Source organism: Podarcis tiliguerta, assembly GCF_965153285.1.
Source record: "Podarcis tiliguerta genome assembly, chromosome: 11".
Taxonomy (NCBI): domain Eukaryota; kingdom Metazoa; phylum Chordata; class Lepidosauria; order Squamata; family Lacertidae; genus Podarcis; species Podarcis tiliguerta.
Window position 1 is genome coordinate 21249721 of NC_139544.1, and position 459573 is coordinate 21709293.

Consider the following 459573-nt stretch of genomic DNA (forward strand, 5'->3'; position numbering starts at 1 on the left):
CTCCCAGTACAGTCAAACCTTGGTTTTTGAACATCTCAGCTGCTGAACGTTTTGGAAGCCGAACGCCAAAAAACAGGAAGTGAATGTGTTATGTACTGAGTTGAATAGGATCCAAAAAGCAGCAGTCTGATTGGTCCTAGAACACTAGGGTCCAGAATGCAGCAGTCTGATTGGTCCTAGAACAATGCAGCAGTATGATTGGTCCACAGGAGCCACCCAATCCAGCACCAGGTGGAGTGAATCCACAGCCTGATTGGCCTACAGGGGATCACAGAATTAGCCAATCGCGTGCAACCCATTGTGCAAATAATGTATATAAAGCAGATATTTTGGGGGAACTTTCATTCCTCACTACTATGAGCTGAATAAAGAACATGAAATTCACACTCAACTCCGAGTATATTTCAGAATGCTTCCGTTTTCAAACGTTCATCAGAAGCCGAACGGCTTCAGAGACGCGTTTCTCCATTTTTCTCAATAGAACTTGCTGGCAGCCCTTTGTTTCTCGGTTTTCGAAAGTCGAACAGGCTTCCGGAATGGATTATGTTCGAAAACCGAGGTTCCACTATAGAATGTTTGGTGGGCGGGGCTTGTGTGTTATGCTCTGGAATCAGCCCGTCCCTTCTGTGTTCCGTTAAGTTTCAGTTAAGAGGGACCAACTGCCTCTTTTTGGTTTTTTTCCTCTTTTTGTTGTCTTCAGTTTCTCGCACTATGTTATTTTGTTACCGTTTTCTTTATTATTAAAGCTTAGTTTACTTACTTTTCTCAAAGAAAAAGAGAATCTGTTGAGAAAGGTGTGGAATGTCCTAAACTCCGTGCGTGAGGGGATATTCCCAGTTTGCCAGGAGAATTTATTTTGTTATTCATCTCCCCACCTCCACAACAGATGGGTCCTGCTGCTCTGGCTCCTGTGCATTGACCCCCAACCTCTGTTACCCTGTGAGTACTTCCTACACCAAATTCTCCATCCCCAGTCCCAGCTACACCCCTCACCAGAATCCTCCTCCCCATCGTCCTGCCAGTTCATGACAAGCAGCAGCTGAACTTGACTGCCTTGTGATTCCATTTCGAGGAAAGACCGGAAAAGAAACTTTCATTCACATTTGCATGAAAGTTATTGGAATGCCTATAGTCAATTTTGTGTAACTGCAGATTCATTGTTTCAGCAAAATAAATTAAGGGGCTTAATCTAGGGTGGTCACATTTAATAATTACTTTGAAGAGTGGATTTCAGCAAGTGTAGCTTGTGCGAAGAGTGCATGCAAAGATTTGTTTAGGACAGGGAAACAAAATGCCACAAGACCGATGGTCTGGATGGCCTCCAACAGGGCTCTGTTGAGGGAACACTACAATAATCCCTGTACAAGAAATATTACAAAATTCAGGCTATCGGACAAATTGGGTTTAGTCTTGCACATTTAAATCCAGTGGGAACACCAGCATCTATCTTTGTGTGCTTCAGATTGATTTGTTTTGATCTCTGGATTACCATGTATCACTAAGGCTCATAGCAGGTTTCAAAACATCCATTTTAACTTATCCTTGAATACAGAAATAAGATTAAAAGTCCTATCAGAAAGCACTCCCCATTATGCCTCTTTCTCAGGCCCAACATTATTCACAATTTAAAAGAAGAAAATAGAATTGTGCTTACACCAGCAAGGGGATCATCTATCTTGGACCTGGTCCTCACCAATAGGAAGGAACTGACTGGTGAAGTGGAACTGCTCGGAAATTTGGAAGGAAGTGGTCATGTTCTCCTGAGTTTCAGGAAACAGAGGCAAGAGAAAACTGAGTGTAGTCAGACACACATAGTGAATGCTATTCTAGGCTGCATCAACAGAAGTATAGTGTCCAGATCAAGGGAAGTAATAGTACCACTCTATTCTGGCTTAATCAGACCACACTTGGAATACTGTGTCCAATTCTGGGCACCACCATTTAATAAGGATGTTGACAAGCTGGAATGTGTGCAGAGGAGGGCAACCAAGATGATCAAGGGTCTGGAAACTAAGCCTTACGGGGAGCACTTGAAGGAGCTGGGTATGTTTCACTTGGAAAAAAGGGGACTGAGAGGAGATATGATAGCCATCTTCAAATATCTTAAGGGCTGTCACATGGAGGAGGGAGCATGCTTGTTTTCCTGCTCTGGAGGGTAGAACTGGAACCAATGGCTTCAAGTTGCAAGAAAGGAGATTCCGACTAAGCATTCAAAATCTTTCTGACAGTAAGAGCTGTTCAGGACTGGAACAGACTCCCAAGAGAGGTGGTGGACTCTCCTTCCTTGGAGGTTTTTAAACAGAGGTTGGGTGGTCATCTGTCATGGATGCTTTAGCTGAGATTCCTGCATTGCAGGGGTCGGACTAGATGACCCTTGGGATCCCTTCCAACTCTATGATTCTATGGCACACTGGCCGCTTTTATTTTAAAGGAAAAAGAGCTGTGGCCCTAACCAAAAACACACTCCCAATCTGGATTGGAACTCTGTGCCAGTTTTCTGTGCCAGTTTCCTGCTTCTTGATTTGACTGCAAACATCACCTTTCAGGGCAAATAACAACCAGGTGTGTAAGGTCCTGTGCTGGATCATCATGAGCGCATTCTAGATCGGGGGGCCCCACCGTAGTTTCGTAAAAGTCTGGCTGTAGGCTGACAGAGAGAATACGTTTTCTTCCATTTAGACCAGGGGGAAAGGGCAAAGAGAACGCTACTTCCCTGTTTATGTAATTTTAAATTATCTGGACATCTACAGGGTGCTTTTTTTCTGGGGGGATGAAGGGGGATGCATACCCCTAAACATTTTGTGAATCTAAGTTTGCCCTCATTGAGGGACGGTATTTCAATATGAGTAGGAAAATGAGAGTACCCCTAAACATTTTTTAGGAAAGAAAAAAAAGCACTGTATCTACATGAAAGATATATCTTCATGTCAGTTGGCCTACTTAGAGAAGAGCAGATGAAACAGAAATTCACCACCACCCACTTCTATTTATTTGTCACATCGGATGAGAAGTTTCTAGGAGGACGGGAGCCAAATTAATAAACAGAGCACAGCTCTAAATGGGTGCTTTTTATAAACCTGTAGTTCTCTTTCTTTCAACAACACCCCATATAAAATAATAAGAAACACCACACTGCCTCAATTTGGGATCCACGTGTGAATATTGCTGCATAAAGGTAGTGAAAGAATGCAACTTGATGATTTGCCATTTTAAAACTGGTGCTCTGTCAGGCATTAAGGCAACTGAGGCTACTCCTGCAGATTTATCCTCCAGTCTTTTGCCTATCTCCCTTCCTTACGCTACTGCACTGAGCAGTCCTCTTATGAGATAGGGAGACAGGCTCCTAGCAAAGTGGCCCCTCAGCCAGTCATTTGCCACACAAGGAAGGGGCAACACAGGATGACTACAGAGCACTGCAGTAATTATCAGGGGCAGTTACTCTTGTAGAGACCCCATTAGCCGGCCCAAATTATGGCTCTGGCCATGGCAAGAGGCTTTGCCTGTGTAAAAAGGTAAAGGGACCCCTGACCATTAGGTCCAGCCGTGACCGACTCTGGGGTTGCGGCGCTCATCTCGCTTTATTGGCCAAGGGAGCCGGCATACAGCTTCCAGGTCATGTGGCCAGCATGACTAAGCCGCTTCTGGCGAACCAGAGCAGCGCACGGAAACGCCATTTACCTTCCCGCCGTGGCAGTTCCTGTTCATCTACTTGCACTTTCACGTGCTTTCAAACTGCTAGGTTGGCAGGAGCAGGGACTGAGCAATGGGAGCTTACCCCATTGCGGGGAATCGAACCGCCAACCTTCTGATCGGCAAGTCCTAGGCTCTGTGGTTTAACCCACAGCACCACCCGCGTCCCTTTTGCCTGTGTACATAGACCTTAAAAAAAAACAACACTGGAAGTGATCAATGATCAAGAGCTCAGCATGCATGCTGCACCAAAATGGTACAATAAACTAATCTACAAGTAGCGTTCTTGAGCAAAAGTTATGCTGGGACTTACTGTTTCTGAGCTTCGTAAGTCTCAGAAAGCTTCACTAATGTTCTGTGCCCTCAAGAGGGCTAGAAGCTTGATTTTTGAGGTGAGATTTTCAGGATCCTAAAGGGATGAGGGCAGACTTCTAGTAAAATTGCTTCATTCCCCCTTTCCAGCTAATCTCACACACAGGAAAAAATAGATCTGTTTGTGGTATAAAGACCTGTTTTGAAAGCACCCACAGCTGCAGTGGTGGTAGCAATAGAGCAAGCACATTATTTCAGTGTGTGTACACAAAACCAGAGGTGGAGGTAATTGTACATGAGAACTGGTGGCAGGAAGGATTTTTGTCCTTTCCTCTGCATGCTGAGTCTCTTTTCATGCCATTTCTTCCCACACACGTTTGTGTCCAATCTCAGAATCGCACAGGTTCTTTCACACAAGTTCTTTCATCTACAACTGCCATTCTTTGTTCACTAACTTATAAGAGAGATTCACAGAACATTATGTGATCGTTCCATTCCAGTGTTTCCCAGGTTCTATTCTTGTATGTTTTTCAGACTAGATCCGTGGCAATTTTAAATGAATTAGGTAAAGGGACCCCTGACAATTAAGTCCAGTTGCGAACGACTCTGGGGTTGCGGCACTCATCTGGCTTCAAAGGCCAAGGGATCCGTGTTTGTCTGCTTTTGCAGACAGTTTTTCCAGGTCATGTGGCCAGCATGACTAAGCTGCTTCTGGTGAACCAGAGCAGCGCACGGAAACGCCATTTACCTTCCCGCCAGAGCGGTACTTATTTATCTACTTGCACTCTGATGTGCTTTCGAACTGCTAGGTGGGCAGGAGCTGGGACCCAACAACGGGAGCTCACCCCATTGTGGGGATTCGAACTGCCGACCTTTCGATTGGCAAGCCCAAGCAGCACAGTGGTTTAACCCACAGCGCCACCCACGTGCCCTTTAAATGAATTAGCTAGCTATAAAATGCAGCTGCAGCAACAGACTGTCCAGTAGCCTTGCAAAGTGTTATTATGCCCTTTTAAATTACCTTAATATGAAAACGTCCTGGGGGTTTCATCCCCCTCCCCATATGATTGACTGCACTCGCTTTTACAGCCCTACCAGGGTTTCCACCAAGCATGCTGGTACCTCCTTCCTCTTTCTCAGCAGTTGTGTCTTGACTACAGTCCTGTCAACTGACTTTGTTATGAGAAGGAAGTGATGAGTGGACATGAAAGATCTTGACCAGGGGTAGGCAACATAAGGCCCGGGGGCCGGATGTGGCCCAATCGCATTCTTAATCCGGCCCACGGACATTCCAGGAATCAGCGTGTTTTTACATGAGTATAATGTGTGCTTTTATTTAAAATGCATCTCTGGGTTATTTGTGGGGCATAGGAATTCGCTCATTCCCCCCCCCCCCAAAAAAAATATATAGTCCAGCCCACCACATGGTCTGAGGGACTGTGGACTGGCCCACGGCTGAAAAAGGTTGCTGACCCCTGACCTTGACAATAGGAAAGGGCACTGCTATCTTATAGCATATGTACCGGTAAGTGCTGTGTTGAACCTCCATTTTTAATTCCACTTCTTCTGAATCAAACAGAAGCAATGTCTCAGCTCTAAGAGGTTCTAGCATGGAAGCAACCAAAGGAATATCTGTAAGGTTATGTAGCTCCAATCCAATCCACTTACCACCACCCACCCACCCCCCGCAAATATCTCCCCAGGCTTCCATATTACATGAGAAACCCGATGTTTTGGCAACACCATCTTGGTTTAGAAATGATTTGGTCTCCCATTAGACTAGGACAGGCACGTCCAACAGATAGATCGTGAGCTACTGGTAGATCACTGGATGTTTGTGGTAGATCACTGGCAGATCACTGGCTCCCCCCCTAAAAAAGCTCAACATTTTTGCTCTGCACCCCCCAAAAGGAGGTAGATCACTGCCAGTTTTTAACTCTGCGAGTAGATCGCAGTCTCTTGGGAGTTCCCCTGGACTAGGAGAAAGCAAGGGCTTTTTGAAAGATACAGGTCTTGTTCCATATTTGCCAGTTCACATATTAAACTTCACATAGTAAACACTTTAGGTACTATTAAAACTATTTTAGAGCTGTCCAAGGTCTGGTGCTTGCCTAGTTTGGATTTTCTCTCTCTCCCCACTCAGTCTTGGGGCGAATCTCCCCATCTTGTAGCACAGAGACTGCTTCGATTTCAAAAATGTTTTGCTATGCCTCAAGAGAAAGAGAGAGAGCTGCTTTTCAAGCAACGCTAGTCCAAATCCCCCTTGGATATGCAGAACATAATCACACTGTTATTGAGGAAATGTGTAATCAAATAATGGCAGATATGTTACCATGGAATTGCAAAGAGAGGGGGTGGGTGGCGGGCGGGGACCTACGGACAATTTTAATGACTTGTAAATGTGCAGTCTCAAGCTGCCACAACCCTCAACCATTTAGTAAATAAGCGCCCTTTTACATTTTTTTAAAGAAAGAGTTGATGTAAATATATCAAGCAGAGGACTGCCCTAGGTATGTCAAGACCTTGCTTCATCTCTTATTATTCTGAAATGCATGGAGAGGCAGGCTAATGTACCTGCTTTAAAATCTAATCATTGCAGGGGGGGGGGGACGTGGGGGGGGGGGATAAGCATAGAAGTACACACGCTTTCCTTCCTGCTAGATTGCTTGTTAAAAAATGGAAAATAAGCAGATATGGTCATGATTTTGTCTTTTGTGTAAAAATATGAGGCAAAGATTGTGGGGACTCCCCCAGCCTACAGTTTGTGTCTTCCTAGCGAGAGGAAAACACCCTGTAAAGCAGACAGGGAGTCTGAATTATTAAAGCTGAAGGAATAATCTACTCCAACTGATCAGAGAACAGCTCTCTGGAGAGAGAGTGGGTTTTTCCACTGGCAGCCTGAATATATCACACGTGAGCTGCATCTAAAACAGACAACCGTATTTCCATAATGCCATTTCAAGCAGAATTTGTCAACTTGGGGGCTTTCCATGGTGCTTTTTTCTTTTTGTTTTTTAAAGCGTTCTGATGGAGGGAGCTGCAAATGAGAAAACGGTGCTGGATTGTTCTAAAAACAATTAGATTTTTGTCTTCCCAGTGAATCTGAGGCTCCCGAGGAAATGATATATAACTAAGAACGATCCCTTCTCTAAATGCAAAGGACAGCAAAAATGAATATCGATGGGCAGGCGTGTTTCCCAGGCAACCCCCTATCAGATGCCTTCCTGCCTTTGGGCGATACAGATTTCAGATGCTTAATATCTCAAATGTGCTTACACAAAAAGCAAGCCAAAGTAAAGCTAAACTGAGGAAGCCACGTGCGTCCCCTTGACATAAGATATGCTCACATTCGACAGTTATATGGATTTCTATATTTCAGTGTCTGAGAAATCTGGTTTGAAGTACCTGAAAAAAGTATCTTGCAAGCTTCCCTTTAAAAAGAAATCAGCACAGAATGAGCTTATTTTGCAATGCCTTATAAAATATTACTAACCATAATTGATGCAAAAGCATCCTCAAGAACTGTATCTGACAGATTTTGGAAATCTGTACATGTGGTCCTTATCATCCCTGTTGCTTTAAGCCTGAGGGCTCTTCAGCGATGACCTCTCAAGGATTCCTCTCAAGCGACTCTTGACAGGAAGAGACTGATAAAATGATCAGACAGGGTGTACACTTCTAGCCTCTCAGATTCCCTTATGATATAGAGATTAGCAATGGCTGTCCCTCACAATGACCAGCAACTATTTGAATGGCAGGTCAGCCCCTTCTCCTCCAACCTCCCTGTAGGAAACGATGTTATTAAGTCTTTTTGTAAAAAACAACTGCAAGTTTAGCTTTGAGGCACAGAGAGCCAAATGAGGCTGAGGGAAAATTAGGGTTGTAGGATTTGTTGGGGGCTCTGAAGGATTTGGGGGCCCCTCTGAGAAATCAAATGGGGGAGCAGCGTCTGCTGAAGTGGTTCTCCACTTACCATATTTTTCGCTCTATAAGACGCACCAGACCACAAGACGCACCTAGTTTTTGAGGAGGAAAATAAGGAAAAAAAATATTCTGAATCTCAGAGGCCAGAACAGAAAGAGGGATCACTGCGCAGTGAAAGCAGCAATCCCTCTTGCTGTTCTGGCTTCTGGGATAGCTGAGCAGCCTGCCTTCGCTCCATAAGACGCACACACATTTCCTCTTACTTTTTAGGACGGAAAAAGTGAGTCTTATAGAGCAAAAAATATGGTATGTTCAGCTTATATGTGTGCACGTCAATGAACTACCATATATATCGCAAAATACCACCTCATTCCAAGGAAGTTAAACTCCTGATACTTTGCCACTCAGAGTCCTGGGGTGAACATGGCAGTATTTATGTAGGCTAGAAAGACCTGAGAAGTTATCCTGAGACAGGCTCATTAAACCCTGCCTCAGAAAAGAGGTGACCTTGAAAAGCCCCCAAATTATTATCCAACTTGAATTTCAATCCAAACTGGAGGGTAGCAGGGTTTAATTCAGTTGACTCCCTGGAACAGCTTCATTCCATTAACTTGCATGGGCTGAAATCTGAGGTGCAGAGACAAGAAGACATGCCTAAGCCCCTAAGCAAGGTGGTGGGAGCAACTTTGCTCTGTTAGTTTTTGTAGGAGTGGGGATACAGGGTGGGGGAAAGGAGTAGACCATTTTCCAAAGCACTCAAATTGGTTTGGGAAATTCCTAGGATCTCGGGTGGGTATTCTAATTCATGGTGACCTTCGGAGCATTCACCTACAGTATCTCTAATTTAGACTCTCTCCTGCTAAGATGTCTTGCTAGGAAACTCCTGTCACACTAAAGTGTAGACTGATATATAAAACATCACTCGAATTGAGCATTGTCATTAAGATCTAGACATAACAAGAATTATTGCTAACATGCTGCAGCCTCCATTGTTATTTAAGCCGATTCTGTAAATGTGACATTTTACTGTGAGACTGGAAGAGAACTGCTTGCTAAGAAGCTTTTTGGAATTGACCAACTCCATGGACAACATCACAGAGGCTCAACACAGAAACACATATTTTTGGTTGCACTTTTCTGCCCTTCTTCCAGCTCCTTTTTGAGATAGGGCAGCAGAAATGTAGAGTACATTCCAGGTGTGGTTGCAACATAGATCTATAAAACAATAGTGCCTAACATTTTCTAGCCTAAAGGTTGAACCAAAATACAACAGCACAGACATTCACTACATATGAACACCCCCACACATATACACAGGTCACACATTCACTACCTCACCACCCCTGCAGCACACACAAGCCCCACACATGTAGACCACGTACACAGAACATACAGTCTTTACTCATGCAGGTCACACTCACTGTGCCTCCCAGTCATACCTGTTGCTTCAATAGAGGAAGCACTAAGCAGTTTTGGACCATTTCTGCAACAGTCTGTGCCAATGTAAGCGGGACAGTTATGGCGATGGCTTCAGTAGTGGGGCTAAGTAAGCCTTCGCCATTTAATGCTGGGCAGAGTGTTCCATAAACAAGAAGGAAAATGTGGATTTGCTCCAGCGCTTGGGGAGCGTTGCAGCAGAACAGAACTCTCCTTTCCACAGTGGTGGAGGAAGGTGGGTGTGGTGGGTGCAGGCCACCACAGGTGTCATCACTGATGGGGGTGACAAAAATATGAGCTTTTTTAAAAAAAAATGGGCTCACAAAACTTTTTAGTTCAGTCAAAAAACGTAACGAAACACGGCTGGCACTGGGCACCACACTGCTGGGGCCGGCACTTACCATGGGGCCTGCAGCATGCCCGAGCCACACATCTCTCCTGAAATGGCAGCGTGGGGCTTGCGTCTGCCCACTGCCTCTCCCTCAGCTGCCCTACAGCTGAGGAGGAGGCAGTGGAGAGGCACCTGAGTGGTTAGCTATGCCACCGCCTTTCCACTCTGACCAGCTCACAGTGGTGATTGATCAGTAAAATTTGTCAGGTCATTAAAAATGGCTTGTTGGGCCAGGCATGGACTGCAGATTTTCCATCCCAGCATAAAGAGACTATGATATTGGCAGTTTTATGTTAGATCACTTTACTAATACTGCCTAACACAGGTTTCACCTTTTTCAAAGCTACCAAGGTGACATTTTCATTGACATGTGATGCCAAGATCCTTGATGTCTCACTGTGTTTTTATATTTTGTTGTAAGTCACCCAGAGTGGCTGGGGCAACCCAGTCAGATGGGTGGGGTACTACTGCTGCTGCTGCTACTGCTGCTATAATTATTATCATGGGTGTAGCCAGGGGGGCGGGGGGCAGATGCCCCCCTAAATCAAAAATAAAAATAAATTGCTAACTGAAGTTCTGCCCCCCTAACAAAAGGCCTGCCCCCTCCAAAAAAAAAAAATCCTGGCTATGCCCATTGTTGTTGTTGTTTTCCTGGTCAGTCACTGTCTGTTCATGACCTATCAGTGCTGACATAGAGTTAGGATTTATTGCCCCAATGTGTAGCACTTTACATGAACTTGAACAGCATTTGCCATTTTGATGCCCATTCACTTGGCTTGGGGGTAGCCTTTTGAAGCTTCTTGCGATTCCTTTTTGTTTTTAGTACCTTGAATAATTCAGTGTCTTTAGCAAGCTTGGCCATCTCACGGCTCACCCCTAAACTCTAAATCATTTATGTCCAAATTATAAAGCACCTGTCCTAACCCAAACCCTGGAGGGACCATTTCCCAGCTGTTCTGAAATATTCTTAGCCTGGTTGTAGCCACTTTCAACTCAATGTCCAGCCAGAGGAAACGGAGTCTTTCTGAAATCTAATTAAAAAGATGGAGTACGCTAAAGGATAGCTCTACGTGCTCACTCAGTACTGTCTCCCATCACTAACAAAAGAACAACAGATCTTTACAGCAACAGACAGGCATTTTTTAGAGTTGGCAAAAAACCACAACCATAACATGCAATATGAGTAGCTTCTGATTTTGGACTGGTTGCACTCCACTGTTGGAACAGAGAATAACCGCTGCTGGGACTCTTCCTGTGCCAGGTACAAATTTAGATCTCCTAGAATAAAAAGCACTCAAAATCATAACCTATGGCTTTGCTTCAATCACATATTTAACACCAATTCCAGTATCAGTGATTTGTTGTCTTTCTCAAATTCCATAAAAAGCAAACATGTGTCCACAAATGGTGAAAACACATACAACTTCCTATGCATAGCACAAATAAAATACAAAAACACAAATGCTAGAGAAATAGACAAAATTGCAGACACACAATGCAATCCTATGCATGCTTATTCGGAAGAACGTCTTACTATGTTCAATGCGGCTTACTCCCGCCAGGTAAGCATGCACTAGATTCTAGCTACACAAACGCCAAACATAATTTTTAAAAGTACGTAATATAGATAAAATATATCAAATATATTGTACCTTCTGAAGGTGTTTGACAAAAAGACTATTGGGTTTTGATGTGGAAAACCTAGATTCAGTTCCACCATCTACAGTTATAGACTTAGGGAACACTCGGCTTTAGTTGATGTACTTTATTGGGTTGTTCTTCAGGAAATACAAGAGAAAAGTTAGGAAAACATCAGAAAAGGGCATGTAATGAAGCCAAGTGTTGGAAAATTCAGGGAAGACAAAAGAAAGTACTTATTCACACAGCACCAAGTTAAAATATGGGATTCGCTCCCACAAGAGTTAGTGACAGAGACCAACTTGGATGAGGATTAGACCAATTCATAGGGAATAAGGCTATCCAGTCATGATGGTTATGTTTTACTCAACCGGCAGAAAAAGTATCTTCTTAGAACCTTAGAACTGAAGAGTTGAAAGGGAACCCAAGGGTTATCTAGTCCAACCCCCTGCAATGCAGGAATCTTTTGCCCAATGTGAGTCTCAAACACATGACCTTGAGTTTAAGAACCTTATGCTCTACCAGCTGAGCTACCTGAATGCCAGTTGTTGGAAACCACAGGAGCTGTGGAGCTCAGGTCCTCCTTTTGCTCTTCGCATAGGTCAGCCACTGTGAGAACAGGGTGCTGGACTAGGTGGGCCACTGGCTTGATCCAGCAGGCCCTTCTTATGTTCCTAAGATGCAAGGTACCTTGCACCTTAAAAGTTCTATAGTAAGAGTTAGTTTTGAAAAGATTTCCATCATAGAAACAGCCACTACTAGAATCTGCTTTCTATCAATAGCACCATTGGTCAATAGATTATTTAATTGGTGGGTTGCTGGTTTATGCGGGAGAGCAGGCATTGATTATAACAAGATATAACAATAACTTGAATTCTGAAGCGACGTAGGCGGAAAATAATTACAAATACCATTCCTAGGCTTTAGAACACTCACTCACATTGTGGGATTTTTACAGAGGAGGAAATTGCCCAAGTTTTTGTTTGGTTCTTTTTAAAGCTATCATTTGTTAAAGTTTGAATTTGCAACACCTGGAATGTAACAGATGTGGTAGCATATAATTTCCTGCATGAGAGCAGATCAAATTCTTAATGCCCCAGCAGGAAGCCTTTTTAGTTATGCTTTTGGCCTCGGCTCCCACTGCAAAACGTCAAGCTGATGCAGCAAGATTACCCAGATTGGAAAATACCAGGTCAAAGGAAACTAACACTGAAGAGTGAGAGGAAATAAATTGAAAAGGTGGCAGCAGAAGGCTATTGTGCAATGTTACTAAGCCACGTCTTGAATAAATGGCAATGATATGGGCCAGCACTGAACTCACATACATTCTCCATCACAAACAGTAACGTTTCGGTTGCATTCAACAAGGAAAAATACATTGGATTCCTGTCACTTTAACTCATTTTGGTGAACTCTTTTTAGGTGGTGGGAATTGTTATTAGTTATCTACTGATCTGAGTGATGATTAATCCCTAAGAATCCAATCCTGACCCCACTCAGCAGTGAGAGACCCAGTGAATTCAGTAGGACTTATTTCTGAATAGAGATGGTTAGGATTGAACTGTGCATCTCCTTCAATTCCAGGGGTTGATAATTTCTATGCTGCTCTAAGTTTTTAATTTTTTATGTTAACTTTTATTGTGGTTTTATTTTGGGGTGTGCCTAAAAATGTAAGCAATTGGAAAACTCTTTTTTAGATGTAAAATCATTTTAGAGAAGTGCTATAATATTAATAAAATAAAATCTCTCTCACACACACACACTTATTAATTCAGGGGTGCTAGACCTCTCCAAAATTTCTGGAACCAGTAAGGGTTAGAATTTAATTAAACCTTGGGGTGCTAAACTGTGCACCAGATGCTTCTAATCCTTGGATCTAGCAAGCATTAAAATCCAAGCAAAGACTTCTAATTCCGGTAAGTAGCCAGGCTAGTCTCCTGATAGGCCATTAAGAGAACAAAGGATCAAAGAACTCTGTGCAAGACAACAAATGGGTATGGGGCCCCCCTCACTCAACTCCCAGTACATTGGCTCCCAGTACCTTTCCAAGCACAATTCAAAGTGTTGGTGCTGACCTTTAAAGCCCTAAACAGAACCCCCATCGTTCAGCCTGGACACTGAGGTCTAGCTCCGAGGGCCTTCTGGTGGTTCCATCACTGTGAAAAGTGAGGTTACAGGGAACCAGGCAGAGGGCCTTCTTGGTAGTGGCACCTACCCTGTGGAATGCCTTCCCATCAGATGTCAAGGAAATAAACAACTATCTGACTTTTAGAAGACATCTGAAGGCAGTCCTGTTTAGGGAAGTTTTTAATGTTTGATGTGGTCACTTTTTTATTAATATTCTGTTGGGAGCTTCCCATAGTAGGTGGGGAGACCCAGCCAGATGGGTGGGGTATGTTGTTGTTGTTTTCATAAAGTCACAGTTTTGAGTCAATAGTTAGAAGCAATGTGAGCTAGAAACAGGAGGTATATCAAATAAACTGGAAATGAAAAATTTTAGGTATATTTTATATCTCAAGGATACTAAATAATAACATCTGGAATCACTTAACTGTAATAGGCTCAGTACTAGCTAATGGCTCAGTGAATACATTTCTGTCGTGACTTACACATCTGCTGCTCTGGTATCTGTCTACTTATATTGTTTGTTTGCCACATTATTGTTCAAAAAGGCTGATTGGGTGCCTGAAGGACATACTTTGGGCTTATGAAATCCTGTATTTGCCCAGGGATTGGATGTGAACCTGTCGGAATGCTATTAACTAAACTGAGCACACAATATGGTAATTCCCTGAAATCATCCATCGTTTATCATCCATCACAGGCTTCCAGAAGCCACACACATATTACTGAAGAAACTGGATTTGTTTTTATAGAGGCAACTGTAATTGCCACAGAATGCAAACTCCACTAATTTCCTAGCATATGTGTTTATTCTCATTTTCCATACTAAGGGCATTTAAAGCACATTTCTCCCTCCCCAAAGATTTCTGGGAGCAGTCATGTACCCCTCACAGAGCTAAAATTCTCAGTGCCTTTAACAAACTACAGTTTCCAGGATTGTTATTGAGGTTTGCTTTAAATATATGGCATGAACACACTTGAAAAGTGATGCACGGTCCTTTGTTTTGAAACATCTTCCTCTCCAGGAGGGGAAAAAAGCGAACAGCAATGACAAAAAAAATCCTGTCATTAATTGAAGCAATGAAATCACCTATTCTAGTTTGCACCCCACACAAATCAAAGCACTTACAGTTACTGCTGCTTCAAAATGGAGATGGTAGGCAAGGGTACCTGAATCTGGACCTTTGCCACAGCATTTTGCGTTTCATGAAATATAAATCAGCTAGGAGAAAAGATGTTGACAAATTGGAAAGCATTCAGGAGGAACTATGTGAGAATAATAAAAAGTTTAGGAGACAAGTTACGCAAGGCAAAGCTGCAGGAACAGGGTTTATATTTGCTACAGAGAGAATAAGAAGGTGAAGGGGGCATATTGACAGTTTTCAAATATTTAAAAGGACATCAGATAAAGCGGAAGGGCAGTAAGGAGCAAGGAGTTGAGTCTGCAGAAAAGTAGATGTAGGTTAAATGCCAGGGAAAATATTCCTTAACTATGTGAGCAATTCAGCATAAAATCAGTAGCCAGAGAGAGAGAGAGGTACTTCTTTGTTATTGGTAAAATTCATGTATTTTAGCAGCACCTAGAAAAGCAAATTTTCAATTGACTGCAAATGTAAAAATGCATGCTTTGAGAATTTCCAAAAGGGTACCTGAAGTGTAGGTGGGTTCCCATGAGGCAAGGTGCAGTGATAACAGCAAGAACCTTTATTGAACTACATAACTAGGAAACAGGGGCAAAGCAACTGCTTATATACATTCCTGAGAGCCTGGGCCACTCCCACTCCCAAGCTGATTGGCTGGCTGAACTTCCAAGCTGAGAATCATGACTCATGAGTTCAAGGGCCAATGGCAGAGGCCCAAATCCTGAAATGTTCTGTGATTGGACATCATTTATCAAATCAGAATACAGGAGCTCAGAATCCTTAGTCCAGACTCAAACTCAGGCAAACACAGACCACTGAATACATAACAGTAGCCATGTTAGTCTTTAAGGTGCTACCAGACTCTTTGTTCTGGGCCTTGGCCCAGTATACCTGAAGGAGCGTCTCCACCCCCATCGTTCTGCCCAGACGCTGAGGTCCAGCGCCGAGGGCCTTCTGGCGGTTCCCTCATTGCGAGAAGCAAAGCTACAGGGAACCAGGCAGAGGGCCTTCTCAGTAGTGGCGCCCGCCCTGTGGAACACCCTCCCATCAGATGTCAAAGCAATAAACAACTACCTGACATTCAGAAGACATCTTAAGGGAGCCCTGTTAAGGGAAGTTTTTAATGTGTGACATTTTAGTGTATTTTTGGTCTCTGTGGAAGCCGCCCAGAGTGGCTGGGGAAACCCAGCCAGATGGGCGGGGCGGGGTACAAATAAATTATTATTATTATTATTATTATTATTATTAGTCATTTTTTGTTGTAAAAGACTATCAACTTTATTGTGGCATAAGCTTTCCTGGACTACAGTCCACTTCGTCAAAAGCATGAAGTGTTGTCCTGAGTTGCAGGTGTGTATATAAATGTTCGGGGAACAGAGTGTCGATGTTACAGTGATAGTTACTAACTTAACAGCTGTAGTTCACAAAACAGTTCCTGAGAACACAGACATCCTGATGTTCTGACGAAGCAGATTGTAATCCATGAAAATGTTTGCCATAACAAACTTGTTAGTTTTTAAGGTGACACAAGGTTCTTTGATCTTTTGGCAGGATGAGTATGAAATATGTATCCCAGTTTTGAGCATTGCTTAGGAGTGGAACACTAATGTGTGCAAAGAAGAGGTGTTCCTATTTGGAAACATTTAAAATACAGTGGTACCTCAAGTTAAGAACTTAATTTGTTCCAGAGGTCTGTTCTTAACCTGAAACTGTTCTTAACCTGAAGACCACTTTAGCTAATGGGGCCTCCTGCTGCTGGCGCGCCGCCGGAACCCGATTTCTGTTCTCATCCTGAAGCAAAGTTCTTAACCTGAAGCACTATTTCTGGGTTAGCGGAGTCTGTAACCTGAAGCGTATGTAACCTGAAGTGTATGTAACCCGAGGTATCACTGTATTGCTGCTTCGGAATTTCCTTTGCCTCTCCCCCCCCCCCCGGCCGCCCACCTGAAAATAAGTTCACGACATAGCAGGGCATTGCTAGCGGAATGGCATTTTGCCATTTTCAAACAGGCTTAAATGAACATGGGAAGCACCCGACCTCTATGCCTTTCAAAAAGAACAGCCACAAGTACTGGTGACTATTGTATCCCTAAACATATTTAACATGGCAATTACAGCAGTAACTGCTGTGCTGTGTGGGGGAAAGAACAATTTTCCAAAACACAGCTGTGCTTTGAATGTTCTGAATTGTAAATGGGAACAGAAAACTGCTTTGGGGGAGGATTTCTGGATCCAGCCCAACAAATAAGTCACAACTCCGTGCATGTTCGCGTTTTAAAACAGTATGCAAAGGTACTGGGAGTCCCTGGCCCTTCAAAAGCACTGAGTGAAGTTCCTTGAATAATTATCTGCCAATTTCATTGGTGCAAAGTCTGTGCGTTCTATTTGGAGCCTCTTTGTACTGCTGACAAAATTCAAGAAATGTACTCAGTTTCAAGCATCTAGGCAAGACGTTTACAGCCATATTAGATGTTGCACAACTCATGTGTTACCACATAGGTCGGATGCTTTATTATAAAGTGGGGAAGGGAGACACAAAGTTCTCCACTGCCTGCACTTGAGCAGCTTCCTCTCAGCTGCTTTTCTCCCAGTGGGGCTCTAGAGATCCGCTCCACTTCCCAGTGGGGAGGAGTTGCGGTGGACCGCATGGCCACCCACTCCCCACCGGGGGCGGGGGACCTTGTCCCCCATTGCCTGGGGGATCCCGGCCACGTCAGAGCCCAGCCAGCCAATCCGCTGGCCGGGGGGCATGGCCAGGGCCGTTTAAATGGAGGAGCAAACCAGAGGACTTCCTCTTTGGCTCGCTTCCCACCCTCCGTCCCTATTTTGCAAGTTAGGCAATGGCTTTGCTATGCACTTCGGTTGGTCGCCTTGGTTGTCCGAGGGGCCTAGTAGGAATTTTTCCACTTGGCAAATTGGCACTGGCCACTTGGTTTTCGCCTACCTCGTATCAATTGTCACACCTTTGTTAGGGTTGTGGTTAGGCATTGTTTGACCTTGTGTGGGGGAGGGGAGGTGTGGCCATCACCTGCCCCTCCATGCTTAAGGGTATTCCGTTAAAGGAATCCGGGGGTATTGTTCTAGTCTGAAGACTGACTGGGGGGCTAAGGCCTTGACACGACCCCGACGGGAACACCAGGGGGAGCTTGAGTTGGTTCGCATCGACAGGGCTCCCCCTACCTTACCCTTACTGGGGACTTCCTGCACAATGGGCAGGAGTCAGATATAGTCAGGTCCAATCAATGCCTAAGCCAGTACCGCTCACATTCTGTAATTTCAATAAAGTTGTGGTCAAAATTTGCCCAATAACATAAACCTAATATCCGTGTCCTTGTGTGAGTTATTTCCAACGAGGGGGTGGCTGTGGGGTCTCGACACACAAGTAACAGCTGTTTGACAGAAGAACAGACCACCTCAGAAGCTGAAGAAGAAGAAGAAGAGTTTGGATTTGATATCCCGCCTTTCACTCCCTTTAAGGAGTCTCAAAGCGGCTAACATTCTCCTTTCCCTTCCTCCCCCCACAACAAACACTCTGTGAGGTGAGTGGGGCTGAGAGACTTCAGAGAAGTGTGACTAGCCCAAGGTCACCCAGCAGCTGCAGGTGGAGGAGCGGAGACGCGAACCCGGTTCACCAGATTACGAGACCACCACTCTCAACCACTACACCACACTGGCTCTCTGGTGGACTCTCCTTGACTGGAGGTTTCTAAACTCAGGTTGGATGGCCAACTGCCAGGGATTTTAGATGTGATTCCTGCATTGCTGGGGCTGCACTATTTGATCCTTGGGATCCTTTCCAATTATACAATTATATTATTCTAAGTAACCCCCACCAGGAGGAGAAACTTTAGGAGAGATAAGGGTTCATCAGCCCCATCTTACCCACCCAGGCAGCTCTTTAAATGCATCAGTCCTATTAAGAACATAAGAAGTATGGCTCTTGGATTAGGCCAATGACCCATGTGGTCCAGAACTCTGTTTTCACAAAGACCTAAGAGATGCACATAGTGGCCAAAGAGATGCTGTTATTTTATTTTTATTTTTTACATTTGTATACCATCTTATACCTGTAGGGCTGAGGGTGGTTCACAACACAAAGTTACAACACAAAAGCACTGCATACATAATTAAAACAAAGAACTATACTAATATATACCAACTAATAAAAAGCACACTCCCCAAGAAAAGCCCCTAAATAGTCCCCCAGCCCAGAAATACAAATTCAAAAATCCAAGTTAACATATAACATTTAAACAATTTTTTTTAGGAGGAACTGCCCCCCGGTTTTTGCAAAATCCTCCATCCTCCTCTTTAGGGAACGTCTGCCTGCCAAAATAAGGAGGCTGCTTTAGAGAGGCTACTTGGCTGATTTTGTAGAAGACATATTGCATCAACACACAATGTTTTTCTAATGCAAGTATTCCCTGCTACTATTTGGGCGCAGTATTCTCAAGTCCCGTTGCTCCTTTCTATTTCTCCGTATGATTCCCGTGGTTTTCACCTTGCCCGTACTTACATCTGTCAATGATTTTGAGTGACCTGTACGTTTGTATGTCCTAACATACCTTCTGCCTAACTGGAAAGCCCACTGTGAGTCCCAGCTTAAGGCAATCTTGCAAAAAGAACAGACTATCAGTTGTACACTGGAGAGTCGATTTGCTAATAGCTGCTCTGCTGTGCTTGTCTAGGTCATTTGTAGATGGAGGAGAGCCACTCAAGTGTCAGTTACCGACCGTCCCCAAGGCTTTGTCCAACAGTCCTTTTCTCACACATGACTAACAGATGTGAATGAGAAGGGAGAGTTAAATGCTCAGCTGTACCAAAGAGTCTGCTGTAAAGTGGCATGAAACATGATAGGCAATGCAAGGGCAGGAATACTACTGAAAGTAGCAATGTGTCATTTACACACACACACACACTTAGGGATGTGGATACCTATAGGTAACTATGGGAAACATTTATCCATCTGGCATAGAGTTATACAGAGGGCTGGGTGAAAACTGCAGGAGAGATTTTGCCAATTAAAAAAAAGACATTTACTCTTAATAGTCTTCATCTCACCCATATCTTTGTTTCAACATGTTTTCTGTCTTTTACAGACTTATTCCCCCCCCCCCCGACTTTCCCTATTCAAAACCACATTCTGGAACCACCTAGAATCTTGTGCACTGCTCGGCAAAGATTGGGGGCTGGCATGCCAACCTTTGTAATAATATTGTTTGACTGAGGACTACCTACAGCAGCTTGGTTTTATCCTGGACGTCTGAACTGGGTAGGACATTGGACCTTCCATAACCTCTGCTAGATCTAACCTATTGCACTAGATATATGACAGTGGCATAACCCTCATCCAGAACAACAGAACAAAGTGAGGTGCAGGCGGCAGCATCATTTTCATCTACAACAGTCTGAGCTCATTTGGACTGATTTTGCAACTCCATGCATTTCCTTAAAAGGATTGTGTAGCATAGTTCTCATAATAAGAAAGGTAAGAAAATGCTGCCTACTCCTTAAAATTTCTTAAGGACAAGTGTCTATGAATCTCAGCAAAAAAGTTTACACCTGTCCTAATTGTTACAGGGTGTGTGGGAGAACACAATATTCTCCAGAACAACTAAACATGAGCAATGTACACAGAGAGGCTCGTTTAGCAGTATAATTATCCTGTTTTCCTACTTCGAAACTAGACTGCTGGTATTATTCAAATAATGAGTGTGATGTGGAAAAGCACTTCCTGATAACATGCTCTCAGCACTTAGTTGACCAGATGTGTATATATTTCTTTATTGTGACATTTACATGTGCACAAGACACATTAAAGGCAAACTACAGGAGGGCAGTGAGGGTAAGTAGCAGTCACAGATGAGGTGACTGCTGTAGCCTTGGAGAAGAGAACTGTGGATTTCAGCATGAGACATCCCTTTTGCAAACAGAGACCTGAAGATCAAAATATGTGCCCGTTGCATGAGACGATTGGAATAATAAGAGCCAATCTGTGCATGACATTGAGTGAGGTAGAATTCTGGACTGTACCACTTCAGAAAGAAGGAGGGAGAGCCACAGAAATTCTGAACTCTCCTTCAAGTGTTAAAACAAAATCACATTTTGTGTCTAGTCTGAAGTACCTTCCTGTTGAATTAAAGGGAGTTAATTGCAGCCAAATTTATTAGAATTGCCGTCAAAGTTATTAGCATAGCCTTCCACCTGATTTGTATCCAGGTTGTCCTTTACAATGGAAGAGAGATCAAAACTACGAGTCTCATATTTGCAGCTGTATTCTGAAGTGGTACAGTCCAGAATCCAGCCATGTTCTCCTGCTTCGCAGTGGTCTGGTCCAAAGTTAGGTAGAATGGAGTGCACCTTCATCAAACTGCAATGGGGAGAGTCACTGTGACATCCTCTTCAAACAACTCATTGAAGAAAGAAAACAGGCTGCCATTTCAATTTCCCACCATCCTCTGGAGCACAGCTACAGCATTGTGGGTAATTAAAACAATTGCTTCCTTCCAGAATTTTTTGGAATGCTGCTGTTGTTACTCACTGTTGTTGCTGCTGCCACCGCCAGGTAGGCCTGTAGGAGCCCATGAACATAGGAAAGGGTCCACCTGAAGGTACTTCGCTGTTAGGAGCCAGCATCAAGCAAAGGTCAGCAATAAAAAACAGGGTGCCAGTGAACTTAACTCTTTATTCAAAGAAACCAAACCAGCGCAGGCCTAGTTATCTCAGCAACTCTTCCCTGTAGGTCTTGTTCCAATGAGAAAACTGTGAGGACTGAAGGTCTCTGCCTTCCTACCACAATCTAAGCCTCTTCCTCTCCAGGATCTTCCCCAAACAGTTGAAAACTGCGTCTGTGCACAACCAACATCTCTTCTGTTGTTTTCATTTCTCTACATGTTCTAGGAGACCGGGGAGAGGGGAGATGGTCGCAGCAGATGGAGAAGACTCCCTGGATTCTTCAGCAGCCTGTCTCAACTCTGCCTCTTGGCCCTACTCCTCTCCACCCTCTGCTTCACCCTTGGAGTCTGAAATGCTTTCTGCCATAGCCTCAACCCTGATCCTCTTCTGGTTCTGACATGTCCTCCTCCCTGTCTGCACCTTTCCCCCCTCTGACCACTCATCATTCTCCCACCACCAATCCCCTGGCTCTGAGCCTTCTTCTCCTGGGGGTTCCCCAGCTGATGCCTCCCACCCCTCCTCTGCATCCAGCCAGTCCTTGACATTTGCCAATGGCCTCCTAAAACATGAAGTCCGTCATGCTCACTGTATGGAAATAGGCTGACTTGCTCAGATTTATATTTAAAAGGGGTGTGAAATGGGGACACTTTAATCTGAGGCTGCCATCATGTCTATTTTGGCTTCCACTTGTACTTCAGTTTCAGAATATCAAAGAAATGTGAGAGAAAGTGCCTCTCTTTGCTAGCAATCAGAAACAGGAGTCGAGACCTCATAGTACCAACTATAACACCTTTCCAGAGTGACAGTCCCAAACCACAGCTCATCAGCTGCAAAGCAAACCATACTTAACTCTCCAAATATATATCTGTGCCTTTCTGCAGTACTCAGACCTAACCCCCTCCGGTTCCAGAAGATTTCATGACACCACTTTTATTATTCTGCAGATGTCATGCCAGAGTCTTCCCCAGATGATAGCAATCACTATTCGCTTTTTAAAAAGCACCCTTGTAAGAGAGTCGACTGCCTCTTTTCTCTGCAAAGGCAGGGTGACAGATGGTGTCATTCTGAATATTCATCAAAGGCAAAAAAAAAGAAAGAAAAAAGAAAACCCAAGTTCTCTTCCAGCAAGGTGCAAAAAAGGAGAGGATGAAATGCTAAAAGTCAAGACCACAGATTTCATAAGAGGCAGAGGAACAGGGCAAGTCAATCTAAAAGCAAGACTTTGTTCTCGCCTTCTTTTTTTTAAGCCGGCAATAAAGAAAACATGAAATGGTGAAAAATGCCTTTTGTCTAATCAAACACTCCAAGCTTATATGGTTCCACTGCACAATAAGATACAATGCTGTTCTGATTGCATTTTCACAGGCGAATATAGAAAAGCAAGAGGCAAAAACTTGGGAGGGAGAGCTTAAAGTGCAGGCTGACAGAATTTCAATCGCATCAGGCTGCTATACCCATGTACTTGTTGGCTTTAACTGAAACAAATATGACATCACAGACAGCCAATCAGAAAGGTCCACTTTCATGCAATTAATAATGTTTAGGATAATGGATTCAATTTATTTGTGTCAGTTTCATACTAAACCTGCCACAAACACTGTTTTATTTACACGTACAGAAGACAGGGGAGGGGAACCCGATTAAAATTGCTGTATAAATGAATATGTATTTTTTTAAAAAAGCAGACATGTTCCAATAGATCAGATACCTGACAAAAGCAGTTCATCTTTATGATTAGTGGGCAATTTGTGCATTTCTAACTAGAACATATTTTCCATAAACAGTAGATCACGCTTTAATTCTCCCAGAATGCTGACGCATTATTTTTGCCCTTGGATTTAGTGAAACTAGTTTGCATGCTGCTTTCTCCGGGGGTTTTGGCTCCTTCCCCTGACTTTTCTGCTTTTGGATTCCCAACAACAAGCACAGACAATGCGCTTTTTGTCCAAATAATTGACAGTAGATTGCCCCATTGAAATAGCAAATTTTCACATTGCTGATTTTCAGAGATAAATGGCACTGTGAAGCCAAGGGGCTGCCTTTTGACTTTCCAACTATCTGCTGCCTCAGCTGAACTGTAAATTGAAGAGAATTTGCAGAGCAGAGCTTCTTTATTGATAAGGGTCTATTTTGGGGAGGATTAAGACTCTAACGTCACGGAGAAACAGAAACATGCCAAGAGTCTGAATGCTTCAAACCTAGATTGCATTTTCCTTCACCGTCTTCGGTTATTCCTGCACATTACAATACTGTCCATTTAAGGACTACTGCAATTTGAAAAACATTCCTTCACAGGGTATCCTGTCAGAAGAAAGGACTATCATATACTTTTATGGCTTGGGTGACCACTCTTTTATCAAACAACCATTAATCTCTTTGTGTGTGTATGTGTAGAGAGAGAGAATGGTTTGAACAAATAAACACCCTTTATAGAACACTACTGGCCTTTCCAGATAAGGAACAATGCACACACCTGCTAGAGCTGATAGATAAAGCTACTTTAGCACTGTCTGAAGTTGCAGCAAAATATCTACCCCCCCACCAATGGTTTGGGCATGTGCACTTAACCATCTGTGATAACAGCTATGCTGCAAGGATGTAACTCAACCAGTTCTTTTGATTATATGCTATATTTATACTTTCTTGACTTCTGTGGTCAATTTTTTTTTTGTTGTGTATTCACCTCTTGCACATTAAAGCAATGCCTACCTTTATGCCAGTTTCAAATCCTTTGTTCAAACACATTGTTTGATTCCATCTTATCAAGCTAGTTTCCCAAGAGATAAGTACAGGGGCAATGGATGGGAACATGAGCCGCTTGTAAGTGATGTCATCATATTTTCCCGCCCCGACCTGGCCACAGTGATCCATGCGACGGTCATCTCCAGGCTTGACTACTGTAATTCGCTCTACGCGGGGCTGCCCTTGAAGCTGTCCCAGAAACTCCAGCGGATGGAGAATGCTGCAGCGAGGCTCCCATGGGAGCATATTCACCCAGTGCTTTTCAAGCTGCACTGGCTCCTGGTGGAGTACAGGGTCAGATTTAAGGTGCTGCTTTTGACCTTTAAAGCCCTTCACAGCCTAGGACCCTTGTACCTACGGGATCGCCTCTCCCGGTATGCCCCACGGAGAGCCTCAAGGTCCATAAACAGCAACACCCTAGTAGTCCCAGGCCCTAAGGAAGTTAGATTGGCTTCAACCAGAGCCAGGGCCTTTTCAACTCTGGCTCCAGCCTGGTGGAACGCTCTGCCTCATGAGACCAGGGCCCTGCAGGATCTGATTTCTTTCCGCAGGGCCTGTAAGACAGAGTTGTTCTGCCTGGCCTTTGGCTTGGAGCCAATTTGATTCCCTCCCTCTCTTTCTTTTTTCTTTTCCTTCTCCTCCTGCGAGGAGGCTACATTTTAATATTTTAATGTTTCAATATTTTAATTGTTGTATTTTAATTTTGTTTTAAAGTTGTAATCATTCAACTTGTTTTTATTATTGCTTGTAAGCCGCTCTGAACCCGGCCTTGGCTGGGTATAAATAAAAATTATTATTATTATTATTATTATTATTATTATTATTATTATTATATACAGTGGTACCTCCAGTTGTGGACAGGATCCGTTCTGGAGGTCTGGTCGGATCCCGAGGTTTCCGCAACCTGAGGATCGCTTCTGCGCATGCACGCGCAACCAAACCCGGTAAAATACTTCCGGGTTTGCTGCTTTCGCATCCCGAAAGTTACGTAACCAGAGGGTTACATAACTGGAGGTACTACTGTAGTGTGTATTATATTGCAGGAAAAATGTAGTAGTAGTAGATGTATTTCCACAACTTTTTGCATTTAAGTTTATATGAGCCTCCACCCACAACTGAGTGGGTAGCCACAACTGAGCACCTCTATGTCCCTCTGACTTCAATTGAGGCAAATTAAGCAATGGGTGCAAATTTCTGTATTTACACGAATCTAATGCACCATCACACACACACACACACACACAGCTCAGGCTCCAATACTTTGGCCATCTCATGAGAAGAGCAGACTGCCTGGAAAAGACCCTGATGTTGGGAGAAGGGGACAACAGAGGACGAGATGGTTGGATAATGTTCTCAAAGCTACCAGCATGAGTTTGACCAAACTACTGGAGGCAGTGGAAGACAGAAGTGCCTGGCGTGCTCTGGTCCATGGGGTCACGAAGAGTCGGACACGACTAAACGACTAAACAACAACAATGCACCATCAAATCTAATACGCACCTCATTTTTCAAAACCTTGAAACCAAAAAAAGTATTTGCTGGTGAATGTAAATGCGCCACCAAATCTAATGCACACCCTAATTTTTGTGATGCAATTTGGCCAAAAAAGGTGCACATTTCATACTCATAAATACGGTAATCTGGAAATAACTGACACACTCAAGGTTGACTGTGTGGCAAAGACAGGTTGTTTCTTTGCTAGATTCCCAAACACTCCTCAGTTAGTGTGTTCCCATAGGTCAGTGATAGGGCTATGGTTCAATGTCTGCCACCTCCATAGGGATGGGAAAGTTTAAAAACCAGGAAAGCAGCCAGATGAACCAATGGCATAAATTGGTACGAGGTCTTCAAACCTTTTGAGTTCCTCCAGAGCATTTGCGCAGTTCAACCTACAATAGCCCTTTAAGGATGTTAATATCCAAGTATCTATCATGGAAGCTGAAGGTGGTTTTCACAATGAAAATCCCTACCAACTATATAAAAAACTAGTTGCCTTATCCTGTCAAAGTGGAATAACTGAATGAATGCCTTTCCTCGCAAGCCTTCTCATGAATTAAGATTCATCTCAGAGGACCTTTCTGAATCCCATCCACACTGAAGCAAGGCAGGTTCTGACCAGAGACAGATCTTCTTCATACATGTTGTACTAGCTAAGGACCTCCAAGAGGTTTGGAGTTTGCCAGACATCAAGTTTGACGACGTTTTGGTGGCAGGCAATCCCTTTTTTATTTCCCCAGGCCTTTTACATTTGTGATTTTCAGTTCTGCTTTTTGCTGGGTATGCTGTTTTGTTGGGGTTTTGGTTTTTTATTGTTACACGTTTCAAATCTTGTTATAAGCCACTCTGAGAATCCTCTGGATTAAAGAACAGGGAGGACCAATCAATAGGGCTAAAGTGGGAGCACGGAACGGAGCTTTGCTTATTATGGGAAGGGCAAGCCTCTGCGGAGAGGATTTGAGCTATGTTTAGAAACACTATCAAGGGAAGGGCAGAATCTGGGGCCTAACTTTGGCTCTGGGTGCCCCAGCCCACACTGACAGGGATCCTGCGGGAGGATGCAATGTCTACGCAGATATGCTACATCCTTCAGGATTCCTTAAAGCATATAGGACCATATACAGGTTCACATTCACCTCACAATGGGTGCTTTGCTTCTTATATATTTGTAGTCAGTGGACCATAATGTTTCTCTTTGTACAAGTATCATTTGTGTCAGGGAAGATACCAAATAACCAGGGAAGAGAGAGGCTGAATGAGGTAGTTCCCTTTTTTTTTCATGTGAAAAGGGCATTCCCTATTTTAAAAATTTATACAATAGCACCACCTAGCACGACACTAATATTTTCTGCACTACATCAAGGATGTAACCATGTTGCGGAGTTGAAACAAAGGTTCAGAGATGCTTCTAGGACTTCAGAACATTACCAACTGGGAAATGTTTCTTTAAGTTTGTATCATATCTGCACATCTTAATTTAGCAGAATCTTGGTCTGAGTGGGTAAGCCCCTACTCATAAACACACACACACACACACACACACACACGGAGGCAAGTCAGATTTGTAGCTTTACTGTGGAATACATTCTGTCCTTTAGCTTTGTCAACGGTAGTTTTCCAGTGTCAAAGACTGCAATCCTAAACATGCTTTACTTTTGTACAAATATGCATAATGCTGGCTCCACGCTGACTGAACAAAGTACAATGAAGACCACCACTAAAAGACAGAGACCCCAATGATCCTATTTCATCCAGCTTCTGTATAACTAACCAATTGCTTAAGATCATACAGATCCTCTCACCCCCAAATTATGCAGATTGACTGGAGTGCGATATATTCCCAAATATTGGCATCCCAAGATGGAGTGAATGCTTCTGCTTTAGAAATGTGTCGGTATATTCTAGAACCTTCCAAAGAATGCAAAGAGCAGGGAACAGATTCACTCAAAAAAGCAAACAGATACCAAGACTGGCTGCCAGTGCAATAGTACCATAAGAAGAGTATTTGTATTCCGCATTACTGTACAAAAGTTTTGTTTTTTTTTAATTTCTCCTCATAAACAGGGTCAGAAAAAAAAGGGGGGGCTTCAATTACTTCCAAGAGAAGTTGCCACCCAGCATTAAACCTAGGGGCATTTCTAGAATGGCTTGCAGGAACAAAAAAGCAAACATGCTTTCCTGTAATAAGAGGTCTCAAGGGCTTGGGCCAACCATGGAAGTATCACAGCTTGAAAAGTGCTTTTGGAGAAGGGTTTTTTAATTTTTTTCAAATCGGAAAGAGTAAAAACTGATTCTGACAAAAAAGTTCAATGCAAGTAAAGGAGGCTCCCTGGCAGCTGAAGCTGCCCAAAATCTCAGTCCCCTATCCGAGAATTATAAAAAGCCAGATGCATTGTAGGCAAAAACGTTCTTCTTCAAGCAGGCCTTTGGCTGATTAACATCCAATACCCTTTTAAATGTGTTGAGGGAAGGGTTTGTTTTGGTTCTTATTTTTATTATATATTTTGTGTTTTTTATATTGCATTTTTTATGTTGTGAGTTGCCCAAAGATCTATGGATGAAGGACGGTATACAAATTTAATAAATATAAAGAAATAAAAGAAGGCTGTTGACAAGGCAAGGTTATTAAATGAGCAAAGCAGGTTACCTGCCACATACCACCTAGATCAGGTATTTTTCACTGAAGTTCCCGCTTGTAATCCTTGGGCCTCTTACCTCCTGCCACAGCTCTTCAAAACAGATCATGCTTTTGCTGCTTCATTGTCACTGGAGAGCTCTGATAGCTCCACTACCTAAGCCTCAGCGCTTTTCAACTATGCATTTGTTATTATCAAACTGTTTGTTCTTTACAGTGGTACCTCGGGTTACATACGCTTCAGGTTACAGATGCTTCAGGTTACAGACTCCGCTAACCCAGAAATAGTACCTCAGGTTAAGAACTTTGCTTCAGGATGAGAACAGAAATCGCGTGGCAGCAGTGCGGCGGCAGCAGGAGGCCCCATTAGCTAAAGTGGTACCTCAGGTTAAGAACAGTTTCAGGTTAAGAACGGACCTCCAGAACGAATTAAGTTCTTAACCAGAGGTACCACTGTATATGGAGCTAGAGAAGAGAGTGCTTCATTGATGCATTCATATTTTATCACTCTTTGTTTTGACCAGTTTTGAAAGTCAAAGAAAGAGGACTGGCTGTGAAAGGAATTGGGAACTTTTGGATTTTGAGATTTAGACAGGCCAACCCATAAAAATACATATGGACAGTAAAAGGACATATAGCAACTTGATATGTACACTCAGGAAGAAATATCTTCATTTCCAAACACTTGGAAACAGCTTTGTCTTTACCTATCATACACCCCTAGTATTCAGCACTATGGCTACTTTATTTATGAGCACACACCTCAGTTCCAGAGCAGAGCAGAGCAGACATCATAGGAACCAGATTCTTCACTGGCTACTCACCTTTCATTTTGATTAAAAGCCCAAGATAGATAAGGAAAGACAAATGAACAGTGAACTCATCAGTCCAGAACGCAGTGACTGCTTAACCCTGTAGCAGTGACTAGGAAAGGAGGACCCTTTAAGCTTACGCAGAATTAAGTTGTACTATGAAAAAGATTATTCAGCTTTTTAGAAGTAGATGAAATTCACTAACAGGAATAATAAACCTGTGTGCATGTAAACTTTATTTAGGGGAGGAATGTACATACAACCCAACCATGCTGACACTATATTTTCATATAACTTATTATTATTTTGTGCTTTAGAAATATCTAGCCTATAGCAAAAAAGCATGTAACTGATCACATTTCCTTTGTACCCGAGAATAGCTGCACCTGAATCCTGATCTTGAAGACATTTATAAGAAACATGTAAGACAGCCTTCTTCCTAATTTCCTTTTTAAGCTATATTAGGTTACTGCAGTTTGTATATCAATTGTACATGAAGAAGAACTAGAACAGAATACTTATTGTTGCTATATACAACCTGACAATGAATGCAATTTAACAATCAGATGTGAAGAACTAATTCTTGGTAGATATAGTGCTTTGATAACAAGTTACTCTCTGCTGTAGAAATTGCTCCAAAACACCAATCAGCTAAAAACAAAATGGCTTTATTCTAAATACATCTTATTTCCAACTTAAAACTGGTAAACTGGTAAATGACTGGCATTAGTAAAAATTAACAAGAAAATGCGACGAGATGTACAGAGGAACTCAGTTACACATGCTCAAAAATCACAAATAAGTCAATCTATACATGAAAATGTAAAAAACCCTTAACAATGAAATGCAAAGCCAAGAAATTCAAATCCGAAATTCATGTAAAAGCTAATGCACTGTAGTTTTATCCTTTTATTAGTGGTTTGTGGCAAATAATTGCCTTTTTAACATTCTTAACTTAGAAGACTGCTCAGTAATTAAACCATCCCTGTTCAAATGCTCTGCAGAAAAGCTGATTTGGCCACCGTGCTTTTAAAAAACGAAACTACAGGAAAGAGATTGAGTGGGGGGCTGTACAAGCAAAGTAGAACAGATTATATATTTGCACAATGTAGGAGGGAGCTATTTAAACAAATCAAGTCAAAAGAAATATGGCAAGTGAAAAAGAAAATCAAAAGGACACACTACAAGGAACTTGTAGACAATTTTGGGAAGGAGAAAAAAGTTGCTGGTGATTGTTTTAAGAGGAAGGCTAATCAAAACAAAATGGTTCCTTAAAGATAACTTTCCTTCAAAAGTGAAGAGGTTGTTCCTGATGCACCCACTACGAGCAAAGAATTAGGAAATCCATGCCCATTTCTGCAAGCACATAATGGACACAGAATAAAGTCAAAATTAAAACACCCCAAAGCCAGCTTTCTGACAAAAGGCACTCATCATTTAAATTGGATTTAATCTGAGGGGAGGAGGCTCTTTTCACTGCTTTGTCTACTCAGTTTTAGTCCAGTAGCAGGTGTTCCCAACCCTTTCAACTTCGAAGCTGTACCTCCATTGAGCCTTGTCGGAACAGGATTCTATCCAGATGAATATTACTCATTGTTCCCAGACCTACTGCTTTAAATTACAACACGGTTAAAATTTCAACAGCAGCTTTGGTCTGCTTCGGTGACCCACCATTTGGAGTTTGGGTGTCTTAACATTTGAAACTTCAAAGTGAATGAAAAAGAACAAACTTCTCAATGAAAATAAGAGCAGTCCACATTGTTTCCTTCAAACCAGAACACAGAATCAAATCTAGTCTGTGCTAGAGGAGTGCTGCTGAATGCCTGCAGCCCATTTTCCCTCAGGCATTTCCTTCTTTAGGTGCACTGGCGATCTTAGCACATTATATATTTCACAGGAGGTGGAACTGTGGAGGAGAATGACAAAGTTTTAAGTCTTCATTCGTCAAACAAAAACTTCTGTTTAATTTTGGCAAATGACAATGTGATTTTCTCAAGTGACCACTCTGTACATCAAGCTTGTTCTGGAAGAGCATTTTAAAACACAGGAAATTACTACGCTGGCCTTGCAATCTTCTGCTTCACTTGCCTGCTCTACTGACCTTTCGCTCTGCATCCTCCCTCCACAGCTGTCACCCTGGTGCAGTATTTTAGCTCCACTTCCCCCTCTCCTAGCCTTAAAATCTAGTGACGTGTGGATCTATCCAATATTACATCAATAACCACTTGAGAACAGCTACTACTTTCTCTAAGCTTCACCAACAGGGTTAGAAAACCTTCAAATTCATTCACATTCTCATCTGGAGAGTATACCTCAAAAGTTGCCCGTCGTATTTTCAATCAGCCGCATTTTTCTCTCCTAAAGGAATACGGTCCCAGAGCTGTAGCAACTGTTCACCAACCTGAGGTTCCAGTTCCTACACCAGGGAAGGGGGGAAAGTGATGGTGTTATAAGGTCCGGCTATAAAAAGATGACCACTACATGGAAATGACAACTAGCCTCAGTAGAGGCTGCTTCAATTACAAAGCCGAAGTTACGTATTTCACTCTACAGGGAAATTTCTTACATTTTGATGTTATTTCAAATAGTGAGATAAAACTGGCCATTACCGGTTTTAAAAAATGAACTATGTCAAGACATTCTTGACAATGAAGACAGAGGGAATCAAGTAATCTATCCTTGAGCAAATACTTGTACTCAGAGCTGTAAAATCAACATACCTGGCCATCTCGACTTATTTGTACTTTCTTGTTGTCGTTCCAAGGGTTGAGTAAGTGGTGAGCAAACTGAAAAGGAAGACTTTCTTTCCGGATCCACTCCACCTTGAATACTCCTCCTAAGCCAGCAGAACCCCAATCCTGACTCTTCTCACGCCCAATCTCTGAAGACATTCGAGCAAAGCCCTACGACACATTTAAAATGTTAGAATCTAAATAAAACCAGTTTTTACTCTGTATTAAACACATCAGGTGGTATCCAAATCAGAGTAGGACCATTGAAATAAATTAACTGAAGTCCATCAATCTCAGTAGGTTTATTCCAAGAATGGCTTAGTTGGATAGCATCAATTCTCGCTTAGTAGAAAAAAAACCTGATAGGTTTATGGGGTGTCTTTTTATCCCAAGCTGACTTCTAATATTTCTTGGGGGAGCAGGATATCCAAAATAAAACCATGTGTGTTGTGTGCAGGAGAATATTTTAATATGCTTCTCTGACCAGTTTTTGCTTGAAAAAACCCACAGCATTCTTTTTTTACCTCAATACATTAATTCTTAAAACAGAAAGAGGGTTTTAGAAGTTGTTTTTCTATCTCAAGCCAAATTAAAATGCTTTGGTGAGGCAAAATGTCCCCCAATAAAGCCACATGTAGTGCTGCATAATGAGGCCACTTCACTGCTTATCTGGGTTGTTTTTTGCTTGAAAAACCATGTGAATCTGAGTACTGTCTGGGGTAAAGATTCATTTGTAAGAGTCAGCTGTTTTTCTTCAGGTGCTTAGTTGCCACAGGTGCTTTTTGTTTACAAAAAAGAAAATGTAAATGTTAAGTGGCTGAAGTTTGAGGATACTGTTTACTACCATGTTTGAGAATACTGTTTACTACCACGAAGATGAAAATAAGTCAGGAGGATTACATTGTGGATCTAGTTCTGTATAAATGTCACTCCCAGGGTGGATTTCAACCCCATTTTTCATGTGAGGTTGCCTGTTTCTAGTAGTTTTCAGAGCCTTATTAAAATGCCAGTCCTTTGTCAGATCACAACTTGGGTCCTTGAAAAATTAAGAAATTAACTCTACACAGAAGTTGCCTATATTACATCACTGGAGGAAGGAAAAGGACAAATTATAGCAAGGTAAATGTTGTGAAGGTAGCAGATGTTGATATAGTCTGGTGACAATTTTGCAACATACTCATCAACTTCAGTGTATCAATTTCTCACCTGAAAGTGTCCCGATCCCTGAACAGAAAATACTAAGTAAACAACACTGCTCTCCCAAAAGGCTCGGTTCAGTTTTCGCTCATTACTTGGGGTTGTAGACCAAATGCCCTTCTGCTGTGAAATCTCAAGGTTTCTCAGGTTGCTGCTTTTCATAATGAAGTATCGAACTGGCATATTTGGTCTTGGAGAAGGAGACTTGGAGCCCTGCAAAAACAGATAACTTTTGTAATGTTTGGACACACTCAACCCAGCAATGTCCCAGCAATTAACAGCAAGTAAGACCACAGCTGCACTACCTGGGGATAGGCTATCTTTTGGCTGGGTATTACATTCAAATTCATCAGTGAAACCTTAAGGGGTAAACCAAGAACCATGGTACAACTTGTGGTTTTTCTGGAAAGAGCTAAATCATGACCACAGATCTGAAGGTAACACTAAGGTTCAGCCCCAAGTACCATGGCAGAAGCATGACTGGAAGAGGAGCCTTGCAGTTGCAATCTTGTCTGCAGAAATCTACATGTTCATGCATTTGCACTAAGCCATGGTCTGTCTTAGCATTATATGAAAAACAGGTCAATGATTAGACACTTGTGGGGTTTTTTTAAGGTATTACCTTTAAAGGTATTTTTTAAGGTATGACCATACCATTCTTGTGGAAAGTAGTTCAATAGTTGGTATCTTTGATGTCAAAGGAATGCAAATACGAAACGTTGCAAATTAAGGTAGTAATCCAATGTTGCAATACATCAAGTTGAATGTTATTGGGCTCTCTAGCACAACTACAGTTTAGGGACAACCAAGCAGCTCTGCCCCTTCTGCCATCGGCTGTCAATAGGTCTCTAGAAGCAGCCTGTACATTTAGGACCAGTTCTTGTTGAATCCCAAAAATCTTGTAGGATAAATGTACTGGTCATATTTTACCAAATGAAATCAGCTCTGGTATCTAAGCAGAGCTGGTTTTCTGGCTCTTAGGAGAATGAATCAAGCACCATAGTCAACCAAAACTGAATTGAGGAGAGAGCAGGATTATACAAAAGCAGTCAGCTCTTTTAAAACTCTGTGTTTTTAAACATTTCTACGGCTCTTGTTTTAGCCGAAGATCTACCGATCCCTTAATTTTCTTCAATGATTCTCAAGGTATTTGTGTTTCTGCTCTACATACAGACACAAAAACATCTGAGAGGGTACTCCTAGCTCAAGGTGGCAAAGAAATAAGCCATACAAATTTATCTGAAAGAGCTTAAACCATGCACTCCAGAAAAGGAAATCAAACCAGCGATATATTCAAAATGTTGTCAGCTCCAGAGTACTATGTCTGATTTTATTATTTCAGCAAGCAGTCAGCAGCTTCCAAAAATTTAAAACAGGATGAAGAACAGCTACCGTACCTTCCCAGATGACGGAGGAGAAGGACTGGCACAGGGGCTGGGGAAACTGCTGCTGTCTGTAGATTTCACAGACGACTGGTCTGACCTATCATCTGTGCTTCGCTTGGAATGCAAGACGCTTCTCTCTTTGTATTTCAGGGGCTGGTGAAATGCTGGAGATGCAGACTTCATTAGAACTCTGTTAAGTTGAAAGCAGAAAACCATGTTTAATGAGGATCAAGCAATTCTAGGGAATTGATAGGGAAGCGTGGCCCTCCAGATGTTGGGACTACAACTCCCATGATCCCTGACCACTGTCCATGTTGGCCTGGGTTTGATGAGAGTTGGAATCTGACAGCATCTTGAAGAACCACGGGTTGGCCTCCCCTGCTCTAAGGGGTTTCCTGAAGATGCCATCTGCTCACACTTATGGGGTTACAACCTCTGGTTGACAGGCGGAAGCAGTTTTTCTGTATATACTAGCAACCCAATATTCATCAAAAAGCCGCATAGGGACAAAGTCAGGCAAGCAAGGATAACAGGTTTCCAGACAAGTTATTCAGCAGCAGCAGAATGCACAGCAGCCGTTTGCCAGTTACCATTTATCACTGTGGAACTAGGTATGAGAAGGCAGACTGGTGTAATGGCTGCTAGAATCAAACAACACCAATGCCTTGTTATTTCCTTTCCCTGTAGTTCATATGAGCAAGTAATTTAAACTTTCTGGAGAAGGGAAAGTGCAATTCACTATTTTTATATTTCCTTAGTAAGCAATCTATTCTATTTATTTTTCTCTTGTCAAATTGCCTTGTACTCTTTGAAGTACGCTTTTTAAAAGCTTTAAAAATCGGAACGTTACCTTAATATTGTATTGTTCTGTTCTTTGTTTATATCATAGCTTAAAGTTGCTTTGGGGGGATTTCTGAAAGAGAAAACGGCTATATATTTTCAAGTTGTTTTAGAGAGATTTTACAAACATGTTAAAGACTAAGTTCATATTATGCTCAAGTCCTTCATAAATATTCCTTTGCTTTCCTATATATTTGCGGTTCTTGCTGTTTGTTTTTAAATATTGAAGAGAAATAAATACAGTGGTACCTCGGGTTATATACGCTTCAGGTTACACACTCCACTAACCCAGAAATATTACCTTGGGTTAAGAACTTTGCTTCAGGATGAGAACTGAAATTGTGCTCCAGCAGCGCAGCGGCAGCAGGAGGCCCCATTAGCTAAAGTGGTGCTTCAGGTTAAGAACAGTTTCAGGTTAAGAACGGACCTCCAGAACGAATTAAGTACTTAACCTGAGGTACCACTGTATTGTTGAACAATAAGCTTTTTTTGTTAACGCTGTTTATTTTTTTAACTACTCTGTTAGCCATCAATGTTGTGTGAAAACTAATTTCAAAATTATGAAAAATCGTCCTGAATATGTTCCAGTATTATTAGATTACCTTTTTAATGATGCTGAAATTACGTTAAGCTTGAACAGTAGCATACTTGTGTCTGTTACACATGACAATTCTTATTTTTAGCAGTATATTCTAAAGTTTTTTAAAAAACTCATGTATGTATGTGCGCATGTATATGTGTGAGAGAGGGAGTATGTGAATGCCCCCATAACAGAAAACTGGGATTCCATGAAGTATCTTTACATATAAAGTTTTGTGTTTGTAAGTCCGCCCTCCTCAATGGCCTTACCTGACCAGGCAGGAGAGGCGCTCTTGAAAAGTTCAGAGGAGGGGGACTTAAATAGGTTTCGGTCCAGCTATCCCTATTTTGTCCTAATGCATTTTAGTAAAGCTTCAGATATTTTGGTCAGTGGAAGCAACAAGTCAACCAAAATGCAAGGAAGATTTAGGCAGGCATAGAACCTCAGATTTCACTTCTGTTTGCAAAAGACTCACGACCACAGTATGATTTTCTATGGGCATGCACTGTCAGACTAGGTCAGGAGCCTGAACACCAGTCAAGAACAGAAAGGAACTCTCCCTCCATCAAGAAATACAATGTATTGGTTTGAGGTGACCCAACTGTGGGTTTGCAACTGCTGAGGGACAAGAAATGAGTGGACACAGAGAGGAGAGCTTATGTCACCTCTGGTGGGGGAAAAACAACAGCTTCATCCCTTCTTGCTACTTGTGAAGCAGGGATGGCCAACCAACAGCACTCTGTATGTTGCTGAACTACAATTCCCATCATCCCAGATCACTGGGCCATCCTAGCTGAGGTTGATGGGAGTTGGGAGTCTCAAAAAATGTAGAGGGCCAAGGTGAGCTTTAAAGCATACAGACACCTCACGGGGTTAAACCCTTTGCACACTATGTGCTTCCTATTCACGGCAGGCACAGAGCACAGTACTGCGGACAGCACTATCCACTAGATACTGACCTTTCAGCATTAAAAGCATCATCTGCGAATTCTGCTTCTGCTGAGCTTTTTCGGCTAGTGTTTGATCTCCATGAAGACGCTAGAGGAAGTTCTTCAGATGACATGGGTCTTGGTCTTTGCCCAATTCCCGAAGGCTGCTGTAGACCTGCAGACTGTTCTTCAGTGCTTAAAACAGCAATGATTGCTCGTATGGTTGCCTCATCAACTTGAGACCAGGGCTTTGAAGGAGCTCTCATGCGCCGTAAAAATAAACTATGCCATTTTTGCCTCAATTGCAGGAGTAGGCTAGCAGCCTGTAATAAATATAGTTTATAATTTAAAATATATATATATATATATATATATATATATGTCTTGGAAACCCTTCCAAGAACGCTTGGTGACCTTTTATTGAATACAAGTGTATTAAATAGTTTTGATAACTCCCATACTTTGAGAAAGTTTGATGTCAGCAACATGATTCCTGAAAACATCCTTTTGTTCCAAAGTATTTGGGAGATTTTTTTTTAAAAAAAGTATTTTAATTAATACTTCATTCCTCTGTTATATCTGTAACCATGCTCATTGGCAAAGAATTTCAAGTTTTTCAACTGGGATGATTATTCTCATAGTGATAGAGGAAGAACTGGGATAGGTCCAGAATTAAACTGTCCCTGCATGGCTTTCTTGCAGCACCGTTTACAGAGGTGAAAGGACATGAATGGCTAGGGAAGGAGGAGTTCAATCTAAATCAACATCAATAAATGGTTGAAACACCTGCTCTTTCCACCCAGGTGAAGTGCACAGGATTATGTATCCCGTCCCTACCTCCAACCTCCATACATTCATCAGATCTGGAGCTTCCATTTAGCCAGTAGAGATAGTAGCCTCTATAATGGACACTTATAGAAGATCAATTTAACCACCTTCTAAAGTCATCTAAGCCAGTAAAAGGTAAAGGTAAAGGTACCCCTGCCCGTACGGCCAGTCTTGACAGACTCTAGGGTTGTGCGCCCATCTCACTCAAGAGGCCGGGGGCCAGCGCTGTCCGGAGACACTTCCGGGTCACGTGGCCAGCGTGACATCGCTGCTCTGGCGAGCCAGAGCCGCACACGGAAACGCCGTTTACCTTCCCACTAGTAAGCGGTCCCTATTTATCTACTTGCACCCAAGAGTGCTTTCGAACTGCTAGGTTGGCAGGCGCTGGGACCGAACAACGGGAGCGCACCCCGCCGCGGGGATTCGAACCGCCGACCTTTCGATCGGCAAGCCCTAGGCGCTGAGGCTTTTACCCACAGCGCCACCCGCGTCCCTTATCTAAGTCAGTAGCCATCACCAAATTTTAGAATAGCAAATACCATGTTAATTATGCATTCTCTGAATCTAAAGCCACATAATTTAATTTAACTGAGAGGGGGAAATACCTCCAATGACTTTCTTCACAGCATGTATGATGTTATACAAACACACTAAGGTCCCCTTGCTGTTTATTTAATATTTAATATCATCATCATCATCAGGTATTAATTCCACATATTGGTGAAGACCAAGCCCCAACTCCCTGCTGATCTCTCCCAAGTCCTCCAAACATTTTAACCTTTTCTCATATGGAAATGGTTCCAATCCCTTTGTTTAATTTATTTGACTCCCCTTTTTTGTGCACCATTTCCTACTGTACAACAGTGGGGTTTTTGTTTGTTTAGATGCAGTATCTAGAACATATATTTTAATGTGGTCACATCATAGAGTTATAAAAAGTGATTACGATGCTGGATAGTGCCATACTGAAAATGAGAGAGCAAAGAGTTCCGTTTCTTTCAGAGGTCAGTTTTTGAGCCTGGGATCCTAATTCTAAGTCATTTTGAGGTCAAAAGCTGAAAGCAATTCTCAAGACTGAGTTTTTTCCTTTCAATTTTTTTCAGATGAAGTACGCACCTCTGGGTCTAATTTGAAATGAAGCCATTCATCCAGTTTCAAGGCAGCCAAGTTAGCAGTAGTTCTGTCTTCCATCTCACTATCACTGCTGTCATTAGGAACACCATCCACTATATTAGAGAAAGGCAGATCTCAGACATTAACATTTACTGTACTCTGTACTTAAACCAACAACAATTAAGAGATATGTATTTTTAATATGCATCAAGATTAATCTGCTAACTTCCTACCTTGGTGCCTGGTTCAGAAGCTGCAGCTAATGCAAAATGCAGCTGCTAGGTGACTTAGTGGGACACCCAGACTGACATGTTACACCAGCGTTGTAAGATCTGCACTCACTCCCTATTAGCTACTGAACTAAGTTCAAGGTTTTGTTGTTGACATTTAAAGCGCTAAATAACTTGAGAACAGGATACCTAGCAACACAGAAGTGGGCCTTCCCAACGATAGCACTCACTCTCTGGAATGAGGTGATAACAGTCATGACATTTAAGATCTTACAGTTACCCAAGCTTTCTGGGACTCCAATTCATTTCTTTCTTTCTTTCTTTCTTTCTTTCTTTCTTTCTTTCTTTTTCTTTCTTTCTTTGTACTCTGCTTAGTTTTATTTGCAATATACAGCTGCATTTTGCTTTTATCTCATTTACTTAACAGGTTAGCTTATATGACAGTAACCACATTCATATTTATTTTAATAAAACATTAAGAAAATGAACTGTTTGAAAGTGCTGCTAAAGGCAAGACAATCCACACTTTCTTCCCAACAGTGAGGTGCTTTCCCTGCAAGAAAACATAATGTATGAAGCTGCTTCCAGACTTCAAAATAATGAACAGAACCCAACAATCTGTTTGAATTTAAGAGGCAAAAATGAGATGAGCAAGTGCCAATATTTCATTCCCCTTCCCATTATAAAAAAAAAATGTTTATTTTACTTTAGCGCAGGAAACAAACAGCTCTTAACTACTGCTAACACAAGTCAACAAGTGGATTAGATGTACTCATACATGCATATTAAAACCACATTTCTTATTCTAGCACTATACCTCTGAAGGAGGAAGGCTCCTGCAAAGCATTACTTGGCAGCCTAGCTGATCCACAGAAGAGGGCCACGGTGACTGGCGTCACAGTTGAGCAGCACCTGATATTGGCTATGCGGTGGGCTCTCGTCATTTCATCGTATATGAGCCAGTCTGTGGGAAGTGCCTGAATAGCTGCCACTTGACCATTTGCTGGAGGAATCTGTTAGGCAGTAACACAGAAGGAACAGAATTGCTTCTTTCGGTTCGATAAAAAGGGACAATTTACAACATCCGTTTGCAAGCAAACTTCCCCAGCCCTCTGAAGAAAATAGGAAGGGAGTACCCAATGCACAGCATTGATGAATCTAAACCGTTGTGAACCTCCTCATTGCTGTATGGGAGACTACGGGAGCTCCATATAAAACACACAAAAAGCTATGCAGAACAAAAGTACATGGTCAGGTAGCCTTAAAGGTAAAGGTAAAGGGACCCCTGACCATTAGGTCCAGTCGTGACCAACTCTGGGGTTGCGGCGCTCATCTCGCTTTATTGGCCAAGGGAGCCAGCGTACAGCTTCCAGGTCACGTGGCCAGCATGACTAAGCCGCTTCTGGCAAACCAGAGCAGCAAACGGAAACGCCGTTTACCTTCCCGCCGGAGTGGTACCTATTTATCTACTTGCACTTTGATGTGCTTTCGAACTGCTAGGTTGGCAGGAGCAGGGACTGAGCAACGGGAGCTCACCCCGTGGCGAAGATTCGAACCGCCGAACTTCTGATCGGCAAGTCCTAGGCTCTGTGGTTTAACCCACGGCACCACCCGCATCCCATCAGGTAGCCTTAAGAAAGGGTAAAATCCTGCTGCATGAGGTGGGATGCACAGTCCACATGAGGAATCCTTTACAAAGACTTTACAACACAAACGTCCTGAAACAAGATCAGGTATACCATTTGGTGCTGAAACAAGTTTAGCAAAGAAACTCAGCAAAGGCTTGTGCCACCTTATTTTACTAGATCTCTGCTTCCTCGTTAAGAATAGCAACTGGTATCGGTCATGGGTTGCTATTATTCAAAATACGTTTCTAAATAAACAAAGCATTCAAAGCTCACAGAAGAACTGAGGTCCTCATATCTCCCACACTAATATTTTAAACTTTATACCTTCTTACCTTTTTATACTGGGGCTGGCTAAGAACGGAGGTAGGATGAAATCTAACTTTTTTTTCTTTTGGCCCAGTCAAAACAATGTTCTCTCTGTCAACGTGAACTATATTGGGGTACATTCCAGCTACTAAGGCACCTTTCACCACAGCCCAGTTCTCAGAGTTGGTGTTAACATCTCTTATGTCGCCACCACCTCTGGCTCTTACAAAACCTAGAAAGAAAGAAAAGAAAGAAATGTATGTCCTGCTAATTAAGAAAGCTATTATTAACTTCAGAGACGCATGTCAGGCATAGCCTTTTTAGCTCCCACTCTGTCATTAACAGTATACCATTCTGAGCAGTGAAACTCGGGCATTTGGTTGCAAAGGATCTTGCCTTGGTTGCAGAATGGGAGAATAAAAGCTATTTTGCACTAGAACAAACAACACTCAAACGCAGCATTTTCTCATTTAACTCAGGACACAATCTTGCCTGCTGAAACTTACTGAAACATCATTCCTGTCAGGGACTGGGCAAAGGAGGAATGGTGGAGACTATCCCCCCCCCCCAGCCTGACCCTTCCAGAGAAGAAGACAGTTCAGAATTACTACAGGGGTTTGAGGGAGGTCACAGCTCAGAGGCAGATCAGGGGGAAAGCTGGGAAATAATGGAAGAGGAGGAAAAAGAAACACCAGAGGGGGGACAGCTGACAGACACAGTGTCTTTAGAAAGCATTCCAGGCCCGCCCCCTCCCAGAACCCGGCGAGCCTTGAAAGTAGGAGAGCAAAGGGCTGAGAAGCAAAGGGCCGTCAGCGCCACCCATAGGAGACAAGGTGATGAATGAGGAAGTGGGAGAAAAAGGGGGTGGAGAGTCACTTGGGACAACACGATTATTCCAAGAGGCTGTGTTCCAATCCTCTCTCTGTAAATATTGAATAAAAAGCAGATGGTAAGGACTTTTCCTTGTCTTATCCGTTCCTGGCAACCTGCCGTGGGGGTTGGATCCTCTGACAATTCCCCTTAAAATACCTCATTTGAGTTTTCTGTGCTCCTGAGCCAAACTCAAAAATATTAGCTCATCTTGAATTAGCTCTTGGCTTTGATGGGCTATCAGGCTTATTTATTTTTACCCTGCGCTCCAGCTGGAAAACACTCCCAGAGAGGTTTACAATAATCATTAGTAAGGATGTTCCCATCCACAGTCTAAAACTCAGCCACTACTTCTTAACTGCAAATCTCATTTTAACACGGAGGCTTGAAGCAAGCTCAAAGCAGGATAGGACCAGCCATAGGTGCACTTTTGTTAGGACAACAGAACAGTAAGTATTCACTACACAATCTACACAGCAAATATTACTAGTGTAACCACAAATACACATAACTGGGGCATATTTACAATCCACTGCAATAGCATAACACCTCAAAATGTGGTAACAAGTGGAATATGCTTGCAGTGTAAGTAAACCAAAGGTTTGGTTGTAGGATAACTGCTCCAAAATAAACCTCAAAAGATAGCAACTGTATCTCTGATCATATACACAGGAATTAGTAGTACAGTGCAATCCAGGAAGAAAGCTTGAAGACTTTGTGGAGCAGATTTCAGGTTAATAAATATACAGATATATATCTATTACCTGATGCTCTGAGTTGCCCAAGCAGCTGTGTTCTCATTCCTATGATAATCTCCATTGTTGCCTGAGAAAGGAAATTCTTCTCACAAAAAGCTCGTTCCCAGCCATCGCTTCGCGCCTTTTGCCATGCCTGCAAAACAAGTTGATTTAAAAGAACTTTCAGAGTAGTTAATGTTTCTTCAGTAACCATTTAGAATGCAACCCCTGACAAACACACATTTCAAGATGTTCAGATCATTAGTATAGAAAGCCTTGATTTCTAGAATAACAATAATTTATCTATGGCATTGCTATGATATCACACAATTCAGAGGCAGAGTGTCCTGCCCACCTGTCAAAATCTCTTGCTGTCCCTGCAATCTCATCTGACCACAGGAGAGGTGGGGAATGAGCTCTTTTTACAACAGTCATGGCATAAGCCTGACATAGTATAAGCCCCACGTACTCTGAGCCAGTGAGAAAGAAACGGAACACATTTGGGGAATACCCAATTCTTGAAGGCTTCTCTCTACATTGTTCAACTACCAGAACGTTGCTAGGAACAGCTATACTACTCTGCAAAGAAGAATCCAAGTGCAAGTCCATGGTCCCCCCCCCCCCCCATCAATGGGCAGATGAGGAAATACGGGTAGTATGCTATTAACCTTTCTCCTTAGCATCATGGATAAAAGTAACTTTAATTAATCCTTACTTAATCATAATATTAGAGCAATCTACCTCACTGCAAGGAGGGGATGGGGGCATACTTTTCCCATAGCATAGCTTCCAACATTATCTGTGTACAATAATTCAACTTAAAAACAAGAGATTCATGGGAAAATGGAGATGAACCAGGTGATTAAAGCCATGGCTCAATGGAAATTAGAAACTCATCTTTTCTGATTGTTAAAACAATGCTACCGCAATACAAAAGCTGGGCTTGCATATCTCCAAGCAGCCCACCCTCAGACTCAGTTTAGAGCAATAGCAGTCTTATAAGCAAAGGCCAAAGAAAGACAATACACATACAATCAACATAGCACTGCTTTTCCAGCTAGCAGCAGTTTAAAAGGGGAACAAGTGGCAGGTGGCAAACAGCAAGGGAGGGAGGCAAGAAGCAGCAGCCATAGCAGACAAGGTGTACAAAGGCTTGGTAACTGGCCTCTGATAATATTAGTTTACTAGACTGCACTAGGTAACATTTCAAGATGTGTTAATCTAGCTTAAGTGCCTCCTTGCTTTCTGATAGATTTCACAAAGATCATAAGTGTTTTGGGGGTTTTTGTAGACTCGCAATACCTGGAAAGCCCGGAGAAGAGCCATATGGTCACTAAATGTTCCTGCAGTAAATCTTTTTCTACACAGCATGGCTGCACGCTTTTGAGAGGCCTGCGTAGGTAACACAAATGGGTCGCGATATGCAAGGGTACATGCGATTGTCAGAATAGGATCCAGGCACTTCAGAACAACGGCGCACAGCACCATTTTGCCGAGATGAGGTTCTACTGGTAAGTCAGCCAGATGATAGCCAAGTTCTGTCAGATCCTCCCAGGTATCCATAGCATCTATTGTCTATTTTTTAAAAGAGCAAACAAAATCAGCTTGCAAAGAAATGCACATTTCAAAGGCAGGTAACGACTAGACTCCAAATTTCAATTAGCTTAGCAACTATTTCTCTTGTCGTGGCTTCATCTGAAAATGCAAGTGAATTGTTTCATACAAACAATTCAAACACAGACTCATGTAAAGCCACCTTTGATCAGATATTTCCAAGGCAAACTTCAGAGGAGAAGTATTAAGTAGGGCACTGATGAAATTGGGAAAGGTGCTTACGGGATTTTTTCAGAGCTAGTAATTTCAGTAGTTATGCAAAAATTTAGTGTTTTAGGAATCGTTATAAAAGCTGGTAATAAATAAAAATACAGGGGCAAGAGTAGCTTTATTTATATTACTCACCTTAAGCATCTGTACAGCATTTCTTATGATTAAAGCAGGAGGTGGTTCTGGAGCTTTCATCAAGAAGTCAGCAATTGGGCAGTTGATGGGAGCTAGCAATTTTGTATGCAGACAAAGCTCCTAGAAATGAAGACACGTTTCAGAAAAACCAGAATACACAATATAATGTCCTTACATTGAATGAATTTACTTCATTATGGTCACAGACCAGCATAAGCAAAACATCTAAATAAAAAGCATAACAGTACTGTATCTCTAAGCGGATAATTATTAAATTAATTGGGAGCAAGAACCAAACATAGATTAAAACATATACATGGAATACTTGATTAAGGATAGATATATTAAACAATGTGCTTGGAGTGCAACTCTATACTTGTCTGTTCAGAAATGCCATGGATTCCAATGGGATTTCTATAAGTAAAGTGGGTATATGTTTACAGGATTAATTAGTTACTTATTTCCCCCCCCCCAAGTATTAGCTCAGTAAATGCATAGGAGAAAAACTGATTGCTCCCTAGTACTTAACAAACTCTTATGCCAGTCTGACATTTGAAAATGTGTGAACTAAAATACACAAAATCGAATATTCAGCTTTAATCACCCCTGATCCAAAACATGTGGTAAAGCTGTAACAAAAATAAAGAAACTAAGAATATTCACACTTTCAGTATAGCAAGTCTGCAGTAAAACCAGATTTTTATCTTAAAGCTATATAATTGCTCTACTGAAAATCAAGTACCATCAAATTCAGTGGGATCAAGGAATCTTGCCTACGATACCGTACTGTAAGGTGCAATCAATTGCTCATTTCTACTTAAGCCTTGATATATAAAAAGCAGCTAAAGAAAAATGTTTGCTTGTGACATTCTACAGACATTCTGTGCTAACTCATACAATGTTGTTCCTGCAAAGGAATGCAAATAGGCAAACAAAACCAGCAACACCATCATCAGTGACTACCACCGGACACAACACTGCAACATTGTGCAAGGCTGCTTTTTGGTATGATGTGAAGCAGAGGTGCAGGACACCTCTTAATACTGATCAGACTTCCACAAGTATTTTATAGAAATACAATGGGTTATTTTAGATTCTTTTAAAATTGAGGTGTCCTATGGTAAGTGCTTCAAACAGCAACCTTCCACATACTGGTCATGTTCACACATCCTGCTAAAGCATAGCTTAGCGTGACATGAATAAAGAAGAATTCTGGCATATTCTTCCCAACCAGCTGGGAAGCAAAGGTCAATAGTTTCCAATACCATGAAGCCTGAACCATTTTTCAGACTCCAGAAGCTGAAGCTCCAAGTAAACTGGGGGGAGGACAGAAAATAAAAGGAAACAAACCATTCTAAACCATGGTTTGGAGTCTAAACTATGGTTAGCACAAGTCATGGTTTGGCTTGAAGGTTGAGTAGGACCATTGTGTTATAAAGACCTCTTTGGACTTAACAAAACAAGAAAGATCACTAACCTGTAGTGGCATTCTTAGTAGTTCTGGGGTCTGAAATTCCAGCATATTTTGAAATCTGAGTCTACTAAAAAGTCGGAAACAAATTCCAGGTCGACAACGTCCTGCCCTTAGAAACAGTAAGTATTATTTAAGGTAAGTCAATACATAGAAGAGTAGAATTTTAAAAATCAAAGCAGGAAAAAGAGATGTTGAAAGTAGAAAGTAGATTTCATAAATAAGCTCTTTCAGAAGTGTCATTCATTATAACTTTTGCCTGAAGGGCTCAAATTAATTGGAAATGTAACATGCGCTTCTTAAGAATACTACAATATAAATTTTAAACACAGGGCTGGTGTGTGATCCAAAGTGAATAGTGTGAAAAGCACAACCAGATGTCTCCAAAACGATATTATTTCCAGAAATAGTCTAAGAAAGGTTTTGCTGAAAAATAAAAATAAAAGTACTAACATTTAAGCTTTTTTAAAAATCAAAATTAACCTGTTTCAAGTAATCTTATACCAGTAATTCTATGGGGAAAATTTTTTTCTTGAAAAAGTAAGAATAGTCTGTTTGTAATCTGTTTGTAATCTGTTCTTAGAAGAAAATATTCATGATATTTGCATTACCTGCCCTTTCTCTGAACGGCACTAGCTTTAGAAATCCATACCATCTTCAGCATGGTCACACAGTTCAATGCATCAAAGGACTTCTAAAATTTCAAGAAAACACTTTTATTAGCATGTAGATTTAGAATAGCAAGGTGAAATGAACACTTGAATGATAAAATAATCTAAATTAACAATAGTTTTGTGAAGTGATTTTGGCATACATTGGCCTGGATCCAGGCGTGCCCTTCCGAGAACAGAAGTTCTCTTTGCATTTATAGAAGGCACTGAGATTCATTTGAGGCTCCTGCTGGAGAGAAGGGAGGAGGTGAATTTCCCTGATTCCACTTTACATGTTTCCATCCCCAAAGCAGCATTTCAGGGCCACAGAGAGCTGCTGGGGAACTGGCAAAAATCAAGTCCCACCCTTCCAGCAGCAGAACATCCTCTTGAAATCTGAATGCTGGAAATCCCTCCACTACAGACTCAGGTTGCATATATACGTGTGCAAAAACAACATTAGTCATAAAGACACTGCAGTCTCCACTGTGCCTTATTTCTGAGGAAAACATGAACCCTGGGTGAAAGCCAAGACCCCTGGAATCTCACACTAGTTGGAGATTGGTGTGGCATGTAACAATATTTTACACATTGTAAAGTGGTATCTCGGGTTACATATACTTCAGGTTACATATGCTTCAGGTTACATACGCTTCAGGTTACAGACTCCGCTAACCCAGAAATATTACCTCGGGTTAAGAACTTTGCTTCAGGATGAGAACAGAAATAGTTCTCCGGCGGATTGGCGGCAGCAGGAGGCCCTATTAGCTAAAGTGGTGCTTCAGGTTAAGAACAGTTTCAGGTTAAGAACAGACCTCCGGAATGAATTAAGTACTTAACCCAAGGTGCCACTGTACTAAAACCCTTCTTTAAATGTTTTGTTTACAATACAGCACACTTTTAGTTTATGGTAAACTAAAATTAAACGTGAGTCTAAGATAAATTTGAGGGGCTTTTTGCAATATACAGTTGTGTTTTATTTTCACCTCTTTTTTAGCAACTGCTAAACTTCATTTTATATAAACCACTTAGAGACTACAGTGGTTGCAAACGGGATCCATTCTGGAGGCCCGTTCGCAACATGAAAAGAGCGCAACCCGCAGCGGAGCATCTGCGCATGTGCGGGTTGCGATTCGCCACTTCTGTGCATTATGTCATTTTGCGCTTCTGCGCATGCACGAGCGGTGAAACCCAGAAGTAACCCTTTCCGGTACTTCCGGGTCACCGGGGGACGTAACCTGAAATAACGTAACATGAAGCAAACGTAACATGATGTATGACTGTATTATATTAAGCAGTATCTTAAAAAAAAAATAGATGAACAGGCAAATGGCATACCTCCTTCATTTTTCCAGAGTCAATCACAAAGACAACATCATTAACTGTGATGCTGGTTTCGGCAATATTTGTAGAAAGAATCTGAAACAACACATTACGCTGTAATAACAGTTGATGTGAAAAGAATGTGGATTGATAGAAACGGTTAAAAAGTAATTTGATACTTGCTATTTTGCGGATGCCTGGGGGAGAGGTCTTTAGAACCTTCTTCTGATCTGATGTCTGCATATTTGAATGCAGCATAAAAACTTGGAACCTAATAGCAAAGAAGTATGAATTGAATGAAATGCAGTCTTCTAAGAGTAAAACCAATATACCAAAATAAGAGTTACAGATTTTTTTTTACCTGTGAGCATTATCAGCAAACCTCTTGTCATCAAACAGGATGCGGTCCCTCAAGCCAACAATCTCATCATATCCAGGAAGGAAAATTAAAACCGCTCCTTTAAGACAAAGTTCCAAAGTGAAAGGAAATAGAGTAAGAGAAAGCTATTCTTAGCACCTGGTCTTTCATTATGAGCTTAGGTGGTGGAGCAGGAGACCCATGGGGTCATGGGTTCGAGTCCCATATTTTGCAAAAGATTCCCATATTGCATGGGGTTGGACTAGATGATTCTCATGGCCCTTTCCAATTCTACAATTCTATGATTCTAAACATAGACAGGGATGGGCTACATATGGTCAGAGGGCACAAAGTACAAGTTTGAGGCGTGTGCCCACTAATGTAGTCTGTGTTAGTGTGAAGCAAAACCTGCCCATCTCCATTCATACACATGGGGGCCCATTTTATAAGAACCATCGATAGGAAAAGAGGAGTGGGGCATAATCACAGTCAAATGCATTTGTAAGATAAGAGCAGTCTTGCTGATCAGACAAAAAAAGTCAATTTACTGCAGGACTCTACTTCTCACAAGCTCACATGTGGAATATGACAGCCTTTGGCTTCCAACAAATGTTTTATGTGCATAGTAGTCTAGGTACCAGAGCACAGACTAAAGCATGTGCATGTAAAAGATGCTTAAAATGAAAATAAGCACTACATCTGCATTTACCTGCATCACAGCTGTGACAGATGTTGTATAGCAGGTGCATGATCAGGTCAAGATCCACTTTTTCATCATCAAAGCTGTGATGATAAGCCTTTAGGAGTTCTCTGTCTTCCGCACTGAGTTCACTAGCATTTGCATGGACCAAAGAACTTTCATCGAGATTACCTGACTCTAGTGAGGCACTAAAATACAAGCACCAAAAAATACACACGTCAAGAAATTGGCAATACTTGCAGAACATGGAAGCAGATTTAGAAAAATATAATTCTTGAGGCTGTTGGTTCCTTGATCTACTTCCACTATTATCTGAAAACTACAAAGGAGTCTTCCCACAAACCCAAGGGCCTTGGAATCAGCTGGCCAGATCCAGTTCCCTATCCATGCTTTAGAAAGTACAGGCAGTTCTCTGCCATGTACTCAAGCACAATGGGATAGCTTAGTCGGTAGCACATGGGACTATTAATCTCAGCAATGTGGGTTCAAGCCCCACGTTGGGCAAAAGATTCCTGCATTGCAGGGGATTGAACTAGATGACCCTTGTGGTCACTTCCAGCTTTACAGTTCTATGATTCTATGATTCCAGAGTTAATAAACACATTACCAATAGGACTCCAACAGATCAACCACTTCTGTCTGTCCGAAGTGCTTAGCCCAGTCTAAAGCTGTCCTGTAATAATTATAAAAAAATAAAACAAGCATTTTGCTTAAGTACAAAAATGTAACCTATGAACAAAGAACATTTTCAGTCATTGTTAGTTACATTCAGGACGGCATTTTTAATCTTATTTTATTAGCCTGCATATGACTAGAGGCAAGAATCCTACTGAGTACTTACAAAAATCCTTTGCCTAGGACTATAATACATTTTTTCCAGTACTAAAAAAAAAAGTCAAAAATTAAAGTAGAGCCAAGAGGACGGGACTTGATCAAAAGCTCTATTTCTTTTAAAAACCAAGGAGCTCTAATTGATATGTGGAGATATAATTAAGACTTTTTTGATTATATAGATTTACTAAGATAATGTTTGGGAAGTGCTTCCAGCTAACAGGAAAAGTGCTAAATGACTACTATTATTTATTGAAGTCATCAGAAGATTCTTCCGCCTCAATTTACTGTGCAGAGAAACATACCCAATTCTGAACTTCGGCTATGTCTACATTGCACATAATTTCTCCCCAATTCTCCTTGAAGCAGGGAGAAAGAGATTCTTGCAAACAATTTCTGTTTACGGCCGAGTGTCAAATTGAATTGGAACAAAGACCAAAACAGAACTTAAATTAGAGGTCAGAGAGCATAGGCCAAATTCATGCACTGCTTCTCAAAGACAGGGCGGTAAACATCATGCACATCTAGCCTGTGTGCATGAGCCCTGTTTTAACATGACATCTACCATGTGGATACTGAAGGCATGGTGGGGGTGGGAGAGGTAGGTACATACTCTGTCCTCCACCCTCATTAGAGGCATGTCTGAATAGGGTTCCACTAATCAGAAAAAGCAGAACTACTGTATTTTTTGCACCATAACACTCACTTTTTTCCTCCTAGAAAGTAAGGGGAAATGTCTGTGCGTGTTAAGGAGGGAATGCCTACGGGTGGCATGCCTACAGATTTTCCTCCTCTAAAAACTACGTGCGTGTTATGGTCGGGTGCATGTTAGAGCGCGAAAAATACGGTAATACAAACTTAGAGTAACAAGATTCTAAACAATTTGTATTTATTAGCTGAACTCATAGCACTATAAACTACCATACCCAACCAAATGAATTGTAGAAATAAAAAAAATCTTCACATGGGAGACTTTTGGACAAAAATCATGTGGCACATTACATCAAGGCTGAGCAAACCTGCAGCCCTCAGGCAAACCCTCGGCCTACTTCCCTGCAAGTGGGAAGGAGGGGGGAAATGGAGGAGCAGGAAGAAAGAGAAAGTATGGAGGTAAAAGGAGAGAAAAAAGGGATGTTCTGCCCACTGTCTGCTCTGGCCCCACTCACTGATGCCACCAGTTATGTCCACTACTGGCATGTGGGCCCCCACAGATAACCCCTGTGGGAAGGCAGCAGTAAACAGTAAAAGTATCCCACTCGTTTTAGAGTTGAGTTTGTTGAGGTTTTGCTCTTCAGGGGTGGGGAAGTCGCAGACTAGTAGACAGGAGCTAGTTGCTTTAGTAATGCAACAGACTGTGATGGTCTTGTCTTGTAGGGTAAAAGAAGGACAATTCTATAATCTCCCACTTCCCTCTGTATTAGCTATAAATTGTTGAAATTTCTTCTATCTACTTCAGCATAATCACACAAATATTTAAGCAAACACTGAAATCTATTACAACAGACTGGATCTCTGACAATTAGGTCTGCCAGATCTCAGGCAATACAGCGTATAGCACCAGCAATGTGGAGTAGATAGTGTGGGGACTAACAAAAAAATATTGTTGTTTAAAAAACAGCTTATAACTTACCCCCAACATTTCTAATAATCCATGATTTCTCTCTACATACACCCGCACATACACAAAGAAATGAATGGGGAAAAGTTGCAATGAGATTGTTTTACCAGCCATTGGATGATTTGATGTGAATGTTTGCTCCCATACCAATCAGCTGTTCTACTTGACTCAAGAAACCTCTTCCAGAAGCTACCATTAAAGTTGTTGCGCTTGTCTCACTGTGCCTGTAGTCAACTAGGACAAGGAGAAGGGGAAAGTTAGTGTTTAACAAAATGCTCAACTCTCCAAACTATTTTGGCAAAATCTTTTCAGAACATTCTGGGTTGGATCCATACCAACTTAGCTGCACTTAGTTCCCACTGAAATCAATGGGAAATCCATTTAAATTATGGCAAATGCACTCCATTGATTTCAACTAACCCAGGGTCCACAACTTTAAAGAGTAGCTTGCATGAATTCTTATTACTTTGGGTTTAAACCTATATACATTTACCTGGAACTTGCTCCAGAGGAAATATACAGAAGATTAAGCTGCATGTTTAAAGAAAAGGAATTGATCAGTGGTACAGTATCTGTTTTGCAAGCAGAAGGTTGCAGGTTCGATCACTGACAGTCAGTGTGGACAAACTGAGCTGGATGAACCAATGATCTGATTCGGTATAGGGCAGCTTCCTATGCTTTGGGAAAATGTGAATATTGCAGAAACACCAACTGTGGCATTCCACTTGCACAATGACCTTCCATTTTTGCAATGAAATTTGCCATTCTCCCCCGGCCACCACCCTGCCCTCTGCTGCAGAGGGTTGGATCTTGGCTATAGTGATTGCTCATTAGTTCCAGACCACTTATTCAAAAATAATTTTAAAGAGTTCCAGAAAATGCCTAACTCCAAGAAAACACATATTATTTTTAAAAGGTATGGACCAGGGCAAATAAGATATTTATGGCTTATGTGCATAGTTTAGCAAGGGAAAGTTAAGAATGCAAACTTACCACTGACATTTTCAGTTAAAATAAGGTGGAACACCTGTGCAAAGGCATCAATGTCTTTGTGTAGCCAAATATCAGAGAGACAAGCATCCATTTCTTTAATTAACCAAGGTTCAAGGCAGTTAACATCTTTTTCAGCCTGAAAATAGGGAAACAACATTACCTTTTTATCTGAATGCTATCTAAGAGCAACAGACGATCTGCAGTTGCTATTTCCTCACTCTGAAACTGACAGAATAAGAGGCTTCAATGTTTCAAAACTTGCATGCTAGATGCATGCTTAGTTGGCTTTTCTTTGACTTTACAGAAAGGATTTCTTCCAGGTTGATTGTCATGAATAATATACAATATGGGAAGTAACACTCTTAAGTTAAAGAAAAGACCAAGGACCTAGATCTATATACATAGTGGAGCTTTTTGCTGTCTTAACTTTCTATTCTTAATGGCAGCCCCTCCCTCTCAAGTTTAAAAGTAGCTTTTACTGTGCCAAAGTGAGAGAAAGTCCTCTGCAGAAGGCAAGGCATCCTGAACTCAAGCTACTCCCCCATTTATAAACAACACAGAATTACACATAGGTGTTAGAGAGAGAGAGCCCCAGAGCCCCACCATGCACAAATACAAAAATAGGCATATACTATAGGCATATACTAACATATACTGTATGAAAACAGTAATGAGTCACTTGGAAAGGTGAAGCAGAAGCCTGACTTTACAGAAATCCTGGAGAGTAGATAAAGTCAGGGGGACCTCTATGAATGCACATCTGTTGTGCATGCAGAGACTAAGCTGATTATGAGCTTCATACGCAAATGAATGTTGGTGGAAATCTGAACCTAGATCATACCGTTCTTGTTTCATAAAAATTGGAATCTTTAAACAAATTCATACCAACTGACTGAACACTGTGTCACCGCCATCATCCAACAGATCATATTCTTCAGCCACATTTGGTATTGCTCTCTGGCGCTGCAATTCTGGCTTGCTGTTGTCTTGTGCAGAATACCATTCAGTCAGAGTTGTCTGTTGTTTTTCCTCTGGAGAACATTTTTAAATGTTTAACACAAAGAAAAGGAGTAAAGATGGAAATGTATATTTATTTACCACTGTTTCACAGTATATTTGGGGGGGGATGTTTGCAATGTTTGCTTATCTCTAGATACATCTCCCTTCTAACACCTGCATATATAGATACCAACCTCGCTGTTTTTCCTTTTTGTATTTGATCATCTCTTTATTTGTGTAGCCTGTGCTTCTTAGTAGGTCTTCAAGGAACATCTCTTTTACTTCAAATGGTCTTCCTGGTACTGAAGACATGAATATAAATAATCAAGTTTATGCTAAATCATCAATATCATACTTAACCCTGTAGCTTACAGGTTTCAAACTGCTAAATCTCTTTCTCTCTATACAGTGGTACCTCCGGTTGCAGATGGGATCCATTCCAGAGCTCCGGTCAGATCCTGAGGTTTCTGCAACCAGAGGGACTGCTTCTGCGTGCACGCAGCAGTAGAATACTTCTGCGCATGCGGCAAAAACCCGGAAATATACTTCCGGGTTTGCCACTTACGTATCGCGAAGTTTATGTAACCAGAGGGATACGTAAGCAGAGGTACGACTGTATATAGATATACATATGGCATGTAAAAATAGTAAATATGTACCAAAAAAAGTAGTTCAAGACTTATAGAAATGCAGCTTTAATATCTGCATATTGGATTAAGGAAATTGTATACTAATTGTTACAAGCTTTCTCAGCCAGATGAATAGGTCTCTGCCATGGATGTCTATTTTGTATTGTTTTAAAATATATCTGCTCTCAATTTCTGTGTGACTTTTACCTGTTTTTTGTTGCATTTTGCACATTGCTTTGAGACGTGTATATGAAAGGCAGTAGTAGCAGTAGTAATAGTAACAAAAATAATAATACATTGATTTGTTTCCAAGGTTTGACATGTACTACACCAAGCTAAGGAAAATGATTTCAACTTAATTTAGTAGACTGATTCCTACTAGCATTTGAACTTACTATATATCACTGGACAGCCTGCAAAATATCTGAGAAAGAGGTTCACATCCAGGGCAGCACTAGAAAGTATGAGTTTCAACGATGAGTGTTTTTGTAGTGTATCTCTTAACTTCGTTAACAAGAAGTCGCTGAACCGATCTCTCTCATGGACTTCATCCTGCAATATAGACAAGAGAGAGAGCCCTCTTTAGAACAGAGCTTAAGAGGTTTGCCACAGTGTACTACGTAACTTCTGCATTACAAATTTTGTCATTTGACAATAGTTTTATATTTTTTCAAATACACCTGCTAGGCATTTATTGGGATCTATATAGAATTAACACAGCATTCATCCAGAAGCAGTAATCTTTCTCATATTAGCAGAAGTGCTAAAGTAAGCTTATCTGACTAACATTTTACTAGATTAAATTTATGCAGCGTGTTAGGTATTATGTTCTACCCAACTGCTACTCTTCAGACCTGCCACCCTGTTCTCTTATCCCCCTCAGGCTTTCTCTTGTGAGCATGTTCTTTGCTTCACTGAGCACAAGGTTTCACCATGTCATCAGTCTAGCAGCACGTCTGATGTTGTGGGATACATGTTAACACCTGTGTGCTCTTATAGTTCGTTTGTGCACACATCATTCCAGTTATCTGCTGGTGACAAGTTCACACTATAGCAGACATGTCAGTTAAGCTCTCCTTTAGTTTTTAATCAGCCACTTACTGTCCACTAAAGACAACTTTATGAATAAAAACTGGACCTGTTTTATTTATTTATTATTATTACTACTACTACTATGTTAAATTTCCATACCGCATCCTGAGCCATTTAAGGTTTTAGTATTCTGTTGACTAAGGTAGACACAACTCAACTTCAGAATTGTAGTTATCAAGCTTTATGTGCCTACCATAAGCTATTTGTAGCCTCTTGGTTATCTGAATAAACACATCTGACAGCAAGTGGCTCAAAGTCAGCCAACTCCAAAACTATAAAGTTGATCACGGTGCTCCTTGTGTCAATTTATGCATAAAGTTTAATAAAGAACTAACAAGAAGAACTTTACGTCAAGTTTCACAACTTCAAAAATTTGGCATAGTTATTTTCGTGAGAAATAATTAGTCAACCTTACCACAATGACATGAGTTACAGTTGACAGTGCACTATCTCCTGCCATTAATGTACGAAGTAATACACCATTAGTGCAAAACGTTAAAAGTGTCTTTGGAGAGACCCTGTTAAAAATACAAAACAGCTTATGAAGAAGTATTTGCACACATCACAGATATGAAGTCATTACAAATATGTCACAAATTTATCACACCCAGCCCTGCATAAGATTGTTGACTATGCATAAATACTATCTGACCTACAACTTTTAGTGACACAAGATTGCAAATAACCACTTGCCTGAGAGACAACAGTCCCTCTTGTCTTCAGGACAAAACCATGTTTTATATAGTAGTATATTCAGAAAGGGAGCAAAAACACCCACTGTCTGTCTGTCTGTCTGTCTGTCTGATACATGCACCCTTGTCTCCACTGTCAGAATGCATGGAACAGATCAACATACTGACTTCTGCAAACCGCTCATTACAGTGTCTTTTTTCGAGCCTTCCACCTATGGACTTTTACAATGCTAAACCATTGATATATTCTGAGCTAGAGAGCTCTTTTGCTTCCATTTTTGAGGTTCCACAGTGCAGCCCTGTTTAATAGTGTAATGGAAGCGTTATGCAATACACATTTAAATTTTTTTATTTAAAATACCCCACTCCTTCAACTTCACAAGTTTCAGCATGGCTTTCAATTAAAACAATCAAGAATAGAAAAAGTGGGGATGTCACTAAAACAGCAGAGCAAAGGAAGGAGGCTAAAAGACCTTGGCAAAGAGGTCTTCACCCAATGCAGATAAAAAATTACACCAGGCACGCATTCCTTGGTGAGCATTTGATAAATGGGGCGCTCTACTGGGGGTGCGGGGCCCACTTAAACTTGAAAGGCAGAGACTCAGCGGATGGCTTTGACTTTTGAGGAGGTTCATAAAGGAATTGCAGGTGTCATCAGAGGTGAGCTGTGAAAAAAAGGGTAGCAGCCACATGTGGAACCCCTTGTGGCTCCCTGCCTTACCTCTGAAAGGAGAGCGCCAAAGGCTAAAAGAACAGGGGGAGCAGGTAATTACCCCGTTAAATTTTTATTGGCAAGTACAGTCGTATCTCAACTCCCTAACGCCTTGGTAGTTGAATGTTCCAGCTCCCAAACGATCAAAAAACCGGAAGTGAATGTTCTGGTTTTCAAACATCCTTTTGGAAACCGAATGTCCGACAAGGCTTCCGCGGCTTCTGATTGGCTGCAGGAACTTCCTGCAGCCAATCAGAAACCACGCTTTGGTTTCCGAACGTTTCAGATGTCAAACAGACTTCCGGAATGGATTCTGTTCGACTTTCGAGGTACAACTATAATACATTTCTGCTCTATTGTCTCACATTTTTCTAAATATTTCTAAAACACTTTCTATCCAAAACTACAAGCAATATTGGCAGCACCTGCTTTCCAGTCGGATTTGATAGCCAATCGTCTGCCCAATCTTCTCTCTTCTCTCAGCAGCAACCCTTTCAGCCACAGCAATTGCTGCTAAACGTCTTGGCTGAGTGCAAAATATGCGACACGGTATTCCGTTTTTGTAGCAGTCATCAAGTAGAAACTGGGGAATCTGAACACAGAGATTTTAGATTAGTGTTGAAAAAGTTGTAATCTGCACCTTCCTCACAAGGGGCCCAGTTCACACATAATACTGAGCCAATCTGTGCAGGCTACTGGAGAAAATGTTCTTTATGCTGCTATGCCATGCCAATCAAAGCCAAAGGCTGACTCAGTATCTTCTACAAACCGGACCTTTGGTTACAGCTCCTGGTGGGTGAAGAGAGAACTTAACCACAAGCACCTGTTCAGACGACATACTAGGCCAGACCTTGGACCAGGCAAGAGCGAAACAGCTCAAGCTCTTCTCTGGAAGCCCACATGCTCAAGCAGTCCTGCTAAGCAATATTTTAACTTAGGATGACATGTGAACCAGGACACAATTTATTACGACCAACTGAGAATGTGGTCCAGCCAAACCCACACCAAGTGTCCTGAGTAGATATTAGTTTTCTGCAAAAAGATGCTTCAATAGTAAAATACATAAGAAATCAAAGTTGTTGAACCTTTATAAGTACCGTATTTTTTGCTCTATAACTCACTTTTTCCCTCCTAAAAAGTAAGGGGAAATGTGTGTGTGTCTTATGGAGCGAAAGCAGGCTGCGCAGCTATCCCAGAAGCTGCTTTCACTGTGCAGTGATCCCTCTTGCTGTTCTGCCTTCTGAGGTTCAGGATATTTTTTTTCTTGTTTTCCTCCTCCAAAAACTAGGTGCGTCTTCTGGTCTGGTGTGTCTTATAGAGCGAAAAATACGGTAACCAGAAAAAAATAAGTCATCAAAATGAAAGTGTATTTCCATTAGTAGGCAAAACTAAGTACTTGAGATTTAAACTACTTTGGAATTTGTAAATAAGCAATTCAAAAGATCTTTCCATTTCAAATTCTGATAGAATACATACCTGAGTGGTTTTTCCTGATCCAGTTTCCCCCACAATCAAAATAACTTTATTTTCTTTAATAATTCTAACAATTTCATCCTGCTTTTCATAAACTGGTAGAGACTGCCGAAACGAATCAAATTCAGATTCTCCCCGTTTCACTGGGATTTGAGGGATGCCATTGTTAAGTCGCCCACTTGTTTTGCTCATTTCTCTATTCTCTAAGAAAAGACAAAAGTGATGACTGCACCAAACTTGCTATTAATCTAAACAGATGCACGCCCAGTCTTTATAAGTATGTAAAATTGAATACTTCCTGGCAAACTAATCAAGATTACATTTTTCCCCCAGGGGAGGGGGGAAGTAAACAACCGTGCTAACAGCACATAATTATATCACTACACAGGGGTTGGGGAGTGATCAGCCCTAAGCACAAACAAGGCTTTTATCTTTAGAAATGGTATGCTTCACTTGCACATTTAGCTTTGCCCATGTTTACAGCCAAACATGAGGCTGCCGCTTAGCAGCCGCACAACAATTAGTGCTGCTGTGGCTGTTCAGAACACCTGCAACATAGCATGTCACAAACTTTGGTGAAAGCTGTTAATGACCATTCTTGTGAGTCTTATAAAGGCTATTTCTTCATTGGCCACTGAACCACAAATCTCCCAATCTTTTTGCATGCATAGGGTTTGGTGGGGTTGAAATGGCTTTAGCACAGCATCCCACAGTGCTCCATAACACAACAAAACTGTAGATCATACCATTGAGCTTCAGTCTACTATAAGAAGAAATGCATGTTTTCTAGAGAGAAAATGGTCTTTTTACACGGCTAGGCAAGTATAAAAATGCTTTGGAAGCATCACAGGAAGAGCTCTGTATTTGTCTCTTAGTTTACATTTTCTCACTGTCCACCCGATATCCGTATCTGCTTAGAGAATACTCCTGGCTTACAGACAAGAAAGATAGGACGCTCAAATTCCTTCCTCAAAATCTGCTTGGTAAGGCTGGGGGACTTGCCAGAAACGGTGTGGGAAATAACACAAGAGGCTGCTTGGGAATAGTGAACTGGCAAAAATGGCTTGTCCTCCCATGAATGGGAGCCTCCGGCTCTATTACACTGCTTTCTGTTAATAGAGGGGGCATAGGGGAACCAAGTCATGGTCTACTTTGCTTTGATGTGCCACAATTTTTGTGCATTTTAATTTGAAAAGATAGTGCATGATTGTGCACATTTAGGTGTATTTCATATTATCAGAATGCACAGCTTGCAAGGTGAAGAGCTTTCATTCAATGCTTTCCAAAAATAAAATGGCAGCAAGGTAGTGCCGTAAAAGCCAAGTCTCTTGCAGTACCATCAAAATGCAATGAACGCACCAGCACTTATATGGCAACCACATTTGCAAAAACATTATGTGGTTGTATTTGTGTCATTATATACACATAAGCCATAGACCTCCAAGAGTTTCCAAGCATAGCTTGGGGTGTGCAATAATTTTTCCCTTCATAATTCACCATTATATTTCTTAACAGAATATACTCAACGCACCAGCTTCAACAGCAAAAACATTTCCTCTCTCTGTCTTTGGTAGAAGCTCAGTGCGCTCTTTATTGGTGACAGGAAATCGCTGTACAAGGCTTCTAATAGCATGTTTTGTGTTGGGAATCAAATTACATGTCATTACTGTATGTGCCAACTCTGAGCCATCTTTTTTCTTCACAGTTAGATATCTGCTTGCACCTTTCCTAAAAAAATAAAAAAGGAAGGAAGAATCATTTCATATTCAGCACCAGGAGTAACCTTTACAAACACAGATGAATTATAAGACCCACAGTGAAGCAGTTTTCTCAAAATATTAAGATATCCTAGGACTCCCCAAATACGTGAATAAAACTCTAAACACATTGCTGTGCTTTTTGAGTCAGTGTCAGTTACAAATAGTTTCAGATGCTACATGCCGTAGATTTTTGATCCTGGATTAAGTACCTACATAAAGACAAAGTATCAACGTGGCTTAACATTCGGCATAGTAAACATCTAACTTCAAATCTGATTTGGTTGGGTCTTGTTTTCCAGTAGGTATGCTTCAAATCTCTTCACTGCCTGACACAATACTCTCATTAGGGACAATCATATCTCAGTTTAGTAGCCCAATATATAAGAACCCTAACCCCTCAGAGCTAGACACAGCCTTCCTCAACCTGGTATGCTCCAAATTCTTTGGTATTGCAGTGGCATTATAGCTACAGCAGCCAATCTCTGCTGCCTTACAAAGCAGGTAGAATGCAGAAGGAAAAGTTACTGCAGCAATGGCTACACAGTCCAAACTTGGAAGCCATATAAGGTCACCTGAAAGGAACAACTACTTATCACAGGTAATTGGGCAAAGGCCAAATTATGAATCTGCCTCAACAGTGTCAACAGGTATCTCACCGCACCCTGGCAGTACTTGTACACAGAACTGTTTGAAACAACAGAACACCAAGACTCTCAGGAAGAATTCCACCTCAATACAATACTCAAAACTGAAAAACAAAATTGTGCCAGAAAGATGCATATTTTCCCATTCACATGGGTAAGTATTTTTAGCAAGGTACTTACTTACCCTTTACTTTTAGAAATCAGACCAAGTGATTGACTCAGTCGATGAATGAAGGCTCTCTCAGTACTAGTCAAGGAGGAAGGAAATTCCATTTCTGAAAGAGAAAGCACACATGTATGTGCCTACATACAACTATCTCTAAATAGTAGAAATACATCACCCCTGAATAAACAAGTAATGACTTTTTAAGGACAATAAACTAAGAACTGCACTCACTCTCGTAGAACTCAGTCCCACTGAATTCAATAATGATAGTAATAATGATAATAATAATAATAAATTTTTATTTGTACCCCGCCCTCCCCGGCCAGAGCCAGGCTCAGAGCAGCTAACATCATATAAATAATACAATATGCACAAAAACAAGCAATCAATTGATTAAAATGAATCCCAAAATTAATTCATATAAATTAAAGTTAAAACTGGACAAATGACAATCCTCAGGTTAAAATTGAAAGCGGTTAATACTTGCCAGGACCAACTGTTTCCACTGATATTATAAGGACCTGTGAGCAGGCTGGGAAACCTCCTTCATGCTTGTTCTTATACAATGAGAAAATGAGTCAGACTGAACCCTGACCAAAGGCCTGGCGGAACAACTCTGCCTTGCAGGCCCTGTGGAAGAATGTCAAATCTTGCAGGTCCCTGGTCTCTTGTGAGAGAATGTTCCACTAGGCCGGGGCCACGGCCAAAAAGGCCCTGGCTCTGGTTGAGGACAGTCTAATCTCCCTGGGGCCCAGAATCTTCAGGGTGTTGTTATCTGCAGACCGTAAGGGACATACCAGGAGAGGCGGTCCTGTAGGTATGAGGGTCCTAGGCCCTATAGGGCTTTAAAGGTTAAAACCAGCACCTTAAACCTGATCCTATACTCCACCGGGAGCCAGTACAGCTGGTATAGCACTGGGTGAATGTGATCCCAAGGCGAAGACCCCGTAAGGAGTCTTGCCATGGCATTCTGAACCCACTGGAGTTTCTGGGTCAGTTTCAAGGGCAGCCCCATGTAGAGTGAGTTACAATAATCAAGCCTGGAGGTGACCGTCGCATGGATCACAGTGGCGAGGTCAGGGTGAGAGAGGTAAGGGTAATAAGGCTTACTTCAGGGTAGATATGAATAGGATCACACTATGTATTGAATTTGATCAGAAAGAAAGATGAAGGAGGAACAAAGGAGATATTTCACACAATGCATAGTTTAAAACAATTAGTGTGTGAAAGTTACTACCACAAGCTATTTAAGCATTTAAGGTCCCCAACCCTAATCTGCGGGTTGCCATCTGATTGGATTTTATTCTGATCCTGATCTGATTTGAGGATGTATTTTAATTGATTGTCTGATTTTATGTTAATGTGTTATACATTTGATGTTAGCCGCTCTGAGCCCGGCTTCGGCTGGGATGGGCGGGATATAAATAAAATTTATTATTAGTAGTAGTAGTAGTACTACTACTATGGTAACTGCCACAGCTATTAGCTGCTGTTCTGGTATGTCCAGAGGTAGAGGACAAACTATGAGCTAGCCATCACTTTGCTAGTGATCTTTCTACAGTATAAAGCTTGCTGCTGCTGGAAACATAGTGTAGCAACTTAGTTAGATCCAGCATGACCATTTTTTATTCATTGGGTTTTGCTATATAAGTGAATGAAAAGCAAATATGCATGCCGTATTATTATTTTATTTATAGTCTGTCTTTTTCCCCTGACAGGGTTCAAGTCAGATTACAGATAAAAACGGTATATGCCATACTTAAATATGGGAAGGGCCTCTTCTACATAAGTGATACAACTCCTGCATTGCCTGCCCATGATCCCCGGTTTAGTCCCCATCATCTCCAGTGAAAGGATCTCAAACAGCAGCACTGGACTAAAGAGGCCAAGGGGTAAACTGCACCCTATAGTAGACAATGGGGACCTGTAGTTCTGCATCAACCCAATCCAGTATGACCAGTTGGTCAGGGACGATGAATTGAACTCCAGCAACATTTGGGGGTCAAGGGTCATATATGAGCTGAAGATGGGTGCCAGACTGGAAAAGGACAAAGATTAGTTCCCTAGCCCATGGAGTTGCTGCCAGCCACTGAGACAGCACGAGGGAACGGTGATCTGACCCATGGCAAGACAGCTCGCTATGGATGCATACAGAGGTGCCAACTTGAATAAAATAGGGGGTGGCACGTAAGCTGTACCCCACATAATCACATGATATAGTGCACGTCATAGCAATGCCCATCAACTTTTTGGGAGGGACGGTGCCCTCAAATATTTCATTTTGGGGGGCCAAGACCCCATAGCCTCTAGGAGTTGGCAGGTACATACAAAAGCGAGAATAAGACTAATACAGTGGTACCTCGGGTTAAGTACTTAATTTGTTCCAGAGTTTAGTTCTTAACCTGAAACTGTTCTTAACCTGAAGCACCACTTTAGCTAATCGGGCCTCCTGCTGCCGCCGCACTGCCGAAGCCCGATTTCTGTTCTTATCCTGAAGCAAAGTTCTTAACCCGAGATACTATTTCTGGGTTAGCGGAGTCTGTAACCTGAAGCGTATGTAACCCAAGGTACCACTGTATGCCTTCACCAAGGATGCAGCAGAGCTAGTGCTGGCAGGTGATGCTCAGCCCAGGGCTGCAAAAAAATAATAATAATTCGGTTTTAATAGGCTTACTGAAAAGCAACCCTGTTCTCGACTGCAACTGGTTGCCTGGACTCCTTCGGCGCCCTGATGGACTAACTAGGCGCTGACCCGCGAAGACCCACCATAACAAACCCGCCTCTTTCGACTGGGGCCGCTTTCAGGTCCACCCCCTCCTCCACCCTCGGGGGAAGGGAAGGGGAACCGTTACCTCGCTGGTCCCCATAGCGGAACCTCTCCAGAGCGATGTTCACGGCGATTTTCACCTCCTCGTCGATGCGAATGTCCTTCAGCCCTTTGGACCGGCCGCTGCCGGAGCAGGAGGACGAGGCGGCGGCGGTGGACGGGCCCCCGCTGGGAGGACCGCCGCCCCCTCCGGGAGGCCGCGGGGAGACGCTGCTCGGGCGCGACATCCCCCGAAAGCTGAGGAGGAGCTCGGGCTCAGAGGCACCGCTAGAGGGGGCCGGGCTAGGCCGGAGGCGCCCCGTACGCGAGAGGGAAAGCGGAAGGAGGACGCGCCGCCTCTGAGGGGCGGGGGGAGGGGCGAAGCGAGGGGCAGGGCCTGAGGCGGGCCGTTATGACGTCACGGACTCCTGGGCGGGGAAAGCAGGCGGCGAAAGGGCGAGCGGGCGGGCGCGCCCAAACGCAAGTTGCGCGTCTGGGTGATTGGGACGCCGAGTCTAGATTTGAGTTTATCGTAGGAGGCAATAATGTTAGGACAACCCGGGCGGCTTGATTTCTCTTTATATGCCTTGCAGCCGTCCTGAATACACCAACAGTCCTAGCTGGGGGAACCCAGAAAACAAGGGCGTGGCCAGAATGTATGGGGGGAGCCAGAAAGATGCTCATCTCTAGCGCAGTGAGGGTCTCTAGTCCAGCCTCCTCAAATGCAGGAATCTTTTGCCCAACGTGGGGTTCGAACCCACAACCCTGAGATTAAGAGTCTCATGCTCTACCAACTGAGCTATATGATCAAAATCAGATCTCTTCTCCTGCACATGTTCTTTAATTACATCCAGAAAGGGCCTCCAGTAATCTCCTGATTGCAATATATTTTCAGAGCACCTGCTTCCTGACAGTGAACGCATCCACACCATATATTTAAAGCAGTGTGCCATTCATCCAGTGTGCTGTGGCACCCTGGGGTGCCTTGAAGGATAGGGGTGCTGCAGGCAACACTGGCCTCTGTCCCTCTTTCCTTCCCTCCCTCCTCTAATGCCCTCTTGGATCTCTACCTCCCAAAAGCTTGCATGGCTGTTTGTTGCAGCAGCCCTGGCTACCTGTGCGCAGTGTGAGATTTTCCCCTGTTGAAATTAAAGCGTCAGAACTAAACTGCAGCTCCTGCCTGCAGGTAACCAATAGGACATATGAAAATGTGTGTTCACTGCTGGGAGCAATACTGCTGTCACATGCAACAGAACCACCTCTGGTTCTGTGAACGCTGCACAAGGGATTTGAGGCTCTCTCCGTTTGGCTGTATAGTATAGATTTGCCACATGGTGGTGCCAGCCTAGCAACTGTAGGGCCGTATCAGCATTGTACATTCAAAGCGCTGTTACAGGTCTTAAGCAGTCACAGTTTAACTCCCCAAATTCCTAGGAACTTTAATTTAAAGAGGTGCCATAGGAGCCAATTCCTAGGGGCCGAGGGGCTCCCCAAATGGTGTGTGTTCACTGCACCACGTGATCAATTATGAGGGGTGGGCATACCTGCCCCCCATTTTATTTAAGTTGGCACCCTGAAGGGGTTGCCAAAACTTGTTAAGAGATGCCTGTTTCCCTCACAAAGCTACTGTTTCCAGATTGGTTTAACAGTCAGACCTTCCTCACAGGGAACTGTAGCTCTGTGAGGGAAATAAGTGTCTCCTAACAATTCCCCACCCACAGTGGCGTAGCTGGGGGTTAGGGTTAGGGGGCGCAAATCCACGGGTTAGGGGGCGCAAATTACTTGCCTTGCCCCGGGTGCTGACAACCCACGCTACGCCACTGCCCACCCACCCCAATGGCCTTTTATTGCGAGCAAAAGTGAGAGTCAAACATGAGTCTTTGTGGCTCATCATCGTTCTCACACTGAACCTTGGTCTTCTGAACATCTACAACTACCCCAGCTTTCCTTGAGCCTCTTTCTTCTGAGCTTCTTCCATTTGTTCCCCATCCCAGTAATAATTGCCTTTTCCCATGCAGCCACCGTGTCCTTTTGTGATATCACAGGTAGTCAAAAGCAACAGCTGGGGATGCATCAGCGCAACCTCCCCAGTTTGGAGTGAATCGGACAACATCAGGCTTTTGGCGATCCTGTGACGCCGCAGGTTAGGATGCTGAGTACTCTGTTTTGGGGTCCGATGCAGAACGTGGTGTTTTGGTCACAAAAGGCTGCTGCAGGACTTTTGCCGATGTTTTGGCACCAGTTTGGAGAATTGGACATTGGGTTTTTGTGCCCCCCCCCCCCCCGGGTTTGAATGTCAATTACTCTGTTTGTGTGTGGGGTGCTGCAAAACGCAGGCATTTTGCTGTGAAACACCACAAAATGATTGCAAAACTTTGGCATCAGTTTCAAGGGGATCCCAGGTTTTGCAGTTTGTAATTAATGAAGCCGAAATGCATTAACAACATTTCTTGGCACCTACTTTCTTCTTTAAATCTATGCCACTTATCGCTTAGGAAATTTCACTTGTATGGAATAAAGTATGATAAGAGAAACAAACATACTGTTAACTGTAAGCATCTCACACCAATGCTCATTAATAACAGAATTTTCCTTTGCACTGTGTCTTGAAAGGCTTTATAGATAAACCACCTAGTGCCAGAGCAGTTTTGAAACCTATAAACATGTTACCTATAAACTCCAGCTCAATAAAAAATGAATCCATGTCTGTAACCGAAGCTTTGAAAGATGTTAAAAAGTCTTTGATCTTTTTTTGCAATTTGGAAACATGAAGCCATTTTTCATGTGCTCACATGCTGTGTTCATTGTATCATCTCTTTTCATCCATCTTCTCCTTTGATTGAAACAGACCAAGAGCACAATCCTATGTCTACTCTGAAGTAAGCTGTTGAATTCAATGGGGCTTATACCCCGGAAAAAGAGATTTTTAGGATTCATCCTTAACTTTCTGTATGCTTTTGGATGCCACGCTGTAAAGTATTTTTACTTTTTATTATAAAATACTGAAACTAGGGGTCCAAGTTTAAAGCATATGTTATAAATCCCCTATTAACCCCTTTTCTTGGTGTCACTACTAAGGACCAATTTTGTTTGCAGGCAACTAAGGAATACCCTTTATAAATCTTGTTTTCCTCAGGTAAATATTACACATGGGAAATATTGTACAACCACATGTAGATCATTGCCTGTCACAACTGCACACAGGCTGGGAAGTAGCTACTAGTCATGACTTCACAAAAACACATCACAGTAAAATGTACACAAAGGTAGTTGTCATATGAGAATCTACATGAAGGCTACAGTTTCTTTTTTGGCCTCCACAGCAGACCTCTCTGCCAATGGATGAACCTCCCTCACATAGAGTGAGAGGTTTAACCCTCTCTAGTTTGTCATTTTTTCACTTAACTCATCCATCCCCAAATCTGTTTTCTTCCCACAGGAGAAAACAGGAACGGCTTTCTTTTCTCCCAGGTGAAAAAGCAGCTGGGATAGTGGAGGGGAAATGGCAGGTTTGAAAAGCAGCCTCTTCCCCCAATGTTCCTCTCCTTAAACTGAAAACCCTATAAGACTCCTTGTGAGCATCTTGTTTATACTTCTCCTTTATACCTACAAAGCAATAGTGCTTAGGACAGTGTGACAGCCAGTACTTTAAGGAACTGGTTTCACCACTTTTACTTCCCGTTCCATTTTTATAACATCCTAATTTTTACTGTGCAGACAAATTATGACAATATAAATGTTGGGATTAAGCAGGTTTCGAAACACTTAGTGGAGACGAAAGTTGCTTACTTTTATCCAGCACACAAATCTAATAGAAACTTACAGAAGTGGAACTGGTTCTGGTTCCATCAGATCCATCATTGCAAGCAACATGGGTATGAACATCCTTTGAGAATCTGCTTGTGGTTTAATGTCTGAAATGCTGTGGGTACAGACTTGAATACTGCCATTGATCAGACCAAGTGGAGTGCTGGTTGGGACAAGATGCCATGCTCCTCAAACTAAGCCTGATTAAAAGAGAATGCTTATGATAATACAAAGGTGGTAACTAACTCTCTACACTCTAATAAAACAACTAAACACCATTGGTCAAAAATGTAGGAGAGATGTAGGAACATATTTCCATATGTGGTGGTCCAGTCCCGTCATTTGGGCTTTCTGAGACTGTGTCTTCCAAAGAGTTAGCCTCATTATCTCTCAATTTCTTTGCATGCTGTGAGAGAGGATGTCATACACAAGGAACTTCTCAGATTCCTATTTGCAGCAGCATGTTTAACCGTTGTGAGATGTAGGAAGGTGATGGACAATGTTAACATTATGGGATATTGGTAACAACAAATGTGGAATATTGCCTTAACTAAGAAATTTCCAAAGCAAATACAAGAAGGCAATTTCCATATGATGTGTCTTATACCACTTTGGGATTTTCTCAAAGCATCCTGCGACCTATTGTTTGTTAAGGGTGTGTAAGTTTCAAAAATTTAGGGGAAGCCAAGGCTGTTAAAGTGATACAAGAATGCTTTAAATCAGAGGTTTTCAACCTTTTTGAGTCCACAGCTCCCTTGGCCAACTACATTCTTTCTGAGGCACTCCCCCACCCCACCCCACCCCATCCCGCTGTCCAAAAGAGAGGTGCCTCTTCACACTGACCCATAAGGAAGAGGATGCCCCCAGCCCAAAGGAGAGTGGCCAGAGGTGAACATGAGGCTAGCTAGCACCTTACCTCAGGAGGCAGTAGAGGGCGCTTCCAGCCCTGCATGGTGGAAAGGCTCCCTTTCAGCACTGGGCACTCAGCTCCAGGAAAGCCTTGCACACAGCAAACACAAGAAAGGCCAGCACAGAGCCTGCCTGCCTGCCTGCCTGCCCTGTCTCCCACTTGTATGTCCATTCCAAACAGCAAGGGCTGGTGGACTAGCCGACTAGGCTCCCTTGCCTACTTGCTTGCTTACCGCAAGGCCACCTCAGCTCCTGGCAGCCAGCACCCCTAGGCCAGCCCCAGAGGCACCATTCGCCTGGGGAGCTTGTAGCCAGGGCTGCTGCAACAAACAGCCATGCAAGCCTTTGGGAGGTAGAGGTCCAAGAGGGCATCAGGGGAGGGAGGGAAGGAAAGAGGGACAGAGGCCCGTGTTGCCTGCGGCACTCAGACCATCCTTCATGGCACCCTAGGGTGCCACGGCACACTGGTTGAACGGCACACTGCTTTAAAGATATGGTGTGGATGTGATCACTGTCAAGAAGCAGGTGCTCTGAAAATATATTGCAATTGGGAGATTACTGGAGGCCCTTTCTGGATGTAATTAAAGAACACGTGCAGGAGAAGAGATCTGATTTTGATCATATAGCTCAGTTGGTAGAGCATGAGACACTTAATCTCAAGGTTGTGGTTTCGAGCGCCACGTTGGGCAAAAGATTCCTGCATTTAAGGGGGTAGGACTAGAGACCCTCACGGTCTCTTCCAACTCTACAGTTCTGTGTTTCTATGCAGTGAAGCACAGCAACCAAGGATTAAAAAAATATAATGATGCCGTGTCAGTAGTAGCGAAACTGTTTCAGTGCCAGGATAACCTGTTTGCTGTTACACACAGTCTAATTATTATCTCTAAAACTTCTTGGGAAATAGCCTGTAGCTTAATGAAAGGTGTTTCAGGTGATTGGATTGCTGCCCAGTGGGGATGTGATTGTTGGATGCAGTGCAGGCCATGGTTGTGATGGGGGACCTCTTTGCTGCTACCATCACTGCCATGGTCACTAGTAGAGACAGAGGTCCCTGGTATCTGTTGTGGTTCTGGCTTTGTCACCACATGAGGGGAGGTCCCACATTAGTGTGTGTGTAGTGGGTAGTGGAGCAGGCTGTTGCTGTTGCTGCATGCTTCTGTTCTTGGGTGCCCACCTCCCTGCTTGCATTAAAGCTTTCTTTCCCATGGACCCATGTCTGGTGGCATGGTTCCTTGGTGTTTAGATGCTGTCTGTGAGCTCAAGGTATGTAGGGTGGTTGCAATTGCCATGCATTTGGGCGGAGAAGGTATATCCATGTGTGTTTGTTTGTAGGAACCCAAAAGTTTCATTCACAGTCTCAGCTTTAGTCCAAAGTGCAGGACACAAGATTTAGAAGTCTGCAAGCAAAGTTATAACATGCGTAGCTAGGTAAAGGTAAAGGGACCCCTGACCATTAGGTCCAGTCGTGGCTGACTCTGGGGTTGCGGCGCTCATCTCGTTTTATTGGCTGAGGGAGCCGGCGTACAGCTTCCAGGTCATGTGGCCAGCATGACTAAGCCGCTTCTGGCAAACCAGAGCAGCACATGGAAACACCGTTTACCTTCCCGCCGGAGCAGTACCTATTTATCTACTTGCACTTTGACGTGCTTTCAAACTGCTAGGCAGTAGCTAATACGTTATTCCAATACTTGATACACAACCTCTAAATTGACATTTTAAAAGCTGGATGTGACCAGTCTGGTACTCACCCCAAGCAAGAAAACTGTGCTTACAAGCAGGGCCTGCACTAGGGGTGCAGGGCACCTGGGCGCTGGGCTCTCAGGGGTGCCAGGCTGAGAGTCCGGGGCCTGAGAGTTGAGTCCAGGGAAGAGCCTGCCCGTCGGTTAGAGCGTCATGGTGGGCTCTTCTGCTGCGGGTGGCTCTGCGCTGCAAGTTTGGGGGTGACCAAGCCAGCGAGACACTGAGGCAGTTGGCCGGCTCTGCCCTCCTGCACGCCTGGGACTGGGCAACCTGGGGGGGGGGGCGCCGGGTGGATCTTTGCACCCCGGCGCTGCATATGCTTGACAGCCCTGCTTACAAGTGTGCGTTCCTGCAGGTGGTTTGGATCTGAGTCAGTCCCTCTGACTCTCCTGCCGCCTCTGCCCCCTACAGCCCCACCCATTCTCTCAAGGGGCAAAGAAGAGGCTGACTCAGATGGCTGCCCCTCTCTTTCTGTGACATCTGGCAATGAAGGGGCAGAAAGCCCTCCCAACTGAGTGTTGGCCTCTCCCCACCTCTGACCCCTGGATTCTCCTCCTCCAGATGTCACCAGCCCTTCCCTTCTTCCCCTTCCATGGTTCATTTTACATATCCTACATTCCTGCATATTTTACTATAACCATTCAAATCAGTTTTCCACTTTTATATCAAATATTATTTACACTGTTGAATTTATCTTAATGCTGCCAGCATTTTCAGCTGTGCACAGTTATTCTCCATATATTCAATAAATGTTTTCCACTCTTCTTTAAATATACGTAATTCTTGCCCTCTTATTCTATGTGTTAAATCTGCATATTCTGTCAACTTAATTTGCCAATCCTCTTTAGTTGGGACCTCGCTCACTTTCCATTTGGGGGCTAACAAAACATGGGCCGCAGATTTAGCATACATAAATAACTTTTTCCGACACCTAGGAATTTCTGTCTGGATTATTCCCAATAAAAAGGACTCTGGTTTTTTGGGGAAAGTAATTTTAAACATTTTTTTTTTCAACTCATTATAAACAATTTCCCAATATACTTGTACATTTTTACATGTCCACCACATATGAAAAAAAAAGGTTCCCTCCACTACTTTACATTTCCAACACGCATCTGATTCTGATTTGTAGATCTTAGCCAATTAACTAGGAGTTAAATACCACCTGTGGATCATTTTTAAATAGTTTGATGCATTTATTTGTGTGGTAACTACCACACAATAAGTTGGATCCCATAATCTGAATTGCTCTTTTACCTAATTTTATAGCAGATTGTAGAATTCTAGTTCATGGCAAATTCTGGGGTATAATTGAAAATATGGTGCTATCAAAGAGAAACCAAAGATGTTAGCAAGTCACTCGTTTTTCATTTCTAAAGCATTGGAGTATGTCGAAAGTTATGGGCCTTTTGTCTCTTACAGGTACAACAAAATTGGCTCAGGGGAGGCTCTTGCTAGTTCCTCTGCCCTCAGAGACTTGGGTTGGTGATGGCTCAGGAGAGGACATTATTTTTATGATTGTAGGTTGATTAAACGTGTTTTAATGTTGTAATCTGCCTTGGGAGCTTAAGGTGAAGGGCAGGAAATAAATAATTTGTCTGACCTCAGGAAAATAAAATGTACCAGGTTCTGGCTGGCTGGAGATGAGTGAGTGGACACCACTTCAGAATACAAAAGATATTTATGGGGCTTTGGCTGATTTGGCTGAGTTTTAAGGGGGGGGGGAATCAAGAAAAAAATATTTCCCCCCCCAGCCCCAAAGAGCAGCGTACAGGCTGCACACAACCTCTCCCTGCCAGAGGGGTTGCGCGCAGCTATGGAACAAGCCAAAGCAGCGAGTGGGATGGATCCCGCTCGCTGTTTTGCCTTCCCCCTTAGCCCCGTGCAGCCTCTACCTCCTGGGAGAGGCTCCGTGAGGCTAAAGAAGCCATAGCCCCGTGCAGCCTCTCCTTGCCGGAGGGGTTCCGCGCGGCTATGGCACAAGCCTGCATTCGCTCCATAGGACGCACACACATTCCCCTTCAATTTTTGGAGGGGAAAAACTGCATCCAATAGAGCGAAAAATACGGTATTTTGGGTCAGTTTAGCACATTTCGCTAAACAGGACTGAATCAGGCAAAGTGACTTGGCAGAAGAAGCAAATAAGAGATCTGAGGAAACTTTTGTACTTGAGGAAAATGTTTATTAATGTAAACAAAACCCAGGCCCAGTGCCAGGTTGCTGGAGGCCCCAAGTGAGGGGACTCTGCTTTTGATGCTATGCTTCTTCGCTGCTGCTTCTGCATTCTTCCACTGGGCTGTAACACAGCGTCAGCAGGGAGAGAGAGCAGTGGCCCAGGCTGTGCTCCCTTGACAACAGTCAGTCCCGGTCAGATGTCCAGCTTGCCAGCTGCTAATACCTAATTAAACCACCTGATAGTCAAACAAGAATGATATCACATGTTGTCATATCTATTTGACATTTTAGAGAAATATTCTCCCTCCAATATATGACCTGAATGAGAAATGCAAAGTTTGCTACAAAAACATGTCCTGCGATACCTTACAGACTAACATTTTTAATGACAAAAGCATTCATGGATTACAGTACAGATGCATGATGTGTTCTCCGAAGACAGGGGTCAGCAAGGTTTATCTTGCCTGGGTCGGATCGGCCCCACGGAGACAGTGGCGTAGCGTGGGGGGTGCAGGGGGGCCCGGCTGCAACATCTGGGGGGGCGTGCGCTCGCACTCGCAGCTCTCTGCCCCTACCTGGCTCACTCACTCTCACTGCAGTGCTGGCTGTGCGAATCCGATCCGAGCCGCCGGGTCGCCGCCCACTGTGGAGGGGGGGTGCCAGGCATGCGGTGCGGTGCGGAGAGAGAGCGAGGGACTATCTGGGGGAGGGACAGTGCAGCGGGGGGCGCAAATTACTTGCCTTGCCCCGGGTGCTGACAACCCACGCTACGCCACTGCAGGGAGATCCCTCCGTGGGCTGGATCGCACCAACCATTTCCGGCGTCTGTGCATGCGCAGAAGCGATTTCTGGCACCATGGAAGTGAGTCCCTGCACCACGCTGTGCTGGTTTAGCGCAGTGCGCGAGTGGGCAACTCGGTTCGGGGGCAGCTTGTGGGCCGGTCAAACAACCTCTGTGGGCTGCTTCTGGCCCATGGGCCTTAGGTTGGTGACCCCTGTCCTAAGATGTAGGTATACAGGCATACCTTGGAGATATTGCAAGTTTGGTTCCACACAACCGCAATAAAGCAAGTAATCACACAATTTTATTTATTTCCCAGTGCATGTAAAAGTTATGTTTACACTATACACTACTGTACTGTAGTCTAATAAGCCAGGTCCCTGGCTGCCAGTGGCGTAGCGTGGGTTGTCAGCACCCAGGGCAAGGCAAGTAATTTGCGCCCCCTACGCGGGTGGCGCTGTGGGTAAAACCTCAGTGCCTAGGACTTGCCGATCATCTGGTCGGCGGTTCGAATCCCTGCAGCGGGGTGCACTCCCGTCGTTCGGTACCAGCGCCTGCCAACCTAGCAGTTCGAAAGCACCCCGGGTGCAAGTAGATAAATAGGGACCGCTTACCAGCGGGAAGGTAAACGGCGTTCCGTGTGCTGCGCTGGCTCGCCAGATGCAGCTTGTCACGCTGGCCACGTGACCCAGAAGTGTCTGCGGACAGCGCTGGCTCCTGGCCTCTAGAGTGAGATGAGCGCACAACCCTAGAGTCTGTCAAGACTGGCCCGTACGGGCAGGGGTGCCTTTACCTTTACCTTAACCCTAACCCCCAGATGTTGCGCCCGGCCCCCCTGCACCCCCCACGCTACGCCACTGCTGGCTGCAGGGGTATGAGGGGAAAAACCTGGCTCCAGCCCTAGCCAGTTCCACTCCCATGGCCAGAAGAGGAGTGGTGGCTGGGGGGGAGGAGGCTAGGGGGTGAAACTAGGTTTTATTTCACCCAGGTCAAAGATCCAATTTGGCACCCCACCATGCATATTTGCATACCCCAGGGTGCCACAGCACTGGTTGAAAACCACTGCCCTAGCCAGTCTTACCTGGCAAGGGGTACCTTGCACGTCAAGGAAGGAGTGGGGGGGGTAATGTGGGAAGGGGAAAGTTATTCTTTTGCTGTTTTGTTTTTACTTATTTCCTTGTTTTTATCCTGTATTTTATTCTGTGACCCGCCCTGAGATTTTATGATGAAGGGCGGTACTGTATTATAAATCAAATAAATAAATGCGGGGAAGGTAAAGAATGACCTCTATTTCTGATGCCACTTTGGTTGTGATTCGCTTGGAGAGTTTGTGCTTCGAATGAATGAATGCTGCGTTGACCTCAGAGGAAGGCTAGGATTTTGAGGGGGGGGGGGCCAAGAGAACTTGCTCAAAGCCAAATCTGGGAAACTCGTCGGGGCTGAGTCGCGAGTTGCGGTTTTTCCCCTTCTATGCCACTAGCTGGTCAGCAGCCCAAGTGGTGCTCTGCAAAACGCCGGAGAAGAAGCTCCGGCCCTTTTTCTCCCTCGAGGGGCGCGCGACTTCTTCGCCAGAAGAAGGTGGCTGAGGCGGGCGGCTGCTGCTCCTCCTTGCAAAGGCGCGCCGGATCCCCAGGATGCCGCTGATTGGCGCGCGAGGCGGCGCGCGCTGAATTCGTGCGCGAGGCGAGGAGAAGCGCTTGCCTGGGATTCCCCCCCCCCTTGTTTGCATTGTGTGGCCCTCGCGCTTTGTACGGCTGTAGGGCCGGGGCGGATTTGCGCGCGCGCGCGCGCGCGCGCACACACACACACACACACGGGCTTGTGGCTGAGGGAAGCACAGACGGAGAATTCCTAGGGACCGGACTTGTGCGGACGTTGCCACCTCCTCCTCCTCCTCCTCCTGCTCCCCTGGAGAAGAGCGCATGATGGCGGCAGCGGCCGCCCCGGCCGTGGTGGTGGAGGTGAGCCTGAGCAGCACCGCCAGTAGCAGCAGCGACACTTCCAGCACCGGCGAGGAGGAGAGGATGAGGCGCCTCTTCCAGACCTGTGACGGCGACGGCGACGGCTTTATCAGCAGGTAACCGCAGCAGCTGGGGCAGCCGGCTGCTCTCTCTCTGCGCGCGCGCGCTCGCACGCACCCGCCGAAAAAGTGGCAGCTCAACTTCTGAGCAAGTTTCTCAGATGCGAGTTGCGCTTCATGCACGACGGAGGTGCCCCCTGACAGACAGACAGACCGGCAGACAGACAGATGGACGCTTCTTGGGCAGGGGGGTCAGCAGGGTGGATCAGCATCACACCCAGGGTAGCGTGCTGGCCAACCACACAAATATTTTGTTGGTTTTTAAACAGATAGAAATACAATAGCCATCACACACTTAGCCAGCAGTACAGCTAATGGTGTTTGTTTTATCCATTGTCTCTAGACCCGTGGTTCCCAACGTGAGGCACCCTCCCCACATGGGGCGCAATTTGATTTTTAAGGGGGACAATTTGGAAACTTGTTTAGACCAAGTTAATGGCCTTTTAGGCTTCCTCCACATGAATGGTACAGTGGTACCTTGGGTTACATACGCTTCAGGTTACAGACTCTGCTAACCCAGAAATAGTACCTCGGGTTAAGAACTTTGCTTCAGGATGAGAACAGAAATTGTGTGACGTCAGCGGGAGGCCCTATTAGCTAAAGTGGTACCTCAGGTTAAGAACAGTTTCAGCTTAGGAACGGACCTCCGGAACAAATTAAGTACTTAACCCGAGGTACCACTGTAGTTCACTTTTTGAATAATAAGAATTATATGGCAATGGGGGGGGGGGCATCAGGATTTTAGAGATGCTTAGGTGGGGCAAGGCCAAAAAAAGGTTGGGAACCACTGCTCTAGACATACACTTTACACATTCAGTATTCAAACATATTACTTGGCGTAAACCTTCCACTGAGAATATTGAGCAGTTGGTATAAGAAGGTCTTGTTTTTGGTCATTAACATAGTTCAAGAGAGGGGTCCACGTTTCTTGGAAGGTGTCTCTATTCGTTATGCGTTTAATTTCCCTCCTTTATCTGGTGAGATGCTCAGACATTGCTGTATCCCAGATATTATTTCCCCATATGTTGACGGGTATTTCAGTCTGGTTCTTCCGTTGCTGAGCTATCGCTAATCCTGCTGCGGTCAGGAAGAAGCCTACTAGTTTGCCTGTAGTGTGCTGACCTTTCTGGCAAGGTGGTCGCTGTGACTCTGGAAGCCTTCCTATAGAAATCGGTGGTTAAATCTTTCGGAAGAAACTTCTACCCAGCAAGTTATTCCTCTCCTTTTTCTTTTTTCTTTTCTTTTGTTATTGTGGTGTCAGGCAGTTATGTTCTTTGCCCTGGAAACTCCTGAATGCATAAGTGCTGATTATAGCTGCATAGTGGTGGGGACTCCAGGCGTTCTGTTCGCGCCCCGAGGCACTTTCTCCTTCATTACGACTGTACATGCTGAGCTGTAGTTCAAATTAAGCTGAGCTGGTAGTATTAGGTTCATTTGCACCAATGTTGAGGGAGCAGGTTGAAAGGAGAAGGCAGCTTTTCAATTTCAGTGTTACACACAAATGCGAAGACCCTTGTGCTCAGCTCAGGAACTTGCTTTAGCTTGGCATTGTGGCAGCAGTAGCGGTTCACACCCTGCTGCCAGCCAGGGAGAAGGTGTGGTCTAAATTTCCTGTTCCCAGTTGTCCAATAACTGACCCCCTTGCTAAAGGGCTTGACACTGCATGATCAGGGATGGGGGTGAAGTACCTGGGAACCTCTGGATTTCCTTGGACTCCAGCTCCCATTGGCATCAGCAAGCATAACCAGTGATCAAGGGTGATGAGATTGGTAGTGCAATGACATCTGGAAGTCAGTGGGTTTCTGGTAGCTGGTCCAGAACATCTCACAATGCTTGGGTGGAGCTGAAAGGAGTGAAAGACTTGATCATGGTTATGTTGACCCCTGATTTGGTTGTGCTGATGATCTTATCTAAATGGATGGCACTTCGGAAGAAATAGAAGCAGAAGGGTTTTTTTTAGAGGGTACCTGTATATGACACTTGTGAATAATGGCTTTCATACAGAGTGTGCACAGCTGCAGGTAGCACTGCTAGCCAAGGTAGCATGAGCATAGCCGGGTGGGGGCAGGGGGGGCAGATGTTCCCCCTGAGATCAAGTAAAACAATATAAATACTTAACTGACCAATCACATCGGTTCTGCCCTCCAACGAAAGTCTTGCCCTCCCCCAACAAAAGTCCTTGCTACACCCATGCAAGGTGGATAGTATACATGTTATTTCATTTGTTCACATGCATTGTTTTCCCCCTAGTGGGAAGAGGCACAGGACAGAAACAAAACAAAATTCCTATAAAGTTGTTGTTTAGTCGTGTCCGACTCTTCATGACCCCATGGACCAGAGCATGCCAGGCACTTCTGTCTTCCACTGCCTCCTGCAGTTTAGTCAAACTCATGCTGGTAGCTTCAAGAACACTGTCCAACCATCTCGTCCTCTGTTGTCCCCTTCTCCTTGTGCCCTCCATCTTTCCCAACATCAGGGTCTTTTCCAGGGAGTCTTCTCTTCTCATGAGGTGGCCAAAGTATTGGAGCTTCAGCTTCAGGATCTGTCCTTCCAGTGAGCACTCAGGGCTGATTTCCTTAAGAATGGATAGGTTTGATCTTCTTGCAGTCCATGGGACTCTCAAGACAATTCCACTATGTGTATTTCTGCGACTTGTTTATGGTGGGGAGGGGAGGGAAATGTCATGTTTTTACATGCCCCAATGAATAAAATCCACAGCTCTATTTACAGCTTGTCTGATTTTCATAGATCATAGAATCAAAGAGTTGGACGAGAGACCCAAGGGTCATCTAGTCCAACCCCCACAAATGCAGGAATCTGGCCCACAGACATCTCTGGGTGGGCTTGAACCATCAACCTTATGGTTAACAGCCAGATGCACTGAACGATTGTGCCACCTGAGGTGCTATGTAGGGCTAGTTTTAAGATGCATGTTTTTAAAATGTTTGGAAATTGATAGATGGTATTATGTAAGGGAATTTTTATTTGTGTGTATGTGGTTAAGCTGTCAACACATAGTTGTTGGGTTTTGTGGATTATCGTATTAGCCTGAATATAAGCCTCACTTTGGGCAGGGGTACCTTTACCTTTTTTAAGCCTCACTTTCCTCCCAAATTCCGACTGTGAAAAGTTAAAGTGTGGCTTATACAGTATTCACAACTTTATGGTATGCAGCCAGGAGCGCGGGGCAAACAGCGCCAGGAGCGCAGCAAAGCGGAGCCCGCCCTGTGCGTAGTCCCTCTTCCTCTTCCCCAAGGTTGGGAAGGGAGAGGGCGAGGAAGGGGAAAGGCAGAAACGCAGCACGGCTCCAACCCCCCCCCCCCATATGTAGCCAGGAGCAGCGAGGAATGGAGTGGCTTATATTCGGGTATTTTTTCTTTCCCCCACTCCGATTTTAAAGGCGCAGCTTATATTCGCGTGCGGCTTATATTCGGGTGCGGCTTATATTCGGGTGCGGCTTATATTCGGGCCAATACATTAGTTATTGGGCCAGGAGGTGTAGTGTCCATCTCTTGCCACCAGTACACCACATACATCTTTGTATCTCACCCTTAGTATTTTAATAGTGTTTCCACATATGCTGACGGTTTTAAATGGGCATTTTGCTTATATGAAACGCCACTGTTGTCAACCATATGAGTAGAATATTTGCTTTTGCAAATTTGGAAGGCATAATCCTCTAGCATGCAGTCCATATCTTCTTGGGTATTGAAATGGTTCCCTGATTATAATCTGGAGGTTAATTCAGATGTTCAGATTTGTCAAAGGCAAGAACCCTAAAGGCAGTAAAGACAAGGTCAACATTCACCTTGCATGCTATTCACTTATGATTGGATTAGGTGCTGGGATAAACCAAGGTTTTATCCTGGCTCCATAAATATAGAGAGAATGGACAGTCAATGTACATCCTTCACGCAGTGCTCTAATGCCCAGTTGTTCTTGATGTTAACACACATAATCTCTTCTTCTACTATGGCAGGGATGTCCAACTTCCAAGAGACTGCGATCTACTTATAGAATAAAAGCTGGCAGTGAACAAGTCAAAGTTGTTGAGCTTTTTTAGGGAGGAAAGTACAGTGGACATGATCCATTCCGGGGTGCCGTTTGCACCCCGAAAAGTCCACAACTAGAGCGGTGCTTCTGTGCAAGCACGGAGTGAAATAGAGCGCTTCTGCGCATGTGCAAAGCACACAGAATGCTTCTGCTCATGCGCGAAGCACGCAGAACGCTTCTACGCACACACACGCGGCGAAACCCTGGTCACGGCCCCAGCAGAAGCTGCATGCTAGTTTAACTCCTTGTTTCCAGATGCAAGCCTTTAGGCTTGGCTTTGCTCTGCAGTAAATAGTTCAGACATCTGTATGTTTAATTGGGAGAAGAGAAACAAAAAACCTATAAATGCCCAACTTCTGGAGCACCACTGAACCAGTAAATCCTAGATAGACCACCAACAGTCACATTGAACAGTTTAAGAGTGACTGGAATGCCTTTTCTTCTAAATGTGCAATTTACTCTGTGGGTTATAAATATTTAATTTTTTTTTTAAAAAAAAATCAGTTCTATCATTCATGCAGCTCTGAAATTAATTTAGCCCTCTTTTGTCATTTCCCTACCCTTTGTGAAGCTACTTCTCAGCCACCAGAGCCATCTGAGGGAAGAACTGCATTTTATTCTTTTGGTAAAGGCAAACACTTTACCATTGCACATGTCTTGCATTTAGCGTATGGGGACAAGTTAGTGAAAAAAAGTTGTTAGGCTCGTAACTGGGGCAGCGCAGTGGAACCATGTGTCGCCAGTCCTGAAAATGACGCACTGGCTGGCAGAGAGCTACCAGGCCAAACTGAATGTGTTAGTACTAGCATATCAAGTCCTAAATCAGGTATAGGCAAACTTGGCCCTCCAGATGTTTTGGGATTACAACTCCCATCATCCCTAGCTAGCAGGACCAGTGGTCAGGGATGATGGGAACTGTAGTCCCAAAACATCTGGAGGGCCGAGTTTGCCTATGCCTGTCCTAAGTGGCTTGAAACCTGAGTACCTCAAAGAGTGCCTCCTGCAATATCAACCATCTATGACCCTATGATCAAGAGATGAAACCTTATTGGTGGTGGTGCCACTGGTAGCTGCCCAGTTGGCAGTGACTTGTGGTAGTGCCATTTCAGTGGTGGCTCCCTGTTTGTGGAATGCCTTCCCTAGTGAGGTGTCATTATTGACTTTATTTTGGGAGAGGAAATTAAAACAGCCCCAAGATCACTGGTTGCGAATGATTTTTCATAGTTTTAAAGAGTATTTTAAAACTGTTCTTGGTTGTAGCTCTTTCTAAACATTTTACCATTACTTGGGCTCCTTCAGGAGGAAGGGCAGGATATAAATCCAATAATATATATTTGCATACATAATGAAGTTATATGGAGTCTCAGCTGTGGGAACCCTTTGCTGCGCATTAAACTGAAAACTCTTTAAATACTTGCTGGGTAGCAGAGCCACACATGGAGAGGAAAAGAGCACCTCCTGAGAGAACAATTAATTGTCAGTCTATGAATAGTTAGGCTGACATTTTAAAATGGCAGATAAAAGGATAATTGCTGGCTGATATTGGATGGGAATTCAATTTGGCATTGGAATATAATTTGGAACTCATCTAGTCAAATGGCATACATTATACTTTCCTACCAGAATACAGACATTTTTGTAACTAAATTACCAAAATGCAATAATGTCTGTTTAAAATTCAAATACTGTAGTGCACAGCAGTAATGTTTTTTCGCAATTGGTGTTTTTTTTTAAATACATAAAAAGTGATGGCAGCAGAAATGATAAACATTTGTTCTTTATATATTTATATCCTGCCTTTCCCCTCATAGTTGGGAGTTGAAAAGCTTTGCTGGGGAAAATCAACCTGTGGAGTGATGGTTTAAAAGCCTCTTCCTCCCACTGAACGTTCAAGGAATATTTCGTGGCAAGTGCATTTATGCACACACAAGAAAGGCCTTTGGGAGACTGGAACTGCACACAACTCGCTTTCATGTATGTAAGAATCATAGAATCATAGAGTTGGAAGAGACCACAAGGGCCATCGAGTCCAACCCCCTGCCAAGCAGGAAACACCATCAGAGCACTCCTGACATATGGTTGTCAAGCCTCTGCTTAAAGACCTCCAAAGAAGGAGACTCCACCACACTCCTTGGCAGCAAATTCCACTGTCGAACAGCTCTTACTGTCAGGAAGTTCTTCCTAATGTTTAGGTGGCATCTTCTTTCTTGTAGTTTGGATCCATTGCTCCGTGTCCGCTTCTCTGGAGCAGCAGAAAACAACCTTTCTCCCTCCTCTATGTGGCATCCTTTTATATATTTGAACATGGCTATCATATCACCCCTTAACCTCCTCTTCTCCAGGCTAAACATGCCCAGCTCCCTTAGCCGTTCCTCATAAGGCATCGTTTCCAGGCCTTTGACCATTTTGGTTGCCCTCCTCTGGACACGTTCCAGTTTGTCAGTGTCCTTCTTGAACTGTGGTGCCCAGAACCGGACACAGTACTCCAGGTGAGGTCTGACCAGAGCAGAATACAGTGGCACTATTACTTCCCTTGATCTAGATGCTGTGATTGCAAATAATAATAATAATAATAATAATCTAGTATCCTGATTGTAAAAGGACAAGACTACTGCAGAAACTGAGAAGTTTATTGGGAAACGATTCAGCGTTGAATAGAATTACTGGAACTCTTAGGGAAAGCGCCTCTCCGCTTCTGAACTGTGGTTTAGTTTAAAGATGGTTTTGGTCACATGGGTTGTGTGTATTGCTTGCTTAAAACATACATGCTAGGCATTGCTCTGAAGAGTTGATTTTTCTCTCCACGGTCTTGCCACCCTGTGATTTAGACCAGTGTTTCCCAAACTTGGGACTCCAGCTGTTTTTGTGACTACAGTTCCCATCATCCCTGACCACTGGTCCTGCTAGCTAGGGATGATGGGAGTTGTGGTCCAAAATCAGACCGAGACCCAAGTTAGGGAAACCCTGCTCTAGACACTGGAGGGGATGGTGAGTCTCCCATTCTGGCAATTAGGAGATAGGCTCTTCCTCCCTAAGGCAAGCTTTCTCTCGTATTTACAACGAGCAGATAAAGGTTCCAGGGCAGTTCCAGAGAATGAATTGTTCTGTGTCCTGGAATCAGGTGTTTTCAGTCTTCTTCTAGCCCCCCCTTTTTTGCAGGGGCTCTCAGTGAGTTTCACAGCTGCTTCCCTCTCCTCCGTTACCATGTGGGACTGCGGGTTTTCCTTTCTCCCTTCTCTGTTCTCTGCTTTCCTTGGCTTTCCTTTGTGGCCCCTATCCACCTTGTTTCACAGGTTTAGTGGTTTGCTTCTTGCAAGCTCACACATGTAATATTAATAGGCAACCTGAATGCTGAAGCATGTGCTCCAATCCAAGATATAAGCTAGTGTCAGAAACGTTGAAAACATGGCATTATTGCACAGGACAGTTCTGTTTTGCGTCATAATTATTTTTACAGATTTGCAAAATTGCTTTCCCAGATTTTTCTGTAAACTTTGTAAGCCTTAAATTTGTGTTCAGTCATGTATGCATGTGTAAGATAAGGTCTCTAATTAGAAAGTCAGGCCATATAAATTGCCAGTGGTATAGGAGAGTACAGTAATGATCCCAGTTCACAATTGTGTTTTATAATTTGCTTTGTGTACTCTACATATGCTTTGTTTTTTGAAATTGCTAAGAGGTATGCTTTATTCTTACTTCAGGCAGAAAGCATTTATTTGCAACTGCACAGCAGCATAATGTTGGAACAAGCAACGGTAACATGTTAACTTTAATTTCACTATATTATAAGGTTATGCTGTTGACCATTTCCTTAATTCGGAGTCCCCCCAAAATAGGGGTCGTCTTATACACAGGGGCGTGTTATACACGAAAAAAAACGGTAACTATGTAGAAGGCAGCGGGATAATGTATTGGCAACTGTGACTACTTAGGGGTCTAAAAACGGATACATTTATTTTTTGCTTTCCTTTCACATATTGTTACAACTGTTATTTTATAGTCCAGACCAACAGGGGCAGCAGGAATCATGAGAAAAGTGATGACCAGCTTCACAGTTTTTCCCATATTGTAGGTTTTTTTGAATAGCACACACACACACATTGTGATATATATCCATGTCAAATATTATGAAAACATTATCGCTTTGTTGATTTCAAACTGATTTTGGACTATGTATTGATACATTGCCTAGCCCTAGTGGGGATGATTGGTTTTTTTTTAGCTGGGTCATTCCAGTGCAAGTAGATAAATAGGTACTACTGCAGCAGGAAGGTAAACGGCATTTTCATGCACTCTGGTTTCCGTCACGGTGTTCCATTGCACCAGATGCGGTTTAGTCATGCTGTCCACATGATTTGCAAAGCTGTCTGTGGACAAATGCCGGCTCCCTCAGCCTGAAAGGGAGATGAGCGCCACAACCCCATAGTCGCCTTTGACTGGACTTAACCGTCCAGGGGTCCTTTACCTTTTCCTTTATTGTTTTTTTTTAGCTGGGTCATTGTGTATGATGTTTCTAGATGACCTTAGAGCAGCCGTCCTTACTTGTTGCCCTCTGTACATTGTTTGGAACGACAGCTTCCACAAGACATGGACTACTATTTATTTATTTAACAAAACTGGTACGCCACTTTATAATAGCATCAACCGTTGTCTAAGCAGTTTCACTATAGAATATTCATAAGAAAGTACTGATAGAATCAACAGACTTAAAAAACAAATGGGCACAATAAAGTTCCATATCTTGAGTAGGATGGCTTTAAAAAAAAATTATTTTTTTGAGCAGGTATTGGAAACGGCAAAGGGACCTGTGTAATACTAAATAGTAAGGGAGTTCCAGAGAAATTGTGCTGGCACACCAAAAGATGGATTTCTTACAAGTGATTTCTTACATGAACATGATATAGCGCTTGTCAAAGTGTCATTTCTGCAGATGGAAGCAGGAGAGTGGCCGCGTGTGGCTTTAGGCAGTCTTTCAGGTCAGCTGCTGAGGGTTTTGTATGCTAATAGAATACCTTGAGTTTGACCTAGTAACAAGTCGGCAGCCAGTGCAGCAGGAGTGTAATACAGTGGTGCCCCGCAAGACGAATGCCTCGCAAGACGGAAAACCCGCTAGACGAAAGGGTTTTCCGTTTTGGAGGTGCTTCGCAGGACGAATTTCTCTATGGGCTTGCTTCACAAGACGAAAATGTCTTGCGATTCCTGGGGTGTGTTTTTTTCGCTCCCCACCCCCTTTTTCTAAGGCACTAAACTGCTAATAGCCTTTTAGCAGCTAATCCGCTAATCCCTTAAACCTTTAATAGCCGCTAAACCGCTAATAGCGCTAATCCGCTAATGGGCTTGCTTCGCAAGACGAAAAAACCGCTAAACGAAGAGACTCACGGAACGGATTCTTTTCGTCTTGCGAGGCACCACTGTACTCAAAAGCTTGCCCACTATTTTGTGGTATTGGTTGGCCTAATGTATTGGGATAGGGGAGCTGGGGCATCTGGCAATCAATGTGTCCCTTCGGTTCCAGATAGTACATGGGTAGATGAGTCTTAAAAAGGCCGGGACACAAATTTTAACAGCCCTCTAGTGGCTATGGTGGCTCATTCACCAGAAGTAACATATTTAGTGTTAACTCTGGATTCTAAGCCTCCTGATGTATGTTGTGCTCTAGGAGGCTTAACTTGGTCATAATCATGTATACAGAGTCACTTAAGAGCCAAACAGAATTATATAATGAACATCAGTAAATGGAATTCACGTTGGAAGCTTTGCACATCTGGTAGGAAAAATTGATGTGCTGCAATAAAATTGCTCAGGCATTCTTAATTGTCTGCTTCACAGTTCCTGGTGATATTGGTAGGACTTTAGAAATATAGTTAGGTTAAATTAATGGTTCACCGAACAGAATTTTGAGCAGGGGAGAGCACAAAAAATGGAGAGGCTAGGACTATGAGTAAGACTTGGTGACTTGATGTTTCCGTGAATGCTTTTCTGCATCTAGAACCCATGTTTTTGTTAATTCAGATTAAGGAAACAAAGCTACCACAGAGTATACATTGCACAGCATTGCTAGGCAGACCTAGACTGCAGGATAGGTAATTAAGTGGTAAACTGTTATCATTCGACTGTCATCCATAAGGAGCATCTTGCGGGGAAGCAAACTGGGCAAACCAGCTTGCTGTAAGAGGGACCCCTTTGGAGGCCCGTGGTTGTAACAAACCTAGGTTCTAGTCACAGTGGTGAGCTTCATTTTTCCATAAAAGGCTTCTAACAAGGATGTAGGAAAGCTAACAGTGAGAAGATGCTGCATGGAATAAAAAGGATTCCTGAGTAATCTTCCTGAGAAAGTGAGTGATTAGGTATTAGGTGTGTTGAGTTACTACAGTGTTAACAAGGGACGTGGGTGGCATTGAAGTCTAAACGACTGAGCCTCTTGGGCTTGCTGATCAGAAGGTTGGCGGTTCAAATCCCCGTAATGGGGTGAGCTCCCATTGCTTAGTCCTAGCTCTTGCCAACGTAGCAGTTCGAAAGCATGTCAGTGCAAGTAGGTAAATAGGTACCGCTGCGGCAGGAAGGTTAATTGTGTTTCCGTGCACTCTGGCTTATGTCACAGTGTTCCGTTGTGCCAGAAGCGGGTTAGTCATGCTGGCCACATGACCCGGAAAGCTGTCTGTGGACAAACGGCGGCTCCCTCGGCCTGAAAGCGATGTAAGCGCCACAACCCCATAGTCACCTTTGACTGGACTTAACCGTTCAGGGGTCCCGTCCCTTACCTTACCTTACCTTACCTCACCTTACCTTACCTTACCTTACCTTACCTTACCTTACCTTACCTTACCTTAGTGTTTAATGACTTAACTAAAAGTTGCAATCCGATAAACACTTTGCTGGGTGGAAGTAAGTTCCTTTGAATTCAACAGGTCTGTCTTTTGAGGAGAAATGTATAGGACTGCACTTTGAAGCTTCAATTAATTTAAAAGTTGCACCTGTTTGATTAGGCAACAGATTAAAAAGAAAGCACATTGCTGTATTTTTTAAATGCAAGCGCTTATAAAAGCTGCTGATGGCAAGCTCTATCTATTCTTAAGAAGTATTCCCTCCACCTTTTGTCCTACAGGACTGCTGTGTCAAGAGAAGTGTTTGAAACTCCCATTGTTTTAGGCGCGTTTTGCGACAGGGAATTTCATTAGCGTGAGCAGTTTCTGATCTCTGGGCGCAGTACTGTGCCTAAGATTTCAGATTAAAACTGCAGAGTGGAAGGAAAGGAGGACCTTTTTCCTGCCTCCCCACTTCTAGCTACTCTCTGAAGACTGGAGAAGAGACCCTCTTAAGAATATTAGGGGGGTGGGCAGGGGAAGGACTAGACCATGTGAAAACTGCAGTTCGTTCATTTTCAGCTTTGTATTCTTGTTATAAAAAAAGTGCGCCTAGACATTCTGTTGTTGCGCCCACAACCTAAGTTTAAGGTACCATTTAGCTCCTAGCTTTCATCTCAGTTTCTAACACTGGTCAAGAGATTGTTGGATTCTGCTCTCTGATACTATGCAGTGGGTTGATGACATCAAAAGGTAATTGTGATGGTACGCCAACTAACAACCTACTACACAGTTTTAACTGTCTCTGTGATGACCACCTTCCAACAACCCTGGGCTCTGGATGTGTGTGAGAAGCAGGATCTTGGTGCCAAGGCCTGGACACTTGACCTATGCATTTTCACTTGACCACCTATAAGGTCCCTATGTGCACAAAAACTGTTTGGAACCTGAAAATAGTAGGGTTTCCATGCTGTAGTTTGTATGTGCATAAGGACCACACAGGTGGTCTAGTAAATGTGTTTACTTTGTGATGGGTTTAGACTTGCCTCCCCAGGTTTACTATACAGGAAAATACATTGTGAACTTGTGAAGAAACCTGTTTGAATTGATGTGTGTAGCACAGAGAGCTAACATTTATGAGCTTTTGGTGATTTCACGGTCTGTGCGTCAGATTTTAGCATACAGGTTTAGAGATGGTGTTTTAACCAGCATTTTTTTTTAAAAAAAGAGTCTCTTGCAATTTAAATAGGTGATCTTATTCCTGTATGATGCCACTGAAAGGAGTAATTTCACATTTTTATGGTAATTGTTACATAGCTTGCTGGAGGAAGAAGGATTACTCTTGTGTGCTGATAACCTGAGAAGTGGTTTTACATTGCCGCCTTATGGTTTCTAATATATTTGTACAGATTCTTATTTCACATATTTCAGTTTGTCACTAGATAATTTGTTTAAACCTATTTTGGAAGAGATTAGGGTAGTCATGTGTATTTAATCCACATGTCTTTTCCTTCTCCATTTTACAGCCCACATTGAGTTTGAACAGGACTTTCCTTACCAATGACCTCAGTTCAGGATCTGATAAGCCCAGAAATGATACAGATAAGGCGGGTTCAGCGCTCGCCCACCTGTCCATCCAACCTCTGCTGAAAAACCTCCAAGGAAGGAGAGTCCACAACCTCCCAAGGGAGACCATTCCTCTGTCGAACAGCTCTTACTGTCAGAAAGTTCTTCCTGATGTTTAGTTGGAATCTCCTTTCTTGTAACTTGAAGCCATTGGTTCCAGTACTAACTACCCTCCAGAGCAGGAGAAAACAAGCATGCTCCCTCTTCCACAAGGCAGCCCTTGAAGTATTTGATTGTCTGAACATGGCCAGTATCAGCATTTGCACTCTTTTGAGCCTTCCAGTTGATCAAGGCAGAAGCTTCTGAAACACAATGCAACCCTTGTTTTATTTTGGATTGCTTCCATTTTCTGAGTTCAAAGATTGCTTTCCCCTTCATGTGGGCCTCATGCCAAGCATTTTTGTCTGAGGAGCCTTCCTTAGCAAGTGTAAATTGGGACTAATAAGAAGGAGGAAAGCATTCCAAGATGTAGAGAATTGTAATGAAACCTTCCCCTCCCTCCTCCTATTTTTTAAAAAAGTAAACAAGGGGTAAAGAACAAATTAAAGTCATAATACACTTCACTGAACATTTCAAGCAAGATGGGTGGTGGGAGGGTTGTCCAGACAAGCCTGCGAAATTGGTTTGGAAAGAACTACTTGAATACCTGTAAGCTGTCTCTACTGTTGCTGAGAGTATTCATGTGCATCTGACAGAATTAGCAGCGAAAATAGGGACTATCTCCCTTGTTTAGTGGCAGTTCTCTAGGTGTTAATTAGCACGGTTCATTTTAATGAGAACATTTGCCACCTAATTCCTGCTGATACTTTTATTGGGGACTAAATTTTAAAATATGCAAAGCATATTTGCACAGTCTCAGTAACGGTGGCAAGAAATTTAGAACATTAAATTATATATTAAAAAAAAAGGTTAACCGTAATAATAAGAAAGTGCTACCATCCGAAATTAAAACTTGGCTCATGAGAACATTAACTGTGAAGTGAAATCGGTATGGTTTTGCCAAATAAAATTCAATACAGCATTTGCTATAAAAAAGATTTACATTTTTTTAAAAGACATAAATCTGATGATAGCAGATTAAGAGCATTTTGGTAACCCTGTCCTTTTTTTTCTTAATGAATTACTCACTCACCCCAAACCGAACTATCATTATGGAACACCTTCAAGAAAGTTATTTTTTAAAAATTTGATAATCAGAGAAATATGTTAAAATATTAATTACCATACTGTATTGCTTCGCCTTTGTTTTATGTTACAATTCCGATCATCCATGATCTGTTCTGTTAGGTAGGGATGATGGGAGTTGTAGCCCAAAACAATTAAAGACCCAAGTTTGGGAAGCCCTGATTTAACTTGACTACAATGACTACATTATTGACTACAATATTATGTTCTGTATATTTTGTTAAGGAATAAAATTGTTTTTTCAAAGTATATAGCTGGTGTAGTTTGATCATAGGGAATTGTGAGCAACCTAAAGAACCCTACATCCTTGCCTTGGGCCTTTTAGTCAATCTACAGTAGAGTGCTGCTACTCTATATTCAGTAGGTGCCGGCAGGTGTCAGGGACCATGCTGAGGAGGACTGCGCTGAGGAGGAATGGTGGGAGCCTTCCCCTTCCTTTCCCTCCCCTCCCTGCTCCTGAATCTTCCCAGGAGCAGGAGGATAATATAGATTTGGAACAGTGGTTTGCAGAGGGACATAGTTCAGAAGGCAGAAGCTGGGAAATACTGGATGGGGAACAGCTAGGAGAAGAAGCACTGTGGAGGGAGAGAGCCAACAGATTCACTGTCTCTGGAAAGCATTCCTCCGCTCAGCCCAAGGACAAGAAGAGCTGATAAGGTGGCAGAACAGAAAGCACAGAGATTATGAGCTTTTTTCCAAACTATAGTCCGGTCCCAACAGTGTCTGAGGGACAGTGAACTGGCCCCCTGTTAAAAAAGTTTGAGGATCCCTGTTCTAGAGGGCTGTTTCACATGCTAAGGAGGTTCTTACATGGAAGTCAAGGTCTCTCTGAATGCAGTTGGATTGTTCTTTTATAAATAGGACCTAAATAATAAATCCCTAAGCCAGTTTGACAATGTTGTTTTCGTGAATAGGATTGCCACTGTGTTTATGCTGCAAAATTTTGATCTTCTACTCTGCTGCAGATTTCCCAGGAGCCTTCTAAATGTCTGCATCACAGAGAATTGAAGCTATTTCAACTTGCCAGTATCTCTTTGATCAATTAATAGCGTTAGAAATGAATCTGTCTCATCGTACTCCTATTAGCATTGGGACTTTTCCCAGAGTAGCAGCTGCTGGTTGAAATACGTTGCAGTAGGAACCTTGCCATATTTCACATTCTTTGACTTCTCTTTGGGGGAGTCCTGTGTTAGAAGTGGGGAAATCCACTGTGGTTTCAGCTTTCATGTTTGTCTTTCGGTTTTCATTTCTTATCGCTTAGCAAGAATGTTATGTTGGCTTAACCATCTTGTAGTTCTGGGATCTTTAATTGGATACTGCTATGCAAGTTCTTTTAAAATAAGAGCTAATTTCCTGAAAGAGGCAAATTAGCTTTGATTTCCTCCCCCTCTCCCCACATGCTCAAAAGGGTATTTATGAGTCGAAAACACTTTCTGTGTCACTAAATCAGCAAGGTTAATGGACATTGAGTGAACCATATATGCAGTAAATCTATGAGTACATTCCACTACATTAATACTGGAATTTTAAAAAATATATGAATTATATTCAGTGACTGACAGTCTTGGCAGTGTGGAAGATTATAAAGCCAGTGCAATGTTACATTTTGTGGCATGTAGCAGTAATATGTTAGAGGCCAGGAAATTGTTCCCCATGCTTATAGCTCTAGGCAGCTTAGGTTAATTGTTCCGAGCTAAGCTTTTCCGCACTGATAAGCTTTTCAGATGGGTTCTAATGTTGGGATGGATTTTAAGGGCTCCGTAAACTTGTGTTAGAATTTAACTGAAAGGCAAGACTGTGAAACACACACACAGTACTAGTGTAAGACCTAAAAGGTGATACTAAAAAGCATGGGCAAATAAAAAGTTATTCCCATAGTATCAAAAGGACACTAAAGTTATTCGGCGGTTGAACAGACTCCCACAAGAGGTGGACCATGGGTCAACAACGTTTTCAGCAGGGGGGCCGGTCCACTGTCCCTCAGACCTTGTGGGGGGCCAGACTATATTTTTTGGGGAAAATGAATGAATTCCTATGCCCCACAAATAACCCAGAGATGCATTTTAAATACCGTATTTTTTGCTCTATAAGACGCACCAGGCCATAAGACACACCTAGTTTTTGGAGGAGGAAAACAAGAAAAAAAATATTCTGAATCCCAGAAGCCAGAACAGCAAGAGGGATCGCTGCGCAGCGAAAGCAGCGATCCCTCTTGCTGTTCTGGCTTCTGGGATAGCTGCGCAGCCTGCATTCGCTCCATAAGACGCACACACATTTCCCCTTACTTTTTAGGAGGGAAAAAGTGAGTCTTATAGAGCAAAAAATACGATAAAAGGACACATTCTACTCATGTAAAAACACGCTGATTCCCGGACCATCTGTGGGCCCGATTGAGAAGGTGATTGGGCCAGATCCGGCCCCCGGGCTTTAGTAGGCCTACCCATGTGGTGGAGTCTCCTTTTCGGGAGGGTTTTCAGGAGAGGTTGGATGGCCATCTATCCTGGATGCTTTCGTTGAGATAACTGCTGCTGGAAGTTGAACTAGATGACCCTTCCCTTCTATCTCAGCAATGCTATGATTCCGTGAAGTTTTCAAGGCTTCTTGATGAAAAGCTTGGAAATAATAGTGTTATGCTCCCATTGGAAATTCCCTTCGCCCCACGTCTAAAGTTGTTTTTGGCATGCATAGAGGAAATTCCTTCATTTTATTTGTAAGATTTTTTTAGCCGCCATAGGGTCACAGGGTGAGTTACAACAACATAACCATACAAGTAAAACAATTCCAAACAAAGCTAGCATAGTGTAGGTTAAACAAAGCAGAAGAGCTAGGTCTCAGAAAAACACCTTAGCTGTCAAAGCCAAGGTAAAGTGTACAGCAGAAGATATAAAAGAGGGGGGGGGGCATGGTCCAGAAATTCCCAGGAGCACCAGGTAGGACTGGAAGAGAAATCTCTCTGAAATCTTGGAGAGCCACTGCCAGCCAGTGCAGATATTACCGATATGGATCAGTAGTCTGACTGTATGTAAAGCACCTTTCTGTAAAAGTGTTAGATACACCTCTGTGGAAACGGAGTTGCAAAACTTAAAGGCTACCACAGAGAGAGCCCTTCTCCCAAGCTACCATTCCCTGAATTTTTGGGGGTGGTGGAACTTCCACATCTGACTGCATGTATTGGTGTGGGTTGTTTTCAGCTTTCAATCTTATGGTTTTTTTTTGCAGATTTGGTAATAGAAATGGCCAAAAGTTGTACCCATGGATACTATGGTTCACAGGATTTGTAATATGTCACCTCATGTTTGGGAGTGATTGTGGAAAGGAAAATGCCCAATTCACCTGTGTAAACATTGAATTGGTTGCAGTAGATATAGCTTTACTCTTTAAAAAGTCAGAACAGGGATTTGTTTGGATTTGAACAGCTGTTTGGTTTTGTTGTATGATCACATTCCAGCCAAACAAATATTTAAGACATCCTTTTGTAGAACAGATTGGCATTAGAGTTTTGAAGTGTGTCAATAGAACATTATTATAATTTTATTTTATTTTTTAAATTTTTATCCCACTGTTAACCCCTCAGTGTCTAGGACTTGCCGATCGTATGGTCGGCGGTTCGAATCCCCGTGGCGGGGTGAGCTCCTGTCGTTCGGTCCCAGCTCCTGCCCACCTAGCAGTTCGAAAGCACCCCTAAGTGCAAGTAGATAAATAGGGACCGCTTTATAGCGGGGAAGGTAAACGGCGTTTCCGTGTGCGGCGCTGGTGTTGGCTCACCAGCTGCAGCTTTGTCACACTGACCACGTGACCCGGAAGTGTCTTCGGACGGCGCCAGCCCACAGCCTCTAGAGCGAGATGAGCACGCAACCCTAGAGTCGGACACGACTGGCCCGTATGGGCAGGGGTACCTTTACCTTTACCTTTAACCCCAAAGGAGTCCAGGGCAACAAACAACAAAACTGCAAAAGAATACAATTAAAAGGGGGGAAAAACATTTAGAAACAGTCTCATATTCTCTCAGCTAATATTTTCAAGGTTTTAAAAGTAGGGCTGAAAATAATGCCAATATATTTCACATCTGACAAACCAATGTACCTCTTTGGTTTCAGATAGCAGCACATGGGTAGAGAGTAAAAAAAACCCAGGACACAAATTTTCACAGCCTTCTAGCGGCTATGATAGCTCATTTACCAGAAGTAATGTCTTTAGTGTTAACTCTGGAAGTGTATACTCGATTCTGACCAAACCAAGCCTCCTAGAGCACAATATACATCAGTTTGTTTTATTTCTACTTCTTTGTTTGTGTTTCACAACCTCTGTGTGGTCTTGGTACTTCTCAGTTGCAATGATCAAGGCACCTACAAACTCCAAAACATAAAGTACGGGTATGTAGTTTCTCAAGGGTTTGCTTTATGTGGCTCTGCCAAGAAAGCACTGGGGTTTACCATATGTTCAAACCAGGGCCGTCTTTAGCATATGCGCCACCGGGGTGCAAAGATCCGCCCAGCACCCCTTTTTTTAAGGGAGGCGAACTCAAAGTTGTTGTTGAGCTTTTTTGGGGAGGGGGGTGATCACTCACACATGCTTTTGTTTGATGGTACAGAGTAAGAGAATGATGGAGGAGGGGAGATGGGGACTTCATTGCTTTTCACTGCTGTCGATCGAAAGGGACCGGTATGCATTTGGCGCCCCTCAGAGTTTGGTGCCCGGGTGCATCGCACCCCTTGCACTCCTGGAAGAGATGGCCCTGGTTCAAACATCACTTCTGTGGCTGAAATCTTATCTCAAAGTTCCTTTTAAGAAATAGGGGGGGGGGGATTGAAGTTACTTTATCAGACTTGAAAACTTCTTTTGAATTACTAGCTACTAATCATCCAATACAGGGACCCGGGTGGCGCTGTGGGTAAAACCCTCAGCGCCTAGGACTTGCCGATCGAAAGATCGGTGGTTCAAATCCCCGCGCAGGGTGCGCTCCCGTCGCTCGGTCCCAGCGCCTGCCAACCTAGCAGTTTGAAAGCACTCCCGGGTGCAAGTAGATAAATAGGGACCGCTTACTAGCAGGAAGGTAAATGGCGTTCTGTGTGCTGCGCTGGCTCGCCAGGTGCAGCTTGTCACGCTGGCCACATGACCTGGAAGTGTCTGCGGACAGCGCTGGCTCCCGGCCTCTAGAGTGAGATGAGCGCACAACCCTAGAGTCTGTCAAGACTGGCCCGTACGGGCAGGGGTACCTTTACCTTTACCTTTAATCATCCAATACAGAGGTGCTTGTATTTGTACAAAACTACAAGTGTTTCGGTCTTCTCTTTCTCCCTTTCCCTTTCTCTCATGTGTCTAGGAATGACCTGCTGATGGTTTGCCGCCAACTGAACATGGAGGATTCTGTGGCTGAGATCATGCATCAACTTGGCGCAGATGAAAGTGGGAAGATTTCCTTTCAGGAATTCACACGATGCCGCATGCAGCTTGTGCGAGAAATCAGGAAGGAAGAAGTGGAACTCTCTGTGAAATCAGATGACTCTTGCAAAAAGAAAACATTAAGGGATAGAATAGCTTCCTGGCCAACAAGCAGCAATAACAGTTTGGGTAAGTGTTGTTTCGTTGTGCCTCCATTGTCTAAAAGTAAAGATTACACAGATACGGCCACCATCGTGGTATCATCTAGTTCAGGCTTCCTCAACCTCGGCCCTCCAGACTACAATTCCCATCATCCCTGACCACTGGTCCTGCTAGCTAGGGATCATGGGAGTTGTAGGCCAAAAAAACATGTGGAGGGGCAAGGTTGAGGAAGCCTGATCTAGTTTATTGGAGTAAATCATTTTCTTTCCGACATGCTTATTTTAGCATCATTTGTGGAAATTGTGCATGTATTTTAAACTATACATATTGGGAACACACTGCAAACTGCTGTGTGTAAAACATTTTGCTAAACATGGCTGTACATTTATTTCCTACGTCTATGCACAGGTGTGCTTTGGAAAATGTATGAAGTGGTCGTCAAGATCTCCCCATTGATACTTGCTTAGTTCTCAAGCTTATGGTTCTGGCAAGTAGCAACAGCTTGTTTCTCTGCATGAAAATAGAGAGCTGGGAGAGAGGATCTTAGGTTGCATTTGTTTTGGGCAGCTATGCCCCTAATAGTTGTTTATTGGTGTGTGTGTGTGTTTTTAATAAATAAAAAAAACCCTGCAGTTTTAGGATCAGAGTTAACACAATCTCTTTTTGACTGAAGTTCCACAAAACCAGGAAATTGATGCCTTTATAGATGCACCATGTGATCAGCAGTGATGCTGTACGTTGTCACAGACTGATGTGGTGTTTTTCCCCTGTGAAGTTAGGCAATGATGTGTCCTTGCTTCCATCTTATTAAACTTCTTCTTGACTGATCTTCCCACAACTGTGGGTGCAATAACTTCTCATCCTCTTGCAAACCTTTTTAGAACTTAGATGATTGCTCACTTGATTTGAAGATTACTGTAGGAAAGAATATCTAACTATGCAAAATAAAAAGTTGCATTTTTTTTAAGAAGGCCAAGTGTTCCAAGAACATGGATAGCCACAAGTTAGAACAAGTTGATTCCTGCGAGTATCTCAGGAACAGCTTTCATTACCAACTGGACTGTGCAGTGCAAATTAGCACATTCCGAACAAAAATATACACTAATTGCATTGCCTTGATATTTCTTCACAAAAAGCAGCAAATTTGTTGCAGCAGCCTATGGGTGAACACAGCAAAGCAGTTGCAAGCAGAATTCGTATGGAGCCTCAATCTGGTTTTAAGTTTTCATTAGGAACAGCTTGGTGTTTCTTTCTTGGACCTATACTGGGTACACCTAAATGTGTTGCTAAAGGTAAAGGTAAAGGTACCCCTGCCCGTTCGGGCCAGTCTTGCCAGACTCTAGGGTTGTGCGCCCATCTCACTTAAGAGGCTGGGGGCCAGCGCTGTCCGAAGACATGGCCAGCATGACAAGCCGCATCTGGCGAGCCAGCGCAGCACACGGAACGCCGTTTACCTTCCCGCTGGTAAGCGGTCCCTATTTATCTACTTGCACCCGAAGGTGCTTTCGAACTGCTAGGTTGGCAGGCGCTGGGACCGAACGACGGGAGCGCACCCCGCCACGGGGATTCGAACCGCCGACCTTTTGATCGGCAAGTCCTAGGCGCTGAGGCTTTAACCCACAGCGCCACCCGCGTCCCTGGGAATGTGTTGCTAGTACTACCCTTAATCATGGAAGTCAGGCTTAGCTCATTAAAACTTGGAATGGGTATACTTTACTCACTCTGAATCCGCTTTCCTGCCCCTCCTATATGTCTCTGTTTTATCAGGCTTTGCTCAATTCTTTTGTATCTATGTGGGAAAGAGAGTTAATGGGGAAAGTTTCTGTTGCTGGTTCGTCTTCTTTTTATCTGCTGTCTTTGTACCTAGTGCAAATCTATGGTTTAGAGAATAAAAGATACAGATTTGAAAAAAGCTACATGCATCAGCTAATGGACCATATGCAGTACAGTCTGTCTTAGTCTGCCTCTAACAAATTCATATCACATCTATATTTTTCTGTAGTTACCTAAGTACAGAATAACAGTTTTGTTGGCACATTTTAACGTTTTGCCCTCTAAGATCCTACTTAGCAAATTAGCTAAACTTATTAGAGCTTGAAAAAGTTTCTCTTTTTTTAAAAAAAATAATATTTATTACTTTTTGAACAGTTTATACACTACAAAACAAAGCAAAAACAAAAACAAAACAAAAAAGGAACAATACAATACAGTACAATGACACTACATAACACTAACACATTAAACTAACAAAACCAAACAAAAACAGTTTAAAAGACTTAAACAGTTTCAATATCTTGTCTTTCATTCACTTATTTCACCGACCTCGCACCTCCCTTTTTGTATTCCACCTTCTATCAATTATTTCAGCAATTCCTTTCCATCTTTCTCTGTTTTCTGTCCTATAATTATCTTAACACATTCTAACCTTATTTTACCTATAATATTCTATTAATCTGTTTATACTTAAATCCTTATAACATTTCTGCTAAAGCCATATAACTTCATTCCACCATTCTTTTAACATTTATTAATTTTGCAGTATTTCTGTAAATAATTTTTAAACTTGAAAAAGTTTCTCCTGGCCGCTGAATGCTGCACCAGATTAAGTTTCCAAACCGGACTGAAGTTTATTCGGAGGCATCCCCACTTTTAATGGGTTGCAGTAATCTTACCTAGAGGTTTCCGGAGCATAGACGACAGATGTTAGGCTGTCTCTGTCCAGATATGGTGGCCCTGCCAAAGCTGATGGGTGAGCGATGGATAGAGAAGTACTCTCAAGCTATATACCCTCTCATTCAAAGGGAGCAAAGATTGCAGCCTTGCTGGTAGCATCAACTTCTGTACTTTAGTTTTAGTAGTGAACAAGCATTCAACCTGTGTAGGATGTCAAAGTAGGGCACATAACGTTAAGCATTCCATAAATTTATTTTTGGTGGAGAGGCCTTCTTAATTCACGTCTTTTTCTGGATGCCTTTTAAAAGGCCATTATGTGTGAAAACATACTTTGTGCTGTGTAGGTAGTATAGACTGTTAAGGGTTATTTTATAATAACAAGATGTGATATTTTGCAATCTCTTAAAAATTCCTTCATTAATAGAAAACATATGTTCTTAAAAAACCTGGTTTCTCATGAAGTCTTAGCCTTTTAATTACGTATATTACTGTTAGTATTTTGCTATCCTACTTGTAACTGTCTGAGTTCACAGATCGGATACTTGATTAATGATACAGAAGAATATAAGCTTTTCTTAATTTTATATTAGGTTATATATAAATAAGTAAATGCAACTTTGTTAAGTGGGTATTAGCTTCCTAGTAAGTTTACTTAGGGTTGCAGGTTTAGTTGCCATCAGGGTGGATTTGATTTGATTTAAATCATGATTTAAATCACTAGTCAGTAAGACTTGATTTAAATCATTTTTTGACAGAAAGACTCATTCTTGCTGGTATATTCTTAATATTTACAACCAGATGAAGGTTTCATTTTTGGAATAATAAATTTTCAGAGTAGTTTTTACAGTTATATGTACTGATTTGGTTATACTATTAGAAATATTTAGACCAATAATTATGAAATTATTGTGAGGTTTAATAAGTTAACTGTTTATATTTGGACAACTTTTCTGCTGTACTTTATTGGAAGGAGAAAAACAATAATTTCCTCAATAACAATTTAAACAATTAATTTAGCTAAAACAATAACATTATAGCATATGTATCTGTGTTTGTTAACTGATGTGGTTAAACTTTTTTTTTTAAAAAAACAAACCTTAGACTGAGTTTTAACACACATGAAAAACTTAAAACAAATCCTTATTTCTTAATGAATAACCTTTGGACTATAATGGAACTTAAATAGAAAACTATCTTTAGAAAGATTTTTCCTCCAAAAGCATTTTATTTCAAAAATCCAATTTAAATTTTAAAAAATCTGATTTAAATAAAAAAACTGATTTAAATAAAAAAACCCCTTTTTAAAAAAACACACCACATTGATTTTTATCCACGCTGGTTGCCAGCCCTTGACATGATAGCTTTATTAGATTTGTAATATGAGAGTGAATAATGAATTGATCAAGGCCAGAATCTTAAGCATTAGGCCATGAATGGGGAACCTGTGACCCTTCCAATGTTGCGGGACTACATATCCCATCATCCCGATCATTAGCCTTGCTCGTTGAGATGGATGGATGTTGGAATCCAACAGTGTCTGGAGGGGCACAGGTTCCCCACCTCTACTTTAGGAGATCATTTAAACCATTGTTTTCCAAACTTGGGTCTCCATCTCTTTTTTGGACTATGATTCCCACCATTCCTAGCTATTAGGACCAGTAGGCAGGGATGATGGGAATTGTAGTCCAAAACAGCTAGACACCCAAGTCTGGGAAACGCTGATTTAAACCTAGAATGAAAGAAACAGACCTATTCCTTAGGCAAAGATCCCAAGATGACCTGGCTGGTAGCCAGATTCTGCGCCCAGATCTGTAGGCACAGATCATCCACTAGAATAAAATAGCTTACTAGGGAAAAGCTGAAGTCGTCCTTTGGGGCGCCTCAGGGTCAATTTTTATGGTAGCCGAAATCTCAGTTGTACGGGTGTATGTATATATCTCAATTTTAACTCATGAGCTATTGCTGCAATCTGCTCTAATTGTATATTTTATCTTTATGAACGCTGTCATCATTGTGTTATGCGAGCTGGTCTTTGGCCGTAATACATTATCTATCTAACACACCTATGCCTTGTTCTTCTCTAGTTCTAAATAATTGCCTGCTAAAAGTATGGTCTTTGTTTTGTAACTCAATTTCAAACTAACTTTATAAATAATTTTATAAACTATACACTTCATTTGCCAATTGTTTAAAAGCATTGGTGATAATTTTGTATCAAGAATGTGAGCAAAATTTACTTTGAAATAAAATTATGCTTTTGTGCAAGTCTTTGTTTAATGTTTATGCTGAGGGATGCAATTGCAGTGATAGCTGTTTACAGCTTGAACTGTGTCTAGCTACTGCCCTTTTTCTGAGGTGTGTGTCTAATCCTGGTTACTTAAGTTGAAAAATTCCAGAGAAACTGACTTAGTTCTCTAGAATTATGTTTCATTATGTAAGAGATTGACACTGACTTTGCTGCTGTTCATTGGTGAACTACACAGCTCTTTTCACCAGAGGGTTAACTGACAATATAGCATTAGGGTGCCACCTACTGAAAAAAAGAACACAAAACAGTCCTGAAAATCTTTTGCACAGGTTGAGGGCTGGGAGAGACGTGATGGTGCAAATGATGTGGTTTTTGAGCTTTAAGAATGGGGCAAGTATAGAACGCAGACCATTGAAAGTATCCAGTGTGTTGATATTCCATGACAGTCTGAAACTGTTCTGCTTGTAGAGAGTTAGCATATTGCTAATGTTTGTCCAATAGAATTGAGCCAAAGGCTAAAAATACCTAATTTTGACTAGATTGGAAATGTGATTTGCCAGAGTATATACTGATCCCTCAATGCAAAAAGTGAAGTTACAGGGAACCAGGCAGAGGGCCTTCTCGGTAGTGGTACCCTCCCTGTGGAATGCCCTCCCATCAGATGTTTAAGGAAATTTCTATTTCACTTTCACTTTTCTATTTCACTTCACTATTTCACTATTGCTATTGCTATTTCACTATTTCTATTTCACTTCACTATTTCACTATTGCTATTTCTATTTCACTATTTCTATTTCACTTCACTATTTCACTATTGCTATTGCTATTTCACTATTTCTATTTCACTTCACTATTTCACTATTGCTATTTCACTATTTCTATTTCACTTCACTATTTCACTTCTATTTCACTTTTAGAAGGAAGCCTGTATAGGGAAGTTTTTAATGTTTGATGTTTTATTGTATTTTTAATATTCTGTTGGGAGCCGCCCAGAGTGGCTGGGGCAACCCAGTCAGATGGGTAGCTAACAACAACAACAACAACAACAACGATGATGATGTTGTAGCTCAGAACTCTATGGCCTCTTCTGCTTTAGAGTTTGGCTGTAAAATTTCATGGGCATTTAGTTTTCATGTTGGCCTTCTGATGATATAAGATTACGGCTCTTATTACTATGCACAGCACTCTCCAGAATAAGCATTTGTAGGTAAGTAATACCTGTTTTTAGTGGAGCCAAGGGATAAAAAAGAATATTGGGAGTTCTCATACAGAACAAACATGCAAATTGATTTTAAGTCATAACAGTAGATTGACTTTTTATGTGTATTGGCACTGAATTCGTATTTCTATTATGTATGCTTTAAATGCCATCGCTGGTGTTGTTGCACACCATGCTGGGATTAATGTTAGCAAGTAGATGTACTATCCTCAGAGGGCTACCATCGCCAACTAAGCTTTCCTCTGAGTAGACTGAAATCGAAGGTCCTAAGTCATTTCAGTGGATCTGCTCTGTGCAGGACTAACATTGGGTACAACCTGGGTTGGGAATAAGCTTCCTTGAAGTGAGCAGTGTTTGCTTAAGAGTAAACATGCATCGAATCGGGCACTCCTGTCTGTAAATAGATTAAGACAACATGACTTTCCAAGGAACTACGTATTTATCTTAGTTGCAGAAGTGCATTGGTGGGGAAAAGTGGCAGTCATGTAATACACAGAACAATCTAACATGAAGAACTTCGTGGTAAACATGTTAACTGTGTTTTGCTCCAAGGTTTTACTGCCATTAGCATAATGTCAAGATAAATGACCTATTGTAAGAACTGTGCATCCCATTTTCTGTGTTCTCTGCAGCTGATACGTGCAGTTTTCATTAAATTGTCTTGTGTGTGAGTAATGGTGTAGGTCAGTCTTAATTAAATAGAAAGCAAATGATTTGTTGTGAGTCCCCTCCGAAACAGATATGCCATATTGTAGCTTTGCTGGCAGTCACTTTATTTTTGTTTTCTGAACTTCAGGGAGAAGAGCCCGCCATTATGTAGCTAGAAACATAGCAGTCATGCAGAAGAGGGAGATATCAGTAGACTTAGGGGGACACTGAGGTATGCACAAACACATAAAATCTGTTGCGGGGGGGGGACCCTAAGGGGAGAAATCTCAAAATTAGCTACTTGGGAACTAAATGACATGGAATTTTGAGTGGGGAGGGGGGCAAGGTTGAAATAAATTTGGCTTCTTTATAATAGAATGTTTTCCCTTAAGCAGGATCTGATAAAATTGGGACATTTATATTGTTGCTCTGATCTTTCAAGGCTTGCATAATAAATTCTTATGCATTTTTATTGTCTTATGCATCCTATAATTACATAAAAGGAAGAATCGTAGCATTTGTTCTCTATAAAAGCTGTGAACTGGTCATTAATAATGGGTGGGTTGGAGAAAAAAAGGGGGCATCTCAATTTGTAGGCTTCAGGTTTGTAAATCTGTCAGGTTTATTGCCCCGGAAAGCAACTTTTCTGTATGCAAAAGTTACCTATAGAATTGCTTTGAAAGACTTGCTTTCAACTGAAGTATTTTTTAAATTGGAGCTGGAAATGGGATTCCTGCCCTGATAATTCCTCCTACAGAAGCAGAATTAAGTGGGGGAGAGGCATCTGGCTGGAAGAGCAGGAGAGCTCCTGGTATTGGTTAACACCAAGCCTAGTGATTCCCAAACTTGGATCTCCAGCTGTTTTTGGACTACAGTTCCCATCATCCCTAGCAGCTGGCGACCCAAGCTAGGGAAACACTGACCGAGCCCCTTACCCACCTTGCAAAAGCAGCTGCTCTTGTTTCTGGGAGGTATTTTCATCAGGACTGGGCCCCACTGAGCCTGTAGACTATTAGCCTGAATGGCTGCAGCTGTTCAGAGTTCTCTCCCCAAACCAGCTCACCTGCACTGGTGTCTTTGGGTTAAAGCAAGGGCTCAGCCCCTTTTATTGTTTTGTAGGCTTTGTGAGCAATGTTTATCTGGAGGTGAGAGACTGGATGTGGTCTAGATGTGGATGTGAGGCAGGAGAGGAGTGTGGAATTTTTGTGAGTCACACCTGGCTTTTGTTTTTGTAAATGTCTCCTTGTGGATGTTCCCCCAGACACCGTCCTCTGCTGCATTTCTATGTCTTTGAGGTGGGTCAAAGATGTTACGTGTTGGGGCCAGGGTCAAGGGTGGGCTGGGAGTGGGACTGGTATCCATTGGTGAAGAGGAGTCCATCAGAACCCTTGCTCTTTCTGCTTCGCACACTGTATTTCAGAATCTGGGGATACTGGGCAACCAAGCCTCTGGCCTGGTGGTGCTGTTGCTAAATGCCTTGTCTGCCCAGAATAAAACACCGCTCATCCATTGGCAGGGTTGGAGCCAGGCTTAGGTCAGCAAAATAAAACAATAAGTCACCCAAGGCCAATGAAGTTAACTGCTTATTCAAGGAAGCAAACCACAGCTTCGGCCTAGTGTTACCCTCTGCAACCTTTTCCAGGTCTTGCCCCGATGAAGCAGCTGCGAAGACTGAAGGTCCTGGCCTTTCCAATGTCCTCTATAACTCTTGCCCAGGGTCTTTCCCACACTGTGATTATTATTTCCACTGTACTGTCTCCGTGTCCCTGCCCCATGTACGTTGAAGCCAATGGTAGGGCTGTGGAGGTTCATTCTTGCCACAGGGTCATTGGGGCAAAGTTCCACCCTCCATTTGTTTCAATAAGTGCACAGTTTAATGTTCAAGTTCCACTGGTTTTGGTGGAACTGGAATTCTCCAAATTCTTCTGATTTGTCATTCATAGTTTTCTTTAGTGATTCAATCATGTGTTAAGCCTATTCTTAACATGAATATCTCAAATAAAGTCTAGCAGCACAGTGCATACTTTTCTTTTTTAGCAGTGCCCTGACATACGTTGGATTTTACTGGTGTATAGTTGAGAACTATAAGCATTATATGAGGAGAAGTCACCATTATGCATGGAGTTAATACATATTTTGGTATTTAACTCCTGCCTTGGCTCAATGCACTGCAGCTGTTCTCTGATTGTTCAGATATTGTTGTGATTAAGTGGGGATTTGGTGTATCATTTTTCTCATAGAAGATGCAGCTGGAAATCTTACAAAACAAGGGTATAGAATGATGATTCCTTTATATTTATCTTATGGTAAAATATAAAACAATTACTGGTTTCTGGAAAATAGTTTTCTTATGTTTGCATCCTAACTTCCCTTATCAGGTGCTTTAAGGAGCATGTATGCTCACTTAAGGTTCACAGGTCAAAACAATAAGGTCACAGTGAAATTTGCTTAATAATGATTTCACTGTGACCTTATTGTTTTGACAAATCATAGCAAGGTAGCTTAAAATAAAATACCAGCCTAAAAGCAGAGTTACCTTCTTAAATACCAAAAAGAAGAAAGAAACCGAAATAAAAGCTGTTTACCAGGCACTGATTACAAAATAATGGAAGTGCCAGATTCCCTGTAGAGGAAATGCAGATATGATAATGGAGGGCATCATTGAAAAAGTCCTGTTTCCTGTCACAATTCAGCTTCCTTTGGAAGTCAGAGTGACCCAGAACAGAGCATTAGACACCATTCTTAACACCCAGGTGGTTTTACGCAAGGAAAACTGGTCCTTAATGTACCAGCCACTTAGGGTCAATATCTGCACTTTGAATTGTGCGTAGGAACAGATGGGAAGGCAGCACAACACTTTGTGAACTGAAGAGATGTGTTCCATTTGTCTGATTCCAATTAATCAACTTACTGATGTTCTCTGCACTAATTGCATTTCTTCAGCAAGCAACACCATGTACTCTGAATGAGATGCTATCGGTGCAGGAAAAACGGCGGCTATACCAGGGGTCAGCAAACTTATTCAGCAGGGGGCTGGTCCACTGTCCCTCAGACCTTGTGGGGGGCTGGACTATTCCTATACCCCACAAATAACCCAGAGATACATTTTAAATAAAAGCACATATTCTACTCATGTAAAAACACCAGGCAGGCCCCATAAATAACCCAGAGATGCATTTTAAATAAAAGGACACATTCTACTCATGTAAAAACATGCTGATTCCCGGACCGTCCATGGGCTGGATTTAGAAGGCGATTGGGCCAGATCCGGCCCCCAGGCCTTAGTTTACCTACCCATGGTCTAGACTAGGGGTCAGCAACCTTCTTCAGCCGTGGGCCGGTCCACCGTCCCTCAGACCATGTAGTGGGCCGGACTATATTTTATGGAGGGGGGGTGAACGAATTCCTATGCCCCACAAATAAACCAGAGATGCATTTTAATTAAAATCACACATTCTACTCATGTAAAAACACCAGGCAGGCCCCACAAATAACCCAGAGATGCATTTTAAATAAAAGGACACATTCTACTCATATAAAAACACTGATTCCTGGACCATCCGCAGGCCACATTGAGAAGGTGATTGGGTCACATCCAGCCCCCGGGCCTTAGGTTGCTTAGCCCTAGTCTAGACTGTCTTTATCAGGAGAGGCTGTAACTGGTGCATTAGCCTAAGCTTTTGAAAGGTGCTTTGTGCCAGTGTGATTGAGACTGCTTGGATAAGGCTATCAGCACCCCTAAACTACCAACCTGATATTTCAGGGGAAGTTGAGCACAGAGGAGGTGGGTTTTATCCCTCCATATGCCTTTACAATGCCCTTGGGCATCAACAACTGAAACTCATTCAGCCACCTAAATAAGACGGCGCTTTCAACAAGATTTGCAAAAAATAGTGTCCAAATCAAAGTAGCTATAAATACAGGATATATTATCCTTAAAATATTTCACAAACAGGACCCTACAGGCCTCCGAGGGCTCATGTCATTCTGAAGTTAACACATTTTTGCCTTTGAAGCAAGCTTTTCAGTGGGATTGGGAAATAGCAATTTGCCCAAGGCTATGGAATGAACTTAATGAGTATTAAAGATTGAACAGCTAAATAAGATTATTCCGTGAGCCCCCAGGATACATAAAATGGTTACTAAATATTTAGTAAATATTTTAGCGTGCACATAGTAACCAAAACGCAGTTATTTCCCAAGTGTACTTGTGGTTATACACAATGCTATTTTTCTAGAAGAATAGGTGCTGGAACCCCATGAATTCGTCCCTTATTCTTTTATAATGCCAATGGTGAAAGGTGCTGGAACAGAGTTCCGATGAGTTCCAGCTGAAAAACAACAACCCTGTTTATGCTTAAGTCAGGTTATGTCACAACTCTTTTGTGTAGAGAGCTGGCTCTGGTAATCCATGTTTGTAGAGCAAGGACTACTCGCTGTGAGATGCTGCCATTTTTACAGTAGGACATTCTTGACTTTGTGGAACATAGAACAATATTGAACCTTCTTGTTTTTGTGTTCACTTACCCTGAAGCTAGTAAGTTTCGATAGGGTGCTTCGAAAGGAGGACATCATAATCAACGAGAAAAGAGTCGCCAAACTTGTAAAGAAATAACAATCTTTGTGCTATGGCCTTTTCGTAGATCACAAAATGTTATGAATTTATCCCAAGAAGAATGATTGGGCTTGGCATGAAATAGGATTTGGTTTTGTGTGCTTGGAACTACCCTTTGTGGTTTTCTGCTATTGATTTCTCTCGTCCTCTTTCTTTGTAGTTTACCAAGAAGTATGTTCTTCATTTCTGTAGCTGCACCATTAGTCTAAATAAATAAATTAGCTTTTCCCTTGCTCTTGTTCATCTTGACATCATACAAATCTATAACTGATCTGTTTTATCCAGTTAACCTATTTGGTTTAATTTATATATTATTTTTTTAAAAATGGTTTGACCAATTGAAAATATGAACCTGATTAGTCAGGGCACCAGGTATTTTAATTTTTTGTCTCAATTCAAAAGCTAAAATACTGGCAGCTGAAAACATCTTAAAGGCACTCTTGTCTCACAAAGGTGTTAAAGTACTTGAAAAATCATTTACATCTAGTGTGTAGCAATGCAAAATGACCTAACAGGCATCAGAAGTCCAAGTTGCTATTTCCTACACTCAGTATAATGTTAGAATATGATAAACACACTCATCTCCTTGGGATCAATTGTCCATTACAACTGAAGATCACCTGCTATTGATTTCAGTTAAAAAGAAAAACCATAATGGGAAAATGTGTTTGATGCCAGAGGATCGAAGTAGTGGAGAAAACAGATGTTTATAAATAGTGTTTCCTCAAGCTGATGTATGTATTTTTATTGCAGGAAAAGGCATTTTATATAGATTTGTGTCTAGATTGTTTTGAAAATAACTTTATCCTGCACTATGTCCAGCATCTTAAAATAGTCTCTGTTTTTTTAAATGAGTCTTAGGAAGACTGAAAATAGACTTCATTGATACGGTGTGAACCAAAATGCTCATTTAAATTTTTTTTTTAAAGGTGCACAATTGCTATTAATCGTTCGGCACTTCACTGTTGATTAATTTGATCAATTTAACTGAAAATGTGATGCAGACATGACTGTGTAAACAAACATAAAACTGTTCAGGTAGATCAGTCAAACACACTCCTATAAATATCCCAGCAAAATTTATCATCATGGGTATGCTTAAGGTTACTAAGAGATGGTATGGCTACGTTAGGTTTTTAAGATATTCAAGTTAGTATTTTAACCTACCCTGTAAAATGGAAGGTAAAGCTATACAGTATTTTGTTTTTTGAAGCTCCGCCCCTCAAGGGTTATAAGCTCATTTTTTCTTAGTGGTTTATTGTAAAGGAAGTGTCTTAATTTGCGTTTAAAGGAGGTTTATCATGACTTGCATGCTTACATACTTTGGTGTTATGTGATTTTTTAATAAAAGAAAATAAAATCACATTTCTGGGTAGAGTTAGGACTTGGGAACTCAGGCTTTCGCAGTTTTGTCCCCCCTTCTCAATCCAGCTGTTACTTGTGTCGGGAAGGAAGCTGCTGTGAGGGAGGCAGACATTTAGGGTAGATGGAAGTTGTGGCGTCGGAGTGAAGGGTGCTGGCAGATAACCAGGAAATAAAATTAAGATAATAGAATTATAGAGTTGGAAGGGACCTTGAGGATCATCTTCTAGCCCAACCTCCTGCAATGCAGGAATATGCAGCTATCCCATGTGGGGATTGATCCTGCACTCTTGGTGTTATCATCACTATGCTCTCTAACCAACCGAGCTATCCACTGGGGAACACCATGAAAAAGTTAAAAATGAGGATGGGCAATATTCTCTTGAGGGTGTGGAGAAACGGGTTACTTTACCCTACATGGGATTGTTAAGAATTCCCTTCTTCCCTATGGAACATACTAAGAGGTATTTCACTAGTTTGATATGAATTGCGACCAACACTTCAATATACTGTCGTAATTTCTGTGGCTAGCTTTAGCATTTCTGGGGCGTTTCATACTTTTCTGAGCTGATTATGCTGTTACAGTATAGTAGTGATGGTGGCGATTGTTTCTGCTTGGGAGCTCAGAATGTTGAATGTGTACTCAGTAAAGCTTTATTAATATGTGCACATAATTGTTCAATAAAACAGTTTCTCTGCTGCTACTTCAAGAGCTTACGGCCTACTTATCCTTACATTTTAATCTAATAAGCTCACTGTCTCAGCAGAACATTTTTATCCAGTCTATTTTCAACAGAATATGTTCTGTTCTATTAGCTGTGGAAGTATTAAGGTAACAGGGTAGTTGTTTTGAGGCCCAGGAATCAAATCTCTGAATATGAGGAAGTGTTGAATGGTGACAAGAGGTATCCTTGTTAAATATATTATTCTTATTCTTATTTATTATTTTAAATTTGTATACTGACCTATACCCGTTGATCTCAGGGAGATTCTCAACATAAAATCACAATATGAAAAACATAAAATACATAATAAAGACAAAGACAACTCGATAATCTCCCCTTTCACAACACGTTTGAAAAGGGCAGCAGATGTCAATCAGTCGGTGGCCTGGTTTTCGCCTGGTGCCTAAAGGTATATAATGAAGTTGCTAGTTGAACCTCCCTGGGGAGAGAAGAAAAGGCCTGTTCTTGTGTTGCCACCCTCCAGACCCCTCATGGAGGAGGCACATGAAGAAGGGCCTCAGAAGATGATCTCAGGGTCCTCGTAGAGTCACATGGAGAGAGGTGATCCTTCAGGTATAAACTTCTACTGCGGCTTAAGATCACTTATCTGGAAGTACATTCAATCAAAATTTGTGGAATTTGGATGTAATTTATTTGGGGTGTGATTTGCTTCCCTGTTGACCCTCTGCTGGACCTGAGTTAACAAAGGGGGGTGCTGGTATAGAAGTTTGTTTCCATGCACACCACCAGCATGGAATGAACTGGGTCATTATAAGGCTCCTCAAGTCCATCTGGGGTCTGTAGTCAGACCACACAAAGGAGAGAAGGCTGAAGTGAGCAGGCAGGCAGGCAAAAAAAAAAAAAAAAAAACCTTCTCTGGTGATTGGTGCAGGTCGTTAAAAACATGCAAAGGGGTCTGTTCTGAAGTGTAACGGTATCTGTTGCACAAAGGCTGAAGAAGAATAGAAGATTCATATGGTGTAGCGTTGGTCTTCTTAGAAGAGTCATTGGTGCTGAAATGCCTTTGTGACCAAAGGGTGGAATTATTAATAGACTATCAGTCATGAGCACGGGGCATTACAAATTAGCAGCAAGAAGACAGGCCCCTGGAAAAAAAAGAGGAAAGGAAACTTAAAATATCATATTCAGCCCATGAGTTTATGGTGGAAGTGAAATTAAGCAGGGAAAAACCATGTATTCAGATTACTTATATGTATTTAATTTCAGTAGGGGCCGAGGACCAGGGTCTTGTCTCAATAACTCCATGAAAAATGTCAGGTTTGGGAAGAGATTGGAAGGAAGGAAGGTGTTATCATGAAGGCTGCCGCAAGATTTCAACTTCTGTGATCACCAAAGTGGAGAAGATGTGGAATTGGATCGTTCACTTCCTTCTAATAAACTAGCCTTCCCCTCCCTTTTTCCCCAGGTACCCTCTCGGGAGCTAGAGAAAGTTGGGAATATGATTCTGGAGCTAGAGACCTTCAGAGCCCTGACTTACACAGTCGTTCAACTCTGCAGAAGTTCTTGGACTATGGAGGCAATGCCATGAATCAACAAGTTGCAATGCAGAGACTTCTTACACAAGCTTCCAATTTTAATAATTCAGTTGGAGGAAGTTACCTGGAACTTGCCAACACTGTGAGTACACTTTTAGTTCACTGAGAAGTCTTGATTTTTGTGTTTTCCCCTCCCCCCAACTCAGATAGTAATTAATACTTTAAATCATAGTCCATAGGAAAACACCAGGTGGCTGTTTTCATCTGAGAGAACATCATTAATTTTTTATTTTTGTAAATAATCAGTCCCCAGCACTTGCTTTGTTGTTGAGAATTGGTATTCAAAAACATCTTGTTTCCATAACTTACTTGGTTGTGCTTCTATGATTTATTCAAATTTGACTACTAAAATAACTAGCATGTAAAATCTGTTTAGAAATTTAAATTAGCCCGTGTGCAAGTTAAGTCTTTATTCCAGAATCGTACAGAAGGAAAAATCAGTCTATTATTTATTGGTTTTGTTCTTGGTTTCTTGAAACTGCATTCTGAAAATTCCTTGGGGTGCAAACATGATACACTCTCACTACAGAGAAGACTCATATACATTCTCAATTCCGTTTAAGGAAAGCCTAAGAGGAGTTGTTGTCGTTACCAGCTGAGCAGGTCGAGCTTTTGGAATCTTGCTCCTCAGTTTGTACAGACTGTAAAAATGAAAGAATGAATGTGCGTTCCTTGCCAGGCAATGGATTGGAAAGTAATGGTATATGGAAAAGAGTGAATTAAGCAACACTATGAAGGCATTGCCAAAAGGGGAGCTGCTGCTTTTTTGATGAAGGTTTGTTGTGAAGCCAAACTTCCACAGCTGGTTTTAGATGACCAGGGCTTGGCGAGGGAGTTGCTATTGCCACAACTCTAGGTGTGCTACATCCTTCCATGGGCTGAGAGGAAGCCAACCCTACATGCTCATTGTGCTCCCTACCTGCTGTTTAGCTACTGTGGACTGGGGGAAAGTGTCATATCCCTTGATGTGGTGTGCCTTATTGTGGAAATTTGGAAATAGTGTGCTTTAGCCTAAAGACTTGGTTTTTGAGATAGATTAATCTATTAGTACCTAGAGGGATGATTTCATGTACACCAGGGATGGCTAATCTATCGTCCTTAAGACATTGCTGAGCTACACCACCCAACATTCCTGACCACTTGATATGCTAGCTGAAGCTGGGAATCCTACAATATGTTAGCCACTCCTGATTTACACCAACTCCCCTCCACCTCTGTGCTATTCTGATATATATTATAATCTCTCTAACATTTGGATTTGTGTTTGGTTTATTTACAGCACACTTTTTTCACAATTTTGTAGGATGCACCCATCTTTTCCCTGTCTTTCTCAAGTTCCAATACCTTAAACATTCTCATTTGCTTGGTTGCTGTTGATTCATGCATGTTCAATCATTTGTTAGTTGCATTACTTGGGAGCCGCACAGAGTGGCTGGGGCAACCAGTCACATGGGTGGCATATTGATGATGATGATATTTTACTGTTTTGTTTGTTTGTTTTTTACTTAAGGAGCTTTTAGTACAGGAGTGTGCATTCGTCATGACCAGGCCTAGTTAGATTGTGCCCATTGGTAACTTTCTCAAAAGGAATTTGCAATGTGATAGAGCAGGAGGATCTGTAAGAGTTTTTATGTGTGCTGGACAGAGGGCAAGTATATGAGGGAAGGAGAAGGGGTGGCCGAATGTGTATTAATTCAGGAGTGTGTGCATGGAGGGAAGAGGGTGCATGTAAGAGTCAGGATGTGCACACAGACAACAAAAGAGAGGAGGAGAACACAAAAGTCCTGCATGAGTAAAAATCTGCAAAGAAAGAGTGTCTAATTCCGTATGTATTCAATGTTGAGAACATGTGACTGAGCAAGAGAGTTTGTGCAGATGTAAGAGAGAGAGAATGCACATGAAATTATGCACCTGAAGGTGTGAGAGAAAAGAAAGTTAGCAGGGGTATGTGCATATGTGAGTGAGAAAGTGCCTGAGGGTGTGTTTGTGAGTGCATGCACACATGCTTGTAGCTGAGTGAAAGTGTGACGGCAAGGGAGTGTTGGCATACATCTGCTGGATGAAGAGAGGCCAGGTGAACAAGAACGTGTATATGTACACATAACAGGTGGGCGAAGCCGCAAAAAGTCCCACTTTGTGTGCTGCATTCGATTGTATGAATGAGAAACAAGAGTGCCTGTGTGCAAATTTGTTCAGACTTTTGATGGACTATAGCGCTATTGCTGGTGTTTATTTTAGTTGGCTGCTTGTAAGTATCTGCCTTGTTCGTAGTACTTGTAGTATCTCAATTTGTTTTAAAGGGTAAGAGCCCATGGAATTGCATATGCAGCGAAGAGCGGATAAGAAATGTTTCAAATAAATAAATGTGCTTGCCAATGAGACAGAGGTTGTGTGTCCATTTTTCTGTATCACTTCTTACGGACGCTAGAGTGGGTGCTTTATGTGCATGAGAATGCAGATGCTCACTCATGTGAATTTTTGTAAGGGGGGAGGGGTGTGTGTGTGTGTACCACCCACCCACACACCCACCCACACATGTGTGTGAGAGAGATGCATGTGTGAGAGGAAGCATGTGTGGACCTGCCTTTGAAATGAAGTTTCCCTTTATGTAAACAAACAAAACTAGATGCTCCTGGGGGTTAGAGAGGCAAAGGTCTTCTACATGTAGCTAGCGGTGCAGACTCCAACGTGCCATCTTTTGAGGGGCAAAGGTCTGAAGTGTATTTTTCTACTTGTGCAGTTTGGACCCTGACTATGCCATTCTTTCCCAGAACCACGTATCCACTGGCCACACGACATCTTCTAATACAGAATTAGCTTGGAGAGCAGGGCACATGTATCTCTCTCTTTCCTTCCAGTTTGATTTCTGCATCAGCAGGCAGAATTCACACCTCATTGGCCCCCAAGACTTTAGTTTCCAATCCTCCTTCACATGCTAGCATAGCTACCGAGGTTCAGTGATCTGACCAGATCTCCTTAAATTTTATAATCCACGCTACAAGTGTCTTATTTAATGGGAGTTGTAGTCGAACAACATTTGGAGAGTCGCATTTTTGTTTGTCTGTGTTTACACATCTCTCCTCTTTTGAAACTAAAGGTTCTTGATGTAAAACAAGCTTTAAAATACAGCAACTAAATAATAATGAAATATGATGCCACGACGTAGTATGGAACTCAGAATTAAAAGAGGGCTAAAATGGATTAACAGGATAAAAACAGAATTAAAACTCCTGAAGCAAGGTTCTCACATAATGATAAAAAAGACTTAGTAGCCATGCACCAGCACCAGTGGGGTTGGGGGTAGGGGTCACCCAGAGATGGCGTCTGGGGGAAGGTGACACTAAAGCTGTGAAGGACCTTAAAGATCAAAATGAGCAAAATTAGGCTTGGGAACCGCCTACAAGAACCATATTTTCTCTTCCTACGCTATCATTTGGGAATATGTTTTTGCAGATGGTAGTTAACCCCTGAGCAAAGCTAGCTTTTCCAGGAGTGCCCTTCCCATCTTTATTCTCAGACTGTCGCCATCCCAACACTATTGAGAAATGGAAATTCATCTTGCCTGCAAATTCCTATACAGTGGTACCTTGGGTTACATACGCTTCAGGTTACAGACTCCACTAACCCAGAAATAGTACCTCGGGTTAAGAACTTTGCTTCAGGATGAGAACAGAAATCGTTCTCCGGTGGCATGGCGGCAGCAGGAGGCCCCATTAGCTAAAGTGGTGCTTCAGGTTAAGAACGGACCTCCGGAACGAGTTAAATACTTAACCCAAGGTACTACTGTATTCAGTGGTGCCAAGGTGGGCCTCTTTTCCAGTTAACTGTGTTTTCTCTTTGTCACATTGAAACTCGAATGCCTACTATTTATAACCAGTCTAACTTGGATTGTGATTGATTACTTCAGCTTATACAAGTAGCTTTTATCCGCACTAAAAACAGAAATCAAGACTTATCACTGGGGGTTAAATTTATTTCAAGCTGCAATGCAGATTGATTTTGGATGGCTGCCCAAAAGAACATTAATGGTCTCCTCACACTGAAATAATGGGTTACCATTTGTCTATTTAAGGCATATGCAGTGCCCTGGACTGAAAACCAAACACTGTAGATGTGGATCAGATATTGCTTATACGTAACTAGCAACAAGAAAAACCTTACCAGGCCCCGCAATGTTTTACTAGCCTGCCTGCCTTCACATAGTGTGTACCTGTATGTGATAAGACAGCTTTGTGTGTGTGTTTGTGTGTGAGTGAAATCTGGCAAGCTTGAATCAGTGAGACCTGAGTTTGAATCCCTGATTAGTCATAAATGCTGACTTTGTACCAGTCACATCTCATACCATTGCCTACCTTTCAAGATTTTTGCAAGACTACATGAAATAATTTAATGTGTGTTTCCCTGATTTCCTTGAATAGGATGGAAATCGGATAGATCAAAAGCTTCTTGTCCAGTGTGTATTATTACAATATTGTAATATAAATTGTTTCGTGATTGCAGTCAAAATATTTTTACAGGTATAAGTCATTCTGCTCCTTTGAATTACTTTCCGACCTTCCAAGTGTCCCTATTTTCCTGATTTCAAGAAGCCATCCTGGCTTCTGGTTTGATCCCAGAATGTCTCGCTTTTCCTTAGGATGTGCCTATTTCTTTAGGATGTTGGAGGGTATGTAGTTATCTGACCCCCAAGCCGTCTGAAGGCAATCCTGAATAGGGAAGTTTTTAAAATGTTTAATGTTTTATTACATTTTTATATGTGTTGGAAGCTGCTAAGAGTGGCTGGGGCAACCTGGTAAGATGTGTGTGGGGGAGATTGTATCAAGGCAAATGTAAAAGATGTAGTATAAACACGGACAACTGGGAAACACTGGCCTGCGAGCGCTCCAGTTGGAGAACAGCCTTTACCAAAGGTGTCATGGGCGTTGAAGACACGCAAACTCAGGACACAAGGGAGAAACGTGCTAAGAGGAAGGCACGCCTGGCAAATCCACACCGTGATCAACTCCCGCCCAGAAACCAATGTCCCCACTGTGGAATGATGTGTGGGTCCAGAATTGGCCTTGACAGTCACTTACAGACTCATTGTTAAAACCGTATTTATGGAAGATAATCTTACTCGGCTATGAGTGATCGCCAAAGAAGAAGAAGAAGAAATAGTAAAATTATCATTATGGAATGGCACGTCCCTCTTTTCATTGGAGAAATGTTGGAGGGTATGTACTTTTAATCCTTCAGTGCTTTTATTTCTTGGTTTGATTATAGTTCATTTTCATTTCCCATTCTGTTTAGGTAAACATTCACTCAGTGTATTTCTCTGAGTGGCTGGCAGGGGGCATTCTTAGACAGTTAAGCCTCTTCCTATGTTACCTCATTAATTCCTTCTAGTGTAAAGAATCAAGAAACATAGCTTGTACCTAAAATAAGTAATTGAAATCACCACAAAGTAACAGTTGGTATGTTAAACGCCCAGCAAATGTAGGTATTGCTGGGTTTTAATAATCTTTTAAAACATACAAATACAGAATTTTATTTCATGTTCAGCATATTTCTCTAGTCATCAATTATTTCACTCTCCTATTTCCAAAAGGTGTTATTTGTTTAAATTCCCAAACTAAAAACTGGCACTAGCAGATGTCAGCCATTAGTTGAGGGGCAAACAATGGATCTAAGGAACATGCGCCATTATGGATGTTCTTCAGAAAGCAGTCATAACTTAATAAGTTGTAGTACACTTGCTCTCTTGGGAGGAAATAGGAGCTAGAATATCATCAGTACCGCAGTGCCAATATTTTGGAACATATAGTTCGACTTTATTTGCACCATTAACATTTTAAAATGCTTCAGGGCTCTTCCTATGAAGGTATTTATCTTGCTCTGTTGCATTGCTCTAGGCCTCGTGTGTGCAGGAACCTCTATACAGTGGTACCTTGGGTTACATATGCTTCAGGTTACATACGTTTCAGGTTACACACTCCGCTAACCCAGAAATACTGCTTCAGGTTAAGAACTTTGCTTCAGGATAAGAACAGAAATCAGGCTCCGGCGGCGCAGCAACAGCAGGAGGCCCCATTAGCTAAAGTGGTGCTTCAGGTTAAGAACAGTTTCAGGTTAAGAACAGACCTCTGGAACGAATTAAGTACTTAACCTGAGGTACCACTGTACATTGAATGGAAGGAGAAGTTTTGCTTGTGCATTTTGCTTCACCCATACATAGAGCTGTGGCCTTAGCTTAGATGAGCTCACTTGTCAGGAAGCTTTAAGCTCTGTGGTGGCTGGGGACCACTGGACTGGGATTTCTCATCCTGTTGCTGCTATTAAGGCTGTGACTTTCTGATCTCAGTGCAACTTTATCCTGAATAAACATGCATAGGATTATATATTTATGTAATTTAATACATTTCTTATCCTATCCTTTAATACTGGTCAGCTCACAAAATAATGAAAATAGAAGCCCCCTCTCACAGTTTTAGAACAAAATTTAAAACCAATTTGCACAGTGTCTTTTGGTGTAGCTATTCCTGTCTACTGGAAATTGAAGGTCACCTATTACTCAAGGTGGGATTTGTGTTCTCCTTGATAAGGAATAGGTAAGAAATGTGCAGAAGTCTGCTGCCTTTTGCTTTGGAGAAGTGAATTATGAGCATGTCTGGGTCGTTGTCTTCCCTGCTCCCATCTTACTCTTGTTCAGCTTATATATTTGTAAATAAAATGATATTATAAATCTCTAGTTACAGTCCCCTTCTTAAAAAAAAGTGCCTCCAAAACTTCTTATGACTTAGAGTTGTGAGAAGCATGACTATCTTGGTGATATAAATATTTCTCTTTGTGACTCATCTACATGGACAAAAAGCATATGTTTTTGTTTTCCATACAAACATATTTCTTGTATACAAAAATATACAGCCTGTTCAGTCCATCCGTCTCTTCTTGTGCATGATTTAATACAGTGTTTCCTTTAAAATGGCATGTGACTTATTTCTGGAATCTTGCTTAATGGACTTTTTCATCACTGGCTGGGGGGGGGGGGAGGGAAGGATTGCTTGACATCTGATTTGAATTTCCTTCCCTTGAATTTCCTGCGAAAGACCAATTGGGATTCTTTTACTCTGGGGCAAAAAAATAAAAATTGAACAGTCCACAGACAGTGCTTTTATAAAGGAATAATTAGTAACCAGGCTGTGTGTCCTTGTGCCAGGATCTAATTTTGTCTGGGCTTTGCATTGTCCATCGTACTGGAGTTTGCATGGATCATTTACATAAAAATCGAATGCTAAGCCTGAAATGCATTTGAAGACTTGGTTCTCAATTGTTTGTGCCTCAGCATTCAAAATGCCTTTGACAGTTTAAATTTTCAAAAAGAGTGTTTAGTGAAAAATACCCACTAGTTCTGTAGAGACTGAAATGCAATAGTAGGTCAGAAGCTGGTTGTCTTAAAAAAAGGGGGGGTGCCTGCTTATTAAAGGAAAATTGGGTGTGGTAGTGGTGGGGCATATTTATATAAAATCACTGAGTTTAAATGCCTCAAAAAAATGACACAAGTTTGTCCAACGCAGAATTGTTTAATATACAGTGGTACCTCTGGTTACATACACTTCAGGTTACATACGCTTCAGGTTACATCAGCTAACCCAGAAATAGTGCTTCAGATTAAGAACTTTGCTTCAGGATGAGAACAGAAATCGTGCTCCGGCGGTGCGGCGGCAGTGGAAGGCCCCACTAGCTAAAGTGGTGCTTCAGGTTAAGAACAGTTTCAGGTTAAGTACGGACCTCTGGAACGAATTAAGTACTTAACCTGAGGTACCACTGTAGTTCATAAACAAAACAGGACTGTTCATAAACCGAGGTACCACTGTATACAGCTTCATTGTAAAAACCTCAAAGTGGAATGGCTCTTTTATGTGTCTTTTTTTTTTTTTAAAGTGTCCATCACTAGAAAGAATGACGGACACTGGTTGATGTATGCTGGTGCTCAGTGTACACGAACTCATTTTTGCTGCGTGTTTCATAATACCTAGTTTATCCCAGGGCTTCCCCTAGAAACCAGCCTCTAGTAAAACGGCCTTTGCATGCTTGGTGTGTTTTAGTGTTTTAATGTTTCATAAATGTTTTATTCAGTATATTCTTATAGCTTTCCTATTCTATGAACATTCATTATGAGGCTGCTCTGCCTTCTCCATCATGCTTAGAAGATAGGCAATCCTTTTCTCTCTCTTCAGGATGACCCACAGTATCACTCCCATGCTCTGAGCCAGGAACCATCTCCTTCAGAACAGCCAAAAGTTGTATTTCGATGTGTGCTCTGTTCCGAAAAGGATATGCAAAATGAGTGAGAACTTCTGAAGTGTATCTTCTCAGAGATTAGTGCTTAATAACCTAGCATGCAACTGTATGTGCAGGTATGCATGGGCACCATAGATTCGAGAGCTGTGTTTTCTTTGAGGGAGAACTGTGCAGCAATCATATTGTCTTGGCAAGCAAGAAATATGTCTTAACACGTGGGTATTCCAAGCTGCCATTTATTTCATGTTTGGAAATCTGGCTACAGAAGAGGGAGAGGTGAGAAGGCATGATTCCCTGCAATTGACTTGGCTAGGACAAGCAGCCGTTTCGTTCTTCCACTCTCAGAAGGTGCCTCTTTCAACGGCCATTTCACCTGGCCGAACATTTATGTAACCATATTAAGCATTAGTGCCTGAATTTGGCAGCCATCCTATTCCCTCCTCCTCCCTTCAATTTTCTTAAATCTGCCTATAAGATTCTGAGCCTGCAGGTAGACTGTATTGCTTTTTAAAGGTTATGCAATGCCTAGAGAATGTTCAAGCACTAGAAAAATAAGTGTGCAGTTTTTACTCTGTTGTGGAGATGATTGCTGAAAAACATTACTCCAGCCTTGGTGTATGTTTATGGCAATAATGTGATGTTTGGATGGTGATTACTTTGCAGTGCCATTTTTAGGAACTTAAAAACAACAACACATTATCTTTTTCTCTGTAATCTGAGTGCTTTCATTCTGTACCACAGTTGTCGTCAGTGTGTGTGTGTGTGTTTAAAAAAAGGCAAACTGAATTTAATTTTTCTTTCTTTTTTTTTTGAAAAATAACTTTTATTTTGCTTTTAACAGGTACATATAAACAGGTACATATAAATATAGACAACCAACATTACAAAGGAAAATTCCTTAATAGTAATGAAAAAAACCCTACAAAAACTACAAAAAAAGTACATAACACAGAACATAAGCAACTATGGGAAAGATAAAAGAAAAGAAAAAAGAAAAAGAAGAGAAAGAGAAAAAGGAAGATGAGCCAAAGCAGGAAAGCTCATCTTTTGTACACTTCCGTCAAGCTCACAACAGATCATTATTCTTATCAATTAACTCTATCCGCATTCCAAAGGAATCCCTCATCTTGGTATCAGGGAACATTTCTCTATGCGTTATCATTCTAAACATAGCCAGATCTTTCTTGCTGAGCCCATGTCCCCTAAATAATTATTTAGACATTCCCATTCGGCTTTTAATTGGTAATACTCCAGCCAGGTTATTCCCTTCTGTTTCAATTCGCTTAGGTCCTTTATTTTTGGATCACTGCTTGTTTCCTCTACTAAATCCTTATATGTTAGCCAATCGCTGTTCATATTCAGCCTGTGGACCAACATAGATTCCATTGATGACAGCCACCATGGTGTTTTGGTTTCTACTGATTTTTTACTCCTCTCCCATACTTCATATAATGCCCTTCTCACAATATGATTTAAAAATCCTTTGTGGGATTTAACCTTGTCATAGCCTATGTAGCCGTGCCACCCGTACACAATATCGCTCCAGATCTAGCATTTCCGTGTTTTTAATTAATATCCAGTCCTTAATCCATGTCCAGCATGCTGCCTGAAAGTACAGTTTAAGGTCAGGGATCGCGAAGCCTCCCTTTTCCTTCAACTCTGTTAGTAGCTTAAATTTTATGCGTGGTTTTTTCCCTTGCCAAATAAACTTGGCAAGGTCTTTCTGCCAATCCTTAAAACACTTTACGCCTCTAATTATAGGTATTGTTTGGAACATAAAAATCATCTTTGGCAATACCATCATTTTAACTGTGGATATTCTCCCCCACAGGGACAAATTCAGTTTTCCCCAAGTCTCTAATTCTTTTTTTTATTTCCTTCCACTTCTTCTCATAATTGTCTTTATATAAGTTTATATTCTTATTGGTGATCCAAACCCCCAAATAATTTACCTTATTGGCTACCTTTAAACCTGTTGTATTTTCCAGTTCCTCTTGTTCCAACTTACGTAAATTTTTCGTTAATAATTTGGATTTTCCTTTATTCATTTTGAACCCAGAGACCTTCCCAAATTCTTCCAGTTGTGCAAGCATTTTTTGGATACTTTCCACTGGATTTTCAGTGGTTACGATTACATCATCGGCAAAGGCTTTAATTTTGTAGTATTGAGTTCCTAGGTTAATTCCTCTTATATTTTTATCTTTTCTTATTGCTATTAAAAGTGGTTCCAAGGTGGCAATAAAAAGAAGTGGGGAGAGAGGGCACCCCTGTCTTGTCCCCCTTTCGATGCTGAACTCTTTGGTGATCTCGTTATTTATTAGTAATTTTGCTTTTTGGTTATCATATATCGCCCTAATTCCATTAATTATTTTCTCCCCTATGTCCAGACCTTTGAAAGTTTCCAATAGGAAATTCCATGATACTCTATCAAAAGCTTTTTCTGCATCAACCAATAGCATGGCCGTCTTTTTACTTGGTTTCATTTCCACATATTCCAACAGGTCAATTATTATTCTTGTATTGTCTTTTATATGTCTATCCGGTAAGAAGCCCGCCTGGTCTCTGCTAATTATTTTGTTTAGAGTCTTTTTTTAATCTATTAGCCATCACCCCTGCATAGATTTTATAGTCTGTATTCAGCAGAGAGATTGGTCTATAATTTTTCATGTCTGTCAACTCCACTCCCTGTTTTGGGATTAGAGTGATCAGTGCTTCTTTCCATGATTGTGGTATATCTTTCCCTCCCAGTATATTATTCATTATTCATTGTAATATAGGGAGGATTACTTCTTCCAGGTTCTTATAGTACATTAATGTGATTCCGTCAAGACCTGGCAATTTGCCACTCTTCATTTTTTTTTATTACTTGTGCTATTTCATCTATTTCTATATTAGAGTTTAGGGCCTCAACTTCTTCTTTTTCAATTCCTGGTAATTTATTTTGTTGTAAATACTCTTCCATTTTATTAACCTCTAAATGTTCTTTTTTATACAAATCTTTATAAAAGTTTAAGAATTTTATTTTTATTTTTACTGGGTCTGTTATTTCCTTCCCTTGGTCCAAAATTTTATTTATAACTTTTTTTGTTTGCTTTTCCTTTATCATCCATGCTAACAACTTACCGGGTTTATTGGCGGACTCAAAATACCTTTGTTTTGCCCATTTAATTTTATTTTCTACTTCCTTATTTAATATACTAGAGATATGGGATTGCAATATCTTTATTTTTTGTAATATTTCATGACATTTTGGATTTTTGATCAACTCTTTTTCATTAATTCTTATCTGTTTAGTTAGCTCTTGGATATTATTGTCTTTTATCTTCTTCAGCCTAGCTATTTGTTGTATTCCAAGACCCCTCATGTACGCTTTACTTGCGTCCCAAACTACATTTATATCTGTATTTTGTTTCCCATTTATCTCGAAAAATTCCGCTAACTTGATTTTTGCTTGCGTCACCCATTGGTTGTCTCTCCATATCTCATCGTTCATCCTCCACCTTCCCTTTGTTTGCTTTTTAATTTCAATACGTATTGTTACTGGATTATGGTCTAATATAGTCCTTCCCAGAATTTCTGCTTTTTATAAGAAGAGGGTCAGCCCTTTAGAAATCCAAATAGCATCTATTTGAATTTAATTTTTCATTCTTTGAAAATGCAGCTGTTTAGAGACTGCCTTCCTGCTGGCCTTGACATCTTGGGAGCACACCATGTTTTAAAAAGTGGAATTAAGTAGGAATTGAATACTGTATTGCACCATTGGCATTGAGCTGAGACCAGTGTTAAATATCCCCCCTCCCCAGCATCTGGAAAAAACATTTGGGCATTGAAACTCTGTTTCTCACTGCTTTAAACAATAAATAACGTTTTAAACAGCTGTGTGACAATGAACAATGAATCCTTAGCATAGATGCAATCTTCCCTAATCTCCCCTAGAAAACATCCTGGTGAGTTGAACCTCAAACTGCTAAACCTGTTGGTGGGTAGCAACTTGAAGGTAAAATACATGCATACACAATAGCTTGTCAGTGTGCACAGTGGGGGGTCCTTATTACTTTTCTTACTGCAAATTCCTTTTGCTCTTTTGAGGGTTTGAAATGCCTTCAGCTCCCAAATTTCAGCAGTGACGTGCCTTTAGATAAGTTGCTTTGAGCGGGGGCGGGGGGAGCTCGCAAGCGCCACTGCCTATGCAGAAATCATAATATCACACTTGGCCTGGAGGTAAAAACAAAAAAAAAAAAGGCTGTGCAAGTTTCTTCATCAGTGTAAAGTCCTGTTTGGGCATCTGGTGCCACTGGTGCATTGGATAAGCATCTGGATTTTAAAACATGTTTCACATGTCCTTATTAAGACTGCAGTACAAGCATCCTCCATATCTGGTATCTCCTTGGTATTTTGTTTGTTTTTTCACTTGCTCTACATAGTTACGTAATAGGGTGCATACTAACTGCAGCTGATATTTTTGGCAAATGCCACACTTCGTCACTGATAGATTATAGAAACAGGCACTGTCCATGAAATCAAACATACATTTTCTGGTTGACCTCTAGGTTCTTTTGATTTGCAGCCGCTTTGGTCCTGCTGTGGGCTGCTGCGAATGGAACTATGGTTTGCCTTAGCTTACTGTTGGAATGAGGGCTGATGGTTTGTCGTCTTTCTCACAAGCTGTTTGGTCTACAGCAGCAGCAGCAGGACTGGAGGATGAAAGCGGGCTGTGATCTCCTTTCTAGGAGCCCACACGTTTGCACTAAGCCATGGTTTGGCTTAGTATTATGTTACGAACTGAGCCATTGTTTTATACAGTAGTTTAAAAGTGAAGCATTGTGTTCGCTTGCCTAGGATCTGCTTGCCTTTCTTAAGCTTGTATTTGCTTTTCCTACAAATGCTTTGTGAGTATGTGTGCAAAAGCTGTATTTACTTTTCTCATCTAGCAGCCTGCTAAAGTCACTTGAGCATGCTGCCATGCTCTTGGAATAGCAAAACCTTTAATCTGAGTTGGCTTCCTTGCTATTTACATATACCGTTGATTCTTTCATCTGGCTTCTTGTTTTTTTCCTAATCTTGGTTTTATTTGTGTTCATTAATCGTTCTTAATCCAATCTCTGTTGTTTTTTCCAATCTAATCGTACGTTAAAGCACTTTGTGTCACTTCAGCAATATCAAAATTGTGTTTGTTCCATTGTATGCCATTTATATTTGACCTGGCTTCGCAAGCCAGTAAACTGCAAGCAGAAATGGCATAACGCTCAACCTTGCTTCTTTCTGTTGGAAGCGATTCTGTAGGATATAAGATGTGAACTTCCTTGTTTGTGCAAGTATTTTATTGCAAAGACATATTCTGATGAACTGTAACAGAATAATGCTGTTCTCTCCCATTGCAAAGCTCATAGTCTGTGTTCTGACTTTAGAGAATATAGCCATGAATAATGCTTTCATTTTATGTGAAAGACTATTGTTACACACACACACCCCAGTCTCTTGAGTGGTGTGAGATTCCACGGAGTTCCAGGAACGCTTTACCTAGGGTCTGTGTTTCCTTTCACAAAATGAGGTACAGCAGAGACTGTGGTGTCTTTAGGATATATGGTTTAGTTACACATATATATAACCTGAGACTACAATAGAAGGATTCCCAGCATTACATTCCAGGAGGATCTTGCTTCCTCCATAGGTACAATTTAGGATTTAGAAAGACACCAGCCATGGCTCTGACTTTCTCTCTGGCTTGCTGCATTTAACAGATGGCAACTATTTTCCTCCAGCCCACATCATCCCCAACTGCAATCCTAAACTCTCCACTCTGCTTTGTCTCTGCTAACTATCTCAGAGCTCAGGGATGAGCTCCACCCATTTGCTGGCTGGCACAGAGTCTTTGCTCTACTGCTAGCCCATCTCCCTATCTTGTCTGCCTGTCTCATAAACAAGAACTGGGGAACCTGTGACCCTCCAGATACTGTTGGAGTTCCATCTGCACCAGCTAGTAGAGGCCAAGGATGATGGGAATTGTAGTCTAGCATCATTTGGAAGGCCACAGGTTCCCAGAGAGTCTTGAATGGATTTGCCATCTTTGCTATCTAACTCGGTCTTCAAATACCCTGTCCAGTATAACATCTGTCTGGTATGGCCTTGGTATGCTTAGCTCTACAACTTTTAATATTTCTCCGGGTAGACGTATATGCATGCTCTGTGGCCTATTTGAAATAAATATTCGTATTAAATAAGTATTGATATTGGCTAAGTAAAATTTCACAACACCCATGCCATACATAGGTTTTCCTCTCTCGTTGCTAGTAATGTTTATTGTTTGCCTCTAGGGTGTAAGCCAGTCGTGTTTGGAAACTGGCAGCCACAAGTGCAGCATCACATAACCATTGTAGGATCTATGGCCTTGTGAAATAACATGGGGGTTAAAAAAAAAAAGGTAAAGGACCCCTGACAGTTAAGTCCAGTCACAAACGACTCTGGCATTGCAATGCTCATCTTGCTTTACTTGCTGAGGGAGCCAAAGTTAGTCCGCAGACACTTTTTCTGGGTCATGTGGCCAGCATGACTAAGCCGCTTCTAGTGAAACCAGAGCAGTGCATGGAAATGCCATTTACCTTCCCGCTGGAGTGGTACCTATTTATCTACCTGCACTTCATGTGCTTTCGAACTGTTAGGTTGGCAGGAGCTGGGACCGAGCAACGGGAGCTTACCCCATTGTGGGGATGCGAACTGCCAACCTTCCGATCAGTAAGCCCAAGGCTCAGTGGTTTACACCACGGTGCCACTCGCATCCCTCGAAACATGGGGGTAGACTGTGCCTATTTTATAATAATAATAAATAATAAATTTTATATATACCCCGCCCTCCCCAGCCAAAGCCGGGCTCAGGGCGGCTAACAACAATAAAAACAATCCAACATTCTAAAAACTTTCACCATAAAATCAATCAGAAACAAATTGATGGCAACCAGCAAGCAGGACCCTGTGCAGATTTTATAATAGATTTGGCCAGAGCGGGAGCATCAAATAAAATCCTGTTCCAATAGCAGTTGCCAAAGAAAGGAATCTTAAGGTTTTGTCACAATAATGATAGATATGAATTCTGTCTCCAGCAGGGAGTGAGAGGTTGCAAATGAATCTGCAGGCCTTGCATGTGGAAGCATCCATACAATTAGCATATATTCTTGGGTGTTTATCCTCCATAACTGAATTTTTTGACAGAGTTGAAGTGAAACTCTTGTAATTCCCATGAGCCTGTGGTTTTATCTTCTGTGAATCATTTTGTTGTTGTTGTTGTTGTTTAGTCGTTTAGTCGTGTCTGACTCTTCGTGACCCCATGGACCAGAGCACGCCAGGCACTTCTGTCTTCCACTGCCTCCCGCAATTTGGTCAAATTCATGCTGGTAGCTTCGAGAACACTATCCAACCATCTCATCCTCTGTCGTCCCCTTCTCCTTGTGCCCTCCATCTTTCCCAACATCAGGGTCTTTTCCAGGGAGTCTTCTCTTCTCATGAGGTGGCCAAAGTGCTGGAGCCTCAGCTTCAGGATCTGTCCTTCCAGTGAGCACTCAGGGCTGATTTCCTTAAGAATGGATAGCTTTGATCTTCTTGCAGTCCATGGAACTCTCAAGAGTCTCCTCCAGCACCATAATTCATACACAAAGCTGGCAGGGATGCTAGGATCTGATTTTCGTTGTCATTTGTTCCAGTGGGAAAATGCACCTGCCTTTCAAGGTAGCCCACGTTTCCAGTTGTGTTCTATAATGTCCAAGAAAGACCAAGGCAATCCTGGATTTTAGGGTGCTGCAGGCGGTTCTCCCGCACAGGTCCCCGAGCCAAGGGGGTGTAGAAGGGAAGGCCAGAGGGAGAAAGGAATGAAAATAAATATTTGGAGGGTGGCATTTTTTGTCCTCACTCAGGGTGCCATATTGCCATAGTCTGCCCCGACCAAGGGCAACATAAATGTGTATGTACCTACACCCCCAGGTCTCATTCAGTTAGTGTCATGTACGATATGCTATCTTACACTTGTGCCATTTGCCCATAACCCTTTCCCATCACCACAGATATAACTGCACTAATAACAAAATAAAAAGGGCAACTAGAAACTGCAGAGGAATACAGAATACCGGTTTAATATAATGCCTCTTTCAGAGATTGCTCTCTTATATGCACTTGTAGTTCCACTTCATCAGATTTGAATTAGCAAGTAAATGCTTCGGCTAAACGAAAATTGATTATAGGAATATGGATTTAGCAAATAGGCTTAAGATACAAAACTGTCCCTGCCTCTTTGAGAAGTACTTACAGTCTTATGCTACAATGTCCAGCCAAGAACATGGGCAGCTGTTTGTGGCTCTGGGAAGATAATTTGATCTTTCCAGACTCGGATAAAACTTGGATAAAAGTTATTATTTGCATTGAAAGTTTTCTTGTTTGTTTGGTGCTGGGAATCAGGTAAAATAGGTTCATGCATTGTGTTTATGTGACTCTTGCTCACCCCCGTTGTTTTATTCAGGGTTTTTTTTTCTAGGAAAGATTCAAAGTGGACATGGTTTGCCCAGGACTCATCTGTGTGGTTTTAAGATGTCGTATTTCTATCTCTTCAACTTAACTAGATCATGAAAGAAATACAGATGAGTATGAGAAAATATTAAACTACTTTGAGGACTCGCTACTTTAGCAGATGGTTGCCAATTCTACATCAGTGGTGGATTACTACATCAAAGTGTATTTCAAAAATGTTTGATAGTAGTATATTTGTGTGCCATGCTTGAAAGGTCAACCTGTCATTCTCTGCCTTTGTGGTTGATCAGAGCTCAGAATGGCAGGTTCAGAGCGCTGTAAAAGGCACATTTGTTCCGACAGCCTTTTTAAAATTTATATAACAGATGCTCTTAACTGAGGCTTTTAATTGAATCTCTGCTATGGTATTGAGGTTTTTCCATTATAGGGAAGTAATGCAACTTTCATCAAAGAAAACAGTGGTGCTTGACCAGCATTTGCGGATGGATTGATGTTGTAATTTGTGTTGTTAAAGAACATACATGGTACCAAGCTGAGCGTGTCTATAATGTACACATGTGGATGGAGATAAGCAAGTAGTGATTTTTGTGCACGCTTTCAGTTGCGGTTGTAAACTTCAGGTTTTATGTGCATTATGTTTCAGGTTGCATGTGGGCTTTTCATGTTTCCTACCCAGTAGTATATAAGCTCTTTAGAATGCACAAAGTAGAAGGGCTTTGAATAATCACAGCCTCCCAAAACAACTGCTTTAGCTAAACATCCAGTTATTTGCAAGATATTGACTAAGAATTGATCTGATTTAAGCAAGTGCTCCTATTACTGGGGGGAAGTGCAGGTGCACTTTAAAAAATTCTATCTGGCTTAGGAATAGTGCTGTTTTGTATTCTGCAATGCATCTAAGCACAGAAAAAGTACGGAATTTGGTACTGCGTATAACATTTTTGGGACGCGGATGGTGCTGTGGGTAAAACCTCAGCGCCCAGGACTTGCCAATCGCATGGTCGGCGGTTCGAATCCGCGCGGCGGGGTGAGCTCCCGTCGTTCGGTCCCAGCTCCTGCCCACCTGGCAGTTCGAAAGCACCCTTAAGTGCAAGTAGATAAATAGGTACCGCTTTATAGCGGGAAGGTAAACGGCGTTTCCGTGTGCTGCTCTGGTGCCGGTTCGCCGGAGCAGCTTCGTCACGCTGGCCACGTGACCCGGAAGTGTCTTCGGACAGCGTTGGCTCCCGGCCTCTAGAGTGAGATGAGCGCACAACCCTAGAGTCTGTCAAGACTGGCCTGTACGGGCAGGGGTACCTTTACCTTTACCTATAATTTTTTTTAAAAAAAGGTTTTTAGCATCTGGGCCATTTCTTTAATTTGATTGTGGATCATCTGGAGACAACAATGTTGGTTTTATTGGGGAGGGCTGAATTGGGGATTTTAATATCCCCCCCCCCTGCAAATTAGGATAATTTGCATCAGATAAATTTCTGATACCATAGAGCAATGTTTCCCAAACTTGGGTCTCCAGCTGTTTCTGGACTACAGTTCCCATTATCGCATCACCACTGGTTCTGCTAGCTAGAGATGAAGGGAGTTGTAGTCCCTAGAACAAAGGAAATCAGTGTGGTGGCTTGTTTTGCCACGAGACGAAAGGGGAAGTGTCGTCCTACCTGAGGCAGCTGTTTCCCTTTGCCTCACTGATGGACCAGCCCGGTGGTGCCCCCAGAGGTTTTGGACTAGCAACTACTATAATCCTCTACGATTATCCTTGATGGTTGTGGCTGATGGGAGGTTGTGACCGATACGGAGAGCATCACGTTGGCTACCCCTTACTTAGAGAATGTTCTAATTTCACCTGTTTATTTAGTAAACAATGATAAACCTTTTGAAACTGCCAAGCTTTCCTAATGCTGTACAGTGGTACCTCGGGTTACATACGTTTCAGGTTACACACGCTTCAGGTTACAGACTCCGCTAACCCAGAAATAGTGCTTCAGGTTAAGAACTTTGCTTCAGGATGAGAACAGAAATCGGGCTCCGGCGGAGCGGCAGCAGCAGGAGGCCCCATTAGCTAAAGTGGTGCTTCAGGTTAAGAACAGTTTCAGGTTAAGTATGGACCTCCGGAACGAATTAAGTACTTAACCCGAGGTACCACTGTATTTGCAATGGACATCCATTCATAGAATCATAGAATTCATTGTTACTAATGATCTTGTGAAACAGGAAAATTACCATGCCACCAAAAAAAAAAAAAAAAAAAAAAGAAGCACAAGAATATTTTTCACAGCATTTGCAGTCCCACATCACTGTCTAGAGAAGTGTCTTTTTTGATAGCCTGCATAAAAGAAATAGAGACTCACAGGAAGATTTCCAGGGAAGATTTCCTTGTCCTGCCAATGACAATAAGAAGCAGAACTAGTTTGGCAAAATAAGTACTGTATAGGGAAACTATACTTAATTTATGTGCCTCACAGAATTTTTATCCCCCAGGCACACAAAGCCTTATTTTCACCTCTCCTGATATATGTCTAAGGAAGACAGAGCATAATGTTTATGTGTGGTGCTTAACTGTAGTGGATCAGTTGTAAAGAAATTTTACAGGCTCTCAAAAGAGGCTGGATAGTTGATGCTACTATAAAGAGAAAGCAGGGAAGGAATTGGTGTACATACTTCAGGAATTGGACACAGGGTGGACTTCCAAGAAAAGTGAGTCACCTTCTCTTACTAAAAATGTGAACAGGGTGGAGCCGTGCAGATTCTGGTCCTACAGTCATTGTTCTCCTTTGTACTGTGTATTGGCAAAGGCAAGTTTTAAGAAAACATTTTTTTTTTAAGATCACTTTACACATTTTATTGCGTTCAAATTTTCCATGCTGTGAGTAGAGTTCACCTACAGTATGTAGTCTGAGGAAGTGGGGGAGTGTAAAGACTGAACACTTGAGAGAGGTGCTTAGAATAACCCTACAATATAGTCTAAAAATGAAGCTGTGAGGCAGCCCCCCCCACCCCTAACAAGAGCATTCCTCAGGTTGTAGCGAAGCTCAGTCTCCTTAAATTGTCCACTTCAGCTTCCTCCCAGCCTAAATCTGGTTCTCAATTGCATGCAGAAGTGTTGCACTCTGTTGGCTTCTGTAGAGGTATGTTGAATATTTCAAAAATCCAATTAAGTACTGTTTTCATATGAAATAAGAATGCCTTGGCTGCTGCTATATTTTCTTTTGTGCGTGGGTGCGAAAAGGTTTGGGTTGGTGCACAATCACAGCTACCATTGCTTTAAAGAATGCACATGTTAGCTGTGTTTGAGAGGTGCTGGTTTACCTTAGAGTAAACCCCATAGAATCCAATGGGACTTCTGTTGGCAGACATTCATAGAATTGCTCTAACTCTTGAGGCTCTCTCTCTCTATATATATATAATTACAATAAAAAAAAACCCCTCAGTGCTGTTTCTTTTCAGGACATGAGGATCTAAACAACAAGATGGAAATGGTAAAATTCTTTGTCAAGCCAACAATCTCAAAAGCTTTTTGCTATACTGATTGCTACTTTATTCACACTGATCTCTTTGATCATCATTTCAAGCTCTCTTAACCTAGCATCTTTTCTCTTTAGAATGTCTAGCGGATAACTCCATTGGAGCACATTAATATACAGTGGTGCCCCGCAAGACGAATGCCTCGCAAGACGGAAAACCCGCTAGACGAAAGGGTTTTCTGTTTTTCGATGAGCTTCGCAGGACGAATTTCCCTATGGGCTTGCTTTGCAAGACGAAAATGTCTTGCGAGTCTTGAGATTTTTTTCGCTCCCCACCCCCTTTTTCTAAGCCGCTAAACCGCTAATAGCTTTTTAGCAGCTAATCCGCTAAGCCTTTAATAGCCGCTAAACCACTAATAGCGCTAATCCGCTAAGCCGCTAATAGGGTTGCTTCGCAATTTCGTCTTGCGAGGCACCACTGTATATATTTTTCCTCCTAAAAAGTAAGGGGAAATGTGTGTGCATGTTATGGAGTGAATGCAGGCTGTGCCGCTATCGCTGAAGCCAGCAGAGCAAGAGCGAGAGCTGTGCAGCACCTCTTGTTCTGCTGGCTTCCCAGCAAAGCGGGAGGAGGAACGGAAGGAAGCCCTTATGGAACCCCTTCCGTTCCTCCTCCCACTTCACTGAAGAGGCGATGCGCAGCTATCGCTCTTGCTCTGCTGGCTTCAGCGATAACTGCGCAGCTTGCTCTGGCTTTTCAGGGAGGTGGGAGAAGGGATGGAGGGCAGCCCGTCAGTCCCTTCTCCCACCTCCTGGAAAAGCCAGCAAGAGCCGCTCTATCTTTGAAGAGCCGCGCCGAGCGAGCATGTCCGCTGCTCTTGCTGGCTTTTCATTTTCTCCTCCTCTAAAAACTAGGTGCGTCTTATGGTTGGGTGCATCTTATAGAGCGAAAAATACAGCACTTTAGCAAACTAAACCAGTGGTATAGCTCAGAAAATTGAAAACTTTGCCTCTGTAACTTTTACACGTAGGATAATGGCTTTCGGTTGGGGCAAAATGCTTCCCGTAGTTGTCCATACAGATCTCAGTTGTTTTTGGTTCTTAACTAAAAAGCTAGCTAGCGATCCAGCTGTTGTTAATAATTTTAGTGTTGAAGTAGGAAAATATCCTTTGAGAGGAGTGGTTCTTTTCTTCATTTTTATGGAAAAACCCTTTCACTGCGATTGCTTCATTTTAAAGGACAAAAGCCCATTGCTATTTCCACAGCAGGGAGACAGATTATGATTATGGCCATAGTGCTGCGTCTTGGTAAGATACTCCTTTCATCCTTGTGGGAAGCAATCAAAATAAAGCAATTCCAATTTCAGGAAGGGCAATTGCTGTTCTGTGGATAGTTTGTTATGTAATCTGCTTGATATGCTCAAGTGAATTCCTTTAAGTTAAAACAAAAGGTTCTAATTTTCTGTGCTAGGTATTCATATTTCTATACTTAAAGCGGCGTATACGGTCAGGCAAGAGAAGATGAACTTCATGGCTTATTGGCATTGCAAACAAGATGCTGTGGTGCGTGTGTGTTTGTGTGCAAGAAGGGGCAAGAGAGAGAAAGGTGGAGGGGTGCATTTTTGTGCTAAAAAGAAGGGAGGTGGTTATTTTGTTGTGCTTGCATCCTTAAGCCCAGTGTACTTCCTGGAGCAGGCACCATGACTTGAGGAAGTATCGATTCAAGCGGTAAAAGAGAGAAAACATAAGGGAAGGAGTTGAGAGATCATCTGTGAAATCATGTAAACGAAGGTCCCTGTAGATGTTCTTCTGTCAGCATGAGAAGCACTTACCCACATGGGTGCAGGGGTGCTTAAATGAACCAGCTGTTTGGGTAGGGCTTGACTGCATGTGTCTAACGGGTAGAAGAGTTTGGATTTGATATCCCGCTTTATCACTACCCGAAGGAGTCTCAAAGCGGCTAACATTCTCCTTTCCCTTCCTCCCCCACAACAAACACTCTGTGAGGTGAGTCGGGCTAAGAGTCTTTAGAGAAGTGTGACTGGCCCAAGGTCCCTCAGCAGCTGCATGTGGAGGAGCGGAGACGCAAACCCGGTTCCCCAGATTACGAGTCTATCGCTCTTAACCACTACACCACACTGGCTCTAGCAACCCCACATCTATTTTTGTATCCAGAGATGTAGATGTGTGTGTCTTTTGCATTGTTAATATTACTTACTTTTAAATGAATTCAATGGATTTTATTGATAATGTTAATATTTCTGGTAAACCACTTAGAAACTACAATCAGATTTGTTGAATGAATAAAATCTAAAGGGTACTGGATAGTACCCAGTTGGTACCACTCCACTGACTAAACGCACCTGCCAATATGATGGATTTCACGTGTTATTAAAAAGGGGGAAGGAGAAGGCTAAAATACATAAAAGTTGGCATACCAAGAATCTGAGAAACTTAACAGATGTCAGTAATAATTGCACTGCACAAAAATGATACATTTTACGGAATGAAAAGGATAAAAAGAATAATCTAAGGGAAACATAGTTTCTACATTCTTACAAGAGAGGACACACAAAGCCTGCTCTGTTTCTCTGGGAAGTGTTTTGCCGTTCTACCTCATTTTCTGAGGCACTGTTGTTAACAGGTGGTGGGCGAACAGATACCAGATAATTTGAGAATGAAATGGACGGACTAATATTGGCAGATTAATAAACGGTTTGGTGGCATGAAATATTGGAAAAGGGAAACTCATACCAACTGTGAAGCAGATTAACTTGGGCAGAGACATGAGATTTTAAGTAGATTTAGTATTTCAAGTGTGCCAGAGTGGCCAGGAAACTGATTGAAGTGCAGTTAGTGTAATGGGATTTCCCACCCTTATATTTTACTTTTCCGTTTTATTTTCCAAGGCACTGATCTCTGAGGCCTACTTTCTGTTGAGAGTTACTGTGCACGGCCTTTATGAGAGACCTGTAGTTTGCAGCTTTTCCTTTCAAAATACTTGCGAGTGGTAATCAGGAAAGGATTAGACCAGTACTAATGGGAAAACTCAATGAAACGCACATGTTGGTTCTTCATAACTGATGTCCCTGTTGTAAGGATTTAAAACCCTTTTCTCCATGGATAGTAGTGCCTTTAATTGGCAGTGATCTTCTCTTACTGTGACCACTTCTCCATTCATACCTTGTGGACATCCCATTTCAGGAAGGATAACACATGGTCACTGAACTGAATATATGGAGGTCCTCTGAGTTTCATTACAATCAAAACTAATTCTTACTAACAAGAGAAAAACATTGTTTTGGTAAATACATGTGATTGCTATCTGTGGGCCCCGCCCCCCATCAGAAACCTAATGTTCTGTTCCTAGACGTGTAAGCCATTGACACTGGCACATATGGTGTTGATACATGTGTTGGAATATTGCTCAAATTACATTGTTGAGTGCTTAGACAGAACTCAATAAAATTTATAACAAGCTGAATACCTACTCTTGTACGTGAGTCCAATCTTAAGTTACATTGGCAATACAGTATGAGCAATTTCAAATATGGATACTTCATAATTAACATTGATTTGTGTTTAACTCTATTTCTAATGAACTGTTAATGATAAATATTAATTAAATTGAATCAAAACAGGTAGCATCTTATGCAATTTGGACTTTGATATTTGTTAAACGTTCATAATGCATATAGTACATAATGATGAAAACTGAATTCCTTAATTGACTTGTCTTTATATTTATGTAGCATACTTTAAGGAAAAGCTATTTTCCACTTCAGCAGATGGCTCTCTCAGGACCTGGCTCTTCATGATGATTAATGGTTGCCTTTCAGATACTAAGGTGCTTTCTTCAGTCAAACATCTATTTCCCTTTGTCTATGCCACTCCTACGTTTTTACTTTCTGTGTTCAAATAAGATTTCAGGGCTATCTAGTTAGGTCCAGTGACATGATATCGGGTGAAGGTCACCACTTCAATCATTAGGCTTGGGAAAAGGTTTGGAACCTGACAAATGTATAGGAAAACACACCTGAATGTAGGCCCAAATACTATGATTCTATGGTCAGATAAGAGGTCTTCTAGCTGTTGATGCAGACTTACAGTAAGGCTGAGCTTTGAACCAGGAAGTGAGAATTGTCAGGATCAGAAAGATCTGGGGAGTCCTTAGGACACTAGCAGGAAAATAGTTGTGGTTTCCTCCAGAGGGAAGCTGTTTTTCCTCTAGCAAGTCCATAACAAACCAGATGAAAAGGAAGCTCTGTGTTTCATAATGTACTGGGACATCCTATAAGCAATGGCGCAGCTAGTTAATTTTAGACCTTGGACTTAATGGTCTTATGGCACACACACTGCTTTAGATGTAATACTACTTCAGTCCTGGAGTGCAAAATTAACAATTCTCTTGTCCGCCCTTTCCCTGCCATTCCATGCTTTGCAGCTGGATCAGGAACAGGAATAAATGTGCCGTTCTTCCAATGAAGAGATGTAGAAAGTGGATCCCTTCAAGGATCAGTATTGGGACCTGTGTTTCTTAATTTGTGCGTTAATGATCTAGAGCAGTGTTTCCCAACCTTGGGCCTCCAGCTGTTTTCGAACTACAATTCCCTGACCACTGGTCTTGCTAGCTGAGGATTATGGGAGTTGTAGTCCAAAAACAGCTGGAGGCCCAAGGTTGGGAAATGCTGATCTAGAGGTGAGCAGTGAGGTGGTGAAGTTTTGCTGACACGAAATAGTTTAGGGTGGCTTAGACAAAAAGGGATTGCGAAGAGCTCCAAACGGTTTTATCCAAATTGGGTCAATGGGCAGTAAAGTGGTGAATGTGATTTAATGTATTTAAGCATAAATACAAGGGGCAATTTTTTAAAACAAATTTTACATGTATCCTAACAAGGTGTGGACAGATAGGGACTGATCAAGAATGAGACTTTGCGATTGTAGTGGATAGGCCTACGAAGTGCAGATGTTGTGAAAGAGGTGAATTTCATGGTTTCTTTCTGTAGATATGTTGAACTGCTGCTACATGCAACTTATGCAAATAACAAATAGGTTTGTTAGCATTTCCATAGAAATAGGGCATGGAAGGTAAACGGCGTTTCCGTGTGCTGCTCTGGTTCGCCAGAAGCGGCTTAGTCATGCTGGCCACATGACCCGGAAGCTGTACGCTGGCTCCCTTGGCCAATAAAGCGAGATGAGCGCTGCAACCCCAGAGTTGGCCACGACTGGACCTAATGGTCAGGGGTCCCTTTACCTTTACCTTACATACAAGTATCTCTGTTTAGGGTGGTGATGGTCAGTATCTGTTTTTCGTCAAAGTTCTACTGAAATAGTGATGTAAAAACAAATTCTAGCAGATGTTAATACTATATTTTTTTTCATTTAAATAAAATTAGAGTTATGGCGATTTAATTTTCCATCCAGCGTGTGCCTTTTTCATAGGAGACGGGTGATAGTCTACAGGAAATTAAAGCGTGCAATTCCTTTGCGTAAGATAAGTCCATGTACTGATACTCTCACCCTATCATTTGACTCTAGCAAAAGGAGGGACGCACCCATGTTTATGACTTTTTATAAAGCATTATGATGCTACTTGCTGCTGGGTGTGTGTGACAGCCTCTTTTTAAAAGAAGTAATATATGATGCTGACCTTATTGCTTTTTGTGTATTTTGCAACTTGATGCAATTGTCTAGTAGCTAGGCAGCACACATAGGACAGTGTATAATATACCAAATAAAACATCTTACTTTGCTTTCCCTATACTTTGTATTTTTCTCTCCCTGTGAATTCCAAGATAAATAGTGCAATCAGGTTGGAAGAGGGAGAGTTAGATGCTACAATTTTATGCATTTGGTGTTGTATTTTGATGACAGTGTTATTTTGGTTACCGTACGCTTAAAGGCTCACGGCCAAGTAAGAACTTGGTTTGTTTGATTTTGAGAAGCATGTTTTTCATTTGCACTGAAATCAAAGCACACAAGGGGTGGCTTCAAGACCACCATGTATTTTTAAAACCATTTGCTTTTGCCTTGTTTCGGTGCACAGAAAAGTACTCACCGTAGCTCACGTGAAACATGTTTGGGGAAACTTCTTGTAAAGAAAGGTGAAGAAACCTTTATAAACCAGTAAATCAAATCAACTGGATCTCTGAACACCACACACACACACAACAGCAGTCTATCAAAATAATGTTTAGGTTTTCAGAGCTGCTTTCTGTAGGAATTGGGGTTTTGAACAGATCTCACACTGTTTCCTGCTTTCGAGTCCTTGCTTACCTCGCAGGTCATTAAAAAAATAATAATTGTGTTTTAAGTCTTTGGCTTCATGTGAAGAAAGCAGCACTGAAGCACTTGGAAATTCCAGTAAGATCTGCCCTAAATACTTGTAAAAATTTTATTTGGAAGCTTCCTTCTGAATCACAAAAGGGGAAGTTCATTTAGAACTTGCAGCAAGGTCACCTAGGTGGCTTCTCCCCTTGCTTTATTTGGTTTGCTTTGCACTTTGGAACACAGCAACTTGCAATTAGCACACAGAATTCTGGAAAGGACGCCTGCAATTCCAAAGTGAGCTTTCTGTAGCATATGTGCTGCTTTCCTTCCTTCCTCCCCCCCTCCCCATTCTCTCAGTCCCTCCTCCCTTTCGTACCGCCTCTTCCATGCACCCTGTAGCCAGCAGCAAGACAGCTGTGTTTGATCATAAACCACTTACAACTCCAGGCTCCCTTGGAAAGGGGAAACTTTGGAGCGAGCAGCTCGTTGCGTCTTGTGTCCTGTTCTGTCCTCCACCTCCCGATCGGATCTAACCAGCGCTCTTTGAGTGGGTTTGGATGCTGCGAGTGCCTATGGGGCTCCCAAATTTTTTTCAGATGCGCTGAACTCATTTGGGAGATGCATTCCCCCCGCCACGATCTAGCTGCGAGGGGAGAATGAAGACATAAGACGGAAGCACAGCTCTCCCAGGCAGTTTTTAGTAGCCAGGAGAGAGATCGTTACGGCTCGTCTGCACTCCTGTCTGGCCGTGCACTCTGCAGTGTTTTAATGAGTATCTTGCAGCAATGGATTGTTTGTGAAACGGCAACCAGCTCTTCCCTCCCCCCCCCTCTTTTTTTTTTTTTTAGGAGAACCCTGTGCATTGTTAATTTTTTTTTTAAGGCTATCTAAATGTTGAGTGAAAATGGCTGTCTAGAGCAAAATGTGCAAGACAGGAAAAGCTCAGAGACGGAGGGGGTGTTGAATCTTCTGGAGCAGAGCTTGGAAACCTTAAAATCCATAGAAAGCAGCCAAGCCCTGGAAAGTCTAATCATGAATTCTGGAGTTGCCATGAAATATGGAAATGACTCCTCCGCAGAACTGAACGAGGTAAGCTGCTTTAAATGTCCTTGTGTGTTTTTTTTTCACGCTTCTTGGGTTTTGTTTTCCGAATAGAGTGTCTCCCTTTTTGTGGGGGGGGGGGGCAGGGGAGGGTTATCCACTTTGGAAGGCAATGCAATTAAACATTAATGGGCGAATGTGCCCTTGTTCAAACTTGCAGTGCTACCCAGGAAATGATGTGGGGTTTGAATTGTAAGGATTACGTGGTAAAGGGCAAACCGATTGCAACTGTACAGAGGTCCGCCTCTCCCCCCCCCCCCCCCACTTGGCAACCTACTGCAAGGAATCCTTTCCCCCACCTCCGGAGTGCAGCATTTTCAACACAGCATTCCTTTCTGCAGTAGGTAAAACAAGCAGAGATCCCCGTTGAAATCAAGCAGATGGCAGCTAATTTAGAACGGGGGAAATAAAATAAAATATTAAGACAGCAGCTTCAGCAAGAAATCATGTGACACAGTTGATTTGTAGTAAGGCACACTTGGTTTAAATGCATACAATTTTACCTGGTGGTGGAAGAAATAAGTCCTGATAAGTGTTTCTTGTTTTTTCTTCTTGCTGGGCCACTATTGCATTGTTTATCTTAAGTTGTTCCAAATTTGTATTCTCTTTTCTGTCAGATTTCTGAGTGCATGCCAATATTTTATGACTAAGACTAAAATCTTGTGCACGCTTATTCAGGAGTAAGTACCATTGAAGTATCCGAGACTTATTTCCAAGTCAACCTTCACAGTATGCTGCACGTCATTGTAACTCTCCAGATCTGGTGACTACTAAAATGCCACGGGGCATATCACTGTCTCTCAGAAATGCTTTAAAATCTGTCACAGAGTACAGATTGTTAATGCCATATCAAAAATCATTTAAATGGTCAGTTTTGGATATGCAATCATGATTTGTTTTATTGCTTGTTTGCTTTATAGCTTCTTCAAATAGCATATTCTGCAGAAGGATGAAAGCTACATGGATTGTGTTTATTTATAGACTTAGTATTTCTGGCTTTTGTGCAGTTAGAAAAGGCATCAAACATAAACCTGAAATTCAAGGGACAAATTGGCATCCTGGCAAGGCTGGACAAAGGGATAAGAAATTGGGAGGTGGAGGAGAGGGTGGCTAAGAGTCAGTGGTGCTTCCATATTTTATTTGTAAGCCTATATTTTGTAAGAGAAATGAATAATTGCCTTGGATGATAACTGAGAGTTCAGTGTAAAGACACCAGACACCTTTTTTTACTAAGTGATGGGAGTCTGCTTCAGAATTCTTTGCCAAAACTCTTAATTCTGCCCAGCACTGCTATTATATGGAATACAGCATTCTGGTTGGTTGACTGCTTAGTTCTGTCTTGGTGTGACCTGAAGGCACATCCTGTTTAGACTGAATGGCTTGACACCTATTGCAAGTTTAAAAAAAAACAGAATAAAAACTGCATCTTGGCATCAGTATAGTAGCAGTTGTGGACAACACTCAAGCCTGACCTTCATCATGAGTAAATGACTCAATGAATGAACTCCTAAAAACTTGCCATAATTCGGATGGGTCTCTTGCACTGTAATCCTAAACACATTTGTATATTGTATCAAACTAATTTCTAAGGATCCATTTTTACATTACCTGAGCGCTGTGGTTTCTTTCTGTTAATCCATTACATATTACTTTGGTCCACCCGTGTACAGAAGTAGACCAACGGCATGGTTACTTTTCATTCTGTTATTCTCATTGATATTCTTAGGATGATGGTTGTGCAGCCTGGTCTTCATAAATTGTGTCAGCCATGGTGACACTGACAGTGGCTTGTGCTGTTGCAGATGGGTACAGAATGTTATGCTTGGCAAGCAAGACAGCTATCTAACTTTGCCTAGCCTAACAGGTAGCATCCCTTAAAATACAAAATGTGTGCATGGTTACACTGATTCATTGGCTCCTGCACATTCCAGTGCCTTGGAGTGCCCTGTGGGTTTTTGGCATAGGCTGTGACCCTGCTACTGCCCCTGGCACAGATACTGCCAGCTAAGGCAGCTTTAGAAATGAATGCTGAGAACACTAGTACCAGAGTTGGGACTTAAAGCCAAGGTTGAGCTCTCCAGCAATACATTTCTGGGGCAGTAGACCAGGTGGTTGTTTGGATTTTGGCTGGTTTTGAATGCGTGTGCGAGTTTTTTTACAGCAACAATATTGTATCTATATTCTGTGTTTATTGGTGCTTGCTTGGCAAGTGAATGCTTTTGAGTTTCATTATTGATAGGAAGACAATGCCTTTGAATCCATTGGAGAAAATACTTAACATTTTCATGTTCTTATGTTGCTGTATGTTAAATAATACTCTAACCAGAAAGCTGCAGTAGCATAAGTGTAATGCTTTCATTAGGATTAACATGTACAGTATGTGTTTAAAATCATGAGCAAGCTTTCTGATTTTTATTTAGCCACCCCGATATATTTCTCCATAGTGTTGAGTATCTGTGCAGGGATGGATGGTTTCTCCCAGGAATTCAATACTGGAGACGAATGTCTAGGATTATATATGGAAGTCATGATCTGTGCTGCTTCCCACATTTTTTAGTAATTGAATATGTTGCAAATAATTCATGAACACAAAGCTGGCTCCCTCGGCTCTAAACTTCACTGATTTATGAATGCCGTTCTAATGTTAAGCTTGTGTGCGTCTGTTTTTGTTTTGCTCGATGTCTTTTGTGTGGTTTATTGAAATACGTGAGGTGCTTTATCATAATGGCTGTTGTATCTCCTTCCCTCCTGCTTCTCCTTAACCCTTCTGCTCTCTGTCATTTTCTCTCAGTCTCCTCCTGCTTCCACTCGCCTTGCCCAATGTGCTTGCTTTCTCGTGACATTTGATTACATCTACTTGGCCACCGGGAGACAGTAGTGTCACGGTCATTAAAGGAACTGGCTGCTGGCTGGACTTTTACTAGGATTATACAGTCCTACTGAGAGCGAGTTATTTTACAGTAATCCCAGTATGTATACAAGTAGCCTGATTCACACATGAGATACACACAGGAGTTATTTGCTGGTTTAGCCTTTGGGGGCATACAGTTGTACCTTGGATCCTGAATGCCTTGTGAGTCGAACATTTTGGCTCCCGGACGCCGCAAACCTGGAAGTGAGTGTTCCGGTTTGCGAACATTCTTTGGAAACTGAACGTCCGACGTGACTTCTGATTGGCTGCAGGAGCTTCCTGTAGCCAATTGGAAGCCGCACTTTTGTTTCCAAACGTTTTGGAAGTCGAATGGACTTCTGGAACGGATTCCATTCAACTTCTGAGGTACCACTGTACTCCTGTCTCCTAGTATGGATGATTAGGAATGTCAATAGGCTCAACTAGGTTATAATCAACAAGTAGCTGGATGTCAGTATCGCTTTAATATGTCAAAAAGATATTTGCACAGCAATAAGAGTCACCAAGCAGATACAGAAAATGTGCATGGAGAAATCACAATGACCATCAGAAACGGAGTCAAACCATTGGTCTTTCTAGCTCAGCAATGTCTATGCTGAGTAGCAGTGGATTTACAGGATTTCAGATAAGGCTCTCTCCAATTTCTACCTGTGGATGGTGGAACATGGGACCTTCTGTATTCGAAGCAGATGTTCTGTCCTGAGTCACGAGAAGACCTCTTGGACTATCTGGTTGGAGGAGCTTGAGTTGGAGGCTAATGATCCTTGGGAGGGACCCAGTGAGCTGGGGTGAGGATTGTGTCAGGGCCCCATGAGACTGTCAGAAGCTCAGCCTACACTTGAGTAGGACCCTGGCAGAGACAAATGCCCGACTGGCATGTTCCCTCCCTCCTGGTCAATCGTTTGGGAGCTTCAAAAGCTTTCTTCTGCCCAAACATCACAGCGACCAATGCCAACCGACACCGGCACACTTAGGGATCCGCAGAGTTTGTGTAGTTGCGAAACAAACCTCAGCAACTCAGCATTTTGGCTAATCTACTTTATTTACATATAAACATACACGGAACACTGCAACATGGCTCCCTCTCTCTCTAGCATCAGACAGCAAAGAAAGAACAACGGACAATAGTCCCATTTCACGGAACACAGTAACACAAACACCCTGTCTTCGTCACTTCCCACTGTGTGGAGTCAAAACAAATACCGTCATGTGAAAGACATCAATCCCATGACTGCAATCATGGAGCAGGAATTCTAACAGAGACATCAGAACTGTCTGCAACAGGGCAGGGGTGGGAATGAAGCAGGAAAGGAATCTGATCCCAGGGAGGGACCTAATGGGTTACTGTTCAGTCATTCCATGCCAATCTCTCCTGCAGCTTTGGCTTTCAGCACCAAGCCTCCACCTACCAAGGAGACTCACTCTGGTTCTGAGCTGGTATTGTCTCTTCCTTGATTGCCTAGGACGCCGATGCCAGCTGGGCAATATCTGGTTTTCAACACTGTGATATATCACCAGCTAAACATTGTGATGTACTGATATATCACGATGTCTGAAATAAGGATGGAGCTATGTAGAGCCATTGGCTAGCTTCACAGTTTTGCCTGCATCCGGATTTTTGCATCGCACAGACACACACATTGTGATCTGTGATATATTGCCAGGTCAAAAATTATGAAACCGATATCACAATATGGACTTCAAACCGGTTTTGTATGATAGATCCATAGATCTCTCAGCCCCAGCACTGGCATGAACAGACAGCTCAAGCCCAGCCTACCAGAAGCAATTCCCATTTGCTTGTGCAGTCCAAAGAAACATTCTGCTTGCTGCGTTAAAGCCATGTCTGCCCCAGGGGACATGTCAACTGTTGGATCAACGTCTTAGCTCACTTAGCTGTGCTATGCACTTTCTGTGCCTTTAACACTTGGCTTGATTATGTACCGTACTGTTTTAAGCATTAAAGTTTTGGGCAAAAACCATAATCTGATTTCGATTTCTTCATCCAGCGGGTATCAGGGCAAGTTCTACCACTCAACTATGGCCCTTTTCCAAAAAGGCTGGGCAGGGAAAATAAAAATACCAGTTTTGAAATTGATTTGAACAGCCCTACTATCTTGACTGAAACATATTAATACAGAACATTTTCTGGGCATCGGTTTTAGAGTTCGGGTGAAGATCCAGTTGTATTCTTTTAATTGCAATTTTCCCCAAGAGGGAACTATGTTGAGAATAAAGGATGTTGTCTTTCTTTAAACAGCTTTCCCCTGTAATTGCTCCCTGCAATTCCCAAAGCTTTAAATAAACCCTATTTTGCTCTAAGGAATGAATGGGGCTTGTTAGAACGGCCAAAAGGTAAAACAAATCTTGTATCAGGACAGATAACATAAGGATGCTTTCAGTTCCAAAATATAATTTATTATCCCAACCTGAAGTTTCTGAACACTTTCCAGGACATGATGTTACTTGTTACAAGCGGTTTGGTGTATAGGCGAAGATCTGTAATGCATTAACTGGGAACAGGTTTTGTGTGAATTTCAGGTTGGAAATAGTGTGTCACGGGTGTATTGTTCCGTCCTTCATTTTGTACTGTTGAGCTTGTCTGTCTTGTTTTTGGTAGACAACAATATACTGTGTCAGGGCATTGTGTAAGTTTATAATTAGCCAAAGTTACACCAAAAGCTGAAGCAGCTTTGTGGTAGCCTCTATTATGAACTTATAGTGCAATGGAGGACACAAAAATGTTGTCGGATGAGAATCCAATTTTCCTAAAAGTGTGATGCCTGTGAGCTTATAGGTATCCATATATAATTTGTATTGCAGGTTACTAAATCAGCACTACCTAGTGACCTTCCGCTTACGCTGTCAAGTACTTAAAAATATTATTTTGACATTGTGAAACATAACTTTAAAAATGAATGTTCCATGCGACTTAAAAATCTTAGGAGTTCTGAAGGAATGTTTTATTTTATTAATAAATTTATATCCCGTCCGTCCGCCTAGAGGATCTCAAGCAATAATTTATTTCATTTTATTTAACTTTTGTACATCTCGATTGTGAGAAAAGGCCTCGGAGCAATTTAAATTTGAATCATCTTTAAAAATTCCAGCACAGATGCAGACTGCGAAAGATCTCTACTTAAATGGCTTTCTGAAAGATGGATGTCTTCAATAGGTGCCCAAAGGACAATAGAGGCGGCATCTGTCTTAATGTTCAACAGGAGGGAATTCCAAAGAGTAGGTGCCATGACATGAAAGGCCAAATTCCAATATTGTGCAGAACAGACTTCCTGATAAGGTGTTATCTAAAGAAGGCCCTCTCTTGTAGAGTGCAGTGATTGATTGGGTGTGTAAGAGGTGAGATGGTCTTGTAGATATCCTGGTCCCCAAGCTGCATTAGGGTTTTAAATACCAGAACCAGCAATTTGAAATTAGCTCCGTAGATAATTGGCAGCCAGTGTGGTTCTTTCAACAGTGGAGTAACCTGGTAGCAATATTCTGCACCAATGAACAGTTGAGCTGTTGCATTTTGCATTAGCTGCAGCTTCTGGACCAATGTCAAGGGCGGCATCATGGAGAGCACATAGCAGTAATCCAACCTGGATTCCAGCGCCAATCAAATATTCCCAAACCACTAAGTCAAGGTGTTCGATGTTAAACAGGGGAGTATGATTCCAATGAGTTCATAGCCGGGATTTCATTTCAATCTGGCAATGAGGAAACACTTTGTCATTCCTTTCTGCACTGCTGGTGTAATTTCCCCTGGACCAGGCACCCCCAACCTGCGGCCCTCCAGATGTTTTGACCTACAACTCCCATGATCCCTAGCTAACAGGACCAGTGGTCAGGGATGATGGGAACTGGAGGGCTGAAGTTTGGGGATGCCTACCCTAGACCAAGTAGGGGAAGCCCATTCCGCAGTTCCTTCCCAAAGTTGCTTCAGTCCTCAGGAAAACTCTTTATCGTTGCTGCTATAGGGAGGTGGTGTAGCATTTTCTTTGGCTCCACATGCTGTTGGCGATGCAAGTAGAATGATGTTATATTAGTCATGGAAACAATTGGGACTCTTGCCAAGTTGCTTATCTCTCTGCCTTTATGCCTTATCCGTATAAGAAAAGTTACTTTAATGAACAAAAAACAAAGATTGTACATTACTATCTCAAAACACATGAAAGGGATCACGCTGATGCTTTTCCACCTGTGGGTGTAGTAGATTTCAGAATATTAGTTATGTTATGTTTAAAAAATAGTATCTAGTAGATTCTGGAAAATAAAATCTTTTCGAATTATAAAGTATTATCTTTTGGTAGGTTTGTTAAATTGAACTAGTTACTTTTACATTTTGGTTTTTAGGAACTTTCTTTTGACCACTCTGGTGGAAATATCCATTACTATCAATCTTAACATATGCTACCTAGTACTGTATTTACACAAATCTAATAAGCACTTCAGTTTTCAAAACCTTGGAATAAAAAAGTATTTGCTGGCACAATCAAATCTAATGCACAACCTAATTTTCACAATGTAATTTGGCCAAAAAAGGTGCACATTACATTTGAGTAAATACAGTATTATCATCTCCTAGTCAGTAAAGTGAATTATTGGTATCCATTAACAATGTGGCAGCCATCGGTGTTTCCTTGGTTGATTAAATATTTGACTCTAATAGATTTATTGAGAGGATGGAATCTTTTTTGGTGACTTCGGAATTCTGATTGGAACATTCTACTGGCATTTTTCAGAATCTGCCATTGTTTTCATTAATTTGCTTACAACATCTTGCATGAACCCTTTCTATTATGGCAATAGTAAACCAATTCATACCAGTCATATCCATGCACAGGACATTTTGTTGACTAAGGCAAAGGACAAGATCTCTCTCTCTTTCCCTTCTCCCTTCCATGTGCTACAGCCACATGAGTTGACAGCTGAATCTTATTTCAATACCAGCTAAAATATATTATCCTTCGCCATAGCTGAGGGCAGAAAGACAACACAGGGTGCAAGGCAGACCAGATCTGTCCTCTTAACAGAGAGAAACACATGAAGGCTTCAGGAGGAATATCTGGTGGGGCTGCCACTACAGCTCACTCCCTAAGGCAGTGGCTGGCTTCCTTACTCTGCCCCAGTGGTATTGTTGGCCCTGAATCATATAAAGGAAACACATATGGGTGAAAGATGCTATGACTCGTGGGTCTCCAACATATTTGGGCACATTTGCACGCCAGAGAAACTGTTGCGTGTGCCACATACATGAAACAGCTTTCTCCTCCTCGGCTGCAGTTTCTTGAAATCAGCTTCCATGGTGCAGTTAGCCTTGGGAAAAGCTGCATTTGGCTAAAGAGGGATTCTTTCAGTGGCATGGGGATGGGACCCCTTGAGCACACAAAAGGCCTCTAAGGCTGCCTACGCAGTGGCGTAGCAGGGGGCAGGCACAGGGGCAGTTGCCCCATGCGCAAAATTGTTAGGGACGCAAAATTTCAGCACCTGGTGCTGCCTCAATACAGCTGTGCACTTCCGTCCCTAGGCTTCGTTGAAAACGGCTTCTCCATGCGAACTGGGAAGGGACCTCTCCAGACAATGGAACAACTCTTCTTTTCTCATCTCTGCAGCTGCAATCTTCTGGGCGACACAGACTCCATTAGGCAGTTGAGTGCGCATGCATACTGCATCATTTTCGCTTCGCCCACCCCTCTGCACAGCCCTGCGTACTGACAGCCTACGCTATGCAACTGCCCTTCATAGAATCATAGAATCATAGAGTTGGAAGAGACCACAAGGGCCATCGAGTCCAACCCCCTGCCAAGCAGGAAACACCATCAGAGCACTCCTGACATATGGTTGTCAAGCCTCTGCTTAAAGACCTCCAAAGAAGGAGACTCCACCACACTCCTTGGCAGCAAATTCCACTGTCAAACAGCTCTTACTGTCAGGAAGTTCTTTCTAATGTTTAGGTGGAATCTTCTTTCTTGTAGTTTGTATCCATTGCTCCGTGTCCACTTCTCTGGAGCAGCAGAAAACAACCTTTCTCCCTCCTCTATGTGACATCCTTTTATATATTTGAACATGGCTATCATATCACCCCTTAGCCTCCTCTTCTCCAGGCTAAACATGCCCAGCTCCCTTAGCTGTTCCTCATAAGGCATCGTTCCCAGGCCTTTGACCATTTTGGTTGCCCTCCTCTGGACATGTTCCAGTTTGTCAGTGTCCTTCTTGAACTGTGGTGCTCAGAACTGGACACAGTACTCCAGGTGAGGTCTGACCAGAGCAGAATACAGTGGCACTATTACTTCCCTTGATCTAGATGCTATACTCCTATACTCCCTTGGGAGCCATGTCCGTTACCCCTGTGCTGTGTAGAACTATGGTCCAGTGTGACCATCAACAAAATTTGCATGTGTTCAGACACATGGATTTTAACTGAAGTGAGCAAATGACAGCGTTGAAGGAAATGGTAGTGGACTTTGAGCCAGCTGAAATTCAAATTGAGTTGACTTGACTTGGGCTGGGAAAAGAGAAATGAAAATGGAACTCTGTTTGTGGCTTTCACACAATTCTGTACTACATGCAGAGAACGTCAGCAAAGATTGCCGTCTGCCTTTGCTTCATGTTGTTGCAGATGCTTTGTTTGGTAGTTTGCTGAATGAATGAGGTATAGCTTGTCTTCAGCTGTCCCTGCGTAGCTGAGTTCAGATAGTATTGCTCTGCTTTCGATGAAATGTAATATTAGCACTATTTATCCATTTTTAAATTGGCATCTTCAAGATGGCCCAGATAATGAATGATGGAAAAGTAGCAACCAGAGGGTTATCTAATTTTCAAAAAACGAATAGATGTAAGGGATGGTTTTTTTATGGTGGAGCTCATGGACGGTAGCCAGGAAGTCTAGATATCAAAGTTAAGAGGAGACAATTTTTAAAAAACTGCTTTAAATCAAACCATAATTATTCACAACTAAACAAATAATCTAATTGCTTTGTTTAAAAATGTGAACATTTTAGATAAATTGTGAATATAAACTATCTTTTTTAAATGGGTAGATGAGACATTTCTGGCACTCCTGTGTACTCTCCCACTGGTTGTAATTAAGTTTGGTAAGTAAATGATGCGTGGCAGATGTGTGTAACATCTTCTTGGTGACTTTTTTTTTTAAAAAAATGAAAAGCAGCTGTGGGAAGCTGCCAGCTTGACCAGAGGATTGGTAGTTGAGAAGGGAGCACTAATCCCTTGACCTTTTGTGTTCAGAGTCTCAAATCTGCAGCTATTTTTTCACTTGCAGGACAAAACATAAGGATGTATTTGTTTTCCTTCCTAGTACAGAGGTTAGAAACATGGGGTCCAAGTCATGCTGTCTGGCTCTCAAAACTTCTCCTTCATACCTTAAATGCTCCCCCCCCCAAAAGTGTGTGTGTGTCCAGGAATTCTGACAATGCTTGTTGCTTGTCTGGATAGAAGATAGAGAAGGGTATGAGGATTTGAAGAAACTAGTTCAGGAGTCGTCAACCTTTTTGCACTAGTGGGTACATTTAGTGGGCCCTGTATACCTGAAGGAGTGTCTTCACCCCCATCGTTCAGCCTAGATACTGCGGTCCACCTCTGAGAGCCTTCTGGCAGTTCCCTCACTGCGAGAAGTGAAGTTACAGGGAACCAGGCAGAGGGCCTTCTCGGTAGTGGCGCCCGCCCTGTGGAACACCCTCCCATGAGATGTCAAACAGATAAACAACTATTTGACTTTTAGGAGGCATCTGACGGCAGCCCTGTATTGAGAAGTTTTTAATGTTTGACGTTTTATTATGTTTTTATATGTGATGGAAGCTGCCAAGAGCGGCTAGGGCAACCCAGCTGGATAGGCGGGGTATAAATAAATAAAAAAATATTATTATTATTTTCAGATTTTGAGCGAGTGGTGGGGGTGCCAATCACAAAAACACTGCCATAGAGAGGACATGGTATAAAACAAAACATTTCAATTTCAGGGGCTACTTTTTCCACTTAAAAAAAAGAAGAGTTTTGGAAGATGGTTACAGGTGTCTGCCATGTACTTTGACCCTCCAAACAGCCCCCATGGATTGTTATATTGTGTGTGCTGCAATGTGGAAATCTAGATTACAGCATCAGTTTGGGGCCTTGGTATATATCTACCTTTTTCCTCTAGGCTTGGGCACACAAATAGGAAATAAGCCAAATTCACATCCACGAATTTGCCTGTAGTCTGGTTCATTGATAACATTTCTAGTATGCTATTCCTAGCGTGACAGACATACGGCATTTCTGGTGTATAAAACACATCACTTCAAAGAATGTTTACTTTCTGGATTTGTGTGTGCTGCTTATCAGTTGCACACAATGTTTGAGGCTTGCATGTCATTAAACTGAAGCACTATAAAAAGATTTCTCAAACACAGGGGCATTGTCAGTACAGATAATGCTGTTCTCAAGACCTCCTAATGAAAAAAATGGCAGAGATTATGTAATTCATCTGTATGCTATTAAAATACTTGCGGCTAATAGCCAGGCACTAAGAAATGCACTATGGACTGCATAGTTAATAAGGCTGAACATGCGTTGCCTGAAAGTAACATGCCAGGCATAGTAGATTACCACAGCAAATCTATCCCTATACCTGTACAGCCAGAAATTCATTTCTTTAAGATCGTTTACAGTGGAACATAATAAAAGATCCCGTAACCTTAGTTAGAAATCCAAGGGCACAATTTTTAACTGGTTAATATTGCTCAAAACTGTGCCACAGTTTTTGAAATCCTTTAAATGTTCATATATTTCTATGAGCTTCTGTGGGCTCAGTGCCAGCTTGCACGATGAGCTGGTGACTTTGCCGTGACACTGGAGAGATTAAGAAAAACCACTTGCTTGCTTGATGTTCATACATTGATATTATTAACTAGATTTTTGCTTATACAGTTCGGAAATAATTCACTCTGTTCGCTTTTTCAAAGTAGATTTAAATAATGGAGCATTAATTCTAATTTTCATTGGCTTGAAGGAGAAGAATTAAACCAGCTCAAATAAGGAGGGCAGTGATTAACATAGGTTTTTGACGACATTATATATAATTGGAATAAAATACAATAAAAAACCCCAACCTTTTATTATTCTTAGCATTACTAAGCAGTATTATTCACTTACGAATATTCAGTAGGTAAGCTTCTAGTGTGAACATAACAGAAGTGGAGTTGTTTACTTGGAATTATGCCTGGGGATTTTGAAAATCACAATTTTGAGGAGACGGATGTTATTAATAAGAAAAATGTAAATGTCACTGTGTTAAATTGCCATCTTCTATGCTTGTTGTGTGTCTGAGGTTACCACTTAAAACACAGGCAATACTTGTCTTTTAATTACATGTACTTCAGTTGTACATTTTAAGCTAATGTGCACATGGTAGGTACATGAAAACATTGTCCTGAGTGGTAGCCAGGATGCTCAACTATGCAGTGGAATGTTCTTCCTTCTTATTTTTTCCCCAAGGGTATTATGTAAAAAGTCAACATATTATGGGTGAAATGTCTTTGGTAGCCAAGGTGAGCTGCATTTGAGTAGTATTACCTGCAAAATCATTTCTACCACAGCTTGCTTACAAGTAGTAGCTGCTATTACACCCCTCCCTCCCCAAACCACCCCCTGCTGAACATCGGAGTTCACCAGTTTAGTCCATATTTTGATGTTATTTTATTGATGTTTGCTAATTTTAATTCTTTATTGTTAGCTGCTCAGAGATCAGCATGGTTGTTGGAAAAGTGGAGTGCAACCACAAAATCAAATATGTCCCAGAGCCTCCCGAAGGGATTCTGGTTTTGAGGGGCTACGATGGGCAATGGCACCCAGGCCTGGTGATCATCCTCTGAGCCCCTTCTTTGTGTGCCTCTTCAACGAGAGGTCCAGAGGGTTGGCAGCATGAGAACAGGACTCCAGTGGTTCCTGTTTCTGGAATGCTCTCCCCATGGAAGGCTTCCTTGGCCCCTTCAATGTACAGGCATCCCTCTCACTTATGTAGGAGTTACATTCTGGGGCTCCGTGTGCATAACTGAAACCACATGAAGTGGGGAGCACTCCATTTAACAGGGAGGGTGTGTGGGGAAAAGAGAGCAAGAGACTCATGTGCGCCACCACGGCTGCTGCATGGAAGTTGCTTGGGGGGCCACTGCCCAGCCTGTCCCAAGCCTTCCCTCGCTTGGGGTCGCTGCCCCAAGCCTTCCCTCCAATCCCACCAATTGCAGTAAGCGAGCAGCTGAGAGCAACTTCTAAGCAGCAGCCCCAAGCAAGGCCTGGCAGTGGCCCCAAGTGAGGGAAGGCTCAGGACAGGACAGGCAGCGGCCTTTGAAATGTGTTTGTGGGAGGGAGGTTATGGGCTTGTTTTGTTTTTGCTCTTGTTTTTTTTATTATGTATTTTGTGTTTACATTTAGTATTTTTACGCTGTGAACCATGCTGTGATCTTCGGATGAAGGGCAGTATGGAAATTAATTAAATAAGTTATAATAGCCATTCCCTGAGCCTGGTTTTTGTGTGCAGTGTGCCTTAAGCGACATAACATAACAGTGTCTCCAGGGGTGCCTGGAGTGCAACAAAGCTGAACAAAACCAGTGAAAGCTGAAAGATTGGAGAGGTAAGGAAGAAAAAGAGCTTAGCAGTTGTCACAATTTCCTACCAGGTGCACTCTTGGCTGTTTTAATAATAAAAAAATATGTCTTTAGTACATCCCTATAGATTCATTACTGTTTTGTCCTCTTACCTTTCATATTTGAGTACTCTGCTGCATTCCAATTCCTCCATATTTAGGCTCCTGATTGGGTATGTTTGTTTAAGAACTATGAAAGCTCATGCCTTTGAGTTTCAATACCTATTCCTTTTGGAAGTCAAAGAAATACACTAATCGCCTTTCACGGATGAGCTGTTCTCTTAATCCCAGGAAATTGCTCTGAATTCCTGTTTTTTCTGTGTTATTGGTGGGTTTCATGGTAAATCCATTTTTCTGCGTAGAATAGATTGCATGAAAGCTAATAACTGATTCTAATCATGTATGGATAAGTTGCTCCATTCAGAGTGTCATACAGCAATATTCTTAGATTAATAAGTCTTCAGTTTGCATCAGAGTGATTGGCTTCAGACCTTTCTAGCCTCCTACACTATTAGCATCTATACACAGATGGCATATGCGTAAAAGCACCATTAATCATTGTGAACAAAAGGGTGATATAATTCCTAAATATGTTGTAGAAGACTAATTGAAGATGCTTAGGAATATCACAGAGCCTTGCGTTGATACCAATATCTGAAGACATGAAAACTTATTATTCATTTGAATCCTAGAATGAATTATCACAGCAAACCTTTTGCGAATGAGAACTGATAATCATGAATGCAAAATTAGTACTGTTTATCTCTGATTGTTAATGAATTTAATATGTTGTTTAGTATAGCAATATACCAGTGCAAGATTCCTCAGATTAATTTGAAGCAATTCCTTCTTCCTGCAAGCTCATATGTCACACTCCATGACATTTGGAAGGCCCTCCTGACCCTCTTGAGAGATTTTTTAATGGGGTACATGGGATGTAGGAGGGACAAGGGGAAAGGAAAAGATACACCCCATTTTTACTTCTGTAAAGTTTCTGTGTCATTTGCCTTCAGACAATTCCTTGAGACCTGGAAATTGGAACTGCGTCTATTCTAGTACACCCATAGGATTTGTTGTTTGGGTTCCAGTTTGCAGTTGGGCATAGAAGCTGGCTTGCCTGATGGTGAGAGGCCCAGCAAGAGCAAGACTACCAAGTGGGAGCAGTTATCTGATGAGAGGACTGACACCTCTCCTCTTATCCTCCCTCTCTTCTGCTGCCTCCTTGCCATAAACAGCAGTCTCTTGGTTCCTGGGCCCATTCTGTATCGGCTCCTTCTCTCATTTCTGAGTTGCTCCTTCTCCCATCTGCTGCTGTTCTAGGGCACAACCCATTCTTCTGACCCACATTCCAGTCACACAGGTGCACTACAGAACACTCTTGAGGTCCCTGCTTCTCCTTCCTGCCATTTTAAGACTAAAGCTCTGTGACTGACACCATGGGAAATAAATTATTGTACATGGGGCTGTCATCTGAAATGCTTTCTGTACTGTTCCGGCACTGAAATATAACAATATTGTTTAAAGAGCATGAAGGTCCATAAAATCCAAGCCATTAATTACACTGCAGTACAGTGATTGTCAAGACATCCTTTGAGATAATCTCAGAACTCAGTTTTTCTTAGCTAGGCTGTGTGTATTCATTTATAGTACTGCTCTTAGGCTCTCAAATCAGAAAGAAATTGGGATGAATACACTTTAGGAAAGTCTACAGACCTCTTTATTACATTGGAGGGTTTGATTTAAGAGCTTGTTTACATTTCAGAATGAAACATGTAAGTGCTAAGCAAATTTTGCAACACCACGAGAGGCTGAAAAGCTATTATGAATCTCTTTTTTGGAAAATAGCTCTGATTTGCTTTAGATATACAGTACATGATGTAAAATTAGCTAGAACCTTTCTAAACAGGGTGAAAACAAATTATTACTTTCTCTTTTGTACAAGAGAGAACAGACTAACCACCACTGCAGCAACATGGACATTTCTTTCTTTTTAAGAAAATCTAACCCTGCATTAATATTAATTAATTCCCAAGGCACTCTGTTCAGTTTGTTCTCATTCTCTACTGTAACCTTTGAGTGTGTTGATCATCAGAATCGACCTGGGGACCAAACTAGCTTATAAAAGTAGGCAATTCCTCTTGATAAGACATTCAAGTGGGAGATCATTAACTCTCTCCAGGACCCCTGAATGCAAGTTATAATTTGAATTTGCTAATTATTTTATCTTCCATGCTTGTGTCGCCTATTTATCTGCAGTGGGTCTCACCTCCTTGTTTCCTCCCCTCCCTTTTCCCCAGGGCATTTTGTGCCCTCACTTGCTGTAATTACTTGGGTTGTGACAATTTTCATGTTGGGCATTCAGAAATGCATGTTCTCATTTTCCTCCATGTTTACTTGATGACTGGCAACTGTCTCTTCAGCCAGGGACCCTGGATGTGTTTTTAAGGTGGTGCGGAACTGGGGATGTCACAACAGTCAGGATATAATGACGACTATTGGCCCATCTACTGTACTTCTTTAATGATCAAAGAATAAAGTTGGAAAGAACATTCAGTATTATTCAGATGAGTTTACTACAGCCATTTCAATAGATTAACAGGCAAATCAAAGAAGTACTAATTGAGTGAATTAATGTCAAGAGCATCAGTCAGCTTTGCCTCTAGCAATGGTCTTTTATGCCTAATGGCTTGGGGGACTGAGTGTCCCTACCCCTATCATTTTTACAGTGGGGAATCTGGTCCCCTATGTATCTCATCCCTCTTCTCTGCTTCCACGATTGTGTCAATTTGTTATTGTTTTATCCTATGCCTTTAGGTTTCCCATTTTACTTAAAGCCTTTCAGCAGAAGGTTGCATTTAGAAACAAATAAATCCGTATCTCCAAATAGCTCAGATAGTACAAATGTTTGATGAACAACACCTTTGTGTTTTTGTAAGCTACATAGAATACTGCATGTTTGTAAAATGTTAGTGTAAATGTTTAGAAAAGCTGGATAGAATCAGGTATTGTATAATGTATGCATGATGTTTATATTCGGTACATTGGGGAAATGGTTTAATTAGCCATTCTTAATTCTTTAAGCTATTAATTTCAATAAATAGCAGATACTGTTGCATTTTTAAAATGGCTTCTTGTTGACAGGTTGTACTACCAGCTAGAAACAAAGTTGATTACCAAATCTCTCTACTGGTTTGTCTGTAATTTCCTCATTTCCCCTCTTTCCTTACCTTTAAACCATACTGTACCGCTCCATCAGTGGAAAGGAAATGTGACTTTTTCAACAGTTTACAGGTGTCCCAAGGACTACAGTGGTACCTTGGTTCTCGAACAGCTTAGTTGACCAACAAATTGGCTTCAGAACGTCGAAAGCCCAGAAGTCAGTGTTGCGGTTTTTGAACGTTTTTCGGAAGCTGAACGTTCAACACAGCTTTCCCATGAGTGCAGGAAGCTCCTGCAGCCAATCGGAAGCTGCGCCTAAGTTTTCGAATGGTTTGAGGAATTCAAACAGACTTCCGGAAGGGATTAAGTTCGAGAACCAAGGTTCTACTGTACATGGTTTTTAAAGATACTCATGAGCACTATACTATGGCCACTTTCTTCAACCTTTGCTGTAGATTGTAGTGTGCTTGCGGGGACGAGCTTACAAGGGAAGTAAGCCAGGACGTGATGAAAGCAGCTTGGTATGTTGTGAACTGAGTGGAAATCGAAAGCACTCAGTTCAGCCGCTGCAAGGAGAGAGAGAGGAGGCAGAGAAAATGCAGCTTAACACGGATGGCTGTTGTGGATTGCAGATACGCTATTTTGTTTACAATAAAGAGATATTAGGACAGAAGAAAAGTCTAGACTGATTTACTGCCCTTTCGACACACAGGCACTGTGTAATTCTGCTAATTGCTTTACGACCACAAACTTGACATGAGCCAACAGTGTGACGCGGCAGCTAAAAAAGCCAATGCAATTCTGGGCTGCATCAATAGGAGTATAGCATCTAGATCAAGGGAAGTAATAGTGCCACTGTATTCCGCTCTGGTCAGACCTCACCTGGAGTACTGTGTCCAGTTCTGGGCACCACAGTTCAAGAAGGACACTGACAAACTGGAACGTGTCCAGAGGAGGGCAACCAAAATGGTCTAAGGCCTGGAAACGATGCCTTATGAGGAACGGCTAAGGGAGCTGGGCATGTTTAGCCTGGAGAAGAGGAGGTTAAGGGGTGATATGATAGCCATGTTCCAATATATAAAAGGATGTCACATAGAGGAGGGAGAAAGGTTGTTTTCTGCTGCTCCAGAGAAGCGGACACGGAGCAATGGATCCAAACTACAAGAAAGAAGATTCCACCTAAACATTAGGAAGAACTTTCTGACAGTAAGAGCTGTTTGACAGTGGAATTTGCTGCCAAGGAGTGTGGTGGAGTCTCCTTCTTTGGAGGTCTTTAAGCAGAGGCTTGACAACCATATGTCAGGAGTGCTCTGATGGTGTTTCCTGCTTGGCAGGGGTTGGACTCGATGGCCCTTGTGGTCTCTTCCAACTCTATGATTCTATTCTATGATTTATGCTAGCATCCATTCTTGTAAAATTCCCAAAGTTACTACTTCTCCTGCTTTAAATGTTTCAGGAGAGGGGTTCTTGTCTTACCTGATTTTTAAATTTACAGTAATGATTCTGCATTGCAATACAGAAACTGTAGTGGGACTGCAAAGGGTTTTTGTAAGAATGAAATACTGTTTATGCTTGTGAATGGGTCTGATAATTCTGATAAACTTATCTCTAGTTACAGGATAATTATCTTGCTCTTTTTCAGCTGCACATATGCCTCACTATGGCATTTTGTGCCATAAAAATATTTAAATATTGCTTCTTAAGAAATTGCAGCTGTAAAATTGTAACCACTGTCTTCCTTGGCTAAATTCCTGCAAATGATGTATTTTTCATTATCCACTCTCTCTTTCTTCAGCCATACAACTTTCCCTTAAATGAATTACAAAATGAGAAGGATAGACTAGACAAAGTTTGGGTAGGAAGGAACTTGGAATATGTATTATGAAAAGTCAGACCATTAAAAAATATTGGATGATATTTTAAATTAGGGTATGATCATCTTTAGGTCGATCCAATTTCTTGCCTGTTGCTTATTTTCCTGTTATTATCGCTCTGACATTTTAGAGTGTACTAGAAAAAACAATTGACCTGAATAAGTGGGAAGGGTTTTGGCCAGAGATCAACTACTGACATTCCACTAGTACTAACCTCTTGGTGATATTTTGCTTTCATTAGTGCTACATTTCATAGACATGGTGCTTTGCAGGTAGATAATTGGCAAATATAATAAATAATGCATGATTTATAGGTGTATACCAGAGTGATAATTTTAGCTATGATATTTTAAGTGAATATGTATCTGTAAGTCTGCACTACCAACTAGTAGAAGGAAATAGTAGTTGTGTGAAGACTGGGTCCTGGCAACACGCTTATATAAGTGAAAAACATAGGGGGAAATATGAAATAAGCTTATTTTATATCTGACCTGTTTTTTTAAAAAAAAAAGTTTACTTGTAATTACAATGAAGACAGAGTCACTGTGTTATTTTTGCATTATATCAGGTTGCAAATGGGAAACAAAAGGAAAGAATTATATAATGCAATTTTCTTTCCTCCGGTGTAAGTCATTACTACTTCCAAATAGTCTGTATAAATTTGGGGTGTTAAATTATCTATTTGAAGTCCATCCTATGCTGTGTGCAGAACAAAACTAATGATATAGGAAAGCCCCTGCCTGATAGAATGAAATCCCTATAGAGTCAAGCAACCAGATGCCTATGGGAAGACCACAAGCAAAACATAAGTTCAGTAGCACAAATCCCACTTGTTATCCCAAATAACTGGTATTCAGAGACATATGAATGGCAATATTGTCATCTTGATTTCATGAATTTGTCAAATTCTTTTATAAAATGGGATTATGTGAAATATATAATTGCTTATAATAGGAAGAAGCTGTGTGTTTCAAGTTGTCTAAAATAAAATAGTCGTTTTCCCTTATTTTGCCTTATTTATCATATTTAAAGAGTATAACAGATTGCAAAAATAATTTGTTGTTTTTGCAGAAGTTGTTGCATAGTGTGCAAAATCTTGGAACCTACCTCTGTATGATGAATCTTTATGTGAGTCCTTTGTACAAGCCTTGCCACATCTTCTCCTCCTGTCAAATGTGTAGCTTAGTTCAGTTAGTATATCTTTCATGGTGGAGAGATGTGATTTTAAAAATCTAACCACCTTGATTCTTCACCAGAAGCTTCCTTAGCAGCTGTGTGCTAGCACAATTAGACTTTCTCTTATTCAAGGATTTAGAGGTCTATGAATGTACTTCATACTTTTTAAATAAGTAGTGTAAAAAAACAAAAACAAGGAAGAGGCCATGAAATTCCCTAAATTCTTGAGCTGCTTCCATATTGCTCCAGACATTGCTTCTATGAGCTGACAGTTATAAATATGCTTTGGCTTCAACAATAGTATTAGCATTGCTAAAATTATGCCCTATATTTAGAAGTTGTAACAGAGTTTGGCTTGCTTCCTTCTGAGATTTTTTTATGATTACAATAAAAATACCTTTCCTCTTAGGATTTCACCAAGCTTTCTGGATCAGGGATAACAAACAGAGTGACCTCTAGATCAGGGGTCAGCAAACTTTTTCAGCAGGGGGCCGGTCCACTGTCCCCCAGATCTTGTGGGGGGCCGGACTATATTGGGGGGGATGAACCAATTCCTATGCCCCACAAATAACCCAGAGATGCATTTTAAATAAAAGCACACATTCTACTCATGTAAAAACACACTGATTCCCAGACCATCCACGGGCTGGATTTAGAAGGCGATTGGGCCGGATCCGGCCCCTGAGCCTTAGTTTGCTGATCTAGAAGCATTTACATGTTTTTGTTGAAGTTAATCTTCTTCGATAGAGATGTCTTGATGACTTCTTTTAAAATCAAATTTCCGTTACGCCTTCCTAGTATGAAACACTTAAGTTGCTTCTCTCAGTTGTATGAATTCAGCCACTTTACAAGATTTCATAGCTGAAGCAGTGTAGGACGTTCTAATGTCATGTTGTCATATGGGAAAAGCTTTTCACAAATTATGATGATAACTCTTTTCCATGCCTCCAGGTACATCAACCTCTAGTTAGTTGCAGTTTGTTTGTAATGTGGAGATTCTTAAAGTGTTGTGATACTAGCGGAGGGAGAGAGACTGGCCTACCTCAAGATTGTTGTGAGAATCAAAATGGAGATACCGTATTTTTCACTCTATAGGACGCACTTTTCCCCCTCCAAAAATGAAGGGGAAATGTGTGTGCGTCCTATGGAGCGAATGCAGGCTCCTTGGCTTTCACGATAGCACACCGACCCCTCTCGCTCTCCAGGCTTCAGGCCTGAAGCCTTTGGAGCGCAGTGGGACCTCGTGCTGTGCTCCAAAGGCTTTTGGTTCCTTTTGCTGAAGCCGGGAGAGGAAGACTCTCCTGGCTTCAGCAGAGGGGGAGAGCTGCGCAGCGCCCCTTCAGCAAAGCGGGAGGAGAAATGGAAGGGGCTCCGTTTCTCCTGCTGCTTCGCTGAAGGGGCTCTGAGCGAAAAGGGGAAATTCCCCCCCCCCCCCCGTTCTTCACCTCCTATGGTCCAGTGCGAAAAATACGGTATATGGAAAGAACCACTTTCACAACCCTGAGCTCTTTGGAGGAGAGGCAGAGTAAAAGTTGCTTGCTTTTGTTTACTGGATTTGTCCTAGCATTAATATAAAAAGTATAGGTTGTTGTTTTTCTAATCAATGCTCTAACCTCAGACTTTGGATAATGCAAGTTAAAAAATCCGAGGTATTTACAAAACTTTGAAAGACACAGCATTGGTGCAAGGAAATGATAAATAAGTCTGTGTGGTGGAAAATCAGCTGCCACGTGCAACCGGTTGTTTTTAATTTCTACAGGACTGCATACCCACTCAAGGACACTGAGTCTTGACCTGGTCACCTAGAGAAGGAAAACAGATCCCTGCCCTATAAAGCTTAGTATCTCTTAATTTTTAGCAGTGCAGGAGAATGACAAAGAAAGTAAGGACCAAGGTGAGAAAACAAAGGTTAAATGCATGCACATTTAATTGCATGTGCATATTCTGTTTTTATTGTTGGGGATAAGGATGAAGGGTTTAAGCCAAGGATTTATGACCTTGGTTTTCTTAAATTCAGGTACTAGCTTTACAATTTGTGTATACAGTGGTGCCTCGCAAGACGAAAAGAATCCGTTCCGTGAGTCTCTTTGTCTAGCGGTTTTTTCGTCTTGCAAAGCAAGCCCATTAGCGGATTAGCGCTATTAGCGGTTTAGCGGCTATTAGCGGCTATTAAAGGCTTAAGGGATTAGTGGATTAGCTGCTAAAAGGCTATTAGCAGCTTAGTGCCTTAGAAAAAGGGGGTGGGGAGCGGAAAAAAATCCCCAGGAATCGCAAGACATTTTTGTCTTGCGAAGCAAGCCCATAGAGAAATTCGTCCTGCGAAGCACCTCCAAAACGGAAAACCCTTTCGTCTAGCGGGTTTTCCGTCTTGCGGGGCACCACTGTATAGGCAATTTGAAAAATGTGTGCAAACAATTTGTAGTAGGAGCACAGAAATAAGAAACATCATGCTACACCTGCGTCAGCACAACCGGACTCCTTCATCTACGCAGCTGCAACAGTCTATGTGTCTCCTGTATTGGCCTCTACAGCCACAGCAGTTGCTGTAACTCTCCAATGGTTTGACCTCGCCCCCGAAGGTGCAGGCTCACTCTTCCATCCTCTCCCAAGACAGACAGATGCCAACAACTAATGATATAGTAATTGGAAAGATTGTTTGTTCCCCTTCCTCCCTTTATTTCTGGCCACTTTATTTCTGGTCTTGCATATGAACTTACCTCAGTAGAAACTTACAAAATTCACAGTTCTAAAAAACCTGCATAGAGCTATCTTTTTCTTTTTGTTTCTTCCCCCCTCCAATGTGTCCAATAGCTCCTTGGCTATTACCATATATGCTCGAGTATAAGCTGACTTTTTCAGCACATTTTTTATGCTGAAAAAGCCCCCCTCAGCTTACACTCGAGTGAGGGTCCTTTCGGGTTGTTCCTTCCTCCTCCTCCTCCTCCGCTGTTGCCGCCACCACCACCACCACCAGGTTTGTGGTGTGGTAAACCAGGTTATACTCGAGTCAATAAGTTTTCCCATTTTTTTGTGGTAAGATTAGGTGCCTTGGCTTATATTTGGGTCGGCTTATACCGGGTATATGCGGTATTTATATGGTTGAAGACATTAAGGCAGATTAGAATATCATAGCAAGCAAGACCTGTAGTTTCTGTGATTTTCACTTTGGAAGGTAAATCCAAAAGCGTTAATATTTTCTGATATTTTAAAGGGGCTAGTTTTGAATATGGAAGGTTTTTGCAAACATACTTATCTGTGAGCAGGATCAACAGGGTGACATTTCTCCTGGTCCTCAAGCCCAAAGGAGGTCCCAGATTTTATACCCTAGCTTAGGGGGGACTTGATACATTTTGTAGCTTGCTCTTATATGTGACACACCTTCCTAGTTTAGAGCTGCAGGTTTAAGCAATTACGGGGTGATTTGATAAAATAATTTTGTGTGTCAACAGTTGTTTTACTTTTTATTATGGCCAGAGGCCTCAAAATCTGAAAATTGGTCCCGCCATTCCTCTAAGTATGCTTGAGCAGGAGCACCAACTCCCCCACCCTATTGAGGGGGCTGATGCCTGACATCATATGCCACATTGTGCGATGTGCTGATGATGCATATGCCACATCGCACAATGTTCTGATGTGGTATGTCACTTCACTGCTCAATATTGGGGGGGCCTGACCCCCTCCTTAAGAACTATTGGGGGGGCAAATTGCACCCCCCCAAGCTGGCGCCTGTCTGTGAATAGGTACTGTTTAAGGTAAAGGTAAAGGGACCCCTGACCATTAGGTTCAGTCATGGCCAACTCTGGGGTTGTGGCGCTCATCTTGCTTTATTGGCCGAGGGAGCCGGCGTACAGCTTCCGGGTCATGTGGCCAGCATGACAAAGCCGCTTCTGGCGAACCAGAGCAGCGCATGGAAATGCCATTTACCTTCCCGCTGGAGCAGTACCTATTTATCTACTTGCACTTTGACGTGCTTTCGAACTGCTAGGTTGGCAGGAGCAGTGACCGAGCAACGGGAGCTCACCCCGTTGCGGGGATTCGAACCGCCAACCTTCTGATCGGCAAGCCCTAGGCTCTGTGGTTTAACTCACAACGGCACCTGTGTCCCAGGTACTGTTTAGCTCAATGGAAATTGCTTCTTGCATGCATAGAAATGTGGTGTAAAGATTTTTTAAAAGGTAAAGAATATTTCAGTTGCTAAATTGGAATGGTGGGAATCCTTTACTCTGTTAGGCCATTTGATTGCCTTGTAGGAATCTTAATTTTGCCTCTGCTGCTACGTAACTTTTTGTAATGCTGTAGGATAGGGGAAAAGAAAATGACAGATTCATGTGGATGAATTATTTCATAATGATCTGTTCATCAGGTGTTTACTGTTTTTATTTCAAGCTTTCAAATTAGCACAGCTACTTTGGTTTCGAGTAATGTGCTGTATTTCCCTTTCTGTTATGCGTATGTTGTTCTAGTATTAAGAAAAAGCATACCTTGAATGGCGCGTTGCATAAATAAACCAATAGCATCATTTTTCTTCGGAATGAATAGCGTATTTGTTGTTGTATATCTGTTGTTATTTAAAAGAACTGCAGCCCACACTGTGTCAAAGTCAATGTCAAAACCCCCATTGCTTTTAATAATGCTAGATCATACCGTAGGCAGTTTGCGATAGTTAATGGTTTATTGCAATTACCACCAACACAGTTTTGTGGTATTTAAGCAAAGGTGACTGCAGCTATCCATAGTATTTTACACTGCAGTGCTCATCCTGAAACACCCCCCCCCCTGTAATTAATGCAGATGTTTTCTTCAAAGGAATGAAGGCACTGTGCAGCTATAATTACAGCCATACTTTGTAAATTTCTGCTTACATGGTTAAAACTACTCTGACCTGGTCGAAATCTATCTGAAATCTGAAACAGTCCAGAAACTGTTTAATCCACTGAGCCAGTTCATGTCTGGTGTAAATGAGGTTTCAAAACTAATGGAACAAATAACTATTCTTTTTCTGTGCAACATGTGATACATTAACATTCTGTCTGACATGACAATAGGGAGATTTAAGCCCCATTAGTCAGAATAACATCCATATGAGAAATCTTGGGACTATTTAATTCTAAAATACTGTTATAGATCTGCGAGCGCAAAATCCTTCCCTTATCAACAAGTGTTAATTGAAAAGACTAATTTCCTGTTGGCAGGCCAACTCTTGCCTTGCAGAGATATCTGCAAACATGACACGAAAGCTGGCAACCTTAACCCCAACATATGGGAATCCCTTGCAGACTAGGTGCCTGGAGACAGACAATTAGGTCACGAATCCACCTGCAGTGATCAGAGGGGGAATGACTGCTGGGAGGAGCACAGAGAGGGGAAACCCCATGATGCACCTGTAGCAGTAAAACCGGATGCCTTCATCTGCCCCACCTGCAATAAAACATGTCTCTCCCGTATCTTGTCTCTACAGCCACAGCAGGTGCTGTAATTCTGCAACAGTTTGAGTTTACTACCCCCCCCAATGCACTCTTCTGTCGTCCCTGAACTTGTTTTCAGTTCTTTTCCTTAAAAGTCTCTTGCATGTTGTTCACCTCTTGTCAACAGTACCACAGAGACTTAACACTTTCATCCAACCACCATAACTCAAATACATATTTCCTGGCTTGTCACCTTTTTGACCCTACTTAATATATGACGTTCAGAGTGTTTGTGCCTTGGTGTGCTGCCACTTCACACTCTTTCACTTCTACATACACCTTTCCCTTTTAATTCTGAGAATATATTCATAGTGTTATTCATCTTAATATGAGTAAAGCTAGGAGCCATCTGTTCCTCTGGAGGCAGTTGATGTATTAACCTTGTGAATTAAATTGCCTTCTTTTCATTACTGTGTTTAGGCTAGAAGACTTAATAAGAGCCTCAGTGCTTAGCAAACTATAGGAAGAGAATTGTATCATGAGGATATATTTAATGACACTTCTTTTTAGCATTTGAATAGCAATGCTTTAAGAATTTGGATGTTAGAGGATAGTTGTTGTCCATAGTTCTGCATAGCCTTTTATAATAGTTCTGCACAGCCTTTTATAATAGTTCTGCACAGATGATAATAATAATAGTAGTAGTAGTAATAATAATAATAATAATAATAATAAATTTAGTGTTTCTACCCCGTCCAGCCACTCTGGGCAGCTTCCAACAAGCGATTAAAAATACATTAAAAATCAGTCATTAAAAACTTCCCCAAACATTCCCTAAAATCTTGGAAAATTGAAATGTGGCACCAGGCTACTGGGAGATATTTCCATGCTTTACCATAGCATAAGGATAACTTTTGCATATTTTTGTCCTGTCTGTTGGAGCTCCTCTTGGTGTGAATGTGTGTTTTGATTCCATTCCTTAGCCTTTGCCACCACCCTAACTATATTTATTCAGATACCATTTATTCCAACAGAATATACTTCCAGGTAAACATGCAGCGAGGAGGTGGGATTGCTTTCTAGGAGTGCATTCCAAATAAGTCACTTATGCACAAGTAAGGAAGCAGCAACATAGATAAAGAATACAACCAAGTTGACTGTTAAACATAATGCCATGTACAAAAAAAAAAATCACCTCCTCTTCAATATCTTTGGGGAAGTTCATGTGTTCTGCATAATGACGTCCGTGCAAGGCTTTCATTTCTGCTTTAGTAGCCAAGAATACTTGAGCTGTGATTTCACTGGAAAAGGAAATACTACGCAGTGTGTTTTATATTCCCAGTCTGTTTGAATTTTATTACAGGAGTTGCCGAAGAACGTAATTCAAATAATGGCTCTGCAGAGCTGCTGCAATAGTATTTCCACCTCACTTATCTTCGTAAGATTTTCGAGAGCTTTTTCTTTACCCTTTACTTCAGTCTGGCACGCACACAAGATTTTGTTCCGTTCTGTCCACTCAGATCATTGTACAGTGCCACAGGCGTTTATGAATATGTCAACTACATTGAGGGGAGGAGAAATACTGTAATAGTATGAGGGTAGGGAGAATTCTCTTCCAGACTATATCACGCTTACATCAGAAATACTGTGGGATATATGTTAATGGTTTTCCATGAGGGGGTGGGCATATCTTCCATGGAAGACCTGGCCTGTTTCTTACACTAATGGACGACACTGTTCAGCTCTTCTGCATGTCAGCTGCATTCAGGGTTACCATAAAGGGAGAAGATGCACTTTTGGAGATAATTCAAGAGTTTCTTCCCCATTGGAGTTCAGGGCTGGGAGGAAGAAGAAGAAGAGTTTGGATTTGATATCCTGCCTTTCACTCCCCTTCAGGAGTCTCAAAGCGGCTAACATTCTCCTTTCCCTTCCTCCCCCACAACAAACACTCTGTGAGGTGAGTGGGGCTGAGAGACTTCAGAGAAGTGTGACTGGCCCAAGGTCACCCAGCAGCTGCATGTGGAGGAGCGGAGACACGAACCCGGTTCCCCAGATTACGAGACTACCGCTCTTAACCACTACACCACACTGGCTCTCCACACTGGAGAATTTCCTCAGTGCTGCATTTGGAAGTAGAGCAAACACTGTCTCTTGTTCTTCTGGGAATGTTCACTGAAGATCAAGAAACAGCAGTTACTCGCCTTCCTTTCCCCACTATAACACTGCGGTGAGGAGTGGAAGCAAACCTTGGCTTACCATTGTGTTTTGTTAGGAGAGAAACAAACCACAAATGTCGGTTCTCACATAACACCAAGCCAACCTCTGGTTTGTTTCTTCCCCAGTGTGCTGAGGTGGGGAGCTCCGTGGAGCCTTTTCATCCATGTACACTAGCATATTGCTTGTTCTCTTTAAATCATATTTTAATTTCATTTAAACTGTTTCATATCAAGTATGGTGGGACTTTAAGAAGTGGTATGCACATCAGGCCTGTAGGTGATTAATGTTTTCGCAAAAAACAATATTATTATTTACTACTACTATTAAGGACGCAGGTGGCGCTGTGGGTTAAACCACAGAGGCTAGGACTTGCCAATCAGAAGGTTGGTGGTTCCAATCCCCGTGACGGGGTGAGCTCCCGTTGCTCGGTCCCTGCTGCTGCCAACCTAGCAGTTCAAAAGCACGTCAAAGTGCAAGTAGATAAATAGGTACCACTCCGGCGGAAAGGTAAACGGCGTTTCCATGCGCTGCTCTGGTTCGCCAGAAGCAGCTTAGTCATGCTGGCCACATGACCCGGAAGCTGTACGCCAGCTCCCTCGGCCAATAAAGCGAGATGAGCGCCGCAACCCCAGAGTCGGTCACGACTGGACCTAGTGATCAGGGGTCCCCTTTACCTCTACCTTTACTACTACTACTATCACAATTTATGTTGCATAGAAACTAATATGGGGTGATTAGGAAATAGTAATGAAGCATAAAGCAAATGTGTCTGCCTTTGAATCAATTGGGTTTAGGTCTTTCTCCATATGTGTGTGTTTGTGCATGCATGGGGAATAGTAATTCACAGATGGAGATGCAAATTGGTGATAGTCTCACAGCTCACCTCCCCTATCTTGGTGTATATTTTTGCATCGTTTCCTCTTCTGTAAGCACACAATTTTATCTAAAACAATATTCACATTACAGTGAGATGCTTAAGGGAACAATTAACTAAAACTTAGAACGAAAGACAGATTTGCATAAAATGTGCATGTCGTCTTTTCTATGTATAGAGTAGGGTTGTCATATGTCCTGGAATTCCTGGATATGTCTGGTTCAGGCTCTGGCATGGTCAACCCAGGCTCTGGTGTGGGCTTTTACCTCTTGTAATATGGCAACCCTAGTATAGGGACAGATATAAAAGTATTCTATTTTAAACAGAAATGAAGGACATCTCGCTGCCATGGGGTAGATGTGATCTGTGTGCCTGCCAAGCCTGCTGTCCAAGAAATAAACTGTTGGTGGGTGTCTTCACGGTCCCTGCTCTCCCTTCTTAAGGTTTTGTATCTGCAAAAGGCACAGCCCCTTAAATGGAAGATTGCAATCTGCAGAGGAGGACACATGGCCAGCCCTCGATCAAAGGAGGTCCCTCTAAGCTTGCAGAAGGATGTGTATGTACATAAAGAGCCATCATAATTCAGGATTTCCAAACACTCAGTTTGCCTTGGCCTCCGCAAGAAGGGAGCAAGTTCTTTCTCCCCAGGGGCCAACACAGTTGGCAGTGATCTAGCAGACTTAACCAGGTGCTCCTTGCAATGAGGACTTCCTAGACACAACTCACTCAAACCGAAACATCTGTTGCCTTCTCATTTACACTCCTGGTGGCTGCTTTCTCCTAGGCAGAAGGGCAGACTCTTGCTTGATGATTAATATTCACATAATATTCCCCTCTCACATATGCGGCATCTGTGTGCTGGCCTCTGCCAGTTCCTGTTTTGTTTTGTTGTCTGTCTCATATACGTGAAGTATGCTGCTATGCTGGAAGCTGGGTGGGGTAGTCTTGAATTTCCTTAAGGAAGTGGGCAGATAAGTCCAGGGTTTTTAACTCAATGTTTTCTATACGTGTGCGCAACTATAAAAGCCAAACATTGTTTGGTTTCCCCTTTCCTGGTATGTCGTTACGAAAACAAGAAATCTGGCAAAGATCTAGGAGGGAAGTTTCACTTTGTGTGTAGCATAGCACAAAGATGTTGGTAAATGCTTTTAAACCAGGAGGAAAGCATTCTTTCATGGTCATCTTTTAGAAAGGAAAATGCTGCCAAACATGTGGATAATTGCTTCTTAAACAAGGAAAGAGGCACCGCAATCACTGACTGAAGCAAGGTAAAAGCAACATCAACAGTTCTAAGATTTGAGTCAAAGCTTTCTTGTCTGCAGAGCGCTTACAGCGAGACTGGTATGTGTGATACAGATACAAGGCTTTCTGTCTTGTTTGCTTGAAGAACTTGTTTTCCAATGTCCTTAGACTTGTGGATAATCTGTAGGTAACCCTTTTTTGTACAGTTTGTGGACGTTGTACCAAGCTCTGCCATTTTGTGTGCATTTGTAATATGGTTATCCTAGGATAGAATATCTAAAAACATGACCACTTTAACTCCTTCTCACTCAAGTTTCTTTGTGGTCTGACACCTTCCTATGCCCCCCGCCCCCTTCAGTTCCTCTTTACTTCTTTGTTCCAGTCATTCTAGTCTTCCTTTAAGCCCAGGATCTTTTCCTGTTTTCACATTTTCTTACTTGCTGAGCCCTACTCGTTAGATTTCGCCTTCCATAGTCCATCTACTCTTCACTTTAATTCTACCTTTATCTAGCTCTAATACTTTGTTCACCTTGACAGTTCCCTTGTTGTTCCTCCCTTTTCCTCATGTTGCATTGGAATTTAAGAGCTAGAGACCTGTTTATTGTATTAATGCAGCTAATGACATTGGGTTGCATCCAACAAAGTCATACAATGCAAGGACTTTCTGCCTGTGAAGTGGGACTTCCTCTGCCCTCGCCTTCCCAAATCTGTTTTGGGATTCCCTTAACCACCAATAACAGATTTTTGGAGAAAGGAAGTCCCATTTCTGGCTTAATCCCTTGTGCTGACAGAATGACTTTGTTGGATACAACCTCTTAGAATTATATGCTTTTAAACAGAGACACATATTCACTCTCTCTCTCCCCCTCTCCCCCCCCCTGTCTATTTCTCTGATTGTCTTATCTCTATCGATCAATCAATTGCTATACACCCTCCAGACTTAGAAATGGTGATGGAGCAGGCTGCCACTGAGTTCTTTGCAACCAAGTAAATGAGCTGTAAAACTTTCCCCCTGCTTCTGGAAACACCAGAGTTAGACAGGTCTTCCCACCATTCCCAAACTGAGTAGTCTATGAAGCTACCTTTTTATTTTTTACTGCTCATACCAGCCACTGTGGTTTTTTTTTTTTTGCATTCAGAGTATGACATTTATTATTTGTAGGCAGATTAACAATACTAAAAGCAGGATGAAGAACTGTTTTCTCACAGTAATTGTTGCTAAAGATTTTAGCGCAAATGCTTGTTCAGAAATATTAAATAAAACCACAATAGAGCAACTTGTTTTCTTAGCGTTAGCTTTGGAGAAGCTGTGAAAATACAACTGGTGATTGGAAATTCTGCTTTTATTTTTGGCTCTTCTAATTACAGGTGTTGTATACTGCATGTGCCTATATTTGAATACACCGGAACCTCGTGTTACGTACCGTTCTCCTTGCGAACGCTGCGGGTTATGAGCTCTGCTAACCCGGAAGTAGATGCCCCTTGTTGCAAACTTTGCCCCGGGATGCGAGCGGAAGTCGCGCGGTGGCAGCGTGGCGGCAGCAGGAGGCGCCATTAGCGAAACCGCGCCTCATGTTACGAGAGGTTTCGGGTTACAAACGAACCTCTGGAAGGAATTACAGTGGTGCCTCGGGTTACATATGCTTCAGGTTACATATGCTTCAGGTTACAGACTCCGCTCACCCAGAAATAGTGCTTCAGGTTAAGAACTTTGCTTCAGGATGAGAACAGAAATTGTGCTCCAGCAGCACGGCGGCAGCAGGAGGCCCCATTAGCTAAAGTGGTGCTTCAGGTTAAGAACAGTTTCAGGTTAAGAACGGACGCCTGGAACGAATTAAGTACTTAACCCGAGGTACCACTGTAAGTCCGTAACCGGAGGTACCACTGTAGTTTCATGCAGGTCCATCTGATCTGCATACCCTCCACACAGAAGTGAATTAAGTCCCTTAGAATTCTTCCTCAGTTTGGCTGTGATCCCAAGTACACTTACTTGAAAGAAATTCTCTGTCAGGCTTGAATAAAACTCTCTGATGAGTTGGGCTTCCGTTGAGAATCCCTTGGGATGCTCTGTTTTTGTTTTAATGGCATTTGGGAAGGAATGTGTGTGAGCGAGCTGCCAAAATGTTTGCAAAGGGATGGAGTCTTACGGCAAATACAGTTAAGTTGTTTAAAATAATGGATAGGTTTCTCTGCATGGTTCCATGTGGTTATGGTTAGGATTGCATTGTTTTACTGAATAGTAAGTATAATTGTTCAGATGAAAACTCATGAAGCTACTTTGCATCAGATTACTGTGTTTCAGTACAGCCTTCATTGCAGGAGGAGCCTGCTAAGAGCAATGGTGGGCTCCTAGATACACCTAGGCAGAGTGGAGAGGTATGATTTTTGTGCCCCCCGGGCCTGCGCCCTTGGTGGGGGCAAACCGAGCCAGCCCCTAGGAACACCCCTTGTTGACACCAGTCAATTCTTTATGTAAGGCCGAGAGATGGATACCAAGCATTCCAAATTTTTTCATGATAGGAAGGAGGTTTTTGTAGATTGGCTTCCTTATGCTGTTCATTTCCTTGCATTACTATATAGTGGTACTTCAGGTTACAGATGCTTCAGGTTACAGACTCCACTAACCCAGAAATAGTACCTCAGGTTAAGAACTTTGCTTCAGGATGAGAACAGAAATCGTGCTCTGGTGGCAGTGGGAGGCCCCATTAGCTGAAGTGGTACCTCAGGTTAAGAACAGTTTCAGGTTAAGAACGGACCTATGGAACGAATTAAGTTCGTAACCGGAGGTACCACTGTAATCCTAGATACAGCATCTGTGGTACCTCAGAGCTGCGTTATTTTTGTTGAATGAAAAAAGATTGGCAGTAATACTTTGGGCATCTAAAGCTGCATGCATTTACATTTGTAGGGTGGAAGTATACCTTGATGATTGATCCCCCCCCCCCCACTTTAAAATAAAATTGTACAGCTCTTTAAACCTTTCTACATAATATGCTTTCTTCTTTCCTGACCCTAGAGTTGTGATAAGATAAAGGGCACATGATCATGTCTGAAGGCTTGAATAGTTACAAAGATTTTTCTTGTTATAAATTCTAAAGGTCTCCTTTGCCATGAGTGCACATTGTTCCATCTTTCAAGAGGGTAAATCCTCTTTTCTAGGAGCCCAGTCTCTCTTTGCCTTTTTAAAAAATTTTCTCTCTTATGTGTGCGGGAATCTAGCATGGACATATTTTGAAAAGAAGAAGCAGCTGTGAGTGTAGTGTGGAATAGGAGCGAGAGAGAGATTACTTTTTCAAAAAAGTAATCAAAGTGCAAACACCCAAACGGTGCTTGTGTATACGGTGGTACCTCGGGTTAAGTACTTAATTCGTTCCGGAGGTCCGTTCTTAACCTGAAACTGCTCTTAACCTGAAGCACCACTTTAGCTAATGGGGCCTCCTGCTGCCGCCACGCCGCCGGAGCACGATTTCTGTTCTCATCCTGAAGCAAGGTTCTTAACCCAAGGTACTATTCTGGATTAGTGGAGTCTGTAACCTGAAGCGTATGTAACCTGAAGCATATGTAACCCGAGGTACCACTGTATAACCCAAGTTTTCAGTTGTTTATGAAAGGTTTTTTGAATACATTTAAGCTTATTTTGGTACATAAGGAGCTGCCTTACACTGAATCATACCATTGGTCCATCTTGCTCAGTAATGTCTACACTGACTGGTAGCAGCTCTCCAGGTTTCAGCCTTACCTGAAGATACTAGGCATTGATCCTGAGATCTTCTGCATGCATATAAAATCTCTGCCACAGAGCTGCAGCTTTTCCTCTAAAAATAAAGCAAGATTCCAGTCCTCATTGTTCTGAATTAAGGACTGATTCAATTCCAAACATAGAAAGCTGTAGTTGTATTGAGACATAGACCATTGGTCCACCTAGCTATCTGGCAGGGGCTCTCTTAAGATTCAGACAGGGTTCTCTCACTGTCCTATCTTAATCCATGGGTTAAACATGGGACCTTTTGCATGCAAGACATATGGTCCATCACACACCTTGATCTCCCCAGATAGGTAAGGAAGGATTGTAAAGAGAGGACACAGTACATCTTTTGTACTCAGTACATCAAGAAGTTTTTTTCTTGGGAGGGAATGCACTCTGCACATGCACGGGGGAGCTTCGTGTGTAGGTCCTTCTTTGTTTTCCCTTGTGGATTCTGCACAAGTTCAGGAACATTTTCCCCTTTCGTGCCCTGTTAGAATTCTTCAGAATACATTTCACAATTACGAAAGACTTTGCTGTAGCGTTTTTTGATGGCTGAATATTGGTGATAGGGCGAAGCTGAGAGATGTTTTTAACAAGCTGTTTAAATACGTTCATTCAGTATCGGAGAGAAAAGCATTTTTGTGTTGTGTAATGGGCATGGAGAGGTGGAGAAAATATGCAAATGCTTTGTGTATAACCCTCTGGCTGATGTGATCCGACCAGGATTTTGTGTCGGGCAGACAGGTGGCTTAGCTCGTCCAAGGAAAGTAAGTAGGTCAGTGGGCATTGTTAGCATGCTTTGATAAAATTGGCAGTCTCACTGAGATCACGGCCACTATTGCTTCTTCTGAGGTTTCAGACCCAAGTTCCTTAATGGACATTGGCTAATACAGTCACAAGAATATACTTTCAGGATATTATAGTTGTTAAAAGGAAATGCATCATTGGCATGGTTACCATTTCCCTATATAAGATGTAGGAATTGAAATGGAGAATGTATTTTGGAATAGGACACATTTTCTGATGTATTAACCAGTCTTGCTGGTGGTCTCTCTCTCCCCCCCAGGCTTAAGGCCATATCTAAGCTGTTGATTACTCAAGGCCATAGCACAGGTTGCACCTGACAATAAGATGCACCTAGTTTTTAGAGGAGGAAAACAAGAAAAAAATATTCTGAACAAAATAGTGGATGTATGATTTTTGTGGTTCATGCCACAGACATGTGATCTGATGGTGAATTTGGGGTGACCCAATGCAAAAATCCTGAGGATCCATTTGCTTTTACCTCCCCCCTCCCAGGCAGCCTCCTTTATCTCTAGCCTCCCTTATCTCTCTCCCCGATGGCAAACAATCAGTGGCTTTGTTTCAATACCCACTTTCCTCTTTTTTTAAAAAAAGCATGATCTGCTTTTTGCCCCTGGGCAATTCGGCTCCGGCGACCACGCATTTGCTCCATAAGACGCAGAGACATTTCCCCTTACTTTTTAGGAAGAAAAAAGGGCTTCTTATGGAGCGAAAAATACGGTATATCATCACATGGAATGGCAGTGCACCAGGACAGAGTCACATGGTTCGATGTTACCTTGACTGCATGCAAGCCAGAGGAGTGAATGTAGATGAAAGTCTCTTTAACCTGCACACTAGAGGCCAAACCTGGTGTCAGCTGCATCTTGTACTTAGCTTGAGGCCATCCAGTATTTAAGCTAGGAAGGAAAGTTATACAGTTGTGATTTCAAAGCAAGGTCTTTCTGCCTCTTGGCTTCAGAAAGATTCACCTTTTTTCATTTGTGTGTGGCTGGGGAGAGAATCTGTCTCAGGTGGAATTAATCAAGCTAGCAGCAGCAGGAGCAACAGAAGCAAATATACCCAAATGTCAGTGCTGGTTATAGGTGACGTTTTTGAGGCTTTTGGCACAGCTATAATAGCCAGAAGCTTTAATTTTCATCTAAAATAAAAATCAAGATGGACTATGTTCCACAAAATTCAGCTTTCATGTGCAGGATGCTACTGTTTTCAGGTTTATTAAAACTATGGATCACATGATCTTTCTTGAGTGCATATTTTCCTGACAGCCCTGATAACAGAGAATTAATTGGCACCACACACAGTTAACACTAGCTAGGTTTACATGTTAATAAGGAGCCCAGCTTAATACTGATGTTCAGGTAGCCCTTAGCAATGGCTAAGTCTAACAAGGCAGACTTGCACAGATGAGCTGTGGAAAGATTCTATATATCACCCCCAAGAATGATGGGGCAATGAGCCCCCAGTATGCATTTTACAGCATGTCAGCAAATGTTAAGGCTGTAACGAAGTGGTTTCCTTTTAATAATGCTGTCGGGTTTGGTGTGTTGAAACTATTTTGATTCTACATGTTAACGGTCTAGGATTCCCGTTTATTATAAAAATAAAAATCTCACCTTGCGTGGAAATTGATTGCCGCTTTTGTCTTGGGTGTAAATTACGCTGAAAGAAAGAACGAGCCTTTTTGGTGCCTGTTTGCAACAGCTGTTATATGGTGAGAGCTTCTGTTGCATGCAAAACAACCATGCTGCCAAATTCTTCTTAAAATACCATCTTCTTAGGAGGACCATGCTTTTAAAATGCTTTCTACTCTCTTATGGAAATAAACTAGTGTACTTCCTGGTGGCGCTGTGGGTTAAACCACAGAGCCTAGGACTTGCCAATCAGAAGGTCGGCAGTTCGAATCCCCACGGCGGGGTGAGCTCCCGTTGCTCGGTCCCTGCTCCTGCCAACCTAGCAGTTCGAAAGCACGTCAAAGTGCAAGTAGATAAATAGGTACCGCTCCGGCAGGAAGGTAAATGGCGTTTCTGTGCGCTGCTCTGGTTCGCCAGAAGCGGCTTAGTCATGCTGGCGACATGACCCAGAAGCTGTATGCCTGCTCCCTCAGCCAATAAAGCGAGATGAGCGCCGCAACCCCAAAGTCGGCCACGACAGGACCTAATGGTCAGGGGTCCCTTTACCTTTATATTTTATTTATGCAGTGTATATCCACCTTTTCACTGGGATGTTTAAGGTAGCCAACAAGCTGACTTTGTAGCCCTATACATGTTTGCAAGTGCATGCTTTCAAACTCTGTGAGACTTGGTTGTGAGTAAACATGTATGGATCAGGCTGCCCTTATTAGATGAGAGTTAGAGTTGAAATCATCCCTAACAATTCCATGTCCCTTACCAGGAGGCCATTTGTCTGGTTTGAGGCATTGTTTGCAGTGTTGGGTCAGAGGCAGAATGGGGATGTTGCTAGTGTACTCTAGCCCCTGCTGCGTCACAACCTCCCTAAGCAAGATACCAGAGGTAATCTTGGTTATGGTGTGGCGAGGGCAAAGAAACCTTACTTCTGCACCACCACTATATCTGCAAGCAGCTGTCCGGCGGAGCTTTTCTGAGCGGTGAATGGGCTTTTGTCATATGGCCAAGAAAGCATTGAAGTGAAGGGGAGGTAGTAGATTAATTTATCATTGTTACCCTCTGTCATTATGGAGCTCCCTGGCTAATTCAGGTGATATTTCCTGCACTCCTTTTTCTGGAAATTTAGCATGCCAAGTAGATGTTCTACAGTCTTCAGTGAAGGTTATCTAAGGCAGCATTAAGATTCAGAATACTCTTTAGTTCTGGAGGCTGCTGAAAGCTCTTATTGATATGTGATTAATCTTGATGGTGAAGGTACAATCACATCAGCATCTCTCTGATTGAGAGTAGCAAGAGCCATTTATGATGAGCTGGAGGGTGAAAGGAAAGCTCAAACAGAGTTGCACTTAGTTGATTAAAAGGCATTGTAGAAGCGAAGTCCGTGAAGGAGAACCGAACACCTGGTGTTCTTTTGATGCTCGAACAAATGTAAGGTTTGTTGAGCATAGACGTCTTGTGTTCACCCCTGGGAGGAGTAAGCAGTTAACTGAGGTAAGAGCATTTTCCTTACAAGCAGAGAGGTGTGTTTTGATTATTAGATTCATGTTTCAAAAGTACAGTGGTGCCTCCGGTTGCGAACTTAATTAGTTCTGGAGGTCCGTTCTTAAGCCGAAACTGTTCATAACCCGAGGCGTGCTTTCGCTAATGGCGTCTGTCGCGCCACTTCCGCTCGCATCCTGGGGCAAAGTTCGCAACCGGGAGGATCTACTTCCAGGTTAGCAGAGCTCGTAACCCGCAGCGTTCGCAAGGAGGACGGTATGTAACATGAGGTTCCACTGTAGTGGTGGCTGATCTGCTGTTGAAAAAAATGTCTGCTTTATTTTTTGGGGTGCTGTCAATAAAAGAGCTGGAATAGAACTACGTCTCTAAGCATAGGCCTGGTTTGTTTTTCAGTTATCATGGCGTCTTTTGAAGAAAAAGGGCAGAGGAGGATCACTATAAGTGAAACAGCAAACAAAAATTCTTGGCAATAATCAGTAGTCTGCTCCATTTTCCAACATTAGGTAGAAATTGCAAATGAAGCACAATCAAATGTGAACAGCAGGTTAGAATGTCTGGCAGCATCACCATGGGGAATGCAAATGACCAGAATTCTGAATTATGAAAAATATTTTTCTTTTGTTGGCCTTAGCAGAATCACATATCTAGGAACAAAGCCATATATGGCCATATATGTACTGGCCATTATAAAATATGCAGCACAAAAAGAGCTCCGTGACTGGACTGGTCACAAATAAATCTGGGAGAGAGAAAAGTTCCATAAATACCAAATTAGATCTTGTCATTCCTTGAAAGTGCTATCCTAGTTTACACCACTTAGAGATTTTCTTTGAATATTATTTATGTTATTTTTATTAATAAAAATACTTCCATACTGCTATTCATTTAAAAAAAAAATCAGAGCAGTTTTCAAACCGTACAGTGAAAACAATATAAAATTCTTTAAACCAGAGATCAGCTAACTTTTAAGTGCTTTTAAGTGAATGAATAAAAATGGATTTACTCGTATTTGTACATGCAGGACAGGAGTCGAGCTTTTGACATGATTAAGCAAGACTTTGGAGGAAAAAACCCATTTGTCTTATTCTTCCTAATCATGAATTTTAACATAGTTTAGGCACTTCTGGATGATACTGGTTTTATAGACCTATTCCAGTCTGCTTCTGGCCCTTGCTGTTTTGAATCTGTACAGCCTTCAGAAGCAGGCCATTTTCAGCATGTTCAGTTGATGTTTGACCGCCGATGCACATGTCATTTTGGACCCAGAAGAGGGCAGAATGGGGACAGAACAGAATGGGGCTGTAAAAGGGTGGGGCAGGCTTATACACACACTGCCAGTGTCATGGGGGCCAGGCACCCAACCCCCACGCAAATCAGAGGTTGCCTGTATATCGCATTTTTAGTTCAGGCATCAAACTGCACACTATTCACATATGGGAAGGGTTTATGCATGCTATGTGGCTGTTCCCTTTTGGATTCTCCAAAACCATGACTTAAAACAGATCATGAACTTCTTTTGTGAATGTTACATAGAAGACGTAATGGTGCACATTCTCCTCGTAATTCATCTGGTCCTTATAATTAATGTGGTACATGTGCATTTTGTGTCAACTCAACTAGCAATATAATCTTTTGACTTAAGCTTTTCATCTGTCTCTCTCTCGCTGGCTAATTCCTGCTGTTCGTTAAATGGGACGGCGGCCAAGTTGAAAATTCATCACAACTGTTGGTTTTGTTTCTCAGTGTGTTGCGTATAAACGTTTGTGGGTCTTCTTAGCAGAAAACTGAAGAAAAGTTCAGAGAGGTGAAGGGTGAAAGAAAAACTGGTTTGTTTCAATGAAAACTTGACTCTACTTGTTGTTTTTCCAGTTGGAGGTTCTGAAAGAAACTGTGTGCTTTAGAGAAACACAGAAACTCTGGTCATGCCTGCTGGCTGGTACTCAGAATACACAGTATTTAGGACAGTGGGCAAAGAGAGAGCCTCATATTGTCCCATATGTTCTCCGACTTATATTTTGGCTGGCAATTCCTAACAGACTGTGTAGACAGGGAGACCTTTTCTCAAGTTCCAGGCAAATATAATTGTGCTGTGTTAATTCCAGCCTATGTAGAGGAGTATTATTTTGGGGTCATCAGGGAATTTTTTTCCTCTTGGATTTAAATTACGGGTTGTTCTATTCTTTTATGATGAATTAGCTTCTCGATTTCCTGTTTTTGAGTAAACTTTGGATAAATGTTCACTTACCTTGTACCTGAACCCTTGGACTATAAATCTGAATGAAACGATGCATCCCAAGAAATTTTAAGTGATGTGGTTTAATGAGTAGCTTACGCGGTCAAAAAGAACTACCAAGTAGAATTCTTGAAATATTATTTTTTATTATTTATTAAACTTGTATACCATCCCATCTCAGGGCGGTTCACAACACAAAGTTACAATATATGAAGCACAAAATGCATAATAAAAATAATAAAAACTATTAACAAGACTAATGTATGAACACTAATAAGCAGTACAAATATGTCTGACTCAGCTGTTGATCATGAAATACATCTAGGTCACATTGTTCCTTAAGTGCAATAGTGGATATGTTTTGTTCCAAAGCCCACCATCTATAGTACCAGTTCTCAAAATATCATCCCTGTGAGCCATTGGAGAAGTGGGATCTTGATAGACCAGTTCATAAAACTTTTTAGTTCTACAAATCAAGGCATGTCTACAAGTCAAATTTCAGTAACCACAACCATGCCTTTTTATGTGGTGAATATGGCTGTTTTTGCGAGCAAAGTATTCTGTAACAGTAATAATAATAATAATAATAATTTATTATTTGTACCCCGCCCATCTGGCTGGGTTTCCCCAGTACCCAGGAACCAAGCATTCACTTCAGTTGCGGGCTTACTATACTGTACTGTGATTCACGTTTCCAGGGATTTTCTTCTTCTTTCTATAAGTGTTCCTGTTTAAAGTCTTACGGTCACTAAATTGCTTTTAGAACTGGACCAGACTTCTGGAATATATCATTCACAAAATTTATTCAATGCTTGATTGTTTAAAAAAACAACAGAGCAAAACCTCTAAGTAGTTTTAAAAGGGAATTAAATTATCAGCAAATAAAAATATATATTTTAAGAACCGATAAACATAAACAAATTGAATCATATATCAACATTCTATGTGTCATTGTGTTCTCTGATCTGGTAGTGCTGTTCTCTAATCCCACTTCATTTGTCATAGATAGTTGCAATTATTTGGTTTTGATGGTGATATCTTTGCGTTGGATCCTTCACTACTAAGCATGAGCTCCTTTTGTTTCCACTAATTTCTCCCTCCTGTTGCAGCCTCTATCAACACTCAAGTGTTTTTGTGGGTTGCACAGAGGACTTCACTGAGGAAGGGGGTATGGCAGGATCCAAGCCCCTTTTCTTCATTAATATTCTTGTTTAAATTCCCCCAAGCTTGAGCTTGCTAAGTTATGGTTCTGCTACTGACCTCAGACGTTTTACAGCTAAATCCTGACTCAAATAACGTCCTTCAGATGTCCACTTTTCATTTGCCCTATGAGGGAATAATTCATGTGTAAGAAAACAGATGCTTGCTCTATCACCTGCCTGATTTCTATATTTACAACAGGAAAACATCAATATGTTCCAACTGTTACGAAGAAGATGTATGCTTCTAAAAAAAGGCTGCCTATGTGTAGATAAGTGTGTAATGTATGCAGCATTTCTCAAAAAAGTAGACTGCATTTGTTGCACTCTTAGAATAGGGGACTGAATTTGTTATTCAGTCTCTGGCTTTGTGTTCGTGCTTCTGTATCACCTATTTGTCTCAGTTTGAGGCAGAACAACAGACTTGATGGACCACCCTTTTGATTAGTTATGGCAAGTCCTATGTTCCTAGTCAGAGTATGCAATTCATTCTGAGACCTTCATCCTAGTTTCACTGTCATTCTTTAATACTATATGACAGTAGTATGAACTGACCCGCGTGGTCCAATTTGTTCAGCAGCATACTTATCTTTGCCGTGTCAAAGTAGCTTTTTTCACTGCAGACGTTGCATATTCCACCGTAGTAATTAGGCCATCTTGGTGACTGAGGAAGCAGAAGGTAAGTCCTTTTTTGCAACTGCCCTTTCTCTTTCTCTTTCACACTACACTTCGTTTATACTTGGGACCAACAACCAAATGTTGTGGAATGCTTCGGTCCAACAACCTTCCCCACAATACTTCATTCCATTCTCCCGCGTCTAGTTTTCAGTTTCCCTTCTGCTGGGGACGTGGGTGGCGCTGTAGTCTAAACCACTGAGTCTCTTGGGCTTGCCAATCATAAGGTTGGCAGTTCAAATCCCTGCAATGGGGTGAGCTCGCATTGCTCTGTCCCAGCTCCTGCCAACCTAGCAGTTCAAAAGCAGTTGTGAGTAGATAAATAGGTATTGCTGCAGCAGGAAGGTAAACGGCCTTTCTGTTCACTCTGGCCTCTGTCACAGTGAAGGTTAAGTGGTCACAGGTTCCCCCTTCCACACAATTGCCATACCTTGCTGCTGGTTTTCAAGAAACAAACTTCTCGAGTGTTGTGACAGGGAAAGTCGAAGCAACCAAAAATCCATTCATTTTACCTCACTCTAATCTTTATTGAAGGGATGCAGGTGGTGCTGTGGGTTAAACTGCAGAGCCTAGGGCTTGCCTATCAGAAGGTCAGCAGTTCGAATCCCCGCGACGGGGTGAGCTCCCGTTGCCTGGTCCCTGCTCCTGCCAACCTAGCAGTTCGAAAGCACATCAAAGTGCAAGTAGATAAATAGGTACCTTTCCGGCGGGAAGGTAAACGGTGTTTCCGTGCGCTGTCCTGGTTCGCCAGAAGCAGCTTAGTCATGCTGGCCACATGACCCAGAAGCTGTATGCTGGCTCCCTCAGCCAATAAAGTGAGATGAGCGCCACAACCCCAGAGTTGGCCACGACTGGACCTAATGGTCAGGGGTCCCTTTACCTTTAATCTTTATTGAGGGATGTTGTCACAAAGTCGTAAACATGGATGCAACTACGTTCAGGAAGTCTGGACTACTCTCTAAGGCTCTAGAAAATATTATCAATTGTTAGAACTTTTTGTAAACAGTATTTCTCCAATACAATTTATTGAGCCTGTATATGGGTGCATGCACCTTAGAATCTGCGTGCATTCTCACAGAGCTGCTATTTTACTTCTTCAAGAGCGTGTCCTGTATAGTTTGGCTGAATGTCTCCCATTCCACTGCCCCAACCCTCCCCTTCGTTGTCTCATATTTGTCTTGAGTCAGAGGCTTCATCTTAAGCTGAAATGAATTTTGGAGCTGTGGTCTTTCTGTCAGTTTCCACTCCGGTTGGAAAGGCCCTTTGGAAAAAAAAGCAAAACTAATTCCAGATGAGTTCTAAAAGGCCACACAGCACATGTGGTCTCTTGTGCAATTACACTTAAGTCATTTGTACCTAGGCTGTAGGAGAATGGAGAATGGCTTAATTTGATGATTTTCCAAGCTGCTCCTTGAAGACCATTGAATTACACAGGCTAGCAGTGGAGATCTCGTTTGGAGAATGGCCAACTGGCAGCCAGAAAATTGCCTCTTAAAGGCAAGCACCTTCATTTTAATCTTCCTTTTAGCTAGCTTATTGTAGCTGCTGTTTGTTGAATTGCAGGCATCTTTACAAAACTTAATGAGACACCATACTTAATATCACAGTTGCAGTCAGCTAATTTGTTCAGCTTTTGGCAGTCAGGACAAGTCTTTTTTTTAATCTTGTATGCCTCCTTTCTCTTCCTTTTGCTGAGTTCATTACTATATTTCTGGTGAAAATATGGTAATAGCAGAGCCATTCCTGCCATGCTGCAGGGTAAATGACCTGGTTCAGGTGGCACCATGGTAGGTGGTATAGATGGGCAGAAACTACTTAAAAAAAACAAAACAACTGTTAGCCTTTGCAGGTGGAGCAGAGCATTTGGGGCATGCTTTAGACAGCAAAATATATTTGGCCAGCACTGTGTTAGTGTTGTGGTGTCAGGAAGAGAGTCCTGTCCATGCCCTGTCACCCTCATCACTGGAAGGGTGAAGGGGCATGGCTTGGATAGAATTAGCTCTACCTAATGAATCCCTTTAGGTATGTACAAACCACGTATTTTATGGTTGGTCCCTTTTCACTTCCAAACTAACAGGCACGCAACTATATTATGCATACAGGCAATTCCCCACATGCATGCGATCTACTTGAACACGACTGCACACACATGCAGCACCGTGAGCTGTGGTGGGAGAGAGCTGACTCATGAGGAGACCCTCCCCAGAGCCCGAAGAGGACATCCTCTAAGGACTGAGGAGAGGGTCTCTTCACGAGCTGCAGGCACAGCAGGGCTTTGTTGAGGCTGCTCAGCCTTCCAGCAGCTGACATGCGGCTTAGCGCAGCAGCCGGTTTTACTTCGTTTGTGTTCAGCTTTTTGTAGTAACATTGATTTCAGAACAATATACAAATAAATCATAAGAAGCCAACAACTAGAAAGAGACAATAATCAGTAACTAAAAGCAGCAGCACCAAAACTAAAAACAGCATGCTGCATTAAGTTGAACCCAGTGATGTGCTGCATTGAAAAACCATTACATGTTCTTGTTCATTTCCCTTTAACCACAGGATTTGTTTCCTATTGCACGTAGCTGCTGCTTTGTTCAGCCATCAAGAAACCCTTACCCCTTGTGGAAAAGCCTTTTGCTATTTAATAAATCAGAAGCTTTCCTGTCATCTAGTCTAACATTTACCTCTTAGTTTTGCCCATAACTTATATTTATGTCAGTGAACACCAAGCTAAATCATTTCTGTTGAGTTGTCCAACCTGCAAAATACTGCTCTTTATTGCTCCTCCGGCTGAGCTCAAAGATCTGCCTTGTGTTCAGAGTTCCACATAAATGAAGCCTGCAGATAGGAATGCCTTAAAGTAGAAGATCAGGGCTGTGCGATAAATTGCCATATTGTTGAATTACCGGTATTGAAATAACATCGTGATAAGTGTTTCAACAAGGTAATATACCAGTACAAAAGTTGGAGGCTTCCCAGCTTCCCAGGGGGTAGCTCACCTGAACGATAGGTGTCTCCAGCTTTGTTTGCTTTCTCCATCCTCCCTCCTAACCGATAAGAAATGATGATAAGGCCTTACACAAACCAGCAAACTCTTTCAGCTTAGAGCTCAACTAATTATGCATCGTCTGCTAACAATGCAGGAGAAACCCCCACGGCTAGACAATCAAAGATCCAGTGGCAAAGTGTCTCACTAGTCTCACTAATAAAACATGTCACAGATCTTCACCATTTCCCCATCAGCCTAGGAAAAGGTGGGCAGTTTTCGAACACACTGCATATTTAATACTGCTTTCCAACCCCCAGAATCTCTGCAGTGTTCTTATCACAGCCCCCAAATTCTTTTCCTTACAGCAAGAGATTTATGGCCCAATTAAACTTTATCTTAGATTACATTCCGTCAGTAGCACACACAAATCTTAGTCTTTTTTTTCTTGTCTGTTGTTTTCAAACGGAGGTGAGGGCAATTACATAGTCATAGTCATACATTGTCATACTTGAGCTTCCCCTCCCCCTCCTTTCTTCATTTCAGATCACATGCAGTTTTCCATTTTGGTTTGTTAATACCAATATTACCTCAACGTCCCTTCCTCACTTGCAAATGCGGAATCATAAATATATAAAAGAAGCTTAGAATAAACAAATGGTGGGCTTCCCTTTCCCCAACCGACTTTCACGTTGAAGAAAATCTTATCTCAGTTCAAACCTTTGATCCATGTAGCTGGTATATTCGGCAGTATGTTGTTGCAACCCTTTTCCATCACATGCCGGTGTGTAAAAGCCAATTAAAGATCCAATTAAATGGAGAACCTCTGTTTCTTAATGGCCGCGTAGGAGGGTTTTTGCCAGGCAAAGTCCTTTGCACTCAGCGCCTCCCTGCCTCCCACATTCTGTGCCAGAGCGAGAGCCAGGTACCAAGACGAACTGCGAGTGAAGCCCATTCTCCCTGTTCCTGGGGGGAATTTGCAAGGATGATTTACCCTCCGTCATCCTTGTTTTTCGTTCACCAACGATTCCCCGCTGTCATGGGGGCTGCCTCCATTAAGGCAGGCAGGACCAGAAGCCTGTATAATATACCGGTAGTTTTCACAATATGAATTTATCCTATCATAGGCACTTGAACCTTGGTTTCTATACATCTTAAAGCTATTTTGACACCCCACTTTTACTAGCTGAAATATCATACCTGTTCACTTGTACTGCGCTGAATGTAGTATTTCTAGTCTTAAGATCAATTGATGAAAGACCTACAGGAGCATAATTAGTTTACAGCTTATGAAACTTGAGGTTTTTTTTGCAGGGTTTATGGTGGGGAAGGACAGCATTCCTGTGCACTTAACAGCTGTTAGACAGGCAGAAATCCAACAGGTTAAGCATTTTCTAGAAATAAAATTGAGAGAAACTTCTTCGGTTGACATTGTCTGTCTGCCACCAAATTATTTTTGGATCCTCTGCCCCTTCTGCAAAGAAAGAAAGCATACATGCATAAAGTTGCATATGGTTTGAAGCATATGCAGATTTTATGCAACTTCATGCCTTTTTTTGCAGGTGGTGCTGAGACACCAATTCACTGGGCCCAGAACACCCGTTTGGCACCTCTGCAGATTGAATCAACTCATGAGCAAGGCAAAAGAGACATGTGTCTATAAAGGCAGAAAAACTGTGGTGCTCTGTCATCAGGTAAAGAAGCAAGACCTAGAAAAGAGAAGGAACCAGGTGTAAATAACCCTTTTCTTTTTGGCTGAGGTTAAAGGGGGCTGACAGCTTTTCCTTTGCACCCGCCTCAAACAGATTCACTCTGAAGCCTTTTCCTAACTCTGAAGCATTTCAGATTTAAGGCTCGGTGGCAGTTAAGGGATCCTGACAATTAAAACAACAGCTTTCCCTATTAATTCACAAATGTTTGTTTTTAATAGAGCAACTCCAGACTTATGTGTACATTGTTGTTCCTCTGAGAGTGTGTCTCTTCGCATGTTGCATGCTTAGGCTGAAAGCTAAAAAGGAGGGGGGACGATTGTCCTTAACACCAGAAGGGAGGAGGGAAGCCCTGAAAATCTATTTCCCTTTGGCACGGCTCAGTGAGTGTGTCCAAAGCTGTTCGCGAGGAAAGAAATTACTAAGACTAATATCTGCCCCAAACAAAAAATGTATGCAGGGCCTAAATGAATTCCATAGAATCCTGAGGATATACAGTGGTACCTCGGGTTACATACGCTTCAGGTTACATACGCTTCAGGTTACAGACTCCGCTAACCCAGAAATATTGCTTCAGGTTAAGAACTTTGCTTCAGGATGAGAACAGAAATTGTTCTCCGGTGGTGCAGCAGCAGCAGCAGCAGCAGGAGGAGGCCCCATTAGCTAAAGTGGTGCTTCAGGTTAAGAACAGTTTCGGGTTAAGTACGGACCTCTGGAACAAATTAAGTACTTAACCCAAGGTACAACTGTACATATATGGGGGAATGATGGTGATGAATTTCCCACCTTCACCCTAAGGTCCCAGGGTGGGTTACAACATCAAAACACAATATTAAAAACAGTTTAAAACAACTTACAGCCACGAAAATGAGAGTCTGAAAAATATGCACCTTAAATGTTAAAAGCTTGGGTAAAGAAATGTCTCTTCAGCATTCTCCGGAAGCTATATTATAAAGGTCCCACACATACCTCTGTGGGGAAGGAATTTCACAGTTTTGGGGCTCCCACAGAGAATGCCCTCTTCTGAACCACCACCCTGAGTCTCTTGAAGTTGGAGGAACGACCAAGAGGTCCCCTCTGCTGATCTCGGCACCCATGACGGTGTGTAGGGAAGAAGGCTGTCTTTCAGATATTTGGGGCTTGAGTTGCAGGACAGCGTTTACAAAAGTACCACGGCCATATGATAGGTACATTGGTGCAGCCTCAGCCATGTTTGGTCAGGTTCAGACAGTTTTACGCCACCTGCGCTCCAGCTTAACCAACCCTCCTGTTACACCACACACAGGTCACTGGAATAACAAGGCGACCTTGTGTGCTTCTACATCACCTTAAATGAATGGTTTTGTCCTTTCCGCATCTCTGAAGTTCATATGGTTCCCCCTCCCCCAAGTTATATATATACCTGTTGGCACTTTTCCAAACTTCATCTAATTTCTGAGCAAAGAACCGTTTATTTGCCAGGGCCCTCATGGGGGTTTTGCAACCTTATCTCATTTAGCCTTTTGTCTCTGCTAGATAATTGAAGAGCATCTTTATAAAACATTGTATCCTTTGTTCTCCACCGTTTCGTTTATAGTTTTGCCCTACAAGAGTTAATACGTAGACGCAAATGAATTGCTTTTTATGGGGATAATAATGGTAACGTAAACACATCAGTTTCTAAAATGAATGGCCATCTCCACTTTTCTGCTATTGTGTGGTAATGATTTTTAACAGCGTAGGGCTGAAAGCATAAGGTTTTATTTCTTGTCCTAAATGTATACTGCATGAGAAACAACCTAAACAATGTTCTTAATTCAGACAGTGTGCCCGAGGGCCTATTCACACACTGTGCTTTTGGATGTACAAAATATTTGAATGTACATCTAAAAACCTTCAAGGTGCCGTAGGTTTCAACCAGAATTATGAAGTGGTGGTGGTGGGGGGATTGTTTAACCCTTTCCCTGTCCATCATTTCTCCACTTAGGTGCTCTTTCCAATGCAGGATTGGAACCACTGCTTGGTGTGCATTTTGAATTGCATTTAACCAAGCAGCCCCTGTTCGTGAGGTTCACAAGCTTGCACATCCAGTGATGTCCACAAGTTTGTGCAATCTGTTATAAAACAGGACTTCCATTTCTCCTCTTCTCTTTCCTCCAACCCCACGTATGCCCAAAAATATTGCTCCAGAGGGTCTTCTCCCCTTCTGGAGAGATTTGGGGAAGCATGCAGGGGAGAGAACTCCCCAGAACTCAGTTGCAGCTCATTTCAGGTGTCTGTCATTATAAGAGAATGAGGGAGATGTTCATGGTGAGTTCTGGCACCTCTTTTTCTAGAAAAATAGCACTAGAGGAAAGTAAGGTGAAACCCTGTTGCACAAACAGATGCTACTCATGCCATGCTGAATCTCATTCCCTGCAATTCCTTTGGGTGGTTATCAACTAAGAGTGAACGCATTGAAATTAGCGGACCTAACATACTGATGTATGGAAAGTGAGAGTTGGACGATAAAGAAGGCTGATCGCCGAAGAATTGATGCTTCTGAATTATGGTGCTGGAGGAGACTCTTGAGAGTCCCATGGACTTCAAACCTATCCATTCTTTAGGAAATCAGCCCTGAGTGCTCACTGGAAGGACAGATCCAGAAGCTGAGGCTCCAATACTTTGGCCACCTCATGAGAAGAGAAGACTCCCTGGAAAAGACCCTGATGTTGGGAAAGATGGAGGGCACAAGAAGAAGGGGATGACAGAGGGTGAGATGGTTGGATAGTGTCTTCGAAGCTACCAGCATGAGTTTGACCGAACTGCGGGAGGCAGTGGAAGACAGGAGTGCCTGGCGTGCTCTGGTCCATGGGGTCACAAAGAGTTGGATGACTAAACAACAACAACATAGTTACATTTATTAATTTAAATGAGTCTATTCTGATTAAAACCTGGTTGGATAACACCCTTCATGCTTTTTGATAATGGTTTGACTCCCTGCTGATAATTTATAAACAATAACAGATGAAAAGAAGCTTTTACAACATAAGCTTTTTCAGTGTGCAAAAATACATTTCACAGCCGCTCTGAAATGTTTAAAACAAAACAAAAATTATACCTGATCTATTCCTAATGCCCAGAGGGGTAAATGTTTCCTCCTTATTTGGTAGCTGCTTCGTGGAGAAGAACATAAACTGATACGCTTTTGTTTTGAAATGATGGGAAGAATTTGGTTTGTCAGCCAGCCTGCATTTCCACAGTGCCTGACAACAGGCTACGCTGCTCCTATGATTAATTTATAATGGAAAACAGGGCATTCTGAAATGACCGCAGGGCCTGCGTGAAATGTGAACAAGCTCAAACCAAGATAAGCTGTATCTATATTTCAATTCCCATCTGACATCCCTACCTTCTTGATTATGAATAATATGCAACCTTTTGTGTGTCCTGAAGATTGGAACCTTTCCCAGTTGTGTTTATCCCCCCTGTCTTACTCTGCGAGACTCAGACCCTTTTGTGTATCCCTTGATGATAGTATCTAGTTCAAACGTAGATGCAGGTCTTATTTAATTAATTCCCACCTTTTAAAAATCTGCCAGGTTTATTGAAATAAGACACTTTGTTGAGAAGCTTGGCTTCATGTTTCACACTGTTTTTTAACTGTTTGGGGACTCCTTTTTAAAAGACAACACATATGAATTAGAGCCCTTTAATCTCTTGAAACATATGTTTTCAATTCTAAGACTCCAAATTTTGTATATCTGTTGGAGGGAAATATATTTTACCTATAATAAAAGCTGTGTTTTGCCCACTCTAGCTTCAACCTTTGTTGCTGCTTTAGGAAAGTCATGTTAATGCTTACACACACACACACACACACACACACACACACACACACACAGAGTGAGGTAATGTTTAGGGAATGTATTGGCAGAAGAATTGATGCCCTAAACATCTAATTGAAAATCACTGATGATCATCCATTCATTTAGCATTTTAAAAATTTGATTATGCTGTTGTGCCATACTATGTCACTGTGGTAAATTCTGACAGCTCCGGTTTGGATTATACCAGTTCATTTGATCTTTCAAAAGCTACTCATTCATTTTTGCCAGATTGCTTTGCAAGTGCTGTATCCTGTCAGTTGTAGGAGAACCAAGTAAATGAGGGTGGGTGGGTGTTAAAAAAAAATCAACAATAGAAAGTTTCTATGGTGTCTGACACCAGGCATACTGCTGCTATGATCTAGCTTCCTTGGCTTTGTCTACTTTTCCCCTTTTGTCAAACTGGTGTTTTCAATTTATACTTTTGCTAGAATGAGATCTGCTAACTACTTGGGACCTAAGGCAATTGCTCCTCTTCCCCCTTTTTGTCTCAAGTCTAAAAGCAGCTCTGATGCATGTTCAAGAGGTCAACTGGAATGGCGATTTTCAATCATTTGGTCAATGCATTTGGAGTCATTTATAGCTTTCAGAATTCCCAGCGGATTATTCCACCACACATTCGTTTTCTCCTACCCCCTTCCCAGTTTTTATCTATTTAGAAGTTCCAGTCTTGATCTACACTTCACAGGGCAGAGCAAGGGAATGTAGCTGAAGATGTTTACATATTTCGCTGCAAACAGTTTCCATATGAGAGGTTTTATACTTTCTGAGTAGTAATGGACTCTTTTATACTGGGGGAGAGACTTCTGGATCCCAAACAAACTGGCTTTTCTAAAAAGAATGTTTTCTCACATCATTAAAGCCTGTGCAAAAAGAAGAAGAAGAAATCCATTTTTAGAGTGGTAAGATGAATGCTCTCTCATGAATAGGAATTTTTATAAGAAACCATCAGCACAGGCATTTTTAGCGTGGATCTCTAAACTAGGAGCTTCTGATAAAAGAAACCTTCTATAAAGCTCAGCTTGTTAAATATTCAAGTCGCCAAGTGTATGAATGGCTTGTGATTCAGAGATTCTTCAACTGACTTTAGCTTCGAGTAGACCCTTAGCACAGTAAAAATAAGACCAAAGGGTGTGGTCTAAAATGATAACAAGGTACTAAAACAAACTTATTTACTCTGCATAAGTACAGTTTAATTTGTCTTCTTGCTAGTTTAACTAGATGTGACTAAGAAGTAACATGTATTCACTTCTTTATAATTATTTTAGTAATTTCAAGCATATTCCTTTCTTGCAGAGACTGATTGGTTTTAATACTGAATCCCTCCTCGTATTGAGTAGAGCAGGCATGGGGAATCGGGGCGACTCTAGAAGTTGCTTATACTTCAGCTCCCTTTTACATGAAGTTGTTGTGAGATGTCATTAGGAGATTTGGGGCAAGATGTCATCAGAATGCTGAGGACACTCAGTTTTACTTCTCCAAAACAATTGGGTGAGGAGAGGCCATGCAGGCCCTGAACCGGTGCCTGGATGCAATGGTGGGCTGGTTAAGGGAAAGTAAAATGATCCTGAATCCTAGCAAGGGAGAGGCTCTGTGGGCGAGTGCTTCCCATGCTTGAGAAATTAGCCAATTGTCTGCCCTAGGCAGGGTTGCGGGACGTGGGTGGCACTGTGGTCTAAACCAGTGAGCCTAGGGCTTGCTGATCGGAAGGTTGGCGGTTTGAATCCCCGCGATGGGGTGAGCTCCCATTGCTCAGTCCCAGCTCCTGCCAACCTAGCAGTTCAAAAGCACGTTGAAGTGCAAGTAGGTAAATAGGTACCGCTCCAGCGGGAAGGTAAATGGCGTTTCCATGCGCTGCTCTGGTTTCGCCAGAAGCAGCTTAGTCATGCGGGGCACATGACCCAGAAAAACTGTCTGCAGACAAACGTCGGTTCCCTCGTCCAGTAAAGCAAAATGAGCTCCGCAACCCCCCAGTCGTCCGCGACTGGACTTAACTGTCAGGGGTCCTTTACCTTTTTAGGCAGGGTTGCATCCCTCTGAAGAAGCAGGTACACAGTTTGAGGTGTGCCTGGATCCAGCTTTGTTATTGTTTGCCCAGGTGCCTTTGGTGGCTTAGGACTGGCGAATGTTTTTGTCAGCTTTGGCTTCTGCAACAGCTGTGAACATTCCTGGACTGGGGTCGTTTAGGCATTGGATTAATGCAATGAACTCTGTGTGGAGCTTTCCTTTTGGTTGGTCCAGAAACTGCAGTCGGTGCAGAATTCTGCACTACAGTGGCTGACATCCTCTCACATTTGCTCAAACATCTGCACGGGCTATTACCAAGTTCAAGTCTTTACTATTAGTATACAGTGGTACCTCAGGTTACGTACGCTTCAGGTTACATTCGCTTCAGGTTACACACTCCGCTAACCCAGAAATAGTGCTTCAGGTTAAGAACTTTGCTTCAGGATGAGAACAGAAATTGGGCTCTTGCGGTGCGGCAGCCATTAGTTAAAGTGGTGCTTCAGGTTAAGAACAGTTTCAGATTAAGTACAGACCTCCGGAATGAATTAAGTACTTAACCTGAGGTACCACTGTATAGAATTCTTAACAGTTTAACTTAAGGGTCGCGTCACCCCATATGTGCCTCCCCAATCCTTCAATCTGCAGGACTTGCCCTTGTGTGAGTGCCGTATAATGTTCATTCTGCATATGTGAGGAACCTGTCTTTTAATGTGGTAACATCTGTGCTTTGAACCTTCCAGCCTATTCATATTAGCCATACATCCTCACTATATTGTTTTAGAAGCATGCTAAAAGCATTTTGTTGGTTTGTTTTATTCTAGGAAGCTTATCCAGACATATCACATGTCTGTTTGGATGTTCTCCTCTATTGAATAATCCAAACTATGAAAGTTGGTTTTGTATGTATGTATTGTGCTGATGCTTCACTTTACTGGCCTTTGGTCTTCCCTATATACTCTTCAATTGCAATTCCCATCAGTACCAGTCAGCATGACCAGTTGTGGAGGGCTATATGTTTTCCATTCCTGATTTAGGGAGCTTACAGCACTTTTTGCACCAGAGACCACCCATCTGGGTGTTAGGTGAGGATACTGAGGACCAGTGAAAGGGGAGCAGAAGCTTGCATTTTTAAAAAACTCTAAATCACAGTCAGCTATCCAATGACATGGAATAGGCTAAGTTTGCAATCCTAAACTCACTCATTTGGGAGTAAGTTTCTTAATAGACATGAATAGGATTGAGCGGTATGTGACTCAGGGATAGCCACCACATGTAACGCAATGAATTCGAATTTGTAAGACTCCTATTTCTAGAAGCCTTCATAACAGTGTCGTCAGCATGTCAGCCTACTTCCTATTGCTGTTCAGCCAGATTCTAGATATGTCAGATTTCATAAGTTGAGGGCTGCAGTGATTCCAGAAGGCTAAATGAGATTTTATTGTGCTGATGTAGAAGCATATAAGGAACCAGTCGGTCAGTCGTCTGCAGTGCTGAGAACAGAATGCAGCATACCTTTAGGTTTCCAGCTTGACACACCTGTTAATAAATTGACATGGAGAAGAAAGGTTCATAGGGCAAGACAATAAATAATTTCCTCGCAGTTGGGCAGCTTATGGTTGTTTTTCTTTCACAGCAGTTCATATGAACAGAATACTCAGGAGCAGATAAAGAGGTGTTGCAGTGTGCTTCTCTTGTTAAGATTTACGGCCCTATATGGGCAGCCTGCAGAACTCAAGATTTATGTGCCTGTAACATTACTTAGATTTACAGCCATGTCAATGACTGTGAGCACATAACCATGTTTCTTAAGGGGTCTTTCTAATGTAGTGAGAGGTCATAGCAAGGATGCAGACATTTTGCAGTGTTGAGAGGCATGTGCTAACATATATCACCCTGCCCATAATTTACAAGTGGTGACTTACATTGACTTTTTCATCTTTTTACTACTTTGGCCCATTAAACCCTTAAGTGGTCCATGACTATATTTGGCTTATTAAATGATTGTTGTGTGTGATGCAATGACTGAATATGGTGAGCAAAAGCAGAGAAGCCACTCATGTTAAGAATTCTTCCCACTCCATTTAGTCTTCTTACTCAAATGTGAAAACTTGCTTCTGCCGATAAGAACATTAGTATAATTCATAGTTAGCTGGGTGGGGGGGACCTGTGCTCTAAGCATGCATGGGATCAGTTATTTCCCTTGTGTGACATGTAGAAGCTTGGGAAATGCAAAGCAATCTTCTACAGGAAAATTGCTCTGGGAACAAGGTTTCCAACAGCAGGAACAACTTCAGGAAAAAACTATTTTGGAGGAGCAAAGATTGACCAAAATTGTTGGTAGGTGAATAAGGATTTCAACGATGCTTATGCAGGACTTTGATGTACTGTGGCAGAAAGTTGGAGAAGCAAATGGGGAAATATATTGGGGTCATTCATTTTACCTTTCTCCACTCCTTGGAGTCATCCCCCTACCCAACATCTGCTGTTAAAAGCTTTTCTCATTTGGAGCTTAGTCCCATGTTTCCAAGGAAAACTTCTGTTTCTTTGTGGTTTACATTCTGAATATGAATCTGTGCAAAACATTGGGTCAGTTCAATGCAATGTAAGAGCCTGCTGGATTAGGCCAAAGCATCCAGTTTTCATAGTAGCAAGCCAGGTGTCTATGGGAAGCCTGCAAGCAGGACCTGAATGTCAGAGCACTCTCCTCTCCTGCGGTTTGCAACAACTGGTATTCAGAAGCATACTGCTCCAGCCGTGGAGGAAGAACATAGCTACCAGGTAGCTATTGATACCCTTATTCCATGAATTTGTCTAATCCTCTCTTAAAACTATCCAGGTTGGTGGCCAATTATTGTATTTTTCCATCTATAAGATGTCCACATGTATAAGATGCCCCCTATTTGGGGGGGGGCGCAGATTTAAGAAAATGGGGGGAGATGGCCCCATGTATAAGAAGGCTGATCGCCGAAGAATTGATGCTTTTGAATTATGGTGCTGGAGGAGACTCTTGAGAGTCCCATGGACTTAAGGAAATCAGCCCTGAGTGCTCACTGGAAGGACAGATCCTGAAGCTGAGGCTCTAATACTTTGGCCACCTCATGAGAAGAGAAGACTCTCTGGAAAAGACTGTGATGTTAGGAAAGATGGAGGGCACAAGTAGAAGGGAACGACAGAGGACGAGATGGTTGGGTAGTGTTCTCGAGGCTACCAGCATGAGTTTGACCAAACTGCGGGAGGCAGTGGAAGACAGGAGTGCCTGGTGTGCTCTGGTCCGTGGGGTCACGAAGAGTCGGACATGACTAAACTACTAAACAACAACAACATAAGACGCCCCCTAATTTTTGACATTATTTTTTTAGGGGGGAAACCAAGTCTTATACATGGAATAATACAGTAACATAGGTCAGCTATGCACAGCATACTTTTTTTGTCTGTCTTCAGTCGTTCAACATTCAGCTTCATTGTTTGTTCCTGAGTTCTAGTTCTAGGGAGACAAACTTACCTCTACCCCTCTCCTTCCATGTTGTGCATAATTTTAAACACTTCTGTCATTTTGCCTCCTATTCACCTTTTCTCTCAACCATAAAGCTTAACTATGAATTATTGCAATATCTCAGCTTACAGTACAAAACCTTGTTTTGAAGTTCGTTTGCAAGCCATGATGTCATATCTGAATTGATTTACCCTCATTAAAACTGTTGCCCGACCTCTGTAGCCACCGCTTCTAGAGACTGGAGTGTGAACCAGACAGAAAGCAAAAGCAGACAAACCTGGCATGGTGCCTGAATAGAGCCATTATAAAATTACTTTGATTTATGCCAACAGTTTTCAAAATACCGTATTTTTCGCCCCATAGGGCGCACCGCCCCATAGGATGCACCTAGTTTTTTTTGGGGGGGGGAATAAAGGGGAAAAAATTATTCCCCCCCTCCAGGCGCGGGGCTGGCGTGGGGGAAGCCCGAGCTTCCCCCGACCCCAGCCCCGAGAACAACCTGCTATCCGCAAGCCTAGGGAGCCCGGCGGGAAGTCACGCCAGTTTCCCCAGGCTTGCGGAGAGCTGCGCAAAGCGCGGGCGCGCTCTTCAGCGCGCCCCGGGCTTCGGAATGCAGGCAGCTCTGCACAGCCCGGGACTGCAGGCAGCTCAGCGCAACCCTCAGGAGACTGGCGTGAAGTGGCGCCGGTCTCCCGAGGGTTGCGCAGAGCTTCCTGAAGCCTGGAGAGCGAGAGGGGTCGGTGCGCACCGACCCCTCTCGCTCTCCAGGCTTCAGCGAAAGCCTGCATTCGCCCCATAGGACACACACACACATTTTCCCTTCATTTTTGGAGGGGGAAAAGTGTGTCCTATAGGGCGAAAAATACGGTACTTTAATTTCAAAAGGATCTATTGCAGGGGTTGGGCATCATGTTAAAATTAAAAACTGATTTGCCTAAATTGGATGCAAACAACAGACTATGGTTTTTTATAAACCAGAATGAGAGGGACAGAACTGCAAAGCAAACCATGGTTACGCTGTGATACTGGGCCTGGACCAGTGTGTGATATGGATGACCTAGAATTCCCAGTTTCCTTTACTGGTTCTTATGCTGACACAATGAAATCTAAGCAAGTTAGAATTTCCTTAGGGTGATTATAGGCAAAGGGGAAAAAAACACAGTTTGAGTGTTGGTCCTGTTAAAGGCAGTCACGGGAGTAGAAGAAAATGTGATTTTGTGTTGTAGTGATAGACATGGCCTGGCTGTATTTTCTGCAATCTGTGGAATACTTCTTCTCCCCAACCCCAGTAGTACATCTGTCACAGACATTGCAAGGGTGGCTAGAATTTCCTGCTTGCATGGATAAGAACCTTATGGTGTGAGCCAGCCTTTACTTATAGTGACAATTGATATTGGCACCATAATAATGCAGAGTTTCTTAATTGTCTTGTTATAGTACAGCATAACAATAGTATGAAAGCCAATTAAAGTTGCATGTTGATTTCGCCTATCCTTGGGCAGGGAGGAGTTTTGTTCAGTAAGGAAGCAATGATACTTACTCAAATAAGGTTATGGAATGGGGGAAGAAGGCTTAATCTTTTGGAACAGGACTCAGGAGGTGTTTTCTGGAGGCAAACGCAGCAGCAACAACACAACCTCCATACTATTTTAAGCCTGTACACCAGAGCTTTCTAAACTTTTCATGTTAGTGGCACACTTCTTAGATGTGCATCCTAAAAATTCAGTTTTACTAGTAAACCAGAGGTTAAACTAACCCCTTATAAGAGCGTGGGGAGCGTTCACGCGGCACACCCACACACTGCAGCCGACACACTAACGTGTCACGACACAGTTTGGAAAGCTCTGCTGTACATTTTCAAGGTGATGCTTAGTAAGTTGCATTTCTCAATGCAAGAAGAACAGAAGGTATAAATATTGTATGTGCTTCTGAATGATTTAACTTTATTTCGCTGACACACTGAAACCTGCTCTGGAGTGACTCGGAAGTTACTAGCTTGTGAACAAGCTTATTACACAATTCCATCTGCTCCTGCATTGACTCTGCCCCTTTATGTGACCTGCATCCTAAATTATGAATTGTCACGAGAGATGACTGTTCTGTGCCCAGTTGCAGTGAATATTTGGCTCATATAGGTCAACTTCATGAGGAAAACGAGCACTTCAGAAAAGAAATTTCCCATTTCAAAAGTTTTATTTTATAAAAAACAAATGAGCCAATCAGATGTGAATGACGTACCTCAGGCCCCTTCCTTCTCTGACCTCCCCCCCACCCCAACTCTTCAAAACTTTTCCATGGCAACTTGTTCTCCCGTGAGGTGAGCAAGGGAGACTGCTTCCTTTTTTATTCTTGAAAGCAGCTTCCTCTTTGGAATTGCTCTGAGCACATTCCACCCCAGTCAATGCTTCTGGCGTTTGCGGGGTAGGAATAGCAGATGGGCAAGCTAAATTACGCACCTATCTACTGAAAATGTATATATGTTTTGGAGTTCAGTCCACAGTTTCATTTCACATTGCTAGAGTTACAAGCTGAAAAAACAAACAAGATTCTGTACCCTGTAATGCACATTCTGCTGTATTTTTTTATTGTTGACATGTTAAAAATCACTGTAAAACCTGGTGTTTGGAAAACCTAGTTTCAAGTATAGGATACTTGTTCTTTTGACTCTTAAAAAAAAGGGTTGCTTGGAAAATGTGCCTACATCCCTCTTTCCAATTTTGTTGTATTTATTTAAAAGTGCCTCTAAACTGCTTAATATTTCGAAAATACCTAAGAGGTGTATGCTATGTACAATGTAAAAACAATATTCATTAAAATGTTTTTAAAAATCCTGACAACAAAACAGTATAAAAACATACAAAAGCAAATAAAAAGCATATTCGGGGATTCACACACACAAAACAGGGAATTGGGGAACTCCTGGACAGAATGATGCCTCTTAGAATAATAGAATTGTAGAGTTGGAAGGGATCCCAAGGCTCATCTAGTCCAGCCTCTGCTTAAAAACCTCCAAGGAAGTAGAATCCACAAGCCTCCCGAGGGAGATGGTTCCACTGTTGAACATCTCTTGCTGTCAGAAAGTTCTTCCAGATGTTTGGTCAGAGTCTCCTTTCTTATAACTTGAAGCCATTGGTTTGAGTTCCACTGTCTAGAGCAGGAGAAAACAAGCTTGTGCCCTCTTCCATGTGACAGCCCCTTTAGATATTTGAAGATGGCTATCACATCTCAGTCTCATCTTTTTCTTGGCTAAACATACCCATCTCCTTCAATCGTTCCTCATAAGGCTTAGAAGGTAAGATGTCTTAGAAGGCATCTGAAGCAACTGGTGGTTGCTGCTTCATGAATGCCAGAGAGAAGGTCATTCTGCAGAACAGGAGCTACAGTAGAAAATCTCCATTCTTAGGTCACTGCGCTATGATATTCTGTACAATGCAGTGCCATGAGTAAAATTTCCCCAGATCCACAGGAGCAAGTGGTCTTTCAAGTAACCTGGTTCTAAGTTGCTCAGGGCTTTAAATGTTAACAAAACCTTGAATGTGAGCAGATAGCTGATCAGTGGCCAGTTCTGTTCGCTCAGCAGCTTGACTGCATTGTTCTGCACCAGCTGCAGCTTCCAGACCAGTCCTAAGGGACTGCAGTTGCTCTACCTATCTATCCACCAGTCTTTTCCCCTCTAAAAAAATGTATTTGGACACTGTGGATGCAGTAGTCTGAGAGAGTGTGTCGCTTGACTCCATTATATTTTTTACTACTTCTAAAACGTTGGAGAAGCTTCTTGATCCAGCGGTTGATGCAATCTTGAAAACCTGTTCTGTGGGGAAAACAAATTAGCGCAGGGTGTTTGTTGCATTTCTGTTTTGTCACGGTGCTGTTTAGACTGGGTGGAGTGCAGGGTTGAGCAGGGATGGAAGGAAAGAGCTGGCTGTTTAGCACAACCCTTCACTGAGGCTGCCTTGCAATCCATTCCCGAAGCCAGAAGTTATTTCGAGGTCAGTATGGGTTCTGCTTGAATCAAATGCTTTTAGAACAGGGGTATGAATGTCTGGCTCTCCTTTTATCTGTTGGCTTTTGGTAAGAGTACTGTGATCAGATCAGAAAGACTCAGCAAGCCGTAAGGAGGAAATCAATTTTTAATTTTGATACCATTGCAAGGGCAGACTATTGCCCAGAGGTTTGTGTTATTTGGTCTTCACCCATTTGTTTCTACTTAGAAGTAAAGAGAGTGTGAGAACACTGGACTCGGCTTGCTTTTTGGGAGAAGTATGTTCTGTTCATCCAGACAGATCAGTTCTTGCAACTTGTTTTTACTGAAAACGTATGAACTTTCTGCAACATACTGCAAAACATTTGTACTGGAGCAGCAAACCTAGTTTTTGCATCTCTATTTTGTGTGTATACTTTTGTATGCTCCTACCAAAAGTTCTCTATCTGTATAGTGTAGTCATAATGCATGATGCTTTATCCTAGTATAAAGAGTAACTTCAGATATAAAAAAAAGTCACTTTCCCAGTGAAGCTTACAAATTTTGATAATGGGAGAAAGAGTGGACTGGTGTTGAGGAGGAGAGGAAAGAAAAAACAGCAAGGAGTTTATGTGAGCAAATGCAACTACATGCACTCAGGTTGAGTACAGTGGTACCTCGGGTTAAATATTCTTCAGGTTACATACGCTTCAGGTTGCAGACTCCGCTAACCCAGAAATAGTACCTCAGGTTAAGAACTTGCTTCAGGATGAGAACAGAGTTAAGTTCTTAACCCAAGGTACCACTGTAATTTGGTAGTCTTGTCATGTATGCACATACAATTTCTGGATTGGAATTTGCCATTTTGAGATTAAGCCACAAGGCTATCCATCCTCCCAAAAAAATCACTGCAGCCTGAATTATGGAAGGAGGACATAACAATGCATGCAGACCCGCACAGGGTGTTCGTCATCCAGGTACATTTGTCCCAGGCCTCAGAAGGCTAAGCTGGCCAGGGGGCCTCGCCAGGGTATTGCTGGACTTAAGCTGTCATGCCAAGAACAAGACTCCCACCCTGGGCCTCAGACAGGCTCTGCACAGGGCCTGAGTGCATTTATAGTTGTACCTCGGAAATCGATCGGAATCCATTCCAGAAGTTCTGATTGGCTGCAGAAAGCTCCTGCAGCCAATCGGAAGCTGCAGCAGACGTTTGGGTTCCAAAAAACGTTCGCAAACTGGAACATTCACTTCCGGGTTTGCGGCGTTTGGGAGCCAAAATGTTCTTCTCACGAAGCGTTCAACTTCTCCAAGAAGCTCAGGAACGTACACTTAAGTCTGCCCCTTTTATCTGTACAACAGTTCTGTGAGGTAGGTTAGGATGAGAGGCAGTGTCCACAGGTACACATAAGTGAATCTATATAGATCATTTTTATTGTAGAACTCGAATTTTCTAGCTAGAGAAGTTTGATTTTGATATATGCGCTAGCGAAATATTCACGGTTATGATAGGCGGGGAGGAGGGCCTGCGCATTTGCAGTATTAGAGGCTTTCTGCATTGGTTGATCATTCTTGCACTTCGAGAATTTAGGTGCGTTTCAAAATGTCTTGTAAGATGCATGCTAACCAAGTATCTTGACTTGGGTTCAAATGATTCCTTCTACATCTTCTATATAGCTATTCTCACGTATATACGTGGAACAAATCCGATGGTAGCTACTTTAGTTCGTTCAGCTACAGGGGGAGAGCTGTAATTTTGAATCTGTTGGTGTTTCTACCTTTTTATCCTAGATTCTCACAAAAGTAACAGTTTAGTGAAGTCCTCTGCTCCCCCCCCCCCCCCCCGGAAATCACCAGCAATGTAATGATGCCTTTTAAAAGCAATTCTTGCTTTTTTCTCAGATGGATGCTTAAAAGGGCCAATTGGTTGCAGCATTCCAGGTTCATGCTTTTAGGAATCAAACAGCAAGACTGTCTTGGGGAATTCTGAGTTGTCAAGTCACTAATTCTAGAAGATGGCTTACCCTTTAGGTTTCCCATTCCCATCTTGTCAGTATATTTGCTGAAATGGACTTTGATTACATTCATTTCATCACTTGTGTCGTAAAAGTGTGTCTTTGTGTAATATTAGCTTTAGAAAAAGGTACAAAATTGAGAAAGTGTCTGAGCAAACCATTAATGTATAGCTCAATCACTTTAAAGAAATGTGTCTCTTTGCAATAGAGCCATCATTTGGGGTGGGGAGAAGGTCGACTGCTGAAATTGAAACTGAGCACAGACACTAGAAACATCATGACGCCTTTGTGGAACAGTAGTAAAACCACAGGTTTTCCTCTACATTTTCAGAGCTGATACCTGTCTTACTGTGACTAAAGAACAAAGTCCTGATAGATCGAGTCTCAAAAGGAATGGTATTATCCGAACAAGGATCTGGTGCCTTCTGTTACCCCCCCCCCCCCCCAGGAAAAGACCAATTTGCAAAAGTAGTCATGGAGTGATACTATTCATTATGCACTTAACAGCAGCTGTGAAAAAGGCAAATTCCTTGTTAGGAATCGCCATGATTAGGGATTAAGCTGACAATATCATAATGACATAATGACTCTCCGGTTCATCCGTATTTGAAATGTTGTGTACAGTTCTACCCATACCTGGCTAAGAATATCGTAGAGGTGGGAGGGACCTAGAAAAAGACAGCCCAATGGAGCAACTTCTCTACAAAGAAAGGTTACAAAATTTGGAGCTTTTTAGTTTAGAAGAAAGAGGGAACATGACAGAGTTGTAATAAAATAATGCACTGTGGGCCAAAAGAGGAGATGGAGAACCCTCTTATAATACTGGAACTCATGAGTTATCCAATGAAGTTGAATGGTGCTGTTTGCAGGACAGGGGAAGAAGAAGCATTTCTTCACACAGCACTTAGTTAAATTAAGGAATTCACTACCAGAAGATTCCAGCTTGTGGGCATTGATATATCTTGTTAACTGTACATATTAGTAGTCAACATAGACTAGACCAGTTCCTGTTTAAAAATGCAAAGAAGTCTGGCAGTAAAAAACACCCAGGAATATTATGTCCAAAGTTAGTTCAGGTCAGGGGTAGGCGGCCTAAGGCCTGTGGGCCGGATGTGGCCCAATCACCTTCTCAATCCGGCCCACGGGCGGTCCAGGAATCAGCGTGTTTTTACATGAGTAGAATGTGTCCTTTTATTTAAAATGCATCTCTGGGTTATTTGTGGGGCCTGCCTGGTGTTTTTACATGAGTAAAATGTGTTCTTTTATTTACAATGCATCTCTGGGTTGTTTGTGGGGCATAGGAATTTGTTCATATTTTTTAAAAAAAATATAGTCCGGCCCACCACATGCATGGTCTGAGGGACGGTGGACCGGCCCACAGCTGAAAAAGGTTGCTGACCCCTGGTTCAGGTAGATGGATGGTGAAGTGACAGGATAGCAAATGATAACAAAATTTAATTGCCTGTTATTTGCTTTCTCATGGTAAAACTTGATTGAAGAAATGAAATTCTGCTTTAGGATAAAGATTCCGCAGAGTATTTTTCTTTTAAACTGAAATAATAAGCTATTAAATGCTGGTTGTGAAATTGGTTGCAGCTTTTGATGAAATGGAGCGTAGACTATGGAAACCCAGGCTCTTCAAATAAGCTAGTCTTCAAGGTGTGCAACAAAAAAACTTTAAAATGAATAGCCATGGACTAACATTGAAGGTTATTCTGTCATTAGCAATTACCACTACTGCTAAAAGACCCTCTGGCTAATAAAGACATGCTGCTGTAGAAATCTGTGGCGCTTACAGTATTTTTGCTCTTTCTGCTTGACTGCCTTGCATATAGTCTTGTGAAATACTAACGCATTGAAACTTTACAGGGGTTCTGAGATCAGTTGAGCAATTCTGTGAGGCTGAGATACAAGCTAAGCAACTTGTGTGTATAGAGAAGGATTGTGTGTGTCCTTTGCGAGTCTAAGTCAAATGCACGCTTTTGCCATTTGTAATTACTATGCTTTTGGTCTCTATATATAGGTACTATGCTAACTGACTTTGTGGTCCTGTTTTTACTGTGATTGCCCTATATTTCTTAGACTTTATTTTTAAAGTTGAGGGAAGACGTCATCTCAACAAAATATTTCAGATGCCATTATTTCCCAGGCTGACTGACTGCTTCAGTCCTACCTTGCTTCTGCGATATTTGAAGTTACCCAGCAAATTGTATCATGAAATCCAATTTTGAACAATGCAGCAATACAGGTCTTTTAGGACATCCACTTTGCCTGCAGAAAATGTAACTCAGATTTGTCACACACACACACACACACACCCCGTCTTGAAATCAAAACTGACCTTTTCACAATGCCGGTTAAGCCCACAGAAATGTTGCCGAATGTGCTACTATAAGACTTCTGCTAACTTTCTATGCAACACAGTAATTTCAGTGTTTTTGCTACCACATACATTGAAATTGGTATTCAGGTCGCTGGTTGGTTTTGTCATTAAATTCAATTCAAACAGATAATGGTTTTAAAAAAATGGAAGTATCATCATTCACCATGACTTAGAAGCTGTGTGGCATGGGAGATTTGCAAGATATATTTATCTTAGAAACCAGTAGCTTGACAGCTAAACAAAACATGCCCTTGTTATGCTTTCCAGTAAATGTTGTTTCCTGAGAGAAAATGGTTTTAGATTTAGTTCATGAATACAAAGAGAAGAATTGGATTATTTTATATTTTCCTCTTTGTATTTCCTTTGTCATTCTTGTAGAAACATAGCTATAAGAAATATATGGTGGTGTTGGTTGTGATGCCAGATCTGAGTTGAACATATTCCAGGGCATAGGAGCACAGGTTATTCTTATTCTTCTGCCCCACAGTTAAAAAGTTCATGTTTCTTCCGGGAGACACAGTACTTTGTGTTATATTTTGTTAGAACCTCTGCCAATGGATAGGTAAGACTGACACATCGGTCAAATCTGGGCCATTTATACAGTTAGAGTCAGATTCAGAAGCAGCATGCAGTGAGTAAATGGGAACTGAGTGCCTACAGAAACTATACAGGCAATGTGAACAGGCAGAATGGAGAAATAATATCAGATGAGACAGGTAGATCTGATGAAAAAAAATAATCTTACGAGTAGCAGAGCCTTTATGTGGTAATAAACTGGATTAGAGGTATACAAGACTACTAGCTAGTCCAATCCAATCCAAATAACTTTATTGTACTAGCCTTTGGCCATGACAAATCTGAATCAAAAATGAATACAAGCAAAATGGGTATCACGCCACAAATAATGGTCTCTGTTTAGATCTCTGTGTCTCCCTTACACTGATACGTTGTTCAGGGTCTCCTTTCTAATCGTTCTGGCTGCCAAAGCAAAAAGGGAGACTTTATTAGTGTTTACATCTGCCAGGGAGAGAAATTTTTCCTGTATGGACAGTAAGGTGAGAAACCACCTCCTAAGTCCAATGTATAGTGGGCAATATAGTAAATAGCGCAAGATGTCTTCCACCTGCGGTTGCCCACATGTGCAAAAGCCTGTCTTCGTATGGTACCCTGTTAAATCGTCCATCTAGGATGGCCAAGGGCATAGCTTGAAAACAACGCAGCTCATTAAAAGCTAATTGTAGCAGCTTCATGCAAGTCATGCAACCTGTAGTTAAGTTTTATTACTAGCTAGCCGGAGAGAGCTCTTCTGTGTCTGATGGGACACAATTCCCCTCAGATAAAACATGTATGTCCTCTGTTTGGGAGCTTTTGGATTGAGGTATCTATTTTTACATGTGGACAGTATCAGTAGAGTCTGTACTTGTTGGCATCCATCTGTTTCGGAAAAGACGGTAGAGGAGTGCTCTTTGGGGGTGAAGCCAAACCGTTGGAAGATCGTAGAGACCGATATGGGAGAGACATGTTTTGGTGCAGCTGGGGCAGATTAAGGCATCCAGTTGTGCTCCTCCCAGCCGTCATTTCTCCTCTGGTCACGGCTGTGGATACACAACCTGACTGTCTCCAGGGGCTGCTGTCATCTGCAAGGGATTCCCACGCTGTGGGGTTTATCTTTGTAATGCAGAGTTGGTCTGCCAATGGGCCTGGTAGCTGAAGCCAGCTCCCCATAGAACACATCCTTCAGAATCCAGCCATCTTCCGTTCTGTGGATAGGTCCAAGCCAGCGTAAACGTATCTGAGACAGAACTAAACATGCTGGGAATGTGGACTCTAGTATAAGAGTCTGTACTAGAGATATAACATTCCTGGGAATTTTGAAGCTGTGGAGGGAAATGTGTGTTTCCCTCGAGTTTTTATATCTGTAAACTGACCAAAGTTGCAAGTTAAAACCCTGTGCTATGACTAATATTATTTTTCTCTAAGATAGTATTTTGGTTCATTCATATAATCCTCACGTGCACCCAAATACCAAATATTTTAAGGATATAAAGAATATGTTAAGTCTTATAAATGGTAATTGTGGTTGACCAAGCCAAAGCTGATGGCCATGTTTGGTTGATGGTCCGGTCAAGCTGGTGTGACGTGAGCAAGGTTTTTGCTCCTGAGTCTGCATGGAGTGTTGTGCAAATGCTTGCAGCTAGCAAAATAATATACTGAAGGGTAGACTAGGCATTTCATAGCCTAACAGAATGCTGAAAAGTCAGAATTAATTTGAAATAAACTCAGAAAAAGGCCAGAGTTTATATGCTTCGGACAGAACCTTTAAAAAATAGGAAGTGATGTGTATGTTAGGTTCAGATTAAGAGAGCATTGGGTATTCAAGCTAAATGGATAAGGGTTAAGATTATGGCTTTGTTCCATATTTTGTGGAGAACTGCTTTATCCAGACATTTATATATATGTATTTTTCATACCATTTAAGTAGCACTCTTAGCATGCAACCAAAAATAATAATTCAAGGGTACTCTGAGGTGACTATTCAATTTTCACAAGCACAAGAGATTGAAAGATTCTTACATAAGAAGAGGGTTTAAAAGGGAAAGAGAGAAAGTGGAAGATAAGTGAGTTAGAACAGTCTGATATGGTTAGCTCTAGTTGTGTCAGCTGAAGATGAGGTTTTGAAGAGGAATTCTTCAGACAACAGACTGCTGGGAGACTTAAATGGCATAAAAGTGAACCAAAGTATATGAAGTCTTCGGTAACGTAGAATTCTGCATTTAAAGTCACACTAAAAGAGTAATGCACTGGAACTTCCAATTATATTAGACTCCATTGCATTTAAGTTTTTTATGGTGTATGTTCTGATAAGCAAATGTATTCAGCAGTAAAGCTGGAAATGTCCCAAATGAAAGCATATAATAGCTTGTCCTACTTTTTGATTTGCAAATTCTGAAGTGTGAAACATCACACCCTGCTTCAGACACTTGTATCATCAATACTGCTCCAGAATACATATAAGGAAGTGGTGCATTTTGTAGATTACGTTTAATTTTAGCTGCACTTTGTTTTTGTGTTACAGCTCCACTTAGCAGCACTGGCATCTCTGAAAGGAGACATAGTGGAACTTAACAAACGCCTACAGCAAACCGAACGAGAAAGGGATTCGTTGGAAAAGAAATTGGCAAAGGCACAGGTAAGTGATTGTTCAGCCGCTGAAATGGTATTTGCTCTCAAGGCTTCAAACAATTTAATCGGTAAAAAGATAAAAGGCACTGTTGTAAGATAGCTGTCAAATAAGTGAGGCTTTAACAGTCAAACAGTGAAAATTGGTAGTTTGTTTGAGGCTGTTGAGTGGGTAAAAGGAACACCTCTCTGGATGTCCAGATAGAGGCTGTGGCCTGGAATAGCTCTGCTCAGCTTAGGCTGCTGTGCCACCAGCACCAATTCCTGAAAAGACCCAGAAACATGTACCTTACTTACATTAGAGGAATGCACTCTGCATGGACTACCTTTGAAAGTCTTCAGATATTTCAGTTGGCCCAAACTGAATAACAAGCTCATGGGATAATATTACCCCCTATTATGCAAGGGTTGCCAACTGGTTGCCAACCCGTTTCTGAGCACAATCTTAATGTTGACTATCATTAAAGCCCTAAATGGCTTGGTTGCAGGATACTCAAGGAGCTGGTCTCCTCCTGTATCTTCCTGCTGCTCCCAAAGATCTATTGGAGAGGCCCTTCTTCTGTGTCCATCATAGACTGAGTCACTGTTGGCTGGGACAAGAGATGGGCTTTCTCATTGACCATGACCAAGTTGAGAACTACATTACTCTATGAGATTCATTTGGTCCCATCTTACTGTTTTCCAACAACTGGTTAAAGCTTTCCTGTTCTCCCCATCCTTTTTTTCTCTAGGCAGAATGTCTTGTGGCACACACTCATTTCTGAATGTTTTTCAACTCTCTTATTTAATTCATTGTGTTTTTATTTGTTGTAAGCCATCCTAACTGATGCAAATGCATTTGAAGAACAGGGTATACGTTTTCTAAATAAATATGAATGGCATGAAGTTCTGCTCAGAAACAGTAAAACAGAGATTTATTTTGCTGACATACAGTCTATTTTTCCCCCCATAATATTTTTATTAAGATTTTCACATAAAAGAAGAAAAAGAAACATAGAAAAATAAAAACAAATAAAAACAATTCAATTTTCATAGTATTTCTTGCATTTGCTTGTTTCCCGGACTTCCCCACGCCTCCCCTCTCTGTATTCCAGTTCAATTATTTAGTCAGCAAATCCCTTCCCTCTACCTTATCCTTATCTTTATCTTAGTATATTATACCTTTGGTTTTTCGTCTTTTAACCTTCCATTTTTCCATATTCCTTCACCACATTATTACTAATAACCCTTTAACCTCAATCCAACATCATTCTAACATTCATTAATTTTATAATATTTCTGTAAATAGTCTTTAAATTTCTTCCAATCTTCCTCCACCAGCTCTTCTCCCTGGTCTCGGATTCTGCCGGTCATTTCCGCTAATTCCATATAGTCCATCACCTTCATCTGCCATTCTTCCATACAGTCTAGTTTGAGAGAAAAGAAAGACAGTGGATAGGATTCCCACTAGCACAATGGGGCTTTTCCACCTCTCCCTTCACCTCCCCTCAATCTGCTTCAGAGGGTCAGGAGAACCCCCAGAAAAAAACATGTTGCGGAGACGAGAGGGGAGTTTGCTCCGTCAGCACAAGTATTTCTGCTTGTGCATCATGCTGCAGTGAATACTGCCCAATGTTTTTGCTCTGACTTAAGCATCGTATGTATACTTCCTGTAGATGTGGTCCACCATTTTCAGTGAAAAGAGCACAATTTAGTGCAAAGGGATGTGTGCCGTGAGCAAAAAAAAACCAGTAAACAATTCAAGATATTTGTCTCGCATTAGCAACACTGATTTTTATTTGTTGTGCATCGTTGGTTTGCAGACTTGAAGAGGAATGCAGGGTAAAATTATCTGTCATAGGATTTGCTAGCCCTTTTGTACTGCTTTTTAACCAGGCTTCATTTGCATCATAATAAAGCACTCATTCCAAGCCATTACTGGATTTTAATTTGCTGGCAAGGGTTGGTTTCTTAATTTCCATTGTTACGTTTTTAGGTCCAGCTTGGGCACCCAAAAAATAAAATAAACATCAGCTATGGGGGAATAACTTCTTGAAGACTTGCTTGACCCACTCAAGATTCTCGCTTCTCATTTTACAAGAGAGTCTGCCTAGATAATTTGTTACACACTTTGCTGGAAAGGGTTTCACACATGAAAAGGGTTTCACATGAAGTGTGTAACAAATTATCTAGGTAATTTCTCTTGTAAAAGGTGGGGATGAGCTGATAGCCTTTAAAAGCAACACTCATATTAAAATAAAGTTAGAGTACAGTGGTGCCCCGCAAGACGAATGCCTCGCAAGACGGAAAACCCGCAAGACGAAAGGGTTTTCCGTCTGCAGAGGCGCTTCACAAGACGAATTTCCCTATGGGCTTGCTTCGCAAGACGAAAAATGACGAAAAAAAACGATTTTTTTTTTTTTTGCTCCAAAACCCCTTATTCTGAATCGCTAAGCTGCTAAAAGTATTTTAGCAGCAAAACCGCTAATCCCCCCCCTAAAAAAGCCGTTTTTAGCCCTTTTTTAGCCAATAGCACTAATAGCGCTACTCCGTCAATGGCCTTGCTTCGCAAGACGAAAAAACCGCAAGACGAAAAGACTCCCGGAACGGATTCTTTTCGTCTTGCGAGGCACCACTGTACTTCTGGGGGCGCGGGTGGCGCTGTGGGTTAAACCACAGAGCCTAGGACTTGATGATCAGAAGGTCGGCGGTTTGAACCCCAGAGTCGGTCACGACTGGACCTAATGGTCAGGGGTCCCTTTACCTTTACCTTTAGAGTACTTCAGAGAAGGTAAATATGGCAAAATAGCAGATTACTTAGATAGTTGCATTCCTATCCCACCTGCCTAAAATGGGAATACAAAGCAGGATCCAAGTTTTGCATTAATACTGTCAGGTTCTTTTGTTTTGGGACATTTTGAAATGGTATTGGCCACATGTTCCCTGGCCCTGGATCAGCTCTGGCACAACATGTCTTAAATAGGCATCCGGAAGTGAGTCAAAAGTCTTTCTGCTCCACCTCTTTTTAAAGCTTAAAGATCCATGGTTAGGAAAGGGGGGGGGCACTATCTGTCCCCTGCAGTGCTGACAAAAAGTTCACATTTAACATTGAGGCAGATTATGGCTTAGACTGAGTGAATGAACAAATATGCATGTTACTGGAGAAAAGATTATGGCTGCTGCTCTCCTCCCCTGGTCTTGCTGTACTACCATGGTTTATCTTGCTGTTATTATTGAACCCCAGAAAAACCACAAATGGTAAACTAAGAACAAACCTTGGCTTGTCAGGAGGAAGACAAACCACAAGCTTAGGTTCAGATGTCCCTTGAAAACAAACCATGGGGTAACCTCGAGTAGTGTGTCGGCAGCAGGACCCGGGCAGAGGTCAGTCTTCTCATTCATGCTAAACCATGGTTTGTCCCAGGGTTATGTGCAACCTTTGTCAATTTCTGAAAGACCGAGCTTGTAAAAAGCTAGTCAGGGAGGCATTTGCTAACAGAGCAGCCCATTCGCAGCAAGGAGAAAATAAAATTATTAGTTCTGGATCAGGTTGAACAGGAATTAGAACAACACCAGAGCTGAGTAAGGAACAAATTTAACAACATTTCAGTTTTATGAATTCCAAGTAGTTTTGAGTTGTAATATAGTCAGAATTCACAAACTTGCTTCCTGTATGTGACAACACTTGTGCCCATTACACAATAGCACCAACCTCTTTACAAAATGGAATTTAGGAGCTTATAAGCAATGGAAGCTACAGTATCAAGTGAGCAAACATGTCGAGATCATCAAATTGCCAAATAATAGACATCTGGGAATCCCATGCTAATGGGGTGTTGCTTGTTCCTCACAACTCTGCTGGAAAAGTTAGGCAATGCATAATCAAAAAGAGCATTCATTAACCTCCAAAGGACTATTTTGCCAGGAAGCATTACACAACTGGAGATTTTTGGAGATACGCAATTCTCCCAGAAAAGAAACAGCAACTAGACATGTTTTGGCTATGCATACTGTGATGATATAGAAGGTGTATGATGTTGCCCTTTTATCCTAAGGCAGGGTTTCCCAAACTTGTGTCTCCACCTGTTTCTGGACTACAACTTCCATCTTCGCTAGCTAGCAAGACCAGTGGTCAGGGATGATGAGAACAGCTGGAGACACAAGTTTGGGAAACAATGTCCAAAGGTATTGTTGCAATAGCTAGTTTTGTGTATTGGAACAATAGGTCCAGGAATGTAATATTGGGAAATAACTGCCCAGGAACATCACTGCTGTGACACAAGAGTGAGGAAATAGCTTGGAGTGATTATACAGCTGACCTAGGTTTCTGACATATTGTTTTGGTTTGGTGCTAGTTTTGCTTTGAAATGCTCTCTTTGTCAGACCCAACATCCACATATCAGGTTTCTTAATCATTCTCATCTGCCCACTGATATATTTGAACAGTACGTCGTCTGTACTATCAAGAGAAAAACTGTGCCTCAGTGAGGCTTTGAGGGGTCCCTCGGTCAAAAATGACGAAAGTGCAAGCTTTAAGATAACAACAATGAATTAACTGTTAGTGTCCCAAATCTTCTTCCTTGGCTTAAAATGCCATGCAGTCTGTAGAAATTATTGGATGGCTTTCTAGATACAGCTGAATCGTGTAATGACTTGCACCGTCCTGACCTGCCATGGATCTCTCATCGCTCAAAGATTTGATTTCGGCTTTATGCAGCTGTCTCAGCCTGTGGAGCAAATGCTACCACAGTTCTGGGGGTTAAGGTTAGGCCTTCTAGTTCAGTACAATAATACAGCTGCATTGTTGCATCCAATGCATTGCAACTTTAAGTGTATTAAAAGACAAGACAGTCCTGCTGTTGTACCAATATCCCAGGCCTGGTGTCTTTTTCTTACCCTATATTTTGCTTTCTCTTTTTGTTAGCTCTTGAGATTTTCCAAGTACTTTCCTTCATTGTGAGCCCCTCTTATCCCTATCCTAGAAACTAAAGTTTATTCTGGAAACTTTAGCCTGGAAATAATTTTTATTCTACCCTGTTCCAAACAAGGGCTCTACATTTGCAAGAATTCGTTGATTCTCATCAACATAGCCTTTCCTTCCTCATATTGTTAACTGCAACACATTGACCACTGAAACAAAGACCTGGGACTTTAGTTTTGAAATGGTAAAATTGTAAATCACCTATAATTACTGTGTGAAAGTGTAATGGTAGAAGGATGATCAGATATTTAAAGAGAAATCTATGGAAGAGTGTAATTATAAACATGTAAGGTAGCCATAATTTTGCAAATGGCTCTAACATGAAGAGGAAGGTGCTAGGCTAAAATAACCAAACTTTCCATCTTTTCTGGAACTGCTTTTTAAATATTCAATTTAAAAAGTTCAGCTACAAAAAAATACTACAGAAAAGCAATTGACCATACAATAGTTTCAATTGTGGCTTGGTGCCCCAAATGAATTCAGTATCTCTGTGGTAATCTTGTAAATCAGAGTTCTGTGTGCTTATATATGAAAGATTATTTGGAAAAAGGATGTTAGCACATTGCAGACAGTGGTGGATAATATTGGAGATAAACTCCAATATACTGGTGTATTGCTCAGGTTTATGTTTTTGGACTGGAACAATCTAGTTTTTAGTTTATTCAGTTGGGCAGTTCCACTTTAAACAAATTAGGCAACCATGAAGAGTGGGAAAATGTGTTGTAGAATTTAGCATTAGCCTGCTTTGTACTGCAAGACTGAAAGTAGCAGCAAACTGCAAGAGCGGCAAAGCCTCATTCATTTATGATTGCCATATGAAACAAAAATATTGCTTACTAATTATATTAGAGTGAGAGGAGGACATCAGTTTATAGACAAGCATATTGAAAACAGGTCTTTGTTTATTATTGGATCCACATGTGTTTTTAAATACTTCAGTGATATTTTAATTTTAATATTTTTAAGAGTCTACGTGTGTGTGCGTGTAGATACCCATGATACAGTGAAAAAGACAGAGAAGCCTGATAGAGATTTCTTGCATGCGTGATAGGAATGCAGAAAGAAAGAAAGAAAAGAAACCCAGGGAGATGTTTTTGTACAAATAAACGATTTGATATCATATTCCCATAGAACCATTGCTCAGTTTGGTCAGGTTTACTAAGAATCATGTAAGGAGTTAACATATGGAGTTGGAAGGTATATGTTAGCAGTGGCAAACATTTTAATTGCCACTAAATAGAGAATCCCCAATATAAAACAAACAAGGTTAATAAATGCTGATATTTAGCTTCAGTGGTCAAACTTACAGAAATCGTACATTTGCAAGAAGACTGACAAAAAGGAGGAAAGGTGAGCAATTTGAGTGCTTCAAGTGACCAGCTTATTTACTCATTTCCAGAATTTGCTGACTCATCTGTTGCTAAGTAGAAATACAGTGGTACCTCCGGTTGTGGACGGGATCCGTTCCGGAGGTCCGGTAGGACCCTGAGGTTTTGCAACCTGAGGACTGCTTCTGTGCATGTGGGGGGGGGGGTGAAACCCAGTCAAATTCTTCCAGGTTTGCCGCACATGCATCCTGTAGTTAAGTTACCAGAGGGTTATGTAAACGGAGATTCAACTGTACCTGTAAAACGATTGAAAATACTTTTAAGAACAGAGAGGAGGAGGGAGTAGAAAAAGAATGCTTCGTGACACAGCAGTGATGTTGCAGGCCAAAAGAAGTGGACTGATTGTCAAAAGGAAGAGTATAAAAAGTAAAGAAAATGTGACTGTGAACTGAGGCCCCAGGCGACCTCCGTAGAAAGAGTATCAGCACTGCTGACAAAATTTTATGGACGAGCTAGAATTTGAAACCAAGAAAAAAGCCCTTGTGACTTTGCCTTCCCCAACCTGCCTGGACACTGAGATCCAGCACCAAGGGCCTTCTGGCAGTTCCCTCACTGCGAGAAGCAAAGCTACAGGGAACCAGACAGGGGGCCTTCTTGGTAGTGGTGCCCACCCTGTGGAACGTCCTCCATCAGATGTCAAAGAGATAAACAACTACCTGACATTTAGAAGACATCTGAAGGCAGCCCTGTTCAGGGAAGTTTTTAATGTGTGACATTTTAATGTATTTTTAATCTTTGTTGGAAGCCGCCCAGAGTGGCTGGGAAGCCCCAGCCAGATGGGTGGGGTACAAATAATACATTATTATTATTATTATTATTATTATTATTATTATTATTATTACCTGGTACCAGATGTTTTGGACTGCAGCTTTCCCTCTTCCCCAGCCATCACAGCCAGTTTGGGGAAGGCTGATATGGAAGATTTTATACCATGCACACTATAGAGGTTGAAAACCAGACTGGGCAGGTTAAAAGCTTCCTAATATCAAAGCGTGTATCATGCAGCTAAATCTTAAAGAGGTTATGTTAGTGGCTCCCAATATCAACAAATATTGCCCTGTTGACAGGTTTACATTCCTAGGAATTGCAGACTGCTCATTCATGCTGGGATATTGAACGAAATTACCGGTAGGTTTCGATATCACTGAGGGCCTGGATTATGATGAACAAGGCAGATGGAGCAAGGAGCATCATATGCTTAATTGGGTAAAAGAGTCTATAACAAATTTGGGATAAACATAGGAAAGTTTTGGCCCCATATTACCTTGTGTAACATTGCATATTGTCAAGACTTTGTTATATCCTGGATAGTTACTAAGAAGAGAGACAGAAGAAAAAGAGGGAAGAAAAAGCTCTGATAAGATGCAAGGATTAGTTGGAGGAATATTGCAGGCAGGAGAAGAGGTTAAGGATGGACAGCAAGATGTTTTCTTAATACAGTGGTACCTCGGGTTAAGTACTTAATTCGTTCCGGAGGTCCGTTCTTAACCTGAAACTGTTCTTAACCTGAAGCACCACTTTAATGGGGCCTCCTGCTGCCGCCGGAGCACAATTTCTGTTCTGATCCTGAAGCAAAGTTCTTAACCCGAGGTACTATTACTGGGGTAGCGAAGTCTGTAACCTGAAGTGAATGTAATCTGAAGCATATGTCACCCGAGGTACCACTGTAACATATTGCAAGAAAAACTGATGAAGGAACAAGCACAACAGGATCAAGCCCATTTTGAACTAGATCCAAATGCTGGAGTACTCTGAGCCCCTTTTTAAAGGGTCCACGGGAGCAGGGGTATATACATTTATCTTCCATGCCTCCTCCTCCTCCTCCTCCTCCTCTTCAAAGATTTGGTGCCATCTCTTGTTCTTGTACTGCAGTGTTCATTGTATGTGTCTGTCATCAGATAAGGTTTATTTTGAAAAATGTTGGCTGTCCAATGATTTGAGAGAGACCAGGATAGCTACTGTGGCTAAAGTCCATTAGCACCAGTCTGTATATCTTCAGTCAAAATAAGCAATGGCCATCTCTTCAGCGCACTACTTTGAGAGATGAAATCTGGTAAAGCAGAGTTCTTATTTATTGACAGAAAGTAATTGTCACACACTGACATGTCTGAAATATTATTTCAGATCGAAGACAATGGATGTCTGAAACCTGCAGCTAGCTAGGTCTGAGATCGGGTTCATGGGCGCCAGAGAGTAATTTGGTACAGTAATGTGCATCGTGACATGTTTTCTTTGTGTAAGCTAAACGAGAGAAGTCAAACATGACATTAAAAGGGATTCACAGCATATTATAAAGACAGTTTTACTGTTGAACTTACAGAAAATCACATTCTGAACTGAACACTATTTGAAGATGTCAGTCTTTACCCATTCTCTAATTTACTGCTGCCTGTTCAGCCAACTCTTCTGCCTCCTACTCAAACTGGCAACAACCAAAGGACACAATCCATACAAAAAGCAGTGTTGCTTATAATCTCATATTCACACCTCCCTTTGAGAAACTATAAATTAAGATCTATTCTTTATAATTTCCTATTCAAAACTTATATTTCCTAAGTGTGGGATTGTGAGAGACTTCAGGTGGATATATACACAGGAAAAACACACACCCTATAAATAAGTCAGAAATTAGAGCGTTATAACAAAAGAAAAAAATCGCTATGGAAAATTGCGTTTTAAAATTTCCTGCTCTCTGGCGCCATCTGTTGCTGCATGTTTATAGTGCATTCAAATCGCTGTTCCTTTACTAATTTAGCCGAGTCCTACGTGAAGCATTTTCTTGCATCCTTTTTCCGTATAGCTCCCCATTATGTCCCATGCTGTTCCTCTGAATGTCTTTATTCTACTGCTGCTGTTTTAGTGTGAACAGTCCCACCTAATGAGAGAGCACGAAGATGTGCAAGAGCGGACGACGCTTCGCTACGAAGAACGGATCACGGAGCTCCACAGCATTATCGCAGAACTAAATAAGAAAATCGATCGACTTCAAGGAACTACTATAAGGTAGAGCCTAACACCAGCATAAATCTGCCTCTTGAGCTTCGATAAATATTTGCTCCCATCTAATCATATTGGGTTGCATATACACACACGCATACATGTGTATACATGTAGACACGCACGCATGTACCTGCTTAGAAACTTGATTGTTTTATATCCCTTAATCCTTACAGTTGTATGCTGCTGCTTCCCCATACACTTGTCCAGTCATAGAATTGTAGAATTGGAAGGATCATCTAGTCCAATCTCCTGCAATGCAGGAACCTATTGCCCAATGTGGGGCTCGAACCCACAGCCACGAGTCTCACGCTTTACTGCCTGAACTATCCATCCAGTAATACTTCTCTCCCCTGAGCCAGATATACACTATGCCACCCAAAGTAAATAGATCTGCAGCCAAAACACCTCTCGTCCTCCCTTTTGAGATACACCATTGGGCCACAAACCATTATTGTGAAAACTAAACTTTGCATTTTGTTGGTTGTATATGTGAAACTTCTAGAGTGGCTTTTGTTTTTCTTTACACAATTTGTGAAGAAAATTTCATTGAAAGGTCTATGGGGAAATGGCAATGGTGATGGTGGTTGGAGCATAAATGTAGGACCCAGCTGGTGTTCAGGTTCAGATTTTGTTGGATTCTTTATGGAAATGACACTGAGTTTCTTCTATGTCTCTTCAATGTGATGCTGTCTCTTTCAGATACATTTGGTATTTGTGAATGTCTGTTAGTACTCTCTACAAAGTTCATCTCTGGCAATACTAGCTATGGAATTCATCTATGAAATCTATCTAGAGCTGAAGGAATTTTGTTGCAAACATTAATCATATTGGCTGCTTTAGCTCCTCACGCTTCTTCCTAAGTTGAATATATTCTTCCATTCATGATCAGCTCTATGAAATTACCACAGAACGATATTAGATCTTACAGTTGTAGCTTATGCTTTACTTCTGAAGTAACAGAAGATCTTGCACCTGAAGAAAAAAATCTCATCTCAAGTCTGAAATAAGCAAAATGAGTTATCTGCAAAGCCCTTAATTACTAATGAATTTGTAGGTGTCTCGCTTCAAGATAGCTCCTAATTGGCTCATAACACTTGCGTAATATCTCTCATATATTTTCGCTGCCCAGAAAGCATTATACTTTATACATGCTCCATAGGAGAGGAACCTTAACGTTAGAAGACTGATTTCTTAGGAGAGATGAGAATGCTGCCCATTCAACGCCAAGTGTAGATCAGAAGTACATGGAGAACTATCACATGCCCTCACTTTGGTACAGGAAATAAAAATGGCAGCTGCTTATTTTTGAGTAGATGCGACAAAAACATTAGCATAAATATAATTCTAGCAAACCTTGTATTCACAGAGGACCTAACACCTGAGGATATCAAAGTGCTTTACCAGCACTAATTAAAGCAGAGCAAATGTTGGAAACCAGCCAATGCCTGGATTGGGTTTTGAAGCCATGAGAGAATTACTTTGCACACACCCTGTCAACACCCCAGATGAATTCCTTAGCGAAGATAGCAGTGGGGAAATGCCAGTGCCACTTGCCTAATTTCTTGCTCTAATATGCTAAACTGATGAAGACAAACTTACATATTACACTGTTCGTTTCCTTTTTCCAACCTTTACCTATCAGGGTAAGTCATTGCCGTAGTTTAAAGCAGGGTTTGGTAATTGTGATCTGATCAAAGTGAATACTCCAGAGGAACAGCCAGCTAAGCTTTCCTGGCACCTAATGGCTAAGAGGGAGCTGTATGGCACAATACAGAAATTGTTCATCTAGGGACCACAAATGGTTGTCCAAACATATTTCAAAATATCTTTGTCACTGGTGTATAGTATACACTGTAAGCCAACTCTGTTGCAGGATTGACTCTGAATAAGACTGATACCCTAACTTTAAATCAAATTGTCAAGAAGGAACACAAAAGATATTTTTAAATGCAAAAAACCACACATAATTGTGTGTCAAAGCCAGAGCCAGCCCCATGAGAATAAAGACACAAGGACACAGAATTTTGGTTAATGTTAATGGGCAAAATTTAGGCCACAACTTTATTGGTTACAGAATGTGAGCAGTATTGGCTTAGGCATTGGCATCAACAGACTACTTGGCGCACTGGCCCATAGGGCGCACCTAGTTGTTTTTTTTGGGGGGGGGGAATAAAGAAAAAAAAATTTCCACCCCAGTTGTGGGGCTGGGGCCCAAGCTTCCCCCGACCCCAGAACAGGCTGCTATCCGCAAGCCGTGGGAGAGCTGTGTGACTTCGCGCAGCTCTCCCCCGGCTAGCGGAGAGCTGCGCGAAGCCCGAAGCCTGGGGCGTGCTGAGCTCAGCCTGCCCCAAGCTTCTGGGTGCAGGCAAGCTCTCCGCTAGCCGTGGGATAGCTGCCTGAAGCCTGGAGAGCGAGAGGGGTCGATGCGCACCGACCCCTCTTGCTCTCCAGGCTTCAGCGAAAGCCTGCATTCGCCCCATAGGACGCACACACATTTCCCCTTCATTTTTGGAGGGGGAAAAGTGTGTCCTATAGGGCAAAAAATACGGTATATCTGACTCCTGCCCGCCTTGCAGGAAGTCTGGTAAGGGTAAACCACCAGTAGGGGGAGCACCGCCGATGTGGATCGACTTGAGCACCCCTGGTTTCCTGCTGGGGTCATGGCATGGCCCTAGCTCCACCTCAAGCTTCAGGCGAGATCCACACCCCCAGATTCCTTTAAGAGAATACCCTTGAGCACGGAGGGGCAGGTGATGGCTGCACCTCCCCTTCCCCAAAACATCGCTATTCTACTGCCTAACCGCCAAACCTTACAAAGTTGTGACGATTGCTACGAAGTAGGCGAAGACCAAGTGGCTGGTGCCAATTTGCCAAGTGGAAAAAGTCCTACCCAGGCCCCTCAACGGCGACTAACCGAAGTCCATAGCAAGGCCAATGATGCAAGCTGAGCAGAGGATGGGAGAGCGGGAGATCCGCAGCCCAAGGCTGAAAAGGGATGATTCAGTGTCGCACTGTGGTTTAAATTGGCCCTGGCCACACACCCCAAGCCACCTGCTTGGCTGATTGACTAACTGGCATGGCCCTGCCTCCCCAGCGTAAGGCGGGACATGGTCCCTCCCCCCATGCTGAGGGAGAAGGCTTGGCGGCTCACCCGCAACGCGTCCCCACAAAGAGGTGGAGCCGATAAAGTAGAAAATGGCCAATATATGTAAGTTGCATTAAAATAATATACAAGGCAGAGGAAAGCAAAATATTCAGTTATTTTTGTGTTGTTTTTAAAACTACCTTTACCTGTTCTTTATGATATTTATGAATCACCTTGACACACATGTAGAAGATTATTCATAAATCAATGAAATTAATTAAAAATTAAAATAATCTGTTTTGCCAACTGCATCGTTGGGAAGGCAAGGAGTCCTTTGTAAAAAATGAAATAAGCAATAAATAACCAGAGCAACAAAAATGTAATTGGCAAGCTCCTCTTCTCCCTTCATGCATTTTTTATTTAATTCACATGCCAGGTTTGAAAGTTTGGCCTCAACCATATATTGGTTTGCAATATTAATTTTCACCAAGCTGCGGTGGGGAGGAGGAATTGTTTATGTGGCTCATACTGCCTCATATTTTGGATTTAAAACCTTTTGGCTAAAAAGAATAGCATCTGCTGAGATAAATAAGATACTTTTCCTACTCAGGAAATGAACTGAAGTTGTTCTCTACCTAAGTTTGCATTGTGAAAGTGATGGAACACATGTTGTGTTCAGTATAAATAAATGGTCTTTTTGGAAGAAGAGCATATGAAGCTCACTAAAGCTTGTGTGTGTTAGCATTGTGTGTAAAGTTAGCATTGTGATAAGCCCATCCTCTTTACCACTCAGAGGTAATTCAGGTTTTAAAATGAAGAGCTAATTGCAGAGAGTCAACATAAATGAGCAAACAAATTAGCCTTCTGACCAAAAAAAGACAGCTCTTTGACTGCATGGTAATTGTTTTTTGTCTAAAGCTAATTATTGTTGGCTTGTGTTGTGCCTAATAATTAACTTATTCATAGAACATTAATCCACGTTTATAGGTCTTCATTATCTTGTACTTTAATTTGTGCTGTTTGGGGCTTGGTTTTCTTGCCTACTTTAGCATGTATCTCATAGAACCTTCATGTGCTGCTTTGATCCAATTTTAACTTAGCCTTTTGGTGTATTTTGAATGTTTGCTTGGCGTCATGGACAAAAGGTGCCTCGTGCTTCAGTATTCCTAAATAGTTTAAAAAGCTATACTTTCAATATGCCTGAGTTCACACTGAAGCAGGGCAACGTGAAGAGCAAATAGTCATATTTGTTTTCCTTTGACTTAATTCATTCTTCCCTTCTGTCTCCTAAAATCCATTGCAGCTGTTACTGCGACTGGAAAACTGAAATAAATGATTTCTGAGCATTGTAAAGTGGGAGGAGGGACTCATTGAAGCTCCTCTTCAGTGATTGGAAAAACCACTATGTGGTTCTTTTAATCATGGAGAAAGACACAGTCTTCTGCAAGACTCCCCCCTCCTCATCCCCATTCAGTTTATTTAAATAGGTAAACCACTAGCAATTATAGCTGCACAGAATCTTAGCAATAATGAGCACTTTTAAGCAACCATTAATTTAATTTAGAGCTTAAGACAAGTTCCCCGGATACCTAAATGTTACTGGCACATGCCACATAGAGATGAGAAGGAATTGTGCAAAGTGCCTTTTGCAAAGCCATGTATGTGTGTACACACACACACTTTTCCAACTATTTTAATGAGTGCTTTTACGCAGAGCATTCCATTGGGTTGTTTACTTACTCATTATATATGCTAGATGTGCTACAAGTTTTTTCAGAGTAATTCTTAAACTACCATTCAAAGTGATTATGAGGATAAACTTTCAGTACCTGACATGCTGGAAGGAAGAGTCAGGTGTCATGATAGATAAGAGAGTGAAATAATATTCTAAAACAATCTAAATAACCATGCCACCTGTTTGGTAAGATGGTCTAATGCACCTAATCATCTCCTTTATCATAAGTATGTGGTGAATTTTGTGAACTTCAGAGGTCATATTCTAACAAAAGTTTTGTGGATATTTAGCTTATTAGATGCATGGTAGTTTTTGTAATGCTTACTTATTGTGGTTATAGGACCATCAGTTGTGCTGTTTCTCTTAGGTGGTTAAAAAGAAAAGGAAAATAATTTGTCTGTGGCTCATTCCTCAGGGAAGAAGATGAATATTCAGAACTGCGATCAGAACTTAGTCATAGTCAACATGAGGTCAATGAAGATTCACACAGCTTGGATCAAGATCAAACTTCTGTTTCAGTCCCAGAGAACCAGTCTACAATGGTCACAGCTGACATGGGTGAGCAATATTTTGAATGCCTCTCATGGTAGTAGCAGAATACTACAGCAGCTTTCATAAGACAGAGTAAAAAACTTCAAAGCAAAAGTAAGGGATATGGTGGGGCATCTTATTATTAGACTTAAAAGTATATATTATTCAAGCTGTCCTGAACAGCAGCACATAATAAAAACAAGCATTCAACAAACATTTTTTTAAAAAAACAACCCTTAATTTTTATTATTTCTTAGTACATGATACAGAAAATGAAAATAAAATAAACAAACAAATACTGATACAAAATCTACCAAAAGAAAATACATATACACACCCTACACTACAAACAAAAACCCTACACATACCAGTGACTTCCCTCCACCACGACTTGAGTTCCTTTGGTTCAAATTTGAATACTGTCATTGCATTCTTTGGATAATACACCTTATAACCGTTTCTAATTATTATTCTCGCTTGTACTTTACATACTTAATCCATGCATATCAGCATATTCTTTTTAGAGCAGTGTTTTTCCATACTGCTCCATTAAATGTCCATAACAAACATTTAATAATATATTAGCAGTAGAGCATAATTGAGCAACTTTTTGTAAGCAAAAAGGGGGAAATGGAAGCTAAACTTACATCATCTTCAATAGACAATGAGTCCTGACCCTTTAATTTTAGAAAGCTCACAAAAATATTTGGGGCTATGTCTGATGTTTGAAATCAGAAGTCACAAACATAGAAATAAAACCTTTCATTCTTGCATGTCCATCTAATTTTTTGCTACTTCTAATTATTAATTTACAAGATTATTTAGCAGTAATTTCTTCTTATATATCACCCTTGGTTATTATTTGGTGATTTCTGTTTTCTTTTATTCAGTGCTGCATGTAGCTGTATCATCCATTGCTTCTCAGCACTGCATAATCAAATAATGTTCTTTCAAAGCCTCTTGCTTTCAGAAAGCTGTGTAATTTCTCTACAGATGGCAGGTTTCAAAGTAACATTTGGCTGAATTGGGAAGTGCTAAGGACATTTGTTTGTGTCAGAGTGACTCTGATAATGATGGCTTTTGTCAAACTCCAGGAGGTTTTCTGGTTCAAAAACTTAGGCTTACAGCCAGCATGTTCTGTTGAAATAACCTGCTCTAACTTTTGGGACAGAGGGATTTGAAATGTTGTGCCATATTTTGCAGGTTCTGAAGGGTCATTGCTATTTAGTTCAGAGGGACAACATATAGATCACACATTCAGTTCTGCTTTCAAGTATATGACTTAGATATATGCTGATAAAAAAAGGCTTGAAACCGCACCCACCGAAAAGTAGATTGTTCCCCACCATATTGTTGAAGCAGTATGAAATACTGAAGTTCCCCAAAGAACTAAGAAAATGGCTGGCTGTTAGCCATTTTCTTGATGATGTTTCACCCTTAAGCATGAAGGTTTACCATGCAGAATTCATAGCTGTTCAACTATGGGATAACCTTCCTGTAAAGGGAAAATTAATACAGAGCATCTGTAATCTTATTCCCTTGTTTGTGGTGTTAGACAGACACGATTAATATTGGTTAAGTTCTGTGGTGCTAGGGACGGCTGAAGGAATTTGGCTCCGTATGTTCAACTGTAACGTTGCCCAAGGCAAGGTTATAGATGACTGATACAGCGATATAGGAGGAGAACGTTATGAACTTCGGGGGTTTAGATTTGTGAAGATACGCTTGTCTTAAAATGAACAATTTATGATACATATCTTGCCAGTTCCCAGACCTGGCCTGAAACAAATTGACATAACAGGACAAGAATATGAGATAACAGGACAAGGCATTCTCCCTTGTATTTTGAAATGCCTTACACTACAGTTTAACCACTTTGGCTCTATACAGCCAGTGTGGTGTAGTGGTTAAGAGCAGTGGACTCGTAATCTGGGGAACCGGGTTCGCTTCCCCGCTCCTCCACATGCAGCTGCTGGGTGACCTTGGGCTAGTCACACTTCTCTGAAGTCTCTCAGCCTCATTCACCTCACAGAGTGTTTGTTGTGTGGGAGGAAGGGAAAGGAGATTGTTAGCCGCTTTGAGACTCCTTAGGGTAGTGATAAAGTGGGATATCAAATCCAAACTCTTCTTCTCTTCTTCTTATGTAAATCAAAGTGGGGGCTAAAACATTTAAGAGTCTGCTTCTCTTGTCGTTCAGATTCAGAGCAATAAAAAGGCCATAGAATATCAGAATATAAAAACTTTTAGTGAAGCTACTTAAACAAGCGGCTGCATTCATTCTTTCTCTCTCATTCTCTCTCTCTCCCACACTCACACTCATACACACACAACACACACTATATGTTTCATTGGGGCTTTCTAGCAGTTTTTTGAACAGGAGTTCCCACAGCTGAGAAGACAAGTGTAAATTAAAACTTTGGCTTGTCTTGATTGCTGGCGCTCCTCATAGTGAAATTTGTGAAGATGGCCCTGATTGCTACATCTGTTTCCTGCAAATAGTGGTAGTGCATATCACAACAACACAATTTTGCAAGTGTTTTTTTTTAAAACGTATTTTCATTTCTCCTGATTTTGTATGTGTTTTATTTTATCACTGAATTCTCTGGTACATTCACTCAAGTCCCCCACCTCCTTTGAGCCCCTTCTATTGGATATGCTCAGAATGCAAATCCATCTTGAGATGAAAAGGTGGAACTGCACATTGCACGAATGCAGAAACCTCATTGACATACGAAGCTAGACTCACATGTCATGATATACTAGTAAATTTAGATATGCCTCTCTACTGCTACGGGCAATAAAACATCAAGGGCTAAAACAGCTAATCTCCCTTGCTGTATGTTGTAAATCCTATGACTGGGTTTAATCTACTTTCTCCTTGAGATGTGGGTCTCTCTAGCCTTGTTATAAAGCCTTATTTCCTGGGAGGAAAGCTGCCTGAGGGCTAGAACTTAGAATACAAGAGCTTGTTTGGGGCAAGGCATTGTCTTGTAAAATGTGACAAAATGTGTACAAATTGTTATGGCGCTTCAGGAATGCAGGCAACACAAATAGGTTTTTATCAGTTCAGCAATCTCCTTGGTGCATCTGTGAGAAACTGTATTTATAAAAACAAACAGTTTGCAGCTGAATAGCTTCTAATGCAGGGAAATGGTTTTTAAGTGGAGCCGACAGGGCAGAGATATTTTTTTATGGGGACTATTAAAGCACTTTTTGCACATGAACGGACTTCAGAAGACTCCCATGCTCTCCTTTTTACCAATCCACATTGATAATAGCATGGAATATGATTTGTTGAGCAATTTACTCAGTGTTCTTCCCAGATTAAAGCATACCTGTAGGACTCCTGTGAAGGTCTAGTGTGCAGGGCTTGTGCTCTGCTGTGTCCATGTTGCAACAGAGAAAAGAGTGTCTCACATGGAGCAATGAGTTGGATTATGGGGGTTGAATTAGATTTGGAATTGGATGAAATAGCACCTCCAGATGCAACCAGGACCAGCATGCTATGATATATGATATGATTTCTTACCCACTCTTCACTGTAGCATCCCAATGTAGATTACAACAATGTAAGAATACAAAACTTAATTCTGTTAATACAATTTACAGTCTAAAGGTAAAGGGTAAAGGGACCCCTGACCATTAGGTCCAGTCGCGGCCGACTCTGGGGTTGCGGTGCTCATCTCGCTTTATTGGCCGAGGGAGCCGGCGTACAGCTGCCGGGTCATGTGGCCAGCCTGTCTAAGCCGCTTCTGGTGAACCAGAGCAGCGCACGGAAATGCCATTTACCTTCCCGTCGGAGCGGTACCTATTTATTTACTTGCACTTTGACGTGCTTTCGAACTGCTAGGTTGGCAGGAGCAGGGACTGAGCAACGGGAGCTCACCCCGTCGCGGGGATTCGAACCACCAACCTTCTGATCGGCAAGTCCTAGGCTCTGTGGTTTAACCCACAGCGTCACCCGCTTCCCTCAAAATTTACAGTCTAGGCAACCTTAATTTCAAACATGTATTAAACATTTATTTGTATATTCTCCCCATGAAAATTGTGCCTCCAGTGGCGGGGGGGGGGGGGGGAAATTGTGCTTTCAATCAAGAAACCGCAGGTTGCACAAAAATGCTGCTAGGGCCACATTCAGCTACCATTTATCCAAAAAGGAGGGACTTTGTAAGTGCAGCTGTGATTTTAATGGCCTTTCTGTTAGCATGTATTTGGCTGTCCATTGAATTAGATTGTGGGTGTAAGTTAGAGACAATACAGATCAAAAACACTTCACTACAATGCTAATTGTGTAGCCACAACTTTTTCCCACTCCTGTACTGTACTTGCACTGTAATAAATTGTCTGTTTCTTTGTTGGGGTGCTTCATGCCAGAAACTAATAAGAATCTGGATATTAATTGTTTTGTGATGTGTTTTCTTAATTGTGAACTCAAGCCCTAGATGCTTTGATGATGCTACTCTGTAGAGGCAAAAGAAGCCAGAATGAATTCATCCATATTTACATATTGAGAACATCTGCTAATGCTTGCCCATTAAATCTGAGCTGGATGTGGATGCAATTAATATAAAAGTGGCATTGCAGTAATAATTATTTATCAGTAGATTCCTGGAGAAAAGGACTCTGTAATATTTGAAGAAGCAACTTTTTATCATACTAATGCCTTAGAGAATTAAAACATAATTCTCCGTTTAAAAGAATTAAACAGTAAAATGCAATTCTAAAATAAAATACTAAAATGTAAAACACTAGGTTTGTGAAAATTAATTGCCTCAGCCTTGTAAGAGGCAGCCAATATTCATTTATGGAAAAATGCTCAGGTTTAGAATTATATGGGTCTCCAGTGGGAAGAAAATAACCCCTGTTTTTATCTATGGTCAGTCACTGGTGAGCCAGAGCTCTCTTTGAGAATCATAGGCATAAGATGCCCTGCAGGACATAACACAGTACTGTAATTATTCAAGAAAAAGAAATCGGCAGAAGAACAATGATGAAGGCTAGAACAATGGAAAGCAGATGGGTTAGCAGTATAAGCAAATGTTTGACAGTATGAACTTCATTTTAAAATAATGTCTTCCTGGTGTTAAACCTTTTTAGATTAAGTCATTACTCTTGATCAGCACATAGCAAAACGTTTCCAGCATTCCCAAACTTTCCAAGCAAGGTTTTATCTGGGCTATAATCGGAAAGGGTTGCTTCCATCTCATTTTGTGTAGCTCTCGTACCTATGAAAAAGAAATGGTTTATCATAGGATTAAGTGCTACTGAGTCCATCCCCTTCTCACCATTACCACTAGCGTGAGGCCAGGCTGACAGTCTAGATGTGCCATAAGCAGGAAGCAAGATCTACACACTTGCTGCTGTGGCAACACGCAGTTACCATGCTTCAGATAGTAATAAAAAAAAAGATGTTTGCAAAACAAATTACTTCACTCATGCTCCATGCCACATGGGGGGAAAAATGTTGAAGGCCACCAAGCAGTCTGTCTTGGGGGTCAGGGAAGGAGATATTCCTTCCTTCTTCCAAGAACATCACAAAATGACACACACACCCTGCCAATTCAGTCACATGTGAAAGACTTCTTTGTGAGTATTTCCTGATCTTGAAAGTCAAGCAAGCAGATTTCAAGCTTGTCTAGTTGTTAGCCCCACGGTAAATTAGTAACTTTCAAGATTACCTTGATGTTGTTTGTGCTTGGGAGATTGTGAAGAGGAATGTTTGCCGATTTGAGTTACCTCTTGCAGGTGTGCAGCCTTCTCCTCCCCACCCTCAAGATTAAGATTGAATGGAAACTCTGTCTATTGGTGACTTGGAATGTATGTCTGACATGTTCTTTCTGCCCCACAGATACCTGTAGTGACTTGAACTCCGAACTGCAGAGAGTGCTGACGGGTCTGGAGAATGTTGTCTGTGGGAGGAAAAAGAGCAGCTGCAGTTTGTCTGTGGCAGATGTGGACAGACACATTGAACAGCTCACCACTGCCAGTGAACACTGTGATTTAGCCATTAAGGTGTGGAAACATTAGCTGGTTGCTAATCTTTATTACGTAATTTCTGACATAATAGAGCATAATTTGTACCTATATGGCGTCTTTCATCAGATAATCAAAGCACATGTTGCCATACAGTTCTGATAACAGTTGGGCAATAAAGCCTGTTTTACTGAAAGGATAATTAAGTCACAGAGACATCTTACCTATAAAAACGGGCTGAAAACTGGTTGTTGCCTGACATCTTATCTGCAGAGCTTTCTCTTGTCATTAAGCTAACCTGTTGTCACGTTACAGAATATTCACAAACATTTCAACTGTTGAGTGCCAATGTGTTGGCAATATCATACCAAGGAGTTTTGTGCATTGTAGAGGCTTTAGATTGGCCTGAAGAGATGGAAACCAGGCCTGAGAGGTAGAGAAATTAAGGGACAAGGGGGCACAGATTCAGAAAAAAGGAAGAAAGAGAGTACAATCTGAAGGAAAGGTAGATTGAGAAGGCCAGGCCGTGATGGAAATAACAGGTTCTAAAGTGAAGTTGAAAGGGCATGGGGGAGCGGTTTACATAGGGATGGGCGGAACTGGAAACAACCTAGCTATTCCTGAAGTCACTTCAGATATTGCACACTTGTCTCACTGCATGCTTAATTGTAGGTGGTTTCAGTAGCGTAGGGCCTTCAATGCAATAGGATATGAACTACCTGCTCATTGTGACAGTGATGGCATATGGTATTCTCTGAAATCCGACAACTATGCATGGTTTAGCCGTAACATTTGACTTTCTAGCAAATGGGTCTGTTATAGATAAAGTTAGAAAGAAGCCACTGTGTTTATCTTCATTGGTTGTTTCCATTGTAGAACCTATGTTTGGTTTCTTCTTTTTCATCAATCTTTGTCAGACGTGCTCTCTGTGGGAGATATCCCAGTGCAGAGAAATCATTCTGCATTTGCTAAGGGGTTTTAAATGAGAAACAGGATAGGTGAAAAGACCTCTTATTCAAATATTACTCTATTTACCTATAATTTGCCTTAGGTACAAGAGTTTAATGCCAGGTTATTAAGGTTCTCTTATTCTAAGGTTGGTGTGTGGCTGTTTTTTGGTGTGTGTTTTTTTAAAAGAAAAAGCACAATAAAATATTTTCCAGTTCTGGGAGCAAGAATAACAATAGTGTCCAAATAAATGTAATACTCTCTTTTCTTTTCGCATAGGACGTTTAAAAGGATGGCCTCATATTAATAATCTGTTCACATCCTACACATCCTATTGTGTTCATTCTAGAAGCACTGTGCTTTTACTACTATGCTGTATTTTGGAAGTCAGGGATTGCAGTTTGTTTAATCTTTTCCACCTCCCACATGTGAGGTCAAGAGGGAAGGCTGCAGCCTTCCCTTTCTTGCTGTGGTTACTCCGTTGGAAACTGCCTAGTAGATAGTAAGGGGCTGGCAGTAATCCTCAATTCATCCCTGAGATGGTATACTTTAGCATTTGCTTTACTTTCACAATAAATATGAGATGTGGCCTATAGGGTAAAATTATGGAAGACAGAAGAGACACTGCAAAAATTCCTCTAAAGGGAGAGATGTCTGAGCGCATGTAGTTTGCATATAAAAGATGATTCACATAGACTCTTCTCACCTTCTGTACCTCCCTAAATTCCATACTTCATTGGAATTTTAAGAGAGACATTGTCAGAGCTATGAAAAGTCCCCTGGTGAATTTATTTTTGTACTTTGAATTGTGCAGCATAGCTAAAGCACACTGAGAAGCCGCTTACAGTGCACCTTTAGTTTTGAGTGTTAACAGCGCTGGTAAATGTTTGACCAAAGTGAAATCTGGTAGTTTGTGTAAGTAAACATTTCCCTGCTTTGCAGACAGAAAGGGCCTTGAATCAAGATAGGTTATCTGATTGGTTATATACATTTTTTAAAATGCCTTGCTTGTTTAGGATACTACTTTTCGGAATAGGCTAAGCCTCCAACTGAGTGAGCCTCCTTGTGTAGGAAAGGATAAAAAGTTTGACTTTCCAGCTTATCTACTTTTTCCCCATCTCCTTTTTAGAAACAAGAAGTCTCAAAGCAAAAAAGAGGGGTAGTGGAACTTGCAAAGCACTGAAACCTCTCTTTTGACTCCATACCTGAAGTCAGGGGTAGAACAGCTGGGTTTGGTTTTTGGCAAAAATGGCTTTATGAGCTAAATGGAGAGGGATGGAAGGCATAATTAAACCCACAGGCTGAATGCACCCCTCCCTTGGATGAGAACCTTTTAAACAGGAGCGCTCCACATACTGAATTCATTGCCTAGGAAGGCCCACCTCACCCCTAAACTGCCTGGCTACCAGTTAGCTTCTGGGCCCAAGTCAAAGTGCTGGTTTTGACCTATAAATGGCCTAGAACCGCAGTACCTCAAGATCCACCTCTCCTCATGGAAACCAACCAGGACCCTGCAGCCATCATCTGAGGCACTTTGTGTGCCTCCTCCACAAGAGGTCCAGAGGGTGGCAACATGAAAACAGGCCTCTGCAGTGGCTTTCCATTTGTGGAATGCTCTCCCCAGGGAGACTCACCTAGCACCTTCGTTACATATCTTTAGGTGCCAGATGAAAACATTCCTCTCGCCCCAGGCCTTCCGTAGAGTTGGGTCTGCTGTACCGAAATTATGACTCCTTATTGGTGTCAGCCGTGCTTCTGGTCGATTGGGCATCACTAATAGTGCTCCCTCCAGATGATTTCAGTGTTTAACTTGGGACATATGGGGTAAAGTGGGTTTTCTGAGCCCAAGTTGTTCAGGCCTTTGTATGTTAGTACAAGAAGCTTTAACCTGGCTGACCCAATAGTGGACAGGAAGCCACTGTAGGTCTTTCAACACTGGTGCCATGTGCTGGCAATATGGTAGTCTGTTTCCATCATCGGTCTAGCGGCAGGATTCTGCACTAGCTGAAGCTTCTGGGCTGTGCATGCAGACTTAATTTCAACTATTTTAAATGGTATTGATTTATTCTGTGTGTTTTGGTATTATATGTTATGCTTTGTAAAAGCATTGCTGGGAATCAAGGTAGAAGTATCATTACTATATACATTCTTATTCCGGTCAAGTTATTTTCATCCTCTTTGGGTTTTCCTCTGTATTGCAATTCTTGTCAAAGGGGAAGAATTCAGGTGCCTTTTGCTTCTTTACTTCTCCCAGAGGGTTCTTGTTTTATTTCCTCCGTCACACTTCAAAAATGAAGTTCACCCACGCATCCAGAATGCCGAAACCTCTGAGGATGGAGGTGGATGGATTTAGTTTCAGAACTTTGCTAGGTATTGGAAATGATGAGAAAAATGTGTATATAAATATAATGAATAAATGAATAATGAGCAAACTGGGAAGGTAATCCAGAAATAAACCTTCCCGCAAACATAATGGTAGGTTTCATTGTTGAAACGAAGAACTAACTAAAATAAAATGTGCTTCTTCTATTCATTTCCACCCACATGCAGTCTAGTTCCTCCTATGAAAGAGGAACTCTATGAAGTGGATTGCTGCTTTTGCAAACTAATTTTCTATTTAAAATGCTACTGCCTCTTACCTTAGGCTTAGGCAGTGTATTGCAGATTTCCCCAGTTCAGCACTCTTTGGTTACAGGCTTGGATAGATTTCTCTCTGTTGCTCAGCTTTGACATCTTCCAGTAGAAATACAGAGTATTTCCTTAAATCAGGACTCAGCCATGTGCAGTTGGTAGATTTAAATGGCAGTATGGCACACCTTTCAGTCTGAATGTTTACGGTGGGGCAGACTGCTTCTATCCTATCCTTCACTAACATAAGATGTAGTTGGTAAAGCATGAGACCTTAATTTCAGGGTTGTGGGTTCAAACCCTGCATTGGGCAAAATATTCCTCTATTCCAGGAGTTTGGCCTAGGTGACCCTTGTGGTCCCTTCCAACAATTCTATGATTCTAATGGCAACTAATGTGCACAGCTTTAAAAGTGGTTTAGATATATCTGCGGAGCATAAGATTAGCCATTATGATGGCAGACTGCTTCCTGTATCAGAGGCAATGTGTTCCTGAATACCAGTTGCTGAAAGAAGGCAGGAGACAGGTGAAAAACCATCAGAGAGGTCACGTGACCTTCCTAGAGGGCTTTAAAACCGCTTTCTGCACCAAGCTTTTCCTCCTATGGAGACCTTTTTCAGCTCTCTACCTTGCTTACCAGCCTTTTGGAAGATTTGTGAGGGCTCTGGAAGAGCCTGCAAGGTTCCTGCGATCTTGCCCACTCACTTTGGCAGCATCCAACAGGTAGAAATGGTCACACAGGAGAGCGGTTTTGTGGGGGTCCCTCTGACTTTGCATGCAGACCCCTGTAACGTAAGCCCCTTGCAAGTTTCAGGCCTTCATGTCATGTATTGCCTTCATGTCCTGTGCTTGGACTTCCCAAAGGCATTTGGAAGAAAAGGATGCTGGATTAGATGGGCCTTTGGTCTGATCCAGCAGCCATCTTCTAATGTTCTCAAAGCCCCCAGTCAGTGATCTGCAACATTTTTGTTACTGGGTTGTCACCACTCATCTGGTCAACTGCGGCTTTGGTTTTGCTCAGTTAGTTCACCAAAGCAGCAGTCCACTTTGTATATCAACTGATTAAGTGGGATGCACATTCTTTCCTGTTTTTCACCTTCATTAGTGTGTTCGATGCCTAATGCACTCTGTAAATGCCACAGGTTTGCAGTTGCTTCCATTAATATAACAAGATGTAAACAAAAATGGCCATATTTTTTAATTGCTTCATTTTTTTTCTCAAACCAATGCTGGCATTTGCTAATTAAAATGGCTTCTGTAAAATGGAAAAGAGCAAATTGAAATGTGTCCGTTAGTGTGAACAATACGTTTAGTGTTTCGTGTATGAATTATTGTTCCTTTGAAATATTCTGCAGACAGTCGAAGAGATTGAAGGTGTGCTCGGGCGGGACCTGTATCCCAACCTGGCTGAAGAGAGGTCTCGCTGGGAGAAGGAACTCGCGGGCTTGAGGGAAGAGAACGAGAGCCTTACGGCAATGCTGTGCAGCAAGGAGGAAGAGCTAAACAGGACGAAGGCCACCATGAACGCCATCCGGGAGGAACGAGACAGATTGCGCAGAAGGGTGAGCCCAATAACCACTTATGTGCCACACTCCGCTATAGAAACGTTAAGTATATTTTGTCAGAATATAAAAGGAGCTGGCAGCAGACAGGATCCTCACTTCCAGGCTCCATTTCTCAAGGCATTTACTGTTTTGCTTCCTCATCTGCCGTGTAGTTCTAATGGATTATCTCTTGTTTAGTTAGATAACCAGAGCTGTAACGTTTTAAAGGTGTTCTCAAAGCAGTTGTATGAATCTGTGTCTCATCTGCCAGGAATTCTAGCTCTGTGAGGGTACAGTTCCCAGAATTCTTTGAGGAAAGCCATGCTTATAAGTATGCTTTAAATGCATGGCGTGGGTGTGATAATCATTCCTCCATGTAACCTCCCTTTGCCCCTCACCCTATAACTCTTAAAGCCCCACCCTTTCCCTGCTTGTTCCATTCCATGCTCATCTTCCTGCAGCCCAAAATGAATCTGAAAGTTGCAGGTCCCTGCCTGGTCTTGGTTCTGAGACCGTAACTCTTAGGCATCTATACGATGTCTCCAGGGAAGCTGCCTTAATCCATCTGTGTTTGAAGATTTGGCACATTTATGTATCCTTATATGGAGGAAAAAAAATCACAGATGTTTTGTAGAGTGTTACTCCTTTTTTTCATTTCAAGGAAGAGCACTTGTTGGCAGTGGGAATGCATTTTATAGTGTTCACTTAAATATATTTACCACTTCTTGGCCAAAGCGTTTAAAGCAGCCCTCTCTTATTCTCCTTCAAAGCTGTGTACAATTTTTTTGCTGTGGATTGTAAGACCTATTGGAAAGAGTTTTAATTCAGATCTGTGTCTTTGAGATTTTCTGTTTAGATCCAGCCAAAATCTGGTTTTCAAGGTAGTGAAGATGATATATTGTCTTAAACTGGCCTGTCCAGAAAGGAGATGCATGAACAAATCATCAGTTTCCATCTAGCCTTGTGGCAGTCTAATGGCCTTTTGTGCCAGCTGGTGGGAGAGTTAAGGTTCATTACCCAGAGGAAGAGTACACAAGTGTTTTTCTGAGGTTCAGGTGTTTAATTCCTCTACTGTTTACTTCCACCTCCATTCCTTTCTTCCTTGGATGCTTATTAGAGCTTCTTTCTTCTACCCTGTTCTCCAACAGCTGATCTTAATTAGATAAATTAGCTTGGTTATATAGACCTGTCTTCTTACTGACACACAGTTGACACATGATTGACACACTGCTGAGTCTTCTAACCCCGGTGTTGCTGAAAATTAATCACCAGACCAGCAGATTGTCACAGTCAGAAAGCAGGAGGTGAGAAATGTGGATGTAGAAGTTACATTTCTGGAAGGGTGGTTTTTGCAAAAGCAGCAAAGTTTTCTGGTACACCTTAAATGCTAACAAGTTTATTACGGTATAAGGTTTCATGGACCACATTCCACTTAATCAGATACTAAGCTAGCCGAGAGGATACACAACTAAAAATGTTTTGAATTGTGACAAGGAAATAACATCAAATCCTGTGTTGTCTTTGCATCAAAGGGATCGGATGTAAGAATCTATTTTTGTAACTATTTCTTTTTGTGACTATGTTTTCCAAATATTCATGTGTTTTTCATTCCACAATCATGTTGCAGAAGTCATTGCAGGCCTAATAAGAAAGGATTATGATGTTGAAAGGAATGCAAGTTAGTTTATAGCTATGGATATCTTCAGAGAACTGTGGGTAACCTAAAGGAATAGTCTTTTTCTACAAAACTACTAAATGTGTGGGAGCTTTTTTTTTTTTGCAGCTGGTCATTGTAGCTCAGGGCAACTTTTCATCCCAAGTGAGCCACACACCGAATTAAATCTCCATATAGTAAATTGAAGTGTTTGCAATATATTCAATATAATTTAATATACACAGTTACTATAGCTAATTAAATCTATATAATTACACAATTAACGTATTTTATATTTTTAATTATTAAACAAATTTAATACCAAGCAGATGTATATGCTTTCATTAACAACTCATCTCACACACACAAATATTCTTTTAAGGCTTTAAGTTGTTTTTTCTTTAATGTTTCCAAGGGCTGCCAAAATAGGGCCACGGGGGAAGGGAGAAGCTGATACAAAGCCCTGATGCTGGGCGGGAGGAGGGAATTTCCTTCCCCAACCCATTGTTGGGGCATTTCACCTCAGGTGCCAAAATGGCTTGGGCTGCCCCTGAACATCCACAGCTTAGGTAGGGGCTGCTGCAGAGAAGGCCCTCTCCTTGTCTGCCACAGCCTGAGCTTCTGAGGATGATGGAACAACCAACAGGGCGCCCTCCACTTCTCTTAGCATCCAAGATGGTCTGTAGGACAGGAGGCGGCCTTCCAGGTATGTGGAGCCTGGGTTGTTTAGGGCTTTTAGCGCCTTGAATTGGCCCTGGAGACTGACTGGAAACCAGAGCAGCTGTTCCAAAACAGAGGTTATATGAAATCTGGAAGATTCCATATAATGTCGTTGTTTATAATCATTGATAAACTTTTCCCCATGGGTGTGTCTAATCCCCACAATTTATGGCAATGAACGGCTTAAAATAAAACTTTGGCCCTACTGTGCTTTTGTTCTTTTCCCCACACCACATCTGTTAACCTCTCTCTAAGAGAGATGAGCAGTATGGTAGGATCTTCTTGGGGCTGCAAAAGAAACTGCTTTGTAACCAAAGATGAGTGTCTTCTTCCCTTCAGTGTTGAACATTAAAATATGAAGGGACAATTCCTGCTCGGTAATCACAGAATTGATCATTACTTCTACCTTTATCCTTCTTTTGGGTTATTGGAAAATAGTGAAGTCTTGTGCTGTGAACTGTATGCTAATTTGGTGAACAGTGGGTTTATTTCCCCTGAGAGGAGTCTGTTTATTACAGATGTCCATGTCAGCCACACTATGTAATGGTGAGCACTAGGGAGTTTATCTGCATCTGTAATGCAGTCAATAGCTGCCACACAAATAAATGTTTTCTTTGACCTACTAAATATTTTATATATGCATCCGTGAACCAAGAGTCACTTTATATTATTTCCCCAGAGAGTGAGGAAAGGAGCCCTTGCAAAAAAAATAATAATAGTTTTTTTGTTTGTTTTACACATACTAAATTGGGTAGATAAAAGTAGTTGGAGCCGAGCAAATCAATAGGGCTGTTGCTTTAGCCCAGTGCCTGTAATCAAACAAAGTGCTCTCAATGGGGTTTCGGAGCCTTGTTAGAGGTTTAATTAAATTAGATATTTAATGCATTCAGTTAACAGATTGTGCTGCTTTGCAGTGCAATAACTAAGAAATGACATGTGTATGGATTTTTATCCCTCGCAGGTCATTAGTAAATGAGGTAATTACTTACTTCTGTAGGGTGTCCATAATGTAGTGTTAGCTCTGTGCAAAATAGCCATAGACAAAGAGAGCACCCTGAATACTGGAGTTGTTTGTGACTTGTAGAAACAGCGTCTACCAAAATATGCATCCTTGTTTTGGGGCAAACACATGGACTGCTTATTTCCAGGAAAGCAATAACATGTACAATGCTCTATATGGCAACTCTGTCTGCAGGAAGATCTAGATTCTCTGTAAACTCAGTGCAAAATCTAGGGGAGCAAGCAAGCTGAATAGCCTGGCCAAAGTCTAGAAATGTTCTGCTCTCCTTGCGCTTCAGTCTGCCATGTCGGGTGTGCGAGTGTGTTTGTTTAAATGCACACAATCCAGTGAGTGGTCCTCTTCCTCTACTTTGGAATGACCTTAGATAAATAATCTTGAAAATTCATGTAAACCAAAGAAGAGTCAGACTGAAAGTATGCAGACCAATATAATAGTTGATTATAACTTAGTTAAACACCAGTAGGAGGCAAAGTATTTGTTTTATCAAGGAAAATAAAATCTCTTAGTTCTTCATGGGAAACCCCTAAAAATTATTTAAACAGAGCTGAATAAGTGAAATTATAGACTGACTCTTTTTCCTTTGAGCTTCTTGTCAGGAGGAAGAAAACACTTGCACTAGCTTAACAGCCTAAAGTGGTTCCATCTTAGTTGCAAGTTGGACTATTTTCCTTAACAAGAGTCACTTTGACAGTTAGATAGTAAGGTAAAGGTAAAAGGTAAAGGACCCCTGGACGGTTAAGTCCACAGAACACCGTGACGAAAACCAGAGCGCACGGAAACACCGTTTACCTTCCCACCACAGCTTTACCTATCTGTCTGCTTGCACTGGTGTGCTTTCGAACTGTTAGGTTGGCAGGTGCTGGGACAGAGCAACAGGAGCTCACCTTGTTGTGGGGATTCAAACCACCAACCTTCTGATCAGCAAGCCCAAGAGCTCAGTGGTTTAGACCACAGCCCCACCCACATCCAGTTAGATATTATAGGTCTGTACACTGGGCGGTCATTGCAGATACAGACGTGACTTAAATCTGCAAACAAAACAGATGGGCCAACAAAGAGATATCAAATTAATAGTAACAATAATACTGGAGATTGTGTGCACCTTTCCCTCAAATATTACATTGTGAACAGTTTAACATTTGACTGCGGTTTTTATTTATTTGTTTATTGTCTGCTGTTCACCCTAAGGTTTAGCATTGGGAGTAGGACTATCCAATTATTAACATGGCCTAAGGGGATTATATAATATATGCAGTGCTTTTTTCTGGGGGGACGCAGGGGGACGCATACCCCTAAACGTTTTGTGAATCTAAGTTTGGTCTCATTGGGGGCAGTATTTCAATATGAGTAGGAAAATGAGAATACCCCTAAACATTTTTTAAGGAAAATAGCACTGAATATATGTAAGGTAAAGGTAAAGAACCCCTGGACGGTTAAGTCCAGTCAAAGGCGACTATGGGGTGCGGCGCTCATCTCGCTTTCAGGCCGAGGAAGCCAATGTTTGTCCACAGACAGCTTTCCGGGTCATGTGGCCAGAGTGCATGGAAACACCATTTACCTTCCCGTCGCAGTGGTACCTATTTATCTATTTGCACTGGTGTGCTTTCGAACTGCTAGGTTGGCAGAAGCGGTTATATGTATAATATAATATTATATGTATAATATAGCCACAGAATAGATAAATAAGACTAAATAGCTAATGTGCCTCACTTATAAAAAGATCTCTGAATGCTTTCTTAAATAATATGTTAGTTCCTAAAAGTTAGCCGTGACGTGACAAATCTCCTTAGGAAGCCTAATATATAGTATTAGGTCAGGAACGGGAAAGATTCTGCTCTGTGCTCCCATGAATCTTGTAGCAAAAGTCAGGATGAGGCTAAGAATATTTTTCTTACCAATCTTTACTATCACCGTACAGACAAGCTGCTTAAGGGAACAATGTTCAACTGGCCTTTCCTCTGTTCTTTAAGCATGAAAACTTGTGTTGGTGGTTTATTTTTTTTAACCAATCCAGATATTTTCTGGGCTCTTTGAAAATGTTTCATTTCCACCTTTATTGTAAAGCTGTGTGTGCAAGGCATTACACTACAGACTTGCTCAGAATTCAAGCCTATCCATCTTCTAGAAGTTTTAAGACTTGGTTATTTGGGCTGCTTTTTGGGGGGCTCCGTGTTAAGCTGCAAAGAATGGTTGGGGAGAATTTTTCCTAGTGAATTCATGTTCCTAGTTGGATTTTATTTGCTATGTGTGTGTAACTTGGTTACCTCTAGAAATGCATATAAGCAATTGGCAAAGGAATTCTATTTCTAAGTGGCATTCTAATTGTAAATCATAGAGGCAAAGCACATCAAATATCAAATGCACAACAAAATAAACCAGCCTTAGTTTTTAAACTGGCCTTTTAAACTTTTTAAGGCTTATAATACATTGGTGGTTATGTGGTTTGCTATGAGAAGGCTGAAGTGCGCAATATCTGCAAGCCACTCATAATTCCTAAGAGGCTTTGTTGAAATCTAGCCTCTCTGAGGAGGGATTAAAAACATGTGTCTGTATACAGAGTCATACTGAATTCTAAAGTAAAATTGACCAGAAATGTAGCAAGGGGAATGTGCAAAGTAAACAATAGTAGGTAACTTTTTCCGCCTTATGAACATTGTCACGGCTCGTTTTGGAACTACAGGTCCTCCTCATGCTGAGCATAACTGAGGCATTATAAATTGAGAATGAGACAGGCTCAAGTGACTCTGGCCTAGTATAATTGTGATAGAACACGAGAGCTATATTCTTCCAGGCCACTCATCCATGAAGCATGTATCCCATGTGAATAAATCAATCCTGGGAAGTGTATTGACTTTGAATTAGAGAGCGCTACTTTCATTGCTTAAGATACACCGAAGGTATCACAGCCGTTCAATAATACTATAATAATAATACGGGTCAAGAAACCTTAAAATTAGTGTTCAGATCCCGACTGTCACTTTATTAAAAAGTGGAGTGAGAACTAGCAGTAACTACATTTCTCTTTAATTAAGATGCAACCCAAGAGGCTTAGATTTCTCGGCTAATTTTTGCATGGTAATTACAACTATTGCTAGCTTATTGCTGAAATTGCTGATTAAAAATTACTTTAGTAAGCGTAGCTAACAATCTCATTAGAAATCAACTTTAAGAGTTCTAGTCAAGTTTGTGTCTTCTACTTATTTACTTAGAAACAGTAGAATACCTACAGTTAGTGTATAGTTTTTCAACTGCATACTTAAACACTGAAAATCATATGAATTTAAGAGTCATATTTTACATTATATTTAGATACAATTTACCATGTTATACTTTTGGATCACCTTGGTGGGGTGTGGATGTGGGGTCACAACATTTAAGTGGTGGACACTCCTCCATTGGAGATTTTTAAGCAGAGCTTGGATGACCATCTGTCATGGACGCTTTAGTTGAGATTCCTGCGTTGCAGGCAATTGCCATTCTCTGCCCAGGGAGATGGTTTTTGTCTGTAATTAAATAGCATATTTCTTTTAAAAAGGCAGCAAACCATTAATGCATCCTGCCATAGTCTTAGATGGAAGGACCTATTTCAGCGCTATGCTCGCCAAGGCAATGCTAAGTATACTACAAAACAAACCCTAGCTACTGACCCAGATGACAGCGCCTTCTTATGCCACTGCGATATGCTTGGTTGGGTTTTGGTGAATCTCATTGGAGAAAGAATTCCATGGCGGCAACCATAGGCAGCACTGTGGAGTGTTTCTCTGTGTTTAGCCTGATTAACAGTTAAGAATGACCTGGAAGTGTTCTGAGGCCCGAGCACTTGCTTGGCAAACCTCATGTTGTCACCAGCAGGAGCGCACAGGTTTGACAGTTGGGCGGGGTGTATGTGTGCACATGGGTGTCCTGATAGTATGAACCAGTGGTTCCCTACATAGCCTGTATGTACAACTGCTGCAAATTGTGCAATCATGGCAGTCCCATGCAAGGGTTCCATGTGGAAGTCCCAGTTCATTCATGTGATACCTATGAGGAATCATGTAGGTGTTATCAATACTCCAAAATGGGCCTAAGCCATCTCCAGGGTTGCAATGAATAAGACATACCCTCCTTAGAGGTGCGCACTTGGCAGGTCGCTAATGCTGGAACTAAGTAAGAATCCCGTGTTTGTAGCTGTCTAGTCTTAAGATCTCCCATTTTTCTTCATTCTGTTCTTTTGCAAGCCCATAAACAGGGTAATCTCTTTACCATGCCCTCCTTTTGTCCGCAAACATTTTTCTCCTCAAATTCTTTTTTAGATTTGATGGATTATTAGATCTGCAAAACACTCCCTCCATTCATTCCCCAGCTACCTTTTCTTGGCACGGAAAATGTGAACTGCCTTAAAAAAAAAAAAAGTTCTTAGCAGCAACATAAATTTATGCGGAGAGAAATCATTTCTCTTTTCTCCAGCCCTGCAGCCAGACTTATGCTCTGCTTTCCTCCTCTTGCTTCCTCCCTGTAGGCTTTTTATCCCTCCCTTGCAGTGGCATTCCTCGTTTAATTGTGCCATGCTCCCTCCTCTGCCCTCCTTTAACCTACACGGCTCCTCAACCTTCCTTCGCAGTAGGCTTCTTTTTCCCCCAGCCTTGAAGTTCTGAACTGAAGAAACCGCTTGCAAATGGTTTTAACAAATGGTGCGCTAAACCAGTGGGTTTCCCCACCACCACCTACAAGTGGACCTTTCCCACCCCCTCAAATCTCCTGTCTGCATAGTTCAGAGCTGTACTGTTGGCCTTGGATGTTTCACCTTGTTTACCATCACCACTTGTTCTTGCTATGTTCCACTCTTTTATTTAATATATCAGAATGTGTGCTCACTTTTCTGAGCCAGCAAGCTACTTCCTGAACCACCACTGACTTGCCTTATGTATATGATCTGCTGTCGTTTCATTTCTTCCATTTCATCTCTCTTGAATTTTGGCTTAGAGTTGCGTGTGAACAAGGTCACAGTCAGGCTCCTGCTGACACAGATAGAAAGTTTGCCGCTGGCTTGGCCTCACAGAGGTGACACAGCCTCCAGAGCCTCAGGGGAGGTGGTCTTTGTGCTCCTCAGGGAAATCTGCTTGCCTTCTTCAGCTCCTTACTCCCTACCCTGGCCTGCAATACCTCTCTCTTGCCTTCCTAATCACTTCCACTTTCTCACCAACACATTGGCCAGCTGCAGTGACATTTGCTGCTTTAGATCCATGAGTTCCCTCTCTTCCTCTCCCAGCCCCAGTGAGGAACAACAGTACTCCCAGTAGGTAAAGGTAAGGGACGCAGGTGGTGCTGTTGTCTAAACCACTGAGCCTCTTGGGCTTGCCGATCAGAAGGTTGGTGGTTCAAATCCCCGCGATGGGATGAGCTCACTTTGCTCTGTCTCAGCTCCTGCCAACCTAGCAGAAAGCACACAGGTGCAAGTAGATAAATAGGTACCACCCCAGCAGGAAGGTAAACGGCTTTTCCGTGCACTCTGGTTTCCGTCATGGTTCCATTGCACCAGAAGTGGTTAAGTCATGCTGGCCACATGACCTGGAAAGCTGTCTGTGGACAAACGCCGGTCCCTCGGCCTGAAAGCGAAATGAGTGCCACAACCCCAGAGTCACCTTTGACTGGACTTAACCGTCCAGGGGTCCTTTACCTTACTCCCTGCACTATGGGTGGAATTCAGCATCATGCTGTGTATGAAACATGTTCTGTCTGTGCAAGCATTGCAGCCAAGGGTGCCAACTGGAATAAAATATTAGGGGTGCCCAGGTAACCCCCACCCTGCATAACTGGTCACAAAACATGACATATGCACGCCATTTGAATAGCAATCCCCATTGACTTCGGAGGTGCCTGCCCCCTTCAAATAATGCATTGAGGCAGCGAAAAGACCTTGGCCCCCTAAAAGCTGGCTCCTATGGTTGCACGTTTCCAGGTGGAGTGATCCTCCTCTCCTCACCCCTATATTCTGGGAGGTATCACAACCCCTGCAGAGCCCATTTTGGGGGCACGGGGGGGGGAACCCTGCTTTGCAAGTGGAAGTCCTTGTGCAGGGGCTTCCAATGACGGGAGTTCGTTAAGCGAATCCCACCCTATACTGTAGTTTTATTATTTGCTTAGATTACAATTTTTAAACTTTCTTGAAAAAGGATTTTCCACCCTAAGTGTGGTTTGAATATTACTCATATATTTTTCTTTCCGTTATAAATGTTGTTTTATGGTGTATAATTATGGCTAGCAGTCACTGCTTGATAAGTTGTTAGTGGCTTTTAACTTAGCATTGAAATTTTAACAAGCTTCTCTTTCCCACTCCGGCCACCCCAAATATATCCAGATTACCATATGTGTGTGCGCATGTACAAATGAATATCAGAATATTGCTATTCAGTGGCAATTGTTGGCACGATTTACAATGAGTTTCCCTTTCATTCCGTTATGGAGATGACATCTGTTATGAAACCTTCATAGCAAGGAGACAGAAATTTTCCTATGTTTTCTGTGAAAGTGATTTATAAATTGTTGAAAATAGGGGAAATTGCAAATATCTTTAGTCTTTAGTTAGAAGAACAAAACGATAAAAGTACTTGGGTGTTTCTTGATAAAAACATTGTTTGCTTTTTTGTTTTGTCTTTAATAGAAAAAGTAACTAAATAGGCTCTGATCCAAACTTGCGCCCTGACGTATACGACAAAAGGGTTTAACCAAAAATTACACCATATAATTTCAGTTTTTCCCTAGAAGTGCTATTTGCAGAAAACATAACTTAAAGATATCTTAAACTCATTTACTAAAATATTTATATCCCAACTTTCAGCTCCTCACAAGGCACCCAATGCTGCTAATTTTAATTAAAATGATAGGCCATCAGTACAGAAATTAAAACTAATGGACCATACTAAGAACAGCAGCCTGTTAAAATAACAGAAAGGAGAAAAACTCAACCAAACCGGAAGCTCAGCAAAAATGTGTTTTTGACAACATAATGGTAAAGGGACCCCTGACCATTAGTTCCATTCGTGACCGACTCTGGGGTTACGGCGCTCATCTCGCTTTATTGGCCAAGGGAGCCAGTGTACAGCTTCCGGGTCATGTGGCCAGCATGACTAAGCCGCTTCTGGTGAACCAGAGCAGCGCACGGAAACACCGTTTACCTTCCCGCCAGAGCGGTACCTATTTATCTACCTGCACTTTGACGTGCTTTCGAATTGCTAGATTGGCAGGAGCAGGGATCGAGCAACGGTAGCTCACCCCGTCGCAGGGATTCAAACCGCCAACCTTCTGAACGGCAAGCCCTATCTGTGGTTTAACCCACAGCACCACCCACATCCCTTTTGACAACATACCAAAACACAAATCAAAAGGGGGCCAATCAAGACTTCTGGATGCCACCCATGAAAATATCCAGGCTAGCATACTAACCATTCAGTACTCCAGTGGTAACAGAGTGTGAAGCAATACTTCTGATGCTTCCAGTGGAGCATCAGAGTCACACGGCAGAAGGTAGTCCTTCCGAAATCCTGGTCCCAAAGCTTGCTTTGCGAAGGACCAGAACTCTCTGGCCGAGCACAAGTTTTGCATGTTGACAGGCTGGCTTCCACTTTGTAGCCGTGAAATCTCTGGGTAGAGGGGGCCACTAGGGGCGCATCGGAAGATGGCTGACGATAACATTTCTCCGACCCACACGAGGTAATTAAGAGGCTGTGATGGGAGTAAACAGCCTCCCGGCCCCCCCAAGCATGTGGGGGGGACTGCCCTTGCCTGCTGTGCCCTATACCACTCACGAACTTGAGGGGGTGGGGGCACTAGGCAGAAAGCCCTTGTGCGGATTTCGGCGCTCCGGGACGCTGTCTCTGATTCGCGCCTCTAGCTGCAGCAACTTCAAAAGAAACAATTAGGAGGAAGCTAATGCACATATTTCAAGGAAGAATGGGGAGTAAAGACTGCTACTTGAAGAGATCTCTGATAAACAAGACGGGTCGGAGGAACAGGAATAAATCATGAGAAGACACACCAAGGCTCGGTATGTTTGGCAACAGGACTGGATGGGGGACTTTCCTTTCTTTTCTCTATGTGATTAACCAAGAAACCCCCCCTCCCACAAGTCACAAGTCAGAAATGCCGTTTAAATGACTTAAGCTGAGGATTTAAGACTGTGTGGAGGTAATTTTCTAACCAAAGCATGTTTTAAGGAGATCGTGGAAAGCATAAGAGCTTTGGAATGACGCAGCAAAAAATAGCGTCGCCATTTTGGCAAGTTCTATATCTGGGAGAAGGAACAGATCTGTTTTCATATTGTGGGTGAGCCTCCTCAGAGGGACTAAAGAAGGCGACAGATTTGCGAGACTAATAATGGAAAGAGTGCTTTTATTTATGAAAGTGATGATATATGGAAACCATCTCGACATGATGATTGGACGAACGGAAAATTCACACAGGATTATAACTGGTGTTTACCTGCTTAAGGAGATTATCAGAAGAGATCATAAAGAAAAAAAGAAAAATATACGAACAAGACGAGATGTGGGAACAGCAAGATAGGACTGGATAGAATTATGAACATTATTTGGACAGATTTGTGGATATTAACGCAGCAGCAAGAAGATGATTGGAATCCCCTTCGGAAATTGAAATATGGGTCCCTCCAACAACAACAAAATTAAAATTCGGCTTTGTAATTCGGAATTTATGTGATGTGATTTGATTTGATTTGATTTGATTGGTCGGTTAATAAAAAATATTTTTTAAAAAAAAGAAATCTCTGGGTAGGACTGGGGGGAAACGCCTGTCTGAAAGAGCCCCCAATAGTCAGTAGCAAAGAAGAGGGCTGCAACATCTTTAACAGTTGTGCAGAGGAGGGAATTTCAGCTGGTGGTGATGTGAACAAGTTGCACATGACACTAAGCATGTGTGCATTTTTATCCATGTGCTTAGCACCAACTACAATGGTACCTCAGGTTACAAACACCTCGGGTTACAAACTCCGCTAACCCAGAAGTAGTACTTCGGGTTACAAACTTTGCCCCAGGATGAGGACGGAAATTGCGTGCCGGCAGCAGTTGGAAGCCCCATTAGCGAAAGCACACCTCAGGTTAAGAACGGTTTTGGGTTAAGAACGGACCTCCGGAACGAATTAAGTTCGTAACCTGAAGTACCACTGTAATGGTTTTTCAGGAAAAAAGCAGCTGCATGAAGGTCTGGTCTAGATTGGAACTGTGGGGGGGGGGGTCCGTCACATGACATTTTCCTGCCGCAAATCATGTGTTATTTCCCTTGAAGGTGTTGCTTTTCTGCAAATAGCAGCTCTGGGTGGGAATTGAAACCAGGAGGAATAATTTTGGGTTAAGCCCCCTTTGTACCCATCATTCTCCCAGTCTGGGTCAGAGTCTATGAAGCTGGAAGAAGGGAAGGAAGGAATAGTGCTAAGCATCCTTTTTAAATATGGGTACTTAGTGTAACGCATAGCTCAAATATTAGTATTATCTTTTTGGAGTAGCGCTTCTAAGCACCCTGTCCTTCATGAGCTGCCAAGTTATGTATATATGTAACAACTCATTTTTACTTAAGTTCCTCTGGGTTTAGGGACTATAGCTCACTGCACTTCTTTATTCTGTCCACTGCTATAATCGGAAGGGATATTTATGTGTTTCAATAAACAGTTTGACTTTCAAGGAAATTTCCCCTTCAGACTGCATGTTTATTTCCTTTCTTCTTCTTTTATTTTCTATGCTAGTGGTGCAGGAAAAATGAGCTCTTGATTTCCCTTGTGGCCCAAGTTGCTGTGCGGAAGAAGGCCATTTGTTTCTTTAAGTATTTGTCCGAGGCAAAGCTTATAATCTTGCATCAAAAAATGTCATTTGCAAGCTTTCCCCCCGCCCCTTCCTTTTCTAGTCCTAAAGCCATTTTGAGGTCAGGCCTGCTTTATTTTAATACCTTTTTGTTGTTTTTAATTGCATATAATAAGAGCAATGCAGTTGTTCAGCAACTTTGGGGGTATTGAGTTACTTCACTGATTTGTTGGGTACCCTTTTCTAATTTGCTGAGTTTCTAGCATTTATCTGCTCTGCAGTGCTGCATTTTAACTATAGCTTCTGAATATAAATAAATTATTTACACTTCAATCACTTTGGGTTTTTAATGCAATGAGGTCATCCTAGGATGTTTCTCTACAAATAATTATTTCAAACTGCTTTATTATATGCAGACCATTAGCTCAGTATCCTGTAACACAGATTCATAGAGCCAGTTCAAATGATCTTTCCCATCTTCTTAAACCATAAATTCGGGGACAAGCATCATGCTTGCTCCTCTTTCACCTTACTCCTCCTCACTTCATGCACCAGCTTCAGTGCTCAATTCCTGGCATGTGTTAAGCCACAATTCCCTGTTCTATCTGAACCAGGAAACTGGTTTAATCGTGGTGAATAAACCAGGATTATAAGGCAGGAGCTTATTATGAGGGGTGGGGAGGAACATTCGATCCTGACGCTTGCCTCCAGATGGATAAATCATGGTTTATGAAGCTGGGGGAAATAGTCTGAATCAGCTCACAGATGGAAATTTGGGGTGCCAATTTATCCTAGTAGCTGAGAAGAACCTTCCAATTTACTTCTCGGCGTTTGCACTAAATTGGTTAGATTTATTATTGTTTTGAGCTTTGTTGTGTAGGCATTTCTGAGAATGGGTTGCCTGCCTATGTATGTTTGTACTCCGATACAGTGAAATAAAGCACAGTGTGTTTGCTTTTTTAATAACTTACTTGCATCTTAGATTTTGTTAACTCTTTTGTGAATGAATAGCCAACAGCGACTGGCACAGTGGGGTGGCACCACGCTGCGGCTCCCTCCCCATCCTTGCTTCTGCTCTACCCCAGTGCAACACTACCTGCTGCCAGGAGGATGGTAGCATGGCACCTCATCAGTAGCTCCTGAAATCAGTTTCTCTTCTCCTTCCCACCAGCCCTGCATACTGACATAGGCACCTCCAGTCAGACTTTTCCTCCCCCAGTTGACCAGAGTAGTGAGTTATCTCTCACCATTAAAGTGAGGATCCATTTGCTTGTCACATTCTGGGGAGAAATCTCTAATCTGTAGGATGCCCTGATTTTCTTCGCAGGCACCTCCTTCTCTCGCGCGTGGCAAGAGAAGAGGATGAGCGAACTGGGCTGCACTGTGGTTCTTTAAGCTCATTATCATCCCAATCATTTGATCTGGTCTGGAAGTAAATTATTGTTTTGGGGTCAGATGATCATGGATGTAACACATTCAAATGTGGTTCATTTGTAATGTCTTCCTGCATTGGGGCAGAACATTGTGTGCATGTGAGCATCTTACTGGTTTGAGGGCTCTCTGTAGCGTGCATTGGAGTTTGCAAGCACCGAGATTGATTTAGTAGCTAGTTTGACACACGTGGAACCATTTTGGAAATGGGAAACAGAGTGAACTCTAAGCTAGAAGTGCATATTATGTGAAAACTGAAACTTCTTAACTGCCACCTGTTAATCCTAGTGAGGCTGATAGTGCTAGAGAGCCAGTGTTGTGTAATGGTTAAGAGCGGTGGACTCGTAATCTGGTGAACTGGGTTCGCTTCCCCACTCATCCACATGCAGCTGCTGGGTGACCTTGGGCTCAGCCTCACTCACCTCACAGAGTGTTTGTCGTGGGGGAGGAAGGGAAAGGAGATTGTTAGCCGCTTTGAGACTCCTTAAGGGGAGTGAAAGGCGCAATATCAAGTCCAAACTCCTCCTCTTCATCTTCTTCCTTGTGTTTAGCATTCATTTTGCTAAATTGAATGCATAAATCAATTTCTGGGAACTCTGGCCGTAATTCCAGAGGCACACCTATGGATTCTACGTGGTTCATTAGTCTCCCCTGCCCACCATGTCTTACTGCCAGGTGGCTTTTGCAATGATGCAATGTGGACGGGAGGAATATCCTGAAATGGTTTGTGGTCTGGAAGGAATCTTCCTTCAGCTGAAATAAATTCATATAAAAGAATTCATACATCCTCAGCTTTTATGTATATCTGAATTAGGCTAATTCTTGTGGCACATACCTGTATATTTGCTTATACATAATATGTGCCTAAGTCCATGTCATTTTACTCATCTGAAGTCTGGGGACGTAACAGTTGTGGGATCCAGTACAATTATTCCTCCCCTTTCACCACTGCAACTTTCATCAAGAGTTAACTATTCATCTTGCTCGGTAGCATATAAGAAGTGAACAAGACAACAATGGATCCACCGCTTTCCCCCCCACATGCGTTGTTTGTGTTTCTTCCAGTGGTGCTCATTGAATCTGACCTCAAACTAAAGGTGTTCATATGGCCAGAAAGACAGATTGCTCTCAGTAAATATGTCCATGCTTCATAAAACTTGGTAGTACTAGAAACTGCTTTGTAGCAGCCGAAGAACCAATGTCTCAGGTGGTGGTGTGGTTGCTCAAGAGCAAACAGGCAATACTCCAACCCGTCTTTTCCAGACTTTATTATCTGTACAAACTATCTTACAGTGCAGAGCGTCTCAAGTCCATGTCTGCTCAGTCGCTAGCAGAATCTGGGAGTGGGCGGTCCTTATACCTTCCCCAAGTCTTTTGGGCGGTCCTTATACCTTCAGCTGAGATAAATTCATATAAAAGAATTGATACATCCACAGCTTTTATGTATATCTAAATAAGGCTAAGGGACGCGGGTGGCGCTGTGGGTTAAAGCCTCAGTGCCTAGGGCTTGCCGATCGAAAGGTCGGCAGTTCGAATGTGCTCCCGTTGTTCGGTCCCAGCGCCTGCCAACCTAGCAGTTCGAAAGCACTCCCAGGTGCAAGTAGATAAATAGGGACCGCTTACTAGCGGGAAGGTAAACGGTGTTTCCGTGTGCGGCTCTGGCTCGCCAGAGCAGCGATGTCACGCTGGCCACGTGACCCGGAAGTGTCTTCGGACAGCACTGGCCCCTGGCCTCTTAAGTGAGATGGGCGCACAACCCTAGAGTCTGTCAAGACTGGCCCGTACGGGCAGGGGTACCTTTACCTTTACCTTTAAATAAGGCTAATTCTTGTGGCACATACCTGTATATTTGCTTTTACATAATATGTGCCTAAGTCCATGTCATTTTACTCATCTGAAGCCTGGGGACATAACAGTTGTGGGATCCAGTACAATTATTCCTCCCCTTTCACCACTGCAACTTTCATCAAGAGTTAACTATTCATCTTGTTCGGTAGCATATAAGAAGTCTTTTGACGCCCATCCTTCTCCTCCCCCCTCTGCGCGCGAACCGACTGCGCAACGTGGGCGCTGGCAAAGGGGGACTTGCCTCCCCTCCCCTTTGCTCAGGCTCGGTGTTGAGGCTCCATCTTCTGATCCCTGCGCCCCTTCCCCACTGGAGGTGTGGCTTCCCTCCTCACCAGAGGAAGAACTACTTTGCAAGATCTTCGGAAGTTCCCTGTAACACAACTGCTCTTCCACCTCTCGCCTCTGAGCTGATGGCAGTTCCCTGACACAATGGGAAAGCTTTTGCTTTAGAACTTTTTCAAGCTTTTCTTCCTTTAAAAAATAAATCAATAACCCAAGGCTAAAGCAGAATTTGGCTCCTGCGGCCAGGACTGCTCATCAGACCCAAGTGCAAAGGAAAACAAATGACTTTGTCTTAATATTGTGTGTTCTTCCAGGTTCGAGAACTGCAGACACGTTTACAAAGTGTCCAGGCAACTGGCCCATCAAGTCCCGGCCGCCTTACTCCTGCCAACCGTCCCATTAACCCTAGCACTGGAGAACTGAGCACCAGCAGCAGCAGTAATGACATCCCCATTGCCAAGGTGAGTCCTTGTACATTGCCACAGTGCCTCTCATTATCTGGGAGACGCAGCCTTTGCTGTGCGCAGCTGCTGTGCAGGCGTGCAATTAACTGGGAAGCATGAGCCAGAGCGCCAGGGGAATTTACAAGGATCCTAAGTGAGTCTGAAAACTCGAGCTGCAGGGAGAGATAAGTGCTAAGGATTTTAAGCCTCTGTTAGTCACAACACACATGCCAGTTTACATTAATCAACTTAACATACAATTTCTGGATGTGCGAAGGGGAAGGGGGAGGGATTTGCATAGCTGTGCAAAAGCGACATACGACACCTAATATTTGCGGTGGGGTTTTTTCCCCCCGTTTCTAGATAGCTGAACGAGTAAAGCTCTCAAAGACGAGATCGGAATCCTCAGCATCTGACCGCCCTGTCCTGGGATCTGAAATCAGCAGCATAGGGGTGAGTGCTAATGATCACATAGGATTTATGCTCATGTCGTGAACTGCCTTGTGATCTTTGGATGAAGAGTGGTATAAAAATTGAAATAATATATATTTAAAATAATATTCTTTTAAGAAAAAAACAACGGTCCCTGTACTCGCCATGAAGTTGTTACGATAAGTGCCACACTTTTAATATCTGGGGGGGGGGGGGCGGTTTGCTGGTACTGAGTATCCCCAGAAAAAAACATAAATGCTACAAACATATACAGTGGTACCTCAGGTTAAGTACTTACTGTATTTTTTGCTCTATAGGACGCAATTTTCCCCCTCCAAAAATGAAGGGGAAATGTGTGTGCGTCCTATGGGGCGAATGCAGGCTTTCGCTGAAGCCTGGAGAACGAGAGGGGTCGGTGCGTCCCAGCGCCAGCCACACAAGGTCGGGGGACAGCGGGGAGGTGGAACGCTGCCATCCCGCTGTCTCCCGATGTGGTTTGGAGGCTGACGGCAGGGAGACGCGTGCTTCTTCCCGCTGTCCCCGTACCTGGTCTGAAGGTGGGCTGCGGGGAGAAGAGCGCTTCTCCCCGCTGCCGGCCCCACAAGCGCCTGGGGGGGAAATAATTTTTTTCCCCTTTATTTTCCCCCAAAAAAACTTGGTGCGTCCTATGGGCCGGTGCGTCCTATGTGGCAAAAAATACGGTAATTCGTTCTGGAGGTCCGTTCTTAACCTGAAACTGTTCTTAACCTGAAGTACCACTTTAGCTAATGGGGCCTCCTGCTGCTGCCGCACCGCCAGAGCACAATTTCTGTTCTCATCCTGAAGCAAAGTTCTTAACCCGAGGTATTATTTCTGGGTTAGCAGAGTCTGTAACCTGAAGCGTATGTAACCGAGGTACCACTGTAATCCTTCCATAAGGATTTGTATATATTGTACATAGCCTTACATGAGATGGTGATATATAAGTAATTTTATGAATAAAATCTTAACAAGAAGTGCCCATTAGCATTAGACCAAAGGTCTGTCTACTTCAGCATAATGCACTCACAATGACCAACATGTAGGACATGATTGCAACTGTGCGCTGTCTACTTGTGCTCACAAGCAACTAGTATGCTAGAGGTAATACATCATGATTGTGACTATAGGCACTGAGAGCCTTATCGTCATGAATTTATCTATACCCCTTTGAAAACCATCCAAGTTGATGGCTACATCTCTCGTGTCGGCAAATTCCATAGTTTTAGGTGCTGTATGAAGTCTCTTCTGAAACGTCCATCATTCAGCCTTATTGAATGACCCTGGGTTCTAGTATGATAAGAGAGGAAGAAAACTACTTTTATAGGGGTGTTCGGATGCACCTTTTCAAGCTCTACAATATCCTTTTAAGGTGTCGCGACCAGAATTGTACAAAGCATTCCAAGGGCATTTGCACCATCAACTTGTCTAATGGCATTATTATATCAAAAGTTTTATTTCTGACCCTTTTCCTAATGATCTCCAATACGGAATTTGTGTTTTTCACAGCTTGTGCATACTGGCTTGACATTTTCATTCACCTATGTGCCTTGTCCCCAAGCTCTTTCCTCATCAGTCAGTCCCAGTTCAGAACCTCTTCTCTCTCTCTCTCTCTTTGCCTCAATCTGCTTTGCTTTACCCTTGCTTACATGAATTCCATTTGCTTTTTAAATGCCCATTCACCCAGTTTACCGAGATACCTTTGGAGCTCCTAACAATCATTTTTGTTTTAACCATCCTGAGCAATTGGGTGCCGTCGGCAAACTTGGAAACCTCACCCCGCCCCCAACAGCAGGTCATTTGTGAACAAGTTAGAAAGCCCAGTTCCCAATACTGGTCCTTAGGGAACCCCAATTCTTGCACCCCTCCATTGTGAAAACTGTCGGTTTATTCGTGTACAGTCATACCCTGGAAGTCGAACAGAATCTGTTCCAGAAGTCCAAAACGTTCAAAAACCAAAGCACGGCTTCTGATTGGCTGCAGGAAACTCCTGCAGCCAATCAGAAGCCCCATCGGACATTTGGCTTCCAAAAATCGTTCAAAAACCAGAACACTCACTTCCGGTTTTTGATCGTTTGGGAGCCGAAATGTATGAGTTCCAAGGCATTCGGCAGCCAAGGTACAACTGTATTCTGCTTCCTGTTCTTTGACAGTGATTTTAAATTATGCAGATTAAGAAAGCGTACCAATATTCACATGATACAATTCTGTTTTCAAGAGGAAAGAGAGCAGAACTTATTTTCATGTTGCAGCATAAGGGTATTTTGTTATTGTGCCATGTGCTTGGAATATGCAAAGCCAGAAGTCCATAACCAGCTTTTACAGCTGGAGATTATATTATTAAGGAGACTCAGCATGAATTTGTGGGGAGGGAACTGTATTTTTGCAGTTCTAATACAACCCAACAGCAACCCTATGGATAAAGATAAAATCCCACTCACATAAATAATTCTACCCACATCAGAAGGATATCATGCAATAACTGAAAATTAAGATGATTTACAACCTAAGCTTGATGCCAGAGAATAATTCTGATCTCTTGCAGAGTACTTCAGTGTAAAACATTCATAACTGCATTATTGTTCCAACTGTCTATTATTTGTTTATGAAGCAGCAAAATCTCTAGTCCTCATCTTTAGGGGTTTTGTTTGATGCTTGGACAACATTATTATAAGGAAGTGCACTAGAAAGAGGATCATACTAGAAAGAAGATTGTATCCAGCAAAGCTTTACTTGGTATCCGAAGACTAATTATTTTATAATTCACCTGGTTGTTGATTCTGTTTTAATGTCAGTATTATTTTTCATTTTGTTGTGCTTTGTAAGCCACCTCAGATTTGGTTTTATTACAGGAAAGCAAAGCATAAGCATTCAAATAAATATAGAGGAAATTGGAACCCTCTTGACTTACTATTACTAGTGTGATTCCTGTTAGCAGTTTGGTTTTTCAGTTTGATCAAGCTGATGACCATTAGCAGCTAAGAAAGCTCACAGCCACACCTTTTCTTCATTCTTCTTTCTCTGTAATTCTTACTCCAGAGTCACAGACAGGAAAGCAATCTATTTTTTCTGCTGCAACTTCCTTATTGTTGTTGTTGTTGTTGTTGTTTAGTCATTTAGTCATGTCCGACTCTTCGTGACCCCCTGGACCAGAGCACGCCAGGCACTCCTGTCTTCCACTACCTCCCGCAGTTTAGTCAAACTCATGCTGGTAGCTTCAAGAACACTATCCAACCATCTCGTCCTCTGTCGTCCCTTTCTCCTTGTGCCCTCCATCTTTCCCAACATCAGGGTCTTTTCCAGGGAGTCTTCTCTTCTCGTGAGGTGGCCAAAGTACTGGAGCCTCAGCTTCAGCTACGAACTACACTGATGCAAAAACTCAAAAAGGTTCCTTGAAAGTAGCAATTCATGAATGGTGGTTCATCATTTCACACGGTTCTGCAAAGCAACTTCAGAAGGTTATACAGTGGTACCTCGGGTTACAGACGCTTCAGGTTACATACGCTTCAGGTCACAGACTCTGCTAACCCAGAAATAGTACCTTGCGTTAAGAACTTTGCTTCAGGATAAAAACAGAAATTGTGCAGTGGCAGCACAGCAGCAGCGGGAGGCCCCATTAGCTAAAGTGGTTAAGAACAGTTTCAGGTTAAGAACAGAACTTCAGAACAAATTAAGTTCTTAACCAGAGGTACCACTGTAGATGTGGCAGAGAATAACAGCAGTTAACTGACACCTGCACAGATGTGGACCACATAATAGCAGAGGAAAAATCCAAAGGCAAAGTAAACAGTTCACTGTGATCTGACACAAGTGCGGACAGCAATACATTTGGACAGCCCCCTCCCCAAATCTCCTGTTCATATCAGGAGAGATTGGTTAGGGAAGAACTTCTAAGAGCTTTTAGGTTCTTCAATCTGAACTTTCGTGACACGATTTAAATGAGCAATTTAATACTTACTCAAATGAGCAGATGTCCCATTTCTTTTTAAGTACCTGGTGGATATAATGGGTGATATCTATTCCTGGTCATGCTTAGTTGACCCATGAAAATCAAGTAGAGTCAAGTTACTCAAGTGGACTCAAGTTCTTTACATCTATAAATCTCAGTGGATCTACTCTAGAAATGACTTAGTTGAATAGCCCTCAGTGTGCACCCTTTTCTGAGGCCTCCTGATTCATGTTGAACAGTCTATACAATATTTGCTGTTCTAGAATAGGAATGTAATGTAAAACACTTCGTGATTTTCCTAAGGAAGAGCAGCCTATTGCTGAAATTTATTAATTAATTAATGAGAACCAGGGGACCCCCTTATACCTTTTCCTGTTCTCTTGTGATTAGCTCTTTCCCTTGTCGCCTTTGTCTCGTTCGTTACAGAATTTGCATCCCGATCCCAAGCAGTGATTCCCAGGTGTAAGAGTGAAGCCTTAATGTCTGTGGCAAAACCACACTTCCACTCTCATTGCTTGTTAGCTCCTTTGCTGTGACCTTTAAAGAAATAAATCCCACAAATATTTTAATTACTAGAAAAAGTCAGTCCCACATGGATATTAAAGAAGGCTCGAAGTGTCCCTTTTCTGGACTGCTTCATTTGTTACAGTACCCAGCATCCGTATTGCTTTGTGGATATTTTAATGTGACAAAAGATTCCCATTTGGTGGCTCTGGGATGATGTAAAGGACTTTGCTTTAGCCTTATGCCAATTGAGGAGTGATGCAGGCATAGTTGGGCTGCGTACACTAGTACACAACTGGCATATTACAGTATGGTTTAGTAAACCAAGGTTTATGGCTTAGTGCCATTTACTTATTAAATTTATATGCCACGCTTCATCCAGTGTGTTTGTTTTTTTCTGTTTATTTTAAGTCCCTGCTGCCTCCCAGCCTCAAGATGATGATGTTACTACTTTTACAACTACTTCTTACAGGTGATAAATCTGTGAAATACAGCATGCATGGAGTTCGCTAACTGTTTTCCATAAATACCCCACTTCATTGCAGGTTTCTAGTAGTGTAGCAGAACACTTAGCCCACTCTCTTCAAGACTGTTCCAACATCCAAGAAATTTTCCAGACCCTCTACTCGCATGGATCTGCTATCTCTGAAAGCAAAATCCGAGAATTTGAAGTGGAAACTGAGCGGTTAAACAGGTAAAGTTTACATATATATACAGAGTTCAGTTTTGCTTAGAGTGGATTTCCCCTTTAATTTTATTTCAGAAATTGGGAAATTCAGCTGGGTCATGGAGTCTTACCTGCATAGGAAAGCTAGTGACCAATGTGAATAAGGTATCAAATAAGATTAGCTTACCAGGGCAACTGTACAGCAACACTGGAACCTGCCTTTCGGAGCACGACTCTTTTCAGTAGCCAGTTCCTGTGTATTACATATTCATAGAAAATATTTTGCATATGTATGTAGGCATCGCGCTGACTTGCAGGGGGAAATTCAGCATCTGAAAATCATATAATGGTAATCAGCTCTTACTTTCAGTTGATTAACTTGATTTGTTACCCCCATCATTTTGATTTGTGTGAATTATGCTTATGCCATCTGCATATAAATGTGGAAAAATATGGTGATGAAAAGGAGGGCTTAATCTGAATTAATAGCTTTCTTTCAACAAGATAATTTAGTCATCAGCATTAGGCCATAAAGTGATTTGTTAGGATTTGCATATTATTCTGCAGGTCTTAGCAACAGCTGGTGTTGCCTCCAGAGGAACCCAAAATACAGTTTTCAAGTTGATTTGTATAGATCAGTGTGATAATTTTAGTGGAGATGAGTAGGTGCTGTTGGCATCGTTGTACTTGTTGACAGTCAAAGCAATGTATTGTACCTAAATATTCAGAAGTAATACCCAGACTGTATCATTTCCACATCCACCTCCTTTGAAACAGCACGGGCAAAGGAGATAGGCTTTGCGTGCAAACCCCACCTTTGGCAGGAAGCCATGCCTCCCTCACACCTGTTTCAAAGCGAAGCAGCTATGGTGTTGTTGTTTTCTGTTTTTGTACAGTTCCCTCTGAGACTGACAGAGTGTCATCGACTCCCATTGCTCTCAGGGAGATTTACTCTATTCAAAATGTACAGCAGCAGTAAACCCTGGGTGCTCACTTGTCCCAGCTGCTGGTAGCTGGATGACTGAGCTTTCCCAAAGGGAAGAAAAAACATTGCTAGCATACCAGACAGAGGCAGTCCTCCGACTCCTCATAAAGGGATCCATAGGGATGCGAGTTCTGAAAGGGGACCCATGATCTAATCAGGATCTTGAACGTGCGTGTAGCCAGGGGGCAGGGGAGCATCTCCCCGCCCCAAAATCAAGTAAATGAATAAAAATACTTAACTAAAAGTAGAAAATATCAGAATATTTGAAATTGAAATGCTCGCTGAGGTCACTTGGAAGACGTTGCGGTGCATTTGCAACCCAACTGAGAGATAGGAATGGCTTCTGCGAACTGACCAATTGGATTGCAGGTAGCTCGGTTCTGGAAGCTTCTCATAGTTTCTGGCGTTTTCCCCTGAGAGCGTGCACCTATAGGGCCTATTTAGGAACTACTGGAAGTTTCCCATAGGCTATTTATACTATATAACTGCCCTCAGGCCTCAGTCGATGATATAGTTCAGTTTATTCAACTTCACAATTTGGATCGGTGTGAAGTTCGTGTTGTGAACCAGTGTTTTATTTAAATATAGTGGAGTTTCCTGGCTATCGTTGGTGTGCCAACTCCAACCTAGTCAGCCTACCTAAGATACACAAATGACTGAAGATTTTGACAGGTTTTTTTGAGCACTTGGGGTCAAAAGTTTCATTCCAAATCTGCTTGTCAGAGCCAAACAGAAGATGGTGACAGGTGGGTGTCCTCCTTAAAGGTAAAGGACCCCTGACAGTTAACTCCACTCGCAGACGACTCTGGGGTTGCAGTGCACATCTTGCTTTACTGGCCGAGGGAGCCGACGTTTGTCCACAGACAGTTTTTCCGGGTCATGTGGCCAGCATGACTAAGCCGCTTCTGGCGAAACCAGAGCAGCACACGGAAACTCCGTTTACCTTCCCACCAGAGCGGTACCTATTTATCTACTTGCACTTGACATGTTTTTGAACTGCTAGGTGGGCAGGAACTGGGACTGAACAACGGGAGCTCACCCCATCGCGGGGATTCAAACCGCCGACCTTCCGATCGGCAAGCCCTAGGCTCAGTGGTTTACACCACAGCGCCATAAATTCTGGCATTGCCCAATGATCCTGATTGAATCAAATGAGTCCACTTTTGAATCAGTCTTCCATGAATTCCACTCCCATCCCTAAGTGTAAGGCAAAATATGTTCATAGGCCAAATGGGGAGGCCTGGTGGGCTTTAACGAGGCTCGTGGGCCACCACTGATATAGTGAATTGTATCACTGATGTAGGGCGTTCCACAGATAACTGCTTCCATGACCTCAATAGGGCTTTTGACTTACCCTCTTATAGCAGTAGCCTCCTTGGCTCTTGAAAAGCTGTACAGTGGTGCCTCGCAAGACGAAAAGAATCCGTTCCACGAGTCTCTTCGTCTAGCGGTTTTTTCGTCTTGCGAAGCAACCCTATTAGCGGTTTAGCGGCTATTAGCGGCTATTAAAGGCTTACGGGATTAGCTGCTAAAAGGCTATTAGAGGTTTAGCGGCTTAGAAAAAGGGGGTGGGGAAGCAAAAAAAAATCTCAAGACTCGCAAGGCATTTTCGTCTTGCAAAGCAAGCCCATAGAGAAATTCGTCCTGCAAAGCGCATTGAAAAACGGAAAACCCTTTCGTCTAGCGGGTTTTCCGTCTTGCGAGGCATTCGTCTTGTGGGGCACCACTGTATCATATAAACTTTTCCAATACAGTTCTGAAAACTCAGGGCAGTTTTAAAAGCAGTTTGTGACAATGCAGTACAGGGAGCTACTCACAAAGCTGTAAGGACACAAGAGTTGTTGAGCTGCTTTTTTCGCAAAATCTCAAAAGAGAGGTTTTTGACATTTTGCCGATTTCTGCCTGGACTTATGGCAACCCTAGTTTTTGTTTTTTCATGTGATTCTCTACCTGGGCCAATTAGCCTCAGAACTCCTTTAAAGCAAAAGAAACCGCAAGGTTGAGAACAGAAGGGCGAGGTGGGCATAGGTAAGAAAAAAAGTACAGCAATGAAATGTGTCTATATAAGCAGCTCCATGTCATTTCTTAAAAATATAATAATAATAAAGCCACCCACATTTTCATTGGGCTTTATTGGTGAAAGGGTTTTCTGCGTAAGACTTGTTCGTGCAGTTTGCATTATTTATTCCTTCCCTGCCTTTTCCAGTAATGGATGAAAATGATTAAGGCCAGATTACTTTTCACATTTTGAGATGGAGCCATTTGGAGAATGTTCAAGGCAGGTAGGGCTGAGTAGGTGCTCTGTGAAAGTTTATAGATGGTTTTCTTCTCCGCAGCCGCATTGAGCATTTAAAATCTCAGAATGATTTATTGACAATAACTCTGGAAGAGTGCAAGAGTAATGCGGAGAGGATGAGCATGCTGGTTGGAAAATATGAGTCCAACGCCACAGCCCTGAAGCTCGCCTTGCAATACAGGTACGTGCACAGAGAATGCAAGAGACAAAATAAACAAGGTAGTACATTTTCATGTAATGCTTGTTTCCTGGAAGAGACTTGAAGGTATGTAAGTACACATAATGTACTGTTCCACCCCCGCCTTAATTCTGCTCACTTCCTTACCTTGCACCGTTACTTGTTAGGACTCTACTCAGTGTGAGTTGGCAGGGATAGCGTGTGGGAAGATAGTGTCCATTTCATGCTCTCTGGGGACTGTCTCAGAGAAAATGAAGAGTTGCCAATTTGGCTTGATACTAGGTAAAAGGTAAAGGACCCCTGGGCGGTTCAGTCCAGTCAAAGGAGACTATGGGGTGCAGTGCTTTTCAAGCCAAGAGAGCCGGTGTTTGTCCCCAGACAGCTTTCTGGATCATGTGGCCAGCATGACTAAACCGCTTCTGGCATAACGGGACACAGTGACGGAAGCCAGAGCACACAGAAATGCTGTTTACCTTCCTGCCACATTTATCTACTCGCACTGGTATGCTTTCGAACTGCTAGGTTGGCAGGAGCTGGGACAGAGCAACGGGAGTTCACCCTGTTGCGCAGACTTGAACTCCCCAACCTTCTGACCTGTGAGCCCAAGAGACTCAGTGGTTTAGATGGAATGTGCAAGTATTTAATAATTCTTCAGTTCACGTCTGTACATTAACTGCCTTGCAGGTTATTCTCATTCATGGCACTTAGCAAAGTGCCTAAATGTTGGCTTAAGAGTAGTTTAGTAAATGATCCATATTGTTCATAGAACTAACATAAGTCACATGCTTATAAGGAAAGCAAAGTAAAACATTGCCAGTGCTGAAAGTTGCCTTGGGAAAGTTAAAATGATGACCTGTTACGCCCAGAGGCTGAAGCAAAGCACAATGAACAAACCATCTTAAGTAAATACCTTTTGGCTCTTTTTAGTGCAAGTTTATCCCAGCCGTTGTCCTGTCTTTTGCTGTGGCATTCCCTGGTGCTCCAAAGGGCAACGGGGCCAAACTCCACTATGTCATAGGAAAACAAAAGCCTTCTTGACCCATTCTGCATTCTACACTTCAGTGCAGTATTGAGTTCTGCACTGAAAGCTGAAATTCCCCAGTCTAAATGTATTATGATGTTGTTCAGTCATGTCACCCTTTCTATCTTACATTAGCAATTCAGACTGTTAATAATTTATTTTTTATTTAATTTATTTAATCAATTTATATACTGTACTCCATCCAAAGATCACAGGGCCCTTTACAGAATCATAAGGTAGGGGATGGCTAGGATCACCAAGCCTAAGCTGCAAGAAAGTTCTAGTTTCCCAGCTAACAGACAGAGAGGAAATTACATCATTTCAGACATCACTTCCCTGCTGTCACCTATGTTGCCTTTTTTCTGTCTCGTAAGTTACAAATAGTGAATCGTTTTTGTTGTTTCCAGTGAACAGTGCATTGAAGCCTATGAGCTGCTGTTGGCATTGGCAGAAAGTGAACAGTCCCTCATTCTTGGGCAATTCAGAGCTGCAGGTGTCGGGTCTGTTGGTAAGAACTCAATAAGTTACTTTCTCCATAATCCATTCTGTACTTCGCCCTCAAAGGGTAGGTTGCAACACCCAATCATCTTGTGACAGTTCAGGCAACCCCCTCCCACCTCTGCCCCCCAATTAATCAAGTATGTTTTCTTTCAATCGCATTTTTAACCCAAACTAAACTGCAATCAAATGAGAAAAGCCATAGTGTCTAGTATAGGAAATTGAGGAAAGTTAGTGATTGAAGCTCTTGGTTCCAAACCCACCAAAAGGGAACATCAAAGGCTGAACGAAGGAGGCCACATACTTTGTATAGTCAATTCCTGAATAAGTGCTATTTAATTTGTATCACATGTTTCCATCCCAATATTGTAAATGCATCATTCAAGTGAACTGCATATTTTTTAGTGGCTTTAATGAAAGATGGCTGGATACATGTATGAGAGAAGAAGATGGTTTTTAGCACTTGCAGGACTCACAGCCAAGATATAATAGTTTCTCCTGTTTTATCAATTGTTCTGCTTATTGTTTATTTGATATGTTGTGAGGCACTTTCCATTTTGTGGAAAGGTAGCCTACAAATAAGATGATGATGAAGATATCTCAAAAGAGCTCACCCTAGACCTGCCATTATTCTTTTGCTGTGAATTTTCACCCTGTCTATACCTCAGCATTTTGGGTCAGGTTTTAGTGCCACGAACCACAACCAGTACTTTAGGGACAGCATGGTCTAATAGTGAGTGAGCCACTTTCTAGACACATTCCTAGTTCATTTAGGAAAATTACATCAAGATTGCAATTATTTGTTATTGTAGAGAAGTTGAGAAAAATGTGTGATTTCACACATTTTCAACTCACCAGAATGGCAATTCGAGCTTTATAATACAGAGTTGTAGGGCATGGGGGAAACCTTTGGGCCCAGAAAAAATTGTTTCCCAAGCTCTACTGTGACATGGAAACTGCTTGTTTTAAAATCTAATTTATATCACCAGCTTCTCAAGAGCCACTGAAATATAATGTGAAAACTCCTAAGGACAAAATGACCAGCTGGCTTCAGTGTTACAAGATGGATGAGTTTCAGCAAACTAGAGTCAATGATCCACAGATGTGGTGGCGTTTTGTTTTGAGTCCTGTGGATTGGGCATGTTTTGTTTTGTTTTTTTTCTTTATGAGGCAACACATTTATCTGTGGAATTTTAATGCTGTGTTTCTATTATTAGAGTCCAAAATTAAGCGCAGATAGAAATCTCAATGCAAATTTTAAAGAGCCATTTAAAAATAATTTAAATGATAAAAGACACAAGCAGCAATAAAATGTCAGTCATCAGCCTAAATAAAAACTAACATGAGTTTTATAAGTAATTCACTGGAAGGACATGACTGAACAAGAAGCTTTTCACAATCATCTAAAATTAAAAAGATGCCACCCAGGGAATGTCCTAGCAAGTACAATTGGGGATATAGTTCCTGTTTTCAGCTGCCTGTAATTGCGTGAGCTTGTAGAGATGAGTTTGCAGGAGGCAGTGTGTGCTTCTGCCTCTTGTATTAGCAGCATGCATATGTGGATCACATGGAAATGCATAATGGCTATTTGTTTTCCCTGTATCCTGGTAACATAGGAGAGATGTAATTCACATTTATAAAGGTGATGAAGTATGTTAATACGTATTTTTCTCACGCTTTGAAATAGAGACTGTCATTATTCCATAAGGCTTGCTTAGGTACTTCATTACAACAACAAAAAGTGTTTATTTTAATTTTAAAATGCACCAGCAATGGCTCCATTGAACATTGCACACACAAACAAAACAAATGAAGAGAATAAAACACAAACAAAAATTATTAAACACAGTGGTTCCCAGCTGAGGTGCAAAAAGGGGTGGTGATTTTCAGTCGCCGAAACAATTGTATGGGTGGAAGTTTGGAAGAACCAACCGGCGTTGCTTTGCTTCAAGTGATACAAGGGGAGAACTATATAACAAAAGAGAGCATCTGCTAAGAGATCTCATCTATGGCAATGGATGTCCAAAACTTAGACCTCATCTGCTTCATTTCTCTAAGCTTTGAGAGTTGTCAAGCAGTCTCAGAGTCTGCTTTCTGAAGAGGAGAGTCAGAAACTATGCTCTGCATTTGGATCATGGCCTGTGGGTCCACTATAATCCTGGTGTATTTCATCAGACATTTAACTTCCTAGTTGGAAGTGCAAGATGTCATCTTAAGAGCCCATCTACTCATATTAATGCTTATTACCTGTCTCCAGTACTGCATAGCTCTGATCATTTGCTTGGCAAACAGGGGACCAAACAGGTGATGAAAACATCACTCAGATGCTTAAAAGAGCTCATGACTGCAGGAAGACAGCTGAGAACGCAGCCAAAGCCCTGCTGATGAAATTGGACGGTAGCTGCGGTGGAGCGTTTGCAGTCACCGGCTGCAGCGTGCAGCCCTGGGAGAGCCTGTCATCCAATAGCCACACAAGGTAAGCATAGCTCATTGGGTCTGTTAATCCCCAGGCCTTGGCGTTCAGAATGAAGTAGATTATGTTGTTTTTCATTTATCTTATCTATCTATCCTCAAATCGGCATGCTGGGTTATACTGGTGTTCGTTACAAATCACTTCAGTGCCTCGGTGACTGAACTCTCTCAAGATTTTCAACAGGCTCTGTACAAAACAGAAGTTTGTGTAGATTTGTTGCGTGTGGGTGATTCTGATCTATTTCATAAAGAGCAAACTCATACCATTTGTTTCACTTCAGTGATTTCTCTGCCCTTTCTTTGTCTCTCAATTCCCTCTTCTCATTGAAACCTAAAGCAGATAACCTGTATTCTGTGAAGGCCGCAAAGGTTTCCAGTCTAGAGACTTCGTAGGTTTTTGCCTCAAACTTTTGAAGTGGCCGCAAGTTGTGTTCTAGTTTCATAAATACATTCATTTCATATTAGAAGAAAAGAGTGGTGTGTGTTGTTTTTTTTAAAAAAAGTGTTTTTCTATCAGCATTTATTGTTTTAAAAAGCAAAACTCAACAAATTCCATGACTGCAACTGCAGAAAACATCAGTTCAGAATGTGAACCACTTGGAGTTTAGAATAGAATAAGAAATTCCAAATACTGAATTTGCCTTTAGAGCCACTTATTCAACCCTTCTTCATTTTCAATCAAAATATGCTTGTCAGTGTTGAATTTTGTCTCTAAAGGTGAGTGGCAGAACTCTCATTGTGTGACTTAATGATGTATACTTGCTTGGGCTTACACAAGTATTTTTTATTGCACTGTGGCCTTCAGTATTTAAAAAGTCCAAAAAAGCCAATGTCCATAAATGATAGAAAGTTAATGACGATTTTATTTGCGTATTTCATTTGTATTCAGCCTTTCTTTGGTGGATCTCAATATGTTTCTCCATCCAGGCACTGACAAGACTCATACCTGCTTTTGCTACACTGCTTCATTATGTGTTGTAGGGCCAACATTTTTGACCAAAAATACTCATAACCAGGCGAAACAATTTAAGCCGTTTGAATCTGTCTGCCGAACTGTATGCAGATAAAATAACTCAAAATGGCGGTTGAAACTCCTCTTGTAAACTTTGAGGGCGGTGGTGGTGGTGGGGAGGCTTTCTCCTTGGCAAGGACTTTTCATGTCAAAGTGAATAATTTCCCCTGCAGTTTGAAGCTCTTCAAAATGGGAGTTTGTAATGGGAGTGCTGACCCAGACTTAACTTCAGCATCAGGAATGAGTCGCTGAATGTCACATTGCAGAACACATTACTGGGAACAAATGCACAGGCAGCCACTGGTGACAAGGGGTTAAAAGACTGTAAAAGGGAGCAACTGCAACAAAATGGGGCTGGGGGGGGGGCGGAGAAGAAGCAGTACAGAGGCTGTTGTTAGTGAATAAAAATAATAGCTAGCATTTCAATTTGTTGGCCTGGCAGCATCCCAGCAAGACTGCCAATTTATTTGTGAAAACAGGAGAAGAAAATCTGTGGCATATTAAGAAATCATAATTGTTCTAATGGAGAAAGCCTAGCCATGAAGCTAGAAGGGACAATTGTTATCATCAAAATATCTGCTGCATTAAGAAGATCCCTTAATTATTTGAATCAGTCAGTTGGGCAATCAATGGAGTCAGAAGTAGGACAGAAATCTGAACCTTTGCACATCTAATATAAAATGTAGAATTTGTACCACCTAGACAGAGCTCTGTGATATATTAAACCTGCCGCATTTATGTATTGTGAATAATGGATGGAAAGCACTCGCGTGATAGCCAATAAATCCTTTATACCGCAGTGTATCACACAGTTCAGTTTTTACAGTTCTTACATGAGTGTTTGTAAGAGCATGTCAGATGGAACATAGTTGAGGTCAATGCAAAGGCATTTTCCATTACAAGACAACTCATTTAGTTGGAGAGTACAAGAGTACAACAATGTATTATTAGTAGTAGTAGTAGTAGTAGTAGTACATTATCATCATCATCATCATCATCATCATTGCTTTATATTCCTTCCTTCCAAAGGGGCTGAGGGCACAAACAAATGAATAACAATATCATGAAAAACAATAACATTTTCTCAGGCAGTGATTCCAAGATTGCCAGGAATAAGTAGCATATTTCAGCCATCAAATGCCTGGTTAAAGAGGAAAACTCATAAAAACTATGAATAGAGAAGTTTGTTTGTTGCATTTATAATCTGCCCTTCACCACATGGTCTTAGGGTACATAAAAGGATGTAATATAACAATCTGAAGTATACAGCATAAAACATGTAAGCAGTAAATAAAATCACCGTCACCCTTCACATTACTTCATCCTTCCTCCAAAGGCTTGGGTAGAAAGGTGTGTCTTAGCCCGCCAAAGAAAAGCATGTATTGTCAGTGAAAGGTGCACCTCAGAAGGGAAGGGCATTCCATAGCCTGGAGGTCACTAAAGAAAAGGCCCCCTTTTGGGGGTCAAGAGCGAGGCGCAGGTCACATGACTCACCTGTGAGCATGTCCCGGGAGACGTGCGTCCCAGTTTTGCATCAGAAAAAGTTTAAAGGTATGGCCTCACCTGCTGAGGGATGCATAAGTCAACATAAGCCTCTTGAAGTGGCAGCCAGTGCAGATCTTGTAGGACTGATGTAATGTGAACCCAGCCAGTGATGCCTGGTAGCTGCTGGTTTCCACCCAGTTGCCATTTCCAAACCATCTTCAAAGGCAGTCCCACATAGAGTATAGTACAGTAGTCCTGTCTGGAAATTACCAGGACATGGGTTACTGTGACCAGTCTTTCTGTCTGGAAGGGACCATAGCTGGAAATAGACACTTCTAACCACCAAGGCCAAATCTGGCCTTGAGTACCTGTGCTGGATTCAAGAGGTGTTCCTCTTGGGGAGTGCAACCCTCTCCTGAAGGGAGTGTCCCTGCTTCACGGACCCAAAAGCCCAGCACCTTCATATTGTCAGGATTCAGCTCCGGTCCGCCTCTTTACTATTTCCAGGCAACGGTACAGTACCTGAGCTGCCTCTCCCGATTCAGAAGGAACAAAATGTTAGAGCTGGGTGTCACCCGAAGACTGGTGGCATCTCATTCCAAATCCCCTGAGGACATTTCCCAATGACTTCATATGTCAACAACACATGGAACAAGACTGAACATGGTGGACACCAAAATTGATTTTCATAAGGTTGAGCAATAGTTTCCCAATACTACTCTCTAGAAATGACACCCTGGAGATAGGACTGGATTTCCTGTGACTCTCACGCCCAACCCAGAGCGGCACTGATACTGTAGTCAACGGTATTGATCTCTACTGAGAAGTCAATGAGAATCAACAGGGCCACACTCCTCCTGTTCCACTTCTGACAAAGGTCATCACAGTTCCAGTGCCACACCCAGGCCTGACGTCAGACTGAAATGTGCCAAAATAATTCCCTCAAGTATACTTGTAGTTGAACCACCACTTCCATTTTGTTTGCCTTGCTCCAAAAGAAGATATTAGTGACTGGGGACTACTTTTTCAAAACTTCTGAGGCCAGGGAGGTCCTCTGAAGTGTGTTGGAGGGACAGTGCACCACTGCACCACTAAGGGCAGATGATACTTTTCTCCACACACCCTGCAATTAGGTCTTCACAATTGTGTCTGTGTGAAGACTTTACTTGTGTTGTGTTGTCTAGTGAGCCCATAGAAAGTTTTTCAGAAGCTTTGGTGTGTATTTCTTTTTCCCCCTGCCCCCATCTCTCTCTCTCTCTCTCTGATGGTGAGCCCAAATTAACTCATGTTTCCTCAAGCCCGTATATTTTATTTACGGCAAGCAAGACAGCACAGCCATGATTTTACTGCAGAGGGAAGCCCGGTTTTCAGAGTTCTCTGCCTGCCAACTTGAGAGCTGTTGTATGAGGATGAAAATAAAGGTTGCGGCAGCTTGTGGAACAGGAAGTACTGGGACTTCGGCAATCTGTTGCACAGCCGTAAGAACCATGCTGGCTTCCTTTGCCTTTTTTCAGAAGCCATTTTTGTACTAGCAAAACTACCACACTGCTAAACAAATCTGTATCAGCAGTGTTGAATTCCTCCCGGAATTTAAGGGAAACACAACAAGTAAAATGGTTTGCTTGCTGCTGTTTGCCTATTACCTGTTATCCCTAGGAGAGGGACGAGACCAGTTGGAATCAGCAAGAAGCTGCAATTTAAAAGCCTGTGTAATGCGACACTTTGTGGAAAGGAGTAGCTCAGGGAAACCTTTGGATCCCAGCCAATTCTGTGTGTTCCTCCTCAACAGCAGTCTGCTTGGAAGCCTCGACAAGACCGTGCCGGCTGGGGCTGATGGGAGTTGTAGTCACACGGATTGGGGGGCACCGGGTTGGGGAAAGCTCCTCTACAATGTCAACAAGCCGTTTCATCTAACACACTTCTCAGAAGTGGAAGATAGTTTTGAGCTTTAAGCAATCCCTTTTCATGAACCTTGCCTTCATCCTTTGCCTCAAGAGCAAGCCATGTTCAGCATGGCTATAGAAACCATGCTGTGTGTGTGTGTGTGTGTGTGTGTGTGTGTGTGTCACTGTGTTTCCCTTCCTTTGTCAAGAAAGATGGAAAAATATTGCAACCCAGTGCAGAAAGTGATTTATTCCCCTGCTGATAACTGAGATCATCCAGCATTCCAGACAGGCACAGCTAATGGATGACTTAACCCTCACCCAGCAGCTGATTACAGGTCCTCAGGAGACAGCAGGCAGCTTTGTCTCTGTGTGAGACTGTAAGAAAAGCAGGCTTGTTTCTATCCTGTTTTAGTGTTGTTGTAATTATGCCGAGGAGTGGAATGTTAAGGAATGGGTAGTAGTATTGCAATTAACCTCTGCAAATCTTTTTTTTCCTTTGGAAGACTGGAGTGGCGGAAAGACTTTAATGAGGTCTGCTCCTAGACTTGTTTAGAAACTACACAATGTGTATCTTAACATTTCTTTTTTTAAAAGCTACTAATGTACAAATTGGGGTCAAATTGCCTTGTTTCTCTCTCCTCTTTTTTCCTTCCTAATTTGAAATGGTACCCTACAAAAAGGAATGTTGCATTAAAAAAAAAATTATATATTTTTCCATTGGCTTGTAAAATGGCCATGCTCGCTAGGGCTGATGTGAGTTGTAGTCCAAAACATCCAGAGGCCAGCAGGTTGGGTAATACGAAGCTTAGAAGCTGCCAAGGTTGTGGTGGGCCTAAAGAGCACAAGGGTTGGTTTCTAAGCCTGTGATCAAACCATATCCTCCAAGCCCTGCCCCTAATCCAAGATGTGTAGGAAGTGAGGCTTGGTAGAACGGGAACACAGTCTATGTTCTGAGGCATTTTTGTCGCCAGTCACTTGTTTCAATATATGCCACAGTATCAGAAACTGGCTTTAGGAATAAGCACTGGTGACCCATGGCTCAGGTTGAACCCTGATGAGTGCCAGGGGCCTCTCTCCACTGTTGATACAATCCTGAGATAGTAGAGTTGGCAGTGGCAATTCAGGATACAGGTGAGATAGGCCCTTTTGCAGTGGCACAAGATTGGCATTTTTTTTTTTTTTAAATCCCTTCAGATAGAAAACTAGCACATCTGGGAGAGATGTTCTACCCTCGCCAGCTTCCAGAGCAGCTAGTTTTCAGAGGTGTGTTGTGACAGCAGTACACATGTATACAAGGCGACACTAAAAGTGTGATTCCTCATCTTTAGTTTGAAATTGAACCATTTTAATACACGTGTAGACCATACCTGGGTTTAAAACTTAGGAGTGTGAAGCAGAAGACAGTTGGTCCCCTACCTTTTGCAGTAAGGAAATAGGTGACATAAGGAACTTAGTTATAACAGGTCCCTCTAGCCCAGCAATGTCGCCCTTGATCGGCAACATCCCTCTGGGGCCTTGGGCAGAAAGACATCTTTCACAGCACCCGATTAGGTCAACAGGTCTTTAAACTTTTTTTTTTAACTAATAAACAAAGCAACTTTACTTTCCTACATGTCTGCCTCTGTGTTTAAGAAATAATGTGCACGTATTTGCATTTTGTTCTTTACTTTTCACACCCAACGAGATGCTGAGCGCTATTGGGACTTACTGTTTCCTAAATACTTCCTCCCCCTTTCCAAGCACTACTAGTTCGACAGCAAGTAGCTGCGATACAGAGTTCACGAAGGAGGACGAGCAAAGGCTGAAGGACTACATTCAGCAGCTGAAGAATGACCGGGCGGCTGTCAAGCTGACCATGTTGGAGTTGGAGAGCATCCATATCGATCCCCTCAGCTATGATGTCAAGCCTCGCGGAGATAGCCAAAGGCTGGATCTAGAAAATGCTGTCCTCATGCAAGAACTCATGGCAATGAAGGTATTTCATTTAGGGACTTGTAAACAGAGCTGTTTCGGGGTTTCCGGTTTTTAAAATGTAGCTACAGTATCTCGTTACCTGAAAAGCATTAAATCCTAGCATACACCACCCCCTAAAAACCTTGGCCCAGAAGACCCAGTGCCTTAGAAGGAAGAGGCCTGAGGGCACAAAGTATGGAATCCATTGCCCTTTATAGCCAAATATTAAGGAGCTGGCATTATCAGCTACTCTCTGAATGTTGCGCAGAACTGTGTGAAACTGCAGTCCACCATCATCTTCTGTGCTTCCCCACCAGGAGGAAATGGCAGAGCTGAAGGCACAGCTGTACCTGCTAGAAAAAGAGAAGAAGGCTCTGGAGCTGAAGCTGAGCAGCCGGGAAGCTCAAGAACAGGCATACCTGGTCCACATCGAGCACCTGAAATCGGAAGTGGAAGAACAAAAGGAGCAGAGGATGAGGTCCCTAAGCTCAGCTAGTAGCAGCAGCAAAGACAAGTCAAGTAAGGTGAGGTGCTGTCGTGGGTCTTCAGGTGAGAACTAATTAGAACCTCAAAGTCCTTAAGCAGTATTCCTGTGAATACCAGGGATCACTCACAGGGCAGGAGAGGAGGAGGGAAGACAGGTGCGTCTATGGGGAGCATAATCAGGTGTAGGGGGTATCAGTCAAGGAGTGAGAGTGCTATATGAATGGAAGCAACGTGAAAAGATGTAGGATGTGCTTGGGAGCAAATGGGGAATATGCAGCAAGAAGGTGTTGCAAATTATTGTAAACATGTCTCTGGGTTTCTTACGACCTCCACTTGCTATGCTTTATTTTTCAGGAATGCACAGATGGCACCACGGCATCTTTAACGCTAGCTGAGTTGAAACCCTACAGTGAAAGTGAACTGACTACAGAACTGGCAAATGCACTTAGGCGGTAAGCAAAATTTTCATGATATCGTTCGTTTGGGGCTTTAAATCATTCAGATACCAAGCGATCGCACTTCCTTGCCCCTCTGCGGTTTTCTAAGAATACCTTTTCCTCCTTTACTTTTCTTCGACGCTCATCAACATGGTCCCTTCAGGTTTCTTCAAGCCTCTAAAGATAGAGGGCTTAATTATTGCCGCTAATTCCCACATCACACATGAAAACCCTGAGGCACAAGAATAGCTGGCTGAGTTAATGAAAGACCCCAAGGGAGACACGTTGCAAATCTGGGAATAGCATTTCAATGTCATCTCCGTGACAATTAGACTTCCTGGTTCTGCATTAACAGTAGCACAAAAAATAACTGAAGACAAGGACTAGATCAACAGAGGGGTAACTGGACAAAGGTCCCCATCTCGTCCAGGAAGTGTGTAGGATTGCCCCAAACAGCCATCCCAGTTCAGGTACCACCCCTTCCAATTATTTTGTTCATTGGTTGAATAATAATGGAAAAGCATCTACTCATCTGCTCTTCTGTGCTGATTGAGCTATTTCTTAAACCACGAATAATACTACCTTTTAGAAAGTTCAAAAAGCAAATAGCTGAACGTTTTGTTTAGAAAACGTTGGAAGCCGGAAGGCAGACCTAGAGGCAATGCTGCTACCATTTGCTGGCAGTGCATCTGATAAACAATATCAAATAAAAGATGGAAGTTGTAGAACTGATTGACAAATTTAAAAGAAACAATTCACCCAGGCTTGAAAGCATTCACGCCAGAGGTTTCAAATTGCTGGGCTATTAAGTAAATTCCATAATGTATCACTGGAATCACTGACCTCAACTATTATCTGACCTGACACCAGTTGGTGTTTTTTTTTAATGGATCCAGGAAATTACCGACCCCATAAGCCTAACTTCCTTCCTAGCTAAATTGGTGCGGAGTGTTAAGGGTTAGACTTGTTAAACACTGAGTGAAGAAAGGCATAATGCAAAAAGAGGGCTCAAAGCATGTTCTTCAGCCCTGATGCTAGACCATCTTCATAAGCATGCAGTGTATCTATTGGCAAATGGAACTCTGGTACAAGCCCATCAGTTCTGTTGCTCCTGCATTTGCTAATGATGTTGCCTCAAGCTGGTCAAAATTAACAAAAGGCCCCATGACTGGGCTTCATCTGTTGCATGCTTAGGGCAACCTTTTACTGTCACAAGCATGGGATTTGCAGCATAACCCAATGCATGTTTACTCAGAAATAAGCTCCACTGTCTTTCAGGTAAACGTCCATAGGTTTGCAGCCTAAATATATCAAAGATCATTGCAATTATAGGATCAGTACCCGTCTTATGTACTTTTTAATATATTTAAATAAAGTGATTTTTTTCGTTAACGGAGATTTAGTCTAATCAGTGCAGTAGACAAAACAGCAAAAAAAAACCCCAGCCCTTTGTAAACTGCCCAGTGCTTCTCTTTAAACCCACTTTCCTGGGGTTTCAGGAGTAGTGCAGAGCTGCTTGCAAAGGGCTTTCAAACAGCCCTGCACTTTGCTATGAAGCTCCGACAACTGGGCCTTCAAAGTGCAGCATCACCTGACATCACTCTCTGCCAGGGGCTGGGAAGATTTAAGATCTGACCCACTGTCCAGAAAACCCACCCCTGGTCTAAGGTATGATATGTTACATGAGTCATTGAAAGCCTTGATTACCACTTTGTTCACTTGTCAGAGCAAGCAGGGTCCATCAGTTGCCCCGGCACTCTAGCAGATTATGTCATCGCTTCTGCTCTTTAAAAGAAAAGCTCGGGAGTTGCACTCCCTAGTGTTTCCCTAGCACCACAGACAACACTTTTCTGCAATGTGGTAAAATAAGTGAATATCATTGTATGGTGGTTTCCTGCGGTAGAAGTAAAGGCTTTCTGTGTATTTCAAAACATGTGATGTAGGATTGCTTTCCTATGTAGGAAAAATTACTGTTTGTTGGAGCCTTAAATGTCTATTCAGACACTCGTCCCTTTGAGGTTACTGCAGCTTATTTCCGGGGAAGAGGGGACAGGACTGCAGCCTTAAACTCTAGAATAAGTTCAGCACCGTTCCTTCTTGTAATGCTTACAGTGTGTTTTCCTTGCGACACGTAGACGGTGATCATTGGCTTCACAGACTCCCCCATTTTGCCTGTTGGCCTTCATCCTTAATAAATTCCCCAACAGGTCACGAGCACTCACAGCAGTTACTCCCCAGGGAAAAGGAAATGAGAGAAATGTCCTGTAGGGAACAATCATGCCCCGGGAAAGCAGAGGATGAGATGACCTAACAGAGGCTTTTTTGTGAGGGTGGGTTGACTCGGATTTCTAGGATTCTATGAAAAATGGATGAGAAGAAGGGAGAGATTCAAAAACTCTGCCAATCCTTTGAAACAGATAGGAGTAAATGTCTCCCCTCTCCATCTGCGACACGGGATTTTTTTGAGATAGAGACATTGTATTTTTTTGAAAAAAATTGCATCATACATGATTACTGAGTTTAGCAAGGAGAATACAGAGGTATTCAGATTTACTTCCCCAGTTCCAATCTGGAGCAGATAATTATTGACCAAAAGCCAGTCCACTTAAGGGTGAATGATGTGAACAATTGCATGAAGTGCAATGATTTCAGCTTAACTCCCTGTGGAATAGTATCTTAGGTCATCTATGCTGCTTGGCTAGCACAGACTCGTGACAACCTCAGCAGCAAGACCAATAAGTCATGGAAATCCGGCTTCTATACTGGACATTCAACAGAGTAGGAAGCAGTAGTGTCGCCAATAGCTTAGAAATCCCTATGTTTAAAAGGTTAAATTCTGACTCTTGAGATTTTACTGCTACTGCTTTTCATTGATGGCATTATAAAGGTAAAGGGACCTCTGACCATTAGGTCCAGTCGGGGCCAACTCTGGGGTTGCGGCGCTCATCTCACTTTATTGGCCGAGGGAGCCGGCGTACAGCTTCCGGGTCATGTGGCCAGCATGACTAAGCCGCTTCTGGCGAACCAGAGCAGCGCACGGAAACGCCGTTTACCTTCCCGCCAGAGTGGTACCTATTTTTCTACTTGCACTGGTGTGCTTTCGAACTGCTAGGTTGGCAGGAGCAGGGACCAAGCAACGGGAGCTCACCCCGTCGTGGGGATTTGAACCGCCGACCTTCCATTATATCCGGCCCCAAAACTACACACACCTCTTATTCCTACTTAAAACAGCCATGTGGAGTAGATTGTTAACTTCATTTTGCCAACTGCAAAAAAAAACAACTGATGATAGTGGCTCATTTACAGTAAACCAGTGAGCTGTAAATCAGCAGTGTGGCGCATCAGGCCTGGGTGTCAAAAATACAGGCTCAGATCCACTCTCAGTAACCTTGCATAGCTCTCACACAAATCAGCTCTACCTTATCAGGCTAAAATTCCTCTGAGAAGTCTGGGGTACAAAAGTAGCCAATAATAAAAAGCAGCTGTCTGCTGCACCACAGTGGCTTGCTATAATACATTATTTTCAGTTTAATGGTGGTTGTCTGGTCCTTTTCCTTCTCAGCAGAATGGGCTTTATTGGGTGTGTGTTTGCTGTTTTGCTCTAGTGATGCTGGCAAAAACTGGTCTAGGCTGGTGAAGCTCCTCTGTTATAAGACACAGCCATTCTAATAATGGGCCGCAGAACAAAAATCTTTGTATGTGCCTCTTTTAAAAGCACAAGCATTTTGCGGGGATTAGGACCTGTTCCGTTGCTTTTCAGGAAGACAATTGATTTTGATGAGCTTGGTCCTCTCTTGGATACCGGAAATGCTTGAAGAAGCAAAACCAAAATGAAATACAGTACTGTACTGCAAACATACAATGCCCAATTAAAAAGTGATAGCAAAAATTAGACTGCAGTAGTTACACACAGATGCCAACTCAGATTGTGTATTAAAGCAAGCCCATTGCTCCTCCCAAAGCATTGTGCTCACAGCTTCTTGCCAGCATTTATTCCACACTTCGCTCTTCCCATGACCTAATTACCATCTACATTAAACAGTGGGGGCTCTGCTACAGTTCAGTGCCAAATCCTGAGACAGATTGTAACATAGAGCACTTCTGATAATGACGTGGCCATCTGCAGGGTACAGGGATTCCTGCCTTTTCATTAACCCCATCTTTCTTCAACCTTTCCTTAGTCAAAGGGGATCCCTAACCTATTGAGAGTTGAGATGTGTCATACCTTTCTTTGAAAATGCCCATATGCTAATAAAAGGCCACCGCATTTTTGCATAACTGCAAAATAGCACAGGCTCTCTAAACCAGGACAATATGTCACATTTCAGCAAATGATTGAATTTACCCGTTATCTGGCTTTGAAAAATATATGTTTGCATTACTGAATTTGTAGGGAGGGGGGAGGAATGTTTGAGAAACACCTTCCAGAAAAGCGGGCATACTTCACAGAATTTTGCAGATTTCTTTCGGCTATCATGAGAATACTTTTGCAATGGATGTTTGGGGCTGGGGAGAGAAATATATTCTTTGACACCATACTTTGATGCCCAAACCATGTCCTGATGGTGAAATACACTCTCGCTAATGTCTTAGCTGTACAGTGTGATTTAAGTTTTATTTAGGAAAACAGAAATGCAAAGCACTTAGTTACATGAATCTACCATTAACAAAAGTGTATTCCCTTTATTGATGACTGAATAGCGGTTGTTCTGTAAGTATCAGCAACAGTATGAAAATGTTTTGTGGAATTGATGGTAGCTGATGCATCTTTGTGTTTGGTTTATATTGCCAGGCAGGAGATGAACCAGTGCTTAGGGGAGAAACTGTAGGTGGGACATGTTATTTGCATGCAGAATGGCCCAGGTTCAGACACTGGCATCCTCCAGGTAGGAAAGGCTCTTGTCTGAACTCTGGAGCGCTACTGCCAGTCAGAGCAAGATACTGAGCTCAGTAGTCCTGACTCACGCAGCACAACACAGGTTTGTCTGTTCAACAGCATTATTATAGTTGAACAATGCCTTATTGTTCCATGTTGCGTGTCACTACACAGAAAGGAATGATACGTCCATCACTCACGAAATTAAATTTGGTTGTTGCAATAGGGAGCTACAGAGCGAGTAACTTTTTTCCAAAGCAGGCAACAATTTGCCTTTAATCCAGGTTTGTGGTTTGCTGGAAAAATAGTTCCCCAAATCCATAATAGGTCAATATCTTTATTAAGCCGACAAAAAAAAAGAGAGACAAAATATCAAGCAATCTTTGACATTCTCCAGGATACTTCTTTAGGCGGAGCGTTATGCAAAGCTGGGATGGGAAAGTAAAAAGGCCAGCTTGCATCTTAAAAGCATAAAGACTGCAAAGGTAGTCTTTATTCTTAAATAAAGAATATTCTTAAGAGTGTGGGAAGAGGTATCAAATTTCATATGTTATGCAACTCTCCTCGGTGCTATGCATTTTGCAGGTTATATCTAAGATGATTCCCAGTGGCTGATTTTTGAAAATATAAAAACCAGCTGTTCTCTGCATCTGGAAAGAGTACTTTATAAAATACATGTTGTTGATTCCATGTGTTTGGGTAAAAAGCTATTATTATGAAAATTTGAATGGGACTCAGAAAGCAGCAAATCTTGGGTCTGCTGCACTCCTTGCAGCTTCATGTATATCTTCTAGCTTCTGTTCTATAGAAAGGAACTTGAAGATCAGTGGAACCCAGGTCCTGAGGGTATTAGATCTTGTAGCTCACTAACTGATAATATTGTTGGACTCAAACTCTCAGCAACCTCAGCCAGCATGGCCATTTGTCAGGGATGAAGGGTATTGTAGTTCAACAGGTTAGCTATTCCTCATAAAGAAAGCTTCTCTCTTAAGGAGGCACAAATATTCATCCAAATGTGTTTTGATTGCCATGCGCAGTTTTAAGAAACTGAAATTTCTCCCAGGTGGTTAGGACACAATTGTTTAGATATTTTTCACATATGACACAAAGCTGCCTCTTTGTCTATCTTACTATTTATTATCTTGCCAATTGAGGCCCACTGCCATAGCTATATGTTTAGCAAGTTGACTAGTGATGACTATTTTAAGTGCATTTCCAGCACATCTTTTTTTGCTGAACTCTCGACTTTAAAAAGCATGTTTGGTCACACTTCCTGACAGAGTGGGACAGTGCCACCTACAGGCCAGTCTAGGACTATGCGCTAATTAAACTCTCCCCACTGGCTTGTTTTATAGGTTGCAGTAAGCCATGTTGATTGTGCTTGCACAAACTTCATTTCTCATCTGCTTCAAAGTGGCACCAGTCTCTGAGACTTTCTGCAGTGTTGCTGAGTGCCTGGAAGCCATTCCACATATCTCACTTGTCAAGGGGAAAGAGAATACTTTTCGTAGCTCCCAGGCTTAGAACCATTTCCTCCTCTGCAAAAATGAGAGGTTGCCTTATCTTAGAGAAACCATATGAGAGCCCTTATTCTGAATGCCAATTTCAAACTTTTCACAAGCTAAATTGTGTGACGAAAACACAAGTTAAAGCTAGAACGATGATAAAGAATTCTTAAGTGCCTTTTTGTCTCTGCAGAACAGCAAAATAGACTTGATTGTACTGATCACATCTGAGATGCTTTTACCTTGGGGTTGGCTCTTGTTAAAGAGATCTAGAAGAGACCTTCTTATGAATGCTTCACTTTAGACCCAGCTACTGCAGCTTCTCGTATTGTAGGGCTAACGTGCAAAGACTTGGATCACACAGGAGAAAACTGTGTGGTGGCTCCTTTACACAACGTCAGCCCTTGGGAGGGTTAACACAAGTGTGCGAAGTAAGTGCCCTTGTGGCTCCTTGACTCCAAGAGTTACACAACAGCAGCAACTTCCAGTTGTGTATATGCATTCCCTACCAGTGATTTTGAACTATTTATTCATTTATAAAACTCAAGGTGCCATACACAAATCTCACCCACCCCACCCCATTTTATCTTCACAACCACCCCATGAAGGATATAGGTTGAGAGTCTGTATCTGGACCAAGGTTACCCCTTCGTGGTCCTAATCCTCCACTTTCAACCACTACACCACGCTGGGTCTACTCATCCTTCATGCGTAAATGTGTAGTGATAAATAACTGCGCTTTGTGCTTTTCAGAGAAAAGAAGCTGAAAGGCAGAGTGCAGGAGTTGGTGAGTGCCTTAGAAAGACTGACAAAGAGCAGCGAAATCCGGCACCAGCAGTCTGCAGAGTTCGTCAATGACTTGAAAAGAGCAAACAGGTAAAGGATCTCGCCTACCCCTGGCCAAATGGCAGTACACACTAGAATCCTAGAATTGTAGCTGGAAGGGACCCCTGTCATCTGGTCCATGCAGGAATCTCAACTAAATTATGTGTGACCCTGAACTGGAACTATTTAGGCGCCAGAGTGGAGCATGCTCTAGTTATCTCCCGCTTGGACTACTGCAATGCGCTCTATGTGGGGCTACCTTTGAAGGTGACTCGGAAACTGCAATTAATCCAGAATGCGGGAGCTAGACTGGTGACTGGGAGTGGCCATGTAACACTGGTCCTGAAAGACCTTGATTTGCTCCTAGTACGTTTCTGAGCACAATTCAAAGTGTTGGTGCTGACCTTTAAAGCCCTAAACGGCCTCGGTCCAGTATACCTGAAGGAGCGTCTCCACCCCCATCATCCAGCCCAGACACTGAGGTCCAGCGCCGAGGGCCTTCTGGCTGTGAGAAGTGAGGTTACAGGGAACCAGGCGGAGGGTCTTCTCGGTAGTGGCGCCTGCCCTGTGGAACGCCCTCCCAGCAGATGTCAAGGCAATAAACAACTATTTACTTTTAAAAGACAGCTGAAGGCGGCCCTGTTAGAGAAGTTTGTAATGTCTGACACTGTATTGTTTTTAATATTCAGTGGGAAGGCGCCCAGAGTGGCTGGGGAAATAATAAATAATAAATTATTATTTTTTTATTATTTATGTTTGAAACTCGTGTTTATTGTGAACCACCTTGAGTGAAAGTTAACATAAAAGCAGTATGCAAACAAAGCAACTAACTGTACTCTTAAGCAGACGACAGCTTTGCATCTATGCCCCCAGACGCAATGAAAACTGTAAAATCGTCTGCCCACTTAATAAAAGTTGCACGAGCAACTGGGGTTGGAAGTGGGGAAGATGCTATCCAGAAAATAAGATATCTGTATCTAAGATGTGGATTTGAGATTCTCACATGAAATACCCCAGAATGACATGTTGCTGCTTGTTCCAACAGTAACCTTGTGGCTGCCTATGAGAAAGCAAAGAAGAAGCATCAAAACAAGCTGAAGAAACTGGAATCCCAAATGATGGCGATGGTTGAAAGGCACGAGACGCAAGTGAGAATGCTCAAACAAAGAATTGCCTTGCTGGAAGAGGAGAACTCGAGGCCCCATACCAATGAAACGTCACTTTAAGTAGAGGGGAAGGTTTTTATTTTATTTTTAATTTTGAAAAGAATCCATGTGCGTTGCATATTTGTCTCTTGGAAAGACTCACACAGGTGGTGAACACACAGGCAGATCTGGGAGAGGTGGAGGTCAGTGCCTCAAAAAGAGGAGTTATGACTTTGGCAATATATAGCCATCTGGAGGAGCCAAAAATTTAAGTGAGGCTTTGGGTGGCTCTGCATATCAGACAGTGCCTGATGGTTAATGTATCCTTTTATCAAGGTTCTATGTAATTTTTTTATTCACAAAATTTCCCTTTTTCTTCCTCCAAATTGTTACAGTCACGAACACTCTACTGTTCTTATGCATCAAGAACGTTTGTCTGAGTCCCCTGCATTTTTTGAGGGAATGTTTAAAGGCCGTGGGACAGGCAGCTTTCATTTGAATGGATAGCAATTCTCTATCCCATCCCCTCTAGCTCCTTCTCTCCAGAAAAATGCTCAGACACTTAACTAAGGGGAGAGCCAGACATTTATTTGTAGGTGGCCTCTGGCCACAGATTAAGCCCAGGCAAACATTACCATAGCCCTGCAAGACACATCTAAGGAAGCAGCATTGTGACTCATTCCTCTCCAGGAGACTGGAGCCAACCAGCTCTGCATGCGTTGCAGCTAGTGCTGCCAAGTGAGATTTTAAAAGGGGAGTAGTATTTCAAAAGGAAGAGGCAATTCAGAGGAGCTTTGAATATGCTGACGCAGTGCCTGACACCCTCCATCTAACAGGAGGGTGCTATGCCGTTTCAACCTCTCTTCTAGACATACCAGCAGCAGAATCAAAGAAGGCAATATCCAACTGTTTTTCCGATCCAGGTAGAGATGGTACAAAATTGTACACCCCCCCCCCTAAAATGGGAGTAGATGCAGTTGCTGTACAGTGTCAGAATAATCAAATCAAGTTCCGAGGCTGAACGTGGTTTAGGTTGTAAGGAATGTGCCTAATCAAATGAATGTAGGGTGCTGCTCCCTGAAAAGCTGGATGAAGTCACTTGCAAACGTGTTACGATGATGCTAGTTTGGCCCTGTAAAACTCATCGTTATCAGTGGGAGTGCAGCAGGTTGCCTTAGTCAGTTCTTTGTATAACTTTTAAATCTTTAATATTCTAGCCTCTGTTCTTCTCTAGACATAAACACAGCAATAACTAATTGGTGGCAGGAAGAGGGAGTCTAGGCAAACATTCTGGGAAAGAGGAGTGTCTCAGTCGTGGCACAAGCAACTCTATGGTGCCTTGCTCTTTTATACCTCCCCCCCCCCCGAACTGATTCTCTAAGCAGCCAACAGTCCCAAGTTCTTCCACATAATTTCACTCTAGCTGATCATATGTGCTTTTCTGGTTAGGTTTTGGGATTTCTGCTGCAGTCTCTCTTCTGTGTTGTGGTATTTTACCTGCTCAAACTAAGGAGGTGAAATGTCCAGGTGCGTCTACAGCAGTGGTGGCCAAACTTGGCCCTCCAGCTGTTTTTGGACTACAACTCTCATCATCCCTAGCTAACAGGACCAGTGGTCAGGGATGATGGGAATTGTAGTCCCAAAACAGCTGGAGGGTCAATTTTGGCCACTACTGCTCTATGGGGTGTTTTGTCTGTCTGTATTTTTAAGGTTTAGCATTCAGGAAGAGGGCAAATATGTGAAAATTAATGTTAAGTAATGCATGTTTAACTCTCAGTTTACCTGATTTGTTGTCTGTCTTTCTGCTGCATTGTTGTTTTCCGATATAGCACATCTATCCATTTGGCAAGCTGTATAGTAGGCGGACAATTTTGGTCATCTTTTGCCCTTCATCCTAATTGGCTTTCTTAAGCAAAATTCAGTTTACAAGCAGACTATGTTAATGTTTCTCCAAATGAATTAATGCCATCCTAAATTAAGATTTGGAGAGGACAAGGTATAACACTTAATTCCAGTCCAAGGAGGCCTTGGTTATCCAACTCCAGGGGGAAAGACCTTCCAGCTATGGCCACTGCTACCCAAACTGGACCTTCTGGCCCAGGAGCAACTCCTTCACCTTAGCATGTTTAAAGGATAAGCAGTGACATCTTCAAGGTAGATGTGACCTGTATTGTCTAGAATAAGATGATGCAGGCCACAGCTTCTGTGAATAAGATCTGTTGAATGAGTTGATGGTGAAGGAGCAATAGAATCTCGGTGGATTTCAATTCAGGTCTTCAGAGTATCAAGAAATACTCTTAAAAGTATTTCTTTAGATCATCTGCAAAGAAGCCCAAAACTTTTTCCGTCCACCATCTACACAGTATGGGGCACCTTTTTTAAACTCTCCCACTAACCAGTTTTCTTACGTTCAGTGCTCAAACATCTTACAGAACCAGCCTTTCTGATTAAAGAAGCTATGCGGTTCATGGGGGGGGGGGTCAGCTCAGCTGACCTGAATGCCTCCTGGAAGATACATGCAGTGCTTCCCACCTGCACCTTTACCAGGTATTTATAGAATGCATACATTCCTCTGCAGTCCTGAAGGATGTTTGTTTTGTATTATATTAGAGGCACTGCTTTGCTACGAATCCTGATGGATATTTCAAGGACTCTGAGCACATATAAAAGAGCACCAAGACTCCCTTCTGTCCCACCCTTTAAGATTTTCTTAGCTTTGTCCCCCACCAATTCAATGGGGCATGTTCTAGGTTTTCATAAGACAACTTTCCTATTTTACATGTTCCAGCTTTAAAGTAAAACATCTGTCCCCAATGTGCTATGCACCAATTGTTTATTGGACTAAGACTGCTGCCCTAACTCTGGTTTTATACATTAAATGCCCAGAGCTTGAGCCACGGTTATTAGGTAACCACTACCTTAAAAGTTTTAATTCTTGATTTCTGGTGCAAATGGGCAGCACCTTCTCATCTAACTAACCAATAACTGTGATAAACCATATCTATCCTTCCTGCAGGATTGACTGCATTCATGCATGTGTGCTGTACTCACCAATTTCACTTGCAGGGAGTGAGCTGTGTTTCGATAACCAGAACTGTCTGCTTTACCAAAATTCATTACAGTCATACCTTGGTTCTCAAACGCCGCAAACCCGGAAGTGAGTGTTCCGGTTTGTGAATGTTTTTTGGAAGCTGAACATCCAATGCGGCTTCCGATTGAGTGCAGGAAGCTCAACGAACTTCCGAAACTGATTCTCTTCGAAAACCAATCTACAACTGTACTTGGTTTGGGCAAAGTGGTGGGAAACCGTCCCACCCCACCACCAAGACACTTAAGTTAGAGGTTATTGGCAGGAAAATACAGATCCATTATTTTTTGGTACAATATTGCAGGAATGTTACTTTAAAGCACTTGTGTGGAACAGCAATTTATGAGTTCTCGAACAACATTTTTGTGAGTATGTTATGAACCTTCTGCAGGAGGGGTGGTCTATTAAATTTAAGCTTTGGTATGTTTCTGTGGTGGGAAGGGGTTCTCCTGTATATCAGATGCTTCCTTCAACAAGCAGTCACTTCATCACAGGGAACATAATCAGCAGCTAGAATGATTAAAAAAAAGCAGACACGGGCTACTGCCAGTATACAGTTCAAGGTGTTTAGGTTGAAAGCAAAAATCTGTCACTGCTACTCAAGACGAAATACCAAAAATTCAGTTATGCAACTGTTTTAAAAACCATCTCTGTGCCCAAGACCTCAGGCAGACCTGACGTGTATGGGTGCTGTGTATTGTCATGCTAAACAAAACTTCCAGAACTATCCATTCCATTGTTACACGGAAGTGATTGTTTTAATGACAAATCTAGTCAATTATTCAGTCCTTTTCGTCTAAATGTGACACGTTGAGTTGTATTATAACAGGTTTCTAGAAGTCGATGAGTTTGTCATATGTTGCATGGAACATGTTCTAAACCTGTTATTTTCCGGTTAAGGTATAAAAAAACTTTTACACCAGCTTGAATGTACTGTTAGTTATTTACAAAGAACATAAAATTTTGCATTAAATGTCAGTATTGCTTTGCTGTTTATATTTGCATTTTTCATGGAAAACTACAATTTTAATTGATTTCCCAACAGTTTTAGTTCCTTAGCTGCTGTAAAATAGCTACTTTGTTTTATTTGATATAGACTTGTACAAACTGCATTTATTTATACAGAGGCATTTATAATACTTTTACAAATGTTCTTATATTCTGAATAAATTTCTAATGCAAATATCATTACGCCTTCTGGCATGGCCTTTTCTCTTTTTTATCAAAGGTTATAGAGTCACTTCTTCTGGACAGGGAAATGCTTTCCTGGTTCTTATTTTATATATCATTGTGTAAACCCTTCTCAGTGCTTGCACAATAAAGAGCTTTCAATTTGTTTATATGAAAACATGAAAATTAACTGTTTTAATGGCAAATGGATGAATGTACACAACTCACATGACAATTCTTTTATGCTCTGTTTTCATGTTTTGTGGGCTCCAAGTGCAATTCTACAAATTTTCAGAAAAATGCTTTCTCTTGACAATTCACACACTGATACCTAGGGGCAACAACACCAGTTCCAATGTTTTATACATCAGTATTATAGGCATGACCCAGCTGTATTTTGCAGTTCAGAACAATAATCACATTTCAAGTTTACAAGTTATCCAGAAGTCCAAAACTTACTAGTAAGCATTTTTATAATATAAAAGCAGTAATAAGTAAAATCAAATTGCTCAATGAACATAAAAATAACACATTAGCTTACTTAGCACCTAACAGTGTACTTTTTTTAATAGACCAATCTCAAACCATGTTAACTTAGTGAAAAAGTAACCTATATTACCTAGCCTATAACAAATAAAGCAATACATACCTATCCCGTGCTCTCCGCCTCTCACAAGTTATGAAGAACGACTTGTTATTATCTCTTCTTTAAAGCTAGGCTGCAAATCACTGTACATTAAAGTATTTTGAAATAACACAAGTTGTCAGATTAGGTGATTGCCGAATGCACACCTCCTCCTATCAAAAGCACACCCTTCTGTAGCAATGCCATTTTTCACAAAACATAGCAGTGAACAATCCTACTGTTTAAACACACATTTTCAATCTGTTAAAGTAAAATTTATTTCAGAGAACGTTTAGTTTCATTAAATTGTTCAGCTTGAAATAATAAACCAATTTTGGGCAAGAACAAGCCTGTGGTTGAATACTGTGGCTACAGCCATTATGAAAGGTAGCATCATTGATCCTTTATATAAAATATTTGTAGTTGTAGAAATATATTGTAAAATGTACATTCCTTTCTTGATGCGATCTATGCTTCATTAATGACACAAATTAAATGTCACTTTTTTATAACATTGGTCCATTCAATCAACTCATTTCAAACAACAACCTGTACATCATTTCCAAGCACAGTTCTAATAGTTATACCACAGCTACAGGTTTCATTATGTTATTTAAACCACAGCAGCAAGAATCTAAAGAGCTGCTTTTGTAGAGCGCAACAAGATTGTTTTTCACTTCTCCCATTTTAAAAGCAGTTATTTGTTACATACCAAAAAATGCTACTGCTTAAATGAAAAAAAGGGGAGTGGAAGGGGAGAAATCAGTTTCAAGCCTACTAAAATACACAAATGCACAGAATGGGCCATGTGGCTCCTTGGATCATTGTCAAAAAAGATTAAATATTTATTTTAAAAACTGGTTGAAGAGTTCAAAACCAGACAGGACATTAGGATTTTCGTGATCCTGACAATAACAAATTAAAGAGTTTATTTTTTCCATTGTTCTTATCAAAAATAAAAGCAACCATAAATGCATGCTGAATATATATGCATACAAGCCATATTGCATCAGTCAGTGCTTACTGCAAAAAGTAAGGTTTTAAGCCTATTTATCTTTCCCTTTGTGAAAAAGATATAGCTACATATGTTCAAAGAGTAGACCAAGATTTCAGTTATAGCTAACTTTCCTGTAAGGATGCCTTCACAGTGCACAGTAAATTATTGTCACATGTAAGCACTCTAGTGTAAGGAACTGTGAGCAAGAACATCTGAATTGCACGTTTCACAATTAGGAACTACCATAACAGCTATGCTCAGACTTCTTGGGCTGCAGAGGAACATGCATAACCTCTGCATGACCGGCTAAGAAAAACTCACAAGCTGCCGGACTCAGAACATTTGCAACTCACAGTTCCGTTTCAGATGGGACAGAAATGGAAGGAACAGGGAGAGGCACCAGCTTTCAAATACCAAGCTTCATGTCAGAAGCTGCTCTAAGGACCCTTGCATAAATCGCCAGCACTAGTATGGGCCACTCTGCAAAATTCTGCTGTGCTTTTCCTGCAACCAACCATGCAAAACAGCCCCAAAATTCAACTAAAATCTATATTTTTGCCACAGCTGTATACCAGTATTTAGTACTACAATTCTGCAAAGCAAACTGCTAACCTTAGCACTCAAATATTTGAGCTTAAAGGCTACCTTAACCCTTGGAAAAGTGAAGTGCAGCTAAATGTGAAAACTGCTCCTTTCTCCTCAATTCTGCTTTCTCAAGCTCAGATATTGAATACAAAGCTTTCAATAGCACACAAGTCTAGCAGAAACCACAGACTTCATGAGCCACCAAAAACAAAACAGAGTAGCTATAAATCAAAGCTTCACTAAGCAACTCACAGACACACATACATTTATACAAAACCATTTTCCAAAAGCTCAGTATGCAGTCCCAAGGATCCTTTTTAAAGTCTTTTGTCTGCTGAGCATCCTTTGCTTCTGTAGCAGAAATAATTTGACCTCAAAAGGATCAGACAAGTAATGCAATTAGGTGCAGCACAGAGAGGAGTTTGTTGCATCTCCTCAAGCACATCAGACCAGCAGTCAACATTCAAGCAGTTTGATCTTTCTGCAAAGATTATCTCAAATCAATTCACATATCATTTATTCCCCCATCTTTTAAAATGCCCACAGAGAAACAAAAAGTCACAATTCCCAAATTGCCTTTTCTTCATTGTTTTACAGAAATCTATGTAAACCATATGCCTGGACTTTGGAATACACGCGTATAAAAAGATTCATTTAAACACTTTGCAAGCAAAACAAAAAAACTCATACCATACAAACAAATTAAAAGTAAACAACCTGAAATGTTCACAGTGCAGGACACCCAGGAATCCATAAAACAGTTATTTTCAGACACCCTTAATACATGATAATAAAATTAAGGAACACAAATTTATGAAACATGGTACCTTGTAAAAGTGAAAATTATTGCATATTTACCATGTTTACTTGCAACCCATTTTAAGGCTAGATTTAACAAACCAAGTTAGTCTTCTATAGCTTCTGGGAAGTTATCCATCAAGAAGCCTGACACTGTCTTTGCTAAAGAATTGCAAAATGGGAGCTACACTTTGTCTATCCAGACGTTAGGGCAGAACTTGCACACTCTGAACACAAAGCTGTTTCACTTTAGATGTTTTGTCTCACTGCTACTACAGTGATTTAAGTGTTTATCAGGAAGGAATTAATTTCATATCTGAAATTCACATAACTGTGCCAGAGTTCCGTGGTGTACCAAAAAGGAAGCAGCATAAAGAGTAATATTCCTGGGAAATCAAGCTACATATCAGAAGAAGATTGGCACAAGCAGTCTGAAAACGCAATTTGCCATGAACGAGAAGTTAGCAAGTTAGGCACTTTTATTGCTATAAAAAGTCAAACTGCACTAAATACTGACCAAAATTCCCCCCTCTAAATAGAGGTGGACAGGGGGGAAGTGGTGTCTCTGTCCATCACCAACCTTTCAACTGTCTTAACAGATTAGCAGATCCAGTGAATTTGCTGATTTGAATAAATTATGGATGTGGCTGGCAGGCATGTAACTACTCAGCAAATCTGTCACTCAGCAATATTTAAAATGGCCTGTAAATAAAACCTAATTTACTTGGAAGTTAATTTGAGTTTCTTTCCCAGGCAAAATGGACATTCACAAAGTTTATACTTTACTTGACAGTCCTTCAGCAAGGGAGATTATACAGATTTTGCAAGAGAAGAGGCACTGTGCAAAATAATAAATGGTTTACTCAGTTCCCAAACTTTAACCCAGGTAGGCTGGAAGTTTGGTTTTTGAAATCTCAAACACTTATTACAAGCTGTTCTACAGTGCCAAGGTAAAGGCAGGATATGGAGAGAAAGAGAGAGAAATTCAGCAGCAGCTCTGTAGGTAAGTTATATTCACAGTCATGCCTTCAGAACAATCATGGGACGTCATTTTGTAAACCATTCAAGATTTTTTTAGACTAAGCAATCTGTACATTTTGTTAAAATAAAAACTTAAATGCCTTTCTCTTGCACTCCTTGCTGCATTCTTGTTAAAATTGTTAAAACGTTAAAACTGTTGCAACTATTGTGTTGACACCAAACTCAATGTTGAACCAAAGATATTGGTCAAAATTATAACAGAATAGACCAGTACAATGACAAAACAAAACTCATTAGGCTGAATATCATGTGCTGTCCTGAACATGCTTTGAATTCTCTCCTTGCAGTACTTTAAAAAGGCTAGTTTACATTCTATACAGTAAAATTAACCCCCCCTAAATCCACATTTTAACATGCTGCATATTCAAACCAGTTGCTGTTACTCCAAAATGGCAGAAACAGCAAAATCAGACCAAGAAAACCAGGTTTACCATAGCTGAACACCACCACCCAATCCTACTGGAACTGGAGAGGAGGAGGGAGACAATCTCTGAGCAGAATTCAGCTTTTCATTATACCATTACCATTTTAAAACATGCCTTTATAAAGAACCTGGTACAGTGCAAAAGAGAATCAAACGGTTTCAAAAGCCAGAAGATCCGAGGGAGGAGGATCCTGAACTAGCAAAGAGAGAAATTTGCCTTTTAGCATACTAAGTCATAAAAGATCTAACTATATCCAGAATACAAAACAGGTGTGTCCTCAGAGGTTTCAGGCCAGTTGCCACCCTGTTGTGACATACTGGAAACCAAAGAATTATTGTACATCAGAGCAAATCTAAACACTTAAGAGGTTAGTATAGCACTAGGGCTAAATAAAATACTTCTCTGAAATCTAAACACACAGCAAAAAAAAATGCCCTCTAATGCATAGTTAGGAACTAGCAAATGAAACACTGGAAAGCATTTTTCCCCCTCTGCAGGTAAAAGCTATACTGCATTTAAAGTGCAACACTGTAATGGTGTCACTCCCATATTGCGATGAGAAGCCTTCCAGCCCATCACTAGGTCCCTGCATTGCTTTTAAACCTGAGAAAGGGTAAAGGCTGGATTTAAGAAACCTGCTCAGCTACTTTGCACCAGGTCTGTGGCAGACTTGTGCAAATGAACAACCATCAAAGGTCAAAACTTTTCATGATAGCGTCATGGTCAAACTTGAAGCTCAGAAAAGCTCGTGAGGAGAAAGTGAATTTGCAGTGGCCATTGCATGACCCTGATTGTCCATGTTCTAAGAGCTGGTCTTCATTGACACAACACATGTCATATGCTGCTTCTGGATTAAAAAAAAAGACAAAACAAATTATTGAGCAGCAGCAAGTGTCAGAAGTAGTCTTACTATTCAGATTAAAAAAGAACAGTGCATACAGATTACTAAAGAAAGTTTCAAATTATTTGGCCACTTATTCATTAAAAACTGTTAAGTTAAAACAGGTTTGCAGGAAAGAACACTTGGAACAATCTACATTTGAAGTGATTTATTTATAGCATTTATATACAGTGGTACCTCAGGTTACATACGCTTCAGGTTACATACACTTCAGGTTACAGACTCCGCTAACCCAGAAATAGTACCTCGGGTTAAGAACTTTGCTTCAGGATTAGAACAGAAATTGTGCTCCGGCGGCGCAGCAGCAGCAGGAGGCCCCATTAGCTAAAGCAGTGTTTCAGGTTAAGAACAGTTTCAGGTTAAGAACGGACCTCCGGAACAAATTAAGTACTTAACCCGAGGTACCACTGTACTGCCTTTTAGCCAAAGACTGTCAAAGAAATGTAGAAAAAAATCAGTAACATTTATATCTTCCTTCAACATACAGACATTTGTAGAACACAAGTGACTCTTGCATACGGCAGATAAACTGAATCAGGATGTGATCATGGGTCGAGGTTCAACATGTGACTTTCTGAACAACAGTAGTTCACATACAATTGGTCTCCACTACCAAAATCTCCCACATCCAAGCTATGAATTAAGACGTGTGGTTTTTACTTCAGTAGTTTAATAGGACCAAAAGGCCCAGTACCTACAAAGAATCAGGAGGTACTATTTCTTCTGCGGTTTGTGGTGTAGGGCTTCAGTGTGATAGGAACAATGGGAGGCTTTTAACTAAATAAAAAAACTAATTGCCACATTTGTGGTGCGGGGGTTCACTGGAATTGCAATACATGAGAAGGGTTAGATCTTCCCTTGGCAGCTGCATGAGAATTCCCCCCTTCCCCCACAAAGGGTTAGGATTTATCATAATGAAGTGGAGAAAATGTGTAGATGGTATGAAGGGTGGGGGAGAGTGTCCCATCCCCCAGTTAATAATTAACACTAGGGAAGTGTTTTTGGATGGGTGGGTGTATGTGTGAGAGAGGGAGGACTGGCTGTATGTATGTATGAGTGAGAGAGGGTTGGTGAAGAGACTCTCAAGATCACCACTACAAAGGTGGGTGACTCTGGCTTGGTCCACTACCAGCAAGCATCCCTTAAAACATGACCCCAAAGGAAATGCAGTTCTTGGGGGGCGGAGTTCTCTAGTTGCCAACTAAGATATGAAACCAGCATGTAATGTGTCCTAGTGAGCAAGCATAGCTGCACTCATGGCTAGTGCCTGGCCCTATATACCATGGTTAAGTGGCTTGTGATAGTTACAGCTGAACCAGGTGTCATGTGTTGCTTAAGATACAATGCACAGTGAAAAATAACCAGCAAAAGTGCTAACTTCAGAATGTAGCATACGCATACTTACCTGTTTCAAAATTATCTTGAAGTCTCCTGGGATGTAACTTCTTTTCACATTTCTGGTTAAGAAGATAACTGTATGAGTTTGAGTTTTGTATTAATTTTGAGTTTTGTTTTAAATGTATCTGGCAATGGATGAAGAGTGCAGAAGAGTCATGGGGCCAGCATGACTAAGCCGCTTCTGGCGAACCAGAGCAGTGCACGGAAACGCCGTTTACCTTCCCGCTGGAGCAGTACCTATTTATCTACTTGCACTTTGACGTTCTTTCGAACTGCTAGGTTGGTAGGAGTAGGGTCCGAGCAACAGGAGCTCACCCCGTCGCGGGGATTTGAACTGCCAGCCTTCTAATCAGCAAGTCCTAGGCTCTGTAGTTTAACCCACAGCGCCACCCGCGTCCCTTTTATTGTTATTATTACTTCTGGGCAAATCCAAATAGAGTTACGAGAGGACGCTCCCCCACTTCCTTTTTAATCTCAGCCAAAATCTGGGACAGGTCTCAAGAGCAGCAAAAGCCCAGAAGCTGACAGCGTCCAAACCAATGTTTTATCTGTCCACAACCTGTCTCATGCCGTGAGGGCACTGTGGGGGCACCTACAGCTCCAACTATCACTGCAATCTTCCTGATACCCTCTGTGATTCTACAGCACTGCTGACCGTTCAATGTTCTTTACACTTCTTATTTACCGTTAAACAACTTACCAAAGTTTGGTTCTGTTTAGCTGGCTGACTTTGCACTCCGTTAGTTTTCTTCTTTTGATTGGGAGTGTCTTGGTATTGCTTTCTACCATTGCTACGTGGGTTCTGAGCAAACCACCACACAAAGAAAAAGAAGGAACTGAAGTTAAAAATCCATGGCCTCATCCTGTATGCTTATGCATATATTAAACTGAATGAAATTTGATAACTATATTGCAGATGATTAAAGTACTGTGCATATGCTTAGTAATTCTCTGATTACCGTAATATATAAAATCTTATTCCCTTAAGACACAAGCTTGTGAAGTTAGAAAGTTAAAATGCCTCATGTACACAGAAAATCAAGTTTCACAGAATTTGAGCTGGCACAAAAATGTATTAAAAAGAAACTCACCTTTAGTTTTAACGCATCAGACGTCTCAAAATGATTGTTATATGGCTTCTGTTGCTGCAACTGCCTTTGTTTCGTCCACTGCTCTCCTGAAGGACCATCTGTAACCACTGGCTGGCTATAATGGAGTTTGGATCTAATCCATCAAAAAAAGGGGGGAGCTTGTTTAGAAAAGATCAACAGCTGATTATGATCACAACAGCTTTAACTCAAACTGCTTAGGTATTCCCTGCATGAGACTATATTTGCCAATTAACCATTGCGACAGTATGTTATAGATTTCCTCTTTAGGGCATTACTGCTTGTTTCAAAGGCACTGCAAAGCGGCGATTGCTGTTGACAAATGCATGATTCTCAGTCCACTCAGATTCATTGCTTGTCAATGCTTATAGTGACTAGGTACAATACGGTGCCGGGGGGGGGGTCACCTGCCTTAATAGCAATTAACAAAAAAAACACACCACTGCACTAGGAAAATTTCGTTGAGCAGCACTCATAAAATGATGCCAATGGATGTCAACTACAGTACATACCAAGTAATGAGAGATGCAGAGTATATTATTCAATTCATTATCTGCCCTTCACCAGCAGGTCCTGGGGCACTTATGGCCAATTCCACAATCTTTTCATCTCCACAAAGGTGGGACCAAATTAAAGGTAAAGGTAAAGAGACCCCTGACCATTAGCTCCAGTCGTGGCAGACTCTGGGGTTGCAGCGCTCATCTCACTTTATTGGCCAAGGGAGCCAGCGTACAGCTTCCGGGTCATGTGGCCAGCATGACTAAGCCGCTTCTGGCGAACCAGAGCAGCACACGGAAACGCCGTTTACCTTCCCGCCAGAGCAGTACCTATTTATCTACTTGCACTTTGATGTTCTTTCGAACTGCTAGGTTGGCAGGAGCAGGGACAGAGCAACGGGAGCTCACCCCATCACGGGGATTTGAACTGCCAACCTCTGATCGGCAAGTCCTAGGCTCTGTGGTTTAACCCACAGCGCCACCCGTGTCCCTGTGACCAAGTTAGGCTTGTGGAAATTTTACCATTATGTGCATTAGATTATTTTGCCACATCATCAGCAAATCACAGAAACATCCACATGTATCACAGAGGCAGACACATTGCTCCACTGTCCATACAAAAGTGTCCATTCTCATATGTCTGGAACCAAGGGGTGGTTTAAAGAAATGACAATGTGAGATTTACTGCAGATGTCTCTTTCCAATATGGAACTGTAAAGCCTGCATGTAAACATTGTTTGTTAAATTTGTGTCCCAGGGGAAAAGAAAGGGCCAGTGAACCAAAATGCCACATCACTGAATAACATTTTCCTGCAGTTCAATGCATTTATTGAATACCCACGATACAAGCATACAGCGGTACCTGGCAGTATTTTAAACTACTACACATTCATACATATTCAGCACTTGCAATGAACTGGAGGTGAACTTGCCTGTGGTTCTGTTTGATTTGTAGACTGCCATTTGATTCAGAATTCTGAAGGCATTTCATATGTCAGTTTACTAAACACCTGTTCAGTCGCCCCTAATTATTGGTACGGCAACTCAAGAATTTGCTGTTTTCAAAGACTTTCACTGATGTCTTGCCAAGCAACAAGCTATAACCAATCTTAATTTAGGTTGTAAAGACTGCAGTCCTATAGCCATAGAACTACCTAGTCCTTCTGTCTTAACAGTCCAACACATCCTTTCACTCTTCTTGATCCACACTGCTCAGTGGTCCAGAAAACTCCTGTCCCCTGAAATGACTCAGCCCTTGTTATTCCTTATGCCTCCCTTGCTCCCTTCAAAAGCTTCCTCAAAAAATTTCTGGAGGGTCTTTGGAACAATTCCCTAGTCCTGATACCCTACTGTAACTAGGCTGAAATATTGAAATAATGGCACTGTTTACGCCTTCCTCCATTTTCTTCCTTCTGCTTATGTTTGGACTGTAAGTCCTTCGGGGAAAGGACCAGCCAAATCTGTTCTAATTAAAGTACCACTTACATAGATGCCAAATGTATCAATACCACTGCTGTTGATAATGCTAATGATGAGATTTATGTACTCTCAGCATCCACATACACTTTCCCTGAGAATAAGCCCTTTGCATATACAGTGGAACCTCGGGTTACATACTGTCCTCCTTTTGAACGCTTTGGGTAATGAGCTCTGCTAACTCAGAAGTAGATGCTCCTGGTTGTGAACTTTGCCCCGGGATGCGAGCAGTAGTCACGCGGCGGCAGCGGGAGGCCCCATTAGCGAAAGCGCGCCTCATGTTAAGAACGGTTTCAGGTTAAGAACGGACCTTCAGAACGAATTAAGTTCGTAACCGGAGGTACCACTGTAATAGGTTTTACTTTGAGCTAAAAATGTATGGGATTGTACTGCAAGTCTTTTTTCCTCTAACATCTATACTGGTTAACACTACTGTAAAATAGAACATTGTTAATAGAACATTCCATCATTCTTTCGCTCCATTTAGGTGCTATGGACAATTCTTGGGGTGGCTTAATAATTGCACAAATGGCGGCTTCCTGTTTCCAGTGCACTCTCTCCCAACACCAATAACAATGGGGGAATTTCATTATCTGCATTTCTCTTTGGTTGAAAGAGGTACCAGGCTCTCACCTGCAGTTTGCCTGGCGATCTGGCACTCGCTTCCCCATGAAATGAGAGGGCAGGCAAAGGCCCTGGGTGCATGGAGCACTCTGGCTGCCGTGACACCCCCCCCATCCCATTCCTGGAAGCACAGGTTATCCTGTTAATTGGATTCTAATTGGAGTAAACTACAGGCACTGCCAGAGATGATGAGATAAGAAACTGCAAAAACCCAGCTACAAGGATGTAAAAGGTTTGGACTGAGAGATTTCATTTGGTGAAAGAGACAATGGAGGGAGGGGAGCCCAGAGTTTGCTTCTTTAAAGTTTTCCTCTACATTTATGATACGGCAAACCTCCCCAGGAATGAAAGTTTTATTAAAATATCTGCACAAGTGAGGACAGAAGAAATTGTAATATAATATGGAATTTAACAAAATAGGAACTGTGTGTGAGAGAGAAAGGAACTGGGGTGGGGGGGGGGGAATGCTATGCTTTGAAACCCAGAGCAAAATTCTCCCTAACCTCTATTATCCAAAGGAATGTATTGGAGATAATTGGCCTTAAATCAGCAGTAGGGAGCAAAGGAGTCTACCAGCTGCGGGAATAGAAGTTTTTGGATTAACTATCTGCAGTCTGGGTTCAGACCATTCTTCCTGGGCTGGAAAAATGGTGAAGACGGCTTGTTTACTAGAAGCGGAATCACGGGATGAAGCGATGCAGTGACTTTTGGAAACTGTGAGATAACAGCTTCTCTCGGGGCATGATGGGGACCATCAACAGGAATGAAGGCTACATCATATATGGATGGGAAAACATCAAAGAGAAAAACTGTCACACAGAGGAAAGAATAAGGATTACAGCTAAAGTTCCTCACTTGAAACTTTATAAATTTTCTATTATACCAACACAAATAGAAATCACAAGATTGTAGCTGTTATACAGGGGATTATTATATCTGAATGGAAATTATTAAAATTTCAGAACGCAGAAAAAATGTAGAAAAATCAACTCATCAACTCTAGCATGCAAGGGGGCCAATTTAATTAAATCATATAATTTGACAGTTGAATAATTGGCATTAATAATTGTATTAATTGGATAAAATTGGTATTGTTATAATGAAGCTGCTATTGGAACAATATTGGAAAATCAATAAAAAAATAATTAAAAAATAATGCACAAATGGAACAAATCCCACTCACACAATGGGAGTTCCTCCTTCTCCCCTATACATGCCCCACACCAATCCCAAATTGACTTCAGAGGGTTAGGGGAACCTCAGAACAGATTTAGGGGTCAAGAGGGAGAGAATGTTTCATCTGCACAAGGAAATATCACTTATTTCATTAAAATTATATATAATGGCTATAAGGTTACTGGTAGATTTCAAACTGAGATAGATTGTTACCTCATTTTTTCCACGTTGGGTTTAGGTGGTGTGCTACTACTAGTTGATGAGAATCCATTGTCACTATCAGAAGAATCTCCATACCGTCGAGAAAGCCAGTCTCTCAGTGGTCTGTGGAGAAGGTAATATTGGGTCAGCAACATCCAGCTTCTTAGGGGAAATTTTAGAACACAAAAATAAAAATTTCCTCAACACAGAAGTGAAATATAAAGGACTGTTTTTCTCTCTCTCGTCCTGAACGCACCTGATGAAGGGAATGGCCATGAAAAACTTGTTAGGTGCCAAACCCAACTTGGACTTCGGAGTCATATCATTTCTATGGCAAGGCAATTTGTCAATTGAGAACCATTCAATGTTCTGAAACACAGAAAAGAGATTCCTTATATTACACATAAATAATGGACAGGGATAACAATCTGAAATAACATTGCACCTAGTCAGGAAACAGCATGCTTTGCCATCACTAGAAAATGACTGATTAAAATTCAGTTCTGTATGTTGCACACCCACCTACAACAGAAAACTCAGAATATCCCCCCCTCAACTGCCAAAAAATGCTAAATGAACTGCAATTTCTTCCTGGATGTTGATCTGGTTCAAACATAACACTAAACCATGGTTAGTGTTAATTGTAGATAATGTTAACCATAATTAGTAAGCCATGGTTAAAGCTGAGGTGTCTGGCAGACAAACTTTGGTTTAGTACATCACAGAATAGAGAGCAGTTAAGCCTTAAGAGCAGTCATGATTTTGTTGCCACTCTTCACCCAGGGTTCTGTAGTTTTTGGACCATGAAGGCATCTTAACCATGGTTAAGGACATCCAGATTTACACATAACACTAAGTTATGGTAATTGTTAACTAAGGTTTATAAACCAACTACAAAACTTGTTTAACTGGCAACCTTTATCCTTAGGTAATAAAAGTTAAGCTGAAAGGCTTGGTTCATACATAATGCCAGGTCGTGGTTTAGTGTTATGTGCAAACCAAACCATTTAGACTACAGATCACCCCTAATATGCATGTTGCCTTTGACCCGCTTCTATGTTCTTTGCCTACAGTTTTCAAACAGTGCAAAGTGCCTATGGAATCAGGTTCCCCGCAACCCCAGGGCTTGGACTTCATGAAGTAGGCCTGATGAGCAATGGATGTTAAAAATGGGGCATACAAGTAATATATCATGATAAAACAGCATGCATTTGCTGTTGCAATCTGAATACTTCCATGTGACTCTAACAAACAAGACAACAATATGATGCTGGTGTCCTGCATACCAGAATGGTGCACTGGAGAATGGTCCACTGCTTTAGTCCTGCATAAATCATTATTTTCTCAATACCCAATAATTTGATCAGACCTTACAAAAAAAACACACACATGTAAGTCTATTTACCCGAATCTCTCTCCTTGTTTTGGGATTAAATTTTGTGTCCTTTGGAATTCCTGGAATGATGTACAAGCGTGCCAGCTGATCATTTATTCGCAATTCAATATAGTCATCTTTATTGATGTAATCTTTTATATCAAAACCAGTTTCTTCAAATACCTGAAAATACACAGGCCAGAGTAAAAAATTGCATTTGCATTTTAGCTGCTATGTAACTAGTTATTTCACTTTATAGCTCAAAGTAATGAAAAATTTGACTAATACTTTTCACTTGGGGAACTATATGTGAGTGAAAATGCAAGCTCTTCACTACAGCTTTAAAAAGAGATTCTTTTAAAAATCAAACATACACTGCAAAGCTATCCAAAAATATTCAACAATCTCTACAACAAGTTTTGACAAATAAAAAACTTTATAATAGGCTAATTGCACATCTTATAAATATATTGAAGAGCCCAAAATGAAAAGAGTAGGTGGATCCTTTCTCAATTTTAGAAAACTATTTATTACAGATATTTCTATACTGCTTTATATGCATGCATCTCAAAGCATTTTCTCAATGCAAGACACAATTTAGAGAAATTTGATGCTTCCAGTAGCTTCCAGTTTCTCTGAATCATCCACTATTATTAATGCTATCCCCTTCAGCAGACTTTAAACTGTTTCTGGGAATCCTGTACATCCTTAGAAGCTCATCAGGGTTTCCTCTATGAAATCAATGCTAGCAAACAAGCATCCTTGAAAGACAGTTTGTTCACAGCCACCTTCTCTTGAAGTGTGCAGGAAAGCACTGAATATGTTCTAGGTCATACCCTTCATGCTCACTGGGAAAACCCTGCACAAAAAGAACTTCTAAGCTCTCTGCCTTGTTTTCAGGCTTTTGGAGTATACTGTGAGATCTTAAAAGCTCTCTGCCTTGCTTGGGGTGAGGTGAGGTAGGGGGTAAGACTCATACGGCACTGGTTGGGTCAGGAAAGCTGAAATTACACATGCTGAAAGCACGAAAGCTGTGAGTTAGCTATAACGTCATCCAATTTTATTCAAGAGAAGAACTATAACCTATTTATTACATTGGCTATATAGAAAATCTTAACACAGATAATGTCATCTATGAATTTAAAATACTTTTCATACTTTTCATGCTTCATATTAATTCCATAGAATATTTATCCAGGTAGGGGATTACAGAATTCCCTCTGTTGTCTCTCACTCGCAGTACTAAAAATGACAGCAAGCAACTCAAAAACCCATTGGGGGGAAGTTACTCAAGATGACATGCATTGCGATCCTGTATGTTTACTTTGTCTTTCACCAGAAAAGCACAACAAGTTTTTATTTTATGTTGAGAAAGGGAAACTGGTTACATAGCAGGAAAAGCAATCAAGGAGGCTGTCCATAAAGCAAGCCTTGCCCTACAACAACCAGTTTTCCTCTCTTATGCCACTTGGCATAAAGTATGTCCAATATATAAACAGCATTAAAACCTCTTTTTAAAAGTAATTCTTACATAACTGTATACAATATTATTGGACTGAATGTCAATGAATGCATAGGAATGGCAGCAACAGCAACGTAAAAAGTTATATCCACGTTTGTCATATATTAGGGGACAGAAAAATCGCCACCTGATAGAAAAACACTAACATGGTCCATGCACTTGAGGCACATGGGAAGATGTCAGAGACCTCATTTTGAGCATAAAAGCAACTCAGTCACCTCTCTAGCAGCACAGTCGTGTGGAGCTTCCTCTTTATTCACTTTTCCTTTTGGAAATCCCCAGCCAGACTTTGCTAAATAACCCTGGACCAGCAGCACCTGCAAAATTTAAGCAGTCAATTCAAGACATAATTAAACACTTAGAAGAAGAGAAGTAGTTGGAGGGCATCAAATTGTGTTAAGCACCAGTGGGATTGGGAAAGTTTCATATTTACAAGAACGATACACCAAAATAAATCATTGAGAAGAAAATCCAGCACACATTCTTCTCTTACAGTGAGGGAAAGAATCTCAAACGATATATATTATTCAATTATAAAACTAGTATTTACCTAAAAAGGTATTGTTTAGGAGGTTTTCAAATAGTCGCACTTGAGTAAGTTGATTTTAATGTTAAAATCTAAATCAATATTAATTCCATTTTCCAAGACATAAAAGGAAATCCTTCAGATCAGTTTCACACTTACATTTTCAAGGCTCTCATCGAGAATAATGGCACCATAGGTTGGCACTCCCATTTTGTACTCTTTCCATTCATCTAAAACCCTCTGCACATCTTCACCTTGAGGCAGTAAAAAAGGGCAATGACTGAAAAGTATAGGTAGTCAAGGAAATTCACTCCACCAGGACACACGTTTTCACTCCTCAAATCATGTTTCCTTTCTTTCTTTGTCTCCAGCAAATCATAATCACTGACATTAATGAGGGAACCTTCACACCACCGAGCTTTAACTCCAGTGGGTTGGTTTTTCTTAAGAACTGTCATGGGAATAATTGGGGGGGGAAACCTGATATGTTAAATCACTTGCCTTGTTGCCTGTGAAGAATCTTGAGGCACTTTAAATTTGCATAGGGATGCTTTCATAGTTTGAAACACCTATTTGAAACACATATTTCACCACCCCCACCACCTTAAAGCTATATATGTGTAAACTGGCAATCAGGGCACCAGTCTTTAAAACGACACAGCCTAAGCTGTGAAAGAGGAAAGGGTCAGAAACATGGCATGGCTAAATTTACAGATCAAAGAGCTAGCAGTACAAGCTGGCCAGTGTCCTTTAGGGTAGGATATTCCTGATGCCCTGAAGGGGCAGTCGTGAGGCCCAGTTCGAGAAATCATCACTGAATCCTGTCAGGCAAAAGGCCCATCTAGTCTACCGTTCTGTTATCACAGTGGCCAAACAGTCCAACACCACTCTCTTGGTTATAGATTATTCTCAGTCAGCTTTTGGGTCAGAAAGCTGCCTTGTTTCCCTTCTTGATGACCTATGCAAGTAGATGGGCAGAGGAATATTCCCTCTGGATTGTCTCTGTGGGTTGGGAGGGTTCTGCTCTATCATATTTCCCTGCAAGGCAACTGCGTTCCTCAGATCGGGTGCTGCTGAGAGTACCGTACGCCCCAGAAGCACACTTAGCCTGTCCTATAAATGGGTTTTAACGTTATAGCTTCAACCACTCTGTGAATTTTGCAGTCTAAAAGTAGTATATAAATCATAGCACTTCTTTTTAAAAGTCTCTGCCTAAGAGTCTGGCATGCAGCAGTAAGAAGCCTAATAATCGGCTGTGGCCAGGCAGGTGAGAAACAACAGCTTAAAGTAATTTTAGAATGCATGCTACCCCCACCCCAGAAAAAGCATGAGCTGATTGGCATTTTCCAGTTTTATATGCATTCATTACATAGCAACAGGAACCACAAAAATCAACAGAATCTACTTGTAATGCCTCCAGGCCAGAGCTGTGCATGCATTCCAACAAAGGGCACTCACTCCTGCACAAACCAATTTCCCCATTCATTTCTGTAGAAAGGACAGCCCACTCTGCATTAACAATGAGTGAAATTCTGTGCCATTCCCACCTCCAAACACATAGAAATTGTGTAATAAGCACATTTTTTTAAAAAAAGTAACATAAAGCACACATAAATACGTGCAGCAGTGGTTAATGTGAAGAACTTCATAAATTCCAATTCTGGAGATCCCTTGCCTTAAAACCTAATCAGAATGATTTCAAAAGAGGTTACTCTCAAGTGTCTCATGACACAGGTAAATTGCCAGGGCACCTGACATCTCTAGGTAGGTAGGGCTGAGAAATATTTTTATCTGAAACTCTGGAGAGCAGCTGCCAGTCAGTGTAGACAACAGTGAGCTAAATGGGCAAATAAGAATAATAGTCTGTTCTCAGTATGAGGCAGCTTCCTGGATGGCACTCATGAACACAGTTTCACCACACATAGTTCACAAGACTACAAAAAGACACAGTAATACAGAAAGGATATCAGCTTTAGCAAAATCTCTTATCCCACACTGAGGTAATCCTGGTGTGTTCTGCATGTAGAAATCCAAGTAAAACCAATGGGCAAGCTCAATCTGAAAACACACTCGGATGGCATTGTCTCGCTCCTCGCTGGGAATGTGCAGAATAAATCGACTGTTGGGAGGGGGAAAATAATTTTATGAACTAGTCACTGAATCATCTGAAGCACAAAGAACTCCTAAATTACAAAAACAGCAAGCGCAAAGTCAAAAAGGTTTATTTGAAAAGGACCACACATATTTTTTTTAAAGCCACACATAGGTTTCAAGACATGTATTCAAGATCTGGGACATTTTAATGACAAACTCCCATCAGCCACCATGAGATTAGAATCCTTAAGTTTCATGCAGATGAGTAAATACTATGGTTTACATAGGACCTTCAAATGCTTTCAGCTCTCCATGATTCAGCACCACCGCCATGAACTTCACTTGAAAGCTTTGAGGGGGTTATAAAAATGCAGGAATTGTCAGGATGTTTGCAATATTTGACAAGACTTATTTTTTTATTTTACTTAATACACTTGCATACTGCCTTTTCATAACTTAACGTGTATTACAATGACTGCTAATAACAGATAAAAATGCAATGCAAGACTAAGATAAATGTAGCAACAAAAGCTAATAAACTAAGGCCAAATGAAAAAGATGTGCCTTGCAAACCCTCCTAAAAGCTAGTATAGGCATCTGAGTGAGGACGTTCAACAGGCTTGCATTACTTGTGTAAAAGCCTTGCTTCTGGCCATTATGGTTCTTACTTTGTGTGTAATAGGTAGCTGAAGTAGAGAGTGTTTAATGTTTGAAGCTTACATACATACTAGGTGGATGAAGAGGATCTTTGTGAGATACCGTATTTTTCTCCCTATAGGATGCACTTTTCCCCCTCCAAAAATGAAGGGGAAATGTGTGTGCGTCCTATGGGGCGAATGGAGGCTTCGCGCACCTCTCCGCAAGCAGCGAGAGCCCAGCGCTGGGCTCCCGCTGCTTGCGGAGAGTTGCCTGCATGCTGAAGCCTGCGCGCGCCAAGCTCAGCGCGTCCAGGCTTCGCGGACCTCTCAGCAAGCAGTGGGAGCGCTCCCGCTGCTTGCGGAGAGTTGCCTGCATGCTGAAGCCTGCGCTCGCTGAGCTCAGTGCATCCAGGCTTCGTGGACCTCTCCGCATGCAGCGGGAGCCAGCGCTGGGCTCCCACGGCTTGCAGAGAGCTGCCTGTTTGGGGGCTGGGGTCGGGGGAAGCTTGGGCTTCCCCCGCCCCAGCCCCGCGCCTGGGGGGGAAATAATTTTTTTCCCTTTATTTCCCCCCCCAAAAAAACTAGGTGCGCCTTATGGGACGATGCGTCCTATAGGGTGAAAAATACGGTACATAATTCTAGTTTTATTATCAAATAAAAGCTGCGGCTTCAGTTGAGTGCATATTTTCTCAGAAAAACTGCTGGGTTGGTATTTTTACATAGGTTTTAGTGTTTTAACAAAAACACTTTGGGGATGCAAATAAATATTTTAAATTTATTGGTTAATGTTATTTGTATTTCTTCCTACAACTTAAACCAACCAAAGAGAAAGGATTTTTTGGGAGCTGTTTTCATTTTGACCAAAAAACAGGCAAGTTTCATGTTGCAGTATTATCCAGCAACAAGTTGATTTAAGGTCAAAAAATCATAGTGAGTTCTGCAACGACTAGATTGGTTATAAATGGACTTTCATGTTATTAATTTGATTCAATATTTTATTAACTATGAGTTTTAATCAATTAAATATGAATAAGCAAAAAACGCACACCAGTATTCTGAAGCTAAAGGCATACTTTGGGTGAGATCCAACATCATGCATGCCCCTGGGCACAATGGGATTTCCCCTTCCTCTCCTTCTCCTCTTGCCCTAGCAATGGACCCGGTTTAAAAAGCCAGGATAAAATAATTCAAATTGGCCACCACATCAAAGTCTGACATGAATCTGTTGATTTGTTTCATGGCTGGACTTCTTACTTACACAGAGTAATTGTTCTTGCCCTGCAACCCTCATAACACTGTTCAATGCAACTCGATGGGTAAAGTAAGGACTAGGTAGGGCATAGAATTTGTACAGAGTTCCTTCTGACACGCCATATTTTCTCAAGCTCAGTTTCCTATCTCAAATATGGGAGACCAGAAAGTATTTTAGACTGAAACAGTTGTACCGGCCTTAGGAAGAAGAACCCCAAATTTATGAAGTCTAAGCATCATTTAACACCCTTGTATCTCAAGGGACGTGGGTGGCGCTGTGGGTTAAACCACAGAGCCTAGCACTTCCTGATCAGAAGGTTGGCGGTTCAAATCCCCGTGATGGGGTGAGCTCCCATTGCTCGGTCCCTGCTCCTGCCAACCTAGCAGTTCGAAAGCACGTCGAAGTGCAAGTAGATAAATAGGTACCGCTCCAGTGGGAAGGTAAACGGTGTTTCTGTGCACTGCTCTGGTTCGCCAGAACAGCTTAGTCATGCTGGCCACATGATCTGGAAGCTGTCTGCGGACAAACACCGGCTCCCTCGGCCCATAAAGCGAGATGAGCGTCGCAACCCCAGAGTCGGTCACGACTGGACCCAATGGTCAGGGGTCCCTTTACCTTTACCTTTTTATCTCATCTAACATCTCATCTAACAGGTTCAGTTTGACAATAATTGCCAGATATTTAATTTTTGTATGCCTGGGGCTTCTCATCTCACTTAATAATATTAGATCATTGAGAAATCATTATTGTACAACAGATAGGGGTTAGCAAAGATGTTAATTCTGGAATTTAATAACTATCCTGGATGGTTGAGCATTCTTCTGGATAGCAAGAACTCAATAAATTTGCTGGGAAATACCAGGCTGGGAGCACAGAATACATTTACAGGCACATGCCAAGATGAGGAGGAACAGCTGACATCTTTTACTGGCTTCTCTCCCTTTGACATTGCCTTAACATGCAAACATTAAGTAAGTGGTATGAAAGCAAAATGATGTGAAAAGCATTGTCTACTTTTTCTCCACATTTCAGTGTGTTGTCAGAAGCAAAACTGATAAATAAGCTGGCAGCCCTACTTGGTAAAAGCAGTATTTCCAGAGCAGCAGTCCCTTTGATATTCTCTCTTGCCTATCTACCCTTCTCTCTCACCTTCCACACCATCTCATTACGTTTCAATACTGTGTGGATGAGTTCTCCCTCTGACTGCTATCCTGTTGGTAAACCAAGTATCCGCCATACAGATCCACTAAATGGGGGCAAAACTGGATTTCTACAGTGTATCTAAAAATTGTGTTCCGTTTTTAAGAGGGATTTCCCCCCCAAAAAAAAAAACCAACAACAACAGTAGTGGTTGAGATCTGCACATGTGCACTGCCCTCATACTATGTCTGAACAGCAGCAGTAGAAAGCAGTGCCCAGATGCCAGATCTGGGTGTTTTAAAGCTGCTTGTTTCCTTTTGACACCAGACCTAAAAAGGGGAAATGGGGATGGAATTTGACTTGGAGGTAACAACAAGTGCACCTCTACCAAGTCCAACATGACTGCTCCCTAAAAGGATCCTTCAAAACTGTCCCTTCACAGTTAAAAATGCCATGGAAGGAGGCATCTCTATTTTCACAAATGTTGGAGGATATGCCATAATGCTCCCAGGAAGCCACAAAACAGACTTGGGAAACGTTTTTCATATATATATGATAAACATGCACTGGACTACAGGGGTACCTCTACTTACGAACGTGATCTGTTTCGGGGTGCCATTCGCACCCTGAAAAGTCTGTAAGTAGAGTGCTGCTAATGCGCGTGCACAAAGTGCAATAGAGCACCTCTGGGTTTGCTGCACTTGCAACCCGAAAATCCGCAACATGAAGCAAATGCAACCAGAGGTATGACTGTACAGTACACTTTAAAAGACGTACAGGGTGGGAGTATAATAGTTCCATCAAGCTGCACATGCTATGTGTACAATACAGTAACACCAAAAGTCTAACAAAACTATTTACAAAACCACCTATTGTCAAAACACATTGTGGATGTTACTTCAAAAACAGTAGCTATACTGACTTGTGCTGCAAAATGACTACCTAATTTTCATTTCATAACTTCATAGCGGCATGAACTTTCCATTTTAAAACTTGGGAACGTTTTTGTGTGTGTATGTGATCTTCAGGTGAAGGGCGGTATAGAAAATCAATAAATCAATCAAGTAACTGCTGTGGGCGACACATTTCCTTAACCCTAATCCACAAAAATATGCATCATTTCAGTGCTACATTCAATATATACTTGCGTGTGTGTGTACTTGTGCATATATTCAGTACTATGTTCAGTATATATATCTGTGCATTGCGTGTGTGTGTGTGTATGTATATACTCTGTGTGTGTGTGTGTGTGTGTGTGTGTATATATATATATATATATATATATACACACACACGCACGCACGCACACAGAGACAGGCGTCGTAAGAGCGCGCGCACTTTAAAGCCGCCTATACAACCAACGACTCCCTCTCCCTCCCCGCCACTTTGGCTTATAGCTAATTAACCGGCACCACCAATTTCTGGGCAATTCTGAGCCGCGGGATTCTAAGCCTGGCGGGACTTTTAACTGAGGGAAGGCGACGCGGTGTCTCTCCCGGGTCCCGCCTGAAGGGCGGCCGCCTCTCCGCCAGCTCCCAGAGGAGGAGGAAAGGGCTTCGGACGCTGCTGACCCCCGGGAGGTCTCGCTCCGGCCCTTCCCCACAGCCGGCCGCCTCCCCGCTTGTGGGGGCGGAGGCGTTAATACCTGCACAGGTCGTCCAGGACGCCGCTGGGAATCTCGGCCCGCTTGGTCTCCATGGGGAAGCAGCGCGGCTCATCCCGACTCCGCGGGGCCCACAGCGCCGCGCGAGACGGACCTTAAAAGTGGGGGGGGGGGAGCGGGAGCGAGCGAGAGGGGAAACGAAACGAGGCGGTTGGAGGCGGGACTACGCCGTTTCCGTCCCGTAGGAAGGAGGAGAGGGTGCCAGCGAGCCAATCGTCTCTCTGTCTCTAGTAAAGAGAGGCGCGAGGCGGCGGGGTGGGCGGGAGGTAAGGCAAGGACCCTTGCTTCTCTCAACCAACCACCGCGGCGAAAGGAAAGGAATGGACTAATCGGCTTGCCCGCTGCTCAAGACGGACAGCGGAGATAGCCAGTCAAGTCGGCGAAGGACCGTGAGCGACGGGCGGGGCGACGAAAGAGGAAGGAGGAAGGGTTCAGCACCCAGGGAAACGAAAGAAACGTTAAAGCTCCGCGTTAATAAATAAATAAATAAATCAGATTTTTAAAAAATAAAAATAGGGGGGCGGAGCTTTCGAGGTGCGATTCGTGCGTCATTTCCAAAATGAGAGCCGCCGAGGCTCAAACCCGCCTGGCAGTCACACCCCGTAACCTGGAAGCTCTTTCCCCCTTGCCCGACTCCGGCTTATGTGGGTTGCTCAGGAACTCTGCGCGCTCTGCACATGCTCAGGGGATATGGGTAGATAAGTGAGAATTTCTCAAAACCAGGCAACTCCTTATCAGCTTGTGATCTGAGCTTCGTGGGTAAAATTCTCAGCCCCTCCATATGAACACGAGTCATTTTTGTAGCCCGATTCTGCGCGGGGTTGGGCCCCTCCAGCTCCGTTGATTTCTACGACTTCACGCACGTCTTAAGGCCTAGGATAGATGGCGTGAGAATATCGAAGCCCATTTGCTGAACCTACCCCATAATGCGAATGCATTTTCTGATACTTCCAGAGCTCCGCATATAAAGCTAGATCGCTCAAAGGATAGTAAAAAGGCTAACAGGCTTATTGTTCAAGCCAAAGGCCATGACAAACTTGTGTTCAGCAATAGATTTAATAATATAATACGGAACATAAATCAATAAAATATTTTTTTGCAAAGCTTCTGAGCATTACAACACATCTTGTGCTTCTCTGTGACATCTTCAATTCTAATACAGTGGTACCTCGGGTTAAGTACTTAATTCGTTCCGGAGGTCTGTTCTTAACCTGAAGCACTACTTTAGCTAATGGGGCCTCCCGCTGCCCCATTTCTCATCCTGAAGCAAAGTTCTTAACCTGAAGCACTATTTCTGGGTTAGCGGAGTGTGTAACCTGAAGCATATGTAACCTGAAGCGTATATAACCCAAGGTACCACTGTATTGTTTTGCCATTTTAAAATCCACTTTGCCAACATCTGTTGTCCAAAAGAGAGAAGTTACTAAAGACAGCAACACCTTAATTTCAGGTTAAACCTCTGAATTGATACCAAAAAATACAGCAATTTTATCTAACTACTTTTCCCCCATGTTTTTGTTTTGCAGCCAGTAGATAGAGGGCCACTCTGAGTGTTACGAAACTATTATTGTCGCTCCAAAGAAACTGAACCATTTCTGCCTGGGTTAAAGGGTAGTAAAAAATGTGCCTGCTAGTCATATGTGGCTGTAGTTTTTCTTTGCTGGGAGGCTCCACAGAAAAAGCCCCACCCCGCAGGCAGCATGAGCAGCCAGCATTTTATGAACACTCATGATTGTGGTTTTACGAAGCAACTAGTTAATACTCCTCTTGTCATCAAAGGGAACTTGTTATTCCACCTTTCGCTAACTGAATGTCTAGATTTATCTAAGACTATGGAGACTTTCAAACAAGAGAGACTTCAATAGTGCAATCAACTCAGAAGTATGACATGCTGAGCTCATCTGCAAAATACTAAACTAAAATGTGGGAATGGGTTTTTGTGACCTTCAGATGAAGGGGGGGTATAATGAATTAATTAACTGCTGTGGACGACACATTTCCATAACCCTAACCCACAAGAAATGCATCATTTCAGTGCTGTGTTCACTATATATTTGTTCATTGCATTCTATACACAGCATTCTCAGCTGACTTCACACATAAAAGCATTTCTGTATCAGTTTCAGCCACCAGAGGGTGGCATGCTTTTTTTTGTTTGGGTTTGGTTTTTTTTAAGCATTCAGACAATGCCTACAACAACAACAAAGGATAGCCAGGCCTTTGAGAAAAAGACAAAAGGCTAGGACGGGGGCAGGGGCTCTGAAAACTACAAACTATGAGATTGTAAATAAACCCGTTTTCAGTATTCCCCATCCTGTTAAAAACAAAACCACACACGTTCCCCTGAAAATAACTCACTAACAACCTGTATTTGCTGGTATTCAACTATTTATTTTATCTTATTCATGTATATGCCCCTCTCCCTTCAAGATAGCATCTTTCAAAGATGGCTTATGAGTAAAAACTGTTAACGGTGCAATATCTATAGTCCCTGTTAGATGGTCCTAATCTCAGCTAACTTGTTTGGTGCGCGTTTATTAACCCATCTTTGCCACTCAAGTTGTTAAATTTCAAATTGGTTATCTGGACTGTCAATTCTCTGTGCCCAGTCTGAATACTGACCTTGTTATTTCTTTACAGTTTCATTCATTGGTTGCCTGCCTACAAAGGGTGGCTTCTTGTTTGATTTTGCATTTAGAGGGATACAGTGACAAACCACACACACAATTGTGAAGGACACCTGTGTCAAGCTCCACTTGAAAATACATGGAAGCTGATCCCTGATCAGATACCATTTTGCACTTGCTCCTATTTTAATATATATTTTTGAACACAGTTATGGAAAAATAGCACACTACATTCCAAAACACTCTTTGCCACTGCCTGTAGAGAAATATAAGCCTTATTCTGAGAATAACAGAAAGTAATAATAGAAATAGTTAAGTTGAAAGTTGCCAGCAGACCAGAAATAAAATGGCCTTGACTGCCTCTGTGTTTTTAACCTCAGGTGCATTTGCAAAGGCTTTTCACTGAGTAGAGATAAACATGAACAGCTGTTCGAGGCAGGAGAGCAAAACACTCTTAAAGGCATATCAAAAGTATAAAAATGAACAACTTTACATGTAGAAATTAAGCTGGTGAGTGGAGACAGGGAAACAGTGAGCTCTTCACCAGGTTTTGCATGTCACATTACAGAACCAGTAAAAAAAAGTTGTCAGCATACTAAGTAAGACCTTGATAATGTTCTGCTTCTTGTTCCAATATCCTAACTCTACACAGAAATGGGCCAACCCACAGAATCACAGAAGACCAAAATACACATGATGCAGTGAGTCATTCTGCTAAGTTATGCATTTATATTTGATGCTCTGTGCGTACAGTACTATGTGTGTACCACAGGGATTTCAACTATCGTTTTTGTTTTGACACTGAATAGGAATACACGGCACTGGCAGTCAACTTTCAAATACAGGCCGTCTCACAACATGTACTTCCAACACAGCAGTGATGCTGTAATGTCCCTTGTTGAAGGTTTACGATGCCAGCATCAGCAGGCTCTTTAGTTGCTATCAGTCCATCCAGGAGTGCCACTTTTATGCCAAATACTCCAGATTGTACATAAGCACTACCATTTCAACTGCAAAAGCTGACTCATTGTATACTTGTCGCATATTACTGGATGCTTGCAAGGAAGCGCTTTTCCTTTCAGTACTTAAAATACTTCAGAAAAGCATCCATAAAATTGCAGAGGATAAATAATAATGGATGGCACACAGGTAAGCCTTCTACTGAGTTCAGCAAATACAGTGGTACCTCGGGTTACATACGCTTCAGGTTACAGACTCCGCTAACCCAGAAATAGTGCTTCAGGTTAAGAACTTTGCTTCAGGATGAGAACAGAAATCGTGCTGTGGCAGCGCAGCGGGAGCAGGAGGCCCCATTAGCTAAAGTGGTGCTTCAGGTTAAGAACAGTTTCAGGTTAAGAACGGACCTCTGGAACAAATTAAGTACTTACCTGAGGTACCACTGTATAACCTATGGGAATAAAATACCTACATTCCATGTTGTAAAATAACAAGAAATCCGTGGAAAATAAAGTTTGGGGAACAAAGGAATGCAGCATAATCCGCAGACTAACAATCTCTTACCTAGGCCTACTTTGTATCTCTGCAGTCCCAACTTTGTAACTTTAGCTCCAGAGATGACTCTAAGGGAAGTGCGGTTGTCGAACTACTACAGTGGTACCTCGAGTTACAAACACCTCAGGTTACAAATGCCTCAGGTTACAAACTCTGCTAACCTGGAAGAGTTACCCCGAGTTGAGAACTTTGCCCCAGGATGAGAACGGAAATCGTGTGCCGGCGGCACAGCAGCAGCAAGAGGCCCCATTAGCGAAATCACGTCTCTAGTTAAGAACAGTTTCAGGTTAAGAACGGACCTCCGGAACAAATTAAGTTTGTAACTAGAGATACCACTGTACTGTGATATGGTATCCTTCTCTCTAATTGTGAGCTGATGAGTGCCAACAGACATTTAAATAAAATGGGCCTATTGTGAAACAAGAGGGAGTTACCGTATTTTTCTGTGTATAACATGCCCCCATGTATAAGACGCCCCCTATTTTGGGGGACTCAAAATTTAGAAAATGGGGGGAGATTGCCCAGAGCTGTTGTGCTTTTTTGGGGGGGGGGGATGCCTGAAAACGCTCACCCGACTGGCCAACGCTTCTGATAGCACACAACGCATAAGCCTCCAGTCGTGTTTCTGATCACCGCCAGCAGCCGCCAATTGACTGCCTAAATGCCACAGCAATGGCCAATCGACAGCAGCCATTGCCACAGCAACAAATCACCCGCACTAATGCCAGTGACAATCTACTGCTCACAGAAGGAAACAATCCACCGTCACCCCTCTACACTACCCATGTATAAGATGCCCCCAATTTTTTACCATTATATTAACGTAAAAAACCCCCTCGCCTTATACACGGAAAAGCACAGTATTACCGTGCCCAGGAGAATTCCAAGGGTTGCAGAAGTGGGAAAAATACTTTAGACAAAAATGACAAGTGGGCAAAAATGCCCTAAATCAGTCCACTGAGCATGTTCAGTGGCCCCAGAATACTCAATGTCTGTTGGAAGCGGAAATGGAAATCAAGTAACGGAATTGGATAGAATATAACATGGATAGAACATGGTGACCCGTGTCACCAGCACACCCACTGGCACGAGTCCTAGGGGACACACAAACAGTCCCTGTAAAACATATACTCCAAAATCCACATTGCACACGTGACAGACTGCCCTGCTGCATTCTGTGTTTCCTACCTATTTACAGGAAGAATCAGGGTCCAAGTCAACGGTGCTCACCGGAAGATGGCAGCTAGGAGAGCCTGCAGGCAGGGAAGCTCAGAATCTTTCCCTCCCCACTCAGCAGCCAGATAAGTTAGATGTGGAACAGCTGGAACTAGTTGCAACTTCAGGTGATCTTAAAAAGGCCTTCTTCCTAAAAAAGAAACTGGATAAAGGGGGGAAAAGTAACTATTTACTGAGCGATACTGATGACTTTGTAACATAAATTAGCACTCTATGCATGGGTAGCTAAGAAGATCAGGAGGAAAGAACTAGATAAAATAGCAGTCAACTGCAAAGGGGATTGGGATATTTAATTTGCCAGATTTTACTAGAGAATCTTCTGCTATTCTATTTTATGCAACAAACCATCTTAGTAGCTGTGACCGTGGTTTATAATATATGTGTGGTGCCTGATGGTTTTTATGGTTATTGCAGTTTTTCCTCTTGTTATTTTTCCGAATGATGCCATGGCCTATGGCTAGCACAATAAAAGTCTATGATGATGAAGACGAACTATTTACTGTAGCTTTTCTTCTGGCTAGGTAAGAGTGGATCTAGAAACAGTTTGTTTATCCCTTAAAAATGACCAGCACCCTTCAATGAGAGCCAATGTATTATGTAAAATACAGTACCTTACATAATACATTACTGTAAAAGTAAAGGTACTGTATGCTTTCTCCCCCTTCCAGACCAACACAATCAGTCAATACCTTTTACTTGGTCAAACCAAAACATTATAAAATAGCAGTCAAGCTTTCAGGTTGACCATGATTCTTAATTGGGATGGATATTAAAGCAAGAGAGGAGAGGGGACAGTGAATTAAAAGGGGGGGGCAGGGAGACTAAGGTGACATGCACACCATAGGAGCCAACTCCTAGGCCCTTCGCCCACCCCCGAATAAAATATTTGAGAAGGCCGCCCCCAGATTGATGGACAATCCCATTCAAGTAGAGTGTGCCATGCATGTGATGGATTTTGTAGGGTGGAACTTACTTGCTTCCCATGGGCGTAGCCAGTATTTATTTTAGGTGGGAGAGGTGGTTTTATGTTGGGGCAAGGGCAGAACTGAGTTATCTGCATTGCGATTGGTCAGTTAGTTAACTATATTTATTTACTTGATGGGGTGGCAGCTATCCCTGCCCTGCCCCCAATTCTGTACTCAAGTTGGCACCCCTGACGCACACCATACAAACACATTTAAACCAATTGGCTCCCCTGCCCCAATCCTAGGAGCTGTGGTTTGTTAAGAGCTCTTGGGAACTGTAGCACTGTGAAGTACAGTTCCCAAGATCTGGAGGGAGCCATATCCTTTACGTCTATGCTGAATGTGAACACGTGGGTGTGGCTGTGCGCTGCCTCTCTCTCATGCACGTAACTGCCAAGAACTGTCGGCAGAAAAGACAGAAAACACCGAGCTGCTATAAATAAGCAAGTCCCCTGCACCCTCGTTCTTACAAGGCCTCCATTTGCAAAGGCTTTCGAACGACAGGGTGGGGTGTGTGGGTTTGTGGAAGGAAAAAGCCTTCGACGCCCAATCTTGCTATTCTCCTGAGCCTTTTCTGCGTGGGTCATTCTACCCGGGCTCCCCGCCTCCCCAGCCACGCGAAAGCCCCGAAGCGCTTCGGCCGAGCCTGGGTGTGGCTCCTTTGCAGAGACTCGAGGCGGAGGGCGGGCTCCGGGGCCGGGCTTGTGCTGACGTTGCCCCCCATGATGCCGCCGCCGCTCCTGACGTCTCTCCGCCTTCCCTTCCGCGAGCAAAGCAGGCCCGGGTCCGTCGCCAGCTGCTGAGAAGCGCTTTGTATTTGCATTGCGCCTGGAGGAGACTAGAGCCGCTTTCTTTCTCCCTCGGATCCTCTGTCCCGCCACCATGACCGCGTCCATGAGGCAGAGGTTCGACAAGTTCCTGCACGAGAAGAACTGCCTAACAGGCGTGCTGGAAAAAATCGAGAGCAGGACTGGCGTGAACAGGTCCTTCATCGCCATTGGTAAGGAGCGGCGTCTTTTCTCCGTGATGCCGTCTCTCTTTTTTCCTCCCTCTGTTCCAAAACCTCCCCTGCGACCCGCGCTGTTCTCCCCGCTCCTCCACCCGCAAGCAAACGTCACGTCGACAAGGGCAATTGTGATCTTGCGATGTTCTCCAAAACGATGAAACTGGAGGTTGTTTCTGAAAGGGAAGAGAGGAGAGAAGCCCTTTTGTTTTCTTACGGCCCCGCATTTATTAATTTTTAATCCTCTCGATTGTTTTGAAGCGTTTGCATCTGGCATCTCAACGCCGATTCAAACGCCAAAATGCAAAGCAGCCCGTAAATGTTCCTAGCATTGAAACAGACGCTTTGCATAATAAGGGAGTATCCAGTCCCCCCCCCCCCACGCATTATCCACCCTGACTTGCTTTGCAATAATGGGAGTGAAAGCGCCGTTTCGCGCCCCCCCCCCCCCGCTAGGATGCCAGGGGTCCTGGGTTGTGGGGGCGAAGAGATTCTGGGCCTCTTAATTGCAATTGGAGATCATACTAGACAAGAATTTCAAAAAGCATGGGGGAAATGCAGAGAATACTTCACAAAACAGTGCCCTAAAATTCACACCTGGACTTGTTTCGATTAACGTCTGCAGGAGACTTTGTGGATATTTAAGTTTTAATTAGGAAAATCTTAATAATTATTCATGAAGGAAACAGCTTATAAGAAGTAAATAAGGATGCCAGAAACAGGAAAAAGGAAGTCTTTTGTTTGGTTGTTTGTATTGTTGTATACTATGCTTGTTGTTTGTTATGGTTGTGTCTGATGGGGGTGGATTTCTGTGTTGGGGCGTGGGGGGGGTTGTGTTATGTTGTAAATAAAATTTCCAATAAAAATTTATTTTAAAAAAAAGAAGAGGAGGAGATTCTGGGCCTCGGCACCTGCCTCTCTCCCTCTCCCTCTTGGGCGACATTTATGGCGCATATTAGGCACTGTGTCCAAGGAGGGGGGGGGAGCAGGAGGTGGTGTGGGAGTCTCAGCCCTTGGGATTGAATGTCCAGCAGCAGCCTCCGTAAAACCGGGCTGGTCTCAGGTTACAACAGCCCAGCTCCTTCCCCGCCTCCTGCTTCATCTCTCTTGCTCTTGTGCCATGTTGGTAAAAAAAACACCCACCGCCACCAGATTTTTGTATGTATTACTGTGCCTGGACAGAAGCAGGAGGGGGAACCCCAGCCCTACTTTCGATGCCTTTGGAGGGAAATTACTGGCGCCTTCTGAGAAATTCGGGGGAGGAGGAGGAGGGGAAGAAAGAGAAAGAAACTCCCACAAGATGGTAATTGACTAGCTGACGTGTCTGGGCTGGACTAAGTATCGCTTTGTGTCTCGGATCTGCCATGTACCCTTTCAGTATCACAGGTTAGCTTCTCCCGCCACCCCCATGAGGGTTAAACTTCACGGTAAACAGCGGGCAGGATGTAGTGCCCCAGTTCTCCAGGCTCACGTTGGGGGCTGTGGTGGTTGTGGGTTGAGCCCCGTCTGGCCTCAGCCCTTAAGGAAACTTCCATCTTTATATAACCAAGCCTTTGCTTTATTGTGTGCTCAGGGAGGGCTCCTCTCCACCCCGACTGACTTTCTGCTTTCTTTCTCAGCCATTGGTGCCGCGCTAGCCATCTATCTGGTGTTCGGTTATGGAGCGTCCCTCCTTTGCAACTTGATTGGGTTCGCTTATCCTGCATACATCTCGTAAGTTGTTCGGAGAAAGAAGCCTCTTCCTCTTTCTGTGTACTGGAACTGCATATTGAAACTAGTAACTTTGGAGGGGGTGGGCCATGTGCTACAAATTTCCTTTCCTCCTCCCTCTTTTTTTTGCCAGGTTGCAAGTGGCTGCCAAACCTTCAAGGAATTGTTCTGAATTTTTTCTTAAGGCAATTTCAGAACTTGCCAGGCCCCTCCCTGGATAGGGCTGCAGCATCCTTAGAGCTTAGTACAGTGATACCTCGGGTTAAGTACTTAATTCGTTCCAGAGGTCCGTTCTTAACCTGAAGCACCACTTTAGCTAATGCGGTCTTCCGCTGCCGCCGTGCCGCCAGAGCATGATTTCTGTTCTCATCCTGAAGCAAAGTTCTTAACCCGAGGTACTATTTGTCGGTTAGCAGAGTCTGTAACCTGAAGCGTATGTAACCTGAAGCGTATTTAACCCGAGGTACCACTGTAGTGAGAAGCTTTTGCCTCACTCAGTAGGCTGACCCCCAGCTCCCGATCTTGCCATTGCCCTGTGCTGTAGAATCAGAACTCATTGGAGTCGGACGAGTCAGCAGATGGGACTGTGACGTTGTGGGTGATGGGTTTGCACGATTTAGGCATCTTAATGCCACAAAAGCTTTTGGAAATAATAGAACTCTGTCTGGAAGGAAAGGTTACCTTGACAATTTCTGTTGCAATGAAAATTTTGGCTCTGTGCCCTGAAATGTTGATGATGTCACTTTGAAACCGTGGGGGGGGGGGTATTTAAGCAAATGTGTGGGCCGCCTCTTTTTTTAAAACAAGAGAGAAGTTTCGATCCAGCCAAAGTTAAGTAATTATTTCAGGGTTTCTTAGACTGTCTTCCCCTTCTTTACAAAATGTAGCCTCAATACACATAAGAACAGGGCATTTTGTTGGCTGCTGCAACATTGGGCTCATCTAATGGGAACTTGACTGAAGGCTGAATGTTAACAGCTGGTATGGATTAGGATGAGAGCCGCGCCTTAAACGTGATGGAAAAGACTGCAGTTTTGCAATCTTCTTGTGAAACGAGCACTGTGTTGGGAAAGGATGGTGAGAATTTCACATGTGAGTGCCCTGTCTTAAGTGCACCTGTATGTTATGGAAAAGCTAAAGTGCTTTTTCACATCCCTCAACATCAAGTGAGAACTTTATGTGTGAACTTGCCAGCAGAGATCAAAGAGGGCTTTCCTCATTAGCCAGCACAGATCAAAGAGAGCTTTCCTCATTAGCCTTGCATCACTTCTCAGACAACTGAACTTGGGTAAGACAACATGGGTCCATGTGTTCTCTCTTCACAACCCCCCCGGGATAATAGCACCATTGCTATAGATTTAAGATTAAGAAATCACATAATGGGAAAAGATAAAGCCTTCCACCCACACTGTGGTCAGTTCAGATCCTCCAGCCCAGCCACTTTTAACAACAACAAAGAAGACAGCATAGAATAAGAGAATTTTAGAGCAGGAAAGGACCCCAAGGGGCATCTAGTCCAACCCCGTGCAATGCAGGAATCTTTTGCACTCAAACTCATGACCTTAAGATTAAGAGTCTCATGCTCTACCGACTGAGCTATCCTCAACACCAGAAGATTCAGTTGTAGATCTCCTACATCAAATCTAGTTTGACCATATATAGGATATTGATGGGATGTCTCCTATAAATCTGTCTGCTTATGTTCATAAGCAGCATCTCGGCCAGCTCCTGTTTTATTTGTAACTTTATTTGTCCATGGAAGTACTCAGTATCTTTATAGAGTGTGAGTATGACATGGGGTGTGTGTGTGTAGATATAGATATAAATATAGATATAGATTAGATATATCTATCTATATCTACATACACACACGCCACTTTTTTAGATACAGTGGTACCTCTGGTTACGTACTTAATTCGTTCCAGAGGTCCGTTCTTAACCTGAAACTGTTCTTAACCTGAAGCACCACTTTAGCTAATGGGGCTGCCAGAGCACGATTTCTGTTCTCATCCTGAAACAAAGTTCTTAACCCGAGGTACTATTTCTGGGTTAGCAGAGTCTGTAACCTGAAGTGTATGTAACCCGAGGTACCACTGTATCTATATCTACACACACACACACACACACCTCTCTCACTTTTTAGCCTGGAGGCCCCTAAGCAGCGAACAGCATTGATGCATATTAATGCAGAACTGTGCAACATATACATACAATAAATAAATCAAAACTATATAAATATGCGTCAGTATTTCAATGTGCTTGTTTGTTACTTAGTGACTTGCATGTATAAATGGGTCACTTGCAGAGCTAATATCCCAAAACAGAGCATTCATATTGCCTGAAATGCAATGTGATGCTTCTCAGTGCAGTCACTTCACAGGTTCCAGTGCCAGTATTCCAGTGATAGCCATACCTGTATATTCTTCTTTCCTCTTCCCAGTGCTCAGTGCTGTATTCTCCGCATGCTATTTGATAATGGTATCAATGCTGTTCCCATTATGTGGTTTCATGATGAGTAAGGTTAATAAAAGTAGCAAAAAGCTTGCATGTGTACATGCAAGGCCTCTAATGTGTATGTTCACATTGGATTCACTTGGACTTTCAAGCAGGATAGGAAATATACAGTAGTTAGAAATGAAAATAAAACAGAAGTCCCCCAGAGTTGACTGGTAAATAATGAAAATGTGGTTCTGTACACTCCAAAGGCAGTGGTGTCATTGAGATACAGTGGTACCTTGGCAGTCGAACGGCTTGGCTCTTGAACAAATTGGCTCCCAAATGCCACAAACCCGGAAGTGAGTCTTTTGGTTTGTGAACGTTTTTCAGAAGCTGAATGTCAGATGTGGCTTCCAATTGAGTGCAGGAAGCTCCTGCAGCCACCTGGAAGCCACACCTTGGTTTTCAAACCTTTTCTGGAGTCAAACAGACTCCCGGAATGAATTAAATTCGAGAGCCAAGGTACCACGGTACTGTCATGCCTGAACTGGCTTACAGTTCTGCATCTTGCAGGGTGAGAAGTCTGCAGACCAAAGTCTTAACTTGAGGCAGAGGCAGTTTCCCTTATACATTCTCTAAAGTTTCTTAAATCTGACAGCAGTTCCAAAATTGCAGATTCCTAGCATAGGCTTATAAGCTAGTTGTATGAAATATTGTGTGTAGAAAGGGTCGGTAAAGTCCAGTGGGTGCTTCCATGTCAAACGCATTTTTAAAATCTGTTTGCTTTTCGCTTAGTAGTTATTTGCTATAGACACAGCCTCAGTGGCCCCTGTCATTTCTACAAAGCTCCTTGTCCCTTCCCACCAATACAAATCATCCAATGATGCATGCTTCCTGTTTTTGGAGGGCTTCCTATAGCAACCTGGTGAATTGACACGTTTGCATTGGACAAGTGTGGGCAAAAATCTAGTGATAGATTTTTTCACACAGAAGCAGCCCCAGCCAACATAACCAGTAGTCAGGGATGATGGGAGTTGTAGTCTCGCAACTCCCAGAGGCCCACGGGTTTCCCATTTCTGCTGTACAGGTAACTGGGAACAAGTTCCATTGAATTCAGTGGAGTTTGCTTCCAAGTAGCCATGCATAGTGTAGTTGCACAGTTAGGATAATTGCACAATTGTCACTGTGATGTGTCGCCTGCGGGTTTGATAATAGCACACAACACTTTCAGAGCAGAGTGCTTGCCCCAGGAGTAGAAAAAATCCACAGGCAAATACGTTTAGTGACGATGCAGCAAAATCTCCATTGTACACAAGAAACTAAAGTGGCAGTGGGTTAAGCGATAGGATTTTTAAAATTCAGACACCATAAAACTGCAGGATGCTCTGCTTCGAAAAGGCTAACACGTTGCCTTCCTAAATATCTGTCCTTACGTTTTCCAAGGTGTTTTAAGTTTCGCTAAGTCTCAACTTGCCATCTGGATGATCCTAGTTATTTCTGTGATTGACTCGTCCATGCTTTGCAGGACCAAACAGTTTTTATGTTGTCACTTTGACAATGTGAAGATAACTGCAAATAGCCCGCCGGAGTCTTGCAACATGGTTTGCTTCATCTTGGGAGTTGCATAGCAGAAGTCTGTGGAAAGTGTTCTCTTATGGTGAGACTGTGCTAATCTGGTTACCTTCCAGCACATCTCCCTGGGGTTTCAGACACTTTATGTAACAGACAGGACTAAAATTCTCTCTTTTGAAACTAGGCAGGTGGCCATATGTGGCCATATGTTGTCCACTGCTGCTGTAGACTGCAGTGAGCTAAATGGATCGATGGGCAGTGTTCTAAGCAATCTAAGCAGAACACTGTCCAAGCAGTGTTCGAAACTCCCATTGTTCTAGGCGCATTTTGTGACAGGGAATTTCATTAGCGTGAGCAGTTTCTGAGCTCTGGGCACAGTACTGTGTCTATGATATCAGATTAAACTGCAGAGTGGGAGGAAAAGGGGGCCTTTTTCTGCCTCCCCACTTCCAGCTATTCTCTGAAGACTGGAGGAGAGACCCTCTTAAGAATATTAGGGGGGGAAACAGGGGAAGGACTAGACCATGTGAAAAATGAACATAATATTTTAGGGGCAATTCATTCATTTTCAGATTTGTATTCTTGTTATTAAAAAAACATGCCTAGACATTCTGCTGTTGCACCTAGGTTGAAGGTGCCATTTAGCTCCCAGCTTTCATATCTCAGTTTCTAACACTGTGCCTAAGGCAGATGCCTGTGCCAGAGAATTACAGATCATGCAGGTCATATCCACATATTATATTTAAAACACATGGCTCCCTCTCCCCCCCCCCCAAAAAAAAGATACTGGGAACTGTAATTTAAAGGTCTCTTAGAGGTAAAGTATAGTTCCCAGGATTCTTTGGGATAAGTCATGTGTTTTAAATGTGTTTTACATGTATGGGGTGTGTGTGTGTGGCCACAGTCTTAATAGAGGTAGGTTCATACCTTCCTCTTCTGCCTTCTATCTTATTTTCCTGGGTACTGTACTGCATTCTGCTCTTGTGGTCATGTGCTAAAGCTGTTGGCCAACAGAACAGACATCTCCCATGCTGCATATTTTCATTCACTGTTGGATTTTTCAGGTTCCTTCTCACCTCATTGCGAATAATTGAATTATATTGGTGACCAGCGTCTCTGTACAAGGCAAGGGCAAAAGGCGAATTAAGTTGGGAAACCCTGTCCCACTGGTTTAATTTTGTATTTCTATAACACATGTATTGTCATAAGACTGAACTTTGTGGACTTCCAGACACTCTGGTAAATCACTTTCCCTTAATTGCATCAGCCTTCTTTTTCTTTTCTTAGTATTGCTGGGCTCTGCCTAAATAACAGGGCAAAGCTGAAAGTAGTTGAAAGTTCATTTAGCATCTCAAAGGTATTTGAATGTTTATGACCTACATAGAACACCAGAGGGAAGGTATGCGTAGATTAAATGTAAGTAACAGTAAGCAAAGAAAAGAAAGTGGGTCAGAGCACTAGAGGAAAAAGGGATTCCTACTTGGTTTTGCAAAAAGGCTGCGAATGAATGTAATCGTGTAAATTCTGGAGCATTTCTGTGGCAAACTCTCTTTAGAAACAGCACATGTAGATCCACAATCATTCCTGTAGGTTGGGAGAGGACAAAAGGAGTCTATCACGTCTGTTACCCTGCTTTTTCTCCCAAGGATAAGGTTACCAGATTTTTTTCAATGAATCTGGGGACACTTTTCAACTTCCTACTAAATAGATGGATTTTGTCAGGGGACTGATTTGCGAATCCGGAGACTGTCCCCGAGAAATGGGGGTGTCTGGTAACCTTACCCAAGGAGCTCTTCATAACCAGCTTAATAAGAAAAGGTCCACAGCACCAGCCAGAATGCTTGCTGTGACATTGCCCTTTTCAAGGGTGAGGAGAGGAGTCCTGGCCTTTATCTCCTGCTTGGAAGTGGAGTTTTAGAGGCTGCATCACAACTGGAGGGAGGATCAGTGTCTCGTTTGGAAAGAAAGAAAAAATTCCTTCTTTGTTCGACATGGCATTCGTTTCTTTCCAAACCCACTGAATTGGCAACTTGACTGAGTTCCCCATGGGAAACTTGATCGTATAGCTGATCCTTGCAGAAAGCAGCTCTGTGGTTGGTGCTCAGCTGAACATAGGGCTTCCCAGGCACCCAACAATCAATCAGCTACTGCCTGTCGGCTGATAGGCGGTAACTGGAAGCCCATTGGATCAGTTGCACAAGGAGACTGTTGCAAAGACAATCCCTGAAGCAGGCTTGGAGTTACTGCCTGTCAGCTGATGGGCGGTAAATCTAGGCTTCACCGGTGCTTCAAAGCCCTATGCAGGGTTATTTGCAAACACTGAATGGTGCTTTGACGTCCCTGTGCTGTAGATGATTATCTTCTGGAAATAAATTTGACAGGTGGCTGGCCTCACGTTCTGTAACCAATGTTTGTTCTTGGCTTACTTGTAATTTGTTTGAGAGAAACGAACCATGATCCCAGACAGAGATTCTCACCAGGGATCTCCTCACCCAGCAGGGATCTCCTTACCCACAATAATACAATGTATCACCCACAATAATAATTCCTGGTTTGGACATAATTGCTAAGCCAGAGACAGTGGCATGTTTTTCTCTGTGCGGTAGCAGGACGGGGCAGATCAGCCCAGATCACAGTAACCATTAACTACGGTTTACCCCAATGTGCAAACTGGGTAAGGATCGAAAGGGGAGCTCTGTTTGTTTGTGCCTGTTCAGTGTGCTGAATTCTACGTATGGTACTGGAAAATTTGACAGCAGTCTTCAAACTTGCCTTACCTAAAGTGAGAAAAAATGGCCTCCATGGTGGATCACCAATCTTATAATAAAACACATGGCTGTGATTTTTTCCAGATGAAAGCCTGCATCATGCTCTGCTTCCTCATATACGTTGCTACAGTCCAGCCTTCCCCAGGCTGGTGCTCTCTAGATATTCTGGACTGCTGCTCCCATCAGCCCCAGCCAGTATGGCCAGAGGTTGGGGATGGTCAGAAGTGAAGTCCAAAACATCTGGAAGGAATTAGGTTCAGAATGGATGCTATAGTTTAAGTAACTACTTGACATCAAAAACAAGCCTGCAGTTATAAGGCATTGCATCATACTGTTTGGGCATAGCCCAGCTTTCAGTCTACTCTGCCTTCTTAGAGATCATAATATATACAATACATTTGCTTCGGGCACACTGGATAGTTGTTCTCGAATGTCAAGTTGTTAGAACAGTGTGACAATTCCAACTCATCTTTTCAAGAAACCTGCCAATAAATCTAGGTCAGTGAGAGTCTTTTAATTTGAATTTCAAAATCTCCCCACCCCAAGGCCTCCTGAACACAATTCAGCAACCTCCAATTTCTATTCTCATTTGCTCAACCAAATTAGGTTTTGCATATTGTGCTTGGTACATTCAGCCCCAGTGAAAAATCAGTGAAATTGGTTTGGGATAGGATTATCTCCGTAGAGCTGGAGGTATAAATTGACAGCTTCAGCAAAGTCCTGATTCAGCAGATCTCTACCTGGGAGATTTAGGCACTTAAAACGGAACAAAATGTTTCTTTGGCAAACGTATTAAAACTGATTCAGTGGCAACCACTTCTTGCCCCAGGTCAGCAGTCAAGTGGCTTCACTTCAAAGCATTTTTGACCCATCCCATTTTTACTGAGCTGGTGGGAAAATTCTCCCTCTGATCACTCTTTCAAGACATCACTAAAATATTATTCCTTATCTACATTAGTCATATCTTGGGGACAGAATAAAAGAGAGTGATGGTACTTGCCCAGAGGGTGGGGAGAAAGGTCATTGCGCTGCCCTTCTTATAGCAGGAAAGATTATTGCGGGATATGTTTGTTATCCCAGAAGCACTGGAACTTCAAACATTTATCCTCAGTTGCAGAGTAGAAATTTAGTGTCCAAATGGGTTATTCGTTCTCTCTTTCCCCCTCCGCCCCCCGGAACAAAACCTGTTCTTCTAGTTTCCAACTTCTGTTGTTTTTGAAGTGCTACATGTTTCTGTAGGTCAAACATATATATTACAAGTCAGTGTCAGAGTCTCTTCAAATCTTACCTACCCTTCTGGTCCATCGAGGTCGGGTGTTTACAAGTATTCGCTGTGTTCAAATATACCTTTCAGGCGGGGGGATGGGGGAGATGGCAAGAACTGGAAAAAGTTTTTGATTGGAAAGCAGTAACAAGCAAACACCTGTAGAAAGCTCTTGTGGCAGAAAGCTCTTGTGTTGTTTGAAGCAGAAAAGCTGTTCTGACAAGATGGCCAGAGGCAACTGACAGCTGCCTCACCAAACTCCCACGCCTACATTTATCTTAATACAACAGGAAACAGCCTAAGAAAAACTATACGGTACAGCTACACGTTTAGTCTTTAAACCATTTTCTGGAGTGTCACATTGATTTAGATAAATCTCTGCACTGCCACATCCCCAAAATCCTATTGGTTCACTCCAGTTAGGTGCAAGTCTTTTTCCTGTATCCTGGTAGGAATTTTGAACTATGAAACAGCTTGATTTCACTTTGCACTGGGTTTTGATATCTAATGGATATGTTAACACTAGCAAATGGCATAATTACAGGCTTTGTCTGGTCTTGAAAAAGAACAGTGTTTTCCAACAGAATAACTTATCATAAGTGATCATTAAAATAATTATTCACATTTAAGAGGCAGCAGCAGCAGTTTTGGCTTTGACAGCGTATAATGTGAGCGGTTCTCAATAGCTCTTGAGGTTTCATAATCCACCGAGGTGTTTGGTAGCCTTTCAATATAATGGGGAGGGAGTACATTCTCACTGGGCTTTTCAGAGAGCCTCTTGGGCTGTGGACCCCCTGAGGTTTGTGAAACATGTGGAATCTACCCTTGCTCAAAGTGTGTTTTATTTTCATGGTATCACTGGAACTTAAGTGTACAACTTTGCTACCTGATCATGTGTATGGCTAAACTGGTGCACACAGTAGCTTATACCACCACAACCATATCATTATCATGTGCCTCAAACAGGATGCCACCTCCTCAAACCACCTGCAAGACTATGCCAGCCTTGGAGCTGGCATAACGTATCCCCACCGCCCCAGGCTGCCATAGAGAAAAAGATGTTTCCTCCATGTTCTGCCAACAGGGTTTAAAAAGTGATTGTTCTCTGCTACATTATTTTACCGCCGCCATTTAGGATTGTTTTTAGGATCGTTATTAGCAAACCAGATTTTGGTGGGAAATTGATGTAGAGTGCGTTTAGTTTTGCAGCCCATTCGTATCCCTAGTACAGATGTTATAGAAGATTGTAGCTGTAACTGTAAAGATAATGCTAAAAAAGGAAACCTAGGACAGCTGCTTTGCCTGCGAGCACTCAGTTTGTGAACTGCCCTGAGATCTAGAGATGAATTGTGGTATACAAATTTAATCAACAGGACCATATGTATATATGTTGTAGAGGGAATGAGTTGACTTACCCTTTTAATGTTTTTCTTTCAGCATCAAGGCTATTGAAAGCCCTAACAAAGATGACGACACACAGTGGCTGACCTATTGGGTTGTGTATGGCGTCTTCAGCATAGCAGAATTTTTCTCTGACATCTTTCTCTCCTGGTTCCCTTTCTACTACATGATTAAGGTATGTTTGCTTGTACCCTCAACTGCAGAAAATTTAGGAGCAGTGTGTTGTCAGCCTACAAAATTCACTGCCACAAGAGGATAGTGATAGCCACCAGCTTGGATAGGTTTAAAGAGGAGAATAAGGCTCTTAAAGGCAACAAACCATGATGGTTGTGTTCTGGCTCCATCATCGGCTGTGTGCTTCTGAATACAGGCTGGAGATCAGAAGCAGGGCAAGTGGTGTTGCACTCAGCTTCCGATTGTGGGCTTCTCATTGGGAGATCTGGCTGACTGCTATGAGAACAAAAGGTTAAGGACTAGATGGGCTGTTGGTCTGATCCAAGAAGACTCTTCGGTTCTTACGTTTGGCTTTTAAAATCCGTGATACAGGCGCTTCTTTTATACCATCTGCCATGCAGACATACCAATTTATTCCCTAGGTTTTAAGAAGTGACCTACTGGATCAGAGCAAAATGCTGTCTAGAGCAGCATTCTGTTCCCCCCAGTGGCCACAGAGCTGCATCTAGGAAGCATCTTACAAGCAGGGTGTGAAGGCAGGAGTCTTCTCAGGAACTAATAGTAAAGGTAAAGCTACCCCTGCCCGTACGGGCCAGTCTTGACAGACTCTAGGGTTGTTCGCCCATCTCACTCAAGAGGCCAGGGGCCAGCGCTGTCCGAAGACACTTCCGGGTCACGTGGCCAGCGTGACATCGCTGCTCTGGCGAGCCAGAGCCGCACACGGAAACGCCGTTTACCTTCCCGCTAGTAAGCGGTCCCTATTTATCTACTTGCACCCAAGAGTGCTTTCGAACTGCTAGGTTGGCAGGCGCTGGGACCAAACAGCGGGAGCGCACCCCGCCACGGGGATTTGAACCGCCGACCTTACGATCGGCAAGCCCTAGGCGCTGAGGCTTTAGCCCACAGCGCCACCCGCGTACCATCAGGAACTAATATTCATAAGCATATGGTCACTGGTCTTGGAGGTTTCATACAGGATTGAACAGGCATGCTTTCCGCTTATTGGCTTTAGCATAGGACTGTGACCTGTTCAAATAACTCTTAGGTGCATTTTGCACTAAGTGTCATTTGCATGGGTTTTCAAATGTGAAACACACATGTAGTATTTATACAGCACTTTAGAGTTTTCAAAGTGCTTCAAATACATTATCTTACTGCAATCCTTACAACAGCCCTGTATTTTTGGGGGGGCGGGGGGGAGATGAAGCAGAGGCACCAAAGGTGAACTAGAGGGGCATGCTTATGGTCATCTGTTGCCATGGCAGAAGTGAAATTCAAGCACGGGGGGACTCTGGATTTATAGCTCTGTGTCTTAGATCATATGCTATGCCAGCTTGTCCTGACATGAGGATTACAGATCTTTCTATGTCACTAATGATGGGCAGTGTGATAAAATCTGGTTTCCTGGTTCTTCCCCCCCCCCCCTTCTTTTGCAGTGTGGATTTCTGGTATGGTGCATGGCTCCAAGTCCCTCAAATGGGGCAGAGCTGCTTTACCACAGAATTATCCGCCCCTTCTTCCTGAAGCATGAGGCTCAGCTGGATAACGTAGTAAAGGATCTGAAAGACAAAGCTGCAGAGACAGCAGACACCATTACTAAAGAAGGTGAGGTCTATAGGGCCAGTTTATTCCAATAATTTTTCTGCCCTGGCTAGACTACTTTGTGGATAATTGTGAATATGTAGCTGGCTTTGAACAAAGGTGTTGGGGGGGCGGGGAGTGATGCGGTGAGATGTGCTATGCCATGTGGGTCTGTTTTATTTGAGTTAAATAATACAATTTACAACCATATTACGTTAAGGAAGAGACACAATAAAACCCAAGTAGCTCTTGATGGGATGTGTCTGTGTTTTCCTCTTTTGACCATAGTGAGTAGCACTGGCTCTGACCTGAGCAGTAGAGGCAAATTTCATGGACACCTGGGATTGCATCAAATAAGCACCGAATCAAGTACTTGATGCTGAAAATCCCAACTCATTTTTCAGAGACAAAGTAAGTCTCTAACCCAGGGGAGTGAAGCCCTCCAAATGTTGTGGACTCTCATCAGCCACAGCCAGCATGACCTATGGTCAGGAACGATGGAAACTGTTGTCTCGACACCATCTGGAGGATTACAGGTTCCTATCCCTGCTGTAGCCCATGAGCGCTTTGAGTTGCACAGAAAATACCTTAAGAAATCTCAAATATGGGAGGGGAGATAATGTTGGGGTTCAGCAGAAGTCCCACAGGATAGGTGTGGTTTCCTCAGCCACCTTGTTGTTCAGCATGAACAGCAGCAGCAACAATTCTATGCAAATATATTTCATCTCCTTAATTTAGACAGGTTGCAGAGTTTTTAGCACTGGGCCATTTAAAAAAAAGCACACCCATAACTCAGAATATTGATGTGGAAGGCATTTCCAGAGCTGTGATAATTCCAGCTGCTGAACAATAGTTATTCAGCAATGCCATTATAATTAAGGCTCCTTTGTCTTTGCCAAACAAGATATGGTGGGCATGTACCAAAGAGGGTGGCACCTCTTTTGGAATGTCCTCCTTAGAGAGGCTTGAGCAACACCTGCATTTTCAGCACCAGGTAAACACCTCTTTGTTTCCCCAGGCTTCCTGATTTTAAGGGTTGTGGGTTTTTTTTTAGTGATCTACCAATTTTTTTGGAGTCTTACTAAGCTTTCAAGATTAGCAAAATTTTGGTGCTGCGGTGAGATTTTACCTCTACATAGATTTTATCTCTGCTATTTTTATGATGCATTGTTATGGCTCTCTTTGTGCTAAATTGTTTTACTTTTATTGTAAGCTGGCCAGAGAAATACTGTTGTGCGGTATATAAATGCCACTTTCTTCTTCTTCTTTCAGCTAAAAAAGCAACAATAAATTTACTGGGTGAGGAGAAGAAGAGCCATTAAAACGGTTAACTGGAAGATAAGTTTCCTCATCACTTCCCTTATGCAGCTTGATGTTACTGGGGACTGTGATATAGTAATTTGAATCTTGTTGCCTTGTAAACATTTTTTTATTTTATTAAAGGAATGTGTTGTAAGATTGCTTGCTTTTGCAGTTCTCTGTATTGAAAGTAAGCATTTTTATTTAAAACCAGTGCAGTGGGTAGCATCTAAAGCTTACAGATTAGTTTATTCATCTCCTGAGCAGAGAAGGGACTTTCAATACTGTCTTGTCTTGCAGTTAACGTAAACTTTAAATAAAGTATGCCCCAGGTTCTGACCATTACACCTTGTTTCTTTGTGCATGCAATGTCCATGGTAAAAGCTCTGTTGCATATCTGACAGGTTCCCACTGTAATGTAGTTTGATAGCAAAGCGTAATGACAAATGCTTTTCATGCCAGTGTGTTTCTGCATATAGAAGGTAAAAAAATCAAAAAGCCTTATGTTAATGTGTATTCTTACACTCACACCTCTAACCGTGTTGTAAACAGTGAAGACTGGTTATGTACGGTGCTGAACACAAATATTCCTTATTGTTGCACAGACTGCTTGTAACTTGCAGTATTTCGTCAAGAGTGTGTATCTATGGGAATTGTCCTAAAACACTGCGAAGAACACTTTGTTGTTTATGACCAGAGTTGCAATGGTTGAATATACATACTGAATGGATGTATGTGAAAAGGAAGTGGGATAATGATACCGAGGTCTGTACACTCATCTGGGCCTTATCCTGTGGCCTTTGTGGAATAGCTGCTCTGCAGGGGAGCCTCCTACTGCACATGTGTGATGTACGCTGAAGTATGCTCATGAATATTTGCAACAACAACAAAAACCACAATAACCAAGGTCTCACCATGTGGCAGCTAGCAGGTGCTTCTGGGCCCTTCTCAGTTATTCTCTCTAGGCATTAAAAAGCCTTGCTTGTTTCTTTTTAGTTAGGATTGCCAGTGGAACCAAAGGATGATGATGCATTCTTATAAAGAAAAGCAGGTAGATTTACACCTATTGTTAGGGTTACTACACATGTGACTGTTTAAAAAAGAAAGCCAGTTGAAGAGTAGTGTCCACAAGAGGAAGACGTTCAAAAAATACTGAATATTTGAAAACTATCTAGGATAATTTAAAAAGAATTTATAGGTAATGAGACAGACGGAAAGAGATACTGTGTCTAGGATAAATAACACCTATGTGAAAGAGTGAGAAAGAATGAGTAAAGAAGGTATCACATAAATAAATGCTATGGTTACACATGAGATTTTTAAGTGGGATAGTGGAAGAAGCAAAGCAAGTCATACCAACACTAAGCAACAAAGTGGTTGCAACAGAACTTAGTGAACAGGGTATCTGCCAAAACAGGCCTCTTTAATATTTCTATACGTATTTATTTTTTTAAACCGCTGTTTGGACCTGATTTTAAACCCCATTTGGAAAGCACCCTGATATACTCTACCAAACACTGTCCCTCTTCAGCATCCATTCCTTCCTATCGAGCTCGGCACAGAGCGTTACTGGTGGTTATTTGAAATCTGCTTTGCACGTAAAGTCGAAAGAGCTTCCCTGCAACTTTGTAGAAAAGAAACTAATCAATACAGGTAATCCCTGGCTTGGTTCAGTCAAAACAGCCATCTAGGTTGGCATTCTGCCTCTACCACGGAACAGCCACATGCCCTTGCAAGCTTGCCAGCAAGACAGAATGGTCATAACCAGCTTCTGCCTATTTGGTAACCAGACTGTTCCTGTTACCAAGGTTTCATTTTCAAATGTAAGATTCATAACAAGCCTATTCTCTATACTATCAAAGCTAGTGTTCACTACCAAATCATCTAATTAATTCAATTGCACTGCTTTTCTCTTGGTGACCAATGTCCGAGCAGTAGAACTACTTAATGCCAAATCAGCAATGAGGTAGCGAGATGTGGAGGGAAAGAACTTGTCCCTTGACTTAACCGAGATTTAGCAGCAAAGGAAAGCCAGAGAGCGGTATTTTAAACCTTATGTCTGGTACAAATGCTTTTGCTGTGCATTCAAGCAAGCACATGATGTACAGAATGCAGGTAAAGGGACAAGGTAATGTGCATCCCTACATCCTTAAGGAATGACGTGCTGGTAGTTAACACTTTGTTGATGTATATGATTCTCAATCAAGTTTGTTCCATTCTGGTGGTAGACCTGTAAAGGGCTGTTACTGCCTATTACAAACGTGAAACACCAGTGTGCTAAAGGTCTTGTGTAACAACAGAGGAACAATTTAGCTAGTGCATCCAGCCTTAGCAGATGTTTCCAGTTTGGAAATTATTTGTGCCAGCTTTAAACTACCTTGAAACTGATGACAAAATAAGGCCACACTGGTGGGTTTCAAGTTTGTTCATAAGCATTTAAAACCAGTCTGAAAGAGTCAGAAGATGCTAACGTTTTAGCTGCAGAGCAGTCTTGCATGCTGTAATGTTTTATTTCTATTGCATTTTTACGTGCTTTTGAGTAATTTATGTGGAAGCTGAACTGATTAAATTGCTGCCATATTTGATAGATTGTAGGGCAAGGTGCAAGCAAGTGTAAATTTGTGAAGCTCAGATGATTTATCCTCATATAGAAACAAAATCAAGTTATATATATATATATATACATTGAAAGTATCTCTTCAATTTGTAAACATAACAGAACAAAGTATCGGCAGCCTTACATCAATGTATCCATCACATACAAAAAACTGCACCGAACTTGATGTAGCCAGAGGATGCTTTGAGCCATTGTAGAAGAGGGTCCCCTCACAACCACCTGTACCTCCCCAAAATCTGTTAGTGAAGGTTAGGGGACCCTTCAGAACTAGGGGGTAGACACAAGGGGGGCTTGCAGAAGAAAATCAGTAAGACCACCTCTCCCACCCACCCTCCTTGCAGTAGGTATGTCTCAGTCCCTTCCGCAAATGGGAGGTGTTCTGTTTGTAGAAGGGCAGCTCTGGATCCACACTCAAAAATTATTGTCAAGTGCTTGAAAAAGTTAATATACCTTACCAGCTTGTGCTGAAGATGTAATGTACGTAGAAGAATGCAAACAAATAAAGAACAGTATCTCAACCTAATGTGATTTTTACATTTCTTCACAGAATATATTCACACTGCATGTAAAGGAATTAAGAATTATGCAAAAATTCATTTTCATCCAATATACTATTGCAAAAACTCACCTGGCTAAACCTTCGCAGTTGAGCTCTTCGTCTGCCTAGTAAAAAGGGCTAAGAAAATTCACTAGTGGGGGTAGAGGGAGGTGTGGAGGGTTTCATATAGTTTATACCATCAATGTTCAGTCATATCTCTTTTTGTGGGATACAATATTTGCATTTATGGGGAACATTTTATTCCTCTCCTTTGCCTTAGAGCTGGCCAAGGCAGCCCTTTTGCTTTTAACCCCCTCTGATTAAGAGATAAAATAGAAAATGGGAGACCGATATGTATACTGAACACAATTGGGGAAAAGTAAAAGGAATTTGAAATACACTATTTATCCAGAGTCTAATAATGTTCAGTTCCCTGCTGATGCTCTTTTTAAGAGGCCGAAGCAGCCATAGCTTATGGTAGCCCTGTAAGCTGCACTTGAAACACAAGTCCTCAAGAAGTTTGGGCAGAAGAGACCAAAAACAACAACCACCCTTTAAAAAAATCCTTAAGAACATATGCTTTTGCTGGAACAGTCCAGTGGCCCATCTAGTTCAGCATCCTGTTCTCAGTTGACGAGCAAATGCCTACAGAAAGCTCACAAGCAGGACCTGAATTCAACAGCACTCTCCCCTCCTTACAAAACAGAATTCAAGCAAGACTAACAGACAAACAGCAACCATGCTACTTTGCTCAACCCCACATTCTAATTTTACTTTTTAATGCAGTAAAATCACCAGTTTTCTACCATGTGAATCATCACATTCATCATGTCACATGAAACCAGAATGGTAAAAATGTCACATGATGAATGTTGCTTGACTGTGACCTCAATGTAGCAAGAGTTGGTATGTATCATGAAACTAATTCCATGTCCAGCCATCATTGCAACACATCCCTTCTTTAGACAAATATTTGGATTCATTTTATAAATTCTACAGACTCGGATAGAGTTCTCATTGTATATTTTAAATGTGCTTGGTTCTTTTAGTATAACACTAAATGATGACACTGGATGTTTTATGTAGTCTGATTACTCTTTTTGTAAACTCCCTTGAGCAGAATGCTTCTGGCAAGTCTTTAAATAGATGCAAAGCACACTTTAAATACAGATGCAGAAGGTACAACAAACACAAGGAAGCCTCTGAATGTGCGTCAGATGTTGAATTCTGGGACTGATATAGCAGGTGGCCCAGAAAACAGATTTCAAAAAATGCCACTAACAGATTCTTAGGGTTAGCATTTTAGGTTGTTCTGTCAGCTAAGCAGCGGCATTACTGCAACACATTAGAAACTTGAGCTAGTGCGGAATTTGACAGCCAGGTCACTCACTGGGGCAAGACGGTTTGAGCCCTGCACTGGCTGCCAATTAGTTTACGGGTTTTTACCTATAAAGCCTTAAAACTGCTCAGGACCACAATACCTCAAGGACCACCTCTCCCTATATGAATTAACCCGGATGCCACAAAAATCATCCAAGGTCCTACTATGTGCACCTTCTCTGTGAGAGATCCAGAGGGCAGCAAGATGAGAAAAGGCCTTTTTTTGTGGTGGCTCCCTGCTTGTGGACTGCTCTTCCCAGGGAGGCTTGCTTGGCACATTCGTTACATATCTTTGGGCATCAGGTGAAAATGTTTCTCTATAACTAGGCCTTTAAGCCAAGAATTGTGGAGTTGCTGTAAAAGCACAGTGTTGAAGCCTCTTCCAATAACACATAAATCCCTCCACTTGGCAATTTAAATACTTTTTCCTACACAAATTACTTTTGTGTCACCCTGACGTTTTTGGAAATATGACAACAGCAAGAAAGCCGTATTTGCAAACATGATATGACTTAAATCATTTAAAGATAAGACTAGGCTAGAAGGCAATTTTTAAAAAATGCTCTAAGGAAACTTAAGAGAGAGCAAGTTCAACAGCATGCTTTCCACTGAGCAAGTCATGTTTAACATTGCTGCCATCTAGGGGAATTTAGCAAAACTTTCACATTTTGCAAATTTAAAATCATGCACTCTGTGGGTTCTGATATTGAGGACTAAACTACTGGTCTTCAAGTGGTAGGTTAGGACCCACTATTGATTTGCAGCCTCATTTAAGGCAGGTCACAGCAGCAGTGCTAGAACCATACAAATATGGTAAAAAATATATACAGCGGTGCCCCGCAAGACGCAATTCGTTCCGCGAGTTTTTTCGTTGTACGACTTTTTTCGTCTTGCGAAGCACCACTGCATTTAAACACTGACAACGGCGGGGAGGGGCGGGGAGAAGCAGGACAGCTGCCGCAGCCGGTACCTCAGACTCACCCGCGCGTTGTGGCCACTGTGCGACACGGCTGCTGGAGGGCGGCGGGGCTCAGGAGCGCGACTCGGCGGAACCGCCACCAGGGAGAGAGAGGCGCTGGCGGCAACGGCTCTCTGAGGGGAGCGCGCGAGGGGGGGTGGGCAGCAGCGCGAGGCACCAACCATCAGTGGGAAGGTGGGAGGGAGCCGGAGGAGTCGGGAAGCGAGCGTGCGTGCAGTGCGCGTCGCCATGACACGAGAGGCAGGGCCGTTTTGTCTAGCGAAGCAAGCTCTTAGGGAAATCCGTCTTGCGAAGCGCCTCAGAAAACGAAAAACTCTTTCGTCTTGCGAGTTTTTCGTCTTCCGAGGCATTCGTCTTGCGGGGTACCACAGTACATATTTGGTCTATAGGTGGGGCTCAACTCTGAAAAGTTGAAGACGATTTGGCTGAATGACACAAAGCACCACGAGAGCTGCAAACTGGAACAAAGGAGCAGCACTATGTGCATAAAATATAATATATTTGATATGACAGGAACTTACACTTCTCTGCCACAGTATCGCTACTCGAATCCTGTTAAGAATTCATGACTTTTGGCTAAACAATTCACCAACTTAAATGTGTCATAATTTTGTATTATCATGATATTATGCTAGTCTCAGGTAGCAGTTGGGTAACCAAGTTCATTTAAGCAGAAAGAGTATACATATATTGGCCCAAGGTACTTTGGTATTAATTCAATTACAATAATTTCTTAAAAGTGAATTTTTTTATAGTATTATGTATCATGCTCTAAAAGCATTATAACAGATATGCTAAACCATCAGGAACATTGCAGAAGCAACATCAAAATAGTTTACACTTTAGCCCATAAATATTTTAGAATTAAATACATTTTTACAAATTGGATAAACTTCTGACTATTGTTTAATACGCAAATCTGACTGTAGTCTGTGTTCCACATTCATTAGACTATTCAAATACTATACAAGTATTCTAAACAAATGTTACAACATACCTCATTCATGAGGGGTCTTCAGATTGCCTAGCTCCATTATAGAGTGATTCAGATGTAAAATTAAAATACCAATTAAAACCAGTTATTTTAGACTGAGGAAGTTTTAAGACCGTGCTTTCTAAACGGTTTGATTCAAAGAGTTGTTTATTTTCATAATGAGAATAATCAGTTTAGAAGCCTCATACAACACTGAATTAACCTATTCCTCTGTTATCTTTACCAATCTGGACCATATCAAGGTCAATCAGTTCTATGAAGTATTGACTGTATCCATTTTTAATGTATTTCTGCACATTAATAGACAACATTTTCAGTATAAATACTAAAGTAGATGTTTCCATATATTTCCAATTGATCTGTTGTAGCATTAGATAAAAGTTAAATGAAGTCCAGTCCAGAAAGTTTTGACAGTTCCCATTTGTTTCTCCAACTTTCAGTTCAGATGCCAATAATCCCCTTCATCTATATTCATCTTAATACATTGCCTATGTACCAGCCACACTCATTTCTTCTTCTTTCCTTTACCTTTTTTACTTCCCTCTCCTTGCTGTAGGCTTTGGTCACTGCTTCCCATTTTCTGTGTCCTTGTTTTTAGTTTAGGAATTGTTTCTGCTGCATATAGCATCACTGCCTTACCTAAGGTTGGGGTGGGGACAGAGGTAAAGGAAAAATGAGAGAAGAGGCAACAAAAAAGCCCTTCCATTTCCCACCACCGCTGCTGCATTTACAAGGTAACTGGAAGTTACACAGGAAACCACCCAAAACTAGTCACCTGAAGCAGAAATGGGGAGTCTTTTTCAGCCCAAGGGTCACAAACCCTCATAACTAACCTTCTGGGGGCTGTAATGGCAAGAATGGGTACAGCCAAACAAAACATGGGTGGGTTGCACACACATTCCATCGCTACAAAAAGGAAGAACCCATCTCAAGTAACATGGTTCGGTTTGGCTGTGAAAGAGCCATCTGTGAATGGAAGGGGCCCTTCCATTCACAAAGAGAACTGGGATCCTGCTGCAGAACAGTAACTTAAGGTATGTCTACTGTATTTAGACTTATGCTTACAGAAGTATTTGAAAATGATCAAGCTGGCCCAAGACATTTTGGCACCTGAGGCAAACCACAAAATAGCTTCTCCCTCTCCGCCAGGGAAAAAGGGTTGAGGGAAGATCTACATCAGGAACAAGGGGGCAGGGAATAAATATCTACATCGGGAACTGTTGCCCCTGATGATCCTGCTGTCTGAGGCGGTTGCCTCACATGGTTTCATGGGTGGGCCGGCCCTAGCATTTGCATTGATAGAATTTTTTTAAAAATACTGTGCAGATGAAAATACACTAAGCCCAAATCAAGTCAGAGAGATTGGGAAGGGGCCTCTTGTACTGGAAGGTGCCGGTAGGTGAGTATATGTATAGATTTTACTAAGAAAACAGTGCTCCCTAGGGGGGAGAGGGTGGTCACATATGGCTATGATTGTTAGTTTCTGTTTGCCACTAAGCAGTGCTTTGGAGTCACAAGACTCTGTTTACATTCCACACATTCCATACTGTTGGAAATCTCACGGGAGACGGATGTGACGTTAGTGGTTTCCTGTTCCTTTGTTTCTGTTGCTCTCTGCTCTCACACAGAGAGGATGTCTTTTCTGCCTGCATAGCTTAGTAATAAAGCATAGCAATGTAGCCGAAACCTCTCGTCTATTCCCTGTGCTGGAAACTCTGCTGAATGGGGGGATGTGCCTGGAGCCTTATCAGAGGCTCAGGTCGTCAATCACATCGGAGGCGATTCCGAAGGATTCGGCCGGAGGGGGATGAGCTTTATCAGCTCGGTTGAATGGCGATCCCGACAATGATTGCAGTACTACCTCTAGCAGCTCCTTATTGTAAGGAAGGTTTTTGCAGGACTCCCCACCCCTGCATGTACACACACACCTTCTGGGTACCTACAATTAGGTGTCTTTAGTTCAAAACGTATAATTTAAGAAAGCTAATCTCACTCACGTGTTGGAAACTGAGGCTGACATAGTTTGCCATCTTCTGTCTTCAGCTGAATGCGCACTCTTCCTCTATATTGTGCATCACGGTTCCACTCCCTGGGATACATTTTGTTTTTCTAGCATTTGGGGAAAAGGTTACCATTTTATAACCAGGCTTACTTAAAAATACATGCATTCTATGACTGCAATATGAAGTCCACTTACTACTGAGTAAGACCCACACTAAACTCTGAGTAAAGATGCTCAAGACTGAACAATTAGTTTGCACAAGTTTTTCACACATTATTTTAGTAAACCTTACAGAAGTTCCATAAGGTAGGCCATTATTCCTATAGCTCATAGCTTACTCTTAAGGTGCTTTCCAATCTAAGCACCTCTGATTACCATTAAAAATATGAACACTTATTTTGTAGTACAATATTTTTACTCTTTGTAAAAACAAGCAACTAGTAAGTACAATAAAAACATAAATAAAACTAAAGTGGACAGACATGTATACCTGTGGTATATTTTCCAATTACATTGAGAACTAAACATTATTATTACCTCCAAAAGCACATTAAGTCCAACTGCTGCACATACATCTTGAATTTCTGTAGATGTTGGATTTTCAACTGCCTAGAAGAGTCAGACATTTTAGTTACTATCAGGTGCAGCTAAAATGGTTGATTACTCCAAGTAATAAAGCTTTTCTTGTGTATAAACTTTAAAAAATGCTCAATGAGCAGTTCAGTAAGTATTACTTTGCACCAACATGAGATATTAAAGTACTGTGGCAAGAACCAAATGTTCTGAGCTGGTGAAACACAACTATTAATAATACAGGGTGGGGGGTTTAAAAATGTAAAATGTAAAATCAAATACCTTTATTGGCATCACAATATAAACTGTTTCAAATCACTGGGATAATTAAAAGGACAGGGGTGAAGCTGTCAAGGGTTATAGGGTAACACTGTGGTCGTGTGCACTTAGATGTTCTGCTACACCCAGGCTATTTCCCGAAGGGAAGCAAACCCTTTTGGGTAAAATTGTGGCCAAAAAGGAAGCTACTAGAGCAGGGGTATCTTTGCCCCGATCTGCTAGGAGGAACCTCATTTGATTTCTTCTCGGAGTTGTGGGCCGGAGAAGCAACATTTTACTCAGCATCAGTTGGCGAGGTCTGCTATGTAAAGGGCAATCTAAGAGAATGTGGTCCATTGAATCTGGTACTTCTTGGTTGCAGGCACACAAATGGGCTTGATATGGAGTATATGAGAATCTGCTGAAGGGAAAGCGAGCATAAAGGCTCTTTGATGGGAAGGGAGTAGTAAATCCTTTAGGTATTTGGCACAGGTAATTTTAAAAATGTACACAATCATTAATTCCCTCCTCCACCTTTCTACAAATTATTTTTTTGCATGATATGTATATAACTAAAATCATACATAAACAGCTCAGGCTGAAGGGTGGAAGCTGAGTATAATTGCTCCAATATATAAAAAGGGTATATAACAAAATTTATAATTTCTTTGCCACCCAGTTTTATTAATGTTACCAATTCTTTTACCCAAGATTATTACTGCTGTATTATGTTTTTAGGTTGAACACCCCCATACTGTATATCCAATGAAAGTGTGTTTTACACATATTTAAATAAATAAATGTGACCCGCTCCTCCCCAGTCCATAATTACTTTCTCAAGCGGTATTCTTCTTCCTTCTGCTATTGTCTTCTTGTTATTTATATAGGCAGGATATATGCAGATGAACCTAAGCCAAGAGAAAAGCAACACAAGTTGAAAACTGCTGGTGCATGTTTAAAATATTTAGCACTGTACCCCACCCCAAGACTCAACTTTAAAGTTCCTGCCTTGAGCCAACCAAAGTGGAGTTACAGCTGCCAGACAATGGAATGATCATTTTTTAAAAAGAAAATACACTTTCCCCTTCACTTTGATAGCAAATATGAAACATGGAGCTAAAGGCTTTGGCTGCCATCCCCAAAGGCTGTAATACTTAACTAATCAATTAAGAACAAAATTAAATCAACTAAAAATGCATCTCTTGTTTAACCAGGAGGTAGACACATTATATTCAATACAGCAAATAACAATCAGTTATCCAAATGTTAGCCTTATTAGCAAAACAGCACCATCCACATACAAGAAGGTGGTACTGGCAGGATTAGAGGAACCTAAATTATTAATTCATTAATTTTATTTAATTAAAGTGGTGCTTCAGGTTAAGAACAGTTTCAGGTGAAGAAAGGACCTCCGGGACGAATTAAGTACGTAACCAGAGGTATCACTGTACATCTTTTAAGACATTGACGGTCACCTGGGAGGCTAGGATCTAAAGTGAACTGCAGTAAATTAACAGCATAAAAACCATAGAAATAAATGTCTTAAAAAATAATAATAAGTGGGAAGGATCTCCATATGCATGTTTGTGTTAAAGCCAGGCTGCAGTTCTGCAAAAGGTCTAAGACGATGCTTAATTCCACATATACCATCTAAGAAAGTACGGCTCTTGGTTCCGAAACATTATTTTGCTTCCCCAGTTACAAAAAGCGCGTTAATCAATACATGAAAACCCTTATGGTCTAATACCGTGGTTCCCAACGTGGGGCACACGCCCACAGGGGAACAATTTGATTTTTAAAGGGGGCAATTTTGAGTTATTAACAGTGAATGGCCTTTTAGGCTTCCTCCACGTGAACAGAAGTTCACTTTTTGAAAAATAAGAATTATATGTCACAGGGGCGGGGGAGGAAGGCATCACGATTTAAGAGATGCTTAGGTGGTGCATGGCCAGAAAAAAAGGTTGGTAACCACTGGTCTAATAGATTAAAACGAATTTGAAACCAGGTCGCTCGGCTATCAGCAGACAGTTATCCCGCGGTTCTAATTACTTATAAATACGCTTTTTAAACCAAGGGCTGCCACAGCCGTCGAGCAGCAGGTGCGGCGACACCGCCAAGAGAATAACGGCCACTTATAATGACCACCTTCCCCCCTCGGGGTCCCCAACCCACAGCCGGCAGAAATGGCGGGGAGCCGCCACAGAAAGAACCATAAGCAGCGCGGACAGCACCGCCACCTCACGTTACCGAGACTTATCGTTGGGCAAAGAGGGCGCAGCCCAAGCCATGGTGTCCGCGCCGCCGGCTGACCGGGCCGGGCCTTCAAAGCACAGCTCAGCGGAAGTTTGGCCGAGCCGCAATGGGAGACGGGAAACAGGGTGAGAGAAGAGACACGACCGGACGTCCCGCCCTCACACCGCTGACGTTGCCCTTCGCTAATGGGTCACGGGACTATCATTCAAAAGCAAAGCAAGCGAGAGAGAAAGGAAGAGAGAGAGAGCGACCCGGCTTTGGGGACGAACCAATGGGAGGCCAGTGGTTCTGAGTATCGCGAGAATTGTAGTGGGAAAAGGTTACCGCCTCGCGAGAATTGAAGTTGCACCATAGACCTAAGAAAAGTAGCATCTCGCCACCGCTTCCTCTATTTTTTTTTCCTCGGTGGGCGGGAGTGGGAAACAAAGCGGACCAATCAGAATGTTAGCGTAGCGGCGGGTGACTAGATAGAAGCACAGTATAGAAGTCAAGATAGTTGCAAGCAGCGTCGTGCCTCCATATGCCCCACTGAGTTGAGTGGGGCTTACTCTTGGGGAGGTGGGCTTGGGCGGGGCCGAGGGGACGCTGGGATCGGCTGCTGCCCCCCTCCCTCACCAAAAAATCAAGTAAATCAATACAAAATATTTAACTGTGGTTCTGCGCGAGTGCACACATACACCCAACATAAATGCTGGCTACGCCCATGTAAGTGGGCACAGAATTGCCGCAGCCTAAGAGTGGGGGGCGCTGCCACTCAGGGATGTTATTTGAGAGGCAAAACCACGAGGTCTTGGGAGGAGAAGTCGCGGGCTGCACCGAAATCTCTCTTTTATTATTAAAATAAAATTATTAAAGAGTAAAAGAGAGGCTCGGGAAGGGTATGTGTCAGAGAGAACCTCCCTCGGAGCGAGGGCCGCATCCGGACACAGGCAGCTCTCCGGGGACAGGATGGGCGAGGGCGAGGACGGCAGGTTTCAAGTCTGCTTTCCGAAAGGTTTTCCCATCATCCGGGGTGCCATCTAGAATAAGATTTTGGGGAGTGGGGAGGCAGGTAAGCCCCGCCCTACATAATCGATCACAAGACGCAGCACATGCACACTATTTGAATTACAATGCCCATCAACTGGGGGGGGGGGGCGGCGAAGGGACCTCATCCGTTAGGAGTTGGCTTCTATGCTCATCATCTATTCTACGCTGTTTTAAATCGTTTGGTGTTTTTTTTAAATGGATAAGTTGCAGGGTGGGTTGGATGGCGCACAACACGTTTCAGCATCACCGCGAGTTACTTTCAAGAGAAGTCAGGTTTTTGGTTTTTGTTTTAAAGATAGGGCCACAAAGAGAACCTTTTGCCACCACAGTATTGTAGGGAGGGGGTTAGTTAGTAATATAGGAGTAGTTAGTAATATAAGGTTAATTAATTTGGGACACCATAAAAAAATTGGCATCACAGAATCAGAGGATTGGTGTGTGTGTGTGTAAACACATTTCCGGCAGCCAAAACTTCTTGGTGTGATGTGGGCTAGCTGTTACCCCTTTTCTATGGCTTGTAATAAAACACTCTTGGCTGAGGTAACTATTTCTTATAATCTTTGCATGTTCTCTAGGGGTTGTGTCTGGGATCCTCCCAGAACAGATTGGAGCGTGGGATGGGAGAGGAAGTTTCATTGCACAGGTGGAACTTCTTGCACTAATAGGACAACATCGCTGGATACAAGCCTAGTTTTCCACTGGAGGGTGGTTGGCATTAGAAAAGGATGGTGGCGTTGGTTGGTAAGGTGGGGGATAAGCAGTATTGCAGAGCATCAGATAACCATCAGATATAGCATCATTCCCATCTGCTCCAATGTGACTTGTGAACTTGGTTGGTTTGGTTAGCATTTGGCTGGCAATCAAGGCCATTTTTCTTTTTTTCAAAATGCTGTTTATTGTCCCTGGAGACATTTCATGGCTTATTGCATCAATCCTATTTATCCATGTATAGTTTCTGAATTTGATTGGTTTAAACAGACACCAGGCAAAAACTTCTCCCAGGCCTTTGGCTAATCAACCAACCTTTTGCCTTTTGAACTGTGTGTAGGCAGGTATTGTTTTTTTGTTTGTTACTATGTTATGTATTTTTCTGTTTTTGTATTATAAATCACCTTGTGATCCTTGGATGAAGGGCGATATAGTAAATAGATGACAGACAGACAGACAGACAGACAGACAGACAGGAAGTTGGTGTTTCAGGCCATTCCATTCCAGATGGCACAAATGGGTAAATTTGATGGTTTCAGGTCTAAAATATTGTTCACAAGTGTTTAACACATTCCACTATTTTTGGGTGTAAGTTTTATTTATAAAAGGGACCTCTCTGGCCTGTTTTACAACATGCCATAAAATAATATCTAATGGAAAACTTTTGCAGATGAGCTCTTTAGTGCTCTTAGTGTCATCCTATGTATTTTTTTTACTCAGTCATAAATCTAATCTGTTCAATGGAACTTTGTCTCGAGTAACTGTGCAGCCTCAAGGATCTCCCTCAGGGAACCAAGCAAACCTAATTTGCATTCATAGCAAGGCTTCATGTATGAATTTCACTTCTCTGCCCGTGCTTTATGTCAATGCAGCAATAGTGTCTTTGTCATCAAATATTAATAGAACCACTACAAAGGAATGTCACTAGACACACCTGCGTAAACTGTAATTGCTGCTTAAGATGCTAACAGATAATGCTGACACTGGGGAAACGTGGGATACGCCCCACTGTTTCATGCTGCTGCAATCTGCTGTGGCTTTGGTTCTATATAAAGGTTCAGCTATGCTGAGAATGTAACATTAACATTTGGCTGTATGTTACAGTTGTCAGTCAGGCCAATTGTCAGTGAAACCTTAGATAAAATTACATTTTTAAAAATACATGTCAGGGCAGGAAACAGAACATCAAAGGCTGCATTTAAAGCTTACATAAACAGAGAAGATACATCAGTTTGCTTTAAAATTCCAAATGCATTTCCCAGCAGAGACTGCATAGGCTTGACTCTCTGCTCTGCGTTGCAATGCACTTTTTGCAAATAATACTTAGACCTCGAACTCTGTTAAATATACAGAGTCTTGTGACACCCTTAAGACTTGGCACATTTATAGCATAGGTTTTTTGTGGACCATGCTATAATAAATGTGCTAGCCTTTAAAGGTGCTACGAGACTCAATATTAACTGTGTTTTCCCAGTCAGCTGGAAGTTTTATTGCAATATTTTCTTAAATCTGAGTGCTATGTCTCTACAGACGTTTTATTAAATGCAATTATTCAACATGCACAAAATATTACAATTCATGTAAGAAGAAGAAAACACACATTTTATTTCCCTGGCTACAATCCAAAACCACAAAAGGGTCACCCTTTCTCCTTTCTTTATTCCTTCCCATACATATTTCCCCGGCGTGGTTCTGTTTTACGACTCTCCATAATATCCAGTCAGTCATTTAGAGCAATGCCTGTTGTGCTTTTGCACACCATCCAAGCTAGTCTTTTAAATTCAATAGTAAAAAAAAATCTTCCACCTTTCGCATTGATTTTGTCAGAACAAAGATTTTTCCAAGTAAATTTACACAGCCACCTTATTTCTGAAAGCTATTCTTTTACAGATGCATGTTTACTTTTCCAGTTCCTTAGGGCTGAAGTTTTGCAGCAGGGAGATTGTTATACCCATGTAGGCTTCCCAGATGATTAGATCCTGATAATACAGTACAGTTGTACCTTGGAAGATGAACAGAATCTGTTCCAGAAGTCCGTTCAACTTCCAAAACGTTTGGAAACCAAAGCGCGGAACCCGCATTGGATGTTCGGGTTCCAAAAGAATGCTAGAAAACTGAAACACTCACTTCTGGGTTTCGATCGTTCGGGAGCCAAGGTTTTTGAGACTGTACAGCAGTCTCCCTGCTGCAAAGGTTCAGCAGTTCACATTAGTCATAGAGGAGCCACAGGCCATATTAGTCCTGCTTCTCATTCTCCTTGAATGCTTATACCTGACAGAATGTGGCCTTGAACTGTGATGACAGTACCTCTTGCTTACCTGATGAAGATGTGGAGAGGGGTGTAGTATCTTCTGCAATGTAGCCTACTGTACAAAAAGTAGCTGTCATCTGTTATGCCACTCACTTTGCCTCTGTTCCTGCCAACTGCTGCCATGCAGACCCTAGAACGTTGCTCATGAGAGAACCCAAGCCTTGGGCTGAAAAAGATTTCCCACCCCTGTGAGGATTCACTGGGACTCTCCCCCCAGAGCAGAAATATATTTCACTTTTGCAGCTTGAAATCTCTAGATCAAAGTCCCCACCTGCTACTTTTATGAATACATTTTCTACTTACTGCCCTCTAGTTTCTTCAATGCTTTCATTCCAGTATACTTTGGTACATACTCATTTATTGATACTTGATTGTGCTCTGCCTTTGTTGACTTGTTTATACAGTGCCATAGATGTACATGGTACATGTTACTCTAAACATGTGGGGAGGAAACAATAAGAAAGTGTGTAGGTATTGTGTGGTCTGAGCAATGCTGAGAGGTGAATGACTATGGCTGCGGCAAAATTATGGAGAGAGGGAGGAAGACTGAAGCGAGACAATAGTAATCAAGTCAGGAAAAGACTAAGATAGGAATTAACATTTTGACTGAGGAGACAAGACAGGAATTCCTGGTCCTGTGTGACTGCACATCATTGTTACATACACTTACGCTGGAGACCCACCAAGATGTACAACACATTTTAAAATGAAAGGAAAGATTTAATTTTCAGGGGAAATGCAAAAGGCCGATAAGCCATGCAAATAGCAGATCTATCAAGTGTAGTTTTCCAAATATTTTGCTCCTTTTAAAGGCAACCTGGATTCAAGCAGTACAAGCCCTGTCTAACAACATGTTAATGTTTTGATATCCAAATAGAAAGACATTAACTGTGCACTGCAAGTCTCAACAGGCAATTACTGCTCCAGCTGTGTACATTGATGATCACACTGCTGCCTGCAAACAGCCAGGGCAAATCCCAAGAGTCACCCAACCTCCTCACTCATTAATCATTAAATGGAGCAACAGCACTGGTAAGGAATGAAATCAGCAATTAGTTTAGGTTTGGAAACGTAACTGATTTTAAATACAATTGTATCAAGAAAATGTACAATTAAAGTAATTCGAGTGTGCTGCACAAGTCATATTTCTCTAACAATTTCACTGGGAAATTTACAACCATGTTCCTATCTTTAGTAAGCTGTTATCATGTTTCAATTCTTTATCACTGAACACACATGCTGATTTAGTTCTAGTTGTGCTTTCAAAAGGGTTTAGTAATGAGAATGCTTAAGCAAGTGAGGCACACGCCAAATTCTTTAGATGGGGATAGTTGTGCTCAACCGAAACTGATCTGAATTAAAATTAAGGTTCTTTATCAAATCTAATCTGGAATGTATCGTGTAACAGTAAGCATTAATTTAAAATACTTGCATGTTTTACTATGTTGCATCGTACAGAGAAGCTTACCGTAACAACTTCTTCTCCCTGTACTTGTTCTTTTAAATGTGTTTAAAACTCAACACTGTTCCAAAATCTGGCCATGTCTTTGCCCAGGCAGGCGCATTATGTGACTCATAAGAGCAGCAAAATAACTGTTCAACGGTGATGGGATAAAATCAGGCCAAACTTTTATTGATGGCAGCAGGCAGGACAAAGGTTGGCATGGCATTGCGTCCCAGGATCAGTTCATCATTCCATAAGCCCATGTTGATGGCATGGATCCACTGGGTTTGGACTGCTCCAAACCTGTATGATGGGAGTCGGCCAATGTTGAACCTTGTTGTGGTGCAAGCCAAGCAAACGAGGTCTCACTGGGGGACCAGGGTGCAGATGACGAACCCTTGCTTGGGTTTGCCGTGGTCAATCCTCCCCTCAGGTGCCTTACGGGGGTGTCCACTATACTATATTGATCCTGACCAATGCCCTTTCTGCTGATTTCTACCGCCTAACCAAGGAAATGCATATTTCACTGTGGAATATGCTAAAAAATCCCCAACCAAGTGCCAATCAAGTAAGAGAAAAAAACATTTCTGGCCCTGTCAACCAGCAACCCAAAATTGCTCAGTGAAGGCTCTAACCAGAGGGCAAGTGGGCAGGAAGCTCTCAAAGCAAAATGAGCTCCAGGGGAAGCATCATATAGGCTTTCCCCTCCTCCCTGCAGTAAGGGCTCATGGGACAGCTTTTTCCCATGAGCCCATCACACAGATAAGATACTGGGCAAGACCTTGCCCAGTATTTTGCTGCAATCTACGGGCCACAGCGCCACCAGGCAAAGGCGTCCTGTGCTTATTCGTCAATGGAGCAGGGTTTGTCATATACATGTTTGACAGAGTCTGAGGTATACATTAGCAAAGTTCCTTGCTACTGCAGAACCGCATCAGACCACTTTCACATTACAGTCGTACCTTGGTTTTCGAACAGCTTAGTTCTCGAACGTTTTGCCTCCCAAACGCCACAAACCTGGAAGTGAGTGTTCTGGTTTGCAAACTGTTTTTGGAAGCCGAACACCCAACGGCTTCCAATCGGTTGCATGAGCTTCCTGCAGCCAATCAGAAGCCGTGCTTTGGTTTCCGAACATTTTTGAAGTCAAACGGACTTCCGAAACAGATTCTGTTCGACTTTTGAGGTATGACTGTACAAGCCTTCAGCCATTTTCCAGGCAACTCTGTATCCTAGAATTCTCAAAACACAAATAGGGAAAAGTAACATGGGAAGTCCTTGGGCTCTGTGGTTTAACCCACAACGCCACCCGTGTCCCGCGTCAGAAGGTCGGCGGTTCGAATCCCCGCAACGGGGTGAGCTCCTGTTGCTCGGTCCCTGCTCCTGCCAACCTAGCAGTTCAAAAGCACGTCAAAGTGCAAGTAGATACATAGGTACTGCTCCAGCGGGAAGGTAAACGGCGTTTCCGTGTGCTGCTCTGCTTCACCAGAAGCCGCTTAGTCATGCTGGCCACATGACCCAGAAGCTATACGCTGGCTCCCTCAGCCAATAAAGCGAGATGAGCGCCGCAACCCCCGAGTCGGTCATGACTGGACCTAATGGTCAGGGGTCCCTTTACCTTTACCAACATGGGAAGTAGCCCTTAACAAGCAGAGAATAGTATACTCCATGTACAGTCAGACTATATATTTTAGGTTAAGCTTTCTGAAAACAATCTGTTGTAAGAAGAATGGGTGTGCAAGGCTCTGCTCTCTAGTTTTCCCAACACATACAAACACCCATCAAGAGTATTGGAAAGCGCTGAATTGCCTAAGGTGGTCATTATCATTCATTCATCTGGCAGGAATGGCTAAGAGAAGCTTATAACACAGATCAATTAACAGATGGGACAGGAAGGGATTATGCAGACAGAGTGGTGGCACCTCCCAACAAAAAGCAGATCAGTCCTGAAAAATACAGCTGAGTCTTTAGTCGATTCCAAGCAGAACTACATTTGTATGTGCACAGACGGCATATTTCTTGATTGGATGAAAAGCTACGAGAGCTCCAGAACCTCGAGATATGAAAAAAACCTCAACGCTACATTAAATTAATAACTAATTTTTTATCTTTCGGAAGGGAATGATGTAATAGTGGCAATTGTTTGGATTTCCCTGCAGCTTAAGGATTTGAAGACCACTCCCTAGACTTCTGCTGTCATTACGAAGCTCATTTAAAGAAATGTCAAACAGTCTGTATACCTGACCTGACAGTTTCCCAGTGTCTGCTCCCCAAAATACAGTCGTACCTTGGTTCTCAAACTTAATCCGTTGCGGAAGTCCGTTCCACTCCCAAAACGGTTGAAAAACCAAGGTGCAGCTTCCGATTGGCTGCAGGAGCTTCCTGCAGTCAAGCAGAAGCTATGTCAGACATTCGGCTTCCAAAAAAGTTCACAAACCGGAACACTTACTTCTGGGTGTGCGGCGTATGGGAGCCAAAATGTACGAGTACCAAAGCGTTTGAAAACCAAGGTACAACTGTAGGCACAACAAACCTGAGCATATTGGGAACTAGCAACCTCATCCTAACATTAGAATTCAAAATAGGGGGGAAGGAAGCATACACAGTGTGGGTTATAGGGAAATGATGTTCCTCGGACTGCGGAATCTCATAAAAGGGTAAGTAGGGTGGAATGTGTTTTAGGTATCTTAAGTGAATCCAGCTTTCTGGTAGTGGAGTTAAACTCAATGTGAATGTTTTCTGCAAAGGTCATCAAGCTTTAAATATAACTATTGCTCATGAACTATAGCTAATGCCTAATATTTATACTGAAATTGTAGGGTTTGTTTTTAAAATTTCAAATGTTGAGACATTATCTAGGAATTCCCAAACAGTGGTCTGTGAACCATGTCCTCAATGGTGTTTCTGTAAAGATACATTTAAAAACCATACAGCACCTAGCACCTACAAAGCAAAAATAAGTGGTCTGCAAAGACCCTCAGCAATTTTCGAGTCCATGAGGGGAAAGTATGGAAACCACTGATCTAGCCTAAATATTAGACTGCCACAGATTTCAATGGAAGGAATACACATGTGCTTAAATCTCTCCCACTGAATTTTGTCTAGATTGTAGTTATTACTATTTCCAGCAACAGAGTCTGGGAAGGCAGTAGCTGAATGATAGAACACATACCTTACAGAAAGCTCACAGGTTCAATCTCCTGGTAAGATTGGGAATGACCCTCGTCTAAAATACCGACTGCAGACAGGTCACCAATGACAATACTGAACTAGATGGAACCAGTATTATGGCTCTGTATAAGACAAGTTTCTAAACATCGAACGGTATTTGAAGATGATTTTCCCCATTTTGTTTTCTGTTCCAGGAATCCTGAAGCCATGCTCTTTAGAGTAAGGGGATACAGAACAAAACAAAATTTTCATTTTAAATCCCAACATAGGATCATGCTAACAAGACCTTTGATAGAACATCTGTCAGTGGCTCAAAATCTTAAATCAACACAATTTAAGCTGAAAGAATGCATTTCAAATGAAACAAGTTACACCTCACTGTAAAACTGTTGGTATATAAGAAATTGGGGTACAGGTGGAATCAGACCATATGTCGGTTTTATGGTAAAACACATAATTTAGAAAAGAAGAAAAAACTTCAGATGACATAAAGCTGGGAGGAACGGCAAGAACTTCAGAAATAAGAATTAAATTGCAAAAAGGTTTTGCGTAAAATAGAATGCAGGAAGCGAAATTGAAAACACCTAGGAATTATCTGATCACAAATTGTGAGCTCCAAGTTTAACCCTGGTGCAAAGATTATAATGCTAAGCATGCACACATCTCCCATTAGCATGAATGGGCAAACCTACTTGAATCAGAAAAAAGCTAAATGCAATATGGCGCCCCACTAACGGTGTTTTAGGGCAATACGCTGTTCCATTTCTGTTGGCATCTTCATATCTTTAATGGATCTAATTCTAGGTCTAATTCCATATTTCACTGTAATGAACAAATGATAGTAAAGGCATATTGACAAGGAGCTGTGATGTGTAAGCATGCTCAGCTAAACATGCAGCTATTGATTCACAGTTTGGAGAAGAGAAACTGAAAGGAAAATGTGAAAAGTGCTCTAAAAATAAAGTCCAGGAACAAATTAATATGCGAACAAATTAATTACAAAATCATACACTCACACAGATGTTTATTTATTTATTGGTTTGGTTTTTTAAAAAAAGAAAAAGCATTTGGCCATGTTAGTATTTTAGCCCTTTTTCAGGAGGCGGCTTGTGTACAGGGCCTTTAACATCCCTTCTTGGCTCAAGATTGAGGATACATCATAAAGGTCACCATCAAGAAGCTTAAAGAGGCTACATCAAAAAGATTGTTGTTTTATATATATATAAAAAACACCACGGGATTCTCCACTTAAAAGCTGTCACTCACTACCTTTTGGTCCAGAGAAGAACATTTTAAAGAGGGCGACAGACAAGTGACAAGTGTATTGTCCATACACATTTATTAACTCTAAGCTGTGAAAATGTGGTATGTATTCTTGAAAAGTGTGCTTGCTTGACAGTTAATACAGACACTGTAAAATTAATATTGCCCTGAAGATTGAGATGAGCTCTGAAAGTTGACATGTTAAGCAAAGATCTCCACTGGGTTTGTTAACTATCTTGCCCTCTCAAACAGAATTTATTTATCATCCTCAGATTCTATTTTACATAGTCTAATTCTGTTCAAATATCCATTCTTGCCGACAGCTAACACAAAGCAGAAGCAGAGCAAACTATAGCCAATCTTGAATTTGCAATTGTTTGTCTATACAATGATACCTGGCTTAAGAAGGAGTTAAGGTGACTTATTAAAGACACACCTAAATATCTTGGATTTTATTAATGGCAGTTTGCTGTATATTTACATGTAACACATACATAAAGGTTTTTGGACTGAACATGCTCACTTTGGAAGCTTTTTATGTACATGACCCATGAGCAACACCGAAAAACTGAGAACTCTAACCTTGAAGTCATTCAAGTATACAGTTATGAATTAATTTCTGTTAAACACAAAATTTCAATTTTTAATTTTTTCATTTTCATACATTAAAAATATACATAGAAATTCAAGTTAACTTCTCAGACATGTCAATAGTCAGAGATACTACTTTGAAAACAACTACCTCAGAGATCTTAAGTCACGGTGGGTTTGTCAGAGAAATGAAAATGTATCAGAATACTGACATTACATTATGAATAGTAAAGCATAGTTTACAGGTTTCTGAAAAAGTATAAAGTACATAACTTGCAACAATAAATTATTTCATTGAAGACTCAAGTTAATCACAGTTCAATGAATAATCTTAAAAGGAAAGGTATGGGCAATAATAGGCTTAAAATACAGATATGGTCACAGCCTTAAAATAAATATGTCTGCATTTATTATGTCTGTATACATTGAAACTAAAGGTACACTTATTGTAAAAAAAGAAAAAATTGAACATGACACTTTGCACATTTGTGGTTTTCCTGGCTTAAAAAAAGATGAAATTAATCTTATCAAATTATTAGTTAATTTCATTTTATTTCAGTTGAAGTCAGAATTTAATTACAGAAAAGAAAGCTCTTGGCTTGTACAGTGACTCACAGCTATCAAAGGAATGGAGAATTTCCGTTCCAAAGCTCAGGGTGGAAGCAGAAAAGCTTTAGGAGAGTCAAATGGAATTGAAAAGAAGATGCTTTGAGTTTCTTGACCTGGCTTTGCCCATACTGTGTGGTGCATCAGACCTATAAACTAGTGATTAAATTCATTAGAAGTAAAAATAGCAGTAATTAGCAAGTACAAATTTAAGAGCATCAGTGATGTCAAGTAGCCATTCAAGACTGGTAGTCAACAACAGAGGATACATGCAACCGCTTTGGTGGGATTTCCCCTAGCTGTGCTCCCCATTTTAACAGCTGTGGGGAGGGAAGTGGAAGGGAATCATATATATGAACAAATTCTGATCCTATTGATTAATCCATATTGGATGTGGTACATAAGTTACACCGAAACAGATACATAAATGTATCATAAAAACTGTAAGATAGGCAGGGATCAATCCACATAAGATAGTCTACCAATATGGTATGCCCACTATATATGCCCATTTAAAAAGGCAAAAAGTATAAGTAATAAATACACATAGAGTGGAATTCAATGTCACACTAAGACGAATGTTCGCCTGCACAAGTGAATCAGTTTATCAGACAGATCAATTCCGGCTCCCTTCCACGTGCATGTTGTTTTGGTGGTTCTCGTGACAAGCACACCCGAGCCAACTGGGGGGCATGTGGTTTGGGGGGGGAAGCCCCATTGTGTAAACCAGGCATGGCCAAACTTGGCCCTCCAGCTGTTTTGGGACTACAACTCCCATCATCCCTAGCTAACAGGACTAGTGGTCAAGGATAATGGAAATTGTAGTCCCAAAACAGCTGGAGGGCCAAGTTTGGCCATGCCTGATGTAAGCCCTTGTGTGGGGCTTCCATTGATGAGGTTTGTCAGGTGAATCCCACCCATATAGTCTTGATGGAGAATCAGGAATAGGGAGGTGTGTATTTTCTTAAACAATAATTTTTATTAAGAGATATCCCACTTGTAAGCTTACTTATTTTTACTCTCTTGTAAACCGGCTTTTTAAAAGCCTTTTTGGATTAATCAGCTAATCTATGTGCCATTTTTTAAAGGGGGGGAGTCAAATTAGGTGTTTGCCTCTAATATTAAACCATGGTTTACAGTTACAAGGATGAACAACAGAAAGCCTTGGCCTTGCATTCTGCTATGAAGAATGCAGAAATTGTCATTTCTATTTTAGACAGCCAAACCCAGTCAATGTGTAAATAGTCTTAATGATGTAAATAGTCTTAATGATGGGTAGAGGAAACAAGCCAACTTCAAAACACAGTTTACAAAGCTGGCTTGTTTTCACTAACCATAGTTTACCAGTTTAGGACTTGGATATCGCACTTAAGCTGTGGCTAATCAAAAGCAAAAGTGTAAGCTTCATATTTCCTCCTTGCACCCATGCCAGAGGATAGGGGAGAGTGAGTAGGCCCAAGGCTTGCTGCATTGTGCCCTCTTAATGTAAATCATGATTTAAGTCTGATGTTTCAACCGGACCGTTTAATTGATTGAAAATGCATGTTATTTGTTAATATCATTTTAGCTTAATATAGAGTTTAACAGGTTTTGGAAAATTATAACTGATACAAAATCACTTTCTCTAGTGTGTCGTACGATAAGAACCCCCGCCCCAATGTCAATGGTTAAGATGGCGTATCTGAGGACATTTGTCAGCAGATTATGAACCCTTCTATTAAACAATTACATGTACGATTTTAATAATGAAAACCAGCCTGAGACACAAAACTGACTTGCTTACTATTGTAATCTCGTGCACACGCATTTTGCTATTTTTGAATAGAGGCACTTAAGTTTAGCAGAGTACTTCTGTTGTAAACAGTCTAATGAAGGTCTCTTAAGACAAAGCATATGTGAATACAAAGTTAGTTAGAGTTAAACCAAAGTTAGTGTGGTTTAATGTACAAATCTTACTTTCTAATAAGACACTTGCATTTAGTATATTAGTCTCAAAGTATTACCCAATTTCTTTTTTATTATTTAAATGCCACAAACTTGAAATAAGCTTCCAATCTTAACCCCCTCCCCCATTTTCTTCAAAGCTGAAAAACTCTTATTTGTACACCAAATAGCACTCTAAGCTGTGTGTGTATGTATATGTATATATATATGTGGAAGTACTACTTTAAGCCTCTTTCTGTACCTGGAACCAATTAAAATCTCAACTGAAAACACCAATGCTGTAGATATACATGAGTCTATTAACAGCAACTATAAACTGGAAGAGTACCAGTGTCTGTATCGGGCAATGGGTGCAATCCAGATCCATTAAAATTGATGTGAATATTTCTACTGACTTCAATGTAATATAGATTATCCCCAACAAGCCTTGAGTAAGTGCATTAATACATAATACGAATATTCCTCAAAAATACTAAAACATCGATTTCTTATGTACTGCAAAAGTAACACACAACAAAATGTACATATAGCAATAATTTATTCTGAAATGTTCATTTAGTTCTGTTGAGACTTCACCCATGTCTCATTAATAAAAGAGCAGCCATCTCACCTCAAATACCAGAATATACAACAAGTTACAGCATAGCAAAAGTCCTACCTACTGTCAGTTAAAATCTAGTTCTGGTAAAATAATTTTGTTCAAGTGTTACACATACACAGATTTTCCTTTTTTTCTTCTTTTTTTGGAGCACAAAACCAAAAGGTAAATCATTACACCATAACTATCTATGCACATTATGTGACCACAGAAATGCTTATCATCATTTCAGAAAATGAACCATCAGTTCTATCCATGCAGAAAAAACAGGCTTGTTCAGCAGAAACCATATTACTGTGAATTTCACAGCCACATGATTAATTATAAGGTTAAGTGGCTTCACAAATACTTTTTTTTTTTTTTTTGCATAAATACCAATTTCTCCCTGATGTAGTTTAGTCATTTTGCAAATCTAGAAATGAGTGATATAGCAATAGATTTCTCTCTTTTAATCTCTGTTCATCTTTCCTGAATACCCCCACCCCCACCCCACCTAAACAATTAAAGGTATGGGATGTTAATTAAATATATGTAAAACATACTGTACAAATATAATCGCTTTAGCAATTTTATTGCTAAATAATAAATTGGGACTCCCTCAAATATTATTAGTGAAGACAAAGAATATCAAATATGGCTTCCAGAACAAGGACCCTCTACAAGAATCAAAGCTATTTACAAAAGAAAAAACCCCAACTTTGTATAGTTTTATTAAAAAGTTTCACATATAGCATTAACACATGAAAATTCTTTGTTAAACAGAAGTTACCAGGTAGGATCCAGAATGACGCTTAGGACTTTGGGCACCACTTGAATCTGTACCTTCAGTCTTTGAATCTCGTTTTTTTGTGCTGTTATTCACTGGCGTTGGTATCTGCGATGGCCGAGTGGAACTGGAAGTATTATCCACGCTGCTTTTTCTGGGGCTTGGATTGTAGTTGAAAGGAGTCACTCTTGCCGCAACAGCACCACTGGGCGAACTGTGTTTGCTTGAGCTGCTGGAACTGAATGGCGTACGTTCATTAACAGTGTTTTCACTAGTCTCTGGGGCAAGGGCGGGGTTGCCTAGCAAAGGTTTCGTTTCCGTTCCTTTCTTGTCTGGACTATCTACTTGAATAAATGAATTCAGGCGGGTTTCTAAACCCACAGTACGAACAGGGACATTTCCATTCCCTGCATTTTGTTTTCCGTTAAGATCTTTGCTATTCACATTCCCTTTCTCCGAAACACTGTCAATAACAGGGGGCGTGTTCCCTGTGGGAGATTTTCCAGATCTAGGATTATTAATAGGGCAGTCCTCAATCCTCACCCAAACATCTTCTGTCTTTGAGACGGCAGGTGCCATCTGGTAAATGAGAGTTTTTGAATCAGAACCATTGGTAGCACCTGGTGAGGAATTCTGAGGAGGACTCGTCATTATCTGAGGAATTTCGTTCTCTTTAATCTTCCGCCAAGTACCTTTTGTGGGCGCTTGACTCTCTTTAGATTGCTTGAGTCCAGAAAAAGAACTTACATGTTGCTTTTCATCCTCACTCTTTGCCTTCTCACTGGATTCTGAAGAAGCCGAAAGAATTGAGGAAGAACTTCCAGTCCTACGCCAGGTGCTCACACGAGGAAGTGATGAGGAATGTTTACTATGTTCGCGCTTCCAAGTCCCCGATCTGTTAATTGGCAGCCTGGAAGGACTCTCCGAGTGAGACCGAGTTATGTCATGCCGTTTTGTTGGTCTCCCATCACTGTATTCCAAAGAAGGACTCAGGCTAGGAGGTAACTTTCGCCAACCACCAGCTTGGATGGCTGAATGAGTAGATAAAGACATATCTGGAAGGGATGGGCTTAAAACTGGAGTCTGTGTTTGGGACTGTGTAGGAGAGTCTGGTCTGGAAGGTGACAAAGATTCAAACGAGGCAGACTCTTCCAATTTCCTTCTTAGAGTGGGACTTGGAGTTTCTTTAATAAAAGTTGACTGGCGGACCAAAACAGGTCTCTCAGATCTATCAGATTCACTCCCACTAGATTTGGCCGATGACATTCGAGATACATCAGACTTCTTGTTTGATCCGCTGATACCAGAAATTTGGTTCAATCCTTTTGAGGCAGATTCACTTCTGGGAATACCACTGGTACTTTTGGGCAACCCAGTTTGTTTCCCCACAGTTTGCTGGCTCATCTGTCTGCCTGGAGAGGTGTATACCATTCTTCCTGAACCGGAAGACTTAGTGGAAGTCGTACTTGGAGAAGATGTCCGTGGCAGCTGGGAGAGTTTATTGGGGGGACTTATGCCATTTCTGCCGGGTGAAATTGAATTTCGGCCAGGAGACTGCAGAGGTCTGGTTAAGGGTTGCTGTTGTGGTCTAGAAGGTGTGGAATCTCTAGATCCTGACCTAGAAGGTCCTTTACTTGATCCACCCTGTTGAGATGGCTGCCTGGAAATAGGACTTGGCTCAGGTTTTACAGATGGTTTGGCTACTCTGGGAGAACTAGTAGAAGTCTGGTTATCATTAGGACTTTTGGAAGTTGCACTCTTTAGTTGAGGCCCTTTTTTAGAAACTGGACTTGTACTTGAGGAGCTATTTCGAACTCCAGGAATATGAATCATTGTCCTACCTCGGGAGATTGAGGGCATATTGGTTTGCAAAGGCTGTTTCAAATGACTTGTAAGTTCTGAATTAGAACGAGCTTTACCTGTGATCATGCTTTTATACACTTTCTTTCCTCCTTTGATACCTTTATTTTCAGATTCTACTTTCTTTGTTTCCAGTGTACTCTTCTCCCCTGGTTTAATAATTCTTGGACCCTTATTACTAGTAAAAGGTTTTTCTTCTTGGTCGGGTGTAAGATGAAAGGGTGATCCTAAGGAAATTCCAGATTTTAATGAAAGGATTGAATCAGAGTCCGATGAGGCTTGTCTAGACAGCGATGCTGCTGCAGCAGCTTGATGTAAGCTGCTAACAATAGAATTTGCACCTTCTTGAATAGCTTTCCAGTCAAAATTTTCTGAATCTGGTGAGAAACCATGTTCTGAATCAGGCCTTTGTATATCCTTCAAATCTAGTGTCAGGTCTTCTGCCAAAATGCCTCCCATATTTCTGGAGCTGTTTTTTTCACTGTCTGATTTTGTTCTAGAAGGCTTTTTCTTTTTAGGCATGGCAGAACTAATACACTCCTGTAGAAGATCATCCTCTGAGTCAATACTAAGGGAACTGAGGGAACTGTTTCTTGAAAAACACACAGGAGTATCTTCAACATGAAATGATTTAGGAGCGTAGCCAGAAACTTGTGGTCTACTTGGTTCTATCTGTGCATCAGATGGTTCCATTTGTTCTCTGGGTTCACTTTCTTTGTTATTGTTGTTTTCTTGATCAATATCACTGAGAGAACTCAGAGATGAATTGCGAGAGAAGCAAACAGGAGTATTTTCTATTGCAAAATTTTGCGTTTTCTCATCGGAAGCTGCAGCCCTTTCTGAAATATCTTTGGATGACTGAGAGAATGGAGTTTGCTTCTGCATCAGAGTTTTGGGTTGCTTTCTTCCTGCTGGAGTGTGTTTTTGGCAAGCTTGCATTCTACTGCTTGACTGCTGGCTTACAGACTGATGTTCTGCATTGGTACTAGGTTTAATTTCCCTTTCTTTCCCCTTTCTCAGTTCTGCCTTTTCCCTTGAAAGATCCACTTCGTCGTCAAAGTCCAGAGAACTCAAAGAGTCATTACGCGAAAAACAAAAAGGAGTTCCTTCAATTGGAGTGTAATGATGGGGGGAATCAAATGCAAAGCTTCCTCTTGCACGCTCTTCATTGTTTGGAAGTTTTTCATTGAAGTCCCTTGAGCTATTTTTAAGGTTTTGTTTCTTTGTCTCTTTGTTGTCTGTATAGGTTCTTTCACTACTAAAATTACTTTTTGGCTCTGTGGTTTTTCGTAAGCGTGCTCTATACTCATTACTTTGGGGTATGGGTTTTACTGGTGAAGTTGGTTTCTTTTTCTCAACTTCTAGCTGATTTTTGGCACCTACTGATGAGGATGTAGATGCTTGCTGGATTTGATCCATTATCTTTTTCACTCTGAAAGGTTTGTGACTTTTCCCTTTTGGCATAGCAGAATTAATGCATTCTGCAAGAATATCATCACCTTCTTCTGCTTTGTCATCATCCAATGCAATAGTAGTCCCAGCTGACTTTTTCCCTCTCTGAGCATCATCAGTATTTCTGCCTTCTGTGGGAATGGTATCTCTCTTTTCAAATTCTGCAGGTTCCATCAATGTACCAGTTGTCTCTGCATTAGCCAATTCATTGGGTGGTGATTCTATGGTGAGATCACTCAGCGATGTAGCCGTTGAGAAATTTATTGGCGTTCCCTCAACACAATACACGCGTGGCATATCATCTCCAGGTGTAAAACTAACATGTTTTTGAGAATGCAATCTGCTTTGAGAAGGGAGAAGTTTATACACAGGCAACTGGCTTGGCTTCCTGGCTACAGGTGGAGGTATTTTTGAAGCAGTTATCTGTGAAGGCTTTTTGGTTTTACGTGAAGATTTTGTTGGCATAGCAGAAATAATACATTCCTCCAATATTTCGATATCATCTTCATCTGAATCATCCAGGATATCCTTTTCAGTCTCTGTGGGCTTCTCTGTCTTCTTCTCTTGATTATCCTTTGTGTCATTTGGCTGTTCAAGTTCCGATTCATTCCCATGGTCGTTTTCATGTACAGGAGGCATTATTCTCAACTCTACATCTTTCTGTATAAACGGTTCATCAAGACTCAATGCACTTAGGCTTGATGAGCAAGAAAATCCATCTGGTGTACTTTCTGTAGCAAAATGTAACAAAGTGTCTGCATCTGGCAATACCTGTACTCTTTGAACAGCTGTATTGACAGCTGTTTGCCTTGGCCCAGACTCTCTCTTTTCAGTGGTGGGTATTTTTGTTTTGACCGTTTCTCTCTTGACTTGGGTTGCTTGTGGAGGGGGTGGGGTTTTACTTCTGCTTGGTGGCATTGTTTGCCCAGGACTGTCTGGAAGGTCACTTGGGCTTATAATACCACTTACCATCCCACTACAAGGCTCGCTCTGAACAGAGCTAGCAATCGAACGGCTCTCAAAACTATCCAGGGAACTGACAGAGGTACACCTACTAAACATAAGTGGAGTCTCCTGCACATAATGTTCTGGTGGGCTCTTAGGAGTTTGCGCACCACTTTTTGAAGGAGATTTGGCACCCGAGGAAAATTCTACAGCTTTGTGTCTTGCTGAATCAGAAGGAGATAGACTAGAAGCCTGAAGTCTGTTTGATTTTGTTCTAATGTGTTGTGAGGCTGAAGAGGTTTCATTTACAGTACCTGCTGCAGACAGACTCCTGCTATTTTCTTTCATCCCCGCTATCTTCAGAGAGTTATCCGTATCTCCTGCCCGTGTGGATTGTTCACGTCCTGTTTCATCTTCAGCTGATGACAAAGATGACAGAGAGCTACATCTCGAAAAACATATCGGTGTATCTTCTACACAGTAGGTCTGTATTGTTTCCTGGTTGATGGAGGGTGCTTTGCAGGACGCAGACTTCTGGGTGTGACCGGCTCTACTTTGAGCAGAATTTGGATGAAGCTGGTTGTGTCTCTTTGAGCCAGCCGAGGTTGATGTATTCCCACTACTAGATGAAATATGATCTGTTTTAGTACTCTGTACTGAAGGGCTCTTTGAAAAAGAAAAAGATGGCTTCTGTGCAGAAGGAGGAACGTCTGTTGAATACTTGAGACTGTAATCAATCGGCTGATCTACATGGTGCTCTTCTTCATTGTATTTTATGCTATAATTAGTTGGATGATCTTCTTCCTCATGCTGTTCCTCCTCAGAGTAGCGTTCACTATAGTTAGTTGGCTTATCATCCTCATAATCATCAACTGGACATATGGACTGGTTCGCTTTTGGATTCATTCCGTGACTGCAGGTAACTCTGCTCTGTTCTGAACTATTAGATTCCCTTGATCTGAAAGGAGATACACACTCTGTCTGTCCAAAAGCTGACTGATAATTCATGTGTTTATTATCACTACTCTCAGTGTATACAGGGTATGCTCCACTTTGGCTTCTGGACTGTCTTTGTTCATTCTGCTTTATTTCCTCTTCAATTATGTGCTTAGGTCTTGCCCATCTTTCATTCTGTGATGGGCTTTGCCTTCCAGAATTTAATTGCTCATCAGAATATTTTAGGCTATAGTTTATTGGAGTATCTAGCTCTCCATCATTGTCATCCATATGGTTAGCACTGTGTATTTTATGGGCTAAATCAGCAGGGTACTGTCCGTAACTGCAAAATTTACTCTCTTCATCTTCAGAGTAAGATTCAATAGGCTTCATCTGTCCTCTTTTACCATACCCATCACTGCTACTGACACTATTTAAGCTATCATTAGATGCTCTCTTATACTCCACTTTTGCATAAGGCACAGGACATGTCCTGTTCTCAGATTTAGGGAAGTTGTAGGTATTTGTGTGAGAATGGGCAGCGGCTGTTCTTCTTAAAGCATTCCTATCTTCTGGCAAACAGTGCATTTCAGTTACAGATCCATTGCTTCTCTCTTCTTGTGGAATATGCATATTTACTTCTTCCATCACTTTGGAAATCTGGGCTGCAGCAGTAGAGATCTGCATTCCCATTCGTTTAGAGGAGCTCCCAGAATTTTCTGTTGCTGAATGATAGCTGCTTAATCCCATTGCACGCTCTCTATCCAAGCTCCTGTCCTTGTCAGACCGAGAACTCTCTGTATTTCCTCTGCTTGAGGAAGAAGAGCCAGGCAGTACAGTAGTGTTTAAATATGGTGGAAGTACGGTTACATTGCTACTATTAAAATTCTCAGACCTGCAAACTCCATCTTCATGTCGATTAGCATCTAGAACATATTCACTGTACAGATTCTGTTTGTGTCTTTGCTTATTACGATGAGATGTTTTGGGACTTAAGTTATCAATATTGTCAAAGGTCTCAGATAAATGTTGAGCATCTAACTCTGCTTCCAGTGCTTTTTGCTTTCTAACATGAAGAGATGGTAAGCTTGAACCCGGAGACATGATGTTAGCATCTTTATATTTCGCAGGCCTGTTTGCCATTAGGTTCCTTAGAGCTGCAGCACTTCCCATGGCTATCATCTTGTGCTTTGAATGTATGAGATTTTTGAGCATGCTAACGGCTCCCATGTCCCACAGTGCTTCCTGGTCCTTTGAATTCCGTGCAGAGAGGTTCCACAAGGTTCCACATGCGTTACTGACTATTGTCAAACTATGAGACTTCAAGTGATGCAGCAAGGTTTGCAAACAGCTGTTCTCTCTTAGAATTTGCCTGGAATTAAAAAAAAGGGGGAAGAGGGAGGGAATCACTTTAACAAGACGAAAGACAAAAAAGTGCCTCTGTTTATTTCCTGTTAATAATGTTGTCCAAAATCCTATAAATAGGCATTAGCATAAATTCAATTTTACACCAGGATCTAATAACGACTATTTGTGTACAGAAACTGTTTGTAGGATAATACTGACACTGTTGCTCCCAATTTGTCACCTGGGCTCAAATGGCAAGCTGGGGTAGAAACTTCTATTCTGCTTTGGGTAATGTTTCAGAGGGGAAGGAAGGTTCTGTCAGTGACAGAGATGGCTTCCTGGGGTTTTTCCCCCCTGCCCCACCCCATTTTTTATTTTAGTTTTTAAAAACAGCTTAAAAGTTGCCAGGATGGCAGCAGGAAGTTCCTCTCCTACCAGTGCTCAATCCAATGGCACTGCTGAGAATTTAAAAATAAAATAAAGGAAGCTTCTAGAAGCTTCCCATTTTCCATAGTATGCACTCCCTTCCCCCTCCAAAATATCCCAGAGCCCCTAAATGTTGCTGCCCCCAAACCACTCTCCAAAACCATGTGCCCTGTTGGAACAGGGGACAAGGCCACCAAAGAATTCAGCAAACCTCCAAACTGGGGGAGACTCAATACAATATAAAGCTTTTCCATATGCACACACAGAGATTGCCTTCTGCGAACAGACCCTTACACTTGTATGGGATGTCACTCTGAAGGGTGTCTATTACCTACGGGGATAGCTTTTCTGAGAGTGTTCCAGCTATAGTGAAAGATGTGTGCATTCATATGTGACTGCAGAATGCATCCCTTTGGATTCCAGCCAAAGTTTCAGCTAAGAACATCCCTACTTTTAAATAGGCTTATCCAACATCAACAAACTAAAATAAAGTTGATTTGTGCTGTTCAAATCACATTATTGGAAACAGGGCTTATCATGTACTGCCTTTATATTATCTTATATTTGTAAAACTGGAACCATTTTTATCACAAGCAGCGCAGGAATCTCTTACCAAATAAAAGGCTTACTTGTGTTCCAGAGAAAATTCTTAAGCTGCAGCCATCTGAGCAGTGGGCTTCTAACAACAACACTGCAGCAATAATTTATGTATCAGCACACAACACCACTAAGTATAACTTTGCTCATAATATCTGCCTCCTTCCGGTAAATGTCATCTGCTGCATAAAATGCATGGCTTACTGCTTAGGTAACTAGATGGCACACTTACCTGTGGTCCTCATTTGTAGCAATCAAGCTGGAGACATTACGCAGTATTCCCCCTCCACTTTCAATGATAGCTAAAGTATTTGTTTGACTCCGGTAAGTCAGGGTGCCAACTAAAAAGGCAAGAGCACCATCCACAGCACATATATCAGCTTTATTCTCAGTGCAGTGGGCTGACAGGTTCCATAAAGCACTCAATACACTTTTTAGGGTAGATTCCTGCAGAGAGAGCAAGCACACTGAATTAAGAGGGCTGACATGCAACCTTAAACCAAACAAATTAATGTTTTGACACTGGTAAAAACATAATAATCAAGAGAGGAATCCAACGCTATTATAAACATGAGCACAATGTGAGGGGGCACAGTTGCGGGGGGGGGGGGGGCTGTTGCACTTCCATTAGTGAGACCAGTTAGTTAGTGTTTATTTTGCTAGTGGTAACAACTTCATTGTCTGCTGCATATAAAAGAATGGCACTTCAATGTTAATTATTAGTGAGCTAGCCTCACTGAACTCAGTGGGAATTACTTATGCCTAAACAGGATTGTATTCAAAGTTACTAACAAAGCCATTCAATTTAGTGGGTATTTTAGTTTGCTATTGGAAGGAGTAATCACACTTTTCTTCTATGAATATGGAAACCAAAAAAATAACATCATATACTGAAAATACTGAAAAATGTGGTTTTGCGGTAACCTTTTTAACTTCCAAAGCACACTCCATCAGTGCTTTCACACTTCCAACTTCACGAAGTGTCTTCTTACTGTTCACATCTGCTCGCCAAGACAAATTTCTCAACACGCTTGCAATGACCTGCACAAAATGGAAAAATAAAAAAAGCTCAATCTGCTTTATTAACTTTATTGTTTCCTACCCTTTAATACTTGCTGACTGCCAGGAAACAGTTTAGGATGCATGATTTGCATGATAATAAGCTATTTAATTTATTGGGTTTCATTTTAAAATTTAATTCAGTAGCCCAAAGTTTCATTTCAAATTCCATTCTACATATTATTTCAAATATTCTGATGAATATTTTGGAATGACTATTTCCAAGTTCTATGTATCTGTGGTAAAATTGCAAATTGGAGGGGTGTTTCCAGCTACCCCACCCTGTGAGCCCATCATGGGAAGATTGGTGAAGCTCCCTTGTTACTTTTGCTGTTAGATGCTGTGATCTTGTTATTTTTTTCTTTCAAGTAATCTTGTTATTATACCTGATATTGTTTTGCTATGTTATTATGTAATTGCTTTTGTAGCGTTTGTTTGAAATGCATCTCTGTTTCATTGTTGTTAAGCCACTCTGAGCATTGTTTTTGGTGGAAAAGCTGCATACAAACAAAATACATGCAAACTAAGAACTTTCAGACTATGTGGATCAACTTGTCTTACATTAAGGAACGCATAAAATACTTGGGCTTTGCCTAATCTCACTTAACATTAGAAGTTGTACAGTTCTATCAAGATGCCCCAATCAAGTTTCTTTAATGAAAAAATAAAAAAAACTATGCAATACACAGTAGGATAAAAGTTCCACAAGTAAGATTTACCTGCTGCAAATCTTCACTTTCAGATTTTAACTGGGCAACAAGGGCTCTCATGCAACCTTTCATAGAACACAACGTAGCCTGATTAAAGAGAGAGGGAGATAACGAAACAAATTACTAAGCAGTAGGTTGACAGGTCACAAGTTACTTTCTTTACAAGCAGAAATAAAGACATAAAACAACATGAAAATTATTATCCAACTTTTCTGCACTAAGTGCACTCACAGCTACTCATAAAGCTAAAACTCATAAAGCTGAAACAGTAAATATATAAATCCACAGCAAAAGAACAAAATAATAAATAGCAGTGATTTAAAACATTAATAAAAGAAGCAGAGTTGGTTGAGCACATGCTGGACTAAAACGGTCTTCAATGTACACTTATTTAGGCAAGCTGTTCCATTATCTGGGCATCACAACTGAGAAAACTCTTTCCTCACAACAGTTGAGATGCCAAAGGCACACAAACAGAGTAGACCCTTTGTAGTGGAATGGAATTCTCTTTCATATGGGAAGTGGAGGGCCCAGCCAGTTTAGGGCTTTAAAACATCAAGGGCAGCACTTTGAATTTAGCCTGGAAACAAATAGTGAGCCACTGTAATTGATACAAAATCAGAGCAATATGCTTTGATCATCTCTGACTCTACCAAAACACTGGTATACCATTCTGGATAAGTTGAAGTTTCTGAACAATCTTCAATGGCAGTCTCACATAAAGCAAATTACTGTAATCCAACCTGGAGTGGACTAGGGCATGAATGACCATGGCCAAGTCTACCTTCTCCAGGTAAAGACTTAATTGGTTTATCAGATCATAAGATGAATTAGAAATTCCAAATAGTGGCAGGTTCAAGAATTACAATGAAGTGCAGATGTAAAAATATAGTCAACTAATTCATGACCTATACAAAATACCCTTAAAAAAAGCAGCAAAGGAGAATATTAAAGTATTAATTAACAATAGTCATAGGGCATAGGATAATAATACAGAGCCTAATTGTGTTATTGTGGCTGTGTCAATGTCTGCTGAGGAATATCAAGAAACAAGCAGAACTACATTTTTCTGTTCCATGCTCAGCTTTATCACGGCTGTCTGAAGTTAATGACAGCAGCCCAGCTGAAATGCTGAAAGTCTTAATATTAAAACTATTAAATAGCAAAAGAAAAATTAACTTACCTTATTTGCTACATCTCCAAAAGTTAAGTTTGTCAGAGCCATTCCAGCATATCGTCTTAATGTGACACTGTAGTGGTCATTAGTAAGCCCATACATTTCACAGTCTACTTGAAGCAATTCTGCAATGGCCTGCAATCCTCCTATAAACATAGTTGAACTTTTTGTTAGAAAGAATTATTTTTCTAAACAATTTATTCTAAATAATTTATTCTAAGTACAGTGGTACCTCAGTTTAAGAATAGTGTCCCGGTTTGCGAACTCTACCTCGGTTTAATATCAGAAGCCGAATGATGGAAGGGCACCAGCGGGGGGAGGCCTCATTAGGGAAAGCGTGCCTCACTTTAAGAACGGTTTTGCTTTAAGAGCGGACTTCCGGATTGGATTAAGTTTGTAAACTGAGGTACCACTGTAATTTTATTCTAAATATTCCGAATAATTTATTCTAAATAATTATTGCCATTTATTTTCCAAGGCCAAAGAAAAAGCAAGGGGATAGTTACAAGGGATCCATACTATAGCAACTAAGAATTGTTTTTAAAGTACTGGGAGCATTACATTAAGAATCCAAAGAAAGCAAACCAATTTGCTCCAAATCAGAAAAAAACTGCTATCTGTACACATCGCATTTTTCTGATAACAAACACTCTTTAAGCATTCAAAGATGAATTTCCCCCCTATGTCTTATATGCAAATGTCGCAAGTGAACACAACTCAAAGAAAAGCAACACGCAAGCTGCTAACAACCACTCTTGTCAGCACCACTGTTGTTTCCTCCTGCATATATGCAACTATGTAGCTATGGAACAAATGGGTTGGGGATAAAGATACTTAGCTCAATCAATTATCTGAATAGAAGGAGCTACAGCATTCTCAATAGCCAAGATAACAATTTTAAAACAATAAGCATTCATGTACTGAAAGGGTGAAGAAAATCTAACATTTTATCTTCCTGATTGTGGAAACCATCAGGTTGTTAAAGCTCTAACTAATCCATGTAATGTGATCTTGAGCATATACTCTCGATTTGCTCCACTCTTACCAAGTTCATTCATCGCATGACGGTGCTCTTCATCAAATGAAAGCTTCATAAGAACACATACTGCAGGACAGATCTGATGGTCCACTGGAGCCGGCACTTGTCAGAACAAGGAAAATAATTACTATTTACTTCATCAATTAGTTATTTAACAAAGCAAAGCTTAGAGAGGTTTAGTTTCTAAGCTGTTTATTAGACACCCGAAAGGCAACCTAATTATGGGGGGGGGGGGGAGACACCCTACACAGTTATGAAATAAACAGTTTCTACATTCTGCATGTCTGGACTTCAAAGCAACAAGTCACCCAAGACGAGGTGATTGATAGATGGGTGTCCTCATCTACTATATTTGGCTCATGAGGGTAAACCTGACCAGGATCTGGCCTGCAGAGCCAAAAAGGTTTCCCTTCCTTATATACATGGAACGCCACACAAGAACTCAGGCCTCTTTTTTTAAATTATTTGTTTATTAGATTACCTGCCCTTCACCATGAGACTGAAAGGTGGGCTACATTACAACGTATAAAAACATAAAACAGATGAAAATCAGAACAGTTTTAAAGCATATAGAACAGATGGAAAATTGGAGCAGAGCACTATAAATTCAGCAGAGGCGGCGGCTCACAAAAAATAACTGTCAAAAGCCAAGGTAAAGAGAGGAGTCTTCAGTATGTGTCACAGGGAAGGCCTTGGAGCCAATCTGGGTCTCTGCTCTTGGGCCTAGGAGCCCTAATGCATTATGGGGGAATGTTATCATAGGGGAATTTGCCTACCCCTCCCACCTTCCTCCACCCCAGACCAACTACAGTTCTTAAGAGTCTTCCTTCTTTTCCTTCTGTTGCTGCTAAGTTTCTTCCTTTGCAATCTCCCTCTGGGTGTAAGAAGTCATTTTCCTAGTCAGCATTTTCCCTTGTTTATAAAGAGAAAGCTGCTACTCCTGCTTGTCTCATATCTCTGCTTTCCCACCTTGGTCTTCATCCAGCCCATCTGGATGTATAGTTAATTAGACGCTGAGGTTGTCGAAGAATTTGGGTACAAATATTGCAGATAAATGGCTGAGGCTTAAGATGCTTTAAGGTAGTGAATGAAGATTAAAGTAGCAACAGAGTGGAATGATAGGAAAACCAAGCAGAAGCGACATGGGCTATTGTGGGCAGGTATGCCCATTGTAACCAGAGGTCGCATCTCTCACACAGCTTGCTTGAAACTGCTTGTTCTACAAAGAACTCCGATTCAAAGCCGTAACATGAAAAAACACTTCACACTGGTTTTAAAGTAAAAGCTTTAAACACCGCGACATACTTGGATTTTTGTCCTGGTCCATGCCTTGGTCGTGTGCTTCTTGCCATTCCCAACACGTTTCACAGTAAGCTCGGATTTGTTCTAGAAGATGAAGGACTCTGATTTCTCGCCTGCCTCGCTTATCGTCAGGCTGCGAGTGAATGATATTATGCAGTGCTGCGCTGGCTCTGGCACGGGCCTCCTTACTACCCCGGGAGTTTCCCAACAACACCGAGTCTTTATCGTTGCCATGCAGAAGTTGAATGAGGAGCGGAAGACATCCAGACTGGCGCATAGCTATGCAGCTGTCCTGGGAGCTAGACATGGCTAGCAAAGTTCGTGACATGTCATCTTTATCATGAGTACCCAACATGGACAGCAATGAATACACCATTTCAACCTGCAAAGAAAGCAATTTTTAAAAACATGTTACCAATTTTTAAAGTATAAGCAATGGCATATGCCACCAGGAGCATTTTTGATGAATTGATGATGAATTAAGCCTTTGGGCCTAGGTTAGCAACTCTCAACATTACAGATTCTGTATTGCACTATTCTTAGGCAGCTAAAATAATGTTGACATAGTAGTACAAACTGTATCACCAAAATTAGTGGAGGATTCACTATGTGTTACTCTTGTCTGTAAACAGGGCAGGGCACACATAAACAATTATGCATTTTCAGAAAAGCTTAATGACACCCTCCTCATTTTTTTAATGTAACAGGAATCTAAAGCCACATCATGAAATACTAGTATTAGCACTGTGGCAGCTGCTTTGATTCTTCCATTCTATAATGCTGAAGCAATTACTAAAGATTGACAGACTTGTTAGATTTTGTACATGACAAGGTCATCTGACACACTCAATGCGTCAGTATATACTGGGCAGCTGAAACCATCTCAAGGGCCACAATAATATTTCAAAAGCAGCATGAGACTTTCCCTGCAAAATGACTGCCCAGTTGGACAGAAAAAGATCAGCTAATTTGGAGGTTGCCAGACAGGTTTGAAAGTGAACATCAATCAATCAGTCAATATATGTTTATTGTTCAAGTCAAACGTAAACCTGCAGCAACAGTACCAATAAAACAATACATCCATAATATGAGCCAACATCTATGATGTAAGAGAGAGGCTACCAGAGGCACCAACAAACTCAAATTCAGCTTGGTTTCAAATGAAAATTCCATAACACCACAACACTTTATAATGATTTTATCTAACCCCTTTTTCCTTCAACGGGACTATCAATATTACTACCCTTTCTCAAAAGTAACATATTTTAAGTGTAAAATGTGGCATCAACAGCCTGTGACAAACTTTGGTTACCTTAGTACCTAGATGATTTGTCAGTCTTCGAGGAACAGAGTAACTGCTGCTAGAACTCATAACACTTGATGTCTCATGGTCTATACGAGCAGCGGAACCCTAAGAGTTTAATCAACAATTTGGCGATGAAAGCATTAGCATAACACAAAATCATTTTAAAATTTCACCATTTTAGAATGCATCACGATTTAGAAGTTAGGGTTAAACTAAGCTGACATGTCAACTCTGTAAAAATGTAATTGTGCCAGAGGAGGGAAAGCTGCATCGTGACCTGAGTCACAAAAACAACAAGCAGTTAGCCATTTTGCCAGCAATGACAAAAATAGAATCTTTTTAATTGTTAACAATGTCATTTACATCGGGGGATACGAGAATAGGAAGTGCTGCACTCACAAAGTAACATTTTTTTGTGAGAAATATTTCATTCCCTTAACCATAGCCCTATGGGCCAACCAACACAATTCTCTCTCACAGCGGTATTCAGCTCCCAGGGGGCATTTTCAAGCACAATTTCAGCATTACTGCTCTTTTCTCCCCCACTTGCACTAACAACCCCTCTCAATGTCAGGGATGCGCTTAGTCATACCGATTGCGTTCTCTCTCTCTTTCTCCTCTCTCTTTAGGCAATGAAGTGACTGCCCAAATTTCATTTAGGGGTGATCAGTTAAGTGTGACTGTGACATCAAAGCATTTGCTGGGTTTTTGTCCAGTTAAAGGATGTGTAGTTTATTTACTATTTGGCTTTTAGATGATCAACTAAGTTTAAATTATTGCAAAACTCAATGAAAGTGCCCTTTTCAAAGTTTCTGTAGTAGGGAGACCATTTCTCCATAAATGTGAGAAGCTTACATTTGTGTATATAGTATATACTTTCTATTTCTACTAATTTTGAACAGGAATCAACTTAATTTAATCTGGGGGACTCAATACTGAGCACATCAATTAAATGATTAATAACTTACATCCCAGTTTTCTTAGGATAGATTATGTGGCAAAGGTCATAATATCCTCTTACCATTTAATCATTACTTCACCTCAGGAAAAGCCACTTGGGTAAGAAATCCCATTAACCTTTCCATGTACAAGCACCCAAAAGATCATTGTGAATACCAAACATTACATTTGGCTATTAGGAGGACAGGACGCAAGGGTGGAAGCTTTTGGCTTCCAAGCAGAATTTTATTATGTTTTTATTTATACCCCAGCCAGATGGGTGGGATATAAATAATAAAATTATTATTATTACTATTATCATTATTATCAGAATGAAGGTATTTCTTGCCTTCTACCTATGAGATGCAGCAGTTATTAATCACACTGGCATCCTCTAATATTCTTCTTTTGGGGAGACAAGTGGAATGGGGGCTCTCACTAGGGCACTCTAAAACCTTTTGATGCAAGGTTTCGGCTTGCAGACCTGATCATTATTTGCCCGCCCACCCTAGGACTACCCACTTGTCAATCACCTGATGTCACAACAAAGTGAAACCACACAGGGAAATGTAAAATGCCTTTTAAAGTGCACCATAAGACCAGACAATCAGCTAGATGCAGGCGCTTAAGAAGCCCATTGCAAATCACTTGGCAAGATCCCACTGTGGAGCCCTTTGCACAGGACTTTCCAGGCCCTGCCAATTAGCTGAGCAGCAGCAGCTGAAGACCCCTTTCAGGAGAGGAAGGCCATTTATCTGCCTTGAACCTGTCATTAGTTCTAGGGCTGGTGGGTGTGGCCTGGCTGCAACTGCCTGGCAGGGTTAGGGTTGACCTGACAGGTCTGATTAGGCCCCCAGAACAGAGGTTCTCCACCCAGATCAGGATCTTACTCTCAACACATAAGCAAGTCAGACCATGTTTACCTTCCTCTACATTCCTACTACTGTTTCAAAATTAAAAGAAATCCAGAAATGGTGGAAAGGAAGCACATGCACTCCATGTCCAACTTGAATATAAGTAACTCCCTGCTTGCACACGTTCAGCACACACAGACAGTTTTTGGCCCCAGAAGGAGTGGTGGAATGGACTTACACGCACCCTGCCAATGCACATGGTGTTTCAGAACACAATTCCTGTGCAAACGGGGAGTTGCCTGCAAATGATGGCAGCAGGGTAGTGGAAATAATTATAGCACACTGATATCTGGGCTTAACACCTCCCCCACCACTTCCCAAAAGATTGGGGGCGCATAATGGATTTCGCCAGCTAAGGTAACCAAGCCCAATATTAGGAAACCTGTGTTTATTGTGTTCTTTTTGCCTCAATGGTCGGAAGACAAAAAGCTTGGCAGCTGCCTGCATTAGTGAGTATTTTCCAGGAATGAAAGAAAGTTCAGAGATGAAGTAGCAATAGGGCAACAGATAGTGCGGTTTGCCACTTGGCTGTTTGGTCCAACAGTATAGAGCTGAAAGTGGGACAGACTTTAATCAGTGGACTTTTTAATTCTGTGCTTGGTCCAAAGGCAATTTGCTCCTCTCATCCTCCTTCCCGGCAGCCTCCTTGCTCAGAATCATTTTTTTTTTATGTTTTCTGCATAAGTACTGCTTATTCCAGGGGAATGGCAAAGCAGTAGCATATTTACTCAATTTTTTTTGGAAATTGTGACGGGTAGAATTTAAATCCAAAGACTTCACTGAAATAGTAAGGTTCTTGTCTAATATTTTGGTTTGTAAATGACACTTGCTAGCCAAGGCCCTCACAGAATGCATATATATTTAAAAGGTTATTTAATAGAAGTGTTTATATTTATGTGGCCCAAGGATGGTGCTCTAACACATACAGTTGCTCCAAGGGGCACATGAAAAGCCTGCCCATACAAATACCTCACCATTACTTCAAATATAGGTAGGTCTTCTAGGCCAGGAGTGGCTAACAGCAGCTGTTGAACTACAACTCCCATCAGTCCCAGTCATGTTAGCCAATGGTCCAAAGATTATGGGAGCTGTCCTTTTTCAGTATCTAGAGGGTCACAGGTTGATCAACCCTGCTACAGGCAATATATTAACCAAAATTTAAAAAAAATTGTAACAATTCAAGCAAGGACAGGAAAAAAAGGATGAAAAGGATACAGTAAAACTGGTTGTGTAAATGAGGAAAAAACTGATGATGAATAAGGCAGTGATTATGAGAGAGCAAGAGAAGAGAGTCTTTACACTAAGCTGTCCTCTGCCACAGAAATAGCTGGAAAAGTACACAAGCGAAAGCACTGCAGCTGCAATGATCTGTCCATGGAACCTAATACTAAATTCCTTATAATAATCAAACCTGCTTTGGATAAGCTAATCAATTTGTTTGCCCAATCAATTTGTTCTTCAAGAACTTATTAGAAAGCCCTGAATTTGACAAAAGACCCAAATTATGCTGAACTGTATTTTTCAACTAATCCTATGAAGACAGAACCAGTGTTAAATATACCCCAAACCTATTAAAATAGTAGCAAACAGGAGTCCTTGGAATGTACCAATCCCCATCTCTTATTGGACACTCACTCTACCTCTGCCACAACCCTTTCTGATCCTGCTTGAATATACTCTTATTTTTTTTTCATCAACACAACTATTTCTGCTACATTCCCAACCTACTGTCTTCAACTCTATTCTCATCTCACGCGGTGCAGTTTTTTATTCTTGTTTTAATATTCTCTCCATTGAACACATCGCCAAATGGATTTTTCTTGTAAAAATGAAGTTCACTTCTATCCTTTAGCTAACTTAGGAGCATCCACATTTCAGCGAATTTCATTTGCTCTCCCTAAATGCAGCAGAGCGCATGCAGAACAGTGCAGTCATGCAGAAAGAAGTGTCGCCTTCTGAAAAATACCATGGTAGCCAAATAATCAAGTATAATATTCATTTGACCATCAAAAAAATGTCTGGGCTTGACCAGGATATTTATTTTTATTTATTTTTTGCCTTCTAGTAATAATATCCTCTGCCATAAGGTAGGTTGACCTGAGCTCCAGAAATGAAATACTGGTGCCCAGTCCATTAAGCCTTTTCCCCCTGGCCTTGCATAAAAAGGAGGTAATCCCCCAGATGTCTCATAGCAAGATGGATTGAATGACTCATATCCATAAAGCTAGTGGGGGTGGGGAAATAAGATTAATACTATAAGCACAATTTTTTATGAGGAAAAGTCAGAATTGTTCTAAAACACCAGGGTTGTGCATACCAAGCTCTCTGGCTATAAGACACTTTTCTCATCACCTCCTGAGTTCATCCACATTAAGGTCCCATACAAGGTATGCTGTAGCTTATTTACAAGAACATTTTTTTAATTGGTTTTAAATCAGAGCAAATCAGGTTTAAACTGTATGTCAGTCTAAATGAATGTTTAAAATGTCCCACATGATGAAAACACAACTGGACAACAATCATATTACTATATACATAGCAAAGGAACAGCAGGAAATAATGAACAATATATCTGCTTCCAATATAAATGAACAATTTGACTGATGATAATTTATTATTCTAGTGGTTTATAACACTGCCTTCCACAAAAAACCCCAAATTTATAATCATAAGCTTCTACTTTGAAGCCATAAAAATAATGCAGAATTAGCAGCCATTTTAAAATAGTATCAAAGAAAATTCCCTGTATTAATCACATTTTAACTTGAAAACCTGGCTATAGCAACATGAATTTGATAGCCATGCAAGGCTCCTTTCCCTTAAATTTACACACAATAGCAATCTGACCAAGATTTGTACTTGCTTATAGTGTAGAACATTTAAATTCTATCTATATGCTACATTCCTTTGTAACAGATTAAAGAGCACTCATCTCCTCCAGCACAAAGCCTTCTCTGATTTAGTGCACCTGAAGGAATCCATTCGCGCACAATTATATTGCCATAGCAGAATCACTGTATCCCACCTCCCCAAGCACCATATGTTGAAGCATTACTTATAAATAAAATGTTGACTTTACCTGACTACTGCCAGCAGTTGCCACGCTGATTTCTGCTGCTCCTTGACCTTCATTTTGCCTCTCAGCTTCATGCGAGCCTGCATCGTGCTTGCTTGGAGGTGCCCTCTGTCAATGTAAGAGTTTGCGACATTACGCACAGAAATGGAGTACGCTTCCACTTTAAGCTTAAAACTGTGAACACGTCAATGCTGTAGCTTCACGAACCACTGAACTATGCTTTATTTTTCATAACCTCTAGCCTCAATAATTAGCAGCCGAGAGCGACCGCCTTAGCAAAATTGCAGGATGAAAGTGAAGCATGTCCTCTGAGGATTATAGCTCTAGAAGACAAAGGATTTGCTGTGAGATACAAAACACCATCCTCCACCAGCTGTGCTCACATCACTATCAGAAATGTAACAGAATTGGAGCAAACAACTGTCTCCTCTGCAATGTCACATGATCTATGCACTTACTGGAGGCTATGACTGGAACAGTTAAAATATTACTTACGCTTCGCAATCAAATAGAAACACCTTCTGGGTGGATAGCCCAAAATACACATAGTACGCCCGTTTTGTACTATTTGGTAGCTTTCCACAATTTAGTTATAGCATGACACATGTCGGAGCATCCATCTTAACGTGAAAGAAATTTAGACAAGTGGTTTGTCCCCAGACTAATCGTTCTGCAACTCAATGAATAAAATTGGGCAACGTAACAGTGCTTTTTCCTATTAAAAAGGCAAGCCAATATATAGAAAATAAAACCCAGATTTTTTTCATACCATCTTAAAGGTAATGAAAGTTAAAGGTTGTGAAATTTTATTTTTAAAAGTGACTCAAATGCAAAAGGAACTGCATACAGAACAGGAGATACACCTTTATTCAGTGTTTTACTGTCTGAAGCTTCATTTATACATCCCTTATATATAAAAAAACTCCTATAGAACAGTTTTAAAGGAATCACTGGCCCCAGTATAAAAAAGGTTAGATCTCTACCGCCTACAAACATTGTATGGCCATGTGCATTTCAAGAAGTTCAGTACTGTATTAGACTGTGCGGTTCTATGGCTGAAGCTAATGGCAATAATTAAATTGAACATGGGGCTATTAGAGAATAAACTGGGACACAAAATAATCTACAGTAATAATCCAGTACAGTGATACCTCGGATTATGAACTTAATTTGTTCTGGAGGTCTGTTCTTAACCTGAAACTGTTCTTAACCTGAAGCACCACTTTAGCTAATGGGGCCTCCCGCTGCCGCTGCGCCGTCAGAGCACGATTTCTGTTCTCATCCTGAAGCAAAGTTCTTAACCTGAAGCACTATTTCTGGGTTAGTGGAGTCTGTAACCTGAAGCGTATGTAACCCAAGGTACCACTGTATGTTCAATCTTTTTCTCCCCCTCCATCCATGATAAAAGTCAGAACTCAGGGACCTCCACTGAAGCTAAATGCTGAAAGATTTAGGAGAGACTAAGGAAGTACTTATTCACATAGTAAAATTATGGAATTCACTTCCACATTATGTAGTGATGGCTACCAACTTGGATGGTTTTAGTGGAGGGTTAGATGAATTAATGAAGGATAAAGCTGGCCATTGTGGCTAGTAGTCATTGATATGTTCTCCTTCTGCTACAGGGACAGCAAGACCAACAGGGGGATACAAGTGCTTTAAAACAAAGTCAACTGGACAATTCTGAAGGAAGTCAGAGCACAAAATGCGTAGGCAGTTCTAATGCTTCAACACTTGGCAGGCAGCACCACTGCTAAGATTTTGCGAGAGACTCCCAGAGCCTGTGCAAGAGCTTCCCAGAGCTCGGTAAGCAAGTCTGAGAACTTAAAAGCTCTTTCTGCGCCGAGAAAACCCAGTGTGAAAAGATCTTTGAATCAATCTCAGCTTGTCCAATTTCGGTTGGCTGGCTGTGGAGCATGTAAAGCTGAAATTGCACAAGTTAAATAAGCACAAGATGCAAGTTGACTGTATATGTATCTTGGTTTTCTTCCCAGGAGCTTAAGGCTGTGATCACTGTCTCTGCTCCTCCCCTTTTTTATATTCAAAACAGTCCTGCGACGTAGGCCAGGCTGAGAGTTGGCAGTTCAGATATTCACATACTTTAAAGTATTTTTGGCTGGTTATCATATATAAGGGTTGGCAAAAAGATTTTCCCATTTGGGTAATCATCATCATTATCATCATAACAATAATCATAATAATTTATTATTTATACCCCACCCATCTTGTAAACATCAGGCCTATGAAACATTGCAGTTAAAGCAAGGAAGATTCTTTTCTGGCTTCCTTTAAATTATATTTGAATGACATTACCGAAGAATTTAAGAAAAGCCCTGCTGGACAATGACCATCTAGCCCAGCATCCCCTTCTCACAGTGGCCAATCCCTTTTCTATGAAATGCCTGCAAGTGCAATGAAACCCTCCCCGTCCTTTGGGAATACAGCAAACTGTATTGAGGCAACTGTGGAGCCAGAGCACAGTCTTATCCTCCATGAATTTGTTTAATTCCCTTTGAAAGCCAGGCAGATTGGTGGCTCTCACTGCCTACTATGTGAGTGTTTTGCACAGTTTAACTATGTGCTGTTTGACATATATTTGCATCTTGCTTTTTTATCCAGCAACTTGTAGATTTCTCTCCCCTCCCAAACTTTTTATATTTGCAACAGCCCTGTGAAACAGGCTAGGCTAGGCTAAGTAAATATATGTACATATGCAGCAGTTCTTGCCACTGGATTGTGAGACAGGGAGGGGGAGTGTAGGGGCCCTAATCTACATACGGCATACCAGGTCCAGGAAATCCTGTTGGCATCCCTGGATTATTGCCAGTTGCTGGGAATCACGGGTAGGAAGAGTGCTTTTGCACTCACATCCTGCTTACAGGCTTCCTACAGGAATCTAGTTGACAGCTGTCAGAACAGGATGGGCCTTTTGTCTGATCCAGAATGGCTCTTCTTATGCTCTTATGTTTTTATTAAATGCGAGCTACACTTATATCGTATATGACATTACACAGCGATAGAAACACATTTATATAAATTAATCAATTACATTTCAGAGTAAGCCCTCTCAGCTTTCTCCTGCTCCCCTCCCCCACCAAGACATCTGTCACGCAAGCATGCCTTCAAACGTTAAGAATGAATCTACTGAAAATAGCAAGCAGCAGAACTAAGCTGAACACGATTAAATAAACAAATATGAAAATGCAAAAGGGAGTTGGGAGGGAAACTGTATTGGCGGGGCGGTGGGGGAGTAATCAAACATACAGAATATGCTAATTAACCAAATACTAAAGAAAAAGCAAGAGATAGTATTTATATAAAAATACCTATCAGCTGCATTAAAGTCATTTTTCAAGCTTAATTACGGGGGCGGGGGGGGGTGAGGGGACAGAGGGTCAAACATAGAAAATATATTGTGTGTGTGGATTTCTGGGGTGAGGGAGACCCACATACCCCTTTTAAAAGTTTTTGGATAATGGAATTTGAGAAACACAGTTTTACAAAGGCCATCTTACCAGCTTAAAAAAGGGAGGAGGGGAGCCACAGCAGACTAAGAATCTGCTACTAAAGACACAGAAAAGGGTATTCATACATACCCATGCACAGTCGACACCTAAAAATTAAGGCTGGTAGCAAGAAACAAGAAATAATTTTCCAGCCCAGTTAATCACACAAATCATGTTGTTGTATCTTGGGATGTGTGATCAGGGAGCTCTAATACAAGTAACGCAGGGAATCTTAATTCTCTTAGTGTTTTCCAAGCCAAGTTGGCTCTCTAGCAACTATCTTAACAAATATTCAAATCACTGAATTCCATTATTTAGTCATCTATAAGTTTCATTTTCAGCAAAATGTAACCATCTTTATAAAGTGTTGTTTTACTGAACCCAGCATCTCACCCCTCTCCCTTTTTCCAGCTAACCAGGATGCAGCATGAAGCAAACATAATTAGTTTCAATCTTCTGCTAAAAGTTTGCAAACTCTGATTTGAAATTAATCATGGTTAGTGCCATAATTTATTTAAAGCACTTATATTCAAAGCAGCTGAAGAAAACCTCCTACAACAACGCTGCCATACCAAAAAACCGGTAGAGATCTAATAGAAATTTACAACAAAGAAGATCAAAAACCAGCAAACAATAATCAATCATGGGTATAACATCACTAAAATAAAAGCTAAGGGAACAGTCAATTTAAAAGAGCCAAGTCTTCGAAATCAGTCCAGTATTGGACAGATGTCTAAAAGAAAAAGTATTGGAGCCTGAAATGGAAGGAGAAGTGGTGAAAGGAGGAAATTTGGACATGAGATAAGAAGGAAAGAGAAATTAACACATGTAGTACTCCAGATCTTCTAATCATAGCTTAGAGACTGGGACGGGCTGTATTTCAGCGGTAGAGCATATGCTTTCATGCAAAAACCAAAACCAAACTCATATCGGCTCCCTGATATTGCCAGATAAGGTGGGAATTGTGTCTGTCGGAAACCTCGCAGAACAATTATCAGGTAATGTAGACAAGGAGTGGGGAACTGGATACAACCTGCCAGCCAGATCCTGGGTTTCTTCCTGGCAGGCCATTATAACAGATGGGCAGAGCTCTACCCACCTGCCAATCACCTGATATCAAGTGACCAATTTTTCCTTTGTACTGCACTATAAAAGTAAATCCAAGCCAAGTGAGGCTTGACTTTACTGTCAATCAGCTGACAGGCAGTGATTTCAAGCCTGCTTTCTGCAGAGAACAGCTGCTCACTGGGAACTCTGTTGCACAGTCAATCCAGCAGGCTTGGAGTCACTGCCTATCAGCTCATCACCTGGTCCACTTTGGGAAGAAGTAAAGGTAAAAGGACCCCTGACCGTTAAGTACAGTCGCGGAGGACTCTGGGGTTGCACACTCATCTCGCTCTACAGGCTGAGGGAGCCGGCGTTTGTCTGCAGACAGCTTCTGGGTCATGTGGCCAGCATGACTATGCCATTTCTGGCGAACCAGAGCAGTGCACAGAAATGCTGTTTACCTTCCCGCCATAGCGGTACCTATTTATCTACTTGCACTTTGACGTGCTTTCGAACTGCTAGGTTGGCAGGAGCAGGGACCGAGCAACGGGAGCTCACCCCGTTATGGGGATTCGAACCACCAACCTTCTGATCAGCAAGCCCTAGGCTCTGTGGTTTAGACCACAGCTTCACCTGCGTCCCGATTTGGGAAGGAGTAAAGGTAAAGGGACCCCTGACCATTAGGTCCAATTGTGACCGACATGGGGTTGTGGAACTCATTTCGCTTTATTGGCCAAGGGAGCTGGCGTACAGCTTCCGGGTCATGTGGCCAGCATGACTAAGCCGCTTCTGGCGAACCAGAGCAGTGCACGGAAACATCGTTTACCTTCCCACCATAGCGGCACCTATTTATCTACTTGCATTTTGATGTGCTTTCGAACTGCTAGGTTGGCAGGAGCAGGGATCGAGCAATGGGAGCTCACCCCGTTGCGGGGATTCGAACCACCGACCTTCTGATTGGCAAGTCCTAGGCTCTGTAGTTTAACCCACAGCGCCACCCGCGTCCCTGGGAAGGAGTAGGCTGTCCCAAAGAGGTGCCAACAAGTGCACTTTAGGAGTCCCAATTGGGCACTGGCACTTGTGTCTCTACCTGCCCTGCAACTGAATGCAACTTCCTGTACATATTTTGGCAGGACCTCACTACAAAAGCTATAAAACTTCAGACATGGAATACAATAGCTAGCAAAGGGTTCCAAACTCTCACAATAATTAAAAAGACCATAGGTGATAGAGATTAAAAATGCTGTACATATCTGTACCTGAACTCTGAGCATTTTCTCTCTAAGAGGCCGAATGGGTTCATTAAAAAATGAAGATAAAAACACCAACAGCACAATTTATTTGATCTCATGGCCAGTCTAGGATTGCTGAGCAGTGGCTACTTTGAGTTTCTCTCTTATGACTGATGCCATGTAAGCAAGAGTAAACTGTAATGTATCTCTTATTGATCTGTTTCAGTGATGGATCATATGAGCTACCTTGAATACGTCACGCTCGAAGATGAAACGCAGGATACGAGTTCTTTAAACAAGGAAACTGCTGTCTTGACTAAAAGCAACACAAAATTGCTCAGCCACAGGTGAGTAACCACAAAGAGTTATTGGTTATTTATACAGAAGGTGCTCCTTGTTCAGTCAGGTCGACTTATTTGTTTCAAACATGCATGTACAGTACATAAATAAAGGGCAGAAAATAAATACTAACCTCTGCTTCAGCAGCTTGGGACTGCAAGAGTTGTCTTATACGTAAAATATCCTTTTCAATTTGTTGAATTCTAGCAACTCTCACCTTGGAAAAATGAAGTTCAGATACAGGTTTATAACCTTGTTGCCTACCCATCCACAGCAATCAAACTTTTAAAAAGCCTCCGTTACTATCAAAAGGTGCCTGTTTGTAAAGGATCTATGCTAGACAGAAAAGGGTTAATTCTCCCCTTCCCGTGAAAGCTGATCCCCCACCTTTATGAAGCAATTAGGTTTCTTAAAAGCTCCCACTAGTACCAAATGGGAGTGTTTCAAAAGCCTGCATGGGGAAGCAGGACTAAGGAGGGAAGAGAGAATAAAGTGTGTGCGTTGCAAGACAGTGAAAATGTATGGATGCATGTGCAAGGATGGAGGAGAAAGTGCACCCCCTCTGCTTTTGCTTCTGCCCCCCCTGGCATGCAGCCCCCCCCATGAGTGAACATAGGTTCCTTACCCCTGCTACAGGCAGAGAAATATTATTGGTGAGGCAGTCAGAAATTTATGCACTATAGTTTTATGAAAGCTAACTAAGTTTACTGTTGGCACAGACACTCTTTCAATTTTTGGAAAACCTTGTTATATAATTACCTGTGCTCTCTTCTCCATGTCTTGGCAAGTGCCTAGCTGTTCTTCCATAGCAGCCCTGATCTGCCTTGCTTCATACTCCAATTGTCTTCTAGTCATATCTGTCTGCAAGGAGAACTAGAACCAAAACACATTCAGTTATGCTGCTGATAAACCATTCATATAATAACAATTAATTTAAAAATGAAGATCCTATGTCTATAATTTAGATCACCACCTCATTAATGTCTCTTGCCCAATATGACAAAGACTGCAACAATGGCAGAATGAGGCCATTCAAAAAAGAAAATCTATAAAGATGTAAAAGGCAATTAAAATATTTGCATGCATTTTGCTGACTTCTTAACTCCCTTCCCTAATGTAGTAAGATACCATCCCAATATCTGCAAGCTTGAAGGTCCCATTATTCCTCTACTTTACTTTTTGAAACTTCTTGGGATGTTGGAAGGACAGATGCTGAAGAATACTAGTCAGGTAAGGAATCCTCTTCCCATTCACACAGTTTCTTTTTAGCCTCACCTGTCTTTAGCTTGTGGGATGTGGTAAGTATAAGACGCTATACAGTCCATAGAGCCCCATCCTTTGATTGTTTTAATACTGAATACTTGAGATATATTGAGTTACAAATTTAAACGAAAAACAAGGATGCCTTGAGACCTTGCACCCAAATTCAGTCTTTCACATTTTCACATTTTAGCTCCTGCCATGAAGGCTAGCAACGTTTTAAAAGGCAGATCCCAATAAACCAAGTACCATGTCACAATTCTAGGATATAGATGAAGCATACAGATTTAGAGAAAACATGTAACTCTGAACCCCTATAGTGGTGACTGCTCATCCACACACAACTGGCTAATCTCCCAACAAAGCATAACTAAGTCTATAATGCACACTAATTATTTTTGCAGTTTGGCATCAAGTTCCATTGTAAATCATTCCGAGAAGCAATTTTATTAATGCTAACATGAAGACTGCCAAATAAGCTAATGATACACTGCATAAGGCTGGAAAAAAGTTCTAGACTAGACTCCTATGTGGAAGACAAGGGGGAAGAGGGACCAGATAGCTTGATATTTCCCCCTTCTATGCTGATATTAGTCTAAAAGCAAATGGAAGCTGGTATTGGTATGGTTGTATAAGTTCTCACTTTTACCCCATTCTCTGTAAGTATGTGTGGCCTTTTGCACAGGAGTTAATTGTTAAAACACCAATGTTGCACAAGCAAAATGCTCCAATATGTGACCACAGTGGAGAAATTTTAATATGGACATGGATGGAAGAAATTACTATTATCCAATACAGAGGAATGGTGATGGGAACTAATGGATGTAAAGCTAATTATTACTATTAATAATAAAGAAATATGGTTTAACAAAGCGGAGAAGATAGACTGAGTGCCTTAAATAGACCTTTTCTAAGGTAACCGGCAGACAGAGAATCAGAAGTTTCTCCCACCTTTATCTTCAGTGTTTCTTATCTCTGTGTTCTTTTCTTCCTCCTTTCCCCCCATTTCTCTTTCTTGTCTTTTCAATTCTATTTGTTCTAGACATTATTTTATTGTATTGTGAAAACTTTAAGAAAAATCAACTAAGAAAAAAAAATGGAGCTCACAAAAGTGGTGTTTTCCCCGCCCCACTTTACAGCCTCTTGTGCTCTCTGAAAAGCATCTCCAGAGAGTCAATCAAAAATCATGGGTGTGTTACTGCAGCTGGAGGGGTGAACTGCCTAAAAGTAGGAAGAATGATTTTGCACCTGTGGAGTGCAGAAATGTTTCCATTTGAATTGGGGCAATTCTGTCTTTTCACTGCAGCCCCATATGTCACAGCCCACAATGTTTGGTGGAACCCCACCCCACCTCTGCAAAAGATTTCTCAGGAGCTGCAGGGGAGACTGTGGTAAGGATTCATTGTGTGAGCTGCTTCCACTTGTGCAGTGTTGGGAATTGAATTTATATTGATTGCATTGGGCTGAATATGTCACTACAATTACCACTTACGTTTTCAGTAAGAGGAAGACTATCTATCCTCTTCGTCAGATTCTGAAGCTGAGCATAATACCAGTCTTTTTCTTTTTCCTCCTTTTCAAGCTCAGCTAGCAAGAGAGACCTATAAATGAAGAAGCAAATGTTAGTCGCTAAGCTCTATTAGATGGCAGAAGTTGTCCAATTGCTGAAAAGGTAACAGGTGTAGAAAAACAGTCTCTTCAACATCAAGTTGAAAGAAATGCGACTCCTATGCGTACAATGGGGAAATGGGTTGGAGAACATTGTCATTTTATGTAGGACATACGATAGCCGGGGGTGCCACAGCTTTTAGTCATAAATCATCTCTGCTGTATTGTATCTAACAAGAAATGAAATGCTCAGGGTTTGACACAAATCTTCTGAGTCAAATTGCCTCCTGCTGAGCCAGTTCAACTAAAGTACACATTTTAAATGGAATAACCAAATAAAGTTAATTGACTTTATAAATGTGTTTTCATAATTCTCAGTGTTCAATTTGCAGCCTTTATAAGAGGGAAAGCTATATGAAGCATACATAAAATCATTTCTATGAAGACAATGTTTTTTAAAGGACTGCAACTGGGGGAAAAAAAACCTTACTCAAATTTGTGGAAGAAAAAATTTAAGGGGAAAAACAACACAAATTGCTTCCATGACCTCTGACTTCCTTTACACTTGTGCAAATATCTATCTAGAAGGCATTTCCTACTTTTTTTCTGAACACAAACAAAAAAGAAACTCAGAATAACACTAGCATAAAGCCTTGACACAGTTGGAACACATTCCATGAAATGCCTTGAAGAAGAGGAACGGCTTAACCTGGCACAAAAAATAAATCAATTCTGGAGTCAGACAAGCATAATTTAGATGAGCATTCCATTGACAGGGGGCCACAACCGAGGAGGCCTTTGCCCCTTGATGCCACTCTCAGAGCCTCTGTCAGAGGAGGCAGCTGGGCAAGGGCCTTGAGTTGTACCTTGTATTATATGTTGTAGTATCTAATTATAAATCATCATAGAAATAGCTATTAATGCAACAATGAATAACTTCAGTTGCCAAATATCTATTCTTCAACTGTTCAAGAAAGACAAAATAAAGTTTATAATTTAGAATCAATGTGGCATATGAGATAGCTTTGCATGAAATGAACCTAGATTAAAATCCTCACAGCGACTGGCTAACCCTAGCAAGCTATTATTACCCTAACCTCTTTCATTGGGTTGTGCGAATAAAATGGAAATACTCCATCTGTGCTCAAAATCTTTGGTGGAGGGGCAGAATATAAAATGTTACAAACTTTATGATTATTATATAGGTTGTCTCTTGGAATGATGTTTGTTCTTTTCTTACACACTACATTATACTGTAAAGCCACACAGACACTGATACTAAGTATTTTGTCTACTATAACCCATAGCCAACAAAGTATAAATACAGAATACAGAATATGCCGTAATTCCTAGCTTGCATCCAAAGATTCATGTGCGTAAGCAGAAGGTACTTTCATGGTTGCACAATGTCTGGTTCCCCTTGTCCTCTCTCTGCTGACCCCTGCACATCTGAAAAGCCACCCTTGAGGAACGGAGGATCATCCATAATGCTATATGATAATGTGTGAGAATGTGCGACTATGAGAGAGATTTCAGTCAAGGGACCCCTCCTCACACGCCTTCTGCTCATGCATGCTCACCCCTGGATCCAAGCCCTTGATAATTAAGAATGAAACACGTCATTAACAACTAAAACATATGCATATTCTGAAATGCTCTCGTATAAGTTAATGAACTGTATGTATTAATATCCTATGGTCTATGGAGAGCAACTTTGAGTCTAGATTTCCAGCTAAACAGATTATTGGAAGGAAGAGGCAAGTGCCTGCATAAGTCACCTCTCCATGAATACCGATTAAGGAGAGAAACATGGAGCTGCTGTGTTTTCAGAATATCCTTCCCATCAAGCACATGGGTTGGCATGGGTAGCTTTTGTTCAATAGAGAGATCTATGAGCAGAGCAGCAGATTGTGCTCATGCTGGCGGACATTTGATCCAGATGTTCTGCAAAGCACTAGTGAAGATTTTGTTTCAACATACATTCCCATACTTGTAGAAATGGAAACATGACTTCTTCAGAGTTATCAGAATACCAGGCAAGACACAGGACTTGAAATATTTTGCCTTGTCCCCTACCCAAAGAAGAGAGGGGGCCTTTTAAAATGTAAGCATTTTCATAAAACACATAACTATGATAAAAAAAAATTACCTCTCTTTCTCCAATTCTTCTAAATAACCAGTGCTCTCCCTGCTTCCATTCATAAAACCTCTGCGAGGAAACGATCCCATGGGAACAGGGCTGCACTCTCCTGATCGACTAGAAACTGACCCTTCCCGGCTTCCGTACGAACGCATGGATATCTTTGGCCTTAACTTCACTCCAGGGAAGTTATTGCTGTCCAAGTTCAATTCTGAATGGAAATAAAAAGTACCGGATATTTAACATATGTAAAAGCTATTTACATCTTAATTTTTCAAATGACCTTTTCTCCTCTTAATAGATGGAACAGGTAAAAAATGCCCTAATAAATTCTAAAGTCAAAATGTTATAGTCAGAATTGGCAGAGATTATTATTAATCAATGAACAAGATAATCAAATGGTATTCCATGAGTTAGATTCCCCCTCTACCCAAAACAACTTCATCAGAAGCCTTGCAGCCATATGAAATTTTAATCAAGGTGTAACTTTATCCTCATAACAAAATATTTGAAAAAAATTAAAGTTACAAGAGAAAGGAGATATTGCAATGCAATTGGCATGCCTGCTTCATAGCTGTAAAGCCCATATTGTTAGGCAACACCTGTTTAGGTATGAATGTTAAACAAGTTTGTGTGGCAAAAAATACTTAAAGACCCATATGGCAATCTCTGATCCAAGATAAACAATTATTTACACTGACAACTTTTGTTTGGCAAAACTGGCTGTGTTTTTCCAAGTTTACCTTTAAGACGTTCCAGCAAATCAATCTGCCCAGATGAAGCCATTGCCTCATCTTCAATACTTCCTTGCAGCTGTTTCAGCACCTCCTAGAAAATAAGCAGCAGTACACCACAGTGAGATACCAAAAAGTTACTATTCTGTAACATCTCCCACTCCAACAGCAATGTTTTTTCTAAACTAAACCTTTCTCCCTCACCCTTGGCCAAAACGGGTTAGCTGCTTTTGCTGAAACGTTTAGTAAACAGTTTTACAATTAAGGATTCAAAAAAGTACTTGAAATTTCAGTACTACTCACGCGGATTATAAACAGAAGAGATTCACCCCAAAACTGACTGTAATTTTATTTTATTTGAAAAAAAATATAAACCAGTAAACATTAGGAATACATCAGTGTACAATAAAAATGTAATACATAATACAGATAAAAAAAAGTTTTCCAAAAGAAATCTGATACTCCATGAGAGTCAACTTTTAATTGAGGAAAGCATGTAGAAAAGGGGAGCTTTTAGTATCTAGTGAAATATTGTAAGGTCAGAGCCTGTCTAACTTCAAAGGGCAGCATATTCCACAAGACAGATGCGCCATTACACACAGGGATGGATCTACTATGAAACTAATGAAGTTTAAGCTTCAGGGCTCCTAATCCCGGAGGGGCCCCAGTAGCAACATTAGTCCACATTGCTTTTAAAAAATGGCTCTAGTAGACCCAATTTGGATTGGACGACTCTCAACTAATTATTATTTTTTGTATATAGTTCAACAATCCCAAAGTTTGAGAGTTAGTAGCACAGATGTTGCAAAGGTATAGTGATCTGTTGTGGAACCACCCTATTGAAGAAGATAACCATGAATACGCAGACCTCATTGCTGGTTGCGAAGGCGCCCCCACGACAGTTCAAGCTTCAGAAAAGCCCCAAAAATGTAGGTCCACAACTGACTATACTGAAGGACCTAGTCTTTGATTCTATAGTGTTCAAATTTTACAACTGCATCTCACAGGACCTCGCCCACCCGGCTACTGCCTCCCAGCACTCACTCAAAGTTGGGCGCTGACACAGAGATATTAAGGTTCAATGTATGCAGCCAATGTATTATAAACTGGTTTGTGAGCCCAATTCCTTGTTCTCTGGAAATTCTCTAAATTTGATTTCCCCCTCTATCTATATCTGTCTGAAAGTTCCTCTAACTTAACACCAAATCATCTGCCATCATTTGCAGCAAGTGTATTTCTGATTAATTACTTAACCCAGATTCATAGCTTCGTTTTTCGTTGTGGTTAAGCTTGCTATTTGCACAAACAAGGTTTCATATTTCTCTCAAATAGGGCAAGAGCCACTACCCAGTTAGGCAAGAACACTTTTCTGATTTTATATATGTGGGTATTGATCGTCCTCCATATTAGCCATCCCTTTTGTGCCTTTTTGAGAGTGGTTGCTTCCTTTAGCCATTTTTATATTGGAAGCCTCCTCAGAGTCCTCAGTAAAACCACTTTCAATTTCCTCCCTAAGATCTAATTTTACAAGCTTACTTTTGGGTACATTAATGAGTCAGAAGTTGTGTAGCTTTAATCATATGCTTGCATATAACAACCTCTCAAAGCAATTAAAGTCCTGCGGCAAGGAGAAACATTAAATTATGTCACCAGTTAGTGCCTCAGCAAGGTCTGCTCCTCCCAAATTGGTCACCTCTTAAGATATGGTAGGCAATTTTTGCATGATGGTTCCCGAGATCAAGGTTGGTTCCCGAGATCAAGGAAAACGTTTTTTCCCATCTATGTTTGGATACAATTTGATGCCATTTTGAATCAAGATGGCAGACTGAAGCTTTCAAAACTTCACAGATTTTTGGGTTTCTTAGAAATCCTAAGAATTGTACAAGGCTATTAGTGTGCCTGTATGCACAAACAGTACAATTTGCAATATCTATATTAAAAGTGAATGGGTAATAAAACAGTATTAAGAACAAAAGAACATAACAAACGGAAGACCAGTGTATGATGGATTAAGAGAGTCCATTAGGCTTTCAGGCCCTTAATGCTCAATGGCCTATATTCAGGTAGACTGCTAGATAAGATGTTTGGAAGATTTTCTATTTATAATAGAAGCTCTACCAATAAGTAAAACAAATTGAAAAGCATGGCCACAAGGCAAAAAGTTCACAGGATTCAAAACTTATTTGACCTGGCTTTCTGCTTTCAGAAGAACGAGTAGATACAATGAATCCATGAACAAATAATTAAAGAAATACCCCTCAGCTATTTCCTTCATGGAGGATCACCCATCTATGGAATGGTTCTGTTTAGAATTAGAAATGAAGTTCTTAAACAAAGCAAAAAAACTCTGCATCTCTTATCCACAATGGTTATTTCTGTTTTGTATGGTTATTTTTCAGAAAGTGCCCAACGGATGTATCTGAATGCTTTCACAGTGCAATATATAAAGCAGAAATGTGGTATATTTTCTGCTTTTGGAAGGAAAGCAGAAAACTAATTCATGCATACTAGAATCCAAAATATTGTTTTGGGAATTATATTACAAGTTCTAAAAGCATAATTATTATTCTTGCACACAAAGCAAAGGAAACTGGCCTTTTATAGACACACAAAAAGATGGATGGGAAGAAATCATTAAGAATGAAAAACTAAGGGAAAACGTGGGTGCAATGAATGCAAATTGTTAAGTAATCAAAACATCATTTCTGATCACGGACATGTCTCTTAAAGCACAAGACTTTACCTCCAATTTCCCAGCTCTGTGAAGCTTGAGCAAAAACATGATAGCCTTAAAATACAGGTCTTAGATTAATAAATAAAATTATTTGACTATAGATATCATGCAACCATATTCAAGATGTATCCTACGCAATTCCTCTACAATGCATTGCTCTCCTGCAGAAGATGAGCATTGACTTGAACTTTTCTAAGAAATAGTGCAGTACAGATATTTTTAAGATAAATAAATTGTATTCTAGAAGGGAGGAGACAATAATATCACTGCACAAGGTGACATATAGGATATATTTGTGGGACAATTCAAATTTTTACTAAAGTAAAATGAACTTTATACCTTCATATTGGATGCTTCTGTTTCCAGTTTTGTAAGATGATTTGAATTATCTTCCAGTTCTTGTCGAAGGTTTGAGTTCTCCATTTTTAATGCCTCTACTTGTTTTAACAGCTGATCATATGACACTGCAGCCATTCTGGGCTACCCCAGGACCTACAGCAGAATAAAGAAGAAATATTTGTTTTGGTTCATTTGTCCCCCAAAATGTATTGTGAACTTTGAATGTTGACTTTTGAGAGAAATAATTAGAACATGCTATTTCATTTCCCAGCTGAATATAGTATTTTTTGTATCCTGTGGAAGGTTTTTAAACTGATCATATAATCACATAAACCATGTTAAACTTGGCTACCTTACTCACTTATTTTTAAACCTTAACAAGCTTTGTTTAGTGACATGAAAAATGCTTTCTACCAGGAAGTTCTAATTGAAGTCAATACAAATTATAGTTCTGCTGCTTCCCTAGCCTTGGCGCGCGCGCGCACACACACACACACACACACACGCACACACAAACACACAGCAATACAAAATTACATTTTGATTGGTTCCAAATCATAATAAATGCATTGCCACAAAGGTTAAGTAGTAAGTTGGACGTTCTTTTCAATGCTAAAGCCCAAATGCAGAGAACCTTATGGCATGCGTTTCCTCATTGCCATTTGCTTTCCAGTTTACTGAAGCTCCCCAGACTGGATCACAATGCAATGCAGTGTGGGAGATTGCTAGGGTCAGGGACTGGCAGGGCTCCAAGCAGTGGGTGGAAGAGGTGGTGGGGCCAGAGGCTGATCCAGGAGAATGGGGTAGCTATTTATGGGTTTTTGTGCTTCCTGCAAGACAGGAGCAGGAGCTAGAGGATGAGGAGGGGTCTGCTGAGGGAAACACAGTGCCCAAAGGGAGCTGGGGCAGAATCCCTGCCCCCACTGTCACTGGGATCAGGAGGGTCTTGAAGAGGCAGGCACAGTGACAACTTCTGTGTAGAAGTTGCAGGTTGCTTACACTTGTGCTACCAGGCAAGAGTACTTAAGCTTGGGTGTAGGCGTGGCCACCCATTAGTCCAACAGTCCAGCTCAGAGCACAAACCCAGGGAGGGGCACCAGCCACCTGGCCACCAGAAGCACATGTGCGCATGTGTGTTTAGTGCGCCTCATAAGCTCCTGTAAGTTCATGCTTTCTCAATACAGAATTAAACTACCAGCTATTTGTCCTCCTTGGGCTGGGTGTGCTCAGGACAACTAGTAGGCGCAGCGGAAAGAGTAAGAAGTCCCATTGCTGACCTCAGAAATGCCTAGAAGAATTATCACACTATTACGTCCAAAACTGTAGACATTAGTAAAGACGGAATATGATTTTAACAGGTTAGTTATGCTGAACCATTTGCGTATGACCATGTGTTTATTAGGTTTCAATCAGCAAAGAACTCCCAGGGTTAATACTTAGTGAAGTAGAATCACGCAGAACCTTACCTCCAGAAGCGCCTGTATGCTCCCCAAACCTCTTTAATTTAAAGCATCTTAAACAAGACTGATCTTGAAGATAGCTCAGAAACTCCACCACTCATAGCCAACCTAACTGACGTGGCAAGGCTGGTATAAGGTCAGCCAGCTTTGGAACAACTGCATTGACTTTCCAGTTAACTCTGCACCCAATTCAAGGAGCTGGTATCAACTTCTAAAGCCTCTGAAGGATTGAGATAAGAGTATCTCAGAATCCACCTATATTCATATGAGACCCTCTGCTGTGGTCTGATCACAAATTAACTATGGTTTACTGTTGCCCCTCCCCACTTCTCATTCATGCATGTGGAGTATGAAATGAAAGCTTCTTTCATTTCTCATTTATGTTCAAGCTCGGAAAACTATGGTCTCTTCCAATTCTAGTTCATTTTTTAAAGTTTCTGATAATATGATCTGCTGAGTGCCAGGTCCAGAAGAACCCCAAAGCTCTGCTGTTCAGATAAGCAGATTGCAACCTAATACAGTTCTTAACCCGAGGTACCACTGCATAACATCTTCCAAGCCAGTCACTGGCAGTGCCCCACCAGCATCACTTTGGACTTGTCTAGAGTCAGCTTCAGAACGTTTGCCCTTACATCACCTCTAAGCAGCCATTCTAGGCACAGTCAGCAGGTCCTGAACATTTGGTCACAGAAATGCAGAACATCTGCATACTCATGACAGTTAAGTCTAGTCGCAGATGACTCTGGGGTTGCGACGCTCATCTCACTTTACAGGCCAAGGGAGCCAGCGTTTGTCCACAGACAGTTTTTCCGGGTCATGTGGCCAGCATGACTAAGCCGCTTCTGGTGCAACGGGACACCGAAACCAGAGCAGCGCATGGAAACGCCATTTACCTTCCCGCCAGAGTAAGTATTTGTCTACTTGCAGTTTTTGGCGTGCTTTCGAACTGCTAGGTTGGCAGGAGCTGGGACTGAGCAATGGGAGCTCACCCCATTGCGGGGATTCGAACCGCCAACCTTCTGATCGGCAAGCCCAAGAGGCTCAGTGGTTTAGACCACAGCGCCAACCGCGTCCCTCTAATGCAAATATGGGAAACACTTTCAGCCCTAAGGTCACAACTCCTAGTACTAACAGTGGGTGGGGCCAGAGGCAAAAAGTGAGTGAATGTGACTCTTTCTACAGCATGCTACATATTGTTTTCTACACTAATGTCCACATTTTTCTGTCCACCATCCAGTCAAGGAAGGATTTATCACCATTATCACCAACAGCAATACATTTCAGCCAGGCAAAAGCACCTGAGGCCAGGGCATGGAGCAGGGTCAGTGAGAAGTGGGTGTGGCCTAATGAGAATACCAAGCTCCTAACAAGGGTCCTAGAGAGCCACATTTGGTCCGTGGACTGGAGGCTTCCCACTTCTACTCTACAGCTACAGTTGATCTTTCCAAGTGATTTAACATAGATTGGAACGGACACATAGCCTTGTGGAACACACCCCACAGCATTTTGCCCATATCTAAGCAGACTGTTTCTGAGCAGACTTAAGAGCAGTGAACTTTTTTGGGGGCCGAAGTTCTCATTACCCTAGTGCAAAACTATTGGGGGCTGCATTTAAATAGTGGGTCAGACATCACACTCCCTTTAACATAGACACACAGATTTAATATAGGCTCTCCTTCAATCTCTCTCTCCCCCCCCTCACTGTTTTTTCTTCTCAGTGCACAGAGGAAACTCCACCAGCTGCTCTTCCTGGATACCCTGCACGCTGTATTTCCTTGCTGCGCGCGCACGCGCAAACACACACACACGATCCTCTTACACAGTGCAAAAGATGAATCCATCAGGAATCTTTGGGAAATGCTGAAGCAACTCTTCTTTCTGCTTTTTCAGCTGATTCCCAAACAGCTAAGCAATGGAAGGGGGAATCACAGGGAGACTTTTAACCTCCCCTCCCAATGATTTGCCTGCTACTGTTATCACCCATTGATCATTTGTTCAGGTAAAGCCAAGTGACAGGAAAGGGGGAACTGCTTCTCTTGCCTTTAGGATGGGGAGTTGGGGGGGAATTGACCAGGACCTTGGTGGGCTGGACAGGGATGCCTGGTAGGCTGGAGGCTACCAACTGCTTCTATAAGAAAAGAAATGATTGGGGAACTAGCCCTGAAATCCCAACAAAAATGTGATTTTAACAAATTGTATGGTCCAAACTGCTGGAAAATTTCGGAGCAATATTGTATTATCAATCATGAGATGAGGCTCATCCATGAGGGCCTACAAAGCTATAATTAGGTCACAGGTCAGACTGAAGCAGGCTGATGAGGTGTGTTACCAAGAATCAATCAATCAATCTTTCTCTCAATCTCTCTCTCTCTCTCTCTCTCTCTCTGTGTGTGTGTGTGTGTGTGTGTGTGTGTAAAATATACTTTCCCTAAAAAGAGTGTGTTGGACACAGGCCTAAATCTATAGTTATATTCGCCTTGCACAAAGATGGGTAGATTCATCACTGAATCTCTTAATCAAGGCAGTACCATGCCCCCTCCACTGCAGCATTCACATAACTGGACAGAAACCTGTCAAGTTAGTTCCATTTGCTTGTTTGTTTTCATCCATGAGTGGCAAGAGCTGCTTTCACAATGCCAAGTATCAGCCAATATTCTCAAGGGGGAAACAAACTGAGCTACAAAAGGAACCTGGGAAAAGAATGACAGGTGAGAAGAGAGACAGCAGTTCTCCTTGGCTGAAGTTGAAGTGTGGTTGAATATTTCACTGGCAATATTTTGTTAAAATGTCTCTAGAAGGGATGAGTGGAGGAGGAGGACTACAGAAAGATGAAGATTGAGAGTATGGGGAACACTGAAGCCAGCTCTGGCATGATACAGAAAACCATGCAAGTCAAGGGCAATCCAGCCTAAGCCTATGACATAGGATTGGATATAATACAAATTGTAAATAAAGCAATCAATCTTAATCATGAGCTCTGGCACAAAGGATATTCTGGATTCAACCAACCCTCTACTAATACCAAGCAAATTAAACCTGTTAAAATCTTGTATAGACAAGACTTAAGAAAGGAAATGAATGAAAGAAAGAAAGAAGCAGCAATACAAGCAAATGTTTATGCAAACCAGGCCAGCTTTAACAAATTCTGCTGTTCTCACATTCGCAATTCCCCCATCGATTCATTGCCTTGCCATTATGCAGTGTCAGCTCATGAGTAACAGAAGGAGATATCACACAAAGTGTGAAGCAAAACACAGCTACCGTATTTTTCGCCCTATAGGACGCAATTCCCCCCCTCCAAAAATGAAGGGGAAATGTGTGTGCGTCCTATGGGGCGAATGCAGGCTTTCGCTGAAGCCTGGAGAGCAAAAGGGGTCAGTGCGCACCGACCCCTCTCGCTCTCCAGGCTTCAGGAAGCTATCCGCAAGCCTTGCAAGCCCGGCGGAAGGTCCCGTGGGCTCGCAAGGCTTGTGGGCAGCAGCCTGCAGCCCACAAGCTCGGGGGACAGCGGGGAGGCGGAGCGCCGCCCCCCCGCTATTCCCCGACCTGATCTGGAGGCTGGCGGGGGGGGAGAAGCAAGCTTGCTTCTCCCCATCGCCAGCCCCACAAGCTTGGGGGACAGCGGGGCAAGCCGCTGCCCCACGGAGGCTAGAGAGGCTGTCCCTGAAGGCAGAAGAGGGAGACGGAGCGCTCCGTCTCCCTCTTCTAGCTTGGGGATGGCTGCGCAAAGCCTCTGCAGGGCAGCGGAGTGCGCTGCCCCACAGGCTAGGGAGGCTGTCCCTGAAGGCAGAAGAGCTCTTCTAGCTTGGGGATGGCTGCGCAAACCTGGGGGGGGGGGAATAATTTTTTCCCCTTGATTTCCCCCCCCCCAAAAAAAAACTAGGTGCGTCCTATGGGCCGGTGCGTCCTATAGGGCGAAAAATACGGTATAACCTCAACCTGAAGATTTGGGAAAGGAACCAAAAGTCTCAAGTCTTCCTTTCTGAAGATCACTTGTAGCCAAGTAGGATTGTCTTCCATGAACACGGTCTTAATGGTGAGTCTGTAGCTGACTGTGGAGGCCAATTCTGGATCCACACGTCCTTCCACAGTGGGGACATTTCTCCCTTTCATCCTGAGTTTGTGCGTCTTCAAAGTCCACAACACCTTTGGTAAAGGCTGTTCTCGCAGGCCAGTGTTTCCCAATTGTTGGTGTTTATACTACATTTTTTTAGATCAAAAGTCTCAGTATTCCTTTACTAGCTCTATAGTCGGTTTAATCAAAATATATTTAACAAATTAGGGATGCAACCTGTAAGAATTCTACTAACAAGAACAGATATCATCCTTTTGATTGTATTTTGGATGTTAACCGGTGAATTTCATAAATCATTGTTATTATGGTAATTATTTTTTTTAAGCAAACAAACAATCAGCTAAAGGTTGGTGTTCTGTATTCTCTCACTCACAAGAGAACAGCTAGATATTGCACAAGAATACACTATAACTTACTGCATGAAAGCAAGTTCTTTTTTAAATGAGATGCTGTGTTCATGGTGTTTCCATAATTTATTGAACTTTGTTTAGCCATGTAAGGAATAATTTTTCAATGCCAGTACAGTCAAACCTTGATTGTCGAACGTAATCTGTTCCAGAAGACATTTGGCTTCCAAAATGTTTGACAACCGAGGCACGGCTTCTGATTGGTTGCAGGAGCTTCCTGCACTCAAGTGAAAGCTGCATTGGACATTCGGTTTCCAAAAAACGTTCGAAAACTGGAGCATTTACTTCTGGGTTTTTGAGGTTCGGGAGCCGAAACGTTCCAAAACGGAGGCGTTCGGGACCCAAGGTTTGACTGTACCAGCATTATTAGAACATTTCAGTAAGGTTAGATTTGTGGACATTAAAACAGCAGTAAGAAGCAAGAAGTTGATTGGATCCCCTTCGGAACTTGAAATATGGGTATCCCCAACAAAAATTTAAAATTCGGCTGTGTAATTTGGAATTTATGTAATTTGGTTTGGTTTGATGTGATTGGTCGGTTAATAAAAAATTATTCTTTAAAAAAAAATAGAACATTTCAGCATGGTTACCACTTATCATAAATTTCTTCAGACTGTTTAAAAAACTCAGACTGAACAGCTGTCCCCAATACCATTAGGTTTTACCCTTGTTTGAACTTTTGCCATGTTAAAGTGCTGAGACCTTGCAAGCAGTGAATACACTGGAAGCATCAGACTGAAGTCTACAACAGACAAATCATACTGGTCAATTATACCACAGTGAAGACCTCAGGTTAACAAAACTATGAATAAAACAAAACCACTTTACTGTACATATTTCTTAGCCATATGGCCACGCCCGTTCCTTGACCAACACAATATCCACTGTCCAACAATATTCCCATGATACCTGCCCATTGGTCCTGCTAGCTAGGGATGATAGGAGTTGTAATCCAAAAACAACTGGAGACCCAAGTTTGAGAAACACTGATCTAATCTCTTTTGCCTCAGGGCTCACCCACCGTTAGCATATGGCTCCTGGGAGACTGAAGGAATATGGCCATTGGACAGAAAAATCTTCCCCATGCCTCTGATCTAGATAACCTGATGGGATCCAACTGCTGCTACAGCCCTACTTCTCCTTTGGGAGCAGGATCTGCTGTCTCTTGCTTCACTCATGGGAAAACGAATGCATCCAGAGTGAGAGCAGCCCTAACCCTCTGCTGCATTGTGCAATGAGGGAACATCGTGTATGCAAAGGATCCTGCTTCTGCAGGGTCTCATTTCTCACAATTATCCCATGACTGACAGTGTCTCGCTGGGCAGCATCCGTACACAAGTCGGTTATTTCCCAGAAGCACACAATAGGTGCTTCATTAGCTCTCTCTCTCTGCCTCTCTCTTCTGGCACAAATAGTGGGAGAGCTCTCACACAGTGGGTGTAAGGTTTAATCAAATGAATAGAGCCAAATTCTACAATATTTGGTTTTAAAGCTAATTTAAAGGGGTTCTCAAATGTTGCTTCAGTAAGTGCACATGTCAAGCAAAGGAAGTAAACTTCTCTAAACACAGTTATGAAAAACAAAGCTACTACAAGCTATTCAGACACCTGTGAAATGAGTTTGGAGAAAAGATGGGCTTGTCAGAGCATTTTTCATTATTTTATTATTTATAAAATTTGTATACCACCCTTCATTCGAAGACCACAGGGCGCTTCGCATTATAAAAATTCAAAATACATATTAAAACAAAAGCAAACACAAACCAATACCCCCAAACACATTTAAAAGCCCATAGAATCAGCCAAAGACTTGGCACCTATGTATGAAGGCACCAGGCGAGCCTCCCTGGGGAGAGAATTCCACAAATGGGAAGTCACCACAAAAAGGCCTGTTCTCATGCCGCCACCCTCTAGACCTCTCATGGAGGAGGTATGTGCAAAAGGGTCTCAGATGAAGATTGCAGAGTCTGGGTAGGTTCAGATGGAGAGAGGCGGTCCTTGAGGTATTGCGGTCTTGAGCCGTTTAAGGCTTTATAGGTCAAACCTATAGGTCAGCACTTTGAATTGGGCCCAGAAACTAATTGGCAGCCAGTGCAGTTGGACCAGGATCAGTAAAATATGTTCAAACTGTCTTATCCCAGTGAGCAACCTGGCCACCAAATTCTGCACTAGATGAAGTTTCTGAACTTCAAAGGAAGCCCTATGCTCAACACATTGCAGTAATCTGACCTAGGTTACCACAGCATAGACGACAGACGTTAGGCTATCCCTGTTCAGACAGGGCGGCAGCTGACTCACCAGATGATGAAAGACACTCTATGCTATTGAAGCCACCTGAGCTTCAAACAACAGGAGAGGATCCAGAAATACCCAGGAACTATGGACCTGCTCCTTCAGAGGGAGTGTAACCCCATCAAGAGCTGGCAACCTCCCAACCATCTGGTATAGGGAACTGCCCACTAGCAGTGCCTCAGTCTTATTTGGATTGAGCTTCAGTTTACCGGCTCTCTTCCAGTCCATTACCAAGGCCAGACAGTGGCCCAGCACATCCACTGCCACACCTATAGATGTAAAGGAGAAGCAGAGCTGTGTGCCATCAGTATATTGCTGAGAACGTACTCCGAAACTCTTGATAACCCTAATCAGTGGTTTCATGTAAGATGTTAAAACACCATAGGTGATAAAAGTGAACCACACATTGAAGGCTCCACAAGGCCAAAGAGCACTCCCCAAGCAGCACCCTCTGGAAACAGCCATCCAAGTAGAACCGGAACCACTGCAAAGCAGTGTCACCTACCCCTGACTCAGACAGCTGCTGCAGAAGGATACTATGGTCTCCCAAACTTGGGTCTCCAGTTGTTTTTGGACTACAACTCCCATCATCCCTGACCACCAGGGCCAGTGGGCAAGGATGATTGGAATTATAGTACAAAAACAGCTGGAGACCCAAGTCTAGGAAACCCTGATTGAAAAAATCAGTTTCCTTCAAGAGCACCTGGATCTGGTCCACAACCAGATCAACACCATGCAGTACTGTCTTAATCAAGAAACACAAAGTGGGACAGTTATGCACATGATTCAGGAAAGAGTTCTAAGCACTTCTATTTCCCATTTAAAAGGCATGGATCACTTATTGGAAAACAAGTAATTGTATTAAATAAGACTTATCATTACAAATAACATCACTTCAGAATCACAAGTGATCCAACATAGTGACCTTCACATGTCAAACAACAGGAAACAGTTTATATTTAGAAGGCTCATCAGCACTTATTCTGCATAGTATCCAGCCTGCCACCATATAGAAATCTGTTTCAACAATAAATTGACTTATCTCTTCCTGATTGGATCCTTTAATAATGGCAGAATGGTAAACTAAATACCCATCACAAAGACTTATAAAAAATGCTATATTGTTGTATATTGAAAACACATAAGAAATTCTCTGTCATATCCACCATTACAAGATAAGTGAAATTTGGTGAACCAGCTTATTATGTAGGCTCAACTTTATGGAGTATACAGAGTATAACTGAATCCTTGTGCCATTTTAAAGAGAAGACTCTCTGCACATACCCAGTTTAAAGTAATAATGGAAGAACAATCCAAAGGAGCCTCTGCACTACCACTGCTGTCCAAGATTTTTGTCTTCTTCTCCTAGCACCTATAGTTATTTAATGGGACTAATAATTCTACAAGAAGAACCTTAAGCTTGTTCTTCTAATCACATACTCATTTTAATTAGTGATTATTCATGTCCTTATGTCTGAATTGTTAAGAAAATATTTAATGGAATGCATCTCTCATGTGGGCTCCAATCATGATTACTTATACTGTTCTATATAGCTGATCTGAAATTGAATATATTTATATAAATTTTAAGGAAGTCTAAGTATTCACAGGCCTATTACTCTAAATAATAGATCTGAAATGTATAGTCCACTAATGAAACTGATGACTTCACTAAAAAATGTACATACTAAGTAGAAAATGGCATTCTTGCTATATATAATTTTTGAATCCACATTATCTTTATCAGCCAGCAAGAACAATAATTGATATAGTTTGAAATGTGGCAAATCAGAATATTAAAGTGTACAGTAATTTAAAAACAATTGCCATAAATACTAAAATATTGTTTTAGCATTTGGGAGCACCAAGTAAATACAACACACAATTATTCAAGAATTTTTGGGCTGATCCCCCAAAAAAGCCAATCATCCCAAAAGTACTGCCTTCGACTTATACTGTTGAAAATGAATTGATAATTTATTATACTTTAATCGTTGTTCTGCTAATTCTGCTGATGCTCAAATAAAATAGCCATTTTTCCTCCACAGTGATGCATCAAAGCTGACCTAATTATTACATTTAAAACTGCATCTGACGAGAAAAAAGAAAGAAAAGAGCACTACTTCATACATAATTTATTAAGATTACTAATAGTATCCAAGACTGAATAACTCTCAGAATCTCTTATGGTGATGATGAATAGATCAAGTCAAAAGCTTAGGGCAGATGACAAATACTGGTCTTTCCCTTTCATCTTTATATTTTAACATTTCGGAATTTGCTTTTGTAGGGATGGCAACTGCTCTATTGCATTCCTGGGTGCAGCAGTGCAGCAGAACCTCTCGTCTCTATGCAGCTTTCCCCCTTTCAGTAAAGGAGCAAAAGCTGCTGCAGTAAACCGCAGAAATGCCAGCAACACATCATGTCACTAACAAAGGCACTGGGATTTCACAGCATTTCCAGCGGGGAGTCTTCATGGCTCTGCAATATTATGCAGGCCATCCAAAAGCAAATCTTAACATTTCAAAATTACAATAATCCATTCTCTACAATACCTTCCTCATCCTCCCCCTCCAGCCCTTGCATTGTGGGGTTGTTAGATTCAAATCAAGGCATCTCCTCTGCTGCTTTGTGTCCCTTTCTCTGGCTGCTGCTACTGTGACAGGAGGGAGGAGGAGAAGGAGAAGGGAGGATTTCAATGGGCTCAGCTCATTCCTCTAAGCGATGAATGTTTCATTCTTTGTTGCCCTTTATCCGTCTCCTAAGATACTATTTTCTCCTTGTTTCTATGTCAAACCTTTAGAACAACCATTTTCGTGCTACAAAAGCGTCCTTTTTCTATCGCTTCCAAAGCTCGCCATCGCAATATCCTCTCGTTCTGTCAAAAGCATGGATCGGAATCCTAGGACTTGATTCCTAGTTCTTTCTGTAAAAGCTAAGAAGCGAATGCATGGACAGAGAACCAGGCTACCTCTCCTGACAAATGTCATTCACTAGCCAGAAGGGACAATGCTGTCCTTACAGACACCAATACTCAGTGCTCATTTCCAACGGGAGTACAACGCTAACATTTCACCTACCCCATCTCCGACGCCGACCGCACCTCCATTCAGTCTTCAACACCCAGTACCTTCCTGTATTCACTGTCTGCGCTAAAGCCAGAGCCAATACAGCCACATTCCAGTCACGTGTTCACCCAGCCCAACCCAGCCAATGGCCCTGATCACATCTGAGAATATAACATAGTCTTGTTCACATCCACTGCTTTCTTTTCTCCGATCCACCCCAGCTCTTGTCAATTTGCTGTCTGTACAATCTAGCAGAAGGGAAGGGAGGGGTAGCTTGTCAATGAGAACAGGAAAGGACAACCACCTTTGCTGAGCAGAGAGGGAATACAGAAAGTGGAATGGGGTCAGGGGGAGAACAGAGAAAGAGAGACATGCCCAAAATCAATTTCTCTTATTCTCGTTTAACTGAACAATTTCTCTTTGTGTGATGACTGCCTTTTCTGCCCTCAATGCCAAGTGATTCATCAAGACTAATATGTATATGTTAACAGTATTGATAACATATACCCTTGATTGAAGCTATGGAAAATAATCAGTTCACATCATAGCAGAGAGGGCTAATTTAATTCAGATCCATTTCCATTACTGATCATTAGGAGCTGTCTAGTCCATTTCAATTCAAACTGCAAGATTCTGCTTTAGGGTAGAGCGTCAAACAAGATGACCTTCAAGTCCCATCCAGACCTCCAAGTCTATGTCCCTAGTGGCAACACATTTTAAAACAGAGGGGAGGCGTTCAGCAGGAAAACCATGTCAACTGCAAAAGCATTTTCATTCCAAATTTCAGCTATAGTATACAGCTGACAATATATACATATAATACTTAGGATTTAGCAAAAGAACATGACTTCACAGAAACTAAGGTGGCTTTCCACCCAAACAACTTGCATACTAACATTTTTATAACAATTAAGAAAAATTACTTTGCAAAGGATGCTGCCTGCTGTATTCGCACAATAGCCACAACACATGCCTCAATGCATAATGTATGCATATGCACACAAGAAAAATGAAGGTAATGTGGATCGTGACATAGGGAGCTTAAGGCTGCAATCCCAAACACACATGGGAGTAAGAGGGACTTACTTCTGAGGAAACATGCATAGGATTGCTGTGCCAGTCTTAACTGATGATTCAATTTGAGAGAGAAATTATGAATGTAATAGGAAGGCAGTTATTGTTAACAAATATATCTGGAGAACCATTTGTTAGAGAGAAGCAGTGATTAATGCCAGCAGCACATCCTGCTTCCTGTCTGAATAGGCAGTAGGTTACTGTTACATACTGCATTTACATTCAAAAATCATGCAAGTATCCAAAATATGTGAAGTTCTCTGCAATTCAGGTTACTTAAATAATTTGTTTTCGTATTATTATGCCAATCTACACTACCAGCCCCCACCTTATTGAATATTTAAAACTGTCTGAGCAAAGGAAGAGTCACTATTCTAACAAAAGGCACTGGACATTTCCCCAAGTTCAGAAAGGAAATCTGTAGACTAGTTTGTTTCCCCCAGAATGTTACCTCATAGGATAAGAGGTAAATTTAGGGCCGGATATTCTCCAGCACTGCTTCCTTAGTCTCAGGCAGCTTTCACGTATACAATCTACTTTAGCTGATACTGCTAATTTCTGCAAGAGTGAAAATATGAACAATTACTAGTTTTGGTAATAGCAAAACCTAAACAGGTTATTAACTGACATATTGAACACAGGACGTAAGAATATGTTGTGTCTCCTGATTCTGTCGACTGATATGCATCTAACCCAGATAATTTGTGAATAACTATGGGGACAGTCACTTAGAAAGTGTATTGTTTGAACCTGACACACTGACAATATCATCAGTAATGCCATTTGAATATGAGCATTAAAATAAACTGGAGATAATATTAGCTTCAGGGATTGAGCTAGAATTTGACCCATAATAATTATGCTGCAAGGAATGGATACATTCCTGAATACCCAAGTTGTGTCCTGAAAATGTGCAGGGATTTGTTTGTTTTTTGCACCATAGGAGCTCAATGCCAATCTAGTCCAAAGTGCACATAACAAACAGATGCTAGCATCATTCGCATAGATCCTGATTTCCTATTAACCACTCTGGGCTGTTTCCCAGGGCCTGGGTCTCGATGTCTGCACTCTGCCATTGGAACGACATGAGAAATAATTACTACAAGGTTGTCAGAAGTTCTACTATCAGGCCATCAAAACCTGGCAATCAGAACTATATGTTTTTAGAGACATGCATACTGTTTGTTCTTTCTATATGCTGAGCATGTAAACCAAGAATCAGAGCATTCTGTATATCATTTGATTCTGTAACAGGACGAGTATTTCTTCTCCTGCAACTTATGGGCTTCATTTGCTCTGTCCCATTAACTCAAACAAGTATTTTTGTCTTCCACAGATACATATTTAAGAATACAATCAGTTTAGAAGACAGTGGGTTGGATTCAGTCTTCTCATGAGCGGAGCTCTACCTACAGGACACTGCCCTTTAAGAAGGTGGGGTGTTTGCTGAATCTTCCTTCCCTTCCTTGTAAAGTTTCTCTGGAGGTTGGGCTCTCCAAACAATAATGGTGCTTATGATTATTTATTAAATTTGCATACCACCCTTCACCTGAAGACCACATGGAGAAACAATTATGGGAGGTTGCATTTGGAGCAGCAGAGAAATCAGAAGAAGACACTTCCTTTCCTCTAAGATTAAAAATAAAGGGGGGAGGAACAGCTGAATATCTATTAACTAGTTTCCAATAGATTGGCTTGTTTAAACGTGAATAAAAATATTATCCTGAAAGAACCCAAAGTCTTCTTCAGCATTAAGCAGAATTTTTATACCACTTAATTGTGAACAAAACCTCTCAACAGTTTTAGCATGGTCTTCTTTTGCAGATTAAATCTGCTATGTTTTGCCAAAATTATCTCTAAGTATCAGGTGCTTCTAAAGACTTGCAAGTAGTATTAGAAGATAAGATTAATTTCCTATAGCTTAATACAGACAACTTTATTTCAACCAAGTGGATCTTTTAATATTATATATTTTCTGCTCTACAGCAGTAGCAGTTTGAGACACAGCAGCCATCTTATCACAGGTTCACACAAATGCTACATCACTCAATTAATCCAATACAGTAGAATACTAAAGGCGCATCAAATCAATACAATGTATTGATATGAAGATACTGACAATAAAGTCACAAGTGCAGAATTCTACTTCTGCGTAGTACGATTCTTCTACTGACCATTACAGAGGACAATACACTAAAAGTTCAAATATCAGTTTGTTACACAGGATTTTCAAATAAAGGAAGTTGTGAAAGATCAAAACAGCCTTTTATTCATCTCTTTTAGACATGCCATAAATGAACACTGAACATTTATGACTTAAAACGTATTGTCTAAGTCTTCACTGCAGCTAAGCAAATGCCACAGAATCAAACTGTTCTTGATTAATTTAAAAACTTAATTGAAATAAAGCCACATCACTCTACTACAAGAAACTACAGAAATAAAGCTAACCTTGATCTTTATTATTGTGCATGCTTACAAAGTTAATAGAACGTTACTGAAGACTTTGTGAACCAAACTAAACACTATTTAAGAGCTGAAGAATTAAGACATTTTGTTTCCCAGTAAAAACTGAGAGGAGTATAAAGACAGTCATGTACAGAAATCTACTTTTTCATGCAAATAAAGCAGTACACAAATTCATTGCTTAAAGAGGATGACAAGCACTCCTTTCCCATTCACTTCACTCTTTTCAAGTTATTGCACTTGAAACATTTTTTGGAAAAAGCTTCATGAACCAAGTCCAGTTCTCAAGGTCTAACAATGACATTTAATTAGTGGGCTGTCACTTGAACTGGCATCTAAACTTTTGTGAAATACTCAATTCCATATTAATTCAACATCTTACAAGTCTAATAGAAAACCAATTCTTAGCATGCCCAATAAAAGCAAAGAATTAATGTTGTTAGCATGAAGCAATTCAAACATTTAGACTTCTAATCTACGCAAAGATGCCTGCCCCATGTATGACCCAAGTTTCAAATTCACACTGCCCCCCACAAAGTGTGTATTTGTAGAACAGCTGATGCCAAGCCTGGCTCTAGAAGGCAACAAAGTCAGGCAATGGACAAGAGCCCAAGACTGGGGCCCCACCATATTATCATTTTCAGTTAATATGAAGCACTGAAAACAGTCATGTGTTTTTTTAAAAATAATAATCTCAGTTTGCATATCCTAGCTCTTTCAGATGAAGCAGTGAAAGCAATTTGTGCCAAGGGTTGTGCACTGGTTCAACACTGAAATGTGACATTCACCATAGTTCAGAGCCCACCCAATATGTTTGATCAGAAGAACCATATAGGTTCCACAAGGCAGAGCACTAAATGTATGGAGGGGGGATGTATACAGTACTGGAGATAAGTTACTTATATGCTACTCTCAAGATGTTTCAGATAGCACAAAGCCAGGGATATTAGTGAAATACTACATACCTGCTATCATACATTAAATTGCTGGAACGGGATTACAATTAATACAACAGACTGGATCTGTTCAGCTAGAATACGTCATTGTAGTATTCTGATGTTAGGTTGCAACCCTTAATCTCTTCCCTTGGCATGAAATTCCAATAAAATTCAAAGGGCTTACTTGCAGGCAAATGTACTCATGAACCTTTTTTGTTTTTAAGACATATATTTGTATCACACACTTTCCATTCTAAAGAGCTTTCAAGGTGGCTGTCAATAACAATTTGCCTAGGCTATGCTTACTGAATTTATCTCTCTTCTCACCATCAAAAATATCCCAAAGCAAATTACTACCAAATTATTTGCAACAAACTATAGATCATTTTCATGAAGGGTAGGTATAGCAGGCCTTTTTAGACAACAGTGACAAAGATTCCACATAACACCATAAAATACACTATAGTCTTGAATCCAGTATTTCTTTGGGATATATAGTTAATTGTACTTAAGCAATACGATGCCTATTATGATAACTGGTGTTATCATAGTAAGAAATTTGAAAGAGAAAAGTACTCACATCTCACTGTTTTCAAAGTATGTTGTTATACAAATGGGGGGAGGGGAATGCAGGTATCCAATAAGTACTACCTTTCTTGATATATAGAATTTATATCTTTATTCTGGATGTTGTACGAACTGAATCAAAAATGAAAAACTTGAAACTGCAATACTAGGGCTTGGGTGCTAAGGTAAGTGAATAGATGCAGTTGACATCAATTTATTCAGAATGATAAGCTCTAAAAGGCTCTCTCCAAAATAAGATAAACAGGCAGTAAAATGGCAAATGCAGTTCAATGAAAACAAGTCCAAAAAGTGATAGATACTGGGGCAAAAAAAAAAATCATTAATAGATGGATTGGGTCAGAGGTGGTGATGACCAACCAAGAAGAATAATCTTGGGTTCAAAACAGATTGTTCAATGAAAACGTTGACCCAATGTGCAGCAGGTGAGAAAAAGATAAATTCCATGTTTGGGATTATTATGAAAAGGATTGCAAAGGGATTACAATCTTCTAAAATTGTAATGCCTTTATATAGATCTATAGTGCCTAAAGTTTGGGTCAGCATGTCTCAAAATGGAAAACGCAGGAAACAGCAACCAAAATGACCAACAGCCAAAGCAACTCCACTGTGAGGAAGGGTTACAACATCTAGGACTTTTAAGTTCAGAAAAAGCAAGCAGGAATGGGAAATTTGGGGTCTTCCAGATGTTGCAGGATTAAAACTCCTGACATCCCTAACAAGCCAGTAAGGGCAGATGGGAGTACAAGTCCAACAACATCTGGAGGGCCACATGTTCAGAGAAGTAGGCATGCCTGAGGATTTTCTTTGGTCCAAATTCTTTAAACAAACCTGATTCTTACATCCCAGAATAATATGCAAATAAGAATGTCATTATCCTTTGGTTTCTGAACTTCTCTGAATTTTGCTTCAAAAATATAGTGAAAGGCATATGTGCACTATGTGAAGTAAAATACGTTCAGAAATATGAATGTTAACTTGTTCTTTTTATATTTGCAGAATGACAAAGAAATAGGTAGGACAAAGCACACTTATGGACTGAACGCGTGTGAAACTGACGCAGCCTGGAAATAAATTGATCACAAGATGAAGGGTTTTAAAAAATTATGCATAGTGTAAATTCAATGGACACAGAAATTCAAACTACTAGAACCCAAAGACATCAGTTAAAACTGAATACTAGAAGATTCATGATACCTCATATGAATGAAGTACAGTGGAAACCACGCACAGGTTGCAATTTGGTGTTTCCGTGCATAGTGCAATTTAGTGCTTCTGCTCATGCGCAACTGCCGAAACCCAGAAGTAACCCGTTTTGGCACTTCAGGGTTTTGACAGTCCACAACCTGAAAAAATGCAACCTGAAGCGAACACAACATGAGGTATGACTGTACTGCACACAGTATACTTAAACTGGAATTTTCTACCAGAAGATATGGTGATGGTAACCAACTAGGGGAGTAGACATGTTGAATTAAATAGGACTTCAGAGTAGACATTATTAGAACTGCCCTATTAGATGCCTTTAAAGCTAAGAAGCTTACAACTACAGTATAAGTAAACAAAACACAATTTTTTGGTTTTGACTTGAACACAGAAACTAGGTTCTAAGTAGGCTAGATAAATAAACAAACTGTATATATTCTATTATACTAAACACTACATTCAGAATTAACAAATAAGCCATATACAATGTTCTTTCATTTTACTTATTTCAGCATTTTAAAGGGATACTACAATCATATCAAACTGACAGTTTGTCACTAAATTACCACCTTGTCATGTGTAGCAGTAAGAACACATATCACACACAGAAACAAATCACAACAAACCACATAGATACTTTTGCCAATTTCTCGTACAATGCTCAAATCTTTCTACTGTTTGAGCAAGCAAATCATTTTCCTATCACCAAGCTTCCCTTCAGTAATCCCTTCAAATCTTCTCTCAGACCTCCGCCTTCAAAGGTTGAGAGCTTTTCCTTCACAGCAGACTTTCCCTTCTTCCACATTAGAAGTTTCACGCAATGTCTTCTACAGCTCATCCTCAGAAGTCCATTAATGAGCACACACAACTCTAAATGAAAGCCATACCATAACTCCCTTATTCTGGTTAAAACTAGACTATGCCACTCTCAAATGACAGTTACGAAAAGGTCAGGAAAACTGAGACCTCACCTCAGGAAAATAGGGGTTACAGAAGGAAGGATGCACAGATTGGGTTTCATATATCATTGCTAACAGGTCTACAAACAAGCAAGGTTCAAGAATTCCCAAGTGCGAATCAAAAAATGATTGTTAAATAAGAAGAGTGAAGCACTGAGTCAATTAATGCTGCATGTTCCATTGCTTCAGATTGGAAGGTGGCAGGGAAAGGGAGATGAAGAGGGAGAACGAGAACTGCTGGTTGGAGAGCGGCTGGGACAGCTGGAGAAAAAAAAAATAGCACAAAGAGGTACAGGGGCCAGATAAGAATATCCAGTGTGTGTTTTACAAAGTAGGGAACAGAAGCCTCACAAACAATTTAGAAGGTGGGCAAGATTTCATTCAACAATCCTGTGGTGCAGAAACTGCAATATGCTTTAATTTGGTTCCCAGGCACTTCTGACCAGTTCTGCAAAGGCTCTTTTACAAATCCAAAGTACAAAAACATTACAGAATTTTAAAAGCAAACGGAAGACGTGTGGATAAAAGAAATGGCATTATGAATGCAAGCGGAACCACACATCTCTATACAAAACAAAGTCAATAAAAAATGTGATACAGCCAAGTCTTTGTTTCATTGCTTTTGCCTAGCTAGCTCAGTTGGCTAGAATACGGTGCTGATAATCCCAAGCTTGCAGGTTCGATCCCCGTATGGGACAGCTGCATATTCCTGAATTGCAGGGGGGGGTGGACTAGATGATCCACAGGGTCCCTTCCCAACTCTACAATTCTATTCCTGTCACTATTATCCTGGTCTGTACATAATGCTAAACAATAAGGTTATAGCCAATGCAGACACTGCGCTTGTGGAAAGACTCATGCTCACACAATGGAACTTCCTCTCATTTCCGTTCCACACACACACACACACACACACACACACACACACCTGCTGGGACAGGGTCCCCTAACACTTGAAGAGGATGGGAAGAAGAGGGATAAGAGAGGAGGGAACGTTTCATTGTGCAAGTGTAAGTCATTCCACAAACGCAATAATGTCTCTATGAACACAGAAATTCCTAATTTCTATAAATTAAGAACACCTGTACATTCTTGGAAGTTTCGTATCAGTTAATTTGTACCCTAAAATAGTGTGTTCAGTTATTAAACTACTCCCTTGGGATAAGCTTATCTGCAATGCAGTCTTTATGAAGAGGAAGACAAGAAGGATATCAGGAGGAAACAGAAGTCCAAGCGTAATAATATGCTGAGGGACCTTGTGATCTCCACTAAACTTGTTTCCTGACTCACTATGATTAGTAAAACTGAAAGCATGGCATTTACAAAATGTTAAAAAGTGAAGTTTTAACTATGTAGAAATTATCAGTCTCAAATATAATGCTTTCCCACTATTTGAATAAAAGTTAGTCATGTAATTTTAGTTCTTTAATATTTTAATCTTTAACAGTTATTGAATAGGTAAGGTAAAGGTACCCCTGCCCATACGAGCCAGTCTTGACAGACTCTAGGGTTGTGCGCTCATCTCACTCTATAGGCCGGGAGCCAGCGCTGTCCGCAGACACTTCCGGGTCACGTGGCCAGCACGACAAGCTGCATCTGGCAAGCCAGCGCAGCACACGGAACGCCGTTTACCTTCCCGCTGGTAAGCGGTCCCTATTTATCTACTTGCACCCAGGGGTGCTTTCGAACTGCTAGGTTGGCAGGTGCTGGGACCGAACGACGGGAGCGCACCCCGCCGTGGGAATTCGAACCGCCGACCATGCGATCGGCAAGTCCTAGGTGCTGAGGTTTTACCCACAGCGCCACCCGCATCCAAATTCTGTCTTTTCAGTATGCAACATATATTGGAGGTGAGGAAGAATCTCTCTCCCACAAATGGATAGGGAGATAGAATAGTAGAGAACAGCGCATATCTCACTATCCACAGGTATCTTTGAATAAAACTGTGATTGGATACACTTGTGTGTAAAGTTTCTTTGAAATAAAGCTTACTTCCAGAGATAAAATTCAGTTGAAACCAATTGATAAATAGGCCACGAGTGGCAATTATGTATACACTATTAGTAGGAATAGAGTATTGTGCAAATGTTGGTCCACAAAGGCCAATCTACAGATTACCTTCTCCACACAGGCTACTTCTATATACCCAAATGTAGTATTTAATACAGCTTGCTATGCGGAACTTCCCAATCAGGAAAGCTTTCATATTTGTAACAGATGCCTTCCACACTGCTAGTGTAGAAACTTCAGTGTAGCAATCTGGGTTAGATACACATGGTTGCCATGAAGAAGTGGACAGCCATATGGAGAAGGTATTATGCAGATTATTCACAAGAGTTCAGTACAGCAGCATAATGAGCAGTTATTGTAAAATCACTGATCCCCATAACAACTTCCTGCAGGTGAACAAAAGTTCAATTTTCAAAACAGGAAACAAACATAATAAACTGCCACAGCCAAACTGAATTTAGACTCAAGTCCAATGTTCAGCTAACATGTTAGTATCTGCCTACAAGTGGCATAGTTTGTTACAAGTCACCAACACTCTTCAACTGCTAACAACACTAGAAGCTGCAACATATTTATAGACTCATGAGTGTTTCTCAGAATTCCCACCAATAAACTACAAAAACCATGTATCTTATAAGAGTAGGAGCACCATTCCTGGAACAATATATGGGAACAATTATTCCAAAGAAAATGCAAGCAAAGGTAAATCCACTGAGGTGCACTCACCAAGAAGAAAAGTTAGATTGCTCCAGCCTCCATACAGTCTGAAATCTAAGTAGAAGGGGGGGAAAAACAGAACAATTAACAGCAACACAACGACTGGCTGGTTCTATAACAGGGATGGGAATCAGAGGTTCCACAGAAGTTGCTAGGCTACAACTCCCATCAACCCTGGCTACTGCTCATTTTGGGTGAGCTGATGGGAGTTGCAATTCAAAACATTTAGGGGACATTGGAATGAGGAAACCTTCCATAAGGTTAACTAGCACTCACTGTTCTTATTGAAGCACTACCTTCTGAAATGGTATCAAAAATATTTCCCCTTGCTGGAAGATCCATTTAAAGCAGGCTTCCTCAAACTCGGCCCTCCAGATGTTTCTGGCCTATAACTCCCATGATCCCTAGCTAGCAGGACCAGTGGTCAGGGATGATGGGAATTGTTGTCTTAAAACATCTGAAGGGCCGAGTTTGAGGAAGCCTGATTTAAAGGATTGACCATAAAAAGGGATAAATACTTAAACTGAATAAATGTTGATCATGTAGATTGACTCATTTGCTTGGAGACTGCACACCTGCCTTAAGGGCCACCGAGACTGTACAAGACCACTGTGGAGCCTACTGTAGGCAATGTGGGTAGCCTACATGATGGCGAGTGTAGTATACAAGTGTTACCTGTTCCCATTGGAATGTAAGAGCTCAGAACAAAGGTCCAGGATACTGATTCCATGACCAACAAGATGCCTATGGAAAGCCTACAAGCAGGACCAGAGTTTGACAGAACCCACCCATCTTTTTTCCCTTAATTTGGATACTGCCCTTCATCCAAAGATCTCAGGGCAATAAAGTAGTACCTCGGTTTAAGAACAGTCCTGTTTACAAACAATTTGGTTTATGAACTTCGTAAAACCAGAAATAGTGTCCCGGTTTGCAATCTTTACCTTGGTCTAAGAACAGAATCAGAACAGTGGAAAGGGCCTGGCGACAGGAGGCCTCATTACGGATAGCGCGCCTCAGTTTAAGAATGGTTTTGGTTTAAGAACTGACTTCCGGAATGGATTAAGTTCATAAACTAAGGTACCACCGTACTTGCGATTCTCAAGCATTCAGAGGCATATTGTCTCCCACCATAGCTATTATAGCTAGTAGTCATTCTCATTCACTCATCCTCCATTGATCTGTCTAATCTTCTTTTAAAGACAGCCAAGCTGCTCCAAAGTTATAACCTTTCCTCACCGGGGAGTTGCTTCACCCCCTTGCTCATTTTGGTTGGCTTTTTTCCAGATATTCAATATCCTCCTTCAGCTGCAGCAAGCAATCATGTTCTCACCAGTTTTATATAATAGCATTAAGATACAGGGTATTTTAGTTTCATTCACTTTCTTAATGATCCCTAAAGTAAAATTCAACATATTCATCAAGCTATCCCCCATAACCCCAAGGTTTCATTAATGGATAGTTCTGACCCCCCACTAGCACGTAGATTTTTTGCTGTTGGTTTTTGTGCCCCAACGTGCTTCATTTTACACTTGCTAACACTGAATTACATTGCCACTATACTGCTCATTCACACAGTTTTGGAGAAATTCTCTATAATGTAGAAGCATTTATCAGTAGTCCCCGTGTGGAGATTGGAATGTTTGTATCATCCCCAATTCAGCTGAGAACCACTACTTCACTATAACAAAGCATGGGCTTAATGGGCAGAGGAATAAAATAGGATAACTTCAGTGAACAAACTGCAGAGTTCCAATACAACTGGCTGTAGCAAATCCGCAGTTGTCACAATCCAAACCACTCAGTTCCAAACTTCGTGAAAGCGCAAGTGCTCCAATTTCTACTCCTTTTGCCAACGGAACGTAGAAGCAGATGCAATTTGGGGTCTTTGGGACCCGTCTGCCCGTTGCAACTCCATGCAACTTTTGCCCTTTTTGTGATGCGCTCCTCCCAACAGCGGCCACAATCAATAGCACTACCCACATAAAGAGAACATAGGGAACATAGGCCTGTAGGCGCCAGTGTCCCATTTCAAATAGTGCCCCCACAAACAGGGCATGAGACACCCTCACCTCCAAGTGGTGGGGACCCCCATCCACCAACTCCTTAGGGAGAAGACCCACGGGCCATAGAAGGCCGTTTTAACTACATGGGGCTCTGGCTCGAAATAGTAAAAGCCCCGTCCTAGGGAAAGGGCAGGGTTTTGAAGAAGTAGGGCTCCAAGAAGTCAGCCAGACAATGGGGCAATGGTGTCTGCTGCCCCGTGGAGTGGGGGGGGGATGCGGAACGACCCTCAAAGACCCCAGATCCCCGACCTGCTTTGACTGGCAAGGCTCAGGCGAGGAGGAGGAGAAGGAAGAAAGGCATCGTAGCCGGTGTACTGGCTCTGGCCAGGTGTGCTCCCGCCGCCGCCGCCGCCGCCGCGCCTCAACTCACCTGCCCGCCTCTTCGCCCTCCGCACCCAGCAGCAGCGCCGCCGCAGCCGCCCCTCCCGGGACTCCGCCGCTGCCTCCGTCGCGGCCGGCGCTCGGGGGACTCGGCCCCACCACGAAGCTGGGAGGCGGCCGCCCACACATCCGGGGCGCGGGGAAGGCCGTGGGGGGGACAGGCTCCCCTTCCTCACAGGCGGCGGCGGCAGCAGCAGCAGCAGGCTAGAGGGAAGCTGGTCCCCCTGCCGCCGCCCCGGCTTCTCATCCCCGAGAAGGCGGCTCCCCTCCACTCGCGCCTCGGTCGGTGTCGGTGCCGGCCCGCCTGCGGCCTTTGCCCTCGCCACACTGGTAACCTGCTGCCCGTCACCGCCCCCCTCACTCCAACTTCCCGGCCAGCCTCCCCGCCGCCATCTTGTTTCGGGGTGGGAGGGGGAGAGAGCGAGAGAGAGCGTTTGCTTTCGAGCGCACGCGCGGTCGAGGGAATCCCGGCTTGTTGGGAGACCAGAGGGAAAGAAAGGAGCCCGGCGCGCCTGCGCGGGAGAGCGTGGCGTTCGCTTTTCACACCTGCTGAGAGAGAGAGAGAGAGAGAGAGAGAGAGCAGCTGGGAAAGGGGCGGGGCTTGGTTGTCTCCCTTGCTTGACAGCGCGCGGAGGGAGGGAGAGACCGCCAGCCAGCAGCTCGGCTGCAAATGCTGCATGCTTAGTCGGTCTGCGCTTCTGCAGCGATTGGGAGGGGATAGAGGGGGACACCACGTGCAGGGAGCGGCAAAAGCGAAGTTTCTGCGTTCCAGCAAGGAGATAAGTAACTATGCAACTTTTAGAAGACATGGGAAGGCAGCCCTTCGGATACGGATGTTTTTAATGTTTTATGCTTTTGTATTTGTTGAAGCCATAGCTGTCAAGTGTCCCTTATTTGAAGGGACAGTCCCTTATTCCAGCGCCATGTAATGCTGGTGTCCCTTATTGATGGATGTCCCTTAAATGTCCCTTAAATGATGTCCCTTAAATTTCAAAGGAAGCAGCTCCTCTCCCTCCCTGCCGACCAGGGAGGAAGGAGGCTCCAACTGTGTTGCTTGGCTGTGTTGCTCACCCAATAAGAAGTCTAAGAACGACTGGGGGGTGGAGCTTGCATGCCTTGTGTATGGCTAGTTAATGCAAGCTGAGGAGGTTTTTGAATGCTGGATGCCATTTTGTTGCAGTGCTGCTGCAAACTTTGCAGTGCAAAGCCAGGCCGGGGAGCCATCTTAAGTTGAGGCTGCATAGGCCTTGTGGTGCATGTGATTCAGATTCTATTCAGTTGAACCTCTGGTTACAAAGTTGGTTGGACAGTGTTCTCGAAGCTACCCAGCATGAGTTTGACCAGACTGCAGAAGGACAGTGATGGGAGGTTTTGCTTCTGCACATGAGTCTGGCAAACCGCTCTGAGCTGAAGCATTCCTTCCTCACCCACCCTAGAATGTTCAGTTCACATTGAGTTCATGAAACATCGTACCCTGACCTGTTCTTAATGCATGGTTGACCACATCTATGAATGCAATTGTTATGCCCTTTTAAGTTTCGCTATATCAATCACTAGTAATAGTTTAATAAGAAGGTTTTCATACCTGTCCAATTCTGTGTTCCCTTTCCCAACCTTTAATCTATTGATGATTAATGCCTATATACAACCCTTGCATATGATTTGTGTTAACCAATCAGCAACAAGCACATATGTGGCAATGCTGTAATATTCAATAAAAGGGACTCTCCGAGACATGCTCGGGAGATGCCTCCCATATGACACTTGTCACTTGTCTGTCATTTATTTCAACCCAAGAGGACAGGAAGACTGGAGTGCCTGGAACAGGTGAGGCTGCAGGTCCCTTATTTTGGCTGCTGGTCCCTTATTTTCAAATCTGTAAGTTGACAGCTATGGTTGAAGCCGTCCAGGGTGGCTGGGGCAACCCAGTCAAATGGGTGGGGTGCCTAATATTAGGCCTGGCACCTTCATTATAAAAAGTATACTGTACACCTTTAGGTGCCAGACAAAAACAACCCTCTTTAACCAGGCCTTTGGTTGATTTGATTGATATCCTACGCCCTTTTAAAATATGTTGGGGGGTGTTATGGGGTTGTTTTTATTTGATTATGTATTTTGTGGTTTTATATTCTGATGTTATGTTGTGAACCGCCCTGAGACGTGGGTATAGGGCAGTATATAAATTCAATAAATTATTACAGTACTATCATCATCATCAGTGCTGTTTTTCTAGAAAAAGAGGTCCTGGAACTTGTCACAAACGCCTTCCTTATTCTCTTATACAGTCAAACCTCGGTTTTCGAATGTCTCAGCTGCCGAACGTTTCGGAAGCCAAACGCTGAAAACCCAGAAGTGAATGCTTCTATTTTCGAACACGCCTCAGAAGTCAAATGGCTTCCGAGGCGTGTTTTTCATTCCCCCCCCCATTGACTTTGCATCCAGCCCTTTGATCCTCAGTTTTCGAATGTTTCAGAAGTCGAATGGACTTCAGGAACAGATTACCTTCAAAAACTGAGGTTTGACTGTAATGGCAATGGCTCCCACCTGAGAAGTGCCGGAACTGAGTTCCAGCTGAAAAAAAAAGCCATGATGATGATGATATATGGTTTTATTTAGACATATATACAACCTGCACCCAGATGAAGGCATTGCAGAACATACACATCCTGTGAGGGCCTGGTTTCCCCCTTAAGGGCAGCAGTGGATTCAAAGGACAGCAGAAAGTGCATACAGTGGTACCTCGGGTTAAGTACTTAATTCGTTCCAGAGGTCCGTTCTTAACCTGAAACTGTTTTTAACCTGAGGTACCACTTTAGCTAATGGGGCCTCCCGTTGCCGCTGGAGCACAATTTCTGTTCTCATCCTGAAGCAGAGTTCTTAACCAGAGGTACTATTTCTGAGTCTGTAACCTGAAGCGTCTGTAACCTGAAGCTTCTGTAACCTGAGGTACCACTGTAGTGCTACATTGAAAATGTAGTTTGACTTTCAGATGCACCCTCCACTGGCCACTTCATGTATTGGAACAAAGGCTATCATGTGTTTTGCAGCAGAAACTGACATATGCCTACTCTGAAGTCGTACAGAGTTCAACGAGGTTTACTTCCTGGTACAAGTGGTACAAGTGTATAGGATCGCGACCCTAACCAAACAAACACCAGAAGCTTGACACAAAGAAGAAAGGTTGAATTGGTTTTGGTTCCCTTCATACTCACACACCCTTGTGTTTCAAAAGGTTTGAGTCCATGTCTGCAGAACAGAATGTTAATCTGAAGGTTTTTCCTGCATGACATTGTGCACAACTGGCTCTTACTAGTATCTACCGTATTTTTTGCTCTATAAGACTCACTTTTTCCCTTCTAAAAAGTAAGGGGAAATGTGTGTGCGTCTTATGGAGCGAATTCTGGCTGCGCAGAAGAGGAACTGCTGCTTTCACTGCACAGCGATCCCTCTTGCTGTTCTGGCTTCTGAGATTCAGAATATTTTTTTTCTTGTTTTCCGCCTCCAAAAACTAGGTGCGTCTTGTGGTCTGGTGCGTCTTATAGAGCGAAAAATACGGTATGTATAGTTTGTCATATTAATACCTTACATATATATCTAAATGTGTGAAGCAGCCTCAAGTATTTTGACATGAAGCAAGATGCATATTTAAATAAATATCTAGGTTCTTTTTCCAGGCTTAATTTCAAAGATAATTTTGTGTTACTATCAAGGACCTCTGTCTCAACATAAATCTCATAAACCAACACTAAGCCTTAATAATTAGTTCCATATTTTTCTGGACTATTCACAGTTTGTGCCCATTATTTTCTGGATGCTTCTAGGGCAATCCGCAATTGATTTTCCCAGTGTTATTGCCTCAGCCATTCATTTGAACATGCTTTAATTTGATCCTCAGTTTAAAATTTTCCAAATGCCAGCATGCAGAACAAGCCCTTTGAGGTTTAGGGCATGTTACCATGTGATTAAGTGCCTCAGGATACTTCTTAGTGAGTAGGTGCCCTAAGAAGAACATTAGAACAATTGAAGATCCTAAATTCTTTATCTTTGTTTAGATCAGAATAATCTGAGACCCTATGCAGTTTTATGCCACACCAAGGAAACAATTTGTCTTGTATGAGACAGTTAAGGTAAATACCAGTTAAATATAGTATGAGAGGGCCTATTATACCACACATTGTACAATCCCAGCTTGAAGGCTGAACTGAAAACATGTACAGTAGGCATATTTGTGGTTTGGAAAAGCTAAAGGAGGAGAAATAGTGTGGGGGGAAAGATGGAAATATGTTGGGCGGTCACTATGGTATTGGAGAACATTCAGTTACAGCTGAGACATCAAAACAACGATAAAACAACCCACAACCGTTTTCTTTCTAAATACACCAAACTTAATTTTTCAATCAATTTTTATTACATTCTATTAATTTTATTATTTCATTCTAGCTTAAATTAACCATTTCCAATCATTTTGTTCCATCTAAAATGAATTATTTCTGAACACGAATAACCCCAAAACTATACCTTGTATCTTATTCTGTTCTGCCCGGACACTCAGGTCCAGCTCCGAGGGCCTTCTGGAGGTTCCCTCACTGCGAGAGGCCAAGTTACAGGGAACTAGGTAGAGGGCCTTCTCGGTAGTGGCACCCGCCCTGTGGAACGCCCTCCCATCAGATGTCAAAGCGATAAACAACTACCTGACATTCAGAAGACATCTGAAGGCAGCCCTGTTCAGGGAAGTTTTTAATATGTGACATTTTAGTGTATTTTTCATCTTTGTTGGAAGCCGCCCAGAGTGGCTGGGGAAACCCAGCCAGATGGGTGGGGTACAAATAATAAATTATATTATTATTATTATTATTATTATTATTATTATTATTATTATTATTTTCCAGATGTGTTCTCACTAATGCCAATACAAATAAAGCATCAGTTCTTCGGAAATAAAAACACATCACAAAATGCATCCAGGATTTACATCCACTGTATTTAGAGCTACATCACACTTAGTCATCATGATTATCTGATACCCTGAGACCTTTTGACCTCTATTATTTTGAACTAATGAAGCACCCAGGCATAATAAAAATGCTTAGTTGTTCCCAAATGCATGACATTGTAATATTGAACTTTTTTCCCTTCTATTATTTGCACCATCATTTGACAGCATGTGCTTAGTGGCTGGAAACACCATTAATAATTCTTAAGTGAGTCACAGACATTTGTGGTTTTAATAACGACTGGAAGTCTGATTGCCCTGCCTAATTTATTATGAGTGTGCTCTCTTTGTAATGGCATTGGAAGCTACGGTATTATAATCAAGGCTTTATTTCAGAGCTGCTAAATATAGTTACTGCCCTCCTACAAGTTTATAGATAGTCTTCTACATATTTGCAGCAATCAAAGAAGTTATTGTTTAACACTCTTTGTCTCTTTGTTCACAGCTGGCAATCTTTTGCTTGAGGTTTTTTGTTTTTGGGTACAAAAAAGTGTTGATTTGTAAAAGTAGGGTGCAGTGCAGATCCATTTAACTTTAACATCCAATTTAAATGTTAAATTCATGAGATTTTGTAATTGGCTTCTAGGAGATGTAAATTGCACCCTAGTTTGGTAAGCACAGCAAATAGATTCATAGCAGCATCTCTCATTTGCTGCTTACATTTTCTTTTTCTTTAAAGCAGCTTGTAATATTTTCTGTAAACGTAAATTGTTAAATATTTTTTATCTATGCTACACCATATGTTCATAGATATAGATATAGATATATATCCTATATATATATTGTTGGGAGCAGTAATGAGTTAGACTGCTGTGCCTCGGCTCTAAAGGGGAGGGATTTCCTGGGACGTCTGCCAGGAAATGACGTGAGCAGACTGGAATGTTCTTTGTGTGCTGTGAAAGCGAAAGTGTCTGTGTGTCAGCAGCTCGCTCGGTGAGAGGAGCTGGCAGAGATGGAGCTGAACTCTGATGGTTTTTTGCCAATGTTATCGGAGCAATAAAAGACTTTAAGGAAAGAATCTGCCTTCGTTTAATTTAAGCCTTTATCACACGTATGCTGCGCTTATTCTGCTAAGGTGTTTTACTGCTGTAGGAGTGAAGAAGAGTTCACGCAGCAGAGCGTGCTGGACTGAGGAGCCAATAAATCTGTCTGGGAAGATTTATTGGCAGCACCGGACTAATTATCCTAACAGAGGTTATGGACTTCAGCACGTGTGGAGAAAGGCTTTGAAGCTGCGGAGGGCTGAGATCGCGTGTCAGATCTTCAAAAGGCACAGAGGAGAGACGCAGACGCAAGGAGCCAACAGCCCCACAGACTCCCGGTTTTGGCTGAGTGAGTATAAGCCGACAGAAGGGAAGGGCCATGGCTCAGGCAGCTTCAGAAAACTTTAATATCCCCTTTGAGAGACTGAGTGAGTAGAAAGGGGCTGAGAAGGGCGGAAGATGGCTCTGAAACACAGTTTTGGCTGTGAGCCTTTGCCATGTCAGAAGCTTACCCCCAGCACGTGGCTGGCGTGGAGCTTTCATGTGGAGCTTTCCCTAGTGGGGGCAGGTTTGTGGGGTGTTGTCCAGAAACCCCAGAAGGCAGCAGAGAGCACAGAGGTGCAGAAAGCAGAGGAGCAGCGTGTGCTAGCGTTTCTAGCAGAAAACGTCGATGTACACCTGTTACCCCTGGTACAAGAGGCTAGGAGGCCTAGTGCAGCGTGGCGAGCACTCCAAGAGGCTTGTGAAGCAGGAGTGAGCCAAGACGTGACCGCTGCGACACCAGAAGGGGCAGAGAGCCAAGATGGCGCTGAGAGCCCAGCTGAGAGCGGCTGGGAGAAGCTCCCAAGAGAGGGGGGCAGCAGAGCTGCTGTGGTTGCTGCAGAGAGCTGCTTTGATGCTGAGATGAATCTGTTTGAGAGGCCTGGAGAGGGGCCAAGCTTGGAGAACCCCAGACCCACCAGACCCACCAGAGAGGGTGCAGGTTATCGACCTGGGAGCCCCAGGGGTGTTGAGAGTGGGGGGGAAGAAAGAAGCAACAGCGCAGAGAAGCCTCTTTCTCCAAAGGCTACTACCAAGAGTTGTTTACGTGAAGGAGCACAGAAATCTTCCCGTGAGAAGCTGGCTGCAGTGGAAGCCTTCAAGGTCAACCATCTGGCGAAAGTACAGATAAGAGGGGTGGACTTGCGTGAGAGAAGTCCAGTCTCCATGGCAACTGAGAGAGTTGCAACAAAGGCTACAGTGAAGAAAGCCAACACAGGCCCCAGTCAAGGGGGCAGTGAGAGGGGGGTTGTTGCTATGGCGACCCAGGAATGTCAACAACACAACTCACTGACTGTTGTGATTGACAGTGGTGCCTCGAACTCGCTAGTGACATCTGGCTGTCTGCTGAGAGATTGCAGGCCAGTTGAAACTGAAAAATATGTGACTTTTGCGGATGGAAGCAGAAAGAGATTGACTGAGACAGGGTTGTTTTATTGTCCTTTTCTTAAGCATGAAGTTAAGGCTTTTGCAGTGCCTGGTTTGACCAATTGTCTGTTAAGTGTACATGATTTGCTAACAGAGGGCTTTCAAGTTTCTTTTGCAGGTGACAAGTGCGAATTCTACAAGGATGGCAAACATGTCTATACAGTGCATGCCAAGGACAATTTGTTTACTGTTAACCTGTCTTTGTCCACAGGAGAAGAAGACGCAGAAGACGCCAAGGGGCAATGTGTGAATGTAGCGCCCCACAATGGTTGTGCTCATATTTGGCATAGACGCTTTGCTCATTTGGGGTGGGCATTTCTTAGAAAAGCACCAAGTTTAACTGAAGGGTGTGACTTTAAGAGTTGTGACAAGTTTTTAGATTGCAATGCATGTAAGCAATCTAAGATTGTGACTTGCTCCTATCCGAAATCAGAGAGACGTACCACACAACCTTTTGAGTTAATTCATGCAGATTTGTGTGGGCCAATGGCGGTGGAATCTTTGGGGAAGTCAAAGTTTTCTTTGATTCTGGTTGATGATTTTTCGAGATCCGCCTGGACATTTGCTTTGAGAACCAAAGCTGAGGCAGCAAAAATGATTAGGGATTGGATCATAGCTGTGGAGACGATGTATTCCACCAAGGTGCGTGACTTTCAGAGTGATAGAGGTTCGGAATTCACTGGATCCGCTCTGCAAGACTTTTTCAGGGAACAGGGGATTAGCCACAGACTCACTGCTCCTTACTCTCCGCAACAGAATGGTGTGGCAGAGAGGAAAAACAGGACAGTGCAAGAGGCAGTTTCTGCAATCCTTTGGGATGCTCGGCTACCCCAAAAGTTCTGGTCTGAAGCTTGGAAGTATGTGGTACATACACAGAACAGAGTGTACAACTCTAGTGTGGGAAATACACCGTATTTCTTACTGCATGGAAAAAAGCCCAAGGTTAATTACTTCCGTGTGTTTGGTTGTGAAGCCTGGGTGCTTGTTCCAAAGGCTCTACGCAGAAAAGGCGAGCCAAGAGCAAAGAAGATGATCTTTGTAGGGTATGAACCTGGCTCAAAGGCCTGGAGGTTTGCGTACCCCAGTGGTGATCAGTCAAGACTGGTTGTGAGTAATAGTGCAGAGTTTTGTGAGCAAGCAGGCTGGGAGCGTCTGCACGCAAACCCAGAGGTGGTTATGCAACAGTCCTATGACCCAGACGCTGAAGAGGAGGATGATGAAGTGGTTGCAAGGGACCAAGGTCCAGAGCAACAAAGTCCAAGACAGGGACAACTTAGACTCCCTCAGAGGGGGGAACCTAGAACACCTCCTCTGACAAGAGTCAAGCTTGAACCAAAGAGTGAGCCTTCTTCACCCGTTGAGCCAGCTGTGAAGCCCAAAAGGCGCAGCAGGTCAGAGGGGGAAGATGCTGAGGTTGAGGAAGAAGAAGCAGTGTCACCAAGGGTCACACTGAGGAGATCAGCGAGGACAAGGAGACCTCCTGATCGGTATGAGGCTTCAGGTGTCTGGGTAGGTTCAGCTAGATGTGAACCTGAGTCTTTTGAGGATATTCAGAGTTTACCTGAGGAAGAAGCAGCTGAGTGGCACAAGGCAATGGACAAAGAGTTGAAGTCCATGAAAGATCTAGGCGTGTTTTCACTCACTGAACTGCCACCAGGCAAACAGGCAGTAGGTTGCAGGTGGGTTTACCGGTTGAAACCCACAGAGACTGGGCAACCACAGTGTAGAGCAGAGGCTCAGAGAACGCTTGTAGCTTGTGAAGCACTGAGAGTTCGGAATGTGTGTCAAAGCGTTCAAGAGGGATTAGTAGCACTGAAATATTGTCCCTCTGCGAAGAACCTAGCTGATGGCTTAACGAAGCCACTCTCCTTCCAGAGACATGGAGAGTTTTGTGTAGGTTTAGGTTTGGAACGACCAAGTGTCGATTCTACCCTCCGATCCGAGGCAAGAGGGGGTGTTGGGAGCAGTAATGAGTTAGACTGCTGTGCCTCGGCTCTAAAGGGGAGGGATTTCCTGGGACGTCTGCCAGGAAATGACGTGAGCAGACTGGAATGTTCTTTGTGTGCTGTGAAAGCGAAAGTGTCTGTGTGTCAGCAGCTCGCTCGGTGAGAGGAGCTGGCAGAGATGGAGCTGAACTCTGATGGTTTTTTGCCAATGTTATCGGAGCAATAAAAGACTTTAAGGAAAGAATCTGCCTTCGTTTAATTTAAGCCTTTATCACACGTATGCTGCGCTTATTCTGCTAAGGTGTTTTACTGCTGTAGGAGTGAAGAAGAGTTCACGCAGCAGAGCGTGCTGGACTGAGGAGCCAATAAATCTGTCTGGGAAGATTTATTGGCAGCACCGGACTAATTATCCTAACATATATTATCCTATATATACACAGTGTGGTGTGTGAGAGGACCGGGGTGGGGTTTTGCTGCTTTGACTTGGATGCGTATTCCTAATCATTACCATTTTAAAACATAGCAAGAAGTGTAAATTGGATGTATGCAATGTGCTGCCAGGAGGGGAAAAAACGTAACAATGTATTTTAAATGAGCTATATACTGTATGTTGGGCATTTTCTTCACTATCTCCAGTCTTCTCAGAGAGATTGCCAAATTAGAAGTTGGCTACAACTTGGAAAATAGCATACATTTAATATAATGTTTAAAGAGCAACGAGAAAGTATTCAAGAAACTTGGCAAATATTAAAATACAGCCCATTTTATTTTTTTTTAAAAATGTACCAAACAACTATTCAACATCCTTTTGTACCCTGCTCACACTTAAAATTACCTGGAACATTAGGTCTGATTTGTTCTAAATTGGATGTTCAGGATCTCTGAGACAAATAGAATAGGGCATTGGGGTGTCCCATTCAGCTCAATCAGTTAAAAGTTGCTTTCACATCTTTATGTTGTGTTTCTTTAGAGTTAAAATTGAGACTGATTCAACCAAAACTGATGTTCCGGGTCTTAGACTCCACAGTACTGGTACAGGAAGGATTTGGTGATGCTGGGGAGTTAAGGATCTATGATGTGGGGCTTGGCTTGCATTTTTGTTTTTTCTGGTCATAAATTGTTATTAACTTTGTTTTAGAAAAACCCTTGGTATTTGCAGATAATTCATGCACTTTTAAATTATATAACAGATGGACAACCAAAGTGGACCCTGCAAGACTTTGTGGCTGCAAAGATACAGTGGTACCTCAGGTGAAGTACTTAATTCATTCCAGAGGTCCATTCTTAACCTGAAACGGTTCTTAACCTGAGGCGTGCTTTCGCTAATGGGGGCCTCCCGCTGCCTGCTGGTGTGCGATTTCCGTTCTTATCCTGGGGCAAAGTTCTTAATCTGGAGCAACCACTTCCTGGTTAGCGGAGTTTGTAGCCCGAAGCATCTGTAACCCGAGGTACCACTGTATGTAACACAGTTGATTTCCATAGTTGATCCAGAAAAAAACTAAAACAAGATACGTAACAGAAAGGACATATTTTGTAAGTTGGAGGTTTTACCAGTAGCAGGTGGAGTGGTTGGGTGGTGGCATTTACCTGACCTTTGGTTGGTTGCATCACTGTGGTTTACCAGGAGGGAGAGGGAGGGGGCAAGGCAACGTCGAGATGGTACACAAATTGGCAGGAGTGCCAGACTGACTGGTGCATTACACTCACCTTGCCACCCCTTTGCTCTCCCTGTCTATCTCCCAGTGACACAACCAACTGAAGGTTAGTTGAGCACTGCTGCACCTCCCATGCCACCCATTATTGAGTTTTGCTCATAAACTTAAATGCAAAATGCAGGGACCTTATTTTGGTCAACCTGCAAGTAGTGATGCAATTCACTTCATTTGCACCAAAATTTTGTTTAGTGTCAAACCTGCTTTGCATGATGACACTTGCATCTGTGGTATATAAATAACGTAATCATAAAATGAAGCTGTGGCGTTGTGCTGACTTGGTAACTTTAAAGAAAACAACTGTGAGAGGATAATGTATAGGTTACAAGATTAATACAGTAAATCAGAATAGGTATAAACAGCAGGAAGGGAAAACATGTTATTTACCAAGGGGGTTTCTATTTATTATTTCAGATAGAAGCAAAATGTTCTTTAAGCCTCCTGGTTTTTAAAATCTGCTAAAGTGTAATATGATCATTATTGAACAGGTAACAGAGCACTCTGAGTAGCCTCATTACTCAATATGCCAATAGTACTTTGGCACTGCTTAGGACTGGCCCACAATTAAAAAAGAACAATTGAGCCAGTCCTGCAGGGAATCTACTGAAATACCATTTGGCTCTGCTTCTGTTTTGTTTTGAGCCTTCTGTTGGACTGGCAAAGGGAGGCAACATTTGGTAATAAGACTGAGTACAGTATATCCTGGAGATTAAGAGCCAGCCAGATACATATTGCAATTACCATTAATAGGAATGTGCAAATTGGCACAATGCTATATTGCATTTAAATTTTTGCCCAGATGTGCGGGGTGTAAATAAATTTAATAATAATAATAATAATAATAATTTCATTAAGTTTACTAAAAGCACAATCTCTCAGAATCTACCCAGAAGTAAGGTCTCTTGAGTTCAATGGGGCTTACTCCCAGGTAAGTGCATATGAGTGCAATGATTTTTTTCCAGCATTCTGTAATTTGCTTTATTTTCAGTCGTCTTCACCTCAAAGTGAAGTCAAGCTGCAATTCTAAACACTTCTGTTATGGATTGAGCCCCTGTTATGGATTGAGAAAGCATGCTTACAGTTGCAGTGCCTGACTCTTGACACTTTTAAATAAATTTGCTGCAAACCCCACCTTCTGTAACGGTTCTTTGCCACCTGCTCTTCTATGGCAGATGTGCTATATGCCTAATTAAAAGTAACTCCCACTGATTATTACCAGATAACCAGCCCATGTTGCTTTTAACCAGTTCAAAGCCCTGGATCCATTGGTGTCTTCCAAGATCACCTTTTTAGAAGGTGTTGCTTAGGGTTTTCAGGGGAGAAGGGAAGTAGGAAAGCCATTCTGTTTCAGTGGAACAATATTTTCAGGCATTAGGATTCAAGCCCATCTTTTGATTTAGTGTGATAGTTCTGAAGTTGACTGGGATCCAAACTTGAACTCCTCCTGCCTTCAGATACATTATATTATTTTCTTTTTAAAAAAATAATAATATAATCTATTTAACTGACTGTATTGGAATCTTAAAGCATCTTAAAAAGTAGAGACATCACCTTGCCAACAAAGGTCCGTATAGTAAAAGCTATGGTTTCCCCAGTAGTGATGTATGGAAGTGAAAGCTGGACCATAAAGAAGGCTGATCGCCAAAGAATTGATGCTTTTGAATTATGGTGCTGGAGGAGACTCTTGAGAGTCCCATGGACTGCAAGAAGATCAAACGTATCCATTCTGAAGGAAATCAGCCCTGAGTGCTCACTGGAAGGACAGATCGTGAAGCTGAGGCTCCAATACTTTGGCCACCTCATGAGAAGAGAAGACTCCCTGGGAAAGACCCTGATGCTGGGAAAGATGGAGGGCACAAGGAGAAGGGGACGACAGAGGACGAGATGGTTGGATAGTGTTCTCAAAACTACCAGCATGAGTTTGACCAAACTGCGGGAGGCAGTGGAAGACAGAAGTGCCTGGCGTGCTCTGGTCCATGGGGTCACGAAGAGTCGGACACGACTAAACGACTAAACAACAACAACAACAAATTGGAATTGGAATGAAACTTCAGCAGAATCAGTGCAGTGCAGCAGTAAAAATGACTGAGGAGCAAAGTGTTCCCAGGCTCCTCTTTGGGTGCCCACACATTTGCAGAGTTTCAGGAAACCTAATTTGGCTTGCCATGTTGTGTAAACGAGCTCTGTGAATTCCACCTCAACAAATGAACTCCTGCATTTGCTGAGGATGTTATTGAATAAATATTGGCCCTCAAATTAGTCTGAGCAATAAAACGAGGGAGTCCTTTCCATTCCATCTAACAAATGTTGTAAAATATTTTCCAAATCACTGTATCACCTTGAACAAGGAACCAGGCTAGAGAACATGTTGGATGTGTTGTGCAGAGCTGCTTTGCATCAGTTCTCCATAGCTCCCAAACCTGGAAAGAGGCCAGCTGCAATATATCTTCACTGACTCCCAATCCGCAGTAAAATGCAAAGCACACGAGTCATGTCAGGTTTGAGCAGCTTAAAAAAAAAAAGAATGATATACTGCACTCCTTGAAAATATTATGGTCCAACTTCATTTCCTCAGTTCTTTCATGTGCTGGCTTGCAGTTTTCTAGCCTAGCATGTTCCCTTTCCTTGCACGCACGCACACGCTCACACACACACACACACACACACACAGAGAGAGAGAGAAAATGGCAGAAACTTCTATGGTTTGTGAGTTAAGGTAGGATCCAGATGTTTATATATGTATTGTGAACTCAAAGGGCTTAAACCGTGTATGCCAACATACGCACTTAACTCAAATTCTTGCTCTTAGGTCATTTTCATGTTTTCAGAGAGCAATAGTGCGATGTTTTTTTAACCTACCCATTCATTTTTCAGCTTGTATTCAGTGGTGGCTACTCAGAGAAAGACCATATTAAATAATGGCTAAATTCAGGAAATGCTGACACTAGCTGAGTTTTCACATCGTGGTAAGCCATGGTTAATGGTTTACCATGAATGCACAGATTGCTCCTGCTTCGCTTCTCCCCACAAGTCAGTGGGAGCAACAAATGGCAATCTTTGCCTTATCCTTATTTCCAGCTTGGAGGTTGTAGTATGTTTTGCTCCAAACCATGGGTAGGCAAACTAAGGCCCGGGAGCTGGATCCAGCCCAATCACCTTCTAAATCCGGCTCGCGGACGGTCCGTGAATCAGCGTGTTTTTACATGAGTAGAATGTGTCCTTTTATTTAAAATGCATCTCTGGGTTATTTGTGGGGCTTGCCTGGTTTTTTTCCATGAGCAGAATGTGTGCTTTTATTTAAAATGCATCTCTGGGTTATATGGGGGGCATAGGAATTAATTCATTCCCCCCCAAAATATAGTCTGGTCCCCCACAAGGTCTGAGGGACAGTGGACCAGCCCCCTGCTGAAAACGTTTGCTGGCCCCTGCAGCTAAACCATGATTGCTAAGCCAAGAACAAACTTTGGCTTCAGATTGTGGTTTGTTTGGAACGAAACAAAACATAACCCCCATTTTGTATGTAAGGGGGATGTGATCTATTAATTCATGGCATGCCATTAGCAGTAGTTTATCGTGATATACAAATGCAGTCTCTTTCTCTCTTTAATCCTTTAGCTTTCGGTGTCACTTTGTTAAAACATTTTTTCTTTTTCTATCTGTACTCGAGATATACATTCCTACCTACTTAGTTGAGCACTTCCCTATTCATGTATCTGACAAATTGCATTTTGGGCTATGAAAGCTTATGCCACAATGAGTTCATTAGTCTTTAAGGTGTTCCAAGATTCTACCCTCCCTTGCCCGCAACAAATCCCTCACCCTCTATAGTTCATATTCAATTAGTTTTGCATCTTCATTTAACAATCTAGTTACTTTGCTATTTGCTGTTATTTAAAAGTAATTGCATTCATGGATTCTTAACTAAAGGGCAAAGAGTTGTCTAACGAAGTAAATGGATGTTTACTAAGCATTAAAGAGAACTAGTTTATCTGATGTGCCTGATATATTATTCAGATTGATTTCTGATTGGATCCACACAAGCTGGAATGCAATAGTGTGAACCACACAGAACACATTGGGGAACGTAAACCACAAATCTACTAGCTAGACATTTATATTGCCTTTCTCAATAGCGAGTCACACATATTCTTCAGTGTGATCATCAAAGAGCAGACCGCTAACCTCATTTGTTTGCCATGGCTGGAATATTTACAAATAAAAGCCTTAGGAGGAAAAAATTAATTGGTATGTATGCAGGTTAATAGTCTAAGCAAGTGCTATAAAAAACAAATGCTCTAACTACTAATGTCACAGGTACATCAGATTTAATTAAGATGCTTTATGTAGAGCTAGGGAATTCTGCTAAACTTGGAATTAGCTGGTGAAGGCTGGGTGGCAATTTTCTCTGGCATTTCAAGTAGCTCTCTAGGACTGTCATGGTGCTGTCAGGCAAGGAATGCCCAGAGCGAGGAATTAACTCTTTATTGTCAAAAGTACCCTTACAAGTTAGGAAAAGGCATGTCCATCTCAGCTACTCCTAGGTGTGCACCTGATGAGGCAACTGAGGCAACAGAGAGCCCCCCCCATCCTGACCTCAGCTGATTTATCTTCCCCACCCAAGCTATGTGCAAGCAGGTGAAGACTGCATTAGCATATACAGTGGTACCTCGGGTTACGTACTTAATTTGTTCCGGAGGTCCGTTCTTAATCTGAAGCACCACTTACATAATGGGGCCACCTGCTGCTTCCACACTGCAGGAGCATGATTTCTGTTCTCACCCTGAAGCAAAGTTCTTAACCCAAAGCACTATTTCTGGGTCAGCAGAGTCTGTAACCTGAAGCGTATGTAACCTGAAGTGTATGTAACCCGAGGTACCACTGTACAGTGGTACCTTGGGTTACAGATGCTTAAAGTTAGACGGGTGTTAGTCTCCTAACAAAGCAGTTTGGATATATAAATCATGGAGATATTGTCTGGTTTTGTGCAAAAATAAAAGTCATGCCATTTCTTTTCTTTTCATTTTCTTTTGACAAGGGTTCTGCTGGTATTAGGACACAACGGAAAAATGCTGTTTCAGCCTGAAGTGCAGATTTTATTGTTTTGTCACTCTAACAACCAGTTCTATAAGAAAGAGAGCAGATGAATTAAAAAAGGACTAAGAAGCTCATCAAGATGAAAATCAGTTGTGAAAAATATTGCCACTTTCTTCCCTATACTAACCCTAAACAAGACTTTGCATTAAGCAACATATAAAAATTGGTACTTTTGCACCAACCATGATTCATTTCAGAATGGCATATGCTGGACCTCTTTCCATTGGACTTTTTTTAAAGGGTTTTAGCATTGGATAGATGCTAGAGGCCATGTCATTAAGGCCTATGATAAAAAATGCTGCCATTGCGAATAATATGCTTCCTTTTAAAATCCACAAATTTGTCATTGACACAGTTATTAATGCTGACTGCATCAAAATTCCCTGGGAATTCTTTTAGAAAGAATTGTGTCAGCACACTCGGTTTCCTTCAAAGAATCGATAGGCGGGTAGCAGAGAGATAGAAATAGGATTTTACCCCACCCAGAATGCTTTTGTTCATTTATTTATTTAAATTTGTATCCCGCCCTTCCACCCAGAGGACCCCAGGGGTGGCAAACATCAAAATGTTAAAACAGTACAGTTTAAAATAAGGTACAGTGGTACCTCAGGTTACATATGCTTAAGGTTACATACGCTTCAGGTTACAGACTCCGCTAACCCAGAAATAGTGCTTCAGGTTAAGAACTTTGCTTCAGGATGAGAACAGAAATTGTGCTCCGGTGGCATGGCGGCAGCAGGAGGCCCCATTAGCTAAAGTGGTGCTTCAGGTTAAGAACAGTTTCAGGTTAAGTACGGACCTCCGGAACGAATTAAGTACTTAACCCGAGGTACCACTGTAAAAACAAATTTAAAACATTAAAAATGCATTTAAAAGCATTTTGCAACATCCAAAAGCATTTAAAAGTGACTGCATGCCCTTTCTATTATATATCAGCCATCAAATGTCTAGGTAAACAGGTGCATTTTAAAATCTATCCTGAAAGTCAGTAATGAGGAAGCCAGAGACATCTCACCCAGGAGGGCAATCCACACCCAGGGAAAACCGCCAAGGTTCTATTACAAGCCAGTGACAATCAGGCAGCAGCCAGAGGAGGCTGATGATCGTATGAGAGAATCAGTGCTGTCATGGTGTATATATGTTAAGGGGAATGCAAGTTAAGTGGCTAATATGTGTGAAAACAGGCCATTTCCGGGCCTCATGGAGAATGTACAGACAATCTGGCTCAGATATACCCTCCTCATCCAACTAGAGGTGCCATTGAAACGATCTGTTTTACAAAGTGGCCACCAGAGAGTATGCCCATATACCCCCCAACAGTTCTCCGATGAAAATAGAGACGTCCTATTCCATAATAAGGGACGCGGGTGGTGCTGTGGGTTAAACCACAGAGCCTAGGACTTGCCGATCAGAAGGTCGGCGGTTCGAATCCCCGCAACGGGGTGAGCGCCCGTTGCTCGGTCCCTGCTCCTGCCAACCTAGCAGTTTGAAAGCATCTCAAAGTGCAAATAGATAAATAGGTACCGCTCCGGCGGGAAGGTAAACGGCATTTCCGTGTGCTGCTCTGGTTCGCCAGAAGCGGCTTAGTCATGCTGGCCACATGACCCGGAAGCTGTACACCGGCTCCCTTGGCCAATAAAGTGAGATGAGCGCCGCAACCCCAGAGTCGGTCACGACTGGACCTAATGGTCAGGCATCCCTTTACCTTTATTCCATAATAATGAAAATAATAATTTTATTATTTATGCCCTACCCATCTGACTAGGTTGCCCCAGCCACTCTTGGCTGCTTCCAACATAAAACATAAATCTTTAAACAAAAACAAAAAAACCACTTCCCTATACAGGGCTGCCTTCAGATGTCATCTCAAGGTTGTATAGTTACTTATCTCCTTGGCTCGGGGGTCACAAAACCCCATACCCTCCAACAATTCTCCAATGAAAATAAGAATGTCCTACCATACCTGCCAACATTTCTCTGATGAAAATAGAGATCTCCTAAGGGAAAGTGGGACATTCTGGGATCAAATCAGAAACCTGGGTGGCCTCTGTGTGTCCCTGGAAAATAGGAACACTCAGAGGGTCTGTGCCCCCTATACTTAGTTTTTAAGGCTGCATTCTTCAACCTCTGGTTCCCAGATGCTGTTTGGCTACAGCTCCCAGCCACCTTATCCAAGGGTCAGGAATGATGGAAGCTGTAGTCCCAACAGCACCTGGGGAACCAAGGCTATTAAGCTATTATCATTCAGACCAAGGCTGTATATAGACACATCAAAGAAGTGTTTCAGTTAAACAAGTTTTAAACTTGGTATGAGAAATTGCGTTGGCAAAAATGGAACTGGTGTCACAGTGTTATAATGCATATATGATGCATCTACAGTAAATCGGGTCCTCCCTTAAAGAGGGCACGTATTGCGGTGAGACCTGGAAAACCGACAACCTGTGTTGTGGGTGGGTATGATTAGCCAGCTACAACACCCGATTGGTAGGTCCCTCATAGCTGGGTGCAATCTGGCCAATGGGACACAGTCCAAACAGTTTGAGGGACCTATTTATGCCATGCACGTGACCCAGAGCTTCCTCTTTCAGCGTGTGCACTCATAACATCCACCCACCTCTCCCTACTTTTAGGGCTTTGTGCTTGACCTTGCTATGCAGTTGTGTGTCGTCTGTCATTGGGACAGGGGCACGGCAGGAATTTTCCCCACTTAGCTAATTGGCTGTTGCCATTTGGGTTTCGCCTGCCACGTAGCAAATCGTCACAACTTGTAACGTTGCAGATAGGCTTTGGTTCAGCTCTCGCCATTCCTATGTGAAGGGTATTCCATTAAAGGAATCCAGGGACTTGATGGTTTGGTCAACCCCTGAGAGGGGGTTGTGCCCGTGCCTGAGTCCAGGGGGACATTTGGGTGGGGGAGTTAGCCCGTTCCTGGCTTTCCGCTTATCCAGGTGTTCACCCTTGGCTGACCTATGCTGGAAACCTGGGTCAGCGCTACCTGCATGGCAGGGAGCTAGTCGAACCAGAGCCTATGCAACCAGTCACTTTCTGTAATCAATAAAGTTGTGACCTGAATTCTGCCAAAAACCAATACCAAAATTTTGAGTCAAGTGCGAATTTATTTAGGGGGGAGTTTTCTTGATCTGAACACTTTTTCTTTACCCATCTAGCTAAGTCCCAAAAATGTTCTGAACATGGAAGCTCAGAATGCTCCACTATTACCATACTTCATTGTTTTGGCTGCAACAGACTGCTATAGCTATCCCCTTATTGGAATAAAATCAGTAGGGATAATGTTCTTAACTTTTGCTGGTTTGCGCCTTGTTTCAGTAATTGCAATAGCTGAAATAACAAAGCATAAGATTTACATCCTGTTGTATTTGGAAGGGGAAATTATAGACAGAACCTTGCAAAATTACACTGACAGAAAGAAAGAAAAAAGAAACCCAAACACAACAGATGCTAGTGCACAAAAATGAATCCTACATAAAAACTGTCCCTCTTACTAACCATACTGATGGCATGGAGTGGAATGCAGCATTCAGCTGTGGTGCCTATCCCAATGCTATTTATAGCACCCAAGCCTTCCTGCGAGGTACAGGGTTAGATGCAGATAATATGTGTTGCAGTCTGCTGTGTTTGTTTAGCCTCTAAACTCAAAGATTCAGGCTGCACCAAATCCATAAAATGCAAGGAATTCCTTCCAAAGATATGATTTTGAGCAAGCCAAGAAGCAGAAGATAAACCAAAATTGTTTGTATGCGTGTGCTCCCTCCATATAAGCGCATGTCAGAAGCAGAATGCATGAAGAAAATATTGGCCTGGACAGCATGGAGGTCTGAATTCTGGTAATCTCAGCTGTGTAAAAAAACCCTAGTGTTTCAGTTAAACGTGCTTCAGAATTAGTAGTGAAAATGAAACATACATGGCAGAACATAGATATAACAATAACTCCATTCAAGCATTCTAACCACTCTCTCTTGCTTAGAATCCCGGGAAAGAAAGAAAACATGATCTTCATGCCACCTCCATGGCCATCCTGATAGTCTTTCACAAGTTGGAGATGAACGTCTTGCGACAAGGCACCTGTTCTGTAGGCCTCCTGTGTAATTTAGATTTAGAACCTTGGAAGACTGGGTTCTAAATTGCTCAAGGAGACTAGGATAGAAAAAAAGGTCTCTGTTTCAGCAGCTATTCCTCCAACCTATGGAGGGCAATGGGGGCAGCAACTGGGAGGTGGTGGGGCTTTCATGCTCATTCCCATCCCTACTATAGGACAATATATCCCCAAATACCATTCTCACAGTAATCCCAAACAATGTTCTCCTGTCTTAGTGTCTTCATTGACTCCTGGGTTTTGTTTTATATGAAGAGAAACAATTTTCTTAAAGATAAGAAGCCAAGCCATTGCCTCCAAAGGATTATCATTGTATCTTAAGTCTCCTCAGCCCCAATTATGAGAAGTGTTTTAAGGTAAAAACTACATGTTATGTTAAACGCGGAGCATACAGCTAGACCTCTTGTTTTTCTGTAATTAATTACAGCCACAGATTATATGTGGTTCTTACAAGAAAAGCAGTTTGTACTGGTGCCAACAGAAATGTCTCCCTGTGCCTCATAGCCATGGGGGGTGTATTTTGGAGTGGGGAGTGGGGCAGGGGTCAGAGCTGTGGAGTCTCCCTCCCTTGTGCTGTGACTCTGACAAAAATTGTCCTCCCCTGGACCTGCAGTTAACCATAGAACAAACAATCAAGAGATGTAGCTGGACACTATGGATTAAGTGTAGTGTGTAGTTGGGTCCTAAGCCTCATTTTAAAAAATCACCACCACAGAAGTTCATTAATTGCCAAGAGTGGGTGGTGGGCAAGAAGAATCACCTGCCATTTTCCAGCACTGCTGTTGCTACAGAAGGCAACCAATTGCTAGCGGCAGAAGATGCTGAAGAATCCTTGCTGCTATTTACCATCACTGCTGCTTCTATTGACAATTGCCAAGTGAGGGGCCAAATCCAGTTCCCAAGTTTGTTTGTTGGTTTCATTTATATCTCTTTATCAGAGCAGTTCTACGTGGCTTTTTGACCGAAAACAAACCACTCCGAAGCAGTTTGCAGTCCCATCAAGAGCTACCTTCTACATGAGATTCTTCCGTTTCCTGTGATTTTGAACTGAGCAGTTGCAACTGTTTGTTTGGGTTTTTTTGGTTTTTTGCACAATGATAGTTCTGTTTGGCCACCATGAGTATGTCAATAGAGCGGCAGGACACAGATAATGAAACAAAATAAATATTATTGATGAAATCAGTGGGAGGACTTTAACATCACACTCTTCCATCAGCACAGGAATTTCAGCTTGCCAGACAGAACAATCCCACCTCTCCTCTCCCTACTTGCTGTTCCCAGAGCCATTTTTGTAGGGCACATGGGGGAACGCAGAAGGTCGGCGGTTTGAATCCCTGCGATGGGGTGAGCTCCCATTGCTCAGTCCCTGCTCCTGCCCACCTAGCAGTTTGAAAGCATGTCAAATGCAAGTAGACAAATAGGTACCACTCCAGCGGGAAGGTAAGCGGCGTTTCCATGTGCTGCTCTGGTTTGCCAGAAGCGGCTAATCCTGCTGGCCATGTGACCCGGAAGCTGTACGCCAGCTCCCTCGGCCAATAAAGCGAGATGAGCGCCGCAACCCCAGAGTCGGCCACGACTGGACCTAACAGTCAGGGGTCCATTTACCTTTAAATTGAGCAGATTGAAATGGGACTTCTGCATGAATCACTTTTTTTTATTGACTTCAATGATGTTTAAGGCATCTAACTGTGTGGATGCCACTGTATGGGGTGGGTAGATTGGATAGATTAACTTAATTTATTATAACCTTCTGAACCGTGCCATCCAAAGTTAAACTTCCAAATTTTTAAACCAAGATACCATACAATGCCAAGTCAGGGGCATTCACTTTCACACACACATTTTGTTTTTTATTTCTTTAAGGGACACCTAGAAAGGGAGTGATGCAATTTGCTTCTGATTGGAATGGGGAAAAGCTGCAGGTAGCAGCACACAGCAGGGAAGAAAGTACTGCTGTCAAAATGTGACCTCAAAACACATAAACTGTAAGTTTTTGTGTTCTGATGATTGCTACAGGTCTGCGGCATTCTACAAAGAGCTGTTTTTGGCTTTTTTTTGCTCCCTTTATAGACTCCCATCCAGTTAAATATTTCAAAGCTACTTTGTTCCTCTGAAGAAGCACACCTTATTTTGTGTCACAAAGAACCTGGAAACTGGGGGGGGGGGGGGGAATCACAAAGAACCTGAAAGAGGGGACGGACTGCCTCACTGATGCCTCATTCCTTGCAGCTTTGCTGATTCCTCATTGCCAGTAACTCTATCATAAACTGCTTTGAATCACACCTCTTGGCTATTTTTCTTGCTTCTCCGAAACGATTAAGCTAAAGTTTGAAGCCCAAGTAAGGGGCAATACAAAAACCTTTGCAACTGGGTTGAGAATGCTATGCATGTTGACCTGCAATGTGATTGTGCAATTGCTTCATGAGAATCCAAGCCCTGCTTCGATAAAACATTTTACTACTAACACACACAGAATCCTTTGTGAGAAAGATGGTAACATGTCAGCCTGTATCGGCAGAAATGTGGGGATGGGGACGACGATGACGACTACCCAGATCTAGGTAGTTGTTGCATCCATCACAGCTACACCCATCACTTCAGTGCCTGTTGAATTGTAGACAACATTTACCCAGCCCACATTTCAGCATAAAAATCATTAAAACTTCTTCTTTGGTGATCACTCATAGCTGAGTAAGATTGCCTTCCATGAGCACAGTCTTAACAGTTAGTCCGTAAATGGCTGTGGAGGCCAATTCTGGATCCACATGTCCTTCCACAGTGGGGACATAGGTTTCCAGGCAGGAGTTGATCACCGTGATGATTTGCCAAAAAATACCTTCCTCTTAGCTCATTTTCCCCTTTCATCCTGAGTTTGTGCTTCTTCAAAGTCCACAACACGTTTGATAAAGGCTATTCTCCAATTGGAGCGCTCGCAGGCCAGTGTTTCCCAATTTCCCATGCTTATACAGTCGTACCTTGGAAGTCGAACGGAATCCATTCCGGAAGTCCCTTCGACTTCCAAAACGTTCGAAAACCAAAGCACAACTTCTGATTGGCTGCAGGAAGCTCCTGCAGCCAACTGGAAGCCACAGAGGCCCCATCAGATGTTCAGCTTCCAAAAATAGTTCGCAAACCAGAACAGTCACTTCCGGGTTTGCAGTGTTCGGGAGCCAAAACATTCAAGAACTAAGCTGTTCGAAATCCAAGGTACGACTGTACTGCAATGTGAACTGGCCCAGAAGCAAACTGTCAGAGTCTTCATGTGTTGCAGGTTTTGCACAGCTGCACCTTTTCAGACTGCAATTGAAAGTATGAAATATCCAGCATTTCTCCATAGCAAAAACAGCACCAACTAGCATGTTTGGGGGAAGGTTCTAGCCTAGCTGTCTCCCAGCCCCCTGCTGTATCACTGCTTGAGTGTGAGGATGCCTTCAAACCTGCAGCCAGAAATGGGATAGACCAGGCAGTGGCCTTGCTGTTTTGCTTTCTGACTGTAAATGTAACTTGACGATAAATTCACAGTTCTTTTGCCCTTCTAAAAGACGCTATCTTAAACCCTGGCCATTCATCTGTATCCAAGCAATCTCCAGAAATAGACACACTGCTGTCCCTACTTATGCACTGGCCGACACCTGTTTAATTCAGTCTGTGGACTCCCGTGGAGAGAGTATCTTCGAAGCAGAGCTTACACTCCAGAGAAGGGTATTATTAGAGAAGCAATGTGCTGTCTATTCTTTGCCATTGTGAATGCTGCAGAGATATTCCTTAATAGCCACTCTCAGCAGGTGGATCGCATCTGGGGCAAGATTTTTGTTTCTTCAAAATCTCTGCAGCAGGTCTAGCTTTCCCAAGCGAAATGTGGCTTTCAGGAATAGCATGCATTTTACCTGCAAAACGTATTTGTGCTATATGGCTATGAAGACAAAGGAGCCTTTAGCAGGAAGGAGGCTGCCTTGTCACAGAGATAATAGAATTGGAAGGGACCCTGAGGATTATTTAGTCCAAATCCCTGCAATGAAGGAATATGCAGCTGTCCCATATCGGGATCAAACCTGCAACCTTGGCGTTATCAGTACCATACTCTAACTGACTGAGCTATTAGACCACCAAAATGTAGGCGTGCCCCACAAATTTAAAAGCTTATTTAATTTGCTAAATTTTAACATTTTGATGAAACAAATAAAATAAGCTTTGTTCCCCTGGAAACTATACTGTATATATTTTTTAATATATACCGTATTTTTCGCTCTATAACACGCACCCGACCATAACACGCACATAGTTTTTAGAGGAGGAAAACAAGAAAAAAATATTATAAACGAAACAGTGGATGCATGATTTTTGTGGTTCATGCTGTGGCCACAGACATGTGATCTGATGGTGAATTTGGGGTGACCCAGTGCAAAAATCCTGAGGATCCATGTGGATCCGTGCTTTGTAACCACGTTTTAAGTGGGGAGGGAAGGAAAAGCACTCAAGGGACAAGGAACATGCGTGGGGTGGGTGGAGAAGGATGCTGTTAATAATGCAGAAGAGGGGTATAAGAGGAGAAGGCTCCTCTCCTCTCCTGCTTTGCTGCTTTAAAGCAAGCAGGCTCTGCTTCTCTCCCTCCTCCCCGGCTCGCTGAAAAACTTTGCTGCTGTTTAGCGAGCTGAGTGGGGAGGAGAGAGGGACAGAGAGCCTGCTTGCTTTAAAGGAGCCAACCGGACAGGAGCCGCTTACACTTGTGTAAGCGACTCCTCTCCTCTCCCACTTTGCTCCTTTAAAGCAAGCAGGCTCTCTGTCCCTCTCTCCTCCCCACTCAGCGGCTCTTCTCCCGCTTTCCTGTTTCAAAGCGAGCCACGGAGGAGGGAAGGAAGGGGAACCATGGATCCTCTGCTCACGACTGCAGCAGATCCCCCCGCCATCTGTAGGCATTCACTCCATAACACGCACAGACATTTCCCCTTACTTTCTAGGAGGAAAAAAGTGAGTGTTGTGGTGCAAAAAATACGTATTTTAAGGCTAGAACAGGCATAGGCAAACTCAGCCCTCCAGATGTTTTGGGGACTACAACTCCCATGATCCCTAGCTAACAGGACCAGTGGTCAGGGATGATGGGAATTGTAGTCCCAAAACATCTGGAGGGCCGAGTTTGCCTATGCCTGGGCTAGAAGCTGGCTGGGCAAAAGGAACAACCATTTTGCTAACTGAAATAAGTAAGTAATCAATTAAATAGGGCACTGTTATACTTGAACTCCTGCTATGTAGTATCTCCTACATCCTGCTGTTTCCTGATTACCAACATTAGTATTTAAATAAGTTCATAAATATTCCCCCTGAGATTTCCTGTCTCTGGTTGACAGGCAGTACAATGCTAAAGGTTCATGCTTAATTAGGAATTAGGTAGCTGTCATAAGGGCATGAATTTTCTCAGTCAAGAAACAGGACATTGGTATGTTAATACTTACAATGAAGTATTGAAGAGAGCATGGAAACTGGGTATTAACTGATCATCTAGTGAGAAAAAGTACTTGAGAATATTCTGTGTTAGTCATACTTAGAGCAGTCCCATAGAAATCAAGGGACATAAGTCCCTTGAATTTACTTACTCTTCACTGAGTAAGACTAATATTCAGTTTCACCCTCTGAAAGGATATTTCAGCTTAACTTGTTTCCTTTCTCCCAATTTGATCACCATCCATACATCTATAGCAGGGATGGGGTTTTCAGACTGAGGGCCACATTTCCTTCTGGGCAATCTTCCAGGGGGGCCACATGGCAGTGGTGGCAGGGGCCAGAGTCAAGAGTGGCCAGATCAACAACTGTATATTTAACCTTTGTACAGAATGCTAGTTTTTACACACTTGACACACCACACTCAATCCTCTATCGAGGAATGCAAAAGGTGTTATCCGAGCTCAAGGATACATTTCAGGTAGATAAAAACACCCAAGGAGAGTGTAAATCAAGGCCAATGAGGAGTGGGGCCTTGGGAGGGTGTGTGGCATGGGAATAGCCCAGGGGGCCAGAAAGACAGACTTGGAGGACTGCGCTTGGCCCCTGGGCATGACATTCTCCATCCCTTATCTATGTAGCGAGGAATAATACTGCATAACTCTGGGTGCGAACAGGATCCGTTCCGGAGGCCCATTCGCAACCTGAAAGGAACGCAACCTGCATCTGCGTGGGGCTCGATTTGCCGCTTCTGCGCATACTCGTGACGTCATTTTGTGCATCTGTGCATGCGCGAGCGGCGAAACCTGGAAGTAACCCTTTCTGGTACTTCCGGATCGCCGCAGGATGCAACCTGAAAACGCTCAACCTGAAGCAAACGTAACATGAGGTAAGACTGTATAACCCAAATATACAAATGTGTTATTCAGTAGCGTGGTGTCAGTGGACTAGGGATACTGGCCTAGTCCCCTAAAAGTTCCCAGAAAATTGGATTATTAAAGCATTAAAGCCTGGTGTCTCCTTCCCAAAGCCTGGGAAGCTTCGGCCCAGCTCTGGGAGGAAGGCGCAATGCTCACACACACATTACACTGGTGCCCCCTTTCACCCTCACAAGCTGGTGCCTAACTGTTCCCCTACAAGAAATTTCACCACACATCATGGCCAATATTAGTACACATTAATGTGTTAATGGAGCACATTTACTAGAGTAGGACTGGGATTGTGTGCAAGTCAAAACTGAAATGTAATGTTCAAGGCTGAAACTTCATTTATGTACCTACAACTTGGAGAATACGTTTTCTACACATTAATTCTCACCTGATATGGCTGCCTGGGGCTCAGCTCCAGTATTCCAAAGGGACTCTGAACATAACAGAACCATAGAATTGTAGATTTGGATGGTTACGTTATGCTGAGCGTTGTGTTTGGTTCAAAAAAACTAGTGAGGTCTTCAGCTAAAAAACTCCAAAATCTGGGTAAAAAGCAAGAATTCAAACACATGCATTTATACTGTGAAGTATGGTGCATCTGAGACACGGGTGGTGCTGTGTGTTACGATATGGATGCAGTGCAGCTGCAAACTGCTAGCTTGAAAACATCACATGATGGGAATGTTGGGACTGTCCGTGGGAAACAGTGGGACAGTCAGTTCACAGGGCGATGCACCGGAATTAGCTCAGAGTGTAATATGAGCTCTTCTTCTTGCGTATGTACAGGAAGTACAGGAAGTCTTTGTCACCTGACTGCTGGAGTCTGAAGTGAGCAGACATGTTTTCTGTAAAGACAGAAATAAAGGCATGTAAATACATTTCTGTCTATCTCCTTTCCCTGCCAGGGAGCAGGAGGGAGGGGGGGGTGTTCTTCCCACGTTTGGGAAGAATCACCTATTGAGACCTAGCCTGGATCTTGCTGGGGAATGCAGCCAGGGAGGTCAACAGGAGACCAAACTGGGTGCCTGGGAGAGTTGCCAGTTTCACCCGATAAAGGCTTGATAAAGCCTAGGGGTTGCCGATCGGAAGGTTGGCAGTTCGTATCCCTGCAATGGAGTGAGCTCCCGTTGTTCGGTCCCAGCTCCTGCCCAGCTAGCAGTTTGAAAGCACGTCAAGTGCAAGTAGATAAATAGGTACCGCTCCAGCGGGAAGGTAAACGGTGTTTCCGTGCGCTGCTCAGGTTCACCAGAAGCGGCTTAGTCATGCTGGCCACATGACCCGGAAGCTGTCTACAGACAAACGCCTGCTCCCTCGGCCTATAGAGCGAGATGAGCGCCGCAACCCCAGAGTCGTCTGCGACTGGACCTAACAGTCAGGGGTACCTTTACCTTTACCTATGGTGACTCTAAGACAGACCTGCACGATTTGTTCCATGAAGTTAAAGTCAGCCATGTACTTTGTGGTCTTCTTGGACCTTGACAGCCCTCCTATTGCTGTGATCTCAGCTGGTGGGCTGTGTTGGCCTTAGGAGAGCACAATCTGTGCAGGCGTGAGCTATGAGCACTTTCAAATACAGCTACCCAAAGATGGTGCCAATCCCCATGCTCATCTGCAGATGTCCAGACAGCATCGTGGAAGATTAGTGGGGTCAGCGTGTTGGCACCATAGTTGAAATGACAGATTGTGGAAGGATTGTTGAAGAAAAATCTGGTGCAAGCATGTAGGTCTGGCTTGTGGGCTTGTTTCCCACACCTGCTTTAATGCTAAATTATGCAAGCAGCATAGTGGAAAGCAGCTGTCTGGGCAACAGCTCAGTATGGAATCAATGAAATCAAAGGGCATTGAACCCTATGGTGCATCTTTTAAAGGACTCCTGTGCTTTTATTCTGCTACTACACACGTTTCATTGCAACCGCTTCGCTTGACGGTGACCTAATTAAAAACCAAACCAAACAATGTCTTAAGAAGTTAACATATGTGGGCAGCAACATCAATGCTTTACATTTGATCAAGTCTCTGCTGCAGCTTGTGGAAGCAACGTGAAGCCATGATTAATGCGCCCAGAAGGGAAAGCACTGCATCTGTAAAATTGCGTTGCTTTCTATGGGCTGTACCTGGACTTATTATAGTTTTATCCGCAGCTGACCTTGTCCTTGGTGGTACCAGTCCCCCCACCCCACCCTGCCCCACCCCCAATCCCTACTTTTTCAGACAGTCTTGAAAGATAACTAAGGTGTGATAGATTACTCCTGACAGTGGTTCCTAGCAGCCCAGCTGATAGCCTTACGGGCTCTGTGCTTTACTGCTCTTCTGATGTCATTGTCTTCTGGAAGCGAGACGCTAATGGAACGAAATGTCCATACAATTGAATCTCCGGTGCATTCTCAAAGGGACGTTTTCTCTGTGAATTTTCATTGGTCTTATTTTAATCCAACATCCTCACTTATAGCCTTTCCTACTGGAAATAGAGTCACTCATTTGTCAGCTTGGAACCCAGCATTCAAAAGTTGTTTGGAAAAATGCCACATTTGTCTTTTCTATGATTTAATTGAACAAGCATGTTTGCTAATAAAAAGCTTCCTGTTCGTGTTGTTACAACTGAATTAGGAGTCAAATGTTTTTAAGATGGCACAGTGCAGACCTTCTTTGTGTCTTTTTCACAATATATATACTGAGCTAACCCGGAAATTTCATGTCTGGCACAGTTCTGCAGCTTGTATTTTCCTTCTATATCCCAAACATTAACTACTACCGTTTATTCATTTCTACCATTCACTAACGAGACTCTGGTACCCTAGATCTGACAGTATATTTATTTAAAACATTGTGTGGTTGCGAGTCCTGGAAGATCTGCTCCCTGCCTCCCTGCCTTTTCCCACCTGGCCTGGGAGGGTGGGGCCCTGACTGACTGACTCCAGCTACAAAAACTGCTGAACAGACTATTGGGCTGTGATATTGTTTCAGGTGTTTTGTTAAGAGCAGTAGTTGATGTTATTAATATTAGTCTCTGTATCTTTATTTTTAGATCTTACTAGAATGTTTATGTGTAAATACAGTGGTACCTCAGGTTAAGTACTTAATTCGTTCCGGAGGTCCGTTCTTAACCTGAAACTGTTCTTAACCTGAAGCACCACTTTAGCTAATGGGGCCTCCTGCTGCCGTCGTGCCGCCGGAGCACGATTTCTGTTCTTATCCTGAAGCAAAGTTCTTAACCTGAAGCACTATTTCTGGGTTAGCGGAGTGTGTAACCTGACATGTATGTAACCTGAAGCGTATGTAACCCGAGGTACCACTGTAGTTTCAATTTGGTTGTGTACTGTTTATTGTTTATGACTTTAGTTATGTTTGAAATTATGTAAATCTTGTCATCTTGTAAGCCTCCTTGAGCATGGTTTTAACTATGGAAAGGCGACATACAGATAAAATGATGATGATGGAAGCCAGGAGAAAAATGAAATTAAATGCATTTCTGCCCCCAAAGCATGAATAATACCAGTGCTGTATGGTGAAATTTCTTGTAGGGGAACAGTTATGGCCAGAGGCACCAGCTTGTGGGGGTGATTGGGGGGCACAAGCATAATGTGCGTGAGCATTGTGCCTCCCTCCCTGAGCTGGGCAGAAGCTTCCCAGGCTTTGGGAAGGAAACACCAGGCTTTAATACTTTAATAATCCAATTTTCTGGGAACATTTAGGGGACTAGGCTAGTCTCCCTAGTCCACTGACTGCACACTACTGAACATTGGCTTTATTATACAGCTGACAGCATCTTTCGTCTTAGAAATAGGTGGATGCAAGTATCAATAAGAATTATGAAACCAGATTGAATAAATGGTTCTAACATTGTAGGCTTCCCATCAGCATCAGGCTGGCCCCTGTCCAGGATGCTGGAATAGATGGACCTTTCGTCTGATACAGCTGGGCCCATCGTACATTTTTACATTGGGTGATTCTTGGGATGAGCCATGTGTGAGGTCTTCATGGCCTTCCAAGGTTCCTATTCTGAAGAGGTGCTTCATGAATATATCACAGACTAGAATCCCCACAAAATGTAGGTGTTGAAAATGTAATATAGCAACTATCTGTTGGATGCTGATACAGTGCACTTGTATTATATAACACAATCATATAACACATCATAGATGAGGAACCTGCTGCTCTCCAGATCTTGCTGGGCTACAGCTCCCATTCTGCCAAACTGTTGGCCATGCTGGCTGGGAATGATGGGATTTGTAGTCCAACAACATCAGGAAGACTCTAGGTTTCCCACTCCAGCTGTAGAAGCAAACCTAAAAAGGATATGTGATTGCATGCTTTTAGCTTTAATTTAAACTCCAGGCACAACTTCCTAATTTTAGTAGAACTGTAACTTACAACACAATCTTAACCATGTTTACTCAGCAGTAAGTCCTATGGAATTCAATGAGGTTTACTGTCAGGTAAGTGGGTTGGGACTGTAGCCTTAGCCTGCTTTCTTTCCATATAGTTCATTCAAATACTACTACAAAAGGTAAGTACAGATACCGTTATGAGCCTGGTGTCTGAATGCTTAATGTATATCTGAATACTCTTGGTTTCATTGATATTTAGAAGTAGGGCATTATACAGTCATTTTTAACTCAGCAATAGACAATGTTGTGCATGTGTACGGTAATGAATGTGAACGTTGTATCAAAGGATATTCCTCAGCTCATCAAACCAATATTCTCCTCCGCAGCAGAAAACTGATTAAGCATCCTGACTTAATGAAAATAACTACGGAATGTATATGCATGAATAATTCATTTGCCTTTAGGATTCAGGAACTGATTTAATTCATAATCAGAATAGTTTGGAAAATGAGTTATTGCCAGCAATTAGTGTTTACATAATACCGTTCATTATTTTTTTCTGCAAAGTGGCATCATAAAATTGTTTTACAGTGGTATAGGATGGCTACTAACATGATTTTTACAAAGGAAGATTTGAATACCTTTTTTTAAATGGCATTTTATAAATAAATTGACTTCTTTATGGGAGGTCCTGGGCTTCTCAAATTATATCCTGGCCAAGGAACAGTATCAGGAAATTTTACCTGCTTCTTTAGTCCAATACATTATAATGGGGGGGAAACAGTTACTTTATTCTGTAGCAAATTTCTATCCTGCTCTCCAACACAAATACTCTCAAGGAGGACAACAAGTCAACAATTAAAAAAATAATAATCATATAGTAATAAAATAAGAACAATGAAAAAGACAGAGCATGCATTAAAAACACAGCAACCAAATAACAGCAACCTATGATTTAAAAGATTGAAATTCCTCACTTGAGCAAGCAAACCAATAAAACCTTCTAATCACAATTTATTGCTGTAGCTTCTGAAAGCTTGTCCAGTCCAATTTGTAGTAATTACCTGTTTGTAAGCAGCCCCAATCCACAGGTGAAAGAAGCATGGGTTGAAGAATATGTGGCTGTCTCCAACAATAACCACCTTTGTGTATAGAAAATCCAAACGCATCCATAGAACCTGATATATCACATTATGTATAACCACCTGGCAAACCACCCACCATTTTGGATTTAGAAATGTCTCCAAACTTTAATTTGACCAGGGGCAATGAGGGGTGTGGCTATGAGAGCAGGGGCATGGCCTAGGGAAGGGTTTCTCAAACTTGGGGAGCCAGCTGTTTTTTGGACTACAGTTCCCATCATCCCTGACTTCTGGCTCTGCTAGCTAGGAATGATGGGAGTTGTAGTCCAAAAACAGCTGGCAACCCAAGTCTGGGAAACCCAGTGGCGTAGCGTGGGGGTGCAGGGGGGGGCCGGCCGCACCGGGCGCAAATCCACGGGTTAGGGGGCGCAAATTACTTGCCTTGCCCCGGGTGCTGACAACCCACGCTACGCCACTGGGGAAACCATGGCCTAGAGAGAGTCCTGAAGCCTGGATAAAGGCCTGGAGAGCTGCATTCAGCCCCCAGTTCCCCACCTCTATGCCAAAGCTGAAAAGTATTGCCTCACTACACCTGTTTAAAGGGACATTTCATGCAGGCTGGCCATTGGGTTTTAATGGGCAAGAAAAGCTGTAAACAGCTGAGTCCTTGTCTCAGCAACAGGCTCTTCCTGGCATTGGGCATTGTGCTTCTTGGATGGAGGACAGTATAGAATTATTACTACTGCTAAGTTTTTCAGGTGTTTCAGACATGGGACATTTCCAGCCCTACCAGGAAATACTGGGAATTGAACCCAAAACCTTCTGCATACAAAGCAAATGATGCCCTACCACTAAGTTGCAGATGTTCTCTGTGGGTCAAGTTAGAGAGTCACCAACACATGTTTCGAAAATACAAAGGGGAACTAAGAGAATGTGGATGAGTTCTGCAAACACCTTCCACTCAGCTGCCTTATTTTATTTGTGGGCAGGTTAAGGAAGAACATAATAATCACTGGGCAGGACTATGTGAGGCTGCCATCTCTAAGAGGGTGGTAACTGGTTCAGTGTGAAAAGCCAGGCATCAAGTTGTAGCTATAGCTGTGGGGGTGGGTGGGAGTGTCTTCATCTTAGCCAAGCCAAAGTCAACATTTTGGGTGCAATTAAAGGTGTGAAGGATTCTACAAGGAAACTGACCTAGATTATAATGACATGTTCCCATACTTCTCAGTAGGACACCAGCTGAGAGTCTTTTGAATGGACTCAGATGTGAAGGGCACTGTGACTGAGTACACAACCATCATTCTCTGAGGTTAGGACATGGCACTTCAGAAGAAGATGATCTGAGGACTTAATTATATGCTTTGTACCAAGCCTGCTTTGTTCCAAGACTCATTAAAAATAGGTTCTACCACACACAGCTGCAAATACTGAAATCCAGCAATTAAAGAGTAGTTTCCCTTTTGAGAACCAGAAAAAGATATATTCACGTGTCCTTGTTAATGGAGAGAAATTCATAGTTTTCATTCTCTCTCGCATTTTTCCTGTTCAAAGCCCTTTAACTCTTCCTTCTTATCATTCAATTTAATGCACCATCTGTTCATTTAAGGCTTAGTCTTTTCAGCTAAGATGTCAAAAGAAAGTGCACATTAATCAAATATTAGCATGTTTGAGGCAAGTATTATCTAGAAGGAGCAAATATATAAATCATGACACTTTTATTATTCTTTACAGCTCTCTAGAATGTTGGGTGTGAGGAATGGAAGCTGCTCCTGGGCAACTCCTGTATCCTGATATATAAATGCCTGACTGGGATAGGGAGATATTCCCCCGTGATCTCAGAAAGTGCTAAAATACAGTTGTTTTAAAAGTAAAAAGTACATTAAAGATAGCAGGAAAGGACTGCTGAAGAACAAACACACACCATATTTGTGAAATGCAGAATGATAACGTAAGGGGAAACCTGAAAATATTTTTTACATAGTAAACCAGTAGCTGTTCAGGAAGGTCTTTCAGAACATAATCCTATATGTGGCCACAGAAGTAAAAAGGTAAAGGGACCCCTGACCATTTGGTCCAGTCGTGTCCGACTCTGGGGTTGCGGCGCTCATCTCGCTTTATTGGCCGAGGGAGCCGGCGTACAGCTTCCGGGTCATGTGGTCAGCATGACTAAGCCACTTCTGGTGAACCTGAGCAGCGCACAGAAACGCCGTTTACCTTCCCGCTGGAGTGGTACTTATTTATCTACTTGCACTTTGATGTGCTTTCAAACTGCTAGGTTGGCAGGAGCAGGGACTGAGCAACGGGAGCTTACCCCGTCACAGGGATTCGAACCACCGACCTTCTGATCGGCAAGTCCTAGGCTCTGTGGTTTAACCCACAGCGCCACCCGCGTCCCGTGGCTACAGAAGTAAGTCCCACTAAATTCATCAAGTTCAGTGGGACTTACTCCCAGGTAAGTGAACACAGGTTTGCAGGCTTTGAGTGACATGATTTGGGTAAAGGCAGATCTTGATAGTCCTGAAAGGACACAGAGCTCCTTTGTAGAGCAATGAGGGCAAATCTAAGCAAGCAAACCAACAGCAACCAAATTAAGCAGGGAAATGCATCACTACTTGGAATGATTTTCTGTAATCCTCACATGCCTGGTATAAAGTGCCCCACTTTCTGATCTGCTTGTTCATACTTACACAAAGGATACCTTGTGGCTACAATGCTAAATATATTCTGAAGCTTAACCAATTATGATGAAAACCTGAAAGTGTAAAGTGTCGCATTGCATTTAACCGGGAAATAGTTTCACCTTCTATTATTTTCGACGTGATTTCTCCAGCATCTGACATAATGCAATATGACAGATGTCACATCAAGAGAGCACGCTGATGCTGCCTGCAAAAGGGACCCTGTTAACCCAGCCTACCAGGATTTCTCATGAAAGCCAGGTCTCACCTCCCATGTTCATGATAACAAAATCAGGTCAACTTTTCCTAATGCACAGATCCATGTCTGAGCTTGTAAGCGATTCTGAATCCTCAAGGCTGTGCTCCAAAAGACCTGAAAGAGTTAATTGCACAATGCTGCACTCTTCCTAGTTGCTAGGTAACAGTGGTCTGCCTTCAAGCAGTAACAACCAATGAGTTTATTCTGATGTAATCCTTCTGAAGTTGATAGTAGGGGGCTGAAGTTGAAGGTAGGGTCAACAGAACGGTATTTATTTAGAAATCCTTCAAAAAATAATAAATTATTTCTGTTAGCTTATTGGTGCAGTTTTAAATCAGATTATTCTAATCTCATTTCTTATCTAAGACAGATGTTTCAATCTACTGTATCTGCATATTTGCTGTCTTTGTCCACTTATGAGTACAACATACATATGTTGGTTCTGAATCTTACAAATATAGTTACACATGTCCTACTTCCCCAGATAGACAGTTCAAGGAGCAGTGCTGGATTTAGAGTCATTGGGGAGAAGAGATAACCGGAGACTTCAGGTCTTTGTGGAATTTTTTGGGTGTTTATGTAAAGGAAAGGTAAGGGGACCCCTGACCATTAGGTCCAGTCGTGGCCGACTCTGGGGTTGTGGCGCTCATCTCGTTTTATTGGCTGAGGGAGCCGGCGTAGAGCTTCCGGGTCATGTGGCCAGCATGACTAAGCCGCTTCTGGCAAACCAGAGCAGCGCACGGAAATGCCGTTTACCTTCCCGCCGGAGCAGTACCTATGTATCTACTTGCACTTTGACATGCTTTCGAACTGCTAGGTTGGCAGGAGCAGGGACCGAGCAACTGGAGCTCACCCCGTTGCGGGGATTTGAACCGCCGACCTTCTGATCAGCAAGTCCAAGGCTCTGTGGTTTAACCCACAGCGCCACACATGTGCAATTGAGCGTAGGTGGAGACAGACAGAATAGGACTCCTACAAACAGCAAACCCACAGCCCTGTATCACAACTTGCAGACAGATTAACCTGTGCAGCCCTCATATGTGTTTAGCTTTATAACAACCACTCCCATTTCCATTCAGTCTCCCTCCCTGTGGTGGTTTACACACCAAACATTTAGAGCACATCTAAAGCACATGGCTTCCTCCAAAGAATGCATAGAACTGTAGTTTGTTAAGGGTGCTGGAGATTATAGTAGGGTTACCAAATGTCCCCGTTTCCCGGGGACAGTCCCTGGATTTGCGAATAAGTCCCCGGACAAATTCCATCCCCGGAATGTCCCCGGATTTCATCTAATGTCCCTGGGAAATGCAGCAGCGGCAGTTTCAGCAGCCTGGAGCAGTTGGCTCTGGCTGGCTTCAGGAGCTGCTTGGAAGTCCCCTTATGATGGTGGTGCAGGAGCTCTAAGATGCAGCTTCCGGGCTGCCTCCACCTTCCCTGACCCCAGCAACTAAGCTGTGAAGGGAGGCTTCATGCTGCCTATTGGAGCAGCCTCCCAACTCCTACTTGCGTGCAAGCAGGGCTGGGGCGGGGATCTCTCAGCTGTGAAGGGAGGCTTCACGCTGCCTATCAGAGCTTGCATGCAAGCAGGAGGGGGCAGGGATCTCTCAGTTGGGCAACTGGAAGTCTCCCCTCCCAGCTGAGGGATCCCCGCCCCCTCCTGCTTGCATGCGAGTAGGAATGGGATTGAGGCTACTCCGATGGGAAGGGAGGCATTGCGCTGCCCGAGCCTCACAGCCGCCACCACTCTCAGCCCTCCATCTCCGCCTTCCATGCCTGACCCACTGCGCACTGCTTCCCCCCACCACTGAAGAACCAACAACTCAGGGGCTGCCCAGGCTCATGGAGAAAGGAGATAGAAGCCTTGGAGGAAGGGGAAACATGGTGGTTGAGGTCAAGGCGGCGGCCGCCCCTCTGCCACCGTCATCACTGCAGCATCAACGTCCCAAACGTGTAGTATGTATGTATGTATGTATGTATGTATTTAAAGTGTCCCCAGATTCGTTGAAAAAAAATCTGGTAACCTTAGATTATAGCTCTATGAGGGATTAAACTATAGTTTTCAGGATTCTTTGGGGAAAGTAATGTGCTTTAATGGGACACGGATGCTTTAATGGGACGCGGGTGGCGCTGTGGGTAAAAGCCTCAGCGCCTAGGGCTTGCCAATCGAAAGGTCGGCGGTTCGAATCCCCGCGGCGGGGTGCGCTCCCGTCGTTCGGTCCCAGCGCCTGCCAACCTAGCAGTTCGAAAGCACTCCCGGGTGCAAGTAGATAAATAGGGACCGCTTACTAGCGGGAAGGTAAACGGCGTTCCGTGAGCTGTACTGGCTCGCCAAATGAAGCTTCGTCACGCTGGCCACGTGACCCGGAAGTGTCTCCGGACAGCGCTGGCCCCCGGCCTCTTGAGTGAGATGGGCGCACAACCCAAGAGTCTGTCAAGACTGGCCCGTACGGGCAGGGGTACCTTTACCTTTACCTTTTTAATGTGCTTTAAGAGATGGCGTGAAATGTGACTGTTTCAGAGCAACTAAGAAGGGTAGCACAAGGTATTATAAAGACACCTTTGATGAAACCTGGTCCCCCTTCTTTTCATATGCAAGGGAAGTAGAGAGCAAATTTCTCCCACCAATTTTGCAAGCATGTTTTCTCTGGAAGGACAATTTAAAGACCAGGAGCAAGGCCAGAAGGAGGGGCCCTCAAGGAAGAGTTAAACAAAATACCTCTGAAGTATTTATTTTCTCTCTGCTATTCTCCAAACATGTAGTATGGAAAGTATATTTTTTCAGGTGGAATCTGTCAATTTGACATACCCCTCAACTGTCCTGCTTTACGTGGGACATCCCAGAATTGACAGAAGTCATCCCAGTTTCTTATTGGATCCCACAATGTTCCATTTTGGCTCCCGTGAAGGCATGGCCCCCAAACGTGCCTGTTTTGAGGAACCATGCTCTTGCACGGGTCTCCTGGCTTCTACGACAGTGAGGTCCAGAAAGACGCCCATCCTGGTTTTCCTCAGTGTCATGTTGGATGATATGACTTGACCTTTACATAGCACATAGTAAGTTAACACACTCTCCACATGGAGGAGGGGTGAGAGGGAAGGTCACAGCCTTTCTCTTCCATTGGCCAGGCCCTCACATCCTCTCCACCAATGAGTGAGGGCAAATAGAAATTGGCTGGTGCTATACCCCTCGTCTCGAAATACCCCACTGATAAATGTGACTGCACTGCCTAACAAATAAGTTTGGCTAATTTGGGTTCAGATGCCATCTGAAGTACACCAGTGATTTATTTTTAATTATTATTATTTTTATTGAATATAAATTGTACACATACATATATACTTGATTTCTTTACAACATAGATTCTTGACTTAATGCTTGTTTTCCCGTACAAATCTTTCCCCCCCCTGCGACTTCCCACCACCTCACTGCAGCTTTCCTTTTGCAAATCCTTTTCTTATATGTTATTTATTCATTTGTTTTGTTTTATTCTCCCAATTCTTTCTCTTTCCCTTGTACTCTTTACAAGAACTAATCAAAACCTAACCAGGATATGGTTTGCGAACAATGTTTTTTTCATGTAATCTCTTACACATGGCCAATCTCTTTTTTGGTTTTTTGTGTGGGTTGACCTCTAATTACCTCCGTCATTTTTGCTAACTCTAAATATTCACATAGCTTGAGTTGCCAGTGGACCAGTGATCTAATCCAGATCATGATCTACCTGGTTTGGATCAGGTAAGTCTGCTTTGAAATCTGAGTAAGGCAGATTCCTCCTCTATCTCCAGTTGCTACATTAAATTTTGCTTATAAAGCTGTTATTGCTCTGTTGCCTCTACTGCATAGAACTGAGATTACCATATGTTGGCATTAGCCTTGTCTAATGAAAAAATCCATTCAAAGAGTGCTGGGGTAATATTTAGGAGGAATCAAGACAACGGCCTGAACAGGAGCTCAAACAAAACTCAAATACAACTGCTGTAACTGTTGCTGCTTTGGCTAAACATCTTTTTATTGGCATTGGTATGCTGAGCACAAATAAATATTTTCCTATAAAGCTGAGAAGTCCGAGAAACCACTGAGCAATATTTAAAATGATGGGCAATATATATGTAGGAGAGGGTTTGCAAAGACCCTCAGCAAGTTCATAGTCAAATACTGCAAAGGACTGAGAACCAATTTTCCACACACAGTTTCTTACTCCCTAGGATAAAGGTAAAGGGACCCCTGACCATTAGGTCCAGTTGTGACCAACTCTGGGGTTGCGGCGCTCATCTCGCTTTATTGGCCGAGGGAGCCGGTGTACAGCTTCCGGGTCATGTGGCCAGCATGACTAAGCCACTTCTGGTGAACCAGAGCAGCGCACGGAAATGCCGTTTACCTTCCCGCTGGAGTGGTACCTATTTATCTACTTGCACTTTTTTTGGTGTGCTTTCGAACTGCTAGGTTGGCAGGAGCAGGGACCGAGCAACAGGAGCTCACCCCGTCGTGGGGATTCGAACCGCCGACCTTCTGATCAGCAAGTGCTAGGCTCTGTGGTTTAACCCACAGCGCCACCCGCGTCCCTAGGATCCCTAGGATCCTGTCCTCCAAATACTACTTTACCCCCCAACACAGCTATGAAGTCCTTAATACACTGGGCGTAACACATGGTCTTCTCCTTAGCATCATGTAACAATCTCAAAGCATTACTCAAGAGTGCCCTCTTGCGTTTACTTCTGGCGCACCAAGTTGGAAAAACAATGGGAGACAAAGAGGAATTCCTGAAAGATGCTCTACAATTCTCCCTTGATACTTAAGATCTCTCTCTCTCTCTCCCATACATATATTCTTTTGCTGTGTCATCAAACAAGGCAGGGAAAGCCAACATCTTTGGAATACAACTCCCATCAGCCCCAGGTAGCATGGTCAGGTATGATGGGGCTTGTAGTCCAACATGTGGAGAACACCATATCAGCTATCTCTGAATGAGTTGTTAACAATCCAATAATCATGTAATTTTTTCTCATAGATTCTTTCTGCTAGATGTATAACCTAGGAATGTTGCTATATTTAACAGTGTGTTAATGTAATGGGTCAATTGTACCACATGACTGAGTTTTGCTCACCTGTGTGTGTCGTTGCATCATTGTCTACCATTGTGAAAACCTTGTTATTTGTAGTCTTGCAGGCAAATCAGGTGAAACTTCCTATCTTTTCTCCTTATCATTGATAAAGTCGTTGAATAATTCATCCTCCGCTCTGCCTGTCAGAGCTTATTGATCTGTAAGGCAATATTGCCTGTAATGACAGTATTGACTACAAACACTTTGCAAGAGCATTTAAAGGACTGAGAAGATTGGAAGAGTAATTTCTAACCTGCTTCTGAAACATTTTCTCTCTTCCACAGGCTGAGCAAACACACTTGTCCTGAGAATAAAGTGAGGATTTACTGCAAGTAAATTGCAATCTGCTTTGGATGAAATAAATGGCTGTTGTAACGTTTTTCACATGGAATGAAAGTTGTCCTTAATCAGCAGATCATTCAAATCTAGAGGTTCAGCTCATCCCCTCATCTCTTCTTCCCTAATTGGCACAAATTTAGCCTTGATCACACTTCCTCCTGTCCAACAAAACAATATTGTGCAGCTCAGAATGATGTTTATCATACTCCCATCTTTTTTCATATGCAGACAAATATGTATTCGTTTTGAATACATGTGTGTTCTGTGGAGAAGGTGGGGCAGCATCTCATGCCCTCCAACATTTCTCCAATGAAAATAGGGATGTCCCAGTCCACAATGATAAGTTTACTGCTTATACCCCACACATCTTACTGGATGCCCCAGCCACTCTGGGCAGCTTCCAACACATATTAAGACATAGTAAAACATAAAACCTTTATTATTATTTTTTTAAAAACCCTTCCCTATACAGTGGTCCCTCAGGTTAAGTACTTAATTCGTTCTGGAGGTCTGTACTTAACCTGAAACTGTTCTTAACCTGAAGCACCATTTTAGCTAATGGGGCCTCCCGCTGCCGCCACAGCACGATTTCTGTTCTCATCCTGAAGCAAAGTTCTTAACCCGAGGTAATATTTCTGGGTTAGTGAAGTCTTTAACCTGAAGCGTATGTAACCTGAAGCATATGTAACCCGAGGTACCACTGTACAGGATTGCCTCCAGACGTCTCAGGGATTGGATAACTCCACACCCTCTAACATTTCTCCAATGAAAATAGGGACATCCTAAGGAAAAGTGGTAGGGATGCGGGTGGCGCTGTGGTTTAAACCACTGTGCCAACTTGGACTTGCCAATCGGAAGGTTGGCGGTTTGAGGCCCCGCGATGAGGTGAGTTCCCATTGCTCGGTCCCAGCACCTGCCAACCTAGCAGTTTGAAAGCACACAGTGCAAGTAGATAAATAGGTATCGCTCTAGTGGGAAGGTAAACAGTGTTCCCGTGCGCTGCTCTGGCTTCACCAGAAGTGGCTTAGTCATGCTGGCCACATGACCCAGAAAAACTGTCTGCGGAAGCAGACAAATGTCGGCTCCCTCGGCCTGTAAAGCGAGATGAGCGCCGCAACCCCAGAGTTGTTTGCAACTGGACTTAACTGTCGGGTCCCTTTACCTTTAAGGAAAAGTGGGATATTCCAGGATCCAATCAGAAACTGGGATGGCTTCTCTAAATCCCTGGAAAATAGGGACACTTGGAGGGTCTGGCATCTGCATATTTTGCCTCTGGCAGCCAAACCTCTCAGACCAGCCCCAGGGTAGCCTTCCACAAATTGCCTTTCTTTTTAAATTCTTGTCCCTTGACTATTAAGATTAAAAATGTATCTTCCATGCATTGTTGTTTTAAGGGTGGTGCCACAATCCTGTCTTCCCTGCTACAGCACCAATTCCTAACCGCTATAATCTACTTGTTAATGCTTAAAGAAAATGCATTTGGGCAGCCGCTCCTCCCTCCATTTTCATGCTTTTGTGAAAGGAAGTAGAAAGGATTGCAAGTGGACAAGAGAGCATTATTTGGTTGCTTTTCCTCCCTGCCCCCATGTGCCTTAAAGCTATGAGTTGCACTGTATTTCACCTTTGGTTTACATTTGTTGCAGCTAAAAGGAATTTCTGACTGTTAGGAGCTGCATGAACTATCCAGAACTTCCTGAGACTATTCAGAGAGCAGAAAAAGAGAGCAGCCCAATGAAGTATCAAAAGTTTGGTTTATATGGAGACATTCCCAAAGAATTGCAGAACTGTTGACCATTAATTTGCAACTCAATGGGGCAATGGATTCACTCAGCGAACTCTTTGCACATCACATCCTCTGGAAAGGAAATACCTGCTTTCTGAAACCCAGATTTCTGAGCTTCTTATCACTCTCCTTTATAGAATTGCCATCCTTTGTTCAGGTTGCATAGACATGACATTTTATTTTAGACTCAACGAAGACCTGGCATTTGTTTTTTTCTATGTGGTCCATACACAATCTTGTTCTATTCTTTATTTGTCCCCTGAAAAGAGCTTTTTGAGAAAATGGTTTCATTCCCAAAATAAAAGCTCGCTGCAGATTGATTCTGCATTATCTCCCTGGGTGTGTCAAATGCGGTTGTCCAATTGTTGTATTCTGGTGTTTTCTGTGTTCTCCGTTCCATCTTTGTGGCAAAGAGTTAAGGACAATTTCAGCACTGGGCAGGTAAAGTGCTATGGAAGCTTTAATTGAAAGTGTCCTCCTGACAAATTCCACCTGCTTTATTGCTTTCTGCTGAACAGGTGATGTAATACCACTTGAATAGTCTCTCTTATCTCCCAGTGCCTGTTCTTGGCAGGGGAATTTAGCTACTTTGCTACTCAGAAAAATTAAAAGGGGAAAAAACTCCGAGAGGAAACCAGTAATTTAAACCTTCAGTCTGTAGGAATAGAAATTGGTGCTGGGACAATTGAGAGTGCTAAACAGGACAAGAGAGTAAACGTTATACCACAATATTGGCCTTGGGCAAGGCTGGATAATATGCTGCCATGTTAATATTATGTTGCTGTTTACGAATTTGAGACAAGAGAGACACCTGGTGTTCAAAACAGCACAATGGAAACTGCTTGCACTAAACGTATTGAATAGAATGAAATCACCCAAATTGATTGGGTTAATGGGGAGTTGAGGAGAGTCAGTTGGAGTGAGAAATGTCCCTATCTTCTCTGAGGAACGTTGGAGGGTATGCATCCTTCCCTCATATCCTGCTTGTGGTCTTTTCATAGGTGCCTGGGAAACAGGATGTTACTGGGCTAGAAAAGGCCTTTGTTCCAATTGAGTGAGGCTCTCTTTATGTTCAGAGATGATCACAAGACCATGAGCAGAAAAAACAAAGAGCTACCCAAAAAATCATTTCTATCAGCCAGTCTCCAGGAGCAAGCGATTCTAACAATGCCCCTATCCCTGTACAGTTTAGGAGTTTTTGTAAGCATAGTCTGGTACAATCTCTTGGTAAAAAGGAGCAATGCAAAAATTCCTCCGTACACAGCAGATCCCTTTCATCCTACCCAGTTAAGTTGCTTGTAAGACAGGCTCAGATAACCAGGTGCTATAGCTCAGCTACTTCCAGGTCCCTAGTTTACGAGACTACCCTCTAGAATTAATGATCTGGGCAGATGCTCAAACTCACTGAGGGTGGAAATTCTAGCACTGTACATTTTCACCTTTTGTAGGCCTCTGTACTCTAGATCTCCATTTTCACTGGGCTACATGCCAAATTAGAAGGCTTCTATGCAACCACTTCTGGTTGGTTCTCTGTATACTTGCTTTGCCTATCTTAAGTCCTGCTATTTTAATTTGCGGGGTGGTGGGATTGGGCTTCAACAGGCAGTCCAATGTCATGGTGAATGTCTGTTATTCCTAGAAGTGAATCAGCTGCTTTTTGCCTGCCATTGGCTTAGTTGCTCTGGCCTGACAACCAGAGAGCTTTGTATGGCTGGAATCCCAAGGAATGGGAACCTTGTTGGACTACAACACCCATCATCCATGAGCATTAGCTATGTTGATGGGGCTGATGGGAGTTGTAGTTCAACGGCATGCACAAGCGTCAAGAGCGAGCCAGCAACAAACCACACAGCATGAAGAAACAGAAGAAGAAACAGGACCTGCTTAGGGATTCCAGGCCTAATGAGCAAGGCAACTCTTCTTTGGTAGGTCTTGTCCCTAGGAGGAAGTTGTGGAGACTGAAGGTCCTCACCTTCCCACAGCTGCCTAAATCTCTGGGGTCTTTCCCAAGCAATGTGAGACTACACTGGCATGCCTGCCTTTCCTCCTGCTGCTTCATGTGTCTCCTGGTCATGGGAGACTGGAGCGGGGGAAGCTTGTTGCAGCAGGATTGGGAGAAACACTCGCTTCTTCCCCAGTCCAACTCATCTCTCCCTCTTGGCCACCCTTCTCTTCTGCTCCTGTTTCTGGACTTCTCTCTGTCGCAGACTCTCCCTTCTCACTAAACTCTGTTATCTCTTCAGCTTCCAACACCTCCTCCTCCCAGTCTTGTCCATCTTCTTCCTTTGACCACTCACCATTGTCCCATCACCAATCCCTGGGCTCTGAGCCTTCTTCTCTTGGGAGTTCCCCAGCTGGTGTCTCCCACCATTCTTCTGTGTCCAGCCCGTTCACGACAACAAGGCTGCAGATTACCTTATCCCTGGGCTAGGGAAACACACCCTTTCTTATTGCAGACCCTCTTCTCACTGCAGCCCAATGTGCTTTGAAGTGTAATCGGGTGCAGCACCAAGGGCTAAAGCAGGAAGAAAGACTGGTAAAGTCCTTGTGTATTTGTGACACACTTCAAGCATGTGCAAGAGGAGCTATTTGGATTCTGGCCAAAATACTTTACCATAATAAGAGTTTGCAAAAGGTGCTTTAAACACAATTGAACATTTCACCTTAACATTTGGCAGTGATTTCAAAGTGTGTCAAAATTTCCCCATTGCAAAGAGAAGGTATGAATATATGGCGTTAAAAAATACGTGCCTCTAACATTTATAAAATTATTAATACTCTCAAATTATCCTGGAATGTCATTCTATAACAAGTAGTTTCAAAGGAAATCACAGTTGGTAGTCTACATAAATCAAACTAACGGCATTAATGAAACAAGCCCTCTAACTACTACCAGTCTAGAAAGTCACAGAATATAAATTATTGACACCAATTAAATAGTTCTTCTTGTAGTGCAGCACACAGTTTACTTGAAATGACAATAAATATTCCTTCAAGAGAACTCTTAGAACAGTTCTGAGGCCTTGGAAATGTTGGGTGTAACTCATAACTCATCTACATTTAAGGAGGAGAAATTAGACTGAGACATCCTGGGAAATTACCAGTGGTCTCATTTTTATTTTTGCACTTAATACAATCTACACATGATACCCAGTGACTACAGCCTGGCACAATTCAGACTACAACAAGTGTATAAAACTGTTGCTTTGTTTTTTTCCAGTTTTAAGAGTAAATAAGTATAGCAAGATTTTACTTTTATAGGGATCTGTTTTGAGCGACATCTAGTGTTATTTGTAATGGCCTATAATCATGCATTAAAAGCAAACTGTTACACCTTGTTGTTGGCATCTGTCTGCCTGTAGAGACAATGAGATACACTTCAGAGGGTGAAGGCACACCGCGGGAGAATCACAGCACCTGCTGTGGCTGCAAAGAGTGGTGCCTTGCAAGTGCTGCCTCCCACATTGGTTTTGCTGCATTAGCAGCACTGAAGTGACCTTCCTGGGTCACAAGTCTCGGTAGTGTGTATGGAGGTCCTAGGCTGCCTAGACAACAATATCCCCCCTGGGCCTCACTGATGTAGTCCAAAAGAAAGCAGAGCAATACATTTGGCACCAGCTTGGTGGCAGGAGTTGCCAGAAGGAGGCATACAAGATGCCATCCAACCATCTTAGGTACTCCGCTCCAGATTTGCATAGGGTTTACACTTTCTTTATAATGCTCCTCCTCCTTCCTTCATGTTTGGTCTATTCCTTTTGAACAGGTTATCTCTACATTCGACATTCCAGTCATGCACCTCATATTTGCCATCCTGCATTAAGAGCTCAAATTAGTCTCACTTGTTTCCCGTACTCTGTGCATTAGTATAGAGACAACTGAAACCACAAGTCATTCCCTCTGGCTGCTTCCTTCTTGTAGTTTCCTGCTCTTTAGCAGCTTCTGTAGCACTGCCTCAGTTTCATGTGCATCAGTGAATTTGTACCAGGTGAATCTGTACATCACAGATACACAGGTGAATTCTGTGCATCAGTGAATCTGTACCAGGTGTTCCCCTGTTGTCTGTAATATTGTCTCCTTCCCCCTCAGGATTTAGTTTAAAGCTAAGCTAAAGTATTTAGCTAAAACTATCTGGTTTAGCCCAGCCTTTTAATGAATTACGATGTTGATTTTATTAACACTCAGATTTTACAATTATGCTTTTAAAGCTTCCTGACTCTTTGAATTAGGTGTTCTGCTTAAAAAAAAATTCTCTACTAAACTTCCATGCAAGATCTTGAATGTTTATATAGTGTATCAAGCTCAAGATAATGTGTCAGATTAATAACATTCGAAGAGTTCCCTCTGGAATTTCACATCTTACATACAGTAATGGTACCTCATGACTGAAAATAAAATGGCTGCATTTTGTTTTGGTCGATTAGATTACATTAGATAATGTCATAGAAACATGTGTTGTTCCTAATTTTTGTAAAGGTTGATGTGTATCCCACAACAAAAATGTAAATAGCACTCCAACCAATATACAGCTGGCATTTAATGTCTTAAGCTTCTCAGACAGCTGTTCCTTGTCCATTAAATTATGAAATAACTGAGTTCATTATAATTTCCTTCCACATGGAGTTTATTGAATCTTATGCTCATACATACAAGATCCTGACAGACAAAGCTCATCAGACGAGTGATATTTCTAGCTACTTTGTCCAGTAGATAAAGAGGCATTCTTTTCATATTGATTTAAAACTGGCCATTCCAGCCAACTATCAGAATGAAGTCATGATATTCTGTCAGTGCAGTATTCACTGCCAGAAGCAACTGAAAGCAAGCCAACATTCCCACCTCTTATTTAAAAGGACAGCTACCAAGATAAAAGAGGTATGATTATTTTTTTAAAGTATGAGTTCTCTGATGCATGGTTTGTACAACATCTTTAAATTTCAGGGAAATCTACAGCTGTCTAAAGTTAAAAAATAGCATCAAAATACAAAACAAACACAAAATTCAAAAATATTAGTAGGCAAAAACAAGTCAAGTCAGCAGATATCATAGAATGATAAAGCCACTTAGCAGACATTTGCTATCAGTGAGACCACCATAAAAGATGACTTAATCCTCTTCCACTGAAATCAGAAAGAATCGAAATAGCTTAACTGACTCACATGGGGAGAGCTCTGGTGGATAAGACAAAATTTCCACCTGGCTCAGCATTCTGCTTCCAAAGTGGCCCATCGTATGCCTCTGGGAATTCCACCGACAGCATGAAAGCAATTGTCCTCTTTCACTGTTGCTTCCAAGCAACTGCTATTCACTGGTATGCTGCCCCTGTTTTTCAAAGTTCCAGATAACCATGATCATAACCGCAGCTGATTTATGGTCTGTGGACCCTCTGTGCACAGCTGTTTGTTCCTGCTACAATTCTCAGTCCCTCTTCCCTGGGAACTATGGGAATTGCTGTGCACGAGAAATGGGGGTTTATTGATGGCTGCCCCACAGTTATGGAAATCTCGTCTGATTTACTTACATCTGTCCCCTTCAGGGCAGGCTTTTAAGAGGGTCTTGAGAATATATCTGCTTTCTCTTAACATTTGTGACATTCAGAGCAGCTTTCTCATAGGTGTACAGTTGCTAGCTGTTGTGCCTAATGTAACATGCAGTTATTTTTTATGTATGTTGCTTTGCAAATACTTGGCTTATTTTAAAAAGTTTTGAAAGATTATAAATAATAAATAATATGCAATTGTGTGGACAAGACTTCTGGTCTGCTGCTTAAAGGACTCACAGCTCATTGCGCTCCTCTGAAGGTGAGATCGGACTGTCCCTGGGGGCGGGAGGAAGGTAAGTAAGTGAGGGCTTCACACTTCCCCAAAACTCCGGAGCCTAGCCAGAGTGCCTAGGACCCCACAGTGCAAGAGAGGTTGAAATAGTGTGTATGTATACTTATTTTGAGGGATGCGGGTGGCACTGTGGGTTAAACCACAGAGCCTAGGACTTGCCGATCAGGTCGGCAGTTTGGATCTCTGCGACGGGGTGGGCTCCCATTGCTTGGTCCCTGCTCCTGCCAACCTAGCAGTTCGAAAGCACGTCAAAGTGCAAGTAGATAAATAGGTACAGCTCCGGCGGGAAGGTAAACGGTTTTTCCGTGCACTGCTCTGATTCGCCAGAAGCGGCTTAGTTATGCTGGCCACATGACCCGGAAGCTGCACGCCGGCTCCCTTGCCCGATAAAGCGAGATGAGCGCCGCAACCCCAGAGTCGGTCACGACTGGACCTAATGGTCAGGGGTCCCTTTACCTTTATACTTATTTTGGAGCAAATCTCACAAAACTCAGCAAGGCTTCATTCTGATTAAGCACACATAGGCTTAGGTTCCACAGCAGACAGATGAGGGCTCAAGTGTGTGGGTGAGGTGCCCTTTTGTATAACTAGGTCCTAGGTTGATGGGAGGGTCTGTGCCTGTCATTTCCATAGGCTCCGTCACTTGATACCAGATGTTTCCCAGGACTTTCAGAAGTCTCACCTCCAGAAATGGTACGCTGTTCATTACAGTGGTACTTCAGGTTACAGACACTTCAGGTTACAGACTCTGCTAACCCAGAAATAGTACCTCAGGTTAAGAACTTTGCTTCAGGATGAGAACAGAAATCGCGACGCAGTAGCACAGCAGCAGCGAGAGGCCCCATTAGCTAAAGTGGCACCTCAGGTTAAGAACAGTTTCAGCTTAAGAACGGACCTCCGGAACAAATTAAGTTCTTAACCTGAGGTACCACTGTGCTTGAGACTATAGTGGTACCTCGAGTTACAAATGCCTCAGGTTACAAACGCTTCAGGTTACAAACTCTGCTGAACTGGAAGAGTTACCTCGAGTTGAGAACTTTGCCCCAGGATGAGAACGGAAATCGTGTGCCAGCGGCGCAGCGGCAGCAAGAGGCCCCATTAGCGAAAGCATGCTTCTAGTTAAGAACAGTTTCAGGTTAAGAATGGACCTCCGGAATGAATTAAGTTCGTAACTAGAGGTACCACTGTACTGTATGCCTTCCCTGAAACACCAGGAACTGTCAACAGGAGTGCATTATCTGTTTTAGCTCTCAGTCTGCATCTGTGTCATTTGGGCACATTTTGAAAGGGTTCTCTGTTGAATGTTTCCACCGCAAAGATGAAATGTGATAATTTTGTACTGTATCACGGACAGCTAAATGTTTGCGTACCCCAAAGCAGCTGTGTGGAAAAAGTAATTAGTCCCAGGCATAATAACATAGATGATGTGTTCTCCAAGATATATGGCATAATCACCATGCTGGGAGGAAATAAACATTTATCTGCAGATGTACAATGTATTCTGGCAATGTGATAAGTAGGCAGTGCTCAAGAGCAAGAGATAGTGTTGGATTTCAATAGCCTATTTAGAAGTGATTGCCTGAGAGATGGAACACATAGTATCGGGGAGTTTATTTCAGAGATGTTTATTTTATTTCACCTGGTTTGATTTGCATGATAACGTAAAGACATTTCTAAAGTGAGATTTTTTGTTTTTGACATTGTGTGTGTTGGTTCAAGAAAAAAAAAGGTATATATAAAAGAGAATTGCTAGATGCCATAATCCAAGTTTTGGGCAGCGTTTTGTGTGAGAACCCAGCAGAGATTTAAAGTCACAAAATACGCGGCAAAGCAAAGTGCCGAAATATAGGTTGCTAAACCTTTAAAATTTGCCACTGTGAATTCCAAAACTTCCCTCTTCCTCTAGCATAGAAAAATACCACACGTCTGGTAAGTTAAAAATGGTGTATCCGTAAACTCCCCAAAGGTCAGATTCATGTGCTTTTCCATACAGCATTCAGAAAAAGTTGCACAGACAGCAAAACTTGGCTTAATTACAGTGGTGAAAGCTCCTAAATTATTGGAGCTCAAGAGTGGTTGGTGAGAGCTGTGCAGTCTGAACTGGAGCAACCAGCTCAGACCTCCTTATACCTGAGCTTCTCAAGAAGACTGAAAGTGGAACAATAGGTTTGATTTCCTCCGAAAGTAAGAGATATGGACGTAACTAAGCCTGGCAGGACAGCTTATTCTATGGTATTAACCCCTTCATGTGTTAATTAGACTTAAGCATGTTGGTTATATGAGACTAGTTATCCCACGATGTGAGCATGATTTGTAGTCAGTATAATAGGAAATGGTTTCAAAGCTTCATGGTATTTTGCAAATTGTTAAAACCTTTAGAGCCAGAAGTTGTTTCTGGCACTCTTAGCCTCTTTGTACAAATCAGGAGGTCTGTTGCAGCACTTAAAGCATGTCTACCTAGACATCTTTCCTGGCTATCTCACATAAACTTAGCCAGTCAATGAGCAAAACACTGTTACATTTCACCAGGGGTCAGCAAACTTTTTCAGCAGGAGGGCGGTCCACTGTCCCACAGACCTTGTGGGGGGCCGGACTATATGGGGGGGGGGGAGGAACAAATTCCTATGCCCCACAAATAACCCAGAGAGGAATTTTAAATAAAATCACACATTCTACTCATGTAAAAACACCAGGCAGGCCTCTCAAATAACCCAGAGATGCATTTTAAATAAAAAGACACATTCTACTCATGTAAAAACAGGCTGATTCCCGGACCGTCCACAGGCAGGATTTAGAAGGCAATTGGGCGGGATCCAGCCCCCAGGCCTTAGTTTGCCTACCCATGCATTTCACAAAGCCAGCCTTGGGTTGCAGCAACACAAAGATCCATTTTTAAAAAAAGAAAAGAAAAGTGGAAATGTCTACATTATGCAGTGATGTTTGGGTGGATAAGTACAGTGGACTCTCGGGTTGTGAACGTGATCCGTGTGGGATGCACATTCGCAACCCGCAGTGTTTGCACCCCACATCTGCGTGTCTATGCGGGTTGCGATTCAGCACATCTGCGCATGTGCGACTGCCAAAACCTGGAAGTAACTCGTTCCGATACTTCCAGATTTCGGCAGTCCGTAACCCAAAAAAATGCAACCTGAAGTGGCTGTAACCTGAGGTATGACTGTAGTAGCTCACTCCAGAGAAATATGAGTCAGATAGCGGGTGGCGGGTGGCGCTGTGGGTTAAAGCCTCAGTGCCTAGGGCTTGCCGATCGAAAGGTCGGCGGTTCGAATCCCCGCGGTGGGGTGCGCTCCCGTTGTTCGGTCCCAGCGCCTGCCAACCTAGCAGTTCGAAAGCACCCCCGGGTGCAAGTAGATAAATGGGGACCGCTTACTAGCGGGAAGGTAAACGGTGTTTCCGTGTGCGGCTCTGGCTCGCCAGAGCAGCGATGTCACGCTGGCCACGTGACCCGGAAGTGTCTTCGGACAGCGCTGGCCCCTGGCCTCTTAAGTGAGATGGGCGCACAACCCTAGAGTCTGTCAAGACTGGCCCGTACGGGCAGGGGTACCTTTACCTTTACCTTAGCACCGGATCACTATTAATTCATAACTATAATCTTCACTTGTCACAAAAAAAGCAGCTAAGAAAGTGTTACTGCTGAGCGAATAATCTAAGATTGGTTTTTTTAAGGCACAGATAGATTCTTACTGCTTTCATTCTGTTCGTTAATAAATAACTACTCAGTGATCCAGGCATGGCTGCCTTCTAATTCTTCAGGGCTCTTGATGTGCTACCTGAAGTAAACACCAAGACTAGGACTAAGTATGCAGAGCAGTAAATAAAAATGTACTTATTGGCAGAAGACTTTTAAGGGCATGTAGAGCTTTCAAAAACCTCCCCCAGAAGGACAGGTGTCAAGTGCCTGTGCTTGAGGCTTTATGTTTTGCTGGCCATTTGTGGGGCCATATGGCAATACAAATTGGATTATATGTTTTCACAGCCACCAGTCATTACGGAGACCAAATATTTTAAAAGTCTGCAATTAATTTGTGGAAGAGTGTGTGTGAGTGGGGGGAATATATATCTTGTAATTCAAATTCCAGACATTTCCTAATGGTTCCATTGAGTGATATCTTAAAACAAAACGGGGACTGAATGAGCAATCAAATTCCTCATGGGAAACTCAGTTGCCCAGCCAATTTGGCAGGCTTGTACTCGCTGCACATCAGGAGATAGGCAGTGACTTCAGCCCTGCTTTCTGAGGAACTCAATTGCACAATCGGCTGAGCCACATCCTTACCTGACCCACACGGGGCATCACATTTGATGTCAGGTATCGGGCAGATGGGCATCGCTGTTGGCCTTGCAGGTCAAATTGAGACCTGGGTCAAGCCAAATCTGGCCTGCAGGTATATAGCCCAGCTTGAAGGCTACAATCCCTTCTGGGGGTCTGCATGTCAGTTGTGGGCAGCGGGCCAGAGGCAAAAGGCTGGCAGAGCAACAAATGTAAATGTTACCTTTGCACACACACATCCACGCCTCTCTCAATCCTGCATCCTGCCAGGCAAAAGAGTTCAAGGGTGCATTCCAGCTAGGCAAAAACATTCAAGCAAGTTCTGAAGCAGGGCAAGCGAGGGGTGTTGGCCTGGGGAGAGAGGGGGAAATGGGGAGAGTCAAGACCAGATAGAGAGGCTTGGAGGGCTGCATGCTTCTTATCTATACAGTGGTACCTTGGGTTAAGTACTTAATTCGTTCCGGAGTTCCGTTCTTAACCTGAAACTGTTCTTAAC

The 459573-nt window shown here is 42.1% G+C and overlaps 6 protein-coding genes and 4 long non-coding RNA genes across 26 annotated transcripts; 3 read left to right on the forward strand and 7 right to left on the reverse strand.

Moving 5' to 3' along the window:
• Positions 1-29237: 29237 nt before the first annotated feature.
• On the reverse strand, positions 29238-64245 carry YTHDC2 (YTH N6-methyladenosine RNA binding protein C2). Of its 4 annotated transcripts, XM_083403654.1 has the most exons (31): positions 63317-63664; positions 60483-60573; positions 59426-59622; positions 57898-58097; positions 56847-57013; positions 55433-55535; positions 54321-54477; positions 53491-53598; positions 53183-53328; positions 52298-52433; positions 51412-51538; positions 49463-49528; positions 48865-49043; positions 48159-48255; positions 47981-48068; positions 47813-47893; positions 46436-46518; positions 45831-45936; positions 44354-44473; positions 43697-43969; positions 42422-42548; positions 40814-41019; positions 39671-39866; positions 38627-38736; positions 36713-37005; positions 35184-35246; positions 34346-34523; positions 32958-33161; positions 31740-31922; positions 31332-31435; positions 29238-30925 (listed from the first exon to the last, which is right to left on the reverse strand). In XM_083403654.1, the coding sequence occupies exons 1-30, from the start codon at positions 63516-63518 to the stop codon at positions 31355-31357; spliced, it is 4368 nt and encodes a 1455-aa protein (XP_083259780.1). In that variant the 5' UTR covers positions 63519-63664; the 3' UTR covers positions 29238-30925; positions 31332-31354. The 4 variants fall into 4 exon arrangements, with proteins under 4 accessions (XP_083259780.1, XP_083259782.1, XP_083259779.1 ...); XM_083403656.1 differs by lacking the exon at positions 35184-35246 and having other exon boundaries at positions 63317-64245; XM_083403653.1 differs by having other exon boundaries at positions 29238-31435; positions 63317-63865.
• Positions 64246-74405: 10160 nt separating this feature from the next.
• On the forward strand, positions 74406-279373 carry MCC (MCC regulator of WNT signaling pathway). 7 transcript variants are annotated; one of them, XR_014503049.1, is made up of 20 exons: positions 74406-74759; positions 93753-94000; positions 108890-109101; positions 203382-203495; positions 212694-212836; positions 218069-218211; positions 224033-224196; positions 229089-229295; positions 246339-246485; positions 246831-246920; positions 251916-252064; positions 255359-255499; positions 256925-257025; positions 259308-259491; positions 265611-265845; positions 266141-266347; positions 266664-266761; positions 273881-274003; positions 274998-278581; positions 278646-279373. XR_014503049.1 is itself a non-coding variant. In XM_083403790.1 (19 exons), exons 1-19 carry the CDS (start codon positions 74605-74607, stop codon positions 275176-275178), a joined length of 3042 nt encoding a protein of 1013 aa, XP_083259916.1. In that variant the 5' UTR covers positions 74406-74604; the 3' UTR covers positions 275179-279373. The 7 variants fall into 7 exon arrangements, 6 of the variants coding, with proteins under 6 accessions (XP_083259916.1, XP_083259920.1, XP_083259917.1 ...); XM_083403790.1 differs by having other exon boundaries at positions 274998-279373; XM_083403794.1 differs by lacking the exon at positions 93753-94000 and having other exon boundaries at positions 74530-74759; positions 274998-279373.
• On the reverse strand, positions 261271-265612 carry LOC310660079. Its single transcript, XR_014503140.1, has 2 exons — positions 262063-265612; positions 261271-261531 (listed from the first exon to the last, which is right to left on the reverse strand). It is a non-coding gene; the product is annotated as an uncharacterized lncRNA (long non-coding RNA).
• A 144-nt stretch (positions 279374-279517) lies between the features above and the next one.
• Positions 279518-308436, reverse strand: DCP2 (decapping mRNA 2). 3 transcript variants are annotated; one of them, XM_083404206.1, is made up of 12 exons: positions 308229-308436; positions 306746-306935; positions 296599-296750; positions 294791-294918; positions 294324-294422; positions 292614-292766; positions 291465-291577; positions 291221-291331; positions 287217-287349; positions 286826-286927; positions 286133-286184; positions 279518-284673 (listed from the first exon to the last, which is right to left on the reverse strand). In XM_083404206.1, exons 3-12 carry the CDS (start codon positions 296651-296653, stop codon positions 284516-284518), a joined length of 1104 nt encoding a protein of 367 aa, XP_083260332.1. In that variant the 5' UTR covers positions 296654-296750; positions 306746-306935; positions 308229-308436; the 3' UTR covers positions 279518-284515. The 3 variants fall into 3 exon arrangements, with proteins under 3 accessions (XP_083260332.1, XP_083260330.1, XP_083260331.1); XM_083404204.1 differs by lacking the exons at positions 306746-306935; positions 308229-308436 and adding an exon at positions 301401-301645; XM_083404205.1 differs by lacking the exons at positions 279518-284673; positions 306746-306935; positions 308229-308436 and adding exons at positions 285046-285157; positions 301401-301638.
• Positions 308437-308635: 199 nt separating this feature from the next.
• REEP5 (receptor accessory protein 5) lies at positions 308636-326101 on the forward strand. 3 transcript variants are annotated; one of them, XM_083404421.1, is made up of 5 exons: positions 308636-308758; positions 310381-310474; positions 319949-320087; positions 321523-321691; positions 322940-326101. In XM_083404421.1, exons 1-5 carry the CDS (start codon positions 308641-308643, stop codon positions 322987-322989), a joined length of 570 nt encoding a protein of 189 aa, XP_083260547.1. In that variant the 5' UTR covers positions 308636-308640; the 3' UTR covers positions 322990-326101. The 3 variants fall into 3 exon arrangements, with proteins under 3 accessions (XP_083260547.1, XP_083260548.1, XP_083260549.1); XM_083404422.1 differs by lacking the exon at positions 308636-308758 and adding an exon at positions 309895-310147; XM_083404423.1 differs by lacking the exon at positions 308636-308758 and adding an exon at positions 310143-310188.
• Positions 315623-319878, reverse strand: LOC310660200. The gene is made up of 2 exons (XR_014503300.1): positions 317257-319878; positions 315623-315800 (listed from the first exon to the last, which is right to left on the reverse strand). It is a non-coding gene; the product is annotated as an uncharacterized lncRNA (long non-coding RNA).
• Positions 324082-327947, reverse strand: LOC310660103. Its single transcript, XR_014503188.1, has 2 exons — positions 326487-327947; positions 324082-326418 (listed from the first exon to the last, which is right to left on the reverse strand). It is a non-coding gene; the product is annotated as an uncharacterized lncRNA (long non-coding RNA).
• A 1011-nt stretch (positions 327948-328958) lies between these two features.
• SRP19 (signal recognition particle 19) lies at positions 328959-335336 on the reverse strand. Its single transcript, XM_083404458.1, has 5 exons — positions 334555-335336; positions 333140-333215; positions 332014-332085; positions 331472-331583; positions 328959-330113 (listed from the first exon to the last, which is right to left on the reverse strand). Exons 1-5 carry the CDS (start codon positions 334593-334595, stop codon positions 329980-329982), a joined length of 435 nt encoding a protein of 144 aa, XP_083260584.1. The 5' UTR covers positions 334596-335336; the 3' UTR covers positions 328959-329979.
• A 9584-nt stretch (positions 335337-344920) lies between these two features.
• Positions 344921-407326, reverse strand: APC (APC regulator of WNT signaling pathway). Of its 4 annotated transcripts, XM_083403567.1 has the most exons (17): positions 406702-407326; positions 404278-404322; positions 383013-383165; positions 379949-380033; positions 379215-379416; positions 376950-377058; positions 374957-375070; positions 374331-374414; positions 368077-368181; positions 363151-363249; positions 361842-362220; positions 360543-360638; positions 359504-359643; positions 358330-358407; positions 357476-357592; positions 356784-356998; positions 344921-355553 (listed from the first exon to the last, which is right to left on the reverse strand). In XM_083403567.1, exons 3-17 carry the CDS (start codon positions 383145-383147, stop codon positions 348977-348979), a joined length of 8535 nt encoding a protein of 2844 aa, XP_083259693.1. In that variant the 5' UTR covers positions 383148-383165; positions 404278-404322; positions 406702-407326; the 3' UTR covers positions 344921-348976. The 4 variants fall into 4 exon arrangements, with proteins under 4 accessions (XP_083259693.1, XP_083259694.1, XP_083259695.1 ...); XM_083403568.1 differs by lacking the exon at positions 404278-404322 and having other exon boundaries at positions 406702-407140; XM_083403569.1 differs by lacking the exons at positions 404278-404322; positions 406702-407326 and adding an exon at positions 394326-394556.
• LOC310660183 lies at positions 374011-376778 on the forward strand. Its single transcript, XR_014503281.1, has 3 exons — positions 374011-374205; positions 375318-375427; positions 376764-376778. It is a non-coding gene; the product is annotated as an uncharacterized lncRNA (long non-coding RNA).
• Positions 407327-459573: the final 52247 nt, after the last annotated feature.

Excerpts from the sequence above, each read along its gene's own strand:
- SRP19 (XM_083404458.1), bottom strand. The coding sequence starts at position 334,595 with ATGGCTTGGGCTGCGCCCTCTTTGCCCAACGATAAGTCTCG. Across the intron at positions 333,216-334,554 it reads TTGCCCAACGATAAGTCTCG|GTTCATCTGCATATATCCTG; the intron begins GTAACGTGAGGT and ends CTCTTGGCTTAG. Across the intron at positions 331,584-332,013 it reads GACTTAATGTGCTTTTGGAG|AAAAACAAAATGTATCCCAG; the intron begins GTAATAATAATG and ends CCCAAATGCTAG.
- REEP5 (XM_083404421.1), top strand. The coding sequence starts at position 308,641 with ATGACCGCGTCCATGAGGCAGAGGTTCGACAAGTTCCTGCACGAGAAG. Across the intron at positions 310,475-319,948 it reads GCTTATCCTGCATACATCTC|CATCAAGGCTATTGAAAGCC; the intron begins GTAAGTTGTTCG and ends TTTTTCTTTCAG. Across the intron at positions 320,088-321,522 it reads CTTTCTACTACATGATTAAG|TGTGGATTTCTGGTATGGTG; the intron begins GTATGTTTGCTT and ends CTTCTTTTGCAG.
- DCP2 (XM_083404204.1), bottom strand. The coding sequence starts at position 301,453 with ATGGAGACCAAGCGGGCCGAGATTCCCAGCGGCGTCCTGGACGACCTG. Across the intron at positions 294,423-294,790 it reads TCGATGAGAGCCTTGAAAAT|GTGCTGCTGGTCCAGGGTTA; the intron begins GTAAGTGTGAAA and ends TAAATTTTGCAG. Across the intron at positions 284,674-286,132 it reads TCAAGATAATTTTGAAACAG|AAGCAGCATATGACATGTGT; the intron begins GTAAGTATGCGT and ends TTTTTAATCCAG.
- APC (XM_083403567.1), bottom strand. The coding sequence starts at position 383,147 with ATGGCTGCAGTGTCATATGATCAGCTGTTAAAACAAGTAGAGGCATTA. Across the intron at positions 359,644-360,542 it reads TCATGCGATGAATGAACTTG|GAGGATTGCAGGCCATTGCA; the intron begins GTAAGAGTGGAG and ends CTATGTTTATAG. Across the intron at positions 358,408-359,503 it reads TTGGAGATGTAGCAAATAAG|GCTACGTTGTGTTCTATGAA; the intron begins GTAAGTTAATTT and ends CTCTTTAATCAG.
- YTHDC2 (XM_083403653.1), bottom strand. The coding sequence starts at position 63,518 with ATGTCGCGCCCGAGCAGCGTCTCCCCGCGGCCTCCCGGAGGGGGCGGC. Across the intron at positions 58,098-59,425 it reads TGTTTTTGCTGTTGAAGCTG|AGAATAGAGAAATGAGCAAA; the intron begins GTGCGTTGAGTA and ends GTCTTTTCTTAG. Across the intron at positions 39,867-40,813 it reads GCCAGCCCCAGTATAAAAAG|ATTCCTCCAGCAAATGGTCA; the intron begins GTAAGAAGGTAT and ends ACTGCCTAACAG.
- MCC (XM_083403790.1), top strand. The coding sequence starts at position 74,605 with ATGATGGCGGCAGCGGCCGCCCCGGCCGTGGTGGTGGAGGTGAGCCTG. Across the intron at positions 212,837-218,068 it reads CTTCAAGGAACTACTATAAG|GGAAGAAGATGAATATTCAG; the intron begins GTAGAGCCTAAC and ends CTCATTCCTCAG. Across the intron at positions 246,921-251,915 it reads CTGAAATCAGCAGCATAGGG|GTTTCTAGTAGTGTAGCAGA; the intron begins GTGAGTGCTAAT and ends ACTTCATTGCAG.